Genomic DNA, 555,350 nt, shown 5'->3' with positions numbered 1-555,350 from the left:
ATAAAAGAGGATGTATGCACCATTGCATGCTGTCTGAAGCTGTTCAGTTGTTGTAACTCCTTTCTGATCACATCCTCCACGCACTCATTACCTAAAGCACAGTGATTAACAAGTACGATGAAGATACTTCTGACTATTAAACTTCCAAATCTTGTATGAAGCTTTATTTTTATGGTGTACTTTTTGGACGGCAGTGACACTGATTTTGTTGTTGTTCTCTGCACCAATACCGCAGAAGTTATACCATCTACTACAGATATTAAATGCTCCATGGTGTGTGAAATATATACTAGCTGCACAAACCTCATATTTATACTTTGGGAGCAACCACAAACCCCAACACATCACAGCAAAGATGCTGTTCAGGCACAGTGCACAATGCTAAAGGCTGAAACAGCCTCATTCAGAAATCCACGACTATGGGAAGACCCAAGTCATTAATTAGACCACAAAAATCTTTCAAAACCCACCAGAAAACCCCAAGACACAAACCACAGCACAATGCTCCAGATGCACATTCCAAACATACAAAGAGAAGTCACATAACCTGCAATATCTAAACCACACACAACTCACTGCTTCAATACATAAACTATAGAACTTTGCCGGTGGATTTCTAGGTCCCGGTTTCATCAGGTATTATCACAAAGAAACAGATGAAGTGATCCAGTGGTTCAGCGGCTGAACTACAAAATGATAAACTACACTGGAGAGAAGAAACCAGCTGAATTATTCATGGCAGCATGCAGAAAAGCAAGCCAGCTGGTGCACAAAGCCATGGCACAAGAGAAAAACCATCAATCCCCATTATGACCGGATCACCTCAGTGCTTACAAGCTTGGGAAGGCCCAGCATGGGTCCCGATGATGGCTGAACTTATTTACATTGATTTCTAGTTGCAACACTCCTTATTAAGTGTCTAGCTGAGGTTAGGAGCCTTTAAACGATCAGCAAATGCAGTTTTCCTGAATCCAGGCCCTGGGAAAGTGCAAGAGCATGGCTTGTAAAGGCCTTTCTCAATTACTCACACACGTGGAAGCAGTGCTTTACCAGCCAAGCTTAGCACACAGCACACACTAGATCTGTTTAAAGACAGCAACTGTGAGCACTCACAAACATTAACCCCATCATCTCACACCAGAGAAGGCCATTATCAAGGACCAAGACATCCTACCCCACCTGATCAAGCAAACCAGCCTCCCATCAGTGCTGGTTATAGAATATGGACCACTTGACTCCCGCACGCCTCCCATCTGCTCAGCTCAGCCATTCCTACTTAACAACAAGACAGGAGCCATCGGTTTGTTACTGACAGTAGCTAAATCAGTTTCTCAAAGGGATCTAGGGAAAATGTGGCCTCCTCTGGAAAGAAATGGGAAACCTCATTACCCAGGATATGGAGAAGGCCAAGGTATTCAGTGACTTTGCCCCTGTCTTCACTAACAAAATGCTCCAGCTGTAATCTTGTGTTTGCTATTCAGGACTTACCAAATCACACAAATACAGCATATTTCAGTGTTGGAGTTTAATAAGAACTACCCCAAAATGAGGATTTGATCATGAAGACTAAAACACACTCCTAAGCTTACAAGCTTCTCCCCATTCCTAAGCAAGGCCAGATATGTAACTTTTTATTAGGGGCTAGGTTCTCAGTATTGGTCAATGCCATACACAAGGTTTATCTACTTACATACCCTCCCTAACACAAATCTTTTAAGTTGTGCTGGGTTTCAACTGCAAGTTCAACAGCTGTAGTAGAACAGCAGCATCTTTATAAATACACCTCACCCTGACTTCAAAATACTCCAACAGGAAAAATATTGTTCCAGTATTTTCTTCCACTAAAAAATGTGTTTATTTTCCATCTAAGGTTATATTTCCAGCCACTGCATCTTACTGTTTCCCTCCATGATACATTTGAGAGTCCTCATCACCTTTGTTTTTCATGTAAGCAGTAACTAGCCTCCTGAATATACCTATATGATGCAGAACTACCAATTCCTAACTTATTCTCCAATTTCCTTCTCCATCTTTCCCAGCTTGCAGGCAGCAGAAGCAAAGAGATTCCTAGTAGTGGACAAGCATAATACTTTAGAAAGCTGCTATAATCAGTTCAAGAGCTGCACCAACACATACTGTGCCTTGGCTAACAGTTCCCAAACTTACCGTAGCTGTATACTGTACATTCAGCTTCTTGCACCTTCTACCCCTGCTCTCTCATAATTATTTCCTCCTCTTGTGCCAATTATTTTAATAGCACTCCCATTGACATCAAACTATAGATATTAAGTGGCACCCACTTGATTGCATCTAAGCCACTCAGACATTTAACTTGTTCAAAGCTCTCCATCTTGAGAACACAGTTTGGCAGTACCTAAACTTACGAGGTAGTAGTACCAACCGCTCTGATATGCCTCAGATTGGAGAACCACTATTACATCTGCCACAACACTGTACAGAGACTGCTTTCAACACTATAATATCTGACACAAGACCACTTCAACTCATTTGCCACCATTTCTTCCTATTATTTGCAACTGCTACTTCCCAGAACACAGCATATGAATTCTGATCCTTTGATCTTGTGTCCACAGACTTGACAGCATTCCCTCTAAATCTCCTTACCAAGCTACTTAGCTATTTAACTTTACTTTTCCAATTGGAATCTAAAAAGTATTCCATTGGCAATTGCTTGAGAAAAATAAAGCATCTAAAATTGGGCCAATCCCACAGTAAACTGGGAAATCCATTAAAAATGCTGTTATTCAGGAGGTGGTCATGTTTATAACTCCATTCCATTTTTAAGGTCATATCATTAAGCTGCTTTTCAAATCATTCACAGTGGCTTCCCATCTTCCCTGCTTCTTAATACCACACAGCTAACTCCAACACCTCTATTTCTACCATGAATTCCCCCATGGTAGCTACTTACTATTAGGTCCATACAAATAAGCTCGATCCTCAAGTGTTCCCTATTCACACACTCCTCATCCTCTCCTAAATTATGCTCATCTACTGTCTGCTAGATGTCATTGTTACCAGATGCATTTAACTGCTTCCAAATCACACATTTATCCACTCCCTAAAAGTTGTACAGGGCTCTTTGTAAGTTCCCTAAGTCTTTTTCCTTCATCTTTCCAGCTAGGCCTTCATTCCTCTCTTCCCACTCTTTCTAGCACTACTGAAAAATTAACCTGGAATTGGAGAGTAATTCAGGCTGGGAGGGACACCTCAGGAGATCTCTAGTCTAACCTCCTGAAAGCAGGAAAATGAAGGCAGAGTTTGCTCAACAGGGAATTCCTTTAAGTAGTTCTGCCTTTCCCAAATTATTTGAGAAACATAGGATGTTGATACCATTATGCTCCAGTATTTCTTAGGATTCCTTTGTCCTGGATACAGTAATTCAGTGAGTCACATTATGATTACTTTTTCATGTTTTTGTGCTCTGAACCTGGAATAATACTCCTAACTATAGGGAAAACCTCCTCACTCATTCTTCTAATGTTTGTAGCATTATCTCACCTGCCTCCAGTCACGCAAAATCCAATTGCTCTAGCTATTACAACCAGCCAAATTAAGACTCTGGTTTCTTACTAGCCAGATTCTTACTTTCATGAGTGAGAAACAATTATTTCTAAATCAGGTTTGAGAGAATGACTACTGAGACAATTCTCTGCATTGTCAAATGTTGGTTTTCCAAACCAGAGCGCTTTCTTCCTGCTGAGCCACCAATACAAACCTCATTCAAAGAAAGTCTGGCTCCAGGTCAGAAAGTGGAGAGCATTCACCTGCTGCTGATCTGCAGAAGGACACCAACACAATGTCTACGTTACCAACTCATGTCTCTAAAGACTGTAGACCTTCACTTACAATACACTTGCAGCTTCAACAGCAGCAACAGGCAAGTGAAGATCCTCAAAGTCACCAGGTACAGCAACAGGACAGGTTAGTAGGTAAGTTCCCAGACAAGCCCAAAGAACACTAAGGGATAATCAGATTAAAATACAGTATTAAAGAAAACACATTAATTTCTCCAAGTGTGTGAGATCTCTTTAGCTTTTACTGGGTAACTGGGTCCTCGTTTTCACTTTGGACATATCTGTACAAGGAAATATCAATAAACTACACACAAAAAAATGTAACTGTACTAGAACAGCCATGAGGGTCAAATCTAGGGAAATCATTCAAGAGGTTTTCCTTTTTCTTTTCTCATATGCACACTCTGTCCATCTTATACAACCCCAGACTGGTTTGTGTTGGAAAGGACCTTAAAGCTCATCCAGTTCCAACCCCCTGCCACGGGCAGGGACACCTTCCACTAGACCAGGTTGCTCCAAGCCCCTGTGTCCAACCTGGCCTTGAACACTGCCAGGGATGGGGCAGCCACAGCTTCTCTGGGCACCCTGTGCCAGCGCCTCAGCACCATCACAGGAAGAACTTCTGCATATATCTTCCCGTTTCAGTTTGAACCCATCACCCTGTGTCCTATCACTACAGTCCCTGATGAAGAGTCCCTCTCTGCATCCTCGTAGCCCCCTTCAGACACTGGAAGCTGCTCTGAGGACTCTCTTCTCCAGACTAAGGAGCCCCAACTTTCTCTGCCTTTCTTCATACAGGAGGTGCTCCAGCCCCCGATCATCTTCTTTTGCACCTTGCCCATGTCCATACCATGATCTAGAGCTCACGTCACACAAGGTGTGCAGGTTTGGTGCTGTTACTAATGCAAGTGGTTTTGAAAGGCCATTTCAATGTGCTTGGAAGTGGTTCCAGTTCATTAAGAGGGTGCTGAGGAGGGGTGCGGCAGCACAACTGTTTTACACCTTGGCAGGCAGGCAAAGGGTGCGGCTGCACAGGGCAGGATTGCAGTGGGGAGAGACGGACCTGCTCCCCGTGAGCAACTGCTGCTGATACACCTCTGCTGCTCAGAGCCCCTCAGACTGCACTGAGAGAGAACCAGGAAACAAAACAGGTGAGGAAACAACATGGGATGGGTGTGGAGAATGTCTTCAGTGAATGCTCTGCACTGGCCTGCTGGGGCAGCACATGGGATGGCATCCCACAGCCTGGAGGACAACAGGAAATAAGGAGTAGTAAGGCACAATGCTGTCCTCAGCTACTGGTGAAACAGCAAAGTTCTTCAAACACTTGTGTTTTTCTCAAGTTCTTCCATTACTACCAGCCTTCCCCCACAGCTCCTTAAAATTGATCACTAGTAAGCAATTACTAATCACTTCATCACTCGGAATCACTCTGTCAAAACAGTTTGCAAGCACTTCCTTTAAAGCTCATCTACAAATTTCAGGAAGTTCACATATTTGATGCTATACCAGTGAAGCCTGGTACAAAACCCCACCATCTGCAATGCTACGAGGGACTAACAGACAAAGTCTGACTGCTCAAAATGCACATTTAGACAAACATTCAAGTTACAGAAACATGGAAGTTCAAAAATGTCAGCCTTAAGCTTGTTCAGTGCACTCCCTTGTGTCCAAGTAGTGGGAAGCTCTATAGGACCACATTTACTTTTCAACAAGACCTCTGATTCACCCGCTACACTGAGGAGACATTGTTCAATGAACAGAATACTGAATAGATGGGTGTTTTGTTTCCTAATTCTTTTGCCAAGATAGAACAGGCTTCAGAATGCAAGAGCACACGAAGAGGAAGGTCATGGTTGGAGGTACAGATGGGAGTACTTGGAAGGAGTTATTAGGCTGGCACCACATATTCCAAGTTTTTCATCCTAAAATAGAGAACCTGCAATAGTTTTATCCTCAAAATGGTCTCATTCAGATACATTATGGTAGGAAAAGCCACCCTAAAATCAGATTTAGTTATTTCAGAAGTCCCACCAAGCTCCCCAGCAGTGCCTCTTGTTGGTGTTCAGAACCTGATGAACCTGTTGAATGCTTGTGACTGGATGCAGGGCAGGGAGGAGGGCGCTGCTTGCACAAGCCAGTATCTTCCAAGATAACAGCTGAATCTCGTTTCACTTTGTATAACCTGTACTAAAATAGTTTCAGATCTGTGCAAAATACAGCTTGGAAAGCTTCAGAGAGACTGGAACATAGAAGCTTCCACACAGGAAACTCATTAGCAGTGAAATTGTCCTAGTTCAAAGCAACAGATTTTGACATTTGTCTCCAAAAGCCTTGGCAAAGCTAAGGCAGCGCTGCTGCTACCCTTCCAAATGCTGTGTTATAGGAGCACTTTTTAAGCCAACTGCAAGGCTGTGTTTAACAGGAGCACATTAAACTATTTCATGTGTAGAGCGCTTCAGCAAAGCTGCCCAAGTTTCAGAACAAAGCTGTCAGAGGCTTATGCTAAAGGGCCACTTTCTTTTTCCTCTAACCTTAAAGCAAATGGACTTCCAGGCAATGTAAGAACTTACTGATGGGGATCCCAGAAGATAACAGCAGCACAAGGGAGAGGGCAATGGAATGCAGGTGACATCTACTCTGTTCCACGTCGCAGTACTTGGTCCATCTGAGGTTACTCAGCAGGCTGGCTGACCTCCATTTCCACCACAGAAGTTTATTATTATTATTACTATTATTACATTTTTTAGATTAATAATGTTTTGCAGAAGTGCTTATTAAAATTCTTTTAAAAAAAATTTCTTTATTTCCTAAGTAACCAATGAAGTCTGAACACTGCATTTTCAGGACAGCACTATAAAGCTATTCAATTCAGATTTACTGTCACCAGAAAGGACTGGGACACAGCCATATATCCATATAAATGCTAAAAAATGGACTGTTCTGCCTGAAAGTTGGGAATGTGTACTTATTTTTCCCCCAGTATAGCAATCATTCCATAACACTCAGTTACCATGCAACACCACCTCTTATGGCAGCTTTTTCAATTAACCACCAAGACTTTAAAGGCTTTTTGAGACAGATGAAATGCACTCACAGTTTTAAACTGACCCCCCAAATTATGCTGAAATTGTTTGAATAATTGCTTTAAACATTCATGGGACAAAGCCATTCCTGTTCACAACAGAGAATTGCTTTAGGGCTTGTCTGGAATAAAGAAGTCCCTGCACTGCTAATACAAAGCATACAGATACTCTACAAGTTGGGGTTAGTCCCTTCATTTTGACTGATGATCAGAAGACACTTTAATGGCCATAATGCATTTTATAAGCAGCTATGGAATTTTAAGTTGGTTAAATTCCAGTTATATTAATCTGCAGAAGCTGCTGACATGACTCGTACAGACGCAAAGTTTCACTTGCCCTGCCCATTCATCTAACCTGATCTCATTTCTCATATTCCCCACTCTTCTCTCTCCAGTCTTGAGTAAGACAAGGAAGAAAATTCCATTAGAGCTAATATACAGTTATCTACTAATTCATAAGAGCATTTTCTTCTTATTTCTGGAAAAATCAAAGGTCTGGGAAGAAAGCTGTAAAAACTTATGTCCTGTGTTCCCATCAGCTTCTCCATTATCCATTAGTTGGACACATTTAAATGAATCTGGGAAGCAGTCCAACAGAGTTTTCTTGTAGAGAAGGTTGGGCAGTATTTTCACCGCCTGCTTTAATCCTAAGCATTATTGCACCTAGCTCTTAGGTTACTATATTCTCCAAGCCAGGATCTGGAAATATTAGTTAAAAAGCTTCTATTAGGAAGTGACAGGTAGCTCTTGAATCCTCAGAAACCTGCACATCATTGTCTATGGGAACAACCCCGGGAATATCCTCCACAGCTCTCTAATAGCATTCTCCTTAAATTTTTAAGTGACAGAAAGGTCACTTAAACGGCCAATATGCCATATCTGAATATGTTCATTACTGAATATGACATTACCGTAAGTAATACAGCCAAGACTGCAGGGACTCAGCTCTTCTATTAGAGCTCCAGCCCCTCAGAATCTGAGCTGCTCCTGAAAAATACATTTAGTGTGATCATTATACTATTATATACATGTATTGGTACAAGACTTCTCTTTTGGAAATGCAGCTCCTTTCCCCAGGAAGCTGCCTTGGACTATTATTATGAACAGTTCCACCTTTCAGCCAAAATTCCTCAATTCTAAACCTTCCAATACCCCCAAACTGCAAAGCTTTTCTCATTTTTGCAGGTGTTTTGTTAGTATGTGGCTTGGAATTCAGTTGCTTTCACACAGACCAATGGTCCCATGTTCTCTACAGTTTTGTGGCTAAATCCTTCTGAGGAGCTTCCCAAATTAGATGTTCCCATTTTACTTTTCAGGAACAAAAGCATCATAGCTTTCCAGAATTATTTTCCTTGTCAGCTTTTCCAGTGTACATGACCTAACCCATAAGCCACTGGTTGAAAACACTCAAAACCTGACAGAAATGGATAATTATTTCAAGCCCTCATATATGTCTATCAGATACTCAAGTGTTCTTTCAACAGCTTCACAAATTTATCCAGAAATTTAGAAAGTCATTTTAGTTCTCAAATTATCAGAGATACTTAAGTTTAAAATTCAAAAGCTTTTACAGTTGCTAAGGTTTCTTCATCCTGATAGTAATTACAGATTGGTTTGGGTTGGAAAGGACCTTAAGATCATCCAGTTCCAACTCCCTGCCATGGGCAGGGACACCTCACACTAAACCACGTCACCCAAGGCTCTGTCCAACCTGGCCTAGAAAAGCAACATTATTTTAACCTTCCTTCTGGAAGACTGACTGAAATCAAGAAGCTGATTACTTGTGTCAGCCCTCAGCAACATCCCTCGGAAACTCTTAAGTCCTCAGCTATGAAAGGAGAGAAAAAACCCCAAACACAACAAAACTCACACCAAAAATAACCTCAAAGTCAATATTCTGCAGGCAGATTTTCCTTAAGGTCATGTTGTTACTTTTCTTTGTTGTAAGAATAGAATTCATTACATAAGCTATCAGTTAAGCCCCTTCCTGCAAAACCTGGAAATCAGTGATGCTAGTAACATGGCATCAAGACCTAGTGAAATCTACCGAAAGTCCTAAAAAAAGAAGAGACATCAGTGTGACATTCTTCTGCAAGAGAGAGATTTTATGGTTACATCTATTTTTAGGCTTCACTTCCGACACCCTTCAGTCTCTAAAGGACCTGCTGCTCAAAAGCTCCTCTAATAAATCATGTGTATTCATGACTCTCATAGAAGCGTCAAAACATCCTTATCTAATATGTTTGCTTGAGTTAATGCAGAGGCTTGACCGTTACTTCCCAGTGTTTAAGGCCAGGCTGGATGGGGCTTGGAGCAACCTGCTCTAGTGGAAGGTGTCCCTGCCTGTGGCAGGGGGTTGGAGCTGGATGAGCTTTAAGTATTTTCCAGCTCAAATCAGTCTGGGATTCTATGGTTCTTTGAAACTTCCTAAAAGAACTGAGGGGAGCCAACATTTGTTAATAAGCACCTAAAAAAGGTTAGGAACTAATAAGGACTTGCTTCAGCATCCTTCCCGAATGTAGGTAGATGTTCTGCTAGAAGCACTGCTGGTTCTCCATAGGAATGTGTTAGTGGCAACATCCTGCAGTCTTCATGGCTGCTTGTAAAGCTGTAACCATCCAGTGCAAAGGGTCTCCTTGTGCCCCAACCTCCCATTTTTCTTGGGCAGCAGAGGACTGCATTGGCAAAAGACATCACTGAGATTCTACCTGGTAACATACCCCTGCACACTCCTGAAGTCCTTTCCTGTCTAAGATTCTGTAAGCATTTAGTGTAAGAAAGAAAGCAGGCATTTTTCAGAAAGACTATTGAGACCTGAAACCAAGAGAAAGGGGTAGAATAAAAAACACATGGCTAGCACTGGCAAAGAAAACTTCTTCCCTACTTGTCATCTGTTTTAAGCTGATCTCCAGCTGTCCCATTATCTTGAGTCAGAAATGAACAGTATATTGTTAGGTTTTCCTGCATGCAGTAGGAAAGAAGGTAGTAGACAAGACTTAGAGCACTGGCCAAAACAACTTATGCTGAGCATGTACTGAGACACTGAAGAAAAGAGAATTACCATTTGGAGAGTAACCAGGAAGAAGTTTTTTATGCTGAGGATGGTAAAACACTGGCACAGGTTGCCCAGAGAGGTGGTGGATGCTCCATCCCTTGAAAATTCAAGGTCAGGTTTGCTGGGGCTCTGAGCAACCTGATGCAGTTTGGTTCTAAGTCGCTCCTCATTGCAGCAGGGTTGGACTAGCAGACTTTCAAGGTCCATCTCAACCCAAACCATTTTGTCATGGTACTCGATGACTGAATTCAAGAAATAACTGGAATAACAGTGCTCTCTGGTTTAAATAGCAAATCAACCCCAAAACGCTTCAATTTCCTCAAACATTTTCTCTAGCAAAAGTACCAACAGACTTTTTTTTTAATGCACATGGCAGTTAGGTGTAGTCTTAACTACTCAGCACAAATTAGAAACTCAATAAACAATTTGAAAGTACTTGGATAGCTTGGAATCAAATAAATCACACGGAAAAAAAGCAGTCCAAAACCTGAAGATGAGTTTCAAAGGAGTAACACCAATTCCTGTAACATTGCCAATTAGATTTCTTCTAAACGTAACTTCCCTTAGTCTTAAATTACTTAAATACACTGGTATTTACCATTAAACACCCAATGGCTTCATCCCATTAAATGCATATTACTTCACCCTTATTAAAAATGTCTACAAATCCATAAACCTACCCAAGTTACTATTTTATGACCTGGTAGTACATCAACATGTTCAGGTCTTCTGGATTTCTCCCTCTCTGGTCACAATGTACAATTGTGCTTACAGAAATATCCCTATTTAACACGATCCGAACCCCGTTCACTGAAGTTACTTCCACCCACTATGCACAAGAGCATTATTTTCCGGTGAACAGTCATCTTGTCCTCCTGGAGTAAAACAAGGCAGTGCTCTTTATCCAGCACCAGTTCAGGATTTTACTGCACTTGTTCTCCCAAATACAATATCCAGCAATGACTGCAAAAGACATTCTGAAGTTTTTAAGTTCAGAATTTCCCTTATAAAAGGCCATTGAGAACCTATTTCATGTGATGAACACAATTTTGATAACATCATGAGTCATCAGTCTACCCAACAGTACCCTTCAGTCACCACAGGGAATTATCTCATACCAATTCATAATCTCTCTTTATTTTGCACTGTCAAAACATCATTTGTTTTAACACAGCAAAGCTACCTCTTGCTGCGATTTAGTCAAGGTCATTTATATTTTATCACTAGTTATGGGCTCAGTGAGTGCAAACACCACCAGGGACAGCAAAGAGAGAATGAATGGCTCACAGTTATGTTTCTTCTTAAAGGCAGTGTCTGTTCAAAGTTACAAGATTGCTGTTAATTCCCCCCCCTTATCCAGAAGGACTTATCCTGCTACTTCTCACTGCAGTGCACAACCGTACTGCCAATGTGACAGAGAAATGGTGACTGAGCTGCATGCATTCAGTCATTCTACAAGAGATAGCACCCACCTTATTCATCATGTTTGATCTTTACTATTTAAAAAATATCCATGTGCACTTCACCTAAAATAAGATAAAACTCATGTGTGAATGCCCATGATTCAGTGTACTGGGCTTCAAGTGCATCAAAAGAGCAAGCAGGACTGAAGCACTACAGAGAATGGCTCAAAATTGAGCATAATGTACTTACTGGTTCACCCTGCCGCTTACAAATATCCACTAAAGAAAGGTAAAGCCACCAAAACCCATGTGGGTTGTCACTAGGGCTAAAGACTTTGGACAGTTGATAAAGCCAACCAAAAACCTGTTTGTAGCACAACAGTGCCCCAAACAGCCTAACCACAACCAGAAACAGCCTAACCACAACCAGAAACAACCCAAATAAACAGTAAAAGCAGCCCCTGCGCAAGATGCAATTAAGTGCAGTTGAGTGCAGAAGATATAAGTTCTCAGATATTAGTTATACATATGTTTTTCTGTATCTATAATAACTTTTAAAGTATTTTTTCTCCTCTGGATGCATGCCAGATAATACTGGTTCTGCCAGGGAAAAGGCATCAGCAATACAGCAGTTGTGTAAGTACCTACTCAGCCACCGAATCTGCCTAATCTTCCTTATATAGCTTCAATTTAAAAAGTGAAAGATTTCATTTGTTTCTTACTACTGTCTACCATTTCCTGGTTTTCACTCCATCGTCTCAAACCAACCCAGAAGCTACCTTCATCATCACAACGATCACAAAATCACAGATTAGTTTGGGTTGGAAGGGACCTTAAAGCTCATCCAGTTCCAACCCTCTGCCACGGGCAGGGACACCTTCCACTAGAGCAGGGAGCTCCAAGCCCCATTCAATCTTGCAGTGATTTTGCAACACAGACTTATCTCAAGTTCAAGATCGATACATCTTGATGGGGCAAAAGTAGCAGATACCAGGATTTAAGCACAACCACTGATATTTAAAATATTATTGAACCTTATGCTACTGTAAAGATTAAAGAATATTGAGTCATAGATACAAGTGATTCTGTGATTCTATGATTGCAGGCTGGATCCAGGACAGCTCTGAAGGAAAACCATATGGATACAGACACTGAAAATGGATTCACGGGTACGGATTCATGTTGCAGCTGAGCTGAAGTACTGGCACCCTTCTTCATCCTTCTCCCCTCAACCCAACCCAGCTCTTAGCCCATCTGGCTGAGCCAATCCAGCCCACTGAATTGCTTAAGAAAAAAACCCGAATTTCTCTCCTATAACTTGCTGCCACTGTTACCTTGATCATAACAGTTTGGGGACAGGAATTCTCTTTTTGGGCAATGGCTGCTTCTTTAGTTCAGATGCCTGGTCAAACAGTCCCCTGCTCAGAGCCCGGGGGCAGATGGAGACCCCTTCCAGCTCTATCATGTCAGGAACAGAAAATAAGAGAAGACAGGCAAGCACAAGATCCCCACTTCAAAAACTGAGAGGCCCCTGTGTGCAACACTGGAGATGGAAAAAATGAACTCCTGCAGCAGCAGAGGGTGTCCCAAACTTCATTAGAAAACCACTACACAAAGGACAACAGGGCACAAAGTAGAAAGATCACAGTGTTATATTCTTTTCCAGCTTGAAGGCTGGAAAAGCTTTTCCAGGCTGCAGGAGACTGAATGGAGAAGCCCTGAGAAGGAGTTGGGAGTGTTGGGTGATGGGAAGCTCCCCATGACCAATCTTCGGTGTGTGCTTGAGCCCAGAACCCCCCCCATGTGCTGGGCTGCACACCCAGAGCGTGAGCAGCAGCTCAGGGAGGGGATTCTGCCCCTCTGCTGGGCTCTGGGGAGACTCCCCCTGCAGTCCTGATCCAGCCCTGGGGCAACAGCACAAGAGGGACATGGAGCTGTTGGAGCGAGTGCAGAGGAGGCCACGGAGATGCTGTGAGGGCTGGAGCAGCTCTGCTCTGGAGCCAGGCTGAGAGAGCTGGGCTGCTTCAGCCTGGACAAGAGAAGGCTCCTCAAGGGGAGACCTCAGAGCAGCTCCAGTGCCTCAAGGGGCTACAGGAAAGCTGTATTTCCTTTAATTTTCTTCCAGTACAGGTTGCCATCGTACTCCTGTCCCGCAGTAGGATTTAACCTTCCTTGCCAAAGCAACATAAAAAAGAATAACAAGGTTTAAAGGCCAAGGCTCTGCCACAGAACAGCTGAAGCTGGAAAGAATGCCTCAGGTTGGACCTACTTGAAGCCCCTGCTCCTGCAGGGTCAGCTACAGCAGGCTGCCCAGGATGACAGCTGAAGAATCACAGAATCCCAAGTCAGAAGATACCTCAAGGATCATCTGGTCCAACCTCTGCAGGCACAGCATGACCTAGACTAGATGTCCCAGCACCCTGTGCAGCCTAACCCTAACAGTGTCCAGTGCTGGGGAATCCACCACTGCACTGGGGAGATTATTCCTTGTGCTCCTTGGGAAAAATTTTCCACTTGTGTTCAACTAGAATTCCCCCAGGAGTAAACTGTGCCCATCACCCTCTTCTTTTCCATGTGCCTCCTTGTCAAAAGGAAGGCTCCCTCTTCTTTGTAGCCACTCTTTGAATTGAAATCATGAAGGAATTTCTGACAGACTTTGCCCATGGCTTGGCTAGACATTTTATCACTTCTGTTGCCATTCAGACCAGCAAGGACTTAAGGTATCTCCCAGGAGCTTATCAAGCTGTCACTTGAGTCTTCAACCACAATCTTAGTCTACAAATACAGTCAATCACTCAATGCAGAATTAGTTCTGAAAGAGACAGAGATTGTTTCACATTGTTCTAACACAAACACAGGGAAGAGAATAATCTAAACACTGATTAACTACAGCAGAAACCTGAAAGCCAGAAAAAGAAATCCCAACCACCTAACTGGTTGAGTCTGAAACTGTGCTACCATTGAAAAGAAAGCTGATGACCCAGTTCTCCTGGTTGGGCATTTTCTGTTTCCTCAAAGCAATAAAATTAACACCACAGTAGATTTAGTCCTTTTTCTGCAAGGCCTTGAGTGCATCACTCCAAAGTTGGAAGCCACAGACATCAAAATAAGACTGGATGTCCTTACGTATTCTGCAGATCCTCACTGCTCACAAAACTGTTCTTATGGGAAAGAGCTAAAGACAGAAACTGTAAGAATGCTGTCAGCTAAGCAAGACACCTTCCTCACCCCACCATGTTCCAGAAGGCAGGGGAAAAAAGGGAGAGCAGGGGGAAGAAAAACACTGATGAAAAATTAGTATGATGGGAGAGAGGGAATCAGAGCTAAAGGGAACGTGCATTTCAGATGAAAACCATGGTCAATCCCATTACTCCACCACTATGACAGAACTTTCCAGTACGGTTGCTAAACTTGAAGGTCAACCCAACAAGAGCCCATAAACCAGCTTCTCATTCAGTCAATTCCAAAATAGAGGGAAGGAAAGAAAAAAAGCATCTGCTCTGATCATCCAGTACATGGTATGTGTGAAGAAAATGGGTCAGTTTGCTCTTCTCTCACAACACAGAAGTGCATACAGGACTTTGAACTCCTCACACTATCTATGTTAACTGCCCTCTCTCTTAAATCCCTAGTTTATGAGGTAATTCCACTGAGGAGACAGCAAGGTTTGGGTAATAAACTCAACTCTAAAGCATTCCTACAGGTCAATGAGAAGTGACAGTCTGCCCCCATTTTGAGGAATGACTTTTCATTTGAAGCAAAAAAATGAAGGGAGGATGTGTGTAAAAAACTATGACAGCAGTAAAAATGTGTACAATTGTTTTTCACTGTAGTAATGCAACAAACACAGCTGCAACAGTCTCAGTTGTCACTGTTAAAACTATACTAATGTGACGGGATGACTTTCAGCCTTCCAGTGCCTAAAGGGAATACAAGAAACCCGGAGAGGGGCTTTGGACAAGGGCCTTTAGGGACAGAACAAGGGGAATGGCTTTAACCTGCCAGAACAGGGGAGACTGAGATGAGCTCTTAGGCAGAAGCTCTTCCCTGTGAGGGTGCTGAGGCGCTGGCACAGGGTGCCCAGAGAAGCTGTGACTGCCCCATCCCTGGCAGTATTCAAGGCCAGGTTGGACACAGGGGCTTGGAGCACCCTGCTCTAGTGGAAGGTGTCCCTGCCTGTGGCAGGGTTTGGAACTGGGTGAGCTTTAATGTCCCTTCCAACACAAACCACTCTGGGATTCTATGCCTGCACCCATGTAAAGCAAAACTGAGTTGGCTACTTCTTGTTGGCTCATATTCAATACAGCATTAAAGCAGCAAGTATTTTTTAAGACTACAATAGGACGTGACTTCCAGACAGGGTTGGCAAGAAAGAGCTAGCCTTGTTCCATCAACTGACAGTCACCAACAACGAGCCCTCAAACCCCTCTTCAGGTACATAACCAGAATTAAAGGATCCCTATGTATGGGAACCATGAAGCTTGCAATGACAACCACTCCTTGCCACAAGACAAGAAGTAATAAATTTAAAAAAAAGAAAGAAAACAGGTAAAAGATCAGAAACCTGCTTCCGTTTGAACACTGTGTGACTATTTCAGTCCCAAATGCGAGTGAGCGTGAAGGACAGCAACCAGTTGCCAATACCTGCACCAGGAGTAACACGTGAGAACGAGCTTTGTAGACATCCTCGGTCCCCATGGGCATTTGGCAAGCCCCAGGTCCAACCACAATATTAACATTTTCTGTTGGAAGGACCCAGAAATGAAGCAACAAAAATGCTGCAGGCCAAGTTTCACAGACCATTACCCTCTTACCAAGCACCTGTCTCCCCAGCTCCAACAGTTCTTCCCACTGACAGCCTCAGATTATATGTATTAAACTGGGAGCAGAAGTGGTAAACAACTGAAATTTGCAGACATACTTTTTGAAGACTTCCCTCACACAAAAATACTACTTTAAGAGCAGAAAAAACCCTGAACACCCAAGTTCCATGCTTTCTCATAGCAAAGTGTGCGTGCATATGCGTCTTCCTCACCTGATATCACATACAGTACTCTAATAGCACATCAATACTCCTAGTGGAACAAAACCAATTAAGTTAAAACTCTTCAGCTCTGACCACTACCTTTACTTTTATATAAGGTGTTCTGCCCCCAAAAAAGCATCCTGTTATCAATTTAATGTTTAAAACCTCCAACCAGAATGTTAGTATGAGCTAATAGTAGCTAGTAGTTACGACAAAGTATTCAGTGGGATATTTGCTGTAGCCAAAAAATGTCAGACACTAAATACCTTGACCTTTTTTCACTGAACACTTCTTAGCTGACACTTTCTTCCAGTCACATAGAAACCCCCAAACCAACACCAAAACAAAACCACATGCACCAGACAAAGCTCCCTTGTCACACAAGCACTAATTCTTTCTTTCTGAAATGGGAAATAAATAATTTGGAACAAAATGCCATGAGAGTGAGCTTTCTGTCAAGGCAGATGTGAACATCTCATTGGGAACCAGAGCAACCCACACCCTGAATGCTCCATTTAAACCACCATGCTTCCCACTAAAACTTAACTAGGCTCAGAAGAAACTTTGGAGCGATGTGTTAAGAGAAGGAAAACTCAACACCCCAAACTAACAGCGAAATCAAGTTCTAGTTAAGATGAGAAACTACGTGATGATACATTTCTATCTCAGGACTCATTCTGAAGCCATCAAGAGCAGCATTTACCATCTGGGGTTGGTGACAGAATAGATGTGAACTACAAAAAAGCATCTTCAGCCTCTTTACAGAAGGTAACGTCTGTTGAGAGTTTCAGCTCAGTTCCAAAATAAGCCTGACCTACAAGCTCCCAAGAAACAGAAGACGAAACAAATCCATATTCTGGATGTTTAAAGCTGATCACAAATTCAGGCCATAGGAAGAAGTGTTGTAACGTTCACACACTGGTCCACCAGCCACCTGGAAGCCTGTAAACCCATGTTCTTCCTTCCTCAGCTTTTAGGTAACATTTCCTAGATGTAAATCATGTTATGCATCCAAATGGCCCAGGCTCACCAGAACCACAGAGCAACAAGTCCAAGAAATCTCTGAGGAAAGAAACAAGTGTAGTTATATGTTATTTTAAGACCCTGAACAGAGCTGAGGAAACTACCACCATAAACAGCTCCAGAAGACAAAACCACACAAGCTAATACCAGTGGGATGCTCCTCATTGCTACACAGACACATAACGCAGTTTAATCTTTGACTCCTTCTACTCTTAAGTGTATTGTCCTTGGATTAGAAAGGAACAAGTGAGGTGTCTTCCTGCAGAGACGACCTGGAAGAAGTAAAAAATGACCCAATTCCACATCTCTGGGGCTTAGGAGAGTAAAAGTGAAGGTGCTCAAATGGGAACGCAGCAGAAGCACCATGCCTTGTGCTCTGCAGAAAGAGGTTTTTGAATGCCAAGATTTATTTCTGCTGGAGGAAGAGTTTCTCTTACCCAAAACATGCATCTGGTTGCATAAGCCAGCGAATTATAGCTGTGCACCGTGAGAAAAACACTGCAGCAGAAAAACTGGGAAAGCTCTGTAAAGGATAAAAATGACATGTCTTCTGCACAAGAGAACAGTCAGTTGTCTTGAGGCACAGCTTTCAAATCCAGTGCGGTTTCCATCAATGGATAAATTATACAAGTAGCATTTGTGTCTAAATGAGTCCTGTTCTTCACAATTATCATGCCTTAATGAAAAGCAGTGTACATTTAGATACCTAAAAATCCGGAAAATATATACAATGCACTATCATAAAAAAGGTACAGGCTTTAAAAAAAGCACATGGATGTTTTTTTCCTCCAAAATCTCCACTGCAGGTTGGATTATGATTTTTAAAGACGGGTTTATGACCTTCGATCTCCTTCAGAGCACAGAAGGAAAACCCATTTTAGAGTGACTAGAAGAATCACTATATTTTGCAGCAAGAAAGAAATGCCAGGGCTAAAGCAACAACCCAGCAAGCACTGTTTAGGGATTCTTCTTTTACCCTCAACTATTATTTTTCTAGTACATGTCTAATACGAACAATTGTCAATCAAGAGATTAAGATCTTGTACAAGCAGAAGGATACATAAGAGCACACGTGACCAGAACTATGGCAGGAGTTGAAGCTCCCTCCCCATGCAAAACTCTTTGAAGCTAAACGGTTTATTTGGGATTTGGAGTCTTTAGAAAGCAGCAGTGTACTCTGTGTTCATTGTTCTCTACATCTAAAAGCAAACACTCTCCCCAGCTTTCACTATGACAGCCTGGGACAAAACCAAAGAAAGTTTTTGATCATAATCTTGATTTATTTGTAGGTGAAAAGAATGCAATCAACAAGAACAGACATTACCCCTGCCCGAGCACAACTTACATGGCATTTCTATTAACAAAGTACACATGCAAAGTACAAAGGAACTTGCTCTCAAGTTGCTTCTTTTCCTCCCTTCACACTTCCTCTGGGATTATGGCAACATCCTCCCAAGTACAACTGTCTCTAACTCACAACATACTTAGCAAAATAAATCCCCTGTTATATCTCTGCAATCTAACTATTCTCACACACACACGACCCTCCTTTCAGACAGAGGTCAGGTACAATCTCCATGCACCAAGAACAGAAGAGAGCTGTACACCCCACAAAAAGGCTACTGGAAGCTTGAGGAAGCTACTGTCAGCAACAGCCTTCCACCAAGGGCTGGATTGTGCTCTAATAAATAGAGGGAAATAACTGTCAATCTCCACCAGTATCAGACCACTGTTCCTTCCTCTGCAAATTAAGGAAGTTTGGAATATTAATGACAGAGGGCTCCATTAAAGCAGCATATGCAGATGTCAAGCGATCACAGAACACTAGCACATAACATAGAATCATAGAATCAACTAGGCTGGAAAAGACCTTCAAGACCATAAAAATTCCAACTTTTACCCAAGGACTGCCAAGGCCATCACAAAACCATATTAACCAGATGCTGAAGAACTGCCTGCAAATGCTTTCAAGTCATTCAGGCAAAGCAGAAAAGGAATCGCAGCTGGTATCACAAACTAAAACTTCAGAGGAGCCAAGAAGTTTGAGCTAACATTATCACTTTATGCAATCACTTAATCCAGCAGCTATACATCAACACAAATTTCAGTGTGAAGGAAGACCTTAGAGCAGCTCCAGTGCTTAAAAGGGCTACAGGAAACCTGGAGAGGGGCTTTGGACAAGGGCCTGTAGGGACAGGACAAGGGGAATGGCTTTAACCTGCCAGAACAGGGGAGACTGAGATGAGCTCTTAGGCAGAAGCTCTTCCCTGTGAGGGTGCTGAGGCGCTGGCACAGGGTGCCCAGAGAAGCTGTGGCTGCCCCATCCCTGGCAGTGTTCAAGGCCAGGTTGGACAGAGGGGCTTGGAGCAACCTGCTCTAGTGGAAGGGGTCCCTGCCTGAGGCAGGGGTTGGGATTGGATGAGCATTAAGGTCCCTTCAACACAAACCAGGCTGGGGTTCTATGACCTATTATGCACTGCACTAAGGCAGTTCACAATCACTTTAGACATTTCAGAGGTTTAACATCCTGCAGACCCATAAAGATTCCAGTGGTTAAACAACCACATAGCCAGGACCTACTGAAAGAGAAGCCCATCACAGGACACCCCAGCTGACCCACAAACACCAGCGGGCACAACACAGAGCTGTGGCCACCACACAAGAGCAGACGGGTGCCAGCAGCTCACTAGCATGGCTCACACATCACAGGAACTCCTCTTTCACAAGCATCAGCACGTGTCAGGTACTGCTTCCTACCGCTCGGGCAGGCATGCAGCGACAGGTTAAACCTGGCCAACAAAGTTACTAACACTGCGCTTTTCCCCTGCCCCTGCACCAAAGGTTCCACACTGAAGGCAAGGACAACCAACCTGTGAATCATTCCCTAAACCACAGCAGAAGTCAGCCAGAGTATTAAGGTAAAACAACGACATTTTTGCCCACCTAAACATACTGAAAACTGCAACATCTGAGGAGCAGACTGAACACTCCCACTCCAGGACCACGGCACTTACAGGCTTTTAAATCTTCTGTTAAAGGCTCAGCTTGACAACATAGCAAGGGACAATGCAATTATGAACTGCATACAGAAAATGCTGCCTCGGTCTCTCTACCCCCTGCGTGCTTTCCTGCCTGCCTGCAGGATGGGCCACAGCACAGAACCAATATGCAAAAACCCTCACCCCAATCCTATCAAGGAAACAAGTATAATTGCCAGGGGTTACAGAAGGACCCGTTAGCACCAAACACAAGCACGGAGGTGGAATGGAAGGAACTGTACCTTTTGGTGGCAGCACCCAACAGATCACATCATCACAGAGTGGTTTGGGCTGGAAGGGACTGTAAAGCTCCTCCAGTTCCTACCCCCTGCCACGGGCAGGGACACCTTCCACTAGAGCAGCTTCCTCCAAGCCCCTCTGTCCAACCTGGCCTTGAACACTGCCAGGGATGGGGCAGCCACAGCTTCTCTGGGCACCCTGTGCCAGCGCCTCAGCACCCTCACAGGGAAGAACTTCTGCCTAAGAGCTCATCTCAGTCTCCCCTGTTCTGGCAGGTTAAAGCCATTCCCCTTGTCCTGTCCCTACAGGCCCTTGTCCAAAGCCCCTCTCCAGGTTTCCTGCAGCCCCTTGAGGCACTGGAGCTGCTCTGAGGTCTCCCCTTAAGGAGCCTTCTCTTCTCCAGGCTGAACCAGCCCAGCTCTCGCAGCCTGGCTCCATACAGATGCCTTCATTCTTCACACAGGCTTGAGTACATTGTCAAGCTGAACCCTCAGTCTGGCACTGCAACTTTGCCACCTCTGCTCAGGGGCTCATTAACTAGAGAAGTAGAGAGAATTTCACCACATTCCTGCCCGGAAACTTGATACAGGGAAGCTTAAAAACGTTTGGAATTATGAAGAGATGTGAAGCAAGGGTTTAAGACTGCAGCTGTAATTAAAGACACTTCAAAAGCGGTACTTTCAGACCGTCCAGCAGCACATTAACTGACCGTTCCGTCGCTAGCTCCGCCTTAACACAAAACCACCTCATGGGCATCCCCAAACGCCTCTGAAGGAGCCTCTTCCACCCGGGGCCGGCGGTGCAGCCGCCTCCCTCAGCGCGGCTGCTCCGCCACCGGGCGGCCCCGCTCCGTGCCTGCGACCGAGCAAAGGGCGCAGGCCCTGACCCCCCCGAGCCCCGCTCAGCACCGAGGGCGGGTGCGGAGCCCCGGGCCCGCCGCTGCGCCTCAGCGGGAAGCGGGGGACGAGACCCCCGCCGCCCCGCAGGCCCCTCAGCGGGGCCAGGCCCCTGCTCCGGGCGGGCAGCGGAAACGACCGCGCCGGCAGAGCCGAGCCGAGCCGAGCCGGGCCGCACCCTGCCCGCACACCGTCCCCGCCCGCAGTGCCCGGTCCGGGCTCGCTCACCCTCCGAGAGCTCCAGCTCCAGCTCCGCCAGGCTCTCCCGCACCTCGGGCGGCAGCGGCACCGCCTCCAGGGAGCAGCCGCCGCGCTCCGCCGCCATGGCGCGGCCGAGCAGCGAGCGGGGCCCGCCACAGCCACCGCCCAGCGCTGCCGCAGGTGGGGCCGGGGGCGGGCAGAGGAAGGCGGTGCCGCCGAGGGGAGGGGAGCGGAGCGGAGCGGAGCGCCCGGCCCCGCCCCGCCACCCGGGCCTGGTGCAGCCTGGGCCGCCTCAGCGGGGGTGGGGGGCTGCTGCCGGTGTGAGGACGGGGAGCGTCGAACATGCGGGAGGTCCCAACGCTTAGGAAGGGGTTCCCTGTCCTGCTGCTGCCTTGCCCGTTGGAGCTATGGCCCCGTCTGAGACACCGAAGCTACACTTTAGGGTAAAAAAACGCAAAACTAACCTTTTCTAAAGACAACCACCGTTGAAGGGCACTGCGGAGGGGAGCAGGAAACGGTTGTTCCGGAGCCTGGGTTGAGGCTTTTCCCAGTTCAACCGCAGGTTGCAGGGTGAACACGCGGCAGGACACCAAGGTGTGATCTTCCTGCGGCATTCCTGCAGCCCCCCAGAGACTCAGGCAAAGGCAAATCCATGGATTTTGGGCTCAGCCCTGACTACAAGGACAGCTCCACCAGTAGCAGTTAAGGCCCCTGTGATAGTTTCACCCTGCAGCTAGAGCGTGGGGAAGAAGCTTTCTACGACCAGCTGTTGGGGGAAACCGCTCTCTTTGGGGGTGAGCAGGTTTGTGTTGGGGGCAGGAGCAATGTGTGCCGTCCCTGGCCTCTGCACCTTCCCCTCTATAGTGCAGTGCTGCAGAGAAATGTGGCTACGGTCCCTGGCTCTGAGCTGGCAGAACAACAAAGGCACCTCTCCGCTGAGGGTCATTGCATGGATGCTGGACTTCATTGTGGATGCTGGAGACGGACTGTAGTGATAGGATGAGGGGTGATTGGTTCAAACTGAAACAGGGGAAGTTCAGGTTGGAGATAAGGCAGAAGCTCTTCCCTGTGAGGGTGCTGAGGCACTGGCACAGGGTGCCCAGAGGAGCTGTGGCTGCCCCATCCCTGGCAGTGTTCAAGGCCAGGTTGGACACAGGGGCTTGGAGCAACCTGCTCTAGTGGAAGGGGTCCCTGCCCGTGGCAGGGGTTGGAGCTGGAGGAGCTTGAAGGTCCCTTCCAACACAAACCAGGCTGGGGTTCTATATAGAAAGACCAAGGGGAGGGAGGACTTATTTACTATAAAACCAGAAGAGCAAATCCCAAACTCACGGAAGCTTATGTGTAGTATGTTAGCTGTTCTGTTAGTCCAAATGATCCTTCTGAAATACTAAAACCCAAACAATGTTAGGAACAGCAAGAAAAGTAAATAAGCAAGGTAACAAATAACCACACAAAGTAGGCATTCACTAATAAAATGCCATTTTAATAACTTTTTTTTTTACAAGGAGTCCACCTATACACTATAGAAAAATAAACACCGAAGAGACTCTTTGCAACTTACAGTACAGCAAGGCAGGCACACTTCAGCTGTTAATGTAGTCATTTCACATGAGAATGTAAAACTGTTCTTAGTGAAAAGCAATTTCCTCTTAATGTACTAAAATATAATAAAAAGTCATATAAAAAAAACTGATGCAAAAGCACTGCCCTTTATTCAGTTGCACAAGAGGTGGCAAGTGCCTCCATTATGTATGGACCAACTCAGAAGGAAGCAGTAACTGAGGGAAGGCGTTGCAGTAGGGATCTCAGGAGCATCCTCATCACTTCGTGTTCCTCTGGCGAGGAGGGCCTGGAACTTGTCCTAAATGTAAATAAATGAGTATTAGAAACCCATTTGTGTTACAAAGCAACAGGGTGCACTTTGCAGCGTGTAATATCCTCCATGTGCTTCATATGAGCTACCCTAAAAGCAATTCCCGTTTTCATGAGCCACCTAGGAACAATACAAACCAAGATTTGGAAGCTTCCCCATCTGCCATAGCAAACTTTCACCATCAAACCAACGCTCCATCGCCCACTTCACACACCACAAACAGGGTTGTGCAGTTCAACTGTACTGCTCTGGTGATGATTTAACACACACTGTTGCTGGAGAAAGTCTTGTTATTGAGTAGGTGTTTTAAAGTTCATTAGTTCTGCTCACAGCATCGTCGTAAAGCCTGCAGCATCACTCTAGTTCCTGACATCATTCTGTAATTACTGACATCATTTTGGGCACATGGAAATTCCTGACGTGACAGGCACTTTCCACACAGAATTGCTATTAATTGTGTGACAGTTATGGAATACTTATTCCGTGCTTACCATAAAGCAAAATACTTTATTTCTACACATGCTGTTAGGTTTCAATTCTAACATTTGGTTCTCTACCTGCCATAAAAAATTGCAGTATCTGGGGGAGGGAGAAGAGACAAACAAAAAACCCCAAACCCACAAAGTCATAGAATTAAGGTTCCTAGGCAAAATCCTGCTGAGAACAATGTCACGAGTTCCCTTATGGAAGTGTCACTGTAGCTGCTGGCTTTAGTGATGTAAGCAAGACCGGGATATTTATTAGTTCAACTCAACCACAAACACAGGTAGTGTTTCAGCCCTTCCCCAGAGCTGTTGTTCAGCTATACCAGGCTCCCAGGTTGAATGCTGACAGAGCCAAGCTCCTCTCTTCCTAGAGAAACACATTTTAACATTTAATCTCTTAACACTAAAGGATGTGTTAGGAACGCAATGCATGATCATTCAAAATTTGCCTTGGAAGGTAATTTAATCAGCATTGTTTCTCCAAAAGCAATTAAGTTTGATTGCTTGCCTAGAGATCAAGGACCATAGTGACCCAAAAGTAGCCTCATGAAGTAAAAGCTGACCGTGGGGACGAGCAGCCAGAAGTAACATGGAGAAGGAACCAGCAAAGGGATAAAGGCTGGATCAAAACACTAATGGCATTACCTGACCTGGTGGCGCACATTAGCTCAGACCAGGGAACAACATAAACCTGGATGGGTGAAGCAAGCTTTGGGATAGATGCACCAAAGTCCCTGGAGGAGCAGCTGTCAGCAGGCTCCTCAGGAGCCTCCACACCTTACTTCTGTGATAGGTTTCTAAGTAGCAAAGTTAAGTGCCACTACAATCCTGTGTGTGCTCTTCAGTCAATTTTAGGATTAGATGCGTGTTTTTACTAGCCTCCAATTTTTGTTTAATCTGCTATGGAATACAAGGAAGTGATAAATGAAGAAAGTATTATAGTGTGTGCTGCAGAGAAGGCCCTGTTCAGCTATTGCAGTGGTTCTCTTTGACTTTAAAGTTGTGTAGAGAGCTACTTGCTTTAAACTGCAACACTTGCATATTTAGACTTGATAACAGGAGGGAAATGGAAATCACATGAAATTATTCAGCCTCATCTCTGGAGAATTTCCCTAAGAATTCCTTTTGAGACATGCCATGGTTTTAGATACAAGTCACAAAATGTTTTCATTTCAGAGATTAATCCCTCTCCCGCTCAGTAATTATTCCTTAAAATGAAGCTTTTCACATGCTAGAAGTGTTATAGGCAATATAGGAAGAGCATTGCAAAAAGCAGGGGAAGAGGTTGTTCTCACCTGGGTGCATACCCCCTAGTCTTTGCTGGATGACCTCCAGGCGATGGATGTATTCCGTTAGGGATCGTTCAGGATCCTCAGTAGGCACAAGGGACTTTTCTGAACCTGAACTTGTGGACGGATGCAGTCTTAAAAGGAAAACAAATTATTTTCTTCGCATGTTATACCCTCAAATATAAGAGTTACATTCATAAAGGCAGTCACCCAGTGCAAAGCAAACTGGAACAACAGTAAAAGCCACCACCACTAAAGAGTTACATGTAAAACTGGGCAGCTTTGTATACAGGGGAGTCAAAAGAAAGGATGTTTTGGTAAGAGCTGGTGTATCTACGAATATCTCTCTAGGTTTATGCAACACAAAGTACCTCAGGTAAGAAAACTGCACAGTATCACAGTATGTTAGAGATTGTAAGGGACCTCAAAAGATCATCTAGTCCAGAGGCAAGCCCAAATGAAAAGCCAAGTGAGAAGACCCACTTCTTCAGACAGAGGACTGAAGAGGAGCGTGCTGCACCCAGCCATGTATGCTCCTGTTCAGCAGGTAAAACACTATCTTGAAGGACAAGGTGGAAAAGGGGGACCCTTCAGATGCTAACACTGTGTCTCCTTTCTGGACATTAACAACAAACTGCAAATATTATCAAAACTACATACTGGAGGGGACACTGTGAAAACACACTATTTGGAGTTAGGATTTATTCCTTCACCCTGCACCTCTGCATTAGTGGAATTTGGCTCCTATCCATCCCTTCCTTCCATACAGCTTTTGCCAGGAATAAAAGGGAGCAATAGGTAACGTTTAACCCATCTCAAATCCACGTTAGCCTTGAGTTGCCACTAACCCAGTCACACTGGGTAATCAGTCAGGGCCTGCTGTTACTAATATCCTTGTTCCATACAATACACGTGACTTTTCATGATAGGTCAGCTGCCAGCTTCTGTTTGTGGCTGTCAGACCCAGACACATGCCATGATAAGGAAGAGGATGGGGTAGATGAAGTCCTCTGGGAAATGCTGGCAGGTCTCATGACTGTCCAGAATATTTTGCTAAACTCTACAAAGCAGAACAGTATCTGTCCTTCATGACAAACACTATCCAGCCCCCAAATCAGTCAGCAGTGTTAAAAACCAGAAATAATTCGGAGCATCTTCTGTCTTTGGTACCTCTGGATCACCACAGTTACTTCCCTTCTATTCTTTCTGTCTTTATGAAGGAAATTCTTGCCTACTGGTTGAAGTTTCTAATTTATCAAGGAGGTGAAGAGGCAAACAACACATCCCAAGCTGACAGGACTGAGAACACCTACCTGCCTTCCACATCAACTCCTGCAAATCCTGACTTCAAGGAGGAAGACAGGTATGAGGTGGAGTGGTCTGGGAGATACTACACCCACTAATGGGCTATGCAGTGGCCAAGGTTACCCTGGGTTCCAGGAGAGCCTGGGACTGGGAAGGTCAGTGATGAGTGAAGGACACCTTGCAGCTCAGGCATTCTCTTAGCAGCACTGTGCAGAATGTCACCTGTGAAGCCAGCCCAGTGACAAGCAGCTGGGGTTGGATTTCTGTGCAGAACTGGCCACAACTCGTGAAAACCTGCACCTGTAAATACACCACAAGAGCTCCAGCTCTCATTCTGTGCATCCCAGGGGCTGACAGCAGCTAACACTAATGCAGTGCTGTCATAAGGTAGGGGAGCCACTTCCACAGGGTGCTCAAAAAATGGACAGCACAGGCAATAAGAATTACCCCTCACAGAATGCTGACAAACACAGAATCCCAGACTGGTCTGGGTTGGAAGGGATCTTAAACTCATCCAGTTCCAATGCCCTGCCACAGGCAGGGACACCTTCCACTAGAGCAGGGTGCTCCAAGCCCCATCCAACCTGGCCATTGTAAATCCTGTAGCCTGTTCACATTAACCTGGGGAACACCACTAGGAATGCTCTCAGTCCAGGAGTGTCAGTGTGCTTAAAGCACATGAGAAGTTTTCTGCTGTAAACATCTTGAAAGAAATAAACTGTTTCCCAGATATGAGAAAACAAATCCCTCTTCTAGTTCCAGTGCCTCCTCCAGACAGTGGTTATGTTTTGGAAAGCCTGTCCATTGGTGTGGTGCAGCAGAGGCAGTGACCAGGAACTGACCTGTGGGGTAGGCGGTGGGATGCTCTGGGGCAGGGGGTCCCCAACCTTGTGGAGCTGGTTCTGGGGCACAGCCCGGTGTCCCGGGTCGGGGGGGAGCTCACGGCTGGGGGCTGCAGCTCATCCAGGACCTCAGTTCTAGTGCCAGGGGCTGTGTTAAATAGGAAACAGTTCAAAACACACATGCTGGGAATCCTCATAAACATTAGGCTATCATAACCATAACCACTAAACCCCATGGGAATTACAGCACAACTAAACCGTATTTAAGCTGCATTTAAAACCAAACACACTTTCTACAGCTAACTGCTTTTTTGGTTTGGTTTTTGTTTGTTTTAACCAGATTTCGCAGAAGTTTTGCATTTCACTCTCAAACAACTGCTTCCTGCAGATGGAGAACTCACCCTTTGTTCTTACTCCAGACTTGGTTTCTCACCAGCTGTTGCTACATCCACACAGAAGATGTCCCAATGGCTGAGATCAGCAAAATACTGTATTTTTGTTAAACTTAGTTCTTCTTGTTTGCCCTAAGTACATGTTACAGTTGATTACACTGCCCAACTCTAGAAACAGCACAGAAACGAGATAGGGTTTATTGGGTTTGGTGAAGGTTTGGGAAGTGCGGGGGGTATTTTGTTTTCATTAAAACAGAAAAACCCCTTCAGAGAAGTCTGTTAACTCACAAAAAAAATCTTGAAACCAAACCCAAATATTATTTTTATGAAGCTGCCAGGATGCTGTTTTGCAGTGAGGCAGAAGTTCAGCAGAGGTTTCAGGACTGAAGTTTCATAACGAACCACACCACAGTGGTTCAAAGAATCCCGGAGTGGTTTGTGTTGGAAGGGACCTTAAAGCTCATCCTGTTCCAGCCCCCTGCCACGGGCAGGGGCACCTTCCACTAGAGCAGGGTGCTCCAAGCCCCTGTGTCCAACCTGGCCTTGAACACTGCCAGGGATGGGGCAGCCACAGCTTCTCTGAGCACCCTGTGCCAGCGCCTCAGCACCCTCACAGGGAAGAGCTTCTGCCTAAGAGCTCAGCTCAGTCTCTCGTGTTCTGGCAGGTTAAAGCCATTCCCCTTGTCCTGTCCTGTGTTAACAGGTGAACAGATTTTGCCACTTCTATGGGTGTATTTTGGGGTTTGTTTTCAAACGGACTGCATCACTAAAGAGAAATCATGATTAAAACAAAGTACCAAAAGGCTTACCTGTGTAACCTCCTGTACTGTGAGCAATGGTTTCATCCTGTGTGCTCTTCCTGCCAACTTTGTTCCACTTCTTCACCAAAAACTTTAACCTTGGTAACAAAAGAAATTTGGGCAACCATTAAAAATAAGTCAAAATACACTGAATTTTGATGTTAAACTTTGCTGGCATCAAAATAAGAATCCCTGCAGGAATAGAGGAAACATTCTTCAGCTTTGGTCATTAGAGTGAAGGGTCATCCCATTTTACTTTGCAATGCTCCTCTACCTTTTGGGAAGGCTTGCTTGCTGTGGCACTGCTCCTGCACTGTCCCTCATTTCCAGAGTTCTGTGGCAGCTCTTCCTGACTAGGAGAAGTAATTTGAAGGTCACTGTTTCTACATCCTTTGATATCACAATCACTATAGCATCCATGTAAAAGACAAGAGCCAAAAGACATTCTGTGACATCTCCTGAAAGTCTTAAACTTGGTAGTAATCATTTTTACTGGACAAGGAAATTGCAAAGAAGTAACCCACTTACATTTCATAGAATCCCAGACTGGTTTGGCGTGGAAGGGACCTTAAGGTTTACCCAGCTCCAACCCCTGCCACAGGCAGGGACACCTTCCACTAGAGCAGGGTGCTCCAAGCCCCTGTGTCCAGACTGGCCTTGAACACTGCCAGGGATGGGGCAGCCACAGCTTCTCTGGGCACCCTGTGCCAGCGCCTCAGCACCCTCACACGGAAGAGCTTCTCCCTAAGAGCTCATCTCAGTCTCCCCTGTTCTGGCAGGTTAAAGCCATTCCCCTTGTCCTGTCCCTACAGGCCCTTGTCCAAAGCCCCTCTCCAGGTTTCCTGCAGCCCCTTTAGGCACTGGAGCTGCTCTGAGGTCTCCCCTTAAGGAGCCTTCTCTTGTCCAGGCTGACCCAGCCCAGCTCTCTCAGCCTGGCTCCAGAGCAGAGCTGCTCCAGCCCTCGCAGCATCCCCGTGGCCTCCTCTGGACTCACTCCAACAGCTCCATGTCCCTCTTGTGCTGTTGCCCCAGGGCTGGATCAGGACTGCAGGGGGGGTCTCCCCAGACCACAGAATCCCCTCCCTGAGCTGCTGCTCATGCCCTGGGGGTGCAGCCCAGAACATGGGGGGCTTCTGGGCACACACTGAAGCCGGGTCATGGGAAGCTTCTCATTGACCAACAACCCCAAGTCTATCTCCTCCAGGATGCTCCATCCAGTCTCTCCCAGGTTGTGTTTCGCTTAGGATTGCCCCAACTCCAGGGCAGGACCTTACATTTGGCCTTGTTGAACTTCATGAGGTTCACGTAGTCCCACCTCTCAAGCCTGTCCAGTTCCCTCTGGATGGCATAAAATGATGGCATTTAAAACTATTCTTTTCGTTAAATGGTCTCAAAACCCATTACAAGATGGCATATTGTCCCAAGTACAATTAACAAAACCCATCTGATAGTAAGTGATAGAATATGATAGACTCAAGCCCAGTGAAACACATGCTTCCAGATTCAAGAGGGGAAAACCATCTTTGATGAGATGATCACATTCTGAAACAAGACAAACTAGTCAGTAAGTCCAACTAGGTAAGGATCAGACCTGAAAGGAAAACAGTTTGTAGTGGCTGTGCACTGATTCTCAACTAGATTGCTGCTAGATATACCTTAGGATAGAAACAGATTTGTATCAGTCTATAGTTTAGTACACATCCAAGTTAGCACTGACTTTCCAACTGCAGTTTAGCCAAAGCTATAGCTAACAAGTCATAAATCATGGAATGTTTGATTGGAAGGAACCTTAAAGATACCTTGTTTCAGCTCCCTGCCACAGGCAGGGACCCAGGTCACAAGAATGGGAATCTTGCATGATACCCCTCCACCAGTTTGAATGAGTTTTGGAGGTAGCTTTTGCTTAATATTAATCTAGGATAAGCCACAGGAACGCTACTTTTTTAAAATTCCCAGGAAAATATCACATAAGAGAGACCATGTTTTAGCTTTACCTTGATATGGCAATGATTGCCCTGGCTGCACATCTGAACTTGGTAAAAGGACGGGAACGTGATCCAGAAAGCTGCAGGTCTGCAGGCGAGGGGTAGATTCCCATGCGTGCTATTAGGGAGAGGGTGGCTTGTTCACAGTCCTGAAAACCACCGAGAAGCAGCAAGAGATATTTCTTCTGATAAACCAAAGCCTTTCTAAAGCTCTCTGCTCTGAGGTACTTCCTATATAATCTCTGCAACTGGAGAAAAAGCAAAAACAGGAAACAAAAATAAATCCAATCTGTTAAAATTTGGCTACAGAAAGCTCAGAAAAGTTAGCTTTTTCCAGCAGTATCTCCCACACTGTGGGTATCTAAAACCTATGTGGCTTTACCAAAATATAGAAAGATAACTTATAATTATGAAGCATGGAAGCAGTGCAAGTTTCTCTCTGCTCTCATGAGACCTCACTTGGAGTATTGTGTGCAGTTCTGGTATTCTCAACATAAAAAGGACATGGAACTGTTGGAACAAGTCCAGAGGAGGCCACGAGGATGATCAGGTACTGGAGCACCTCCTGTATGAAGACAGGCTGAGAAAGTTGGGGCTGTTCAGCCTGGAGAAGAGAAGGCTGCATGGAGACCTCAGAGCAGCCTTCCAGTATCTGAAGGGGGGCTATAGGGATGCTGGGGAGGGACTCTTCATTAGGGACTGTAGTGATAGGACAAGGGGTAATGGGTTAAAACTTAAACAGGGGAAGTTTAGATTGGATATAAGGATAAATTCTTTCCTGTTAGGGTGGTGAGGCACTGGAATAGGTTGCCCAAAGAGGTTGTGAATGCTCCATCCGTGGCAGTGTTCAAGGCCAGGTTGGATGAGGCCTTGGTTGATATGGTTTAGAGCGAGGTGTCCCTGCCCATGGCAGGGGGGTTGGAACTTGATCTTAAGGTCCTTTCCAACCCTAACTATTCTATGATTCTATGATTCTGAATGTAAGTCTGAGCAAGTATTTGTGTCACAGCCACCATGACAGCCAGTTTTGGTGCAATGCCATGGTATGACACTCCTGCAGTGGACACCACACATAGAGGCTTGTACAAAGTCTAATGAGTTTGTGTATAATCTGTGGTCTTGGCTAGGCTCGAAAGTTTTGGCCTGGTTACTGCTTGATGTGCAAAACACCAACCACAACCAAGCTGTCTTCACATGGAACGCTGATATCATGGGCACAAGGGCAGCAGGAAGGATTCTGTATGTAGCTAAAAAGCCCCCACGTTTGGAGTGCCTTAGCTCTCCTGAAGGTTTCAAAGCAACACGGTCATATCTGAAACTCTAAACCAATTTAACTCTAACAAAAAAATTAACATCTGCTTTAAATATTAACCAGAAAACACACTGGGATAAGCGCCTGTCAGGCTTGATGATGATCAAATGTGTCAGAGGAATAAAAAGTATTTAAGACTGGTGAGGGCACATTAAAAATAATGGATGTTAGATATTTTCATGCTTGGACAAGAAGTCTGAATCTCCCCCTCCTTTAAGAATAACAATTGGGTCCATAGACCTTGGTTACTTTGGGTGCATGTTCCTGTCTAACACCAAGGAAGTTACACATGAACTTCTCTGATGAGGTATGTAGGGGAAGGTGTTCCTAATTTAATAAGCAGTGTGTAAAACTGTTCATCTATAAAGACAGCTTTTCAGATAGCAACTACAGCAATAAGTGAAACCTAAATGCCATAATCTGACAGATGTATCTCCAGAAATCCGAGCTGCCCACTTCCTGGCTCCTCTGCAACAGGAAGTTTTATTATCATCATTATTAAAAGAGATAAAATAGAATTACTAAATTACCTGCCCTAGATGTGACATTAATGCCTTAGGCAATGCCTAAAGAACAGCATTACCAAGGACTAAACTCCCCAGAGGTTTTTATGATCCTGAGCTGGTAAGTTCTCACACAGCAAAGCTGTACAATAGGCAAGATGGTGAGAGCAAACCATGTGTCAAAGGTTGAAATGACATGCCAAAGCCTGTGGCACTGCTCGCTCCCTGAGCTCCAGACAGCCCCTTTGCTGGCCATCATGAGAATTTTACCTTAGGACTGGAAGTTTCTACCAGTGGTTTGTTTGCAATTCCAGCACTGGCTTTAGCCAGTTCTGATTCAGCCTGTTTCAGAGCTTTCTGCAAAATGTTCCTTTCCTGCTGCCAGGATTCTCTTTCCAGTGCTTGAACAGAGCTGGTATCACACGTAGATCTGATCTAAAAAAAGAAACCCAAAGGAAGTGAGCTGTGATGGGGTTTGCATATTACTCCCACAGCAAGCCTCTCAAAGACAGTAATAACCTAACTTGATGGACAAAAACTGCGAAGATAACTAGGCTGAAAACCAGCAGTGGCATCCAGGTGTTAAATGGTAGGATGGGCAGCTGAAGCACACAGGAAAGCTTTTTTAAGAAGGATCAAAGCAATTGTTTATCAAGCTACCTCTTCACTGCTGATCTCTCTGAGGGGCTGTACAGGAATCCTATTCCCTTTAGTAGCAGTCTTCTCAACACTTGGAAACTAAGAGCTTGTTCAGCCCAAAGAAGAGAAGACTCCTTAAGGGGAGACGTTAAAGCAGCTCCAGTGCCTAAAGGGGCTGAAGGAAACCTGGAGAGGGGCTTGGGACAGGACAAGGGGAATGGCTTTAACCTGCCAGAACAGAGGAGACTGAGATGAGCTCTTAGGCAGAAGCTCTTCCCTGTGAGGGTGCTGAGGCGCTGGCACAGGGTGCCCAGAGTAGCTGTGGCTGCCCCATCCCTGGCAGTGTTCAAGGCCAGGTTGGACACAGGAGCTCGGAGCACCCTGCTCTAGGGGAAGGTGTCCCTGCCTGTGGCAGGGGGTGGAACTGGATGGGCTTTAAGGGCCCTTCCAACCCATTCCATGATTGTATGAAATGCTCTCCACTTCTCAGCATATTTAAAATGAGTTGAATGATGCTTCAAGAATCTAACACTACCCTCAGCACCACTTTGAAATTAGGCATTGATTTCTGTCCAAGTTAAACTCTTGTCCTGTACTTATCTAATTCACAGATGTTCTATACAATTTCAGGTTTTTCCGCTGAACCTTTTTTATCTTGAAAGATGCATTTCCCTTTGTATGTCCTTCACTGGCATAGCGGCTGTGCCACAGCGCACATTGAGATGAGACTGAAGAGCACTTTGAAAATGAGGGCAGAGATAAGGACTTCAGGTACAAAATACACTTCAGATAGGTAAGTATTTTTAATAATACTTCAAACATGGGGGAAAAAAAAAACGTGTATCATACTTAAAGGGAGGAAAGCTGCTATATATTGGCCTCCTTAGCAAGCATCCCAGTGAGGATCATGGTCCCACCATCCTAGGGACCTACAAACCTACAAAAGCTCAGTTTGAAGGTGGTAACAGATACTTGTAATATCTGAAGGAATTCCATGTGAGTCATCTATGCAGTTGATTCTACTGAACCAGTAGGCTTTTGTCTGATCAGTTGACTCCATATTCACTTTGGCACAGGTTTTCCCTTTTGGCATTTGATGACACGTTCCCTGCCTAATAGTCCCACATTATCACAACTCAAGGAGTCAATAGCAGTATATTCCTTTGGTCTCCAGAGCATGTAGTTCAGTATCTTAATGGAAAGAGAAATTCAGGGAGGAAAGTGAAGCAAAAGGTGATTCTGGAAAAGAAATCAAAGAAGAGGGCAGAGGGAAGGGAACATTTGTGCCCACAGAAGCAACAATACCAAGATGGGTTTTGCTGCCTAAGCTATACACCTTTAGAGTGCTCCACTAAACTTCTTTTGTTAAACAAAACAAAAGAAATTGGAAAACTTGAGTCCCTTGATTTTAGTGTGGCCATAGTCCCTAGAGGAGCCAATTGCAAAGAGTGGTCCAACAAGAGAAGGGGCTGCTATTCTGCATGGCATTCCTGGGCTTAATGTGATGAGAGCCTGGAAAACCTAAATCTTGTGAAACCATTTGGAACAGAGCTGGTAATGCAGAAGACCTAACGGTATCAGAGGAAAAACCAAACAACCCAAACTATTTTTCTTTACCAGTAGAGTAATAACTTAGAGGGAGCTGCGCCAGAAAAACAGCTCAGCTCTGGAGGGAGTTGGGCTAAGTCCAATTTAAATAGAGCCATAAGGTTGTCTTGTTCCCCCCCCCCAGGATCTCTGAGCATTTTGTCCACAGCAGAGAGCTCTAAAGCTTTGTGAGAGGAAGGCTTAACCAAAATAACTCCATGGACACTCCCCAGGGAAGAAGTCACATCCCTCTCCTCAAGGCTGGAGATGATCCATTTGGCAACCACTTAAATGGCTGCACAGGTGACATGAGGGAAGTATTTATTGTGTTTTGTAAGCAGTTAAGACACAGACAGAGCTTGCACCCTGCCAAAGCAGCTTGTTATACATCTCGTGTTACAGAGTATGTGACAATCACACGAGTTACAAAAGCCTCTTCCTGTAGCAGAGACAGACAGAACTATTTCCCAAAGGTGTGATTTCTAGGGATCTGCTATCCAGCAGGTGAAGGAATAGAGAGAGGCAGAATCAAACAGGAGCCAGGACTGTTAGGTATCCCTATCCCCAAATTTTGGCTGAAATGTGGTTGAAGATCTCTATTATGAGGGAAAGTCATAAATGATAGGGCAAAGTCATCTGGTGAACAAGATGGAATCTAAAATACTGAAGTTTTCATAATGTATTTCATATCAGTAGACCGGGCCTCAGTCTTTGACAACCCCTAGACTTGCATAAAGCATTTGCAATACTGCAGATATCAGTCAGAAGAGGCCTCCTGAGATGACAAACCACTCCTGGGCTTCCTGAAAAGGAGTTGACAGTTCACTGAAAACCAACTGTCTCTGGATGCATCCAGAAGCCACACATTCCAGGGATTGATACCCTTGGATATATTATTGTGTATCTAGGAAGATAAAACACCGTTAGAAGCAGGCTTTGCAGTATAACAAAAAGCAAGAGGCTGAGAATAAAATATGTTCATATAGTGACAATGTGAGGACATCTTTTTTTTCCACCCCCAAGGCAAAAAATGATTTTTCTCAGGATGTTTTACTGAAAAAGAAAGGGAAGGAAGTCAATAAATCAACTGATATGTATGCTGCAATCCAAAGAATACAGAACTTACTGATGATCAACATAGAGATGCTGTTTTCCTTACCTGAGATGCAGAAGGAGACAATAAATCTGATTTTAGTTCCTTTAATGTCTGCAGTAAAGAGGCTACAGCTTCATCACTTGATACAGGCCAATCATTGATTGTTCTGTCAAACAGAAATACTTTTTCAGTATCAGGGTGATCTGTAGTAATGTGAAAGTACGTTTGATACCTCCTCCCTACTGGATACCCTTGAAGTTTTGAGGCTGTATTTATGTACTCCTCATCACACAAACTACTATGAATGCACACAGAAATGAGTAAGTTTTGCTAATTTTCAAAAGTAGCATTTCTAATTACTGCTGCACAGGATTTATTCAGAAGACTGTACTTTACACCAGTCTGAAATTCTACCACGCAAATTCAGGCTGCAGCAAAACACCACCAGTATCTTACTCTGCTGCCAAAGAAATAAGAAATTAAATGCTACTTGTCCATTCATTCCTGACACTTTGTTTTTCCCTGCCATGCTCAATGGAGTTTCCCATTCTATCCACGCAGATGTGTTGATGAGCCTGCTGTCTTGATTGCTCTCTAATCACACTGCTGCAGCTGCCAAACTACCAACCAACTCTTTCCAGTAGGGAGCTGGGTGTTAAGCAGGGTTTCTTCAGACACAGGCACACAAGAGTCTAAGTGGAATGGCTGCAGTGGATGGCAATAACCAGTCTGCTACCACCACAAAAGCATGGTCTCACACAAGGCTGAGTCCTGGAAGCAGAAACACTGCTCGCTCCCTTCAGCACAGGGCTCTCATCCATGACCCACACAAGTTCATAAGCAAAGTGGAAAGCAAATGACTATTTTATGAACTACTCACTTATCCACGGTTTTATCTATGAACTCATTCAGGTGCACAGCTACAGAAAGCAACTGCTGCCTTATCTTCTCTAGCTGTTGCTGCTGCTGTTGCAAATGTGGTTTCTCAGTTTCTTTTGTCATGGCCTGTTTCACGTTTCGATCTTTCTTTGAGGTACACAACAGTTCTTGCTGATGGCTGGGTGACAGGAGACTGCGTTCTTCTAATACTGCCACTGTTCCCTGCAGTTCCTTAATTCTTTGTTCGTCCCTCTGGTGTTGCTGTTCCAAGTTCTGTTAGAACAGAATAAGGAGTAGGCAACTGCACCATACACATACACACACATATACAAATATATATATGGATATGAGTGGGTTTTGGTTTTGTTTTGATATACACACACAGACGGCAAGTAAAAGCATCCCACCTAACTATCCGTATCCAGCATATCCCTCCCAGTGTTCCTTAACTCACAGACCACTCTTAGGGGAAGGCCACCAGGAAGCCATTCAATGACTCTGAATAGGCATTTTCTCCATCCATTTTCAGAGATGGTGACTGAGAAGCCTCCAGAGAGCCTGCAAAGCTTCCCTCCTTCCCTAACGAAAGCCAAGGAGCTGAGAAACAAGGGCAAAATCCAGACTGCTGCAAACCATAATTAGGAGCCTAGCTCAAAATAAGGGTACTGACATGAAACCTAATTCAGTGCCATTCTGTGTTTAAGCCATACCCTTCTTCATCTGTTAACAACTGTCAATTCCAAGCATAGGCTAAGATGTAAAAATCAACTTCTGTCAACAGCAAACCCAGACACAACTCCCTGAAAACAGCTGTATTTGAGCTCTTTTCCTGCATTTCTCATCTAATGTGTTTTTCAGAAAGCTTTGTTTCAAGGGAAGGAAATATTTCCATTAAAAAACACCACCCACAGCGTTAAATGCCAGTTTGTGGCTATTTCAGTGTAAGGCAAACCTTGCAGAGCTTTCTCACCAGTCTCTCTTGATCTCTCTGCCAGTTCTTCTGCTTCTCTACCTCTGTGTGTTGCTGCTGTCTCCTCTCTCTGTCTCTCGCCTCTTTCTTGTTTTTATCTTGCTCTTTCATGGCCTTGTAGAGCAACTGCAGTTGTTCCCAGTCAGCTTTCAGCTTTGCCTCCCTCTCCTTCTGGGCCTCTAAGGACCGGATTACCTCTTGCTTTTGAGCCTGGAGAGATTCCAGCATAGCTCGTAACTTGTCGTTGACTTCTCTCTCCTTCTGGGTTTCTTCACAGCACATCTGTACCTCAGCCTCCAGCTGCCTTTTGGAACGAATGGCCTTCTGGTGCATCTTCTCAATAATAGCAGCTAGCTCCATGCTTCGGGACCTTTCTTCTTCCAGCTGGGCTTGGAGTTCTCGAACAAAGGCTTGCTCCAGCAGTGACTCCCTGTACTGACAAGAAGCACCTTCTTTCACTCTCGCGCTCAACTGCTCTGTCAAAACACGTTCGTGATTCAAGGAATTCAGGAGCTCCAAAGAGCGATTTTTCTCAGCATCCAGATTTTTCTGGAGCTCCGACAGCTTGGCCTGTTCCTGGGCCAGCAAAGCTTCGCAGCGGGAGTGCTCGATCTGAAGTTCCTTGCGGAGATTATCACTGACTGTTTGCTCATGCTCCAAGGAAACAGCCAGCTGGCTCTTCTGCATCAACTGCAGCTCCAAGGCAGCCTGCAGCTCCTGTTCAAAGGGGGAAGCACAGACAGTGTGGGGCTGGCTGGCATTCGGCAATTTCCAGCCTCCTGTTTTATCCAGGAAGACTGAACTAAAGTAGTTCAGGTATAAAACCCCAATTAATTTAAAATAGCAAGTTTAAGTTTCTAATTACAAGTGCCAGAAGCATGGGGAGCCTTAAAGCAGCTCCAGTGCCTAAAGAAACCAACATGCAAGCTGGAGAGGGACTTTGGGCAAGGGCCTGTAGGGACAAGCCGAGGGGAATGGCTTTAACCTGCCAGAACAGGGGAGACTGAGATGAGCTCTTAGGCAGAAGCTCTTCCCTGTGAGGGTGCTGAGGCGCTGGCACAGGGTACCCAGAGAAGCTGTGGCTGCCCCATCCCTGGCAGTGTTCAAGGCCAGGTTGGACACAGGGGCTTGGAGCACCCTGCTCCAGTGGAAGGTGTCCCTGCCCATGGCAGGGGATGGAGCTGGATGAGCTTTAAGGCCACTTCCAGCCTAAACTAGGCTGGGATTCAATGACACCAAGTAACAAAACCAAATATGTAATGTTAAAATATCATCTTCAATTAGCAAGTCCTTCAATTAGTGAGGAATCACTCAATCCCCTTAAGTTACATCTGAAGCAGAAATAACCCACGTTAATTTAAAGAGACTGAAAAATCTAAGCAGTAAGAGTAGTGGTAAAACCTCTGGATTTTACAGCCCATCTGCTTAAAGCACACAGTACAGACAGATAAAAATAATCCATCCCTAGACCCATTTTGGGAACCAGCCTTTCTTCAGAAGAAAAGCAGCAATGAAGGGGCAGTCCCAGGGTGTTTGCAGACAGTCAGAGCTGACCTGTCCTCTCATATGGTAGAAAGCCAGGTCAGATGCTAAGTGGCATCAGCTTTTTATAGGCGTGCTAGAAGGGATGATTTGGAAATGCAAGACTGCAGAGATGTGAACTGAGAATCTGTTGCACAGCTATACCTAGGGCAATGCACTTTCTCTTTGCCTTGACTAAAATGGGCCCTGCCTCCCCTGCATAAGCTTCACTTTTAAAAGCTGGAGGATGTTAGTGCCATGTGCTACCATGTAAGTAGTAACAACAATCCCAACAAAACCTACCCACAAACCTAAACACCTATAGGAAAGATGATGTGAGAGGCCAAACTACAAGGAATGGAGTCAGAATTGTGTTTCCTCACCTAAGGCATTGAACTAGGATTGTTTTGGAGTCGGGGTTTGGTGTTTAAGAAAAAAAAAGGCTTATGTTAAATCTTCTTCCTTTTCCAGTACTGTAAGCCTTCTACAAGCACCAAGTCACTGTTATCACAGTATCAGAGAGAAAGCTCTTTATCTCTTTTCTGTTCAGTTTAGGAGAAAGGGAACAAAAATACTCTGGTTAACCTCCAAAAATACACGTTATATTGGAAAGGTTCCAGTTACTCTCTGCCAAGCACATGTACCACTGGATGGTTTCCTTTATAATCTCAGTTGATCATACACATCCCATCCTCATAGCACATTTGCTCTGCAACCAAGGGTGCAGTTACACAGTTGGAGAATCTGGCTCTCCCTACACAGCAAGGGGCAGTACTGGTGAAACGTGAAAGTGTTAAGGCTCTGGAAATACTAAGATACAAAGAGAGGAAAGAAAAGGCACAACACTTGTTATTTCTGTATGTGCAGTTAGGAAGGGCAACTGAAAGCCTTAATTCTGTGAAAAGAAAATAAGCCTATGCATATTCACTAGAATGTTTTTGGTTTATAATACTTACTAAACAAAAACTATCTGATGTGAAAAGACTGCAAAATAACCTGTTAGTTATGTTAGAGAGTTAACTTCATGCACCAAGGGAGGTGACCTGAGGCACTGAGATGTAGGACATTACCTCCAAGGCCTTTGTCTTTTCATATTCTGTTTTCTTACGCTGAAGCTGCTGTTCCTCAAATAGATCTTGTAGCTCAGTTTGCTTCAGATGCTCAGCCTTCAAGTCTTCAAGTGCTGTTGTCAAAGCCTTTTCTTTTTTATCCAGCTCAGACCTGCAAAGTTCAAAACGTCACTTCTGTCTGTGTTCAGAACAGGACATCCTCTTCCAAAAACGCCAGCAAGGTATTCTGGGTTACTTTTTGTGAGCTGGTCTACTGATTTGTTCTCTAAAGCCTCTGCTCTTTCTAGAGAGAGCAGGTTTTCAAGTCAGCTATTTAGCAGCTGAAAACATTTACCTTCCTGCAAGCAAAGCTGGGATTTCACTATTTAGTAACAATAAAGAGACGTTACCTACAATGGCAGAGCAAAACTTGCCTTGTGAAGGAAAAATACCAGGAGTGTGTGAGGTGGGGAAGCATACGCAAGATGACAGACAAACAGAAGTACCAACAAAAAGACTCAGCCAAAAGCTGCAGGAGTGGGGTACATCAGGGATGCAGGGGTCTAGGCCGTTACTGAAGAAGAAAAATTAACACAGCCATGACAAGTGAGAGGTTCGTTTTCCTCCTCCTGTTTCAAAGTGCTACACCAGTCATGGATCCTCACTGGATATATATAGTATATAAAGTCCTTTCAGACCTGCTGATGAGTAGAATAAGTGAATAAATTTACTTCTCACCGTAACTGGTTCAATTCCCTCTGAAGCTCTTCTAGGGATTTCTGCAGCCTTTCATTCTCTTGTTTACTTTCAGAAAGCTCTGATTTCAGGGCTGCTTTTTCTTGATTCAACAGATCACACATTTCAGAGGCTCTCTTCTGCTTCTCAGACAGGGTGCTGTGCAAGTCACTTACAATAGATTTTTCCTCCTGAAGCTTATATTCTAATAATTCAACTAGGATAAGGAAATGTTATTTGTATTACAGAGAAATTGACAGTATGTTATCACTTACCCCGAGCTACTGGGATATATTGTAAGTAACTTGTTGCTAATGGACTCTAACCCTTATTAAGCAAACACATCAATTTACTGGCAAACATATATATATATTCATATAAAATAGAATTATTTTACTGTCCTTGTTTGTGTTTCTACATGTATAAGCTATTTAAGAGTCACCCTCCAGTTCTGTTGCTTTGGGTTATTTTAAAGCTTCTCTGCTTTTCACAGAGGTTTCTTAACTACTAACATTAGAAAGAATTCCTTCATCTGCTAAAATCATAGCAACCTGAGTGCATTAGTAAAACTGAAGAATTGTACAGCATAAGAAGGACATGGAGCTGTTGGAGCAAGTCCAGAGAATACCACAAGGATGAGCAGGGGCTGGAGGAGCTCCCATGCAAAGACAGGCTGAGAAAGCTGGGGCTGTTCAGCCTGGAGAAGAGAAGGCGCGTGGAGACCTCAGGGCAGCTTCCAGTGTCTGAAGGGGGGTACAAGGTTGCTGGGGAGGGACTCTTCATCAGGAACTGTAGTGATAGGGCAAGGGGTGATGGGTTCAGACTGAAACAGGGGAAGTTCATGTTGGATATAAGGAAGTTCTCCCCTGTGAGGGTGCTGAGGCGCTGGCACAGGGTGCCCAGAGAAGCTGTGGCTGCCCCATCCCTGGCAGTGTTCAAGGCCAGGTTGGACACAGAGGCTTGGAACAACCTGTTCTAGTGGAAGGAGTCCCTGCCCATGGCAGGGGATTGGAGCTAGATGAGCTTTAAGATCCTTTCCAACCCAAACCATTCTATGATATGCTTCTTTGCAAAACAATCTTTTTTTGCCTTTCATCTTCCAGGCAAAAAAAGGAAAGAGCTGGCATGGAAGACCAGGTAACAAGGACTTGGGGGATGATTACCTTTCCTACGAAGGTGATGTTCTCGTTTGCTCCCAATTTCTTCTGCATTGGTAAGGGTTTCCTGTAACTGCTGTAGCTTCTCTTGGTTCTGAAGATGCGTCATACGTAGCTGTGCTCGGAGGTCCTGTATTTCGGAGAGCAAGCTATTCCGGTCTGAGGAGAAAAGATGCTCTACGACCATCTGCCTCTGTTCCTCCTGAAAACAAACCAAATCCTATTAAATCCCCAAGGCTATTACCGTATTTCCTAAAAATATGAACCTTACAGACACCCTTGCAGTATAAGGCACTTCAAATGACTAAGTTCATATTAGTGCAAAATGTTAACAGTGAGTAACAAAGAAAAAAAACCACTTCACTAGCTTCCAAATAGAATGATAGTTATTAATAATGGTTGATACATAATTATTACTACAGACCACTTGTTCATGACCTAAAACCTAAATATTAATTACTGCAGAAAAAATTTCCTGATTCAGAGTTAGCTTAGTATCTACTCTGTGCAAGAGAGAGGTCTGTAAAGCTCCAGATAGAATTCTAGATAGAATTTAGAAGCATAACACTTGAAGAGGTTTTCTTACCTGCTGTTTCATGATGTACTCCAGTTTTTCTACTAATGAACCATTCCCATCAGCCCCAGGATTGGAGAAGTGAGACTTCAAGTCAATTTGCAACACATTTCTCTCCTTCTCAAACACACTCTGTACTGCTTGCAGAAGTTCTCCTCTCCAGTCAGCAGCAATACCTGAAAATTCCTGTTAAATATATATATATTTTAAATGGCATCTTTCTCAATGTATAACCTACTGTCTTTCATCTCATTCCTGTGTAAGAGTATATCGACTTGTTAATTTAAGCAGACCAAAGGTGCTTAAAAAGACTGTTCCAACCTCAGAAAGAGTCCCTTGCTCCTCATACAACACACACACACACTAACTACATAACAATGTGTATTTCTATAGGTGTAAAAGACTGGTTACTTTCACAGAATCACAGAATGGTTGAGGTTGGAAGGGACCACTGGAGGTCATCTAGTCCTCTCTGCTCATGCAGCATCCCCCAGAGCACATCACTCAGGCTTGTGTCCTGATTGCTCCTGAGTAGCTCCCAGTATGGAGACTCCACAATCTCTCTGGGGAACCCGCTCCGATGCTCAGTCACCCTCAGAGTAAAGAAGTTCTTCCTCATGTTTTGGTTGAACAGCCTATGTTTTAGTTTTATGCCTCTTGTCCTCTTGTCCTAACCCTAACCCTGACACCACCAAGAAGAGTACAGCCCCATGCTCTGGACACCCTCCCTTCGCATACTTACCATAGGATTGTTTGTGTTGGAAGGGACCATAAAGCTCATCCAGTTCCAACGCCTGCCACAGGCAGGGGCACCTTCCACTAGAGCAGGGTGCTCCAAGCCCCTGTGTCCAGACTGGCCTTGAACACTGCCAGGGATGGGGCAGCCACAGCTTCTCTGGGCACCCTGTGCCAGCGCCTCAGCACCCTCACAGGGAAGAGCTTCTGCCTAAGAGCTCATCTCAGTCTCCCCTGTTCTGGCAGGTTAAAGCCATTCCCCTTGTCCTGTCCCTGCAGGCCCTTGTCCAAAGCCCCTCTCCAGGTTTCCTGCAGCCCCTTGAGGCACTGGAGCTGCTCTGAGGTCTCCCCTTAAGGAGTCTTCTCATCTCCAGGCTGACCCAGCCCAGCCCTCTCAGCCTGGCTCCAGAGCAGAGCTGCTCCAGCCCTCGCAGCATCTCCATGTCTTCCTCTGGAGTCGCTCCAACAACTCCACTTATACATCTATCATGCACCCCCTGAGCCTGCTCTTCTCTGTGCTGAACAAGCCCAGCTCCTCCAGCCTTTCCTCATATCATTGCTTTAAAGGATACCTTTAGTGTCATACCTTGTCTCCTTTATCTGCCACCTTGCCAAGGTAATCTTTCAGCGACTGTATAGCATCCAGCAGGGCTAAGCCCTCCTTCTGACATCCCTCCATCACTGCTCGGGTCTGATGGACATTTTTCAGCTCCCTGAAATCAAAGGGACATTCTGACAAAGCCAGGATTTTGCGGCTCTCTTCATACACCATCTTCAGCACGGTCTGAAAGGGAAAAAGGCATGATGTTAGGAGAAAGGCATCAGCATCCTGGTAGTATAAGAGCAAGATGGGAGAACACTAGACAAGGAAAATAAGGTTGCTGTCTGATATCTGTGATACAGATATAAGCACGCAGGTCTGCTCTGCTACTTGGTATGCTGAATAAATCAATATCCATACTCAAACACACATGCAGTGAGCCAAGTTACCAGCGAATTTTTATCTCCCCACAACTAACAACAATATTCAAGAGTTAAACTAACAGTATATTCACAACGTTAAAGTACAAGTGGGAGCCTCAGCCAGAGTATCTTATTGCTGTGCACATCCACACGCTTATGTGTAATTAAGGCAAAGGACTGTGCTTTACCTCTGTTGTTTCTGAACTGTTTAGCTAACTTTCCTAGGAATAAATCAAATTCTATCAAGTCTGAAGGTTACTATACCCCAGCAATGCCAGAAAAATGAATTATGTATTCAGACAACTTTGGCTTAATTTAGCAGCTTACGTACAAATAACATCTCCCAAAATAATCAGTCTTAATAAGTTACACAGTGGAAATTGTTTCCTCTGCCACTGTCACGAAAAATAATCTCCTAAATAAATTCCCTGTTCACAAACTATTACATCATGCACAGATGTTTCCTGGTCTCTTTTCAAGGAAGGTCACCGGAGATTTAAGTCCTTTTCTACACACAGCTCATCAGAAATATCCCAGCTTGATGTGGAGCTGTTCCTCGTTGCCACTCACTTTAACAGCAGCAACAGTACAGAGTACTTCTCTTAAACTCTTGATATTCTTTCTTTGTACATTTTGAATAGCTTAACTTTTGAACCAACTTGAGTTGCTTTCCTGTCATTTGAATCAAACCAGTGATCATGTCAAGAACCAAAGCTAAATGATGAAAACCTTAGTAAACATAAACAACAGAAGCACGGTAAATTGTTCCAACTAAACATTCGCTAGTGGGATTTGCATTCAGATCTTACAGCCAGTAAAGATTAGATTGACAATTCACAGAAGAAACCGCTTCCTAAGATAGAATAAAATTCAACTCTTCTACAAAATCTATTAAACTATGCTCTTGAGAATTATTACCTTTTACATACAGGGTCTAGATACAGAATGATTTGGGTTGGAAGTGACCTTTAAAGATCACCTAGTCCGACCCCTACCACATGGGGGTATCTTTCATTAGACCAGGCTGCTTAAAGCCCCACCCAGAGCTTCACTGGGCAACCTCTTCCAGTCTTATTTGAGGCATTTCATAGGTGTTTCCCTGTTGTTCCTAATACATCAGCTGCTCCTGGCTTTTCTTTGTTGCTCAAAACCCTACCCCTTTCTTTTGCTAAGTCTAATTTAAAGCTCTCCTTAGAGGTTTGGCCAGCTTATTGGTGAAGACACTCTTGTCTTACTTGGTTAGGTGAATCCCATCTGCTCCCAGCAGACCTCTCCATGATCACAGAAATCAAAACCTGAAGTATAGGTTACACTAGCTACACAGCTAGGTATTTTCCTGTTTATGTCCTCCATCCTGGACACCACCTTCCTCTGACTGGGAGGATAGAGGAGAATACCTTCTGTGCTCTCAATCTTTTTAACATTCATCTGAGGGACATAGAGTCTCTTTTGATGGCTCCAAATTGCCTTGTTACAGTATTGTTATTGTATATAGTTATGGTGTTACTGCTCCTACATGGAACAGATGTAGGTTATCTGCAGGGTTCACTAGGCTTGGCAGTCTCTCAGTGATGCCACAAATTCAGGCTCCCATAAGCAGCAAACATCTCTAGAGGAATTGTCTGGATGGCAAATGCTGATGCTTCAGTGCCCCTCAGTAAGGAATCTTTGGTTACTAATACTTTACAAGCTTATCTGGTAGCACTGCTTCTAATGTGAGTAGGTGTTGCATCACCTTTGCATGGTTGGCTTCCTTCATCACATCGTTACTCAATGTGCTTTTCATTCTCCAGTGCCAGAGCATCATGCCTGTTTTGAAGTGACACTTCAGGGGATGGGGGAAGGTTCTTCCTTCTGCCTCAAGCCAAGATAAAGGTCCAGTCTCCTTCACCTTGAGTTACTTGTGCGAGCCAGTATAAGTCTGAATTCAGACTTCCCTTCCCCTTTTACAGCCTTACTTCATTGCACAGATCTTCCTTCATTTTGCTGAATAAACTGAAGGAATCTGCTAAACATTTGAGGAGGCAGCATTCACTTGCTAGGAAGTGTATTTCTTCTGGTTTGTTTTTAAGAGCTCCCTTTAGCCTGCTGTACTCACCCACTTACTTCTCACCAGCCTCACAGATGACATGACTTGGAGCACTGAATTTCTCCCCTTCACAAGCTGGGATTCCTCTAATAGGTGAGAGCTTGTTCAGCTACAGCATCAAACCATAGAGGCCCAGGCATATACTTTCTTTAACTTATTAAGCTAGAGTAAGTAATCGCTGCTTAGTCTTCTGTATATTCATCATACTCCTGGAACTGACTTTGAAAGATTCCTCCACACCTTGTAGTGGTGTTCCCACAGCTCTCCATCATATCAGAATGACAAGAATAGGCAGGGGAGCATGATGTCAGCTAGCTACGCTTGCTTGGGAAACGGCTTTCTGTAAAGCCTCCAAGACAAAGCCATAAATCAGATCAATTAGTCCTTGTACTGTCACATTCTGGAACACCACTAGTGCTGTCCTAGCAAAATCTTCAATTCTAGCAAGTACAAGCAAGACAAATGTCAGGAAATTTGTCACATGAGAGATGAAATAATTACTCAAGAACCATCATCAGCTTGAATTTCAAACCATTACAGAACAGTTTCCAGTGTAAAGGTCACAGCTAACTATTTGATACTAGCATTTCATTTCTGCTGTTTCAGTTTTAAATTGCTTCTATTAACCATGTATTACCTTCAGCTGTGGTGAAAGTATTTCCTTTTCTCTCACTGATTCCATAAAATCTGGAAACATTCCACGGTACTGCAGATAAGCCATGAAACTAGCATCCAGGTGCTCTGATGTCTGTAGGTCCTGCTTTAGTTTAGCTGCAAAATTCGAGCTGGTATCTGAAGAAAGAGACAGCCCCCCAACAGTGTTACAAAGATTAAAGCACTTGAAACCAGCATAACCATTTGCAAAATAACCATGATTTCTCCTGTTAATTTGAAAGCATGGTCAGCTGAATTTATTGGGTGAGATCTCGACTAATTACAAGTAAAAAGGCTGTAAGTTGCCTTTAGCATCAGAGAAAGTATTGTAGTTAAGTCAGGTCCCACTAAAACCCCCATGCCTCCTTTTCAGTATGTAAAGTTGAAAAGGTAGAAGCAGACTTCCACGAGCACAAATATACAAGTCTCCCTAAACAAAGATCCACCTGACAAAGGCACAGCTTTCAAATAAAAGACCTACAGTAACAGAAAATGGGAGAAAGAGGAAATGTTGTAACAGCTTTATAATGAAGTTGAAGGTGAAAGGAATCTCCAAAGTTAAACTTACTGCTGCTATATCCATCACTCATCTCATCTACAGCAGATGCCCTTGATCTTACATCATCTTGTAAATCCGAAGGGGTTAAAGTTAGATTATCAGCTTCTCTCGTCTGCTTGGAAAGAAATTTTTCAGATGAGTTTAGTTTTCAGAATCCAGCTGTAGAGTTTTCTGCATTTCGTAACAGCTATGTTACTAGTGCAGAGTTTAGCAAATGCCTAGATCTCTAGTGCTGGAGATGGCAAATCCCACAGTGAATGCAACAATGGAAGGCATTCCATCACATTTTTATCTCCCTTTCAATAGTCTGTTAAGAAAGGGACATGTATTTATCATTAATTGCCTTCAAAAGCAAGGCACAATAATATACAACCGAAGATTCATTTTCTGAATTACAGACTTTATCTTCCTGTGAAATGATACAGACCCAATATACAAAATACTGCCACTAAAAAGAAAAACCTATATTCTTCAATTTTGACTCAGTCTCTACTAACACTCAATGACAGATAGCTGCGAGTGGAGAACTTTGATGGTAAATTGAGTACTGTGGAAGTAAAACATGTTTACACGTTTTAACTCAATTACTTGCACATGAAGCATTACCACTAAATTTATCACTCACTTCCTGCTTGTGTCACTGCAAAAGTACTTGGATTTGAAGAGTCTTTTGAGAGCATGAGAGTAAAACCCAAATTTTTACTGACGCCACATCAGCAGTGTGCAGACACACAGGACACAAAGCCAGATGTAAACAGCTTATTTCTCAATTTTAGGATTATCAGAAGCAGTGGTAAACAGGGTTTTAATACAGGTCAGAACCTTATACACCTCTCCTCCTGTGTATGGCTCTACTACTTGAGCCAGTGGCCCAACAATGATCCGAGGGACTGAGCTGAGCAGCCTTATTTGATTGGAATTAAATCAGACATGAAACATCACTTACCAAAATCTTCTTCTCCGTATCTTGGTTGTCATCAACAGAGTAGGTACTTTCAGAGAAAGCAGGAGATTTTCTATCTACTCCCACGGCTGCTTCGTCACTGCTGTTTTCATACAGGTTAGGATATCCCAGCAATCCAGAATTATCTTCCTGTATGGATGACCTGGTGTGCATCATCTCAAGATCTGTGCTTTCCACTTCCGAAAAGGGTGTCAGCACTGGTTGAACTTCCATGCTCATGTCTTGCTTTCTCATAATCTCCGGTGACCCCCATGAAGCCATACCCGCACTGAAATCCTGGAAATCTGTCAAATTGACTTTGCCTATGTTCAAGTTGTGCTTTGGAGCATCAGGAGTTTGATGACTTTCCAACATTTGCTGGCTATACTTTTTCAAATCTTGCTTCTCTTCAGAGTTGTTGATCACATCCGATTCCCGAATCAAGGTCTTTTCTTGTGATTGCTTTATGGGAGTTTTTTTATTTAGAATGTGAGTCTTTGAGTCAAACACAACTTCATCTTTGTCCTACAATGAAATAACACATTAATTGTGTAAGAGAATTTAAATACTATTTTAAAAACTGAAAAACATTAACTTCAAAAGACCTTTTCTAATTTAGTAGTTGTATCTATTATTATGTAAAAATTATCAGATGCTTTAGTATATTTTATATGCCAGCTAACCAGGCTTTTTAACAAACATACCATCAATAGCAGAGAAAAAAAACCCACAACTGTACAATAAGCCAATGTCTTTCTGCAGAGCTGACTTCTGAATCAAGCAGGAAAGAAAGGGTATTATTCCTTAGCAGTGTAGACAATTTTCGTATGTTCAAACAGATGTCAAAAACCATTGCTTTACTAAGTGGACAAATCTACCTAACTATCCTAGGGCTTAATTCCTGACCCAGGGCACCAGGAAAAAATGGTTAAGACGTCTACAGACGATTCCTATGCCTGCCATTTCAATGCAGGAGAAAGTGTCAACCATCTACTTCTAGTCACTGAACGGAAGAAAACCATAGAATCCCAGACTGGTTTGGGTTTGAAGGGACCTTAAGATCAGCCAGTTCCAACCCCCCTGCCACAGGCAGGGAAACCTCACACTAGACCATGTCGCTCAAGGCTCTGCCCAACTTGGCCTTGAACTCTTCCCTACTTGATGTGATCCTTGCACATAACTGGCTGTTTTCCAGTCTGAAGGCTTCGGTATCTGAATGGGCACAGAACCTTTCCATCCTCTTTCCTATAGTGTGAGGCATAGTTACTGACCAGGCCAAGGCTAGACTTCCACCCTGAAACTGCAGACATCCCTGCCTACCTTCCTACAAGGACTCTCATTCCAAACTCCCCTACCTCCTCCCCTGCAGCGTGGCTACCTGTCCTAGCACGGTCTCTTCAACAGGCTGTTTCTCACTCTTCTTTTCCTCACTCCTCACTGACTGTGCAGCATTTTACCCATAATTTCCTGAATCCACTTTTGCAGCAGTGCCACACACGTGGCTGATGGGCTCAGCTATGGCCTGTGGTGGAACCAGCTGTGCCCAGCATGGAGCAACCCTGGCCTTTTCTCAGGGAGGCCACCCTGCAGCTCTTGCACTGCCAACACCCATCACATACCTTAGGACCATGCCCCAAACCATACTCAGCTCAGAAAAACTGACTCAATTAGGTTTCCATGTATGCTTGGCCTATTCTTAGTTCTTCCAGGCACCTACCTTTAGCCAATGCTGAAGAAACTATGAACAGACCCTTCAACTGAGTCACCACAGCCACTTTGATGCCATAGTATTCATCTTTACCCTTTCTTACAGCACTGAAAAGGATAAACTAAAGGGCTTTATGTTTTAAAAAAGATAATACTATTTAAACCAAATTGCACACCTGTTTATCACTGGGGGAAGCCAGTACTGCAAGTGGCTGATCAACATTTGCCTCTAGTTCTTCCAATTCCTCCGTTCCTCCTTTAAGGGCTATGCCTTTTCTTTCTCTCTCACAGAGGGTCTTGGGAAGGCGAGTCTCCTCCTGATCATGTTGCTCCCTTGGCTCGTACATCTTCAACTGTGAAATCAGCTCACCTCTTTCTAGGCGTAAGGCTTCAAGCTCCTTCACATACACCTTGATTTGATCTTTCAGTTTTGCAGTGCTACCTTGCAGCTCATTGATTTCTCTCTGATAAACTATCTCTTTCTGATTCAGTGCTTGCACCTGGGAATCAAGTCTAGAAACTTCTAATTGAAGACTATAAACATCTTGAGCCTGACTTGCATCTCTCTTTTCCAGCTCGGTTTGAAGATCTGCTGCCTTTTTGGTTAAGTATTGCAACTCAGTTGTGTCAGCTTCTCGTTCATCTGCCATTCTCTTCATCTGCCTATTCTTCTCTAGAATATCTGCTTCCCTTTCTCTCACAATATCTTCAAGTTCTTGAAGGCGAGAAGAAGTTGCCCTGGCTTCAGCCTCTCTCTGAGAAAAATGGGTTTGGAAAAGGCTGTGCTCTTCCTGAAGCGCGTTGTACTGCGCTCTCAGAGAGGTCAGCTCTGCAACATGCTGCTCTGATGACTCCTGTAATTTCTGGCATTTTTTCTCCAGAATTTCCACTTCCAGTTTGAACTGTGATTCCTTCTCTTCCAGTTGGTGCTGCAGGTCTTCTCTAGCAGCTGAGGTAAGCTCTGCCTCCTCCTGAAGTTCTCTCACTTTGGAGAGTAGCAATATGTTTCTTCTGTTTGGATCAATATCACCCTGCCAGTCCAATAGTCCCTTCTCCAACTCATTCTGAAGGTTTTCCACTGGCGTTCCCAATGCGAGTTGATAGAGATCATCTTGGTTGTCACTAACTTCATGACATACTGGTCCAAGTTGTGCCAGCTCTTTTTGAAGCTTCTCAATTACTCCGTGGAGTTGCTCTACCTCTTCTTCTTTGTCCTTATGCAGCCTTTCCTGGTCACTGCGAAGGTGCTCTACAAGTGATCTGAGTTCTTCAATTTCACCTTTTTGGTCTTCCACAACCTGAGCAAACAGATAAAGTCTGAATATTACTGTATGTAGGCAGAATGACTACTGCACATAGACTTTAAATGACATTTTCCTCCTGAATCACACAGGCATTAAGTCAGACATTTAAGAGCAGGAAGAACTGCACACTTCAGCTGGTAGCTACCCAGAACAGATCTAATTTACAGTACGATTCTTTCTTCCCCCCAAAATCAAGCAATGAACGTAGAGTAAGTACTTTCACTTTATCCTCCAGAGTTCTCTCTAGCTCATGCTGCAGCCTCCTCATTTGTTCATTCAAGTGATCGATTTCTTGATTCTTTTCTTTAAGTAGTGCTTGTGGGAATGACAAAGTTGAGGACTCACTAATACCCAGATCCCGATTTTGCTTCGCATGAAGTTTTGTTAGATCCTCCTGATCAGAAAAACACAGCAATCTCATTAGAAAGGACTTACTTTCTCTGCCAACCTAACAGCAGAACAGAACTAATGGCTTTATTTAAACAATCCCTTACTATAAGGTTAAAGAACTCCAGAACACAACTACAGCTACTCTGGTTGGATTTGTACTACTGGATTAGATTGCCACAGTATTTCTCAACTACTAAGGTACGAGAGGAACACTCTAGTTGCCAGACTGACAATCACCCAATTTTCTAACTTATCAGGGCCAGAAAAATGCTAAGTGTTTTTAATTACATCAAATGACTGTAGAAGATAATGCCATAAGCATGAATCTAGAGCATTGTGGGGGTGTTCTACAATATCCAACATCAGCCTTGTAACAATAATGCAATATTCCCTTGACAAGAGAAGCAAACTAAGTATCTGTTTATAATACCAGAAGATGAAGACCACAGCACTCAAGAAAGCAGGCTCTGAAGTTTGAGCTGATGGACACTACAGCTAAGGAAACCTACCTTCAAGTGTGCATTCTCTGACTGAAGCTGGCTGATGCTGGAAGTGCTAAGCTTTTCTTGCATCTCTAACTGCAAGTTCAGCTGCAGTATCTCCTCATTTTTACTGATCAAATTCTCTTTATATTGTTCTAGTTGGTCTAACAAGCTTGCAATCTGAAAGAAAGAAGAAAATGCATAGTTGTTTCAATGAAGTTCTGACCTAAGCAGAAAAGAGAAAACTTCATTCACCACCTTATTTACTGAGAACAAGTATCTTCAGCAAATTCTAAGATTTAAACTCTTTCTAATCAATGTGCATGAATAGAATACTTGAGACATAAAAAGAAAGTGAGAAGCTGATGTTCCAGCTCCTCAGCTGCAAAATCAAAGTGCTGCAAAGGTGGGTTTCCATTTCCTTTTGAAAAATACTAACTGCTCATAAAAGATTTATTACTGTGTTCTGAACAATCAAAGCTTGACTGATGTAAGTTGACATAACAGGAGACATGTTAGCATTTAATGTCTAATGTAACCATAAGCAGTTAACATAATCACCATTCTCCTCCTTCTAGAGGACAGAAATTAACACTGTAGTGCTAATCCCAGTAACACAGCAATCAAAACAATTCTGAGCATTGACTCCTTCAACCTGTAAAAGGAGTCAGTAACTACACATTTCACTCCTTGCAGCTGTTTGAAAGCTTGAGAGCTATTTGGAAACACTATGATCTTGCCACCCACAGGTTTCATCATCTCTTGCCTTCACGGGTAAGAGTTCTATTCCTTTGAGAATGGAAAAGGCTTATAGTGGCTCTTGAAGTCAGACTTCATAAGAGACATAGAACTTCCACTCATAAGAAATTAGTTCTTATTACCTTACTACCCTTGAAACAATGGTATACAAATTAACTAGAAGATGAGCCATGTTTTTGTTCTTTGCATATTCTAAACTGGACTGCACACACACACAAACTGTACACAGTGTATCAGAGATACAATAACAATTACAAAATATCTCAAACACAGAGGTGGGTGTATGTATCTGTGCATTTAAATCCAATAGAATTTCTGAGGAACGTGACCAGTTACAGTGTGTTTCAGCTTAGAACAAGAACATCACTAACTTCTTCTGGCTCACAAAACAGACAAGGTCAGATGATACTATTTATGGGCATTTGCCCCTTCTGTTCTTAAAGGAATTATCACTCAGTATCAAAGTCAACCCAAATTTATCTACCTTCTCTTCCACCTCAACTTCGAAAGGACAGGAAAAATCAGTTTACAACAAATATTGATCAATCAGTCTCATCATTTACTCATTTACATCAGTTGATGTAAATCGTCACAAGACAGTTTCCAGTGGGAAGGAAGACAGATGGATGGGAGGTAACAAAACAGAACAAAGCAAGAAAAAGTAAGGTTAGTTCAGGCCAAAGAAGAATGAAGAATCCTGGGTAAGAGGCACATTGACTACAACATCAGTCACTTAGGTTTTGAATGGCTTAAATATCCAAATACAAGTTTGCACAAACTCTTACTTCTCTCTCTTTCGACTGAAGTGCTTCTTGCTCTGCTTCTAACTGCTCCTTCAGCACTGGAGCAGCACTGCTGTCTGCTGGCACTCTGTGCCTTGCTTCATCCAATTTGGACTGGAGGGCAGAGATCTGAATCAGGTTATTGTACTGTTGCTGTTGCAATGCCTCTTTATCCTGCAAAATACATTTTTTGTTGTATGCTAGAATTAATTGTTGTCAATATACATACCTACCTAAGAGAACAACCCTGCCAAAATAATCATCCCTGAGAAACCCCAGCACATGAAGTACATAATCCCAATGGCCTACAAAGAAACAGGTATTCAAAACAACTGAACGTTTTTGACTCACTCACATGAAACACACGGTATTAAACCAGCCCCTCAGGCATCCAGCTGCCATACATGAAAGGATCCACATAACATCAAAATCCAAGCAACAACAGAGCCTTTGTTTTATATCAAGTAAAATAAGACATTACCCACGCCATCTTGATCACTCACAAAACCCCTCCAGTAACCATGTGCCAATACATGTTCCTGAAGAACCTGGCTGCCTTACCTCAGATTTTCCCACATTTACTGAACAGCAGAGCTGAAAGTGTGCCATAGCTCTGGACACAAGAGTTAAGATTCTCCTGGCATTCCACAGCTGCTATGTTCTGAGCTTGCTGTGGTGATCCAATAAAAGCAAGTGGCAACCCAGGCAAAAGTCAGAGCTTGTGTACCCTCACTGCTCTTTTACAGGCCCAAACGGAGGTAGTCGAACGTGGGATCTTCTTCCACCAACACCAGAATCCACAGGACAGCAGATTCCCATAATGAATAATGCTTTCAAGGCCTCAAGCAAAAGGATGAGCAATCCTCCCACCACAGCCCTAACTAGAAGTGTCAAAGCGAAGCTGCATGGAGACCTCATAGCAGCCTTCCAGTATCTGAAGGAGGCCTACAGAGATTCTGGAGAGGCACTCTTCATCAGGGGCTGTAGTGATAGGGCAAGGGGTGATGGGTTTAAACTGAAACAGGGGAAGCTCAGGTTAGATATAAGGAAGAAGGTCTTCCCTGTGAGGGTGGTGAGGTGCTGCCCAGAGAAGCTGTGGCTGCCCCATCCCTGGCAGTGTTCAAGGCCAGATTGGACACAGGGGCTTGGAGCAACCTGCTCTAGTGGAAGGTGTCCCTGCCTGTGGCGGGAGGTTTGAACTGGATGATCTTAAGGTCCTTTCTGACCCAAACCATTCTATGATTCTATGTATATATCTAAACAACTGAAACAAATTGGAGCAGAAAAAGACAAAGACCTGCTCCATGCACATATGAGCAGGAAAAAGGGATCTGCTAGCTGAGAGTTTAGTTATTATTCTTCACAAAGATACCATTCTGTATTCAAAGTTATTCTTTCCAGACCTATTTGTTATTGGCACTAATCTCAATATGACTGTTTTCCTTTACCATTTAATTGGATTTCCCCCTACTGCAGTTTGTGCTCATATCTTTCTATCCTTACACTATGCACCTCAAGTCTGCTTCCTTCTTTATAACCTCATATTATGTGATTGTGACCAACAACGAGATCTCTGCAAAGCTAAACAAATCCTGCTCTTCCAGCCTCCCCTCAACACTCATTTCCTCAAGCCCTCTGACCATTTTGATGTTCCTTTGCTAGACTTGCTCCAGTATGCCAATGTCCTTCATGCACGTGGGAGTATAAACCCAGGCACTTCTCCAGACACAAGTGCTAATTAAATAGGAATAATAGTACCTAATAAACTGCAACTGACCAGTCTGACATTAGCTGAAGCTAAAGCATAAAAAAATAATTGTTCAATATTTTTAAAGTTAAAATAATGGAAACAAATATTTACAGAATAAGCAATTAAACTAATCTATTCAGTTTAGATCATGCCAATCTTACATCTTTGGACTCAACAGGCACACCAGCAGCACTCAACCAACAAAAACTGCTGGGAGGACGTGGAAACATTTAGTTTAAGGTAGAAAAGGTTACTTAGATATTTGATACAAGGTGAATACTTTTGCTAAATGAAATGTTACTCTTAACTCTAAGCTATGATTAAATCTGCAGTAGTAAGAAAGCACAAAATTTAGAGTATGGCAAACAGATCTGGCTGCAAGGACACACAGCAAGAAAAACTACCAATTAAAATAGGATTTTAAATACAGTTACTTATTGAAACCCCACAATGTTTCATATTCAGTAACACTATCTCCTTGGGAACTGCCAGAGAAGCAAAAGAACAACTCTGATCTATGCAAACATGACAACTATCAGAAAGCAGTCTCTATAGTAATTAGGCTTATAGTTCTATATAATATAGTAAATATCTATATAATATAGTGAAACCAAAGCACGATTACAACTGTGGCTGTGATACCTGCCATTGACACAACAGTTTAACTCACCACTAATAGTCTCAGGGCGAGTCTCACAACACTGTAACACACTGATAACCCCCTGAAGGCCCTGTCTCCATAACGCCACTCCCAATTAAATTAGTATTTTAAAATTACTTGTTTTAATTCAGTTTCCACTTTCTTCATTTTCTGCAATTGTTGCTCCAAGCAGAGTACAGTCTTTGATACTTCGGTACCGCTGTGCTTCAGTTCTCCAATCTGTGCCACCAGTTTTTCTATCTCTTTATCACGAGCTGTAATTTCCTGGTGGTTTTGCTCCTTTTCTAACAACAGCTTATTGTAGTCATCTATTTTCTGTTTTATTTCTGCTTGCAAAGATTCCACCTACATGGAAATCACATTGTACAACCATTCAGTCAACATAAGAAGCTTCCAATTGGACAAGAGCAATTTCATGGCAGAGCGGTTAGAGTTCTACTATGGACTAAAGTAGTGGTAAATCCTAGATGAAAGTAAAACTAAATGTGGGCAGAAAGGATGAAAAAGTAACTTTCTGAACTCTTGTTTTCCAGATCCAGGAGCTCTTAAATACACATTTGAGTATTCTTAATATTGGCAGTATTGTTGCAAAGTACTCAAGGCCCAGTGGTTATCAAAAGGGGCCTTGTGGTTTGGGAGTGGGTTTTGATTTGGTTTCGTTTGTTTAAGATGAATCCCAAAATTACATGAATTACTACTAATAGCATTAGATGCATTTCTGTAACCACAGACCCCTCTTTCATTAGTTCATGGAATTCCAATTTAAAGAAAAATATCAAGAATTGAAAGCTAAATATGCACCGTAACATACTCAATTCCTGCAAACCAGAAAGATTCACAGTAGTCAATACAGAACAGGTACTTTCATTTTCCCCAAATCACTTAAGCATGAAGAGGGTATCAATTTTGAGATCCAATTATGCACAGAGCTTCAGGAAAATGGTCACTCATTCATCCCAGTAATCAACGTGAAGGCAAGGCTAGGAGCTTGGCTAACCAGGAGAGAACCAAGTGTGAGAGAGTACATTGGAAGTGATAAAGTCATCAAGCACATTGAAAGCAAGCTCAGACAGGAAAGCAATGGGAAACCTAAGGGAGAAATAATTTGGTCAATACCAAGGAACAAGGAAGATGAGATTTTACAAACTAAAAAATGTCTTGTTCATCACTAAGTGTCTGAATTTCTGCAAAGTCCACTTTACATATCGTAAAGTAAAAATTCTTTGTATTAATATAGAATTTCACATCTTCAAGTATTTTACAGACATTACTAAAGAAGAAAAACACCCTCTAGCAATATGGAAAAAAACAGAGTTAATTTACTCAAATTAATAAGCATGGAGAGTATCACAGACTAGCTGAAAATACTGAAAGTATTGCTTTTCTAATACCAAGGTGCAGTTTCATAAACTGCACATAAATTAATAGCTGAAAATGAAATTAAGTAGTATATACACTGAAGTTTTGTTAAGAGCAGGTCCATAAAGAAGAGCTGAAGACTAAGGCACAGTGGATCACTGAAATTCCATTATCCTTGTTTCACAGTCTGAACCTCAATTTCTCCTTTCATGCCAAAAAGCTCTTTTACAGTAAGGAACTGTCTGTAATATACCTGAGCAATAAGACAGGAGAATAAAGCACTCAGGTACAGGAAATTAAACTGAAAGCAGTTTCTCACTCCCTGCAAGAATTCTGCCATGCTAAAACATGTGTCCTTATCTCCAACTCAAACTGAAGCCTTGACCCATCAAGAGCAGGGGGAAAAAAGACAAAGCAGATCTAATTAATAGAAGAGACTAAAAGAAGAAGGAAAGAAAAGTTAAAGAGATGTTCATGCTGTTTTCCATACCTGCAGAATCAATTCATCGTTCTGTATAATGTTCATTTATGTGAAAAAACCCAAAACAACAAACAAAAAAGCAAAAGTTAATCTTTGAAATCAAACACAAACACGTAAAAGAAAGAACTCATTTATAAACTGAAATAGGACAAAACGTGCAGACAAAGAACATCTCTTTTTACAACTGTTATAGGTGGGAAAACTAAAAACATTTAGAAGCCAGAAGTCATCCCTCGTGTTTGCTCTGTAGAGTCAAGCGTCTGTATTGTGTTCTACTCATTTAATTTAAACCAGACTTACAGGCTGTGAAACTTTACTGTGATGCATATACAACATTTCTTTCCGTCTCCAGAAGAAATAATGTAAGTCTACTCTCACTGCACAAATGTAGCCCAGTCAGCTGGGGGAAAACCTGCTCTCTGGGTGACAACAGACAAAAAACATCACTCAAGAGCCGGTACCCAAAGACAAACACAGTTTTTGGTATTTAATAAGTTCCTTTTTGCCACTGAGTGCGATTTTACTCACCCTGTACTCTCTGGGTTTTCCTGAAGTCTGCAATTTTGCTGACAGTTTTAACTGTTCTTCCAGTTTCTGAATTTCCTGCTGAAAATCATCACGCTCGTGTTCCCTTTCTATAGCTTGTTCCTGTAAACCCAGCCAGAGAGAATGAAAAGCTTTTATAGAAACTTTGCGTCTCATCAAAATATTGAGTACAAGAAAAACATGGGGGTTGTTTTTGTGGTGAAGAAACTGCTCACTTAAAAATTAACACCTCTTAGCAGTCTTGAAAGTACACCTAAAGTTACAGGAAAAGAAATCAAAAGGACAGCAAACTCTGTTTTATATTTTAAAACTACCTTTACATGACTACAATACCAAGGTCTTAATTTCAAACAAAATGGAAAGTATCCCATTTTAGGGACAATCTTCCCAGTCTCAGTCACAAGCTAGAAGGAGTATTTATCACCTCCAAAGCCATGGAAGGGTGGTACCAAGCTTGCTTACATCCATGAATTGTCGCTGGTTTTTAAGCTGTTTTTCAAGCACTTGAATTTGCTGTTTTAATTCAGCAACCTCCAATAACTGAGTAGCCAGGTCCTGATTACTATGCAGTTGTTCTTCCAGTTCCACCTCCAACACTTTCATTTGAGAGCGCAAGTTGGAATGGTCCTTTTCTGCCTGACACTGAAGATCTAATTTCTCCTTTGCTAAAAATTCTACTTCCTTCAGTAGACCTGAATAGGGACACAAAAATAACAAAGTTATCAGCGCAGGGTACAAAAATCAAACTGAGTTGAAGGTGAGGTTAAATTCAGCATCAACACCAAAGGCAAAAATCTCCTGAAATGCAAGAGACATAAAAGGAAGTCTGATACCTGACTGCCCACTGTGTCTCTGAAAGGCATCTCCAATAAGACTACTGCATGTTGTAGTGAAGGAACACATGGGCATCTGCTCTTAATCCTGAAGTGACTCCCATCTGGAGATATTCTGGGCACATAGAAAACTTTCGCCTTCACAGCTGAAGACCTCACAGTTCCAGAGAGTCCCATCTCACCTGACCACGTGCTTGCCCTCTCAACTGCAGTTCCACACTCTTCCTGCCCCATGGGCTCTTTCTAAACCAATTCTTCAATCCTCCAAATTCATTTCATTCCAGATGTCCTCCATCCCTAAGTTTAAGCTCCACACCCCACTGTCAGCCACCTAGTCTCTCAAACCCATCCTTTACCATTGTATCCTAAACCCTTGCCACTGCTTTTACCCCATCCTAGTTCAAGTCTCTTCCTAATCAAGCCATCCAATAAAGAACTCTCAATTCCCCCAAACTGCTGTGCAGAGATCCTCCTTAGATCTCCAACATCCAGAGATAGGTCAGCCTCTCAATTACTCCTCTGTCCCATGCAATAATACTTCTGCTGCTGTCTACACTGTTGAGTTAGCACCCAGTCCATCTTTCCAGTGGTCACTGGTGCCCAGCCCTCCCCTCATGCCAACTGCTATGAAAAAAAAAAGTTAATCTTGTTCTCTGAACCTGAGTGGGGATTAAAACCCAAAGAAAAGTCACACTTACAGAAACTTAGCCCAGTGCCAAGGGAAGAAAACTCCTGGGAAAAAGACAGCACTTATTTGCCCTACATAGACTGCAAAGGAAATACCACAAATTCAAAAACATACATAGCTCAAGGTTATTTAAGTTATTAAGAACTAATTTATAGCTGCAAACTGCATTTTTAATCAGCTGGATGTACTGAATCCACTGTTTAGGAGACCCAAACTGAAACTCTATTGTGATTGCACTTAGAACTATTTTAATGTGAATATTGCTAAGTAACCTGAACATGAGAAGTCTGCCTATTTCATATTTAAAGCAGGGTCCTGCAAGAGCTCTTTACTTTACTTTCAAGTGTTCCATTATTCATCTTAAATGTTTTCAACCATAGAGAACAAGGTAAGTCTATGATTCCAATAAGGTCACCCAGCTCAGTTCCCAGAACGGGATAATTCCCTTTTCCAAGCATGACCAGCTCAATCCACATGATTTCTGACTGAACATCAATTAAAGCTGTTATTCCAAACCTTCAAAACCCTAAGTGACTGATTCCACAGCATCCTCACAACATCTTTTCTAGTGCTTCACTATCCACAGGCATTTAATGAAATTTATAGACACTTTAAGCCAAGAAACACAAACATTTCCATGTGCATGCTTAAGACAAAAAGCATCACAAGCTTAGAATGATGCAATAGCATTTTCATTAAACATTGGGGAACATGTCAGCGGAGTAATGATAACAACAGAATGCATGGGGACTGGGAAGATTGTGTCTGGAAATTAAAGAGACTGGACAAAGAGAAAAAGTAAAGTAGATTCTGTTTGGGGACAAAAATATAGACTAAATGTTTAGTATTTTATATGTAAATATAGACTAAATATAGACTAATAGCTCTGCAGCTCCCAGCACAAGAGGGACATAGAGCTGTTGGAGCGAGTCCAGAAGAGGCCATGGAGAGGGCTGGAGCAGCTCAGCTCTGCAACCAGGCTGAGAGAGCTGGGCTGGTTCAGCCTGAACAAGAGAAGGCTCCTTAAGGGGAGACCTCAGAGCAGCTCCAGTGCCTCAAGGGGCTGCAGGAAACCTGGAGAGGGGCTTTGGACAAGGGCCTGTAGGGACAGGACAAGGGGAAAGGCTTTAACCTGCCAGAACAGGGGAGACTGAGATGAGCTCTTAGGCAGAAGCTCTTCCCTGTGAGGGTGGTGAGGTGCTGGCACCTCCTCAGACAGAAATGCACCTTAATGGAACACAAGTCATTAGCTAACAGATTTTATGTGAAATTGAAAATGTTACATAGAAAGCAGGTATCACATTTTGGCAGTCTCAGTGTAATCTGTTTGGGTTTTGTTTTAAGCACATGTTCCCCAAGTGTATCAGTATATTTTAAAGCCATATGAACCATCAGATCACAGATTTGTTTCTTTGCATGGACAAACCTGCTATTTTATGAATGCTAATTCAGGTCATGCAATGCCACTGTGGTAATACCCTGGCACACGCCTCCCCACTCCCAAGATCACCATTAGCAAATGCCAACCTCCAGCCAAACTGCATTTGATTAGCAAGGCCGTTCTATCCACATTAGTACTAAACATCAGAAAAGGGAGGAGGTGTCAACTTTTCAAGGTGTAGGACATGTCAATCAACTCCAAACAAGATGATTTTCATCATATTTTCCACATTCTATATGCAATTCCAAACCAGAGGAAGAGTACTACTGATGGCTGGGGTGGGAGCTAGGTTAGCTCTGACACCCTTACCAGCTAAGGTTAGATGTTCCCTCTCTTTGAGTGCATAGCAGCACATTTCAGGACAATGAGGTGCTTCCCAAAACTAAGTTAAATAAAAATGTGTTTGAGGGGAGCGGGGGTGGGGCAGAAGGAATAAAGACACAGTAATGGGTAAGAGCCCTGTGCAGCCTTTTAATTCTAATGGGAATTCACCTACAACACCATTTTTTATTCACCTAAGGGACATATTTTACCCAGCTAACATATTTTGGGGGAAACAAGATAATACATCTAAGAATATATGCGTGTATGTGTATGAGTAAAATTTGTCTAAAAACATACGGTTCTTCTATTTTGAGTAGATCGCAAAACATAATCGTGACAGCAATGAATTTATCAGACCTAAATGTTTGCTGCTCAGGAGGTCAGTGTGCACATGTATGATCAGGAGGGGAAAAAAGATATTAAAAAAAGTCTCTTTCAATTTGACACCTACAAACTTTACTTCATCAACAGACCTCCAACATCAGCGTAAAACTTCACGTATCTGGAAGGTGGCTACAAGGATGCCAGAGAGGGACTCTTCATCAGGGACTGCAGTGATAGGACAAGGGGTGATGGGTTCAAACTGGAACACGGGAGATTTAGGTTAGAAATAAAGCAGAAGTTCTTCCCTGTGAGGGTGCTGAGGCGCTGGCACAGGGTGCCCAGAGAAGCTGTGGCTGCCCCATCCCTGGCAGTGTTCAAGACCACGTTGGACACAGGGGCTTGGAGCAACCTGCTCTAGTGGAAGGTGTCCCTGCCTGTGGCAGGGGTTGGAACTCTGTCAGCTTTAAGGTCCCTTCCAACCCAAACCATTCTATCATCCTTCTTGCTTGTTTTCAGTTTCACTGTTGCTCCCCTAACTAAGCCTTCCTTCCTATTCTTCTCCCCTTTTCTCTGATCTACCTCCTCCTCATTCAATTCCATTTCTCTAGTCTCCCTTAGACTTCCTCCAATTCTTGCTGTCTTTCTGAGCTCACTATTTTACATCACCTCAAATATTTTTCTTCCCCCCCCAATCATTCTGACAGCTCACTGTGTAGCATTAGAAGCTCCCAGAAAATTACAACTCACTCCATCCCCTCAAAAGAAAAATGAAGCTGGTAAACATGAAGATAAGAGTGCCAGGCATTTTAAGCCTAATGGCAGCAAAACTAGGGTGTTTTTTTTCCCTTTAAATACTAGTCAGCTAAATATTTCTAGTTTTAGCTGTTTTCTGATGTATCACAGAAATCATAACTTTCTTTTTGCCAAGATATTTATAATGTCAGGAATTTGTTGGGACTATTCATGAAGTACTATTCCTCTTTGTTAAAATCAAAACTAGCAATTCATTCACTCAGGTGTTACATCAACCCAAACCAGAAAAAACCCACACTCATCATTACAAACCTGAACCTTCTTTTTGTGCTACGTTAGCAATACGTGTTCCTAGAAATCAAAACAGACAGACACGTACAAAACAAGAACAGGACGCTGTGATCCATTCCAGCTTCTAAATTACTAGAAATTCATATGCAAACAGATAGCTCCTACCTCTTATTCAGCAAATACGCACTTCACCTTTATTATGACACAAAGTTCCTGATGATATATGTTGATCCATGTCTGGAATTAAGACTAGAGCTACTATAGAAATGTGTTTTCATTATAACCATGCAAGTGGGTTGCAACATTCTTGGCTTTTTAATTCTTTCCAGGGGTTCAAAGCAGGATTCAGTCCAGCAGGACTCACTGACACAGACTTACAGACTCTGTAATCTGTCATACATTTCCATGAGACACAGATGTACTTGGGTTCAACACCACCATGGAATGATTTGGCATTTCCTGTAGGATGTATTAGTCGATGCCATAACCACTGTTGTAAAGCAAGCACAACATGCATTTAGTTTCAGATACAGCCCTTGAATCTGTTTCTGTTCAACTGCTTTTCCCTTGAGGAAGAGGGCTCTTTTCTTGATCTCTTCATCTGTTTACTGGGACAAATTAGGGCAGGGTCTGTAAGCCAGAGCAATATGCACAAGCCCACTTATTCCTTTTTCTGTTAAGGTAATAGTAAGGTACTATTCAGATATCATATGAGAGATCAAAGATGGGCACAACTTTTAACCCTAATATATGTTCTCTACTTTTTAATAGCACCTGTAGCAATAGGACAAGGGTTGATAGTCTTAAACTAAAGAGGGAACATTCAGCCTAGCTATAAGGAAGAAATTCTTTACACCGATAGCGGTGAAACACTGGCACTGCTTGCCCAAAGAAGTGGTAGATGCCCCATCCCTGAAAACATTCAAGGTCAGATTGGATGGGGCTTTGAGCAACTTGGTCTAGTTGCTGGTGACAGGGCTGGCAGGAATATCCTCTGAGGAGCGGCTGAGCACTCTGGGTTTGTCTAGTTTGGAGATAAGGAAGCTGAGGGGTAACTTTATTGCTCTCTGCAGCTTCCTGAGGAAGGGACATGGAGAGGGAAGTGCTGATCTCTTTTCCCTGTTATCCAGTGATAGGATGTGTGAGAACAGTTCAAAGCTGCACCAGGAGAAGTTTAAACCTGACAGAAAGAAGCATTTCTTTACTGAGAGGGCATTCAAACACTGGAACAGCATTTCCAGAAAGGTGGTCGATGCCCCACGCCTGTCAGTGTTTAAGAGGCATTTGGACATGTCTTTAATAACATGCTGTCACTCCAGGGATGATCAAGAGTTGTCATGTTGATTGTTATATGTCCCTTTCAACTGAAAATATTCTACTCCTTTTCAGTTGAAGATGTCCCTGCTCATTGCAGGTGGGTTGGCCTAGAAGACATTTAAAGGTTCCTTCCAACCCAAACCCTTCTATGTTCCTATGTACAACATGAGTATTTTGATTGCACTACATTTGAAAGGTCAAGTGCAAAGCCAAAAGGAAGAACACTGAAGGATGGTTGCCTGTGACAGCAGGGCAATGGTGGAGTCAAGAGTTGGAAGAGTAGGTGAAAAGCAGCAAAGTTAAGAGAAGATGAGGTGGGGGAGAGGCAAGAGGCAGATGAGTTGCAGAGAAACGATACAGCAGGACTGAAAGGCAGGCAGGAGTCTACACAGGGGCTCCTGAGGAGTGGACAGATTAACTGCAACATATAGATTGTGTCCAGTCAAACGCACAAATGGCAAGGCGGTGATCCCAAATGATAAAATATCTGGTGTAAGGCAATACAGAGAAATTCACTTATAGGCATATTAGAATGACACTGAGGCTGCAAATTCAAGAAGTCAAAACTATAGAATGCTATTCAAATGGTTCAGAAATTCATTAAGAATCAGCATATCCTAGTCTTGAGTTCCTGCACAGTGCAAGCCACATAACATCCCTTAATATTCGTCCATGAATCAGAAAAACATCTTATATATAAGCCTGCTATGTTACACAGAGATTCTTCAGGGGTTTTATTAAATGACTGCTGCCACTGTTCAAATGTATGCTCCTTCATTTGCAGTGTGAATTACCACAGCACCAACTTCCACTTATGAAGTGTCGTAAGACTCTATAGAGTATGTTGAAAAATTGCTCTCTATCCTACTCCACTTCCTACACAAGCTTCCTGTAGTTAGCTTACACCACATAACATATCTGTGGGTCTCAGGGAGTCATGAAGTGAGAGAATTAATTATGCAGATTGCTTAATTACATCTACTTACATGAGTTTGATTTGGTATTTCAGTGTCTGGCTATGGCTTGCAGTGAGCCACCCTTAAACAAAGGGTGGTTTAAGGGTGACCTTAAAGTTTAAGTTCAAAGTTTAAGTACTTGCCTCACCCTATCCTCTCCAACAACACCACCTTATCCAGCTTTTTCAACCTATATACTTTCTCCTTTAAAAACCTCAGCATACTTTGAGCTTGATCATTAAAATCTTTCCACAGTCTCCCTTACTGAAGTTTTGACCGGACAAGGATGGGGAGGAGGAGAAAAGCTTATGTATGAAACTAAGTACACATCATCACCACAATTTTTTCATAACTCAAATGACCTCCAAGGAGGATTTTATTTCTTCTGTCATTATTAAGCTATCTCCTTAGGCGTGGAAGCAGTCAAAAGCCTTGAATCTCCAGCTCTTCTCTTTGTAGTGTCAAATAATCAGTATTTCAGTTACTAACTAGATGCTAATTATCTGTTGCGACTAACTACCTGTAGGTAATACACGCCTCTCATTTTCTCACTTTCCATTTCTAACTAAGCATAAGACTATAACAACACTCTTCACTTACAGTACTATCATCTTAGAAGTAAAACATCAGTTGCTCTACTTTCTTTTCCCCTGCCAACCTCTGTACCAAACTGAGCTGCTCACCAGGGTCATCAAACCAAAGACTGATACGTTACAGAAACACATGGCAGCTTGCCCTGACTGGAGATATAAAACACGCACTCCTCACCAAGGATTGCTTGCTCCTGGGTTAGCTCCTGGAAGCGTTCACGCATATTCTCCAGCTCCACAATAAGGCGACGTTCAGATTCCTCTTTCAGATTCAAGGCCTCCTCCAAGGCAGCCTTTTCTGCAACATAGCCTTCGATAATGCCTAAAATCCCAAGTTGGAACGCAAATAAAGCAATGGACAAACTCATCTGTTGGAACAAAGCAGCTTGAAAACACAAGTAAAATTTTTTTCGTCAACAATGGAAGTTGACATAGAAAGGAAAAAGTACAAGATGACTTAAATTTAACTGTAGTTAGGTTTTTGAATGATCTTAAGGAATAACAAGTAACAGTTAATGTAATTAATGAGCTGTCATACACAAAATGTCCCCAAACAAGTAAAATGTATATGGGGATAGTTAAGCCTGGATGGCCTTGGACCACCTCACAACATAGTATAGTCTGACACATCTTCTGCTGGAGGCTGAGGTTTGTAGAAACAGATTCTCCAGAAAATAAGATCAAATGTTAGATTCATAGCCCAAGAAATTTAGGAATTGTTCACAGAAAGGAAGAAAACAGGATTTTGGAACGACTAAATAAGCCTGAAGGGAGTATGAGTGAGAAGAGGACTGGAAAGCAAATGCCACGATTAGGAAGAGAAGAGGGACACAGAAACCCTCAAAGATTCTGCTACATAAAAGCAAAGACCTCAAGTCATCATCTTCACAAGGGGGGGATTAGAATGATATGTACAGTCTGTGGCAGCATCAAGATCAACAGCCTCAGCCTTTTTCTTTCCCTTACAGAATCTCTTTATGGCTTGTGCTACTATCAGACATTGCTCTAGTTTATGGGAACCCTTTCCAAGGACAGACAAGTGGGCTGATCTACACTGGGAGTGTATCTTGTCAATAATCCAAGCTCCCATATCCAGACACACAAGAATGCAAACTGCTGTTTTAAAAATGATGGTATGTTTCACATGCAGTCAGTGGTATAAGAATGGGACTAAGCACTATCACACTTGCCCCAGGGAAATGAGTAAGGGAATTAAGCAGTAGATTTGCAAGAGAAGACCCAAGCTTCAAGTAACAGCAATCCAAAATGCAGAAAATGGATTAAAAGGCTGGACTTGATCTGAAAGCTGTTTTCCAACCTAGTTGATTCTATGATTCTAAACAGGCAAATCAACAGCAGAAGTCAAAAAAAGCATACCATAAATATTTGGAGGCATGAGCTATGAGCAAACAACACTGAAACCTCCTTCTGTTGGTTTCATTTTCTTACCCTCTGCTTTATGAAGCTCTAACGCCAGCTGTTTCTTGGCCTTACTCTCCTCGCCGAGGCACTCCAGGAGCTCCTTGTGCTGACTTACCACTTGGGCCGTTTCCCGGTTCTGGCGGCTGAATTCTTCTTCAAACTGCGCTTGGTTTTCATGCATTTTCTCCAGCTACAAATAAATCATTGCCCCTCACATCAGACCCTGAATGTACACACAATCCAATAATAGTAACTAACAGGCATTTAAACACAAACCTTATTTTTGTAATAACATTTATGCATTAAGGTCCAGGTTTTCAAATTTCATTCCAGTACTAGGTTGACTTGGCCCAAAACCCCTGGACACTTTGATGACTTACATATCTGTATTTTTACCACAAATCTTCCCTAGGGATGAAAGTTTCTTTACTGTGCATAAAAAGAGACACCTTTTAGTTGGCTAAACTGCTTGACAATTCCTGAACCACTTGAAATTCAAAGCAGCCCCCCATATTCTTCAAAAGCTTCAGGCATGTCTAATAGAAAGTGAAGTCAATACATCATCAGGTTCCCAAGGTATGGATGGCACCAGTTCTCAGAGACAATGCATCTTGCATTCCTATTATCATTAGGGACTGTAGTGATAGGACAAGGGGCAACTGGCTCAAACTTAAACATGGGGAGTTTACAGTAGATGTAAGGAAAAAGTTCTTTACTGTAAGGGTGGTGAGGCGCTGGAATGTGTTGCCCAAGGAAATTGTGAATGCTCCCTCCCTGGCGGTGTTCATGTCCAGGCTGGACAGAGTGTTGGGTGACATGGTTTAGTGCGAGGTGTCCCTGCCCATGGCAGGGGGATTGGAACTAGATGGTCTTAAGGTCCTTTTCACAAATGTAAGCACAGTATGCTTGAATGCAGCTAGTGAGGTGACCTAAAATCTACATCTGCCATGGCCTGGGCAAGAGCTTTAACCACAAGTTAGTTCCATACTAGTGGAACCAGCACCAGCACCCAAAAGTACAAGTTGAATCAACTCATCCTAAGGAGGGATTTTTCAAGATGGTGAATATGCATCTCACATAGATGCTTGTCTCTAGGTTGCACAAAATACCTGACAAGAAAATGAATTTCAGATATATTCCTTCCCTTCACATTTTTTCTTAAGTTAGGGGCTTCCTTACTCAACACATTAATTACTGTTGCACTATGGTCAGCGCTCTAAATGTATACAGTACTCTGGCATCTACCTCAGATTTACAATTTCTCTTCCCAAAGCTGAATGCCTAGACACTGCAAAACTCAGTATGGAAATACTCAAATCCTTTCATGAGAGCGAGTCCAGTTCCTTTTAGCACAGTATATAACTACAAGGATGTTTGCTTGCTGCATATTTCCTAAACACTTTCACATGGGACTGAGCTTCCTTGAACCTGCTTAGCAATGTTGAAGAAGTATTGATGTGAAGGGCAATGAAACCCCCTCAAAACCACTTGACTCTTGGTCTCCTGAAGTTACCAAATGCATCTAAAATCCTAATTTAAATCTACTTAAGCAACTGACTTACAGCCCTCCTTAGGACCTGCTAGAAGATAAAAAGAAGTTGTTGAAGTCTCATTAATAAAAAATAAGAGCAAAACCATCACTGTAAGAAGCAGGGGATGTACACACTTCCCTATATTGACAACTTGTCATGTATTCAGACAAACTCTTGTTTCTTTTTAGTAGCCAATCCTACAGATAGAGAATTCACATTTTTGGTGTAATTATACATCTATATAGATTCAAAAGCTTTACTTGTGTAGTTGATTCTGTAACCAGTTCCAGAAGTCTCTCCACTGCGGTGTGCAAACGGCGGCAAGTTTTCAGTATCATCTCTTCATTTTCACATGCCAATTCTGGCTTTGCAAAAACACTTTCACATAAGTATTGGGTCAATTCAGACCCCTCGTCAGTCACTGCAGACAGCTGGTTGTCTTCTGTGAGAGTTTCATCAAGCAGCTCATCGACTGGAGACACGCAAGCTATTTTAAACCACAAAATAATGACACAGAACTGGCCACTCAGATAACAACAGACAGACAGTGACATTGGTTAGTCCTGAGGCTGTATTACAAGGTGAAAACTTGTACACATCAGTTACTTAGGGCTGAAAAACCAACATTTGGAATTATTGTGCTATGCATCAGGGCTTGAACCTCTGCGTTCATTAAGTTCCTCCTTCTTGCTCTATCATCTAATTCAGCCTTTTCCAGCAACATAAACTAAAATAGTACAACTACTAAGTTGCATTATGAAAAGAATTAAAATGAAAGAATACTGACAGACACAGTGTGGAGCAACTTTGACAGAGACACAGAAACATGCAACAAGAGATATCCCCTTTCTAAACCTCAGCCATATAAAAGGAAATGAAAAGGCATTTTTCAAGGAAGTGAACTGATTACATTCAGTTATGCAGATTTGTACTCACCTTTCTCTAGGTGATGCTTTTCTTTAGCTTTGAAATACTGCATGAATCCCATTTCTTCCGTAACACTGTGACTTTCTCTAGAATCTCCAAAAGACACACTATCATCAAGGCAAAGACCAATCTTGCTACTGATAAGGTCCTCAACGGCGACTGTGGCCTTCACCAACTCCATAAGCAATTTCAAAACATGCTGGTAAGATTCCTGCAGTTTTTTCCTAGAACAAAAGATACTGAACACTTCAAAAACTGCATGCGCATGATTTAAGACACTCTGAACCTACTGAAAAACTGACAGTCTAAAATGGCCACAGTTGGGACTTATCAGTGAAGATGTTTTAGATGACTCAAAAACCAAGGCCATTTCCATGAAGCAAAACCCCTTTGTCTTCTCCACAGGTAGATGAAGAGATCATACTGCAATCACAAGCATTTCAGGCTTCCATTATCTGTGGAAGCACCAATAGGGAGAACACACCTACTACTATAGTATCTGTGACATCCCAGTAACTAGGGTTGTTCTGGCAGAGCAGACAACAAAAATCCCAGGTAGGAACACATTTTAGTGTTAAGAAGCTTATTCAGCATGATAGCTTCTCTAACCCACACATTCCAATGCCATATCAAACCAATCCCCACTGCACTGAAAGGTTTCAGTGACCAAGGAGCCTTTCCCATTTCCTAGCTTTTTCCAAGAAAACACACAGTGGAAACCCCAAAACACCAAGGTCTCCATCAGACCACAAGGAAACAAGGAAAACAAATCATAAATCTGACTTTCCATATCAAGATAGTTTGGTAAGTAAAGCAACACAACCAAACAAAACAACGACCCCAAAACCACACATACCAAAAAGCTTGCAACTGAAACCAATATATCAGCATCCTGCGCTATTCATCTGAGCTGGCTTAATTTTGCCTAGTTATTGATTTCTTTATGAAAGGTGAGAAAACAAGCAAACAGAACAACTGATCACTAAGCATTAGGTAACCCAAGACGAACAAACCTTTCCTCTTTGGATTGCTCAATATCAGATCTCAACATGGCTACCAAATTCCCTCCTTCTAGGTTTTCTCTATCCCGTCGCTCAAGGAGTGTCTCCAGTTCAGAGTTGGTCTCCTCCATTCCATGGTTTAAAAGCTCCACCTTCTTTTCCAGCTGTGGAAATACAGCAACAATGCAAAAAAGCTGATCATTTGCCTAAACTTCACCCAATGATCTTACCCTTCATCACCTTGGATATATCCACACCGTCGTCGTCTCTTAAACTATCAGAAATGAAGGACAGCAGAAAGAGTAAAAACGAATGGTCTGGTTTTCAGTTCTCCATTTCTGACATTGATTTTTCCTCAGGGAGCTGCCTCCCTTGTATTCAGACCCAGACAATGCAAAAAGCTTGTAAAAACTTTGTGTTAAACTTAGTTTGCTCTTGGTTTGTTTTCATTGCTATGCCTCAAAGACACTAAGCAATGCCCTAGCATGAATTTTGACACTGTAGCACACAAGCCCAAACAGTAACTTGATCCAGTATCACCAGTGCCAGCTTTCTTTGCCCTGAGCTCTGCCTGAAACAAGTTTCTATAAATACGTTTTCTCTCCTCATATTTACTCCTGATGACACCCACCTCTAACCAATTAGAAATATATACTAAAATACGTATGTGTATGTATATACCCACCTCTGACTACCAGGTTCAGCTGCCAAAGAATCCGTACTATTTTGTTAGAAACTTTGTCTCATAAGTAACCCAATAAATTAGTCCAAATATCTGTTTGGGAGGAAACTGCACACAAAGAACAGCATTCTACTCCCATACCAACCTTCTCACTTCTCACCAAATCCTGGAGGAACAGTAGCAAACAATAATGCACTTTTTCCCATAGAGGAAAGTCTTACTCCCAGTTTTTATCATTAAACATATAGGCCTAATGGAAGTTTAATAAGTCAAGCTTACATTTTGGTTAGAGCTTCCTGAACTGTGAGGGAAGATATGCATGTTTTCTTTACCTTCTGTTTTGAAAACTTAAAGCTATTATTTTAATCTTGGAGAAAGGCTTGAACATTTCTAAACTTCCCGAGTAAAGCAGAATCCTTTTCAAGCTGTTCCTCTCTTTTGGGTATCGGAGATTCAACTTAGATATTTGCTTTACAGGAGACATAAAATTTCATTTTGTTTGGCAAACAATATTCTCTTTGCCATTTGTGGATCCAAACTTCCCATTTGCCTGTCTTACTTTCTCCAAATGATAGCTCAGTTGGTCTAACAAAAGCTGCTAGAGCACTGTCTTCTTAACAAAAAAATGATAGATACAGTGGCATCAATACATTGACAACAAAAAGGCAAATATCCAACCTTCTGTAGCCACAGTTAGTCCCCCTGAGAAATGGGGGTGTTGGGTGAGGAGAAGCTCCCCATAACCTGGCTTCAGTGTGCGCCTAAGCCCAGAACCCCCCGTGTGCTGGGCTGCACCCTCAAAGTGTAAGCAGCAGCTCAGGGAGGGGATTCTGCCCCTCTGCTGTGCTCTGGGGAGACCCTCCTGAAGTTCTGATCCAGCTCTGGGGCAACAGCACAAGAGGGATCAGGAGCTCCTGGAGCGAGTCCAGAGGAGGCCAAGGAGGTGCTGCGAGGGCTGGAGCAGCTCTGCTCTGGAGCCAGGCTGAGAGAGCTGGGCTGCTTCAGCCTGGACAAGAGAAGGCTCCTCAAGAGAAGACCTCAGAGCAGCTCCAGTGCCTCAAGGGGCTACAGGAAAGCTGTATTTCCTTTAATTTTCTTCCAGTACAGGTTGCCATCGTACTCCTGTCCCACAGTAGGATTTAGCTGATGAGGTTGGAGAAATATGTGTGAATTCGGGTGCAACTGGAATGGCCTATTTTGGCCTCCTCGGAATCACCAAGAATGTTTTTGAGGTTGGTATTTCTCTTTGTAATGTCAAGTTTCATTGTTATATTCTGTCTCTCAGAGAGGGAATTTGGACAAGGGCCTGTAGGGACAGGACAAGGGGAATGGCTTTAACCTGCCAGAACAGGGGAGACTGAGATGAGCTCTTAGGCAGAAGCTCTTCCCTGTGAGGGTGCTGAGGCGCTGGCACAGGGTGCCCAGAGAAGCTGTGGCTGCCCCATCCCTGGCAGTGTTCAAGGCCAGGTTGGACACAGGGGCTTGGAGCACCCTGCTCTAGTGGAAGGTGTCCCTGCCCATGGGTGGGGCCAGAACTGGGTAAGTTTTAAGGGTCCTTTAAACCCAAACCAGTGTGGGATTCTACAAAATAGCTGGACCACTTTTCAAGCCAATACCCAAGTTAAATTTCTGTGTTAACTGCTCTAGCACTACACCTAAGAGACAGAGCCCATCATACCTGACAACTAGCCATCACAAGAAGACACAGTCCCTCTACATACATCTTGACAAAGGTGAGAGCACTGTGTTAAAATACAGCCACAAGAGCACATTTAAAGTCTAGGTTTAAAATCCTTTCCACACACCTGGATAATTATTGCTGCATTTTCCTGCAGCTGGGCTGATAACATCTCCTGCTCCTTCTGGTGAGCAGCCTGTGCCTTCTCCCTCTCCTGAATCAACATCTGCTCCTTGTCATGCAGTGATGCCTTTTTTTCAGCTTCAAATTCTTCCTGCATAAGTCACATAATATACTTTGGTTTACAGAGAGAAAAATACCAAACAAAGCAAAAATCCCACCTCCAAAATCCACAACCAAACCCTCACAATCCCTCTCTTTCTTTACACACGTGCATGCCTTACCTCTCAGATTAGCTATCAGTAATTAACATGGTTAACACCTCCACTAAACAAAATTATGCTGAAATGATGATTTAAAAGTAATCAGGTAGATAAACGAACTATTTGAACATGGTCACCGAGACCCAGGTCATTTCACACTGCTGAGATAGCAATGAGAATCAGACAACAGATAGGTAAGTCAATATAGAGATGGACAGAAGGCACTGGAAGCAATTTCAAGTACAACAGTCATAGTACTGAGTTCCACATAAGAGCAATGATTTACCAGAACAAACTGAAAACCTACACGGTAGATTTACACAGCTAAATGCTCTGGAAGCTCTTCAATGGTATCTCACCTCAGAGTGCTCCAAAGCACTCTAAAGGAAGGATTATCAGATATCCCCCACTCCTGCTCCAGCAAATAAGGGAGGTGCAACAAAGTCCTGAGAACCCATCCCAGGGAAGAGGCTAAAAGGAACCCTAATTGGGAATTGTTTCTGCAATGCCAGAATTGGAAATGAGTCTTCTTGTTCATGGTATAAAAACCCTCAAGCCGTCTGCTCTATGAACATTAATACACCCCAAGGAGATAGCTGCTATTTTCATTGATAAGTCAAGAAAGCAGCTCTTCTGCAGGGCATGAAGGAAGACTTCAGAACATCTGTAGTCACCTGAGCTGTCCTGGATCCTTTGTGGAAGACTCAGCCAGTCCTCACACTAAGTCAAAAAGCAGAGTATTTAGCAGTTCGCAAGATACAAATGAACAGACACAGAGGAGGACAAGGACCTTCCTCAACCAGTACAATAAACTCGTGGACTCTGAACCTGCCTGCCTCTTCTTCTCAGCAGCAGTGCATCCAGTAAAAGAGAATGTTGGGCTGTAAAAATGAACTCTGAATATCTAAAATCTACAAGGGGAGGCAAAGAAAGCAAGAAAGCATGGCTGGCCTGAAGACAATGGCAGAAATGAGATGGGGGAAATAGGCAGGGGAAGGCTCATTGCAAAAACCCGTATCAGACCATGATTTAGTTCAGCCTGTCATCGCAAAGAGATCCAGTCAGTCTCTTCTGGGACTAAACACACATCATCAAGTTAACAAAGGCAAAAAAAGCCACAAGAGACAGCTGTACTAGCAGTAGCATTACCCCAGGCCAAATGTCAAAAAGAAGAGAGGTTTCTGGTGTCCCAAATGCTAATTTATGAGCCTAAACAGCACAAGAGAGAGAAGACCAGGAATGACTTTGGGGGTATATGTGTCGCAGTCAGTCCAGTCCTGGCTTCTGTGGACTGAAAGCTGGGGTTCAGCTGAGGACAGAAGTGCCAAATATATCTCCAGAAGCTTTTTAGGATATACTTGTGTTCTCTGTTTCAAAAGACAGCTGCACCAGACAGAGGGAGGTCAAAGAATGACCATGAATCCAGAGAGGACCAGAGGCAGGAAACAGGAGAGACTTTCTGCCCATCTGCAGCACCCACTTGTAGAGGTTTGTGGAACTGTTAGGAAAAGTCCCACCTCAGGTTGGAGCACTCACAGGAACAGTAAGGATCTGCTGAAATCTCTCAAGGAGCAGCAAATAAGGAGATGGTAATTCATCTAAGTTATGTGTGCTCAACAAGTTGCTTTCACCACATGCTCAGTACAGTGATAACACTGAGATGAATGTAAGCACTGACCTTAGCATGCTGGCAAATTTTTCTGTCTCTTCTGACACAGGTTGTGCCTTCTCCATAAGTTTAATAATGTAACATGGTCTTGTCACCTAACCAATTGAAGGAAATTTGCACAAGGCTCAGAAGATGATAGGCAATTACTACATCATACACAAGGCCAAAGTCAGAATCTTAAAAATGCTTACCAAGATGCAAGTTTGGAACTCAAATGATTCCCCAAGAAAGCAGAAATGAAGAATAACCACAAACACGAAGTGCTCACTGTCATCACACTCTTGGTGAAAGTTTAGATAATACTGAATGTGGCTTTGCCACAAGTGCAGTATACGAGGGATGATAGGCCAAGGGCATAGTTTATGCAGACGATAAGAAGAAAAAGTTTCAAATGACAAACTGAACAAAGGAACTCGAGGAATTCTGGTTAGAGCAAAGACTGTTTAGTTTGTTTGAAGGACACCACTTCACATCCAATTCAGGATTTTAAGACAACCCCATAATAAATGCCATAGTGTTATAGTAAATACCATAACTGCTTATAAAACACTTCAGTGTTTCCAGTGCTGCTTTTCTAGTTCTAACATTGTGAGGCAAGACAATCTAACTCAGATTGGCACTGCAGAGTCACACGGCTGAAGAACAAAAATGTTCACCAGTTAGCAGTGCCTACTCTGATGTTCAGTTCCACCAGCTCCTACCTTGAGCTGTGCAATCTGCTGCTCCAGCAGTACCTCTGACTGACACTTCAGCAGCTCAATCTCCTCCTGGAACTGGAGCTGCTGTTTCAATTTTACCTCCTCAAATTGAGCCAGAAGAGCTGTTCGTGCAGTTTCTACTTCAGAGGCTGATGCAGAAGCATACATCTGCAGACAAATAAGTAACAGGAAAGATTTTAGCCACAGTGTTATAATTAAGCTAAAACCAAAACCATCCAGCTCAACCAAATTCTTCAGAGTATTTCACAATAGCTCTCTCCAATCCTCAAAGTCATACACAGTTGCTATCTAGCACCATTGAAGAAAGCATCACTATAGAAAAAAGCAAGTTGATATATATAATTAAGAAGCAACAAGGCATTAGATACCAAGTATCTCCTGTATTCATAGACCATTTAGATCAGACTAACAAAGTATTCCCTACTTGTTCTTTCCAACAGATACTTCCCTAAGCGAAATTCAAAGAAACAAGGAAGAAAAAGGCAGAGAAAAAAATACATGGAGAATGTATTTTGTTGAGATGCGATTTCTCTTGCTCAAATGAGATTAAACATTACATAGCTGTATTTAATGCAGTTATCCTATGAGATACAACAAAGGTCATCAAAAATACCAGAGAAGGGTTTTAGGGTTTTCTGTTACTTTGTTTTCTTTTTTTGCTACTATCCTCTCTAAGAAAAGTCACTGTAGCCACCAGAATAGAGAGAGAATATATATATATTATAGAAAAGTGAAGTCTTTCATCACTTGTGGCTGCTTGCACCAACACAAGTCAGACTGTATAAAAGACTTCTTCCATTTCACTGTTTAAAGATAACTTTGTGTAGATGATCCAATTTTTAGCCTTCAAGATGAAAGAAAACAATCAAGCTCACACATTTCCAACAAGAAGAAATGGTAAAGCTCTAAGGACAACTAGGAAGACTTTCAACCCTCACTGAGAAAACATATCTGGGAAAGTATTACCTACTATAATAGTATCTCTAACGAAAGAAGAAATCAATGCTAGCAAAGGTTATTTACAAAGGCCTGAAGTGAGCAGTTACTTTCCACAAATGGTTAATGACCAAAATTGTTACCTATTAGTTTTCTATCAAAATGGCAGCTTTCAAATGTTGAATTAAATACACAGCAGGAACTCAAAAGAAAGCAGCCCCCACCCCGATAAAGAGAGGGACTTATATGTAAATACTTAAATTGTCTTAAATTCTTTTAGATAAAGTAAGGCTTAAAAATGTTAACTTTGTCTTATCTATTGTCACTGTCAAAGCAAAACCGTCCAAAAGAAGCATCTGGATTACCACCTTACTTCTCAGTTTAATAAAAATGCTTTTACTTTATGATAAACTATGGATTATTTTGGGTTTAGGTATTAGCAACACTCTGACCTTTTGATCATGTTCATGCTGTGCTTTTAGTTTCCCTAATTCTTTTTCCAGCTCCCTGGAGTATTCTTCCTTATGCTTCTTCATTTCTGTCTCATGAAGATCCTGAAGCTCTTGGAGGGCTTTTCTGTGCTTGTCCTCCATATTCAACACTTCTTCACGTAATATATCCAGGGCCAGACGTTTCTCCTCTTCCAGCAACCTTCGTTGATTTTGAAGAGCTGTGTTCAATTCATCCTGTGCAAGCATTAATTTTAAAAGGGGAGAAAAAGAATGAAGTACAAATACTTTTATAACCCACTAATAAAGCATGTGTCATGCTGTATCAAAGCTTAAGCAAACAGGAAAAATACTGCCTCATGAATGATGAGCAGACATACATATACATACAATCACAGAATGGTTTGGGTTGGAAAGGACCTTAAAGCTCATCCAGTTCCAACCCCCTGCCACAGGCAGGGACACCTTCCACTAGAGCAGGGTGCTCCAAGCCCCTGTGTCCAACCTCGCGTTGAACACTGCCAGGGATGGGGCAGCCACAGCTTCTCTGGGCACCCTGTGCCAGCGCCTCAGCACCCTCACAGGGAAGAGCTTCTTCCTTGTATCTAACCTGAACTTCCCTGTATCATTGAAATGACTTTATTTTTCCTATCTAGTAGAAATTTTAGACTCCCCTACTTCTCTATCCACGGCATCACTCCCCCTCAGCACAATCTTCAACTTTATCTTTCTGAAGTTCTTTACACTCAAGAACAATTAAAATGCAGGTTTAAGATTAGTTAGCACAGATAGGACAGAAGAAAAATGTACGCCTTTTCCCACAAGGGACATCCTCTTAGCCTTTGTGGGACATAAACATAGAATCAGAAGTTTGAGAAGTGGGCATAGTGACAGGGCTTAAAAACAGAACATTTCTCTCTGGAAGGCTCTGAAGTTTAGCACTGAGCTAAGCCTTCTTACCTCTTTGACTTGGAAAAGTCTTGGCATGATCTCTTACCCATCTGAACTCTCAAAAGAGCTGAAACCTCCACACAAGATCCACTCATCAACAACCTGCTCCCAAAACCCTAACTGGAACCTTTAGAGATACACTTCTTCTAGTCTTCCCTTTGATACTGTGCCACTGGGGAGGATCTTTACAGTCCTAGAGATGAAGCTTAACCTACAGAATTGCATTTACTTTGTCCTAATCACTTCTGAAGAATTGCTCTATCAAGCAGAGAAGCTCTGAAACACCAGAGAGACCCTCTAATCTGAGCTATGTTAAAAATATGTACCTCATTTGTACCTTTTCCACACAGAAAACTCGTTAGTCTGGGCATTCAGGGAGGGGAGCAACAGATGGACTTAATTTTCAGCTTCAGTTTCCTATTTCAGCTCTCAATAAGGCCACACATGAGTGTTAGCAGGAGATTGTCAAAATACACCCCAAGAACAAGGGAAAAGGGCATCCCACACCATGTACCATGAAATTTTACCTTCTATGCCAAGTTTTCTTCCTGACTCACCTTATGAGCTGCTTCTGTTTCAACAGCCACGGCTTTAAGTTTTTCCATCTGAAGCGTAGCTAACTCAATTTTCAACTTATTTTGGGAAAGCTCAATTTCTTCAGCATGCTTTAATTTCAACATCTGTACCTCCTGATCCAAGCGTGCTTGACCCATTTTATCCTTTTCATGGAGCTGTTCTGTGTGCTGCAGCTGTAGCTTCTCAAGAGCCTGACTGTGCTCATCTCTAATATTCTGAATTTCAGACAGGTAGGATGACTCTAAGGAATCCAGTTTTGATAAGTGTCTAGCCTCCAGCTCATCAATTTGTGCCTGGTGCTTTGCCTGTAGTTCAGCAATACAAGCTTCAAGCTGGATCTGCTGTTTACTTTCTAGTGCAGATTTAAGTGCCTCAATTTCAGCTTGGTGCTTTGTCTGAAACTCAGTTGTAAGAGACAAAATTTGCTGCTTATGCTTCTCCTGTAACTGCTGATTTTGGAGTTCCAGTTCATCAATGTGTTTCGTTTTCAGCTCTTGCAGAAGAATCTCTTGCTCAGTTGTGAATTTCTGAGTCATGGCTTTGTGTTCCTCCATAAACCTAGATTATTTCCAAGAAAGTTAAGAGAATATTGTCAAAAAGGTGTTGCTTGTTTTGGTTTGAAGTTGAACTAAAAATAAAACCCAAAGAAAAATAAGAAGGCCTCATTTAGCCTCCACAAATTTGACTTTGTGTTTCAAACACAACGAATTCAAAGCAAGCCACAATGATTTCATAGCCACATAATTGAAGATTTATGCAGTATCACTTGCTAGTATCAGTTTACTACTAGGTAGAATGGCACCTCTATTAAATTACTAATAGAGAGCAACATACAAACACTTAACTCTCTCTGAGAGAATACTGCCATATGAAAGCATCTGGTATATAGCACACACATTGTCTACACCACAAATGTGTTATCTCTATGTAAACCAACTGTCATCGAATCATCCCCAAAAACATGTGGTTAAGACTGAGACATAAAACCACTCTGGAAGAGGATGTGGGATACCTGGAGGCTCCTCCAAACTCATTTCAGCTCTCTGAGGTCTGCCTAAAGCTTGATGCAGAAGATTTAGTACCAGAGGTGCTGCAATTTACTGTAATCATCAAGTGTAGTATTTTCTGGATAGAGACACCAATAATCAAAAAATGATGGGCTATTTAAAGGCTGAATTTCTACTTTTAGTGTTTCCTTACTGTAATTATTTTGCTAATCTCATTCTGTGAGCATCTGTTTAGGGAGGAAAGAAGGGATAAATCTGAAGCAATGCACGCAAATACAAACATGCAGTTATTTAAGTATTTCCCTTAACACACTTAAAACAACGGGTACAGGAAAGGGAAGAAAAAGAGCAATTACAGGTTTCCTGTTTAGCCAGAGCTGCAGTGTATCATATGCAGCCCACCAACCTCAGCATTCAGTGGTTAACACAAGCTTCATTCACCAGCTTGCTTGAAAAATTGGTTGAAAACACTTGAAAAAACTGAGAATGTTTCCACTTCCATGTCCTGTAACTTCCTCTAAAGCTGGTTTTCAGCTGTTTGTTGTATTCTTAACTGCAACAAACAGAACTTGACCATGCTTCACTTGATTTGTTAGAATAGATTCAATGAATTTACAGGAAGCAAAGCTGTAGAGTAAACTGCAATGGAAGGCATTATTGTTACTTTGGAGTGAGCTCTACATACATGAAGTTAGCTGGTGCCATCAAGTGACCAACTTACATCACTACCTAACTTACATCTAAAATAAGAGCAGCAATAACAATGACTGAACTGGCAAGTGAAGAGTGCTCAAACACTCAGGACTTACTTGGTTTGTGCTTCCATAAGTTTCAGTGCACATTCTTCCTGCAGACAAAGCGTGGCCTGTTCCATTTCTTTTGCCATAAGTGCTTTGGCTGCCTGCAGGTCAGCATCATACTGCTCCTGAGCTTTCTGCACAGCCTGTGCACTTGCAAGGCTGTCCTCTAGCTGCTGCAAGTTGTTTTGCTGCTCTTTTACCAGCTTCTCCAATTCCAGAATTCTGGCAGCTTGGTGATCTTGAAGTTGATTCATTTCAGCTTCACGAAGTTCAAACTCCTTTTGTAACTTCTGCTTCTCACATTCGCCTCTGTTCTGCAGTTCTATACGCAACAGTGCTAACTTCTCCTCTGCTTGGATCCTCTGGTCCTCACTTTCACATTTCCATTTCCTCTCCTTTTCTTTGTACATAGTCTCTATCTTCTGGACTTCTTCTCTGGCTTCTCTTAATTTATTCTTGTGATCCTCAGCCATTTCATGTTTTACCTGTGAACACAGTTTTGCATAAAATACCAAAACCAAACTGACATGTGTAAAATGAACATTCTCAGGCATTTAAGGTCTTGGAGAGATTCAATTCTTGCAGTGAAATAAAATACTGCTTACTTCCAGATAAAAGTCAGGCTGAGATGTCAATCCATAACTATTTTAATTCAGTGCATTATTAAAAATTAACTGGGGTAATGAAGAAAAAATTAAGGCAAAATCCTAGAATTAATAAGATACTCCATGTTCTCTTCCCCTAGGGCCACTTACCTTCATTTCAGGAGTTCAGCTTAAAAAAAAAATATCACAGAATCACAGACTTGTTTGGGTTGGAAGGGACCTTAAAGCTCATCTGGTTCCAACCCCTGCCACAGGCAGGGACACCTTCCACTAGAGCAGGGTGCTCCAAGCCCCTGTGTCCAGCCTGGCCTTGAACACTGCCACGGATGGGGCAGCCACAGCTTCTCTGGGCACCCTGTGCCAGCGCCTCAGCACCCTCACAGGGAAGAGCTTCTGCCTAGGAGCTCATCTCAGTCTCCCCTGTTCTGGCAGGTTAAAGCCATTCCCGTTGGCCTGTCCCTATGGGCCTTTGTCCAAAGCCCCTCTCCAGGTTTCTTGTTGGCCCCTTTTGGGCTTAATTAAAAACTTCTTTTAAACCTCTCATCTCCTTTCATGTTCCAGCTCAAGATACTTTATATGCAGTATCCAAGTCCATCACAAGGACAGTTCTCTCATGTAGCATTAAAAGCAGTATAAAAAATATGTAGCATAAAAACAGAAGCCAAAGCACTGAAAGAGACTGTTCAAGCGACAAAGCAGAAGAAGACTCTAAAAATACACTGAACTGGTAAACAAATAAACAGTAAACTAAGAAAACAACAGGATCATCTCTTAAGAAAAAATTAAAGGCTAGTAATATCACATAGGAGTGTAAAAGCAGTAACAGATCACATCGATATGAAGTGCACTCTTCTGTTTTCACTTGGGAATTTCATTTTGAACAAATATTTAAGCATTCATTTATGCTACAACCTAAATGATGAGGCAGAAAAGGCAAAAAACCCAAGGTTTTTGATTAACACACAATCCATGATGATTTTTCTGGGATTCACTGGAGAAGCAATAGAGGAAACTGGTTCACCCTGTTTCTCAGAGACAGAGACCAGATGGCAAGCAAAACATGGATTTCCATACAGAGGATCAGCATGTGGGCCAGGCTCATTTCAGACACCACATTCTGCATACGCTTATCTTTTATCCAGCCAGCAGTGCCACAAACAAGATCCTGCAGGTGGTAGAAATAACTATTAATACTGAAGGCTTCACTACTGGAAGCTTCAGGTGAGTCTCCATGTCCTCCCCAGTCTGCAACAGTTTTCTCTGGCCTTCTCCACCAGATTTTAAGTCTACAAAAGGATGCTCATTATCTCTCACTAAAAAGGAAGGAAAAGAGGACTTGAGAAATAAGAGCTTCATCCATCTAATTTTTTCAAGTATTCAAATACTAGAACAAATTAAGCAAAGAATTAACATCTGAGCTAAGATTATCCTCGTATGGGACAGCTCACTTAACAGGTAAGAGAAGGTTTGTAAGGACACAAGGGTTGGTCTCTTCTCCCAGGTAACAAGAGGGAATGGCCTCAGGCTGTGCTGGGGAGGTTTAGACTGGATATTAGGAACAATTCCTAGCCCCAGAGAGTGTCAAGTACTGGAATAGGCTGCCCAGGGCAGTGGTGGAGTCATCATCCCTGCAGGTATTTAAAAGATGTCTCTAAGTGCCATGTCTACACATGCTTTAGCGGTAGTGCTGGCCATGAACAGTTGGGTTTGATGAACTCAAAAGGTCTTTTCCAACCTGAAGAATTCTATGATTCTGAGGTGCCAGACAGGATTCTCTTTACCTACAAAATCTAAGAGGTACACCTAAGCAAAGCCAAAGCAGAAATCTCTTGTCCAATTCTCAATTCTTCCCTCAGAAAAATGGCCTGAAAAGTTACTTCTGGTTATTTGCTTCAAAGACAGAAATTTCTAAGAGAGGACCTGTTCAGCAGAGAATATTTTCTATCTGCCTCTGTGCTTTCTGCTGAATTCTCCATTACCACATGACATAGAATCATAGAATAGTTAGGGCTGGAAAAGACCTTAAGATCATCTAGTTCCAACCCCCCCTGCCATGGGCAGGGACACCTCACACTAAACCACACCACCCAAGACTCTGTCCAACCTGGCCTTGAACACGGCCAGGGATGGAGCATTCACAACTTCCCTGGGCAACCCATTCCAGTACCTCACCAACCTTACAGTAAAGAACTTCTTCCTTATATCCAATCTAAACTTCCCCTGTTTAAGTTTTAACCCATTACCCCTTGTCCTATCACTACAGTCCCTAATGAAGAGTCCCTCCCAAGCATCCCTATAGCCCCCATTCAGATACTGGAAGGCTGCTATGAAGTCTCCACGCAGCTTTCTCTTCTCCAAGGCTGAACAGCCCTGTATGCAACTGTACAATATTACTTTTGCACCAGGACAGTGATGCACTGCAGGGAGATGTTCAGGATGAGGACCTTTTGTATTCCAGTGTTTGTGTGTACATATGCAAGTCCATTTAAAGCTGAAGCTACGATCACTAACTATGCACTTTTAAAGATAAGTACAGATTCTATCACCCATTGTCTTCCCAACAGATCTGAGCCTGCCCAACTCTCTGCTAAACATTACTGTAATACACGTTACCTTTTCCATTTCCTCTTTCAGGTGCTTTTCATTCTGCACAGAGGAATCTTTTTGTTTAGTAATCTCCTCCTTTAAGTGCTCTATTTCTTCCAGAAGCTCTGCAGTATGCTGTTTCTCAGAGCTGAGAAGCGACAGCTTAGCTTTGTGCTCTTCCTCCAGCACAGATACTCGCTCAGCCACCTCCATTTCAACCTGACGTGCTGCATCCTGAGCATTCCGTAGGTGCAGTTTGGTGATTTCTGAAAAGCAAAAAGAAAACAAAACAATAAAATGGCATTCTGGAACTTCTTTTAACAGGTTTTATTAATGCACAGAAATAAAGCTGATGTTGTCAGCTGCGCAGTTTATCAGTAGCCAAATTAGCATGAGATCAACAAGAGCCCCTTATCAAGATGATTTTGTACCTTGTTGCACTTTATCGCCACCTTTGAAATGTATCAGTATCCACACACAAAGAATAATGGGGACAGACCATGAGGCCTGTGGCAGGACCTCCTTCCTGCCAGCAACAGCCGCAGGACCTGACTTTCTCTTTGGGAAATGTAATGGCAGATTCATACAAGCTTTATCTCCTCTTCTGCACATGCTTTTTACATAAGGCATTTCCCAAGAAAGGCAGATGGGAGAAATCTCTAAACATTTAAAACACTTTTTATATACCTGTCTAGTATTAAAAATAAAAGAAAAATAAGAAAGAAATACAACTGCAGATGTTAAGTCATATTGATCCTTCTAATCGATACACAGTGGAATATAGCTATAGCTGCATGTTATATAGCTAACTGTAAAGTATGGATTATAAAGTCATACTATGCTCCAACACGAACATTGCAGATACAACAACTGCCATGATTGGTTAACCTGCACCTCAACATATGCATTTCACATTGAGTCAATACAAGGTGGTATATTTGTATAAATTATAATTCCAAGAAAAGCAGCAATGGTTAGGAAACTACATTAACCTATGATCACATAAGGAAGTCTCGTTAAATTTATTCTTAAGAGGAACTTTAACCTGAACTCCACAGTAAACAAAACCTATTACAAATTCTGCTCCTTCGAAATACTTTCCACTGTGTTCAAAAACTTCATCCTAATACATCTGACAACTAGTGGAAAACACAGGAGAAAACGGAAATATTAACATTAAATGAGCAGAGCACTGTCAAACCCTCTAAAGAAACACAGGCAAAAGAGGTATGGAACATAGAAGTGGGTGTACTCTATGGAACTGGCCTATTTCACACGAACAGAGAAGGTATTTAACATAACTGACAGACAAGACTAAGAAATTCTCAAATACATATTAATTCAGGTATTGACAGTGCCCTCCCAGGCATCAAGAAGGAAAACCTGATCAGCTCTGCAGCTGTAGTACATTTTACTACACAATAACCAATTTCAGGTAACCATATCTTTTATGGGCATGTTGAGTTGTCCTTCCAGAGTCAAAAAACAAAGTGCTCAATGCCAGGGCTTAACATGTGTTCCCTATAGTTTGTGGAAGATAATAACAAATCAAAAACTGACAAGCCTATTTAAAGGAAAATATAAGTGCCACAAGCAGCTTACTATTTTGCTTCCCAGTCTGTCAGATCATCTTACCTTTTAAATGTTCTTCTGAAAGCTGGGCACGGATCTGCTCAAGTTCTAAGAAATGTTTTCTTTTCATTTCCTCAATTTCTGTTCTATATTTTTCTGACAGATCCATTTTCATTTTCATTAGGTCATCTTTATATTGAAGTGCAAGGGAAGATCTTAAGGAATCTAATTCACACCTGTGTTGATCTTTAAGTTGTACTTGCAAACAGGCAAGTTCTTCCTACAGAAGAAATGGGTTAGAGAAAGACATCTTCAGCTTTGAAGAAACCATGCCAAGTATCTTTCAGTGACAGCAGCAATATAAAGCACCTGCTCAACAGGCATGTATCTGGTTTCCAAAAAACCTGCTGGCTTTGCTCTGCTCCTGCTGCTCCATCTGCTGCTAGAGCAGCAGAGCCCCTCAAGATAGCTATGCTTTGGAACCATGCCACAAGGCAGTTCTGAGTTTCAGGAGCTGTTTGAGTGTATAATAGAGGGGGAAGTCCCACATGCATCTGGGTAGAGAAACTATTGACTCTCAGCAATTAAGAGAGCCCTTTGTGTACATCACAGAACTTAAATTAACCATCTACTATGAATGCAGCTTCGTATTCAGCTAGGTAATCAAATATCAGCAAGAAAACAGGTATGATGTGTACATTCCTCATAACTCGAGTATTTTTTGTGTGATTTACTAATGAAATGGAGCTCATGTTGTCCTGGGGATGCCTTTTCTCCTTGTCATTCCCTTACTAAAAATAAAATACATTAATTTTATAATTAATTTTAAAAAGAGAAACCTAAAACTAAAACCAAAAGGAAAAATCCTTTTTTAAATGCTCAGTTCACTTCAAGTAAGTTGAGCAAAGTTCTTAAATTACAATGAGGTACATAAAAATAGGTGTATAAATAGAAGAGGGACCAAATTAGCAACTGCATTTGAAGAGAACAGGCAGCAATAGAAGGCACAACTACCACAGAAGCTATAGAGAAGAGAAACACCATGGCCTCTGCACTTGTGCAGAAAAGGCTTGATAAGCTCCTTACTAGGCACAGGATAACCCAAAGGACATAAAATCACAGAACACTGTTTCATCTGTTCTGCTGGGCTGAGAACTGATAATTTACAATATACTTGTAAAAAATAATTAAGCCTGTCTCGAATTATGTCTTGAAAATGTCTCAAATTAACATCTGACATCAATTTTCATATAGGTCATGTAATGAACAGTAGAACTTTATTATATCAAAAAACCTACCTTATGTCGTTCCAGCTGTTGATTTAGTTGAACAAGCGTATCGTTTCTCTCTTTCTCAGCAGCCTCTTCAAAAACTGTGACAGAAGAACTGAGAAAAGAGGTTTCAAGTTTAAGACTGGGATGTGTCACAAATTAAGTGAACTTGCTGATTTACGATGCACTGAAAGTAGGCACAAAGCAACTATAACAACAACAGCTCAGGAATGAACACTCATGACTTCCATCACTGGGTTTCTAACTACAGATCGCCTAATGCTCAATCCCAATATACTTAGAAGCTAACATCATCTTTAGTATTAAAAATATAATGCAAGAAATGCTGTCACAACATGGGATAAAGGGAAAAGGAATAATCACCTGATGTCCCCTGCTTGATCTTGACTCATTTCCAACTCTGACAGTGAATAGTCCTTCAGCTCTTGCAGTCTCTGATGCAGCAAAGTCAATTCTTCTCTGTAGTTTTCTTCAGCAAACCTTAGCTTCTTTTCAAAGTAAAGTCTCAGTTGTTCCAATTCAGCTTCATGCTCACCTTTTCTCTGCTGACACTGCTGTTCAAATTCTTGTTTTAAACGCTCTATTTCTTCCACCTGTGATGCACGAGCCAGGAGCTGCTCTTTTAGCTCTGGAATGGAGGTAAAATCAACTCAAGCACTCAGAAGCACATACCTTTAGGCTGAATCATTCTGTGAAGTTCAGCCATATTTTAGTTGTTGAGACAGCAGTAAAATGTTATACCAGGAGCTACGTAATAAAATAAACTTCTAAAGACAAAATGTTCCCTCCTCAGAAGACAGTAAACCCATGTTCTTCATTTACACTGCATTCAGAAAAACCATCCTCATGACAAGAATCAAAACTACCAGAAAACTGTTAGACCTCCTCATTTCCTTGTGTTTCAGGTCTGGGCTAGTAACACGCAGAGTCCTCACATAGGCTCATTGTAGCAGTTACTGATAACACCATCAATGGGATCGGCAAGGGGAGTCCAATCTGGCATGGGTAGGTTTTGCCTAACCAGTAAAGTTTGCCAGCACAACATTAACCCTGAGAAGTGTTTAACAGTTTTGAACTGGCATATCATTTGTACATCAGAGCAGTGATCCCATAATCCAGATGCCACCACCACAAGTCCCCAAATCAATTCAAATGCATTGCCAAAGGATCACTCAAGTGAAGAAAAGCAGAGGAAAACAAACCACTTTTAAGATCTCACACGCCAAAAGAGATATCCTCACCTGGACCATGGACTTGCATTCTGGCTTCACCATCTCAAGCAAGATGAAGAAGAAACAGAAAAGGTCCAAAGAATGGGAATGTGGGCAGTTAGAAACATGAAGAGACATTTGAAAGGTTAATAAAGATCAGGGCTACAGAGAGGAAATATAAGAATTCCAGCAAATACTATAAAGTGGTATCTGCTATAATTTTGTAATATCAAAACAGATCTGAAAAAGTCAAGGTAAAGTCTGTTCAATAAAGTTTTGTTCAATACATTTAAATCTTGACACAAATATCTTAAGATATATAAAGCATACGGTCAGATTTCAGTCAGACATTATTTTCTCTCAGGCTTTAAAATTTTTTTCATAAGCTTAATACAGATACATATAAGACTAATTCTAGTGTGAGGCAGGGGGTTGGAACTAGATGATCTTAAGGTCCTTTCCAACCCAAATCATTCTATGACTCTATAAAACCTATTATCTTTAACTGCTGTGCAAAATGTTTTTCCTTTTGTTGCTTTTAGATTTAGAGTATATGTTTATTTTTTAAACAGAAGCATCATCATGGGAAAAGGAGGGTATTTTTAGCCTTACAGGAAAACAACACTGATTTCAGAAGTATCACCTAAATGGTTTTGGTTTAAATTAGACATCTCTTTATTCCAGGGCTTTTCTGTATTGAAGAATTAGTAGCCTTTCAGAAGATGACGAATCTCCATTTTGAGTGTCAATGAAAAATGCATTTTACTTGCCTCAAAACCAAAAGGGGGAAAAAAAAGCCACTTCTACCTCAAGATACAACCTAATCATATTTTAAAATATTTCTGCCTTTCTGCCTTTTTTTAAGCAGATTCATCTCTTCATTATCTCCAAATAAAACAGTCCCAATAAACTACACAAAGCTATAAATTAAGCAGTGAGCTTTACTGCCTACCTACAATTGTTTGCTCAATTTAATTCATACCTGCTCCCATTCTGAATACAAATAGCATATGATTGCACTGACCAGCATTTTCCCCATTTTTTTAACTACTTCATACTTAATTTGACATTGCAATGAAAAATGTTTGGTTTCCACTAACAATTTTGATAGTGTGCATGAAAGAGGGGGAAGGGAAAATCACAGGAGGGAGCTTTTCTCCATAGCAACACCATACTTTTCGACACTGCAGAATCAACTACACATCTGACACTGACTCACCGCTCACTTCAGAAACAGAACTCTGTGACCTACCTGTGTGTTCTGGTACAAGAGCACAAGTATTCTGTGTCAATAATGTGTACTTCTATATGAAGAAGAGGCAAAAAAGAAAGCACATCAGTTCTGAACCTACCACTTAGCTCTTGTCGATTTGCTCGGGTACTGTCAAGTTGAGACCAAAGGTGCCTGACTTCTTCTTGCGAACGAGTCTTGAGTTCTTCGTGCATGACCTGAAGTTTCTCCAGCTACGGAAGACATGTTAAATACCCAAACTCCTCAACTTCTGAAACCAATTTCATTCTTATTACTTATTTGATAAGCAACAGACAGTTCTGACAGCGATAGGTAGAAATGCTTAGTGGCAGTCTCAGCAACTCATCCAGGCAATCAGAGATATGGAGTAGCACTTGACTGTTAGACCCACTCCTCTGGGAGAGACAAATTTATTCTTAATGCCATATTTATCAGCAGTAGCAAAAAATAAAGTAGTGGTTATATAAAAATGAAACACAAGAACCAGAAAATTAAGCACATAAATACAGATGAAGAAATGGCACCAAACGGCACAAAGGCTACTGCATTCAAAAGATTCTGAATTACTGGAAAATCCCAGAGTATTTGCCTGCTTCATGAGTTGAGTATTAGCTTGTCAATACAACCCCTAAATACGAACAGGTCACCAAAATTGCATGTATATTGCCTAGGTTTTGCTATAAAGAATCACCCTAAATGAGTGTTTATTATTTTTTACCTCTTTCTGAAGATTCTCTTCTTTTTCTTGGCTTTTCATCTTCATATTTTCTACGAGTTGGTTATGTTCAGCCTGCAGCTGCTGTTGTAATTCTGTAATGGCTAACTGGTGTTGCTCCTCCAGTTCTATACATTTTACTGAAATTAAAAGTGAGTTCTGTTACACCGTCATTCCAGTTACTGAATAACCTGTACAGCTTTTATGCAACTGAAATAGAAATGCACATCTCTAGACTAAAATGGTAGCTCAGAGGGAATCACAAAATACTTGAAGAGTAAAGCATTTGAAAATCAAACATCTCCACACAGTGCTTCCAAGTCTCTGCATCTCTGCTGTTAGCCAAAAAATAACCAACAGTAATGCTAGAGGGATGAGCATCTGCTCTCTGCTTACACAAACAAGCATCCTGAACTAGAAGCCCACATCAAGGGAAACAAGCATTTCTTTCAGATCCTACAAAGAAAGAATTTCTCCTATGACCAAGAGATGAACAGGAAGGACTAGGAAAGCTCATGCCAAGTATGCTCTGCTTCGGCACTGAGCACTCTCTGAATCTTCTAAATGTGCTCCTACCTCATCTGGTCAACAAATCTTGACCTGCACAGAAAGAATCTGCAATCAAGTGACCACATGTCAGCCCCAGTGAACTGCAAGGGATGACATGTTACCCTCACAGAACAGATTTTAACAACAGAGGTTCAGGGAAACCCAGTAAAGCTAGTGCAGGCTGGGAAGAACTAGCATGTTCTCACAGCAGCCAAAAGGTGAGCCAAACACTGAAAGCATCTAGTCCTTGGCAGGCCAAAAAGGCTACACTTCAATTCTGAAATCTGGTCCTGCTGCCTCCTGCCAGCAACATCCCACACCCTTAATAATGCATCTGCATTTACCCGAACAGAGTATTACAGAATCACAGAATGGTTGAGGTTGGAAGGGACCACCAGGGGTCATCTAGTCCAACCTGCATGCTCAAGCAAGGTTCCCTAGAGCACATTCCTCGTTTCCCATGTCTCTCACCTGCACAGTGCCTCAGAAGCTAGGCAACATGAGTAGCTAGCTCTCTTTACTTCTTGGCATTCTGCATCTTGTGGCTCCTTTTCATGCCATCACTGATAGCAGATCTACAGTGTTGTGGCAGTCAACCACTATCTTAACAAACGCGTCAGATTCTGAGACCTACACAAACTTTTCCTAGTTTTACCTCCTATCTGTACCTCAGCAAAAGGCATAAACATAGGTACCTGTTAATGAAAACCTCAGTTACAGTAGTCTATAAAGGTTACTTCCAGAACAGTGTCTAAGAAAGCTACTGTTCCATTAAGTTTTAACTAGTCCCACAACAAACCTAGTGTTTTTTTTTGTTAGAGAAGCAGCTGCTATTGATAATAATCAATAGAATTTTGGTTAATTCACTAACTGCCAAAGCTGGTTTTCAGCTGGAAGCAAAACAGTACCTCCCTTTAATACACTTGAAGGAAAACACAGTCTATCTCATACCCTATAGAAGTCAAAGCACAAGACAGCTAACAATGCTCTAAACAATTTTTCATTTACTTAGAACCACAGACTGTGTTGGAAGGGAGCTTAAAGCTCATCCAATTCCAACTCCCTGCCACGGGGAGGGACACCTTCCACTAGAGCAGGGTGCTCCAAGCCCCTGTGTCCAACCTGGCCTTGAACACTGCCAGGGATGGGGCAGCCACAGCTTCTCTGGGCACCCTGTTCATGGATCATCCTGTTTTCAAGAGAGTCTTATGCCATTGACTCAGTTTTTGAGTACGTGGATATAGCCTGCATTTGCTTTTTATGCAGGTTCTAAAAACACTTAGCTAGTTTTGCCATTGTTCAATAAATACAATTGCTTCCTACACCATGGCACTTACTTTTAGACTGTTCATTCTCCAGAGAAAGATGACCCAGCTCTGCTTTGACTTCTTCTAATTCCATCTCCAGAGTTTTCTGTAGTTCCACCATTTCTGTCTGATGTTTTCCAGACAGCTCTTCAACCATGTTTTTTAAATGCATATCAGACTCCAATTCCCAATCTCTTTTGAGAGTCTACGAGAGGAAGATTTGCATTATTAAAGCAAACACACTCAGTAACAAGTGCTTTTCTCCTCCATTTATTTGTCCTCTACAATAAATACATAGCAAACACAGGACTTCTACCACCTCTGTTTACTGAAAGGAGTTTAACTTTTCCTTGTATGAAGAACAGAATTTGTACCTCTAATGCCTGGGTGTGTTTCTCTTCCATTTCCAATGCTATTTTCTTTCTCTGATCAACTGTGAAATAAAATAGTAATTAATAAATTTACATTAAATGTTATGATTAAATGATAAGTAGACATACAGGTGAGGTTACCATTTTCTGCATCAAACACAGGTGCAGGCATGCAACAGTGTAAGGTAGCAGGTTCTATCCAAACCCATACCTTTAATCCTAAAGATATGCAGTCAAAAGTGTCATTTTAGATGCTAGCATTTCAGTGCATATCACTCTGAAGTGTTTGAATCATCTCTATCTCCAGAGACACAGCAAAAGAGCCTCAGGCAGCAGCAAGAAGGAAACTCTCTTCATATTTCTTCTAAGAATGCTTAAGAAACAGGCTGCAGGACAGATGCTATTATCCGCTCACTGCTATTATCACTGACACCAATGGCTTCTTCCTTCCCAGTTCCTCCCCGTACTGATTCCAGCTTCTTGTTCAGCACCCATCTTGGTCTGCAGGAACCCTGAAAGGACCTATCAATCCCCTTCTCACAGCTTTGAAGTATCATTGCCTCAGCATGCAACCTTATTTCAACTGTTCCAGTTGGAAATGAAAACTCAAGAGTTGATGCCAGCTACGCAGCTAATGGTCCAGAAGAGAAAGAAATATCATCTAAGTGACAAGACAGTGTCCCAGCATCCAGGTTAGTTGGGACATGGCCTCATAGCCTCCTTGAGGAGAAGTGTCTTTCCTCTAGTCCCCCAGCTACCAGTATCCACAACTCCCCACCCAGATTCTTCCACCATCTGATTCAGAGCTCTCCTTCTCAGCCTCTACATTCAAGAGCTCTTAAGTGGTTACATTCATATGAATGTATTAATGTGCCAGCTCTACACCAAGACAGGAACCTCTGGAGGAAGACAAATACGGATGGGGTTTCAACGTCTGGTCCATTATTCCCAAATTCTAATACCTAGTTCTTGCTGATGCTTTGTCATTAGGTCTTCTTTTTCCTTCAGACACTGTTCTTTAATCTTCTCCCACTCCAGCTGATGGCGGCTCTGCAGAATTGCTACCTCTTGAGCACGCTTATCATTGAGCATCTCCCGGAGTTCCATCAGGGCAGTTTCCTTTTCTTTTCTAAAGTTAGACTGTGTAAGCTCAAGCTGAGAGGTGTGCATGTTATTTAAGCTTAGACGTAAAGCTTCCAGTTCAAGGCTGTGCAGTGTCTGTAATGGAGAAAAAAAAGAAAGATTTTTTCCCCTCCCCTCTAAGAAAATAGTTTCACTTTTTTCATGTCCAGCTTAACATATCTAAGTTTTGACTTTCTGTACTTGGAAAGTGTTTCTTCATGGCAGAAGAAAGAGTGGTTTTTAAAGGCAGAATCCTGAAAATAAGCTGCTTTTTATTACAATAAGATTTGCATAACATTCTCAGTGCAAAATGCTTTCTTTACCTGCCTCTTAACTTCATCTCCTACCAAATACCTTGTGTCTGTCCACTTCCCCACAATGTCAGATCAGAACATAAGCTTGCCAAAACCTTTCGCTGTCTACTAGGGAAAAATCCTCATATTTGCTAGTGGTTGTAATTTAAGAAGCAAAATTATGAAGTCGTATTGGAAAAGTAAAGTAAAATTCACCATACTTCATTAAAGAAAGTGTTAAATATTCAACAGTAACAAATGGCAGCGAAAATAGACCAACCAAACTTCTCAATTCTTAAACAGATTCAACACTACAGCAACACCTTGTAATTAGACCTGACACTGGATGCATTTCTTCCCATTTCCAGTTTGCATTCAGTGGAAGTGTTCAAGAAACCCAGTAAGTAGGAAGAGGAAAAGGTCAGGTTCATACACTTGAGTTTAGCAGGAAGCATGCCTAATTACATTAGTGGTATAAGTAAAAAGTCGGAGGGGGTTGGTATTTTCTTTAAATTCATCTGTTAAACTTATCAAGACATGAAAAATTACACAGTTGCACTTCTGGGGTTTGGGTTTTTTTTTTTGGTTGGTTGGTGTTTGGGTTTTTTGGTTGTTTTATTTTGGTTTTGTAACCCATCAATTTTAGCATCCAGTTTTCTTCAAAATCAACATTAAAATGTAATTGCAGTGAGAATCCTGGAGAACTCCCATAGAAAATATGTACTACCACCCATCACTCCTAACTCTTCAATGGCAGCATTGTATAAAATCAGCCAGGTTGGAAAAGACCTTTAAAATCATCAAATGCAACCATTACCCAGGACTACCAACATAAAAGAGTTCACACTGTATGCACAAAAATCAAGGAGCCTTCTTTTCTAACAGCCAAGTAACCACTGCAGTAATTCCTGTGCTCCTGTATTTCACCTGGGATTGGAGCTGAGCCTGCTCAATCTCTGCTTTGTGTGTGGCTGCCATTTGCTGCCGAACTTCATCCAACTGGAGCTGCCGTTCTTTATTTAGCTCAGCACGGAGCTTCTCCATTTCCTCTTCATGTCTAGCGATCAGCTCAGAGATCTCACGATCATGCTCTCGTTCATGTACCTGCAGAGAATACTCAGCTGAGTAACTTGATTCAACAAAATAACCAGAATTCTCCCCTCCTCCTGACCCCAAATCAAAGACACCATGGAAGAAAAGACCCAATTATTAGATATTTGCATCTCTAAAACATTTATACTGCTTAAACAACACAAACTGAGTTTGCTTCTCTGAAATCAACCCAAGGACAGCATTTACCTTTTTTATTAAGGCAATCTGTTCCTTTCTTTCTTCTTCCAACTTTTGCTGGTTTTCTACTTTATCTTTTATTTCAGCCTTTAATTCTTCTATCTGCAAACAGGCACACAAACATTTACAATGTCTACCTTAAGCATTCCAAAACTCCAAGCCTCCTGCTTGGGTTTCCTACCACTTTCGCGTATGTCAAACTCACTTTAGTTAATTCAGCATGGTGCTGAGTCTCCATTTTATCCATTTCCTCTCTGTGATGTTTCACCATCTTGGCTTGTGCCTCCTGTGCAGCTTGTGCAGACTGAAAGGACTCCTGCAAGCGAGCCTCAAGCTCCAAATGAGCCTTCTTCAAATGGGCAATTTCTTCAGTCAACTGGCTTTTTTCCTGACTGTATTCAGTACTTTTGGCCTTTACTTCAGCATTAAGTTTATGGATTTCTAAGTTGCTGAAGTTTAACCTCTCCTCATATTCCAGTCTTTCACACTCGTGTATTTCTTTGAGGTTCTTCACTTCAGCATTAAGTTCCTGTATGTTTCTCTCAAGATCCTCAATGATGCTAGCATTGTCTGCTAGTGTTTTTCCTGCTTTTATTAGATCCGCCTCCACAACAGATAATCTCTCTCCTAAGGCTGTTTTTTCCTCTAATAAGAGTGCTAAATTTTGTTCTTTATTATTGATTTCAGCTTTGAGCAGCTCCTGTTCTTTTAGCAGTGTCTCTTCAGATACAGTTTTCTGACCAAGCAGCTCTGCTATTGTCTGGTTTTTATTCTTCTGAGCATCAAGCTGGCTTTGCATCTGATCCCTCTGACTTTGCAAAGCAGCTAACTGACGTCCAAAAAGAGACTGTACTTCACTTGTTACAGAATCAGAAGCTGTTTTCTGCTCTTGAACATCTTTTACTAACTGCTCCTGTGTTCGCAGCTGCACCATCAGCATTTCTCTTTCCTCCTGGAGGTCTTTTATTATGTCTTGCCAGGTAGACGATCTTGACACTTGTGTCAAAGTTTCTCCATCCTCACCCTGCTGCCTCATTAGAAACATTATTTTGTTTTCAAGTTCTTTCTCCTTCTCTGCTTTCTGAAGAAGTTGTTTCTCACAAGAGATCCGTGCTTCACGTTCCTCATCCAGTTCTACACGCATTTGGGAGAGCTCAGCCATTACTTTTTCCCATTTTCCAAGAGCTTCTTGGGTCTCCTGAGATGATTTCTTCAAGGCTGACTCCTTCTCATGGAGCTGCTCATTTAGCTTTAGACATCTCCCTGCTAAACTGGTTGTCTCATCATCCTTTACATCACCACCACCATCCTTTACACCACCCCCACATTGGTGCAGAGAGCTATCTGACAGAAATGAAACAAAGGCCTTTGCACTCACCTCAGTCTCTTCAAAAGTCTCTTGAGCCAAATCACTAGGATGTATTTCCTCATCAAGGCCAAAGCTTAATGCAGATAAAAAATCTCTGCTGTGTTCTAGAAGCGTACTGTCTAACCCATACCTACTGCACCTACCTTCTTCAATGGCATAACCTTCAGAAGAGCTGGACGCATAAGACTCTTCTGGTCTCTCAGTGGAGATGAGATATTTAGCCAATATACCTTCATCACCACTAAAAAGCTCCACTTCTGGCAAGTGTTCCTGAGACAGGTTATCACCTTCACTATTTTCATTATTCTCTGTAATCTTTGCATTCTTAATTTCTACTAATTGATCCCTTGAGAAGCCTACTCCCAAGCCATGCTGGAACTCCAGTTCTTCATGAACTAGCTCATCTTCACCTGTTAACTGGTGTAGCTTATTCCACATCTCATCAAATTCTGCTCTCATCTCTGGTAAAATCTGGTTTTCCCTCAATTTCATTACCTTTTTATTGGAGACAATCTCTTCATCATACTTTTGCCTTACGCCTTTAGTGGTTTTAGCCTCATAAAGTTGCTTCTCATTTAATTCCTTGATGAAAGAATTCAGTTTCTGAATCTCTCCATTCGAGAACTGTTTTACTTGTGTATATTGCTCAGCTTCCCTGAGCTGCTCTTCTGCACCAGAAAGTTGCAACTTAAGCCCATCAATCAAATCCTTGTATTTAGTCTCAATTTCAGATTTTTCTCTTTCAAAGTCTTCCTGATGGTTCTCAAGTCTTTTTCTCAAAGATTCTTTATTAACTTCAGACTCATGAAGACTCTTATTTAAGTCAATTATTATGCCATTCAGACTCTGAACATGCTCTTCAGAATTCAGCGCAGAGAGTTCTCTTTTTAACTTGTCAAGTTCATTTTTATATTTTAAAATCATTTCTTCTTCATATACCTGCCTGGCTTCTACAATTTCTCTTCTGTGGCACTTCTCCAGCTCAGCCCTCAAGTTCTCCAACTGTCTCCGAATATCCTTCTCATGGCTGATTGTCAGTTCTTCAATATGTTGTTGTTCTTTCATTTTGTATAAAGCTATTTCATTTTTCAATTCTGTTATTTCTGAGTCACGGAGAGAAAGGGTATGTTGTAGTACAGACAATCTTTCTGATGCCACTAGATCTTGGAGACTTTTAACATCTTTTTCTTCTGTGCTTTCGCATAGCTGTTGAATAGTATCTTCCATATTCTCTTCCATTTGGGCAAATGTATTTTCTTTATCTTTGGTATTCTGAAACAAAAAACACTGCATATGAAATATGCCATTGAAAAATGTTTTAATTTCCCTAAACCTCATGCTTTCAATTTATCTTTCTAAATAATACTTACTATTAAGTGCAGGGTGTGTCATTGGCCTAGGCAACAGGATTTTTAACCACATCCCTGAGAGTTGGAAAGGATTACCAAAAGACTCTGGTAACAAATATGGTAACAAGTAGCAAATTATCTAAGCAATAACAAATGCTGAGTCACTGAGTCCAAAAAGAAAGAAAATAGTGGCCGTCTCAAACGTCAAGTATTTTACTTAAAATAAGGACTACCAGAGCTACAGATGCCTCTTCACCTCACATCCATTTACTCCCGCAGGCAGAAGTAAGCTAACATAAGAGCCATCTCACATTTTGGCTCATCTGACTCACTTAAAAGCTTAAGGCTTCTACTCGTGGCATTGCTGGTTATGTGCTTAAAGGAAACCAGATCTTTTAGGCTGTTCCTTTAATGTATGCTTACACAGCAGATCCAGCAACCTTCACTCCACTGCAAGCCTCTGTCAGTTATTTTCCCACATGCCTCAAAGAATCCTACAATGGTTTGTGTTGGAAGGGAGCTTAAAACTCATGCAGTTCCAACCCCTGCCACAGGCAGGGACACCTTCCACTAGAGCAGGTTGCTCCAAGCCCCTGTGTCGAACCTGGCCCTGACCACTGCCAGGGACGGGGCAGCCACAGCTTCTCTGGGCACTCTGTGCCAAAGGCTCAAAACCAGATGGACCTGCTTCTGATGGAAATTTCTGCATGTTATACAACAGTTAAGTAACAGAGTTAAAGAGCAACCCTTCTGCAACAGAAACCAATGGAGTAATTTCAACAAATTAGCACGTTTTCAAGAGCCAGAACTAAATCCCTTGTTTCATTAAAAAAAAAGAAAAAAACAAACTTAAATTATAAGCAGCTGTTTTGCTTTAGTTTAATATCATTACCTTCAGAAGAATAATTTAATTCTATGCTTCACTCCTGAAGCATCAGTGTTACCTCACAGACAAATTTAAAGTTCATTACAGGATCTACCTCCAAAAAGTACCACCTTGGCTTGCATGACCACACCAAAACCCTAACTACCTACAACTCCTAATTATAAAGGCACTTTAACCAGTTTTTACCTTTTGAGAAGACTCAAGCTGTACTTCCAGGTCATACGCTTTCTCACGGAGCATCTCCAAATGCGCATTTTGCTCTTTGAGACGGTTCCGGAACAAGGACAGCTGTTGCTGGGCTTCTAATGCTTCATTTTTCTCAGGGCTTGTACTCCTCAGCACCTCATTAACCTGAACACAGAAAGAGAGAGTCATAAGAAAATTGATGACAGAACTCCTACAGAAGTCTCACTGTATGTATAAAATATACTGTACTCATTTACTGCAGATGTACCCTGTGTCTTTCAGTGAGTAAGAATCTCCCTAAAAAGTCAGACAACACTTACCCTGTTTTAGATACTAGCATTCGCCATAAAGACATAAATGGACTAGCCGATCTCCAGAGGTCCCTTCCAACCCCAACAGTTCTGTGATTCTGCTAGATAATTCATCTCTATGAAAGCTCCAAAATGAAACAGTAGTTCCAAAGGACTAGACATACTCATATGAGAACAATGAACTAAACCAGTCTTCTCTGCAAAGGATTTACAGCTCAATACTAAAGGGTTTTCTTTCCACCTCCCTCCAAATGAAAAGAGAACATTCACCCCTATGTGAGTAAATTAAAATACATTAATTATTAAAACCTTTTTCTAAAGACTTTGCTAACACCAAACAGATAATAAAGTACTAATATAACTGTCTTAAATGTTATCAAAGTTGACATGCTTCCACGAACAAATATTACTGCCCAAAGTGCTATTTAGAGGCTTTACCATTGTCTTTTAATGGTTTATTCAGTAAATCCCAACAATCATCTGCAGAGTAATTTTCACTATTACCATGTATTTATCAAGAGTACTAAGAACTGTTCATAGAAAGCAGGATTTTTGTTCTTTTCCAAAATTTCATTTAGCAGAGGATTTCTCTTCCCTGCTCCATCCCTGGCAGAGTTCAAGGGCAGGCTGGACACAGCCTTGGGTGACATGGTTTAGTGTGAGGTGTCCCTGCCCATGGCAGGGGGTTTGGAACTAGATGATCTTAAGGTCCTTTCCAACCCTATCTATTCTATGATTCCAGGACATGAGCAACCCCTTCAAGCCAAGCCCTGAACTTCAGGAAGTCCCAGGTTTTATTTGTAATTCTTTTTACCTCCCCTTCCTATTCAGCCATTTCAACTATATAATCAAGCACCACTGCTACCTTGCAAACCTGATACGGTGAGTAAACAGAGATACACCTCTTTGGCATATACTTCAAGGCTCCGAGACAGCAAATATACAGGTGTGCAGGGAGAACAGCCACTGGAACACTGAGCATCCCCCAAAACAGATAAAGGGGCTTTGTTGGGTCTTTTGATTGTTTTTCAATTTAAAGGAGATGAAAGGCTGCAGTGTATCTCATTATCCAGTGATTAGACCCATGATCAACTTGTGGCACTGAAACATGTTCTTGTGTGTCACAGGGGCTTCATCAACGGTCTTCATGTATTTAAATGTCCTTTGAGGCAAGTCACATTACCACTTTATCTTAGTGACTGCAGACAAATACTCAACATGCTCTGAGTTTCTATGGCCTTTAGCAGCAAAACAAGAAACAGGTATAAAGACAGAAGCTGCTCCCGTGAGTCCTGTGGTTTCTTGGGAGCAATACTGTTAAAATTCTCACAGAGAAGACAGAACCTTGTATTTTATTTTAAATACTTCTTTGTTTTTAATGTAGGAAACTACTAAGAAATGAACCTACTTTTCAATTAAAAACAGCATTCAAATTTCTCTGGACAAGGCCCATGATTACAACTAAAACTAATTCTGTTAGCAAGCAATTTTGCAGCCAGTACATGTATGTACAGGTAAGTACCTGTTTTACACCATAAAATAGTGAAAAAGCATCATTTTATCACATTTGCAAACAATACTCAGTAACTAATCTTTTTAGTAACTCATTATCATACTCTTCTTTGGCATATATATCAGCATCTTTTACTAAATACGTGATCTTTCACTCTTACTTCAGCTGTATGATCATTCAGTACATCCCAGTTGGACAAGCCAGCACTCCCCTGGTGAGTAAACAAACGGGACAAACACTACATAATTTTAAAGAGCCGTTTTTAAGATACATAAGGAAAAACAATTATTTTAGAAACACCCTAAGCACATGAGCCAGAAAGGCCCATGTTGTGACACAACATGCCAGTGAGAGAAAGACCTCATGCTAAACTCAGCTGGTTATCTATGCTCAACTCAGCTGGTTATCCATGCTCACATGAATGAAATAAATGTAAATAAAATTAAAGTTACTATGAATGTCTACTGAAAAATGTAGGGCTAAGTCTCCCCACTGAGATTGTCTCATCTTCTGCTTCTGTGGCTTGCTAACACAGTTAAGCACTCCTGTATTGACTAAGAAATATTAGTTTACTAACTGAGAGGAAATTAATGGTGGTAAATGCTCCATCCCTGGCAGTGTTCAAGGCTAGGCTGGACAGAGCCTTGGTCAACATAGTCAAATGTGAGGTGTCCCTGCCCATGGCAAGTGGCTGGAACTAAGTGAGCTTAAGGTCCTTTCCAACCCTAACCATTCTACGATTCTATGATTATTTAACAAACATGCTAAAATCACTCAGATAATGACAAAAGCAGTACTATTTTCTGAAACGTATACTTAGCTTGATATCTTGAAAGATATTTACCTCTCACTGGTTTCACAAGACAAGGATGACTGCAGCACTCTCTAAAAACATAGCCCAGAGCCCTCTCTGTATTTTGAACCCGCACAAAGTAGTTTCCAAATGATTCCTGTCTCCCTAGAGGTGCCCTCTCCACATAACCTAGAAAGCAATCCCATTTGCTGTGCAAACCAGCTATTTGAACAGAAGCTGCTGAGAAGCAGTAAGTGCTTTTGTTTTGTTTCTTTAATTTAAGTTCATATGAATGTAACAAGGGCACTGCCATGGTCAAGTGACAAAACACTGTATGCTTTCCTCTTAGTGCAGACAGCTTGGCATGAAGCTTCATGAAAGCTTTTGCAATGCTAACAACATGTTCAGGATACCCTGAATGTAGGGACACCTGCACAAGAGAAAGTGGGATAACACATGCAAATGGCATACTCTGTTAATACAGATTTGCAAATACACTAGTTTGATGCTCTGATTGTATGTTGTGAAGACAAACCATGTTCAGAAGGCACTGCCTCCCCAAAACTCGCCAGTCTTTGCATAGACAACATGCTCAAATGCACTGGGTAATTACTGTTTAAACAAGCTCCCACACCACGACAGATAGATTTTGTTGTAGCCAAAGAGTTGCCTTGTAGTTTCTGAGCTTGTGAAACTATCATTAGCTAATCCCTTCTGAAGCAAGCTATAAAAAAAATCCCAAACATATTCAAAACTACAAAGAGAAGCTCATGGCAGTGAGAGGTGAAAGACCTTAATTTAGCAGGCTAACAGCAGACAACTCCTTGACTGTCCAGTCCACAATACGGAGATGTTTCAGTAACTGACATCACTTTTTAAGACAGTTAATTATTACAAGTGAAATACATCAGTTTACTTACTTCTCAGTGACAGCTAGTTGACAGTCCCAGAGAGCTAATACCCAGTCAAGTAAAACTGGGTTTTACTTAAAAATCACCAGGAATACTTGTTATTTGCAAACACAGTGAAGTGAAACACAAGAAGTACTAAGATTTACCTCTGTCTCTGTTGCTGTCTGTAGTAGATTGGCATCTTCAGCCTTACTCTCTGGTGGGTTGGTGTCTTCAACACAAATCTGTAGTAGGTTGGCATCTTCAGCCTTACTCTCTGGTGGGTTGGTGTCTTCAGCACAACTCTGTAATAGGTTGGCACCTTCAGCCTTAAGCTTGAGCAGGTTGGCATCTTCAGCCTTAAGGTCTAGTAGGTTGGTGTCTCCAGCCTTAATCTCTAGTAGGCTCGTGTCTCCAGCCTTAAGCTCTAATTGGTTGGCATCTCCAGCCTTAAGCTCCAGTAGGTCAGTGTCTTCAGCATAACTCTCTAGTAGGTTGGTGTCTCCGGCCTTACTCTCTAGTAGATTGGTGTCTTCAGCATAACTCTCAAGTAGACTGGTGTCTTCAGAATTACTCTCTGACAGGTTGGTATCTCCAGCCTTAAGCTCCAGCAGGTTGGCATCTCCAGCCTTACCCTCTCTACCCTTACCAGCACCTTGGGCTGCTACTGCGTGCTCTTCCTGCGGAAGGTCATGCGGGTGGACAGACGAACCCTTCCTCTTCGCCGTCTTTTTCTGCGACTGCGTGTTGTCGCCTTTTGCTTTTCGTTGTCTGAAGTAAGCAAACTGTGCAGAAAAGATTGGAAGAGGTAGAGGGAGAGGTAAGTGAGGAAAAGGAAGCAGGACCACAAGATTAATACACTCATGGGTGATGAAGATCCTATCTTGAGAAAATATATACATCTGCAGAAAAACTGCTTTATCTTCCTACTTTCTAAACATTCAGCACATACTGGAAAACTGTGCAATTAAGCAAGAAACCTCAAACCAGTACTAAAGACTCAATTCAATACCAGAATCCAATTTTACTCAGTGAAACTTTGTGTGTCAATGACAATCCTGAATTACAGCAAGACAGATTAGTAAAAGCATAAGTAGTTAATATACTAGAATCATTAGAAAAAAAATCATCATCGAGCAGTCTTTCTGCATGAACAGCAAAACCAATAACCCTCTCCAAATGCATCTAAACAGATCTTTGCCAGTGTAAGCTTCAAGATTAAAATTAACGGAAGTGAATCCTCATACTCCTTCCCTGCCACCCCCTTAGGAGAATCCAGCAAAACTTCTTAGCCAGAAAGCAGCCGACAGGACATAAATAGAAAATCAATTAAGCCAGGTCATCTTAATATCTTCTGTTGAAAAATCAGATGCTCTACTTTATCAGACTATCACAGCTCACAGAAGCACCAGGGACTTGCAAAGAATGTCACTGCCAGAATTTATTACCCAACTTTCCTTAGCACCTTAAAGAGCTTAAAAAGGATTATCAGATTTTCAGCACTAGCACTGTGTTTAGGCAGCATTACTGAGTAGCATCTCCCTCACAGCATAAACCCAGACATCCTTCTCATGAGGATAAAGCCTTCTTCAAGGTTACAACCACAAGTTATCAAGTGTTAATATATCCTTGTGATGAGATAAAACACATAGTCAATGATGATGGGATGCAAACATAATCACCAAATTCTACCTGCAAGACATACAAAAACCCACTGCTTGACAACTTGCCTTTCCTTCAAAACAGCCACCTTGCAGGAAAATCTTGTCTCTCCTTCAACTTATGCAGTGGATTTAGTTCAGTCCTTTCTCCTTACACCCATGCCATTATAGCAACATTTACCTGCCAGCTCAGCTACTCAGCAAATACAGAGTTAGATACCTGCTACACTGAGCAGTCTGCTGAGAGGATACATTTGCAGAAAGTCATCAGTTTCTTAACATCAGTTCAGATGCTTATGTACAAATAGCTTATTTTTAAGATTCTGTTCTCTCATTTCCAGTTATTAATATTGAATGCAGATTAAACACAGATTGTGTTGACTCTCATAAGCAAAATGAACAGAGCAGTAAATAAAACTGCAGTGACATACAAATACTACTCTCTGAAATTAAGTGTTAACTCGAGCATTTACTGATGGCAGCATCTGTCAAAAATAGCTATTGCACCAATTAACCTGAACGTGCAGAAATGGGACAGCAGGAAACCTGCACAAAAATGGAGAGGAGAGGAAGCTGCTTTAATCAGAAAATGTAAGAAAGGAGGGGCAGAGAGAGGCCACCATAGACAGCAGTTCGTTTAATGAAGGGAGACCAAGTATATGACATTAAAAAAACAAAACTTGCCATGACTGAACACCTAAATGACTATGAATTTTTAAATGCACAGCTAAAACCAAAACTTATTTTGTCCTACTCATATGGGTTAAGCATATAAAATCATAATATAGATGATATGTGAGCAGCAGGTCATGGAGGGGATTCTCCCCTCTGAGGCACTCTGGGGAGACCCCCCCTGCAGTCCTGCTCCAGCTCTGGGGCAACAGCACAAGAGGGATGAGGAGCTGTTGGAGTGAGTCCAGAGGAGGCCATGGAGATGCTGCAAGGGCTGGAGCAGCTCTGCTCTGGAGCCAGGCTGAGACAGCTGGGCTGGGTCAGCCCAGCTCCAGTGCCTCAAGGGGCTGCAGGAAACCCGGAGAATGGATTTGGACAAGGGCCCATAGGGACAGGACAAGAGGAATGGCTTTAAACTGCCAGAACAGGGGAGACTGAGATGAGCTCTTAGGCAGAAGCTCTTCCCTGTGAGGGTGCTGAGGCGCTGGCACAGGGTGCCCAGAGAAGCTGTGGCTGCCCCATCCCTGGCAGTGTTCAAGGCCAGGCTGGACACAGGGGCTTGGAGCACCCTGCTCTAGTGGAAGGTGTCCCTGTCTGTGACACAGGGCTGGAACTGGATGAGCTTTAAGGTCCCTTCCAACACAAACCAGTCTGGGATTCTATGATAACTAAAATATCCACGTACCCCAAAATTTAATGGAACTACCAGACTTGTTGGTCCATAAAAGTGTGGAGTGAAACACATACCAGATTATGGAATCACTGGATGGGGAAAAGCTCTATTCAGGGCAGTATCAGGTTTTCAAAGCTTTTAATCAGCAACATAAATTGAACTGTCATTATGAGTATCATCAGATACACAGTCATCCAACACGAAGTAATGCATGTAAATACTATGAAAGCATCTAACATTGACTCTCCCCATCCCACTGAGATCCGCCATTCCTCTTTTGAAGGACTTCATTCTCAGTTTGCTTTCTAGCTCCACGTGCAAAGACAAAAGCTTCACTTTTAGCCAAGATGTAGCATGCCACAGGAACACCAACAGCATTGTCCACTGTAGCACCCAAAGCAGCTCTCTGCAACACCCGACCTTTCTGCAGGTACCAATGTCATTTCACCATGTCCAGGCAGTTAAAAGTGGCAGCCACAAGGCACCTCTGATCTGGTACAGCCAGCACCACACCAGCATCCCAGAACGCAAAGAACAAGCCTGCCAGGTTTTGTGTTGTGTGGCCTCTGTGTCATTCCCATCCTGGATTAACTGCAGGAGCCAGCAGACAGGAAAACTACAGCAAATGCAGCACTGTTTAGTTTTCCCCAGCCTATCTAAACATAATTCACTCCTCAATTCACTGCTTTACATGCTTTAAAAATTAGGACCAAAAGAATACTCACAGAAAAGGAAACACAGCAGAAAACCACACCAGCACCAAATCGAAACAGGTTGTTCAAATAAACCTGAGCCTGCCTCTTAGATACAGTAAACATAAGCAGCAAGTGCTCTTAGACAAAAGCCAGGAACGTTTTTTACAGCTTCCTCAAACTGATGAAGTGGGAGAACTTCCTAGAAACATCCCAGGCTTGCGGAAGAGCAGCTGGAAAGCTGCTCATGGAAAAGGACCTGAGGGTGCTGACTGATAGAGCTGAACATGAGTAGCTTGTGCCCAGGCAGCCAAGGCCAAGAGCATCCTGGCCTGTATCAGCACCAGCATGGCAGCAGGGGCAGGGCAGTGACTGTCCCCCTGTATTCTGCACTGCTGAGGCTGCACCTCAAATCCTGTGTTCAGCTCTGAATCTCTCACTACAAGAGGGACATTGAGGTGCTGGGGCAGGTCCAGAGAGAGAAGACAGATCTGGTGCAGGGCCTGGAGCACAAGCGTGATGGGGAATGGCTGAGTGACCGGGGGGTTCAGTCTGGAGAAGAGAAGGCTCAGGGGGGACCTGATCGCTCCCTACAACTGCCTGACAGGAGGATGGAGCCAGGAGGGGCTGGGCTCTGCTCCCAAGGAGCAAGGGATGGGACAAGAGGAAACGGCCTCAAGCTGCACCAGGGGAGGTTTAGATGGAGCTGAGGAACAATTCCTGCCCCCGAGAGTGCTCAGGCATTGGAACAGGCTGCCCAGGGCAGGGCTGGAGTCACCGTCCCCGCAAGTGTTCACACACTGTGGAGAGGAGGCCTCAGTGCCATGGGTTAGTGGTGGCCTTGGCAGGGCTGGGGAATGGTTGGACTGGATGAGCTTAAAGAGCTTTTCCAACCTGGTTGACCCCATGAAAACATGTAAAATAAAGGAACAGCAAAGGCTTCTCACACACGAGGTACGGCACATACCGGTCTGGAATGAGAGGCACAGCTGGCCAAAATTGAAGTGGAAAATAACAAAGATAAAAGCACAGCACTGAATCCTGGAGTTCACTCTGTTCCTCAATCACTACCCTGGCCAGCAGTATTGCATTTATTAAGCAAGTCTAATAAAAGCTTAAAAAGGTACCTGATACAGTCAGTATTTTGCTGCTAAATCATAATTTCCAATTAGTCACAGTATCTTAGAATCAGCCAGGTTGGAAAAGACCTTTAAAATCATTATATTCAACATTTACCCCAGGTGATAATTTAAATACATTTGAGTAATGGAAATTTTATTCCTAAATGAAAGAGTTTAACATGAACACTGTTTTAAAGAGGAAAGCATTCATATTATGTTCCTTCCCCAAGTCATTGTTTAACAGACTAAAATCTAAGGATGACAAAGACAAAATATTACTTGGGGGGAAATAAAAAGAGGGCAGAACCCCCTTCAGCAGTTCACAATTCCAGATTCAAGCACTATCAGCCTGCAATTAGCATGACTGCATAGGTTGCTACACATACATTGCTACAACAGAGGCTCACAGCTCAAAACTGATGTGAACACCCACAAAGTGAGGCAGGAACATGATTCAGGATGCTGACCCGAATGAACACTGAGCACCTGCATATCAGCTCAGAGATGGGATCACCTTAAGCTGCTGTTGGCCTGCCCCACAGGAAGGAAATACTGTATTTGCTCAGGGACATTTCTCCCTTTCAAAACTGCATTTCTATTCATGAAGAGGACAGCAGCAAGAAAACAGGAAAAAAGAAAAGAACTGAAGGGAGAAACATTTCCCCACTGCTCTATTATAAAGAGCCTTCAAAAACATGAGCTATCCAATGAAGATTTTTAAGGAAGTTACAGTCCTGCAGCCCACTTATTCAGCAGAATGACCACATCCTGCTATGGGCTTAAGAATAATAGAACCATGGAACAGTTTGTGTTGGGAGGGACCTCAAAGCTCATCCAGTTCCAACCCCTGCCACAGGCAGAGACCCCTTCCACTAGAGCACGGTGCTCCAAGCCCCTGTGTCCAACCTGGCCTTGAACACTGCCAGGGATGGGGCAGCCACAGCTTCTCTGGGCACCCTGTGCCAGCGCCTCAGCACCCTCACAGGGAAGAGCTTCTGCCTAAGAGCTCATCTCAGTCTCCCCTGTTCTGGCAGGTTAAAGCCATTCCCCTTGTCCTGTCCCTACAGGCCCTTGTCCAAAGCCCCTCTCCAGGTTCCCTGCAGCCCCTTGAGGCACCAGAGCTGCTCTAAGGTCTCTCCTTAAGGAGCCTTCTCCAGGTTGAACAAGCCCAGCTCTCTCAGCCTGTCAATGTTAAGAACATGCAAAGGACTACACCAAGTAAGACCAAAGGTGTAATTGCCCACTGTGAATCTGTTCCATAAGTTAGCTCTACAACTTCAGGTATATAAGTAAAAATATAAAAGCTATACATGTCATAAGTTGTGTGCAAGCATAGCAAGGAGTGTGTACCTCATACACTTGCTTTCCATACTTAACATACTATTTTTGTGTCTCATAAGCTCCCATGGATATTGCTCCTATTCATTTGGCCAGGGTTTTTTGAAGATGGTCTGGTGCAACCAACCTGCTAGCCAAGTAATAGATCTCTGTGACATTTTAATAAACAGAGGGAGCACTACATCTATCTTTACCTTCCTAAACCCTTTCCTCTCCTCTCAGTGTACCATGTATGTGATACCAGGGAATAGCAACATTGACAGAGCTGCTAAAAATTTACCTGTCTTAAATGGTCAGATAAGACATATTTAGCACATAGTTAAGAAAGAAATAATACATGCAACATTGGCTCTGCACACATAATGTGAAACATAATGCAAGGCCCTACATTTTTTTCCCCAATGGCAAACAACAGCTGTACAACAGGTGGAAACTAATAACTTATTCAATGAAAGTCCATCCCATTTTTCTAACTATAGACAGATACAGCACTTTGAGAAGGGTTACAAACGTTAACACAAGTCTTGCACAGCTAACGTAACTTTTCAGCCTGAAAATCTCCTGTTCTCAAAGTCTTCTCTCTTGCTATTAATCCAAACACTAATCTAGCAATGGATCTCCAACAAGGGACTGTGACCACACAGCATGTAACAAGGCTGTGAGGGCAAGTGGATGAGAAGCTGCTGAGTGGGAGTGGGGACTGTGGCAACAATAGCTGCATCTGGGTGGGATACATTATGGACAGTCCCCACATGAAGCTGTGACAGTGCAACTACAGCCACAACCCCACCCCCTTCCCCGTTAACTCTCTTTTTCCTTGCCTTCTATGCAACATGGGGAGAAGAGAGCTGAAAAGATCTGAGGCAGACAGCACGGCTCAAAGCCACCTCTGACGACACTAGCTTGATTTCCAGACAGGTCCCCTGCAAAAAGGACCATGTCCCTGTGCCTGTAGGAGAATAACTAAGAAAGATATCATGAGCAAAGGGGCTGCAGTACATCATGAGAAAATCTAATCTGTCCAAATTATCCAAAGTCCTCTGCAGCCTCAATTATCCCCTTCTACCTACAGTCCCCCATTCCAGTCCTGCTAAGGTGGCAAGAACAGGGAACAGCTGTAGCTGCAGACAAGCCAGTCTTATTCAGCAGTAGATTCCCAGAAAGGGAACGTGAATAACAGCTCACATCCTGCACCTTGGGTAAAGGCAATACCCAGCACAAACCCAGGCTGAGCAAGATTGAATAGAGCAGCCTCAAGGAGGACTTGGGGTTGCTCGTCAATGAGAAGCTCTCCATGACCCAGCTTCAGTGTCAGCTTGAGCCCAGAACCCCCAGTGTGTTCTGCCCTGCACACCCAGAGCATGATCAGCAGGTTGACAGAAGGGATTCTCCCCTCTGCTGCGCTCTGGGGAGACCCCCCCTGCAGTCCTGATCCAGCTCTGGGGCAAGAGCACAAGAGGGACGTGGAACTGTGAGAGCGAGTACAGAGGAGGCCACAGAGATGCTGCGAGGGCTGGAGCAGCTCTGCTCTGGAGCCAGGCTGAGAGAGCTGGGCTGGGTCAGCCTGGACAAGAGAAGGCTCCTTAAGGGGAGACCTTAGAGCAGCTCCAGTGCCTCAAGGGGCTGCAGGAAACCTGGAGAGGGGCTTTGGACAAAGGCCTGTAGGGACAGGACAAGGGGAATGGCTTTAACCTGCCAGAACAGGGGAGACTGAGATGAGCTCTTAGGTAGAAGCTCTTCCCTGTGAGGGTGCTGAGGTGCTGGCACAGGGTGCCCAGAGAAGCTGTGGCTGCCCCATCCCTGGCAGTGTTCAAGGCCAGGTTGGACACAGGGGCTTGGAGCAACCTGCTCTAGTGGAAGGTGCCCCTGTCCATGGCAGGGGTTTGGAACTGGATGAGCTTTAAGGTCCTTTCCAAAACAAACCAGTCTGGGACTAGTAATTGGGCATTTCTAACCAGTTTCTTCAAGAAAGCAGTTTTTATTTAAGAGGGTTAACTTGTATCAGGTGTTAATCATATAGTTACAAACAATAATTACTATGAGGTCTCTCAATAATCCTATCAAACCACCTAACTGTAGACAGAGCAAATCAAAGCTTGTGAAGTGTTCCCTAAGGGCACAGCTGGAAACAGCCCAGCTCAGGTCTCCAGTAACCCACCTGCAGAAGGAAGGACTAGCCACTGAGGTAATAAAACACAGAATACCTAATTTTGAGTGAGAGTATCACCTGGAAATATAGTATTTCCACAAGTAACTGGGTGGAATCCTAGATGAAAATAGTCGAAATAATAGTATAATAAATAACAAAAGAGTAAAAGTAATGATAACACCCAACCAACCTGAAGCACAATCAAACAACTCCCCCCAAAATAATCCAACAGGCAGAAACAGGGGGAAGACATAAGCACTACTTTAAGCAGCTCCTTGCTCACTAAAGCTAATACTTATATACCATCTGTACCCCGGACAGACAGAGGCAATGCCGCGGGCAGCTCTAAAACAGCCCTGCGGAGGGCACCGCAGGGCGCTGGGAGCCAGGCCGGGACCTGCGTGGACCCCACATGACAGAACCCCTCCGCTCCATCCTCACCTTGACCCTGCCAGCTTCCAGCTTCTGTCTCCACGCCTCCTCCTCCGCTTCCATGTGGCGGGCGAGCGGGGCACGCTGAGGCGGAGCCAAGCCCACCCGGGCCCCTCGCGACCCCCCCTATCACACAGGAGCGGACACACAAGTTTCGGTCATGGCCGCCCCAAAGCTTTGTCCCCGCCCTCCTGGGCGTCTCAGCCAACCTGAAGGCTGCTCTTACCCTCACTGGCCAATGATAGTGCAGGGGCTGGCCTACGCTACGGGAGCAGGGAGGAAGCTGTGCGGGAATTGGCGAAGGCCTCCAGCCAATGTCGAGAACAGCCGTTAGGCTCGCCCCGCCCACCCTGTCTGGCTCCTGGGATGGACAGCGCGCCCTCCACCGCCGCTCCTGCTGCCGCCGCTTGTTCCCGCCCTCTCAGCAGCCACCAGTAGGAAAGGGGAAGTCAGTAGCTGTCCCTGCGCTGAGTGGACAGTTTCAAACGGGCCGCCAGCCACGGCCCCGCCCAGGTACGGGAGACAGCCAATGAGGAGAGGGGGCGGTTGCCGCGGGAAAGCTCACCCGGGTGTTGCCGAGCAACGCTCAGAGGCGTGTTTGGGCGGGTTTGGGGTGGCTGAGGTGAAGTTCCGTCTGCCCTGCTCTGCTCTGCCGTTGCTGGAGCGGCGGGTCGCGGCGTTGATGGCCTTGTCCCTCGCCTTGTTGGCGATAGAGATGTGTTGTTGCGGGATTAACGGTCCATCCTAGTCGTAGGGCTATTACGCTTTGCAGCACACCTGGTCTGTCCCCCTGTGTGTGTTCTGCAGCTGGGTTTTAGCATCTCCCTGCTTTGTTCTTACTGCGGCTGTAAGTTCACCTGTAGAATCCCTTCATCAAGGAAGAACCAGTGCAGGGAGAGTGAACGGCTGGAAGTAACTGTCAGGTAATAAGGGAGAAGTAAGGTGTTCCTGTCTTAATACTGAGAATAATTAACTCTAACAGGTTAATTATATATTACGTATATTATACTCTTAACATAGAATAATTAACCACTTAACACAAGTGGTGGTTTCTTTGTGTCTTGGAGTCATTAAATCATACTGAAAAACACATGCTTTAATCCCGTTTGTCACTTGACAGTTCGGAGATAGTCTCTTGCTATCTGGCTTTTTCTTTCCAATGAATACTGAAATGCAAACATCTTCATAATGTATTAACTCCTGTTCTATCCCTGGACCTTTCTATGCATTTAGCCATTAGGTTGGGCTCTTCTCTGTGTGGATTTTTGCCCCGAATTCCGATACTGCATCATCCAGGCCATGAGCTGGACCTCTCTGCTTCTGGGAACTGCATCTGTGCCATCTGGGTTGCCTATGCCTATATCATCCATCATCCAAAAAGAATGTAGGAAGAAACATTTTCTCATTCTTGGAATAAACCGTTCTGTATCCATCTCCTGGCCTCCCATATATAAATAGGTAAATATTTCAGCATAGACAACAAAAAAAAACTTTAGCAGTGTGTGTTCAACGCTCCAGAGAGAAAGGTGAGGGCACTAGGAGCAAGGCAGGGCTGGCACCCCTATCTGCATCCAGAGCTAAGGTAAAAAGGTTAAGTTTTAAACCACTGCAAAGGTTGCATGGGGACCATATGTGTTGACTTTCCTTCACAATCAATTTTGTTCTTCTAAGAATGGAAGTTTCAGTGGGTAAACCTTTCAGTCATTAAATATGACTCCGGTGGACGTTCTCCTGAGACTAATCTCGATCATCTCTTCCTTTGTCAGCCCTGGTGTTTATGTGTTTTTCCTGGTAGTGCTGCCATGCCCTCCGACACCACAGCCAGGATGCTGAGTTTGCCCCCAATCAGTGCTAAGAGACTAAGTCGGAATTATGAAGTTCCTTAGTGCAAAAGCTTGTGTAATTGTTACCATCTGAGAAGCAAAAGGAAACAAGCTCGGAGCAAAGAAGTTCCTTAAAAAAGACAATGTGGCATTTATAATGGCAATTTTGTCCAATCAACTATGTCACTTGAAGAAATATAAATGGTTTAAAATAATACTGCTTGACTTCTTGCTCCAGCTAAAAAAGTGAAATTAATAAGCCATGTTTGTTTGGGTTTTGGTTTATCGTTGTTTGAGGTTTTAATAACCAACACATGCGTTGTATCTTCTTATATCCCTGTCTATTAAAATGTCAGGATTTCTAGTGCTAGCCTAATTGAATTGACTCAAGTGGAAGTATGTGAAAAGGGACCTAAGATCAGGCTGGCAACAAAACCATAACAGAACTCTGGGAGCTGCTGCAACCTATCTGCAAATAAATGGGCATTGCTTGCAGACCAGTGGTTTGCCATGGTCATATAAGAAGGCAGTAATAATGTAGTGAAGTATCATGTATGTATCATATATGATTAGTGCAGTGCACTTAATCATAATTAAGGTAAATAAGGAGACTTATTTGCACAGTTGCACAACAGAGCATGAAATAACTCTTAATTGTAATGTTTTATTCGTATGCTTAGCTTCAAATGTACATAGCACATTATTGCAACACATGAGGGTGCTGAGCCGCTGGCACAGGGTGCCCAGAGAAGCTGTGGCTAACCCATCCCTGGCAGTGTTCAAGGCCAGGTTGGACAGAGGGGCTTTGAGCACCCTGCTCTAGTGGAAGGTGTCCCTGCCCATGGCAGGGGTTGGAACTGGATGAGCTTTAAGGTCCCTTCCAATGCAAACCAGTCTGGGATTCTGTAAGATCCTCTTGTACCATCTGACACATTCCTGACAAGTCATACATTAGCAGTTTGTAAGGTGGCCCTACAGTAGAGATCCCACTGTGGCAAGGCCATCCGTAAGTGTGGGAAAAGCTAGATTCTTTAGCAGATGTGCTGAAAAGTGTGGTTTTTATCTAGTATTGGATTGTTACATGAAGTAGAAGTTTTTTTCTCTTCCTTTTAGTCGGCTCAGTTGATTAACACTGGCACTATATTTTTAATTGAATACTTGTTTCTCTTTGTCAACCTTTCTTGTAACCCTCTATTTGTATTGCAAGGAAGGCTCTAGAGATTTAAATTCTGGGGAACACTGTATGGCAGCAGTTAATGGTAAAACAGCTCAATATTCAGCAGCAATCGAAAAGTCTGCTTAAAGGGTCAGCGAACTTGTACCTCTTGTGATCATCTGGAGACACCAACATAGCTTCCTTTGCTACCTCATTGCCCAAATGCTGCCCACAACCCTGGTCACCCCCTCACAAAAGGGTTTATGAGTTAGGAAGGTAAAGAGAGAAGCAACTAGGACAAATATGAGACTGTGCAGACAGTATAGCCAAGGTGTGGTAATAGGTGCAGCTGAAGCAGCACCTTCTGATAGTCACTGATAGTAGAGGCCAATAGGTGGGTATGGGAGTAGTCTGTGTGGGCTCTTACATTATACCTTCCCAGCTGAGTTATGAGATAATAGGTAAAGGAAATCTGCTATTTGAGAACAAAACAAACTGATTATTTTGCTTAGAAAAGAGGCCTCTGAATGGGGATATGCTACCTAAATGTTTCTATGATTCCAAGTCGCAAGGGGTATGGAAAAATGCCTGGAGAGCACCTGTATAAATCTCACATAACAAATGAGAAGCTTTCCAATGGACTTTTCAGGGATCTAGGTTTAAAACAATCTAAATGTAATCCTTTTTTGGCCTAAGACTTCAATAAACAATACTTATGCAGTTTACTTCCATAACCACGTTTATGCTTAAGTTTAAGATAAATGGGAAACTCGTTGTTGCCTGAAGAATGATAAAAGATATTGGAGACAAAAGAAGGAAAATCTATGGGGCTTTTAAAGCACAAAAGCGTACACAGAGTGGTTTCTCAGGACAGCTGCTGGCATGTGAGAGGGTGTTCTGCTCTGCCTTATCCCTTAGAGTGTTTGCAACCGTGCTCTGCCAAAGGAAGCTGAGCCCCAGCTCTGACATAGTGCCACTATTTTTGGGATCCCCATGTCTCAGTTTCTATGACCTATCCAGAGATACCAGCCTGTGTATTTTTAAGGGCAGATTGTACACACATGCTGTGTGTGTCACAGCTGGAGGAGGTGATCCTACAGCATCTATCAGTTGCTCCAGCCACTAGCAAGGGGCTCAGCTGCAGTTTTGCTGTGGCCTTCAAATAAGGAAGAGGTTGTAACTTTGCTTGCCAGACTTAAAATATGATACTGAGAATAAATGACTGTTACTTGACTTCTTTCTCATGCTTTGGTGTTGATTTTATGCATGCCACTGTAAAATGTTGCTGTTTTGTATCCTGGGAGGGCTCTGGGGGGAGACGGAGACACCCTACAGTTTGTTTGGGAGATGGTAAGCAAATGGATGTTATACCATAGCCTCTCTACTCTGACTCATCCAGGGAAGAGTTCCAGCTATGCTCCTTAGTTTTGTGAGTTTTTAGTTACTACCTGGGGATGAAAACTCATACGAAGAACTATGTCAGCTGACTGGAGCTAGCCCAGCTAGAGCCGCAGCCGGCACGCTACAGCGATATCGAGCTTCTACCGAGATCAGGAAAATCAGAGGGGATAGTGCAGAGGCATCGCGATTCCCAACATTTCCCGACATTTCCTGATTCCCGAAGTCCCAGCAGCCCTTGCGAGAGAGCGGCTGACGTGGCGGGGGCGTTCCCACGGTGACAGCAACCACCCCCCTGCCCCTTGACTTGAAAGAGCCTTTGAGAGGGCAGCGCCGTGTCGCTGCCCACCAGGCCCAAGGAAGAACAGGGAGGTCGTTTTGCTGACCAATATGGTCGTCTCCAGAAAGAGAGCTAACAGTAAGAGGGCTGTAGCAACTCAGACAGAGACCCCGGCCCTAACCGTGGCTGTTCAGGTCTCTGCATGCAGGGAGTGCCAGAGCCTGCTACTGCCGGGGGAGGGACGGCAGCATTCTGCCTGTGCGAGGTGTGAGCAGGTAGAAGATCTGCTTAGCTTGGTGGCTAAACTTAAGGAGGAGGTTGAGACGCTGAGGAGCATCAGGGAGTGTGAAAGGGAGATCGACTGGTGGAGTAACTCCCTGGCTGGCCAGTTGGAACGGCTCCAGGGAGATACCCCCCAAAAGGGGATGGACCCCCTGCCCTCTCAGACAGAGGGGGATGGCCTGAGACAGCCCCTGCCCTGTAGCTGTCGCCCGGAGGTAGGGGACCAAAAAGATGATGAGGGTTGGAAGCAAGTTCCGGTTCGGCATCGTGGGCAGCCCTCCTCCCTTCCTGCCCTGCTTCCCCAGGTGTCCCTCCGTAATAGGTTTGAGGCCCTGGATCTTGAAGGAGAGGTAGGTGAGGATGTGGTGCAAGGCCCGCCTACAAGGCCACATAGGAAAAATCGGTCGACTTCACACCTCAAGACTGCCTCTGGTAAGAAAGAGGTGGATGTGGTCTACCTTGACTTCAGCAAAGCGTTTGACACGGTCTCCGACAGCATCCTCGCAACTAAATTGAGGAAGTGTGGTCTGGATGATCGGGTGGTGAGGTGGACTGTGAACTGGCTGAAGGAGAGAAGCCAGAGAGTTGTAGTCTATGGGGCGGAGTCTAGTTGGAGGCCTGTATCTAGTGGAGTGCCTCAAGGGTCGGTACTGGGACCAGTATTATTTAATATATTCATCAATGATTTAGATGAGGGAATTGAGTGCACTATCAGCAAGTTTGCTGATGACACTAAGCTGGGAGGGGTGGCCGACACGCCAGAAGGCTGTGCTGCCATTCAGCGAGACCTGGACAGGCTGGAGAGTTGGGCGGGGAATAACTTGATGAAATATAACAAGGGAAAGTGTAGAGTCCTGCATCTGGGCAGGAACAACCCCAGGTTCCAGTAGAGGTTGGGGAACGACCTGTTAGAGAGCAGTGTAGGGGAGAGGGACCTGGGGGTCCTGGTGGACGACAGGATGGATGACCATGAGCCAACACTGTGCCCTTGTGGCCAAGAAGGCCAATGGCATCCTGGGGTGTATTAGAAGCGGGGTGGTTAGTAGGTCGAGAGAGGTCCTCCTTCCCCTCTACTCTGCTTTGGTGAGACCCCATCTGGAATATTGTGTCCAGTTCTGGGCCCCTCAGTTTAAGAAGGACAGGGACCTGCTGGAGAGAGTCCAGCGCAGGGCAACTAAGATGATTAAGGGAGTGGAGCATCTCCCTTATGAGGAAAGACTGAGGGAGCTGTGTCTCTATAGTTTGGAGGAGATTGAGGGGTGACCGTATTAGTGCATATAAATATATAAAGGGGGAGTGTCACGAGGATGGAGCCAGGCTCTTCTCAGTGGCAAACAATGATAGGACAGGGGGCAATGGGTACAAACTGGAACACAAGAGGTTCCACTTAAACTTGAGAAGAAACTTCTTCTCAGTGAGGGTGACGGAACACTGGAACAGGCTGCCCAGGGAGGTTGTGGAGTCTCCTCCTCTGGAGACATTCAAAAGCCCCCTGGACACGTTCCTGTGTAACCTTCTCTAGGTGTTCCTGCTCCGGCAGGGGGATTGGACTAGATGATCTTTTGAGGTCCCTTCCAATCTCTAACATACTGCGATACTGTGATACTGTGAGTGCTAGCTTTTAAAACCCATGGGAGAGGCAAACTGCGTAAGAGTTGCATACATGACATTAACCTTCCATAGAAAACATATCACACAGAGCTCAAACCCAAAATGAAACCTACATCTACCTTCCGATCTATGACAACAGACCGTGTAATGCATCTTGAGCCCCCAGTTTCTCATGCCATGATACACAGAATCATAGGATAATTAGGGTTGGAAAGGACCTTAAGACATGCCAGGGTACTTTCCTCCTCTCCTCCCCGTCGCCAGAGGCCATGCTTCAGCTGCTGCAAGCCCAGGTCTCGGGGGAGGATGCTGCACACAGGTAGAGGTACCTCTGCATCCCCAGGGAGCCCCCTCTCAAAGCAGAATGAGCCCTCTAATGGCCTATAGGGAGGTTCAGACATGCACCCCTTGATGAGAAGAACAGGTTGGACAACCTTCCCCCCATGCTGTGAGAACAAACCATGAGATCCACTTCTCCAAACCAAGGCCTTGCCCATTCTGAGGCCTGCCAATTGACTTCCCCCCAGGCGTTTAAGTGGACCAAGCAACACGGATGTTATCCACGTGCCATGTAGCCTTGAAGGCGTCTCCCTTTCTCACTCACAAACCACCACGCAGGGCAAAGCCTTCCCCTGGAGCACCTTCCCTTCTTCTCTCCCCCTTCCCAGAGGGAGGCAAAAGAAAGAGGGATCCAGCAGTGTTTGCCAGGCCCTAGCAGCAAGGGGAGGATGGAGGAAGGATTAGAGGGGAGCAGCCCACTGGCCGCTACCAGGCTAAGCTGCCAGCACTCATCGGGTGTGATGTGGCAGTGTTAGCGTAAGAACTGACACATAACCACCGGAATGGTTATATGAGGTGCTTTATTGCAGCACTGGGAAACCAGGCGCACGTGCCCAAATCTGGCTTCGACCCCGTCACATCGCGTTCGCAATTTATGCACTGAAAGTTACGTAACCAATACATATTCAATATAGATTACATCATTAACTAATACATATGCATCAAGGATTACCACATCAGGCTATTACGACATCAGCCTCTTCTGCGCTTGTGCAGCCCTCTCTGGTGGTCGTCGTGAGTCGTGATGAAGTAAGGAGTCTTCCTCGGATGAAGTAAGAAGTCTTCCTTGGCTTGTTCTTTTCACCTTTTTGTCCTTTGGACATATCCCAACCATTGTGTGGATGCCAGCGTTCTTCTCTTTTCCCTTGACTGCCTCTGCTTGGGTAGAGTTTCACAATATACCTCTCTAAATTCACCCATACACCCTTCACCATATATGGTTATATAAGCTCTTGCTACCAAGACTACCATTGTATCACTGGTTACAGATTAACCACGATACTGGACTGCAAACAGAACTGCAAAGTTACAACTCTTTCTAATATACAAAATCCCACTATTGATTTATAAATTTCTCAAATGTAATCTTTTCAACTATTCTATATGATTATTTATCATCAAAACTTCACCCTTTTCTAACAACAGCACGGTGGCACTTCCACCCCACAGCAGGACAAGGGGTAGGAGAGAAGGAGGAGAAGGTGGCAGGAGGCAGGATGCTTGGCTTTGCTCCACCATTCTAAAGGTGGTCCTCAGCATCAAGGAGGAGAGAGAACGCGGCCTGGCTCCTCAGCTTTGGCCATTGGCAGCGCTGCAGCGCCTCTACCAAGACACAGGTAATGGAAGAGCCTCCTGCAGAGCAGGGAGGAAGGCTGAGATGCTGAACAAGGATTTACGCATGTGTTTCACCAAGGGGGAATAAGGAAATAAGGCATCTGGGAGAACTGTCATAGAGGAAAAGAGACCTGGACAGGAAAGGAGAATGTAGAAGACCTGAAATCAGCCTTCACTGATGTTTGGATAGGACTCCTGACTTGGAAGTCAATTTCAGTTCCTTTCGGTCCTCCTGGTCCAGGTTAATGGTGCTGCGTTAGGGTCAGTGCTGCTTTACCCATGAGGATGGGATGTGGGATGGGCAGGACCTTTATGAGACCACCTCCCTGCTGGGACATCTCTCCCAGTGTGGAGCAGCTCTGGCTGCTTTCAATGAACACAGAAACAGCATTCAGCAGCTAAAACTATCTCCTTGGATCCCTCCCTAAGTTGGGCTTTATGCCAGGTCCAGCACAGCAGCATCACTCCAGCATTCCCACTGAGTGGAATTAAGTACCTTCAAATGACTTCATTTTGCACGTGAGCTGTAGAAGGGACTAGGCTGGGTCTGCAATCACTGTCTGCATCTAAAAGGATCAAGCTTTTCCTCCTCCCCTCTCACACCTGAATTACAGCCACCTGGAATTCCCATTTCTCACAGTGCAAACCCAAAGGAACCCAGAGATGTGGGAATGTCAAACCCAGAATGCACAGAGCAGTTGGGACCATATCCCCCAGGGTCATCCCACGCTCACCTTTCCTCCCAGCACAGTTCCCACTGGAGATGATGACAAGCCCCAAAGCAACTTCTGACTGACACTTGGCAACGAGACCAGCCATGAGCAACCTGGTCTAATCCAGGACCTCTGCCTGGTCCCAGAGCACAGGACCAACTCTGAAGGTGCTGCTATGCTTCAGAGCAGATGGGGTTTGGGCCACATATTCACCATCGCAAAGGCTAATGCAGCAGAGCTCCTTTCCAGGGCAAAGCCACTGGGAAAACCACAGCTGATACAGCCAGACAAGTAAATTGACCTAACGCTGCAGGGCAAACAACTCCTCTCCGAGGCCATTCATCTCCATGTACTTGCTGACCCTACAAGCACGGTTTAAAAGAGAGTGGAACTTCAATACATCCATTGGCATTCAGTACATCCGCTGGCATCCAATACACCCAATGCGTTAGGGTTAAAAGGAGGAATCAGGCTGTTCCTGAGGCCATCTGCAGCATTCGCAAGCCCCTCTGATTTCACCAGGAAAATCCAGGGTTGCCTAAACCATGGAATCTCTGGTTTGGGTTGGAAGGGATCTTAAAGCTCATCCAGTTCCATGGCCAGGGGCACCTTCCACTAGAGCAGCTTGCTTCAAGCCCCTGTGTCCAACCTGGCCTTCGGTTGGACGCTGATGGGATGAGGTGTTTATGAACTGCCACCATTATAGCCCAGGGAACGCAGACGCTCCTTTAACACCGTCTATTTTAAGGGGTTCCCAAATGCAGTGTAACCACACGCCAGGTAACTGTTCTGCACTGCCAGCACACTGAGTGTTCCACCTGCCTGTTAGAACAGGAAGAGTCCCTTGAGAAGCGAAACTTCCCACCTGGGCTGCCCAAATCCCTGCTACCTGTTCCGGCCCAAGCACCCACAGACAAAATCAGCTTCATTCATCCAGATCCCTCTAATGCCAAACCAGTGCGAGCTCTGCCCCTGCCCGGGCACGAGGCACCCCGAAGCCTTGCGGCTTGACACGGCAAAGCGAGAGCAGACAGCGTGAGGAGAGGAGAGAGAAAAGGAGCTGTAGGGAGTAACGAAGGGGGACGCAGCTCCCGCCGGCGATGCTCCTTACCGCTGAAGAAGCTCTTAGCACGGAGGTAGCCGGCGCTGAGCCGCAGGAGCTGAACCCTTTCTTCCGCTGGCGCCCCGTGTACATGGAGGGGCCGAGAGCGCTGCGACCGCTGCATCCCAACCAGCACGGACCCGGAGCTGAAACGGGCCCGCCTCTGCCCCCGCCCCGCGAGAGGAGTGGCAGGGGTTGGGTGGGGAGATGATGATGATGATGGAGGGCAAGAGGAGCTCAGGGCAGGTTCCAGTGTCTGAAGGGGGCCACAAGGATGCTGGGGAAGGACTCTTCATCAGGGACCGTAGTGATAGGGCAAGGGGTGATGGATTCAGACTGAAACGGGGGAAGTTCAGGTTGGAGATAATAAAGAAACTCTTTACTGTGAGAGTGCTGAGGCGCTGGCACAGGGTGCCCAGAGAAGCCGTGGCTGCCCCATCCCTGGCAGTGTTCAAGGCCAGGCTGGACACAGGGGCTTGGAGCACCCTGCTCTAGTGGAAGGTGTCCCTGCCCGTGGCAGGGGTTGGAGCTGGATGATGTCAAGGTCCTTTCCAAGCCAAACCGTGCTACGGTTCTATGAACCACCTGTTCCTGGTCTAAATACTCTTTGTCACTGCAGTTATCAGTGCCAGCATCCTGCTTCTGTTACAAAGAAGGAACAGCATCTTTGTCCCATGCAAGTCCCTGTACTCCAAGAGGTGCTCCAAGTCCTGCTGTAGCTAAACAGCCCCTCTTTCACCCTTTTCTCATCCCAACTCACAGACTCCAGCTCCCTGCCTGTTTCCTGGGGCTAACCACTGGCAGTGATTCAGGAAGCACCACAGGCAGGTCCCAGGCACCAGTGTGCAGCCGAGCAGTCTATATATATGCATATACATACATATACATGTGTGTGAGCCTGACGTCCTGCCCAACCCTGGTGAGGGGGAACCCATTCTCTCCCTCCCAGCACTTCAGAGCTGCCTTTGGCTAGTCTTCACTTGCTCAGCAAATGCCCTGTAACAGGTCAGCACTTTCTTCACAGCAAAGCTATGTGAGGAATGTCTCCTAAGGCAGCTGGAGCCTTTCCAAAGAGGGTGAGCTGCCAAAGACCCATTTCCCCCACTCAATTCCCCAGTGAAAGGGGGGTGCAAAGTGAAAGGCAGTGAAAGAAGGTGCAAACTTGGCCCTTGAAGGCTTGCTGTGCACTTCCACTTGGGCTCCTGTGCCCTCTTGAGCTGGGGAAGCAGAGGCTCACTTCACTCCCCCCCATGCCTGCCTTGAATGCCCTCAGGGAGAGGGCTGGTTCTGCCATATCTCTCCAAGAAAGAACTTGAGGTGCAGCAGGTAGAAGATACAGGCCAGGGTTTGCAGGTCTCCAGGCATCCCTCTCCTCTGGTACATGACGGCGGGCAAGAGGAAGATCCTGATGTGCAGGCTGCGTGGGGCTCCTTGGGCACTTGCTGGTATCCTTGCCTGCTGTGATTTATTCCTGCCTTTAATCCCATATGCCAGCCGTTGGGTTCACATGCTCAGCTGAGACACTAGGATTTCCCATTACATCCCAGCCCTCCCGCCATGGAAAGACATTTGTAGATGTGCCCCCTTGGGCCTGCTTTCCACCTGCTCCAACCCAGCTCGCTGGGGTCCTGCAGAGCTATTGCCAGCAAGGCCCACAGTCCATCTCCAGCCCTGCTAGCACTGGGAGCAATGCCCCCATCCACAAATACCAAACCACTCCATGCATGTGCAAACCCAACCGCACCTGAAATTGCTTATCCAGACATCAGGTACTTCCTGCTCTTTAGGAGCACAGAATCACAGGCAGGGTTTGGAAGGGACTGTCTGGTCCATCAGCGTTACGGCGGGCTGGGGATGTTCTTGGGCTTGCAGAACAGGCAGTTTCTCTACCTCAGGTGTTGTATGGACCTCACACGTGTGTGGTAGGGAGCTTGCCTTCCAAGGGCTTTGTGTCTGGACCCATTGCTAGGACAGAGCCATAAGGACCACACTGCAGCCTCAAACCTACTGTGGCCTCCAGACTTTGCTCCACTGCTTCTGTCTGCAGCTCAGCCCTGCTCCATCCTCCTGCTGTGGCTGCTCACAGAGCCTGGTACCCACACGCAGCAGGGCAGAGAGTGAGCTCCTGCAAAGCAGGTCAGGGCTGGAGAATGGGGGGCACTGGCTCTCCTGCACTCACTGTGGGGAACATGTGCAGGGGCTGCTCTGCTGCCTCTTCTTGTTCAATGTCATCCAAAGGATGCAGGGATTAGGCTGAGGACAAGATCTCTGGCACCTCCAAGAGCACCCTGGCCTCTCCTCTACATCCAAGCTGCTGCGGTGGGATGCTTCAAAGAATGATGGATGGTAATATTTAGGTGTGATTGCCCTGCCCTCTGCTGATCCCTGCTGCTGAGGAACAGGGCTCCCAGGCAACGGATGCAGGGCAGGAAACGCCTGAGGATGCTTGAGGGATAAATACTCTGCAAGTGCCCCTGCCCTGGGCATTCTCTACAGGGCGCTCAGGCAGAAAAGCAGGGACCCTGCTGGAAAACCACAGCATCAGAGCCTGTCAGGCCGCACCCATCCCTGCAGTCCCCACTGCAGGACTCTCCAATCCGTCACCATGACAGCGGGCTGGCGATGTCACAGAGCACATTCTGCCCTGGGTGCTATAAATACAGGGACCCTGCAGACACCCGGCAGTTGCTGAGCTCCCAGGTCCAGCAGCATTGGCACCAGGGAGGCAGGGAGCTGAAAAGCTATGTCTCACGGGGCAGCGCTTTTGGTGCCCAAGGCAGGCATGAAGAGGAAGGTGTGGGAGACGGGAGGCAGCGCCAACTGTGGCTCTGACGGTGCAGAGCCAATGGAAGTAGACCAGCCTCAAGAGCTGGAGGAGCCCGTGGGGGTGGATCCACCTAAGGAGCAAGAAGAACCAACGAAAATCGATAACCCCACCCTGAAAAGAAAACGAACAAGCAGAAACAACATCAAGAAGGGGCCATGGCAACCATCCTCCACAACATCAAGAAGCCATCGAGGTGGATCCACCTCCAAGAGGAAAAGATCACACAGAGCTGCATCCGCCACCGGCAGCCGGCAAAGAACATCACAAAGGCAGGTCTACTTCCATTATGGACACCCTGGCAGATCTGCATCGTACCAGGCCGCTCAACACCTTCTTGCCTGGCTTGGGCACCTAGGATTTGAAACAGAATAAAGATGGTTTTAGCTGTTCTGTTTTCACTGATTCATCTAATCCCAGCCTGGTTTGTGTTGGAAGGGAACTTAAAGCTCATCCAGTTCCAAGCCGCTGCCAACAAGCAGCACGCCCTCCACGAGCCCCTGTATGTCCAGCGCGGCTCCAGACGTGTTCTTTCTGCAGGGATGTTTATTACCCACGTCAGACTTGTATCAGGGAACCCAAACAGTGGTCAGCTTAACAGAGACCGGTGGCTGAACCCACTGACAATGCAAACAGAACCCTCAAACACCACAGCCTCTGCCTGTCCAGGGCACCCCATGGGAACAACACAAACCCTGCCAGGTAACAAACACCTTCCTCTTCATGAGCACAAGGGCTGCTGGGTGCCAGGAGCGTTCAAGCTATTGAGGCAGCATGAGCACAGGGAAAACATGGAGCTGTGGGAGCGAGTCTGGGGGAGGCCCTGCAGATGCTGCGAGTGCTGGAGCAGCTCTGCTCTGGAGCCAGGCTGAGAGAGCTGGGCTGCTTCAGCCTGGACAAGAGAAGGCTCCTCAAGGGGAGACCTCAGAGCAGCTCCAGTGCCTCAAGGGGCTGCAGGAAACCTGGAGAGGGGCTTTGGACAAGGGCCTGTAGGGACACGAGAAGGAGATCACCACCATCTTCCCAGATATCCCTGTCCCAATCCTTCAGGTCTGGACCCACCCTCAACCTCTGCATTATGTCTCCTTTTAAACTACCCATCTCCAATTGCTTCTCCAAACCACCCCTTCCCAGTCTCACAGAGCATCATAGCAGCCCTGGGCCTGTACCAAGCACATTCAGTCAGCTGACTGGAGCTAGCCCAGCTAGAGCCGCAGCCGGCACGCTACAGCGATATCGAGCTTCTACCGAGATCAGGAAAATCAGAGGGGATAGTGCAGAGGCATCGCGATTCCCGACATTTCCCGACATTTCCTGATTCCCGAAGTCCCAGCAGCCCTTGCGAGAGAGCGGCTGACGTGGCGGGGGCGTTCCCACGGTGACAGCGACCACCCCCCTGCCCCTTGACTTGAAAGAGCCTTTGAGAGGGCAGCGCCGTGTCGCTGCCCACCAGGCCCAAGGAAGAACAGGGAGGTCGTTTTGCTGACCAATATGGTCGTCTCCAGAAAGAGAGCTAACAGTAAGAGGGCTGTAGCAACTCAGAGACCCCGGCCCTAACCGTGGCTGTTCAGGTCTCTGCATGCAGGGAGTGCCAGAGCCTGCTGCTACCGGGGGAGGGAGGACAGCATTCTGCCTGTGCGAGGTGTGAGCAGGTAGAAGATCTGCTTAGCTTGGTGGCTAAACTTAAGGAGGAGGTTGAGACGCTGAGGAGCATCAGGGAGTGTGAAAGGGAGGTCGACTGGTGGAGTAACTCCCTGGCTGGCCAGTTGGAACGGCTCCAGGGAGATACCCCCCAAAAGGGGATGGACCCCCTGCCCTCTCAGACAGAGGGGGATGGCCTGAGACAGCCCCTGCCCTGTAGCTGTCGCCCGGAGGTAGGGGACCAAAAAGTTGATGAGGGTTGGAAGCGAGTCCCGGTTCGGCATCATGGGCAACCCTCCTCCCTTCCTGCCCTGCTTCCCCAGGTGTCCCTCCGTAATAGGTTTGAGGCCCTGGATCTTGAAGGAGAGGTAGGTGAGGATGTGGAGCAAGGCCCGCCTACAAGGCCACATAGGAAAAATCGGTCGACTTCACACCTCAAGACTGCCTCTGGTAAGAAAGAAAGAAAGAAGGGTCATTGTAGTAGGTGATTCCATTCTGAAAGGAACAGAGGGCCCGATATGCAGAGTTGACCCTCATCACAGGGAAGTGTGTAGTCTGCCTGGAGCCCGGATCAGGGATATCACCAGGGCGCTCCCCAACCTGGTGCACCCGACAGACTACTACCCGCTGCTGGTCTCCCAGACCGGTGAGGGGGAAGCTGCTTCCCGCAGTCTGAGGGGGATGAAGAAAGACTACAGGGCCTTGGGGCGGATGGTGAGAGACTCTGGGGCTCAAGTGATCTTCTCTTCACTCCTTCCATCGTCCACTGGTGATGTGGGACTGAATGGGAAAATTCAGTCCATAAATGATTGGCTTCGAGGCTGGTGCTGCAGGCAGGGCTTTGGATTCTTTGATAACGGCTGGTTTTATAGGGCACCAGTCTGGACACTGGCATGTGGGAAAGGTTTATCGCACAGAGGCAAAAGGATGCTGGGGCAGGAATTAGCAGGGCTCATTTGGAGAGCTTTAAACTAGATTCGAAGGGGGATGGGGTTGTAGCTGGGCTTGCCTCAGTGGGGCAGCGCTCCAGAATTGATGAAGACTGGGAGGCCTCCTGTAATCCTAGGGTGAAATCGGTGTGCTCAGCTCGCTCCCTGAAATGCCTGTACACCAATGCACGCAGCATGGGAAATAAGCAGGAGGAGCTAGAAACCTGTGTTAAGTCAGGAGATTATGACCTGGTGGCAATTACAGAGACGTGGTGGGACAGCTCCCATGACTGGAATATAGTCATGGAGGGCTATGTCCTTTTCAGGAAAGAGAGGCCAGCCAGGCGGGGTGGTGGGGTTGCTCTTTATGTGCGAGAGCAGCTACAATGCGTTGAGTTCTGTCCGGGGACAGATGATGAGCGAGTTGAAAGTCTGTGGGTGAGAATTAAGGGGCAGGCTGGCAGGGGCGATACTGTTGTGGGGGTCTGTTACAGGCCACCGGACCAGGGTGAGGAAGTTGACGAGGCCTTCTACAGGCAGCTGAGAGCGGCCTCACAGTCACAGCCCGTGGTCGTCCGGGGGGATTTTCACTTCCCTGATGTTTGCTGGAAGGACTACTCGGCAACCCAGCCGCAGTCCAGGAGGTTCCTCCAGTGTATGGATGATAACTTCCTCATGCAAATGGTGGATGAGCCAACCAGGAGAGGTGCGCTGCTGGATCTCATCCTCACTAACAAGGAGGGTCTGGTTGAAGGAGTGAAGGTTGAGGGCTGCCTTGGTTGCAGCGACCACGAGATGGTGGAATTCAGGGTCTTGTGTGGTAGGGCCAGTAGAGTAGCAAGTAGAATCGCAACCCTGGACTTTAGCAGGGCAAACTTTGGCCTCTTCAAGCAATTGCTAGGGGACATCCCATGGGCTAGGCTGCTTGAAGGTAAAGGGGCCCAAGATAGTTGGTTGACGTTCAAGGACTGCTTTTTCCGAGCTCAAGATCAGAGCATCCCGACACGTAGGAAGTCAAGGAAGAGGGTCAGGAGACCTGCGTGGCTAAATAGGGAATTGCTGGGTATGCTGAAGTGGAAGAGAAGAGTTTACAGGTCATGGAAGGAAGGGCTGGCCACTTGGGAGGAATATAAGGCTGCTGCTAGAGGATGTAGGAAAGCAGCTAGGATGACTAAGGCCTCCTTGGAATTAAAGCTAGCGAGAGGGGTCAAGGACAGCAGAAAGAGCTTTTTCAAATACATGGCAGATAAAACTAACACCAGAGGCAATGTAGACCCACTGATGAACGGGACGGGTGCCCTGGTGACAGAAGATACAGAGATGGCAGAGTTACTGAATGCCTTCTTTGTCTCTGTCTACTCTGCCGGAGGCAGTCCTGAAGAGCCCTGGACTGCTGAGACCTCAGATGAAGAGAGGTCAACGGAGCGGTTTGCCTTAGTTGATGAGGAATGGGTTAAAGACCAGTTGAGCAATCTGGACATCCATAAATCCATGGGTCCAGATGGGATGCACCCGCGGGTGCTGAGGGAACTGGCGGAGGTCATTGCCAGACCGCTCTCCATCATCTTTACCAAGTCTTGGGAAACGGGAGAGGTGCCTGAGGACTGGAGGAAAGCAAATGTCACTCCCGTCTTCAAAAAGGGCAAGAGGGAGGACCCGGGTAACTATAGACCGGTCAGCCTCACCTCCATTCCTGGGAAAGTGATGGAACACCTTATCCTTGGTGCCATCTTAAGGCATATCAAGGATAAGAGGGTTATGAGGGGCAGTCAACATGGCTTCACCAAGGGGAAGTCATGCTTGACCAATCTCATAGCCTTTTATGAGGAAATAACACGGTGGATGGATGATGGCAGAGCGGTGGATGTGGTCTACCTTGACTTCAGCAAAGCGTCTGACACAGTCTCCGACAGCATCCTCGCAGCTAAATTGAGGAAGTGTGGTCTGGATGATCGGGTAGTGAGGTGGACTGTGAACTGGCTGAAGGAGAGAAGCCAGGGAGTTGTAGTCTATGGGGCGGAGTCTAATTGGAGGCCTGTATCTAGTGGAGTGCCTCGAGGGTCGGTACTGGGACCAGTATTATTTAATATATTCATCAATGATTTAGATGAGGGAATTGAGTGCACTATCAGCAGGTTTGCTGATGACACTAAGCTGGGAGGGGTGGCCGACACGCCAGAAGGCTGTGCTGCCATCCAGCCAGACCTGGACAGGCTGGAGAGTTGGGCAGGGAGTAACTTGATGAAATATAACAAGGGAAAGTGTAGAGTCCTGCATCTGGGCAGGAACAACCCCAGGTTCCAGTATAGGTTGGGGAACGACCTGTTAGAGAGCAGTGTAGGGGAGAGGGACCTGGGGGTCCTAGTGGACGACAGGATGACCATGAGCAAACACTGTGCCCTTGTGGCCAAGAAGGCCAATGGCATCCTGGGTTGTATTAGAAGGGGGGTGGTTAGTAGGTCGAGAGAGGTCCTCCTTCCCCTCTACTCTGCCCTGGTGAGACCCCATCTGGAATATTGTGTCCAGTTCTGGGCCCCTCAGTTCAAGAAGGACAGGGACCTGCTGGAGAGAGTCCAGCGCAGGGCAACTAAGATGATTAAGGGAGTGGAGCATCTCCCTTATGAGGAAAGACTGAGGGAGCTGGGTCTCTATAGTTTGGAGGAGACTGATGGGTGACCTTATTAGTGTATATAAATATATAAAGGGGGAGTGTCACGAGGATGGAGCCAGGCTCTTCTCAGTGGCAAACAATGATAGGACAAGGGGCAATGGGTACAAACTGGAACACAAGAGGTTCCACTTAAACTTGAGAAGAAACTTCTTCTCAGTGAGGGTGACGGAACACTGGAACAGGCTGCCCAGGGAGGTTGTGGAGTCTCCTCCTCTGGAGACATTCAAAAACCCCCTGGACACGTTCCTGTGTAACCTTCTCTAGGTGTTCCTGCTCCGGCAGGGGGATTGGACTAGATGATCTTTTGAGGTCCCTTCCAATCTCTAACATACTGTGATACTGTGATACTGTGAAAACTCATACGAAGAACTATGTCAAAAGTCTCCCTACAGTGAGATAAATGTTATCATGTATCAATCAGCAAGATCATAATCTGATGCCTATCAATGGTCTTATGTTGAAGAACCATTGGCTTTTCTTTCTTTTCTTCCTGCCCACTAATGTGCTGAGCATTTGCTTTACAAAAGGTAGGTAAACTTCTACACCTGGAGATTAGCTTGTTTATGTTGTGGATTGACACTACACACTTAGCAGCCAGGTTACAGGCACAATACTCTGAGCTACTTAGAGGACACTAGCAACAGAGAGGGCCAGGCTTAGTGACAGTTAAGAACAAGCAAATATTCGCCCTTAGTTACCTTTTTGTGATGTTGCAATCTGCAGCACAAACATGCATTGAGAGAAAGGGCAGAAAAAGCTGTGCCTGTGATCCTGTGGTGATCATCTGTACTTAGTTTTACCTGGGAGGGAAACCTAAGTTTTCTTCCTTCATTTGCTCACAATCTGATTTTGTTTTTTTTATTTTTTTTCTAATTTAATTATTCTGTGAAGATCGTGAGGGGAAGAAATGAGGATTGAAAACCTCTCTGCCTTTGCTTAGCTTTTTAACCCATTCTTGCCTGCCTGCTCTTCCAGGAGACTACTGCAATGGCAGATCATTCAGTGGTGGACCACTTGACACGACTGAGACTCAAACTCCTAGAAAAGGTAAGGGAAAATCTCTGCAGTGGTCACTTTTGCTCTTTATTTTATTCTTGCATGTTTAAGCATTAACATTGTATGTTAAATAATTGTATTTCTGCTGAGATACAAAGAGGATCTGCAGCCAACAGATAGCCCCTTTCTTCATGCAAGCAGAGGCAGACCAATGTGCAGTGGTGCTACAGCCACTGTCACTTAAATAACATGGTACAAGTTTGCAATTTCTTCATATGATCCAGCTCTCTGCCCTATAGAAGAAGTGATGTGTAAGTCTCCTGATTCACCATGCTACCTATTTCCAGTTCTGGGATAGTTTGGCCAGTTGCAAGCATGACCATTCTTTTACCATACTAGATTTGTAGTGAGAGATTTCATACTTCTATGAATGCTTCTTGTAGCTGTCACTAGCTGTGATTTAGCAGCTAAGAAGCACTGCTTGTCTCTATTTCTGCTTTATTTCCTCCATGCCAAACCTATCCCTGTAAGGTGGGGTTGGAAATTGTTGTGAGCTTTGCTGCCTGACTCTTAGCCAGGTCTTGTGGTTTTACCAACAGAGAATAGAAAATGAACGGGAGAACCTAGAGAAGATGGAGTCGCCTCTTCCAGCTGCAAGTAAGAGACTCATTTGTTCTCATTTATGAACGTAATATGGGAAGGGCTTAGTGATGTTCTCAGACCACACCAGATTATCGAATCTCCTCCCTAAAAGCTGCCTACATTTATCTTTTGAATTTCTTCATCTGTTTATTTCTGACAAAGGCAAGTGATCAACCAGATGAACACTGACATAAGAATGACATCCTGCCTAGGTGTGCTCTGCAGGAGATCCTACTTATGTTAGCTCTTCTACCTAGGAGTGAGCCCCTGCTTCAGTCCAGCTGCATGTTTGGCTTTGGTGACCCTGAAAAGGAGTTGCTAGGCTGGCTGTGTGTCTTCAAGGGATCCAGGCAGGAGGAAGGGTCCACTGCTAATGCTGCTTTGCACCTTTGAATGTGACCAGTGCAGCCTTGTACAGACCAGAAGATGGTTGCCAGCATAAAAAAATGTGACTCAGCTTATGAAATAAGTTGTTATAGTGAAAGAGTTGGTCTTGAGGGCTGTGCTGATAAGAGCTGGGAACCATTTCATCAGAAAGCCATGCATGTATAGTGACATCCTGATTTTGGTTTGGACAGAGAGGTCAGGAATCCCAGCTTTCTTATAAAACTTGGAAAGATTAGAGAAATCACTACGTAAGATTGTGAATGGCTCAAAGGTGGTGGATAAGTGTCTTTATGAAACCCTTCCAAAGACTATTGTGATGTTTCATGTAGAAGTAATATGATCCCTACAACAATATTCCCTGGAAGCTACACATGCCATGTGCAGTACATTCATTTCTTTGCATGACATACGCACTATTGGTACTATCTATGGATTAAGGGCTACCAGTAGACAATCAGTAATATTTCTAGTTTGGCCTCCAGGCTCATATCCATTGAGCTGATACACAAATAGTTGGAAACTTGCAATGCTGTGGCCAGAAATTAACAATTCATTTATCAGCTTAGTTCCAAAACACAAAGTGATGCTTTTCAGAGCAGATGCTCCCATTGGATGTGAAAATATCCTCACTTATTTTCACATCAAGCAAGTTCCAGATCAGCTGTAGGTGGGAAGAATTGAACAGAAAGTTGGTTCAGACCAAAAAAGAAACAGCAAAGGTGACATTCAAAGCTGGGTTTGTTTGGATGTGTCACAACAAACTTTCTTTTACACTTTCCACAATCATCCTGTGTGAGTATTTGTAGAACATTTCCAGCTGAAATGAGTTTCTAAGCCAGGAGGTTAAAAAGGGGCTTTAGAGAGTTTATTTTATGTTCCCTGCTGGACAGCTGTGTCTGCATGTGGTATAAAGTCATTATCCCTTCATGGATTTGACAAGGAAAGTAGCCTAAAGCCTTTTGTGGAAGAAGTCAAGTTCTTTTATAACACCTTTGTCCAAAATCTCATAATGTAAGTGCTATAATAGCTCTGTATTTGTGATCCTTTGAGAAGATAATGGCCTTTTCATCCTCCAGGGAACAGATGTGAGGATGTGCTACAAAGTGCCTTAAGGCGAAGGAAAGATCTCTTGCAGGAGCTAAGGGTAAGAGCAGAAACAACAGAAAGGGCCAGGTTATCTGCACATCCACTGCTGAAGTGAATTCAGTTTTTTCCTGTCCTTTAGTTCGTGAGCTGGGGCTTGGAACAACCTTCTCTAGCAGAAGCTGTCCCTGCCCATGGCAGGGGGTTGGAACTCAATGAACTTTAATGTCCCTTCCAACACAAACTGCTCTATGATTCTATGATTTCTAGTTTTTGGAGGGTACTTACCATTAATGAAACACTTTTCCGGGCTTTTGTCAGATTGTTCCTCACTTTTTTACCCCACTGCTTTTTGCTTGTGCTGAAAACCGTATGGCTTCAAGACACATGGGGAGAAAACTCTATACCTGTGCAGGCACCGGTTGAGTGCTTCCCTTTGTGCAGTGATCACTTGTGGTCTGCCCGTCAGACACAGGATGTATCTGCAGCAGTGATTCAGTGAGCAAGGCTGTGCCCTGCTGCAGGCTCCAGGGGCTAATCCCATTTATTCGAGAGAGTGTAACAATCCTGCCTGCCTTTCTCTGACCAGGTTTTCTTTAGGAAGATACTTGATTTTTCAGGAGCAGCACCTTCTGGAAGAGCTTTCGCAGCCCCCTGCACCAGCTGGAGGACACTGTCACAACCACAGAGCTGCTGCCCCACACATCTACCAGATACCTTTTCCAGCTCCAGAGGAGCCACCAAGGATTATCCAGCAGATGGTAAGGATCCTCTCTCCTAGGAAACGCTCTATAGTGCTCTGCTAGTGTGAAACAACAGCTGCTTGGGAAATGTACAGAAATGTTAATTTCAAGGGAATGCTACACCTCTTGCTGTTGTATGGGACCCTTACTGCCCTAGGCAAAACCTACAAATAAAGCACAAAATTCACAGGGGGAATGATTTACCACAGGAAGGAGGTAGCAGGAGGAGTGGGAGAATTGCCTATGCTCTGCTGTGGTAGGCACAGCATGACCTAGACTGGATTTCCCAGCACCCTGTCTAGCCCAACCATAGCAGTGTCCAGTGCTGGGGAATCCACCACTTCCCTGGGGAGATTATTCCTTATGCTCCTTGTGAAAAATTTTCCTCTTGTGTCCAACCAGAATGAACCCAGTAGTAACCTGTACTCATCATCCCCTGGTTTTTCCACATGACTCCTAGTAAAAAGGAGTCTCCATCTTCTTTGTAGCCACCCTTTAAATACTGGAACATGGTGATAAGGTCTCCCCTGATCCTTCTTTTCTTGAGGCTCAACAGTCTCAGCTCTCTCAGACTTTCCTCATAGAGCTTCCCAGCCCTTGGATCATCTTTGTGACCCTTCTCTGGACCCTCTCTAGCCTGTCCATATCTTTCATGTAGAGCAGGGGCCTAAACTGAACACAGTATTCCAGGTGTGGCCTTACAAGCACTGAGTGGAGTGGGATAAAGACATCTTTATCTCTGCTGGTGATGCCCTTGTTGATGTTTTCCAGCACCCTGTGGCTTGCTTTTCTGCAGCAGAACACTGTTAACTCATGTTGAGTTTGTGTTCACCAGGACCACCAGGTCCCTTTCCATAGAGCTGCTTCCCAGCCAAGTAGATGCCAGCTTGTGCTAGGATTTCACAGGAGACAATGTCCAAAGCTGCACTGAAGTCCAGGCAGATGATACCCACTGCTCTTCCTTCCCAGAGATGAGGAAGTCAGACAAATCCAGTAGCAACTTCTTCCTTTTCCTTTCTTTTCCAGATGCCACCTCAGCCTGCCACCATCATCCAGCAGCTACCTCAGCAGCAGTCTCCTCTGATCACACAGATCCCCCCTGCCCAACCTTTTGCAGCCCTCCGCTCTGGAAGCATTAAAGAAGGTGAAGTATCCACCTGGCTCCCACTGTCCAGGCTGGAGAGGACAGGGAGGTGCCACAGCAAGTGGGAAGGGGCACAGAACAGCATCCAAGCTAGTCAGTGACATGCTGTTTCATGACCAGTCTGCTGCTGAAGCTGTGGGAATTGCACCAGGATGTATGTATTAGATATCATTTCTGAGAAGCTTTCAGATAAACTCTTATCACTAAAACTAAAGGAACAGGGACTACAAACTCGGCAAAGCCAGATGAAGCTGCCAGGGAAGCTTGGGAAAGCAAACCAGCTCAAGACATGGCACTGAGTAATACGAACAAAGTCAAACTCATGTGTATGGATGATTCCAAAACTACCAGTCAGGTTTCTAAAACCTGGGGTTTTTTTATTTTCTTTTCTTCCTCCCTTAACCCGCAGCTCAATCTCCTCAAACAACACAGCTCCATATCTGTATTCCAAACACCAAAGCTCCGTGTTTAGAAACAAGACAGAACAGCTAAAAGCACTGTTCTAAATACAGTGCAATGCCAATAAAAAGTTTGTTTCTAAACATAGCTGGATGCTACTGGGAAATAAGACATGAGCAAAACCCTGGGATGATTTCCCTGGCTCAACCTTCAGCCAAAGGTTTCTTCATCCCACACAGAAACCCTCATTGATGAAACTGCAATTTTTCTCGCCTCTTTCTGCCTGGAGTTTTAAATCAGAGTTTATTTTCATAAAGAAAACAGTCCCAATTCATGCGTGACTCTGCTGAAGCTGATAGATGTGAACTACTTCTGGTATGACCACAAAAAAGGACAGTTGCCTTGATTTTGTTTTCCCTCTTTCTTAATCCCCCCTCCCTTCTTCCTCCACTGCACAGGTCATAGAATAGTAGAAGGGTTTGGATTGGAAAAGACCTTAAGATCATCCAGTTCTAACCCTCTGCCATTGGCAGGGACCCAGAGACCATAGTTAATATATTTGACATGCATGCAGTGGACTCTCAAGGTGGCACTGCAATATCATGTAAGTTTGAGGAAACCTCTCAGTGACTGTGGGCTGAAGCAATGGGTAGCACTGCAAGGAGCTGGTCCATGCTGGAGGAACCAAGAGGGCTCTGGTGCTCAGCCCATCTCCAGCATAGCCAGTGGGGTGGGCTTGCAGGGAAACTAACAAACAGAAGAGGCTCAACAGCAGCTTTCTTGTAGAAGGGAGGAGAAACAAGGAAGCTAGTATGAACAGTCTTATTCATAGACATGAATTTTGCACTGCTTGGGTAAAGAATGATAATATTCATGTTCATCTTAAAGGTCTTTTCCAATCTAGTTGATTCTGTGTGTCCCTTTCAGCTGATATGTCTTGGTCGCATTGACTGGGCTATATACCAGAAGGCACTTCTTATCGAGGTGCCTCTGCTGCTTGTCAGCTGATGCTAAAGTTCTTATTTTCTTCCTTGGGGTGACCTCTTCCCAGATATGGTAGAGATGATGCTCATGCAGAACGCTCAGATGCACCAGATCATCATGCAGAACATGATGCTGAAGGCTCTGCCACCAATGGCATTCACACAGCCTGCTGGAGCCAGCCCTCCCCTGCTTCATTGTGCACAGCAGGTAACAACACTGGGGTCTGAAGGGCATCCTTGCTCCCACAAAGCAGTGGCTGATCTCCTTGAGATGCTTAACAGGTGTGCTACAGATCTCTGAAAGGACAGATATTTTGGGGTGTAGATCCCTATAAGCTTATTTCCAAAACACGTCCAGTGCCTGATAAGAGGTAGACGACTTTGAACACATTCTTTGGTGCCCAGTTCCTAAGCTGTTTGTGACAAGGTGATTTAGCTCCTTTGCACCCTTAAATGCTTTGGAAAAATGTAGTTCTAGGCTCATCTCTGTGGCATTTAATACCAGAGAAACAAGGACAGATGATTGCTGGGGAGGAGGGCATGTCCCAGTGTCGCAGAAAGTTAGGTATATTCCCTACCTTTCTTTTTCCAGGCTAACTATGTATTTCACTGTGCTGTAAGTCCCATTTGTTTTCTTTTTCTCAGATATTAAGGTTGTTGGGTTCTGAGAAATAACTCCAAAAGTCCTACAGCCTTTGCCCAGCTCATTTGCATCTTTGCCACATGGTATTTGTAAACGCCCCTGAGCCCTGGGTTTAACAGAGGGGTAGGAAACACAATCCTCCTTCATAACCCATCAAATGGCCTGGAGGGAGCTGATGAGTTTGTGCATCTGCTGGGACAAAAAGCCTCTGACAGCAGCTGCCAGCTCTCACATTTCAGGGCACTGATGTCCCAGGAGGCCACCTGAGGAGCAAAGCTGGCTTCATCAGCCGTGGTGCAGGGTGGACTTGCTGTGGGAATGGCAGAGCTGCCATTCCCAAGCATCGCCTCGCATGGAAGTCCTTTTCTATTTCCCTTACATTGTGCAGTTTCTGGGTTTGAATAGCCTGTCCCCCCATGCTACTTGGGAGATGTCTGGCCAGATGGTGGTGGTGAGAGAGACAGTGGACACATCTGCAGCTTTCTGTGTCTAAAGGGAGGTGACAGGGGAAAAGCATGCATCCCCCTGGTTCCCACCTTCTTCCACAGCCCATCCCGTCACTGTGTGTTTCCCTGATGTAGACCAGTGAGCTAAACGTGAATGACTCTGAAGAACAGGTGGGATCTGAAATCACCAAGTGTTTTGCTGGACCTTCTATGTTTTGAGCCTGCAAAACTCATCTCCAGACACATGCTTTACCAAGGGCTGGCTGAATGGGAACCCAGCCCAGCAGCCAGGGACCCTTCCCATAGTGGCACAGCTTTCACGTATCACCTTTTGTCTCTCTACTAAGGACCTGCAGGTTCCTGCTCCCCTGGCTGTGAAAGCAGACAGGCCCAGGCCATCCGTGGTGCACCACCACCACTACCCTGCTGCAGGGATTCTCCCAGTGCCCCATGAGCAATTCCCATCCACATCCATGGCACATCACTGGACGAGCGGCACAATCCCTGCCCTTCCCACGTAAGTAAACAGGAAACCATGATGTAAACTTTTAGCCCTTCTGTCCTGGTTTTGGCTGGGATAGAGTTAATTCTCTCCCTAGTAGCTGGTGCTGTGCTGTGGTTTGGCTTTAGTCTGAGAACAATGCTGATAACACACTGATGTTCTAGTTGTTGCTGAGTAGTGCTTACTCTGTCCAAGGACTTTTCAGTTCAAACCACACCACCTTCCTTCCTGCACAGATAGGGGTAGCAAGGTAGACCATGTAGTCCTTTCTGGTTCTTCACTAAATCCAGGCCTGAATATTGTCTTTAATGCAACAGTGGCATTGATGCAGATTAAATAATGATTTGATGTGATTAATATTACAGCTTGAGTAATTAACGCTTGTTTACCACCGAATAAATATGAGGATCAGAAAGGTCTACAGATGATACTAATCTCTGTCCCTGCCACAGAGCCACAACCCACCCAGCAATTACCATGGCTGTTTGGGGTTTGGGTCTCCTTGCAAAGCCAGCAGGGACCTGCTAAATAAGTCCTGCATGTATTTTCTATTCAGGCTAATGTAAATCCAGTAGGATTTATGTTCTTACAACACTGCTGAGGCTTTTGCTAATCAGAAATTCCTGGGGGAAAACCCTACCACCTCTCACCAAGAAAAATGGTACAAAATGAGGAAAATACTTGGAAATAAGGCTGAGCCTTTGGGGTAAGCATGGGGACTCACTGTTACATGAGTGAGAACAAAGCTTCTAGTTCAGTGCTACAGCTCTTTGTGAACAGAAGGACAGGATGGAGCAGCTGCATCCTCAGGCATGAGTGTCCTGCTTACAGGGGTATCTGTATAACCCCCTTAGGATGGGATTTGAATTCCTGAACAGATTATTTACCCAATGGGATTATAAGGGATAAACATTCAACCCATTTCACTTTTGCATGGGTTTGTAATCTGTACCAATAAAGATCTCTGGGTTCCTTCAACAATAGTACCATTAGCTGTTAGCAGAAATCAGCAAAGGAAGATGCTGTTGAGCAGCTCTGCACTGAAGCTGGGCTGGTTCAGCCTGGACAAGAGAAGGCTCCTTAAGGGGAGACCTTAGAGCAGCTCCAGTGCCTAAAGGGGCTACAGGAAACCTGGACAAGGGCCTGTAGGGACAGGACAAAGGAAATGGCTTTAACCTGCCAGAACAGGGGAGACTGAGATGAGCTCTTAGGCAGAAGCTCTTCCCTGTGAGGGTGCTGAGGCGCTGGCACAGGGTGCCCAGAGAAGCTGTGGCTGCCCCGTCCCTGGCAGTGTTCAAGGCCAGGTTGGACACAGGGGCTTGGAGCACCCTGCTCTAGTGGAAGGTGTCCCTGCCTGTGGCAGGGGTTGGAGCAGGATGAGCTTTAAGGTCCCTTCCAACCCAAGCAAGTCTGGGATTCCGTGATTCTTCCTGTTCTTCAGCTACCTTACACCATGAGTTATAAGATCTGACACATCTACACTGTGCTTTTGCAGCTGCAGGAAGCATGCACTGATGCACTGTTGGCTATTACCAAACACAGTAAAGCCATTTTTCTTGTTGCAGGTGGCCCACATACTGACAGGACATGTTCCTCTCAACTGGACCATAGCACTGCTGAAGTCAACCTGTATTTGAACAGTTCCATCTGATTGACAGCCTAATATCAATAAAACTGCACATTGTTGGTATAGGAAGTAGCAGAACTCTGCCCTACCTGTGTGAACTGGCTTCACACACTGTTCGGATAAATAATTCTCAGTGATGAAGAATAGAAGGAAATCTGCTCCTGCAGGGTTTGAACACTGAGGTGCAATAAGTGCAATCCACATTTTCAGCCCCAGGAGGGCTCTGATTCCCCATCTTTCCCAAATATCGTAGTTACAAAGCTGGTCAAGGCTTTCTTCCCAAAGAGCTATTGGAAGCTAACTTAAGCAGCTTGGAATTGCATATATTTGTTTCATTATTTCTCAATCCTTCCCTTATATAATCAAGGTTTAGACTTGATTTAAGCACACAAAATAAAATCTTGTGGTTCTTCCTGGAATGTTGGCATGTCTTTTGCTTCAGCAACATAAATCAACTTCTCCCTTCTTTACTTTTCTCATTGATTTTTCATAGGACAGCCTTTAAGCTGAGATCATGCTCTCCTGTTATTTTTGTTTTCACCTAGGACTCCTTGGAAGGCTCACTGAGAGTCTGAATCAAGCAATGCTTTTTCATGCTCTCAGCAGTCTGGTGGTGTTTAACACAGAAAGATAACTCATGCATTAATAGCACTTTCTCCATGTCTTCCCACCTTCTCCTGTGTGTAAAGTGCAGAACATCTTTACGTTGGTTTTGCCTGGTGCAGTTTGTGAGTGACTCTAATGTGAAGATCACCCCAAAGGAATAATCTGTTTACTATGTCAAACCTACCTTGCCCTTTGCCCTCTCTGCTCTGTTTTCTTTGCTGAGGGGTGTGTGAGTCAAACAGATAATGTGGATCACTTCACTGCTGTGTAGATCAGAGAAACCCAACGGAGGGTCTTCAGTGGAGACTCATCTGGATGCAGTGCCAGGGCCCATGGGCACTAGCAGCCTCTAACAACCCCAGACAGCCCCATGGGGGACTCCTGCCCCCTCAAAGGCCAGAAGTCCCTCTTAAGCTTGGGCCTGGGGCTGCTGTTGACACTGTTCTTTCCATGCATGGTACCACAGGTTAGCACTATGGTGTGGTACTGGTGTGCTTCAGGAGCAGCCATCCCTTGCTGCACTGGGAACCAGGATGTGCAGCGGAGAGTGATTTTGTGCTTGTGCATGGATTTGGCCTTGCTCCTTTGAGACAAACTTGGTGTTTCAGGCTGTGCATTGCAGGGTTAGCAGGAAATAGTGTATTTAATGTGTGTGTTCTCACTGCTGTAGTTTTAACCAGTGTGTGTAGGCTGTAATTGGCTCCTCCCTTTTAAAAGCTTACTGCGTGCAGTGTTGGTTCTGCAGAGCAGCCCCTCCCAAGGACTGGCATGTGGAATAGTGCACAGAGAGGTGTCTCCTCATAGCCTCATCCAAGTACTTCTGCAGGTTAGGCCTGGACCCTCTGCTCACCATCACACCCCAACGTGCTCAAGCCACACACAGCTTCTTTGTGTGACATCCTGGCAGATGGTATCAGCCCCTGGCAAGCAGCGTGTTCCATACCCCACCCTCAGGCAGTGCCCTGGGGATCCAGGAGTTATTCCACATCATCCTCTGCACTTGCAGCCCAGCAAAGCACCAGCAGAAGCCCGGCAGATGTGGGCTCTCCTTATGCTCTGTGTGTGTTTCAGTAGGAAACCCTTGAAGACTGCAGAATTGCTTCACTTTTCAAGAGAAAACTGCTTTAGAGCTTTCACAACGTGGCTGAATAACTCCACATTCACATCTCTCCACCTGAGCAACCATGCGCCTGTCCCCATGGCCAGGCTGACCCACCGACAGCCTCTGTGCTGTGAGTTAAACTTTAATAGGAGCCAAGGGAGAAGAGCTCAGATGTGACTCTGCTGCCCATATCCTTCCCCTTCTCCTCCCTGCTGGTGAGGGCAGTGCAGCAGGACAGGGAGCAGGGACACAGCACTAAGAACCTGCAACTGAGAGTGCCTCAGAGATGGAGAGCAGTGACCCACGGGGGAAAAGAGTCGCTGTTGTTGGCGGTGGTCTGGTAGGAAACTCGATTTAGCTGCTGTGTGATTGCACAAAAGCCAGAGCTGTGGAAGCATTGCGTGGATGGGGGGTGAATGTCTGATAATGGGGTGTTATGGAGGGGTTGGCTTGAGTTCTGGCTGTAGAAGGCAGTGAGGCTCATTTGAGCAGGGTTGTGGGACTTTGTAGGAGGAGAACATCTCCTCCCCTCAAGGGAAAGGTTTCCTGCTGAGATATCCCAGGGATGCAATGCACGGCTGTAGTTGGCATTTAGCTTGAATGGTGTGTGCAAATGCATCACAGAATTGCTGGGGGAAATGCTGCCATCAAGAGTCCTTCTCTCAGAGGATGGTAATGCCCAGGTAGATTAAATCACAGTCCTCTCTTGACCCTCATTTGCTTCTGGCTTTAACTAAGTCCCTAAGGTGAAATGGTTTGTGAGGACCACTGATAAACACAAGGCTAAGAGGAAATGGCTCCCTCTGCCCACTTTTGCTTGGGAATGTTTTGCCTACTTTGCTATTTGCAGAGTGGTCTTACTTTAGAGGACAGCATAGCAGCACTTAACTCTGTCTTTTGACCTTTTGGCTGTTAGCTTCTTGGTCCCCATGCTGTTGGGAAGGAGTGACGACACAAGAATCTGTAGGTCTGCCAGTGATTAATGATGGAAGCTAAACCCCCAAAAGACAACCATCCATTTAGATAACAAACAGGACACGAGTGTGAGGACCTTTTAAAGGTGACATCTTGCTTTTGCTCAGGCCTAGCTTCCCCTGCTGTGTTCCCAAGGGAATGCTGCAGAACCCTGAATTCCATCCAGGAAGATAAATCTAGTCCAGAGAGAAGCAGGGAGTTTGCCTGTCCAGTCTTCTTGTGACTGGTTGAAGGGCTTAGCTCTGCTGCAATTAATCACTGTATATGAGCAAGCTCTGAACTTGGTGTGACTTCGTGTGATGAATTTTGATGAATGACTCTTGTCTTGGAGGCTCTGTGGGTACAGCAGGGGTGCCAGAGCACTTCTCTCCAGGAAGAAGTCCTCTAAGGCTCTTGATCAAAGGGGTTTTTTGTATATACTGAGCTGTGTCCCCTACCTGCTGCTTTTCCTTTATGATCCAGTAGTGATCTGTGATGTATCTAATAGTGAAACACATCATCTGCTATTCCTGATCCTTCTCTTGTAGGTGGGTGCATTAAATGCCTGTTTCTTTGCGAGACGAGGTTTCCACGTTGATGTTTATGAAGCCAGAGAAGGTAAGTTCAGCCTGACCACTACTGCTTTATTAATGTGTTCCTTGTTCCTTTGCTGATAACAGCTTTGGGGGAAGCAAAAGAGGAACTGTGTGAGCTCACTGAAACTGCAGGAAGAAAATGAAACCCAAAAGTGTGGCACCTGAAGGATATTTTTTTACTCTTTAGTTTCTGTGGTGGGGAGGAGCATTTGTTTGAAATATGTTGGTTTGTGTGGAGGAAACCCACCCTTAAGCTACTCAAATGATGCCTTTTCATGTTCTTGGCTTAAATATTGATTCAAATCCTCATCTTTGGAAGTTGTTCTCTGCATGCAGAATGCTGTTGAGCCTGGGCAGAGGTGGCAATGCCAAGAGGCAGGTCAGAATGACACTGGAAGGTGACACTCACCATGGTTTACCTGTTAAACCCTTTGCTGGATGTTGTGCATGCCACCAGTGTCACACGTTGAAAAAGCTTCTGGTAGCTCTTAGCTGCCTCCTGGATTGGACGGATTTTACCACCCTTGTCCAGTGTTTGGCCCATGGCTTTGCTGAGATGCAGCCCTGAAAGCTCTTGGGGTATCCAGTGCATGCTCTGCTGCATGCACTGGATAGACAACACTGAAGTGAGGCCATTCAGAGGAGGAACAGGCCAATGTTGAGACATCTCCATCCGACTAGAGATGGGTCTTGGCACAAGCTGCCAGGCGTTCACTGTTTGTCTCCCTTCACTGAGAGGGGAAGCAGCTCTTAGTGATGATGTCCTCCATCACTATAGGGAGCTGTTGGGATGCAATGTTCCCTTTGCAGCACTTGGTTGCAGCTGCTTCTTACAGGCTGGAGGTGGCATGGAAGAATCAGCCCTTGAAGCTGCTCAGTTGCCTTCCCAACAGCTGAATGTGCTCCCTGTGCACACAGCGTGGGGGCACAGGGACTCCTCCTGACCTGCTGCTGTTGCCATATGGATTCTGGGAGATGCTGTAGTATCAGTGTCTCCATAACCAGCTGCTTTTCCCATGCAGATATCCGGGTGGCCAGCTGTAGCCGTGGCAGAAGCATTAACTTGGCTCTGTCCCATCGAGGACGCCAAGCCCTGCGAGCTGTGGGCATGGAGGAGCAGGTACCTGGGCAGCCCAGCCTGGGGCAGCACCCAGCCCCGGGCTCTACTTCAGGCAGAGGGCTGATGAGAAACCTGGAGAGGGGCTTTGGACAAGGGCCTGTAGGGACAGGACAAGGGGAATGGCTTTAACCTGCCAGAACAGGGGAGACTGAGATGAGCTCTTAGGCAGAAGCTCTTCCCTGTGAGGGTGCTGAGGCGCTGGCACAGGGTGCCCAGAGAAGCTGTGGCTGCCCCATCCCTGGCAGTGTTCAAGGCCAGGTTGAAGTGTGGTGTGAGGAGGGGGAATGGCCCTTGGTGACTTGCGCCCTCCCCTTGGCAGCTCCAGTTTGGCCAGAGGGCTGGGTTGTGTTTCCTTCCATTTCAGATTGTGTCCAAAGGCATTCCCATGCGGGCAAGAAGGATACACACACCTTCAGGGAAGAAGTATTCTATTCCCTATGGGAAGAAGAACCAGGTACTGGTCTCACACTGTCACTCTGGAGATGTCTTTGGTGGTGTTTGTACCTCTGTGCGAGGGACAGCAGGGCTCAGACTCCTTGGAAGGATGCTGTGGCAGGAAAAGGGTTTCATGACCCCCTGGTTTTGGTGCAACTGTTTAGAATGGGTGGCATTCCTCATCTGGCCATGCAGAGCAGCCTTCAGCAATACCTCCTGAACATGGTGTTTGCTTGCCTTGCAGTACATCCTGTCCGTGGACAGAGCAAACCTGAACAGAGAGCTGCTGACAGGTAGGCTGCCAGCTCTGTTTGCAGATACTTTTCTGCCCTGTTCACCCAGGATTTAGGCTTTGCCCCATGAACAGGAGGCTTTGGGCCTCAGGCTCTCTGTGAGTTCTGCGTAACCTGGTTCTCAGAAAGCACAATTGGGATGTAGCTGTGCTTGTGAGGAGAAAATCTCTTCTTGTCTGATACAAAAGGATATTCAAGCAGGTCCCCAAGGCCTTTCTGCACATGCACCTCTCCTGCATTCACCCTTGAGCAGGAGCTGTCTCCACTTCATGGCTCCTGGCATGGGATTCTGCCCCAGAGCTTTGCCAGCCAAAGCAGGAGATACCTTCTGAGCCTTGCCACGCTTCCTGCAACCCGAGTCGTACAGAGACAAATAGGAATTGGAGCAGTGTGGCAAAGTATATCATCAGGACAGGCCAAATTTCCCATTCACTATACACACCTCATCCCATCCTGAAATACAACTGTTGGAAACCTGCTGTAATGGCAGAGTCCCTGTAATTTAGGGATCCTTTGGAAATTGTTTGGAGGGATCACAGTACAAGCCTCTATATTTACTTGTATTTCCACAGCTGCTGAGAAGTACTCCAACGCCAAACTGTACTTTGGACACAAGCTCCTGGGGTGCAACGCAGAGCAGGGGACGTTAACCATCAAAAGGTGATCCCTGCACAGCCTGGGATGCAGTGCTGTGGTCAATGAGTTCCTGCTTAATCATTCCTAAAATGTCAAACAATTGAGCAATCTTGGTTTGAAACTGGTGTGTGATTACTGAGGGGAAAAAGTGTGTCAGCTTTGGAAAGGGTATATATGACAGCAGGGTTCCTGGGGAGGCTGACAAGAACTGAAGCAATCCTCTAACCCCCAGCAGCCTGGCAGCCGGATGGGGATATAATGCTGAGCTGTGCAGGGGATGATGTGCCAGTCTCCATAGTGCTTATTTACAGGGACAGGTCACTCATCAGGGCTGGCAGCTAATTGTGTAGAATCATGGAATGGTTTGGGTTGGAAGGGACCTCAGAGCTCATCCAGTTCCAGCCCTGTGCCACAGGCAGGGACACCTTCCACTAGAGCAGGTTGCTCCAAGCCCCTGTGTCCAACCTGGCCTTGAACACTGCCAGGGATGGGGCAGCCACAGCTTCTCTGGGCACCCTGTGCCAGCGCCTCAGCACCCTCACAGGGAAGAGCTTCTGCCTAAGAGCTCATCTCAGTCTCCCCTGTTCTGGCAGGTTAAAGCCATTCCCCTTGTCCTGTCCCTACAGGCCCTTGTCCAAATCCATTCTCCAGGTTCCCTGCAGCCCCTTGAGGCACTGGAGCTGCTCTGAGGCCTCCCCTTGAGGAGCCTTCTCTTGTCCAGGCTGACCCAGCCCAGCTCTCTCAGCCTGGCTCCAGAGCAGAGCTGCTCCAGCCCTCACAGCATCCCCCTGGCCTCCTCTGCACTCGCTCCAACAGCTCCACGTCCCTCTTGTGCTGTTGCCCCAGGGCTGGATCAGGACTGCAGGGGGGGTCTTCCCAGAGTGCAGCAGAGCGGCAGAATCCCCTCCCTGAGCTGCTGCTCATGCCTTGGGGGTGCAGCCCAGTGGGGTTCTGGGCTCAAGCGCTCACTGAAGCTGGGTCATGTAGAGCTTCTCCTCACTGACCTGGTTTCATTGCTGTGTTCATGCTCTATGGAATAGCAGCGCTGAGCCAGCAGTGCCTGTTGCATTCTTGGGTCGATGTGGCAAAGCTGTGCCTTTGATAACCTGCAGGATACTTTTTTATCCTAATGCTGAGGTATTCCCAGTCAGTGAAGCCAATCCCCCCTTACAAGGTTTATCACACTGGGGGTTGCCTTGGCATCTTGCAGAAGGCAAAAGCACTGTGCCCAGCAGTGCTGAGCTGGCCTTGGAATCACAGCAGCATGGATCCAAGGGGCTTTCTTGCTTTCAGATCTGACCAGCAACCCTTGGAATTAGCATATGACCTCATCGTGGGATGCGATGGAGCCTTCTCAACAGTCAGAAAGCAGTTCATGAGGCAAACACGTTTTAACTACAGTCATGAGTACATTCCTCATGGGTATATGGAGCTGAGCATCCCTCCCAAGGATGGAGATGTAAGTGTACCTGTCTTGGAGGCTGCTCCCCTCTCATGGTGCTCTGCTACAGAAGCTCTAGAGAAACTGATTTCTCACCTGGGGCTCAGCCAAGGGATTAAAACTTCCCTAGGAGAAGGCAGACAACTCCTCCTATCTTAGTGATGGGGCCCATGTCTTGGTTAACTCTAATTCTGAGAGGTCCTGGGCATACAGGAATGTGTCTGTGAGGAGCTCAGTAACTGCAAACCATCAGCTTTTTTGCCCATCTTTCCTGCCTTTTCTTCTTATTCTTGTTCTGTCTCCCAGAAGCACCAGGTTCCAGAAAGGGGCCCTATAGATATTGGTATGAAGGATGGCAACTGGTGTGCTGGTGTGAAGGGGAAGCAGAGGCTGGGCTGGGGAAACTGAGCAGGGCAGGGACACACACAAGGTGATTTTCCTTCTCTTTCAGTTCGCCATGGAACCAAACTACCTCCATATCTGGCCAAGAAACACCTTCATGATGATTGCGCTGCCCAACATGGTGATAACCCGTGGCCATGCTCCCATGGGGCATGGGATGGAATTTGTGGGGATAAACTGGTTGTGGTGGCAGGGACTGGGAGGGACAACACAGTGCCAGGAGAGACACCCAGATCCCTTGGGTCTTGGGAGGGGTGTGGGACAGGACCCACAGAGCTGCCTCTGCCTCACTGCACCAAGCAGGTACCTCTACACTTCTCTGCCATGCACCTGAGTCCACTCAAACCCCCCTAAATCAGCTCTCTGAATGTTATGAACTGGATATGAGAGCACCAGGGCAGTGTGCCAGACCCATGGTGGCCATCACATACTGCCTGTTCCCCAGGGGATGCAAGCCCACTATGGGGCATGGGGTATGATTGTTGTGTGAGAGGCTGGGCACTGAGCTGCTGCTCCGGGTGCTCTCTATGCCCTCTGGGATTCTTTCTGACCTTCCTCCCTGGCTAACAGGACAAGTCATTTACCTGCACCCTCTTCATGCCCTTTGAGGAATTTGAGAAGCTCACAACGGGCGAGCAAGTGATGGGCTTTTTCCAGACCTACTTCCCAGATGCCATACCCCTCATCGGAGAGTAAGTGTTCCCATTTCCCCTTCCTGCTCATCAGCACAGTGCTGTGAAGGCAGGGGACCCATCCCCACCCAGCCTCAGGGTCCTGGTGATGTGGTGGTGAATGTTTTTGGGGTGGTTACCCATGGCCTGTAGGTCAACATTGTGTCTGCACAGCAGCAGGACCCACACCTATCCCATTTTAATGTCTTTAACCTGCCAGAGGGAAGATTGAGATGAGCTCTTAGGCAGAAGTTCTTCCTTGTGAGGGTGCTGAGGTGCTGACACAGGGTGCCCAGGGAAGCTGGTGCTTACTGATTGTGGCTAAGCAAGCATCCAGGCAGTGAGACACAAGAGTTCCCAGCAGCAGTGGGGATCCTCTCACTGCTGGGCCAATGGCATCAGGGCAGCAGCACGGAGCCAGAGCATCCTACTTCTCCTCAGGAGCACTGGTGGCACTGGGGACCAAACCCTTTCCACCCACATTCAAGTTGAATGAAGAGCTTAAAACCCACAGACAGAATATTTGGTCTATAGGGAGAAGTTAATGAAATAGGTTTTCTGGCTTCCACATTTTTCCCAGCACAAGTAGCCTAGTGAATAGGCTTGGGTTTTGCATCCCAGTGCTGACATTGCCATGGCTCCCTGCGCTTGGATGTCGCATGGCATCTGCAACCATGACAGGACAGAGCCTTGGGTTATGTGACCTAGTGGAAGGTGTCCCTGCCATGATCTTAAGGTCCTTTCCATCCCAAACTCTTCTATGATTCTGTGACTTGCTCTTCTTGTTTCTTTGGTCCTCCAAGTGAAGTATCTGTTGTTTTGCCTGAAGGCGAGAGCTGAAGCAGGATTACTTTTTGCTGCCAGCCCAGGCCATGATATCTGTGAAGTGCTCTTCCTACCACCTTGGTTCCCGGTGTGTGCTGATGGGAGATGCTGCCCATGCTGTTGTGCCCTTCTATGGACAGGGCATGAATGCAGTAAGTTCACTTACATCATTTGGGTCCCCAATCTTTTCACCCAGAAATGCCTGGGTTTGGGGTGTAGCTCCATAGAGTTCAAGGGCTGGCCTGTCCCACAGTCTGATGTCCTCTGCATTGGCAGGTATTGAGCTACCCTGATGCACTTGGCTGCTTGCTAGGACTTGGTTGTACTCCGGGGAGGAGAAGGGATGGGGTGGTTGTGCTGCCTTGCCATGGGGAAGAGGACTACATGGAAGTGAGGTCCAGCAGGACAGTCCCAGGCTGCTGGATTTCTCTGCAAGACCCCTGGGAGGGTGGCCTGAAGTAAGGCTCCTGCTCTGAAGCCATGCTCAGTGAGACCCTGCACATTCAAACACCTACACTAGCTGAGCATCCATGAGAGCACTTGTGAACGCATGGTTCTTTCTGCCTATTCACTCTCTAATCTTCCTCCCAGGGCTTTGAGGATTGTCTGGTCTTTGATGAATTAATGGACCAGTTCCATAATGACCTTGGTGAGTGAGGAGAGCAAGAGCAGAGGAGGATCCCTGCTGGATACCCTGCTGAGGAGCTGCCCATGAGCTTTCTTCTCCCAGGTGCCTGCCTCCCTGAGTTCTCCAGGCTGAGGGTGCCAGATGACCATGCCATCTCTGATTTAGCCATGTACAACTATGTAGAGGTAGGCAAGCTACACATTCACTTGTGGCTCTGGTGGCACTCGTGTCCTAACAGGATGCACACAGCTGGCAGGGTCTATGATAAGACTCTGGTTATGCCCTCATGTGGGAGACTTGAGCCTAAGAGCTCCTTGGGAATGCCGCTGGGGCTGGGGAGGCTCTGCTCTCTGTGAGCAGCACAACAGCAAAGATGCCCTGCAAAGGGATGACTTGGTGTCACAGATGCGTGAGCACGTGAATTCAACTTGGTTCATCTTCCGGAAGCACGTGGACAACTTCCTCCATGCCCTCATGCCTTCCACCATCGTCCCGCTGTACACCATGGTAAGGCCAATTCCAACTGAGCTGCTACCACCTCCTCCTGTGGCTGGCTTTGAGGTGGTGACAGGCTCCTGCCAACCCTCACACCTTCTGGTGTCACAGGTGACCTTCACCAGAATTCGCTACCACGAGGCGGTTCAGCGCTGGACATGGCAGAAGAAGGTGGGTCAGTGAGGGTGCCTGTTCTTCCTCCCCATGCCGTGACCCTCCTGAGCATCCTGCTTTGGTGGTGGGATAGGTGTGAAGACTTTGGTGCCACAGGTAGGAGCAAACCTCTGGGTGATGCTGGGGTTTCTCTTTGCACTTGCAGATAATAAATCGAGGGCTCTTTGTCATCGGAGCAGCAGGACTGGGGGGCACCTTCCTCCTTATAAAGTGGCTGGCTCGGGACTTGGGCTTCTGCATGGAAAACTTGTGGGGCTGGTCCCGTTATCTGAAGAATATTGGAAATCTTCCCTTTGGCATACAAGCAGCTTAAATGTAAGTGGAGGTCCTGGTTGAAATAAAAGTGAAAGCATGGATGTGCTGCTTTTGGGGATGTGGCCTTGCAGGTCCTGCAGCCCTCTGCCTCTTGCTCCCTTGGGAGAGGTGGTGGTTCCTTGGGTGAGAGGAGCCCGTAAGGGCACAGAGTGGCCAAATAGCAGGATCTCAGGTGTGTCTGCCTCATCTCAGCCTTGTCTCAAGGGATGTGGTGTGGCACGGGCTGAGTACGGGTTTTGTGTGCAGTAACAGGGGAACTCTTCATCAGGGACTGTAGTGATAGGACAAGGGGTGATGGGTTCAAACTGAAACAGGGAAAGTTCAGGCTGGGGATAAGGCAGAAGCTCTTCCCTGTGAGGGTGCTGAGGCGCTGGCACAGGGTGCCCAGAGAAGCTGTGGCTGCCCCATCCCTGGCAGTGTTCAAGGCCAGGTTGGACACAGGGGCTTGGAGCAACCTGCTCCAATGGAAGGTGTCCCTGCCCATGGCAGGGGCTGGAACTGCATGAGCTTTAAGGACCCTTCCAACACAAACCAGTCTGGGATTCTGTGATTCTATGACTCTGTGTCCTTCCAGCCAGCAGAATGGCTACTTGAGCTGCTCAGGGTGTCCCACACCATATTGCTGACTCCAGCTCTTACCAGAATCAACATCTTGACTTCAGCTGGCTCCCTCCTCACCCCAAGTCAAAGGAATTATGGTCCAATTATTCCTGATGGAAAGACCTTTAAGAAAAGATGGGGCAGTGTTTGGAGCCTGGAGGATAAGCTGTTTCACACCTGGCTGAGAAATACTTCTGACTTTTGCTATCAGTTCTCCACAGAGAAACCACCGAGCCTTTGGGCTAAAGCAAGACCAAGGGCCTGAAGGACCCTCCTAGCTCCCTGTTTTCCCTCTGGGATTTTGCAAGTGCTCTAGCATATACTTCTGTCTAATCAGTGACCAATCATAGTTCTTTTGGAAAAAGCCTGGATCTAATTTTCTCCAATTGTCCCCCAAAGCATATGTGTGGTTGTGCTGTGCTTGTTCTGCACACACTACAACAGCACCAAAACCTGTGGCTGCTGGCAGGGTGGACAGTCTCTTCACATAACAGCCTCTGCCCGGGTCCCCAGCAATGGACATTGCATCCAAGCCCTGGTCTGCATGGCTAGTGAATCACTTTTGGTTTGCAAGGGATGTAGACGGCAAATGAGTGTAGAAGACAGTTTGTGTCTCTGGCCAGCATCTTTCCCAGACACAGTATCTGTGGATGGGAGCTGCTGGCAGCAATGGCAGGGTTTTGCTGTAGTCTCTCCAACGAACACTTCAGCTGCTGCCCTTGCACCTGATTCTTAGCAGGACTGATGTATTTACTTTATATATTAGTTTTTATTAATGTTAAACCTCTTCAGAGAGCAAATGAAGATGGGACACAACACAGCTGTATGCAAATTATTCCCAAACTCAAAGAAAATATGGAATTGTACCGCTATTTCACAGGAATGACCCCCCAGTGTAAGAGCAGTTAGCTGCTGTGCAAGTGCTGAGCTGCAGGTCTCTGGCTCTTGCACACGACTGGCCCTCAGTGTGTCTGATGCACTCATAGAGCAAGGAAAAGATCTCACCGTGTGGCCAAACTCAGACAGTTTCATGTGCTCAGTGCCCATGTTTCATAGTTCAGTTGCTCCTTTGTGTCTTTGTGATGCAGAGGGCTCAAGGCCTGGCAGAGGCAAGACAAGCCTGCAGGAGCCCAAGCAGAACCATGCCCGAGGTAGGTCTGAGAGGGGAGCAACACAAGATTCAGTGCATGTTGCCCAGCTGCTCTTTGTGTCTGGGTACAGGTACTCGCTAGCCCTTAGGGCCCATCACCTCACTGAAAGCTCCAGAGCAGACCACCAGCATGGAGGACCCTCCATGTCCAGCTCAGCTGTGAGTGCTTTAGGCACCAGTGCAAACACAGTGGTGGGGACCAGCACAGCAGGTGAAGGCATGGAGCAGCATGGGAACAGATCCTGCTAGAGTTGAAGGGAAAGGGCAGGTTTGCAATTCCAGCTCCAAGTCAATGTTGGAAGCACTCTGTGCACTCGGCTGTTTTTGGAGTCTGAAAGTCCTGCCAGAAGGTAAAGGTCATCAAGAGCTGAGAGAGGCAGTAACCAGGTACAGGAGCCATTGCGTGTGCCCGCTGGTGGGACCTGCTCTGCAGTCCCATCCACGGCAAAGCTGTGTCTGTTCCCTTCTCCCAGCTCCACTAATCCAGCTGCACCAGGACACAGGCATGGTGCAGCTCCTCAGCCAGTGCCTGGTGTGCTGGTGGCCTCTTGGAAGAAGGGAACAAAGTGACAGGATGAAGAAGAGGAGGTCTGAGATTTCCTTAGCTTGGCATTTCCTTATTTCACAGCGGGTCCCAGTGCTGCCGGGTGTTGCTCAGCTTCACTGGTCGTTGAACCTGGGGTTCACAACCGTGGTTGTGGCACTCTTGAAGAGGGGATTATCAGCCTGGAGGGAGAAAGGTGAGGAGCCCATATTGTCAGTGGAGCATTGCCCATCCCACCCACATCCCAACCTCAACAGTGTTGGCAGAAGAGCCCACAGGCTGCTCTAGCACCCTGCAAACCCATCCAGTCTGTGAAACTGGCCAGTGGGGAGGACACAGGTCTGCTATGGCTACCACTGGAGACGACATCCCTCCCAGATGTCCCCACCACATGAACACGAGCGTCCCAGCACACCCCACCAGCACAGAGGGGCTCTCTTACATCGTTCCACTTGGCCTTGGCCTTCTCCTTTTCAAACCGGCGGTATTCCCGGCGGTCAAACAGTTCCATCAGGAGCCGCCAGGTCAGCAGGAGCACCAGGCCAATGAGGGCCACGCCGGCAATGGTGCTGCCCACAATCAGTGCGATGTTGGGAGGCTTTGGGCACTCTGTGGGGTAGGCAAGTGGTGTCTGGCTACAGCCCCTGCTGAGGCTGTCATGTGGAGGGGTAGGAGCAGCAGGGCTGGGGTACCTTTCTCAGGATCCACGGTGACGGTGTATATCTCCTTGCCATCCTCCTGGACCATGCGGAAGGAGATCCAGCAGTTTTGGGAGTCCTTCTCCCTGCACTGCCTGCTCTCCCCTGTCATATTCTGCACCACGCGGATGTTGGGGCAGGCCTGGGAGCAGTTCTTCTCGAAGGGGCCGCTCTCGGAGGCCCTGCATTCCACGCAGGAGCTGCAAAACAGGTCACAACAGCTCACCTCTGCAGGGACAAGACTCACCCTGGGTTTGGCCACCACTGTGCTCTGCCCAAGCACAGTCAGGGACCTCCTGTGCCTGCCTCCCCACCACCCTTTGTGCCGTCTCCATGTGCATCACTCACACGTATCTGGCACAGGGCGAGGGGCAGCTGGGGCACTCCTGGCAGAAGGGGGGCTGGTATCCTCCCCAGCACTGGCAGCGGTTGCAGTGGCAGGTCCCGCGGTGGCTGCACTCGTTGCCACGCTGGTTCAAGCAGCCTTCTGTTGACTTCTTGCACTGGCAGGCGCTGCCCTGGTACTCAGGATTACACTTGCACTCCCCACAGTCACAGTTACCCCGCTCTGCATGGGAAGACCTCTCAGATGTGTCAAGGATGCTGCAGAGAATCAGGTCTCCCTCCCTCTGCCCACGTTTGGAAAGCATCACCCACCCTGCACTGTGGTGTGGTGGGACCCAGGACCCTCAAACCCACCCTTCTGGGGTTTGGCAGGGAAATCAGCACCTCCTGGAACAGGCTGCCCAAAACAGTGGTGAATGCTCCATCCCTGGCAGTGTTCAAGGCCAGGTTGGACACAGGGGCTTGGAGCAACCTGCTCTAGTGGAAAGTGCCCCTGCCTGTGGCAGGGGTTGGAACTGGATGAGCTTTAAGGTCCCTTCCAGCACAAACCATTCCATGGTTCTATGGTTTAGTCTTTCTAAGCAGTGCCGCAATGGAGAACCCATCACAGCCACATCACCTTTGCCACCGCAGGGAAGGCCATTGTGGAACTCGCAGTTGACGTTGTCGCACTCGCAGAAGGTGCCGTAGATCTGCTTGTCGGGCACGTCGCTGGTGTGGCAGAGGCACTGCCCGCACACGCAGTCCCCCAGCCCCGAGCAGATGACTGAGCTGTTGTCCTGCCGGCAGCTGCCCTCCAGCTCCTTGCTGCTCTTGCCTTTCGTGTCACACTCACAGTTCTTCCCTATGTAGCCTGGGTTGCAGCTGCCAACAAAGGAGAGGAGTGAGCCCAGGTCAGTGGCCACAGGAAGTGCTGTTGGCCATATGCAGGGCCCACATCTCAGCCAAAGAAGAGCAAATCTGGGATAGCTACACCAAAACCCAATCATGGCATGTTGGTGCTGCTCCATGCTGGAGCAGGGCAGCTGACTGGGAGGGAACCTCAGAAACACTGCTTTTCCCCCAGGTCCTATTTGCAACACCCAACGGTTGTCTGGAAATTATTGTTACAGTTATAATTTCCAAACCCCTGCCAAGGATTACTTCCTGAGGAAATCCAGTCTTTTTCCCTCCCTGTTACCAACGGGCCAGGAAGTGCCCTTAAAGACCTGCATGAACTGCACCCAGGATTGGGATTTTGAGTGATTTCTACAGAGACCTGTTTCTATTCAGTGGATGGTTTGGTGGATGAATGGATAGCTGGACAGATGGATAGCCGGAGAGACGGTTAGATGGACGGCTGGAATGTTGGATTGGTAGATGGGTGGATAGCTGGATGCTGGCTGAGTGCCCTTAGGAAAGCAGCAGAGGCTTCACCAACAGGAGAGACATTGTGTGTCCCATCTCCATGAACATAATCCCCCTCTGAACAAGAAAACTGGTGCAAAGCTGCAGAGCCAAGCCCTGAGCTGGACCTGGCAGCCCCCTCCAGCAGCTCCCCAGCTCTGGCAGCGTTTGGAACAGTGTTGTGTGGATAGCACATACCTGCAGATCCCACAGACAATGCTGCCCTGCCCACTGCAGGCGCCTGGGTCCGGCTGCTCCTTGCAGTTGCAGTTGCACTTGCTCTCCACGTGGACCGTGAGGGTGTCTGTGAAGCCCAGGGGGCGGATGGTGAAGGACTGGCTTTTGATGCACTCTTTGGCTGTAACCTTCACTCTGAAGGTGACCTAGAAAGTGCACAGTGAGACAGGGAAGGGCCAAAGGCCATCAAGGCAGCTTCAGCAACCAGTGAACCCCACAGCACTTTGGACATTAATGTGACCAGGAAGCCTGAAACAAGAGGCTGGGTTCCTGTTGTCAAACAGGATGGGCATCAGGGACCTGCTGGTTGCAGGATGTTCCCTGTACAGGGGGATGTACCTCTTCGTTGATCTTGATGTTGTCGCACTGCCCTCTTGCCTTGTCTGTGACTGTGTTTTTAGTGCATAAGGAGTCATATTTGACATCAAGGGCATCTGGAAGGGTGGAGTGGTCCAGGATGATCAGTGAGGAGAGGTTCTGTGGGGAAATGGTGGTGCAAGTGCCATCAGGCCGAAACGAGAACAAAACAAGGGAGTGTGGAGTTGCAGGGCAGGGTTTCCCTCCAGCCTAGGAGATAGGGGCAGGAAGCACCCCAGCCTGGGCTCTCAGCTGCCTGGGGTGGTTCTCAAAGGCAGGTAGCAGCATTGAAGAGGTGGGAACCTCTTGCTTGCTGTGGGCAGAGGGACTCAGCATGTCTTGTACTCAAAGCCCTGGTCACAGTTGCTCTCTCACAGTGAGGACATACAGTGGAAGCCTTTCCCTGCTCCGGAATGGGTGAAACACTGCCTCCTCTAGCACTTACATTGTAGGCCACCTGAATGAGCTCAATGATGTTGCTGGAGTCCTCATTGAGCTCTCCCACTGCCGACTTCGGGATCATCTCACTGAGTTTCTGCCAACAGAGAGCAAAGAGGTGAGTGGTCCCCCTGTGCTGATGGTGGAGCATGGGGGGACCACAGCAGCAGCAGGACATGAAGAGCTGCTTTTTGTCCTCCTCGGGAGGTAGCTGGACCATCTGAAGTCTCCTTACCTTGTAAACATCCACCACCTTACTGGTGACAGCAAAAATGGGCTGAATGTTGTTTTCAGCAAGTTTCTGGACCAGCTGCCCAACAGAAGGGTAGTCCTGAGTAGGGAGAGGGACGCCACATTCAGCATGATCTCCCCCACCAGCTGAAGTGTGGAAAGATTGGGTTTTGTAGCCCAAATGGTGGTGGTTATGGTGACACTGTGGTCTCAGCAACAGGCTTTTTGTGTGACATTATTTATCCTGCCTGTGGGAGCACAGCTGAGGGTGCAGAGCTGCTGAGCAGCCGCCTGGTACTTACAAACTCATTGCTTTTCTTGTACATGTTGTCCTCCAAATGGCACTGGCCATCGTTGGGTGTCAGGATGGCCGCAAGCTTGCCATCACCAGCAAAGTGGAAGCCATCATCAGTGGCATACACCAGCAAGCGGGTCACGTTGCGCCAGCCGATCAAGTCCTGCAAGTGGCATGAAGACCTGTCCCTGAGCAGAGCTGGGAGGACATGGTATGGCCCTGGCCAAGTCACATCAGCCACACTGTGGGCATGGGGAAGGTAAGTTACAGGAGATCTGGGCTAAGATGCTCTCTCGTAACCCCCAAAGTAACCTACCCCACTGCTGAATTAAGACTTGATGGGCTTCCAGAGCCTACCTGGAAAGGGGAAGAGTCACCTTCCATGAGCACAGGTCACAGACTCACCCCACACACTGCTGCCTGCATCATGGCATCCAGACCCCCCTCGGGTGCATCCAGGTTTCCTGAGATGTACTGCTTCCCTACTTCACTCTCGAACTTCTCTGCATCATCAGTCAGCGAGAGGATGTGCTTGAAGGCGAAGGGAGGTTGGCACTGCTTGTCCTTGGAGGGGCAGGGGTTCTTTAGCTTCTCAGGGTGTGTGTTCACAAAGGGCAGCACAGTCTTGTCCACAAAGGAGCCAAACCCTAGGGCACCCAAGACTGCAATGTCAGGGGCAGCAGGGACCAGCAGGCATGGACAGTCTGCTGGCCCCCCATGTCCACATCCCTTGCCCTGGCATGCTCTCCAGCCTTGCAGAGGATGGGTCACGCTGCCTGCTGCCTGCATCCCACTCCATGGCTCTTCCCAGCTCTCAATGATTGGAGATAGGCTCACCTATGTGGCGAGAAGGGGTGGTGCTCTCCAGTGCCCTAAGGAGCTCCCCTCCCAGCTTCTTCACCTTCTCCAGGTCATCCAACATGGAGTAGGAAAGGTCCATGAGGTAGTAGAGATCAATGGGGTACCCCATGGCACGGCGGAATTTCACCTCAAATACAGCGGGCTGTCCTGCAGAACAGGGATGCAGGATCATCTGCTGTGCTGGGGCTCGCATTCTACCCTGGCACCCCCCTCCCACTGGGATCCTCCTCACTTGCTGAAGAGAAGGGGAGGAAACGCAGACTGTGAGGAGTGGAAAAGAAATACAAGGGAGGAAGAGGGAAAGAAAATAAAAGAAGGAAAGGAAAATGAACAAAAGGGAAAAGGAAAGGGAAAGGAGAAATTAAAAGAAGGGAAAAGAAGGTGGAAGGAGAAAGAAAGGAAAAGGAAAGGAAAGGAAAAAGGAAAGAGAAAGGAGGGGAAAGAGAAAGGAGGGGAAAGGGAAAGAGAAAGGAGGAGGAAACATGGTCCCAGCTGAGGCTGGGAGTGAGCAGGAGGGCACTGGGAGTGCCAGGGAGCCTGTACCTATCCTTAGTTTCAGGTGCACCTCTTGGGGAGCGAGCTGTACATCACTGCTCAAGGAGCTGTTCTGTGTGGTTGCAATGTCGTTCTCTGGGAACTCGATGTCGCTGCGCGGGCATCCCCGCTGCAGCAGCTGCTCCACAGTGTCACAGCGGATGGAGTCTGGCTCGCCGGCCTTGGTGAAGCTCTGTGTGTTGCAGCATCAGCAGGGAACAAAAGCAGAGGAGCAGGTCAGCGGGCTCCTTACCAGGTGACCCACCTCCCAAACCACATCTGCATGGAGAAAGGAAGGTCCAAGGGTCCTGCCTGCCAGATCCCCATCCACAAGGGAGAACATGAAGCTCTCCCACCATGCAACCCACCCCTCCACTGCAAGCAGAGATGGGCAGGCAGGGTGACATCCCACTGCCGCACAGCTGACCACACCAAAGCCTACATGGACCTACCAGCTTCTTGCACCAGGCACAGCCGGGACCAGACTGAATGCAGTCCTTGCACGTGCCCACCTTGATCTTGGGGCATTCCATGGCAAAGGCTGAAACAGAGAGAAGATAGGGTGGTGTGCGGGGCACTTGGGGAAGGCTGGTCTGTAGCAGCACAGTCATGGGGTGCTCTGACGCTCAGCACAAGGCCCCCATGTTGTCTTCAGCAAACCCTGCCTACAAAACCTACAATGGAGGCCGTGGCAGGGTCCCCACCTGCCTTGCTGTCCCTCAGCTGGACTAACTGACAGGGGGGAGATTGAGGTGAGCTCTTAGGCAGAAGCTCTTCCCTGTGAGGGTGCTGAGGCGCTGGCACAGGGTGCCCAGAGAAGCTGTGGCTGCCCCATCCCTGGCAGTGTTCAAGGCCAGGTTGGACACAGGGGCTTGGAGCAACCTGCTCTAGTGGAAGGTGTCCCTGCCCGTGGCAGGGGTTGGAACCAGACAATCTTTAACTTCTCTTCCAACCCAAACTATTCTATGATTCTAGGTAGAGTTAACTCCACATCCTGGGAAATACAGGATCTGATGCTTATGTGCCTCTCAGTGCCATGTTCACACTGCTGCTGGGCAGCATTTGGGTTCTTTCTCTATTTCACTACCCACATAAGCTGCTGGGAGGAAGGCAGCGAGGAAGGGCAGGTTGGGCTCACCTGTGGTCAGCAGCAGCAGCACCCAGGTCAGCATCGGTAGCTGAAGGCAGCGGTCACAAAACATCTTCTGCAAGACAAGCAGAGCATCCCTGTGACCGCTTTGTGCACAGCAGCCACAGGGAAGAGAACCCCCAACCCTACAGAAAGTGGCTGCAGAGGGTGGTGGCCCCAGGGGGATGTCCCATCAGTATGCTGGAGCATGATAGAGACCCTGTTCTTCACAAGCACGTTCTCACTATGCTTGTCCCAGTTGCTCACACTACTTGCTTCTTGCCCCAGAGCACAGCTCCTGATCCCAGAAACTTTATGCTACCCATGAAGTTGGCTCGGTCAGTCTTGGGAAGCAATACCCAAGTGTTCTTCCTGTTCTGTCAATGAGATCATGCCCGCTAACACTGTCATTTCCTGTAACACCTTCCCCCCCACCCCGCGCAACCCTGGAGCAAAACCCAGCCTTGCAACATGGATGTACAAGGGGAAGTGACAAAAGAGGAATCCGTTAAAAGAAGAAAAAGGAATAAGAAAGCCTAAAGAAACAACAAACATCATCCTTATTTAGCAATATTAGACACAACATCCCAAAACCAGGTCGTGGGGTTTGAAATAGCCCTGAGTGAGTAAACAACCACTCTCTGGCTCTCGCCAGCTTCTCCAAGTGCCATCCCCCAACCTGTGGACCCACTGGATTAAAAGCACAGTGAAATGGGAATGAGAAAACAGGGAAACTCCAATAGACACTGAGACGTCTGGATGCCCTTTCTTAGCTCATCCGTCTCTGTAAGATACCACACAACCAAAGGGTCACAGAATCAACCAGTCTGGAAAAGACCTTCAAGATCATCCAGTCCAGCCATTACCCCAGCACTGCCAAGACCACCACTAACCCATGGCACTAAGGGCCTCATCTAGAATCATGGAATCATAGATCAGTCTTGAAGGAAGGTCTGGTCTCCTCCCCAGGGCAGAAAGGCCTAGGTAGGATGAGTGTCATTTCAGTGAGGTTTGGTGCCCAGCTGTGGTATGGATTTGGAGCTGTGCAGGACCACTAAGGCTGACTGCCACCATTGCTTATAGCAGGGGCCACATGGATGTGAAGGTTTGTAGCCTTGGGGAACTCACCATGCCCTGGAGCCAGCCTCCCGAGCATTGCTCCAGCAGCCTTGCCCCATCTCACAGCTCCACAGGCAGCAAGAGGTGCCCCTGTGGTCGCCCCATCAAGCTCTCACAGCGGTGTGGCCCAGAGGCTCACTCTGCAGTGGCTGTCCCTGTACCTTCCTGTGATGGGTGGGCAGAGTCCTTCTTCACAAAGACACCTCCACAAGCACCTCTCCTCCACCACGGTCCATCTTGGCAAGAGTTTTAAGGGCATCATTTACTGTCCCAGCTGCACCACCCCTGTCTGTGTTATACACTCTTGATGTGCTCAGCTGGGCCCACATTTGTGTCACCTTCAGATCATGCCAGCACTGTGTGAGCTTGCAGACAACAGGTAAAACCTCATCAGGTAAAAAAAGAAACAAGGTCTTGACTTAAAAGCTCTCATCAAGGCAGGGTGGACACCAGGGCCTAGTTGGACCCTCTTGGATGCGCCCTGCTGGACAATGACCTTTCCCAAATGTGCCTAATTGGGCTCCAGCTCTTCTCCTCATCCTCACTGGAGTTAGAGGCTCCTGCTTACAGACTCATAAAATAGAATCACAGCATAGAATGGTTTGGGTTGGAAGGGACCTTAAAGCTCATCCAGTTCCAACCCCTGCCACGCACATGGACACGTTCCACTAGAGCAGGTTTCTCCAAACCCCTGTGTCCAACCTGGCCTTGAACACTGCCAGGGATGGCGCAAGTTTCCAATTAAAACTGGATTTTAGAAAGCTCTCAAACCCCAGAAGTAAAGTGGAAAGCTCCACATAAGCCAGCTCTGGATACTGTTGAGTTTTGTAATGCACGGTAAATTTTGTGGGCTGGATTTGGTTGCCTTTCTAATCCCTGAAGTCATTTCTGTCCCTTGTTGCAAGAAGGTAAACCACACACGCTGGTTGTAGGGAGAGCAGCAGAAGAAACCTCACCACTTTCCTTTTGCTGTGGAGGGAAATTGCTCACTGGTATGTGGGTGGCTGAGCGTATACATGACGTAGGGTGACCTTCAAAGAGAGCAAGTAGGCCTTCTGCTTTTGTCTGCCTCCTTACAGTGCTCAGGCTGAAGAAAGCAGGTTTTTAATCTGGCACTGCATTAGCAGGGCCCACACATAGGCCTCAGCAGCATTTTCTCCATCTCCCTTCATGGGGACTCTTCTGGATGTGCTCTTCATCATCTGGGATGTTGGGTTTTCTTCCTCTTTTTCATATATTAAGGCACATAGTCCATCCTCCTGCCCTGGTGTGAAGGAGCAGAACTGCAGAGCTCTACAACCTACTTCATCCCAGGCTAGGGAGAAAGGTGCTGAGACTGAGCACCCCTGCTAGGGGCAGGGCATGGTGCTACCAGGCCCTGGTACCTGTTCTGGTACCTGCATGGGGCATGGGTTCCTCGTTGGCCCTGAGCTCTGATCTTTGCACCACATGCCTTGGGCAGCTTGGGACTGGGCCTCTGCTTCACCAGGAGTCCTCTGAGGAAGACACCAGGGTTCTCCATCTTTGGAGCATCTCTCACTTGTTGCATGTTACTTACATACTTGGCACGTCTCAGGCAGGGCAAGAGTCTCCTGAAGGGTCTGTGAGCCAGAAAATGTGAAGGCAGCCTCAGAGAAGGTACTGAACACTTCAGTGGGTGTCAGATGGAGGATGCTGCTGGGCAGCATGAAGGAGTGAGTATAGAGAGGGCTGAAGGGGAAGCGTGGATGCCAGTGCCAATCCTGTTGCTATAAATAAGATGAGTGTTCAACAGCAGAGACAGGTCTTGCAGTCTGTTAGCCACAACTCCCCTGCAGTGCTTTGCTAAACATCTGTTTTCCTGCGCAATGGGAGGATGCATTCTCATGCCTGGTGTTGCAGGACTTCTGGGGCATTTAGAGCTGTTGGAGGGAGTGCAGAGGAGGCCATGGAGATGCTGCGAGGGCTGGAGCAGCTCTGCTCTGGAGCCAGGCTGAGAGAGCTGGGCTGGGTTAACCTGGAGAAGAGAAGGCTCCTCAAGGGGAGACCTCAGAGCAGCTCCAGTGCCTAAAGGGGCTGCAGGAAACCTGGAGAGGAAACCGACAAGAAACCTCAGAGCAACCTGCTCCAGTGGAAGGGGTCCCTGCCTGTGGCAGGGGTTGGAACTGGATGAGCTTTAAGGTCCCTTCCAACACAAACCAGTTTGGGATTTTTAAGAGCAGAGAAGCCATTTCTTGTGTCTCATCTCCTGTGGGCATCAGTCCTTGAATGATCCCAGTGTGCACACTGTGATGGTTGGCAGAGATGCAGGACAGAGTCCTGGGCCTGAGCAGGGACCCAGAGATCTGCCCAAGGGCACAGCCTGTCCCCTGGAGCTGGCAAAGCTCATGCTTCCTGTAAGCAAAGGAGGGATCCTCTGTCACCACCAGTCCTGTGGTGACCTGATTATGTCTGTCTCTGAGAAAATACATCACCCTGCACCACACTCTCCAGTGCTGAGATCGCCTGTGACAGAACAGCAGCAGGATGAGGACACAAAAAGTGCAAAACCAATCTGTGAAGCAGGATGTGAGAGCCGTGACAGCAAAAGGCACTGTTTAAAGCCTTCCCACACCTTGCAAGAGCCACATAGCAGCACCCACACTGCCTTGCAGGGTGCAAAGCCTCTTCTTGTGTTCACACATTTGCCTGTGAGGACGTGACCTGGGGCTGTGGTGTTGGGAAAAGCATCCAATGTAGATGCTAGGCTGCTTTCCCCACCCCTGGGCTGTGCCCGGCATTTTGTCTGCATCCAAGAGCCATGGAGATTTAGGGAAGGACCTGCTGTCCCCGGGGTTAGCTTGCCTGCAGCCTCTGCTGCCTTTCCCACCATTGCTTTCAATGGTGTCAGCAGGGTATGTTGTGTACAGCACACAGAGAGATGAAGGAGAGGAGAGAGGGTCTTCCGTGCTGGTGGTGGCACCACACCAAGCCCCGCTTGCACCATGTCACCACGCCGCTTCCCTCTTCCCCTCTGAGCCATCACACCCTGCAGCTGATGGTGGGTGCCTGTATGGGATCCCACACGGAAGAGGGGTGTCCTGGGAGGGGAACCAGTGCAGCCCCCAGCCCTGGTGCTGCTGGTGGGCACGCAGACAGCACTGCTCTCCCCAGGGCCATGCGTGAGGGTAACGGGGGAGCATGCTGCACCCTCTCTGCTCTGCTTTCCAGTCCTGTGGGGTGGTGAGGAAGGAGTTGTTTGGGGTCTGACACCCTCTCCTCGATAACTACCTGCAGTTCTATGCTTAATCCTACCCCCAAAACTATTACAGCACAGGGAAGCTGCTTTTGCAAAGGCTGCACACAGCAACAGGCACACCATGCCACATGTGGGAAAGACACCATGCTGTGCTCCCAAAGCTCATTTAAGCAGCCAGGGGTTAGATCAGGAATTATAACCCAAATCCACTGGAAACACCAGAGCTACCATGTACCTTGTTGCCTGGCTGCTTTCCACCCCCCACAGAAAGAAAGAACAGAAGCAAAGAAATGGAGATGCTGTACTCACCTTGCATCAAGCCCTCTGCTCCGTCCCGTGCTTCAGCTGGGATAGCGATGGTCTCACCTTCTCAAGCTTGGCTGGGAAAAGCAGAGGGGCATCGGGAGCTTTGCAATGCACCCCAGTCCTTCCTTCCTATTTCTTACAGTCGGCTGGGGCTGAAAGGAGGAAGTCAGAGCAGTGGGTGTGGGAGGGTGCGTTCCCCTCCAAAACCCAACCGAATCCCTGTGAAAGCATCCCGCCCTCCAGTGCTGGGGCTCATCTCTCCCCTGAGCTGCACTGGGGGGTCTGCAGCTCTCCTGCTTCACCTTGGACACGGACCCTACCAAAACCCCCTGGTTTTTGCCCCCCTTTTAACCTTTCACCAGCATGGGCCCCCAGTGAGCAAGTAAAGCTGGTAGTAAGGGAAACTGTTTCCTTTGGGAGCTGGTTCCTGGGTGTGAAGAAGATGGGGAGCTGGCTCTCCTCAGACTGTGTCAGGGCTCACTGCCAGGGTAGTGAGGTCTCCACGTTTGGCAGAGGATGCTGGCACCCTTCTTGCTGTGGCACAGCTCAGGGCTGTGTGGGCTTTTCTTTAAGCAGCCTTCACGTTGTGTTGTGCAGGGTGCAATAACTCCTCCAACACACCTTTACCAACACTTCCCTAAGTAGAGAGAAACCAGCTATTTTAGGAACTGTGCAGGATTGTAGTTTTGGGTGCTTTTTGAAAGTAGTTAATGTGAACCTTTTGTTAACTGCTTTTTAGGTTCCCCTTCCAGCAGGCTAACATTGAGTGTCCACCATGCACTGTAAGACACCAGTGCAGTTTACTGGCTGCTTGCCTTTGTTATGGAGCTGGATTTACCTTTGCAGCAGGCAGAGCATCACAGTGCTAGCAGTGATTCTGAGCCCTCACGGATGCCCCGTGGGTTAGAGGCTTTGACAACAGAGCTGTGGCCTGGTTTTGTGGCAGCCAAGGTGCTGGTTGTAGCAAGAGATCATCATAGCAATTCTTGCAGCAGGGTGGGAGTGTTGGAGCAGCTCTTGCCTGGCTGGCATGGCATACAGTGGGGATGGAGCTGAGGACAGCCCTGCCAGGAACCATAGGATGGTTTGGGTTGGAAGCGTGGCTGCAGCTGGATGCTGCCATAAACCCCTAACCCTGGAGTGGGTGAAGCTGGGAAAACTGGTGGGGCTTCCCGCAGGTGTTGCTGGTTGCAGGTCTGGGCGAAGAAAATGTGCTCAAGTGAGTTGAGCTGTGGTAATTTTCCCTTTTGTATTGCATAAGGTCTTCACTGGGCTGCTCTGTTCAATTGTTTCATCAGGTTTGTCAAAGTACTCTACTCCCACTGGCCTTGAGGGAAGAGTGGGAGAGCTGGGAGCCTCGTGAGCAGGAGCAGTGGAGCAGAATGGGTACCCCATGGGCTCCTGGGGCCCGAGGCTGAAGCTTGCTGGCATACTCCCAGTTCCTTCGGAGCTGTTCCTCATGCTGTCTTGCAGCTTTGGCCTTGAATGGATGTCCACAGCAAAGCATTATCCCTAACAATTCCCATAGGACCCTTAACACATGTGTTTTACAATGCCCTGCCTCCAGCATATCAGTGCTTAGCATGATGGGTTAAAGTTATGCATATTTCCCACATTACTACTACATTTACTACTATTAGCCAGTGAGCAGTTACTCTTACACTGTGTCCATGCTTTCACACCGCACACAGCACAATGTCCAAGCAGGAGCAAGCCAGGGCTGGAGCAAGCAGCATTAGGATGACTTTCACCCCTTTATGTGTGCTCAACTGCTGTTTTGTGAGGGGTCCCCACCTGGTCCATCCAGTTTCACAGGTCAGACACGTGCCTGGGGCCCACAGGGGCTGTTCTAGCGATGGAAATAACTTCTGGCGGTGTGTTTCAGAGTTCATTTCTTGTCCTGCCATGCACCTTGGTCTCTGGTTAGGGCCACCAAGAGGCCTCAGCTCTTCCAAGGGCTTACACCAGATCTTAACTGTGTTGTAGAGCCTCTAGATTTGACTCAACCACACTCAATGACACCCCCCGGCTGTGTCCAGGAGCCACTGGAGGCCTGAAGGTGACTAACCCCCAGGCTGCCCACCAAAGCGACCGGGGTCACTTAATATGCCACCATTAGGCTTCAGAGTTAACAGCTGCAGGGTGGGCTGGGTTCATGGAATGGTTTGTGTTGGAAGGGGCCTTAAAGCTCCTCCAGTTCCAACCCCTGCCACAGGCAGGGTCACCTTCCACTAGAGCAGGGTGCTCCAAGTCCCTGTGTCCAACCCGGCCTTGAGCACTCAGGCGCACCCAAGGCCGCAGGCGCCGCAGCCCCTCGGCTCCCGGTTCCAGCCCTCTTTGGTCGGGGCCGCCCCGCGGCAGGCGGGGCCGAGCTCAGGCCTGCCCGCCCGCCTCCTTCCTTCCTTCCTTCTTTCCTCCCTTCCGCCGCGCCGCCGCCATGGTGGGGAAGGTGAAGCGCCCGCGGTTGCACCGCGCCGCCCCCCGGCCCTGGCCCGCCAAGGATCCGCTGCCACTGCCCGAGCCCCAGCCCCAGCCCGGCCCCGGCGGCTGGAATGCGGCGGCGGGCAAGGTAACGGGGAGCGGGGCGGTGACACGTGGGGCCGTGGTATCGCCTGTCACGATAGATGTGTGTATCCCGGCGGCTGAGGCCATGCTCCCCGCCCTGCACCGGGAAGGCCGCAGCTCTGTTCGGTCCCTTCAGCTCTTGGTGTCCCCACACGGTGGCTGCCACGGGCGCAGGAGCCTCGCGGGTGGCTGAGGGCGCCGTTTGGTCCTGGACATGGTGAAGCGCTGGTGGGAGCTGACAGTCTTCATAGGGGCAGGAGTGAACTGAAATGGTGACACAGGCTTTGGACAAGGGCCTGTAGGGACAGGACAAGGGGAATGGCTTTAACCTGCCAGAACAGGGGAGACTGAGATGAGCTCTTAGGCAGAAGCTCTTCCCTGTGAGGGTGCTGAGGCGCTGGCACAGGGTGCCCAGAGAAGCTGTGGCTGCCCCATCCCTGGCAGTGTTCAAGGCCAGGTTGGACACAGGGGCTTGGAGCACCCTGCTCTAGTGGAAGGTGTCCCTGCCTGTGGGTGGGGTTGGAACTGGATGAGCTTGAAGGTCCCTTCAACCCAAAACAGGCTGTGACATTGTTTCCTGAAGCCTGGTCTCCTTTTCCTGCTTGGAAAAGTCACCTTACACCCTCAGTGCTGTGCTTGTGGCCTTGAAGCTGCTGTGGCACTGTGCTGGGCCTCACATCACTTGTCAACACACTTCTCATGGCGATGAAGGACACTGCTGGTCACAGCAGGCCGAACAAGTGAGCCTGAAGCTTCAGGGCTTCGGTGCAATGTCCTGCTTGTGCACCACCAGTGTCCCAGTGTGCTTCTCAGCATCAGCCATGGCGATGGATGTGCCGTGTGCTGATAGTTACGGCAGCCACCAGCATGAGTTGAGAGTGAAGGGGTCAGACCTGCCTGGCTCATTTTGAGCTGGTTCTCTTCAGTTCCAGGTTAGGGGAGGTGGACATGAGCTGTTTATACAGTCATTTAGGAGATTTGGGCCATGTCTGGCTTATTAATAACACAGTTAAGGCTAAAGCTGGTTGCCTCCCCCAGTCTCCCTGCAGCAAGGACACAGAGCAGCAGTAAATGCTTTTTGTGCACCTACAGCTTTCCTTTTAAACAGGGAGGAACAGATTGTGCCATACACAGCTGGTTTTGTACCACTATGAGTTACGTGTCAGTGCTGGGAGAAACTGCTAGCTAAAATAATCGATTCCAAGCCAACCAGAGAAGGTACTGCAAAGCTTAGGACTTGGAGAGCTATTGCATGCTTAAAGGAACTGGATGCTGAAGATTTGGTTAAGTTGCTGGTAGTCACTGAATCTGCTTAATGTCCACTGATTTAGGATTTAGGCCCCTGATCTGCTCATTTGTTGCTTATTTGTAATGTCATGTACCTGTAATAAATCTGGCTTTTCCTACGGATACCATTCACATTAAGACCAGAATTCACTTGAGTCAGGTGAGCGTGGGTTGGGGCAGAAATCTGTTAGGAATAAAACAGTCTGAAGCCTGACTTTGTGAAGCTTCTTTCTGTGTGGAAGACCCTGCGGGGTTCTGGCCAGTGGGGTGACTTACCTACCCCTGCCTGCTCAGAGGCATCCTCCTGTCTGGAAGGTGCTGGGGCTCGTTTTTGTTTTAGTGAATGTGTCTTGTGGTGTTTGTACTGACTCCTGCTTCTTGTTTCTTTTGGGTAAGGACTGGGACTTCTCATCTTCTGGTGTTTTTTCCGGGCTGAAGATTGACCCTGATAGTCTTGTCAAGAAGCTTGACTTGGACTCTAGAAGCATCATTTCCTCCAGAACAGGTTTGTTGTTGTATTGCGAATGAGTGCCTGGTTAAGTTGTGAGCAAAGACACTGAGGACTGTATTCTGCAGTGGCTGTCAGAACTGAACCCAAACCACAGCTCCCTGTGTTTCTGCAGGGGCTTTTCCAAGTGGTTTCTGTTTGGCATTGGAGGAAGCAGAATGGCGTATGTGTGGTGTGGGGAATTAGGCTCCTGGTCCTCAGGGGCTGAGAGGACAGCAGAGCCCAGGCTGTGAGCTGATCTCCAGGCTTCCTCTGCAGCTGCTTCTGCCTCACCAGCAGCTGCCATTCATACTCTGTTTTGCCAGCTAGTTGTTTGTTGTGCATCAGCAGTGCTTTACCCACAGCAGACTGACTGCCACCCATTTTCTCCTTTCCATTGCTGTTTCTAGGTCTTATGGCAGGAGAGTTCAGCTCACCTAGGATTACGGGGAGTAAGAGTGGGAATGGTAAGGTGGTGATAGAGGGTATTGTTTTCCACAAGGAAATGCTCCCTGCTTAGTGGCAGACAGGGCTTTGAGTCTGAAACTGGGTTTCCATTTCACCTCAGAATGGAAACTGATGGCACACTAATCTGTCCTGGTGCAGAAGACGTGTGGGACTCACAAATACCTTGCTTACAAACGGAATCTGTTCTTTCTGCGCAGATCAATACCACTACAGTGACTTTGTTTTCATGTCCAGGGCTACAAAGCAACCCAGCAAGCACCTCAAGGCTAGTGGTTACCTGAACTGCAGCGGCCACAGCCCATCAGTCACATTTAGTCACAGTGTGAGGGAATGGGAAGGTTGTGTGAGGACGCATTTGCTGGGGATGCTTGCCCTCCGCACAGAAGCCTTTGTGAAGTGCCTTGTTTTCCAACACTGAGCTCATTGTTTGTACCTCTCCTGGGAAAAGGACATGTGTGCATACATGTGTGCACGTAAACATAGCCATCTCTTTAATTAAATGAGCATGTTGAGGGCTGACAGCCTGCAGTCCTTGTCTTTCACTGCAGGCTGCAGCTGCACAGATCTGCTTTATAAATAGCTCTGTGCCTCTGGTCCCTCTGCAAGTGCTGATGATGCAGATGTGTGGTGCCTGACTACATTTAACCCTCTCTTGAGGCTGCATGCTGGCTGCCTGCAGTGATGCTGACCCCAATGCTTTGTGCTGCCTTGTGCTTTCCAGATGATCAGCTAAAAATAGCTGTTTGTCTGGGGGCCCAAAACTGGAGCTCAACGAGGCAAAAAGTGGTTTGATTTTGTTCTCAAATCTTCCCAAGCTGCTCTGCCCTTTCTTTTTGTATCATTCTGGAGCCATGTGGAGGCCTTTTCATTATGGAAATCAATTCATTTTTTGTGTTAAGTCAGTGAACTGTAACTAGGCTGTGCATACAATAGCTGACACCCTGGAGTTAGAAAAAAGATTCTAGGCAGGCTCTGCTTTGTCTCCTGGGATCCCTGGTCAGCTGAGGGCCTGTTCAGCAGCAAATTCAACTTGACTCCAACCCTTATCCCCACTTTCCTCCCACCCCCATTAGCTCTGTGCACAGGGCAGGAGGGTAGGATTCTCCTACACACTGTTATTTTTAGATTTAATAGCAAGACAAAAAAATGTCTATCTCCCACTTGCATTTCAAGCTCTGAGTAGGTCAGCTTGGCAGACTTTATTTCTCTATCTCCTGTGCTTTTCACAGCTGAGGATTTATTTTATTGTGCCCAGGAATGTGTGGCAGTTGAGAAAGCTGGTATCTTTGTCCTCCCTGTGTGCATGCGTGCACTCCTAGGATTGCTTCACATTATCTAAGGTTACTGGTATCTGTTTTGTGTTACAGTCTGGTCTTGTGCTGTGACACTTCAGGGACAGCCAGGAAGACATCAGTGTGGGCTTACAGAGGCTTGCAGGGCATAAGTGAAACAAGGGATCAGTTACAGGGGTTGGACCTAACAGGAAGCACTCTGGGTTACTCTGCTGGTTGCTGTGGGTTTTTGCTGTTTTATCTCTCCTCCTCAGATCCTGCATCCCTCTGCTTTTGCAGGTGTAGTTCCCGGAAAGCCAGCATCTTACTGCAGGCTGGTAATGCTTTCATGGCATTGCAGCACAAAGGTACCTGCGCAAGATATTTCTGGGTAAAACATTTGACCGTCCTTCTACTATCCTGCCATGTTCCTTTCCCCACTTGGTCTTCACATTTTATCTTTGTGCTTGAACAGACGGCCCGACTTTTGTCTTGACAAAGCCTGAGCACCAAAGTTCCGTGAGCTGGAGTGCCTTCTGCTAACTGTGAAGCTGTCAGATGTGGAGCTGGCCTAGAAGGATGTGTGTGGTTGAGAGATTGCTTGTTGCTGGAAAAGCAAGGAAGAATAGGTGGTGACCCTGGCTTGTGGCTTCACCTGTCTTCAAAACCCTTACTGTTTAAGAGAGGATAGTGGCTGGCTGGATCAGTAGAAGAGACCTGGAAAGCCTGCCTGGTCTCTCCAGAGTGTGGTGCAGGGGCAACAGTTGCTCCTGGAACAGGTGGTGGTATAGGGGGAAGAGCAAGCCAGAAGCACTTTTTCTCTACATTTTGTCCCCTTCCCTTTCCTCAATTTCATAAGTAAGGTCGGCTGTGGTTATTCTGAGGGAAGAGGGAGAAGCATCCTTCTCAATTTGGAAAGTTTAGCATCTCTAGCAGGGTTAGCATCTTGGTTAACACGAGTGGTTGTGTCTGCCTGCGCTGGGGCTGATAGGAGAATGAAGGAGTTCCTTGTTTTGGAAGGATAAGCTGGTTGTGTTGGTTCTTGCCAACATTTTCCTGAGGATTCCTGGTACAGCTGGTGGAGGCAGAGTGCCACACTGGAAGTATCTGCTGCTCTCATGGTAATGGTCTTGTTCCTTCCCTTAGATACGAGGCTTATTCAGTGTGCTTGTTTTGATTGAGGTGAGGTATCAGCTTAGGCTGTTCTGGCATCAATGATTGCGGCAGCATGAGAGGGAAAGGGTGGAACTATAATAGAGAAATGGAATTAATATTTGGTGAAGCTTGCATGTGTGACGGTAGAAAGCCAGTGGTCCAAGATGGGAAGTATTTTAATATGGGGAGCTCTGAGCCATGTCATACTGTGAAGAAGACCTGCTGCAACTACTTTCTTCTGCTCTGCTTTTTGTCTTTAATCATTAGCTCATCTCAACACCAGATTCCAGATGATTTCCACATGCTAATAGGTAACAAAAGCCAGCAACATCACTGTGAACACTGGAGCTAAGTCCAGGAGCTTGGTCAGTGATTGCTTTTCATCAGTGTAGTTTGCTTAGTCACTGACGTAATGTAAATCAAATGCTTTGCCATAATCTAATCCATGCAAGGACGTCTGCTACTAGTGTGAGGGAATAAATCTCCTGTGGGTGAGCCTCCGTAGCGTGGGAATTAAGTGCTTCCAAGTCAGTCAGAAATAATGGCCTGTCTTACTGGGGGGAGGTGTGTGTGTTTGCTTTTTTCCCCCCTTTTTCTTCCCTTTTTAATCCCTGCTTTAGGTTTCCTTCCTCAGTATTTGCCCCTTGAAACAAAGGCCTGTGCAAGCGTAACTCTGGCTGGGAATGTCTGGGGTTTTTTGGAGTGGATGATGAACCAGTTGTGGAATGGGATGAACAACTAGACTGGCATCTTCCTGCTTTATTTTCAGCTTCTCCAAAAGGGCACTCTTGACAAGATGCATTGTTGAGAAAGCAAAAGGGCAATGGCAGCAAGTGCTATCAGGTCAGAACTGCTTGCAAAACCTTAGCTGGTCACCTTGGTTTCTGAGGTTGTGCCAAGGGTAGCTTTTCCTGCAGATTGCTTTAGCTCCTCCTGTGCTACTGGTGAGCCAGGAAAATGTGATTTGATGCATGGATTAAAGCCATTTGCTGCCTCTGGCCCCAGACCAGTTAGGGGTCCCTAAGGACACCATAAGGTAGGTTTAGATTGGACATAAAGAAGACATTTTTTACAGTGAAGGCTGTGAGGCGCTGGCACAGGGTTCCCAGAGAAGCTGTGGCTGCCCCATCCCTGGCAGTGTTGAAGGCCAGGTTGGACACAGGGGCTTGGAGCAACTTGGTGAAAGGGGATTTAGGCTAAATGATCTCTGAAGGTCTCTTTCAACCCAGACCACTCTGTGAGTCTGATTCTGTACCAAGCCTGGATCTGCACACTGGAATGTGAAAATAGAGGGGACTTTCAGGCATGCTGTAGTATCTCCGAGTTACCCCTTTGTATCTTGAGAGTTTAGTCCTCTGATGGCAGTGTCTTACAGCATGGGTTCATCTGTCAGTGGCACAGAGGGGAGCGGAGGTGTGAAATTGCTGAGTATCTGACAAAGAAGGGAGTCCCTTTTCCTGCTGAAGAAATGCAGAGACAGGAGAGAATAAATCAGGGCAAGCAGGAACCTGATAGCTTGGAATTGCTGGAGTCTGAAAGCCATGTACAGCCTTGCTTTGCCCCTTTCTCACATACTCTTAATTTCCTTTTGTTACCAAGCCTTCCTCTTCAGAGTCAATGCTTGTGTCCTTCTGATTTGCACCTCAGCTTCTGTTCTGGTGTTCCAGATTAGTTGTGTCTGTTGCGTATCTGCTTCCTTCTCTTTGGGCTCTGCAGCCACTTGTCCAATTCTTTTCTCCTTTTGTAGCCTCAAATGAGAAGCAGAAAAGCTGTGGTTGGTTGGTGTCATCATCCTGCTGTGCACTAACTTCATGGGACATGATTTACTTTTCTGGGTTTTGCTTGTAATGGGTGGTGTGCCAGAATCCAGGTAAGACCCTTCCTCTTCAGCATCACTGTTCCTGCAGTGTCTGGACTCAGGGTTGCCACTGCTGTGGATCCACTGCTGTGTTGCTTGAAGAATTGCAGCTCTGACAGGATGCTAACCTATGTGTTCCATAATTTATTCCTTTCTGTTCATAGAATGATAGAATCACTAAATATCTGTTTGTTTGTGCCCTTTATTACAGTTCTTCCACTTCTGTCCTCAACCCTGAGGATGTTTCTCCATGAAATGCTTCTGTGCAAATCCTGGAGCTGTGCTGTTGGTAGGAGCAGGTTACTTCTGCTGGGAAGATGTTTGCTCTGTTCCTCTGCAGTGCGTGGTGTGAGTCTGCCCTCCTGCTGTGTCTAATCCTAGCACTGTCCACCTTCTTTAGGCAGACTTTTAGTGATGTGAAGAGAGCAAAGACGTTGGCACCCTTTCTATTGCCTTCATTTTGGGCTTCTCTTTCACCTCCAGGACAGCATGCTGCTTGCCATCCCCTCCAGCTGTGCCTTCCTGGCTATTGTGTAGTGCCTGGCTTCGTGAAGCAGGGGGTTCCTGCTTGATTTTGGGGATTATTTTGTTTTAATGAACACATCCTTTCCGAATACCAGTTTTAAGCCTTTGCTGCTTTTTGAGGTGTTTTAAAATCAGCTTATGGTGGTCATTTACCACCTTTGCAGTGTGGAAAGCTGCTGCATCTTCACAGTTCCACTGCTGTTGCTTTTCTTCAGCATCTCATTCTGTGCTGGCAGTTGTCATGCGTGTCTTGTGTTTGTTTTAGAGCACCCTGCTCAAGCTGTTCCCCAGTGTAACACTCTTCAGATGGAGAGGGGTGCAAACTGACGCTGACAGTGAACGGCCTGCAAGGAGCAGCCGTAGCATCTCCAATGTGTGTATAAAATGTGACGTGCTATGCAAGTCCACAATGACAAGATGTTCCTGCTCCATCTGTCTCTGGGCAAAGCTGCCTAGGCTTGGTCTGTGTGAATTTGGGGAGCATTGAAACACTTTCCCTTAAAGTGGTGTCAGTCAGGTACCTATTGGTGATGCTCTTGGTGGCGTGGCACTGAAATGATTTTAATGTAGAATGGTTTGGTTTGGAAGGGACCTTAAAGCTCATCCAGTTCCAGCCCCTGCCACAGGCAGGGACACCTTCCACTAGAGAAGGTTGCTTCAAGCCTTGAACACTGCCAGGGATGGGGCAGCCACAGCTTCTCTGGGTACCCTGTGCCAGCGCCTCAGCACCCTCACAGGGAAGAGCTTCTGCCTAAGAGCTCATCTCAATCTACACTTGTATGGTCTTGCTGAAAGCACCTGCCTGCTTACCTGCAATCCACTGCAGTATTTCTTGTTAGAAAATAATCTTTTTTGTTTAAGATATTTGAAAATTTCTGTTTGGCAGGTGGATGCTGTCCTAAGAGAAGCAGCTGCTTGAGTGGCATTTGGGCTGGGATTTCTCATTCTCATGGGTGAGGTGGATATCAACATGTCTTTCAAACAGGGCATCCAAGCTCCATTATCTATGGTATCTGAGAAGTTGTGGCAGTCAGGTTAAGTTCCTGCTGACTCGAAAGGGGAAAATATAAACCCCAGATTTAAAAAAGGAAACAAGGAAAACCCAGGGAACTACAGACCAGTCAGTCTCACCTCAGTGCCTGGGAAGATCAGGGAGCAGATCTTCCTGAAAACTATGCTAAGGCACATAAACAATAAGGGAGTGATTGGTGACAACCAACATGGCTTCATGAAGGGGAAATCATGCCTGACAAATTTGGTGGCCTTCTACAATGAGGCCATGGTGGTGGTGGATAAGGGAAGAGCAACTGATGTCATCTACCTGGACTTGTGCAGGGCATTTGACACTGTCCTGCTACATCCTTGTCTCTAAACTGGAGATGCATGGATTTGACAGGTGGACCACTTGGCTGGATGGCTGCACGCAGAGAGTTGTGGTTGATGGCTCAATGTCCAAGTGGAGACCAGCGACAAGTGATGTTCCTCAGGGCCCTGGGGATGCTGTGAGGGCTGGAGCAGCTCTGCTCTGGGGCCAGGCTGAGAGAGCTGGGCTGGTTCAGCCTGGACAAGAGTAGGCTCCTCAAGGGGAGACCTCAGAGCAGCTCCAGTGCCTCAAGGGGCTACAAGAACAAAAGCCTGTAGGTTGCAACAGCTTGCTTGGATTGGGAATCCTGCTGCAATCCTACTGAAAGCCAAAGGCACCCGTGTCTTAAAAATGATAATAATTTCTGTTAAGGAAGTAAAAACTCCACACTGCTTAATAACACTCTAACATTTACTGTGCAGTGTGGTGCTGGCTGTGAGAAGAGCTGAATGAAACTCCACTTTAATTAGTCAGTGTAATTAAGTGAAAAGAGCTAAATGAGTGTCTGAAACTTGCACTGCTTCAAGCGCTTTGACTTCCCTTCTGCAGATAAACCATTTCCTTGTTGTGAGTGCCTTCTGCCAACTCATGGGCATCAGTTGTGTTAATATTTCTGGAGTTAATTAACATTTTGTTTCCTTCCCCTTCCTCTAGCTGGGGCTAAGTCCTTCTACTTAAAATTAATGTTTTGTTGTTATGTTTTTAAATGCTCCAATTAGCCAGTGGTCATGGATACTGAGCACTACACAAACACAGGAATGCTTTCCAGAGTGGCCAGAGCTGCCAGGATGTTTGCAATCTGCTCCAGAGAGAGGAGGCTGTTGGTAGTGGGAAGAGCCTGAAATGAGTTTTACGAGCTTAACGATGTGTCAGATCCCTGTAATTTCTTATGGCTGGTTCCTGTGGTGGCTGTGTCATGCTCCCCACTAACAATGGTAGAAGGTACGTGCTTGCCTTGGAGCAGCCTTTACATGTGTTTCTTTGTTTCTGGAGAAGAGAAGGCTCAGGGGGGACCTTATCGCTCCCTACAACTGCCTGACAGGAGGATGGAGCCAGAAAGGGTTGGGCTCTGCTCCCGAGCAACAAGGGATAGGACAAGAGGAGACGGCCTCAAGCTGCACCAGGGCAGGTTTAGATGGAGCTGAGGAGCAATTCCTTCCCCAGAGGGTGCTCAGGCATTGGAACAGGCTGCCCAGGGCAGGGCTGGAGTCACCGTCCCTGCAAGTGTTCACACACTGTGGAGATGAGGCCTCAGTGCCATGGGTTAGTGGTGGCCTTGGCAGTGCTGGGGAGTGGTTGGACTTGATCTTAAAGGTCTTTTCCAACCTGGTTGATTCTGTGATTCTATGGCTGTGTTGAAGCTGAGTGGGTGAAGAGGAGGAGAGGGCTCACTGAGGAAATGGGAACTGCTTTGGTGAGGCTTCTGAGGTGTTGCTCTGGGCTTTTCAAAGCCTTCCTGCAGCTCTTGTACCAACTGAGTGTTCAAGCATGTGGTTTTCAGGTCAAATGGGTCAGTCCCTTGTGCCGCTGAAGGGCTTGCTGAATTTGGGGTCACTGTACATCTTGGCCTTCCTGGTCAGGTGTGATGGGGCATGGCAGTTTGCATGTCGTGCTGTGTCTTGCTCTCTGTGATCATGATTCCCAAAGCTTTAAAAGGATACTAATCTAGCCTGGTATTCTGCTAAATCAGTTTTAAATGGTCAGACATCCTTACTTAACACAAAAATAGATCAGCCCTGCCTAGGAGAGTACTGAAGCTGCAGTGTTACAAAAGAGGGTTGTGAACTGAAATCCGTGCCTTTGCTGTTCTGATGTTACAGCTTTGGCATAATCGAATTATAACATTATAAATGCTACAGAGAGAGGGAGGAGGCACAGTTCTGCACTGGTGGCAAAGAGCTGCACCCAGCACCAATCCTAGCCATGAAAACCTCTCATGGGGCATGAGAAGAACAGTTTAGCGCTGCATGACTTAAGGAACTGAATCCCAAGAGGGATGAAGAACTGCCTGTGGAGAGGGCAGATTGACAGCTCTGGAAGTCAGCACCCTTCCCTTGTCACCAGCGTTGGTACAGAGTTGTGTCAAGCTGTCAAATGGGTTTCTGAAATATGTGTCCTGGGAGTTTAATATTTAATAGGTGTTCTAGTTAGAAAATTGGTGGAGCCTGGTGCAGTGTGGGTGCCATGAGAGGTCTCCTTCATCTGCGTTGCCCCTTCTGACTTGCCTTGACGTGCTTCTGGGGTGCAGAATGAGTCAGCCTCCTCTTTCCTCTGCTGACACCCCAGGGAGATGCCCATGTGAGGAAGCCTATTTTGCTTGGCTATTTTTTCCAAGGGTTTCTACGCTACAATTGTCATCTACATAAATCTAATTTACCAAGAGATAAATCTCTGCTAATGTGGGTCTTATCTGGATGACAGGATGTTTAATGGTAGATCTCCCAAGACTTTATGCCTATAATTCAGACGAAGTGGGATCTATGGATTTATTCTATGCAAGTTTTCCTTTACTGGAATGAAGGTCTAGCTTGCCTAAGGTTTTATTTGTTATTTAAACTGTATTGCCAGTTCGTAGGAGCACAGATAATCCTTCAGCTGCAGCACTGATGGCCCACAGATTGCAGTTAGGAGAAAACGTGATATTCTGCTGGAGCTCTTCTCTCAGGCCACCACTGACTGCAGTGCATGCTTGAGAAACAGGATGTGGTGCTGGTTCCTGTACTGAGAGCTGTTTTGCTCAGCACAGGGGTCCTCAGGATACAGAGGATCAGAGAGTCTTTGTGAGAAGTTTATGGACAAAGATTTTCTTTATGCTTGGGTCAAAATGCGTGCAACACCTGAAGATCTGTTTGCCCAGTTTAAAGGTGGCATTATTGATGCTCACATGTAGCATAACTGGTAAAGGCATGTAAGCTGGGTTTAGCTTTTTGGGCAAGTGGTTTATAGAAATAAAGTAAGGCTTTAGGGGTCTTTTGTTGGGGTTTTTAACACTGTAAATCTCAATGGACAGTGTATAAGCTAAATGTACAAGAAAGGTGGAGAGAGGACAAGGGGAATGGCTTTAACCTGCCAGAACAGGGGAGACTGAGATGAGCTCTTAGGCAGAAGCTCTTCCCTGTGAGGGTGCTGAGGCACTGGCACAGGGTGCCCAGAGAAGCTGTGGCTGCCCCATCCCTGGCAGTGTTCAAGGCCAGGTTGGACACAGGGGCTTGGAGCACCCTGCTCTAGGGGAAGGTGTCCCTGCCTGTGGCAGGGGTTGGAACTGGATGAGCTTTAAGGTTCCTTCAAGCCCAAACCATTGTGGGATTCTGTGACACTTAAGCAGGTCATTGCTCCATGTTTCTGTTGTACCTCTATGCCTGTAACAGCATCATGGCCTTTTGTGGCAGTGAAACATGTGGTCTAACTCTGTACCATGAATTTTCTCTGCTAGGTTGGATGAAAAGATCTAACGTGAATAGCATCCAGACAGACTCAAGCAAGGGACGCAGAAGTTGAATGAGGCAATATACTTTGGAGGTAACTTTAGAGGGAGGATAATCCTTGTGGAAGCTGCAGGCAGGGCTGAGCTGATAAGCCTCCCTCTGTCCTGCAGGTCACAGTTAGGAACCTTCTCCCTCCTCCCTCTATTTGGGGAAGGAAAGAGAACGGAAGAATAGACAGCCGTATACTCTAAGCTCAGGAAAGCACAGAGTAGGTCGTGGGTCCATCCAGATATTTTTTCTGCACATTTGCTGTGTAGAAGGTGCTGCCTTGCTCCAGCTGTGACTGCACTGCTGACAGCTCTGCAGCAGAAGAGGCCTTGCCTGTACCAGAACAGAACGTATCTTGGAGTGCTCTTTTTCAGATGTTAGATGTGCTCATTAGAGGGCAGCAGCAGAACTCGTTGTTTTTCTAGGTCAGTTCTATATTTTTGAAGGATATTTTTCTGCTCTGCAGGGCACAGAACACAGTTTTCCAGTTCCTTCTCCAGGTTTTCCTAGTGCAGTATGTGTGTAAGCCAGCGATGCTCACATGAAAGCGTTAGCCAGTATAAAGTAACATAGAGGAGTTAGAGTAAAACCTCCTTCTTTGAAGCTTGGAATTGTTGCAGGCTCAAACGAAGTGGAGCTCCTCAAAGCTTTAACTGCAAATGGCTAGCACCATATGTGGAAAAGCAGCCAAGTTGAACAGCTAACTTGTTTTTCCCTCAGCCTAATTCTTGTGTGACCTATATGTCCATATGCATCTATTGATTTGTTTGCTCTACCCCAGCTGCTGCTGCCACCTTTTTCTGCTCGAAGAAAGTGTTTAAGAATCAGACTTGCTTCATCTGAGAGTAAGCTTTAAATGGGATCTGATAGTACTCTGTATTCTAAATACTAAAAATAATTATGGCCCAGTGTTTAAAGGCTCAATGAGGCTGGGATTTGGAGCCCAACATCACAACACTTAAATGCATTATTTATTACGTAACATTGATAGAAGAAGGCTGTAGTGTTGTTTGATGTTGCAGCTTGTGTGTTTCTGGCTTCAGCATGTCCAAATCCTCACTAGGAGCAAACATCTCCAGTGCACAACTTCATTGCAGTGTTTTGTACACTGTTGACGTTTCTGGGGGGCGTGAGCTGCTTCCAGGCAGCTGGAATAGCAGGAAAAACGGATTCAGCATTTCCATCATCAGCACCAGCTATTGGTTTCCAACAGATGGCTCTGATTTTGCAAGGGCCTCTGTGGAAGTAAAACTTGGAAGAAAATGAGTATTTCAAAAGATGTCCAGATAGGTTTTGTACCTTGTGAAGCTTTGGTGAATCCTCCTCTTCCTGAAGCTCCTTGGCCTAGGGCAGTGGAGCATGAGGATTGGCATGGGGAGACACACCACCTTCTTCCCTTTCCTATAATGTGTTTGGTGTTATCACATCCTGCATATTTCCACATCTCCCTCTGCCCTACCTGAAGGAGCACATGTCCCCCCATAGGGGCACATAGCTGTAGGTTCCTTAAATGTTGGTGCTCCAGCACAGGAGGGTGTACTTTGCTGCTTTCTGTCCTACATTATTTTTTAGGATGGCAGTATCCAAGCCTGCAAACCACTAAGATGGAGCAGCCTTCTTGATACTGGCAAACATTCCTGGTGCAGTGGCTTGGATCAGTCCCACCTCCTGGGGAAGTCCAGATTGTGCTTTGAACTCTCGCTTTGGGATCCACCGGCAAGCTGGCATTTCTTCGTGTTTTCGCTGCGACACCTCAGTAAAGGCAGGTTCTCATCAGGAAAGGAAAGCTGAATAAAGCCAGAAAAATGTCTTGCAGTGCTTGGCAGCTCTTGGTCCATTAGGTAAATTTAATACCCTGTCAGTAGGATAAAAGAGAAGGACCTGGAGCTGTTGGAGTGAGTCCAGAGGAGGACACGGAGATGCTGCAAGGGCTGGAGCAGCTCTGCTCTGGAGCCAGGCTGAGAGAGCTGGGCTGGGTCAGCCTGGAGCACAGAAGGCTCCTTAAGGGGAGACCTCAGAGCGGCTCCAGTGCCTCAAGGGGCCACAGGAAACCTGGAGAGGGGCTTTGGACAAGGGCCTGTAGGGACAGGACAAGGGGAATGGCTTTAACCTGCCAGAACAGGGGAGACTGAGATGAGCTCTTAGGCAGAAGCTCTTCCCTGTGAGGGTGCTGAGGCGCTGGCACAGGGTGCCCAGAGAAGCTGTGGCTGCCCCATCTCTGGCAGTGTTCAAAGCCAGGCTGGACCCAGGGGCTTGGAGCACCCTGCTCTAGTGGAAGGTGTGGCACAGGGCTGGAACTGGATGAGCTTTAAGGTCCCTTTCAACCCAAACCACTCTGTGATCCTATGACCTAACAGAGTATCTTGTTGGGGATGCAGGTGTTCTCAGCAGCTGTATTTTAGGTATGGCGAGCCTCAAAAACTACTGCTTGTGAATGGGGGGATAGATTTTTTTGTTGGAGGAACCCTTTCTTTCCAGGAGCAATGCCAGACCATGTTCCCCTGTATGTCTGGGGATACTGAAGTGCAGAGAAGTGAGGGGACAGGTAGGTCTCAAGGCTCTTGTTTGGTGCTATAGTTCCAGACCTGATAAGATCAAGGCAATACCCAGTGTCTGACAGCTCTGCAAGCTGACACCAGGGAGTGTCAGAGGAGTGACTACCAGGGTTTGGTCCTTCCCCACCCCTTTACTTCTTTTTGTTCTTGCAATGTATGTCATGGCTGCACTGCGTAGATGGGGCGGTGGTGAGAGCACCCATTTGTGCCAGTGCAGGTGCAGTGTAAGTGCTGTTTGCTGAGGCTTGGTATCGTGTTTGTGCTGCTGGCAGGGTGCAGAGAGTATGAAGTGCAAAGTGATGGAGCCCTGGAGTCACTGAAAACCTGCTCGCTTTAGAACAGATTCTACCAGGAGAATGTTGTTCCAGGATATTCCTGTCCTGCAAGTTTTGAATTGAGAAAAGGGAAAGAAGTGAAGGGATGGGGATAAAAAACAGCTTCTGCATCCCCTGGAGGAGCCCAGATCTTGATTTTTCGTTTTGATTAAGATTTCATCTTCACTGAAGTGAACCAAATGGGCATATTGGAGCAGAGTGGCTTGCTCTAATTTGAGACTTGTTTGAAAAGAAGGAAATGGTCTTGTGTCCCTGCAGAGTGGTCAAACCCAGCTTTGGCAGGAGATGAAGAATGCTGCATGAGGTCTGTAGTGAAGGTAATGCTCACTGTGGTCTGTTGAGGGGCTCAGTGAAGCCGCAGGATGGTGCCTGTGTGTCCCCAGGAGCCAAGCAGAAGAGGAATAGGGGAGGTGACGTGGGGCTGTCCAGGGGGAAAGATGCTGTGGGAGTGTCGTGTGTTGCATAAGATGGCAGAGCTGGTGATGATAGTGGTGCCTCAGGGCTTTTGGCGCTCTAAAGTGTTTGCTGAAGCAGAAGAGCAGTTGAGACAGCACAAAAGCGTCAGCCACCAGAAATGTCAGAGGCTGTAGGAGGAGGTGAAGCCATGTTTGGACCAGTTCCACTTGCAGGGCAGTCTGTGAACCCATGAGGAAGGAAGGAAGGAGCCTTGAGGTGCTTGGGTACCTCCTGGTATGAGTGTTTTCATGGGTTGGGCTCATTGGAGTGTGTAATCACCATCACCAGCACAAGAAAAAAGGTAGTTCACAGTGTCACATTGGAATGCTAGAATTCGTAAGACCTTTTCAAGGTTAGAGGGCCGTTATGGTCATACAGTCCTCTTGCAGACACTGGGTCAACTTTGACTGTGCTTTTGGGGCTTCTGCTTGGCATCTCCAGTCTTGATCTCGTGGTGTAGCATTTCCTTATGAATGGTAGTCAGTTTTATAGTGCTTGGTTTTGGTCAGGGCGTAACTTGTGAGCTCTTTGAGCTGGGAGGGCTGTGTGCTCCTGATGGGCAGGAGTGGGTACCTGGGTGCAGCAGACACTGACCTGCAATGGATGCTTGATACTGGGACTAGTTACCTCCACCGTAGAATCACAGACTGGTTTGGTTGGAAAGGACCTTAAGATCATCCAGTTCCAACCCCCTGCCACGGGCAGGTATGCCTCACACTAGAGCGTGTCGCCCAAGGCTCTGTCCAGTCTGTCCTTGAACATCATAGACCAGAGGAGCATGGATTACATGCTTTGTGCTTCCCCAGGTGATTATTTCTCTAGCTCCATTCTTCAGATGCCTTCCAGTTTTGAAAATTGCTCTTTGTGCTGCAAAAAGAGGGTTAGAATAGGCAGAGAGGCTCCAGCAGCATTCTGCATTGCTGATCCTGTATGCTGGTTGTTGCCCAACTACGTGCAGGCAAAGCTAAGCAGTGAGCTGGAGGCTGGAGGTCAAATACATGTCACAAACAATTTGGAAGGCTTTCCTGGGTGTCTCCTTCGTACTTTATGTTAGCACTGCAGTCCCCTGTGTGTGCAGCAGTTTATAAAGCCACTTAGAATGCAAATGTTGTTGGAACCGACTGATTTTGACCGAGGTTGAGCTAGTAATTCTTTGATTATGTAAATAATAAGTCTGCTGGCATTATCCAGGCTGAGTTGTTGAGCTCTTTTCGATGTCTAAATCTAAATGATCTTGTATGTGTTGACTGAGCGAGCTATTGGGTAAAGGAAATGAATGTGATTACATTTAATGCATGCTTCTTCAATGCTATTAGATACAGTTGGACTTGCTGGTGCTTCTGACCTGTTAGGTGTTGGGGTTTCCTGGAGCGCAGGAGCTGCAGATGGTGGGATTAACTCCTTGACGTAGGGCTGTGCAATAGATGGGAGGGCGTGGGGAGGGGGAGGGTGCCACATTAATCTGCCACAGAGACTTAAAAACCAAAGGCGAGCTCTGACGTGATTAGGTTTTTAATTTCCCTATCAATGCATGGGATGTTGGGAGTGGGGAAACAAACCCGCACCATAGGGATCCTGAGAGCAGGCATGCTAAAGAATCCAAGGAAATCTGCCAGGAAAGGGGAATTAATCAACGGTTAGAATAACCTAGTGGAAATTTTGCCTAACGAGCTTTGAGTAAGTTCCAGAGTAATTACTGCAGGAAAGCTCAGACTGGAGCAGCAAAGAAGTGTCTCTGGAAACTCTGCTCCTGCATTGCCTGAGTACTTCTGGCTCCGAATATGTAGGAGGTGATGCCAGGGTTCGCCGACCTTCTTTAGCACATGTGCCTCACCTCAAAGGAAAAGCCATTCTCCAGACTGGATATCTGAGCTCCTAACAGTGTCTGCAGTCAAATGCAGTCCTTTCAGAGCATCTGTGTTTGTCTGTAGATGAGATTTTCAGCATTGATGGTAAAGGCATGGAATGCGAGCAGTGATTAAATGGATCTGAGCTGTCTTGCCTGGAAAAGATCATGGTCTGGGAAAAGTGATGCTGGTGAAGTTTAGAAAAGCATGATCACCACAGAGCTGAGGAGATACCAGACCTGTTCCCAGTTCCTATCTTCTAGTGAGATAAGTGGAAGAAATCAAACTAGGAGATGATAGGTTCAGGATGGGAAAAGATCCTTTAAGGAAAAGGCAGTTAAGTTTTAGGACTTCATGCACTGAGGTGTTCTGGATTTCTGGTACCCATGTGGGCTTCATAGCAGCTGGTTAGATCCCCAGAACAAAAGTACATTGGGGATACTACATGTACACCCACTCTATACTTGGGCATTCATTACTGACCCCATGGGATACATGGTATAGGCTTGCAGGAAGCTTTGGTCAGGCCTGGTATGTTCTTATCCCAGTGATACTATTTACTAGTGGTGAAGCTGGACATCAAAGCTCAAGTCCTCAAAGTGCCTTCTGTTAAAGCTATGCGAGAGTTTTGTGTGTAGCTGCTGCTGATGCTTGGCAGGAGCAGTGCTTGCTCGCTGGAGAGAGCGAAAGGCAAGGAGGGGGTTGTCAAAGGCTGTTCCCAGAGAACATTGTGTTAGGCTGGCTGAATCCCTCGTGCATGCCACATCTTTGATGGGGCATTGGAACAGGCTACCCAGGGCAGTGGTGGAGTCACCGTCCCTGGAAGTGTTCACACACCATGTGGATGAGCGCTCAGTGCCATGGGTTAGTGGTGGCTTTGGCAATGCTGGGGAACCATTTGGACTTGATGAGCTTAAAGCTCTTTTCCAGCCTGGTTGGTTCTGTGGTTTTATGATCATGGGGTTTCTGTTGTGTTTGCAACCCTGGCTTGCAGTTGCAGGTGATGTTCTGTCTCCTAATTCATGCAGATGCTTTAATCCCATCTGTTGCGTAAGTGGTCAGCTGGGTTTGTCATGCTGCAGAGGGGACTTTTCTTACTGAAACACATGGGCTGCAAGTCTTGATTTACTTGTATGCCTGTCAGTCTTTGGGGAGCCTTGCAAAGGGGGGAGGTATTCCAATGAAAACCACCAAAAGAATGGAGGCTTTCTGGAAACATGCAAGAGGGATGTTGGAGGCTTTTCCTGCATTCATCTGTTCTGCTAGTTAGGCTTTGCAGTAATGCCTGGAAGAGGCATGTAGCCGCACATGTCACAGCAGCAATACGCTTGTGTGCTGCAAAGGATCCTCATGTTTCCCCCAACCCAACAGCTCCAGTGGCTCTTTTGTGTCTCCTGGAGCTGCGAACGCCTACAGCTGGGGATGGAGCCAGGGGGATGCCAGTAGCACTAAGCAGTGCTATATACCTTATTGTTTCTCTCCTGATCCCAGTCCCAAATACATTCATGCAGTTCTGCCCTTTGGCTATTTTAGCATGAAGTTATTTCTAGTGCAGTTTAAAAACTGAAATGAAAATGTTAAGAATCTGACCCTGCATAATTGCCTTTAACACGAATATGTGGCAGACCTGCTGTGATTGAGAGGAGCTGAGTAAAATATTGCAGGGGTACAAGCTGAGCTTTGGGGTTTTTTGTCCTTTCTGTCTCTATTGTTCTTGTAACTGGCTGAAAACTGCTAAATCCTCCCAGTCTGTTTTACAGTCATTAGTCTGTACTTGCTTTCTTCTCTCCTGCTCTTCCTGCTGGCCTTTGGATCTACCATGGAATTAATTGGTGACATAAAAAAGAAGAGGGAAAGAAATTTATCCACTACATATGGCAGGAGATTGCTGGCAGTGCTGTCTCAGGTTAGGTACAGATATGTGACATACAGATTTCTGTAGGGTAGAATCACAGAATCAACTGAGTTGGAAAATACCTTTAAGCTCATCCAGTCCAACCGCTCCCCAGCACTGCCCAGGCCACCACTAACCCATGGCACTGAGCCCTCGTCTCCACAGTGTGTGAACACTTGCAGGGACGGTGACTCCAGCCCTGCCCTGTTCAGCCTGTTCCAATGCCTGAGCACCCTGTGGGGAAGGAATTGTTCCTCAGCTCCATCTAAACCTGCCCTGGTGCAGCTTGAGGCCGTTTCCTCTTGTCCCATCCCTTGTTCCTTGGGAGCAGAGCCCAGCCCCTCCTGGCTCCATCCTCCTGTCAGGCAGTTGTAGGGAGCGATCAGGTCCCCCCTGAGCCTTCTCTTCTCCAGACTGAACCCCCCAGGTCCCTCAGCTGTTTGTTCCCCATCACACTTGTGCTCCATGCCCTGCACCAGATCCACTGCCCTTCTCTGGCCTCGCTCCAGCTCCTCAATGTCCCTCTTGCAGTGAGAGGCCCAGATACCAGTCATCTCCTCCATGTTTCTTGTTTCCAGATAGGGTGTGCAGGTTTTGTCAGGAAAATAAGGCCTGCAGCCAGGACTGGAAACATCAGCTACTGGGGAGGGGAGGAGAAACTATGGTTAAACAATCAAACAGGACAAGAATATAGCAGACAATAGAAATGCTGACTCTGTTGGCCTGGGAGGAGCTGTTTGGAGACCCGGTGGGAAGCAGAAGCAGTATCATTTGGAAAGTGCAGGGACAGGTTGGATTAATGAGGCCCTCATTGAAAGGCAAAACTCATCACCAGTTAATCATGCACCACCTGAAAGAAAATAAGGTGGGGCAATTCCTTATTGTTGTTCAGTCTCACGCAGGATCAGGCACTGGGGTAAGAACTTTCTTCCTGTCCCTTTGTGCCAGGAAGGGATGTGCTTGGTTAACCTCTCTTCCTGGAGCTTTGCTGTCCTGATGGTGGGAAGCATAGCAACGTGTTCAGTGCTTCAAGGAGAGGTTAGTACAAGCTGCTGTGATGTGTACAAGCTAGTACAAGCTACAGTGTGTGCCAGGACTGTGCAGCAGTTCAGGTCCGGTTAAACCTCAAACTTCAGTCTGTCAGGGTGACGTCTGGTCACATACTGCCTTGCTCGGTCTCTCCACCACCAAGCTGGAGGCAGGAGATGTTGTTCAGTGTCACTGTGCCTGTGCTCCTGCTCTTCACTAGCTGAGTTCATCACAAACTGCCAGTGTTACGTGGCCCAGAAAAGGCCGGAAGGATCCGAGGCTGCCCAGGCTGGTTAATATTGGTGAATATTAAATGGCCCTCTTGGATCATATGGTCTTCTGCCAGAACCCTCACAGCTGCTCCTAAAGCAGACTATAGAGTTTTTAGGCCTCTTCTGTGCTTCTCTTTCCGTTCTGTTTTCTTCTGTTTATTGGCTTATTCCACAATTCAAGCTGTGTCTATTTATTCCTTGTGAAATTCCCATGTGCACATCCCAAGGGAAGTTTGTATCATGCTCAAATCTAATTTAGTAGCCTTATACTTCTCTCTGGCTATGTACTGTGGGCAAAACTGGGCAGTGGGTTGGCTGATGCTGTCCCGGTGGTTTTGCATGTATCCTGCACTCTGTATGTGTCTGGGGCCAGTTCTGAATCTGCTGGTTTGTCCTGTTAGAGTGCCGGGGTGCTGACATACCAGAAGGAAGGAGCCTGTTCCTGCTGTCTTGTAGTCTGGATGGCCTGACCTCCTACCAACATCAACTTTCTGGGTACTGAGATGGCAGTGTTGACATCCTAGTACCCCTACAGTGAATAGGAAAAGAAGAGGCAGCACCCAGCTGATAAATCTGTAGCTGGAAACATTAAAGAAGAAGGTGAAACTGAGGAAGAAAGCTATTTCAGGCTATTGGTGAGCTGGTGTGGAAGCAGGTCAAAACCTGCCACTTCGATGTTTACCCCAAAGCTATTTATAAAGCTACTTCTGCTGTGCACTCCCAGGCTGCTATCAGGGTGGGAATTGGTGCTGGGGTGTTTGATGGTGAGGTTTGTTTCTTCCACTCCTTGTCTGATGGTGGGGAGTACACATTCTGTGGTTCCAGGGCCTGGGCTCCTGGCAGCATGCGGAGAGCAGAGGAGAGAACTGCCTTACAACAGATGTACTTGTGTTGGGGCTGCTCATCTCAGAGTAACTGAGGCACAAGTCAGTAGTATTCCCAGATTGCAGTCCTTCATCCCTTTTCTTAGTGTGAATTCAGTAGATCATTGAGGGGTTTCTGGCCTGAGCTCTGTGAAGGAAACTTGAAAACAAACCAAAATCTCCACTAATCAAACTCTGTACTTGGTTTCCAGCTGCTGGAATTCCCCAGTTAGATCTTTATGCCAGAGGCATGAAGCAACGATTTTCAGGTTTCTCTTGTTTCTCAGGGTTTGGTTGGTGCTGTGGCTCTGAACCTCTTATTGTGACAAGATCTTCTCCACCTTCCCAAGTAGCTTGATATATAGTTGGTGTACCTCATCAGAATGAAAGGGTAGCCAAGGTGGGCAGTTCCCCTGGGAAAAACCTGGGGAATATAGCAGTACTTTCCTCAGAATGCTTAGATGAGCACTTAAAGCTTCCAGTGCGTAATAACTGTTACAAACCACAAACTAGTGAGACGAAGAGCTATAAGATTGTAGATACCAATAGTGCCAAATCATTGGAATACCTCTGTTCTTCCAGCCCCAAAAGGTTCTGCAGGCATTCCCTCTGCCCTTGTTTGTGAGCCCATCTGGGGGACTTGGAGTGCTTGTGTGCTCATTCATCTCAGGCTGGAATAAAGACAACACTTGGCCTAGAGATCTGTTGCTACTAATAAATACTAACTTCTGTTTAAAATAGATGATGGGCACTTTAGGGCTGAAGTCTGAAGATCAGTGTGACTGTCTCCAGCACCTTGCCACTGCTGAAGAGGAGGAGGCCTGCTTCCTCCTCCCTGTCCTCCTGACCATGTGTGCTGCTGATTTGGTTGGGCTCACTGAACTAGTGGAAAACTAACCTGGGTGGCAGTGAATTAAGTTTTCCTGCTGGAGCTGCACACCAGAGCTGGGACAGGAGGCTGTGAGGCAGGCATGGTGGAAAGATGCTGCTCTTGCAACAAGCTCTTAGGTAAGTGAAGCTTAACCTGACATCTGGCTTGCCCAAACCCTGTGCTGGTCTGTTCTGGAATCTGCCTGCTGTTTTCTCTGTGCCAAGTTTCCAGATGTGATGTGTAGATAATGCTGCTGGTATGGATACTGCTCCACTTTGCATGTCGATCTTTCCAGAGGAAGCAGCCCTGTCTGTGTCATTATCTGAGAAGTCGATTACAATTGATTTAGGTTTTTTCCCTCTAGTTCCATTAGAAACAAGCAATCCAATATTGCATTCAGTATTCCCTGGAGCAAGTCAGCGCCTTCTAGACCTCTTCCCTGCTCATCAAACCACACCCGAGCATCCTGCCAGCATCACAGCGGAGCTTGAGGAATATGTCTGCACAGGCAGTCTCCTCTTATCATAGAATCAAGGAATGGTTTGGCTTGGAAGGGACCTTAAAGCTCGTTCAGTTCCAACTTCCTGCCATGGACAGGGACACCTTCCACTAGAGCAGGGTGCTCCAAGCTCCATCCAACCTGGCATTGGGTGTTTAACGTATATGAATGTAAATGTACTCTTCTTCATAGACTTGCTGGAGACTTAAGTTATCTCTCTTCCATCTGCATTAGAAGGAAGTTATTCTGAGTCTTAGTGTGAATACAGAGCCGTTGTGCAGAAGCGGCTGCTGTCGCTGTGCTGATGGGTGTTTGCTGATGGATGGGAGCAGTCCCTTTAACAGTAGGTGGGGTGCTGGCACAGGGAGACCTTGGAGTGGTGTCCTGGAAGTGTTGCCTGTACGGGCTTGTAGTGCAAGAGGCTGCTGGTGTGCCAAGAAGGCAGATTTACTGAAGGAGAGTTTATTAAACTATGTCAAGGCTCCTTGTGCATAGTGTAGCAGAGGCTGAGGACTGCATGACTGCATAACCTTAGGTGTGGCTGGCTTTACTTCAGGCTTTTTGGCTGTTGCCTGACATGTTTTTCTGGAGCATGTGTTTTGGTGGAATCCCAGCTTGATTGTAGATGCTGAAGCAGGGAAGTCTTCTGAGAGGGGAAGGCAGAGGGAGGGACATTTCAGCTTCCTTGTCACTCCTCTGCTACTGTGCTCTGAACTTGATGGGCCACGTCACAAGGTGGTCCTTCCTACTGACTGAGCACCCTCAAGGCTGCTTCCTGAGAAGCAGCCTTGTTGTAAAGGCATCCCAAGATAGCTGTTTGCCATGGAGAGTCAAAGGAATGCATTCAGTCAGGGCCATCCAGCAAATCCCTTTACTCAGGATTAGGTTGACAGGGACTCAAGGGCTCTCCAACTGGGAGACAACGCACACTTCAGATGCTGATATAGCAGATCTGCCAGGGAGAGGCAGGGTAGCTGTCAGCCTGGAGCAAAACTTTGTGTGGGTCTTCAAGCATTTTCCTAAAATTTATCCCAGTTAAACACATGTGCTTCCTTTGTGTCCTTGTATTTCTGAATGCCTGTGAAGCACACAGGGCTTCAGGAAGGCATTTTGGGCAGCCTTCTCCTAGTTCAGGCAATTTCAAGTCCTTGTTGCCATTGGAATAGCAGCTACCACAGGAAATGGTGGGATGCAGTGCTCAGGCTTGGACATTACTTTTGTGTCTGCTGTTTGAAAAGTAATAGGTTTGGATTTTTCTGCGAAGCACTGATTTAATGAGCAGGGTTATTTCTGAAAGGGAAGGTAATAGAATCACAGCCTGGTTTGGCTTGGAAGGGACCTTAGAGCTCCTCCAGTTCCAACCCCTGCCACAGGCAGGGACCCCTTCCACTAGAGCAGGGTGCTCCAAGCCCCTGTGTCCAACCTGGCCTTGAACACTGCCAGGGATGGGGCAGCCACATCTTCTCTGGGCACCCTGTGCAAGTGCCTCAGCACCCTCACAGGGAAGATAATGGAGTGAAATACTTGATACCCTTCTAGCAAACTAGAGACTGAGGAGATAATGGTGGGGCAGTCCTCTCATCTCTCAGCCCTTCTCTGCCTTCTGCTGTGCCTCTGAATACTAATTCCTTCTCCACTGATGAGAGCTTGCCCAGTCTGTTCCTTGTGTCCCCCATGGAGAAGAGAAGGTTGAGGGAGCAGGCTCTTCATATCAGCAGGCTGGGAACAGAAATGATCCTCCTACCTTCCTGAAAACACCTCTCTCCCTGCCTACCCTGGGGGGCTTCCTCTGTGCTTTAAGTTTGCTGTGACACCAATGGCCTGGCAGCCCTGCCCTTTTCTGTTGGAATACAAACCTCACTTTACTCTTAATGGTGATTTGAAGATATCCAGCTTCCCTTAACACCCTTGTTTCCCCCTCTTCCCTAGCTGTTCCTGCTTCCCCCCTCTCTGTGCAACAGCTTCACCCTTACCGTTTGAAACTATCTCATTTCAGCAGTTTTGACATTCATCTCTTGACCTTCACGGCTCAGTTCTTCCTCCTTCACAGTGAAGACATCTGTGATGTGATCTGTTCTCTCCATGCGGTGTGTGCTGCTGCTGAAACTCCTGTACATGTCCTAGTTACTGCTGTTCCAGGAATGGTTTTGTTTTGACCCTGAAGTTACGTATCTTCATTGTCTACTCAGCTCAATTCCTGGCTGATGTTGTTGTATTGCCTGGAATTATAATTAAGTATTGATCATAGTGTACTCGGCAGTCAACTTAGTTAATGTATTAATTATGTGTAACAGTAATTCCAGTGATGGTTGTTAACTCCCAGTGTAAGTAGCATCATGTGTGTGTTGAGAGGAAGGGCACAGAGAGACCTTGGGACGGAAAAGCTGTGTTTGCCTTTGGTTTTGCCTTCTTATAGTTGCAAGTCCCTTGGCTAATGGTGGTCTGGGCATTGCTGGTTTGCTGGTCCTGTTGTTTATTGCCTGTTCCTGCTAGTTATTGTCTGTTGGTCATAAATTTCCAGAAGAAGCCTTACACCACCTCAGTGGCTCCTGCTAAATCCTGTCATCTGTTGGAAGCCAGGCTGCAATACTTCCAGTTAACATCCTGCCTTCTGGGGGCTTCCTGAAAAATGTCAGCATCTCCCTTTCTCAGACAGAGCAAGTGTCTGTCAGCAGTTCCAGAAGTGCTGAGCCTTGGGATTCTTCCTGCCTCTTTTCCTTTATCTTCATCCAAGGAGAGATCCAGCTGCAGCTCTTCCTACTGACTGCATCCCTGCCTTGTCAGGCAGTTCAGGTGGAGATTCCTGCAGGCACTTGTTTCACCAAGGCATACTGGGATGTAGTCCCATTGCCCATCCTGACCCATTTCAGCTGAAATAAATAATTTCAGATTATATTGTGTGTCTGATTCACTCCCATATCCTGCTTTTTCCCAGTTGTGGGAGGGAAAACGGCTTTAGATGATAAACCTGGAGCAAGGTGTCATGGTGTAACCCCAGCCGGCAACTAAGTTCCACACTCCCTCCTTCCTCCTTCAGTGGGATGGAGGGGACAATTGAAAAGAAAGGTAGAAGCCCATTGGTTGAGATAAGAACAGTTTAATAATTGATATGAAGTAATATAATAATAATAGTAGTAGTATTGAAAAGAGAGACAACAAAAAGAGAAAGAAGACCCAAGACAGACAAGTGTGTTATCAGCATTATTCTTAGACTAAATCCAAAACGCACAGCACTGTACTGGCTGCTAGGGAGAAAATTAACTCTACCCCAGCCAAAACCAGGACACAAGGAACTGAGGAAAACTCAGTGTTTCTACCAACAGACTACCGAATCCATGAAATACATTATCTGGAGATGCTGAGGGGAAGATGGGACTCCAGGAGCAGCTCCACAACTTGTTCTAGGATGTTCTAGACAGCCTTCAGTGCACGGCTGGGCTGCTGCCAGTGCTGCAGTAGCCCCTGACAGTGACATAGCTGTCTGCCTCAGACGTCTCGCACTCTGTGCCTTTGCAGTTCCTCTGAGCATCTTTAAATACTTTAGTTTTTCCCTCTCTTGCCTTTTGTCTGCCCTTTCTCTCCCTCTAGCACCCCATCAGATCACGGTGTTGGCGCTGAGGGAAATGCAGCAGAAAATACAGAGCAGCACAGTTCTCTGCTGTGTGTTTTGAGGAGAAATACCTGTGGTTAAAACACAGGTATACTGAACATGAATATGGATAAATGTCAGTTATGTCCAAATCTCCCATGCACCATTTGCAGGAGCTATAGAACTGTCTGAGGTGTGGGGTGGCTTCAGCTCTGTACAAATGTTCAATGCTAAGATCAGTATTTTGGATAGAACAAGTCTTTCGTCTGCAGTCCCATTAAAGGAGCTCTTCAGAAGCTAAGGACTGAAGTGAAGACGTTCAGGTGGGAAATCTGCCTGTTGTCAAACCTAGGGAAGGAGTTGGGGACTGGTTTGCAGGATCACCAGTAAATCATTGCATTGAGAATGTAATAACAAGTACAAGTGAGCAGAGCAGGCTCCTCTGAGGAGCTAAAAGAGCACGTATGGAGTGATAGGTAAGAATACACATGTAAGAGAAATGCCAGGTACCAAAACAAGTGCAAATTATAGGAACCAGTGGCAGGAAATGGAAAACTTCCCTAGAGAATGCCCATTTAATTGCCTGGTAGCTAATAATACAGCTCAAAGAGAAGGATTAATGTTTCCTGGCATTTTGCATAGATGACAAGCACCAGGTAAAATCAAATCGTGTACCACTTCCAGCTCTAGAGCTTTCACCGTGTCATACTGCAGAAGGTATTGAACTTGTCCAAGAACGGTGTAATCAAAGGCAATCTTATGAGCAGGAATGGAAAGGATATTTGGGGGGAAGTATCTTTAAAATAGATACCTGCAAGGCATTGTCAAAAAGCATAGGGATGTTTCACTAGTCTATGTCCCTTAGTAAGCCCTGAGGAGAGAATCTGCCTGTTGATAAATATGAATTACTTTTGGGCTCAGAATAAATCTCATTCTAGATATTTGTTGCTGTTCAAGCTTTTTATAGGGTTTTATATTTGATTCTTCCCACTGCTCCCCACTGAAACTGCAGTATCCACACAAACAGCTCTTGTGTACACATTTTTATCCTCTGTGGAAGGGGCTTTGCTGACTGTCCAGGCTGTGTTGTGCTGCAGACTCCCTGGGGTCTGCTGTGGTGGTCCCACTTTGTTGTGGCTGTGGTTTTGTACAGTACTTGCTGCAGGAGGCAGGCAGCTCAGAACGACACCTCTGCATGCCCCCAACGCTTCGTGGTTTGGGGTTGTGATGGCAAACCTGTGAGTCATTATTGCCTTATAGATGTGTGCTGAAGGAACCTGGTTGCCAAGGTGAATTCAGATTCTGGTTTGGCAAGGACAGGTATTTTCTCACAAGGGAGCCACAGATCTGTGTGCTTTCCCTGCTGCACGAAAACTGAGGGTGGGCTCACAAAGGAATCATCATAAAATCCCAGACTGGTTTGGGTTGGAAGCTCATCCAGTTCCAACCCCCTGCTGTGTTTTTACAAAGGTAGGTAGGGACAGGACAAGGGGAATGGCTTTAACCTGCCAGAACAGGGGAGACTGAGATGAGCTCTTAGGCAGAAGCTCTTCCCTGTGAGGGTGCTGAGGCGCTGGCACAGGGTGCCCAGAGAAGCTGTGGCTGCCCCATCCCTGGCAGTGTTCAAGGCCAGGTTGGACACAGGGGCTTGGAGCACCCTGCTCTAGTGGAAGGTGTCTCTGTCCATGGCAGGGGGTTGGGACTGGATGAGCTTTAAGGTCCCTTCCAATCCAAACCATTCCATCATTCTGTGATTCTATGAGAAGAGCATAGTAATGAGGCTGCTTTCAATCCTGGCTTACTCTCTGACTGACCTGGGCTGCAAATGCATGGACTGCTGTGGAGTGATTCATACCCAAGCTTCTGTGCTACTTCCCAGGAACTGTGTGAGTGCTGGCTGAAAGGAGGAGGAGGAACAGCAGCTTGCTGGGCTTCCATGGCAACAGAGGAAGCCACTTTACCTGTGTGGTAATGTTTAATTGCAGTGTACAACTCACCAGCTTTCCAGCCTGAGAGCTGGCAGAGATTCACTTGTTGGTGTTCCTTAAGGAATATCTTGAGCAGATTAGACGTGTGTCCCTTAGGTGAGGGAGGGAAATGCACTGCGGCTTCAGGCTCCCCTGGTGCTGCCTCAGTCAGCATTTGGCCTGAGCTCCACTGTCTCGTACTTCTACATGGATGCTGAAAGCTAAGTAAGCCTGGTTAGTTCTGCTCCCTCAGGTGCCTCAGGCCATGAAATCACCCTCAGAAACTGGCTGATGGGTTTCTGTGCTAGCAGTAGCAAGGCAGGAGGTTAGAGACGGTTGAGTTTCTTGGCTGAGTGTGGGAAAGAGGAGGCTTTGCTGCAGACCTACATCTCCTTGGATCAGCTTGATTGCAAGAAGGCTTTGCAATTCACTCTGCCTCACATGCAGATGTGGCAAATCCTTATCTTTTGTGGCTGTTCCCTGTGTAATTTGCTGTGATCAGAGAAGTGTATGCAGGAAGGACAAGATGGCTTGTGGGGAAACATGGAAGAAATCTCATGAACTGAGCTGCTCTGATTGCCTCAGATGTGCTTTGATGCCCTAATCCCTTGACTTTGCTCCCGGGTTTTCATTAGTGCCTTTCCTGTATTACCTCCATCCTGCTTCTCTTCTGTTTGGCCTGGGTGACCAGTTGCAGCAGCAGCAGCACTTACTGAGAGCTGCTGCTGGGCATACAATTCACTGTGGTGACAGGTACTTAAACTGTTTATGGGTCTGAACAGAAAGCAAGTACATGCCAGAGGAAGCAAAGAAGAAGTCAACCTTTTCAAACGTGCCATTCCTTGACAAATAAGGATATCTTAGTTTGTGCTGTGGGACTTGAAGATACTTGTGGAGGACATCTTGCTGCTTTGTTGGAAGAAAGGTACACACACTTGTTGCATGTACATCACCCTGCTTTTTGTTATTCCCTGTGGACATGAAAAAGGGTAGGGGGAATTGAAATGGCTTTTCTTCAAAGCAAACTGATTCTCACAAAGCTGGAAACCCCTGTTTCTTACACCTGGTCTTAAATAGTCGCTGACATGGCATGTGTTTCCCAGGGCATCTGTCTACGGGTGAGCCTTTCTGCCTTTGTTTGGTGAGGTTTGAAGTATTACAGCTCAGGGACTGTTTTGTTTTCCTGGCTGCAGAAAAGATATGAAGGGAAATAAGTTAAAAGTAATCCAGCATCTTTTCTTTCAAAGCTGTGTTGAATCCAGGCAGAAGCTGACCTGGCTGGGTGGTGAGGATGCGCTACTGGGGATGCTCTTTCTTGCAGGTGATGTGGAGCTCCTGCACTGGTGCAGTAACATCCTCATCAGTTGCACCTTTTGCCAAAAGGTGTTTCTCTCTGAGCAGGGAAGCATTTGAGGAAGATGTGAACAACTTCCTTAGTGGAAGAACAGGAAGAGAGTACCACCCAGTCTGCCAAGCACACAGGTTGGTTTGGCTGTTGCTTGTAGTCATCTAAGACTGCCGGAGAAGGGACAGCCAAATGTGCAAGTGGCAGGAAGAAAGGTTGGTGAGTGGTATCCTCTACATTATGCAGGCAGAACTACGTATCTGCAGTGCAATGAGGACAAATCAGTTTAAAGGTAAAAATATACCAGCTAGGGTAGTTTGTGCATACAGAGTTTCAAGAGCTCTAGTAGATGTCAAATGGTTCATCCCCTTGGGTTTGCTTAAAGCCAGGTTTACTGAAAGATGAGTTCAGTGCCTGGTTCACTTTGTCTGCTATAAGCAAGACCTCCTCCTGTAGGTGCCAGCCAACATTCCTACAGCTCCTTTGTCTCTTGTGGCTCCTAATGCTTGTTTGGCCAGGAAGAGGAGAAGTAGCACGGCGTGTCTGATATCAGACAGTGGCACTGTCTGTCTGGTATCCTGTGTTTCATTCTCCCTCTTCAGTCTCACCACTACCCAGTGACTCAGCAGGATGTGCTAATAGATGCACAATTTCTTTTCATGCTAAACTTTCTAAAACCAGCAAAATGTATGTGAAAAAAGTGTTTTGGTGTCCTGGACTGGGGATGGGTCTGACCTAATTTGCTCTCCTCCAGTGTGTTAGCAGTAGGACGGAGGTAATACACGAAAGGCACTAATGGAAATGCAGAAACGAAACAGAACGTGGTTGTCCTGCTGTCCCCAGTTAATGTTTCTCCCCTAAGGTGGCTGTGTTGTACAGAAATCATGGTGGGGTATTTCTCCCTCTGACCCCACAGTGTTTGTACCCTACGTGTGTTTTACGGGGAGGATAGCTCCTGAAGCAAGCTGACCTTCGAGCAGCAAAATACAGTGTTTCCCAGGGAAGAGCCTGCAGACCGGCAGATAAAATGAGCTCCCTGTGACAGCCACAGATCTCCATCAGGAGGCTCACGGTAGTTTCTTGGATCTCTCTGTGCCATGAAGTGGCAATATCAAGCACCTGCCTCAGACAAGGCATTTCACAATCCTTGTGGCACGCTTGGGTCAGAAATCCAGGTTCCCCGAGGCATGTCACCTCTTTCTGCCTTGGTTATGGAAATAACCTTCCAGCTGCAAAAGTGGCTTTAAGAACAGCGACACATGAGCATCCTTTTGTGTGCCTGTCAGCCTCCATGCTGGACAGGGCACATGGCAACACCGGAGACTTCTGAAGAGTGAAAAACGCCTGGGGCAGAGGAAGAGAAGGTACCTTTACTTCTTGGCAGGGACTGAGTGTGCCTGAGGCACTCCAGACATTGCTTGGGAGGACAGACTTTGTCTCTGGAGTCACCTTTCACCGGTTGCTGTGCAGATTGTGACTTCCCCATCACCTCCTGAGGGGAACTGCACCCGTTCCATGTGGCATGTCACTTGTGCGCTGATGCAGCTAACTAGAGATGAGTCTTGGCTCTTCTGCAGAGGGAGGTTTTGTGTCCTTGCTGTAGCTGGTCAGAGCCTGGGGATGTTTACCAGGCCTGACAGAGGCATGACCTTGGTGCGAGGACGTGAGTCACACTACTCCTCTGTGTCTCCAATGGGAAGCTGGGCTTGGTAATAAACTCTGCTTCAAATAACATGGGGATCTGGGAGGGCTGAGAATGCAGATCCCACTTTAAAATAGGATGCCTTCCTCAGAGGGGACAGGAGGAAAGCCTACGTGTTGGTGTAACAATTAAGCGTGAACAAAAATAATATATCTTGTTTTGGAACATAGAAAGCAAATGCTGTATCCATGGTGAAATGTGCTCTGTCCCAGCAGGGGCTTCGTCTTCTCTTCCACCACTGGTTCATGAGCCTGCTCAAGGTGGCAGGGCTTAGCCTGGGTAAAACCTCAACACCCCCCTACCGTGGGCTCTGTTCACAAAGCTGTCTCCAGGGGCTCCTATAAGAGCAAGGGGAAGGAAAAAGGCCAGAGATCAACCCCCTGCATCTGTCCTTGTCACCTCCCCTTACTGATACAGACTCCCTGGACACTTGTGCATCAGTGAGAAGTGGAGCTGGAGTCCCTTGGTTGGGAGCTGGGAGCAGGGGAGAGCACCAGCTCTGTTGCAGGGCATCTGCAGGATCTTCTGCCTGGCCTGAGTTGTCCCTCAACCTTCTTTCCAGAGGAAAAAGAACTGGCACAGGGTGCCCAGAGAAGCTGTGGCTGCCCCATCCCTGGCAGTGTTCAAGGCCAGGTTGGACACAGGGGCTTGAAGCACCCTGCTCTAGTGGAAGGGGGTGAAACGGGATGAGCTTTAAGGTCCCTTCCAACACAAACCGTTCCATCGTTCTATGGTTCTATGAGTTTCAGTGGTTCTGCACTGGCATCTGTCAGGTCATACCATGGGTGTGTTCACCCCAGGAGCCTGTGGTTCCCATTTCCCAGGCCCTTTCAGTGGGAAGAGGTATCAGACAATTTACAAGTGGCACTGTGTAATTTCAGACAACCAAACAAAACCCCAAACATACCCAATCTTCTGCTTTTGGGCGTCCTCTTTGAATTTCTTCAGTGAACTCACCCCACAGCTGTAGGCGTATGCTCCTTTTTGCTGCTGTTATACAACTGAGGCTAAAATTAACACAGCTGTTGTTATTTAACTTCAATTTATACCGTACCCTGTTTCGCCAAAATATTATGTTTCGAGCAGCAACAGCTTTCCTGACGTGTCACTGGAGTTCTGGGAATAATATTGAATACTACGTGCTATTTCTTAATAGCTCATACCAAAGTGGGGACTTGATGCTTCACTGCAGCCTTGCACAGGGGGAAGCAGACGCCCAGGGCTGAAGGACCCTCCTCTGTTCATGTAACATTGATCAGGCACAGGTTTCTTTGCTACTTCTGCTCATAGTTGATACTTCTGTTCATGGCTAAGTCGTCAGTGAGGTTTCCTGGAATGGGAAGCCTGTTTTCACCCTCCTGCTTGTGGGCTCAAATAGTGGGATCTTGGGACTTAGGAAAAGCCTGAAGTGTTACAGCTTTAACACAGTCTGGCTTCTTTCTGAATGCCTAGAAAGGATCAAATGAGGAATTCTGAGGTCAAAGAAGTCCTTTAGGAAAGGCAGTCATATATATATCTATATATGTAAAAATATGAATAATTTCTTTTTCCAGTCTAAGATGTCCTTTACCAAATAAAAGCCCTCAACCTTTTTGCTGTAGTCCAAAACCCAAACCTACTGGTCCATCAGGAAAGCAGGATCCTGACAACTGGGGCATGGTATCAAACGCTTGATGTGTAGGAGGGAAAAACCTATTGGCTTTTATCATCTGTTTATACTTGAGATGTTTTGTACCGTGCAGATCAGAGGAAAGAAAAAACACATCCTTGCCAAAAGGAGTAATTGTCAAGTTTACAGGATGTGAATTGCCCTCCGCTGGTGCAGGAGGGGTTTGCTCACCTTTCTTCCTTGCACCAGCTTTCAAAGCCATGTGCTGTTAAATTACATGTGGAATGGGTTGGAGGGGGGGAACCCAAACCCTTGTGATTTCACAGGAAAATAATTAAGCTGGAGCTGCGGCCTGGCTTTGATCTCAGTGGTGCTTGCAAGCTAAATGAAAATAAAAAGACTACCTTGGGGACAACCCGTGCTGTTATTTAACCAGCTACACTCTGCCTTTGCTGCTCTCCAGTGGGTTTCCAGTGGCTTTGGCACTCTGCATCATCACTGCAAGCTGCCAAACACAACTTTGGCACCTTCCAGCAGCAAAACAACCTCCGCAGAGGTAGGTTGGGTAGACAAAGTGGAGGTGTCTGGGGAGAAGGCAGCACAGAAGGGCAAAAAGTGGCCTCCCCATGTCCCTCCGGTGATCTGCTGCTGCCAGCCTGGCCACCAGCCACCAGTCCTGGCCCGCAGCGAGGCTGGGCTCCCGCCAAGAAAACAGCTTTTGTGTTGCCTTAAATATTCTGCTGCTGTTTGGGAGGAAAAATAAAGAAAAGGGGAAAAAAAACCCTAAATGTGAGTTGCTGTTGTTACTGGAACTGGCCAGCTGGCTGGCTGCTTTATTTAGTTATTTTCACCAACAAATCCCACTGAGCACTCTTTGCCCAAGGGAGTAAGACGTGTGTTTTCAGATCAGGGGGCACATCTCATCTCTGAAAGTTGGGCAGGATCAGGCAGCCCATCAGAGAGCATCGGGCACAGTTTGTGTTCTGGGCTCTGGTGATTCATCTGATTTTTATCCCTGAAACCACAGCAATGCAGGGTGATCACATTCTTCCCTGTGAGGGTGCTGAGGCGCTGGCACAGGGTGCCCAGAGAAGCTGTGGCTGCCCCATCCCTGGCAGTGTTCAAGGCCAGGTTGGACACAGGGGCTTGGAGCAACCTGCTCTAGTGGAAGGTGTCCCTGCCTGTGGCACAGGGCTGGAACTGGATGAGCTTTGAGGTCCTTTCCAACCCAAACCAGTCTATGGTTCTACCTTTGAGGTCCCTTCCAACCCAGACCATTCGAAGGTTCTATGATTCTATGACCTGGGACTTGGTTATTGGAACATGCAATTAGTTGTTTTAGCATCTCCTTTGATACCACAGCAAACAAATTGAGGAAATTTGCCCTTAACAGGATGAAATATTTGTCTCTGTTATTGCCTGGTCCTATGGGAGAGCAGGGCTGTTCTGCTGGTCTGGGTGTAGCATGGTTCCTGTGCATTGGTGCTTCATGCAGGAGATGGAAAAATGAATAGCAGCATCAGTCACATGCAAACCCTTCAGGACATCCCTGGGCAGTCTAAGTTAGTGATAACTTTATTTCTCAATTCTTAAGTGCATTGACTGTAGTAACGTATTTTTCTGGGACTTGAGGTAGTGAAAGCTACAGCTTCATTCTCTGTGCCCTCTAGAAACTCATAGATTCATAGAACCACAGACTGGTTTGTGTTGCACGGCACTTTAAAGCTCATCCAGCTCCAACCCCCTGCCACGGGCAGGGACACCTTCCACTAGAGCAGGGTGCTCCAAGCCCCTGTGTCCAACCTGGCCTCAGTTCAGAACATGGTTGTGGTTTTTGTCTTTATGAAGAAGTCCTTGCAGCCCCAGCAGGCTTGTTCTGATCTTAAGCCACTGAAATGACTGAGTTACGGTACTGCTTTTGTTTAAGGCACCTTGAGAGATTCACAGCTTCAGAGTTGTCCACAATAAGTTATTTTCAGAGTTGCATTGAAACCCTTTCTCCTGGTTCTTCTGAGGAGAGAATGAGTATTTCTTTTCTTTTCCAGGCTTAAGAATAAGGGAAGAGGAGTGGTCTTTGGGGAGCTTGTTCCTCCACTGGCATTCCTGTAGCAGTATTCCCAGCACATTTCAGGAGAGAAGTTGACTAAAGTCAATTTTTGTTTAAACAGCAGAGATAAGATAAAATTTTATAGCGTCTGCAGAGGAACACTGGTAAATCTGTTTGTGACGTTATTTGGTGCTGGATCTCGGCCATCAACAGCTGGGTTTAAATACTGTGTTTGGTTACAGTAGGCTGCCTGCTATAACCTGCTTGAAAAGCTGTTGGTAATGGGCTGTTCCTTAAGGCTGCCACAACATCCGGGTGTTTCAGACCCTTTGCAGTCCTTCCCTTGCCTGACACATGCTGTCCAGGCAGGCATTGAGGCTGTTGCTTGGGCAGGGGGATGCCAATAGCCATGTCAGGTCACCATTCTCCCTCTTACATAGAATCACAGAATAGTTAGGGTTGGAAAGGACATTAAGATCATGAAGTTCCAACACCCCCTTGTGAGGAACAGCTCCCACTAAACCATGCCACCCAAGGCTCTGTCCAACCTGGCCTTGAACACTGCCAGGGATGGAGCATTCACAGCCTCCCTGGGGAACCCATTCCAGTGCCTCACCACCCTAACAGGAAAGAATTTCCTCCTTATATCCAATCTAAACTTCCCCTGGTTAAGTTTGAGCCCATTACCCCTTGTCCTATAACTACAGCCCCTAATGAAGAGTCCCTATAGCCCCCTTCAGACACTGGAAGCTGCTCTGAGGTCTCCACGCAGCCTTCTCTTCTCCAGGCTGAACAGCCCCAACTTTCTGCATGTCTGCAGTCCATGTTTTCCTCCTTAGCTTTATCAGCCTGAGTGTTTTCAGATTAAAACTTGCTTCTTGCTCCCAGTTATGGGACTTGCAGGTCTTCCCATTTACTTCAGAAGAAACACCAGCTCCCAGACCAGGTTCATGCAGGACACTAGGCAAGGGTGTCTTTAAAAGCTTATCTCAAAGAGCTACCTGATCTGATCTACTTGCCCATTCCTTCTTAACTGACAGCAAGATGGGTTTGATTGTTCAGATAGAAGTTGAGGTGTAGCTCCCAGCCTGCCTGCAGCCTGCCCAACCTGCTAGCAAGTTCAAAAGCGTCAAGGGTTGAATGGTGCCTTTGGGAAGAGCCCAGCACTGAATCAGTGTGCAGAAGCCATGTCTCATGTCTCTCTTCTCTTCTAGGTTTAGAAGAAAAAACAGTTCTTTCCAAAAAAGAGAAAATGAAGCTGAGGAAGGAAAGATGGCTACAGAGTAAGTACTCCTTTGGAACACAGCGCTACCGCAGGCATCACAGTGTAGGGCTGTTGAGTCTCTCTCTGTCTGGGGGGTTTGGGTGGCAGTGTGGGGCAGTGCTTCTCAGGACCCTTCATATCTGCCCCGTAGCACATGGGGTAAAACTCTCCCAGCTGTTGTTTAGCCACTGAGATTGAGTCATTGCCCCAGCTCTTCCTCCATGTGTAATTGAAGTGACTACATAAAGCCTTTATTTACCCACATAGGACACTCTGCATGTGTAGGTTTAGCATGTTTCTGTACCTTTTAAAGTTCTGATATGAGTAGCTATGTAGTGGAGTCATGGGGATGGTAGGAGAGCCTTGGAGCTGAGCCCCACCAGCTAATCCAAGCTTCTGCGGTGAAAGCCTGCAATGGACCCTCCAACCCTTCTGTAACAGAATTCTCTGGACACTGCTGGCTCTGTTACTGCTCTTTCCCATGTGCCACAGGTCAGTGAACCCACTTACCAGTCAGTCTGGCTGTGAAATATGAGCTAAACAAAACCAGCCCACAGCTGAAATGTTTGTGTTTCCTGTGGGAAGTGTCTGTATTTGTGCTTCAAGTATCTCAGCACAGTAAAAGATGATGGTGTGCTACCCATTGTAGCAGAGGGATTCCTCTTGCCACCTGGAACTGTTCTTGGACAGGTTTTTTTTCCCTTAACACCTTCTTGGTCAACAGATTTGCTGACAGACTCTGTTTGGGACAGAGATGTGGCTTTCTGCCACACCATATGCTCTCTGCTCCTGAGGTCTGAGCTCAAGTCCATCAACCTGTGATTTCACCAGTTGCAGTGAAGTTATCTCTGCCTCCTTTTAAATAAGAGGGGATAATTTAACACCATGAGTGTGAAGGAAACCTCCTCCTCCTCCCTGTCACCAACCAATAACGAGTGCCTTTGTCATCTGCAACCCCTGGTGTCCCTGTTGGACACAAAGCATAGGTGTTTGTGCTAGACTTAATGTCTGACCTGCCACCTGTAATTGTGATGCTCCTAAGAGGAGAGGGCTGCTGGAGCATAGCTGAGCTTTCCCTCCCCTCATAGCAGCGTTGGTACCAGGTGCCATGGGGGAAGCCATGTCCTCAGCAGCATTTTATGAAGGAATCCAAAGTAAACGGTACATGGGACTTGTGTCATCTGCAAGAAACAGGGGGCATGCTCCTGCAGTGAGGTGGCAGTGCTGCTCCCATAGGAGAAGCCCAGGAGCAGGGTACCTGCACTCCTCCACTTATGCCTTTGTAGCATTAGTCTTTCTCACAATAACATCTTATTTTGTCCTTGCTGTGGCCTCTTTCCTCCTCTCTTGGCTCTAAAATCACTAAGCTGAGGGAATACAAAGGAAATGCAGAGGCTTTGCTTTGAGAACTCCAAGATGGAAAAACTTCAGACCAAATTATCTCTGTCGTAGAAGATACTAGGTGTTAGAAGTGCTTTACAGACACAGAACTACTTAAATTGCTGGCTCCCTTAACTCCCCCTCTAAACTGTGGCCAGTTAGTTGGCAAATCCGAGCATTCCCTGGCAAATGCTTTGTTAAGGGTAACAAATACCTGGGGATTTGTGCAACTCAAGTCAGGCAGGGTTAGTACCAGGCGTGCAGCTTGTTATTGAGGAAAATGGAATAGCTGGAAAGACCCTAGGTAAACATTAAAGAAACTGATATTATTAGCTGATGGAGTGAAATGAACTGATATTTCCAGAAATGGAGATATTTCAATGAAACTTGGCATTCTAACATTGTGATCTTAAAGAGCTGGAGTCAACTGAAAAGCATTGATTTTTATCGGATGCAGATAACTCTGCCAACTCTTTGTGACCTTTGCCACCCCAAAAGAGAGCCTAGCTTAGACTGGAGAAGTTGGATGTTTAGGAAAACATCCCTGTTTTCCTAAATCTTCCGGAGAGTTTGTTGTTTCTTCTTGTCCCAGAGCTGCTTTTGTGACACTGGATGCCAAGACCCTGGGAACTAAAGTTCAGCGCAGTAGTGCAAATGCAAAACTTGGAGATTTCTCCCATTCCAATAAATAATCTCAGGAGAGACACGAGAGGGGGAAAAAGATTTGTAATGCTTCAGCCATTAGAAGTATGCACATTTAAAAATACATATATCTCATGGCTCCTCAGACAAACAAGACTTCATAGGAAAGGAATTTGGGATGTTTGCGCAGAATCAGGTGTCTGAAAATTTTGAGCACATACTGTTTATGAAAGCACGGAAGGAGTCAGCTTCATAAAGCCAGACCAAAAAAAGAAGTGATGCAGAACAGAAAGCTGGGTTCTTGGCAGGGATTGCTGTGAGGAGAAGCGTTTACAATCCAGATTTGTCACAAACAGCCACGAACAGCAAAATTGCACTTCATGAAAAGCTGTTGCTCTTCGACGCAGCCAAGTTGGGGAGAAAACAAGACAAAGGCATTAAAGGAATTAGTTGGGTTTAAAGTTCTGCTTTCTTAAACATGAGCAGCAGGATTAGACTCAGAATTGCAGGAGGCATCTTTCCTGCGGTCTGTAAGTGGAACTGGCTGCTTTCATGTTCCCACCAGAAATACCTGTGCCGATTGGTCCTGCTGCTGTAGCTGTGCTGTGTTGGAAGCTGTTGGCCTCCCTGTGTCACCAGCTTGTCCCCATGGCCACTGGCACTGTGCTCCACTATAGACTCAACCAGGCTGGAAAAGCCCTTTAAGCTCATCCAGTCCAGCTGCTCCTCAGCACTGCCCAGGCCACCACTAACCCATGGCACTGAGGCCTCGTCTCCACGGTGTGTGAACACTTGCAGGGACGGTGACTCCAGCCCTGCCCTGTTCAGCCTGTTCCAATGCCTGAGCACCCTCTGGGGAAGGAATTGTTCCTCAGCTACATCTAAACCTGCCCTGGTGCAGCTTGAGGCCGTTTCCTCTTGTCTTGTTACCTGGGAGAAGAGACCAGGGCTAGCTCAGCACTGAGGCTCTTCCATGCAATACACTTGTATGAGATGTTAAGCAGAAGCCAGCTCTTCTGCTGTAGCCTCTGCTGGATGCACATGGAAAAGGTAGAGTCCTCCATCATGTATCCCTTATACTTGTGGGTGTCGAGGCAATGCAGTGAGTTTCCAGATGTGGTGATCACCTAGCAGAAGGAAAAGGAGCTCATGGGTCCCATTGAGCATTGACTGTTCCTGAGGGCATCATCAAGGCTCTTCTTGGACAAGTTGGAACATCTCAGGGGAGACTCAGAGCAGCTCCAGTACCTAAGGGGGCTAAAAGAAACCTGGAGAGGGGCTTTGGACAAGAGCCTGTAGGGACAGGCCAAGGGGTATGGCTTTAACCTGCCAGAACAAGGGAGATTGAGATGAGCTCTTAGGCAGAAGCTCTTCCCTGTGAGGGTGCTGAGGCGCTGGCACAGGGTGCCCAGAGAAGCTGTGGCTGCCCCATCCCTGGCAGTGCTCAAGGCCAGGTTGGACACAGGGGCTTGGAGCAACCTGCTCTAGTGGAAGGGGTCCCTGCCTGTGGCAGGGGTTGGAGCTGGATGAGCTTTAAGGTCCCTTCAACCCAAACCAGGCTGTGGCTCTATGATCGTGGAGCTCAGCTGGGGGCTTCTAGCAGTGCTGGGCTGTTGTAGGCTGTCTTAGAGAAGAACATGTTCTGCTGGAGCTCAGCCTGGAGGCTGCTGACTCTATAGGGCTTGGGCGGCTGTTTGTACAGCAGGGAGCCTCAAGGACTGAGGCAGAAGTGTATGGGTTTAGGTGCTTAGCTCCCATGGCCAAGAAGGGAGATTGCTGTAACATGCGTAGAGCCTTATGTGCCCACAGCCTTGCTCAGAGCTGTTGCAGGGAGACTGGTGAACATGGACTCCAGGAAAAGCCAGTGGCCTCTGTGTCTGCACTTGGTGCAGTGCTTTTCTAAGGGCCCAGTTTATCCAGCATCTATCTGACTGCTTGAGCTCCATCTTGAGTCATGAAAGTGAGACCTTGACTTGCTCCAAACCAGGTAAACAACTGCAGTGAAGTCCATCTCCTTTGCCTGTGCTAGGAGACTATTATTTGGTCCCAGCAGCAGAGCAGAGATGGGGCTGTGACTGTTCAACGCTGCATGTGGAGCTGTTTGGTTTGTCCCTTCCCCTCTTGTTTCTTTCTCCTAATTCCATGCGAGGTGTCAGTGTGGTTTTGTCCACCCCACAAGTCCTGCACCATGTTACTGTGTGCAATGAACACTGCAAGGGATGGAAACAGTTCAGACAAAATCCGGCTGGGAATTTCACTTCCCTTGCATATGTCAGTAGAGATACATAGTTAGAAGCAAGCAGAAGAGAGGGAACTACCCAGCTGCAGTATTCTTCAGTCTTCCCCTGGTTTCAATGAATTCTGACTTGTTTTTCTGTCAATGGGGAAGCAGCCTCTAAATTCCTTAGCTCCAGGGTTATCTCCTGCAAACACTTCCCCTTCCTCCAGTAATGTCCTGTTTCTGATTCAGAAATAGAGAGTGTGAAGTTAGCCAAGCAGAAGCAAAAAGCCGAAGCGAAGCGGAAAGCAACACCTGTGGTGGGAGACATGCAGCCACTGATGGAAGCCCTGCCCGAGCTCTCTGACCTGACCAGTGGTGGCAGGGGCAGGAAGCCACCCAAGAGGTATGTGCCATTTAGGGATGGGCTGTGTATTTCCCTTCGTCTTGCAGGATGGAGTGTCATACAGTTCAGCTTGTTGCTACAGCCAGTGCAAGCTCAGTGCCAGTGGTCAAGGGAACAGGGCCTCATTATAAACACCATTTCACCCCTTTCCATGCTTCACTTGCTGCAGGGAAAAAGCTTACATGTATCTTATGAATCTACAGCTAAAAGGGGAGTTTTATTGCTTAGGGAAGGCTTGGCAGAACTTCCGGGCTTGCTTCTGTGGCAGTTCAAGCCCTTTGAGCAGACATTAACACTCTGGCCAGACTCCTTGTTCACTCTGTTGGCTTGCAGTGTGATCCTGGACATGAATAGAAAGATGTTGTTTCTGTTCCCTTTATTCTACTGAAAGAGAAGGGCTATTTCTGATCTCTAACACCCACATGTCAACCATCCCAGCCAGCTGCAGGGTGGGTTCTGGCTGCCCTTATGTTTTTTCTTTTTTAGTCATGGAATGGTTCGGGTTGGAAGGGACCTTAAAGCTCACCCAGTTCCAACCCCTGCCACAGGCAGGGACACCTTCCACTAGAGCAGGGTGCTCCAAGCCCCTGTGTCCAACCTGGCCTTGAACACTGCCAGGGATGGGGCAGCCACAGCTTCTCTGGGCACCCTGTGCCAGCGCCTCAGCACCCTCACAGGGAAGAGCTTCTGCCTAAGAGCTCATCTCAGTCTCCCCTGTTCTGGCAGGTTAAAGCCATTCCCCTTGTCCTGTCCCTACAGGCCCTTGTCCAAAGCCTCTCTCCAGGTTTCCTGTAGCCTCTTGAGGCACTGAAGCTGCTCTGAAGTCTCCCCTTAAGGAGCCTGAACCAGCCCAGCTGTCAGCCTGTCTGCAGTGCTCTGCCAGATCATCCAGTCAGTGTTAAAGCTGCTTTTCCATCTCCTAGTGCAGAATGAAAGTGCTCTGTGTGCTGCACTATCACTTGTACCTCCTTTCCAGTTGCTCACTAGGGGTTGGAACTAGAAACTTGTTTTGACGTTAAGAAGCAAGTGTTTGGATTAGAGAACAGCCAAGAAAAAGGCTGTCTGGCAAAACATCCGCTTCTTTGGTTGTAGGTCCAGGCTGGAGATGCCACGAACCTTCCTGTGACTTGCTCAGTTCCCCAGCAGTGAACTCTAACCCAGGTGGGGCTCCAACCTACAGAGCATGGCTGAGTTAGCAGCTTCCTGTGCTTCTGGAAAGCCACTCCTCAAACAAACAGCAGCTCTGAACCTTGCATCTAAACATGGGAACATATTTTCTTCCTTAACTTGGCTTTTAATTCTTTGAATAGCATTTTTTTCCCTTTCTGCAGCCATTCAGTCTGCCTGAGGCCTCTCTTTCAGTGGGAATGAGCAGCAAAAGTGCACGCAAATGTTTCCAAGTTTTGCACAGCACTGAGAGTTGGTTGGATGGAGTTCTGTGCCAGGGCACAGCATGAGCCTGAAGAGGTGGCTTTGCCCTCTTTCTGTGAGCATGTGCCACAACCACATGTGGCCTGTGACTCCAGGTGGTGATCAGAAGTAATTCTCTTTCATCATTTTCCCCCAGCCCCCTTGTTGCCTGAGCCTCTCCTATCTAGGACGGTGGCTTGCTCCGAGTATGCGTAGGGGAGGGAGGACAGGTAGGGTCCTTCCTTTGGGAATTCCTTTTCTGGGTGATTGCTTCATCCAGTACAAATACCCTGCAGCTGCAGTTCTGGACCAGCTCTCAAGATAGAGTAGAGCTGTAAAGAGTCAGAGACGTCTGACAAGGATGACAGTGCAGGATCTGGCACAGTTTGGTGTGACTAAATGAGCTGGGGAGTCCTCAGCCCAGACAGGAGATAGGGGCAAAGAGCTTGGGAATGTAATAGTCTGTAAAATCAAGTGTGATGTGGTTAGGAAGTAACTTGTTCATCTTCTTTTCCAGTATGAGAAATAAAGCACATGGAACATAGCTAGCGAGTAGGCAAGCAGAAGTCTCAGAGCTCTGCAGAGCTCCTTACAGCAGGATGTGGTGGCTGAGGGAACCCTGTGGCAAACCTGACAAATCCAGTGAGGAGAGCTCCATGGAAGGTTACTACATGTCTATGAAATGCAGCTGGCACAAGCTGCAGATGCTGGAGAGGGTGAAGCTGTTTGCTTGCCCTGGTCTTATCCGTGTCTGTCCATCTGCCGCAGGATGCTTCTAGGCAGAACACTGGCCAAAATAGTCCTTCCAGCTCTTCTCTTCTGTAGTACGCTTCATGGCAGAGGATGTGTGGCACATTTGGAAGTGTTCAGTGGTCTTGCACAGATCTCCAGAGCAGCTCTTCAGAATCAGACCTCCTGTGGAAGTGTGGCAGCCCTTCTCTCGCTTTGGAAGCCTGAGTGCAGGCTCTGGCTCTGGTTTCAATTTGGCTGCAAGGCTCTGCTATCTAGAAAGCCCAATGGGCCTATGGAACAACACAAGCGAGAAGTCCAGCCCTGATTGAGAACTTCAGGACTGTCCCATCACCAGTTGCTGTGGGCACAGTGGGGGTGGCAGATTGGTTTTGCCTGTGACATGCCAACCAAAGAGTAGCCCTTGGTACATGGAGAAGGTACAGGGCTGTTCTTCCCCTTTGCTGGCTTGTGGCTTCCTGGACTGCATGAGGATGTGTGTGCATCAGTGTTTGAGATAATCAGAGGAGGCTTTTATAGGATTTGAATCATTACATAAATGCAGGGTAATACTCTGGTGATTTGTCAGCATTATTAATAAAAGATTAGATTCTCCAGGAATTTGATCTCCTGCTGGGTAAGAGAGCATTACAGTGAAGGTTTTATTCTGTTTTATAATGAATGAAGGCAATGAAGTGTAATGAAACAGGGCTACTAACATGGTCCAAGTGAACAGGCAGCATCCTGGTGTCTTGGTGGGGGGAATTCAGGCAGAGCCTTTTGAACCTCCTAGACCAGTGGGGCAGAGCTGTTGAGTGGAACTGGAAAGCCTTCAAGAAGGGACTGTCATGGTGACTTGTGGCAAGCCCTTTCTCTGGTGACTATGGGTTGCTATCCAGCTTGAGAAGGGATTTCTTTGTGCTTCTGGGAAGGACTGCAGGCAAACTGGGACAAGCTGTTCCTGTGCTGAGCAGTTAATGGACATGAAGACAGCAGAGATGCTTCCTGCTCCTTCTGTGTCTTGCAGTCCCAGTGGACGCAGCAGTGTGACAGGAGCTGCTCAAACCCCTGGAGCTCTGTGTGCTCTTGTTCCTTGTGAGCACTCAGGCAATGCCAGGGTGACCTTGAGGGCTCTGAAGGGTACAGGAGCAGCATGCAGGCATTGATCTGCCCTTTACTGCACAGGCTTTCTGCTGCTCACCCTGGCTGACATCCATTTCTCTGGATGGGAAGGGAGCTTTGATGCTGGGACACACTGTGCTGGGCTTAGGGTCATCTACCTGGACTCGTGCGAAGCATTTGACACTGTTGTACATGATATCCTTGGCTCGAGATTGGAGAGGCCTGGATCTGATGGATGGACACTGGCACAGGGTGCCCAGAGAAGCTGTGGCTGCCCCATCCCTGGCAGTGTTCAAGGCCAGGTTGGACACAGGGGCTTGGAGCAACCTGCTCTAGTGGAAGGTGTCCCTGCCTGTGGCAGGGGTTGGGACTGGATGAGCTTTAAGGTCCCTTCCAACCCAAACCAGTGTAGGATTCTGTGCTTCTGTGATCTTAAAACATAACTGACAGCTGATACCCCACTGCAGGATCCAAAGCCGGGCTGGAAGTTTCTTCTTGCTGAGCACCTGTGGCACTGTGTATACTACCTGATGTGTGCCAGTGCTGGCACTCTGCAGTGCTAGCAGGTAACATGAGATGTGCAGAGGTGGTGACGGGAAGTTCGATGGCATCTTTTCTCTAAGCAACAGTATCAGTTTGACCTGAAGGTTAGTGATAAGCAGAAAGTGATCTGGGCACAGAAAGCTAATGACCAGGTCTAGGAGTAAGTGATCTGATTTTAATTTACCTCCTGCCTGTTCAGTCCTGACTCCTAAGTTGTGATCAATCTGTGTCAATCTCCATTACTGACTGACTAGGGAAATAATTGCCTTTCAGGGCAATTTCCATACAGGACAATCCCCGTACTCTTCCTGTCTCCACACCAATTGGTAATTAACATTCTTCTGTAACACTCACTCACTTTGTGTGTTCTTTCCACAGCCACGTAAAAGCAAAGGCAGCGCCAGTAGACTTCTGTCTGATGAAGCAAGCTCAGAAATGCCAACTCTTGTAAGTACCCAGTTATTAGTGTCCAGTCCCTGCTGAGCATTATGGAATAGTTGAGACTGGAAAGGACCTCTGGAGGACATCGGGTCTAATCCCCTTGCCCACCAGGGTCATCTAGAGGTGGTGGTCCAGGTCTGCATTCACACAGCTCTTGAATATCTCCAAGGATGGAGATCACACAACCTCTCTAGGCAACCAGTTCCAGTGTTTCAGGATTGCAGCCCTGAAGACCTTAGAAGAGGTGTCAGCTTTGTTTTCTTTCCCTTTTCCATATTGCAGGATGTTTGTGGGTGTCCTTCTGGCTTAGTCCCTGTTAGACTTGATCAGTTCTAAATGGGTTCAGCCTGTTTCTGCTTCAGTCTCATGTAAAACTTAAGCTGAGAGAGCAGCAAAAGCTGCACTTGCTCCTTTAAGTGTTCACTCTAGGGTTAGCTGTAGGGTTGCCTGTACCAAATGAGTATGCCTGTGCTGTGTCCCTCTGCGTGGCACGAACAATGTGGTTAGCAGCCTTGGCTTGCTGAGTTGGAGCTGCAGTATCCAGCTGTGGCTGAGTCTGTTATGACACCAGGCCCACGTAGCTCTAGCTGATACCCTTCAGGAAAGCCTCCTGTCGTGGTGTAGTTGAGGAGCTCCTGGAACTCTGCATAGCATCAGGAGCTACAGCTAATCTGTCAGGACACCTCTGGGATGCTGACTGACGTGTCCCATAGGAGTACAGCTGTCCAGTGGCATCTGCCAAACCTTTTCTTCTAAAATATATCACTAAATGCTTTGGAATGACTCCTGGACTTGGTCTGGCAACTCCTTATTCCGCTGTATAATCTGCTGGATATCTTATACTGGCACCAGGCTTCAAGAGCTTCATTTCCCCTCAGCACAGCACCCTTGGGGCTGGGCACTGAGACCTGGCAGTGTTTGCTTTCTGTGGGCCTTGTTTCTAGGATATCTGTCAGTTCTGAGCCATTCAACTTCAAACTGAGACTGAGGAGAACAGCCTACAGACCCCAGCATGGCCCTCCAGCACACTCTGAATACCCTTCTCTGTGTGGAACTGGTCAGTGTTGATTCTGGGATGCTTTTCTTGTTCAGTTCTGCTTTTCTGGATGAGTCCCTCCTTGGCTTCTTGCAGAAACCCGAGGGTCATGGCCTTCAGTGTCACCAGTGGGTCTCATTGTGCCAAAACTCATGGATGAGGACCACTGCTTGAGGAGGGACTTCTGTACTTGTATTAGGGGGCCTATAAGGATGCTGGGGAGGGACTCTTCATTATGGACAGTAGTGATAGGACAAGGGGTAATGGGTTCAAACTTAAACAGGGGAAGTTTAGATTGGATATAAGGAAGAAGTTCTTTCCTGTTAGGGTGGTGAGGCACTGGAATGGGTTGCCCGGGGAGCTTGTGAATGCTCCATCCCTGGTGGTGTTCAAAGCCAGGCTGGACAGAGCCTTGGGTGATATGGTTTAGAGTGAGGTGTCCCTGCCCATGGCAGGGGGGTTGGAACTGGATGATCTTAAGGTCCTTTCCAACCCTAACTATTCTATGATTCTATACAGATCTGCAACAGAATAGGCAGCCACCACAACCTTCTGTCTCAGCAAGGTGGTTCCTTGTGTGCCCCCGCCCCTCCTCTGCACAAAATGGGGCAGAGGCACTGAGTATCCTACCAGAGTGATCTGGGAAGTCTGTGCTGCTTGGGAGGGGAAGAACGGGGAGGAAGGTCTTGAGTTTGCTTTTCCAGGATGTTAGGTAGGACTGGAGGTTCCCTGAGCCTCACCTTACTGCCCCAACTGCCATAACCTGAGTTTCAGGTTTGGCTTCTCTCTCTGTTCCAATGACAGGGGCAGGGCTGGTGTTGAAGGGAGTGAACTTAAGCTCCAAGCTGGAGAGCACTCTGCTCATCCACAGTGACTCCTGAGGAGGAGGAGATGGGTATCTGCCTGGGCTGTGGAGAGCCTGGTAGCCTGTGTGAGGGAGATGGGAAGCTGCAGTGGACGTGACGTACTGGTTTATGCACTCCTGCTCTGTTCTTATTCCTCCCTGCTTGCTTGGTTTTTAAGACAAGGCCATTTCCACAGCAACCAGCCATTGACGAAGCATGCAGAGGCAATTCTGTCATGCTTCTCCCATGGTGGCTAACTTAGTGTTGCACACAGTATTACCAAGCCTACATTGAGCAATAGAGAGCTGGTAGATGAGCTCTTCAAAGCAGAATCTGCTTTTGTGCTAGTGCAATCTGAACTTGTTTTCATTCCTAGTGATTTACCAGATACCCAGCCTCTTGTTCCTGATTTACTAGGGAAAAGCTCTAAAGAACCTCATTTCTAAGTGATGCTGGACACTGCTGTGATTGTTTCTGTCTCCGTGGCATGAGATCAAGTCTCTGGCTCCTGTGAAGGTGGCAGTGATTTGAGCTTTGCCCTTGGGTAAATGGGCTTTATTTCTTGCACTGTTTCTTTCTGAGGCGATTCTGTCTCTACAGAAACCCACTGCTTCATGAGTGCTGCTCCTACCTGCTCAATTCCTTTCTCATGAGGCACTCAGCGCTTGTGTATTCTTTTTCTTTCCTCAGAGAGGAGGAAGTGGCTCGGTTTCACGAGGTCATCGCCAATCCCAGCTACAGAGCCAACCCCCTCCTGGCCATCAGTGAGCATCTCTCCAAGAGGCTGAGGCAGGAGGAAGGAGGTAAACCCCTCTAGAGTGTTACGCTGGGACCAAACGTGCACACTGGAGCTGGTGCGAGGGCTTCAGGCTGCAAAGGAGCACATCACTAACGTGACCTCTCAGCCACTTCAGTCCCTGGAAGCAATCCAGCAGATTATTAAATCCAACAGCCCTGCTTTCTGTCTGCAAGAATAGTGCAGTTCTCTCCTGACAGTGGCAGCTGCTCCTTGGCAAGCAGCCTGCAGAGAGCAGGGTAATCTGTGAGATCTTTGTGCAGACATAAAGCTCCCTGCAAAGTGTCTTGACACCTCTTTCTCTTGTAGCAGACACAATGTCTTCAATTGTGCCACTGGCAACATATCTGTTTTCTGTCATTTCCCTCCCCTTTCTGACACCTCTGACAAGACAGTCTCTAATGCTCTGTTGAGATGGTTCAAGACCCCAGCCCTTGAGCCCAGAAGGCTGTTGGAGGTCTGTGTAAAGACCAGTGCTGCTGTTCAGAGGCATTGTTTTATGTGAGAACTTCAGCTTTGGAATAAACACACTTTCACACAATGCTCAGTTTGTCTTGTTTTGGTAAATACTAATAGAAATATGAACTTACTTCCATCATTGGTAAAATGACTTAACAGAGTATCTCCTGTCCATGTGTATAGACAGTGAAGCACCAGACTGCTGCTGCAGGGGAACCAGAAGCCATGTGAAATTGCAGATCACATCTAACTCATTGACTTGCTTCCTGTGGGTGATGCTGATCCCTTTTGGCTTGGGTTGTGCTCCCTGCTTGACCTGCCCTATAGGAAGCATCCCAAAACATGTCCTGGCTGCAGGCTGTGGGCTCCAGCTGGTCATTTCCACGTGTGGCTTTGGGAAGGGTGAGGCTTTTCCTTCTACCAAACACCGATTTTCACAAAACTCCAGTGAATTTTCATGGGGACAGCTGAAGGCAGCGCCATTCCCTATTGGAGATAGTCATGATTTGACACCCCAGAATGTCACTGCTGTCTTTTGTGAACCATACAGAAGTTTTCTGATGCTTCTTAACCTTGGAAGAGCAACCAACTCTGAGGAACATCTGAAACCTTTAAGAAAGAACATGGAAGCTGGAGCTGACCCTTATCTAATTTAGTGCCTGAGAACAGCTTCAATGAGAGTGGGAGGCACCTTGATCACACCTGCCCCTTGGGTCACTGTTAATGCTCCTTTTTCTCCCTTTAGGCTGGCAGAGGCCACACAGAGGAGTTGGCTATGTCTCATCTTCACCCTGTTGCTCTCAGGCTGGCAGAGAGCTGGCAGGGCTTTCTTCCTTTTTGGGAGGTTGGAACTGGATGATCATAAGGTCCTTTCCAACCTAAACCATTCCATGATTCTGTGGTCATCAGAGCTGGGAGGGAGGCAAACACTGCTGTGCTGGAATGCCCTGAAGGACCCAGGCTCTGGAAAGCAGAGGACTGTGGTTGGGTCAGACGTCTCCAAGTATCTCCCCACCTCCTGGCTGGTTCCTGCTTGCTCCCTCCCTTACCACTATCTGCTTATGTTTCTTTGAGGCCTTGTTGGATCTTGACATCTGAACGTCGGCCCCAGCTTGCCCTGCTCATGTTATGTAGGTTGGACACTGCATTGGAGAGCTGGGTCTTGGATGGGGTTGTGCAGCGCTAAGGGCACCTCCTGTAGCTGCTGTTGCTGCTAGTGGCTCCCAACAGCCCAAGATATGACTAAAACTTGGACCAAGCTAAGGTTTTCTCCCTGTGTGTGATCTTTATCCCTTTACTCTTATGTAGTTGTCTCCTGAGAAAGGCGCCATCCTTGTGCTTAAATGGAGGGGAGATGAGAGATGAAGAAGGTGAAGACAGCCAAGCACAAAGGAGGATGAAGTTTGCTCCTCTTGTTAGTGAACAGCACACTCAGGGATGGAGAGGTGCATCTGGAGGGCAGGAGGCAGAGAAAGGCAGCTTGCAGGGCATGGTAGAGAACTTGTGCTGCTTGTTTTCTGGTCTTTGAAGGTTCCTTATTGTCTTGTGGTTTAAAAAATACCCTCTTAGGTTGTGCACTGTGGGTGGGATCATATCCCTCCCTCAGAGCTGCGTGTGGTACATCATGTCTGTGCTTTGCAGAGATCAGCCAGGGGACCGATTGCATTTGACAAGCACCGGTTTCCTGGGGACCATTTGTTTTCCACAGAGCAAGACTAGCCTTTCAAGCCTCTGGAGAGCTGGATTGTCCCACACACTTCTGCTCCAGACCAGTTTCTTCTTAGTAACCTTCCCTAGGGTGATAACAAATACCAACTCCTGCCTTCTTGGACCAATTAGTTCTCTATTCAGTCTTAGAGTGGAAGCAATTCCTGGATGGCCAGAATTGCAGTGTTAGGGGAAATACTGAGCTGGTAAGGGCCAGGTATAGTTAGGATCTAGGGTAGATGTTACTGGGGGTTGGTTATGTGCCAAGAGATAGGAGAGGGCTGGAGCAGCTCTGCTCTGGAGCCAGGCTGAGAGAGCTGGGCTGGTTCAGCCTGGAGAACAGAAGGCTCCTTAAGGGGAGACCTCAGAGCAGCTCCAGTGCCTCAAGGGGCTGCAGGAAACCTGGAGAGGGGCTTTGGACAAGGGCCTGTAGGGACAGGACAAGGGGAATGGCTTTAACCTGCCAGAACAGGGGAGACTGAGATGAGCTCTTAGGCAGAAGCTCTTCCCTGTGAGGGTGCTGAGGCGCTGGCACAGGGTGCCCAGAGAAGCTGTGGCTGCCCCATCCCTGGCAGTGTTCAAGGCCCCAAAAAAAGCATCGCCAGAGTGAAGGGCTCTGTAGTTTGTGTAGCTCTTCCAAGGTGGAATCAAGATGGGCTGTCCCCATGTCTCAGCTTGCAGGTGGACTTCCCAGTTGCCAGCTGTGATGATTTATGGCCAGAGCTAGTCACTGGATATTTGGGCAACAGCAGTACAGTCACAGAATCCCAGACTGGTTTGTGTTGGAAGGGACCTTAAAGCTCATCCAGTTCCAACCCCTGCAACAGGCATGGACCCCTTCCACTAGAGCAGGTTGCTCCAAGCCCCTGTGTCCAACCTGGCCTTGAACACTGCCAGGGATGGGGCAGCCTCAGCTTCTCTGGGCACCCTGTGCCAGCGCCTCAGCACCCTCACAGGGAAGAGCTTCTGCCTTACAGCCAACCTGAACTTCCCCTGTTTCAGTTTGAATCCACCACCCCTTGTCCTGTTACTACAGTTCCCAATGAAGAGTCCCTCTCTGGCATCCAGCACTCAGCAGTCCTGTCCCTTCAAGCCACTGGGAGCCGACAGAGCTGAAACCTCATGATCTGGGAAGCAGAGGGGTGACTGAGCACAGGGAGGTATTGAGCTGGGCAACCCCACCTGGTCCAGCTGGTAGCTGGTGGCCCTTCATCTCCATGCCCAGCATCACTCGGCTGTGTCTGTCTGTCTCCCCTCTGTTTGAAAATGTTGATCTCCTGGGTCCTGAGCTGCAGTTAAACATGGGATTGTTTGAAACCACTGTTCCCAGCCTGCTGCAGGCATCTCCTGCCCCCGCCAGCCTACCAGTTGAGCAAAGGACTTAAAATCTGCCAGGAAACAGGCGTCTGCAGCACCGAGTCGCCCTCGCACTTGGCGCGTGTTCAGGAGGATGAAAGCTTTCGTGCCAACTTTCCCGGGTTTGTTTGTAAGATAGCAAGTTGGGAAAAAAATAGCTCCAAGGAGTGCTTGTGCCAGGGGGGAGGGCAGGAGCCTCCCCAAGCTGCTCTGCACTGAGAGGAGTAAGCAGTGAATGCACCACACTGCAAAGATCTACTTTTCACAGCTCCTTCCTTTCTGGGTGGTGGTTCTGCCTTTGAAGGCTGTTCCCAGCAGTATGTCTCAAAGCAGAAGCTGGGGTATCCTTGTCCATCTGGTGGTATCTGTGGGTATTTTCTGCTACACACAAAGCACCCGAAGCAGCAGTGGGTGGATGGGGATTCTCCTCTCGCAGCAGCTCAGGGGTAGAGTCTTTGGCTTGCAGGTTGCAAAGGGAGAGGTTTTTATAGCAGCTCTTGCAGCTCCTGTGTTTCTCCTCGGTTCTGTGTGTGCTGGAGCAGAGCTTGCAGCAGGGCAGCAGCGTGTCTCACATCAGCACAGTGAGTCACAGGCCTGGCTCCAGCCTGTGCTCTAGCCCAAGGAAGTCCCTAGTGTGAGTATGTAACTGCCGGCTCCTTCCTTCCGCTCCCTGGTTTCTCTGCCCTGGAAAGTTTTCCTTACAGCCCTTGTTCAAGTGAGTTCCCCCATCCCTTCGCATATGGAAAATATGACTTAGGCCAGGTCAGAGCACTTCTGCTCTGCTTTACTTTTCAAGGCCTAGGGGAAGGTCCTGCCCCAGGGCTGGGGCTATCCCAGCACAAACACAGGCTGTTTGGCTGGCTGGATGCAGCAGCCTGAGGGGAAGGACTTGGGGATGTTGGGTGAGGAGAAGCTCCCCATGACCCAGCTTCAGTGAGCGCTTGGGCCTAGAGCCCCCCGTGTGCTGGGCTGCACACCCAGAGCATGAGCAGCAGCTCAGGGAGGGGATTCTCCCCCTCTGCTGTGGTCTGGAGATGCCCCCCCTGCAGTCCTGATCCAGCTCTGGGGCAACAGCACAAGAGGGATGTGGAGCTGCTGGAGCGAGTCCAGAGGAGGCCATGGAGGTGCTGCGAGGGCTCATCCTCCCTCACCTCGTGTGTCACCAGGTTAGGTGTGAGCAGGAGCTGAATCACACCCCAGACCACAGGAGCATCTGCCTGGGACCTGGCTGGCTGTGAGTCAGCCGGAGCATGGCTGTTGTTGCTGCAGCTGGGGTCCTGGTCATAGAATCACAGTCTGGTTTGTGTAGGAAGGGACATAAAGCTCATCCAGTTCCAATCCCCCTTCCTAAGAGCTCATCTCAGTCTCCCCTGTTCTGGCAGGTTAAAGCCATTCTCCTTCTCGTGTCCCTACAGGCCCTTGTCCAAAGCCCCTCTCCAGGTTTCCTGCAGCCCCTTGAGGCACTGGAGCTGCTCTGAGGTCTCCCCTTAAGGAGCCTTCTCTTGTCCAGATTGACCCAGCCCAGCTCTCGCAGCCTGGCTCCAGAGCAGAGCTGCTCCAGCCCTCTGCCACAGACACTTCTGCCCATTCAGGATCTGGATCCCACCAGTGCAGCCGCTGGCAGGAACCCCTGTGGTACCATGGGGGACAAGACTGGCTCCCCACATGTGCAGAGCTGATGAGCCATGCTGAGCAGATCCAGGCAGCCCTGTATGGTAATGGCAGCAGTTCATGTGCAAATCACAGCGGGTTCACACAGGGTCACCAACACACCCTGTTTGGCACGAAATGCCAATCGTTAGAGCAGAGAGAAACCCTGAGATTATACTTTATGCATCCTGCTTGGAAGCAAGTGATCTGGAAAATCCTGGAGCGCTCGGATGCAAAAGTCTAAATCTTAACAACGCTCCTGGCAAGGCTCCTCTGTGTTCGCACTCTTTAACAGCTTCTTCGTAAGGAATCAGTCAGCTTGGTGAAGGACAAAAGCCACCACAGAGGTCCCAGCCCTGCTGCTTGGACAGCGGAGCTCCATCAGCAGCATCACTCTAGATGCTGGTCTCAGTTTGGGTTGCTGGAGTTTCTGCACCCAGTGAGGTGTCTGGACCACAGAGCTAAACATTGCATCCCCAGCTGCTCAGGGACCACCTTCAGGCACCTAAAGGCAACCATTCATTTTTGCATGGTTTTGGATCCACTTCCTTTAGCATTTAATGTATTTATCTGCCATCTGTAAATCATATCACCCTCAAATCTTTGTTTCTTCTTACTGTAGGTCTAACGTTGTTACATCAGTTTGTGCTTAGGATCTGTAACCTACTTCAATACCTCGTTTCCTTTCCCTTTGTGGATGGAGGCAGTGTGTTTTCACATGAGAAGGCCAGCCCTGATCACTGCTATGCACCAGGACCAGCACTGCTCATGTGCCTCCCTTCACCACTGTGTGCAACGAGGGCAGGAGGGACATCCCAGAGGCTTCATGAAAACAGAAGTTTCATGGTCAAGCATCTGCCTGTGGCCAAGCTGCTGCTGTCCACTGTCCTCAGTGCCACACTGAGGGGATGCTGCTTCCATCCTGGATCACAGCTCCTGAGGGGTGATGGCTGAACAGGATTAAATTGCTCAACACAAAGCCAGGTTTAACACTTCCCGTTGAAGCAAGCCATGATTCAGAGCGGCTCATCAGACACCCAGATGGTTACCACTATTTGATAGTTGGGAAGCAGCATTGCAGGGCATGGTTTTCCCTTGCAAGCAAATGGTAAGCATGGAGATAAAGGTGATCCAATTAAGCAGGTTTGATGTGGATTTCCAACCAGCATGTGGCAATGCTCTTAAGCACTTAAAGAATGCCCCAAAGCTCTTAAAGAAAGTGAGCTGCTGTGGGGGGAGAGGTGGAGGCCTCCTGGGATTAGTGACTGCTGGAAGGTCAGGGAGCAAAGAGCAGGACTGAATCTGTCAAGAGGGTCTGCCCCATTCTGCCCCTCCCTGAGCACCCAGGACACAGGAAAGTGATGGCAGGATGGCCACCAAGGGCAGTGGAAGCAGCAGACAAAGGCTGCCACAAGCAGGCTGTGATGAAACCGTCGCTTCAGGGCAGGGATGTGAGGGTTTGGGCTCAGGGGCAAAGGCTCAGTGAGGTGGTGATTCACCTTTGCAGCCCTGGGTGAAAGGAGGGGTTGCTGGTGCCTGATCCCATCTCCTCCCAAAGCCAGGGAGCAGCTCAAATTTGCATGCAGTTGTATGTGCTCAGGTTCCTGCTATGGCTGCAGGAACAGGTCTTGGGTTAGTTTCACATGTTCCCATGCTGTAGATAAAGGGCAAAAGAAGGTCTGGAGCACCCTGCTCTAGTGGAAGGTGTCCCTGCCCATGGCAGGGGGTTGGAACTGAATGAGCTTTAAGGTCCTTTCCAGCTCAAACCAATCTGTGGTGCTGTGATTCCTGTGGTTTAATCTAGTGTGGATTCCCTTGCAATCAAGCAAGCTGCAGCCTGGCAGATGGAGAGCAAGGTGTCTGTGAAGCATCTGTAGGCATCTGTGAGGCTGCTGTAGCTGTTTGCTGGGCTGCCCCACAAGCGTGTGGGATGCAGTGTGCTGTGGAGGATGCTGGCAGCATAAAGAGCAGCGTGCAACACCTCATTCACTGCGTGTTCCCAGGGCAGTCGCCTTAGTTCCAGTGGCACAAGCAGGAGAGGAAGCTGAGACAAAGGAATATCCCAAACAGGAAGCTGCTGGGAAGGGAACAAATGTCAGGGCCCCAGTAGGTGAAGGCAGATGATGCCAGGATATCCTCCCAGGAGAAGGAGATGGAGGAAGCGATAACAGCCCCAGCACTCATACCCCTTTGACCCATGCTCGTGGACAGATGGACGGCAGGAGGTGCCACGAGGACAGAGTCATCTTTATTTGACTGTGCAGATGTTTTCCCATCTTTAGCAGGCACTGGGATGGGGCTGCAGCGGATCCATGCTTCCCAGAGCCTGGCTGGTGTTTGATGGGTTTATGAGTGCGTCAGTGGCGCCACGGCCCAGAGATGAGGCTGGAAGAGCAGTGCCAGGCCAAGGAGACGTGAGTGTTTGCAGCTATTCTGGATATATTTCATCTGAGTGTGTTTACAGCCAACCTGGATCTGTTAATCTCTGCTCAACAGCGAGGAATTCAACAACACTCCACTGTGTGAAGCAGCCACCACTGGTGTCCTGAGCCTGTTCAGTGGTTTGGGAGTGGAGAGGTGGGAACAGTGCTTAACTCTCACAAATCTGTTGATGGTTGTAGCAAGGTGGGGTCAGTCTCTGCTCCCAAGGAGCAAGGGATGGGACAAGAGGAAACGGCCTCAAGCTGCACCAGGGGAGGTTTAGATGGAGCTGAGGAACAATTCCTTCCCCAGAGGGTGCTCAGGCATTGGAACAGGCTGCCCAGGGCAGGGCTGGAGTCACTGTCCCTGCAAGTGTTCACACACTGTGGAAACGAGGCCTCAGTGCCATGGGTTAGTGGTGGCCTGGGCAGTGCTGGGGAGCGGTTGGACTGGATGAGCTTAAAGGGCTTTTCCAGCCTGGTTGATTCTGTGATTCTATGACAGCAGCAGGATGCTCCACTTGGTCCAGCATCCAGCACCCAATTTGGGTGCTCAGGGGTATGTGCTGGTCTGGCAGCACCACCCTGCCTGCAGACCCTTCTCAGGGCATGGTGTAACCACAGGTCTGCATCTCAGCATTGGCAATGGGGCTGTACAAGCAGGTGACTGCAATGGAGCTGCCAAACTGCATTGAATCATGCTCTGGCTTTGGAAATCCAGGTTCCAGACCATCCACAAAGCAGCTCTGTTGCGTACTGCCACTTGCACATGTGTAACATCAGTCCCATAGGAACAAGGCAACACAGGCACACACGTGGTGTGAAGTAGGAGCTGGGTCTTGGCAACCAATGCCAGTTACACCCCAACCAGTTTGATACCTCCACTGCGTGGAAACCTCAGCAGCTGAGCTGGGGCTGTGGGGGGTGTGTGAACAATGAGAGTGGGGATGGCAACTGTGCTTCTTATGTGTGCTCCTGCAAGCAGGCACGCACTGCCCTGGTGAGGATGCTGTTGTGCTGCCGTAGGGCAGAGAGCTGGCCACCCATTGCACGGTTTGGGTTAAACATCCTCCTTTTGCTGAATCCCTATGGAAGCAGGTTCCCCAGAGCTGGCTGCTGCTCCATCAAGGATCACATGGCAACAATGAGGGGAAACTACAAGCTTGGATCTGCTGCATAGAGCTGTCTGGAGATGCAGTTTCTGTTGGGTTGGTGGCACGGAAGGGATGGAGGAGGTGGTAGGTCCGGCAGGTCTGGATGAATCCCAGTATGGTTTGGGTTGGAAGGGACCTTAAAGCTCATCCAGTTCCAATGCCTGCCATGGGCACAGACACCTTCCACTAGAGCAGGTTGCTCCAAGCCCCTGTGTCCAACCTGGCCTTGAACACTGCCAGGGATGGGGCAGCCACAGCTTCTCTGAGCACCCTGTGCCAGCACCTCAGCACCCTCACAGGGAAGAGCTTCTGCCTAAGAGCTCATCTCAGTCTCATTGCTCATGGGCAAGTTGCAAGCAGGAGATGGCAGCGCATGACGGGGAGGGCACATGCAGAGCCATTAAAGGCAGCAGGAGGCTTCAGCTGGAGGTCAGACACAGCAGCAGAGCAGGACTGCAAGACACAATTCCCTGAAATCACTGCAACACTTCTGGGAAGATGGCTCATTTCTGCAGTCTGTGGCTCTGGCCAGCCCACAGTCACCTCAGCTCTTCAACCCCACAGCCCCCAGGGACCTCCAGTGCTACACAAGCCACACTGGTGACACTGGTGGCACATTACCCATGGCTGGGGAATGGTGTGGGAGCATCAGCCTTGTGCCAGGCACAGCCCAGTTGGGCTAACTGAGCTCACACATGTTCTGGGCTGTGGGGACCTCAAGGAGTGAGTCCAGTTTGCAAATCAAACTGCCCCGGTGTGGGAAAGCTGCTTTTGGTTTGTGGTGTTTGGAACACGCTGTGCTTGGCCTTACAAACAGCCTAGGATTTCCAGTTTCCCAGGGCTTTCATGAAAAAGTCGGTGTTAAAAAGCCATAATTTTATTAAAGTTAATTTACCAAGGAAATTGCAACACAAGATTTGGATGAAAATGAGGGAGAAAAGGAGCAAACGGTTTGGAAAAACGTGATGTTTCATAAACACCAGCAACTGTGTCACAGCTCAGCACTGCTCAGGGAGCCCCTGGGAGGTTGATGTGCAGTGGAGTCGGGCTGGCCATGGAGCTGGGTAAGGACCTTGAGGACACCCTCACTCTGCCCCACTTGCCCAACATGAATCCTTGTCACCCCAGCAGTGATTTTCCTCTCTCCAGTTCAGGGCTGGAGCTGGGAGAGACCCTCGCATGGTCCCTTGGGCCAAAGGGGATGTCCCTGCCTACGTTTCTGGCTGTCCTGGGGGGGCAGCACCTCTCAGCCTCCTCCAGCCCCGTGACTCTGCTGTTATCTTCATCAGTGATGCCTGTCAGCCTTGTCCCCCCCAGCTCCAGAAGTGGTTTCCCCAGCATCCTGTGAGGACACAACGGCTTTGGTCCCTGCCATAGGGGTGGAACTGAGGAGCGCAGCTTTGTTCTCGATGGCTTCGCTGCTAATCTTCAGGGGGAGGGAAAGAAGGAGTAGCTGGTGTTGAATGCCTGGAGCCAAAAATAAACCAGGATAAAGAGACACAGACAGGCGTTCCCGGAGGCGAAGGCTTCGCCAGGCAGGAGCTGCCCACTGCGAGCAGGGCAGAGCACAGGATTGTCTCTGGGAGGGAGGAAGGATAAAAATAGATGGGTGTTTCCAGCACGGGCTTTTGTGCTGGTCCTCTGCACCCTCCCATTGAGCATCCCTATGGGTCCTTACCCTGCCGGGAGTGAATGGGGAGAGGGAAGAAGCCACGTGGGAGCCCCTGTGACAGTGACATGAGTGCTCTAGGGAAAGCACGCCAAGTTCTCAGCACCAGGTTTAAACAATACCGAGGTGGTTGCTGCAGCAACGTGTATAGGGTTTGTCTGATTGGTGTCTACGCAAGGCCCCTGCCATGGCTGGGCACACCCCGCTGTGGGATGGATGGGACATGCCAGAGGCGCTTCCCACTGGCACATCTGTGGGTTGAAGCCTTAGAAAACCATTGGGTTTTCTTTAAATATCTTATCTTTTATGTCCTTAAATTCCCCTTTGGATCCTAATTGCTTTAAGGAACAGTTTTCTTTTCTGGCAGCCACCTGTAGGTCTGTGGGCAGCCACAGCAGGATGGACATCAGGAGTAGTTTCCCCACCTCGCTTCCCGGCACATTTGGTTCAGCGTTGGCTGCTGCAGTGCTGGGTATTCCTCTCCTGCGTGCAAAGGTCAGTGGTGCCTGCATTCTGCTTGTGCCAGACAACAACAGGCAGGGACTTTGAGCTCATCCATGGTCAAACTTCGTTGGTTTTATTAACTGTGGGTGGAGAAATGCATCTCTGCTTGGGCAGGGAGGTGGGATGGGGGAGCTGCTCCAGCTCCTCTCGGTACCTCTGGTATCTTTGGTCTGGTTTGACCCATTGCAGAGAATCCCGGGGCTGCTGCTCCCCATGGTCCTGTGTTCCACTGAGCCCCTGGAGGATGAATCCCACAACGGCTTGTGTTGGAAGGGACCTTAAAGCTCATCCAGACCCAGCCCCCTGCCACAGGCAGGGACCCCTTCCACTAGAGCAGGGTGCTCCAAGCCCCTGTGTCCAACCTAGCCTTGAACACTGCCAGGGATGGGGCAGCCACAGCTTCTCTGGGCACCCTGTGCCAGCGCCTCAGCACCCTCACAGGGAAGAGCTTCTGCCTAAGAGCTCATCTCAGTCTCCCCTGTTCTGGCAGGTTAAAGCCATTCCCCTTGTCCTTTCCCTACAGGCCCTTGTCCAAAGCCCCTCTCCAGGTTTCCTGCAGCCCCTTGAGGCACTGGAGCTGCTCTAAGGTCTCCCCTTCAGGAGCCTTCTGTTCTCCAGGCTGACCCAGCCCTGCTCTCTCAGCTATATGAGAGCTGCTCCAGCCCTTCTGAAGATGTTTCCAGCACTTAACTCTGCCTTTCACTGACTTCACATTTAACACCTTGCCCTTCTCATCAGAAATACCCGAGTGCAGACAGCCGTTACCTCTTCACCATGAAGAGCACAGCTTCCATGGTGTTGCAGCTTAATCTGCCAGCTTGGAGCTTAATCCTGGGCATGGAGCTTTTGTGGCTGGATCCACCTCCACCCTGGGTCCTCCCATGATGTGCAGCTGGGACTGAGGGTGTCTCAGGATGGGTGATGTGTGATGGGTGATTGCCTATCACTGCACTCCAGACAAATAGGCTACAGTATATAATGTTTAATGTGGCTTCTTAGAGCGAAACATATTACCCAAGGGCAAATTAAATCAGCTGCTGGTTTATTTAATAACTCTGTGTGTTCACTGGGTAACCTCAAAAGGACAGGAAGCCGGGAAAGGCGGACTTGTGCTTGACCAGTTGATGTCTGTGGTCAGCTGTGGCCGGGAATGAGATTCTGGGACATGATGAAGTGCTCTGAAGGACAGAGGAGTGATAGTGACCACGCAGAGAGAGGCCAGTGCTGCATCCTGCTCTGTCCTGCTTCATCCCACAGGCTGAGCTGGCTTTGAGACCTGCGGATGCCAAGAGCAAAACACAAGCCCTTGCTCAGAAACCTGCTCCCCAGGTGACTGCACGCCTTTGCTCTCAGCCTGCTGCCATGGCCAGAACATGGGAGAGATGGGCTTCAATGTAACTATTGAAGCCTTTTTGTGTCCTCTGCTCTAGGTTGAAGCCTTAATTTACACCATGAGCTGTGAGATACATGCAGCAGAAGCACTGATGATCTTTGCTGCTGGTGGGAAACACTGGCCTTCTCATCTTGGCGTGGTGGGACACACTCAGACATAGACAGAGGCTCGGTCCTTGGGTCCTCCTGGCTCTGAGGACATGGAGGACGCAGGGAACCACTTTTCCTCCTCTCTTTTGAATCAGTGTTAGCATTTCTGCACCTCATGGCAAAAAGTGACTATTATGAAAAGTAAATTGAAGACATTCAGGTCTAAAATGCAAAGTCAAAGGGACAAAAGCTCCTCAGCAGTTTGTATGCTGAACATGATGAATGTCTTGGTGGGTTCTCAAACAGTGCTTCAAGTAGGCATCACCTGCAAGTTACAGTGTCCCTCTGGGACTGTTTTAGCACTTCTTAAGCTGCTTTAATAACTTCAACTGTATTTTGTTTCCTGCTTTAAGTATTTGCTATGGGCATCTCGCTTGCAGCCACCCCAGTCTGGTTTATGCCACTAGGCTCCCCAGGCCATATGAGCCAGGCCCCAGCAGTAGGTGACAACAGGGTGTCCATCGCCTGGCTGAGGAGCTGTGCCCAGCATCAAACCCTTGCGGAGGCTGGTCCTGGTACCCACCACATGGCATGAGACAGTGTGGGCACCCCATGGAGCTGCCTGAGTGCTGACACAGGTCGTGGTTGGGAAGCAGATGGGGGCAAAGCAGCCAGACCCGAGGCCCTACCCCTACCCCTATTCCTATTCCTACCCCTATTCCTATTCCTACCCCTATTCCTATTCCTACCCCTATTCCTATTCCTATCCCTATTCCTATTCCTATTCCTACCTCTATTCCTATTCCTACCCCTATTCCTATTCCTATTCCTATTCCTATTCCTATTCCTATTCCTACCTCTATTCCTATTCCTACCCCTATTCCTATTCCTACCCTTATTCCTATTCCTACCCCTATTCCTACCCCTATTCCTATTCCTATTCCTATTCCTATTCCTATTCCTATTCCTATTCCTATTCCTATTCCTACCTCTATTCCTATTCCTACCCCTATTCCTATTCCTACCCCTATTCCTATTCCTACCCCTATTCCCATTCCTACCCCTATTCCTATCCCTATTCCTATTCGTGCCCCTGCCCCACGCCCCAGGCTCTGCCCCAGGCCCAGCCGCTCCCCTCCCACGCCCGCCCCGCCCAATCAGCGGCAGCCTCTTCCCAGGCAGCCTATCCGAGACCCGCTCCCTCTGCCGCCCTCGCCCCGCCCCTCCATCTCCCCGCCAATGAGAAGGGCGGTGCTGCCGCGACCCCGCCCCGCCGCGCGCGCGGCTGGCGGGCCAGGCGCGGCCTGCACGTCTTCGGGGGCGCGCACGGGGGCCGGTGGCGCGCAGGCGCGCTCGGGAGCCGGTGTCGGCGGCGCAGCGGGGGCCGCAGCTCGGGGCTCGGCTCGGCCGGGGCTGCGGATGGCGGAGAGGCGGCGGCGGTGGAGGCGGCGGGGCCCGGGCAGCGGCGCGGCGCCGGGCGAGGTGAGCTGCGGATACGGCGGCGGGAGCGCCCCGCGGGACCTGTCCAGGTCCTGACGGGGCGGCAGGTGCCGGTGCCGGTGGCGGTGGCGGTGGCGGCGGCGGCGGCCGCCCCGCACCTGTTGATGTCGGAGGGGCTGGCGGTGCTGCCCGGCGGTACGGCGGAGCGCAGTGCGGCGGCGGGGCCCGGCCGTGCCCGGCGGGCTCTCGGGCGGGGTGACCCGGCCAAGGGGCCGAGGCGGCGGCGGCGGCGAAGCCATTTTGAGGGGGGTGGCGGCGCGGCGGGAAGTTTGGCCCCGGTCCGTGCCCTGCCCGAGGTGCGCTGCCCTAGGGCGGGTAGCGGGGCCGGTGAGCGTGGCGCCGCGGTGGCCTGGCTGCCCTCCGCTGCTCTCGGTGCCGACGTGCCCTCTCCGGTGGCTGGCTCCCCCCCCGCCGCCCGCCCTCTGCAGTGGGGAAGGCGGGCGCGTCCTTGCGAGCGGAGCTCGGGCGTGAAATGCGGGCTCACCTCTCGGCACCTTCCCCCCGCGCCGCTTTAAACACCCCGAAACCCCCTTTATTGTGCCGTGCCATCTGTTGCGTTGGGGTTGGGTTTCGTGCTTCCCTCTGGATTCGGGTGGGTTTAAGGCTGTGCTGGAACAAAAGTGTGGCTGCAGCGTCTTGTGCAAAAACATAAAGTCTGGCTTGCGGAAAAAACACACGTTTTTAAGGATCGAGGGGCCCTGGGATCCCCCCGAGGGTTGTCAGGCTGACGGGTGGCTGCTGCTGCCTGCATCCAGTCCCGTGTCTTTGCCTTGTCCCTTTCCAAACTCGGGAGGAGCGGTGGGAGAGCAGGCCCAGCTTGGTGAAACCACAGAATAGATCCATAATGGATCGACGAGCAGCCAACTGCAGCCGCGCTGGTCCGAGGAAACATGCTTGGCCTGGGCTTTTATGTAGTTGTTCAGGCAGATACATCTGCGTGCAGGAGCCTAACCTCTTTATTTGTCATGTTTATCCCATCTCCAGGAGGTTCTTCTAAGCAGCAGGAAAATGCAGTTGATGTTTCCGTGTTGTGCTGTTGGAGTCCCGGGGCTCTAAAATGTGGGGCTGCTGCGCAAGGGCTTTTGCCACTGTTTGTAGCATGTTTGTACTTCAGGGAATCATAGGGTGGTTTGGGTTGGAAGGGACCTTCAAAACCCATTTATTCCAACCCCCTGCAATAAGCAGGGACATCTTCAACCAGATCAGGTTGCCCAGAACCAAATCCAGCTTGGCCTTGAATGTCTCCAGGGATGGGGCATCCACACCTCTCTGGGTAACCTGTGCCAGTGTTCTACTACCCGTATTGTAACCAATTTCTTCCTTACATCCAGCCTGAATCTCCCCTCTCTTAGTTTAAACCCATCACCCCTTGTCCTATCACAACAGGCCCTGCTAAAAGTTCCAGCTCCCCATCTTTTCCAAGGGTGAATGAAAACTTCCTGTTTTCCTGGAGCATAAACAAGATCCTGCTCTCATTTGATGCCTCCCTTTGGCACGCACAGAGGATGATGCGCTCCTCAGGCTCACAGGGACAAGCTGCTTGCTCAGGGAGCGATCTGTCACCCCAGAGTCGCGTGAGGGAAGTGGTAGCATCATTCTGCAAGCCGTTTGGCTGGGGAGTGGCAGCGGGCCAGCCCCCAGTGCGCAGGAGATGTTTAGAATAATTAGTGATGGACTGCCCTTTTACAATAATTGTTTGGGTTTATCTAGCACTCAGCTGTAGTGATATCTACCTCTATAAATAGGCAGGCCTCCCGTGTAATGAGTCTTGTAGTATAAACAGCCGTGTCTTCAATGACTGGTGTTACTTTAAAGATGGCCAAGACAGATGCTTTTGGGGGGGTTGCCAATTTCCCTGTTTTAACTTTCTCCCTTCAGTGAATAATGTGGCTCTTGGCCCTTACAGCAGGGTGACCAGGGGAAAAGCTCAGTACAACCCTTGCTGCTCAGAGCCGGCACAGCTTCTCACTGCTCCTCCAGCAGCCCAAGGTCAAGGAGTCCTGTCTTCTCCATGAGATTGCTGCTCTGTGCACAGCCACCTTGCTGGAATCGTGGCCAGCACTCAGTTCAGACAGGTGACGGTGCACTTTTGCTCTGAGGCACTGTTAATTCAGCACAGAGCTTCCTCAGCTAAATATATACTGGTGCAAGCAAGAGGTGATGCTGTCCGTGCTGGTGAGTCCTTGGCTTTTGAGTGAGGAGGAGAGAGCAGCTCAGGTGTGATTATGGTGGCACTGCTTGCTCACCTGGTGGTCAGTGTCACATTCTGGGATGCCTTCCCCCTCTTTGCTGCATGAATGCACAGTTCCTGCTTTCAGGAGAGAAGGGAAAGGATTGTGCAAGGAATTCTCTCATATTTTGCTGTGCAGTTATCAGAGCGTAACAGATGAGCTGTGGGATCTAACCCCTTATGCACACGTGCTGGCCAAGGTCTCTGGCATGGCTTGTGTATGAAAACACTGGCTCCTCAGCTCAAGGGAAGGCTTTCCAGCCTTCCTTTCCCTTTTCCAGCAGGAGGAGAACTTGCTTTACGAAGACTTGCTTGTGTGCGAGTACACTGTGCTCAGCGTTTGAAGCAGGAGGTGTCTCATAGCATAGCTCACACTGCTCACAGACCTCAGGCTGATTTTGTATTTGCTCTGGGCTTGTTCAGATTTATCCACTCCAGTGCAAGTTTAGTGCCATTTTGTGGGCTGTATGTGCTTTGGGAATGGAAATGCAATGCCTTTAAGACTTCACTGCTCTCTTGCTTGCTGTGAGCATGTAAGAGTGCCTTTACCTTGTTTATTATATGCTAGCGGTGCTTATTTTCTCTTTTAAATGCCAACTGTGTTTTGAATTAAGTGAGTAAAACCTTCTACATGGCTGGGCTTAGACAGGACATCATCACAGCATGGGGCTACAGCCAAGTCAGGCTCTGCTGCTCTCCAGCAAACTCACTTCTGTGCTTGGTATACCCTACACTGGTGCCTTCAGTTATTTGCAGTCATAGGGTCACATATCCTGCATGGGAATAGAGGTTTCCTGTTGAACAGGGTGATGGCAAATGCTCGTGTGGGAGAGCCCTGGGTGAGACCAGGAATATAACATGCCCTTGTAGCAGCTCAGTGTCCGTGTTTCCAGAACGTCATCTGTGACTTTGGGGATGGCAATGGTGGGTGAGGAGTGTTCTATTGGCTGTATGAGTATGTTGGTGCTTCTGTGTGCTGGGAGGATTTTAGGCAATGCTTAAAGAAGCTGAAATAGGCTAAAACAGGCTGTCTGCAGGTGCAAGCAGCGAGCATGGCTTGTCAGGGTCATGCCTCTTGTGTTTGAAGTCAGTTCAGGGGGTGCAGGACTATGTTAGGTGAGGATCTTTTTGCTGATCTTCGAGGATCAGAGGATGTGCTGTGATGAAGACAGAGACGCAGCACTTGCTGTTTCTGCTGCTCCTGAAACCAGTAAGTGCTTGGCACCTTTGAAGCTCTGTCCATCCAGCTGCTGTACTATGGATTTCAGTTTCAGCATCAAAGATTAAAACTATGGTTTAGGACTGTGTTTATCGGTAGAAGCTGTTTTTTATGTTCCTTGGCTTTAAAGGAAATACCTTCATAATATAAATGTTGTGTGACTGCAAAAAAGAGCTCAGTGAATGATTATGTAAGCTAATGAAATGGCATTTTAAAGCAAATTTCTTTCCTGTTTGCATACAGTGTGGATGTTTTTTTTTGCTCCTTCTTACCATTTGACAACAGAATGCATTATTTCAATCCTATTAGTGAACGGGTTTTATATGGTAGGTGTGAGAAATATTTAATTTTGCAATTTGAGTCCCTGAGGAGAGCACCAGCAGGCTCTGATGGTGAATGCTGGGGTGTGTAGCTGCCTGAAGCAGTAGCACATCTATGTAGCCAAAAAATAATAACTAAAACCAAAGAAGTAAGTGATACTACTCTTGTCTTGGAGTTATGCTCTGGAGCGATCCTCTCAAGGATATCTGGTTACAAAGGGAATTGGGATCTCTATACACTCTGCCTTTGTGCTTTGTTATGGGTTTATATCTTCGTGGGCTGTGCTTTTTGTTTTATTTTTAGCTTTATTTCAATTTATTGGTGTGCCTTGTTTCCTTGGGGAAAAACCTCCCTGACGCTGTAGGGTTAGATCTCTTTGTGTTCCTGTCTCTTAAAGCGAACCTGCTGTCCGTGCTGTGCAATCAGGCTTGCCTCCTGCTACCTCCCTGTGTTTCTGAGCTCAGTTTCCCATTGCATAAGCGCTGTCAACACATTGAAAAACACATCAGTTTTGACAAGAGGGTAGAGATGTCACAGGTAAGTGTCGAGAAGATGTGTGAGCACAGGAATCTGCGTGGAGAAAACTCAAATTAGTGCTCTGCTGGAAGCGAAGCTGTTGGCTGAATGCAGATGTATTCTTAGACATCAGAGGATCTTTGCGGTAGGGAGACTAATCAAGTTTCGTAAGGAGTTCCAGTAGACGCTGAGTGTTCCTTTACCCTTCCTTTGTGAGAGTGGGGAGGAGTGATCTGATGAGTAATGCTGCCTTGCTGTAGGTAATAGCAGAAAACAAAAGGGTTTGGGTACAGGCCTTCACCTTGCCCCTTGGAGCTGAAGAGGGAGGGAGATGAGTGGGTATTTTTTAATGTCATGGTAAAGGCATTTGCGGTTGCCCTGATAATGGTGCCACGTAATCACTTGGGCCAGGATTTCTCTGGCAGAGATGGGTAAGGCAGTTCTGCTTGGAGATCACCTTTTTCCTGCGTGCATCAATACAAATACAACATATTTATACAGATATTCTTGACCATTTTTGTCACTCAGGCTTTTCCTTTTTGAGGCTTCCTGAAACAGGAAAATGCAGTTTTTCGTATTCTCTTTCTTTTTAAAGAGATTTTAACAGAATGGAGGGCTTGGAGCCATATTTTGAGTCTTGCAAGTGAGAAGCTGAGTATCCTGAGTACTGTCATTCCGAGACAGGGCAGGAGGCATATCCCATATCTTGAATTTAAAGGAAAATAGAACCCCCCCTCATTTGGTGGTGAGTTTGGTGCTCTGTTTCCTTCAGATGTTCTTACATAGGATTGTGAGGCAGCTTCAACTGGAAGTCTTTTTTTCCCCTAGTTTAATCTGTTTAAGTTTGGAGATTGGCAAATATAATTAGTACCTGCCTCTGCCATTCTGAAGGGCTTCTGCTGAAAGAATCCAGCACGTCTAAAATTAGGTTGTTTTTTATTTAGGGTGATTTACTCAGCTCCTTGTCTTTATTAGCCAGTAAGTCTTTAAGTTTAAACTGCCTTTTTCCTTGTTTAAGTTTAAACTGCCTTTTTCCTTGCTCCAGTGTTTGGGCACAGTCTGCTGGGAACTATTAGAGGGGGGAAATAGCTTTGACTTCTTTCTTTTGATGCAGAGTTTATGAAACTCTGTTTACAAAAGCACGTTCTGAGTCAAAATAAGTTTTTCACCTCAAATATTGAGCACAGGTACTGAGTACTTAATAAGACATGAAGTCTTCATATGATTCCCAGTAAGAACGTAGTGGGAGCTTTCATTCAAAAGCATCATCAGCCCTATGTTTTCATTAATAAAGTCTGCAAATTCAGATTGTCATAGAATCCCAGACTGGTTTGTGTTGGAAGGGACCTTAAAGCTCATCCAGTTCCAACCCCTGCCACAGGCAGGGGCACCTTCCACTAGAGCAGGGTGCTCCAAGCCCCTGTGTCCAACCTGGCCTTGAACACTGCCAGGGATGGGGCAGCCACAGCTTCTCTGGGCACCCTGTGCCAGCGCCTCAGCACCCTCACAGTGAGGAAACTGAATGTGTTCAAGGCCACATTGGATTCTATGATAATAAGGAAAAAATGTTTCCTGGTCAAAACCAGGCTGTGGTAATGTGTTTTCAATGCTGCTTTTGCCATATTTTCCACAGCTAAAGATAGAGGAACAGTGTGGGTATATTTAAGTCTCTGAAAAATGAGAAGAATGAGCATAAGCTGGTGGCTGACCTGTGCTTTGTTAGTGAGAAACTTGTGATTGAGCCATGGGGAACTGGGTTTATGTCATTCCTCTGCTGCCCGAGCCTGCTGTCGCACACAAGTAGCTCTCACTGGGAGACCAAAGGAGGAGGAGATAACTTCTGTTTTGTCAGGTGCTTACTCATGTTTTTTTATCCTGTTAAGTTTTGGTCAAGCTGGAAGGAACTTTGTAGCATGTGTATTTTATATGTTTTGCACACTATGGAAATTAGGAAGTTTTATGCAGGGAGAGACCTCCTTTGGGATAGCTTCTTAATCCACATCAGAAATAGTATTTTCTCACTTAACTTTTGGTAGTTTGGTAGCTGAAACTTGTCATCTGGTTGAATGTCCCCTTTTGGACACTTGACTCTATGAGGGTTTGCAGCCCTTTGGACCTGTTGCTTGTGGAGCCTGCAGAAAGTCTGGGTGGTGTTTTGAAGCTGTGGAGCCACGCAGCTATAGTCTCTGTCATATTCCATATTAAACCAGAGTCGTCTCTTCCAGCTAGGTTAAAACCATAGAATCATAGAAGAGTTAGGGTTGGAAAGGAGCTTAAGAACATCCAGTTCCAACCTGTCTGCCATGGGCAGGAACACCTCACACTAAACCGTGTCCTTAAGCTTTTCGGAACAGCGCTTCCATTTTCTCAGCAGCATTGGCTTTGATGTCTTCTCTAGAGCTGCAGCCCCTCTCCTGGTTACAAGCACTCTTACAGCCAGCAAAGTCATCATCGGAGTGCTGGGAGCAGATGTGCTTTCCTGGGATTTGATGTGTGTAATACAGACATTCTCGTAGTTGTATTTTTACAGATGCTTTTTATCTCCCGCTGCTCACCAGCGCCAAGTGGTGTTCCGCAGTTTGATACCATGTGATACGGTGTTTTGATAACATAGCAGAGCTGGAAATTAATGCTTAACTGGAAGCAGGGATCCTGGCGGTTGGGTGCTGGCTGTGTACCCTGAAGCATGTTTTACTCTGCTTCAGGAACATGCTTTTGACAGCCTCCTGCTTGTCTGCACGTCTGCTTCAGAGCGGTGTGGGACCATGGGCTCCCATATGAGTGCAGAGATGAGCTGCAGGGGCACGCTGGCCACCTCTATGTTTGTGACTGCATTGTGCCTCAGTCACTAATGAGCACTCAGACTTAATCAGAAACTAAATTGGGACCCTGTGCTGAGTTTGCAGCTCTTAAGAACATGAAGCAGGAAAGTGCTGCTGACTCAAGTGAAAGCATGTGGAGGTCTGCTTGGGGGAGCGTGTGCTTGTGCTTTTGGCAAAGCGCTGGCGGAGGGGAAAGTCTCCCACACTAAAGAGCTTTCAAGAGCCTGCAGAAAATCCTCTTTTAACTCTGTAGCCTATGTTACATGCTTGGACTGGTGGGAGTTGTAGCATCCCTGCTGTCATGAGAACTCTCAGGTCCTTCCAGTACAGTAAAGCCTTGATTTCCCCCCCCATCTTTGAACTTCTTTGCAGCAATTCAGGGAGCTAGGTTAACATGAGTTGGAAATGCTTCCTGTCTCTGCCAGGGGTGCAGTAATCTGAAAGCCTTTGGGTAGTTTATCCCCGCTGGGTGCTTTATCTCAAAGTTGATTTCTGTAGACCTTAGCAGTGATGTATGCAGATGATGAGGGACAGCAAGTACCACTGCAGCTGGGTCTGGGTTTTTTCTGGTGCAGCCTAGTTTCTCTTATCCCCTGAAAGCTATTTTTAGTAAGTGGTTGGTTTTTTTTTGAATCGAGTGAATAATCAGTATTTCATTCACTGCCCTTACATATGCTTAAATATAGTATTTACATAATCTTCTTATATGCTTTTCCTCCTGCTGCTCCTGAGTTCATAAAGGAACCAGGTTCACCGTTAATAAGATCTATGAATGAGCTTGCCCAGAATAGTTCTATTGGGCTGTGGCTCGGATTTATTGCCAAAGTGATAATTTATTTATGCTTCTGGAAGATGGCGTCATTCTTCATGCATAAACGGCTTCTTTTGCGCCGGCCCTGTCTGTTTCCTTTGGTGCTGTCGAGAGTAATTTTTCTGTGTACAGATTCGTTGGATACAGCCTGTGAAACGGTGCGGGTTTTTCCTGCTTTGAAAGCAAAGCGACTGTCTGGTGGCAAACACCTGCATTTGCCTTTCTAGGAAGGTTCATCGCCTTGAAAAGGCCGAGGCGGTGATTGACATCTGTCAGACTCCCCGCGCAGGAGGTTCGCGTACCTCCCGTCGGGGCTCAGGCCTCGCTGAGCCGTCGGGAAAGCTTGAGGGAGGGCAGGGAATGAGGTTATCCCGCAGCCTTCCCCGGCGCTGATGCTGCGAGAATGGGCTTCGGGTCCCCGCGCCTGCCGGGAGGGAGGGAGGGAGCGAGCGAGGGAGCTCTCCGTGGTGCCGAGCGGGGCCGAGGCTGCCCGATCCTTCCTTAGGAGCCCGATCCCTCCTTAGGAGACCTGCACAGAGGCTCCAGTCTGCTGATTACCCCGTATTCCAGCGTTGGATCTGTGTGTGGCATAGGAGCAGACCTGGTGGCTCACCGCAGTTTGACAAAGGTACCAGGTTTGGTTGCTGCATGCAGCAGATCAGCACCTCATGCTCATGGGAGCTTGAGCATGCCAGAAATACAAACTTGAACGCTAGGCCGTGGAGATGGAGTAAATATAATATACCCTAAGTAAATACAGCTCGTGTTCCTATAATTCCATGTTCCTTTCTCCCTTCACTGCATTTCAGCTTTTCTGTAGCCCACATAATGCTCAACACTGTTAGAGTGTTCCCATCTCCACTGTTCATTTTCCATTCCCTTTGGCCTCCTCATGCAATATTCCTTAGGCAAAGCTGCCTGCTTTTTGTGTAGGGTCAGTCTGATCCAGCAGTCAGGAGGTGAGATCCCACTCAGTGAACCACAGTACTTCTGAGGCTGGTTTTGCCAGCCCTGTTATGAACATACATGGCTTCTCTCAGCTTTGGAGCCAGAGAAGCTGTGGCTGCCCCATCCCTGGCAGAGTTCAAGGCCAGGTTGGACACAGGGGCTTGGAGCACCCTGCTCTAGTGGAAGGTGTCCCTGCCGGTGGCATGGTGTTGGAACTGGATGAGCTTTAAGGTCCCTTCAACACAAACTAGTCCATGATTCTATGATTTGTGATGTCCTGGCTGGCTCCTTCAGCATTGAAAAAGTTGTCCTTTGCTCTACTTCTGATCTTTTCTTTCTTGCCCATAATTCATTCAAGACATTCACTTGAAAGAAAAGTTGGCTTTCCACTCTTAAGCAACCTTCTATGATAGCTGTGGAGCATTTTCTAAATAGCTGCTCCTGCTTGCTTTCTGTGGAAGAGCCAAAAATAAAGCATTTGATTCTTGCAGCAAAAGCTTTGTTGAGGAATATGCCTATTGACTTTTATTCTTTAAGGGCCTTTCCAACCTAAATCATTCTGTGATCCTAGGATTCTCTTGGCAGATATCACCTGGTCTATAGACAGCTTGGATGAAGCAGGCTGCTTTGAATCCTATGGGAAAAAAGCCGATATTTTGAAGGTCATAGCTTCTAGGCTGTGATGGCAGAAAGTAGGGAAAGGATTTTTTCTCCTAGTGTCTTCAACTGTAACATAGCTTCTCACCGTTAGGGAAGGTTTTGGCTTTGGCATTCATACTTCTTCCTGGATTGCTTGTCTGTCTTACTGCCTTCTTGTGGTTTCTTGCTTAGGTTGAGTACATTTGCTATAATCCAGATGGGACATAAACTGTATTAATCAGGACAGGATAATTCCTTTTCCTGGGAAGACGTAGGCATTACACTGTCCATTTAGCTGCAGGCTTGCTCTGTTAAGGAGACCCAGAAGAACAACTAGACATTGGCCTGTCCTAACAGAATGGGAGTGAATTGTTCAATACAGAATGCATCACTGCCTCTGTAAAGTATCTCCTGCTCTTGCTCTTTACCTATAACCATGTCTTAACTATACCCATAACCAGCTTTTTGCACTGGGGAAGGTTGACAGTCATGGTTCTGAGACTGGTATACATCCCTCTGATACGGTTGTCCTGTGAAATATGGGCACAGCACAGCCCTCTGAGCAGCCTGGAAACAGCATCTCCCCCCTCCATGTGCAGAAGTCTGGGAAAGTGAGTATAAATGTGTATTTTTACCTCTCCTGGTACTTACAACACATGCAAACTCCTCTTGCTGGAGCAGTTTGCTGGGCTTTATCCTGGCAGCACTGGTAACGAACAGTACTTAAGTGTGTGGTGCAGAGGGATAGTTTGAATCAGTGACTTTTGGAGCTGTGTTAGGGTGCTGCTGGTGTGTTTATTGGAGGTTTTAATCTCACAGAGCTCAAGTCTTGGCTTCTTGTTTAGTGTGCGTTCATGTTGCTTAGGTTGTCCTTCAGAGAAATCCAACTCCCTATGTTCCTAAATCAGTAGCTGCTTCTTCACACCACAGACAATGTGTGTAGTATATGCATGTATATGAAATACATGAATATGTGTAATGTTTTATGTTTGGTGCTTTGTCAAGAATAAAGGTTTCAGTCTAAAACCAACTCAGATCCAGTGGAACACTACTAAAGTAAGTGCATAATCTGAATTGCCCTCAATAACTTGGCTTCTTCTTGTATGAACTGAGGTTACTGTTTGCTTTGGTGGCTGAGGTGATCTTAGTGTGGCTCTTCCACTCTGTCATTCTGTTATCATGGACCTGAAGCAAGCTTGATGTCTTCCTTGTGTCTGTGTGTGTGCCAGGGGAATGGGGAATTTCCACCCTGGTGCAAGAGCATTTGCAGCACAGCAGCAATGCTCATTCCTCCTTTCATTTCCTGCTGGTTTTAATTCCTTCAGGACCTATTTAGACCTTATGCGTGTGTTGGTGGATGTGTGGGAGGTGGGAGAGAAGGAGGAGGCCTGTGGTGGTGGTGGTACAGCTGTGTCCATGCCCCATGAGGTGGGGAGGATGGCAGCAGCATCCCATACCACAGCAGGCAGCTTGGATGCCATCACACTGCTGTGGTTTTGGCTGCAGTGGAAGGAAATACAACCAAGAGATGTAGCTCAGCAAGGTGTCCCTTGTCCCCATGTGAAGGCTGGCTTCCATCAGCCCTTCCATCCTTCCTTCCATGGCCAGCTCCTCCCCTCCTGGGGACATTTGGAAATGCTTTCTGAAAGGCTGCAGAGGAGTAAAGGTGCTCGTGGCTCAATGCAGTGTAGTCCCTGCTCTGCCGTCACTTGCAGCAGGTATCATTTTGCCTGAAAAGCATTGATTATTTCTTGCCTTCAGACAAAAAGCCTCGTTTGGTTCCATGCAGCACTCCATTCCAGGACACATAATTGCTTCCATTTCTTTCTCTCCCTTCTGTATTTGGAACAGTCATACTCTGATTTGTTCTGTTAGAGCAGCTCTTGGGAGACTTCCCTTGAATTCCCTGTGCCCTGTAGTCCTTCCCTACTTGCCTTTTGCTTTGAGATGATACTGATTTGCAAGGGATGGCAAAGATGGGCAGGGGCCTGTGTATGATTTTCGCCATGCAAGATCACAATATAAATAATTCTGTTGTATTGGCAATTTTGCCCCACCTCCCAAAGAAAGTGTCCCCTCTAGCAGGATTCTGTCCTCTCTGCTTTTGAGCCCTTTCAATCTGGTGGGCCACAGAGATGCTGCGAGGGCTGGAGCAGCTCTGCTCTGGAGCCAGGCTGAGAGAGCTGGGCTGCTTCAGCCTGGACAAGAGAAGGCTCCTCAAGGGGAGACCTTAGAGCAGCTCCAGTGCCTCAAGGGGCTGCAGGAAACCTGGAGAGGGGCTTTGGACAAGGGCCTGTAGGGACAGGACAAGGGGAATGGCTTTAACCTGCCAGAACAGGGGAGACTGAGATGAGCTCTTAGGCAGAAGCTCTTCCCTGTGAGGGTGCTGAGGCGCTGGCACAGGGTGCCCAGAGAAGCTGTGGCTGCCCCATCCCTGGCAGTGTTCAAGGCCAGGTTGGACACAGGGGCTTGGAGCAACCTGCTCTAGTGGAAGGTGTCCCTGCCTGTGGAAGGGGTTGGAACTGGATGAGCTTTAAGGTCCCTTCCAACTGAAACCAGGCTGGGATTCTGTAAAGTTGCCATCATCTCTGCAGAACTAGTTAATCATTATGATGTTATATCAAATACCGTGTTGATTTATATAAACAAGTGGTGTTAACTCTAACTCCGTCACTTCCCATCTGACTGCTGGTGACTGTTATGAAAGATGTGCCATTTCTTGAGAGGGGAACATAGTCTAGGTGAAGTCAGTTCTGCTGCTTCTAACCAGTGTTTCCCTGATGCACTGCATCTCCAGTAAAGTGAGAATTCATAGTTTGACCACTGGTGTCCTCCTGAAGCTCATCCTCCTGCTGTTGCTCAGCAAGGCTTTCTTTTTGGCCAGTCTTACTCAAGAGCTGGCTCAACTAATACATAGAGGAATTAATTCCCATTGAAAGTGTTTGTTTTTTTTTTCCTTCTAAAAGCCAATTTTTGCATCTTCCACCAGAAGTATTTCTGCAGCTTTCCCAGTTATCATACGTTTATACAGGTATAAGGCTGCTAATGAATCAGCAAAACACATTTGTGGGTTCAAAATGAAGTCCCATTACAGAAGCAGAAGAATAGAGTTTACCACTATGTAGGGAATACAGACGCTGACACCATGGAAGTACTGAAGTTGAGGAGCTGATGTGGGAACAACAAAAAACCTCACCAAGATGTTGTAATTACACTAAATTGTATTAAAAATAGTATCTGAAGGTCAGTACGTGTAACTGAAACAACTCTTCTCTCACCCAGTATTAAAACTTAGATTTGACTAACTCGTGGAGAGGGAAATGAGACTTACACTTTTGTGTAAAGTTTCTTCACCGCTCTTTTCTAACATGACTTCTAGTAGCTGTTCCTACCTATAATTCTGGGGGCAGCTACGATTTAAGTAACTATAACCTCCTGCTTTCAAGGAACAGTAATGAATTATAAAGGGCTTCTGCCTATAAATGCACAAAGGGTGGAGAAACCACTCCCCAAAACCCACATGGAAAGGGGCAGTGTTTGGAGTAAGAACAAAGAGGTTTGCTAGCTAGGAACTGGAAATGGCATTTGCTTTGACCTGGGATAGTTAAGTGAGAGAACTGGTGTTTTCTCTGTTAGTCAAGGGGAGAGTCAACCCCAAAGTTCCCATGAGGTTGTAAAAGACTTGTACTTGGAGAAGCAAAGCTTTGGTGGCAAAAGCCTGATCTTCATGCTCTGCCATTTCATTGTTTTGGTTTATGGGATCAGCTGGATCCTGTATTAGGGGGCTTTGCTGAGCTCTGTCTTAAACAGTGTATTTTATGTTTCCCTCTGTTTTCACAGAATCTGGTTTGGGTGGGAAGGGACCTTAATGCTCATCCAGTTCCAATTCCCTGCCGCCTGCAGGGACACCTTCCACTAGAGCAGTTATTTAGTAGATAAAGTAAGTGTAGGTATTTCTACTCTCATTAGCCTCATTTCCTTTGACTATCAGGAGCAACTTTACTATTCAGCAAGAGATGTTATATTATCTGAAAAGGTATTTATGTAAACTCAGAAAGACAAATGAAGATGAGTGTATGAGTTACCTACTGACAACTCTGCATCAAATTCATCTTCTGCAGTCTCAAGTCACTGTCTTGATACATTCACAAGTTCTGATCCAGTTGCCCTCAGCTGTGGCTTCTGCTCAAGAAGCAGGACATGCAAACCTTTTCCAGCCTTTTCCTGTGTGCAGGTAATGCAAGCCAAGTGGTTGTTCAGGACATGACACCCTGAGCAGAGCTTGGGGCATGCCAGCATCCTCCTTCTTTCCTGCTCTCCTTCTGCCCTATGCAGTCTACTGGGTGTTTCCCTTGCTGGTCTTGTGAGACTCAGGGATGTATTACAATTTCTGGAGTAAGAAGGTGGTAAGTACCATTTCTGCACAACGTGGCTGTAAAATGTCTAATGTTCTGTGATGGCAAACACTCTGCCCACACACCAGAGTGGTGATGAAAGTCAGATTTTACACCATAAGTGTGGTTGGTGGTGGTTTTTTTTCTAGCATGCAGATATTTGATATTGAATAACACAACTACTCTGGAAGTAGTTGTTTCAGGTTTGAATCAGGCTTGGGTTAGAGAAATCCCAAACAGCTAGCTGCAACTGCTGGATCCAGAGGAGGGCTTCCAGAACACTGCCAGAGAATGGAGCCCTCTCAAGAGTTAATTTGAAGTTCATCTACTTCATATGATAAAGTTCATCTCATTTATCGTGGGGGAAAAGCAGAAATGTGATTTTAGAAGTGAAAGGTGCTGCTTTCATATTCTTAGAAGTCCGGTAGCTGGTTCTTCCAGAAGCACTGCAGTGATAGACGCATGCAGAATCCCACCATGGGAATGCAGGCTGCTGGTGAGACTTGAGTGATAAACAAGGGGTCCTTTGAGTTCAGCTTGCCAAGTCTGCTGCTGTGTGCTCAACATGCCTGCTATGATGGCCCAAGAGCAGGCCTCTGTGGGGAAGTAAACCCAGTGTAAGATGCAGACACAGGTCTCTTGGCTCCTTGCTGCATTGAGGCAGATGGCGTGATCCCCTTTTCCTTGCAAGGACCACCATGTGCCTGCAGGTAGGTCAGAGTGCTTGCTTGTGATTGAGCCCCAAGGTTGGGCTGTGAAAGGAGCTGCAGCTGGACTGGGATGTTGGGAGAGACTGGTGTGTGCTGGAATGGGAGTGATCCTGTGTGCAAGGGGGAGGATACAAGTTACAGCTCTGTGCAGCCTTTGGCAGCTCTTCCCTTCCCAGCTCCCTTGGGGCTCTATCCCTGCATCGCTCTCCTGCAGTCTCCAGCTCAGCCTGGAACACAAAATGGGCCTGTATGTACAAATAGGGAAGCAGGGAGAAAACTGACCCGGAAGCGTGATTTCCAGCTACTCACACCCTGAGCCTTTGTTTGGGAAAACAACGTGACTCATTTTTCTCCCACAGGCTCTTAACTTCCCTGTGCATGGAGTTCCTGTCATGTGCAAGGTAAAGCCAAAGGGTTTGAAACCCTCCTAATGTTCAATGCATAACATTTATTTGAATGATAATAATAGTAATAATAACAATCATCATAGTATAGCATGCACAGGCAGTGACCACAGCCTCTCTGGTGGGGTAGGGTGGCTGCTGCTGTTGGATGCCCAGGCTTTTGTTTCCTGGTTTAATTTGTCCTTCCTGGCTTTTTGTGCTCAGTGGCTGCAGTTTCATGCGGTTTCTCCTGGTGGGGGGGGGGAGCTGTTGGCGAGCTGCAGACTCATGGAGTTAGCGTTGGGATTCAGCTCCAAGGCTAAGCCCAAAATGTGCACAAACAGTATCTGTGTTGAGCCCTGTTTCCAGCCTGTACGTTTTATCTCAGTGTACTCTAGCTATTGAAGTTGCAGCACCCTCTTCTGCTGTTTTATCTTCTTAGAGGTGCTGTAAACTGCAATCAAGTTGCCTTCTAATCCTCCACTGATAAAACTAATGCAATTTATTGGCTGGGCTATGTAAGATGCTTTTTCCTGCTGTCGTTTGCGTGTGTGTGTGGGGGGGGGTATGCCTGTGCCCCTTGGATCTTGTTGGCAGGAGTGGGGTTTAGTCTACTTTGTGTCATTTGACCACTGTCAGGTATCCCTGGTTTCTCCTATAGTGAGCACACTTCATCCCACCTTTGCTCATGGCTGGTCCATCTCTCAGCTTGCTGCAGCAGGAGGCTGGAGGGAGCTGACAGCAGCCCTTTGCTTTTCTCCCTGGCATCATGTGTTTAAAAGTCTCTGAATAAAGTGTGTTGTGTCAAAGGTCATGAAGCAGTAAAGTCTGTGGGGAGTGACATCCCATAGTAAAGGCTAGAGAAGATACTCATACATCCTTAATGCAGGGTGTAATCTCACAGTTTGGAACACTGTTAAACTCGGAGATAATAATTTTGCATCTTTTTACCAGGCATTGATATCTGAACTCTAATGTTAAGCCACATAATCATAGAACTATGGAATGGTTTGGATTGGAAGGGACCTTAAAACTTGTCCAGTTCCAACCTCCTGCCACGGGCAGGGACACCTTCCACTGGAGCAGGTTGCTCCAAGCCCCTGTGTCCAACCTGGCCTTGAACACTGCCAGGGATGGGGCAGCCACAGCTTCTCTGGGCACCCTGTGCCAGCGCCTCAGCACCCTCACAGGGAAGAGCTTCTGCCTAAGAGCTCATCTCAATCTCCTCTCTGTCGTCTAAAGCCATCCCCCTTGTCCTGTCAAAGGGAAGCATCTGTGACTTGTGCAAGCCTTAAATTACCCATCTGCCTCCATGTAGGACCTGCTGGAGATGAGAGGTTTGTTACAGTTTTTTGTACCATAGTGGTATTTCCCTTTTTTTCCAGTTTAGCATCTTCACTGGTTTAAGGTGCTCCAAGTCTCATTTTTCATCGCTACCCATCTTTACTGCTCCCAGTCCTTGATCAGTGAAGCTGGCTTTGTCAGTCCACGCTTGCCAATGAAGAGGGTTAGTGCCAGACCACAGGCTCTGGGCTGGAGCCTGCCTCACAGGGACCTTTTCTGCTGCTGACATTGGTGTGAGCCACAAGAACTGGGGACAGAGCCATCCTCTGCTGAATTAGGACCCTTGGAGCCCTGAGCTGGCATCTGCCCGCATTGCCCTGCCTGCTGCAATAGCCCAGTGTGATGGAGATTAAAATAGAAGTGGTTTTCTAAGCAAGAAATCATAAAGCATCTTTGTTGCTGATGTTGAGAAGGAACGTGGTGTTTTAATGTTCAGCATGGCTGTGCTGTGCAGAAGGAAGCAGTACCCAGCTCTTGGTCTTGGACTGCTGCAGTTCGCCAGCTAGATAATGAGGAGTTAGAGGAGGAACGTGTGGGTTTTCCCTATAGATACGTTTTTAAGCTGAGCTTTAAAACTGTTCCATATGCCTCATGCTTGTGGGCTGCTTCTTACCCTGTAAAACTGTCCACAGCTGTCAATATATAAAGGCTTTTTGTACTTAGTTACAGTAAAGTTAGTTTAAGTTCCAAGTCTCATGAATTATGTTTGTTTGAAACTCAGGGAATGACTGACTGTGGTAATATAAGGAATAACAGTTTGTGAAGCAACTAGATGTTATAATGGCATAAAAACCTAGTTAAAAACTACTAACACTTTGTTGTCTCAGGATTAATTATGACTTTATTTAAAGCAATGCTCATGTAGAAAGGAAATTATCAAAAACTCTTTTAAAGTAATATTTTTTTTTGTGTGTCACAAATATGGGAAATCCACATCAAACATCGTTTATAATTTATATTCTGAGGGTTTGGAAGAGGTTTTAGTGGATATAGGCTGCTAGGTTGGGAAGAATTAGAGGAAATGGTAAATTGTCATGCTGTAAATACAGTATTCCCATTTGGTGGGCTTGAGTGTAGTCCATTGCAGTATGGGAAGCTGACCGCAGTTGAGGCTGTGTTGAGCTTTCTAGGTATTGTCACTGCTTCACGCTAAAATCAAATTATTATTGGCATTTTTTTCAGGATTATTGGGAAATGCCACCATGAAATGTTGGGAAATTGAAACATCTTTGGAAGAAGAACCCTGAGACTGAATTAATGCAACTGTCACAGAATCCCAGCCTGGTTTGGGTTGAAGCTCATCCAGTCCCAACCCCTGCCACAGGCAGGGACACCTTCCACTAGAGCAGGGGGCTCCAAGCCCCTGTGTCCAACCTGGCCTTGAACACTGCCAGGGATGGGGCAGCCACAGCTTCTCTGGGCACCCTGTGCCAGCGCCTCAGCACCCTCACAGGGAAGAGCTTCTGCCTAAGAGCTCATCTCAGTCTCCCCTGTTCTGGCAGGTTAAAGCCATTCCCCTTGTCCTGTCCCTACAGGCCCTTGTCCAAAGCCCCTCTCCAGGTTTCCTGCAGCCCCTTGAGGCACTGGAGCTGCTCTGAGGTCTCCCCTTAAGGAGCCTTCTCTTGTCCAGGCTGAAGCAGCCCAGCTCTCTCAGCCTGGCTCCAGAGCAGAGCTGCTCCAGCCCTCGCAGCATCTCCATGGCCTCCTCTGCACTCACTCCAACAGCTCCACGTCCCTCTTGTGCTGTTGCCCCAGAGCTGGATCAGGACTGCAGGGGAGGGTCTCCCCAGAGAGCAGCAGAATCTTCTAGTATATGGTATTCAAATATCTTGTCAGATCTCTTCTTGCCTAAGTTGTGCCACCCAGTTTAAGACACTCTTGATGCATCCATCAGTTTGTATTGTCCCAGGCTGTGCTGTGTAACTTACATATAGAGAAGGTTTCGTAGGGTGCCAGCACCCTCTTGTGGGCAGTGTCTCAGCGGAGGATTTTTGTCTTCTCGAGGTGCTAATACCCAGATCCTTTATAGGTACAGGTGATGCCCGCACTCTGATCAGCTGTGACACTGCGTGTTTTTCTGCAGGTTGTAGCTGCTTGACTGAAACAGTCTGTTCCTTTGGGAACAGCTTCTGAGATTTGCTGGACCAGTTTAGAACAGTGTGATCTTCACACTGAAGTCATGTACTTTCTTATAATTAGGAGGTTATCTACAAAAATAAAGCCATCTGCTCCTGTTGGAACAGCTGGGCACTCTATGTGTATTCATGGAAAGAAAAGACAGTTTGTTGTATTATTAGTCCTTCCCATTATCCTGTATGTTCCTTACCCTACATCTGCTGTTTCTTTCCCACCCCACTGCTGGTACTTGAGGGATCTTCCAGTTTTGCCATCACTGATGCCAGCAGCATCAAGAAACTGGTGTTTGAAAAGGGGATTGTACTGGAAGGTGGTGTTTTTCCCACAGGATACGTTGCCTGTGCTAACACAGAAGCTGATTTTAGTCTTAAGCTATTATTGACCACACTTTGTGCTGACCTTTACTGCTAGAAGGTGCAGAGGTTGCACATGGTGTTCTGCTGGACAGCTGCTTGTACCTATGGGATGTTTCTCCTGGCCCCAAGCATCTCCAGTCTTTATTAATTTGGTTTTATTCCTGTTAATTTTTCCAACTAGAAATGTCCAGGACTGTTTCTTCTTCTCCCTTTGCTGGGATTACAGGGGAGGTGACCCTGGGACTGTGTATGTACATTATATACTATTCATTCTTACAGAATCAGCCATTTGTCCCTTTTAAGGTTGAGTTGCCATTTGTCATGCACTTAAATCTGGAAAAGAAACAAATCCTGTGTTTCCTCTTTTTCCAGGTTGCAGGATCAGCATGTGTCTCTAACAGTTAAAAAGGTAAGCAAAGGTCTTATCATGAGATTCTTTGTGTTCTGATTGTTGCATTCAGATCACAACTTGGAACAGGGGATTCGTCTGAATGCATTTAAAGAGCTCTTTTAAACGTTATTACTCATATAAAACTGTTGTGTTTGTGACTGAATCCCTTCAGTGGATCAGTCCAGTTTGAAAACAGGAAAATACTGTTGAAATAGCTCACTCTGTTACAAAACATGACTTCCCCTTCTGCATGCACATTGGCCCCAGTAAAACTTCATAATAAATCTACATTAGAAGCCAGTTTACTGTAGAATACAACTGCAAACATTGTAAGTTATTTCTAATTGGATCTGGGCTCTGCACTGGGTCAAGGGAGCAAGAGATGTAAAATCAGTTCTTGAGGCCGTGTGGCAGTAGATGGTGCTGTTGAAGTGGATTTTACCACCTGAGGAGCTGACCTCCAAGCTGAGGCAAACGGTATGGGGGCTCCTGGGGTTCCTGGTGCGCAGCCAGCAGCTTTGTGTTTTGAGGTTTGCTGTGCTGCGCAATGCTGAGGCTGTAATTAGCCTATAACAGTTGTGGAGGTTGCTGTAGTTTAGCTTCAGTATTGCTGCAGTACATGAAACTTGAAGCAATCATAGGATCATAGGCTGCTGCCTTGCTTTCTGCAAATCGTGCTGTTTGCTCCAAGGAGCAAAATGAATTATCCTAAGGAGTGTTTTCCCCCTTTTCCTCTTTATCAGTGGTGCCTTTCCTTCAAGGCTGTGTAGGTATAGATACCCTCCACATAATCCACATTATTATAATATCACATTATCCCATAATGTCACATGTTGCTTTTTTTGTTTATAAAAAGGCTGGGAAATGCCACAGTTAACACTGGCATTGGAAAGTCTCTTCTTCAGACCCAGCATACAAACCCTCATCTGGAAAATGTGTGACTAAAACGTTGCGCTTTAAGATTTCCATAGGTTCATATTCATGCTCTTCAGGCAGTGTCTGAAACTGCCTGAAGAGGAAAAATTACCAAGGTCACTGAAGCCATTTGGTTTCATGCTTTGGGATGTGCAAACTTCTCTTTACTTACGTCTGTCTTTGTTTCTGAGATGCGCATAAGGGTGAAGCCTCACCAAAGAGTTGTCCTCCTGTTTTAATAACAAAATAAAGAGGAATTTGCCTTTCCACACTGAGTAGTGAGGATGTCTTTGCTATTGTCCTTCTAAGAAAACTGCCCTTCCCTGTCCCTTTGACTTACAGAAGGGTTAATTGTCACATGTGCCTCTTGTGGTGGGTAGGGATGAGCTGCAGCTTTCATTCATTGGAGCATCCTCTGCTTGGAGCAACTGGCCTCAGCTGGGTGAAGGGATCTCAAGGCAACACAGGGGCATTTTGGGGGTACACCTCTGCCTCGTGAGGGGTGCTGGGCGTGACTTCAGGGCTGGTCATGGCACCTCCTTTAGCTGTGGCACTCAGCATGGGGACCCTCTCCAGCGCACTCCGGCAGCGCTGCAGACGCAGGAGGAGAAGACGACGAGCAGAACAGCAAGGTAGAGTTTGAATTGCTGTGTGCTCAGAACAGGGTATGGACGGGGTGTTGTAATATAGGCATTTTGAGGGGAGGTTTGAACCTGTCATTGCTAAGTGCAACTTTAGCTTGGGTTTATAAGAAGTATTTTGAACAGGATCCTTCAGCATCTCCCAACATTTATTAGCTTTCAGAGTTTGGAAGGAGAGCACTTTTTAACACATATGAAACATATCTAAGGCTGCAGCTTTCTGACTTGTACTCTCTTCTGAGTTTTGGCTCATCTGTCAGGCTATATTTTTCTTCATATATGCCATTCTCTGTTAACAGAAAACATTGGGTAGTTGCTGTATTTTCTGTTCAAGATAATCTAGTTTTTCCATAATGATGAGGATAAACCATGGCATCTGTTAAGAGCCTTTTATAGCTTCTTTTTCTTGCATTGAGTACACAGAATATTTAAGCAAAAGAAACTCAAGTTTTTTTCTCTCTCTTGTACTCTTGTAGCACATCCTTGCTTATAGACAACATCTAGTTTAAAATCTTTCAGTTAGTTTCTTGGGGAAATAAAACAGACACTGTTGTAGTCTAAGGTTGCAGTGTGTGGTGCTGTGCAGAATTCCTTGGCTAAAGTGAGGAGATTGAGCCGTCAGGTGGACTTTGGTTTGTTAAAGGGAAAAATTCCCTCTGCTACACCAGCATAGTACAGTTGAAACCTGAGAGACATTGATGTGCTGGAGAGGGTCCATAGTAGAGCAATGGAGCTGGTGCAGGGCCTGGAGCACAGGTGTGATGGGGAACATCTGAAGGACCTGGGAGGATTTAGTCTGGAGAAAAGAAGGCTCAGGGGGGACCTTATTGCTCCCTACAACTGCCTGACAGGAGGATGGAGCCAGGAGGGGCTGGGCTCTGCTCCCAAGGGACAAGTGTAGCTATGGACCACATTGGGAGCAAGTTTGGAAGATTAATCTCCTAATCAATATGTGTATGAAAAGTGCTGAGAAGTTCTCTGCCCCAGTCAAGTACTGTGTTCTGCATGTTACGGGTACTGTTTGGATGCTTGTTGCTAGGAAAAGTAGGAATAGTGTATCTAATTCATTCATTTAAAAGTTGAAGGGGGTTGTTTTTAGAAGTTAATTGTAATGGAAATCAGTGGGGTGGCACTTCTCTAAAATGCGCACAGTTGTCTTGCTGCAGTGATGCGCTTGGAGTAGGGAGTCATAAGGAAAGATACACAGCTTCCCAAGATAGCTTCCCACCTCTGGTGGTCTGAGAGACTTCAAGTTTACTTTACAGCTTGCTTTAGACATCAAAGTGAAACCCTAGCTGTGGTAGGACAGTTTCGGGGTAGGATCAGTTGAGCAGTTGTTTGCCAAGCAAAGGGAGGAGTCTCTGGATGCTTGTAGAGCCCATGCAGCAGGAATCCATATCTGTTAGTATACTAAAATATGATATGTATCTTAGTAGTTCTTCTAGCTCTTCCTTGCATGAGAAGGTGGGTATATCTGCAGTGGGAATGCATGTTGTTGAGTTGAAATGTGATGGGATCACATAGGTGGCATAGGTTCCATATAGGTGGAACCCTTCCTGCTCCATGCAGGGTGAGTTTTGGTGCTTAGATGGCAATATCTGGGGAACCAAAGCACTGGAAAGTATGTGCTTACTAGGCTGGGGTCTGTGCTAGGTGTCTCCAGCAAGAGAGCAGGTCAGCAAGCAGAGCAACATGGGAGGTGATGGGCTGTTGCAGTGCTGGGTGCTAGAGGAAGATCCTGAGCACCGCTGACTGCTCCCAAGTGTATTTGTGTATAAGGAAAGGATTGGGAAAAATGTGTTCATTCATTATATACAAAGAATAAATTCAGAGTCACTCTTAAGCACATATGGTTAAACTGTGAAAGGACACATCATTAGGAAATGTGGTCAGACAGCTTAGTGTTGTTTGGCTGCATCGCTTATTACTCTCGCATCACATCTCTTACATACCTTATAGGTCTTCTGTCAACTGTCCTTCTTTAGAGCTGTGTTAACTGATGCCCCCAAATCTGTTTAGCACATTTATTTAAGTTAATAATAATAAAAAGTGTAAATTCCGTCTCATATGAGCTTCAGTAATGCCACGAACAGTCTCCATTAACTTATACACAGTGACGCAACTGGCATTCCTCGGCACTGTGTACAGCAGGCTGGTAACACTATGGAGATGTCGGAGTTTGATTCTGGTTCCAAAATGCCTTGTTAGTCTATGCTTGCTATGAAATATGTATCATCATGATGCAATAAAATCCCAGTGCTTTCATGGAAATGCATAAACTTTGGTTTTTGTAGGCCACAAAAGAAGTCACCTTTTTGTAGGCACCATTTTTATACCTCTTTGGCACACCTATTGACTGGTGCTGATGGTGTCTGAGCTGTGCATCTATACAGAATGGGTGTTGCTGCTTCTGTTGCTGTAGAGGAATGTTTCCTCTTCACTGCTACACTGAAGTGTGCATAATACTGTCCATGATACAAATCATAATCTGGTGGATGATAGTATTAGTATGCCCAAAGTCATAGACTTACTGATAGTATGAGTTAATTAGGATCAGAATCGGCTTTCTCTATGGGAATAGCAAAGCAAATTTAAGAAGCTTTTATAGAGTAAATGAAAGTAGCCTGGTTAGTAAAAGTTCTGCTTGAATTTCTAATCTCTTTAAGGGAAAAAAGCTGATTTGCCTTTCCCTTCTCCATCTGCTTTAGCCAGGACAGCAACCAGGGATGAGTTGCCTAAGCTAGTGCTGCTGCAGTGGTACCATGGCACACTTTGGCCTCAAAAATTGATGTATTGGGGGAAAAAAATGAAATGGATTGTGACATTTGAAGTATTTCCAGGTGTGATGGGGACCTGGATCAGACACCGCTGTTGATCCTGCCCATCCTGACTTGGGCTGTTGCACCGACTAGTGGCATAGGTAATCCTCCATGTATCGTGCTCATGTTCAGAGCATGCACTAGCACAATGGCTCAGATCTTGTCAAGTGGTGCTTTCAAAGTCTGTTGCTTCCCAGCTGGGACTGAGGAAATCTCAACGACTCAGTGTCTCTGGCTCTTCATTTGTGTAACACTCCACAAAAATCAAAGTAAAGTGCATCCTGTCGTCCTTTCCTCCCACATCCTCTGTGAAATCATTGTCTTCAAGCTGTAGGTGTTTCTTATGACTTTCTCTGGAAAATAACTCTTCCTTTCCCAGTTTTCTCACTCATCCCTTCTTCCTCGGTAAGGATTTCTGTTGTTCATCAGTTCTTGCTGGCACTTGGGTACTTGGCATTGATGTACCAGCCCCAGTGACAGTGGGTCTAGGGATGGGTGGTACTGCAAGAAAAGCAATAAAATACACGTTTTGCTTGCTATGGGGCCACATCTTTCAGTTGTTGATGATCATCTTGGTTTTTGGAGGGATCCTGGCTCAGGATTTAACCAAACCAGACATTCATCAGTTTGGTGCTGGGTAAGAAGCTGCATCTGCAGTGGTCTGACTGCCTCAGTTGTCTATGTGGTGACCTGCAGAGTGGATTGGATGTTAATTTTGAGTTTAACCCTCCCCCCTCCCCCAAACAAACAGTAGTGAGTGAAAGTAGTTTACATACTCTCTCAGATCAAAAATGTTGCAGTTCCTCATACAAACCCCCAAATTCTTGCAAACCTGGTGAAATCTGCCATTCTGCACAGTGCGCTTCAGCTGCAGAAATAGGCACTTTGGGGAAACACTGTGTGAAAAGTGAGCAAAACCCATGGGCAGCCCAAAGCAAAGCCAATGCCCAGGCTGCTGCTTTGAGGAGAGATTTAATGCTTTACATTGCATTGTTGGTACCTTAAAGCTGAATTCTCCCACTCTCTCTTTTCCAGACAGAAGCAGTCTCCGCCAGCCAAGAAACCAGCAAAAGTATTTCACAATGGATATAGACGATGAAGAAAACATGAGTAAGATGTGTTTATTTGCACAGTAATCACTTATGTATCTGAAAGTGACTTTTTCTCCTGAGCACAGGGATGGCTGTGAAGAAACTTGGGAAGCACAAATTTACTTCTTCATATGTTTTAAACTGTGGCATCCAAGAATGAATCAGAGCTTTTGCCTTAGGTGTGTTTTAAACGCACATGATGCTACTCTAGTTATACCTTATGTCTCATATTTTAGTTCCAACAACTGACTAATTAAAAAACATACTTCCCTGGTTTGAACCAGCAATGAAGAAGAGAGGGAGAGTCCCAGTAGTGCCAATGCTAAGGGTGAGGGACCAGTCAGAAGGGAGCAGTGAGATGAAGGAGATGGAATCTAAGTGTATAAAATAATGGGGGGAAGCAGAAATAGAGGAAGGAAAAACAAAAGGAGGAGCTAGGGGAGCTTGCATGGCTGATTATTCTTATTCAGTACTGATTGTTCCAGCCCTGAACTATTGAAATGCATTTAAGCATAGAAATAGTCAAATATAGTGATCATCTTGATGCATACAGTAGTAAAGTACTGCTAAAGGTACTGTGGAGAGAAGTGTTCTCGCTAAAGCATACAAATATTTGAACTATTATTGTCTTTTTAACTCTCTTTTTTGATGAATACATGTTCCACTGCTGCTATGCTGACATGTTGTGCCTGACTCTAAAAATATGCTATAGTAACAAATGTGCCCCTCTTTCCCCTAAGTGACCATGGCTAACCAGCACATCACTGGCAAAGCCCAGCAGTGTAGGAGACTTTGGAGCAGAAGAGTTGTAGTTCAGGCTGAAGGGGTTACAGAACGTTTTTATAGGGAGATAAAGAAGTTAGGTTATTGTGTTTAAAAATACAAAGCCAAAAATTAAACATCACCACCCCAAACCCTAGAACTCTTTTGTTGGTGAGAAAGCATCTGTTCTTTGAGCAAAACAGTGAACTGAACTGGAAGATGCTAGCTGACACTTTGCTTTCCTTGCTATAAAAGAAATGACTTCATTACTTTAGCTATTTCTAAAAGTGGTCTCCCTAAGGAGGACTTCATAAAATGCAAGAGATGGAATTGAATAATTCACATAAGAGGTTTTTTTAATATAAAACATCCCCTTACCTCAATAAGGAGTGTATCTGAGCATGAATAAAAGCTCCTTTCTAAGCTGGAGAAAACATCACTTTACAGGGGCATTCTGTAAGCAAAATAATCAATGTTTGTCCTCTTTTGGGTTGGTTTTTTTGGTGTGTGTTAATGCATCCTATGGGAAGGAATTCACTGAACCTTTTGTCTTACCAGGAGGCTGGGTCCATGGAACTGGGAGCCAGAGGTTTGAGACATGCATTGCTGTCTCCCAACCACTGTTGTCTCCCAGAAATATGTTCAGAGTTGTCATCTGTGCCATGGTTTTGAAAGGGAGCTACAGATACCAATGGCTACTTGGATGAGTCCAGTCAACAGAAGGTGCAAGAAGATCTTCCTGCATCTCTGTGCCCACACAAACATAATGACTTTGAAATGTTAAATCATCAGATTTGAGGGGGAGAAATCGAAGGTGAAATCACTGAGTTCTTCACCTTGATTTGTGAAGAGATCCTTAAAAAAATTAATAATTCTGTATTTTTCTGTCTCTGAAGATTAAGAAGTTTGATACCAAAAGTTGGCTATTAATTTGTTATTATGTAACTCCTCTTTGGGGAGGTATTGTACAGGAGAGGGAAGTAGGCATAGGCAGTATTTCTAGCCTGCAGTTGTGTAAATAGAATTGCTCTGCAGAAGCCAGAATTAGCTGAAATCTTGGTTCAGCTAAACTGTAAGACAGTGATGACCCCCCCGCAGCCCTGATCCAGCTCTGGGGCAACAGCACAAGAGGGAGGTGGAGCTACTGGAGTGAGTCTAGAAGAGGCCATGGAGCTCTACTGCCCCATCCCTGGCAGTGTTCAAGGCCAGGTTGGACACAGGGGCTTGGAGCACCCTGCTCTAGTGGAAGGTGTCCCTGCCTGTGGCAGGGGTTGGAACTGGAGAAGCTTTAAGGCCCCTTCCAACACAAACCCATCTATGATACCATGATTCTACATTAATATCCTGGATAAAATGCAGTGTGTCAGACTTCAGTTTTTAAGGTTTTCCTCCTTTAACCTTTGAACGTAGAGAAGATGTTACAAGAGATTTGGGAAAGATGTTTTTTTAGAATGCTTTGATTAGATTTTCTGTTGCTTTGCATGGAGTTCGTATCTGCAGCACTCTGAACACCCCAGGAGCTTGTGCTAGTGTCATGGTTTAACCCAACCAAACAGCTTGTTAACTCACTCCCCCCCCCTTCTTGCCCTCCCCCTACTCTCGGAGGGATGGAGAGGAGAATCAGAAAGAATGCAACTCCCATGGGTTGAGGTAAGAACAGTTCAGTAACTAAGGTATAACACAAATCACTACTGCTACCACCAATAATAGTAATGATAAAGGAAATAACAAGGGAAGAGAATACAACACCCCATCACCAGGCGACCGATAACTCGCCTCCCCCCAGCCCGACCAAGCACCGACGGATACCTCCTCCAACCCTGCAGTCCACTCTAGCCCCCTTCCGGGTCACTCCCAGTTACATCCTGGGCATGACGTGCTGTGGTATGGAATACCTCTTTGGTCAGTTTGGGTCAGGAGTCCTGTCTCTGCCTCCTCCCAGATTCCCCTCCTCCCTGGCAGAGCATGAGGCCCACAAAGTCCTTGGCCAAACCAAAACATCATTGTTTTTCAGCTCTGTTCCCAGCTGAAAGTCAAAACACAGCACTGCACCAGCTACCAAGAAAGAGAAAAATGACTGCTACTGCTAAACCCAGGACAGCTAGAAGCCATCTGTCTATGATCTCAGTGTCAATTCACTAGAAATAGCTGTTTTGCCAGGTGTAAATTCATGGTGTGGCCTATCATTGATTATTACAGGCAAGGGAGCAGTGGGGCACTTAGGAGGACATTCGAGCCACTAGCATGTGTCTGTCCTGACCTTTCTCCGTGATCATTTTCCACCTCTTTCTAAAAGGATGCTTTGAAGAGATCACATGGGGTATTTTTCTGCCTGTTGTTTATGCAAAAATGACTCGATTTGGAGTTTCCCCAGGCAGTAAATGAGAGCAGCAGTATAAGGGGTAGGTAGAAACATCTTTCAGTTCAGCTAAGAGTAATCTCCATTTAATTAAGTGTGCTCCAGATAAGACAAAGCAGGGAGAGTGTTGTCTCTCAGCAAGCAGGTAAGTTTCCCCCATGGATAAACCATCTCAATTAGACAGTATTTAATTACATGGAGTAAACCCGGAGTAAACCCAGAAATAACCCAATGCGCTCAGATGGAAGATTTCATTCTTTAGCGGCATGAAAGCTTCCTGTGCCTCTTTCCTTCTTGAAAGGCTCTCGGGTTTGTCAGCCTCTCAGACAAGATTGAAGGGTCAGGACTTTACTTCCACTGCCATTGTTGTCCTGTGGTCCTGTCAGTTATGATTTTTACTAAGGCTTCTTCCCCAGACATCAATCAGACTGTTTTGAGTGACTGGAAGATAAGCCAGTCTTATGAAAAATGCCTTATTCTTCAATCAGGGGTAGTATTAATGTTTAAGAAAACAGGATCCCATTATCAAGTGTTAATATCTGTATTAGTGTTGAAGTATTTAATACAACCACGGTGGACCTCAGAGGGTTCTCTAAAGCATTCACTCCTTGAAAACTTCCTTAAAGACTGGAAAACAGATAGGCTTGACAGTATATTTCAAATCTAGGATTAGGCTGGTTTTAAACCTGGTTTAGGGCAGGTGAGGAGATCCACCAAGACCATGTAACCTTTCTGAGGCCAGATGTATGATGTTAACATATGGTCACTTGTCAACCCCAATAAATGTTTGAGATAAAAGGAGAAAAGGTAATGAAGAGCAGACATACTACATATTTTATAATTCAGATGGGAATTTCTTTTCTCCTTCTAGATCTCTCCTCTGCTTTATCCTTTCCAAGAATGTTTTAACATTCAAATTTCTCATTTTCCTGCCTTAGTTTATTTGCGATGCTGGCAGCACAAAGCTTAGCACTGGTCTCCGAATCAGACCAATAGACTTCAAAATGATCTAAGCTGGTTTTTAGAACATGTATGGAGTGGTGGTCTACATCTACCAGGACCTCTGCTTTACAGCAACCTAATTTTGCTCCTTTTGAGTACTGATGCTCTCAGCTTGAGCTATGATGGGGTCCTGAATCAGCCAGAGCTTTCAGGGGATGAAGATGCCTTCCTTCATGCTCCTTGAATGAGTAAGAGTCTCCCCAAAGTCTTATGGTCTCTAAACCAGCGTATTACCACAATGAAGAAGACTGCAGAATAGAGCATGAAGAGTAAAGGTACAGAGCACCCAGCAGTGGGTCTGCTGAGAAGAGAATGACCTCAGGACAAGGCCTCCAGTGTAGAGGAGGGTTGGCAAGGTTGGAGACTGCTGTAAAATCATGTGCAGGATGGGTAATTTTATACTAGAATCATCAAACTGACAAAATAACAAAGAAAACCCAATAAATGCATTGAGACTAGAAGGTGGGGGTTCAAAGCCAACAATGGGATATATTTTCATGCAATGTGTAATGCGTTGCCTGGGATACTGTGGATACCTAGGGTTTTATGGAGTCTTGAGAAGTGATAGACAAATCTCTGGGGGGAGAAAACCCCATTTGTGGCTCCCTGCCTTGCTCTCTGAGACAACCCAGAGCTGTAACTTGTCCTGGGGAAGGGCTGCTGTGGCCTTGTTCTGCTTTGATACCCTCTCTTGGGGTCTGCTGGTGGTCCTGTCACAGGCAAGGATGAGCTAGTAGGGCTGTTCTTAGCTTCTCTTAACAGGGTGAGATGCCAGAGGAAAGGGAGAGCTGTTTCTGGACAGCAGGGAAAGGCTGGGCTGGAGGAGTTACTCCATATCTGAATATGGACAAGATTAAAGGAGACTACTCCTCTAATGTTGTGGTGATAGCTGATCTTCTTTTTTGACTAATCTGTTGGATCTTCTCCAACCCTAAGAACCTCACCGCTGCTGGGCAGGACAGGCTAAAGGAAAGGTCCAAAAGCACATCTTCACTCTCAGCCTATGAAGGAGTTTCTCTTTCTTGCAGTCCAGTGGCTCTGTGGATTGAAACAAACTCAGGTCCTGGTTCTCACAGAAAGTCTTTTCCTTCCCATCACATGCAAGGCTTGGATTTGGATCACCTGCATGGTATAGAAACTTGCTCACCTTCATGGCTTTGACTTGGGCTGCTAGCTCCCTGCTTGCTTTCTCTCCTAGTTTCTCCCACCCTGCAGGTTCTCAAAGCTCACAAGCCTGGTAGCTCCCAGGCAAGGAGTAGTTTTCTTCCCTTCTTTCATATTGAGACAAGGTAAGCGTGCAAGTTTCTTTCTTGCTTCCTACAAGTCTCCTCTCCCTGTCAGGGCATCATTTCCCCTACCTGTGTAAGGAGGTGGATTAAGGAGTTCCTCCAGCTGCTGTACTTCCATGAAAAAGTTCAGGGGGGTCTGTTATGGGGGGGGGTTTAACATTCAGCTGGAGATGTTCAACTCATATTTTCCTCTTATGGTTTCCACAGGCACTTGTAGGAATTTTCATATAAAAAGAAAGATAAAACCAGATTCAGTGTTAACTAAATTACTACTGTTTAGTCTGAAAGTCGTATTGGTTGATAGCACTAGTTCCCACGAGTAAGAGCAATGTTCCACAAATGGTAGTTTAGATAAGATACAATTTTTGGAGATGACAGCTTCAGATAAGAAACTCACTACAAGGAAAATTTAAAATGTAGCTCTATTATCCTTAGATTCCTTCACCATATATATATGTATATATAAAGAATATATATACTTGAACACTGTATATTGACAGTTGTGGCCCTCTAGTACACATTCTTCAGGCAATATAATTTGTGGATGAATATATGTGGATATTCATTAAATTCAGCAGTTTTCTAGCAATGAAATGCTTCAGAATATTGAGTAGTTTATTCTTGGATTACTTTAATTGACTGGAATTCATCGTTCAGTACTGTACCATTTGTTGTGCTGTTGTGATTTAACAAAATGCATTCCTGCTTTGGCTTTTTCTTTTGATCTCTTTCTTCTTCTTCTCCTTCTTTTCTCTTCGAGCACCGAAAGGAGTAACCTATCGAGCTTTTGCTGGAGGATGTTATAAATGAAAATTTAGTAACCATTCCATCAGCTTTGTAATCTGGGCGAAGTGATGTGTGCATGGTAGGGGCTTCACAGGGAGGGCTTCAAGTGTGGCTGCAATTTGTCGCTGTGATTGAGAGCTTCCACTTGAGTTTGCTCTCATCTCAGTTCGTACTTAGCATTTAGTTACAGTGTAGAGGTAATATAAAAAGTTTGAAGTTTTGGAACAAAAGAGTTAGAAATACTTGACCTACTAAATTTGCCTTTCCATTCACAAATGCCAACATAAGCACAAACAATTAATCTCCTTATTTTCTTTAGCAGGGTGAAATTGAGGTCCTTGCAGCTCTAGCAACTAGAATTCTTTAACCATACGTCTGACATACAACACCACCAACATTCTGCTTTAGAAAGTAATTCATTAAGTTAATATTAGAGTCCCACCCTACATTAAAATATCACTGGGATTGCTCAGCTTTTGTCACACGTGTTGTATTCTGTGTGGTCTTAAGAGAGGATCCTTATCACGGTGTTTGTAACTGTGACAGCAGCCTTTGTCCTTTGCAAGGAAGTACAAAATAGCTTGTAAATAACAAATACAAGGCTTCTTAATGAAAGGCTGTATGGAAATACATGAAGTAATATATATATATATAAAATAATACATAAAGTAGCCTTGTGGTGATGCTGGCACAGTGGGCAGCTGACATTCCTGAGCAAAGGGGGTGAGGTGAAATGAACATCTAGGAAAGGAGTAAAACCAATTAAATTCAGAAAATACAGAGCAGCTAAGGAGAACCGAAAGCATTCAAACACTTTCCAGCCATGGTGCCTACCAAAGAGCTGCCTGATTCTTCATGGCTGAGGTTTTATTTATGTCATTTTTCAATTTGAGCAACTAAAATCACTAAGAAAAATGTGCCATGAATAAAATCAGGATAAAGTAAAACTAAATATCCATCTCCTGGTCTTAAGCATTCATTTTTTAGTTTACTAGTGGTTCTTTGTTTTATAGGCGAATGCTACTATAATTTATATTTCTGGTTTAAAGCACTCTTCGTGCCAAACACAACTTGTCAGTGAAAGTTTTGTTCCAGCATGATTTAAATGCAGAACACCAACAAAACAGCTGCAGTGCTTTTTGCTATCTGATCGTATCAAATGTGTAGTTTGAGAATCAATCTTGAGTGTGTTATTTCTTGAGTTACTGATGTTTTCTTGCGTTGTTATCGTGTCTGATCATGTTGCGAAGCTTTAACCTGTGAGCACACATCACTTAACCAGTTACAAAGAGAGATAAAGGAATCTATAAATTTTGCATTTACAAGATCCTGCACCGAAGGCATTGTAAGTTACTCTTTCTGGGCACCACAGGTTCGAGCAGCACCGACGTTAAAGAAAACCGCAACGTGGACAACGTTCCCCCCAAGGAGGGCAGTGGGCAAGGTGCCGGGGAGGGGACACAGCTCTCCAACGGTGGTGGCAGCAGCAGCAGAAAGCGTCCTCTGGAGGAGGGCAACAATGGCCACTCCAAATTTCGCCTGAAGAAGAGGAAGAAAACACCCGGCCCCATTCTACCAAAGAATGCCCTGATGCAACTTAATGAGATTAAACCTGGTTTACAGTACAAACTCCTTTCCCAGACAGGCCCGGTTCATGCCCCCATGTTTGTGATGGCGGTTGAAGTCAATGGGCAGGTATTTGAGGGGTCTGGCCCAACAAAGAAGAAAGCCAAGCTTCATGCTGCCGAAAAGGCTCTCCGGTCTTTTGTCCAGTTCCCAAATGCTTCAGAAGCCCACCTGGCAATGGGGAGGACTCTGTCAGTCAACACAGATTTCACCTCCGACCAAGCGGACTTCCCCGACACCCTTTTCAATGGGTTTGAAACTCCAGTCCCTTCCGATGCTTCCTTTTACCTGGGGTCCAACGGGGACGGGTCCTTTAGCTCTAGTGGGGACTATGGTTTGCCATCGTCTGCCGTAGCCAGCAGCCTTTCCCAGTCGCCTCTCCCTGCACCATCACCTTACCCCTCGGCCAGCGGGAAGAACCCTGTCATGATCCTGAATGAGCTGCGGCCAGGGCTGAAGTACGAGTTCCTCTCGGAGAGCGGAGAGAGCCATGCCAAAAACTTTGTGATGGCCGTGGCGGTGGATGGGCAGACTTTTGAAGGCTCAGGAAGGAATAAAAAGCTGGCAAAAGCTCGTGCCGCTCAGTCGGCCCTCGCATCCTTGTTTAACATGCAGCTGGACCAGACCCCATCTCGACAGCCCATTCCTAGCGAAGGGCTCCAGTTACACTTGCCACAGGTGAGAAGCCCTTTGGGTTTTGTTGATGTCTTTGGGTAATGGCCAAGAGTAGCTAAGTCATGAGTATTGAGTCAGCTTGAACAACATTTCTGCTTTTTATTCTGCTTCTGTAGATGTGTGGGCACGTGTCTGCATATTTATATATACACACATCTATATACATATATATTCCCACACATCCATATATACATTATACATTTATAGATGTATGTGTATATATACTTCCCATATGAAGACAGGCTGAGAAAATTGGGCCTGTTCAAGCTGGAGAAGAGAAGGCTATGTGGAGACCTCAGAGCAGCTTCCAGTGTCTGAAGGGGGCTACAAGGATGGTGGAGAGGGACTCTTCATCAGGGACTGTAGTGACAGGACAAGGGGTGATGGGTTCAAACTGAAACAGGGGAAGTTTAGACTGGATATAAGGCAGAAGCTCTTTACTGTGAGGGTGGTGTGGCAGTGGCACAGGGTGCCCAAAGAAGCAGTAAATGCTCCATGCCTGGCAGTGTTCAAGGCCGGGCTGGATGGTGCTTGAAGCAACCTTACTTGGTGGATGGTGTCCCTGCCCATGGCAGAGGGGTGGAACTGAAGGAGCTTCAAGGTCCTTTCCAACCCAAACTATTCTATGATTCTATGTATGTATGTATTAGCTGATTTATCTACTTATGACTTCTGACAGTTGAATGAACTCTTTGTGTTCTGTGGGGACAAAGAGGAGACTTGCTGATGCTTTCAGCCTTGATCATGTCACATAAGAGAGCACCAAGCCCAATGCAGTGCCAGCTTGGATTATAGTTTGTGCTGAGGAAAGGTTGAATCACATCTTGCTCATCTTGGGCAGCAAGACTTTGAAGGAGTTCAAGTCAGAAATGCTGCTTTGGGTAAAACTGTTATTTGGTACAACAGTTTTTGGCAGAGAAGAAAATCATTCTCTTCTGCAAACTGAAGCTGTTGGCATGAACAGAGGTAAATAATGGAAGTCAAGGACAGACTGAGGCAGTTGCCACATGTTTCAAGGGTCTAAATAAATGACACATTTTCAGTGCATGTATCCAAGACTCATGGTTAGGTAGTTGTCATCTAAGGGATCATACTCTAACCTAGTTAGTTAATAAGTTACCTAGACAAGTAAATATTGACGAGAAATAGTTCAAAACAAATAGTTACTGAGCTAGGGAAGGTACCAAACATCCCAGACATTTAAAGTGACTTGAATGGAGCAAATTTCATTTATTTTAGTGAACAAAAGTTCTCCCTTATTTTCTTGCTTGTGTTTCTCCCTATCAAACTATAGTAATGGTTGTTCAGCTGCCCTCTTTCTACTTGTCTCTTGGGTCTTTTTGATGATATTATATGCATGTCTAAATTCAAATACTTGCCTTTGACTTTTGTAACATTCTGTTTATTTATTATGAGAATATCAAGGCTTTGACCTTTTCTGTCTCAAAAACCATTGGTTTAGATTTCATGAAAATTGTGAGATACTGATCTGATTTGATCATGTGGGGTTGAAGAGTGTAAGTAGATGTTGTGACTATTTAAAGTATGTTCTCTTCTCAAAATGCATAGACCACGTGCATAATTTAGGAATTCCTAAGCATCCCTGGATGCTTTCTTTTTTAATAGTGCAAAATTAATGCATTATTGATGGATGTTTCCTTCATTTTCAAATCTAGGATCATGCTATTTCAGGTAGTCACGATTTCTTCAGTAGATCCAGTCATTTCAGCCTGCATTCTCTGCTGTGCCTTGAAAGGCAGATTTGGCCCCAGACCCCTAAAAAATTCACTGCCAGTAATTTATGTGTTACTGGTTCTTGAATCAGTAAAACAGTGAAAATTGGAACCAGAACAGAGAAGTGGGAAAGAGCAGAAGGTGAGACCTGAAAGAGGAGTCAGAGGGTAAAGTTGTTTCTCTACCTGATGTAGAATGGCTTAAACTGCCTCTTTTCTCTCAGGGATTTCCATGGACTGCTGTCAGTGCCGGGTTTTTGAGCTCCTTGCTATTGCCAGGTTTTGACTGAGTCCCAGGTATAGCTTGTGGGATGCTTGGGGCATCTGAGCCTCAGGTACAGTTCTAAATAACAAAAAAAGCAGCACATGCAAGCACAAATCTTATTTTTCTTTTCTAGCTCTCCTACATTGATTTTGATAATCCAGATTGTGTACAATGAGGCATTCCCAGGGATACTTGTGTTTCACCTCTTGTAGGTGTGCATTGATAAAGGCTGCTCCAGTGGGGAGGAGAACCCAGTGGGCTTTAGGAGTAATGACAGCAATACACTGGGTGGGAAGGCTGCTGGTACTGCCTCGTGCAGACCCGATTCCCAGTCAGTTATTTATTGAGAGGCTTTTGAGGAGCTTGTCATCAGGAGATGTCATCCTTCCTGCACTTCACTATGTTGGATCACACTGCTTTTAAGTAGAATTAGCTGTCAAGCCACAGAATTACAGACTGGTTTGGGTTGGAAAGGACCTTAAGATCATGCAGTTCCTACCCCCTGTCATGGGCAAGGACACCTTCCACTAGACCATGTTACCCAAGGCCTTGTCCAACCTAGACATAATTAATGATAGTTAATGATTAATAAGGATTATGTTAAGGGTTACTATTAATGATTAATAAGGGTTTTAAATGTGTGGTGTTTTCAGATTTATATGTATATAAATCTGAAAGATTTATGTTTATAATATATTTTTATATATATTAATATATATATTTAAATCCAAATAATAAATGTTTAATAGAAATAATAAAAGTGGAAGGTGTCCCTGTCTGTGGCAGCGGGTTGGAGATAGATGAGCTTTAAGGTCCTTTCCAACCCAAACCAGCCTGATTGTACAATACAGTGTGGTTGTGCCGCTGGAGATGCTGGAATTGACTGCCTGGGTTGCAGGTTCAAAACTGGCCTGTAGCTGGTGTGTTACTCTGTGGTGCCTCATGAAAGAAATCAGTAGAGCAGAGTTGAGAGGAGAGATGGTCTCTACTCCAGTGGTGGTGGTGAGTATCTGCTGAAATGCACATTGGTGATCCCACACCTCCCAACAGCTGCAGGCACTCCGGAGGGAATGGAATGAAAGCTCTCAAATGGAGCAGAAGGGCAGCTGACATCAGGAATCAGTTTCTAAAATGGGCATAGGTGTAACTTTATGATCTGCAGAGTTGGTTATTGAGGTGCTGGTCCCATGGTTTAATACTTTTAAAACCAGTCTCTGCAAAGCAAGCTGCCTTTGGTTCCACCACATAGATAATCACCAGCATTCATCCAGGATGCTCTCTCTGGCCTGCCAAGGTCTTCCTTCAGCTCCAGACAGACCTGGACTTCATCAGCTTCAGAATCTTTTAAAGCATGGATGGTCAGGAGGGTTCTACCACACCGTTGCTGCAAGATATGTATTAACCAAAATCAGTCTGTGGATTCACTGTGACTTCATCAGAGAAAGGAAAAGTGCACCCAAAGTAGCTTTGAGCACACATGCCTTAACGAGCAGAGTGTCAGCTATTTTAGGTCTTTCCTTTTTGGCATTGCCCAACTTTGAATAATGATGTAATGCAGGAGTGGGGGTAGAGAAGCTGCGTGTTGGATGTTAGGGCACTCACTGGGAAGGTGAGACACGAGCTCCACTGCTGTTCCAGTTAATGTTTATTTATGTGAAAGGGAGTCAAGTCAGAATGAGAAGTTAAAGATCCCTACCCAAGCCAGTCAGTGCTCTGGGCTTGATGTGAATACAGCTTCAAGTCCTTGGTTTTGAGATGGGGACAGCAAGGACATCATTTTATACCAGAAAGTCTCATTGCTCATGCTGCGGTGGTGTGTTCGTATCCTGCCTTATTCCCATCTCTTCCATGCTCTTAAGGACTCTTAAGTATGTTAATGTAACGGGGAGAAAAGGGTAATGCTTCTAATTTAGCACATGAGCATTCTTATAAAAGACTAAAACCTTAGTAAGTAAATCTGTAGACATTTAATAGCGTTTATTCCTCACCACCCCTCTGTTCTCATGCAACTTGAGTTGCAAAGAGAAAAAGAGAAATCTTCACTATGTCTGCCTATTTTCTGGGAGTGATTTTCTTCCTGCTGCACCTTCAGTTCCTCCTGTGTTGTTTGAATCTCTAGTGGTCATTGTGTCTCGCTTGAGTTGCGCTTAGTCCTTTCTTATCAGCCTCCCCAGTGTCTGGCCTTGTGTTCATTCAAGCGGTTCTTGGTTTCCTTGCCAGCAGCTTAGTTCCACGCGCTTGAGCTGCAGCCCCATCCCATCCTTTTGTTCCAGCTTACATCTTCCCAGAGGGACTCACTGTGTTCTCACTTGTATACCAACACCACAGTTTCCTGTGTGAAAAAAATGATCATTTTGGGAAAAGCTAATGTGTCCACCTTGTATGCACTTTCAGTTCTCACCTCTTGATGAGAACCTATTGAAGGCAGCTCTGGTTCCCCCAGGGAATGGGCGATTGCATGGTGTACGTCAGCCTCCGTTTGGCTGGGTAGGTTGAGGATCTGTGTAGTGATTTACCCATGTTTGGTGACCTGGAAGGATCACAGAGTCACAAAGTGATTCCATCAGGCGTGTAACTTGCCTTCCTCAGCAGCTCCCTTGGGAACAACCAGCTGTGCTAGCATAGATTGCTGTAGGTTTCGGTTTCTTTTCAGGATTTGAGTTTTGACTCATCTTCTCTAGCTGTTTTAGTTCCAGCTTCCTTAAAAACAATGGGTGAGATGATCTGCAGTGTTGAACTGAACCGTTGTTCAATGAGAACAGGACTGGTGTTTTCAAGTGTTCCTTACTATTAGAAGTTAGACCCCATACAGCCTGATCCACATTGCTTGCAAGATACAACAAGGCTGTGGCTGTTGTAGTTCAAGTTTTCCTGAAGGTGAAAAAGATAAATCCTTCCTCATGCTGAGATAGCTTATTTGGGGTTATATGATGACATTTTGTATTCCTAGATTTATGTATGTCTTGTAAAAATGAGAAAATGTTGAACCAGTGTGGAAAACAGACTTGTTCCTATTTTTGTAATGGGTAATGAAGTTGATCGTTATCAAAGGTTTACAACGTTGGGTTATGGAGCCTGGGTTTTGCACTTCAAACTTCTTGTCAGGTTGAATGTTGAGGAAACTGAAATGATGCATTTTGAGGTTTGAGCATGAAAGTAGAGACTTATCTGTCTGTCCAGTTGTTCTCCTCAGCCTCAAATGTTCATGACAATATGAGCATTAGGTACTTTGATGCTTGGCTTAGGGCTGTCTGACCCTGTTTGAATCGATGTGGAAGAGCTACGAGTGCTCAGGATGCCTGAAAATCACATCCTTGATGTCCTGCTGATGCCTCCATGTTGTTTTCAAAGCAAACAATAAAAACTCCTTTGATTTCCTGTGTCAGATCAATGAAAAGTGCAAATCTATGGCCTAACGCTGCTGTGATGTTTATGGTGTTTGTTTAATTGTCTAATGTGTATTTCTGTGTCATCCCACAGGTTTTAGCTGACGCTGTTGCACGCTTGGTTGTAGATAAATTCAGTGATTTGACGGAAAATTTCACGTCTCCACATGCACGTAGAAAAGTCCTTGCTGGAATTGTCATGACAACAGGTAAAGAAAAGGTCTTATTTTACCTGCTTAAATGAAAGAGCTCTGTTTGCATTCTAGGAAACTCCCTTCTTGCCAATCAACCAGTACTGAAATACATTTTCCCAGTTTAATCTTCAAGGTGCCCTAAATAGGGCAATTACATCTTAGCTGAAGTTAATTACAGGAAAATTAGAGCTGCAAATACTATCTTATGCCTGATTCAGGTATGTAAGATAACTTATGGTTTACGAAATACATGTATCTTTTAACATTTGACAGTAAATCCAAGATTAATTGTACTGCAGTGGTCACACAGACGGCATTCTTGGGTTTTGGCATCTCAAGTAAGAAATTAGCTTGCTTCCCAAGTTTTTTAGGTTTTGCACTTTGTTAGAGTTATTCTTGCTGTGTTTTATTCTTAGTGCTTTCTGTCTCAGTCATTTTAGTCAAAACATCTGAAAAAGCAGCTTATGTTTTGGCAGCTGACACCATCATGCATGTACAAGCAGTAGGAATGTTGTAGTTCTGACTGCAGGCATGAGATATGCCAGTGAAGTTCTGCCTGAAGCTGATCTGCAACCACCCGGCTGCTGAATTTTCCTCACACTAAGATTGCTTTTGTTCTTTTGTCCTTCTGAACCCTTTATTGGACATTGATTTTGGGCCTGTCATGAAATGTCATTGAATCCCAGCCTGATTTGGGTTGGAAAGAACCTTAAGGCTCATCAACCCCTGCCACAGGCAGGGACACCTTCCACTAGAGCAGGGTGCTCCAAGCCCCTGTGTCCAACCTGGCCTTGAACACTGCCAGGGATGGGGCAGCCACAGCTTCTCTGGGCACCCTGTGCCAGCGCCTCAGCACCCTCACAGGGAAGAGCTTCTGCCTAAGAGCTCACCTCAGTCTCCCCTGTTCTGGCAGATTAAAGCCATTCCCCTTGTCCTGTCCCTACAGGCCCTTGTCCAAAGACCCTCTCCAGGTTTCCTGTAGCCCCTTGAGGCACTGGGAGCTGCTCTAAGGTCTCCCTGGAGCTCCTAAGGTCTCAGCCTGTTCCCATTAGTTGTATGAGTCAGATGGATAGTGATAACTGTACAGCCTTCCCGTGGTGATTTGAGCAATGCCAGCCCTTTCCTCCCGCAGGGATGTTTGTAGGGGCCTCCTCCAGAGCAGAGGAATCTGAGGGTGCTGGTTAGGGTAGATAACTCTATCATAAGACATCCATGGTGAGCTGATCCTGGCCAGCAGTCAAACCACCAGTCTCTTGCTTGCTGCTCTCTCCTGGGGCATGGAGAGAAAACATAAGGAGGGCAAGAAGACTCATGGGTAGACAAACACTGTAACCTTCAACATAGAATCATAGAATCAACCAGTTTGGAGAAGACCTTTAAGCTCATCCAGTCCAACCATTCTCCATCACTGCCAAGGCCACCACTAACTCGTGGCACTGAGATCCTCGTCTCCACAGTGTGTGAACACTTTCAGGGATGGTGACTTTAGCACTGCCCTGGGACATCCTCTCTTCCTTTCCCTGGGTTCCTGCTTTATGGAATGTATTGTACTCGTATAGTATGGAATGTTTTAATACCAAGAACTACACTTCTAGAAGCATTGCACTGCTGATAAGCTTTACAGTGTTTTAATCATTTAAACATTTTTACCTTTCCTGTTGTTGGTTTAATACCCTTCCATAACATATTTTTGTTTTAATAAATCAGTGACTCTCAGATATCTAAAGTCACTGTGAATATCTGCAGAGGTGGCAAGGAGGCACATGCTGGAAGCTAGCTGGGGCTCTGGAATAAAGCACCATCTTCATAGTGCAGGCTTTAATAACTCTTACTCAAGCAGCAATTTTTCCTTCACATTTTCTATTTCTGACTAGTTTAGCTTCTGCACTAAGATGATTTGTTGGATTAGTTGTGATTTTAGTTGCATCTTCTTCCTGAAACTTTATTTTGCAGGTACAGATGTGAAAGATGCCCTGGTAATAAGTGTTTCTACAGGAACAAAGTGCATCAATGGTGAATACATGAGTGATCGTGGTCTTGCGTTAAATGACTGCCATGCAGAGATTATATCTCGCCGGTGCCTGCTTAAATTTCTCTATACACAACTTGAGCTTTATCTGAGGTGAGCTGGAGGGAAAAGGAAGCTGAGCTGATCACATGGAACTGGAAAGATGTCTGTGGGAAACATCTATGAACATTTCAATGTGAACCATTTGTTCTATTGCATTAGGATGTTTCATTTAGAACTCAGGCTCTTTGCCCTAAGATTTGCCTTAAACAAAACACGTGTTCAGTTAGCTGTCAGTCATGAGATGGGAGAACCGAAAACATCATTGGGAATCATTTTGAAAGCTCAAAATATACAGATCAGAACAACCTCAAGTGAGGTAATGGGTGGTGATGTTTTATTTGCTGTTAAGTGCGTGAAAGCTTGTGCCTTGTGCCTTGACATCTGGGGGTGTCAAGGGCTCTGTATTTCCTGTCACAGTGGTCTTTTCACTTTGTTAATTGTAGTAACTGTTAGCTCTATAGTACAGAATTTCCAGACAGCCTGTGGTTGTTTTAATGCCTATTAAGACTGCCCAGCTCATGGTTCCTTACATGTTCATGTCAGTTCTGACTCTGGCTTTGTTCTCCCTTTCAGCAATAAAGAAGATCAACAGAAATCCATTTTTATGAAGTCGGAGCGAGGTGGATTTAAGCTGAAGGAGAATGTGCAGTTCCATCTCTATATCAGCACATCTCCTTGTGGCGACGCGAGGATTTTCTCCCCACATGAAGCAGCGCAAGAGGGTATGACAGCAGCCCTGCTCCGCAAGGAGGGTTCAAGTATTCTTTGAGCGTGTCCAAGTGGTACAGTTAAAATTTAGGTGTCTTCTTTCCTTTTAGCATAGATGTGTGTTTAGCCAAAGATCTCTTCCAAACAAAATCTGAGCTGTTCTTCCTGTGTGATAGAAGTGCAGTGTAGACTGATCCACCATGTGGTCTTGAAGAGGCTGAAAGCCAGCCGTGATATGCCAGTGAGTCAGCAAGTATTTGTACAGAACTAACCAAACCTTTTCAGTGTTTCCAGCTTTTAACAGTGGTTTTCTGCCTGCCCCTTTCTTGAGCTGTCTGTTAACTTTGTTCTAACACTGTACATCGCAGAACAGAACTGAAGAGCTCCCTGCTGTGTATAGCTCCTTTGTGGAAAGCTTGGGTTCGTTGTAAGTGTTCTAGAAGACCGTATCTGTGAGAGGTGTCTGATGCTGTAGCTCATTTTCAAGGAGAAATAGAAATTTTTATGCAAGCCAGCAGGCAAATTCCTTTAATAGACTCCTGTTATTGTAATGCTGTCTGTAAAACACTCTGAGAATGTTCCCCACCTGATTGTGATTTTTTTATCATTTAGATCAAGGGGACAGGCATCCAAACCGCAAAGCAAGAGGACAGCTACGGACAAAGATAGAATCTGGGGAAGGGACCATCCCTGTGCGCTCCACTACCACCATCCAGACGTGGGATGGTGTACTGCAAGGAGAAAGACTACTTACCATGTCCTGCAGTGACAAGATAGCGAGGTGAGACAGGAACAATTGCTTTCTTTGTTATTGCTTTTTATTGCTGAACAAGGAGGGTTGCATGATACCTGTAGTGAATGGGCAGGTTCTTGATTTGCTCATTTCACTGCTTAGATGTAGCATGGGGGTGGCTTTAGCTCCAGTGATAGAGCTCTGGTTCTTCACCTGCACTTGATATCAGACCTTTTGCTGGGTTCAGAGGCAAGGTGAGATCATGATGTACCATTGCCAGCTACTTCAAGTCATGACAGATTTGGTTTGTATTTATATCACTAGGAAATAGCAGAGGAATGCTTTTTTATCCCCCTTCTCTCCAGAGTAGTAAAGCATTAGTAAAACAATGCAATAGATATATTAGTTATACTTCGATAACTTCCTCTGATGATATACATCCTTTGCCTCATCCCTGGCAGTGTTCAAGGCCAGGTTGGATGGGGCTTGGAGCAACCTGCTCTAATGGAAGGTGTTCCTACTCATGGCAGGGGATTGGAACTGGATGAGCTTTGAGGTCTGTTCCAACCCAAGCAATTCCATGATTCTTTTATATCAATAGATACATACATTTTGCATGGATAGATTTAGATTTGGATCATTTTATAGAGAGAAAAATTGTTCCAGTTAAAAAAAAAGTGATGGGCACTTAGAAATTAAAAATTTAAAATTATTTTAATTTAAATACTTTTATTATCATTAGATATTTAGTTTCCAACACTAGTGCTTTTATTTCTATTTTATCCATTTCCTTCTTCTTTGTCCTTTTTGACAAAGATTGTAAGATTTATTCTTTTTTGTTCAAAACCATAAATGGACAAATATTATGCCACCCCAAATAAGTTTAACATTAGTGTCCTTTAACAAGTATCAGAACATGGGAGAGTTGCAGCATCTTGAAATGAATCCGTGTGTTTGCAGCCTCTGTGTTCTTGCAAACCAGATGAGAAATGAGAATTTCAGCTGATGGTATTTTAGTTATATTTTAATGAAAATAGCTCTGCTGTTTCAGCAAGTCACAGTTGGCCTGCTTCAAAATGTATTGAGTATATTAAGTTGCAACTGTTCTTGTGAACAGTGTATGCCACATCAAATATGCAGCAGGAAGGTTATGGAGTCACTTGGTTCCTCGAGTCTTATCTCATGTTATCAGCATCTCTGCTGAAGGAAGATGTTTTACTTTAGTTTAAAACAACATAAGTGGATCGGGACTTTCAGAAGCTAGGACAGATAATGCTACAGAAATGCCATTTCAGTTTCTTTTAGGATATTTTCCATCAAATCCACCAAATAAATTCCCCAGCTTCATGCCTGGGGCTTCTCCCAAGCACCCTGCATGGTAATTGTGCCCCATTCAGTTGATTTCTTTTATCACATCATCCTTGCTGTTAGCGCAAATGACAAAGAAATGAAGCCAGTTGCTAAGCGAGAACCCATTTGACTGTTTTGTTGATTTTGTGTGATGCAGAACAGACTCATCTCTCGCTTGCCTAGCTAGCTGTCACCTCTCCTTGGGGCTAATGGGAGTAATTTTGTTTGTGCCAGTGAAGGAAGCAGATAGAACCCCTTGACACAGAACACAGACTGTATGACGGGTAAGGAGGCCCAAATTTTCCTACTCTTTTTTTTCCTTTCCTTATTTTTTTACATTTCCCTGACACTTCTAACTGTGTTTTGTCCATTTTACCTTTTAAAGAATGCTTTGCTCTGGAGTGTCCGGCACTCAGCCCTCCAGTATGCCTGAACACTGTGAATTTCCACTGTGCTTTCCCAAAGCTTCACAGTGCCAGCCTGGAAAAGGTGTGGATAAATTCAAGGTGCAGGATTGCACAAGCAGGAAAACTCTTGTATCTGAACAGCCTCATCTCTGTGGATTATATGTATAATCCAAGCTGTTATTTCCAGCCTCTGAGTGCTTTGATGCAATGTGCTGCTGAGCACCCTCCAAAGCCTGGAAGAAACATCCAAGAAAAACATGGAAAGGCCATGAGTGTATTCCCATGTGGGTCAGAAGCACTAGAACAGGATTAGCCTGGTGTGTTAGTGCCTAGTGGCTCTGCAGTGTGGTGTTAGGGTTCTTTCTGTGACCAGACTGTTTTGAGAGATTAATATACATGCATTTATTTTCAATGTATCCTAAACTCATTCTATGGTACTTTATGACGTCTGGTTTTGTCATCCTCCTTTTGATGTGTTTTTCCACCCCCATTCATCTTAAGCTACTTGGCTTCAAATAGTTACTTAAATTCTCATGAAACATTCCGAATGGAAGTTTGTAACTCAATCTTTCTCTTTGAAGTTGCACCAGTACATCTTAAAATCCTATGCATGCTCACTAAAGGCTGCATGTTCAGCAGCTGTGTCCATGCCCATTCATCAGTCTTCGAGTTTGAGAGTTATTTCCAAGTGGCAAGCTCCATGGCAGAGCCGGTGGTATTTCTGGACAGCAATAGATGGAGCAATTCTCATTAGTTCTTAAGCCAAGTGACAATGGCCCATGTGAATGTATTCACTTGGATATTCTTCCCTCTGAGGGTGGTGAGATGCTGGCACAGAGGAGCTGTGGCAGTGTTCAGGGCCAGGTTGGACACAGGGGCTTGGAGCAACCTGCTCTAGTGGAAGGTGTCCCTGCCCGTGGCAGGGGGATGGAACTGGATGAGCTTTAAGGTCCTTTCCATTCCAAACCATTTTAGAATCCTATGATACATGGTGGCTGCATGACACCTAGGCAAAAAAACAGTGGGGAAGTGGTAGAAAACCGCTACCCAAGCATCTAAATAACCAGTAGCAGCATCATGTAACCTCTCAAACCAGTAACCTGAGTCTTGACCCATGCTCACTGCGGTATGGAGCAATGCCAGAAAAGTTGGGACAGGTCAGAGCTGTGTGGTTGCCAGCTCAGGAACAGCTACAGGAGAAAGCAGATTCTCTTGGCTGTAGCTGCAGATGCGACCTCAGGATAAGTAAAAAGATGTTTGCAGGAAGTGCTACTGTTGAAGACCATGGACTGTGCACTTACTGATTTATAGTGTGGGCCGCTGATTAAGCCACTTGACGTAGAAGCAGCTCTTAATCCACTCCACGTAAAAGATGTTGCTGCCTGTTTATTCTGTGACTCATGAAAGACATGGGCTGGTCATAGAGACTCAGTTAATCTCTTAAGGAAACAAAGAGAAATCAGATTTAAAATCAGAAAAGAAATCAGATTGCAGTCAGCTGAATGCAAAGTCATCTCTGCTCCTTCATTCTGCCAGGTGATGACTCAGCTAGATGGGCTCCACAATGAGCAGGTCATCACCTGCCCAGTGTGGGTCTGAACTGACATTGAGCAGCAGAAGTGTCCCTGCATATGAATGATGAATGTAGAATTAGTGATGGGAATGTTGTCTTCTGTAATCACTTTCTTGAGCCATCAAATGCTCCTAAGTGAGCACTGTGCTGTGGCCAGGGTCTGTCTGCTGTAATGCAGTGTGGCACAGCAACAGGATTTCTATGTTATAAACTACATCTGCTCTCTGGAAGGTTGGAGTTTTAAGCTAGATTTAAGTTGTTTCCGTTCCTCAGCTCTTTTCTGGTACTGTTTTTAATGTGCAGAAAAAACTCTTTGGTTGATTGTTGCACTGGGAAGTCAACACTGACTTTAATCAAATTTTCTGTAATAGAGTTTGCTTTTTTTCTGCTGGTTTCATGGTTTGAAGTGAAATACTGAATTTGGCTGCAAAAGAAGTTGTGGCTTCAGTAAACGGTTAGTACCAGATTGACAGCGTTTCTTCACATGCATTCTGACAAGCTGTGCTTGTAAACTGCAAGGATGAGGCAGTTTTACCATTTCAGGAGGCAATCAATGCTTGTGGCCTTTGGAAAACTGATGCGTGGTATTGGTGTAGCTTCTTCTCAGTTTATATCTAGAAAGGTTGTTTTTAGTATAACATGCTAATGGAAGTGAGAAATTACTGCTTGACAGAAAAAAAGTACAGTATAAAAAAGGAACAACAAGACATACATCCCTCCCTTTTCACTCTGTTACAATCTGCATTTGGGTTTCATGTTTACTGCTGCATTACTGAAAGTTTCTGATACAAGTATACGTTTCTATAGCTAAGTATATGTTATTATAACAATTGACATTTAATGCTATTTTTGTGAAGCTAACCATCATCCAACCGTGCCTAGTAAATAGTGAGAGCTTGAGGTTTTGGTTGTATGAATGGTTGCTGCAGACCTTGTCCTTGCAGCTACTCTGTGTCCACAGTCCTCCTCTTTTAATCAAAAGAAGCTTTCAAGGCAGACTACAGCTTTCATTTTCAGTGCAGAGAAGGGCACCAAGTAACTTGTCTGGAGAGAGGCTTTGGGCAAGAGCCTGTAGGGACAGGACAAGGGGAATGGCTTTAACCTGCCAGAACAGGGGAGACTGAGATGAGCTCTTAGGCAGAAGCTCTTCCCTGTGAGGGTGCTGAGGCGCTGGCACAGGGTGCCCAGAGAAGCTGTGGCTGCCCCATCCCTGGCAGTGTTCAAGGCCAGGCTGGACACAGGGGCTTGGAGCAACCTGCTCTAGTGGAAGGTGTCCCTGCCAGTGGCAGGGGTTGGAACTGGATGAGCTTTAAGGTCCAGTCCAACCCAAATCAGTCTGTGGTTCTAAGTGTTGGAAGAAGCAGCAAAACACAAGCTTTGGAAATACAGGAGACTGAAGCAAGGAAAAGGGTCTGGCAAAGGCTTTTATTTAGGAAGCCAGGGCTTGCCAGAGGAATGATTTGGCCTTTTTTAAAATGTCCATCTGTCACTCAGGTACTGTTCATGAAAGGTAACCTGGGATGTGCCTCACTGAAGGAAGCACAGTGTGTGGCTGCAAGTTTCAGATACTTCTGTAAGACCCCAGTTTGCAATGCTTAGTCTTGAATTCTTTCCAGATGTCTCGTCCACAATATTACCTGTGTCCTTAATGTCCACATGCTTCTTTATGCTTGACATGGGTAACACTGCAAATAACAAGAAAATACAATTTATTTGGCTCTTGAAATACCTCTGTGCTTACAAAATTCTAGTCATGGTATGGTCCTTAGAGAAGTATCTTGCTCCTGGGATGCAATAATTTTCACTTGATATCTTTCCTCTTGCATCTGGATGCTGATTGCCTATTCAGTGCTATACAAAATAGGCCTTTATTCAATGTAAGATCTGCTTTATTTTTCATTGGCACAGTGTTTTTATTCATTAGGGCCAGCTTTTTTACTGACAGGTGAGTAAGCTAGAGCACACTGCTCCATTTCATCCCCTGTGAACATACACAAAGCAATTGTTTCCTTGGATTGCAGTTTTTATTTTGCCCTTCTTGCCTTTAAAACATTCTTGTAGTTCAGGTTTTGCAGTGGTGAAGCAGTTGTGTGTGGTTCCTAGCCTGAGCTGTGGTGATGTATGAGCCGTGCCTTTCCATCACAAGCTGCAGGAAACACTGTTAACATCATCCACGTTCCCCATTTTCCTAAAGAAACCTTGCTGCATGGTTTAGGATGGGCCTTTCATAAGGACAAACCATTCGGTACGAGTGTGATAGTGCTCTGTTTTATTCAAGCACCAGAAGAACTTTCCTGCTGCTTGTGTGTGGGTGTTGCAGTTGTACTCAAGTGTCCTGTTCTCATAGTGCTAAGCTGCTTGCAGGTATACCTCAGAGACAGGGACAGTGACAATACTCCGCAGTAAAACCTCTTTGAGGTTTGAGAAGGTGCTTTGTATGGCTGTTACATGCAGGCTGAGAGCCAAAACTTGATCAAATGAACACAGCTACAAAAAATCCTTCTGTATTTTGCCCTTTTGCTTGCTATATCCCTGCCACAAGACCTGATCCAGTGTAGGTCACATTGGTGCAGACGGGGATCCGTGGTTGGAGTGAGCAAAGAGTATAGGCACTCTTCCTGTTTTCAGGTTTCAGAAGCAGTTTTTTCCCTGCCCATGGATATTGCAAGCAACTACTTATGTCCTTCCTGGCAGCAGGATGTGGGCAGTTTGGCTGGGGTGTGAAGGACAAGCTTTTCCTTATGGTGCTGAGGCCTTGCAGGCACAATCCTTGTGTTCTGGAAGGATGGTTTGCCTGCTGCCAGGTGTCTTTTGGAGGCATCAGCTACTGTTTCTGACTGAGAATCTCAAGAGTCTGGCTTTCTCTGATTGAAATATCCTGTCTGTCTGTCTCTGGCATTAGGTTGCTGGGAAATGCATCACCAGATGTGTCAATGGGAAAGTAAAGTTGAGACTGCTCCTGAAGTGGATGCTGAAGTTATAGGTCATCTTACTCAGGATTTTGTTGAGCATCCTATAAGCTGATCTCTGATACTCTGGCAGGTGTCACAGCTATGCTACCACAGTCATGTGCTGGTCAAGAGGAAGGGTTCAAAGTCTAGCCTGTTGTGATTGACTGCTGTTATGTCTGGCAGATGTTCCTTGTTCCATTAAAAAGAAAGTGTTTTTTTGTTTTGTTTTGTTTTGTTTTTCCCTCCCTCTTAGGTGGAACGTATTGGGTATTCAAGGAGCCTTACTTAGCCTCTTTGTGGAGCCAATTTACTTCTCTAGCATCATCTTGGGGAGTTTATATCATGGGGATCATCTATCCAGAGCCGTATACCAGAGGATAGCAGAGATAGAAGATCTACCACCTCTTTATACACTCAACAGACCTTTACTTAGTGGCAAGTATCTAATGGAGAAGGCCGTGCCGGTAACTAAGTCTGTTCCAGTAGCAATGTGATTTTGCAGTTCTCAAAACCTTGCAAATTATGTACTGTGAGTAAACTGCTTTCTGGTTACAACAGAGAAGTTATGTTCTAAACCTAATATAGATACCTGGTCAGAAATAACATAGCATCTTCATGAGTTAAAAACTGGAAAGAACCGGGGTATGAACCTTTGGATGCAGGTTCTCTAGAGCATGCCCTAGCAATATGTGAGGCAAGTTGAATGCCCTGGCTTAGTGAAACCTCATGAAATAATGTGTTAGCTGTCACTGTTGCTTCTCTTGCCATTGTAGATAGCTGTTGAATGACCACATCTCTGATCAGTATGTCAAGATAGACATGTTTGATTCACCATTTCTAGATCTATAAGAAACTAAAAAATGGATTTGGAGAACATCTCAGCTGCATTGGCTGTGTTTTCTTTTTATCATCAGTCTGTTGGATGCAGCATTAGCTTTAATTTGCCCGGCACCCAACTTGTTTATATGACTGAGTAATCATAATACTTTCATTTCCACTTTGTGGAAGGTTAAAGTATTAGAGTTAAAGGTTAGAGTATTAAATATATTTGACAGACAGCAATATGGCAAGTCCCAGCCAGTGTAGTTAGTGGTTGTCCTCTGCAGTTGCTGGTGAACATTTAACTACTGCTCTTTGGCTTTAAGCTGATCCTAGCCTCTAGTGTGGCTAGTAGGAATGGCAGTGTTTGAATGAACAGGTTGTAACTTCTAATTGAGCTGTGACCCTCAAAGGGAACTTTGGAAGTGTCCTAAATCCTAGAACTGCTAGTTAAAGTAATGCTAAACCTGAAATTTCTCATCCTCCCTCTTGTGTGCATTGCTTTATTCTGTAGGACTTGGCTTTTGGCATGTGTCTGTTTGTTTTCCAGAAGAAAACAGATACACCCCCCCCTCTCCCCCCCCCCAGTAAAAACCCCACCAACCCAAACCCCCTCAGTATTTTAAAGCATGTTTCAAATTTGACGTTGACATTGAATTTTTAAAATAGATTTAAGGAGGGATTTAAAGAGGATGTTGAATAATGAGCAGTTCTTTAGGTAAGAAAGGTAATGAAAAGGATTTCCTGAACTAGTATGTACAAAAGTGTTAAGTAAAGATTTTTCCTTGTATTAGCAAATAAGTAACAATGAAAACACTCACTGTACCAATCATTTAATAGCAGTATGGGCATAGTAGCTGATGTATGATCTGATTTGGGGGAATTTTTATCGGCTCTTCAGGACAGCAGGTTTGGGGCAGGGGAAGAGGAGATTTCATTATCCTTTTCATAACATATAATAAAACCTTGTCTTCTTAAAAGTCATCTTTCTGCAATGTGGATGTAATCTGTTTGCCCTGAAATAGCACCAGCCGTTAAAACAGCTCAGCCAGGACTAGCTGAGCAGTAGGGAGCATTCACAAATGTTCTGTGTTGAGTTTACATGGAAATACACCTCTCCAAAATGTACGGGAAGCTGGTTCGGAAGGTTGGACAGAGAATTGTGCTGGTTTTTCTTCCACTGGTTCAGTCTTCTGAGCCATGTGGTTAGATTCAGTGGGGCATGCCTGTAGCTACCCATCTGCTCTTAATTCACACATTGTGCACTGTATTCTTGCCTGGAATAAGCACTACAGAAATCCCCAGTTTTGTGTTCCTCCTCGTACCACACACGCACCAGTGTGATGGTGACTGCTTCCTACCAGAGGGATGAACCAAACAAGAAGAAGCTGGTTTTCCCCACTGTTTCACCTGTTTAGCTGAGAAAGTACTGTAAAACCAGATTTTTTTTGTCATAAACCAAGTTTTATGACTACCTTAAGTCAAAGTCAGGCTGAGTTATCGTTATCTACTGCTAAAGCCTGTCTTTCAATAGTTTTTCTTTCCTCGCAGGAGAGTTTCTACTTACACCTTATTTTCCCAGCAAGTTAAATGTGAACATGCGCATCAGAGTGGTTGCTTTTCAGCTGGGGGATGCGGGAAACCTATATGCTGGTAGAAAGCTCCCTCCCCAGGCTGACTCCTGAAAGCCTTTTGGTTGCAGGACCTGGCCTTTCAGTGTGCTTTTTAGCACACCAGCACTGAGGGCATGTGAGCTTTCATTGAGAATTGGCCAGCTCACTGAGAGAAGACAGGGTCAGATGTTGTGAGTTTCTAGAATAATCTGAAAAGGGATTCATTTCTCAATGGAACGGGGATGAGTCTATAAATCAGCCAGTACCAAAGTGCCAGTCTGCAGGGTAACCTACACAGGCTCATTTTGGAGCCAGTGTGGGAGGTGGACATGACAGAGTTCACCCAGAATGGAAGCAGGGTGGCAGAGCTCAGCAGATCCTCTGTTCAGAGAGTCAGCCTTTGAAAATCATAGGATCACAGCTTGGGTTGGGTAGGAAGGGACTTTAAAGCTCATCAAGAACACCTTCCACTAGAGCAGGTTGCTCCAAGCCCCTGTGTCCAACCTGGCCTTGAACACTGCCAGGGATGGGGCAGCCACAGCTTCTCTGGGCACCCTGTGCCAGCGCCTCAGCACCCTCACAGGGAAGAGCTTCTGCCTAAGAGCTCATCTCAGTCTCCCCTGTTCTGGCAGGTTAAAGCCATTCCCCTTGTCCTGTCCCTACAGGCCCTTGTCCAAAGCCCCTCTCCAGGTTTCCTGCAGCCCCTTTAGACACTGGGAGCCGCTCTGAGGTCTCCCTGTAAGGAGCCTTCTCTTCTCCAAGCTGAGCCAGCCCAGCTCTCTTTCAGCTTGTTGTTTGCTCTTCTTCTGCTTCTCTTTGCTAATGCTTCTCTTATTTACCTTGTTAAATAACTTAATGTCATCACCCATCTTACTCACCTTGGCTTTTACTCTAACACACACTTTCCAGGTCTGCACAGAGCTTGAGGGTCTCTATCCATGTTGACTCTTCCCAAGTAGAACATCTTCATCCAGGTGTCCATTAAGTCTGTTTTTAAAGGCAGACATCAAAAAGACAGGCCTTCTGCTCCCTGGGCTCTCTAAGAACTAGTGTCATACTGGCCACCTCCAGTCTTCAGTTAGGCAATTTTTGTGAGTCTTTCCCATCACTGTTGTGTTTCCATCAGTGCCCAGCAGGGCAGTGTGGTAGTTCCTCCAGCCTTCCTGGTGCAGATGTCGTGTTTATGGCCTGGCAGTTCCCTGGCACACCTCTAAATCCTTTAGAACTGGAGTCATGCTGGCTGCCGTCCGTCCTGAAGATCTCATGTGGTTTGTGATGAGAGGTTACGTACCACAACTGCTGTTCCTGCTGCTTCATCTTTAGTTTCCTTGTTGAAAGTTGAAGACTTCAAGCACCCCAGCAAGGGTGGTTATTAGGAATGTTCATGCCCCAGCAGTCCTCTGACTTCTGCCTACGATTGCAGTTGTGTTTTCTTTTAAACAAAAATAAACCCTTCAGCAGAACCTTTGGTGATTTTTCTGGCTGTTTCCTTGGTACCTATCCTCCTGTTCACATGGGTGGTTTTCAGCGCCCTGTCTCCTTTTTAATGAAGTTTTTTTGAGCTCTGTCCTCAAGGAACCTCAAGCTTTATTATTTATGTAAGCACTGGCACAAAGAGCTATGACTTTTGCTTATTATACCCCATTATAATGATATTCAACAGTAAGTTCTGAGCAGTGTTCTCTAAATAGCTTAGTTTTCAACCAAGTTTCAATATCAGTTTTCAAAGCACAGCAAAATATTTTACTTTCTATCCTAGCTTTCTCTCCCATTACTAGTTTCAGTTTATTATGTTGTGTTCATGTCTAGGTTTTGAGGGGGAAGATGAGATCCACCTGAAGTGTTATCAGATGCCTTGCTTTTGAGATGGCCTTTATTCCTTGTCAGTGCTACCCATGATCCATCTTCAGGGACTCTTGCTGTCTCTCCAGGGTTCATGCATATAATGAAGCAGCTGAACAGCGTGTTGTTATTTTAGTCTGTTTGAAATTCTCTGTAAGTCTGTATTTTAAAGAATGTATTTAATTCATCAAGATAACCTAAAGAATGCAGTTGTATAACTGCCATGGAAATGTGCATACTGGATGGTCAGCTTCCTCATGGTTTGCGTTTGTGATTCCTTGTGATGGTGTCTGAGTAGCTGATAGGGCAGTGGTGTATGGAACAAAAGCACAGGTATCACTAGATGGAAGAAAACCCATGACTGACCTGCTTATCATGTGGTGGCAGCTTCTTAAGGCCTCTTGCCTCCGTAGTTTTTGATCCAGAGTTTTGTCAGCATGGTTCTGTTTCACATATGTTTCTTCACAAAAGCAGCCCAAATTGATGTGCTCCTGAAGACTCAGAACTGAGATTTGTTTTCTGTGCACCCAAAGTTGACAATGTCTGAGGTGTCTGGGTGCAAGCCTTGTGTTGTGTGGCTCGTGGAGTAGCAGTGTTTGTACTTGAATGGCAGAGAACAAGTTGTGTTGTGCGTGAGCAGCTCCAGTTTACAGGAGGTGTTACGCACGTATCCATTGCCAACCGCTCAGAAGGACCTCAGATGTTGTGATGAGGACTTTTTGACTCTCATCTTGTCATAAAGCCCTGTTCTTGTTGGGTCTTCCTCAAGTATTGCTTGTGTGATGTTCTCGATGGTAGCTGCTCGACAGGGACCACCATCTGCTCTCCTGGGTGGGTCAGTATGTGGATCCCACAGCCCGATGTACAGATAGCTGGGTATAGGTCCATGGCATAGGCTGGTGTATTTCAGCTCCTGGCTGCATCTTCTAAAAGAATCCAGAAAATACCTCTTCAGGAAACTTCTGTTCCAATTCTTAATTTTTTTTTCAGCTTTTATTTTAAGAGAATCGGGAATAATGGAGTTATTTTTTTATTATTTACTTATTTATGTAATTACTGTTTATCAGTCACAGTGACCAGATTGCCATAAACCAAGCATAAAGACACAACAGCTTCAGGAAGTTCAGTGTGATTGATACTTCAAAATGTTGATTTCTGAAAGGAGGAACTAATCATGGCAAGCAAACTGAATGTTGCTATGTTGGTCAGACCTTGTAGGTCTCACGTGAGACATGGCCCACACGAGCCAGTATTGTGTATTAGATTGCATTTCAAATACCAGCAAGAAAGGCACCCTGCTGCAACACTTAGGTTTAGTTTATACAAATTCACTAGATGTTATGTAGTGTAGGACTTAGCAGAACCTCAGAGTACATTTGAAACAGGTTCTCAGTGAGAGTTGTGCTAATGTAAAAATGGGATCTTTACTTATTAGAAAGAAAAACTTGCCCTGTTCCTTTACTCTCTCCTGGTGAGACAACTGAGATATCTTAGAGTTTTTCTACCTCTGTAGAATCACAGAATCAGCCAGGTTGGAAAAGCCCTTTAAGCTCATCCAGTCCAACTGTTCCCCAGCACTGCCAAGGCCACCACTAACCCATGGCACTGAGGGCATCATCTCCACGGTGTGTGAACACTTGCAGGGACGGTGACTTCAGCCCTGCCCTGGGCAGCCTGTTCCAATGACTGTAATGTCTGCAGGTCAAACCCAATGTGCTCCTCAGGTTTTCCATAGACCACACAACCCAGAATTGCAGCCCGGGGTGCTGCTTGTGGGTGCAGAGCCACAGGCAGGAGAGGAGCTGCCCATGGATGACAGCAGCTGCCATGATCTTCAAGCATGGTACGGTGGTCATTGTATACAGTGCATCTCTCCAGTGTTGGGGTCCTATGGGGGAATAAATCCTGCCCTAGGCCTTGCTTCACCCTTGGGTTAGACTGCTGATGGCTTTGCTTTTCCATCAGCAGAGATTTAAGCCATAGTTGAGAGGTGTTGCCCGATTTAACATCTGAGCAAAAATGATCAGAGTCCTTTTCCAAGTCCTGCGGTTCACCATTTGTAGGCACTGTCAGTAGCAATGGGCATGTGGAGTAGGGAGGCAGCTGGAGTACAGCTGCATTTATGCTGACAGACCAGTTCTGGCATTCTGCAGAGGGTGCTGAGGATAGGGCTCACTCATCTCAACTTGGACGCCCACAGTGTCAGTGCTGCTGCCTGTGCTAGTCAAGCCACGTCCCAGTGTCATAAGGAGGAGGAGATAGACTGATAGATGGATAGCTTTTAATGAAGTTCACTCAACTGCTACTCAACCGTAGGCACCTTCATGCCTTGGTTTGTAAGGCATTCTGCTGTCCCTGCTCTGACCTAACTCCGTTCTTATGAGGGAAAGTGAAAAAGCACTTTGTAGGCACTTCTAAATCAGCACAACCTCTCCGAACAAGACTGCAGTCCAAGGCTGACAGCTGAATTGTAACTGTGTTTAAACATGGCCAGTGTTTCACACCCATTTTGAAATGAGATAAGTAACATGCACCTATGTTTTTACAGCAGCAGTGAAAGGGAATCAAGTGGAGAGTTACAACTGCCAAAGCCTCACAGTATCTGCTCTTGCCTATGCTCAGCTCATCCCATGACTGAGTGGGCTCCAAGAGCAGCAGTTTCTTGTGCAGGAGCAGAGCAACTTTCTTCCCTGCTTCATAATTGTTGTCACAATAATTAGTTCATTGGTTTGCCCTATCAGCAAGACCAGATCATCCTTAGATGGCTGTTTCAAGGTGCCTGTGTTAGTGTCTGCATGGACCCTTGCCACAGACCTCTCCATGAGCCCCTCCACTGAGGAGCTGGTTTATCACAGCCCTGCTGGGAAGGACAGGAGGAGAGAGTGCTTTAGGCAGGATGGGAATGAGGTGTGCATGGCACAATATCCAAGGTTAGTGACAAATCTGCAGGACAATGCCCTCAGAGTGGAAGATGTGCTTGTAGGACTCTTAGTGATGTGATTTCATAGCTCTGCTGTATCCATTACTCCCCAGTAAAAACAAAACTCATGAGTTGGTATTTCTTGTTGTCATTAATCGTCACTTTTCTTTCAGGTATTAGCAATGCAGAAGCCCGTCAACCAGGGAAAGCACCAAACTTCAGTGTGAACTGGACAGTAGGAGACACTGGTCTGGAAGTTATTAATGCTACAACTGGCAAAGATGAAATGGGTCGTGCATCTCGCCTTTGTAAGCATGCTTTTTACAGCCGCTGGATGCGTATTCATGCAAAGGTACATGTGCTGGAATGCTGGGTTTTCCACTGCTTAGTTCCTAATCAAGTATCTCTGAGTATTCAGAAGCCTCTTTCTGAGCCTATTTTAAGCTGAGCCTGATGTTAGCTACTGCTCCATGTAGTCATGGAAAAGAGCAGTGGTGTTTCTGAGCTTGTTCTTCAGTTTGATAATGTCTGATCCAACATACATGCAAAGGTCTAATAATATTTGGTTTCTAGCTAAGTAAACAAAGGGTGCTATCTCCTCTGAGCTTGCTTTCTCCTTTTAATGTATTTGGAAGGATAATTCCAGTTGCACTGCAGTACAACCTACTGAGGTTCTGTCCTCCCAGAGAGAAAAGCTACAACAAAGGATCTGTCAGTGGCTTTTTAATGCCGAGATTGCTTCCACCAAAGGAAACCAGTAATCCAGAGAAGGCAAAAGGCAGGCTAGTGGTGATACTGGTCAGGGTGGCATGGTGCTTTGGAAGAGGCAAACAGTGCAGGTGGGTGCAGTGAAGCTGGGTACAGAGCCCTGATGGCTGGAAGGAGCAGTGTTGTACTTGTCTGCCTTTGAACATTTGCTTTAGCAGTTCGTTATCTTGTTTTAATAGTAGAGAGGTTGTTAATAACTCACTAATAATTAACCACTACTTAATAACTGTTTGGCTTTATAGGCTTTTGTCTCTCTTCCTTTCTTTTGTCCGTACAGCTTTCCTCCAGCTTGCGCTCAAAGATCCTCAAGCCTAACCTGTACCACGAAACCAAGCAAGGAGCCACTGAGTATCAAACTGCCAAAGAGTGTTTGTTTAAAGCATTCCTGAAGGCAGGACTTGGAGCCTGGGTGGAGAAGCCCATCGAACAGGATCAGTTTTCTCTCACGGTTTAATCCACAGACTGCACATCACTTTGGAAAGGGGGTTGTTCTGGAAATTCCTGGTGTCCAGCATTGCTTTCTGGCATCTCCTCAGCCGTCAGAACATCTTTTATCCTGTTTGGAGTTGGGTTTTTCCTTTGGCTTTCATTTGAAACTTCATAGCAGCTGTTTCTGTTTTGCCTGAGTATGGAAACTCAGTGCTGGTCTGACCCATCATTGTATATTTTGTTACGGGAAGGTAGTTTCTGGTGTATTTCTAGGAAGACTTTCACTGTAGAAACCTTGTGGTAAGGCTGCTCCTACAGGACACGACAACTCGTTTTTTCTGGGTTAAAATTGTCTCTTTTTTAAACTCAATGGCATCAAATGCATGAGGAAATGGAAGTTTCTCCAGGTTTTCCACCACATTTTTAGGAAGTAGCTGATTTTTTTCTTATCAAAGAAAATATGTGACAAAGCTGAGTCTGCTCCTCCCTTAACTTGGTTTTGAACTGCAGATATTTCTAGCCTATAGACCACAGAGCCAGAATGGAGTCTGGACAGCTAGATTTTCCCCACTTCCTTGCTCTTGAAAACCAGCTGCTGAGAATTTCCTGTCTTTGATGTATGTATTTATTAGTCTGTGACCCAGTTTTTAACATGCAGCTTTTTATTCTGTTTTTAAAAATACATTTCCCTCCCATTTACACACATTGTGAAGTCTTCATGGTTTATTTTTTACCACTGTAAACTGGAAACAGCAGAATAATTCTTCGTAAGTTAAGAAGTTTAGTCTATAATGTGCAGGAACGTGTTTAGAAGTAGGTGATCTATATATCCCAGGAACCCATCACAATACAATCCTAGCTGTTACATGACAACTTGAAAAGGAAATAGCTCATTTTAAGGGCCTGAATTGCCAAAACCAGGCACTTCCTGGGTATTAATTGCTCTCCTCTTGGAAATCAGAAGTTCTTGTATGGACAAAAAGTTGTTAAAACTTCTTTCCTGTGTTACATCTGTTTTCACCCAACTTGCTGTGTCTCTGAGGTTTCATTGCCTTTTGTGTTTACATGTGTGATGGTCTTCATGGAGCTGATTAGGTAAGTTGCTCTCAAAACGAGCTTTCATTTGCTTTGATGATTACTTAGAAAGGTGTAGACACTTCTGCTTTATGTAAAAATGTAGGATAGAAAGGAAATATTGTGAGATCTGTTTGATTAACTGGTGTATAGAAGGCATTTTTCAGAACACTATTTAGAACCTGATATTTAGGGGCAGAATGAGACAATGTCCAGTATTGCTCCTCTGCTCACGCAGCGTGTGTCCAAACACTTGGCTCATGCCCATCCAGGTAGCACCTCTGCTTTCTGAAGAGCATCTCTGAGATCCTCCATCGCCTTTGCAGACCATGAAGGTGATGCTTCGTGACATGGGAGTTTGCTTGACAGAACCCAGTCGGTGCTCCACTGCTCCTGCTGTTGGGTTCTGTCTCTGCTCTACTGCCCCTTGCCTGTGCTGCACAGGACATCAGATCAGCGGGCTGGTCCGTGCTTTGAAGTCAAGTCAAGGGTTACTTTCAGACCCACATTGGGTCAGAGATCCAGTTTAGAGCTGTGCCGGTGCATCTGCAGAGGCAGTGGAGAGGAGTTGTGAGTCCCTTCAGCCAGCTTCATGGGCAGAGGCTGTCCTGTAGCTGTAACTGGATTTACATCAGCACCTCCCGGGGGGGTTAGCCAGTACTTGAGGTGTTGGAGATGTAAAGCCACTTGTACCAAGCATGAATGCCAAGAGATGTGCTGCTTCATTACTGCTCAAGTAGGAGCCTATTTCCAATTTGAAAGAGTGATCAAGCCTGAAAACCACTTGTGCGTTAGTTGAAGGCTCTGGGTTAGTGTCTTTGGAAGTAACACGCTGAGGTTCCGACAGTGCAGTTTTGGTGATGCAATGGGTAATAGCTTTGGGAAGGCCAGCAAGGCTGTGGCTTAGTGATCCCCTTGGAAAAGTCTGATGCTTCCACATGCCTCTTCTGGATGCCGGAGGACCAAATGTCACAAGCTGCAGTAGACAGGCTGTGTTCATCCAGCTTCCTCCGTGACTTCAGCCATCCTGTCCACTCCTCATTAAACCCCAAATCATTCCCATGGCCTCTGCAAGCCTGACAAAGCTTTTGTCCTCCTCATCCGACTGAGGCTTAGACTGACCAGTTCTCAAGGTAAAAGGGATTTAACCGTATGTGGTCAGATTTTGCGCAGCTGCCTTTAAGATCAACCTTGTCTCGTTCGTGGTGCAGAAGTTGCGTTGGTGGCTGCAGTTGGGTATGGGCAGGATGGAGCTCACATTATGTGCTGTTCTTAAAGTCATTACTGCAGTTATGTGAAACACCCACTTTGAAGGGGCTCAGTCTGTTGATAAATGAAGCCCGTTGAGAACCTCCAGCTAGTTATTTTCACCCATCTTTCTGAAGTGCTCATTCAAAAGTTGGTGTCTCTCTGGATCGTCTTTTTCTTTTGATGACAAGGAAAGTATTAGCTCAAGCTATTTTTTTTATGAAGTCACAAATATGAGCAATATATTTAAGTATTATTTATAGACATAGTTTTTTAAACTGTTCTAAGGAACGACTGAACTGAAAACTGTAAAAGGAAATAATGTTCCATGCCAAACCCTTTTGATGAAGGAATGGTGTCAGGTTATTTATGAGGAATGAGTTCTCTTGTTTATAATTCCGGGATTTTAAAAAGTATAAAAGAAGTTTTCCAGGATTGTATGCAAATCTCTATCTGTCTTCTGGGAGTCAATAAAGTACTGCTTGGCTTCCTTCACTCGCTTCTTCCTTTTTGTGCACCTCATATCTGGCAGGGTTGTGCTTGCTGATGCTCCTGTGTTCCTCACAGATTATGCTTTCTGAGCAAGAATGCAATGATTTATACAGTGGCCAGTGACTGCAGAAGGCAAGACAACTGCTGAGCGTTGTGGCTGACCTTTGGGAGCTGCACGTCTCCATGGTGGGTTGGGGTCTTGTCTGAATAGCCTGGGGTGGGTGGATGGATGGGAGCTGGCTTGTACTGGGACCTACAGTGCTGCTCTGGGAGCTGCTTTGCTTCTTTTAAATGCATTTATTTTCCCCTTCTCTTTGCATATGAGTGTTCGTCTCATGATCTTCAAATGACTTAAAGCAACAACTTCCGTGTTGGTGAATACTTGAAATCTAATTTCAGGTGTTTTTCTCCAGGTGACAGTGTGGATGAAGTTTGTGGGTTAGTAAAATAGATCATTTTAAACATAGATATTTGAAATATATGTGTTCCATGGGATCATTTTTTGGAAACTTGGGCCTAATGCTGAACACTTGAAATGTGGGTCATGGCTGTACTCAGGACCTGGCAATATAACTATACACTGTGTCTTACCACTTGAGTATGAAGTGTATCGAGTGTGGGACCTTGTTGGCAACTGTTCTCCCCAAACAGCTCAGATGTTCTCGCACTCACAGCACCCACCCGCCCTCATGTACTGATGGTAAATGTGACTCTGGGCTTAGGAACATCCAGCAGGGGTTTCTGTGCAGTTGGCAGGTTTGGCCTCCTCACATAAAGAAATCTTTTCATGACTGGTTACAGGCACAGGTTGCCCATAGAGGTGTGCATGCTCTATCCCTGGAGACATTCAACGCCAGGCTGGATGTGGTTCTGAGCAGCCTGGTCTGGTTGAAGATGTCCCTGCTCATTGTGGGGTAGGACTAGATGAGCTCTGAAGGTCTCTTCCAACCCAAACCAGTCTATGATCCTATTCTATGATTCCACAGCATAGGAATCTCAGGAGTACATGATTTGTGTGTGTACTCTGTATGTCCCCTGAAGTGACTTGTGGCTGAAAGTCTGAGGATCTCTGAGCTGGTATGGCATTTCTGTAGTCCCATTCTGGGATGCCTATCTGTCTAAGGGAAAAACCCACCTCTCGGGCTGTTCTCTCAGTGAAAGGTGCTTTATTTCAAGCTGTTGGATCACAGAGCTTGGTAGAACAGAGCAGAACATGTGTTTGATGGAGAAGCAGCGCTGCCTTTTGAAACCCGGAGAAGGGCTTTAGACAAGGGCCTGTAGGGACAGGCCAAGGGGAATGGCTTTAACCTGCCAGAACAGGGGAGACTGAGATGAGCTCTTAGGCAGAAGCTCTTCCCTGTGAGGGTGCTGAGGCGCTGGCACAGGGTGCCCAGAGAAGCTGTGGCTGCCCCATCCCTGGCAGTGTTCAAGGCCAGGTTGAACACAGGGGCTTGGAGCAACCTGCTCTAGTGGAAGGTGGCAGGGGGTTGGGACTGGATAAGCTTTAAGGCCCCTTCCAGCCCAAACCATTGTGGGATTCAGTCTGTGATTCCAAGCAGAAATGATGGCATGGGATGGGATTTCTGCTCTCTGCTGGAGAGACCCTTGGACGGAGAATGGGGAGCATGTGGCATATGAATGTCTGCTGGGCAGCGGGTGTTTCTCAGCCACTGCCTTTCCTGGAGACGCTGCAGCACAGGCAGTCCCGCTGGCTCTGTATCCAAGGCTTTTAGGTGTGTTGGACTCGCTGCCATTCCTGTAAGGAAACAAGTGGTCTGAAGCATTTTCAACAACTTCGGGTTGACTCCCCAGGAAAATGCTTCTGATGGGACAAATTCTTCTCTGTTTCTGTTGAGCTGGTTATGGTCAGAATGATGCAAACCAACCCAGGCTGCAGAAACGGGCTGTGGCTGAAAGCCTGAGCCTGTCAGAGCTGCTGGAGAACAGGTAGGACCCAAATTCTTCCTTGGATCATGTCGACGTAGAGTGGTTTTCAGAACCTTTGCAGCCAGAGGCCTGTCCCGTTGCCCATTAACTGTGCCAGCAGCATTTGGATGGCTTAGGGGTAGATGTGTTTTGTAGGTACATGGTTATGTCTGGAAAAGAGGCACTAAGAGCCATGGTGTCAGTACTAAGAGCAGGGGGAATGATGCAGAAGAGTCTGTTCTCTGGAGGGACAGATCCACAGCTGAGGTCGCTGCAGTGGTTTGGATGTTTTTAATACCCTCAATATTCACATACCAGTGCAAGTTTTGTTGTCATTTGGCTGAGCTGTCTTTAACAAATTTAGGATCAAATGTGTGTGAATATATATTTATACATCCAAATATATAGATCTTGCTGTATATTATTTGCATTAAGCAGTTACTCTTCCCCAGTCTTCCTGTGTGACAGTGTGAATACAACAGTTTTACCTATCTGCTATAAGGATATTAAAGGCTACTCTCAGATACAGCACAACCCATCGATTATCCTAAGCAATGGCTGTTTTGCATACTACCTTGCTTTGTTTAGTTCATGTTTGTACAGAGATTTGAAAATACAAAGAGCTATGTCCTTGCTAAGTTTCATCATTGTTTCTGTATGGTGGTATCACTATGGAGCACAGAAAACCTAAGAGAAACATCACAAAATGCTGTGCATATCCTTAAAGTTGTAGTGTTGGTTATGTCCTGAAGAGCTAAGGGGGAAGTAAGCTGAGGGCAGTGTTGAAGCTGCCAACTTGATCTGTGAAACTACAGCTTTTGCGAAGGGAAAGGGGTGGATGGATGGAGGGATCCCAGGCTTGGGACTGCACAGAGCAGCCTCATGTGCTGGAACTGGATGAGTTTTAAGGTCCCTTCCAACCTAAAAAACTGTGATTCTATCACCAAAAAACCTGGGCTCTGAATTTCATTTCCAGGCTTTGCAAATGCCCAGAATCCTTGTGATTCACAGCCTGGTTTGGGTTGGAAGGGACCTTAAAGCTCCTCGAGTTCCAACCCCTGCCACGGGCAGGGACACCTTCCACTAGAGCAGGTTGCTCCAAGCCCCTGTGTCCAACCTGGCCTTGAACACTGCCAGGGATGGGGCAGCCACAGCTTCTTCAACAACATCTTCAATTCCCTGCAGGAAACTGTTTACCAAAAGAGGGAAAATCACTCCTGCCTCAGTATCTAGCTCTCAGCAACCGGTTAACTTAGTCCATAGGTACTATCATCATTCAAAGGCAACCACGTTTGCTTTGATTTGATTTACTCATAGCCACAAACCCTACTCCAGTACTGGTTGCTGGAGAAGCTGCTCTGGTCCAGCATGGATCTGGAGACAAGGCTCTGCAGCTGATCTCAGCTTAGCCTACTGTCTCCACCTTCTGACAGAAAGGTGATGCTGGCAGCCCAATTGAATTAAAACCAAACACAGCAGGCTCCTACCATGGCTGTGCAAAGTTCCCCTGTGGCAGGGTTAGGGTTAGGTTCCTCTGGACTCTCCTGTTTGTCTACATCCTTCTGGCAGTGGGGGGCACTGAGATTTACCAGCCTCCTAGTGCCAAGGGCCACGTAAGCTGTGCTTGCTAATGCAGCCTTGTCAGGACACTCAGATTTTATGCAGGTTTCACATACGCTGGAGCCAGGAGACAGCAAAATGTACAGTTAGAAAGAAGCAGCATGGACAGACAAATCATATAAAATGCTACAAAGCTTTTTATTGTCATACTGAGGTATACATAACACAGAAAATGCCACCACTGCTTTCCATGTGCACAGGTTAAAGGAGAACATTTGACTTGGTGGAAAAAGGCACTGCTTTGAAGGAATACAGGGGTAAGAACAGGAGGCCTGGTGCTGAGACTGCCTGGGAAGTCTGCCCAGCTTCTGCTGCATTTGCACAGGAGGAAGTAACAGAATTGTCTGGTAGCATGTGGGAGATGTCCACTGCAGGACTGTTCCATGTGCTCCCACTCAAGCCAAGAGGAAAGAGCAAAAGGGTCCGCTGGCTGTGAGGTAATTTGGCAATACTGACTTTAAGGAGCAATGTCTGCTTCACCTTTTGAAACCTGTCTCCTAGGCCACTTTTGAGAAAGGTTTATCCTGCTTAACAGAGCTCTGTAGACCCGCAGAGTGAAAGAGCCACCTGAAGCACAGCGTGAAGCAGAATACTGCCCAGCAGCCAATTCTACAGAGCAGGAGACTGCAAGAGCTGCAACAGATACCCTTACAAAGCCCTCCTCAAACAGGAGCTGCATTTCACTTGTGGCTGGTGGTGTAGCAGAGGGTTCTTACCCTGTACCAACCAGCATCTCCATCAGAGCACAACCTCACCTACCACGTTCCAGATGGTTTATGCACATCTCCTCAAGGCCCAAGGACCTTCCCTGTCTGTGACTGTCCTCAGTTTACTCCTTTCAGTTTGTGCAAGGGAGAAGTACAGAAAATTCCTTTGCTGAATCACTGGGACAACCCACATGACTGACATGGAAACTTCCCTGCTCCCCAGAAACCCATCACCCTCACTGACCTGAGCAACTTGGTGAGCCCAAAAGGGTGCTGACATCTGCATCAGTGCAACTGAGCAGGCTCTTGGAAGGACTACCATGGGCAGAAAGAGTTTCCTTTGTGAAGGTAAAACATAACAATAAACAGAACCTTTCTGTTACCAGCCTACAAGCCTGTTTCATTTTGCCCCTTTCAGCACAGACCCACTGAAGCTGCTGTTAATGCAGTTGGTATTCAGGTCAAAACACCTCCTCCTTTTCTTTTGTCAAGCACTGACTGCATCAGACAATTTAAATGTTCACAAAATACTGCTTGAAGAGGGAAGATTTCCCCAGAGAATGCCAGTTTTCACACAACCTGCAGCTCATGTAGCGCAGGTCACAAAAGAATTTGTTTTTTTTTGCCATCAGAGAGGCAAACACTGAACAGGACAAAGAATAAAGACAGAGTATTTTAACTTATAAAAGTTAAAACTGCCCCTCTTCCTCCTCAGAACTCTAAATAAAACTGTGATTTACTTTGGTACCTAGTTTTAGGACAAAGTTTTACCTCTCAAGTCTCACTTCCAGTCTTGGGTGGTTCTCTGCTCATGGCTGTGCCAAGTACTGGATCCCAGGCTGACTGCAGTTTTCTTGCTCCCATCCCTGCCTAAGAAGGTTGAGTATTGCTTGTTCTTCAAAGCAAAAAGATCAAGTAACCACCAAGAAGAGGGTAGAGGACAGAGCTGTAGTTTGGTCAAAGGGAGGCATTTCCCTGGGGTATTTCCTTATACTGTTGTGCTCACCAGTGCTGAAGTCCTTGGAATTCTCTGTAATTTAGTACACAATTTTCCAGTGAGTTGGCTGCTCACAGTTTTTCTCCTTTTCACCACAAAAGCGGTTGTAAGTTGTTTTTGGATCAAATCCCAAGATCTCCCTTTCCTCATGGATCCGGAAGGAAAACGTGGAAACGGAGGTGCCTATAAAATACCTGGGAAAAGAAAGCAGAGAGAGTTTGTGAAGGGGCACAGTTTTAAAATGGAAGTGACTGATTTCACACCAATGAACTTTAATGATTATTGAAATTATATGAAAATTAAATTATCAGATGTATGATGTATATATATATACACAATGTAACTGTTATCATAGAGACTGCTTTGTGCTGGAAGGGACCTTAAAGCTCTCCTGACCCCATGCCACAGGCAGGGACACCTTCCACTAGAGCAGGTTGCTCCAAGCCCCTGTGTCCAACCTGGCCTTGAACACTGCCAGGGATGGGGCAGCCACAGCTTCTCTGGGCACCCTGTGCCAGCGCCTCAGCACCCTCACAGGGAAGAGCTTCTGCCTAAGAGCTCATCTCAGTCTCCCCTGTTCTGGCAGGTTAAAGCCATTCCCCTTGTCCTGTCCTTACAGGCCCTTGTCCAAAGCCCCTCTCCAGGTTTCCTGCAGCCCCTTGAGGCACTGGAGCTGCTCTAAGGTCTCCCCTTGAGAAGCCTTCTCTTGTCCAGGCTGACCCAGCCCTGCTCTCTCAGCCTGGCTCCAGAGCAGAGCTGCTCCAGCCCTCGCAGCATCCCTGTGGCCTCCTCTGGACTCACTGCCTTCTTCACCAGCTTGGCAAGCCTATGACCTATTAGATATCTATTATAGGTGTAAATCAATTATATAAAATCATGTCATATTTGATTTGTAAACAACTACATCTGGCTCAAAAGCAAAACTCGGTTTTGTGACACCAAGATTTGGTTCCTCAATAAAGTCAAATTTGCTACCTTGCATGTGCACAGATCCACTGGTCAATCACAGCCAAGCCCCCATCTTTGTAGAGCTCCATCTCCTCCCATGACGGTTCAAATGTCACCATCTCAGGCAGCAGTTTCTTGAGCAATGCAACTTCTGGAAAAGGAAAAGATAGAAATCTGTTTGGCATTGTACAGAGCAACTTGCTGCCGACATAAAATGTGTTCAGAGAAACCCTTGGCGGACAGTTACAAAGCAGTAGAAACCAAAAGCTCCCTTACAATGTTTGCCAATGTCAAGAGTATTGCAAAGGGAGAGGACACACTGGGGCAGGACTGTGGTGTGGAGGGGAGCATTTCTCAAGGGTAAGGAAGCCTGCAAGGGGTAGAACACTAGCCTTGCTGTCTAGTCCTGCAGGGTAGTTGTACCAAGAGGCCTTTCTTGACAGCAAGCTTCAGATTTGCTATTGCCAACGCCATGCCCTACAGGGTTACTTTAACATCCCACATTGAAACAGACCCCTAGATATTATGAGGAGGGAGGTGTGGCCCTGGGATAAGGCCTGGGAGGAGAAGCCCACCCTGGGGGGTGTCTAAGCCTTGGCCACACATAGCCAGATCCACCCTAGTGTGGTGCTGGGGGCAACCAAGGGGAAAGCTGGGTGGTGACTTCAGAGGACCCTTCCCACCAGCACATCCAAGACTGTCTGCAATGCTAAGGAAGAAGGTGGAAGGAACTGGAAGGAGGATCAGGTAAATTCAATTCCCAATTTCCCACAGTAGAGACCATCAAACCTCCTATAGGAAACACCAAATGAATGGTATTCAAGCTAGAAGGAAGCAGCTGCCCAATCTTGTTCAATTCCCCATTCAGTGATGGAGGCACATGAAGTTCCAGTCATTTATGAAAGCAGAGCAGTTAACTGCAGCCCTTGTTGTCAAAAGTTATCAATCCTGAACTGACTATAACCTGCTTACCCTCCTCAACAGCATCAGTGGCTACAAAAACTCTTTCAAGTTTAAGCATCTCCAAGAGGCTGTGGATTTTCTTTACAGCTCCCTGCAGGGAAGGCACGTCTTCTCTGTGACCCCAGATGAAGTCTTTCCTTCTGAGATGAACCCCAAGGTATGGCCCACCTAGAGCTGTGCCCATCTTAACCTAAGAGAGAAAGATCAATAAGCCCTAAGACTCAAGACCACCACTATTCATTCACACTGAAAAGGCCTGAATCTCTGGATGTGGCACTGAATTACGTCAGCTGCAGAAAGTAACTTGGACATGTGGGGTCATGGTATTTTGGGACACATGGTGATGTTTTGACAATGGCTGACCTGCATTACACAAGAGAAACCAGAGTTTGAAATCTTTGTATGCAAATATTGCCCTCCTTGACCAAAACCCCAACTGGCAGTTGGGGAAACAATAAGCAGAAATACAAGTGAAATGAGAGCAACAGAAACCTGGCACCCGCAAGTCTGAATTAATTCATGTCACAAGGGAGAAGAGGGTACAGTCAAAACACACACAGGCACTTCAACCTGAGCAGGAAGAGCCAGATTCACATGGCTCTTCCAGTATTCCCTGCAGTGTACAGCCAGGAGTACACAATGAAACAACTCATTGCATTTGTTATAGGAAACAGACTGCTGTGATTTTACCTTCATCTGTGTCCAGTCCTCATTGTAGTGAGTCCTGTCTGCCTCATCGGTGGACTGAAGGTATTTGCTCCTAAACTCATCTCCTGCTACACGGAGGTGTTTAGCAAACACCATGCTCCGACGGGTCTGTTGGAATAAGAGCAGATGTGGAGTGAGGAAAAGGGAGAGCTGAAAATGACCAAATGGAGACAGTTTCACATACACAGAGCTTCCAGGATGCAGTTACTTCTGACACATGCATAGAGCACTGCAAGCAGCAATTTCTAACCTTTCATCTGAGCTTTGACTGTTTAACCCTACTCATAACTATGTTTATAACCAGCATGTGTCTGACCCTGCAATACATCAGTTATCTATACAACAGAACCTAATATACCAAATTAAACATTCTAGCAACATACCTCACCTTTGGAAACACAAGCTGGGCAAAGACTTCAGCTTGCAAAACACCTGTAAGACAAAAAGCATCTATGGCAGGGGGATGGAACTACATGATCTTAAAGGTCCCTTCCAACACAAACCAGTCTATGATCTATGAACTAGAACCTGCCAGCCTCTTTTCACCTTCTCCCAGAGCAGCTATTTCTCAATATGCCAAACTCACTGTGGTTGAACTGGTTTCTCCAGACCATTCAGTAAGACACAGAGCAATTTAAGGCTTCTCTTAAATCCATCACACTCATACCTGGAGATCTATGCCCCTCTTGATATTTAATGGAAGTAAAAAGCCTGCTCTGCTAGCATCTTTAAAGAGATCAGCCCTGCTTTTCTAATTCCAAATCCTCTGGCAAAACACTTACATTTATATATTTTACATTGTCCCTCCCCATGGCAGGGAGCTGGAATCGAATGATCTTAAGGTCCTTTCCAACCCAATCCATTCTATGATCCTATGATTCTCTATCAAGGGAGAATGCACAGAGAGTCTGCTGCAGAATGCTCTCACACTGCAGTTCAGAGATATTTTCCCTCCTTTTTGTAAGATGTCAACACAATACTCCTGTCAAGTCAAGCCTTTGGGTACCTTACCCAAGCCATGATGAACATGGTATGCCCAAGGGGCAGCAAACATGTACACAACCCATGGCAAAGTGCAGTGCACTGGGAAAGACAGTGAACATCTTTGAATGCTGTGCTTGTGTCAATCACCTCCAAACCTGGCTTGTTCCAATTTGTAAACTTCTTTGAGACAAGAGGACATCTTTCAGCAAGATTAAAAAGAACCCCAGATGTTACCCACAGAGTTACTGAGGAAAAAGCCAACACTGAAACCCATGCAGGTTGTTAAAAACTGAAATAAAAGAAAGAAGCCTATTTCTACTGTTAAATAATTTTGAGACAAGTTTAAATCGCTGAGGTGATGATATTTATAGTGCCACTGGTAAGAAATGTGTGTTATGGCTTTCACATCTGCTTTTACAGACTCTGAAATGATACCTGGATTGCATTTCTGTGTTTGCAAAGTCACTTTCAATGAAAAACAGTAATTAGCAAACTACTGTTTGGTCCATTTCTCACAAGATATGCCATATACCAAGTGAGTAGTCAGATGTGGATATGGTTTAGTGGTGGATTTGGCAGTCCTTGGGTAGCAGTTGGACTCCATGATCTTACAGGTCTTTTCCAACCTAGCGGACTCTATTCTATGTTTGTATTTTACAAGACTGAGGTCTATGTAAGTTATTAGTAACATGAGAGTCACTTTCTCTTACAAATGTTACAAATATCAAGCACTCCACACTGTGTTCAGTTTTCCCATGGCTGAACCTTTCACTTTGCCTTAACATTTTTCACTTAGCAATTATTTCACCACAGACCCCTTGGCTGGGGCCTCCCAAAGTGCTCAGCATTCCCTTAAAACCTGTGGGAATTTTGCCTTTGAAGCCAATGGGGACAGTTACAACAAACAATACTAAGCATTTTCAGGAATTCCTTTGTAAACTCCGATCTTGAGGCTGCTTAGGGAAGAAACTGCACAAAGGCAGATCTCTTCTTGCTGCAGATGTGTTGACCTGTGCCACTGAGTCTTTGGGGACAAGACACCAGGACATTAATGCATTACATTAATTCACAGCAGCCTGAAGACCATCTTTAGCATACATTGCTGAAACATAAGACACAAGTTACTCGAAGACAAGAAACCCAGGGCAAAACTGAAGCACATCTCAGTAACTGAACTGTTATTAGAATCAAGCAGAAAGGCTAGAGAAGCTGGCCGGAAAATACTTACATTCCAGTAATCTCTCCCTCCGTAGTGGTCATGAAGAAGGTTTTCAGCTCTGTCTAACATCACTGACCTATTAAAAATTGTAAAACTGAGCGCAGTGCCCTTAGGAATAGAATGTACATTATGATGATACAGTTGCTAGGACAAAACACAGGCTATGATCTGTTTGCAAATGGAGCACAGAGAGGAATGAGGGATAGGCTGCCAATCTGTTCTGTGTAAAGTACGTTGTGATCCATTACTTGCTGGGAGAGAAGGGAACTGTGCCACTGTGTGTTCCTGCTCTCTTTGTTATTAAGTGGTGCTCTTAATTCTGACAGTTAAACATGAACAAGCATTAATAATTCCCCACATAGTCCTCACAGTAGCTGCTGCTGGAGAAATAAGATTGCCAACAGGGAGAGTGATCCAAAGGGGAAAAGCGACCTGTAAGATGATGCTTGACCTCTGAGCATGTGAGAGCTTCTTGGAGGAAGCCCGGATTATGCTCACAAAAGTAAAACCAGAGATGATGTTTTCCATGTGTGGAATAAAATATCCTACAGGAAAACAACAGATCAAAGAAGACACAGACACTACAAAAATATGTGTTAGCAATTAAGCACTCATATTAAAATGAACAGTCTTTGCTTTTCATAAACACACACAGTTGAGGACCATGTACTGGAAACATAACTGCACTAAGTCTGAAGAAGCAGAAGAGAGTTTTGAGTATCCAGGAACACAGGGGATGTAGGCTCAGTCTGTGCTCTGAGCACACTGAATGAGCAAACACACAGAGAAATGCTTCTGCTGAAGGGGGTCAGAGTCATTATCTGGACCTTCTACTAAAACCAGAGGAAGCAAATAACAAACAACTTCAGATTATCACTGCTGATAATCAGCTGAACACTTGCACATAAGGCTAATCTGGAAAACAGGCTAGATTGTGCTGGAGAAGCAGCATTGCATTTTAACAGGAAGTTTGGAGATGAATCAGATTACACACCTGAAGAGCTACAGTATAGTACTAGGACCACACAACTAACTGTCTGTCCAAAAGGGCAATAAGGGAGATCAGAGAGGTGCAGGTTGCCATAGCCATCAGAGATTTCACCTATCCCCAGGTAGGCAGGCAAGTGTCACAGCAGGATGTGACTAAGCAACTGCAGTTTGAGACATTCTCAATGAGAGGTCCATCAACCAACTGGGCAGGGAGCAGCTCCTGACATTGTCCTGAGCAGCAGCAAGATATGGCCCAAAATCTCACAGTGGAGGAGCTCCTGTTTACAGGGGCCATAAATGTACTCTTCTTCAACATCCTACTGGATCAACAATGGCCAAAGGAATGTTAACCGCAGTTGCACTCAGCTTCAGAGGACTGTGCAAAAGTGCAGAAGTGTCCAAGTGAAGAAAACAGAAAGGTTCATAAACTCATGAGGCTAAACAGTAAAAGATGATGAAGTAAAAGAAGAATTTGAGCATGAAGAAACAAAAGCCTTAAATCCTAATGACAGGTCTTATCCAATACAAAGAGATAGGGAATTAAAGGCTTAACAAGCACTTACGAGACAGTAACATCACAACAGAAACATCTCGTGAATTTTTGCACTAGGTGGTGGAGCTGGGAAGATTCACAAGCCAGAATTACTTTTTACAGGGGAACTCATCAGAGAATGTGTCTCAAACCAAAGCATCCATAGGAAATATCCAGGAACGGAACAGCAGGACAAAATGAACCAACAAATGGCCAACACCTAGCACGTGTTCAGCCAACAGTTGTGATAATGTTAGCTCCATCTCTCATGTAAGAGCTTTGCCTTCTTTTCCTCTGGTTATCCTCGTGGCATCTCACAGCAGAAAGACAAAGCATGCTGCTTGCTTCTCTAAAGCCAGCTCGCACTAGCGAGGATGGACATCACAGGAGACCAGGCACTGCACCTTGTGATCCAAGATGTGGGCTTGGGAAACACTGATTCCACTCTGCTCGTTCCCTCTTAACCCAGCATTGAAGGATAAAGGAAGGGAAGACAAACACAAGGTGGCAAGGACATTTAGCTACTGGAGAAAGAATATGAAGGAGCTACTTCCTCTTAGCTTTTAGCACTGCAGCATTTACCCTAACTTACAGTTAGGTGTTTCTTACACTGTAAATTCCTCTGTAATGACTTTAATGGATTATAGTAACTCAGTGATGAAGTAATACAACAGTGACACATAGCCTGTAACCTCCCCCTGCTCTTCACACCTGGTAATGTTTCTGTGGGCACACAATACAAAAGTAGTAACACAAGGCAACTCACAAGTTACAGTAGTAACACAAGGCAACTCACTGTGCTGAAGTGTTCTTCAAAAGGATGGGAGCCACGATAGAGGCAGATCCTTGGACAGACAAACAAGAGACATTTAGGCCCCGTGTCTCCTCGTAACCCCAGAACCATCCCCTGAAAGGGAACACAAATACTGATTCACAGGCAAATGTCTCACTAAATACAACTAAAATGAAGACTAAAAGGACAGCTAGATGTTACCTGTAGTACTCATGTTTGTCTTTGGAGTACATAAGCTGATCAATGCATGGCCTTTCATCTATTTTTTCTTCCCATGTTCCTTCTTTCCATCCTTCTGCATAGCCTTGTAGGACGTAAATCTGTTCAATAAAGGGCCCACCTGACTCTGAGAAGAAGGCAAAGCATTTGTGAGCATGAAAAAACACATGATAAAGGTATGAATTAGCACTGCCTGCAGTTAAAACTCTGCTAGAAATGCTAACATTAGACTACACTCCCCTGTTTTTCCTATAAAAAAAAAGCAGCTCTGTGTGAGCCAGAAAAGCCCAAAGGGCCAGGAGATGTCACAACCTGTTACTCTCACTCAGCTATGAGTGATTTAATGTGCCACAAAAAACTAAATCACCATGGGAATGTACATTTAGAAACCAGGTAAAACACACCATGAAGCACAGAGGTTTTCAGGGCTGCAGGTAGCTTCTGTGGGAAGATTGCCTCCAAGAAAACGACAAGTACAAGTCCTTTTCCCAAAAATATCAGGGTTTCTAAATGCTAAGGGACAGAGATCCCTTCAGAGCTCTTGGCAGAGATGTGGTGTTTTATTTCGCATATAACGGTATATATATAAGAATAAACCTGTGAAGAAACCACCTTATATATTTAGTCAGGTGTAGACTGTATGATTCCATACTCTACCTGCAAGAAATTGCTCATATTCAATGACAGGAATGTTCCTGTTGAGGCTTGGGAGATCAAAGAACTCAGACCAAGGGAGCCGGACCTGAAGGATGTCGGGGCTCTGCCAATGATAAAGACGTCCCCAGGGAGGCAGAACTAGCACCCAGTTTTCACTTTTCAGCAAGGTCTTTAAAAGGGAAGCAATGCGAATGTATACATCTCTGCGGAGGTTGAACCCTTCAGGAGGATTCACATCATACAAAAGGTATCTGCAGAGAACAAAGCAGTGTAATTAATTCAAGGAGCTTAAAACTCGTACATGTGTTTTAATCTTTACCCCATGATCATGTCAAACAACTGTACTAAGGTGGAGGCTGTTCCTTTTTCATGAGTTTGCGGTACTCAGAAGATGGAAGGGGACAAAGCAGGGGAAGGCAGTGGTGTGCACTGTAGTGGTTGGGGATCTCCTCAGGGGACATTATCAAGGTGATACACAGAATCACAGAATCAACCACGTTGGAAAAGACCTTTAATAAGCTCATCCAGTCCAACCCTTACCCCAACATTGCCAAGGCCAACACTAGGGCATCATCTACACAGTGTGTGAACACTTGCAGGGACGGTGACTCCAGCCCTGCCCTGGGCAGCCTGTTCCAATGCCTGAGCACCCTGTGGGGAAGGAATTGTTCCTCAGCTCCATCTAAACCTGCCCTGGTGCAGCTTGAGGCTGTTTCCTCTTGTCCCATCCCTTGTTCCTTGGGAGCAGAGCCCAGCCCCTCCTGGCTCCATGCTCCTGTCAGGCAGTTGTAGGGAGCAATAAGGTCCCCCTAAGCATTCTCTTCTCCAGACTGAACCCCCCGGTCACTCAGCTGTTCCCCATCACACTTGTGCTCCAGGCCCTGCACCAGCTCCACTGCCCTTCTCTGGACATGCTCCAACTCCTCAATGTCTCTCTTGTAGTGAGGAGCTCAGAACAGAACACAGCATCATAAGCCTTTCCTGCAGAGGGGCAGGATGCGAGGCCTCAAGGAGCCAACCCTCAGGTGTCTTGCCTGTCCAGAGCGGTACACGGTATGTGGTATGACTAGTGAAATGACTGGCACGTTACTCAGCTGAACTCCTGTGCACCAAACGTGAAGGTTTGAGTACACATTCAGGAGGGACAGGGGAAAAGGGTGCAACTGAGGCCACACTGCGCAGGAAAGCCCCTGTGATGGCTACAGCATGTTTAAGAAACCAAACCCAGCACCAGCAGACGATGGAAGACCTCGGCTCAGAGAGGCTCCCTGGGGACACCATGCAGGGAGGCTGCGATGACAGGAGAGCCCCGGGGCCGGGTGTGCTGCCGCTGAGGCCCGCAGTCACCGGGGGGGGGGAACCCGCTCTTCACCTGGTGCGCGGCGCGGCAGCGGCGGCGGGCAGCGAGGACACGGCGTGGCCGGCGCGGAAAGCGTCGGGGGGTGGCTGCGCGGCGGCGGGCGGAGAAAGGACGAGCACGGCCAGGGCCAGCAGCGGCAGCGGGAGGCGGCATCCGGGACCCTGCGCCGCCATCCCCACGCCACGCCACGTCCGGGGCGGCCCTGGTCGCGGCCCGGCCCCTCGGGGCGGCCCCCTCAGAAGAGGCCCGCGGTCAGGGGCCGGAGGCTGGCGCCGGTGAGGCGGTTCAGCTCTTGCAGGATCTCCGCCTCCTTCTGGTACATCTGCGGGAGAGGAGACACGGTCAGCGCCTCTGAGTTAACGGCGTCCAAGGCGAGCGGGGGCTCGCGGCTTCCCGGTCACAAAGGAGGATGGTTTCCACGACGAGACACAGCCGGACACCGCACACCGGTGCCGTGTGCCGGGCATCACCATACCTGTTGCCACTCGGCTTCTGTGTTGTGCTGGTAGCCAAGCAAATGGCACAGTCCGTGGGCTGCCGTCACCTGTGCAAAGAGACATGAGAATAAAGGATGTGTTGGAAAGGGGCTTGGAGCACCCTGCTCTAGTGGAAGGTGTCCCTGCCCGTGGCAGGGGGTTGGAACTGCATGAGCTTTAAGGTCCCTTCATCCCAAACCATTCTGTGATATTATGAAACTTCACCCCAACGCTGTCAGCTCCCTTGCGCACACCGCACAGCGCCGTGGTAGGAGAAATAACCAGGATTAGCCCCGTACCCCATCATTTCCCATTTTGCCATTACTTGCAGCAGGGAAAAGCCGGTACTCTGCCCTGCAGAAGGACAAAGCCCAGGCAGTGTCCTCCCGCAGTTAAGTAAGCTTTAAAACACAGCGTCAGCCTTCCAAGGGCAAACCTCCTTATTCAGCCGGGCCGGGCTAGCAAAGCGGCAGCCGCTACCCTATCCCTATGGGACACCGCACGCTGCCCTTGTCCGCAGCGGGAGGCCCGGCGGCCCCGCTGCCCGCGGAGGTACTCACCGCCAGGACACTGTCGAAGTCCTCCCCGGTGTCGCGGCACTGCTGATGGATGTACTCTACCCCCAGGAAGATATCCCCCAAGTTGTACTCGTCGCGGCAGCGCGGCCGCGGCAGCTCCCCCGGCGCCACCCGGTGGAAGGGGAAGGAGAGGACGTCGGTGGGCTCCGGACAATGCCGGTACGCGCCGTTCAGACGCTTCATCAGCCGGTTGCCGGCGCACACCAACCCCACATCGAAGCGGGAGGCGCCCAGCGCGGCCCGCAGGGCGCACACTGCGCGGCGGAGCGGGGCACGGCGCACCGGCACGGCCCGCTGGGCGTTCCGCAGCGCCACGCTCATGATGGCCACCGCGGTGGCAGCACGACCCTACCCGCCCCTTCCTTCCTTCCCGCCCCGTTCCGTCCCGCCCCGCCGGCGGTACCCCGCCCGCTGAGGAGAACCGGCTGCCCGCTCGCCGCCATGAATGCCGGGGGCCCTTTCCGCGGGCCGCCCGCCTTTCCGCCGCCCCTGCGCTTCGGGCAGGCCGCCGTTTTCGGGCAGGCCGGTGCGGCCTCGGGCCTCCCCTTCACCACAGGGCCCTCTGCCTTCGGGCCGCCCATCGGGCTAGGCCAGGCGCCGGCCTTCACGGCGGCGGGCAGCGGCAGTGCCCCGGCGGGGAACGCGGGGTTCAGCTTCAAGCCGCCCACCAACCTGGGCAGCTTCCCGGGGCCGAGCGAGCCGCCGGGTGGCGGCGGGGCCTTCGCGGCGCCAGAGTTCCGCTTCAAGGCGCCCGAGAGCGCCGCCGCCTTCAAGCCGCTGACTGGCAGCGAGGCGGAGAAGGGCCCTGCTGCTGCCTTCACTTTCTCGCCGCCCTTCGGCTTCGCGCCCGAGGCGAGCCCGGAGGTGACGGCGGGGGGATCCTTCTCCTTCTCGCGTCCCGCCGCCGCGCTGGGCCGCCAGGAGGAGAAAGGCCCGCGGCCGCTGTTTGAGGAGCCAGGCGAGCCGGTATCCAAGGGCCTGAAGCGGAAGGAGGAGCGGGAGCGCTCTCCCCGGCGGGCAGCGGCGGCGAGCGGACGGGCGGCGGCGGCACCGCCGGAGAAGCGGGCGGTGGTGCTGAGCCGGCCCCGCGGCGGAGCGCTCTTCGGCCGCATGCTGAAGGAGATGCTGCGTAGCCAGGGCCGCGGCCAGCGCGACCGCGGGGAAGCCGCCGAGGCCGAGCGGGGACCCACAGAAGAGACGCCGCCGGTCGAGGCCCGGGACCCCCCTCGGGAAGGTAGGATGGGACGGGGGGAGGTCCCTGTCACCCCGTGTTCCCCAGCGTCACCGCGCGCTCTGAGGTCGCTGCCTCCCTTCTCAATAGATTCTGCCGCCGTGACCCCTGCCCGCCGGGCTCGGGGCAGCGAGAGCATGGAGGGTCTGGGGGGGCTGTCGCCCAGCGACCTGACCGCCATCCAGTGCAAGAATGTCCCCGATTACCTGAACGACAGGACGGTGCTGGAGAAGCACTTCGGCCAGTTCGCGAAAGTCCGGCGGGTCATGACCAGGCGCAATAAGAAAATGGCCATTATCCACTTCTTTGATCACGTGAGTATTGGAAGCAGTTGGCACAAGAACAGGTTCAAGGTTGAGTGCTTGGGATGGGTGCAGTGAGAACTGCATCACTGCGGTGTGGTTTGCACTTGGCAGAAAGCTTTGTATTGTGAGCACTGTGTTACAGATGGGTGGAAGCACCCTGAACTGCACCTAAGGCATGGTAACTACCAGAGTTCTGCCTGGTTTTAGCTGTCCTGCTAGCATCAAGCTGAAATACCAAATGGGTCTCGTGTTTGTTGTCCCTTTTTGAGCAAACCTGATTTGCACATGGTGCTGTGCTCTTGCTGGGTCTCAGCAGCACCAAAGGTGAAGTGAACTTGGATAATCTCTGTAGAGTGACCTTTTTCCTGGAAGCACTGCTGTTACCTCAATGCTGAGATGTGTTGAGGAGCTGGTTCAGAAACTCCACGGTCTGTTCCTGTTTTCTGCTTAAAAACACATCTTTGGGCTCTGAGGTTACTGGAGCTCTCAGAAGTTTTGTGGAATTTTTGTGGAAGTCAGTCCTGCTAATTGCATCCAGGTCTTAAATGAGAGGCTAAAATGCAGTAACCAGAACGTTACAGAAACTGATAAATGTTTCTCTGGCAAAAACCTACACTGCCTATTTTGGGGTGATGCTCATGGGTTTTCAAGTTTTCATGCTCTGCTTTTGTTTTCTTTCAGGCCTCTGCAGCTCTTGCCAGAAAAAAAGCAAAAGAGTTGCACAAAGATATAATAACGTTTTGGCAAAAGAAGAAAACAAGTAAGTCTGTGTTTCCAGATAGGATTATTGGGTGATACATGAATCGTGTGCCTTCTGCTCCGTTCTTGTTTCCTCATGTGCTAAAATGATCTCTATATAGGAATGCTAAAGCTCCTGAAGTATAATAATAGATCCCAGACTGGTTTTTGTTGGAAGGGACCTTAAAGCTCATCCAGCTCCAGCCCCTGCCACAGTCAGGGACACCTTCCACTGGAGCAGGTTGCTCCAAGCCCCTGTGTCCAACCTGGCCTTGAACACTGCCAGAGATGGGGCAGTCACAGCTTCTCTGGGCACCCTGTGCCAGTGCCTCAGCACCCTCACAGGGAAGAACTTCATCCTAATGTTTAATTAGAATGTACCCTCTTTGAACTTAAAGTCATTCCCCCTCGTCCTGTCCTTATGGGTTTTTGTCAGAAGCCCTTCTCCAGATTTCTTGTTGGCCACCATTAGGCTCTTAAGTGTTAATATTAGGGCTATTAACCTGTTAAGGCTGTTAACACATGAGTGATGTTAATTTTGTGCTCTTATCTAGAAGTAGGACGATCTTTGTGCATGTAAGGAAACCCAGTTTCAAATGCCTTGCTGGCCACTTCAGAGCCTGGTCTGGCATGTGGGCTTCCTGAGAACTGAAGTAAAGAGACCTCTTGAGTGAGTGTCTGTGGTGTTGAGCTTGATGTTTGGTGTATCAACAATTGCACACTACTTGAACCAAAAAGAGAACAGTCTGCAGAGAACTGAGTTCAGCAGTGGAAAACCTGAATTGGAGTAAGAGCAAGAGGAAATGTCAAGTTGGCTATTCATGCCCTAGGTGAATGCTGGAGTTGTCAAGTCTTAGTTTTGTAAGGGCTACATGTGTGGTTTGGAGATCCTAGCCTGGGGTTAGGCTTCATCTGTCAGTAGATGAATGGTTCACCACAGCTTTGACCAGCCACAGACTTGCCTTCGAACAATGAATAGCTGCGGAGTTGTCTTCCTGAGAATGAGCATCTTGAAGCAGCAGCTGTAGGGGTGCCTGTTTGCCTTTGTAGATATAACTCTTGAGAAGTCACGCCAGCCTCAGCCTAAGCTTGGGTATGTGAAATAAATGCTTCAGCCGGAGCACTGGGAGTTGTGATTTATTGTAAGTGAAATGGATTTCATATCCCATACAGAGTTATGGCTTGTGGATTGTATACCAGACCTGAAAGGACTTGAATTCGAACAATGGTCAGACTTCATCTGCTGACCAATTATTGGTATTGCTAAGTGGTGTTTTACAGAAAAATGCTTCTTATAGAACAGTGAAGCTGACTAGCAACTGGTATACTTAGTCAATACTGCTTCAAGTTGTCCTGGAAGTTTTGCATACATGTCCAAAACTGACTCTTAGTTTTATTTTCTAATAGTTTTGTTTTGATATTTTGTTTTTTTGAAGCAAACTGTTCAACAGCACTACCATGGGGGAAAAAGTTGTTTAAAGTGGCAAGTAACTGGCTTCATGTTTATATGTCACTTCAGGTCCAGCAAAAAGAGAGTTTTCATCCAAGGAGAAGAAAGCAGGTGAAGATGAAGGAAGGCAAAGCAGTGAAGAGCAAACCTATCAGCATTCTCCTCTTCGAAAACCTTTAATAAGATCTTCTGGCAGCGGTGTGATACCTGGTAGAAGGTATGTCTGCTCCTCTGGGAGCCACCTGGCAGGAAATGGGGTGAACAGGGGAAAACAATGATCTGTATATGCCAAATAGTCATGTTCTTATTAGGGAGTGTGCTTCCCTTGTCTTTTCTGGTTTGTCTGAATTACAAGGTCACAAATCTTAGACTTGGTCAGAAGGATACTTCTGCATTTTAAGGTCATTTACTTCAGTCTGCATATTTGTTCTGAGTATTTTGTTCATCACAGCATGGGGAACAACACCTGCAATAGTGAGGCATAGGGAAATTGAATGAAGCGGGCCAGGGCCAAACTAGGACTGAGCAATAGAGACACGCTCCTGTGGTCAGGATTAAATAAACCTCTGAAAAGAATAGTTCCATTTTTAGGCAATTATAGTTCTGTGGAAAGAGAATTCCCTTTTCAGAGGTGATGGTGAGTTTGGATAGTTTTCTTGTCTCACTTCAAGTGGATGGTCTTTGTAGAGGAATCTTCCTGGTTTGTGTCAGTTGCTGAAAGGGCAGGGTTGTCATCTTTCTGTGGCACCTTAATGGTGTGTCCAGTTTGGTGTATATACCAGTCTATACCTATTTGGTACAGGTAATCATGTAACTATAAAATTAGTAATATCTTGTGAAGGAACAAATGATCCTTGATTTACAAAGTATGTTTGTATCTGGGCCCTGTAAAATCTTTTCATAATCTCTGTTTCTGTAGAAAACACTTGGTGACATGGTTAATGGTGGACTTGGCAGTCCTGGGGTAACGGTTGAACTTGATGATATGAAGGTCTTTGCCAACCTGGTTGATTCTGTGATTCTCTTTGTTCACACCAAGCAGCAGGCTAGCTCCTGGTTTAAAATGCAAACTGATGTGCCATAGTGGTGCAAAAAAATGCTGCAGCAGCTATCTGGTTTTGTCCACTCTTAAGAGATCTTCCGTAATACCAAAGTTTGTTGTACAAAGTTTGATGCTTTCACCACAGTCCGGAATGCTTGGCAGTGTTGTCAAGGCAATGCTGAGGATTTAAGAGGATTAAGTCCTTGTGCTAGTGTTAGCTTGTAACAACCTTGGTATATCAATACATACTTGCTTACTTGATATATCATCTTGTGAATAAAATATTCTTCTGAACAGAGATGTTGATTTCCTAAAGAAAAAGTGAACTGATTAAGGCTGGGGCATGCATTAATAGATTACTGATGATATATTTTCTGGTTTTAGTTCTCCAGCAAAGAAGTCTGGTCTTCGAAAGGCACTGCAGTTTGAAGCAGAAATGTTTGATTCTGCTTCTGAAGGGCAGAGCTCAGAGGCCTTGGGAGCTTCTCTGTCATCTCTTAGTAACCTGGTAGGATTAGTGGCTGAGACATCTGAAGAGAGATACCGTCTTTTGGACCAAAGGGACAAAATCATGCGACAAGGTAGTCACACAAGTTAATGAGTGTAACATCTGCTTCTGTGTTCTAAAGAAATGAAGTGTTTGGTGTCTGTTGTGGTACTGTGGAAATGGCTTTAAAGAGAGTAACATGAAGCAGTCTAAAATAGCCTTCTGTTGTACATATATACATTAATTTCTTGCAAAACATGCAAAAACCTTTTTGTTTTACTTATTGCGCATGCTTATTTCTTGTGGAAAGTGAATAGCAGACTGCTCATCTGTGAAGGAGGCTGTGGGGGGAGATCTGCACCCCTGCAGGCTCTCTGAAGAAAGTTATCCAAGACTGTGTTTCTCTAAATTCAAACTACTGATTATTTCAAGAGATGGCACTTTGTTTAACAGAGCCCTTCCATCCTCCTCTTGACATTTCAAAGCTGACCCTACTCTTAATGTCTTATTTTTAATATCCACAAACAGGTTTCTCACCGGCTTCATGTGGGATTACGAAATTGACAGTGCTTAGTTAGGACACAAAACATTGGGTATCTTTTAGAGGTTTCAGTCTTCTCAATCTCAATATACAGGTGGGACTGTAGGAGAAACTTACCCAAAAGAGTGCTGCAGCCCTGGGATAGGCCCAGCTTGGGAGAACCCCATCCTTGTGTGTTTCTGACCCACTCCAAGTTGTGGGCCATAGCCCTGTCCTAAATAGAAGTAGGCTGGGAATCTCTAGAGACCTTTTCCCACCAGCTCTTTCTGTAACTGTTTCTCCAGCAATGTATTTCTTGACCAGCATACATATCCCAGCTGTGGGGCATCTGGCATGCTTAGGCCTGTGTTGACATGTCAGGATAAAAGCTCATTATGAAAACAAGCTAATGTTTGTTTGTGTTTCCTTAGTGTTCATTCAATTTTATTTTTCTCTTTTTTTAGCCCGAATCAAAAGGACTGATCTTGGCAAAGCAAAAACTGTTATTGGTACTTGCCCAGACATGTGTCCTGAAAAGGAGCGCTACATGAGGGAGACAAGAAACCAGCTCAGCATCTTCGAGTTACTTCTAGGATCCGACAAGGTATGAGCCCTCTGCGTGCGGGTGTTTGTTGTTCCCAGGTCATCTTGCTGCTTACATAAAGCTGTCAGTGGTGTTTAGCTCGATTACAGGGTTAATTCTGGTGGAAAAATTCTGGACGTCATTTTAATAACTTCTCTCAGTTCCCAGTTTTAAAAGAAGGAGGCTAGAAAATTGTTTTTTCACTGTCATTGGCTTTTGTTTAGCTACAGGTGGGCTTTTAGAGCTATAGTTCTAAAACTGTAGGGCAGCAGTTTATGTTGTCTTGAAGATTATGAGACTGAGTCAACACTTAGGATCCTGTCGTAAAAGAAAATGTATTTGCTGTTGTAGCAGAATGGACATGAACTGCTAGTGTAAATAGTGGAAAACCCCCTTTAATAATCTGCTCCTTAGTAAAGTAAAGGTGTGGATGGGATGAAATCCTCTATACTCCTGAGAAGTTGAACATACTCCTTGGGCTTTGATTCTTTTCTCCATATGCTGCAGGTAGATCATGCAGCAGCAATCAAGGAATATAGCAGGTCTTCAGCAGATCAGGAGGAACCTTTGCCCCATGAGCTGAGACCCTCTGAGGTGTTGAGCATGACCATGGACTATTTAGTGACAAACATCATGGATCAAGGAGAAGGAAACTACCGAGAATGGTATGACTTTGTCTGGAACAGAACTCGTGGAATAAGAAAGGTAAATGCTGGTGGATGGAGGTGTTTGCTAAGAAAAAACAAAAGATCATGTAACGCTGTAAAAAGTGTAGCAAAAAGCAGTGGTAATTTAAATGTTTTGAATTACAAAGTGACTCGGAGAATGGTTGAAATGTGTTTTCCAAAGGTACTCCCAGTTGACTATGCTCTTCAGCTGTAGTTTAAAGACACATGCAGTGTGTTTTGTATCATTCTGGCCAGGATATCACCCAGCAACATCTCTGCAACCCGCTGATGGTGTCTCTGATTGAGAAGTGCACTCGCTTTCACATCCATTGTGCTCACCACTTGTGTGAAGAGCCCATGTCCTCCTTTGATGCCAAAATCAACAATGAGAACATGACTAAATGCCTGCAGAGCTTGAAGGAGATGTATCAGGACCTGGCTAACAAGGGGGTTTACTGCAAGAGTGAAGCAGAGTTCAGAGGATATAATGTCTTGCTGAATCTCAACAAAGGGGATATTCTCAGGTGGGAGCAACAGATATCACTTGTTTTCTCTTTGCTTTGGGGAAGAGTTGCGATTAGGATTAAGTCCTGAGAAATTGTAATGGAAGCAAATAATCTTAGTTGCAGAAGGTTTTTTTTTGGCATAGAAAGTGTAGTGTAATAATGTTTTATTTGATGTTTTCAATAAGTCCTTTTAAGAAGTTTCACTGCTTTATCTGCAGTAGAACGAAGGAAAAGGGAAAAACCATTTCATGGGCAGAGGCATACTTTGCTCTTCTGGTCAGCCTCTTGCCTGCCTTCCTCCCTAGCCAATGGAGTGATGTACCTATATAATAACATCCTGATGATGCAGGCATCATTAGAAGATTAATGATCAGGAAATGATACTGCAAGTTTAATTCACAGCCATTTGGTTTGGGCAGGAGTTGCCTGTCTCGCTTATAGCTCTTTATTTTAATTCCCTTTTGTTTCAGGTTGCTATTGAATTGTGATTGTTACTATTGAAGCAAAAGGGTTCTCTGTCTTTTGTCTCCACAGAGAAGTACAGCAGTTTCATCCAGAGGTTAGAAACTCTCCTGAAGTTAGATTTGCTGTTCAAGCTTTTGCTGCATTAAACAGCAACAACTTTGTGAGGTTCTTCAAGTTAGTGCAAGCAGCTTCCTATCTGAATGCCTGTCTCTTACACTGTTACTTCAACCAGGTGAGAAAAAGGCAGATACATGTTTTCTTAAGTGTTTATAAGAAAAAACAGTCTGGGAATTTTGGGAGGAAGTCTTAGCAGAAAACTTGCTAGATATTTAGCCTTACAAATAATCTTATTCTTGCTTCTTCTGAAGCATTTAAAAACATATCAAGAGTGTTCAGCCATGGTAGAAAGGCAGATACTAAAATTCTGTTCTTGGCATTTTTTCTCCATAACTGTATACAAATACATAGTATTTTCCCTGAAAATAACTGGGAAGCACAGAAGCAAGGCTTTTGCAGAGAAAGCGTGAACCTGCAGTTTCAGATGCCTTGGCAAGCTTTTTCTTCTGTACAAGAGTCACAAAGGGGTATGCTCAAAATGAGCATCATCAAAGAGGAGCAGAAACTAGAAAGCAAATTAAATCTGCATAGTTGTTTGTGTGGCTATTTGACAAAGTACTGATTTCTTTTAAACATGATTTTCACACTTGATAGTAAATTTGGGGTTCTCTAACTTAGTAGTTACAAGGCTTTTTCTTTTATCTTCCCCCAGATCCGTAAAGATGCTCTCAAATCTCTCAATATTGCCTATACTGTGAGCACCCAAAGATGTACAGTGTTTCCCTTGGATCACTTGGTCCGCATGCTCCTGTTCAAAGACTGTGAAGAAGCTACTGATTTTATAAGTTACTATGGCCTGAGTGTATCTGATGGGTAAGTGTAAGGAGAAGGGCTCTGTGCCTCAGTGGAGTAAAACCGGTGTTAGGTGAAGCATTAATGTAGATAGGCCATTCCTGCTTGTTTGAGACCAAGCAAAGTAAAAAAGAGGCAAGGAATAAGGGTTAGGCTCTGTAAGCAAAAGCACAAGGACAGTGATGGGTGCAGATTTCAGTAATCTGTTTGTAATTATGAAAATGTCTTTAATTTTACATCTTTCCATCAAGAAATGGGGTTTGTATCCCTGTGACTAGCATGACTTCCCATGATAGCTTTTTTGCACGTGTACATTTACTGGTCTTTACTTGGTTTGATGAGGTGAAAAGGGATTTCAAGGCACCAGAATTCCTTCAGCCTTGTGGAAGGTTGAATCTGGAACTCTGTCTCCATTGGATTCCACGGTCTTTCTCCCTAGATTGTGGATAACCCTGTAGAAAAAATAAATAGTTTCAGTTTCTTATCTTGCAGCTGAATTGTAGGAAATAAATGAGGATACAGTTCTGCCTTTCAGGAAACTGGTGCTATTGTGATGTATGCAGTGCAGGATAAAAGAGAACAGTGCAAACTCAGTTTTTCTGAGGATGTTGGAAGCCAACAGTTTGCAGATAAGAATATCTGCCATAGAAATACTTACAGTGTAAAATGTGCTCCTGCAGACTGCCAGTCTCAGAAGACTGGAGAAGACAGAAGCATGTGAGCATGCCAGCTCGTGTTCTATTTCCTGTTAACATTCTGGTTTGAAAGAATGAATTCACTAGACTACAGGTGCAAAAATTAGAAGATGATCGTAGCTTTTAAAATTACTTCTGTAGATAGCCCTGGCATCTATGATGTGGGATGTATCTATCCTGAGAATGATCATGGACTGGAGCACTTCCATACAAAGACAGGCTGAGAACACTGGGGCTGTTCAGCCTGGAGAAGAGAAGCTGCGCGGAGACCTCAGAGCAGCTTCCAGTATCTGAAGGGGGCTACAAGGGTGCAGAGAGGGACTCTTCATTAGGGACTGTAGCAATAGGACAAGGTGTGATGGGTTCAGACTGAAACAGGGGAAGTTCAGGTTAGATATAAGGAAGAAGTTCTTTACTTTGAGGATAGTGAGGTGCTGGCACAGGGTGCCCAGGGAAGTTGTGAATGCTCCATTCCTGTCAGTGTTCAAGCCCAGGACAGACAGGACCTTGGGCAACATGGTCTAGTGTGAGGTGTCCCTTCCTATTATAGGGGATTGGAACTAGATGATCTTAAGGTCTTTTCCAGCCCAAACTATACTAGGATTCCGTATAATCTAGGTAAAACTATAATATACACAGTGAATAAAGATTAAAAGGAGAAAGACACAGAACAGTCCACGAGGGTGCCCAGGAGCATTAGTACAGTTTGTACACTGGGAGGATAGGTGTGAGAACAGTGCTCTCTGCCTTCCCTGTTCTGGTTCCAGCTAAACACTGAGATCTAGGCTATAAGGAGCAAGCCAGAGTGCCCAGTGCCTCGCTCACTTTGCCCCCACTAACTGAAAACCTATAGTTTACTGGAGCTTTGAGGATGTACTCCTGGTTTTTATGTTTCCCCAGGGCTTACGTGGAGCTGAATCGCTCAGCTTTCTTGGAGCCAGATGGATTACCCAAACCACGGAAATCCATGTTTGTCAGCCAGAAGCTAACTGTCTTGGTTGGGGAAGTTGTAAATGGTGGCCCATTGCCTGCGGTACCTCACCACGTGCCTGTGTCCAGCTTCAACGGACAGAACAAGTACATTGGTGGAAGCACCTCTGTGGATCAAGCTAGTACTAGCCAAAAATGCAGCGTTGAAGCAGCAGGTAAGAGCAGACATGCAGTTTTAGATACTGCTCAGGAGCATACTTCTGTGTTGGCTCTGTGAGGAGTCCTGTTTTACAAAGCAGGAACTGTTCTTTACTCATGGGTTGAAATTGCATGGAAATTTGGATGTAATGGAAGCATGCTTTCATTTAAATGTACTTCAGTATCTGTAAAAGCTAAGAAGCAACCTGATTAATAAAACACATTCCCTAATACAGGAAATGCACTAAGGGAAATGACTTTCAGCCTGGTAACAGCACTGATAACACCGATGTTTTCAGTTGTTGCTAAGTCATATTTACTCTGACCAAGGACTTTGTGAGCCTCATGCCCTGCCAGGGAGGAGGGGAAGCCAGGAGGAAGCAGAGGCAGGACACCTGACCCAAACTGACCAAAGGGGTATTACATACCACAGCACATCATGCCCAGGATATAAACTGGGGGGGGGGGTTACCTGGAAGGGCTTGATCTCTGCTCGGGTTGGCAGGTGGTGAGTGGTTGTATTCTCTTCCCTTGTTATTTCCCTTATCGTTATTATTATTATTGGTGGTAGCAGCAGTGATTTGTGTTATACCTTAGTTACTGGACTGCTCTTATCTCAACCCGTGGGAGTTACATTCTTTCGATCTCCTCCCCATCCCTGTGGGAGCTGGGGGGGAAGAAAGGGGGGATTGAGGGAGTGGCTGTGTGGTTCTGAGTTACTGGCTAGGCTTAAACCACGACAATGAAATAACCAGGTATTGGTCTTCTTCAGACAGCCAACTTTCCTTTTCAGTTTGCAGGTTTTGTACTGCAGATACCTCACAGTGTGTGTATAAAATCATGTTGGTTTTCAGGTTTGCTGAACATAGGGGTTTTTTGGTTGAAAGTACAGCTCTTCTGTATAATCAAGAGGCGGTGTAGGTGCTAGGTGTATTTGACTTAAAACAGTTGTTTTATTAGGAATGTATTTAATGTGCACTAAAAATGTTAATGTTTTATATAAAATAGTCATAAATATAAATTATTTTCTATGATGTAACTGTATTTTTAACTCCAAGGCAGCAAGCCTCTGTTACCTGCTTGTTTTATGATGAGGTTTATCAGAGAAGCCAGCTTTTGAAGATAATACTTTTGTTTCTACTGTGACTGACGTGGCTTCCTTAATTTTTCTCCTCCCCCCATCCCAAGAAGGAAGAATGGAAAGCAAAGGTGTGGATTTAGATGCTGCAGCAGTAAGAGTCCAGCCCCCAGCTCATCTTCTGCCCTCGCTGTTACCTCGTCAGCTTGTGCCAGTGCTGCCTCCTCCACAGACCATCTCCCAACCTCCTGGACAACCTGAGCCTCTCTCTTCAAAGCCTCAGCCTGTCTACACGGACACAGTAAGGAAATCAAAATTCATCATGAAGTATGAGGGAAAGATCTGTGAAAATAATTAAAGATAACTGAGTTCTTAGGTTGTTTTAGTTCTCCAGAATCTGCATGTGTTATGTGCAGAATCAAAAGGAGATGCTCCCTGCTTCAGTTCTTTGGATGCCTTGAGAACTTGTTTCCTTGATCTATTCTGAAAAGATAAAGTCTTGAATGATTTCATGTGCAACCCTGACATAGGATAAACAGTCTCATATGATCAGCATCTACTTGAGAAACCTCTAAGGAGAGAATCAGAAAGTGATAGTAGAAAGTGATTACCTTTGACTTAGTAGGTAAACTTTGCTTTAGTGAACAATACTGAGCTGTTTCTTCATGACACATATTTCAAATACGAGACACAACAAAGTTTCTCCTGGTGGGTCTGTGACTATTGACGTTAGATCTTGAACATGTACCCTGTGTATCTGTGCTATTCGTCTTTTTCTACCTTCCACACATGGTTAGATACATACTAATGCTGAACCCATCTCAGAGTCTCTCATTGCTTTGTAAGCTACAGCTGCCTATTCTACCTAAACATGGCTGCATTTCAGTGAAGGTTAGACCTGGTCATTTGGAATTAAATCAGCTAGAATAAGAAACTCTCAAGTAAGAAAAGAGGAATCCCTCTCAAAATTCACTTTTAGCTACTGTTTTCTAACTTGACTTGCCCATGTTTATTACAGAAAGCTGCTCCTGTTTCTGGGCTGTTACTAGCCTTTTAGGTAGTCTTAAATTTCCAGGCTGTATGTCTGATGAAGTTATTTTATTTTGTGAGTAGAAATACAGATGATACTGACAATTCCAGTCCATTAAACAAGGCTGAAAAGCCTTATTCCCAATTCATATGTGTGCCCAGGCCATCCTGAGCTTGCTTCAGCTGCTTCCTCTGCTGTGTTGTAGGACATTGCAGAAGTGGTGGACGTGCTGTTGCAGGAGGTCCTCAATGGAGAGTGCAGCGAAGTCAGCAGAGCAGGAGTGGCTTATGTGACTGCTGCCATCTGGTAAGGAACATTTATTGCTGCTACTCCTGGTGTCACTCATTAGAGCTGCAATTTGCCATAGCAGCACCGTATGTGAAGATCATAAGACTTAAGGCAAGGTCTGTAGTGGAGACAGCCATACTGATACAGTTGAGGGAAGAGCAGACCTTTCTTCAGATGCCTGCCACCTCCCTGTTAACACACCAGCTAGGCTAGTGGAAGGCTTACTACAAACCTCTACACCTTGCCTTGCATGATGCTCACAACACTGCTGCAAGAAATGTGTTTTGTGGGAGGGAAGGGGCCTGAAGAGGGAAAAAGGAGTAAGTCCAGATCTGTCTGCTTCTCTGCTTCATATAAGATACTCTCTTCAAGGCCATTGGTAGTTGTAGATGTGAGATTGTAACCAAAACAGTGTTATTAATGCCCCAGTGTTTGAACTGTTGCTGAACAGCAGCGGGGCAAGGCCTTCCTTGTTTCCCACTATGCAGGCCTGTGAGTAGGCTGGGGTGTGGTAGAGGCTGGTAGGAGACACAGCGGGCACAGCTGACCCAGACTAAAGTCCGTACAATGTGGTGTCATGGTCAGCAATCAAACTGGGTTTGAGGAAGAAAGTGGATTTTCTGGTTTCCAGGGTGGCCCCTGACCTGAAACTGTCAGGGATGCCTCACACTAGACCATGTTGCCCAAGGTCCTGTCCAACCTTGGCCTTGAACACTGCCAGGGATGGGGCATTTACCAGTTCTCTGGGCACCCTGTGCCAGCGCCTCAGCACCCTCACAGGGAAGAGCTTCTTCCTTTTACCTAACCTGAACTTCCCCTGTTTCAGTTTGAACCCATCACACCTTGCCCCATCACTACAGTCCCTGATGAAGAGTCCCTCTCTGCATCCTTGTAGCCCCGTTCAGATACTGGAAGCTGCTCTGAGGTCTCCATGCAGCTTCTCTTCTCCTGATATCCCCTGAATATAGGGCTTTGAATGAAAACTTTCTGGCTTTGTAAAGAGACTTGCTCTTCCTGCACAGCACCTCGGAGGCTGCTGTAGAGGAGCTCGTGACTGAAGTAACAGGGGAGATCCTCAGACAAGTGGCTGGAAGCGTGCTTAATGCGGAAAGGGAGCGTGTCAAAGAGGAAAGGCGCAGAGTAGAGGAAGAGAGGTGAGTGGCTGCTTTTGCTGTACGTGGTGGGCTCGATTCATCCTTAGGCAGCATTAACAACAGCTGGTGCCAACCTGAGGCTTTGCCCAGGGGCTCAGCCCCTGTGTTTTTCTGCCACACCAACAGCACTCAGTTTGTCTCACACTGGGACTGTGCAGGCAGGCTGCCCCTTCCACATTTTCAGATGTGCTAGCTCGTATTCTGGGGACCTCAGAGCCACTATCAAAACTGTGGCTCGGGATTTTGGGAACTTTAATACCTGCAGAGCTTCCAGAGAGGGAGATGGATCCCAGCTCTGCTGTATGCAGGAACTTTTCCTTCCGAGTGAGCTACTTGTCTTTAACTTACTGTGGTAAGTATAAAATCACCCTGTTGTTATGTGTAGTTTTGAAGGAAAACTGGCTTTATGCAAAGCTGTTTAAAGAGAGAAACCAGCTGGTGGCAACTCAAGTTGTATGTGAATTAACTGTCTGATATTGTGTGTAGCACTTGTGTAACTAGGGAGCAGGTTTGCAAGCGTAAAACTTCAATCTTGCCACTGGCGTAATTGTTTTCTCTGTCCTTCCAGGAAAAAGCAGGAAAAAGAAAAGTTAATAAAGCATTTGAGCCAGTTGGTGGAGATGGAGTTAATGGAAGAAGTAATAAAGGAGAGTGTTCAAGAAGCTTCAACCGATGAGTTAAAGTAGGTACAACATACTGTATGCTGTACTTTCCTGTAGGATGCTTTCCTAAGGGAGTGGTAGGATTCCTGCTTGGATTTCTCTGAGGTCATCTTCAGTAAGCTACTTGAGAAGGGAAGTGGAGTTGATTGTACAGCAAGTGCCAGTTTGCAGTCATGCTGTCAGGCAGTAGTGGTCCTCCAGGGTGAAAGGGACAGAGGATTGTTTAGGGCAAGGCTGTCATGTGTGCTTTTTCTTCATCTGACTCTCTTATGGCTCAGCTGTGGTCTCTCTTATAGACCCTTCGGTATAAACTTATGATCAGTGTAAAACTTGAATGACTTCCAATTGATCACACGTTTTATTCAGAAGAGCTGTAGAATGCAAGTATGGAAAATCTCTTTCCTTTGCTAAATGTAAAGGTCTTCCCTGTGTGCACATCAGCTAATTGCATGGGCATTTGCTGCAGTCTCCACCTCACTAAAGGTCTTGGGTTGTTTCATTTTGAACTAGACGTGCCTTAGAAAGAGACCGGCAAGCTCGTATTGCTCGCTGTTCAGAAGAAGTCTGTGGTCATATCATGGAGCTCTTTCTGGAAGATGAGATCTTCCAGATTGCTAAGGAAACCCTTCAGGAGCTCCAGTGTTTCTGCAAGTACTTACAACGGTGAGTTACTACCCTCTAATAAAACTGCTTTTCTCAGGAGCATAAGTTACTACATGTGAGGGGGGGAGCACACCCTCTTGGAGTCAGCTTGGTAGGAGATTTCAGCTTCATTTTACTCAGAGACTTGTAATAACTCCTCCTTATAGTCCTTCTGTTGGACACTTCTTTTTCTCTATATGTGGTAAGGGTTATGGGGTTGTTGTGGTGTTCCAAGGCAGAGATTAATTCTGTACTGCCCCAGTACAGTCAGGTTGAGGTGCATTTCAGGTGGTATCTGTCACCATTAAAGAGGAAGGAGCAGAGTAGTCCCTTTTCTGTGGAGCACCTCCCCTTGTAGAATTTTCTGTCCTAAAATTGAGTTCATGTGTCTCTTCAGGACACGTGTTAATAGCCTTCGGTGCTCCTTTTGTCTGGATGGGTTTTTTGAATGGGGCACAAGGCCACCCCTTTTGGTAGCTGCACGTGTACAGCTTGCAGCTCTTGTCCTGTGCGTGTTCCATTTGAGCTCTGTCTTTGCTGCTGTGTGCAGAAATACAGCCTGAATCCACTGCAGCATCCACATGCACCACCTCACACTGTGCCATGGGCAGGCTGACATGGGTGTTTGAGAGCCCAGTCCAGTCCAAAGACCAAAGATGAGAAACCCAGAATCGCAGAATGTTGTGGGTTGGAAGGACCTCAAAGCTCATCCAGCTTCGACCACTCCTGCAACGAGCAGGGACCCCTTCCACTAGAGCAGGGTGCTCCAAACCCCTGTGTCCAACCTGGCCTTGAACACTGCCAGGGATGGGGCAGCCACAGCTTCTTTGGGCACCCTGTGCCAGCGCCTCAGCACCCTCATAGAGAAGACTTGTTCCCATGATAGAGCCCATTTGGTCTGCAGAAGAGTTTAGTATTGTGACCTATTCTCTTCCAAAGGTGGAGGGAGGCAGTGGCAGCTCGAACGAAGCTGAAACGTCAAATGAGGGCATTTCCAGCTGCTCCCTGCTGCACTGATCCAGAAAACAAGCTGAAAGCACTGTCCCCCAGTGCAGAGTGGCCTGTAGCTATGGAGAGCTTGTGCAAGAGGATTGTAAACCTGGGGAATGGAGGAAAGCTGGGAGTCTCGTGCACAAGGTAAGGATACTTCTAGTGACAGCAGTTGGCAGTCTGGTTGGTTTTTGTAAGGTAAGTCCCAAAGAAGCCCTCTTCTTCCATTGCAAATGTTAATAGTTTTACAAAACTTAGTTCTTTAACAGCCACCAGAAGACACTTTTGGCACAAATGCCTTGACAAAGACTGAAAACGTTCCTAAATCCTTCTCCTATTAGCCACCACTTTCTAAAGTGTCTGCAGTTCTTCTCAAGTCTTAACTGTTAGTTAAAATTGGTTAAAGTACCTGCTTTAAATTACTGTCAGGTATCTTTTGTTTGCAGATTGAATTGGATGAGAAACAAGACAGTGCATGAAATTAAAGTTCAGCACTTCTACCAGCAGTTGTTAAGGTATGTTGGTGTTTGATCCTTGTTTTCCATGTAAGCAAACTGTAACAGAACTGTCAGAAGGTCAGTAAGGAATGGCAAATCATACTGGAGTGTCCACTGGCATTAAACTATCTCGTCCTATTGCCATGGGTATAAATTTAAGGGACTGGTAGATACTATGGGTTTTTTTGTACCCGGATAGGATGGAATATAAGAGGAGAGGAGTAAACGAGCTGTTACCAGCTTGGCAGTGCAGCAGGTGAGCTGCTTTCTCATAGCTCATCATGCATTCTGGTGGTCTCTTGTTTTTATTGGGAAAGCATATTTAAGCAGTGTGGAAGTGGAGCATTTCATATGTGGTCCACAATCCCCGAACTAAGACTCGCGTATCAGATTTAGCGGCTGCAATTCTTGAAGGCATCTGGTCTGTGGTGAAATAGATGGGCAATACGTCTAAGGAGCTGGCTCTAATTTTGGAGGGTTTGAACTGGACAGTAGCTACTTCCAGTATTGCAAGATACAGTAAAGAACTCAGGTTAGTTGTAAGGATACACTGGAACAGGTTGCCCAAAGAAGTGGTAAATGTCCCATCCCTGGCAGTGTTCAAGGCCAGGTTGAATGGGGCTTGGAAGAACTTGGTCTAGTGGAAGGTGTCCCTGCCCATTACGTAGGGTTAGAACTGAATGATCTTAAGGTTCTTTCCAACCCAAACCATTCTATGATGAAAAACATTCCCAGGTGTGAATGAGCACTAAAGGGGTGTCTTTTCACCAGTTTCTCTCTTTTTAAGTGATTTAGCTTGGACTCCCCTGGATCTTGTCTCATTAATCACTGAACATACTCCACTTCAACAAGAGCAGGTTTTTTGGAAGGTGATACTGGTTTTGCCAAATGATGATGAATATGTGGAGGATGATCCCAGCAGGTGAGTAAAAGAAGCAGGTTGCTGGGTCCCTTTCTCAAACAAGACAGTCACACAGAGAACAGTAGTAGTATACAGTCCTTGATGTGTTCTTGTTATTACCCTGTACCATGTGAAATTTCCAGTGGTGTTGTTTTGGTTTGTATTGTTTTTCTCCAGAGTGCTATAAAAGGACATAGCTCTAACTTATTGCAGTGATCTAGATCTTCTGACATTGTTCACTGAATCCCTTTTGTTCATACTGAAAACAGAACCCCCTGAGATACGTAGCAATGTAGGCAAGTAGCAGTGTAGGCAATTTCAGGACATTTAATAGCTGTTTAGTAAAATCCAAGCAATATGAAGGTTGGGGGTCATGATAGATTGTGGTGTTGGAGGGGTGTTTGGTGCTTAAACTCTTTCTTGTTTGCCAGGGTATTGGTGGATTGGTTGAAAACCAAGTTTGTGGGAGACAAAAGCTGGGAGAGAAGAGCTTCACATAGAGAAGGTAGAATTCAAACACTGACATTATTTAGCACGCCTGCCATGCAAGGGAGCAGAAGTATTAAAGTCAGTGTGTGTGTTAAGGTAAGTGAGAACAATTTCCTGATACCTAACAGACCGTAAAAGCAAGATGTGATCTTTTCCAGTAGCTTTTGCGTAGCTTTTCATCCTGTGTCCTGTCAGATGGAGGGAGACGGTGCTGGAGGGGTGGGGTTGTTGAAAAACTCTGAAAAAAGATGGATTTTTCTTTTCCTTGTTTCCAATCAACTGAGTAAATACCTGCCTAAACACACTACAATAGTTAGAATCTCTATCAGCTCCATTCCTGATGCCAAAGCAGGTGCTGAAGTTCACTTTTGTGCTCACCTGCATCTATTTGACACACCTGTGTTTGTCCCACAGCTCATTGTCTTAGGATTCCTAAAGCTCCTGGTAATGAATGTCAAACCTGAATGCTAGTGATAGTAAACTGCAGATTTGGTATGAAAATACCTTTGTTTAGCTACCTTGTTACCTTCTTTGTTCCTTGTATAGGTGGCCTATGGTGCACTCTCTAACTCTGAGCTTGATGCAGCTGAGATGCAAAAAGACTTGCTTGGAACCAGTGGTCTCATCCTTCTCCTGCCACCTAGAGTTAGGAGTGAAGATATTTCAGAAGATGATGTTTATTGGCTTTCAGCTTTGCTGCAGTTGAAACAGTTGCTTCAGGCCAAACCTTTCCACCCAATAGTTCCACTGGTTGTTCTAGTCCCTGGTCAGGGAGATGAGGCCGTAGAGAAAGAAGTAGAAGAAGGTATGTAATTATTTCTGTGTAAAAAAAAGCAATATGAATGTGTCCTGGGTTGAGCTACAGCAGTTATTTTTCTCCTATGTTTAGGGCTGCCCCAAGTAGAACTATTTCAGTCTCTTAAGTACATCATCTTGTAAAGGGGAAAAGCTTTGCAGGAAATTCTGGCCTTAAGAACTGATCAGTATGGAAAGAGATGTCTTCCTTTTGCTTCCAGTTTTCCTCTGCACACAGTATTTGATCCTGCGTGTTTGTGGGCAAGGAGGGAGGAGAGAAGTGATGCTGTGAATTTAGGCAGCGTGTGGTCGGAGGTATGTTCTTCTTTGTATATTTGACAGGGTTTCTTCTTTTTAAGGTTTGATGCTGCAGGACTTGATTTCAGCCCAGCTTATTTCAGACTACACCATTGTTGAGCTCCCAGGTTCTATCAATGACTTACAAGGCACCACAAGGGTAAGAACACCAGCTCACATAAAGAGATGGTTTATCATTAGCCTCTCAATTGCTAATGCCTTAGAAGGAATGATTATGTTTTCAGTAGCTTAAATTGCTCTCAGTCCTAAAATATGAAGGACCCTTTGTATCTCTTCTGGCTGCTGTGAGTTTAGCAGTGTTTTTCCATCTGGGCGGATGGGACTAAGGGATGCCCCTGTCCTCTCATATATGTGAGGGATTGTATGTGTCTCTCTCTGACAGCCTCCAGACACTAGCTTCTCCCCTTGTCCTTCAGTTTGGTGTGTGCTTGGCAGTAGTGGCCTGGAGAAGACTCAAAAGCCCATGATGGAAAATGATACTAAAGTCTAAACCAATTTTTTGTGGATGGTTTGGAAAGGCGGGAGAGGGTAATGGCCAAGAGCAGCCAAAGCAGCCCCAGCCCTGTACTGAAGGTATCTGAAGAAGGTGCCTAAGAGAGAGAGTGAGAACAAGCCAAGCCTAGAGTGATTCCCCCCACAAACCCTCACACCTTGCATCTCTCTGCAGTTAAAGGACTGCCAGGATTAGATACAGCTTCTTTGGATATAGTCCAAATCCTCCCAGATAAGTTTTTGACATCCCCAGCATCTTGCAACAGGGAATTCCACTGCAGTTGGGATGAGCAGCCTCTTTCTGTTCCTGACCCTGTGTCGTGGTTTAAAGCCAGCCAGACAGCTTTTTCACTCACTCCCCCCCTCCCCCCCCTGCCCTCTTGCCCTCCCCCTGCTCCCGGAGGGACGGAGAGGAGAATCGAAAAGAATGCAACTCCCATGGGTTGAGATAAGAACAGTTTAGTAACTAAGGTATAACACAAATCACTGCTGCTACCACCAATAATAGTAATGATAAAGGAAATGACAAGGGAAGAGAATACAACACCTCAGCACCAGGCGATCGATAACTCGCCCCCCCCCAGTCCGACCAAGCACCGACCTATACCTCCTCCAACCCTGCAGTCCACTCTAGCCCTTCCAGGTAACTCCCGGTTACATCCAGGGCATGACGTGCTGTGGTATGGAATACCCCTTTGGTCAGTTTGGGTCAGGTGTCCTGTCTCTGCTTCCTCCCGGCTTCCCCTCCTCCCTGGCAGAGCATGAGGCTCACACAGTCCTTGGCCAAACCAAAACATCATTTTTATCAGCTCTGTTCCCAGCCCGAAAGTCAAAACACAGCACTGCACCAGCTACCAAGAAGGAGAAAAATGACTGCTACTGCTGAAGCCAGGACACCCTGCTGCACATGAATTTAGTTTGTGACCGCCAAGTTGGAGAATTACTGTTGCAAATACTGGGATAATGAGAATTTATTTGTTTGTATTTTGCTGCATAGTATCTTGAATAGTGTTACATGGGCAGTGTTCAACATGTTGGATGGGGCTTGGAGCACCCTGCTCTAGTGGAAGGTGTCCCTGCCTGTGGCAGGGGGTTGGAACTGGATGAGCTTTAAGGTCCCTTCCAACCCAAACTATTCTGTGATTCTATGTCAAGCTTAGGGTAGCAGGATTGAATCCTTTGTGTCCTGATCACTACAGAGCAGTTCCTAACCACCCATGTTTTGTGTGTTGTAGATCTCTGCGGCTGTGGGCTGGCTGGTTTCCCAGTGCCCTGAGTCCCTTGAGCTCTGCAGTCAGACCCTTCAGGAGTACATTGAGGATGGGATTGATGGTGAATTTGGCAAGCGCTTCTACCATGACTGGAGGGAGAGGCGGTTAGCTGGCCTGCCATCTCAGGAGCCTGGGGTCATCATAGAGCTGTACAACAGCGTGCTGCAGTTCCTTTCCGATGTGGCATCCTCGGAGCACCTTTGTGACTTGTCTTGGCCTGTTACTGAGTTTTCAGAGCCTGGGGGTAGCAAGCAGTTGCCCCACCTGCAGTGGAACACCACTGATCACCTGGCCTGGCTGAAGAAGGCTGTGCTGTCCTTCCAGATCCCATACCTAGATCTGCCTCCATTAGGTGGTATGTACTTCATGCTGCAGTATCCTACTCTCAGGTGTGCCTGTGCTGTGTTGAACTACCAGCTTGTAGGGTGAGTAGTTTGGCTTAGTCGCTGATTCTTGCCATTTACTTGGTTGGTTGGTTTGGTTTGCTTTTTCCATAGCTCCTTGGCATCCTGTTTGCCGCATGATTTTCCAGTATGTGTCTCAGATTGCAAGTTCTACCCATACCCAACCACTGATCCAGTCTCAAGTGGAGAATCTGCTGAGCAAAACTTACCGGAAGTGGAAAACCAGAACATCTGGGAACTCTGATGAAGATGGACCTTCTGTTGATGAGGTCCCTTGGGATGATATCTTGTTAGCCTGCATTGATCATAAACTGAGAGACTGGAAACCACCCAAACTGCGTATTAATCCAGGTATTGGATGTCCTTCTACAACATGGATGATACTCCTGCACAAGAGTGTTTAATAACTTGACAGTGGTGCCTTTACGTGGGGCAGGGAGAGAGCTGTGACCTTCCTCTGCTTACTGCACTGTGTTCTCTTTGGAATGTGTGTTTAGTGTTGATTAGGATTTGACTTGATCTTGTGATTAAGGAACTCTGCCTCTCTGTGGTCAGAGTCTTTCAGCCCGGTAGGAAAGGGTTTATATTCAGGCTAAGGCCAAGAACTGGTCCTTTGGAAGTCAGGTAAGCTCAGGTCAGCTGAGCTGGCAGGCACCACTCTTAATGAGCACTTCCATGGGTTAATGAAGGTTGTCTTGGGTTTGTTTGCTTTCAGTTTCAAGTGTGTGGGTTGGCTTTATTTTGGTGCCCTGTTTGGCTTAACTGTAGGGAGCTTCTTTAAATGAAATCACTACTTAACCTTGAAGTGAACCTTACCCTTACTTAACCTTAAAGTGAACGTGGCACTTGGATGCACTGGAATTTTTTTAGTGAAGATAAAGCAGCATTTTACAGTCTGTCCCAGGAATCTGGTATCTGTTGGAACAATAAATCAGCTCAAGAAAACTCCTTTTTACATGCAGATTGCAACTTAAAGCTGCTTGAAAGTGAACACACAAATGTTTCTTCAAATTGGCTTAGTACTGAGTTTCTCTTCTGATGGCGGGAAGTCTGTTCTAATATTCAATGTTGGCTTTGGGTTTATTGACAGAAGCAGTAAGTGAAGATGGTCAGATTCGCGTGTACTTCTTCAAGGAGCACTTAAAGAACTTCACTCTCCCTTTTTCATGGGAACAAGCCAGGCTGCGCACGCAGGAGGAGATCCGGCAGAGCCACGCGAGGTGAGGAGCATTCAGCTCTCCCTTGTGCCATCAACCAGGGAGGCTGATGGGGGCCTCTGCAATGAACATAGAGTGCCCTCGCAGTGCTGAAAACCAGCCTATGGCATCCCCCCAGGATGTGCTTTGTGCATCTTGAAATGATGTCCAAGGGTGTGCTGAACAAGGGGAGTAAGTAGTTTATTTCTACAGGGTTACTCAGCTCTCAAAGAAGTGGATTACTTGAGGAGTGTTTAAAGTGTTCAAAGTGGAGACATCCTGCCAAAGAAAACACTGCTGAGGCTTTGGAATTATAGCCTTGTAGTTTAAGCACACAAAGTATGGAGGGAAAAACAGTATGATATTGGGGAAGAGCATAGGAATGAATCATGAGCATGTGCCCTTACAGCCTGGACCTGACAGCTCAATTACATGGTAGATGGTTTGCAGATTTACTCTTTGGTAATTACATGTTAAATTTTGCAGCATTTTGAGTTCAAAAGGAAGTTTTGTCTCCAGCTTGTGGGAAGACATGAGGAAAATCCCACTGCTGAGAGAAAATGCTAGTTGGGGGGGGGCAGGCTGCCTTAGAGCTGTGTGACATTAAAGCATTTTAGATCTCAGGAGTCTAGCTCACTTCCTTAGCCTTGTTCAGAGAGAAGCCAGGCTCTCTTTCCTGTTGGAAGCTCAGTTGCTGCTCTGCTGTGTAGCAGAGATACTGGGTAGATACTTTGGGGTGAATCTCAGCCCCCTGTCAGGTTCTTCTCAAATCCCCCACACAGGAGGTGGTACGTTGGACCCTGGCACAAGGGAATTATGTTGCCAAATGATCAGTTCTTACTTCCTGCTATTTCCAAACTTCAGTCTAATGGGGAAAAGAAAAAATCAACACACTGATACCAATTTCTGTGCTTTTGTTTGGTTTTGTGGTCTTTTCCCCTCAGGTCAAGGGTAAAGTCTCCCATCTCTTTTAAGAAACCATACAGCTTCTCTATGGTGCTGGATCAGTATGATTCTGGCAGGAGCATGCTGTCGGGGCAAGAAAAGAGTGTTCCCAGTATAGATGAATTCACAGGCACTGCCTCAGCCCAGGAGCTTCTCCCACAGCGTTTGTTGGCACAGTTGCAACAGGAGAAGATGGAAAGCAGAAGGTAAGTTCCTAGAGCAGCATCATTTCAGCTCCAGCCAGGGTTGTAATCAAGTCTAAGTTGCAATAGGAAGCTGAAGTCCAACAGTGCTAGGAAACAGCCTTAGACTGTGTCCAGTTTCACCTAATTTGATCAAGCACGTCAGTGCCATGCAGTTCCCTGCTAGCTTCTCCTTGCACCACAGGAATAGCCCAGGAAACTGGAAACTGTGGTCAGTGAAGCCACCAAACCTAAAGCAGTACAGCGTGTACAGCAGTTTGTGTCCTGCAGTATCACAGATGCCTGTAAACTCCACCTTTGGATGTCAGTTTGGTGCCTGTAGCAATGCAGATCACAAAGCTGAAGAACTAAAGCTTTTGAGGTTGGCCCAAGGGTTTCTTGTCTTTTCTGCCTTCCCCATCAGTTGGGTGTCTTCAGGATGTGTGGGTCCTTTCTGTGTCACAACCTTTTATAGGTGCGTATTATAGCAGTCGGGTATGTCTGACTGTTGGAAATGACTGTGAACATCAGATCCTTCTTGTAGATACTTCTGAACCCAGAACTGTTGGTTAACCCACTGGTTACAAGAACAAAACCAGGCTGAAATTTGACTGGTGCTCTCCATCTTTCTGTCCAGGTTTGAGGAACAGTTGCACCAATATCTAGCTGAGGACATCAAGCCCCTTGGTGATTTCTTAGGTCTTCCTCTCTACCTGCCCCAGTCTCTGGTCTCCACCCCAAATGTCACCTGTCCATTGAGGAAGAGTCCTGCGGCATCTGCTCAAGAGGTAAGAAAGCGTGGTGCTGAGATTTAGCTGTTCTAATTAGAGTTCTAAGGAGTGCAGGTGCCAAAACTCCTGTAGTTACAAAATCTGTAGTGGAAATTGTGTTGGCCTGCTGTGTTGGGTAGACTTGGGAAATAAAGAATTAAAAAAAGAGCACCTTGGAAATCACTTCTTTCCAGGGGGGAATGCTTTCTGCAGATCTGGAATAAGAATTCTTCACAGGTATTAGTGTTTGCTGCTGGCAATCATAACATTGTCCTTTGTGGTGCTGCATTTTACCTTAGGGAAAGGGTCAGCTTCCTCCAGTTAAAGGAAGGCTGGGAACAGGAATAGGATGTGTTATTTTTGCTTCTCCTCCTCAGGGGTAAGAGGTGCTGACCTCCATGGTTGTTCTGAACAATGGGGGAACAGCCACTGAGCTGAGTTCTTTATTGGTACTGGGTAATGTTTCTTTCTTAGTCTTATTTCTCTTCGTTCTGCCCAGGCTGGGAATCCAGAGGGTCACAAGCCTTTGGTGGAGGAGCTAAACCCCACGCTGTCAGACAGACTGAAACACTTGCAGCAGCTCCTCAGAGCAAACAAGGAGGGTGAAGTTGCCTCTGAGCTTCACTTATCTGCTCTGTTGGACATGGTGGATACTTGAGAAGAGCGAACATGTGCAGACCAAGAGACTCAGTAAAGAAATCCAGGTCTGGGTGACTGAACAGACAAGCTCCTGCATTTGTCCTTCTGGGAGAACGCAGCACACGTGGGGCTTGGGTCCTTCTCATGTGGCTGCCTTGCACTTGGCTGGCATGCTGTGGCTCATGTCACCCTCTGGCTCACTGCTGAGCTTTGGCTGGTCTGGAGCTCCTCTTCTGCTTCACAGGCATGGAGAGGAGGCAAAGGTTATCTTGGAAGGCCTTAAATTGACACTCAGTGGTGATCTCTTGTTGCCAGCTCTCACTGTGGGTAAACTTCACCTATAAGGTAGCAGGAGCCTCGGGGAGCATCAGAGGCAAATGCCCTCCATAGACACAGTCCCCGAGTACTTGTCCCAGCTCAGTGCTTGCTTGCTCCATGCAGAAGCTGCCTTGCAGCAGCGCTGTGGTTTGATAGTCGCTGGTTTGATACCCAGAGATGTCAATACTGTCATTCTCAAGTCAGTGCAACACTGCAGCTGTATTTTGTACTTAGTGAAGCTCTGTGCACATCCAGAAGGGCTTTTATGTGCTGCTGGGCCCAAGTTTGATTGTATTGAATACTTAAAGCATTAAAACCAGCTGAGTTGCTTATTGTACAGTTGAGTTGTCATGCTGGAAAGTGGGACACTTCAGTTAACACCTATGAACTGACTTTGCTTGTTTTGGAAGAGCAGATTACCCGCATTCTCCATTAAAAATGTGGGGCTTTGGAAGCTGAACACCTTTGGTTTTATTTGATATTGATTCCCAGTAAACAATATGAAGACTTCATGTCGGCAGTATTCCTGTGTGAGTGATGTGTTTTATTATTTCAATATGAGAGGTTTCTCAGACAAACCCCTGCCTGGTGAAATACAAATGACTGCAGCTTTGGCAGTAGCACTGATTTTCTGCCCTGCCAGAGACCAGTTGTCTGATTTGCTTCTAATTTCATTTGACATGCTCAGTAGTCCACATCTGTCATCTGCCTTTCAAGAAAGTAATGTTATAGTTGGTTTTCTTTTAATAGCATTTGTATTATTTCTCTTTAGCCTAGAATAGCAACAGTAGATCAATATGAAGTTGAAATTTTGCTTTAAGACTGTTCATACTACATGATACTTGTGTTGTCTGAGTTGTGTTAACTTTGGTGACATGCGAAGTGGAACCAGCGTGATGCTCTTGGCTGTGTTTTGACCCCAGTGCTGCTGCTGTTCTGAATTAAAGCTCTAAAACCCCGACAGCATTTGGGGATGTGGTTCACATGTCTGATGTAAATGTGTTTTGTACCTAGTGAATTTTGAGTGTCTTGAAATGGGCTGTTGCCTTGTTGCTGTGCAAAAGCTCCTGATACAGGGTGCTCTCAAAGGGTGTTGTGGATGATGCTACGACTGTCAAATGTGAATCAGAGTGGTTTGGGTTGGAAGGGACCCACAGGGCTGGGACAAGACCTGGCTTAGTCTCTGGTGGTGCATGCCCAGCCCACCCCATTGCCTTGTTCACAGCTCTGGGAAGGGAGCATTGTCAAACACGGGGCAGTATCGGGTGTTAGCAGGGAGATGGGGAGGGGATGAAAAGAGCTCTGGCCCCTCCTCACAGACAGGCAAGAGAAAGCCCTGGGCACTGGGGCATCCAGCCCTGCCTCTTGTCTCTGTTACCTGGGTCTGATGGCAGGCATCAGTTCCTCGACTTGCACACCATGGCAGCACCCCGAGCAGTGTCACAGTGGGTCCATAGCTTGACTCTGAAGCCTCACTGTCCCACAGCACTGCCTGCAGGATGGTGACCCCCTTCCTGGGCCAGCCCCTGACCCCAAACCCAGTGTCCATGCTGGGAGCACTGAGCCTGACCCCATCATGGAACCATGGAATGGTTTGGGTTGGAAAGGGCCTTAAGATCATCCAGCTCATGGCAGGGACCCCTTCCACTAGAGCAGGTTGCTCCAAGCCCCTGTGTCCAACCTGGCCTTGAACACTGCCAGGGATGGGGCAGCCACAGCTTCTCTGGGCACCCTGTGCCAGCGCCTCAGCACCCTCACAGGGAAGAGCTTCTGCCTAAGAGCTCATCTCAGTCTCCTCTGTTCTGGCAGGTTAAAGCCATTCCCCTTGTCCTGTCCCTACAGGCCCTTGTCCAAAGCCCCTCTCCAGGTTTCCTGCAGCCCCTTGAGGCACTGGAGCTGCTCTGAGGTCTCCCCTTAAGGAGCCTTCTCTCCTCCAGGCTGAAATAGCCCAGCTCCCTCAGCCTGACTCCAGGGTAGAGCTGCTTTTTACCATACTGCGGGGGGCTGTAGAAGCATCTCTCACTCCCCGGGACAAACCCCCACGTTCTCGCCAGCTTGTTTTACGCCGGATCGCGGGGGAGCAGAACTCGGGCGCAGCAGCAAAAGTCTCGACGAGGGTGGGATTCGAACCCACGCGTGCAGAGCACAATGGATTAGCAGTCCATCGCCTTAACCACTCGGCCACCTCGTCCTATCGCGCACCGCCCGCAGCCCCGCCCCTCCGCACCGCCAACCCGCTTAGCCTCCACCTGCGCCGCCGGAAGCAGCCGTCGGGGGGAGCTAAGGGCTCGGGCTACAGTCGTTTGCTGTAGCCCTCTTAGCGCAGTAGGCAGCGCGTCAGTCTCATAATCTGAAGGTCCTGAGTTCGAGCCTCAGAGAGGGCATGCTTTTTGCCACCCGCTGCCTGTCGCGGGTAGCCGACCACCAAGGGGAGATATCGTCGCAGGACCTTTTTGCAGGGCCGCCTCTCCACAGCGAGGAGGAGCGGCCCTGGAATGTTGAGAATGGTGGCAGCTGCACGGAGCCGTGCCCACGGCAGAGCCACCTCATGCGGGCGCTGCAAAATGGTGGCCTCCCCCCCAACACTTCCAGTCGGACGGGACGGCAAAACGCCTGCCCTCTCTGAGGTTCGAACTCAGGACCTTCAGATTATGAGACTGACGCGCTGCCGGCTGCGCTAAGAGGGCGACGGCAGAGTGGGCGCGGGCTGGGCCTGCAGCGATCGAGCGGGCGGCAGAGCCGGCCCTGAGGGCTGTGGGAGCCCAGCAGTGGGGTGGACGGACGGGCCGGGCCCCGTCGGGGCAGCGGCTGCCCCGTCCTCAGAGTGGCGGAAACGGGCGGGCGGGCGGAAGGACCCAGCGGCCGTTAGCGAGGGGCGGGGCCGCGGGCGGTGCGTGTCAGGACGAGGTGGCCGAGTGGTTAAGGCGATGGACTGCTAATCCATTGTGCTCTGCACGCGTGGGTTCGAATCCCACCCTCGTCGAGACTTTTGCTGCACCGCGAGAGGCTGGAGAGGAGGGGTGAACACAGCCTAGATTGGGGTGTCCTGCGGCACAAGGAGGGTTAAGCTCCTTCCGGGAATATGGAGACTCCCGGGCTGATCTCTCCTTCTTCCAGTAGCAGGTGCCTGGTTGCTCCAGGTCCCATCCAACCATGACAACTGCATTCTCCAAAGGGCAAGATCTTGGTCACAAGATCCCCACAGCAGTGTTTGACTTTGTAAAAGGGGTGGCAGGAGGAAACCGAGGAGCCCAGGCAGGAGGAGTTAAAGAAGCATCTAAAAGATCAGCCAGGTCCTGGCATGGAGGTGGCTGGAAGAGTCTTATCCAAACCTCATAGAAATCCTCCAAAACCTAAGAAGTCCTTTAAAGAGATCCCTATTAGAGCAGAAAGTGGCTGCTAAGCGGTAAGGCAGTAACCCTCCAAAAGAGGAGGGTGCAACTGGAAAGCAGAGTGGGACAAATGAAGCATGAAGCCATGACAAAATGGATACCTTGGGGAGCAAGGGAAGAGAAGATGGGAAGGGACTTGCATCAGAGGTGTTGATGAATGTGCCAGTTCAATTTACCTGCTATAAATGAGGAAAGGGGAGAGTGCAAATCCATGGGAGCACAGGGGGGGAGAGGAAGACCTCACACCACCCCAGCTCCACTTGGCATCGGGATAAGTTGGCTAAGTTGCCCAGACAGGGATCCAGACAAAGAGCTGATGGATCAGGTTCTGCACCCTGCCTGTTGGTGGGATGAGCTCTGTCCTGCAGCAAAACCTACTGGTCCAGCAGGTCTGGGCACCCTCGGAAGGCACCAATCCCGTGAGCCAGCCCCACAGGAGAGCCTGTGACCAGGGACTCCAACATCCAAGAGATGCATTAGCCTTGTTACCCTCAGGAGTCCCCATGGGCTCCATCATTACGTATGTCCTGCTGCTGGCTCTCCAGTACCTACCCTGCTTCCTGGGGATGCTCCCACATCCTTTCTGCCCCACCAGACTTCCAGATATTCCCCATCACATCCAGATCTGCCCCTGCCCTCCCCTGGAATATGCTCTTGGTAAAAGCTTGCACCCAGAGAATGCTGGGGCAGTTCAGTCACCAGGAGGAGGCAAACTGGGGCAGCAGAGCAGAGAAGTGGGGAGATGCAGCCGTCCCTGCCAGGCCATGGGGACACATCCTGCACCCGCACTTCGGATAGCAAGAAAAAGCAGCCCCCAGGCCAGGCACCACTGGGAGTCGAACCCAGGATCTCCTGTTTACTAGACAGGCGCTTTAACCAGCTGAGCCATGGCGCCCACATGGCCCACACCATGGGGTGCCCCATGGCCAGCCCCTGACCCCATCCTCCTGCCACCCCAGCACCAGGGTCACCCTGCAGCACCTATGGGCCTAGGCACAGGGTTTGGACACAGGGGACAGGGGTGAAGCATTAAGAGTGTAGAGATTTGGCAGAAAATCACCCCCCCACACACCATGTTCCAGCCCCTGACCTCAGAGATCAGGGGATGGGGGTAGCTGGAATTAACTTCTGGTTATCGCCAGATCCGCACAGTCTGGTCACGAGCAATAGGAACTGTCATGATTATGGATTCAGGAAAAGTGTAGGTTTTGAAGCAACACAAATGCAGATTCAGAATTGCCATTGATAAATTCACCTCCTGCATTCTCGCTAAAGTCCAAAGCTTGACAGTGATTCATTGAGCACATATGGAAAGAATAACCTATGGGTAATTCATTAGTTCCACCTGGAATGGAGAAGCTGTGGCTGCCCCATCCCTGGCAGTGTTCAAGGCCAGGTTGGACACAGGGGCTTGGAGAGCCCTGCTCTAGTGGAAGGTGTCCCTGCCTATGGCAGGGGTTGGAACTGGATGAGCTTTAGGGTCCCTTCCAACACAAAAATGGCTCTATGACTCTATGAATCCCTTTACCACGTATCTCAAGGCCTCGTTCTTACAGGGGAAAGTCCTCTGTGTTCCAGACAAGATCAAAGCCCCTGTGGCTGCAGGATGTCGCTGGCCGAGTCCCACATAAACTCTACACTGGCCAGGCAGCATCGCCCCGGCTGTGCCCAAAAGCAGGGCTCGTCCGGGAGTTGAACCCGGGACCTCTCGCACCCTAAGCGAGAATCATACCCCTAGACCAACGAGCCGGGGTGCGCAGCTGCACGGGCACTCCCTCCCTGTAGGGGTCGCTGTGCCCAGGGACCCCGGGGTCCCCCAGATGCTGTTTGGGGACGGGCCCTGCCCCAGCCCCAGCAGGAGAGCGGGGATGGGGTCTGAGCAGGGATGCACGGGACGCCCGGAGCCTTCCCCACTTCCCACCACCGTGGTGCCTGGGGGGAGCAGGGGTGCCCGGTGGATGGGGCTGGTGCCCCGGGGGGTGCCCAGGGCTGGGGCTGTGATGGCCGAGGGGTGAAGGCGTTGGACTCGAAATCCAATAGGGTTTCCCTGCGCAGGTTCGAATCCTGCTCACAGCGACAGATTTTACCAAGTGCCCACGCTGGGGACTCTCGGGAAACTGGGATGATGCCACTGCGCCTCTTTCCTGTGGAACTGCTGCTGCACCAGGAAGTCTGCTCCCTGCCTCAGTCCCTAAGTGAGCCCCAGGCTGGGTCTCTGATGCCCCTGGAGCAGGCAGGACACAGACTCAACCTCCCCTGAGGTTATCCACGTTTTGCAGACCTGGGAGAGGTGAGGGAGCAGCGATGGAGAGAGGCAGGATGGCTTTGCTGAGGTGGCAGGCATCTCCCTGTGCATCATCACTCGGAGAGGTGATGGCCACAGAGCAGAGGGACAGGAGAGGGCATCCCACTGGGGCTCCGAGATGAGCCCTGCCTTTGGGCACAGCCGGGGCGATGCTGCCCGGCACAGCTGGACAGGAGAAGAGGCCTCCCCAGCTCTGCAGCTCCTGCCAGCACCAACACTGGCCCCAGCGCCCTGCGGAAGGGACACGAGGTGCCTGCAGCACCCAGGCAGGGCAGGGAAAGACCCGGGCGCAGTTCTCCAGAGGCTGCTGGGGCCGGGAAGCAGCCCCAGGCCAGGGGTGCTCACACGCAGCCCCAGGGCTCTTTGGGGCGAGTGTGGGGGGCTCTGACAGCCAAGGGGGTCTGGGGAGGCAAAAGGAGGTGGAGATGCTGGGGGTTGAACCCAGGGCCTCTTACATGCAAAGCAAGCGCTCTCCCGCTGAGCTACATCCCCTCTGCAGGGGCAGCCCTGCCCACCCGCACACCCCCCACCGCTGCCCCCCTCACACCGCTCCCCCTGCTCTGCCCCAGCGCCCTCCCCACAAAAACGGACCCCAGGGCAGCTCCCGTCTGCTCTGCGCTGCCCGGGGCCGCTCCGAAGGCGCTTTCCCAGCCCGGCCTCCGGCTGCCTCCTGCCCGCAGCCCCGCAGCGCCTTCTGCCGCCCCTTGCGCTCCAGCCCCTGCACGGGGACCTGCCCACACCACGGCCGGGCCCCAACACCGCAGTGCTGGGCACCGCCGCTGCTGTGCTGGGCACCACTGCCATTGCTCACGGGGTTAACCCGCCCTGGTTAATGCCAAGGTCCCCGCACCAAGGTGTGGGCCGGGTACCCAAAAGCAGGGCTCGTCCGGGAGTTGAACCCGGGACCTCTCGCACCCAAAGCGAGAATCATACCCCTAGACCAACGAGCCGGGGTGCTGCACCCCAGTGCACCCCAGTGCACCCCAGTGCACCCCATTGCAGCCCAGCTTCTGTGACCCACACACCTTTGGGAGCTTGGGGTGCAGTGGGGCAGTGCTTTTCCTTTGGCACGAGGTGGGAACAGGGAGGTCCCTCTGGCTCTGGCTGCTCCGTGGGCCAGCAGCTGGAGGTGGCTCTGGCACATCAGTGCCCAGCATCTCCCACTCTGCCAGCTCTGGGATTGCTGTCGCTGTGTCAGGGTGGGCACGGAGCTGCTGCCGAGCTGCACTGCCACCACCATACAGCACCATGCCCCGCAGTCCCAAGCAGAGCTGCACCGGGGATGTCACCCAGTCCATGTCCCATCCCTCATGGGCTGTGCCTGGCAGTGGGTGGCCAAAAGTAGGTCCTGTCCATGGGCCTCGTGTCCCTTGCGCAGGGCGCTGGGGGTGAGCGTTGGTGTTGGCAGGAGCTGCAGAGCTGGGGAGGCCTCATTTCCTGTCCAGCTGTGCCGGGCAGCATCGCCCCGGCTGTGCCCAAAAGCAGGGCTCGTCCGGGAGTTGAACCCGGGACCTCTCGCACCCTAAGCGAGAATCATACCCCTAGACCAACGAGCCGGGGTGCGCAGCTGCACGGGCACTCCCTCCCTGTGGGGGTCGCTGTGCCCAGGGACCCCGGGGTCCCCCAGATGCTGTTTGGGGACGGGCCCTGCCCCAGCCCCAGCAGCAGAGCGGGGATGGGGTCTGAGCAGGGATGCACGGGACGCCCGGAGCCTTCCCCACTTCGCAGGAACACGGGGCAGCCAGGACAGGATTGGAGAGGGTCAGTGGGGGGTGCACAGGTGCTGAGCAATGCCCCTGTGTGGGTCTGTGATGCCCTAGGGTAGGATGGGCACAGACTCACCTCCCCTGTGGTTTTCCAGAGCCAGGAGAGGTGAGGAAATAGCCGTCCATATGAGCAGGGTGGGGTGGTATGAGCCATGCTGGGTGACTCCCCATCATTCCCATGTGCATCATCCCTGAGGAGATGATGACCATAAAGTTAAAGGACTCTGAGCCCTCAGGCTCATGCAAGGCTTTTCTATTGGGAATGGGAGGACTTTGCCTGCTCAGCCCAACAGGGAAGGAGGTGCTGGAAGGCAAAAGGAGATGGAGATGCTGGGGATTGAACCCAGGGCCTCTTACATGCAAAGCAAGCGCTCTCCCGCTGAGCTACATCCCCTCTGCAGGGGCAGCCCTGCCCACCCGCACAAGTGCCCTCACCCCCCAGCACTGCCCCACTGATACCGCTCCCCCTGTGCTGCCCCTGCAGCCCAAAATCAGACTGCCAGGGTTGCACGGCCACCCCCATCACTGATTCCAAGGGTCTTCTTGCTGGCATGGGGACATGCCTGCCCCAAACAGTTCACCATCCCTGCACTGATGCCCTTCCACCAGGCTGGCCATGGTCCCACCATGGGCTGGGGGCACACACTGCAGCCAAAGAAGGCAGGTACCCAAAAAGCAGGGCTCGTCCGGGAGTTGAACCCGGGACCTCTCGCACCCGAAGCGAGAATCATACCCCTAGACCAACGAGCCGGGGTGCTTGCACTGGGAGGAACCCGCTCCTTGACCTTCAGTACTCAGGGAACCGGCTGGGTGAGACAGGACCGTGGGAAACGCTTTTTGGTCCCTATGGGTGTTCACAGCTGGGGGTCCCCCCTTGCTCTGCCCTGGCTGTGGGGCTAGCACTGAGGCACAGCCCCTCACTGCAAGAGGTGCTGGAGTGGGTCCAGGGAAGGGCAATGGATCTGGTGCAGGGCCTGGAGCACAAGTGTGATGGGGAACAAACAGCTGAGGGACCTGGGGGGTTCAGTCTGGAGCAGAGAAGGCTCAGGGGGGACCTGATCGCTCCCTACAACTGCCTGACAGGAGGATGGAGCCAGGAGGGGCTGGGCTCTGCTCCCAAGGAACAAGGGATGGGACAAGAGGAAACGGCCTCAAGCTGCACCAGGGCAGGTTTAGATGGAGCTGAGGAACAATTCCTTCCCCACAGGGTGCTCAGGCATTGGAACAGGCTGCCCAGGGCAGGGCTGGAGTCACCGTCCCTGCAAGTGTTCACACACTGTGGAGACGAGGCCTCAGTGCTATGGGTTAGTGGTGGCCTGGGCAGTGCTGGGGAGCGGTTGGACTGGATGAGCTTAAAGGTCTTTTCCAACCTGGTTGATTCTGTGATTCCATGATTCCGTGGCTGTGACTGCCTCAGCTCCAACAGCTACGGGTCCATGAGGTGCAGGGTGGGCAGCAGGACCCCCAGGTTCAGGAAGCCCCCAGGCAAGGGGATGTAGCTCAGTGGAAGAGCGCTTGCTTCGCATGTAAGAGGTCCTGGGTTCAATCCCCAGCATCTCCATCCTTTTTCGCCTCCTCCAACCCACCTCCTCCACAGGACGGGGATAACAGACTGCACTTCCACCTCTGGAAGGCATCTCCTGTGTCTGCACCACATCCTCTGGGTAGAGTTGCCCAGCGGGGACATGGTGTCAGCAAGCCCCTTTTTTGCCTTCTCCACTGTCTCCAAAGCCCCTTCCCCACCCACGAGGGGACATCCGGAGCTGTGCTCTGTCTCTTTGTGACCCCCATCCCTCATGGGCTCTGCCCAGTGGTGGGTGCCCAAAAGTAAGGTCCATAGAGGGAAATGAATCCAGAGCCCACCAGTGCCCTGTGCAGGTGAAAGACTCTTCCCTGTCCAGTGTGCTCCAGCCATCAGCTCCCATGGATGGGGGGTCCCGGCCCCCAACCTCATCCGGCTGTGGTAAAATCTGTCGCTGTGAGCAGGATTCGAACCTGCGCAGGGAAACCCTATTGGATTTCAAGTCCAACGCCTTCACCCCTCGGCCATCACAGCCTGTGACATCCCAACACCTGGCCAAGGACACCCCAACTTTGCCCTGGGGTTGGTCTCTGGGGTGAAAACTTTCCCCCAGGCTGGCATGGGACCATCTGCACGTTCCCAGAGCCCATTAGCAGCCCCAGTGCTGTGGCGGGGAAAAGGGAACATCCAGGGGGTTTTATTGATATCTAGGGAAATATCCAGGTGCAGCAGAGCCTTTTCACAGGAAGGCACCAAGGGTGAGCATCGCCCAGGGCTGACTGGAAGATAATAGGTTTGAGGAGGCAAAAGGAGGTGGAGATGCTGGGGGTTGAACCCAGGGCCTCTTACATGCAAAGCAAGCGCTCTCCCGCTGAGCTACATCCCCTCTGCAGGGGCAGCCCTGCCCACCCGCACACCCCCCACCGCTGCCCCCCTCACACCGCTCCCCCTGCTAGGTTTAGGCTAAACCCATATGTTTAAGTTAACAATAGTGTGTGTGGCTCTAAACTAACATAGTGAAATGCAGCAAACTGTTCTAACTTGCTAACACGTAGGGAGTAAGGAATGCCTGGCTCACGGGAGAAGGAACATCCCGGGACTGATAACAGCTAAGCAGGCAGTAAGCCTTCAAGATAGCAGAGACTGGATCAGAACAGAAGCAAGGACATACAAACTGCTAACTCAGCACTAGGACCTTGCGCAAGCACTGAGGTCAGTCAGTCAACACAGGGAGGAAGGCTATCGGGGACTACCAGAGCCCCCCACTCAGCAAGAAAGCGTATGTGTAATTAGGATGCAGGTGTTATAAATAGTTCCAGGAAATCCCATAAATATGTAAATAATTTCCTGTGCATCCCTGCTCAGACCCCATCCCCGCTCTGCTGCTGGGGCTGGGGCAGGGCCCGTCCCCAAACAGCATCTGGGGGACCCCGGGGTCCCTGGGCACAGCGACCCCCACAGGGAGGGAGTGCCCGTGCAGCTGCGCACCCCGGCTCGTTGGTCTAGGGGTATGATTCTCGCTTAGGGTGCGAGAGGTCCCGGGTTCAACTCCCGGACGAGCCCTGCTTTTGGGTACCCCCTGCCTGGCACAGCCCATGTGGGGTGGGGCATGGGGGAGGTGACATCCCGGTGGGCAGCTCTATCTGGGTGTGAGGTGTGAAAGGAAGCAGCTATGAGGATGTCAGGAGCAAGGAGGAGAAAAACTGGCAGGGGAAAAGGATCAGATTTCTTAAGGTCCTTTCCAACCCGAACTGCTCTATGATTCTATGGCCCATGCAGAAAGAAAGGGCATTTTTTTTGCTGGAACTTTTCAGGGAAGAAACACTAGAGATGCTAATGGTTGAACCCAGGGCCCCTTCGCATTAAAAGCAAGTGGTCTCCTGCTAAGCTACATCCCACCTGCCCAGAGGGATGCCCAGGCAGGCTATAACATCCCCAGTACCACAGTGATCGCATCCAAGGTTACTAAACCCAGTGTCAGCTGAAAAAGAAACCTCTGGCCACACTACGTGGTGCTGTTGGCCCGGGCTGAACATCCTCCACTGGGAGAGCAGGAGGGATGCAGTCCCCAAAGCAGGGGCTGTCCCAAAAGGACAGCTTGTCTGGGAGCTGAAGCCTTTGCACCCCTGAATGAGAATCATACCCCTAGACTGAGCTGAGAACCCCTTCTGCACCCTCTGTCCCTCTGTCCCCACATTATTGGGGTGCAGCTTAGGCTGTGGTGTTCCCCTTGCACACCCAGGCCAGCTCAGGGCTTTTCCAGTGTGCCTGGGGGGCTCTACCATCCCTGTGTGACAGGAAGGGTGTTGTGAGAGGCAAAAGGAGGTGGAGATGCTGGGGGTTGAACCCAGGGCCTCTTACATGCAAAGCAAGCGCTCTCCCGCTGAGCTACATCCCCTCTGCATCAACAGCCCCTTGCTGCTGGCTCTTGGGGGTCCATCCTGCCCACCCAGCCATGACTTGGGACCAAAGCCACTGTGCTTTGGCACCGCTGCAATTACCTGTACCCTTTGTCATGTCACAGCCACCAGCACCAAAGGGAAGGTGCGTGCGCAAAAGCAGGGCTCGTCCGGGAGTTGAACCCGGGACCTCTCGCACCCGAAGCGAGAATCATACCCCTAGACCAACGAGCCGGGGTGGACTGGGGTGACTGGCCCTTGGCCCCTGTGCTCTACACTGGGACCAAGTTGATGGTGCCTGGGTGCCCTCATCTCCCACCACCACCTCTTGGAGACCCATTCCAAGTGGGATGGGGATCCCTGTCCACACACAGGTACTGTAGCACAGCCCGCACACAGCAAGTTCGGCAGTGCTAATAGCATTGCAGGCTGTGCCAGAGCCAGGGTTACCTGCCTGGGGCACATCCGAACCTCGTGAGCTGACCCAGGGCAGCCAGGAGGGTGGATTTGCCACCGGCAGCACAGGCAAGCCTCATTCCTCAGCCCTGCTCTGCAAAGTAGAGGAGGAGCAGGCACCCCAGGGATTTCCAGTCATGGCTCCTTCAGTCCTACACGTCCAGTGCTAGCAGCACACACCTTACCCTGTTCACCCTTCTCTATGGGAGATGTGCAGACACCTAATCCTCAGCGAATGTGAATTAGCAGTGTGAGAACTGAGCATCTCTTGTGTCTGAAACACTCAGGACCTGCCCCAGCACTGTGTGCTTGCAACCCACAACACGCCATGCACAGCGTGAGCAGCAGGTCAGGGAGGGGATTCTGCCCCTCTGCTGAGCTCTGAGGAGACCCAGGTCTGCGGTTCTACGATGACCTTTTAAGCCATGGGGATTTGGTGTCCTCTTTTGTTGCACTCATCCCTGTTCATCCTCGAGCACTGCCCACCCTGGTGGGAGCAGATCACAGAAGAAGGGGATGTAGGACAGCAGGGAACAGTGGCTAGGATCTGGGCTTAGGGTGAGGTTCAGTGACTCACACATGTGGCTGACCTGTTATTTTCCTGGTTTATGGGATTTCCAGCCCTGGGGAAGAACTGATGGAGCCACTGCCTGTCTGGCTCCCCAGGCTGGTGCAGGGCCCTTGTGTAGCAGGGATGGTGCTTTGAAAACACGGGTGAGCCTGCGGGTGCTTGGGGTAGGATATCCCAGCCAACAAGCCACTTTCTCTCCCCTTCCTAAAACCTGTGTGCTTTGGTGGGAAATGGTGTTGGAAACTCTGGTGGGCAAGGAAGGAGGGTTTGATTGGGAAACAAGCCCCACTTCAGTCCGCCCTGCCTGCAGGCTCCCAGCTCCAGCGGCTCTGTCTCTCCACCCAGCTGGCTCCAGGATGCTTGTCCCCAAGTGCTCTGGCTACAGGTCCTTCCCCAGTGAGGAGGATGATGGGTGCTGCCTGTTGAAGCCTGCTTGCCCTCCTGGTATCGCCCTCAGCTTGGTACTTGGGAGCTGGGGTGGAAGATGCCTTTTGCAACCCAGCAAAGGCACAGGCAGTGGTTCTGGCTCTTCATCCTGCCCCACTGCTGTGAGTCACTGGGATTTCTGCCTTCCCATCTGGATGTGCAGAGGGGCCACAGATTGATGTGCTGCGATCTTGTTGTCCCAGCAATTACACAGCCACCACCGATCCCTCCATTGCTATCACCAGCTCCGTGCTGCCTGGGGCTTCCATTCCTGATGGTGCCACTTACTTGCTGTTCACACCAGTCTTCCTTTTCCTGTGACAGCTCCACACTGTGCTGGTTCAACTCACACCATGACTTCACCCCTCCACCTGCCTCATCCACACCCACAGCCATGCGAGATACTCACTGGCTGATGCTGTCGGCTTCCCCAAGTACAGAGGAACCTCTGTGAGCGTATTTGCCACTGGAGCTGGTGGAAGCGGGGACGTTGCTTATTACATGCACCCCAAACAGAACATTGACACCCCTAACACTGTGACCTCTCAATAAGGAGCTATCCCACCACCTTCCCGGCGTGTTTCGACTGCTCCTTGCTGAGCCGGTGTACCTCACCCTAGTGCATGCACTGTAGTGTCTGCTGCTGCAGTTGACTTCACCAAAGCAAAGGAAGACAGAAAATGCAGGGAAAGAGGGGTCTCCAGGAAGCAATGAGTGCTGCTGGAGGAGGATGCTGGGTGACAGCACGGAGAAGGTTTCCTGCAAGGACATAAGCAGGTGAGGGAGGATGGGAGGTGAGCAGAACACAAGACCCAACAGATTCATTCATGGTGTCTGGGCTGTGCTCCAGGCTCTTCTGACAGATGCTTCTGTTGCTGCTGCTCCTTTTGAAAGCCGTAAGTAAGCGATGCTGGGACCAGGACCCAGCTATTTCCCTCCATGTGCATCCTTCCGCCCACTCAGCATTGTTTTTCATCTCATGAAAGATGTAGTTCCCTCTTGGTCTGTAGTTCACTGTTTCTCACGAGGGCCTTTGGTAGGAACCTGTATTTTAGGGCCTGATCAGCAAGTCTGTGGGGTCCTGCCCTGGGCAAATGCTGGCTTGGGGGGGTATGTGGTACAGTGAATTCAGGATGGCTCCCAGCTGGGAGCCACAACAGCCATGGGAGACAGGGTGCCAGATACCTTAGGGTGGGGAGCAATGGGGGGCACTGAGGTCCTCACTTGCCTGTCTGCTGAAAGGCATCACAATTTTCAAGTCAAATCAAAGGCTAGCAAACAAACCAAAATCGTAATAATAGAACCATGGAATGGTTCGGGTTGGAAAGGACCTTAAAGATCATCCAGTTCCACAGGCAGGGACACCTTCCACTAGAGCAGGTTGCTCCAAGCCCCTGTGTCCAACCTGGCCTTGAACACTGCCAGGGATGGGGCAGCCACAGCTTCTCTGGGCACCCTGTGCCAGCGCCTCAGCAAGAATACCTGCAACAGCTCATCAGTGAAGTCATTCAGTGAAAAGCCACATAAAAATGCCATTGTTCATTCCCCCTGCTCCATCCTGGACTCTCCTATGACGGAAGACCATTGCACAAGGCCTGGATGGCTACATCTTTCTAACACAGCTTTTGCTGGGAATCCAACCCTTTTCCTCATTGTAGTGTTCAGGAGAATTTTGCATTCTGTAGGTAATTAATTCCTGCACCTTGGATAAGAAATAAACTGATAAAACATCCCTGTGAGAGGGCTGTGGAACCACATGTCACATGTCTCCTCTCCTGGTGCTCAAGCTGCTGGGCAATTGCCACATGAATTTTCCCCAAATTAGGAGCACCTCTGTGAAGATCTCCTGAGCAATAAAACCAGTTGAGCTTGGGCAAAGGCTTTTGAAGGCCAATGTGCTTTCAAGCTCAGCCTCATTATAAACACTCATATGCTCTATGCAAATTGTCAGACTACCAAAATGCTTAAGGCATAAAAGAGGTTTAAATGGTACCCATGAAGGACTCTTATTCCTCCTTCCATCAGCTGAATAGGTTCTATTTGATACATGGCATCTTAAAAAGAAGCTTTACTCAATGCCTGACATCTTCCAGAGACACCTGCACTCCCTCCTTGTAAAGCAATTATCCTTCAAATCACCAGTGTGTCCAATTAAAGTCTTGGGTCCCAGTCTTTGGGAAGAGCTCACTGTGCTGGGGCTGGGGCTAGGGATGGGGTTATCCTTGACGTCTTCTAACTGGCCAGCATGGGACCTGCAGGTCTCTCTACACAGCAACAGAGCAAAGCTCTGAGTGCTGGTCCAGTTGTTGCTGTTGCAACTGGAGTCACCGTCCCTGCAAGTGTTCACGCACTGTGGAGATGAGGCCTCAGCGTCATGGGTTAGTGGTGGCCTGGGCAGTGCTGGGGAGCAGGTGGACTTGATGAGCTTAAAGGGCTTTTTCAACCTGGTTGAGTCTATTATTCTATGACACCTCTGATCAATCAGTGCTCGGTCACAGCAAATTAGGCTTCTAAGTGTCTATTTGGAAACCTGTGTGTACATAGAAGAAACCTGGGTAACCCTGCACCACATTCCACATCACAGGCACCCCTCTTTCCCTGATGGGGCTGGGGATGCTGCTGTGAACATGGGCTGCAGGACAAGGTGTGCTCCCTGAGCCAGAACAGGAACATGGGGATATTCAGCTCACAGATAGGGCTTACTCCAGGCAAAGGTTGGAGTCACACCTATACATATGCATGTCTAGTCATGCAAACAGCAGCACAGAACAAAACGTTTCTGCTGTTTCATTAAGAGATACAGACAGATGGAGATACACCACATGCCTCACTGCCACCTGAGTTGAGTCAGCACATACTTATTTTTATAAGGTCTCTTTTGCCTTGTAAAGAGCAAGAATGAAGAGCCTAAACCTTGAGGTGTGGGTTTGCCCCAGTATATCTTAGGAATATTTTATTCTCCATCATCACCCATAAAACACTAAGTGAGTTGGGCACAGGATCGCTATCCAAAGGAGCATCTCCAAAGAAGCCCACTTCTACCTTTTTTCCCTGACCCCACATCCATCCTCCTTAGCATACCCCCCAAAACTGCTGCAAAACACAGGGTAAAATGCTAAACCTCCATGTTCCCACCTCCTTGAGGGAACAGGCAAAAACTCTGCTCCTGCAGGAAGTCCTCCCTAAGCAGGTGCTTGCTATGGGGCAGCAGGAGAGATTCCAGGCTGAGAAAGTTATCTTGGAGCTGGTCACAGCAAATCACACACTTATGTCAGCACAGTGAGGAGCTGAGCAGCAGAAACCCTCATTTCAGTCCAAAACCAAAAGGAATCTCCACCCCCAGTAACAAGTTGCCTCCAGTCCAGAGGCACAAGGAACACCAGAAGACTCAGTCTATGATGCAGCATGACTTTAATGAGATAGGAGAATAAATCAGTGCAGAGTATGAGAAGTGCATTTCCAGTGCTTGGGAAAGAAATGGATAAACCCCAGTCCAGGACAAGCTGATCCCTACAAGGCTTTTCCTCTGCCCCCTGCCCCATGGCTATCATCTTCCACCTACAGCCTGCTATAAGCATTTTTGCCCAGCCAGCAGCAAATGCTGTGTAGCCCGCAGGGTGTGACACATACATGGAAATATAAAGCAAGGCTTAGTGAGAGAAAGGTATACATAGGCACGGTGACAAGCTCACATGGATCCCTTCCTCCTGGTGGGGGTCTGCAGCTCCCCCCCTCCCAGCTGGGAAACCCACGGGCATTTCCTTAGTCCTCTTCCCCAGTCTTGGTCCTGTTCTTCATTTCTCCTTCCTGATGCAGAGGTTCCGCTGGCATCAGCAGGAGGTGACCATCACAGAGACCCCTATATCCCGCTGCTGCCCAGGCACAGCAGTCCTGCCTTCCCCAGCCCGCGGGGACCACCGGAGCCCACGGGGATCCCGCAGCACCGCAGGTAGTTCCCGATGGCAGCCGATGCTGTGGATCCCACTGTCGTGTTCTGCGGGTAAGAGCTAAGGATGGGCCCGGGCAGGGTGACCATGACAGTGGGGGGCTGGATGACGGTGGTGGAGTCCCCACAGCGGCGGAAGCAGGGCTGGTTGCAGCTGGTGGCCAGCGGCCGGGGACCGCAGGAGGAGGGCAGGCACAGGTCGTAGCAGGACATTGCTCGGCAAGGACGTCTACCTGAAAGCCAGAGCCAGGGGGTAAATGCAAGGCAGAGGCTGGTCCATCCCTGATGAGCCCTTATTCAGCGGCTGCCATAAGCAGTTTGGGAAAGCAAGCTAAGGGGTGAGCTTGGATGGTTTAGAAACCCCAAAGGAAGGCTTTCCAAATGGGCTTCCTCCTTTCCTCATCCCATAACTCACTTGGGAGAATGCAAGGAGTTTGGCTTGAGTAGCACATCTGGGGAAGCACCAGATGCTGAGAGCAGACCCAGCCCTGCACAGTGCCTGCCTTCAAGCCAACAACAAAGCCCTCAGCAAGTAAAATGCTCCCTGAGACGCAAAACTGACTTAAACCAATACAACGTGAGCAAGCTGGATTTAACATGGGCCGAGTTATCCCATCCCAAAACCTATGGGACCTCCAATGCCTTTCCATAATCAGTGACGCATTGATCTCTGCAACCTGGGCATATTCTTCTTTTGGCTGAAAGGCTTCAGCAAGGCAAACCATGCAGGACGGACCTGGCTCCGTGGTTACAAGCCCCCTTACACTCCTCTCTTTGGAGCAGAAATGAAACCCTTCCCCAGCATCCTCCTCATCCACAGGCGGGAGGGAGGCAGGTAACCAACCTGGGACTCTGCGGGCACAAGGCATCCGTGAAAGGAAGAGCTCAGTTGGGAAGGAGACGGAGCCCGTCTCGCTCTCGACTTACCCAGGTGACGGCAGCAGCGGCGACTGGGAGCGGGTGGTGGGGCTTGAGGCACTGTGTGGGGTTTTATAGGGTTCCCCGGCCCCGGGGGTGCGGGTGCGTACCTTCTGCCTGAAACTCCCCAACAACCAGCACTTTTCTCCTCGGAAAGCTCCCCCGGCTGGTTAAACAGTTCCCTCTTTCATCTGCCGTGTTTTGCTTCCACTTCATACTGAGTAAGATTGAAATGATTCGGGCTACAGGCATTAATTACCTCGCTTCCTAAGGCCAGAGTACATCTGGTGCCATCAGGCAAGAGAGTGTTGCAGCAGAATTTAGGGCGCATCCAGCGCATCTCTCCCCACCTTCCTCTGAGCACAAGCAATTCAGCTCCTCAGTGCACCTGAGGTGAGCTTGAGGATGTAGATTGAGTATAAGGAGCATGTATTTGTGGGTAAACCTACCACAGACACAGTCCTGAGCTCGCCAGGCTGGAGCCAGTGTTACGCTTCTGGATCCACTGGGAGGATTTTGCCTGTTTCTGTTATTATTCCTTACACTTGTGCTATGGGTTCTGTTTGTAAGGGGCATTAGATTTCAAACCCATAGGCACCTGGAGGTGGCACACATCAAATTTGACTAGTTTTGTGCACTGAACTGATTTCTGAGGCCAAGAGCCTTTCCAACTGCTCTTTGGGTGTGCTAACAGCGGCGAGCCTGAAGTTCGCAGCCCTGCTTCCTTGGGATGCAGTGGTGTTGTTTAATTAGGGGCTGTGGCATGACACTGGGTCACCCTGCAGAATGCCTGTTAGATGCTAAGCAGCTGGGGAGCCGCACAAATCCCGACCTGCACTTAAATGTGAATCACCATCAAGTTGAGGAGAGGGAGTCGCTGATGTGGTCTCAAGCAGGAGAATGAGCCATCAGGCTCTAGGGGCAAGGAAAGGTTGAAGAAGGCTTCTCATTTCAAGCCAGCAGAGCCTAGGTGAAGGCACAAACATCTCCTGCCCTGGAATAAACCATGTCTGCAGCAGGGCACGTGTACTATGCATGTGTGGAGCCAGGGGTTGTTAGCATCACTGTTAAAGATGTGCCCTGTAGGTGTTTGGGGGTCATTTTAGTTTCTAGGGTGAGTTGGCCTTGCAGAGCCTTGGTGACAGTGCTGAACTGCCCCTAGTGGCTCCTCCCCGCCTGCCTGCCAAGGCAAAAAAGCCTTTCAGAGGCATTTTCAGCATCATTCTGGAAGGGGAAAGAGGAAATCAGCTTTTCTGATGTGCGGTGGGGGCTACGTGCTTCAGAAGGAAGCAGCCTTGCAGCCTGCTTGGAGTAAAGCTGTGGGTTCATCACAACCTCCTAAATGGTGACTCTGTGAGTGGGAAAAGGTGAGTCTTTATTCTAAGCTTTACCCTGCTGCTTTTTGCCACCACTTTTGAACGACAAAACGATGCCACAGATTTGTGTCACGAATTAGATTAAAACAAAATAAATCCATAAGGAAAAGAGCTCTTCCTGGAAACACACATACTGGGGAAAAAGGCAAAGACTCTTTTTTCCAACCCCTATTTGTTTCAGGGAATGAGCACTTTCTGATTGAGACATGGCTCTCTCTGGAGGAGCCACAGCACCAAGAAAATGTCACCAAACCAAACACATCAGACCCAGCTTCTTAACTTCGAGGAGGAGTGACCATCTCAGCCCTGGTTCTTCCTGCAGGAAAGGGCACGAGGAGAAACGCAGCCCAGGACCAACACTTGCTGTGTTTCCCTTCCCATCACCAGCCCCAGCAGCACTTTGCAGCTCCAGTTTTACCAGTCTGCATTTTGATTTCCACCAACCCAAGGGCCAGATGTCTCTCAGACTGGCTGGAGGGTGGAAGCTTACCCCTGGCCCCAAATGCCTCCTGAAAGCCAAAGGCACATTTTGCAACAGCAATAGGCCCATTGCATGCCATCTCCAAGGAACTGCTTCATCCAGTGCACTTCCCTTAGGGCTACAGCTGACGTCCCAGGGACCATTCCTATGTGGCTGATGGGCAAAGTGGGACATACAGGTGCCAGGAGCATCCTGATGCAGACAGACCCATGCTGCATCCATGGAGCATCCTTGGCCACCTGTGTCCTTTCTGAGGCACCTGAGGGTGCTGTGTGGAACCTGGGTAATGGAGCCCAGCCACTGCTGTGGGCATCCCTGGGGCTGCAGGTCATCCAGTTCCATGCCTCTCACATGTCCCCTATAATTGCCAGGTCCCTGGGTGAGCTGATGCTCCCCAGCGTCACTGAGGCTGGCACCTTCCCCCCCAGGAGGCCACATCACTGCACACCAGAGCAAGTGCACACATATACTGGGGCAGACACAACCCAAGGGTGTCCCAATGGAGTCAGTTTGTCTCCTTTCCCTGCAAGTCCCTGGGTTCCATCCTGCAACACCATCACCACCACCTTAGGGGGAGCCTGCACTGACTGCTTCCCATCTCACCATCTCCAGCTGCATGTTAGTGTTTCCCCCGGGCTGTAACACCCCCCCCCCAGTGCACCAAACCCCATGCCTTTTCCATAGGAAATCTGCTTGCAGCCCTGTTTCTGGCTCCGGAGAAGGTGACAAAGGGAAGCAGTTCCCAGCTCAATCCCAGCAGCACGTCCTCAAGGCATGGGAAGGAAACATGTCCTCAGGGAAGGTCAAAAACCCAGCGCACAGCTTGCAGTGTGGGCAGCTAAGCCTGAGCATCTTTGCCTTTGCCTCCAAGACATGGCATTGCTTGGCTACATCCTCGTCTGTGGAAAGGGGTGGGAGCAGGGAAGGAACTGGCAATGCTGGCACAACAGGTTTAACTAGCCACATGGAAGCACAGGCAGCTCTGTGAAAGGCAACGCTTCCCTCTCCTCAGACCTCTGGATTTCAGCAGTTAAAGCCTCACAGCACGTGGGGTTTTATCTCTTTTATCTGCATCTTGCAGTAGCTCATCCTCTCCTCTCTCCAGAACCTCCACTGTGAGCAATGCTGCATACCCAGGAGGGAGCTCCCACCCATAGCAGCTATGCTGTGTGCTAGTGATGGTAAGGGCTGGAGCAGCTCTGCTCTGGAGCCAGGCTGAGAGAGCTGGGCTGGGTCAGCCTGGAGCACAGAAGGCTCCTTAAGGGGAGACCTCAGAGCAGCTCCAGTGCCTAAAAGGGCTGCAGGAAACCTGGAGAGGGGCTTTGGACAAGGGCCTGTAGGGACAGGACAAGGGGAATGGCTTTAACCTGCCAGAACAGGGGAGACTGAGATGAGCTCTTAGGCAGAAGCTCTTCCCTGTGAGGGTGCTGAGGCGCTGGCACAGGGTGCCCAGAGAAGCTGTGGCTGCCCCATCCCTGGCAGTGTTCAAGGCCAGGCTGGACACAGGGGCTTGGAGCACCCTGCTCTAGTGGAAGGGGTCCCTGCCCGTGGCAGGGGTTGGAACTGGTTGAGCCTTAAGGTCCCTTCGAACACAAACCAGACTGGGGTTCTGTGACCTCCCTCCTGTCTCTCTGTTTTGCTTGCCATGTTAAATACACGTCTGCCTCTGCACTGTTGCTCCCACTTGCTGAACCTGCTCCGGTTTGCTCAGGGACCTTCGTTGCCCTTCAGTGCAACATGCTGGGCCCCACGCTCCTATGCCTGTCCCCTTGGCTCCCTGAGCCCACGTTACACCTCCTCCAAGAGGCAAAGCACTGAACCATGGTAAGCAGCAGGCTTGGGAGTCTCCAAGAGGGTGGGATTCAAACCCACTCGTGTGGAGCACAGTGGATTAGCAGTGCATCACCTCCGCCATTCAACCACCTCATCCCCTCCTTCAGACCATTTCTTAGGGAACCTTTTCCCCTTTTCTGATCAAAGCTGCAGTGTGTGGCTGGTTCTTCAGAGCACAGCAGAGCCATGGCAACACGTCTGACATGCTCCCTTCTGTCCCTGTGTTCAGTGTTGCAAAGGGAGAGGTGACATTTATTTTTGCCATAAAAGTGTGTACCCCAGGCTGTCCAGGTCTCCATCAGGCCCACACCACCCCGCACCCCCCCCAACCTGTGTCCAGATGGTTTTCTTGCATGATTCAGTTGTGCAAGTGAATTGGGAAGATGGTGGAGGTCCAGCCAGCACAGGAGGTGCCTCTTTGTGTACCAAATCCCCTGGGTTTGGAGATGATTTTGAGTCATCTCTTCAATGTGAGCTCCTTGGCCACAGAGTGGGATTGCCTGGCACAGAGCAGCAAGGGACACCACTGCTAAGACCCACAGCAATGCCCCCAGGTTGGGGCAGGGAGGAAAAGCAGCCCCTCGGCCAGGCACCACTGGGAGTCGAACCCAGGATCTCCTGTTTACTAGACAGGCGCTTTAACCAGCTGAGCCATGGCGCCCACATGACCCACACCATGGGGTGCCCCATGGCCAGCCCCTGACCCCATCCTCCTGCCACCCCAGCACCAGGGTCACCCTGCAGCACCTATGGGCCTAGGCACAGGGTTGGGACACAGGGGACAGGGGTGAAGCATTAAGAGTGTAGAGATTTGGCAGAAAATCACCCCCACACACACCATGTGCTGCCCTGGAGTACCTCGGCTCCCAAACCCTTCTCTATCTCTGCTGGGAGTACCCCCAGTGCTGATGCAGGGAGCCTAACGCATCCCCTACCAGCATCAGCTGGGTTTTGGGGTCCCAGCCTCTGTCTGGACTTGTTGTGCTGCTTCCTTTTCCCATGAGTGCCCAAAGCCATCCCAACCTCAGTGCATCCTCAGGGCTCAGGCAGTCACAAAGACTGCATTGTTTTGAGATGCATGAAACACAAGCAAGGGAGAGAGTGGCCTAGAACAGGTCCTCAGTGCACTCGATGCTGGGGCATCCATGCTCACCCAGCTCTGTCTCTCTGGCCTGACTGAGCACTGGGTAGAGGACATGGGAAGGGGACAGAGACCTCCTCAGCCATTGCCACCCAGCAGGAAAGCTGAAAAGCCAGGGATGAAACCTGGTCCGCAGCACCATCCAGCCATGCCAGCTCACAAATGGGACCCTCCAACGGGGAGGGCCCCAACCCCAGCATCTGGAGCTCCTCTGTGCTCTCCTTTATAGGTGAATGGCAGGATAGGGGCAGGGTTCGTGTGGAGGGTCTCCACTGGGCTGAAGATGCACATCCCAATTTGCTGGTTTCAGGGGTATGACTGTCTCTTAGAGGGGGAGACTCCCAGGGTTCAATGAGCCCTTGTATTGGTCTCACACTGCAAAAGGAGGTGGAGATGCTGGGGATTGAACCCAGGGCCTCTTACATGCAAAGCAAGCGCTCTCCCGCTGAGCTACATCCCCTCTGCAGGGGCAGCCCTGCCCACCCGCACACCCCCCACCGCTGCCCCCCTCACACCGCTCCCCCTGCTCTGCCCCAGTGCCCTCCCCACAAAAAACACACCCTCATGCCCTGGTTATGCCAAGGTCCCCGCACCAATGGGTAAGGTGGTACACAAAAGCAGGGCTCATCCGGGAGTTGAACCCAGGACCTCTCACCCTAAGTGAGAATCATACCCCTAGACCAGCGAGCTGGGGTGCACAGCTGCATGGGCACCCCCTCCCTGTGCTGGCACACAGTGCTGGGGGGTCGCTGTGCCCAGGGACCCCAGGGCCCCCTGGATGCTGTTTGGATCCAGGAGCAGAGAGGGAATGGGGTCTGTGCTGGGGTGCATCCCAGAGACTTTCCTGCTTTCCTGGACAAAAAGATGCCCAGGAGCATCATGGGGTGTCTGGAGATGGGGCCAATGGGGACACACACCAAGTGGCATTGGAGCCATGGAGGGGGGCTGGAGAACCCAGTGCAGACTTGGGGTATGGTTACACCTTCAGATGCAAGAGGAATGTGGGTCCAACTCCCAGTCCTTCCATGGGCAAAGCCTGCCCTGCTTTCGTCTGGGGCACACAGAGCTCATTTGGGATGTTACCTGGTCCATGCCTATCCCTCATGGGCTGTGCCAGGCAGTGAGTGCCCAAAAGCAGGGCTCGTCTGGGAGTTGAACCCGGGACCTCTCGCACCCAAAGCGAGAATCATACCCCTAGACCAACGAGCCGGGGTGCTGCACCCCATTGCACCCCATTGCATCCCAGCCTGTGTGACCCACACACCTCTGGGATTTTGGGGTGCAGTGGGGCAGTGTGTTCCCCTTAGCACATTGTAGGAGCAGGGAGGTCCCTCTTCCTGTGGCTGCTCCATGGCCATGGGCCGTAAGTGCCCAGCATCTCCCACACCATCCAACCCCAGAGTGTGTCCTCCTCTTCAGACATATAGAGGATGAAATACCCAGTGATTTGCAGCATCTCCAAACTGCATTCCTCTGTGCGGCATCCCTCAAAACCAGTGTCCCCCTCTGACCTGGCTCCTTGTCACTCCCTGAAAATTCCTGTTGCTGCTTCCTTCTTCTACCCACCAGAGCTGCTAACTGTGGGGTTTGGGGCTTTGGAGGCTCTGGGTGACCGCGGTTGCCCCTTGGCTGTCGAGGGGCCTTGGGGGGGGGGGGGGGCTCTGAGGCAGAGAAGGGACATATTCTTCTGGATGCAGCCCCCAGCAGAGCAGCCCACCAGGGATGTGACCCTGTCTGTGCCCTGTCCCCATAGGTTGTGCCAGGCAGTGGGTACCCAAAAGCAGGGCTCGTCCGGGAGTTGAACCCGGGACCTCTCGCACCCTAAGCGAGAATCATACCCCTAGACCAACGAGCCGGGGTGCGCAGCTGCACGGCTGCACCCCCCCCCCCCCTTGACCCCCCCCCTCCCCGTGCCGGCACCGGGGTGCTGGAGCCGAGGCCCCAGGTGTAAAAGACCTCAGTATACCAGTTGTTAAGTGCCTCATCTTGGGTAACCAGGTCTCCCGTTTCCTTCAATTTTCCCTGGTCTTCTTTTTATCACTAATATACCTATGGAAGCTTTCCTTACTGCCCTTCATTTCGCTGACCAGATTAAGTTCATTCAGGGCTTTGGTTTTCCTGACTAAATCCGTGGATGCTTGGACAGTATCTATATTCATCTGAGGCAATCTGTCCTTCCTTCCACCCTCTGTAGGCCTCCTTTTTGTGTTGGAGATTGTCCAGGAGCTCCTTGCTCATCCAGGCAGACTTCCGGGTGGATTTGCCCGATTGCCTTTGTGGGATGCACCCTCCCTCATGCCACTCCTACCTTACTGGGATTGCATAACCAGGAAAACCCTGTGGGATGCCTGTGTCCCTCCTGTCCTGGGCCCATCGCAGACACAGCAAGGGGTATACTGGGCATGGAGACCCCCCCGGCACGCCGGTGCCAGCACAGGGAGGGAGTGCCCGTGCAGCTGCACACCCCGGCTCGTTGGTCTAGGGGTATGATTCTCGCTTAGGGTGCGAGAGGTCCCGGGTTCAAATCCCGGACGAGCCCTGCTTTTGGGCACAGACGGGGTGATGCTGCCTGGCACAGCTGGACAGGAAATGAGGCCTCCCCAGCTCAAGCTCTTTCCTGTGGAACTGCTGCTGCACCAGGAAGTCTGCTCCCTGCCTCAGTCCCTAAGTGAGCCCCAGGCTGGGTCTCTGATGCCCCTGGAGCAGGCAGGGCACAGACTCAACCTCCCCTGGGGTTATCCACGTTTTGCAGACCTGGGAGAGGTGAGGGAGCAGCGATGGAGAGAGGCAGGATGGCTTTGCTGAGGTGGCAGGCATCTCCCTGTGCATCATCACTCGGAGAGGTGATGGCCACAGAGCAGAGGGACAGGAGAGGGCATCCCACTGGGGCTCCGAGATGAGCCCTGCCTTTGGGCACAGCCGGGGCGATGCTGCCCGGCACAGCTGGACAGGAGAAGAGGCCTCCCCAGCTCTGCAGCTCCTGCCAGCACCAACACTGGCCCCAGCGCCCTGCGGAAGGGACACGAGGTGCCTGCAGCACCCAGGCAGGGCAGGGAAAGACCCGGGCGCAGTTCTCCAGAGGCTGCTGGGGCCGGGAAGCAGCCCCAGGCCAGGGGTGCTCACACGCACCCCAGGGCTCTTTGGGGCGAGTGTGGGGGGCTCTGACAGCCAAGGGGGTCTGGGGAGGCAAAAGGAGGTGGAGATGCTGGGGGTTGAACCCAGGGCCTCTTACATGCAAAGCAAGCGCTCTCCCGCTGAGCTACATCCCCTCTGCAGGGGCAGCCCTGCCCACCCGCACACCCCCCACCGCTGCCCCCCTCACACCGCTCCCCCTGCTCTGCCCCAGCGCCCTCCCCACAAAAACGGACCCCAGGGCAGCTCCCGTCTGCTCTGCGCTGCCCGGGGCCGCTCCGAAGGCGCTTTCCCAGCCCGGCCTCCGGCTGTCTCCTGCCCGCAGCCCCGCACCTCCTTCTGCCGCCCCTTGCGCTCCAGCCCCTGCATGGGGACCTGCCCACACCACGGCCGGGCCCCAACACCGCAGTGCTGGGCACCGCCGCTGCTGTGCTGGGCACCAGTGCCATTGCTCACGGGGTTAACCCGCCCTGGTTAATGCCAAGGTCCCCGCACCAAGGTGTGGGGCGGGTACCCAAAAGCAGGGCTCGTCCGGGAGTTGAACCCGGGACCTCTCGCACCCAAAGCGAGAATCATACCCCTAGACCAACGAGCCGAGGTGCTGCACCCCAGTGCACTCCATCACACCCCATTGCAGCCCAGCTTCTGTGACCCACACACCAGCTCTGGGATTGCTGTCGCTGTGTCAGGGTGGGCACGGAGCTGCTGCCGAGCTGCACTGTCACCACCATACAGCACCATGCCCCGCAGTCCCAAGCAGAGCTGCACCGGGGATGTCACCCAGTCCATGTCCCATCCCTCATGGGCTGTGCCTGGCAGTGGGTGGCCAAAAGTAGGTCCTGTCCATGGGCCTCGTGTCCCTTGCGCAGGGCGCTGGGGGTGAGCGTTGGTGTTGGCAGGAGCTGCAGAGCTGGGGAGGCCTCATTTCCTGTCCAGCTGTGCCGGGCAGCATCGCCCCGGCTGTGCCCAAAAGCAGGGCTCGTCCGGGAGTTGAACCCGGGACCTCTCGCACCCTAAGCGAGAATCATACCCCTAGACCAACGAGCCGGGGTGCGCAGCTGCACGGGCACTCCCTCCCTGTGGGGGTCGCTGTGCCCAGGGACCGCGGGGTCCCCCAGATGCTGTTTGGGGACAGGCCCTGCCAGGGCTGGGGCTGTGATGGCCGAGGGGTGAAGGCGTTGGACTCGAAATCCAATAGGGTTTCCCTGCGCAGGTTCGAATCCTGCTCACAGCGACAGATTTTATCTACTGCCCTTGTGCCCACGCTGGGGGGCTGTGGAGCATCTGTCCCTTGTCACCATACAGTACTGGTGGTCCTCTTACTGCATGCTTTGGCCAGGACCAGCCTGCTCCATTCAATAGCCACAGCATAAGGCTTGGTGCAGCAGATGTTTTTCATCATGTGGTATGAAATTCTCATACCAATTAGTAAGTGCTTTTTGGTAATTAGTGGTGTATGATGGTGCTGGTGAGCACTCATTACCTTTGGGCCTGGAGCTGCTCCAGTCACAGAGCAGTGATCACATTGTTTATACAAGACCCTTTTCTGGCCACAGATCAATGCAGTTAATGAGAAACCCTGGCTTTGTGAAGAGACAGCTGGTTGGGTGCTGAGAACCCTTTTAATCCACAGTAGGACAATCTGGACAGACAAGTCCATAGGACACAAGAAGCTGAGCCAGGGGCCACAGGCAGACCCTGGTACCATGGCCAAGCTGGTGGAGTGTGTCCCCAACTTCTCAGAGGGGAATAACAAAGAGGTGAGGAGCACACAGAGGGGCTGCAGGGAGGGTGATGTTGGGGTGCTGATGGCTGAAGATACCTAAAGGCAGCCAGCCCCTGCTCCCTTTTGATAGCTGGGTGAGAACTGGGGGCTCAGACCTCCCCCTCCCCACTGCCTGCAGGTTGCTGTAGCACTAGGGTTTGGGGTGGTCTGCCTTCAAGAAGTATTGCTTGTGGTTGTTGTCCCAAAACGCAAAGTCTGGGTTAATGGGCTTTGTGCTGACATTAGGCCCTGGGCTGAACTTTGTCCCTGCTGAGGGCAGGGAATTCAGCAACCGCCAGGTATCAGTAAAACCACTGCTTCCCCCAGGGAACAGGCTTTGCAGATCAAAATCTGTTTTGAAGCTGGCAGGGGACAGTGTCCTCAGGAACAGCAATTTGTGATGGTGTCTCTGACATGCAGTAGCAGCCAGGTGTCTCTCCTCCACCGTAGAATCCCAGACTGGTTTGTTTTGGAAGGGACCTTAAAGCTCATCCAGTTCCAACCCCCTGCCACCGGCAGGGACACCTTCCACTAGAGCAGGGTGCTCCAAGCCCCTGTGTCCAACCTGGCCTTGAACACTGCCAGGGATGGGGCAGCCACAGCTTCTCTGTGCACCCTGTGCCAGCGCCTGAGCACCCTCACAGGGAATATTTAATCTGAATCTCCCTTTCACCTTAAAGCCCCCTTGTCCTGTCACTCCTTGCCCTTGTCAAAAGCCCCTTTCCAGATTTCTTGTCGGTCTCCGACAAGTTTGTTGGAAGCTGCTTTAAACTGTGGTGGGTTTGGGGCTCGCTGGCAGCCAGGGGTTTCTCAGATGCCCTGGGTAAGAGTGTGATGATGGTGCCCTTGGATCCTGCATCCTCTGCAGTGCAGAACTGCATCCCCACTGATCATAGATAGGGTCATCCCCAGCCCCAGGCTTTGTGGTGGGAGTGCATCCATCTCAGCTCCCCTCCACTGCCCTGCAGGTGATCGATGCACTGGCACAGGCCATCTCTCACACACCGGGCTGCGTGCTGCTGGATGTGGATGCTGGAGCCTCCACCAACCGCACTGTCTACACCTTCGTGGGTACCCCCGAGGCTGTTGTCAAAGGGGCACTGAGCGCAGCCCATGTGGCCGGGCAGCTAATTGACATGAGCCAGCACAAGGGTGAGCTTGGGGGTGGCCAAGCACAGCAGGCAGCAAGCTGCGGTGGAGGGATGGTGGTGGTGATGAGACCCTTCCTCATCTTCCCAGCCTAAAGAGGCTGAATCACTTCCATCCATGAGCTGGGGCAGACAGCACTGCCTCAACTTTCCTTGCAGCACCAGTGCCCAGTCTGCAAGAAGCTGGGAAAAAGGGCTGTCCTCCCTCCTTGTCTTCATTTTCCCAGCTCCCATTCTCATATCTGCCCCATCTGCAGGTGAACACCCTCGTATGGGGGCCCTGGATGTCTGCCCCTTCGTGCCTGTCATGAATGTCAGCATGGAGGAGTGCATTACCTGTGCCAATGTCTTTGGGCAGCGCTTGGCAGCAGAGCTGGGGGTGCCCGGTGAGTGGGGTCCCACCACTGCACACTTCCAGCTATGGACAAACTGCACATGATTGACCAAAGGGGGTTTGCTTCCAAATGGTCCAAACTGGACCCTGCTAGAAGATGGCCAACCCTTACCTGGCAGTACTCACCCCCAGCTCTCTCTTGCAGTTTACCTGTATGGAGAGGCAGCACGGGAGGAGAGCAGGAAAGCTCTGCCCACTATTCGCGCTGGGGAGTATGAGGCACTCCCCGAGAAGGTGACAGCACAGGGCAGAGCAGAGCTGCATCTCCCCAGCTTCAGGGGGGATGCTGGGGCTGGGAGGGTCCCTTCGCACTACAAGGAGCTGGGGGAGCCCTTGTGGTGCTGCTGACCATGGAGGTGGCTGTGGCAGATACCAGCTAGGGAGGGAGATGCCGTCCCTTGGCAGTGCCAGCCCATGCGCTCTCTCTCCCTCCTCCTTCCCAGCTTGCAAAACCAGAGTGGGCTCCTGATTTTGGGCCCCCAACCTTTGTCTCCCGGTGGGGAGCCACTGTCACGGGTGCCCGAACCTTCCTTATCGCGTACAACATCAACCTGCTGTGCACCAAGGAGCTGGCTCATCGCATTGCCCTCAACATCCGTGAGCAGGGGCGCGGCACTGACCAGGTACCCCCGTGCCAGCAGCGCACTGGGAGCAGTTTGCCCCTGCTCCTCCCGGGCCATGCCTTGACCATGGAAGTTCTTGGCAGCCTGGGCGCTTGAAGAAGGTGCAGGGCATCGGCTGGTATCTGGAGGAGGAGAATATAGCCCAGGTTTCAACGAACCTGCTCGACTTTGAGACCACACCACTTCATGCAGTCTATGAGGAGGTGTGCCGAGATGCCAAGGTGGGTCAGCTCACCATGCTTGTTTCAACAGGGGCTTTGCAGGGGAAGTCTCCCTCCAGGCTTTTCTCCCCATCCCAAAGTCAGGCTCTGCTTTACCTCATACTTGGCTCAGTCAAGCTGGGCAGAGCACTGAATGGCATGAAATCCACATGAGCTCAGTGCCTTGCCTCAGCTCCTCCGCTGAGGGCTTTTCCATGAGCCCTTCAGGTCCTGGGAAGGGATGAGGACCAAAAGGCTGGAGTGATGGCGGCAGCAGAGCAGGTAACTCTGGGGACAGTCACGTTTCTGATGTCCCCCACAGGCACTGAATCTCCCTGTGGTGGGGTCCCAGCTGGTGGGGCTTGTCCCCAAGAAGGCCTTGCTGGACGCAGCCGAGTTTTACATGAAGAAGGAAAACCTCTTCATCCTGGAGGAGGAGCAGAAGATCAGGCTGGTAATGTGGCTCTTCCTGGTACCCGGACAAGGGTGGGATCGTGACAGGAACTCATGCCCAGCCTCCCAAAGTGGCCCTGGGCAGAGATTTGTGACCACAGCAGCCTCCAGGCATGACACTTGTCTACAGGGATGGTTCTTGGCAAGCTGTAAGGGCACAGTGAGGGGGATAAGAGGATGCTGAGATGCTGTAGGGAGCAGAGAGCCTATCCTGTGAGGACAGTGTGTGGGCAGCAGCTCCCCATCTTGCCTGCATGGAGGCTAGGAGTGGAAGAAGACCCCCACAGAGCTCAGGGACAATGTGTGGTGTTACGGAAAGCTGCCCCAGGACCAGCATAAGCTGGGAATGAACAGGCAGGCTCTGCTTTTCAGCTGCAGGAGGGAGGGACTTTTCCACCCTATGGGGAAGGTGCTAGATAAGAGCAAGTTAATGATTTACTGGTGCTGCTCCCTGTTGTTTGCAGGCGAATGGGCTGGGATGGGCTGGTGCTGCCTGGGGTGATGGCCCCAGTAACTCTGCCTAGGGCGGGATCACCCGTTGTTAATCAACAACAGGGAATGAGGATGCAATGGGACTGACGTGGCAGTGCTGCTCCTTGCAGGTGGTCAGCCGGCTGGGCCTCGACTCCCTGGCTCCGTTTCACCCCCGGGAGCGCATCATCGAGTAGGGATCCCCATCCTGCTTCTCATCACCATGCCCATCCCTACCTGGACAGAGGGGATCCTGCTGCCTGTGTCTTCCATTCTGCTTACTTTGGGAGAGGCGCCTGCACTCAGCTTCCCTGAGCATCTCTGAGGGGTGCTGTGCAGGTGCAGGGTGGTCCCTGCTCCCCAGTGCTGGTAGTTGTGGACATGCCAAGGGGGGGACTCCAGGTGTCTCTGGGGAGGCAGCAGGAGCAGGTTTCAAGGGGGTGGATGAAAACCTGTTGGAGAAGGGAGCGGGTGGTGGTTGTGGTGGGGGCTCTGATCCGTAGGCCTGCTGTGCTGCAGGTACCTGGTGCAGGCAGGAGAGGCTGGTGATGGAGGGCTGGTGGCCAAGCCGCTGGGTGCCTTTGTGCGAGCAGTTGGTGGGAGATCAGCAGCACCGGGAGGAGGCTCTGTGTCTGCAGCTGCGGGTGCCCTGGTGTGTGCCCCATGCTGGGATGGGGTCCCCTGCTGTGCCGAGCCCTCAAGGGGAGCTGACATGGCTGTGGTGGCAGGTCATATGTCCTGATGGAGGATTTAACTCCGTGTCCTCACAGGGAGCAGCGCTGGCATGTATGGGGGGTCTGATGAGCTACGGGAAGAGGCAGTTTGAGGCGCTGGACCCCATCATGAGGAGTTTGATCCCCACCTTCCACCAGGCCATGGATGAGCTGGTGGTGATGGTGGACGCTGACTCCCGCGCCTTCAGCAGCTACATGGTAAGGTTGGCAGCAGATATCATGTGGGAAGCGGAGGGGGACCACCACTGCTGTGCCCTGGTGCCCTTAGGAAAGGGGCTGTGAGCTTGGCCCGAGACAGGGCCAGGCGAAGGGGCATTGAAGAAAAGAATGGTTTGGGTTGGAAAGGACCTTAAGGTCATCCAGTTCCAACCCCCTGCCATGGGCAGGGACACCTCACACTAAACTGTGTCCCCCAAGGCTCTGTCCAGCCTCGCCTTGAACACTGCCAGGGATGGGGCAGCCACAGCTTCTCTGGGCACCCTGTGCCAGCGCCTCAGCATCCTCACAGGGAAGAGCTTCTGCCTTAGCTCCAGCCTGAACTTGCCCTGTTTCAGTTTGAACCCATCACCACTTGTCCTATCACTACAGTCCCTAATGAAGAGTCCCTCCCCAGCATCCCTATAGGCCCCCTTCAGATACTGGAAGCTGCTCTAAGGTCTCCATGCATCACCTAAAGGAGGTTTCCAAGAGCATGGGAGCTCCTGGGTCTGCCCTGGCCCCCAGTGCAGGGCACACAAGGGTCTGGGAGTGAATGGCAGCAAATCTGCTTTTCTTTGCCTTCAGGAGGCTGTGAAGCTGCCCAGAAGCACCCCTGAGGAGCAGGAGAGGTGAGCAGTGCTGGTGGGGACAGGCAGTTGGGGGGAGCACAGCCACACAGTGCTCATGTCCCCCTTGCCAGGCGCATGGCTGCCATTCAAGAGGGGCTGAAGAGAGCCGTGAGGGTGCCCTGTGCCCTGGCAGAGAAGGTGAGCGGGCTCTGGCCTGCTCTGAAGGAGCTGGCCCGTCACTGCAACCTGGCCTGCAGGTCCGACATCCAGGTACAGCCCTGTGCTCACCTGCTGCCCTGGCTGGGGCTTCAGAGGCTGCGGGGCTCCCTGCTTTTCCCTGCAAGGGGTCCCATCGTGTCCTGACCTCCAGGGTGCATCTCTCATTCAGTTCCAACCCCCTGCCACAGGCAGGGACACCTTCCACTAGAGCTGGTTGCTCCAAGCCCCTGTGTCCAACCTGGCCTTGAACACTGCCAGGGATGGGGCATTCCAGGCAGTGGAATGGTTCCCACTGCTCAAAAGAGCATATTGGAAATGTGGGGTGGGAGTTCTGCAGCAAACACATCTGCCCTGCTGCAGGACCATGTGGTGGGACTCTGATCCAGCAGGAGAGCTCCTCACAAGCCTCTGTTCTAGGTGGGAGCCAAAATGCTGGAAGCAGCTGTGTTTGGAGCTTACTTCAATGTCATGATCAATCTCAAAGACATAACGGATGAGGAGTTCAGGCTTGCAGTGAGCAGGGGCCATGGTGGTGGGGATGAGGTGGGGCAGAGATGGAGATGAAGCCCCTGGGAGTCCTCATGCCTGGGTACCCGCTCCCTTTGCCCCAGCGGAATGCATGGGGTGGATGGGGGATGGCTGTTTTGTCCTGTTGGACACGGTGGTGAATGATGTCCATTCCTCCCCATGCAGATGTCACAGAAGGTCTCTGGGCTCCTGGAGGAGGCCAAGCAAGGCTCGGCGCTCGTTCTGGTGCTGCTGGAGAAGCGGGTGGCCTGAGAGGAGCTCTGCAGTGGCAAATACAACTGGGGAACATGATTATCCTTGCCTGGGCTCCTTCAGAATCTGTCTTGGGAGAGCTGCTCTGCCCAGGCACATCTCAGCATCCTGTCCCCTGCTCACCTTGACCTGGCCAAGGGTGACTTTTTGCTAACAGGGGCTCAGATCCCAGTCTCCATTCCCCTAGCCCTGGCCACAAGGAGCCAGTTAGGTTGGCAGTGCCTGTGGTCAGGGATCCCAACGGAGAGGGATGGCAGGGGCCCCATGGTGCTGCCTGGGAAGAGATCCCAAAGTGTGACCAGCTCCTGACCTTGCACACCCCAGTGTGGTTCTGTGCCCACAGGGCTGGGACAAGACCTGGCTTAGTCTCTGGTGGTGCATGCCCAGCCCACCCCATTGCCTTGTTCACGGCTCTGGGAAGGGAGCATTGTCAAACACGGGGCAGTATAGGGGTGTTAGCAGGGAGATGGGGAGGGGATGAAAAGAGCTCTGGCCCCTCCTCACAGACAGGCAAGAGAAAGCCCTGGGCACTGGGGCATCCAGCCCTGCCTCTTGTCTCTGTTACCTGGGTCTGATGGCAGGCATCAGCTCCTCGACTTGCACACCATGGCAGCACCCCGAGCAGTGTCACAGTGGGTCCATAGCTGGACTCTGAAGCCTCGCTGTCCCACAGCACTGCCTGCAGGACGGTGACCCCCTTCCTGGGCCAGCCCCTGACCCCAAGCCCGGTGTCCATGCTGGGAGCACTGAGCCTGACCCCATCATGGATCCATGGAATGGTTTGGGTTGGAAAGGGCCTTAAAGCTCATCCAGCTCCAACCCCTTCCACGGGCAGGGACACCTTCCACTAGAGCAGGGTGCTCCAAGCCCCTGTGTCCAGCCTGGCCTTTAACACTGCCAGGGATGGGGCAGCCACAGCTTCTCTGGGCACCCTGTGCCAGCACCTCAGCACCCTCACAGGGAAGAGCTACTGCCTCAGATCTAACCTGAACTACTCCTGTTTCAGTCTGAATCCATCACCCCTTGCCCTATCACTACGGTCCCTGATGAAGAGCCCTTCCCCAGCATCCTTGTGGCCCCCTTCAGACACTGGAACCTGCCCTGAGCTCCTCTCGCCCTCCATCATCATCATCATCTCCCCACCCAACCCCTGCCACTCCTCTCGCGGGGCGGGGGCAGAGGCGGGCCCGTTTCAGCTCCGGGTCCGTGCTGGTTGGGATGCAGCGGTCGCAGCGCTCTCGGCCCCTCCATGTACACGGGGCGCCAGCGGAAGAAAGGGTTCAGCTCCTGCGGCTCAGCGCCGGCTACCTCCGTGCTAAGAGCTTCTTCAGCGGTAAGGAGCATCGCCGGCGGGAGCTGCGTCCCCCTTCGTTACTCCCTACAGCTCCTTTTCTCTCTCCTCTCCTCACGCTGTCTGCTCTCGCTTTGCCATGTCAAGCCGCAAGGCTTCGGGGTGCCTCGTGCCCGGGCAGGGGCAGAGCTCGCACTGGTTTGGCATTAGAGGGATCTGGATGAATGAAGCTGATTTTGTCTGTGGGTGCTTGGGCCGGAACAGGTAGCAGTGATTTGGGCAGCCCAGGTGGGAAGCTTCGCTTCTCAAGGGACTCTTCCTGTTCTAACAGGCTGGTGGAACACTCAGTGTGCTGGCAGTGCAGAACAGTTACCTGGCGTGTGGTTACATTGCATTTGGGAACCCCTTAAAATAGACGGTGTTAAAGGAGCGTCTGCGTTCCCTGGGCTATAATGGTGGCAGTTCATAAACACCTCATCCCATCAGCGTCCAACCGAAGGCCAGGTTGGACACAGGGGCTTGAAGCAAGCTGCTCTAGTGGAAGGTGCCCCTGGCCATGGAACTGGATGAGCTTTAAGATCCCTTCCAACCCAAACCAGAGATTCCATGGTTTAGGCAACCCTGGATTTTCCTGGTGAAATCAGAGGGGCTTGCGAATGCTGCAGATGGCCTCAGGAGCAGCCTGATTCCTCCTTTTAACCCTAACGCATTGGGTGTATTGGATGCCAATGGATGTATTGAATTCCCACTCTCTTTTAAACTTGTTCTCAGTCTTGGTCCCTTTAGAAAGGGATTCTGATGCTTGGCCTCTCTTTAAAGCCTCCCTTTAAGGCCTCCGCTGAGATTTCTGCTGGACAGAGCCTTGGTGCTAAAGGACTCACCACAATCAGAGGAGGGGAAGGCAAATCTAAAGCCAGAGCTTTTAACACCCAGCTGGGACTTCTAAAAGGGTAACATCAGACTGTGGGAGATGATAACAGGACACCAGTCCCCAGCAAGCCCTCCTGAGCACTGCTGTGTTATAACCAGAGTTATAAACCCCCAGGGTGTTGATTATTAACCAGCTTGGGTCCAGCATTTCTCTCACCAGACACCACGATCTACCCTGTGTATATGGGCTGAGCATTTGGCCCATCAGCACTTCTGCGCTCAGAGTCACACCTTGCTCTGCCTGGTTCCTGTGTTACACCTGTTCAAACACAAGGTCTGCAAAGCAGAGCAGCTGGATCACCATGCTCAGAAATGTGGTGCTGCTTCCACACAGACAACTTACAGGTGGTGCTTTCCTCCAGGAAGGATGGGGAAAGGAGGGAACCATCACTGCCTGCCCCGGAGACCTGAAGGGGACGTAAACCTCTGCTCAGTCACAAGCACCATGAACTATACCACGTGAAATCACTGCTTCACCAAAACACCCTGCAGTCTGTAATGGAACAGCCACTCTTTGGGGAGAATTCCAAGGATCTGGAAAGGGCACGGGTGGAAAACTCCCTGTAAGGCATCTGCCAGGGAGCAGCACTAACCTGGAGGAGCAGCTCACCCTCTGGTACCGCTGCTGAGCCCAACGCTGATCTGTTGCCACAATCTCCATCCCCCTCGGCTTCTTTGGCACCGTGATTTTTTACAGCCACTGCACAAAGCAAAGGGAAGGGAATTAAGTGCTGCAGGAACACACGCAAGCAGCCACCACTACCACCACCACCAAAGCATGGACCTGGCTGCAGAGCCGTGATGTGGAGAGCGCTTTGCTTCACCCATCCAAAGAGCTGATTTTAACCCCCCACTTCACAACATCCTCATCTTTCCTCCCTTTCTCCCCCTTCCAGACCTTCAACAACCTAGGAGTAAAGATGCAGTTAAAGCCAGGGATCATTAAAGCAAAGAGGCACCAGCACTCTTCCAGGGCAAAGAACATGACACTTGGAAGAGTGCAGTGCAAGTAGCCCAGTCAGTGATGTCCCATTGACACCACGGCCTCATCGACAGTTCAGCAACTAAATGGGTTTAGTCAATGAAATTAAGGCAAGGCACAGCTCCCAGTGGCAGAAAACACATGGAAGAGCACCTGCATGGATACAAACATAGACCCCCAAGATCTCATTCACCAGGACTGCAGAGACAGGACAAGGGTTGATGGGTTCAAACTGGAACAGGGGAAGTTCCTGTTGGAGACAAGGAAGCTCTTCCCTGTGAGGGCGGTGTATACCCAAGTACATCCTGTGTGTGTAGAGCAGCAGGTTGCACATGCACATGCTGCTGCATCACTTCTGCACCCTGACCACCATCCTGCTGCAAGCACTGGTGCCCAGAAAGGACAATGCAGGAGCTATGAATTACTCCAGGTCTTCGGCCCTCCCCTGCTTGCTCCCAGAGTGCAGAGCTGCAGGTGGAAGACAAAGATAAAGCTGCATGGTAGAAGACCAGCTCAAGGGTGCTGCCCTCTACTCATGGGGCTGCTTTCATGGGCAGAAAAACCTGACCACAACTGCTGCTGCTTAAAACATAAGCTTTGCTATCAGCATCGGGGTTGCTCCTATAAACCACAGTCCCCACAGGACGTTTCCCTGTCACCTTCCCAAACATCCCGTTTTCCATGGGAGCCACCCAAGGAAGCCCAAAAGTGACTGCAGATACCTCAGGCTGCTGTCCCCCAGCTTTGTCTCTCCATCAATGGCCCTGCAGAGCAGCCCCCAGGCTCAGCAATGCAGCACAAGTGTCGCAATGCATCAGGCTGACAGAGCGGAGCTGAGGCAGGGAGCTCCCAGTCACACAGCACAGAGGCTGTAGCACCATGGAATAAAGGAATTGGGGAAGGAATTGCTCCTCATCTCCATCTAAACCTCCCCTGGTGCAGCTGGAGGCCATTTCCTCTTGTTCTATCACCCTCCTGGTCTGCCCTGAGGAAAGGCAAGGCAGGGGATTGGAAATGGATGAGCTTTAAGGTCCCTTCTGACTCAAACCATTCCATGGTTCTACGATCACCTTTGCCGCTGGCAGCTATGGAAGGAGGAAGGTGAGGAGAAAGAAGTTCACATTACTTGAAAGCTCCAAGGCCTTCACAGCAGCAAACTGATGACTGCCAAGGAGGAAAACAAAACAACTCGGTCCCAAACCCACACATGCAGGAGAAGCAGCAGAAGGAAACCAAACAGCTTCATGACTGGGGCCGGGTCTGGGAGCTCTGCTCTGGCTGCCCAGTAGGCACCCAGACAGAGCAGATGAGAGGGGAGGCTGCAGTGCAGAGCTCAGAGAGTGCCTGCACTGGTCTGGTGAGGGGAGGGTGCACAATGGGCAGGGCTGCACTTGGTGCGCCCTGGTGCAGGTCCTCCTGCAGCAGGGGCTGAGCTGCGGGATGCTGTTAATAGGCTACAAGATGTCAGAGTAGCTGAGAGGAAGCAGGAGTGCTTGCTCCAGGCCCAAACTGTGCAGGGGCCCCAAGCATCCCCTGTAGCTCATGGAGGGAAGAAGGAGGCCGTTAACCCAGGAAGCTGGGGAACAGCAGAGAGGCTGCCTGCTCTAGTAAGTCCCACTGACTATTACCCACTTCTAGTGATCCATGTGGGCGCTAGTGATATAGATAGCAGCAGCCTGGAGAACACAAAGGAGGACTACAGAGCCCTGGAGAGGTGGTTAGGGGATCTGGAGCTCAGATTATCTTTTTGTCAATTCTCCAGGATACAGGGGAGGACCTTAAAAAGGCTAGGAGGATTGGCCAGGTTAATAAATGGTTAGAAGGGTGGTGTCCTAGTCAGGGGTTTGGGTGTCTTGAACACGGGACCCAAGTTTGTAGGCCAGGTCTACTGGGGGCTGGTGGAGCTGGTGTGGCTTTGGTAGAAGGCTTGCCAGCCTGGTCAAGGATGCTTTAAAGTAGATGTGTGTATGTGTGTGGGGGCATCATTCCACCCAACACACCCAGTCAGTTGCCGGCACCTATAATAAATGCTTGGAGCAATGTGAAGATATTCCAGCCTCTACAGCCAATGAGCCAGCTTCATTTGAAGCTCGGCTCAGATGCCTCTATACAAACGCCCGTAGCATGGGGAACAAACAAGAGGAATTAGAGATGCGTGCATGTCTATGGGGGTATGATATTACAGGCATCACAGAAACATGGCGGGATGGCTCCTACGACTGGGGTGCTGGAATGGAAGGTTACAGGCTTTTTAGAAAAGACAGACCCAGCAGGAGGGGAGTGGGAGTTGCTGTTTATGTTAGGGATAGGCTGGAGAGTATGGAACTCTGTCTGGGGACAGGTGAGCAGTTAACAGAGAGTTTGCAGGTCAGGTTTAAAGGGAGAACTGTGATGGGAGACATTACTGTGGGGATCTGTTACAGACCGCCTGATCAAGAGGAACCTGCGGATGAAGCACTCTATAGACAGATAGGAAAAGCCTCACGTTCTCAGGCCCTTGTCTTCATGGGAGACTTCAACCACCCTGATATCTGTTGGAGGGATGGCATGGCCTGGCACAAGCAATCCAGGAGGTTCCTCGATTGTGTGGAAGACAACTTCCTTCTGCAACACCAACAGGGAAGGGCTTGCTGGAAATGTGATGCTCCAGGGCAGCCTTGGTTGCAGCGATCATGAGATGGTCGAATTCAAGATCCTCAGGAGAGCGTGCAGCAAACTCACTGCCCTGGACTTCAAGAGAGCAGACTTTGGCCTCTTCAGGAACCTGCTTAGTAAGGTTCCATGGGATATAGCCCTAGAGAGCAGGGGGGCCCAAGACTGTTGGTTGATATTTAAGGATCACCTGCTACAAGCTCAGGAGTGTTGCATCCCAACTAGAAGGAAGTGCAGCAGGAGGGCCAGGAGACCTCCTTGGATGGATAAGGAGCTGCTGAGGAAAATTCAAAGGGAAAAAAGAGGCTTATAAAAGGTGGAAGCAAGGACAGGCAGCCTGGGAAGAATACAGGGATGTTGTCTGGGAAGCTAGGGAACAGGTTAGGAAAGCTGAGGCCCAGTTAGAATTAAACTTGGCTAGGGATGTTAAGGATAACAGGAAGGGATTCTGTAGGTACGTAGCAAATAAAAGACAGACTAAGGACAATGTGGGCCCCCTCCGGAAGCTATCAGGAGAACTGGCTACCCTGGATTTGGAGAAGGCTGAGGTTCTGAATGACTTCTTTGCTTCGGTCTTCACTGGCAAAGGCTCTGACCGCACCACCCAAGTCTTGGAAGGCAGACGCAGGGACTGTGAGAATGAAGACCTTGGGCCCACTGTAGGAGAGGGTTAAGTTCGAGACCATCTTAAAAACCTGAACGTACATGAGTCCGTGGGACCTGATGAAATCTATCCACAGGTCCTGAAGGAGCTGGCAAATGAAGTTGCTAAGCCGCTGGCCATCATATTTGAAAACTCATGGCAGTCAGGTGAAGTTCCCAACGACTGGAAAAAAGTGAAATATAACCCCCATTTTCAAGAAGGGGAAATGGATGACCCAGGGAATTACAGACCAGTCAGTGTCACCTCTGTGTCTGGCAAAATCTTGGAGCAGATTCTCCTGGAAGGCATGCTAAGGCACATGAAAATCAACAAGGTGCTTGGTGACAGCCAGCATGGCTTCACTAAGGGGAAGTCCTACCTGAGTAATTTGGTGGCCTTCTACGATGTGGCTACAGAACTGATGGGCAGGGGTAGACCAGTTGATGTCATCTACCTGGACTTGTGCAAAGCATTCGACACTGTCCCACACGACATCCTTGTCTCTAAATTGGAGGGACACCAATTTGATGGATGGACCACTCAGTGGATAAAGAACTGGCTGGATGGCCGCACACAAAGAGTTGTGGTCAATGGCTCAATGTCCAGCTGGAGACCAGTAACGAGTGGTGTCCCTCAGGGATCGGTGTTGGGACCGGTCTTGTTCAACATCTTCATCGCTGACATGGACAGTGGGATTGAGTGCGCCCTCAGCAAGTTTGCCGATGACACCAAGCTGTGTGGTTCGGTTGATATGCTGGAGGGAAGGAATGCCATCCAGAGGGACCTTGACACGCTTGTGAGGTGGGCTGATGCCAACCTCATGAAGTTTAACCATGACAAGTGCAAGGTCCTACACCTGGGTCGGAGCAATCCCAGGCACAGCTACAGGTTGGGCAGAGAAGAGATTCAGAGCAGCCCTGCAGAGAAGGACTTGGGGGTGCTGGTCAATGAGAAACTGAACATGAGCCGGCTTCAGTGTGCGCTTGCAGCCCAGAAAGCCAACCTGGGTATCCTGGGCTGCATCAAAAGGAGCGTGACCAGCAGGTCGAAGGAGGTGATCCTGCCCCTCTACTCTGCTCTCATAAGACCTCACTTGGAGTATTGTGTGCAGTTCTGGTGTCCTCAGCATAAAAACAACATAGAACTGTTGGAACAAGTCCAGAGGAGGCCATGATCAGGGGATCAGGGGACTGGAGCACCTCCCACATGAAGACAGACTGAGAAAGTTGGGGCTGTTCAGCCTGGAGAAGAGAAGGCTGCATGGAGACCTCATAGCAGCCTTCCAGTATCTGAAGGGGGCCTATAAGGATGCTGGGGAGGGACTCTTCATTAGGGACTGTAGTGATAGGACCAGGGGTAATGGGTTAAAACTTAAACTGGGGAAGTTTAGATTAGATATAAGGAGGAAATTCTTTACTGTTAGGGTGGTGAGGCACTGGAATGGGTTGCCCAGGGAAGTTGTGAATGCTTCATCCCTGGCGGTGTTCAAGGCCAGGGTGGATGAAGCCCTGGTTGACATGGTTTAGCACGAGGTATCCCTGCCAGTGGCAGGGGGGTGGAACTAGATGATCTTAACGTCCTTTCCAACCCTAACTATTCTATGCTCCTATGATTGTATGATTCTATGGCTCATCAAGCCTCCACTGCTGCTGGCATCATTTAAGGGAGGTGAGAAAACACCTAACACAGCTGCAAGTGATGGCAAGGACTCTGCATGGCAAAGTCTGAGCAAGCTGTGGGGGGAAGGGGAGTGGAGTTTTGGTAATGATGCTCCCTGCAAGCTTTCTGCTGTAGGGCTCAATGCCCCACTGTGCATCATAGAACCAGAGACTGGTTTGGGTTGGAAGGGACCATAAAAATCATCTAGCTCCAGCCCACTAGAGCAGGTTGCTCCAAGCCCCTGCGTCCAACCTGGCCTTGAACACTGCCAGGGATGGGGCAGCCACAGCTTCTCTGGGCAGCAAGCAACGAGCAAAGACTTCTTGAGCTTGCCTTTATTTCTTCATAATGGACATGACAGTTTTACTTCCCACTTCATAAGTGCCTGCCTCAGCTCCCCACTGGACATTGAAGAGATGAATGATTCATGCCTTGCCACATGGTGTGGCTACGCTGCTTTCCGTGAACACGCCTTCTGAATAATGGATGCCTTGTTAAAACAAGGAGGCCTTGACTACGTGCAGCTTTCCCTTTCACTTGGGTCTCAAAGGGGGAAGCACATGCAGAGGTTTAAACAAGGACAACAAGGACCTGCCAGGCTTTCCCTTCTTGCAGTGTCAGCAGTGGTTTGAGGTCTTCCACTCCCACCACTCGTCCAACAGGAGCTTTAGGTGTGCATCATGGAACCAACCAGGTTGGGAAAGACCTTTAAGCTCATCCAGTCAACCAATCCACAGCACTGCCAAGGCCACCACTAACCCATGGCACTGAGCCCTCGTCTCCACGCTGTGTGAACACTTGCAGGGACGGTGACTCCAGCCCTGTCCTGGGCAGCCTGTTCCAATGCCTGAGCACCCTGTGGGGAAGGAATTGTTCCTCAGCTCCATCTAAACCTGCCCTGGGTGCAGCTTGAGGCCGTTTCCTCTTGTCCCATCCCTTGTTCCTTGGGAGCAGAGACCATCTCAGCCTGAAAGCTTAACTTGGGGTTTCCGGCCAGCTCTGCTCCCATGCTTGGGCTTGAAGGAGCATTGAGAGACCCCAGCTGTTTGCAAGCAGCCACTCACAGACCTTCCACACCTTCCTACAGCTAGTCCTGTGGGAGACAGGGAGAAATACTTGGCAAGGGGAGCACACGGCAGGAAAACTAAGGGAAGTCACAAGAATAAAGCTTAAACTGCTCCTCCAAAGCCAGCTCATTACCCAGGCAATGAAAAGAGCAGGATGGTCACAGCATTAAGCTTTATTCACTTAAGCCATCCCTTAGGCTTTCTCTGCAGTACATGGCCCAACAGCTTATGAGGTGGGAGAGCAAAGTGAACCCATGAGCATCAGTCACCTCTGAACAGACACACATCAATAAATGCCCATCCCAATCTCAAAACCTTACCCCTAAGCAGAGGTTTTGGGGACACAATGCAGTTATATGGTATATAACAACTACATAATTAAAAGCCCTTTTCCAATCTGAAAGGCTTTGGAGCCATCACAGCTCCAGTTCAGAAACTAACACCAGAGGCAATGCAGGCCCGCTGATGAACGGGACGGGTGCCCTGGTGACAGAAGATACAGAGATGGCAGAGTTACTGAATGCCTTCTTTGTCTCTGTCTACTCTGCCGGAGGCAGTCCTGAAGAGCCCTGTACCGCAGAGACCTCAGATGAAGAGAGGTCAACGGAGCGGTTTGCCTTAAGTCGATGACGAATGGGTTAGAGACCAGTTGAGCAATCTGGACATCCATAAATCCATGGGTCCAGATGGGATGCACCCGCGGGTGCTGAGGGAACTGGCAGAGGTCATTGCTAGACCACTCTCCATCATCTTTACCAAGTCCTGGGAAATGGGAGAGGTGCCTGAGGACTGGAGGAAAGCAAACGTCACTCCTGTCTTCAAAAAGGGCAAGAAGGAGGGCCCAGGTAACTATAGACCAGTCAGCCTCACCTCCATTCCTGGGAAAGTGATGGAACACCTTATCCTTCATGCCATCTTAAGGCATATCAAGGATAAGAGGGTTATGAGGGGCAGTCAACATGGCTTCACCAAGGGGAAGTCATGCTTGACCAATCTCGTAGCCTTTTATGAGGAAATAACACGGTGGATGAATGATGGCAGAGCGGTAGATGTGGTCTACCTTGACTTCAGGAAAGCGTTTGACACAGTCTCCCACAGCATCCTCGCAGCTAAATTGAGGAAGTGTGGTCTGGAAGATCGGGTAGTGAGGTAGACTGTGAACTGGCTGAAGGAGAGAAGCCAGAGAGTTGTAGTCTATGGGGCGGAGTCTAGTTGGAGACCTGTATCTAGTGGAGTGCCTCAAGGGTCGGTACTGGGACCAGTATTATTTAATATATTCATCAATGATTTAGATGAGGGAATTGAGTGTACTATCAGCAAGTTTGCTGATGACACGAAGCTGGGAGGAGTGGCCGTCACGCCAGAAGGCTGTGCTGCCATCCAGCGAGACCTGGATAGGCTGGAGAGTTGGGCAGGGAGTAACTTGATGAAATATAACAAGGGAAGGGAAAGTGTAGAGTCCTGCATCTGGGCAGGAACAACCCCAGGTTCCAGTATAGATTGGGGAACGACCTGTTAGAGAGCAGTGTAGGGGAGAGGGACCTGGGGGTCCTGGTGGACGACAGGGTGACCATGAGCCGACACTGTGCCCTTGTGGCCAAGAAGGCCAATGGCATCCTGGGGTGTATTAGAAGGGGGGTGGTTAGTAGGTCGAGAGAGGTCCTCCTTCCCCTCTACTCTGCCCTGGTGAGACCTCATCTGGAATATTGTGTCCAGTTCTGGGCCCCTCAGTTTAAGAAGGACAGGGACCTGCTGGAGAGAGTCCAGCGCAGGGCAACTAAGATGATTAAGGGAGTGGAGCATCTCCCTTATGAGGAAAGACTGAGGGAGCTGGGTCTCTATAGTTTGGAGAAGAGGAGATTGAGGGGTGACCTTATTAGTGTATATAAATATATAAAGGGGGAGTGTCACGAGGATGGAGCCAGGCTCTTCTCAGTGGCAAACAATGATAGGACAAGGGGCAATGGGTCAAACTGGAACACAAGAGGTTCCACTTAAACTTGAGAAGAAACTTCTTCTCAGTGAGGGTGACAGAACACTGGAACAGGCTGCCCAGGGAGGTTGTGGAGTCTCCTTCTCTGGAGACATTCAAAACCCGCCTGGACACGTTCCTGTGTAACCTTATCTAGGTGTTCCTGCTCCGGCAGGGGGACTGGACTAGATGATCTTTTGAGGTCCCTTCCAATCTCTAGCATACCTGTGATACTGTGAGTGCTAGCTTTTAAAACCCATGGGAGAGGCAAACTGCGTAAGAGTTGCATACATGACATTAACCTTCCATAGAAAACATATCACACAGAGCTCAAACCCAAAATGAAACCTACATCTACCTTCCGATCTATGACAACAGACCGTGTAATACATCTTGAGCCCCCAGTTTCTCATGCCATGATACACAGAATCATAGGATAATTAGGGTTGGAAAGGACCTTAAGACATGCCAGGGTACTTTCCTCCTCTCCTCCCAGTCGCCAGAGGCCATGCTTCAGCTGCTGCAAGCCCAGGTCTCGGGGGAGGATGCTGCACACAGGTAGAGGTACCTCTGCATCCCCAGGGAGCCCCCTCTCAAAGCAGAATGAGCCCTCTAATGGCCTATAGGGAGGTTCAGACATGCACCCCTTGATGAGAAGAACAGGTTGGACAACCTTCCCCCCATGCTGTGAGAACAAACCATGAGATCCACTTCTCCAAACCAAGGCCTTGCCCATTCTGAGGCCTGCCAATTGACTTCCCCCCAGGCGTTTAAGTGGACCAAGCAACACGGATGTTATCCACGTGCCATGTAGCCTTGAAGGCGTCTCCCTTTCTCACTCACAAACCACCACGCAGGGCAAAGCCTTCCCCTGGAGCACCTTCCCTTCTTCTCTCCCCCTTCCCAGAGGGAGGCAAAAGAAAGAGGGATCCAGCAGTGTTTGCCAGGCCCTAGCAGCAAGGGGAGGATGGAGGAAGGATTAGAGGGGAGCAGCCCACTGGCCGCTACCAGGCTAAGCTGCCAGCACTCATCGGGTGTGATGTGACAGTGTTAGCGTAAGAACTGACACATAACCACCGGAATGGTTATATGAGGTGCTTTATTGCAGCACTGGGAAACCAGGCGCACGTGCCCAAATCTGGCTTCGACCCCGTCACATCGCGTTCGCAATTTATGCACTGAAAGTTACGTAACCAATACATATTCAATATAGATTACATCATTAACTAATACATATGCATCAAGGATTACCACATCAGGCTATTACGACATCAGCCTCTTCTGCGCTTGTGCAGCTCTCTCTGGTGGTCGTCGTGAGTCGTGATGAAGTAAGGAGTCTTCCTCGGATGAAGTAAGAAGTCTTCCTTGGCTTGTTCTTTTCACCTTTTTGTCCTTTGGACATATCCCAACCATTGTGTGGATGCCAGCGTTCTTCTCTTTTCCCTTGACTGCCTCTGCTTGGGTAGAGTTTCACAAGATACCTCTCTAAATTCACCCATACACCCTTCACCATGTATGGTTATATAAGCTCTTGCTACCAAGACTACCATTGTATCACTGGTTACAGATTAACCACGATACCGGACTGCAAACAGAACTGCAAAGTTACAACTCTTTCTAATATACAAAATCCCACTATTGATTTATAAATTTCTCAAATATAATCTTTTCAACTATTCTATATGATTATTTATCATCAAAACTTCACCCTTTTCTAACAACAGCACGGTGGCACTTCCACCCCACAGCAGGACAAGGGGTAGGAGAGAAGGAGGAGAAGGTGGCAGGAGGCAGGATGCTTGGCTTTGCTCCACCATTCTAAAGGTGGTCCTCAGCATCAGGGAGGAGAGAGAACGCGGCCTGGCTCCTCAGCTTTGGCCATTGGCAGCGCTGCAGCGCCTCTACCAAGACACAGGTAATGGAAGAGCCTCCTGCAGAGCAGGGAGGAAGGCTGAGATGCTGAACAAGGACTTACGCATGTGTTTCACCAAGGGGGAATAAGGAAATAAGGCATCTGGGAGAACTGTCATAGAGGAAAAGAGACCTGGACAGGAAAGGAGAATGGAGAAGACCTGAAATCAGCCTTCACTGATGTTTGGATAGGACTCCTGACTTGGAAGTCAATTTCAGTTCCTTTCGGTCCTCCTGGTCCAGGTTAATGGTGCTGGGTTAGGGTCAGTGCTGCTTTACCCATGAGGATGGGATGTGGGATGGGCAGGACCTTTATGAGACCACCTCCCTGCTGGGACATCTCTCCCAGTGTGGAGCAGCTCTGGCTGCTTTCAATGAACACAGAAACAGCATTCAGCAGCTAAAACTATCTCCTTGGATCCCTCCCTAAGTTGGGCTTTATGCCAGGTCCAGCACAGCAGCATCACTCCAGCATTCCCACTGAGTGGAATTAAGTACCTTCAAATGACTTCATTTTGCACGTGAGCTGTAGAAGGGACTAGGCTGGGTCTGCAATCACTGTCTGCATCTAAAAGGATCAAGCTTTTCCTCCTCCCCTCTCACACCTGAATTACAGCCACCTGGAATTCCCATTTCTCACAGTGCAAACCCAAAGGAACCCAGAGATGTGGGAATGTCAAACCCAGAATGCACAGAGCAGTTGGGACCATATCCCCCAGGGTCATCCCACGCTCACCTTTCCTCCCAGCACAGTTCCCACTGGAGATGATGACAAGCCCCAAAGCAACTTCTGACTGACACTTGGCAACGAGACCAGCATGAGCAACCTGGTCTAATCCAGGACCTCTGCCTGGTCCCAGAGCACAGGACCAACTCTGAAGGTGCTGCTATGCTTCAGAGCAGATGGGGTTTGGGCCACATATTCACCATCGCAAAGGCTAATGCAGCAGAGCTCCTTTCCAGAGCAAAGCCACTGGGAAAACCACAGCTGATACAGCCAGACAAGTAAATTGACCTAACGCTGCAGGGCAAACAACTCCTCTCCGAGGCCATTCATCTTCATGTACTTGCTGACCCTACAAGCACGGTTTAAAAGAGAGTGGAAATTCAATACATCCATTGGCATTCAGTACATCCGCTGGCATCCAATACACCCAATGCGTTAGGGTTAAAAGGAGGAATCAGGCTGTTCCTGAGGCCATCTGCAGCATTCGCAAGCCCCTCTGATTTCACCAGGAAAATCCAGGGTTGCCTAAACCATGGAATCTCTGGTTTGGGTTGGAAGGGATCTTAAAGCTCATCCAGTTCCATGGCCAGGGGCACCTTCCACTAGAGCAGCTTGCTTCAAGCCCCTGTGTCCAACCTGGCCTTCGGTTGGACGCTGATGGGATGAGGTGTTTATGAACTGCCACCATTATAGCCCAAGGAACGCAGACGCTCCTTTAACACCGTCTATTTTAAGGGGTTCCCAAATGCAGTGTAACCACACGCCAGGTAACTGTTCTGCACTGCCAGCACACTGAGTGTTCCACCTGCCTGTTAGAACAGGAAGAGTCCCTTGAGAAGCGAAACTTCCCACCTGGGCTGCCCAAATCCCTGCTACCTGTTCCGGCCCAAGCACCCACAGACAAAATCAGCTTCATTCATCCAGATCCCTCTAATGCCAAACCAGTGCGAGCTCTGCCCCTGCCCGGGCACGAGGCACCCCGAAGCCTTGCGGCTTGACATGGCAAAGGGAGAGCAGACAGCGTGAGGAGAGGAGAGAGAAAAGGAGCTGTAGGGAGTAACGAAGGGGGACGCAGCTCCCGCCGGCGATGCTCCTTACCGCTGAAGAAGCTCTTAGCACGGAGGTAGCCGGCGCTGAGCCGCAGGAGCTGAACCCTTTCTTCCGCTGGCGCCCCGTGTACATGGAGGGGCCGAGAGCGCTGCGACCGCTGCATCCCAACCAGCACGGACCCGGAGCTGAAACGGGCCCGCCTCTGACCCCGCCCCGCGAGAGGAGTGGCAGGGGTTGGGTGGGGAGATGATGATGATGATGGAGGGCGAGAGGAGCTCAGGGCAGGTTCCAGTGTCTGAAGGGGGCCACAAGGATGCTGGGGAAGGACTCTTCATCAGGGACCGTAGTGATAGGGCAAGGGGTGATGGATTCAGACTGAAACGGGGGAAGTTCAGGTTGGAGATAATAAAGAAACTCTTTACTGTGAGAGTGCTGAGGCGCTGGCACAGGGTGCCCAGAGAAGCCGTGGCTGCCCCATCCCTGGCAGTGTTCAAGGCCAGGCTGGACACAGGGGCTTGGAGCACCCTGCTCTAGTGGAAGGTGTCTCTGCCCGTGGCAGGGGTTGGAGCTGGATGATGTCAAGGTCCTTTCCAAGCCAAACCGTGCGACGGTTCTATGAACCACCTGTTCCTGGTCTAAATACTCTTTGTCACTGCAGTTATCAGTGCCAGCATCCTGCTTCTGTTACAAAGAAGGAACAGCATCTTTGTCCCATGCAAGTCCCTGTAGTCCAAGAGGTGCTGCAAGTCCTACTGTAGCTAAACAGCCCCTCTTTAACCCTTTTCTCATCCCAACTCACAGACTCCAGCTCCCTGCCTGTTTCCTGGGGCTAACCACTGGCAGTGATTCAGGAAGCACCACAGGCAGGTCCCAGGCACCAGTGTGCAGCCGAGCAGTCTATATATATGCATATACATACATATACATGTGTGTGAGCCTGACGTCCTGCCCAACCCTGGTGAGGGGAAACCCATTCTCTCCCTCCCAGCACTTCAGAGCTGCCTTTGGCTAGTCTTCACTTGCTCGGCAAATGCCCTGTAACAGGTCAGCACTTTCTTCACAGCAAAGCTATGTGAGGAATGTCTCCTAAGGCAGCTGGAGCCTTTCCAAAGAGGGTGAGCTGCCAAAGACCCATTTCCCCCACTCAATTCCCCAGTGAAAGGGGGGTGCAAAGTGAAAGGCAGTGAAAGAAGGTGCAAACTTGGCCCTTGAAGGCTTGCTGTGCACTTCCACTTGGGCTCCTGTGCCCTCTTGAGCTGGGGAAGCAGAGGCTCACTTCACTCCCCTCCCATGCCTGCCTTGAATGCCCTTAGGGAGAGGGCTGGTTCTGCCATATCTCTCCAAGAAAGAACTTGAGGTGCAGCAGGTAGAAGCTACAGGCCAGGGTTTGCAGGTCTCCAGGCATCCCTCTCCTCTGGTACATGACGGCGGGCAAGAGGAAGATCCTGATGTGCAGGCTGCGTGGGGCTCCTTGGGCACTTGCTGGTATCCTTGCCTGCTGTGATTTATTCCTGCCTTTAATCCCATATGCCAGCCGTTGGGTTCACATGCTCAGCTGAGACACTAGGATTTCCCATTACATCCCAGCCCTCCCGCCATGGAAAGACATTTGTAGATGTGCCCCCTTGGGCCTGCTTTCCGCCTGCTCCAACCCAGCTCGCTGGGGTCCTGCAGAGCTATTGCCAGCAAGGCCCACAGTCCATCTCCAGCCCTGCTAGCACTGGGAGCAATGCCCCCATCCACAAATACCAAACCACTCCATGCATGTGCAAACCCAACCGCACCTGAAATTGCTTATCCAGACATCAGGTACTTCCTGCTCTTTAGGAGGCAGGGTTTGGAAGGGACTGTCTGGTCCATCAGCGTTACGGCGGGCTGGGGATGTTCTTGGGCTTGCAGAACAGGCAGTTTCTCTACCTCAGGTGTTGTATGGACCTCACACGTGTGTGGTAGGGAGCTTGCCTTCCAAGGGCTTTGTGTCTGGACCCATTGCTAGGACAGAGCCATAAGGACCATACTGCAGCCTCAAACCTACTGTGGCCTCCAGACTTTGCTCCACTGCTTCTGTCTGCAGCTCAGCCCTGCTCCATCCTCCTGCTGTGGCTGCTCACAGAGCCTGGTACCCACACGCAGCAGGGCAGAGAGTGAGCTCCTGCAAAGCAGGTCAGGGCTGGAGAATGGGGGGCACTGGCTCTCCTGCACTCACTGTGGGGAACATGTGCAGGGGCTGCTCTGCTGCCTCTTCTTGTTCAATGTCATCCAAAGGATGCAGGGATTAGGCTGAGGACAAGATCTCTGGCACCTCCAAGAGCACCCTGGCCTCTCCTCTACATCCAAGCTGCTGCGGTGGGATGCTTCAAAGAATGATGGATGTTAATATTTAGGTGTGATTGCCCTGCCCTCTGCTGATCCCTGCTGCTGAGGAACAGGGCTCCCAGGCAACGGATGCAGGGCAAGGAAACGCCTGAGGATGCTTGAGGGATAAATACTCTGCAACTGCCCCTGCCCTGGGCATTCTCTACAGGGCGCTCAGGCAGAAAAGCAGGGACCCTGCTGGAAAACCACAGCATCAGAGCCTGTCAGGCCGCACCCATCCCTGCAGTCCCCACTGCAGGACTCTCCAATCCGTCACCATGACAGCGGGCTGGCGATGTCACAGAGCACATTCTGCCCTGGGTGCTATAAATACAGGGACCCTGCAGACACCCGGCAGTTGCTGAGCTCCCAGGTCCAGCAGCATTGGCACCAGGGAGGCAGGGAGCTGAAAAGCTATGTCTCACGGGGCAGCGCTTTTGGTGCCCAAGGCAGGCATGAAGAGGAAGGTGTGGGAGACGGGAGGCAGCGCCAACTGTGGCTCTGACGGTGCAGAGCCAATGGAAGTAGACCAGCCTCAAGAGCTGGAGGAGCCCGTGGGGGTGGATCCACCTAAGGAGCAAGAAGAACCAACGAAAATCGATAACCCCGCCCTGAAAAGAAAACGAACAAGCAGAAACAACATCAAGAAGGGGCCATGGCAACCATCCTCCACAACATCAAGAAGCCATCGAGGTGGATCCACCTCCAAGAGGAAAAGATCACACAGAGCTGCATCCACCACCGGCAGCTGGCAAAGAACATCACAAAGGCAGGTCTACTTCCATTATGGACACCCTGGCAGATCTGCATCGTACCAGGCCGCTCAACACCTTCTTGCCTGGCTTGGGCACCTAGGATTTGAAACAGAGTAAAGATGGTTTTAGCTGTTCTGTTTTCACTGATTCATCTAATCCCAGCCTGGTTTGTGTTGGAAGGGAACTTAAAGCTCATCCAGTTCCAAGCCGCTGCCAACAAGCAGGACGCCCTCCACGAGCCCCTGTATGTCCAGCGCGGCTCCAGACGTGTTCTTTCTGCAGGGATGTTTATTACCCACGTCAGACTTGTATCAGGGAACCCAAACAGTGGTCAGCTTAACAGAGACCGGTGGCTGAACCCACTGACAATGCAAACAGAACCCTCAAACACCACAGCCTCTGCCTGTCCAGGGAACAACACAAACCCTGCCAGGTAACAAACACCTTCCTCTTCATGAGCACAAGGGCTGCTGGGTGCCAGGAGCGTTCAAGCTCTTGAGGCACCATGAGCACAGGGAAAACATGGAGCTGTGGGAGCGAGTCTGGGGGAGGCCCCGCAGATGCTGAGAGAGCTGGGCTGCTTCAGCCTGGACAAGAGAAGGCTCCTCAAGGGGAGACCTCAGAGCAGCTCCAGTGCCTCAAGGGGCTGCAGGAAACCTGGAGAGGGGCTTTGGACAAGGGCCTGTAGGGACACGAGAAGGAGATCACCACCATCTTCCCAGATATCCCTGTCCCAATCCTTCAGGTCTGGACCCACCCTCAACCTCTGCATTATGTCTCCTTTTAAACTACCCATCTCCAATTGCTTCTCCAAACCACCCCTTCCCAGTCTCACAGAGCATCATAGCAGCCCTGGGCCTGTACCAAGCACATTCAGTCAGCTGACTGGAGCTAGCCCAGCTAGAGCCGCAGCCGGCACGCTACAGCGATATCGAGCTTCTACCGAGATCAGGAAAATCAGAGGGGATAGTGCAGAGGCATCGCGATTCCCGACATTTCCCGACATTTCCTGATTCCCGAAGTCCCAGCAGCCCTTGCGAGAGAGCGGCTGACGTGGCGGGGGCGTTCCCACGGTGACAGCGACCACCCCCCTGCCCCTTGACTTGAAAGAGCCTTTGAGAGGGCAGCGCCGTGTCGCTGCCCACCAGGCCCAAGGAAGAACAGGGAGGTCGTTTTGCTGACCAATATGGTCGTCTCCAGAAAGAGAGCTAACAGTAAGAGGGCTGTAGCAACTCAGACAGAGACCCCGGCCCTAACCGTGGCTGTTCAGGTCTCTGCATGCAGGGAGTGCCAGAGCCTGCTACTGCCGGGGGAGGGAGGACAGCATTCTGCCTGTGCGAGGTGTGAGCAGGTAGAAGATCTGCTTAGCTTGGTGGCTAAACTTAAGGAGGAGGTTGAGACGCTGAGGAGCATCAGGGAGTGTGAAAGGGAGGTCGACTGGTGGAGTAACTCCCTGGCTGGCCAGTTGGAATGGCTCCAGGGAGATACCCCCCAAAAGGGGATGGACCCCCTGCCCTCTCAGACAGAGGGGGATGGCCTGAGACAGCCCCTGCCCTGTAGCTGTCGCCCGGAGGTAGGGGACCAAAAAGATGATGAGGGTTGGAAGCGAGTTCCGGTTCGGCATCGTGGGCAGCCCTCCTCCCTTCCTGCCCTGCTTCCCCAGGTGTCCCTCCGTAATAGGTTTGAGGCCCTGGATCTTGAAGGAGAGGTAGGTGAGGATGTGGTGCAAGGCCCGCCTACAAGGCCACATAGGAAAAATCGGTCGACTTCACACCTCAAGACTGCCTCTGGTAAGAAAGAGGTGGATGTGGTCTACCTTGACTTCAGCAAAGCATTTGACACAGTCTCCGACAGCATCCTCGCAGCTAAATTGAGGAAGTGTGGTCTGGATGATCGGGTAGTGAGGTGGACTGTGAACTGGCTGAAGGAGAGAAGCCAGGGAGTTGTAGTCTATGGGGCGGAGTCTAATTGGAGGCCTGTATCTAGTGGAGTGCCTCGAGGGTCGGTACTGGGACCAGTATTATTTAATATATTCATCAATGATTTAGATGAGGGAATTGAGTGCACTATCAGCAGGTTTGCTGATGACACTAAGCTGGGAGGGGTGGCCGACACGCCAGAAGGCTGTGCTGCCATTCAGCGAGACCTGGACAGGCTGGAGAGTTGGGCAGGGAGTAACTTGATGAAATATAACAAGGGAAAGTGTAGAGTCCTGCATCTGGGCAGGAACAACCCCAGGTTCCAGTATAGGTTGGGGAACGACCTGTTAGAGAGCAGTGTAGGGGAGAGAGACCTGGGGGTCCTGGTGGACGACAGGGTGAGCATGAGCCGACACTGTGCCCTTGTGGCCAAGAAGGCCAATGGCATCCTGGGGTGTATTAGAAGGGGGGTGGTTAGTAGGTCGAGAGAGGGCCTCCTTCCCCTCTACTCTGCCCTGGTGAGACCCCATCTGGAATATTGTGTCCAGTTCTGGGCCCCTCAGTTTAAGAAGGACAGGGACCTGCTGGAGAGAGTCCAGCGCAGGGCAACTAAGATGATTAAGGGAGTGGAGCATCTCCCTTATGAGGAAAGACGGAGGGAGCTGGGTCTCTATAGTTTGGAGAAGAGGAGATTGAGGGGTGACCGTATTAGTGCATATAAATATATAAAGGGGGAGTGTTACGAGGATGGAGCCAGGCTCTTCTCAGTGGCAAACAATGATAGGACAGGGGGCAATGGGTACAAACTGGAACACAAGAGGTTCCACTTAAACTTGAGAAGAAACTTCTTCTCAGTGAGGGTGACGGAACACTGGAACAGGCTGCCCAGGGAGGTTGTGGAGTCTCCTCCTCTGGAGACATTCAAAAGCCCCCTGGACACGTTCCTGTGTAACCTTCTCTAGGTGTTCCTGCTCCGGCAGGGGGATTGGACTAGATGATCTTTTGAGGTCCCTTCCAATCTCTAACATACTGCGATACTGTGAGTGCTAGCTTTTAAAACCCATGGGAGAGGCAAACTGCATAAGAGTTGCATACATGACATTAACCTTCCATAGAAAACATATCACACAGAGCTCAAACCCAAAATGAAACCTACATCTACCTTCCGATCTATGACAACAGACCGTGTAATACATCTTGAGCCCCCAGTTTCTCATGCCATGATACACAGAATCATAGGATAATTAGGGTTGGAAAGGACCTTAAGACATGCCAGGGTACTTTCCTCCTCTCCTCCCAGTCGCCAGAGGCCATGCTTCAGCTGCTGCAAGCCCAGGTCTCGGGGGAGGATGCTGCACACAGGTAGAGGTACCTCTGCATCCCCAGGGAGCCCCCTCTCAAAGCAGAATGAGCCCTCTAATGGCTTATAGGGAGGTTCAGACATGCACCCCTTGATGAGAAGAAGAGGTTGGACAACCTTCCCCCCATGCTGTGAGAACAAACCATGAGATCCACTTCTCCAAACCAAGGCCTTGCCCATTCTGAGGCCTGCCAATTGACTTCCCCCCAGGCGTTTAAGTGGACCAAGCAACACGGATGTTATCCACGTGCCATGTAGCCTTGAAGGCGTCTCCCTTTCTCACTCACAAACCACCACACAGGGCAAAGCCTTCCCCTGGAGCACCTTCCCTTCTTCTCTCCCCCTTCCCAGAGGGAGGCAAAAGAAAGAGGGATCCAGCAGTGTTTGCCAGGCCCTAGCAGCAAGGGGAGGATGGAGGAAGGATTAGAGGGGAGCAGCCCACTGACCGCTACCAGGCTAAGCTGCCAGCACTCATCGGGTGTGATGTGACAGTGTTAGCGTAAGAACTGACACATAACCACCGGAATGGTTATATGAGGTGCTTTATTGCAGCACTGGGAAACCAGGCGCACGTGCCCAAATCTGGCTTCGACCCCGTCACATCGCGTTCGCAATTTATGCACTGAAAGTTACGTAACTAATACATATTCAATATAGATTACATCATTAACTAATACATATGCATCAAGGATTACCACATCAGGCTATTACGACATCAGCCTCTTCTGCGCTTGTGCAGCCCTCTCTGGTGGTCGTCGTGATGAAGTAAGGAGTCTTCCTCGGATGAAGTAAGAAGTCTTCCTTGGCTTGTTCTTTTCACCTTTTTGTCCTTTGGACATATCCCAACCATTGTGTGGATGCCAGCGTTCTTCTCTTTTCCCTTGACTGCCTCTGCTTGGGTAGAGTTTCACAAGATACCTCTCTAAATTCACCCATACACCCTTCACCATATATGGTTATATAAGCTCTTGCTACCAAGACTACCATTGTATCACTGGTTACAGATTAACCACGATACCGGACTGCAAACAGAACTGCAAAGTTACAACTCTTTCTAATATACAAAATCCCACTATTGATTTATAAATTTCTCAAATATAATCTTTTCAACTATTCTATATGATTATTTATCATCAAAACTTCACCCTTTTCTAACAACAGCACGGTGGCACTTCCACCCCACAGCAGGACAAGGGGTAGGAGAGAAGGAGGAGAAGGTGGCAGGAGGCAGGATGCTTGGCTTTGCTCCACCATTCTAAAGGTGGTCCTCAGCATCAGGGAGGAGAGAGAACGCGGCCTGGCTCCTCAGCTTTGGCCATTGGCAGCGCTGCAGCGCCTCTACCAAGACACAGGTAATGGAAGAGCCTCCTGCAGAGCAGGGAGGAAGGCTGAGATGCTGAACAAGGATTTACGCATGTGTTTCACCAAGGGGGAATAAGGAAATAAGGCATCTGGGAGAACTGTCATAGAGGAAAAGAGACCTGGACAGGAAAGGAGAATGTAGAAGACCTGAAATCAGCCTTCACTGATGTTTGGATAGGACTCTTGACTTGGAAGTCAATTTCAGTTCCTTTCGGTCCTCCTGGTCCAGGTTAATGGTGCTGGGTTAGGGTCAGTGCTGCTTTACCCATGAGGATGGGATGTGGGATGGGCAGGACCTTTATGAGACCACCTCCCTGCTGGGACATCTCTCCCAGTGTGGAGCAGCTCTGGCTGCTTTCAATGAACACAGAAACAGCATTCAGCAGCTAAAACTATCTCCTTGGATCCCTCCCTAAGTTGGGCTTTATGCCAGGTCCAGCACAGCAGCATCACTCCAGCATTCCCACTGAGTGGAATTAAGTACCTTCAAACGACTTCATTTTGCACGTGAGCTGTAGAAGGGACTAGGCTGGGTCTGCAATCACTGTCTGCATCTAAAAGGATCAAGCTTTTCCTCCTCCCCTCTCACACCTGAATTACAGCCACCTGGAATTCCCATTTCTCACAGTGCAAACCCAAAGGAACCCAGAGATGTGGGAATGTCAAACCCAGAATGCACAGAGCAGTTGGGACCATATCCCCCAGGGTCATCCCACGCTCACCTTTCCTCCCAACACAGTTCCCACTGGAGATGATGACAAGCCCCAAAGCAACTTCTGACTGACACTTGGCAACGAGACCAGCCATGAGCAACCTGGTCTAATCCAGGACCTCTGCCTGGTCCCAGAGCACAGGACCAACTCTGAAGGTGCTGCTATGCTTCAGAGCAGATGGGGTTTGGGCCACATATTCACCATCGCAAAGGCTAATGCAGCAGAGCTCCTTTCCAGGGCAAAGCCACTGGGAAAACCACAGCTGATACAGCCAGACAAGTAAATTGACCTAACGCTGCAGGGCAAACAACTCCTCTCCGAGGCCATTCATCTCCATGTACCTGCTGACCCTACAAGCACGGTTTAAAAGAGAGTGGAACTTCAATACATCCATTGGCATTCAGTACATCCGCTGGCATCCAATACACCCAATGCGTTAGGGTTAAAAGGAGGAATCAGGCTGTTCCTGAGGCCATCTGCAGCATTCGCAAGCCCCTCTGATTTCACCAGGAAAATCCAGGGTTGCCTAAACCATGGAATCTCTGGTTTGGGTTGGAAGGGATCTTAAAGCTCATCCAGTTCCATGGCCAGGGGCACCTTCCACTAGAGCAGCTTGCTTCAAGCCCCTGTGTCCAACCTGGCCTTCGGTTGGACGCTGATGGGATGAGGTGTTTATGAACTGCCACCATTATAGCCCAGGGAACGCAGACGCTCCTTTAACACCGTCTATTTTAAGGGGTTCCCAAATGCAGTGTAACCACACGCCAGGTAACTGTTCTGCACTGCCAGCACACTGAGTGTTCCACCTGCCTGTTAGAACAGGAAGAGTCCCTTGAGAAGCGAAACTTCCCACCTGGGCTGCCCAAATCCCTGCTACCTGTTCCAGCCCAAGCACCCACAGACAAAATCAGCTTCATTCATCCAGATCCCTCTAATGCCAAACCAGTGCGAGCTCTGCCCCTGCCCGGGCACGAGGCACCCCGAAGCCTTGCGGCTTGACATGGCAAAGCGAGAGCAGACAGCGTGAGGAGAGGAGAGAGAAAAGGAGCTGTAGGGAGTAACGAAGGGGGACGCAGCTCCCGCCGGCGATGCTCCTTACCGCTGAAGAAGCTCTTAGCACGGAGGTAGCCGGCGCTGAGCCGCAGGAGCTGAACCCTTTCTTCCGCTGGCGCCCCGTGTACATGGAGGGGCCGAGAGCGCTGCGACCGCTGCATCCCAACCAGCACGGACCCGGAGCTGAAACGGGCCCGCCTCTGCCCCCGCCCCGTGAGAGGAGTGGCAGGGGTTGGGTGGGGAGATGATGATGATGATGGAGGGCGAGAGGAGCTCAGGGCAGGTTCCAGTGTCTGAAGGGGGCCACAAGGATGCTGGGGAAGGGCTCTTCATCAGGGACCGTAGTGATAGGGCAAGGGGTGATGGATTCAGACTGAAACGGGGGAAGTTCAGGTTGGAGATAATAAAGGAACTCTTTACTGTGAGAGTGCTGAGGCGCTGGCACAGGGTGCCCAGAGAAGCCGTGGCTGCCCCATCCCTGGCAGTGTTCAAGGCCAGGCTGGACACAGGGGCTTGGAGCACCCTGCTCTAGTGGAAGGTGTCCCTGCCCGTGGCAGGGGTTGGAGCTGAATGATGTCAAGGTCCTTTCCAAGCCAAACCGTGCTACGGTTCTATGAACCACCTGTTCCTGGTCTAAATACTCTTTGTCACTGCAGTTATCAGTGCCAGCATCCTGCTTCTGTTACAAAGAAGGAACAGCATCTTTGTCCCATGCAAGTCCCTGTACTCCAAGAGGTGATCCAAGTCCTACTGTAGCTAAACAGCCCCTCTTTAACCCTTTTCTCATCCCAACTCACAGACTCCAGCTCCCTGCCTGTTTCCTGGGGCTAACCACTGGCAGTGATTCAGGAAGCACCACAGGCAGGTCCCAGGCACCAGTGTGCAGCCGAGCAGTCTATATATATGCATATACATACATATACATGTGTGTGAGCCTGACGTCCTGCCCAACCCTGGTGAGGGGGAACCCATTCTCTCCCTCCCAGCACTTCAGAGCTGCCTTTGGCTAGTCTTCACTTGCTCAGCAAATGCCCTGTAACAGGTCAGCACTTTCTTCACAGCAAAGCTATGTGGGAAATGTCTCCTAAGGCAGCTGGAGCCTTTCCAAAGAGGGTGAGCTGCCAAAGACCCATTTCCCCCACTCAATTCCCCAGTGAAAGGGGGGTGCAAAGTGAAAGGCAGTGAAAGAAGGTGCAAACTTGGCCCTTGAAGGCTTGCTGTGCACTTCCACTTGGGCTCCTGTGCCCTCTTGAGCTGGGGAAGCAGAGGCTCACTTCACTCCCCTCCCATGCCTGCCTTGAATGCCCTTAGGGAGAGGGCTGGTTCTGCCATATCTCTCCAAGAAAGAACTTGAGGTGCAGCAGGTAGAAGATACAGGCCAGGGTTTGCAGGTCTCCAGGCATCCCTCTCCTCTGGTACATGACAGCGGGCAAGAGGAAGATCCTGATGTGCAGGCTGCGTGGGGCTCCTTGGGCACTTGCTGGTATCCTTGCCTGCTGTGATTTATTCCTGCCTTTAATCCCATATGCCAGCCGTTGGGTTCACATGCTCAGCTGAGACACTAGGATTTCCCATTACATCCCAGCCCTCCCGCCATGGAAAGACATTTGTAGATGTGCCCCCTTGGGCCTGCTTTCCGCCTGCTCCAACCCAGCTCGCTGGGGTCCTGCAGAGCTATTGCCAGCAAGGCCCACAGTCCATCTCCAGCCCTGCTAGCACTGGGAGCAATGCCCCCATCCACAAATACCAAACCACTCCATGCATGTGCAAACCCAACCGCACCTGAAATTGCTTATCCAGACATCAGGTACTTCCTGCTCTTTAGGAGGCAGGGTTTGGAAGGGACTGTCTGGTCCATCAGCGTTACAGCGGGCTGGGGATGTTCTTGGGCTTGCAGAACAGGCAGTTTCTCTACCTCAGGTGTTGTATGGACCTCACACGTGTGTGGTAGGGAGCTTGCCTTCCAAGGGCTTTGTGTCTGGACCCATTGCTAGGACAGAGCCATAAGGACCATACTGCAGCCTCAAACCTACTGTGGCCTCCAGACTTTGTTCCACTGCTTCTGTCTGCAGCTCAGCCCTGCTCCATCCTCCTGCTGTGGCTGCTCACAGAGCCTGGTACCCACACGCAGCAGGGCAGAGAGTGAGCTCCTGCAAAGCAGGTCAGGGCTGGAGAATGGGGGGCACTGGCTCTCCTGCACTCACTGTGGGGAACATGTGCAGGGGCTGCTCTGCTGCCTCTTCTTGTTCAATGTCATCCAAAGGATGCAGGGATTAGGCTGAGGACAAGATCTCTGGCACCTCCAAGAGCACCCTGGCCTCTCCTCTACATCCAAGCTGCTGTGGTGGGATGCTTCAAAGAATGATGGATGGTAATATTTAGGTGTGATTGCCCTGCCCTCTGCTGATCCCTGCTGCTGAGGAACAGGGCTCCCAGGCAACGGATGCAGGGCAGGAAACGCCTGAGGATGCTTGAGGGATAAATACTCTGCAACTGCCCCTGCCCTGGGCATTCTCTACAGGGCGCTCAGGCAGAAAAGCAGGGACCCTGCTGGAAAACCACAGCATCAGAGCCTGTCAGGCCGCACCCATCCCTGCAGTCCCCACTGCAGGACTCTCCAATCCGTCACCATGACAGCGGGCTGGCGATGTCACAGAGCACATTCTGCCCTGGGTGCTATAAATACAGGGACCCTGCAGACACCCGGCAGTTGCTGAGCTCCCAGGTCCAGCAGCATTGGCACCAGGGAGGCAGGGAGCTGAAAAGCCATGTCTCACGGGGCAGCGCTTTTGGTGCCCAAGGCAGGCATGAAGAGGAAGGTGTGGGAGACGGGAGGCAGCGCCAACTGTGGCTCTGACGGTGCAGAGCCAATGGAAGTAGACCAGCCTCAAGAGCTGGAGGAGCCCGTGGGGGTGGATCCACCTAAGGAGCAAGAAGAACCAATGAAAATCGATAACCCCACCCTGAAAAGAAAACGAACAAGCAGACACAACATCAAGAAGGGGCCATGGCAACCATCCTCCACAACATCAAGAAGCCATCGAGGTGGATCCACCTCCAAGAGGAAAAGATCACACAGAGCTGCATCCGCCACCGGCAGCCGGCAAAGGACATCACAAAGGCAGGTCTACTTCCATTATGGACACCCTGGCAGATCTGCATCGTACCAGGCCGCTCAACACCTTCTTGCCTGGCTTGGGCACCTAGGATTTGAAACAGAGTAAAGATGGTTTTACCTGTTCTGTTTTCACTGATTCATCTAATCCCAGCCTGGTTTGTGTTGGAAGGGAACTTAAAGCTCATCCAGTTCCAAGCCGCTGCCAACAAGCAGGACGCCCTCCACGAGCCCCTGTATGTCCGGCGCGGCTCCAGACGTGTTCTTTCTGCAGGGATGTTTATTACCCACGTCAGACATGTATCAGGGAACCCAAACAGTGGTCAGCTTAACAGAGACCGGTGGCTGAACCCACTGACAATGCAAACAGAACCCTCAAACACCACAGCCTCTGCCTGTCCAGGGCACCCCATGGGAACAACACAAACCCTGCCAGGTAACAAACACCTTCCTCTTCATGAGCACAAGGGCTGCTGGGTGCCAGGAGCGTTCAAGCTATTGAGGCACCATGAGCACAGGGAAAACATGGAGCTGTGGGAGCGAGTCTGGGGGAGGCCCCGCAGATGCTGCGAGGGCTGGAGCAGCTCTGCTCTGGAGCCAGGCTGAGAGAGCTGGGCTGCTTCAGCCTGGACAAGAGAAGGCTCCTCAAGGGGAGACCTTAGAGCAGCTCCAATGCCTCAAGGGGCTGCAGGAAACCTGGAGAGGGGCTTTGGACAAGGGCCTGTAGGGACACGAGAAGGAGATCACCACCATCTTCCCAGATATCCCTGTCCCAATCCTTCAGGTCTGGACCCACCCTCAACCTCTGCATTATGTCTCCTTTTAAACTACCCATCTCCAATTGCTTCTCCAAACACTGGAGAACACTGGAACAGGCTGCCCAGGGAGGTTGTGGAGTCTCCCTCTCTGGAGACATTCAAAAGCCCCCTGGACACGTTCCTGTGTAACCTTCTCTAGGTGTTCCTGCTCCGGCAGGGGGATTGGACTAGATGATCTTTTGAGGTCCCTTCCAATCTCTAACATACTGTGATACTGTGATCTGATGGCTCCCTATGGACGGTGTCCCTCAGGGCACGGTGACCCCGGGCACTGACACCCTCCCTTGTGGGGACCGGTTCTTCAGAGTCTCCCCCTTTGCGGGCCTTTCCCCAAGGCACGGGCAGCTTCCTCGAGATTGAGCCTGCCTCAGAGGCCCCCCCGGAAGCGCCATTTTCCCTCTGGAAGCGCTTTGCGCTGCGCAGCCGGAAGAGGCGGGAATTTGGTCGAGCGCTTCCGCGATGGCGGCGGCGCCGCTGCGAGTGTGAGTTCGGGACGCGGCGGGATGGGATGGGGCGGGAGGAGGCCGGTGAGGCGCGTCGGGCCCTGGCTGTGCTGTGGCGGCCTCTGACTCTCCGTGTCCCGCAGGCTGGCGTGTGGCGATGTGGAGGGGAGGCTGGAGGCTCTCTTCGGACGGGTCCGCGCCATCCAGAGCAAGAGCGGCCCCTTCGATGTAAGGCTCTGCGGCGGGCTGCGGGCGAGGGGTGGAACCGTGCGGGGGTCCCACACCCGCCCTGCGGGTGAGCGGCGGCTTTGGGATGGCTCGGGTGACACGGGGTGGGTTTAACACGGGCTGCGGCGGGTGTTGGTGTCCGGAGCCATGCTCTTCCCTCTCTGTCCACCCCAAATCATTCCATGATTCCATGTTCTGGGGGAACTTCAGACCCCAGCGCCACAGGGCACGGTTCTTGCAGTCAGCACCGCCGTGCACAGCCAGGAATTAAACCATTCTCCCTTGCCTTGTCACTACATGTGAGGGCCCCTTGGTGACGGTGTCCGATGGGCTCAGCGTTCCCCAGGCTCTGATGGCTCCCTGTGGATGGTGACCCTCAGGGCATGGTGGGCTCTGCCCATAGCGGCTTCTGGGTGCGGTGAGCCCGGAGCTGGGTGTTGAGACCCTCTCTTGCCAGGGGCTGGTCCTTCAGATCCTCTCCTATTGCTGGCTCTTTCACTGCTCGGGTGATGCATGGCGCAGTGTTCTGACAGCGCAGCATGCCAGCAGCAGTGTTGCATGTGTCCTGTCTTTGGTCAAATGGCAACTCTCCCTTTATCTGATGTTTTTAGATGCTTTTGTGTGTTGGGAATTTTTTTGGCTCTACTTCTGAGGCGGAATGGGCAGAGTATTGCACAGGCACCAAGAAAGGTAAGGAAGGCTCCTCAGTCCGAGTGCTGGTGATGGCAGTGCTTTGTGACCCACTTTGCTGTCTCATCTCAGTGTGCTTTTGAAGTCAGAACTTGAAGTTAAACGTATCATGTTAAAGCGGTGCTGTGCTTCCCCTCCCTGCAATCAGTCACAAGGAGAAGAGGGGAAAGCAGAGGTGCTGGTGGTGTGAGTGTCTCTGTTCTTCAGCCATGGAGATCACAAGCCTTTCCAAAGGAGTGGGGTTTGTCAGTTCCTCCTCAGTCCCCACAGCTCTTGCGTTGGAGATGTTTTCATGGCTGTGAATGTGAAAGGTCCTGTGTGGTGTTCTTTGCCTCTTCCTATACCCCTTTTGGAAGGGAGATGCTACCTCATGAGTGTTTGTAATGTTCTTCTTTCCCCTTCAGTGCTACTCTGGCTCTTGCTGCTGACATATGGCAAACCAGTAAGGAGCTGGGACTCCTGCTTTCCACTTCCTCTCTGCTGCTGCATCCCTCCATTTATCCGCTGCTTGTCTGTGAGGGCCATCTGCATAAAGATTGTCCTCTTTGCCACTTACCATGGCAAGGTGTGCTCCCTCTGTTGCTGTGAGAATATAAGGAGAATTGTTACTGGTTTAAACTTGGCTCCCTGGGGAAGCTCCCCAGTGCACACAGGGAGAAGAGTGAGTGTTAACAACAAAGTCTTCCCTGCACCGATGCATTTTTCCTTATCTTGAATTGTCCTTACCCTTTGAGCTGTTGAAAACACCTGTAGCTTATAACCTCACCTATCTACATGTAGATAGAAGTAAGGTTTGTGTCACTTCATTTTGGTTTAAAACCATTCGGGAAGTTTTCAAGCTCTGTTCTGTAATTGTATCTTCTAACTTCGGGAGCAACAGCATAACATCAGATGTAGCAGATCTGCTCTATTGCTGCTCCCTTCTTAAACAGGGAGTTGTCACTGGCTTTTATTCAGTGAAAAGCTTAGGACCTGTTGACCAGCTTGCTGATGTGCCAGGAAATCCACAGGAGCTGTCTCTGACATCAGTTGTTTTTTCTAACTTTTAAAAGCTTTAGAAGATTCAAATTGTGTTGTTTGGAGAGATTAAGCCATAGAGGAATTAAACCTGGTACTTCCCATTGCTCTTTTTCTCTCATTAGTTCTGTCCACCAGGTCTAGATGAAATCATGCAGCAAGTTCTTCTACCAGGTGTGTCAAAGAGCTGTTGAACTTGGAGTTTTCACCTAAAAAAATCAATGGTTTGTAGGTTTTTGATACCCGTATGAATTTAGATCAGCTTAAACTGACTCACCAGGTGTCCCTGCGCTCTGGTATTTACTTAGCATTGTCCTAGGGAAGGCCTATGTTTTTGGGTCTATGGATCATTTTGGACCTGACCTTCTTGTGTAGGCAGTGGAGTGAGTTGTAGTTAGAGGTTATTCTCAGCTGGTGCTGTATGCATCTGTGCAACTTACTTACTTTGAAGGAAGGTTTCTTGTCCTGTACTTACTGCTCCTTGTCACACTGCAGTGGAGTGGTGTTGGGACCTGCTGGGATTCCTAGTAAGCGTGGACTGAACTTGTGCTAACTGAGTGCATGTGGTTTTCTCCCTCAGCTCCAATTCCAACCTATGTGCTTGGTGCGAATGACCAGGAGACTGTGAGCTATTTCCCAGATGTCAGTGGCTGTGAGCTAGCTGAGAACATCACTTATTTAGGTAAGTTGCAGGTGCTTTGTGATAAGGTGTGTGCATTTACCTGGAGGTGCTTTCATGAATGTTTTCTGATCTTCCCACTTCAAAGCTCCTTCCTTTTTCTGGGAATTTCAAGGTGCATTTCACATTCTGGGATTCAGACTGGAATTGAACTCTACGGTGAAAGGCTGATACAATCCTATGTATAGTGAGAACCCTGCTTTTCTGTTGATTTCTAACGCTGAACTTGCTAACTGAAAGGAAGAGTGGTTGAAAGAGCCTGTTCTTTGGGAATATCTTACTCCCATAGCGTGCCTGTCTTTGTATGGGGAAGTACTTGAAATATGATTTCGATGGGCTCTGTGGCTGTGCTGAGGTAGCAGAGGTAAGAAGCATCATCTTTAAAGGCAATGAAACTGTAGCAAAGCTAAAAGGAGAACCTTGTTCCTTTCTACAATGCCACCTGACAGAAAGTATAATGAGGGAACACACTTGCAATTGACTTTTTTTGCTCGGCTTTTGATATGGGTTAATTTTTGGGAAGCAAGATAGCAATGAGGAGAGAAGACTGGGGGTTGACTGAACAGCTGCTTCTCTGTAGGCAGGGTTGGATTTGAGTCATTGTGCTAAAACCTGTCTTTGCTATAGTTTCATGAATCCCAGACTGGTTTGGGTTGGAAGGAACCTTGAGGCTCATCCAGTTCCAACCCCTGCCATGGGCAGGGACACCTTCCACTAGAGCAGGTTGCTCCAAGCCCCTGTGTCCAACCTGGCCTTGAACACTGCCAGGGATGGGGCAGCCACAGCTTCTCTGGGCACCCTGTGCCAGCACCTCAGCACCCTCATAGGGAAGAGCTTTTTCCTTATCTCTAACCTGAACTTCCCCTGTTTCAGTTTGAACCCATCACCCCTTGTCCTATCACTACAGTCCCTGATGAAGAGTCCCTCTCCAGCATCCTTGTAGCTCCCTTCAAACACTTGAAGCTGCTACGAGCTCTCCATGCAGCTTCTCTTTGCCAGACTGAACAGCCCCAACTTTCTCATTCTGTCTTCATATGGGAGGTGCTCCAGCCCCTGATCATCTCGTGGCCTCCTCTGGTATTATTTCAACAGCTCCATGTCCTTTTTATGCTGAGGACACCAGAACTGCATACAGTGCTCCAAGTGGGGTCTGATGAGCTTATGGGCATAGAAAAGGAGGTGTCTGTAAGGGACGTTCCAGCAGAAGTAAGGCAGGACTGCTGAATTTGGACCTTACCTATCACATGAGTAAGAGATTACTTTCAGTGTCTACATCTCAAGTTCATGTCTGTGTATTCATGCAGGTCGTCGAGGTCTTTACAGTGGTTCTTCTGGCCTGCAGATCGCATACCTGAGTGGCACTGAGTCCCAGTGTGAGCCGGCTCCTGCCTACAGTTTTAGTGCAAAGGATGTAGCAGAACTGAAAATGTCTTTGTTGTCAACACCAAACTTCAAAGGTGTGGATATATTGCTGACATCCCCCTGGCCCAGAGATGTGGGGACTTTTGCCAACAGTGCGGTAAGTGTTCTGGTTTCTGGTGGAATGGGTTTCCAGATGGATTTAACAAAGGATTGTCTTTCTGCTTGCTGTGACAGTTTGGGCTGTTGGGCCATTTCTTCCCCTCTGCCATTCCCACTCCAGGGACAGTAGGATAGAGCACAGAGAGGAAAACTGCTTTCTTGAGAGTAGGTTAGTGCCTGCCCTGCTGCTGTGATGCAGAGCTGTGACAGATGCCTGCCAGGTCAGCATCTCATGCCCTCAACTTTTACCAGGTATAACAAACATGGGCTGTTCCTGAACGTCTTTCTTCTTCTGCCCTTTTCTTACTTCACTTCTCAGTCTAAGACTAATGGGAAAAAGACAGTACAAGAGCCTTGAAGCAAGGAAATGATTTGAAGTCCTCTGTTTGGTTGTGTTTTGTTTTGCTCTGGCTTCTCTCTCTTGTGGGAGTGGGATAAAATTTTGCTTCTGAAGGAAGCCTCAGAGCTTTTGTACTTACTTGACTCATGCACTAAAGCTTTGTCCCTCTGGGTATGTGGTGAGAAGGTGTCTTAATGATTTTGACATCTCTTGGTGTTTGCCACACTCACTCTGCGCTGCCCTGGCTTCACAAGACCAGGAGAAAAGAAAATACAGCCAACTTGGATTAATGACATGAGTGGAGGCAAACCTTGAGTACACATGATGGGATAAATGAGCAGGCTCTGGTTGATGTTAAGAGATCCAGCCCTTCTGACTTTATTTTCCCCTTCCAGGGCATGGTGACCCCTATAGTCAGTCTCTACATTTCCAGCATGCAATTCTGTATAAAACTGAATTTTCAGTGCAATCTGACAGTTATTTTAAAAATAAAACTTGGTTTGTGTTTTGTAGGGAGAAATAGATACAAAGAAATGTGGCTCCAAGTTAGTATCTGATCTAGCTGCAAGTCTTAAACCAAGGTACCACTTTGCTGCCCTGGAGAAGGCCTATTATGAAAGACTTCCTTACAGGTTTGTAGGACCATGTGAAATCTCGCTTCTTGTTTAGTAAGAATTCAAGTTTTAAAAAAAACAGGAGGGCAACTTCAGAAGAACTTTATGAATTCACCTAGTCCCAACACAGGGTCAAGATTGCTTCTCAGATGCATCTTACTAGTTTTAATTCCTGCTGCTTGAAACTGTGCAGTCCAAGTACCTTGCTGTGAATCTAATGCTAGGTTAGCTGCCCTTAGTCACATTTAAAGTGTTCTGCCTAATGCAGGGGTGTATCTCTGAAGATGGGTCATGGAAAGGCTGTTCTGTGGTGAAAAGAGTGGTGTCAGAATTCAGTATATAAAACGTGACTACTGACATAACGTAGGTATCAGAACAACTTACAAATAAAACTGAAGCTGTTGTGTTGATGTTGGCTAAGATTATTATCCTTTCCACAGGAAACACTCTAAAGGTGTAGCTGTTCTCAGACTAGTGAATTGTTCTCTCACCTCTGTATTTGCACTGCATTGAGATGCCATTTTGGTCTGTGTAGCTGCTTACTATTAGGTCTTATGAGTCATTCCTCTAGACCCCTTGTTTTTGGCCAGAGACTGTATGTGGCTAACATGCTCTTTGAGTAACTTCATGGATGACACATGGTTTGCCCACTGTCCTTTTCCATATTGTATATGCCAGTAGTCATGTTTTGCTTCCTTACAGAAACCACACAGTGTTACAGGAGACCCCACAGCATGTGAGCAGGTTCATTGCACTTGCTGATGTTGGCAATACAAGCAAGAAAAAGGTACTGGCACTCTTGAACGTTTCTTCTTTTCTCAAGTGCAGGAAATGTGGCAGTAAGCCCAGCTTTGGCTAGCTAGAGGACAGAGTTGATCACCTCAAAGCTTGACTGAAGTGGAAGGATCAGTCTCACTTGAGTAACAGATACCTGTTGCCCATTATGTCAGAAGGGTAAGATGTGTTCCGTGGCATCACTGTTCTTCTCTGCCTTTTGAAATGGCATGTAGCTGTGAAGACAGCTGCAGAGGAAACTGGATAGAAAGCTGCTGTTTCTTCCTTTTTCCCAGCTGCTTTACATAGAAAGAAGTGAAATTCCAAAGGAGCCCTTACAAATCTCTGAAAATAACTAACTTCTGGGGTAGGAAGGGGCTGGTTTTTTGTGTGAGGTTTTTTTTTTTAGCTTGCTTCTTCTCTACCCTTAAGAAAGTTACAGAATTTTGGTATAAAAGGACAGCTTGCTAGTGGTTAAGAAGTCATAGGAGCCAGGCCTGGTAACAAAAAGGATCCAGGAATTCTGCGTAGAAAGGAGGCCTGGAAACAGGCGAGGATCAAGGTTGTTTCTTTTTTTAATTAGGATATGCTGCTGCTCTTCAATAAGATCTTCCTCAAAGTGAAGGAAGAAGCACTCCATAAACTCTTGGTTGCCCTGGGTGGGAAACTAGCACAGGGAGTGTGTTTTTCATGTCCTGCCTTAGCTTTAAGACCAGTTTGCTGAGTTCTTGCAGTTTGAAGTTGTGTGTTAACTGTTTCAGGGTGGCTGTTTACAGGTGACCTCTTCAGAGTTGCACTCATGGCAAAAGCCTCTTGCATCTGAGCCATCTGTTTTTGTTTTAGTATCTCTATGCATTCAGCATTGTGCCAATGAGCTTGATGGACCCTGCAGAGCTAGTGAAACAGCCACAGGACACCACTGAAAACCCGTACCGAAAATCACAGAAGGAGGCACAGAAGAGCAAAGCATTCCTGTGTGCAGAGGTACTGCTGCATTTTCCTTCATGTGTCTGTGTGTTTTCAAGTTGCTTAGAACAGCATTTGACTTTAACATGAGGATATTTCTGTCCAAAACACTACAGGATTCTGTGTAAACAATTTGCATCAACCAAATTGCATAGGAGTTTGTTACAGTGTGCTCCTTGTTAAGCCAACCGTATCTTGGGCTGCATCCGAAGAAGTGTGGCCAGCAGGTCCAGGGAAGTGATTCTGCTGCTCTGCTCTCCTCTGGTGAGACCCCACCTGCAGTCCTGCATCTAGCTCTCGACTCCTCAATACAGGAAAGATGTGGACCTGTTGGAGAGGGTCTAGAGAAGGATCACAGAAATTATCAGAGGGATGGAGCACCTCTCCTTTAAGGAGAGAAAGTTGGGGTTTTTCAGCCTGGAAAAGATAAGGCTCCAGGGAGACCTTGTTATCATAGAATCGTAAACTAGTTTGGGTTGGAAAGGATCTTAAGATCATCCAGTTCAACCTCCTGCCATGGGCAGGAACACCTCACTCTAGACCGTATCGCTCAAGGTTCTGTCCAACCTGGCCTTGAACACTGCCAGGGATGGAGCATTCACAACTTCTCTGGGCACCCTGTGCCAGTGCCTCAGCACCCTCGCAGGGAGGAACTTTTTCCATATGTCTAATCTGAGCTTCCCCTGTTTTAGTTTGAATCCGTCACCTTTGTCCGATCACTAGTCCCTGAGGAAGAGTCCCTGGTGACCTTTTGATACTTAAAGAGGGATTATGAGAAAGGGACAGACTTTTTAATAGGGTTAATAGGTTAAGGGTTCATTTTTTACACTAAAGAGTGGGGATTCAGACTAGACATGGAAGATTGTTTTTTACAGTGGGGGTGCTGAGGCGCTGGCACAGGGTGCCCAGAGAAGCTGTGGCTGCCCCATCCCTGGCAGTGTTCAAGGCCAGGTTGGACACAGGGGCTTGGAGCACCCTGCTCTAGTGGAAGGGGTCCCTGCTTATTGCAGGAGGGGTTGGAACTAGGTCTTTAAAGGTCCCTTCCAACTCAAACCAGTCTATGATTCTGATTGCAGGTCTGCATTGTGATGATGTGTTTAGATCTGCCTCCTTGTCAGGACTGTTCCCTATCGGTATCTCAGCACACATGGTCTTATTCTCATAAGTTTGTAGACTACAAGGTAGTCCTTCCCAGTTGGCCCCCAGTTTTCTCCCTTAGCTTGCTGGCTTCTCAGGTGCTACTTCTTCTGATGTTGCATTTCCACCGTATCTCTCAATGTGGTGAGCTAGGTGTTGAGTACAGCTGTTTTTTCTCAAGTGTCCTAAGTTACCAACTCCATGCTCCTTTTAAATATCATCTGCTCCTCTTGGGGGCAGAAGGTCACCTTCCTGGGCCTGAACAATCTGCTGTTGGTGTCAGAAGATGTGACTTGCCAACTTGGTAATTTGATCGTCAGGCAAGTTGATGTATTCAGGTGCAGAGACTCAGATTATTTCCCTGTGCAGAGCAAGTTTTGTCCTCCAAGAATAGTGGGATACTCTGCTAATGCAGACATGTGAAGAACTATGTCCATGTGTGTTAATGTAATGTAGATAAACTAAACTGTAAGATCACTGGTGTAGGGGGAAATACTCAGCCTGAAGTTAAACTGCTGCATTAATGGGAAAGGTCAGGATATTAATGCTTTTTGCTGTTGATGCTTTTCAAAGGTAGTTTTACACACCTTAAGGAAAAAAAGCAAATTATAGTATATACTGTGACTCTCTGTGGTGCAGTTGTAATCTTGGCTTTGGTTTTCATTTTCTAAACAGGAAGAATCAGCTTGTCAGTTTTTCTTCGATTTGAGCAAGCATCAGGGGAAGAAACGTCCCTCAGATGGGAAAGAGGGAGGGAACTCCCAACCTAAGCAAGCCAAAAAACCCCGTAAGTATGTAGATACTTTTACCAAAGCTCTTCCCTTGAGGCATTGGACCATCTCACTCTTCATTTATCCCAAGCTGTTGAACTGTGGATGTCAGCTTGCCAGTGTGCTCTGCCACTACACCGGATGCTGTGGGAATACAGACGAATGAAGGGTTTCGTGTTCCCTACAAACGTGGCAATCAATAGGTGGAAGACAAGTCAAAAGCATAGTTTAAAAACTAGTTGGATCTGTGGTGGTTGCAGTTGAGCTGATGCCATTTATCCTCTGAACCAGTCTGGCCCCTGAACATGACAAGAGGCAGTTTCACAAAGCAGCATATTTCCTTTCAGAGGGACCATAAGAGACTGGTTCGTGGTGCTAATGAGTTCTTGAAACACCACTTCAGTTGTTCTGTGCTGTGAGTTGACAAAGTATTAACGAACTAGGAAGGAAGGAAGCCCTTCTATTACCTCTGTTTCTGTGCTGTAAATCTCATTAGAGTTTGCCTGACTTGAAATCAAAATGAAATCTTTAAGAATCATGACTTCTCAGTGCCAGTGTTACTGCAAGCATGGATCTTTAGAAACGTCAGTCTTCAGACATAAATGCAGTTGTCAGCCCCTCTTTTGTTTCTCTGAAAGCTATTCCCTCTGCCAGTGGGTAAGAAAACATTCTTCAGAAATGCCCCCAGTAGATAAATCTGGTTGCCTTTGTTACATGGGACTAAGTTGTTGGGTTTTATTTATTAGATTTCCAAACCCTTTGCATAGTCTTTGCACATAACAGTTCACATGCTAAATTATACTCGAGTGCAGTGCCATTGCTCTGTATGTGCCTGCAGAGGCACAGCTGGCTGTGATGGCAGTTTGATGAAGGAATGTGTGTGGGGTTTCTTGTTTTCTGCCATCACTTCTGCAGGACATAGTGTGCCACTGTGCATGTCCAACTTCCAAAGTCTCTGGAGTTTTTTGTGAGAAAAGAGCCCTGTTAATGCTGTTTTGCTCAGAAATGAACCCCAGAATTGGATATTTGGTTTCCTGCAGTTTTGGGTAGTCCCCTGTCATGTGTATTGCATTTGCAAAGCTGCTTGTCTGTTCTCATACACAGGCTGCAGAGGACACAAATACAGTGTTTGACCTTAAGGTAGCTTATCAATGCCATCAACTTACATTAAAAGTCAGCTCAGGTATCACAGTTTGGGTGTGAGTCCAGGTGAGTGTGATGCATAGACCAGAAGTGACAAGTGCCTGTCCTTGTCTTAACCTGTGCAGTAATTTTACCTTGTTTTGATTTGCTTAAATTTGCTGCTGCTTTGTTGCTACTGACCTGTAAGCACTAAAATCCTGGAATTAGTGCTCTTCCATGAAATTGGAGCACTCTGAGAATGCTCTCGGCAAGGATTTGACTGCCACCACCTCCTTTCTTCTGGGATTTCTCAAAGGCACCAGTTCTCTGATGAGATCTGCTTCCAGATGTCCTGACATCTTCAGCACTTTATCAGCTGGGAAGGGTGGCTGGCAAAGGGTGACTCCTCCTCATCTTGTTCCATTCCTTGGTCTGACAATTAAGCCTTGTGCTTTCTCTTTCCTTTCCCAATAAAGCACAGCCCTCGGGGCCCTGCTGGTTCTGCCTCGCTAGTCCAGAAGTGGAGAAGCACTTGGTTGTTAGTATCGGCACACATGTAAGTACCCAGAGCATGTTCTTTGCTGCATGATGGCAGAAACATGCTAAGACATGGCAATATAAAACATCAATCCCAATTGTAATCTTTAAAAAGAAAACGACCAAACTTTATTTGCAGCTGACTCTTGGTTTGAATTTCAGTTTCTTCACATCTCCCCTACAAAAGACATAGCTATATAAAGTCTTAAAAAATCAAGCAGTTTTGTTCTGGTAGCAGGGCTGAATTACAGTGCAAGAGCACTTTGCTGTTGCCAGCCCTCAGGGTTTGCTTATGTTACTATCTGGCAGAACTTTTCCAGTGTGAACTCAGTGTAAACTGGGAGCTGCTTTGGCAGCCGGGCGCACTGTCAGGAGTTATGCCAGACGTCTCTGGGATGATTGGTTCCAGTTTTGGTACATACAGATGGAACAGAAGACAAGATAGCTTTGCTTTAAAGTTGACATCTTGAAGATTAATTGGTGTATTAATTTTGCTTAAAGTTATTGTTCCTGTGTTTCATAATCCACTTCAAACTGCTACAGGTTTGGCCACAGGCTTATTTTAAGAGCTGTTAACAATTTTCAAGTGGCTCTTCTTGTCATAGGAAGAAATTGTAGGCATACTGTGAAAGTTCACTCAGCTGCTTTCCTGCAGATGAGGCATTCTCTGGTATTCAGATGATGATATTTTTTTCTCTCTTTCTCATTCCTCTAGTAATTAATAAATTGCTTATACACAATCCCTAATAAGTGACATAGAAAGGAAGACTTTCCTGTTCCTGAGGCAAATTGCTAGGATGGGGGATACTCAGAATGCAGTCAGAGAGTAAATTTCCATAGCATGGTAAGTAAGTGTTGCTTGCAGTGAGTAACTGGTGTGTATTGTTTCACTCTAGTGCTATCTTGCCCTGGCCAAAGGTGGCTTATTACCTGATCACGTCTTGATTTTGCCCATTGGGCACTATCAGTCAGTGGTTGACTTGTCTTCAGAGGTGGTGGAAGAAGTGACCAAGTACAAGTCTGCCCTAAAGGAATTTTTCAGAAGCAAGGGAAAGAGATATGTCTTATTTGAAAGAAACTATAAGAGTCAGCATCTGCAGTTACAGGTATGATTTTAGTGTCACCCCAGGAGAATATAACCTTGCACTTAACCTGCAAATGAATTGAAAGAGAAAGCTTACCTTCAAATTTCCCTCCTTATACTATGCCTTCCCAGAGTATGGAGAGAAGTCATCCTACTGACAGATAGAGCCAGAGCAAAACTAAAACCAGTGTGCTGGTTCTGCCAGAGTCCTTTAGCTCTTCCTGTTTCAGCAGCACAATGTTGGTTGTGTTGAATGGGTGAGGAAGAATTTTCCCTGCATGGAACTGATTTAAAAGCCCAGGAGGTTTATAGATAAATGGCAAGACATTGCTCACACTGGCAAATAAACTGTGGTGCTCACTTTTGTAACTGAAATAGACTGAAAATCTAAAGATAAATGTAGAGCTCTGGTCACTGCCAGCTAGTACCAGCCCTTTGAGTTTTTGTCCTTGTGTGTCAGTTGCAGGGATCTATTGTGGTGGTTTCTGTATTTGGCAGGTCTGTAACTGTGTCAGAGCGGCCTTAAACCACCACAGAGATCAGAAAGGAGAAGGCGGTGCTGAGAACTTTTACAAGCTTTTAGTTTTCAGCTTCTTGTTCAGCTCCTACAGAAAATGCCTCATAAGTTTAAGCCTGTACAGACAGGTCTCCCCTGTCTTGTTTGATGATGCTGAGCAGTACTGAGGAGCAAAGCTCCAGTGATGGATTGATAGCTTTCAGCAGGTGCTTTGTTTTGTCTAGCCTTCTTTTATGGAAATGTTGTCCTCCTTCTCCAGGTGATTCCTGTCCCATTGGACCGCTGTACTGCCGAAGACATTAAAGAGTCTTTTATTGCACAGGCACAGAAACAAAAGATTGAATTATTAGAAATCCCAGAGCACTCGGATATCACGCAAGTATGAGACAGGATTTCACCTGTTAACTTTCCTTCTGCCCTGTCTAGTTCCTCTGAGAACACTGTGTGTGTGGCACGGTTAAGCTGTTGGAGGCAACTTGATACAGAGATGTATCAGATGTATTCTGCTCCAGGTGACCTTCCTGTGAACAACAGATGTGTTCCCAATCTGAAAATTTTTCCAGCTGTGTGTAGGGCTTGATGAATTCATAGAATCCCAGACTGGTTTGGGTTGGAAGGGACCTTAAAGCTCATCTAGTTTAAACCCCTGCCACAGGCAGGGACACCTTCCACTAGAGCAGGTTGCTCCAAGCCCCTGTGTCCAACCTGGCCTTGAACACTGCCAGGGATGGGGCAGCCACAGCTTCTCTGGGCACCCTGTGCCAGCGCCTCAGCACCCTCACAGGGAAGAGCTTCTGCCTAAGAGCTCATCTCAGTCTCCCCTGTTCTGGCAGGGTAAGCCTTTGTCCTGTCCCTACAGGCCCTTGTCCAAAGCCCCTTTCCAGGTTTCCTGTAGCCCTTTAGGCACTGGAGCTGCTCTAAGGTCTCCCCTTAAGGAGCCTTCTCTTTTCCAGGCTAGACAAGCCCAGCTCTCTCAGCCTGTCACCATAGGACACCAAACACCAATCTTCTTTCAATGGCACTGCACACCAGGTAGTTTTTAGGTTCCCTTGGGTAAGAATTTTAAACAAGCCTTTGTCTTACGTCAGAAAAATGAGTCAGTAGTGACACTTGGGTTGTTTTTCTTTGTGCTAAGTGATCACAGGGAGACTTGGTCTGCAGCAGGAGACAGAAATAACGTTTGTGCACAGGGGTCTGTATGTCATTACAGCCATTGATACCCGTGTTGGTAGCTTTGGGGCTGATTTCTCAGCTGAGAAATATGAGTGCAGCTGTGGCTGCCCCATCCCTGGCAGTGTTCAAGGCCAGGTTGGACACAGGGGCTTGGAGCAACCTGCTCTAGTGGAAGGTGTCCCTGCCTGTGGCAGGGGGTTGGAGCTGGATGTGCTTTAAGGTTCCTTCAAACCCAAACCAGGCTGGGATTCTATGAGTCTGTGTGTGTATAGTTGCTGCAGAGTGAGTGACCCATCCCTTTGTCGTCCCTTGGGAGCTGTGGTTTTATGTCACCCATTGATGTTGGTGTTTGTGGGCTGGTTGGATTTGCCCAGTTGCCTCTCTAAACGAATGGCCCCTCTGGCCAGGATCCCCCAGCTCTGTCCAGCACCGCCCTCCCGGAGTGCTGGCGGGAGGCCACACCGGGTCCCCCTGTCCCCTCCTCTCCCCCTCAGGTGGCCCGCTCCGGGACGCCCTACTTCTACGTGGAGCTGGACACGGGCGAGAAGCTGTTCCACCGGATCCGCGGCCCCTTCCCGCTGCACTTCGGCAGGTCGGTGCCTGCCCCCCTTCCCCTGCTGCCCGTGCCGGTGGCCGGCGGCGCTGACGCGAGCTGTGCTTGCAGGGCAGTGCTGGCGAGCGAGGCGGTGCTGGCGATACCGCACCGGGCCGACTGGCGGCGCTGCGAGGCGGAGCGGGCGGAGGAGGTGGCGCAGGCCCGCGCCTTCCGCCGCGACTTCCAGCCCTTCGACTTCGCCCTCCGGGCCTGACGGCGGCGCTAATCCGGCGGTGGAAGACGCGCGGCCATTGGCGGGCGGGCGGTCGCGCGCGGTGACGTGTCAATAAAGGCGGAGTTGCCGGTGGCGCAGAGCGGCTGAGGCGCGATGGAGCGGGGCGGAACCCCCGGCGCCGCGGAGCGGGCCCCCGGAGGGGTGGCGCTGAGGGGACAGCCCGCGGGCGGCTGCGGGCCGTGGGAGATGCGCGACCGCTTGGGCACCGGCGGCTTCGGTAACGTCTGTCTCTACCAGCACCAGGTGGGGCGGCGCGGCGCGGAGCGGAGCGGGGCCGGGCAGTGCGGCGGGAAGGGCAGGGCCCGGCCGGGGCGGCTGACGGCGCTGTGTCCCGCAGGACTCGGGCGCACGGGTGGCCATCAAGTCGTGCCGGCTGGAGCTCAGCGTCAAGAACAAGGACCGCTGGTGCCATGAGATCGATATCATGAAGAAGTGAGTGCGGGCGGCGCGGCCCCGGGCCCCGCTGGGGCGTGGGGACGGCCTGGGGCAGCGGGGCGAGGAGCTGCCGGGCACCGAGCAGTTCCGTGCTGGTTTACTGAGGTGACAGGCTGAGAGGGCTGGGCTGGTTGAGCCTGAACAAGGGAAGGCTCTTTAAGGGGAGACCTCAGAGCAGCCCCACTGCCTTAGAGGGGCTACAGGAAACCTGGAGAGGGGCTTTGGACAAGGGATTGTAGGGACAGGACAAGGGGAATGGCTTTAACCTGCCAGAACAGGGGAGACTGAGATGAGCTCTTAGGCAGAAGCTCTTCCCTGTGAGGGTGCTGAGGCGCTGGCACAGGGTGCTCAGAGAAGCTGTGGCTGCCCCATCCCTGGCAGTGTTCAAGGCCAGGTTGGACACAGGGGCTTGGAGCAACCTGCTCTAGTGGAAGGTGTCCCTGCCCATGGCACAGGGCTGGAAATGGAGGAGCTCTAAGGTTCCTTCCAACCCAGACCAGTCTGGGATTTATTCTGTGACCAAGAACTTCTGCCAGTTGCACTAGCTGGTGCCTTGGGATCTAGCACCATTCAAACTTCATGTCCTCTTGTGCTGCCCGGGCTGTTTGTCCATCCTTCATTCCTCCATAGTCATGCCATGTGATGCCGTTGAGTTGATGTGGTGCCCACACTGGGCAGCATGTGTGGTTTTGATCTGTCATCCTGGGATCTAGAAACCTTTTTTTTCTGTGGTTCTCCATGTACAGAATGATGTGACCTAACACTTTCTCATGAGAAACCACTCTGTGCTGCCATCATTCCTCTCTCTGGCATGTCACTCTGAAAACCTGAGCCAGCGCTGTCCACATGTGTCCTCATGGATGTGAGTGGTACCTCTGGCCATTGGGGTCTCATACAGTTGTGCTTTCGTTCTGAGAATCCCTCTTCCCTTTGAAGAGTGATCCCTGAGTATGAATTCTCTTAGTGGTGGTAGCAGGGACACTGCTCAGTTTTGTTCTGAGCTGTCCTTACCAAGGCCTGCAGTGTCCCTGCTGCATGGAGCTTTACTGAGCTCCTACTCTGATGCCTTGCTGTGCACCTGTATTGGTAGAAACCATGTGCAGACAACCTGAGTTGGTAAGTCAGTTCTTGGTGATTGCTATTCTTGTTAGTGTTTCCATGACAGTTGTTTTGTGAATACAAGCGCTGAGCCATGCGGTTGCAGCTGCTCCTGTGGTGGCTTCCAGAGGCTCAGGCTTTGGAAGGTGGACACGAAAGTAATTTGTCTTCTCTTCCTTCTGGATGTGTCTTTTATTCCCAAAAGTAATATATAAAAACATGGAAATATATGAACAGCAAACAGCTGTTTGAATTAAGTTGCAGAAATGAATCCTACCCTGTGTACGTGGGTTTCACCTGCATGGTTCTCCCTCCCTGGTACAGTTACACAAGTGTAAATGGATTCCTATGAAACCCTTGGGCCAGGGGGAAGTTGTCCCCACACGCAGAAGCAGAGGCACATATGCAACAACTCTTCCAGGAATGTGCAGGTATCCAGAACTTGAGCTCCAGTCCTCATTGTCAAAGTCCTGTACCTTGACATTGAGACATCATTTCTGCTCATCACTGGTTGGTGTATTCCCAAGGCATGGATTTGATGCATTTGGATACTGGTAGGTACCAGCTGAAGAGTGTGCTTCTCAATGGGTATACTTTTAGGGAGCAGAAATTCTACCTGAAACATAAACCACAGTTGTTTAACAATCTGTTTTCTCATTCTTCCAAAAGAGGAGTCAGAGTTTTCATCCATCTTTCCATGTGCTTAGGTTGAGCCATCCCAATGTAGTTAGAGCCTGTGAAGTTCCTGAGGAGATGAACTTTCTGGTTAATGATGTTCCTCTCCTGGCAATGGAATATTGTTCAGGGGGTGACCTCCGTAAGGTAATGTCTGCTTTGCTTTGCAATATGTGGTGAAATTAATGGTGTTGATGCTCTACTTGTAACTGGGGTTGTCTGTGAAACCATCTGTGTTCTGTGGGGCTTTTCTTTTTAGGTACAGGTGTAGGGAAGTAAACTTTAAGTGGTTTTGAAACCAGATGACACAGAGCAATCCAAGGGCAGATGCTTTTATCCTGAAGCAGCTTGTCATTTCATGGAACTGGTTTAGCATTAATATCAATTCCTGTAGCCTGGATACTTGCACTCAATTGTTTGGCTTTACTGCAGTGTGTTTTGAAGTCTGATCTGGTTTTGATTGATGTGTATGCAGTACTGTGTTGATCTCAGCACAGGGGAAGGATGCTTTTAGTACTGGACTGGGACCTCCAGGGCTTCAGAGACTTTCCTACTGACTGGGAACAGCCTTTCTGCAAAGCAGCAGCATAGAAGAGTAAAGGAACATTTTGGTGGTTCCCCAGGCAGTGGCTGCATGGCCCAATAGAGTTTATGCTCCTTTTCTATTGCAACTGGATTCAGGGAGCAGCTATTTGTATAGGAGTGAAGAAGCAAATCCCCGTTGATTGAGTTTGCTCAGAAATCTCCTAATTTTTCTGTTTTTTCTTTTACTGGTGTTAAGTAGCAGTGGCAGAAACTGAGCAGATGCTAGACGCAATAACTGCATCCCTTATTTAAAGGAAAAAAAAGAAACCAAACTAACCACCATGTTCTTTTTATTTCTCATCCTGCTCTTTATATCTCTTACACTTGCTTGACACCATTTTTGTTTTGTGCAGCTATTAATTTCTCATTGCACATATACAGTCTTCCACAAAACCTGGAAAAGCATCTGCTGCTGTCTGCAAGCCGTGCCCATGTATATGCTTGTGCCCTTTCAGGGTGGTGCTGTGGACTCTGAGCTTGATTGCTGTCTTTGGCCTTTTTCTTCTTTCTTGTTCAGCACATCTACCCAGAACTTAAGGAGTGAGATGTTGAAGTTCGGCTTTTCTCCCATAGAGGTTTGAGTACTGGTTGTGCCTGCAGTGTAGGAGGCAGGCAAAACCATGAGGATTGTATCATGTGAGGGTGTCTGCAGTGCAGAAGTATACCTTGGTCATCTATAAAAGCCTTTAGTGTAGTAAAAATCAGATCATATGTTAATTGACTTGGGGTGTATGTGGGAGATTGCTAAAGCTACTTATTTACAGGTCATGAAGGCGGTGGTTAGGATGGGGTTCCTATGGTGCTTCTGTCATACCTTTCACTAGAGGGGGAGAATTTAGGGCAAGGAAGAAGAGAGATGAAGCAGCACTTTAGAGTGGAGGCAGGGTTGAGAGCTTAGGTGCTGGTCCATGCTGTCGACATTCCAGTGATGCACAGGCTAATGGACTGCTTTTTAGTTTGGGATTAACTGGGTGGGCAACCTAGAAGCCTGGTGTTACTGTGCCTTGGACTCTGCAGGGCTCAGGCAGCTTTATGGGCATGGGACTGACAATGGGTGACTGCAGAGGTGGCTGCACAGTGTTTGTCAGCCTCTTGCAGTGGGGTCTGATACCTGGGTGGCTTTTCTGTAACAGGGTACCACTTGGGTACAGTCCACTGAGGACTCTAACAGAGTCCATGGCCAGCTTGTTCAGATTAAAATAGCAATTGCTTTGGGCCAGCTGGGCTTTTTGGGAGCTGTAGATTATTGCAGTGGTCTTCTCTTCTGTGGTCTACACTCAGCTGAGGAGTTGTTAGTTTCCCTTCTCATCCTTTTCTCAGTGCTTGTGACCCATGTTTGAATGCCAAGGGCTTAGATGCATATCTGTTCCTTTTGCTATTTGTCACTCAGTTTATTTTCCTCACTGGAGAGTTGTTCTTCCAAGCAGCAGTCCTGATTCAGGCATTTGATGTGTTCCTAAATCCATCAAGCCAAACTTCAGCAGATGAGGAACAAGCAGATTCCAGGAGCTTCAGCATCCCTGTTTGTAGCTGTATCACCCTGCTTGCATCACTTGTCCATTTGCTTTCTGATGGCTTTCAGCCTTTTGTGGTGGTATTCTAACAGCCCAAATCTTCTTTTCAGCCCCATCTCTGCAATGAATTTTTGCTTTGTCTGGAGTTATTTTCTTTCCCTCCTCGTGCTTTTATTTCTCAGTGCTGACTACTGCATTCAACTCGAGTTAGATTGGAGCTGTGCTGTTGCTTGTGTGTGTCAGCAGGGGATGGAAAATCTTCTTGAATATTAACTGTTAACAATGTGGCTCTAAACATCTTTTTCTTTACTGCAGTTGCTAAACAAACCAGATAACTGCTGTGGACTTAAGGAAAGTCAGATCCTTTCTCTGCTTAGTGACATTGGTATGTAGTCTAATGCCGCTCTTTCCTGTGTTCTGGTTTTTAAAATAAAACCGTGAAGGTTTGGGCCATGGTGGTCCACTTTATCCTGATGGGAGGAGGTGTTCGAACTGTTCATGGGGCATGTTGGCTGAGTATTTCTCTTACAATAATCCCTTATTGAATTTTCAGTCACAGCTGGTGAGAAATCAGCTTTACATGGTGTGCACTTGGAGTAGCCTTTGCATAGGAAAACTTGAAATACACCCCCGATGGAGATGAGAAAATATAATATTGGCCTTGGGCCTTTCATGGGACCTTTGTTTTCCACTTTCACTCTCAAAGATTGAAAATGCATTAAACAAAGCCCCTCAGACGCTGAAAGTCATTTTTTGCTGCTTTGTGGCTGTGTCTTCTGGGAGATATTGTGATAACCTTTTATCAAGTGGCCAGTGCTGTTCCTTGAGCAGACCTGTAGTGAATTTTCCCCTTCCCACAGGCAGGATTTCTCTCCTTTCTTTTTTGTTAGAGGCTCCACAGTCCCCTCCAGGCAGCTCAAGTGTGGACTGTTGACTCAAGGCAAAGTCTTGCTCTCCCTTTTCTTGGGCACGTGCTCCCCTTCCCTTCCCTACTAATGTACCCAAGCAAGGAGCAAGTTCTGGAAACCAGCCTGGCTAAAACTCATTTATTTTGTTCTTAGTAGTTTCTGGTCGGATCGGTCTCCAGATCAAGCTGATCACATGGTGCCATAAATGCATGTGCTGCCATGGAAATTGTGGCTGGGAAGGGAGAGTCTGAGAACATACATTCCTCCTGGGGGCAGCCCCCACATGGATTGCCTTAAAGACATCATGGAAGTTCATTTTTTAGCAGTGGGAGTGACAGAAGTGGTCAGAGAAGTGCTCCTTTGAGCACAACAGTGCTCTTCCAGCACAGGGGAAGCCTTGAACCCACAAGTTCAGTGTTGCTAATACTGACCAGTAAAAAAGGGAAGTTTGCTGCCAGATAGTGGCCTGTATAACTTCCAGTATTTTTAGGTAAAAAAGAAACTCCTCTTGTTTCATTTGCTTAGTTAATTTCAGTTCTTTCTTTCCTCAGCATCTTGCATAATGTGCTTCCATATATAAATAGGGTTTTGTGTTATCTTGTGTTAATTCACCAAGATCTTAGGCTAGAGGACATACACAGCTGTTTCAGGCTGCCTGCACATTTTGAATGCCTGCTTTGCTTATCTGCTTGCTGTGTTTCATTTTGTGACTCTACCATTGAAGAATTCAGCTGCCTTCTCTGATGTGACCTGTACTTGCGCTGTGAGGTCTGAACTCTGTAGCAACCTTCATTTCTGCAGAGCACATATGGACCTAGTTTGGTCCTAGTGACAATTCTTTTAAGTCAATAGTTCTTAATGGTGCTTTAAAATGTATTGTTGTCAACCCTGAAGTTAGGGATATTTTGGTCAGATGTAGCTTTAATCAATGTGAGTCTGTCTTTCACTAAATCAAACCTTTGTCTTTCAGGGTCTGGTATCCAGTATTTGCATGAAAACAGAATTATACATAGAGATTTAAAACCTGAAAATATTGTTCTTCAGGATGAAGGTGGGAAGGTGAGTCAGGTGTCTCTGTCACTGGTGTTCCCACTGTCATTTCTGGAATTTTCCAGCAGCTTTGTCTTCCCTGAGAGAATAAAAAGAGCACATGTCGTTTGTGGCACTGAACTGAGCTGAAAACTCAGCTGTGCATTTACTACAAGTTTACATTGTGATGAAGCCAACGATTTTGCTTATTCTTAAATCCTTGTCATTGAAAACAAGTAACTTTTGTTTTCATTCAAGAACCCTGCCTCAAGCAGAATATGAATGAGGTGAGGTGATAGTGTATCCCTGTGTTTGTGGCTTTGAGGGTGGCATGGAAAATTCAGCTACTTCAGGGAGTCAGCCTCATTGATTTCCTAGTGAAAAATGTGTTTCCCTATTGTTACTCTTTAAAAAAACACCTTTCAATTCCCAGATCAAAAGCTAAATACTCTGTTTGGCCAAGCTATAACTGATAAGCTGCTTTAAATAAAGTCAAGTCTATGCTGAGATAGGTGGCCAAGGCCAGCATATGTCACATGTTGAAGCTTCACCATGGATCTCCTCCAGAATTTCCATTCTGGCTTTCCTCTTCTTGCGTATATGGATGTCACTGCACAAATTTGGGGTTGTTTGGTGGGTTGGGTTTTATTCTCTGAGTTTGCTCTTCTCATGAGCTATTTGAACTCTCTACAGATTGTTCACAAAATTATAGACTTGGGGTATGCAAAGGATCTGGATCAAGGAAGTTTATGCACTTCATTTGTTGGAACGTTGCAGTATTTGGTAAGATGTGTTTTTCATACTTGTGAGTGATGTGGTACTGCCATGTGCTATAGAATCAGAGGGTCTGTATCAGAAGGAAGCTGCTGAAGCCTCCTATAGGCTGTCACCAGCAATATGGCCCAGCCAGTCCCTGAAACTTCCAAAACCTGAGATCCTGTGCCTTCTTGTCCCAAGGCTGTTTGCTATCCAGGGGAAGCAGTGTTTCCTCATCTTCAACCTGAACCTTCCAAGATGTCCATCAGTTGTTGTTGCCCCTCATTGTATCTCCTGTTGCTTCCAAGATGCATTTGGCCCCTCCATCCCTTTGTGTGCCATAGTTGGGGGCTGCTCTAAGCCTGCCCCACCTTCAGCTTCCCCACAGGCAGACCCAGACCCAACAACCCCAATGCCTCCCATCTCCTCATGGGTTGGATCCACCAGGCAACCTAAGCATGGCTGCAGTGTGGTCCCTGTGCCACTCTGAAACCAAGGGCCATGCCCAAACACAGCTTTGTCTCTAGAAATGCAAGAAAATAGATGACCTGAAATACACCACTTTCAAAGCGTCTTTTTATGATCTCTTTAGGCTCCAGAACTCTTTGAAAAGAAATCCTATTCCGTTACTGTTGACTACTGGAGCTTTGGAACGATGGTGTTTGAATGTATTGCAGGATTTAGACCTTTCTTGCACAATCTGCAGCCATTTACCTGGTAAGGCATTTACTCTGAAAGAGGTGATGCCAAGATGCTCCCGTGTGTGATGAAGTGACAGTGTGAACCAGAGGGATAAATTCATTGTGAGGTGCTGAGGCTGGTGGTCTGCTTTAGTAGTGTCAAAGACAGTTTGAATGGCTATTTGTACATCTTGTGGCATGTGCTTATTATTACATTGTGTGCTAGCCTCTGGTCACCATAATGTCTTCACAAGTGAATTTTGAATCCAAAATAGAATTATAAGCTGGTCTGTATTGGTGTCAGGAAAACAGAATGGAAAGGAGGGATACAGTGTGTAAGCTTGGCTTTTAAAAGGGTGATTCTGCAACAGGAAAATACTGAAACTAGCTTTTCTGCTAGCATTGAAATAATAACAGGGGAAAAATTAAATTTGAGGTTATATTGCAAGTGTTAGCTTAAAAAATTGTGTGTTATCGAAGCAGTTTTAACCAGTATCGTGCATTGGTTCCCCTTCTAACTGATAAATCTTTGAATTTTATTATTTTAATAGTGAAATATTTGTTGCATTTTTTCCAGCATCAAAAACTTGAGTTAATGTAAGTAGCACAAAATTAATGAGGGTAGAAACAGCTCTTTCCTAGCCACAAAAGAGGGAAGATAGCAGTGCAGGCCGCACACCTGTGGCTTCAGTTCCAGTTAGGGCTGACTGAGGCAGAGCTCCAGGTACAGTCGAGCTCTTGGCAAGGCTCAAACTAGTGCTGTAGTGAGCGAGGGTGGGGAAACTGAGGCAGAATTGCTGGTGCTGTTTTTCCTAGTGCATTGTGTGCTGTATTTCTAACACTTCATAGCTGCTTCACTCAGGTTGGGGTAAGGGTTTTGCCACGTGACTCTTGCAAATCTTGGTTGTCTGGAGGCTGATTTTGTTTGCAGGTCTGCTCTGTGCTCAATGAACCTGTTGACCCTCATGTTTGATGCTGTCCAGACCTCCTTGCATGAGGAGCAGAAACGTTTCCATAGACAGAGATAATGGCAAAAGCTGCCCCCTTTCACTCAGAGATGTTCTGGGTGGATTGTTTGGAAATGTTGTCTTTGTCCTGAAAGAAGAGTTTGTTTTCTAAAGCTACAAGTCAGGGGCACTTTTTGGTGCTGCCATATTCAATTGGGCCTTTAGAAAGGTCACATTGTCAATATATGCACCAAGTATTTAATTTTCTAGGCATGAAAAAATCAAGAAGAAGGATCCAAAGCACATCTTTGCTTCTGAAGACATGAACGGGGAGGTTCGCTTTAGTACCCATTTGCCACAGCCTCACAGCCTCTGTGGGTAAGTGTGTCCTCATGGCCACATGGCATAATTTTTGGCATGTCTTTTACACTGAGGGGTCCTTCTCCCTTCTACTCCAGTCTCCTGGTGAGCTGTCATTTGTTGTTAAGGAATAGCCTATAACCATAAGGTTCTGTTCTGATACCTGGCTCTCCAATGGCACTTCACCCTGCGGGAGTTTGTGGGATCAGGACAATTCACCTTGCAGTGTGAACTTTGTGATTGCTTTCCATCTAGTATCACAAGGCCACTGAGTAACATCTAGCTGATAACTTGATGGCATTGAGTCTCATAAACCAAGTACTTGAGTCAGTTGCTGCATGGAAGCAGAAGCTTCTAGTACTTGTGTTGGGAAAACTGTCTGCAAGCCCAGCAGAGACCACAAAGATGGTCAGAGCCTATGAGCTGCCTCCCTGCAGTCCTGCATCGAGCTCTGAGGCCCCAAACTCAAAAGGGATGTGAAGTTGTTTGAGCAAGTCCAGAGGAGGCCACGGAGATGCTGTGAGGGCTGGAGCAGCTCTGCTCTGGAGCTGGGCTGATTCAGCCTGGAGGAGACAAAGCTCCTTAAGGGGAGACCTTAGAGCAGCTCCAGTGCCTAAAAACCTGAAGAGAGGCTTTGGACAAGGGACACAGGACAAGGAGAATGGCTTTACCCTGCCAGAATAGGGGAGATTGAGATGAGGTCTTAGGCAGAAGCTCTTCCCTGTGAGGGTGCTGAGGTGCTGGCACAGGGCACCCAGAGAAGCTGAGGCTGCCCATCCCTGGCAGTGTTCAAGGCCAGGTTGGGCTTGGAGCAACCTGCTCTAGTGGAAGGTGTCCCTGCCTGTGGCAGGGGGTTGGAACTGGATAAGCTTGAAGGTCCCTTCCAACATAAGCCATTCCATGATATAGGGAGAGGCCCATGAAGCTGGACTGCTTCAGTCCGGAAAAGAGAAGGCAAAGGGGAATCTGATTTTTGTCGTCTACTATGTATTGGGACATTACAGAGAAAATGGTTTTGGTCTCTTCTCAGAGGGGCAAGGCAGCAGCACAAGTTACAAGAAGGTAAACAAAATCTGGGCACAGAAGAGGTTTCCCTCTGCCAATGATGTATCTCTGGGACAGGGCCCAAGCAGTGGGGAATCTTCATCTGTGGGGACTGCCCCGACTTGCTTGGGCACAGTCCTGAGCAGCCTGCTGTAGATACGACATTGGCCCTTCTCTGGGCTAGGGCTCAGACCAAAGACCTCCAGGAGGGCCTTCAACCTGAATTGGTCTATGCCAGAAGTCAGGTTCTGCTCGCTTGTCATTTATTTAGCTTCTGTGTCTTTAGATGTGCCCAGCATTGCAGTGCAACTCACTGGCACTGGCAGATTTCTCGGAGAAGTACTGGAGATGAGAATGATAACAGGGAGCTTTGTGCCAGTGCTTTGGGCTAGTCCGTAATGCACTATGGGCTGTCTTCAAAGATACTTTTGACAATAAACTTCTTGTGTGGATAAAGATGGAGGAAAACCTTCCAGGCAGCATGGGGGTGGCTGTTCTGCAGACAAGGCTTTGAAAACTACTCGGTTTTATTTGTATCACAGGTTTTGGACGAAAAAGAACCAAAAACCCTTAGCCATTTGACACATCTTAACTGGTGTGTCAAGATACTTCTAGTTCAGTGAATGGGAGTCAGAAGTGTCATGAAAGGGACACTGCGCTCCTGCTAAGGTCACTGGGACTGTCAATACAGCGGGATAGCGGGGATGCTCACGCTGCATGTGCTCTTTTCCCCTTCTAGGGTTCCCCTGCCCTCCAGATGAGCTGCTGCAGTGGATTCACAGTATTTTACACATGTTCACATAGGTTGTGCACATATGTTGTGCATATATGGTCTCTAACCTAAGAGTTGTAACCTTATTGCTGTTGTGAGACCCTAGTTTCCTAAGTGGACTGGGTGTTGTAGTCTCTTTCTTACATCCTTTCTGGTTTAGTTTAATTGTAGGACCAATGGAAAATTGGTTGCAGTTGATGCTGAATTGGGATCCACAACAGAGGGGTGGAAGTTTAGATCCTGAGTCCGGTCGTCCAAAGTGTTTCCTAATAATGGATTACATACTGAATTTGAAGGTGAGTGAGGGTTGCTACTGAATTTAAAGGCCTACTGAAAGCACCTCAAAGGACAGAAGGCGTGTTCAGTGGAACAAGACTATAATCCTAGCATCATCCAGCTGCAGGATCATGAGCAATGTTTTTCTTGGTATAGTTTGTGTATATGCAGCCTGTCTAGTGACAGGTTGCATATACAAGTGACGAGTGTATATGCAGCCTGACTAGTACCTGTCTCAGGGTGAAATACCACTAGAAATGTTAATCTCCAGCTCTACACTTGGAGTGGAAGAATGACCCAGTGTTACTGCCTCTCACCTCAGAAAGGACTTGGCAAGTTGAATTAATGGTTAAATATTTGCTAATAGAAGTTTTCCTGAACTCCACTGCTGATGCCATGACCTCCAAATAGTAGGACAGAGATTACATTCTCCTAACTCTTCCCCTTCAAGTAGTGGAGCTTTGCTAAAATCAGTCTAGTTTCTCTGTCATTAAAAGTTAGGTGTGGGCTTTGAGTTTTATTATGTGGGGCTTTCCTCCTCATCTTGATTCCTGTAGTCATTAAAAGTCAACTGATGCTTTCAGTCTAACACGTTAATTGATACATACTCCCTCCCAGGCCTTTGTGTCCTTCCTCTTTGGTAGGCAGTGACTTGTAATCAACTCGTACTTTTTTTACAGATAGTACACATCCTAAATATGACCTCTGCCAAGATCGTTTCATTTCTCTTGCATCCCGAGGAAAGCTTTCATTCCCTTCAGATTCGGATTGAGTTTGAAACTGGAATAAGTACTGGAAATCAGGAACTGCTGTTAGAGACAGGGATTTGCCTGGACCCTCGGAAACCTGCTTCCCAGTGTGTGATTGATGGCGTAGTAAGAATTGTTCTGTTTGTTTAATGTCACATTCTCAGGGAATTTAAAATCTTGGGAAAGATAAACTGCCCTCATCTTCTCCCACTGGAGACTGCTCTGTAAGTGTAGTAATGTAAGGTCTGAAATTGTTTCCTTTATTGGGTAATGTAAGGTTACCAATGCAGACTCCTGTGGTATATGTTTCTGTATCTAGTCTAAATATTCTCTATATATTCTATATCTGGGCTAAATAACTTCTATTTATAGTCTTAAGTATTATAGAATAATTATTCCTATAGTTATGTGTAAATATTTAAATACAGTAACTTCTTAGCAAAGGCTCCTATTTGTCTCTGGGTCTTCTTAAGATCCGTTTTTTAAAGCACCTGATCTTCTGAGTATCTACCCAGAATAATTAGTTTATGATGTAACTAGGACCCTCTGGCTTAGTAGGAGCTATGTTTGGGATTTCTTTATGTTCTGTTTTCTTCTTCTGCCAGAGAGGATGGGATAGCTACATGGTCTATTTGTTTGACAAAAGCAAAACTGTCTATGATGGACCCTTTGCTTCCCGGAGTCTGTCTGACTGTGTAAATTACATTGGTAAGTATGCTGGAGAACAGCTGGGAACTGAAAGTGCTGCTTCTCGTGCAGTAGCAAAGTAGATTTTCTGTAGAATTCTGTGTGTTATCTTGAAGGGCATGATCTAATTCAAAGAGAACCATTTAAGAACCATGAACAGCCTAACAGTGTTTATTCTACAGAGTTTATCTCCCCATTTGCTACATCTAAAGTTCAGAGAATTTGTTGCTCACCCTTTGGGAACTCTTCTATAGAGCTGCTTAGAATTCACTTAAGGTTTTTGCCTTTGTATAAAATTCCATGCACTGAACAGCATCTCCCCCATCTCAGCACCTTAACCTAAGCAATGCCCAACTTAAACAGAACCATGATGTGAATGAAGGCTTACACACAACCTAATCTTGTAGCCTAGAGAGGGAGACTTGTTATGTCTGTGCACTACATCCTGGAAAGGAGGTTCTGACTTAGGGGCTCTGGTTTCATTTGCACAGTCTTCTGCTCTGCTAAAGCCTGTTGTCCCTTCATACCCAGTGTTGCAGTGACGTCATGCTGGGAGATGGTTTGCAGAGCTTGAGTGGTAGCCCACAAAGATGTCCTTTGGCGGTACTAAGGGTCAGGGACCTTCTTATCTTAGGGTTTAGCATATGTGTAAGTTGTGAAGGGAAGAAGGGTTATGTGAAACATGCCCAGGTACAAACAGGTTTCAGCTCCTTGCTCCTTTCTTTTGAGGATGTCCATGAGCAGTTGCCCTCCTACAGCTCTCCTAGATTTATGCTTCTGCATCCTACATCAGCACCCTGAGGGATACAGATTACCTTTTTTCCCCTCTCACTGTCTGTAATAGTTGCATTTCATCTGTGATCCATCTCTTATGTCTCTCCTAAATGAAAGAACAGCTCCCTCGTTCTATCCCACTGATCATTCATTCACCTTCCTCTAATAACAGAGCCAAGCTAGCGTGTTTGGGCACATTACACACCAGTTGCAGAACTGTTGTCATTCCACTGGGAGTTAGTGCTGGTCTTCAGAGACACTTCACAAGTTCAGATCTCTTGTACTGTCTTCCTGACAGTTCTCAGTTCTAGTCATGATGTGTCCATAACCCTGTAGCACTGATCCTACTTCACCAAGCAGAGCCAAGTGACTGAGAAACTCCAGGCTCCTCCTCCATTTTGAGTTGCTGGGAGTAGAGCCTGTCTGCTGCTGCATGGTGGGGTCTGCTCCAGTGAGTCCTTGCTGCCTAGCCCTAGCATCATCAGTATACTTTAAGACCATGCATGAAAGCTGCTTCTCTGCTTACAGCTTCCCTTACATGTCTCCTGAAATGATAGGAGTTATCTGCAGGACCTGATATACCCCTATGAAAGTGTACAAGCTGTACGAAGGACCTTGTATACCTATATGAAAGAAAAGAATGTCAAGGGACAGGAGACATCTACTAGGTTACTGCATGTAAAGGCAATGCATTGTGACATACTGTTAAGTAGCTTAATTTTCTTTGGCCTGGCTCTGCAGTTGTGCTAGTTTTCCATATCTCCTTTTACTCTCGTTCAGGTTTATCCTGATAGGCTTTTTCTGTGTTCTGGGCTACTTTATCCTGGTGAATCTCATTGTGTGGCATCGTTGTGCTGAATCTCTTGGAGCAAAGGCTTTTTACAACATGTTTATTGACATCCCAACGTACTGACAGTTCCCCATCTCTGTAGGGGAGCACACAGAAGTCCTGTGTCTTTTCCTCTTTAACATCTACATTGGGAGTCTGGGAAGGAGCGTCAAAAGATTTAAAGGTGTTTTCATCTGAAACACACATCAGGATGTTGTGACCTATTTCAGCTGATTAAATGGAGCAATTAAATCTGCTTTGCTAACTTGGGCTAGTGCTTTAGATAAAAGTTTCTAGATAAAACCACCCCTGGGTCCTGCTGTGTGCCATGGTTCATGCAGTATGTCTGCTAGTGCCAGCAGACCAACATGCTTGAGGGGATCACTGCTCCTGCAGCTGTGAGTTCAAACATGAGTAGTTGCCTGGCTGGCAGAAGACTGTCAAATAACTGGAAAGGCTGTAACGTGTAAAGCTTACACACACTTGAAGCACTGGGAATGTTATAAGCACTGAAGTACTTCTCTGGAGTTGTCCTTTCATTGTGTTTTTCTTGCATTCAGTACAGGACAGTAAAATCCAATTACCAGTTTCTCAGCTGCGCAAGGTATGGGCAGAAGCAGTTCACTATGTGATTGGGCTGAAGGAAGATTATAGCAGGCTCTTCCAGGGCCAGAGAGCTGCCATGTAAGTTGTTACTCCTCATTCAGAAGATCCCTTATTATGCCAATACAGAGACTCTTTGCATGGAAATGTACATCTCAGGATGTTTTGGTTACCCAGAGTTTTACAGCCCTTTGCTATTCTATACTTTTAAGTAATAAAACATATTTGGGGGAGCTTATTCCACTCTAGAAGTTGTATCGCATAGTGCCTGACATGCATAACTGGAAATAACCTTGAATATAGTCACGGCCTCACAGAATGGCTGAGGTTGGCAGGGACCTCTGGAGGTCATCCCGATCCAAACCCCCTGCTGAAGCAGGGTCACCTACAGCTGGTTTCCCAGGACCAGGCTCTTAAATATCTCCAAGGATGGAAACTCCACCACCCCTCTGGGCAACGTGTGCCAGTGCTCAGTCACCCTCACAGTAAAAAAGAGTTTCCTGATGTTAATAGGAAATATACTGTGTCGGTTTTTTGCCCATTGCCTTTGGTCTTGTCACTGGGCACCACTGACAGGAGCCTGGCTCTGTTCTGTATGTACCCTCACCATAGGTATTTATACATTTTGATCCCCGCTCAGCCTTCTTTGCTCCAGGCTGAACAGTCCCAGCTCCCTCAGCCTTTTCTCGCAGGAGATATGTTCCAGTCCCTTTGTAACATTCACAGGCCTTCCTCCAGTATGCCTGTGTCTCTGGGGAGCCCAGAACTGGACCTAGGTATGTCCCCACCAGTGCTGAAATAGAAGGCAAGGATCAGCTCCCTGAGCCTGCTGCCAACACTCCTCCTAATGCAACCCAAACAAATGGTTGTTTCACAAGTGACTGAATGAGTGAAACTTGAGTTTTGTCCTGTGATTGAATCACAGAATGGGCACTGTCGTTTATCTCAAGTGATAAAAAAGGTGTCAGCAGTCACCAGGGACAGTATGCACTACAGGACCCTCTGAATGCTAAGAAATACTTTACACTGCAAGGACTAATCAACTGAGCTTGACAAAAATACTGGGAAAAGAGGAAAGATCTTCTCTTTTGCTTGCTGAAGATCTGCACTGCCTGAGAGTCCCTGTTCCAAGGATATTCCAAAATGTTTTGCTACCTGTGCCTTTTCTTCAGGTAATATAAATCCAGATATGCTTCTCAAACTAACGTGCTGTTCTTGTTTCCTTTGTTAGGCTCAGTCTTCTTCGGTACAATGCTAACCTAATAAAAATGAAAAACAACATGGTGTCAGCATCCCAGCAACTGAAAGCCAAACTGGAATTCTTTCATCAAAGCATTCGCCTTGACCTGGAGAGATACAGTGACCAGATGGCTTATGGCATATGTATGTGTTGTGTAATGCTTGAGTGTCTTGTCTGATGCTGTCAAGGCTCTGGCTATGAAGGACTGTGGATAAGAACTGGCTTAAAAGACAATGCAGGAATTGCCATTTTGTTCCTCAGTATCTTTATGGGTTTGTTTTAGCTGGGCAGATACAGGAGAAGAGTTTGGCAGAAGCAAAGGCAGGAGGATAAAAAACACAGGGTTTATGGAGACCTTCAGTGACAGTGAAACCAGTGGTCAGCTGTTGCCTACTGAGAACACCAAGCTAAGAAAATGAGAGTATTAACAGTAGTGGCGATACAGATGTTTGCTATTTATTTATTCAGAGTCTGACTCATTTGGAATTGTCACTGGGCGTAAAGTGGAGGGCAGAGTTGCTGCACTGGATGTACAGTGGAAGGGCCACTGACCACCCATGGCAGAACAAATGGGCATGGCAACTGTGGAAACCCTGTTTTGAGCAATGCTGAAAGAGTCATCTTGAGGTAGCATGAGTCAGGGTGAGAGATGAGGTGAAAAAGCACCAGCTACACTTTTAATGCCAGAGACATATGGGTCTTACATCCCCTCCTTTCAGAGGAGAATAGTAAGATTTATGCAGAGCTTGGATATATGTCTAGAAACTGAAACCTGAGTTAAAAATTCTGACTGGGGTGAAGGCTGATGATGGAAAATGGAAAGATACTGTGAACTGCTGTTTAATCAGAAGTGGCAGTTTAGCCTAATGGTGGAATTTAAAGACTCATGTTAGGCTGGGGATTACAAACGGTGAAATCTGAGCAACCTGCTGTAGTGGAAGGTGTCCCTGCCCATGGCAGGGGGTTGGAACTGGGTGAGCTTTAAGGACTCTTCCAACCCAAACTAGTCTGGGATTCTGCAGTTCTATAAATCCTATCATAGGGCTTGTATGTGAGTTAAGGTTGAGCCCTGAGTTGTTAAGCTGCAGCTTTGCTGTCTCTGTGATTTCTGGGTCATGACTCCTACTTGGAGTGCCGTGCTGTTTGTGTTCAAATTAAATTGATGTATGTAAAGTTCAGGTTATGTGTTATTTTTGTCTGTCTGTATCTTCTGGTAAATTAACAAGTCTTTTCTCTTAAGCTTCAGAGAAGATGCTCAAAGCCTGGAAGGAGATGGAAGAGAAGGCCTCTCAGTGTGCACAGGTAGGGGACATTAAAGAAGCTTCATTATCTTTCTGCAAAGCAGGTCATGACAGGAACTTAAAGTGTCATATGTGCCACTGCTCTGTCCCTTCAGTGTTTCATAGCCTGCCTCCTGTGGGAATGTAAATATCATTGCAGGTACATTAAAAAAGATGCATTTAAAAATTCAGGTTGATTGAATGAAGTGATCTAAACAAAACCAACACAAATGTCACTAGTCTCAGTTGTCTGTATAGGAAAGTAAGCTGTGGATGTGTTATTTATTGCCCAGGAGAAATGGTGGTGCTATAGACAAGAGTCTTCCTGGTTGGATCGATTGCACACAACAGTTTCTATTGCTAAAGCTGAAAATCAATACCAGACCCTCTGAAGTTACTTCAAAATTGCAGTACTTCATTTAGGAGTAGACTTTGTAGTATTCTGCAAGTAAACAGAAAAACAGTTTTTAGTAAGAGTAATCCTTAAGGCATTCAAAGCAAAGCCAGAAGCAGTTGTTACTCTGCATAGTCCTGATACTTAACAGATGTTTCTACTTGTGGTTTATGGACAGTTGAGCTGAGAACATTTTTCTGTTTCTCAGAGAGTAAGTTCTGTGAGAAAGGCTCATTGAAATCTATCTGCTGCTTAGAATTTTGATCTCTGGCTTCAGGGAATAAGCATTTTGATTTTACCTCCAGTGGAAATGATGAGGAGACAGAGGCCTTTTTGACAGTATAATTCTGCTTCCAGTTCTATCCAGACCTCTATAGGGAAGGAGTAAGCTTTTAGCTCTGAAAACTAGAGACAGGATGATTGTACTTCATTGTCAAAAGCTGTGTCTCCTCTTCTTCTACTGGATGCATTGAATAAAGCTTGGGAGAGGGGAGCATTCGGAAGGAATGCAAGGAAAAGCCATCACATTTGTAATGTATTTCTCAGAGTAAAGGGCTATAAAACATCTCCGTAAGTACTTACTCTCTTCTTCATGCTCTGTGATAATAGGTAGCTGCAGGAGTGCCAAGAACATTGCATGTTCTGCTGACCAGGACTGGCACATGATTTGCTGGGCTGATGCCTTCCATATTTGCTCTCCCCTGCCAGGTGTTCCTGTATTGGCTCTCCTAATAGTACAGAGCACAGTGAATAATGCATAAACAACCCAGACACCATTAGAAACACAAACAATAAATTACATTGCCTGTTTTTTCTCCCCTGTGAAGGAGTTGATGGGGTAGTTCAGGTTCTATCTCCAAGTCAAAAGGTTCTTGGAGCCTTGATTCTACTTAGTCATTTGGAGATAGGGGAATTGGAATTCCCACCTGAATTAACTCTTAAAATTTTGGGATCTTGTTGTTCCCTGTAAGAAAGCAAGGAAGATAAAAGGGAGGCTGGTTCTAATAGCATAACTCAAAGCTGGCACTGGCTGTTTCCAGCAAACCAGGAACCTCAACAAATATTTCCTTAGCAAACCATGAGAATTATGTTCTGTCTTCAAGCTGTGCAGTCCCCATATGTGGTTGCACCACATCCAGTTATCAGGAGTGGAAAATGATTTCCTCTGTAATACACAGTCGTGTGTCGGTCTGTCTGGTGGGCTTCTGTGAAGCCAAGAGACATCTATGCTATGTAGTGAGTCATAGTGCTCCAGATAAAGACATTCCTTTTGATAACAGGGTTTACTTCACATCCCGATTCTCCTTTCTTGTTTCTTCTTGGCTTATTCTTTACCTGCAAGACCTACAGCAAGGGATGTTCTGGACAATGTTCAATTTTCAGGTCCCAGGTCAGAAAGGAAAAGATAAAGTATCTCAGAAAACCTTCTCAGGAAGGCAGATCAATGCCCACAGTTCATGGCACTACTGTCCACACTGTAAGAGTAGGAGAAAACACTCTTCACTGCTGGAACGTATGTAAAGCCAGAGAGTGTATGTGCAGTGTGCATCTTGAAGAGAAACAGCTGATGAGGAAAATCTGATTCTCCATATAGTTTGGTTGTCCGAGATTTGCCATCTAGGTGATAGCATGGCACTGAGAACAGTAACCTCAATTGTTGTAGCAGCAGTCATGTCAAAAAACTCTTTTATCCTAACCTCCGCATGGAGATAGCCCATTATCCAAACAAGTGTTCAGGGGAGCTTTTATCTACTGCATTTCTCTCTTCTTCAGTTTGATAATGTCCCTAAATTTTGCCGTTAGGCTGAAGATATTGGATATCTGGATGAGCAGATTATGGCTCTGCACACAGAGATTGTAGAACTTCAGAAGAGTCCATACGCGAGGCGCCAAGGAGAGGTCATGGAGAGCTTGTAAGTCCTTTCCTTTGTACTCTCACTGCACATAGATAGGTTTTGTATATTTTGGTGTCATAGGTTTTTTCTCTGGAACTACCAGAGGCTGGTGGTACCATCACTGCTTTTGGAAACCACTCTGCAAGTACAAAGCAGTTCGCAATCAGTTTAAAGAACATTTTACTGGTAAAAGGGAAGATCCTACCACATGCAGCTGTACACTTCTCCTTCCTCTGAAAGTTCTAACATCACTTGGCAGTGTTATAAGACAGGGTAGAACACTGCTCTGTCCAAAAGACAGAGGAAGATAAGGAAGCTTGAGGTGCAGTCACAGGAGAAAACTCGCTTAACTTACCTAACTGACCCTGCAGCCACACAATGACTAGGCCTGGGGAAACATGGAAAACACAGCTAGGGAAGACAGGACACTTCTCTGTCACTGATTATGAAGTTTCATCCTAGAAGAGGGTGGGCCCAAGATACATACTTTAGTCTCCACTGAAAAATGTAGAGGATTTTTTTTTTGCATTTGAGAAGAGTGAATTTTGTAGCATTGAGTGATAAAACTGAGGTTGTTGGGAAACCCTGTTAAATACATTCACTGTGTTTTCCAAGCAAGGATAATGAACAACTCATGAATGCTTGAATATTTGGAAACTTTACTTCATATATCTTTTTAAGTATTAAAATATGAAAGAGCTAAGTGGTATTTGGGCTGTTGCTGAGAGCAACAAGTGGCTATTATAAAAGATGGGGATCCAAAGTCTCTGAGATTGAACAGCCACTTAATCTGCTGTTACTGAGAGCTCTTCTGAATGACATTCAGTAAGGTATAACTATTGCAAGGCTTTTTTCCTAAGTCACCTGCTTGTTGATACATCTGTGAATCTTTTTCTTCTTTTTCAAGGGAACAGAGAGCCATAGACCTTTACAAGCAATTAAAAACTAGACCTCCAGGTACGGAAAGAGATGGTTGAAAGATTGTTTTGAGCTTACACCCCATGACTAATTTTACTGAACTGAAACCCAGAAAATGCTGTTAAGAGAAGGCTAGAAGCCAAATGAGTGTATTAAAGAGATTCAAGGCCATATACCTTATGATGGTTTCTGCTTTGTGCAGAGCTTAGAGCTCTCACGAATTCTGTAGTCTTATTCCTCAGCCATGGGTTTTTCTTCTGGTTTTCAGTGTTGGAGCATCTGTCCTGAACATGTTTCTGCCTTTTGCATTCTCTGCCTTTTTCCTGCCTGCAGTACTCCCCTCAGACATGGGAAGAACTGTTGTTCCTCTGTCATCACTCCAACCCAAGGGCAGTCTCTTTTCTCCCTCTCCTCTCTCTTATATTGGAGGGAGTCCTGTGTTTGGGGATTATTATGTTCTTAACATAGTAACTGGTGAGCAGAAAGATCTAGTTATCTGTGTATTTGGCAGTCCTTATTGAAGCCAGTATCTGAACAGCAAGAGTGGCTGAAATTGTGTGCATCACTGTGGAGGGACAGTAAGGAAAAGCTGTGCCTAATGGGAGACTGTGACAGATTTTAAGATAACTTAAATATTTCATTGTGTGTCAGTTTGTTTGGCTGCACTCGTTAAATCACACTGTTCTTAGACTCTGGCCATTTGTGCCCAGAGTGACTCCTCGTGGAAGAGCATTTTACTAACGTGGTGATTGGTGGCCCTTCCAGATCATGCTTACAGCGACAGCACGGACATGGTGAAGATCATTGTGCAGACAGTACAGAGCCAAGACCGAGTTCTCAAGGAGCTCTTTGGCCATCTCAGGTACTTTATGCAGCAAAGAACTCAAACAAATGCAACTTGTAAAGCAGGAAAGGAGAGGGGAGACCATGGAGATTGATTTGCAGGTGTACATTTTCCATTGCAATATTAAATCTGCTGCTTTTTGTCTGTGTTGAATTGTAGCTATCCTGTGTAACTAATAGGGAAGGGGAGGAGAATGCAATGCTTGTACTGTTAGCATCCAAGAGTTTACTTTAAAATGAGACAGATTCTGACAGTGTTTGGGTTGGAATTACAGTCTTAAAGGGAAAAAACAACTTGTGTAACAGCTGAGAAGATACCACAGTGAGTTTTTCATTAATTCTTCAAGTAACTCAGAAAAAAATGTCATTATACAGATATCAGTAGTCAGCAAAGCATCTTTAGGTGTGGCTTAGTAGGTCCCATAAAGAAAGTTGTTAGCTATGGTGTGGTCAGCCCATAGAGACCAATATAGGCCAGAGAAGATGAGTAAAGTCCCATGGTTGAGTTCCTGTGCTCTCCATTACCATCAGGATCAATGTTTGCATTTCAAATAAGAAGAGCTTGTATTGTAGGTAGTGTTTTCTGCCTCCTTTTTTGAGTCTGGGCTTGGAGAAGTCCAGGGCTCCCTCCATTCTTGTGGGTTTTGTACTTGCAGCTGTCACAGATTTGTTCTCACTGAATTCTTCTTGAATCCCAAGGTGAGGCTTTTGGTTTTGCCAGAACGTATTTCCACACAAGCTGAAAAGTAACTTTATGTTTGCTTTCTGTTACAGCAAGCTCTTGGGCTGTAAGCAGAAGATCATTGACTTGCTTCCAAAGATTGAAGTGGCTCTGAATAACATCAAGGAAGCTGACAACTCAGTGATGCAGATGCAGGGCAAAAGACAAAGGGAGATCTGGCATTTGCTGAAAATTGCTTGTGTAAGTATCTTTTGGACTGTTTGTGCTGCAAACCAGGTGCTTTTCTGGTTAGCTTAAGTTGTTTTAAGACTACACAGATTTTCCTGCATTGATTACAGTGACAGTGCAGCTGAAGCTGATTTCCACATGCTCACATTTAAGGTCAGCATGGGAAACCTCTGTCTTTTCCCTGTCAGGATTACTGGGCCTGTGCAAGGCTTGCAGTTTAGGACATGGCACCACTTCCTAATTCTTCAGCATAGAAGACATGTCATGTACAACATTGCACAATGTCACATCAGTGGCATTTGTACTAGAACTCTGGAGGCTTGTACCAGCTGACTTGCCAGCCACAGACATGGCCTAGTTTGTGTGTATGTGTTACAGTGTGTAGAAAATAAGCCTGTCTAACTAAGACCTCCCTGGTCTACCTCTCTTTTTCCAGACTCAGAGCTCTTCTCGATCACTGGTAAGCTCCGGCCTGGAAGGGACAACCTCAACAGCAGCAGCTTCATGGCTCCCACAGGGCTCCTCAGGGAATGTACTTCATCCTCTGTCCTCTTTGGCAACTCCTGAAGATGGGTAAGAGCTGTTGGGAAAGGAGGGCATTGCAGAGAGCTCAGTGTAGCCATTTTATATGCATACACTGAAATCCTGCCATCTGCCACTGGAGCCTCCAGTGCTGAGGGGGCATGTCCTCACCACATCCCATGTGGGTTTGGAATCTGCTGGGCAGGGGAAGTTTTGGCATACCAGGCTGTCTCTGAAGGCAACAGACTCCTGACTGGAGTTTTAGAACTTACCTCTGGCCATACCGCAGCAAAAGGCAGCAATGAGATTTTGAGCTGAAATGCAGTATCATTTCATGCCCAGGTTCTGGTGCAAATCCCAAATAAATCGTACCATATTTAGTGCTTCTTACAGCTTCAGTGATTTTAAAAAGTCTTAATTCAAAGGGATGACTTCAGTTGGGGTCAGTACAAAGCAATCCATGTGGTTCAATACCTGGGACTTTCTTTATCCTTCCAAAAAATGTGTCAGTAACTCAGTTGTGCTCTAAATCGATCAGGAATTAGGTTGAATGCTTTATTCAGAAACCTCTGCTCTCTGGTTTGAGCAAGTTCCACATACTGCTGTCAGCTAAAGCACTGTGTTAGTCATTTCTTGCACGTCATGTCATTCTGTCTTGGGGTTGGGTTTGGTAATTAAGGGCCCTTTCTCTCAGCCAGCCATAGCTAAGTAAGAGTTGTCAGGAGCTGAGAGGTTTTTCTCTTTGCTTTGTTAGTAATTTTACTTCCAGTCAACATAATAGAAGGAAAAGTGGTGCTCAGCCCTCGATCTGCAGCGGTGCCGGTTGAACATCAGCATTAAACTATTTTTGGGGGCAATACCTGGATTCTGCAGATACACACCTTCCAGACAGGCTTTTGCTGGAAGTTAGTTGTTTTTTCTGAAACCCTGAGCAACCATTCCCCTTCCTCTTTTCTGTCTGCTGCTGTGGGGTGATTTCCAGCTCTGGGTAATGTGGGGTGATCGCCTTTAATAGGTGCTTTCCTGAGCCTTTGGATCTCGTCAGAGCTCCTCCTCAAGCCATGACTTCACTGTATGAGGCACTGTACAAAGAGTAAAGAAATGTAACCCATATGGAGAGTGGGCAGTGATTTTAGGCTCCTTGTACTCAGCTCAGTTTCATGGTTTTGTTAAGGCAGAGTCTGTGTGGTTTGTGCAGTTCCCCTGTAGGGAAGGAGTGCAAGTGCAAATCCACACTTCCAGAGTGGGGATCTGCAAGATGCCACCTCAAGGCACGTTTTCGTGGTCTACACGGTAGCTCCTGGAGTTTCAGAGAACTCCTGCAAATCAGGTTTCGGGGTCGTTTGGGTTTTGTTCATTTGGTTGGGTTTTTTTTATCCCCCATAATGCAGAGCCTTCTGATGTTGGTGTTCCTTCATGTTTTAAATCTGTTATCTTATGCCTTCCCTGCAGGGAAAATTTTGTCCATGTCATAGAAGAGAATCTGAATTACCTTGAACTCTTTAGCAGTATTTTGCAGGAGGTGAGACAGGAGCAGAACAACAGTGTGATGGTAAGTCTGTTGATGTATCTGAGGACCTCGTTTTTAAGTGCCATGGCAGCGTTCTCTGGGGCTGTGGAGAACTCCTTAAATAGGGTAATTTGTGATGATATGAATTGCTGTGGCTGTCATCCCTTCTGGATTCCACTAACATTAAAAGGTAGCCCTCGGTGCTAGTATCAGTGGTCTGCATGGGAGTGGGCTGTTCTGTGGGCTCATCGAGCTTGCTCTGAATACTGGTTGCATTCTCAACTGGAGAGTCCTGGTTTGTGTCCTGCACTGCAGTGGGCAGGGTTCTCCATTTCCAGAGCCCTTTCCTGATCATTAACTGAAGCTCTCATGGCAGAAGTGAGGCTTTAGAGAGTCTTAAGAAGGCGCTTTGCACAAACTGGTATTTGAAGTAGCAAGAAATAACAAAAGTAAATAGTGATCACCCAGAGGCTTTAATGCCATCTGAAACTCTGTCCCTGCACTGCTAATTGAAGCCAGTAAGTTTGTGCACAGAGGACCCTGGTTACCAGAGGAATAAAGAGCACCAAAGGATATTGGTCTTTCAGAAGGGGCTCTCAGCTGATTTTGGAGGCTGTATCTTATAAGCCACCTGTATGAATACAGTGAGGAAAGGACAATTAGGCCTACAGATAAACCTGTTTGTGACAGAGAAAAGTCCATACAGATTCTGTTAGCATGAGGTTATCTAACAAATTTACTGCTGTTGTGTAAAGAAGTCAAAGATCCACTGCTGTGCTGTAACTTAGATTTTCAAGAACCTTCTTAAAGCTTGAAGTTGAAGGTGTTTACCAGTTGTAACTACTGAAATAACAAGGAACAGAGGGTTGAGGAAATGGAGGTGGTTGATGAAATGGAGCTCTTACAATTCATAAACATTTTAATATACTAATGCTTATGAATAATTGTAAACAGTGAACTGAGAGTTTACTGGAGCTACTGAGTTATTTGGGATTGTGAAATGAAAGTGCATTAGTGGGAGCTGCAGATGATGCTGAGATAGCAAGGGATTGAGCAATATGAGTGAGAAAATGAAATTAGCTACCAGTTAAGGCAAAGTAAGTATGTTACTGTGGAACACAGCCTCAATTATGCATACTCTGGTCTTACCCATTGGTTGATCAGTGTTTATTTGTCTTTGTTCCATCCTGACAGGGTTGGTATCAGTTGTAGAACACACTATTCTCTCCTGTCTTGTCTCCTTGCTGTGGCTGGAGATGAGGGAGAAGCTGTTTGACTGGCTTCCGTTAATCATCCATGTCTCTGTCATCTCCCGTATGCCAGTGTGCAGCATTTGTGCCTGGCGTGTTACAGCCCAGAAAGGTTATTCATTGCTGTGGAATCACACTCTGCGGATCAGCACATGTTTTGTCATGTTTGGGGTTAATCAATTTTTTTTTGCATCAGGGGATGGAAGTTAGGCAGCAGGAAAGCAGCAGACAGTGGGTTTTGTCCTCAAAAGTAGGTTAAAATAGTAATTATAAGAACTTTTTGTCTATTCTTGCCTACATTTGAGTTCAATTCCTTTGTGTTCTTGCCTTACCAGTGTGTTCCATGGTGCACTGGGAACCCCAATGGTAGGTTTTCTGTGGGCACAAAGTATGATTTCCAAAGGGAGTGCAGTCTGTGACATGCCTGAGCACTGCAATAAGTATGTGTGTGTGGGGAGGGGGCTTTGTTCTGAGCAAGCTGAGTTGTGAAATGGCTAGATGACTTTTCAGCTCTTAGATCAACATGATCCCTTGGGACAAGAAAGGTGCTGGATAGTGAGTGTCCTTTGGTCACCACCTTGGAAATACACATTCAGTACCAGTTTTCCTGCGTTTCAGTTGTTTCTTTGCTTTTTTCAGAGTTTTGATTGGAGCTGGCTCAAATAGCCCAAGGAGCTGATGTGCTGCTGTCTGCAAAGTGCCTGCGTGCTGAGAGGTGGCTTGGCATTGATGTGACTGCCCCATCAACCACCTTGTGTTTTGTAACCCTTCCTGGAGTCGGTTCCAAAGCAGTGGTGCTCAGGAGCAGATCCACCACCAGCAATAACAACCAGGGTTTTCCATGCTGCTGCCTTGTTGGGTTCTCGACTCAACCACTACCTGTTGGAGACATACCTGCAGTACTGGCTACCTTCATCTGCGATGGGCAGGAGTGGGGACACTGGTGCTGAGGGCTTGTCCCACATTGCTTATCCCTAGAGACAGAAGGAAGGGAGGAGAGGGAATGATGGCAGCTGCCTCAGGACTGGGATGCTGCTTCCCCTCTCCCCCCGCGCTTCTCACGTGTGTAATATGAATGTATAGATTATATATATATATATTTTAAATAGAATTGATTGCAATAAACGCTGTGGAGAAGCTCTCGTTTGGGCCGCTAGGCCCCGTTCACGCCGTTGCCTGGCAACGCGGCGGTGGCCGTGGGCGCGCCGCTGTGACGCCATCGGCCGGCGCCTCGCGGCCCGCTCCACGCCCCCAGCCTGCCCCGCGCGGCGGTGGGAGGGGCGGGGCGGGGCGGGAGTGGGGCCTCGCGGCCGCACGTGGGCTCGCGCCGCCAGGTACGGGGTGCGCGCGGAGAGCGGCCGGGCCAGGCCTTACCTCACCTCGGGGACCTATCCCGGTACCGGTTAATGGCGGCCGGCACCGACCTGAGGCCTTTGGGGGGACAGGGGGTGCGAGGGGCAGCCCCAGTGTGCTTCCCGTGGAGCCGGGGGGGTCTCGTCAGCCGTTGGCGTGAGGGGGTAACGCGACCTCGAGGAGCGGAAGGGGCACCCGCTGCGTCTGTGGTCCCGGAGCGCAGAAGCGTTTGTGCTCGGGAACGGGACAGATCCCGTCAGGGAGGAGGGAGAGGAGGTCTCCGTGCTAGGCGGCGGATAACCGGAGTGCCGCCGGCCGGGTGGTGACGGCTTGTGTCCCGCAGGTGATGTGAGGATGACCATGGCCCAGGCTGGAGCCGTAGTTGCAGCTGCCACAGGACTCCTCGTCTTCTTCCTGTACTCCTCTATCCACAAGGTTGAGGAGGGGCACCTGGCCGTGTATTACAGGTACTGCCGCCTGCCAGCGCCTCAGCACCTGATGTAGGCTGCCCTGAGTTTCTCCCTCTCAACTGGGGTTCATCCCTGGCCCCAGATCCCTGCTCTCCCCGTTGTTTCCCTCCAGGCTTTCCCCTGAGGTGGGCAGACTGTGTTGTTTCTGCTCTCATACGTGGGCCCAGGTGGCGTGGGTCTGTACAAAGCTGTTACGAGTTTTGGGCTTTCTGAATTCTGCTTCTCCTCCTTCCTTCCCTTTTCTGGGTCACAGTTCGGTTTTTAACGATTGAGGGACTAAAGCTTTTAGCCCATCCAAGATTTTCACATCTGTTGATCTCCCTCATTCACCGAGGGCTGTCACCCCTGTGTTGTGCTTTGGGTGAGGGACTGTGCCGAATGCACTGGGGGGATTGAAACTGGCAGCGTTGCATCAACTGCTGGATTTTTCCATGGTTACTGGTGAACTATTTAGAGAGGGAAAAATATGTGTTCATGAAGCTCTCTATGATGTTGCTGTTATGGAAGAATTCAGCCAAATCTGCCTTTTCTGAAAGTTAATTGCTCACAGGCCTGAAGCAAATGACTGCTGAGTTGCAGCAGGCAAGTATATGCAGTCAGCCCCTTTGTAGGAGAACTGGTGGCAGATTTGGTGCAGGTGAGTGCTGTCATTTGCACTACTACAGCTGTGATTCCTGGCAGTTGGAATGTGCTCACTCTCAAAGCTAGCACTTGATGTTTCCCAGTTGTATGAGCCTTTCCCTGTTTTCCTTCTTCTAGGGGTGGTGCGTTGCTAACCAGTCCAAGTGGCCCAGGCTATCACATCATGCTCCCGTTCATTACCACCTTCAAATCTGTGCAGGTTTGTGTCTTTTCACCTTGGAAGAGGGTGGGTAGGAGGAGGTCCTTGATAGGGATAATGTTGGATGTGGGTGGCAACTAGTGTTTGCAGAGGCGCTTGGTAATGTGGTGGTTGGAGCAGCAGCTCCTCAAAAGCCCTTGATTCCCTCTGCCTGACCCAGCTGTGTGCTGGGACTTCTCCTTTTGATGGAATCTCCCCCACATGTGTGTTGCTTGGGACAGGAGATGTTTCGCTAAGGGAGGACAGGCTGTGTTTGTGGCCCTGACTTTCCCAGGAGAGCTGCAGGCTTTAGTGCCACAGGAGCCAAGAGTAGGGAAATAAGCACAGCTGCCTTTCTGACACCCAAAAGGCAGTTGGAAAGAAGTGTGTTTTCTGTCCACATCTGCAAGAGTCAGGAGGGAGGCAGAGGATGCATTTTGGGCTTCACGTTCCCATGTGGGAGCCTGGGTACAGTGTGTTTTTCCTGCAGAATGGAGTGTTTTGGTGAGCGGTGGTTGTCTTTTCATTTCAGACCACGCTGCAGACTGATGAGGTGAAAAATGTGCCTTGTGGGACAAGGTATGTTTTTCTTTCTTATTTCTAATGGTGATGGGCAGATCTGTCATGTGGTTTGCAATTAGTCGCTTAACAGTGCAGTGACTGAAAAGTAAGAGGCTGAAAAGTACAGGCACTTACCTTGAAATTAATTCCAAACGTCACACACACACCCCAAACATGCATCAGAGCAGGAGGATGGGAGGGAGTGCTCTTGTTTTTGCTGGAATTGATATTTAGAGGGTATTTGCATTTATAGTGATGGTCTCTTGATTTGTCTTGCTTTCTTCTATTGATTACTCTGACAGCCTGGTGCCTGTGCTTTGGTCTGTCCTTTGCTTTGCAGTTATTTCTAGTTTAAGTCTTGTGGCTAAATACAAGTGCTGACCCCAGTATGGGTAAAAGTCAGTGGTGAATGGGAATCCCCATGATGGGAGATGGTTCATTTCAAAAAAGCTGAAACAAAGGAGTCTCCTGGAGTAATTTGTGCATTTTTGGAATTGACATCTCACCTGATATGAAGAGTGAGAAAGAATAAAGAAGAATCTTATGCATGGGTGTCACCTGCCTGCTTCTGAATTAAGCTAGATTAGCTTTTGGCAGCACAGACTGTTCTGTTGGTTTGTTCACAAGTCAAAGTGATGGGCTAAAACCAAAACTGGTGATTCTCTTTGGGTTTAGCTTTAGGGTACTCAACAGTATTTCTGTTTAAAGGAAAAAAGGCTGCATCCAGTATGACTTGAATGCAGCCAGGCCTTTGTGGTCAGTTAGAGTCTTTAGGTCAAGCAAAAAGTAATTGCAGAAAGGAGGAGTAAGACTCATTATGTTCTGTATCTTTTAAATGGCACAGTTAAAAAGCTATCAGAGTTTTAGCAGTGTGTTTAATGGCATGTTTTAGCTCATAAGTAGCATAAATAGGAGGAAAACTTCACCCGTGGGATGCTGTAAAACATCATCACATCCTCTGGGATGGTGTCCTGCTGTTCTGCAGGCAGAACAAGCAAAGTTTTCCCTCAAAGCTTAGCCACAGTAGATATGCTAACACAGCCCACATGAAACTGTGCTGCTTTGACTCCCTTTGAGCAGGGAGGCTGGACAAGATGACCTCCAGAGGTCCCTGCCAGCCTCCCCATTCTGCATGCTGTGACTGAAGAGCTACATGTTCTGTTTAATTCTGTATAGTTAGTTCATTAAGTTCCTCTTCCGCTTCAGCACTGTGGGTTTTGGTTGTGCAATACAGGTGGGTGTGAAGTTACAGGTACTAACCATGTTTTAAAACACCACCCAGCTGGTAAAGCAGTTCCAGGTTAATCATTGAATACACTTCAGACCAAAGGTCTCAGAAGCCCTGTCCATTTTTAAGCTGTTACTGCAGAAGCCTTTAAACTTGCTGCATTTGGAATCGAAGTCTGAAACTGCTCGATGCCAAAGAAGCTTTGAAGCCATGTTTCCATAATAAAATGTTAGCTTATAAGTACCAAATGGATCAAATCTGAAATTTCACTGTGCTAGTTCAAAGTCCATTACAAGAATAGATCCTAAACAGTTTAAATTCCTGTAATTGTCTATTAAGCCATCACATTTTAAAGGCTGGGATTCTCTGTCACCATATTCATATTGCCTGTATTCTCAGCTGCATTAAGAAGCTTCTGAATGGCTCTGTGGGTGTCCTGTCCCCAGTTTCTGCCTTACCTGTTCCTATTTATACTTGACAGCATTAAGTGAATTCATTAAATAGAGATATTTAAATACTTCGGCACAAATGACTGTTTTTCATAAACCAGCTGTTACCTGAGAGACAAAACCCATTCCATTCCAGCAGGTAGAATGTGGCTCTGCTCTAAGCTGTGAATTGCCTCTGGTGCCTGAGGTTTCTGCCTTTCCCCAGCAAGAAAATGTGTGCACAGCTTCTTAGAAAGCTCAGCAGTTTCCTCATGGCAGGTCTGCTCATACGCCAAAACCGATGGAAACCCTAGTTTTAGAACTAGCTTTAGAAAAGGGAAGTATTCTCAAGGACTGACTCAAAGAATTAGTTAGGAAAGAATATACTCCTAGGTGTACTGTTTGGGGAATACAGGAAATAGTTTGGAAATGGTGTCATGCAGCTGCTGCAGAAGAGAACAGGGCAGGTAACATTTTTATTGTAAACTTAACTGGAAGGAATTGTGCTAAATATTGGTCAGGTTTTGCAGTGACAAGGAACAGTGAGTAGCCAGGACACTAAGCAGTGACATTGCTCAAGCATTAGAAGTTTATTGCAAAGGTGTGAGAGTCCTCTTGTGCTCATGCTGCAGAGCATTGGCAGGAATGCAGATAGAGCACTGGGGGAATGCTGTTCTGGGACAGATCCCTGTTTGGCAGCCAGCCATATGGAAAAATGTGGCATGAATATTGCAGGTGAATGTACTGCATTAATCCCTGTATATGTAGACAGACCAAATCTGACCTTTAAGCCCAGTTTTTACATGCTCTGATTGCCTAGCATGGTCTGGTGTTGCCTGTGGTCAGCTCTTGCAATGAGCATTGGATCTTTGCCTATTTTTTTAATGGCAATGTCCTTCAGTTTTCCCCTTGTCTTTTCCTGGCCTGGCCTAAGCTAAAATCCTAAATCCAAGGCCTGCTTTCTAATGTTAGTTCCCTGTACACTTTCACCTTGTCCTTTAAAGTCAGGCAGTATTGCTGCCTGATTATGCCTGAATTTCCCCCGGGTGCACATGGTCTATGTGTTGATCCTTCTTTCAGACTTCCTATAGATTTCTTCTTGTTTCTGTCTTCCCTGAAACAAAGAGGCTGCTCTGCCTGACCAGCCTCATGAGCAGCTCTGCCCTGAGGACCTTGGGAGCTGCAAGGAGCCTTTACAGTGGCTGCAAGTGCTGGTGTTAGAAAAGCTACAGAAACTGCAATGGGGAGCTGCAGCACTGGACTTCTCCCTGTGGGAGTCACCCTGCCTAGCAAGAAGCAGGCTTAGGCAAAGAAAGATGTTTTGGGAATAGTAGTGGCCTCTTGAGTCTGAGCCAGTGGTTAAGCCATAGGTGCTAGAAAGCAAGTAAACCAGCTGTGGATAAGGAGAGGATTTGTACAGTTCTAGCTCAACAAGGTGTTTGAATTGCCCCAAATCAGTGCAAGATGCTCTGCCAGAGCAACTGTCCTGAAGTGTCCCAGAACTGCTGAGGAAAGTGTTCCCTACACCCAGGAGTTTACCAACATCTTTTGGATGAGGCTGTTTGAGATAAGGACTTCTCTGAGGTGCTCACTTTAAGATCAGAATATTAGAGTTTGGTTTGGCTCCTGGGTTTACAGCAGCAGGGTCAAGAGGGCCATCCCCACTGCATGATGTGAAATGAGGATTGCTCCAGCAGCTGCGTAGAGGGATGGGAAACACATTGGAAGTGCTTTGTGGGCCTCATTTAACCTGAAGCCCTCTGTGGGGAAGTACATGGCCAGCAGATTTGGGCTCTGAATGGTACCTGTTTCCTCAGAGGACTGATAGAATTCACTTCTGCCCTGCCTTGGTGACCCATGCTGGTTGAAATCCAGGTTTCCAGCTGATTGCTGTAGGTAGTGCTGGTTGGGTTAGACAGGCAGGAGGCAGTCCTCCCTGTTCTCAGGTACCAGCCTTTTTTGCATGTGAGGTGATGAGGGGCTGTGTAGGAGGCAGGTTGTCTCAGGTGCTCTCTTTTTCCTTCTAACACCCCCATAAAATTGGAATCCTGTAACGACCACAGTATAAAGATGTAGAGTGGACCTGATTCTGGTGAAAGAAGCCCGCATGCTCTGCTTTGGTTCCTCACCAAGATATCTGGAACTTACCCTGAGATGGTAGCTGGGTTTCCCTGTGCTACAGGTGTCATAAGGTGACTGGAACAAATGAGGAAGACAAGAAGATGCTGAGGAATGCTGTTGGACATACCTGCAATGATAAATAGTCATTCTATTGGATGTGATGGCACAGAGTGCCGAGCTGCTGAGATGGAGAAAAACACACATACCCGTCTGACTTGTGCAGCCTGACTTACCTGTAAAGGATCCACAAGCCTGTCTTATTTAATAGAAACAGTTCTCTAAGACAGAGCCTGCAAGAATGGCCATGGCCCAAAGAGAAATCTTGTGTGTAAAAGAGAATCATGTTCTTAATAGTAGTATAGCGGGCATGATCCCTTGGAGAGTGGATTATGCCTGCAGGCTCCTTTCAACAAGGTGTCTGGAGTTTTCTTGGCAGGGTACATGCCTGAGCACACGTGCGTGATTGTGGTGTTCCTGGAGAGCCATTCACAATGTGACACTGAAGCAGGGAGCGTGAATTAAAGTCTGCTACGTGCTTTGTTTCATCCTTTCTAGCAGGAGCCTTGTCAAGTTCCTGCTGGAGTTAGTAAATGCGTGAACTTCAACTAAGGGCTTTCTTCTAAGGGCTGCCTAGAAGAGCTGCATCTGCACTTTGTCTTCTGGGCAGCTTGCAAGTGTCATCTGTTGCCTTGTCGCCATTCCCTTTGTTGTGCTGGGCTCCCCCTTTCTGAAAGTTGCAGCTACATTCCTGTTCAAAAACATTTTCCTTTCACTGGCTAAGCAGGAGTTAACAAAGTGAAGCCAAAGTGCTTTGCAGACTTGCTGCAGCATGCTTGTGATTTATGGGGAGAGAGGGACCAGTCTGGACAAAGCTGGGGTTTGCTGCCATCTGATTGCAAAATGCTCTGAAGTCAGAATTGTCCTGGGAATGCTTAGTAGAACTTAGTAAAAGAGGGATTTAAATCTGCTCTAAGTATGGACCACTGTTAACTGTTGCAGTAATAATGACTGAATTCTCTTTCTCACTTCCAGTGGTGGTGTTATGATTTACATTGACCGAATAGAAGTTGTGAATAAACTGGCACCATACGCAGGTATTTCCCGTCCTGTTTCAGCAAGCAGCACTGTGACTGTCTTCACCCATGCCCTAGAGGTTCTGTCTTGGTTTGCAAGACTTCCTTCTGTTTTGCTACCCTTCTGGTTCCAAGAACGATAGCATTTAGTTTCATGTATGTATCTGCAAGCCCCAGGTGCGCATAGATGAAGGTAAATTCTAGGCTTCCTCCTCCCCTGTATGGTTAGAAATGGGATGGGTGCTTATGGAATCCTGTTTACTGCTGCTGAAGGGGAGACTGCCCATGATACTAAACACAAGGGATAAATTCCTCACGCGATTGCCAGCTCAGCTCCTGGGACATCACAAAGGCAAAGCCCACCTAGGAGCCTCTTGCCTTCTTACTTCACCAGCTGCTGAACCACAGACCCAGACAGCTTGTTTTTTTTCAGCATCATAGTTTAATGCAAAATGTTAGCACTACTGAGTTATCAAGGGGTGAATTCATGTTATAATAATTCATGTTAGATCTTAGTCAGTTCTTCACTATGAAGGTGTTGAGGCGCTGGCACAGGGTGCCCAGAGAAGCTGTGGCTGCCCCATCCCTGGCAGTGTTCAAGGCCAGGTTGGACACAGGGGCTTGGAGCACCCTGCTCTAGTGGAAGGTGTCCCTGCCTGTGGCAGGGGGTTGGAACTGAATGAGCTTTATGGTCCCTGCCAACCCAAACCAATCTGGGGTTCTGTGATTCTGTAATTGTGTGACTGATACTTGTTTTCACTTAGTAGTGTCTGTTCCTATGCATGCAGGTCCTGGATAGGCTTTACTGTTTCACTAATGCAGATCATAAATCAGGACCAGGCAGTATATCATGCTGTGATTACTCTGCACTTTGAAGTCGTATGATCCCAGCAGCAGTGGTGGAGGGGACCTCTGCAGGTGTCTCCTCTGACCTCCCTCCCAGGCTTCTCATTAACAGCTGGGCAGGGCAGCTGTGGCTTTGTGCAGCCACATCCTGAAAACTCCCCCCAACCTGTCCCAGTGCTGCACTACTTTCCTAATGTTCTGAGCTGTTGTTTGCAGTGGTGGCATTACAAAAAGTGATACATGTCAGTGGTGACCTGTGATAATTCTCTTGCTTCCTCAGTGTATGATATTGTGAGAAACTACACTGCAGACTACGATAAGACCTTGATCTTCAATAAAATTCATCATGAGCTGAATCAGTTCTGCAGTGCCCATACTCTGCAGGAAGTATACATTCAGCTGTTTGGTAAGTGGATGGCAACTGGATGTACCCACCAAAGGCTGTGTGATCTCCTTTGTCTTCCAGCGAATATGTTAGAGCAGGCTCCTGTGAGCAAACAGCCACTGTGCTGGAGTTGCAGTATATCCATGTGCTGCTTCTTTGTAACTTTACGCTTCAAAGATTCAGATTTCTTTGTCTGTTCACATCTGCACATGGGAGTTTGATTTCAGTCCTATTCCACTTAGGCCTGATTCTGGATGCACAAAGTAGCCTTCCTGCTCCTGTGTGTGCAGTCATGCCCATTGCCTTCACTGTGATGATGGTTTTGTTGTGTCTACTTCTACTTTTAGGCCCCTATTCTGTTTATGAATCGATTTTTTTACATTAAAAGCTTCTTTATGGTTGTTTTTAGCAAGTGAGACCCAGAAGGGACATGACCTCAGTTTGCTGCAGTGCTGTTTTTCTCACAAGGTGTAGCAGTGGTTCAGGAACGAGCAAATTCAGTGTTTCGCTTCTTGGTACCTGCTTGTGCCCCAGAGATGGAACAGTATTATGTTCCTTCTTGAGTCCTTCCAGTTCTTGAGAGCAGGGGAAAATAGGTATATGGAAGATAAAAAGTTAGTACAGTTTAATTAATGTTAAGGGATTCAGTCTTTGAATGCTCTACTCAAATAGCTGTGGTCAGAGAGGAGTTTCTGGTTGTTACACACAGCTTAATCATTCCATATCTGGTCATTTCTGTGGAAAGATCTTCCTGGAGCTTGGAAGTAACAAAATTCCTTTCATTTAAATAGCAGGTACTGGATCCTGCAGGCTTACCAGACACTTGAGGCAGAGTTGGCCACTGGCAGCAGGGTTGGTGTGGCTCTGGCTAGGAAGGGATAGACTTCTGCCACAGCTTTTTCTTGCTGAGACACTAAAAACCGTTTGCTCATAGCACAGATACCATGAGTTCATCAATAGCTGAACCCTTCTAGAGACACCAGATTGTGGCTTTTCTTTTGGGAACATCTTCCAGGGATATAGGAAGGAAAACAATGTACTTGGTGATCTTAAAAGGCTTACACCATAGAGATACCTGCTCTTCAAGGCCAGCTGACTGTCTGCCACACAAGCTGTAGGAGAAAAGATGGTAAGCTAAGTGGTCTCTCTTTTGCTTCAAACACAGATCAGATAGATGAGAATCTGAAGTTGGCCCTGCAGAAGGATCTCAATGTCATGGCACCGGGTCTCACTATCCAGGTAGGGTTCATTCCCTAACGAAGACTGTTGTTTTTCCATCTCTAACTTGCTCATCTTTCACTAGACTGATGAGTTTTCTTGCTTTCATTTTCCACATAACCTGGAACTGTTGAACCTTAAGTTGAGGTTTGTCAGTTGAAGACGGTTCAAATAACAATTACCACTTCTGAACATTGGTTTTACATTAGGGGCAGACCTACAGGATTGAGAAAAGGACCTTTTAGGCCACAGAACTTCAGGTATTGGCTTTAATTTGCAAAGAGCCAGAAAATGTCTTTATTTAAGCTACTTTTGACACACCTGCAGAGCTGGGTGCTCCAGTGTGCACAGTTCCTACAGGTCATTGAAAAAAAAAAGAGGTCTTCCATCTTTTCTGCACGTATACCAGAGATGTCGAAAGGTGTTTTATCCAAAGTGGTTTTCTGCTTACACTTAGAAAGTCATGTTTAATCTTAGCCCAGGCTATGGGATATACTGGCTTTTTGGCATGTTGAAGTTCAGGGCAACCAACTGAGAAAAATATACCTTAGGCATGCAAGGGCTAAGATGGAAATCTCCAGATTGCCACTGAGGAGAACTATGAGACTGTTTTGCTGTTCTTTTTGCCACATTTAGCTAGGCTGGCTTGCTGCATGCAAGGAGGGGAAACCTCCTGTTAATAGTATGGGTAATGCTACAGTAGATACTGTTCTGCTTTGGGGCTCAGTTGTGCACAAGCTTGCTCTGGTTTGATGAGAGTGACCCACAGGCAGTGGTATATCACAAGGAAGTTAGGATAGCACACCTCTTCAAACACCCAAGTTAGCTTGCACTCGGTTGCAGCAAGATTTCCTACAAAAGTTCACCATAAGGGGTGCAAAGACAGGAAGGGTGAACTCTGAGAGTGGCTGTGCTCGTCTGTGTTGTACAAGAGGGTTGGGAACCATTACATGTGGTCTTGGATCCATATGGAGATGTCTAGAACACAACAGCTGGTTTTGCAAAGGCATTCTTTAGTTATGCAGTTCCCATCAAAAAGTTTACTTTGAAATGCGCTCCCTTTGTCTGTTTTCAATAGGCTGTGCGTGTTACAAAACCCAAAATTCCAGAAGCCATCCGAAGAAATTTTGAGCTCATGTGAGTAGCTGTATGTAAAATTGTATGGATTGGTTTTGAGGGTTCAGCATGGGCATAATCCTATTAGAAAGCTCTTACCTGGTGCTTAGTTGAGAGGTGGGGTTAGTGAGTCCTTGGCTAGGTGCACTTCCCATTCTGTTTCTCCGTTTCCATATCTCTTTCACCTGGAATCCTTTCGGACCTTCACAAAGGTGTTTGTTAGCATCTACAGAGCCTGTATCAAGGCTGTGTTCCTCCTCCTTTATGTATGTATGATGTGCTATAGAAAACTTGTAGAAGACTCGTAAACAGAGCTCAGAGGTCTTGATGTCCCTAAGGCCCCTCCAGCAAACTCAAGAGTTGCTGACAGATTTTGCTCTGAGACATTCCCACGGAGATCTACTGTCCAAGTCCTTTCCCAAAGCAGGACCAGTTCCTCAGCTGTTCCTCACCCCCTGGGGATGGAGATTCCCAGCTGCTAAGGCTTGCACAGGGATGGGCTGTTTCCTTGGGGCTGCCTGGTGCTTCCTGTGCTGCAACCTGGCTGTCGCCTCTGGGGCTCTCACATTGCCCCTCTGAGCAGAGTCCAGCCCTAGTGCTTTCAGGGGCCCTTTTGCACAGGAGGAGGTGTGGTTGGATTCCACTTCACCTCCTCATCCCCAGCCCTGTTCCCAGAGTCTCTCCTCATATGCTCTGGCCTCCATCCCATGTCTGCAGTTGCCCTACAGTGGACTTGCTTCTCATCCTGAGGGCCTCAAATTGGATATAGCATCCAGTTGTGATCATATATATCATCCAGTTGTGGCCTCACCAGTGCCAAATAGAGAGCAGGGCATAAACACTTCCTTTGTCCTGCTGGCTACACATTGGCTCATACAACTGAAGACAGAACTAGTCCTAATGGTTGTGAGGACATGATGCTGGCAACTGCTTGGCTGCTTGTTCCCCTCTCATGCCCTGATTTGAAGAGCTGCTCACCAGCTCTGTTTCCCTGTTTCTCACCCTGCAGGGAGGCTGAGAAGACCAAGCTGCTGATTGCAGCCCAGAAGCAGAAGGTAGTAGAGAAAGAGGCAGAGACAGACCGGAAGAAAGCAGTCATTGGTATGTCACCAGTTGGGAGTACTAGCGGACAGGGGCCACACTGAATTTCCATTCCTACATCCCTCAGGAAGCCAGGGTAGGACATTGTCTTCCATTGCTGAGAGCTCCCTGAAGGAGGCCCAGCCAGGCTGTATCAACAGTCATTTAGAAAATACAAGTGTTTGTGCTGCTGTGTCTGTGTCTTGCCTCCCTCCCCATAGCAGCAGATACCTCTGTCCTACAGCGGGGCTTTTGCTACAGCAGGCCAAGATGTAGCAGTTCTGCTGGAAAAACTGGGCTTAAAGCTAAATGTCCCTGTGTCACACTTGTAAAACGGACATCAGCCAGTGCTGCTCTTGAAACATCAGCACTGTGCTTTCTTCCTGTCACTGTATTGCTTGGAGCACAAACTGGTGGTGTAGTGTCTGAGCAGAAAGGGAAGCAGCAGAGAGCAAACTGCTGGTGTGGTAGGTCCTGCGACTGGGTGCTGTGTCAGGGTGCTGATGCTCAAGGCCTGGGAAGTGAATGTCTGAGCTGAGCCTGTTGTGATTGCAGAGGCTGAGAAGGCTGCTCAGGTGGCCAGGATTCAGTATCAACAGAAGATTATGGAGAAGGAAACAGAGAAGCGGATTTCTGAGATCGAAGGTAACTGTGCTACTGGAAGTCATATTCCAGTAAAGAGCAGGTAAAGGAACCTCAGAGCTGGGCTCATAGCCATCACCTTCCTGCAGAAATAATAAAGGGTGCAGTAGCATGAGGGTCATTCCTCCCTCCCCCTTGCAGGTACCTCTCCAAGAAACTGGCAGTGCAAGTACAAGGCCAGCCACGGGGTGGCTCTCCCCATGGGACAAAGGCTCAGTGATGGGGCTACTCACTTGTTAATGATTCTTTTCCTGTCTGTTGCTGTGTTAGATGCTGCATTCCTAGCAAGAGAGAAAGCAAAAGCTGATGCAGAGTTCTATGCTGCTTGGAAGCTAGCTGATTCCAACAAGGTGAGCACTTGAAGGCTGGTCACTTGAAGGAGAGGATTTGCTTACTCTTTCCCTCTGCACAGGCGATTAGGTTAAAGTGGGCAGCACTGAAGAAACACTTGGTTTAACAACCCAGGAAGCAGCTGCCTGAGAAGAAGTCTAATGATGTAGGGCCCAGAAGGTTCTTACAAGGTCTGGTTTCTCTTTTTGTAGCTAAAACTTACCCCTGAGTATCTGGAACTAATGAAATACGAAGCAATAGCTGCCAACAGCAAGCTGTATTTTGGTGACCGCATCCCCAGCGTTTTTCTGGATTCCTGTGCCTTCCAGCAAGCCAATCTGAGGACTACCCAAGAAACCAACCTTCCTTCACAGGAGGCCCCAGAGACCTCTGGAGAAAACCACCTCAGAGCAAAGGAAAGCACTGGCTGACAGAGTTAGAAGGATACCTGGTGTAGCTCAACAGCTAGCCTAGCTGTGAATGGGGATGTTGCCCTGTGCTACTGGGGCAGATGCAGCGTGGACATCCTGTGTATAGGTGGCAGTTGGGTTGATTTTCTTCTAGCAACGCATTTGCAAGTGCTCTGCCTCTTCAGTTTCTTCCCCTGTTAAATTGGTGCTTCCAAATGAGGGATAATCCTGTACTAACATACCTATACTGGAATATTAAAAGACAGACACCAGGAAAGCCTTCCCTGCAGTAGGTGCAGTTATTTAGTGAGCATTACTCTGGAGGTAGGAGATGTGGCTTTGAGTGCTGTGTTGCCACCACTGGGCATTCCCCGGTGCTCCTCAGTGAGGCCAAGTGAAGAGGTTTCCTTCGTCCTGCCAATGAAGCTTTGTTGTGTGGACTCTGAGGCAGGTTTCTACCTGCGCTCTCTAACTCTCCTCAAGAACTCCAGTGGAGTGGGCTCTCCTTGGCTCTCCATATTGCTGCTCAGGCCAAGGTCTGGCCTGACAAAGAATGGTTTGGTGTGGAATAGGTTATTTGAATAGGATTTGCATAGCCATTATCTTCTTTCCTGTAGGCAGTGACACTAGATAACAACTTTGATCCTTAACAGGCTTATGTAACTCCCATCTCCAAGCAAGAGCCTCCCACTGGCTGCCTGTGACTGTAGTTTGTTTCAGCTGGGTGGCTGGGTCTCACCTTGCATCCTAAACCAGATTTCAGAGTGCATGGAGCACCTCCAAGCAGCTGTTTGGGAACAGAGCTGGGAAATCTTTGCTTAGGCCCCAGCCTCCCTCTAGGTTTTTTCATCAGGGAAGGGGGACTGAATTTCCACTGCTCCACCTTGCTGGCAAAGTGAAGAAGAGTGAAAGGACCCTGCTCTGCAGCAGATCAGATGTGTGACACCTCAACTGCAAAGTAGGTAAGGCATCATTGCCCCCAGTGCAAAATCCAATGCTCCAAGAAGTTGGACCTGCGTCGTGTGTCTTTGAACAGCCACAGCTGGGACTGTGTTGCTGGTCCTCTCATCACTGGCCAGGCTTTGCTGGTGTTTTTGTCTCCTGAGCGGTGCTGGCTCATGATCTTACCTCCTGATGTGTGTTGTAATATATCCAACCCTTGCTCCCTTTGTGCAGTGCAGGGTGAGAGAAAGAGGCATACTTGGGGGGTAAATCTGCTGGTGCAGTCTGTGTTCCTCTTTTCCTCTGTCCTTCCCTTTGCCTGTGAGGATGTGTGTGTTCCTAGGACCTGTTTCTCTTTGTGTTCTGCAATGATTCCAGAAGATGGTGGCTGGGGAAGCCAACTGGCAAGAGCTTGAGCTGGAATGCCATTCCCCAGCTGGTAGCACCACAGCATTGCCTGTCTCTGAGCCCACCACTTGTTCAGAGACCACCTTTTCTCCTCAGCCTGGAATATCTGTATGTTCGTCCTGCTTTCTGGTCCCCTCGGGTGCCCCTCAGATGGGCTGGTTGGTGCTGGTGTTGAGATCTGCCCCTGGCACCATCTGCAGCCTTGTGACAAGGGGAGGAACATGCCTAGCTTTTGCCTTGGTGAAACATTCAACCCAAAGCAGCCTGAATTTCACCTCTGCTAATGCTTTTCCCAGTGAGTTGTGTGGGCTTCAGGCTTTCCAGTGCTGCTTTCCTATCCTGCGTGGCTTGACTCAGAGGTTGGCAGTGTCTCTTCCTCAAGAAGGTTTGGTTACGTATGATGCCTTACGCTGTCTTAGCTCCTCTCCTGGCTGCCTCTCCATTTCTGCAGCAGAGCAGGGACACATTGACCCTGCCTCTCCTGCAGGCCAGCTTGGCTAACAGTAATACATGATTGTAGGACTTCGCAGCAGCTTCAGATGATGTTCTTTCTTCCTGTCTGCAAACCCAAGGCCCGGTTTGTTCTCTGCTCCAGGACACCAGTTCTTCAAACCCAGCCGTGGCTGGAGCCAGGAACCAGGTCCTTGCCCCAGTAGGAAGGCAGATGAAGGTGCTGAGGTTGTGCATGAGTGTGCTTCTTCATGCTCCAAGGAAGAGAGGATGCTGCTGTTGCCAGGAGGTGCCTCCAGTCTTGGTACACTGGGGTTGGTGACACAGCCATGTGCCATGCAGATCCCAGCCTGAGGAGCACTGACCTGAGCTATTGTATGGTGGGGCTCATGCCTTCACCTGCCAAAGGCTCCTCCTGGTGAAGAGCAGCCTTTGAAGGATACTGGGGGGCAGAGGAGCAGGAAGGATGTCCTTGTGATGCTGTAAGGCAGCATGGCAGGGCGAAGCTGAAACCCTTGACTGATGGCAAGAGTGGGCAGGCACAGCATGGGCCCCTTTAGACCCTGCAGTGCCCTCCCAGGGGAAGGGGCCAGGACAGAAAGGGGTTGGCAGTGTATTTTGTAGCTGTGGTGTTTGAACTGTCTCCTGGAAGCATTCTTTTGACTTGCAAGGTCCCTTTTTTCCTGTGGGAAGGGCTTCAAGGGGCCAGTGGAGTCACATCTCTTTGACCCTCCACCTCCGAAGCATTGCTGGCTTGCAGCAGGCGCTTTGCAGCAGGAACACATCCTCTCCTCACCCCACAGCAGCACTTCTACTGAATTTGGGGGCAAAGGCAGGGTTTATAGAACAGAAGCACGCCTGGAAGGGACAGAGACATGTCTGTCTCCATGTTGTGCTCACTGAGGTTGGGTGCTACTCAGTGTTGGTATCACACCCTGGGCATCAGGCTGGGTGGACAGGGGTAGGTTCTGCCAGCCTGGAAAAGACAAGAAGGGCACAGGGGCAACCACTAGAAGCAGTAACCAAGCAGCCCCCAGTTCTCCTTCGGTGGTCAAACTGCAGGGAGCAGGAAAGCCTTCCAGACCAGTGCAGGAAGGGCTGCTTCCCTTTGGATCTGAGCCTTGCTTACCCTCCCTACTGCCTTTCAGGTGGATTCATGGCTATTGCTGGCTAATTGTCATCCTGCTCTGTTTGGGTGTGCAACAGCCACCTCCTATCCCTGCGCTCTGAGGGATACCAAGGTGCAGGGTGCCACCAGGAACATGGGATTGAACTGGTTTTTTCTCTGTTCAAAAGCCCTGTGTGCTTCTGTGAGTAAAGGGGTCTGTCACTAGATCCACACCTTCTTTCAGAAAACATGGAATCGTAGAAGGGTTTGTTTGGAAGGGACCTTAAAACCATGATACATATGTTCAAGTTTACATGCACAGTGTTAAGTTCTTTTGATAAAGGAGAATAAAACTATTTTGTTAGAGTTTCCTTGGTGGCTTTGTGTGTCCTAGGGCTGGTTTCTCTGTAGGCATGTGGAGGGGGGACACTGTGCTTGTGTGCCTGCAGTGATAGTGCAGGGCCTGCACCTGGGGAGCCCTCCAAGCCTCAAAGCAAACCTGATGATGGTGCTGAGCAGCCAGGGGCAGCCCTTACTAGCAGAAACAGAACAGGCCTTTGTCCTCTCAAGATCATGCTGCCACTTCTCCCTCCATCCACTGCTTGTATATGGCCTACTGGGGAGGAGGGGGGGTGTTTCCTGGCTGCTGTGGTGTCCTGGGGGACGGTGGGCTGGTCGCTAAGCACCAATGTGGCTGCCAAGTATGGATGCTTGTGTTGGAGCAGGATGGTGCAAGCTGAACTGGAGTCGTGGAGGCCAAGTCTTTGTTCACAGAACAAGTCCAAGGCCTGGTTTGGCAGATGAGCCCCCACAGCTCCAGCACAGGATTTGGGAGCTTAGCTCAAGCCTTTCTCCCTCTTGAGCCCCACTGCCACCCTTCTGAGAGACACCCCTTGGTACCTTCAGTCTTTATTGGTATAAAAGCCTTCAAACCGAAATCATGTAAAAAACAGGGAGGTTTAACAACAAAATATCACATCAGGGTCATAAGTTAACGGCTGCAGTAAAAAGGCTCCCAGGAAATTCCTTTTCAGAACAGTGACTCAAGTGGTAAGTGCAGAGATAAAAGCCCCATTAGGAAGCCCCAGCCTGGCTTGGACCTGCCACAGCCCCCAGCGGGACTGTTCCCAGTCGGGGCAGTGGTTAGGGGCAGGAGGAGCAGGACACATTCAGGATGTCGGGAGAGAAGGCAGCAGCTCCCAGGGCACAGGAGAGCCTCAGAACCAGCACTGGCACTGTCCCGGCTCCTGGTGTCCGAGGGAAGCCCCACGGCGCTGTGGAGTCTGTTAAGGCACAACTCGATATCTGTAAACACTGGTGCCCCCCGGGGGCATTGCAGGGGGATTCAAGTAAGGGTGGAAGGGAGGCGGCAGCCCAGCTGCGGTGGCACATGGAGCATCCTTGGTCACCTCCTGGCCACGGGGGGCTTCAGGGCCACCTTCGGGGGGGTACCCCGCTGAGAGACCAAGGCAGGGGATGGTGCAAGGGCTGCTCCTGGTGGCTCCTTGTCGCTGCACGGCGCCTTGCTCTTCAGGGTTGGGAGAGGCTTGTGGGGAGGCTTTGGCTTCGGCTTCGCCTGTTCAGAAGAGAGACCCAAGGTATAGGATCCCAGCCTGGGTTGGGTTGAAGGGACCTTAAAGCTCACCCAGTCCCAACCCCCTTGCCACAGGCAGGGCCACCTTCCACTAGAGCAGGTTGCTCCAAGCTCCTGTGTCCAACCTGGCCTTGAACACTGCCAGGGATGGGGCAGCCACAGCTTCTCTGGGCACCCTGTGCCAGCACCTCAGCACCCTCACAGGGAAGAGCTTCTGCCTAAGAGCTCATCTCAGTCTCCCCTGTTCTGGCAGGTTAAAGCCATTCCCCTTGTCCTGTCCCCACAGCCCCTTGTCCAAAGCCCCTCTCCGGGTTCCCTGCAGCCCCTTGAGGCACTGGAGCTGCTCTGAGGCCTCCCCTCGAGGAGCTTTCTCTTGTCCAGGCTGAACACAAATGCCGTTGCTTGGGCACCAAGGAGGGATCCAGACGGGGACTGGGGGCAGAGGACGGCTCCCCCCCCCCCCACTCATCAGCCCCCGGCCCACTGCACGGACGTGCCCCACACAGCTGGGGCTGCCAGGCCGCGGGAGGCCGCCCCAGCACAAGGTGTTTACCTGCGGGCGCTGGCCTGGAGCCGCTGGAGATGTCACTGGGGGGACAGGAGCCGGCGGCTGCAGGGGCGGCAGGAAGCGGGGTGAGGCCCTGCCCTCCCACCAGCGCCCCCAGGCTGCCCGTGCTCCCCCCGGGTCCCTCACCTCTGGCGCCGGGCGGCAGGGCCCAAGGGCCCGAGCCCCCCGCGGGGCCGCCGTGCTGCTGAGCAGGCTGGGGGGGCCGATGTCACGGTGGGAGAGCGGCCGCCGGGGGGACCGCGTGTGGCCGCCCTCCTGGAAGAGCGGGTTGGCCAGGCCCGCGGTGGGGCCGCTGGAGCTCCTGCTGTGGGGCACAGGGACGCTGTGGAGCTGCTTCAGACACCCGCTGCGCTCGGCCCCGCTGTGGGGCAGACGGGGCGGGAAGTACCCTTTCTGGAAGCGCTTTGCCCCCCTGCCTCTGAGGAGCAGGATGCCGCCGCACAGCAGGATGCCGCAGGGCCCCAGCACGGCCAGCACGGCCACCACCACCACGCTGCTGCTCCCTGTGGAGGGAGACACGGTCGGAGTCGGGACGGGCATCCCGAGGGATGGAGCAGCGCCTGCCGGCACCGCCGCAGGGAGCCAACCCCTCCACGTGGCTGGGGGAGCTGGTGCCGGCCGTGCAAAGGGGGTTCCGTACCTGCCGCCACCCCCGAGATCTGGTGCTCGCAGTAGGGCGCTGCCCAGCCCGGCTCACAGTGACATTCCCGCTTGTGGTTGCACACCTGGGGTGAGGGAGGAAGGCATCAGGGCAGTGAGCGTGCTGCAGGAGCCAGGAGCAATGCTCTGAAAGGCCTCACAGCGTACCCCATGGTTGTTGCACTTGGCCGAGCAGTTCTTGTTGCCGTAGACCAGGAGGGTCTGGCAGCGCCCACCATAGCAGACCTGTGGATAGACAGGGGGGCTCTGAGTTGGCCCTGGGTCCCCATGGGGTGATCACCCCCACACCCCCCCCCCCAGACACCCCAGCATGGCTGCTCACCATCTCCTCTCCGCACTTGGCACCAGTGGGCACCAGCCTGAGCTTGGCCACCACCTCATTGGCATCGCTGCTGGCAATGACAGCCTTGCACTTGAAGCGTCCGAAGAAGAGGGAGTAGGAGCCAGCGCCAAGGACGGGGCTGGTGTTGTCGCTGAGGCACAGCAGTGTGCCGCACTTCACATCCCTGCGGGAGAGCACCCATGGGCAGCAGCAGCAGCAGAGGGGTTTGATCAACCCTGTGGAGCCAACGCAAACACCACCACCAGCACCACCCAGACCCTTACTTGGGGCTGCAGGGCCGCTTCCCGTACTCGGTGAGGCAGTGGAGATGAAGGTGCTGCTCGCTGTTGTGCTTAAAGCAGACATCAGGAGCCACTTGGGCCTCTGTGGGACACATGGAAAGAGTCACATGGAGCCAGAGCTCACAGCAGTGCCACTCTTCAGCATCCGCAGCCACAGTGCTGGGATACAGGAGGGGGACCACAGCCAAGCGATGGCTGGGTGAGCCACGGCTCCAGCACATCACCCGGTACGTGGGGTGAGGGTGGTGGGGAGCTGGTACCTGCGCCCCAGAGAGCACGGCACTGCTCGCCATGTGAGGGACAGGCCCCGTTGTAGCAGTAGCCATTGCCGTTGTGGCAGGAGATGCCGTTCTCCTGGAACACGTCCTCTGGGCACTCGGCGCTCAGCCCGGTGCAGTGCTCGGGCAGGTCACAGTCGTTCTTGCTGGCCCGGCAGAGCACGCCAGCAGCCTTCACCTGCACAGGAGAGGGGGTGTCAGTGCTGCCCCAGTGCTCTCATAGCCCCACAGCACACAGGCACCACAGCCAGGCAGCGTCCCAAAGATCCAGGCACTACCAGGCCTCGGACTGGGCTGTCCCATGGTTAAATCTGTCCTTTCTGCTCTGCTTTCAGTCTGGACTTGCCCAAGGGTCCTCTTTGTGAGGGTGCTGAGGCGCTGGCACAGGGTGCCCAGAGAAGCTGTGGCTGCCCCATCCCTGGCAGTGTTCAAGGCCAGGTTGGACACAGGGGCTTGGAGCACCCTGCTCTAGTGGAAGGTGTCCCTGCCCGTGGCAGGGATTAGAACTGGATGAGCTTTAAGGTCCCTTCCAACACAAACCAGTCTGGGATTCTATGATTCCAACCCCGTCTCTGCATATCAAGGCATTTCTTATGCCTGTATGCAGAAACCAATGTATTTAACTCAACTTTCTTTTGGATGAATGGAACAGAAGAGGTTTCCTGCATCAGGAATGGGCTATGCTGATTGTTCTGAACATTGCCCAGTTCTTCAACACTCTCCATCCTGCACCTAACCTAACAGAGCCAGTGGGCCTCGGGTCTAGGATGACAGAAGCAGAGGCTGCTTCACTTCCCCAGCCTCTTCCCAGCAGAGATGATGACTGTTCATGCTGAGAGAGCATTGAATGGAAGGACTGATTCCTCCCCTAAACCATTGTTGGAGAAATCACTCCATTTGGAATTGCTCCCTATGGCTCTGGGCAAAGGAAGCTGCTACAGAGGTACCCAGGTTCCCCAGCAGGCTATGGATTCACCTTGCCTCCACTGGGAAGCTCTGCAGGAGCTCCGGCTGGACCCCATTGGCACGTACCTTGCAGTCCTGGCAGCATTCCCCCCGGGCACACTCGGCTCCCTCTCTCAGCTGGCAAGTGGTGGCGTTGCAGCAGTTGTCGGAGCACTCCTGTGACACAGGGAGCAACTGGAACCCTCCCAAAACCCCTTTTGAAGGCCCTTCCCTTCTGGGCTTGGAGCACCCTGCTCCAGTGGAAGGTGTCCCTGCCTGTGGCAGGGGTTGGGACTGGATGAGCTTTAAGGTCCCTTCCAACACAACCCAGTCTGGGATGCTGTGATTCTAGGAAGCCTTGCAAAGCACGATGCCCAGGGAAGGGACTTGCACAGCCTTTTCTGAGTCTGAATGACACCCCTCAGGTCCCTGCCACCCCTGTTCTTCCTGGGCTCTGGGAGCACATCCCTACCTCCGGCACGCCGCAGTCGCACTGCTCTCCCCGCTCCACAAACTGGTTCCCGCACACGGGCCCCCCATAGAGCTCGTCCGCCCTGGGGACGTTCAGCAGGCAGCTGGTCCTGGGGTCCCCGAGGAACTGCCACATGTCCTGCTCGCTGCAGCGGCTGAACAGCTTGGGGTAAACCAAGCTGAAGGGGCACAGAAACAAGGCAGCCGTGAGCATTGCTGCGAGCCCAAAGGGTCCTCACACCCAGCAGCCCAGGGAGAAGCTGGAGGGGCCACCGAAGAGACTCAAAGGCACCAACAGACCTTTGGAGTGCAGCTTCGAGTGGAGTGTCCACGCGGACCTGACCATCTCCCAGGCTTCACCCCATCAAGACAGTACTGGAGGACACCTCGAAGTGTTTGCTGCCCAGGGATATTCCCCTGTCTCCTTCACTCACCCAACACTCGCTGCCATGACACAGCCGCCATCAGCTTTGGGGACAGGACAGCGGCAGCCGGCCACGTCTTCATCGTGAGACATCCCCAGGTTGTGCCCCATCTCATGAGCCATGGTGGATGCAGCACCAATGGGATTTGTGCTGTGGTCCTGTGGGACAAGAAGTGCAGTGTGGTTTAAACACCCTCCACAGCACCTCCATGGAGCCACTGGTGCTCTCCAGCTGCTCAGTGTCTGTGATGAGGCCCTCAGTGACATGGGGTAGTGGTGGCCTTGGCAGTGCTGGGGAACGGTTGGACTGGATGACCTTTTCCAACCCAGTCGATTCTATTTGTTCCCTAATTGCTGCCACGGTGAGGTAAAGGAAGACAAAAGCTGGACTTGTTCCCATGGTCCCTGAAGACCTCCAGGGTGGGGTATAAGTGAGCTCACATATAGCATCTACCCTGAAACAATGCTTTGTGGTGGTTCTGGTCAGCTGCAGGTCCCATGGCTAACCACGAAGGATGCCCTCCCTGCGGAGGGATGAGCAGCACAACCAGGATGGTGGCTGAAGAGCAATTGTAAACCAAGTCCCAGCCACTTGGCAGGTGGTAGGAGATGCCCTGTGCCGCAGAGCTGCTTGGGGAGGCTCTTCAGGGCTCAGCTATACCAGAGCCCTCCACTGGCTTTCCATGCTTTGACCCCTGACGCTTTGGGGGGGTCAGAGATGCCAGGGACCATATCCCTATGGAGGCTAAGAGGAAAGCTGGAGAGCAGCGGAGGAGAGACCACCAGCTCTGTGGAATACAGTGCAGGGAGGGCAGACAATGGGACCATGCTGCCCTTCCCATGCATGCCTGGCCAGTGGGACCCACCTGGTTGACACCACCGGAGTCCCTGGTGCACATCACAAGCTTCTTGGCAAGCCCTACAGTTGTGCCATGGAAGTCTATGCCCCTGTGTGGGATGGAGATGCCACCGAGGCCACCACCGTGTGGCCTGAGCGGCAGTAGGGCTGCAGAGCAGTGCGGTGCTGTTCCACACGCTGTCCTTACGTGATGAGCTGGGCATTGTCATGAGGCTTCCTCCGCAGCAGCTCTGCCTCCCGCCAGTGCAGGAAGTTGTCCAGCGTCACCTCTGGGTTGGGGCTGACCACGATCTTGTCCTTGTAGCTCCACACCTCCAGGCCGATCAAGGCCACCCGCAGGCGAAGAGGCTGATAAAGCTGGGGCAGGAGACAGAGGCAGCGCTTGGATTTGAGCTGCACCAGCAGAGGGAAGGTCCCACCTCCTCTCTTTGGGGAACCACAGCCAAGCCCAGGACGCCAGGAATGGGCTGCCCAGGGAAGTTGTGAATGCTCCATCCCTGGTGGTGTTCAAGGCCAGGTTGGACAGAGCCTTGAGTGGCATGGTTTAGTGTGAGGTGTCCCTGCCCATGGGAGGGGGGTTGGAACTGGATGACCTTAAGGTTCTTTCCAACCCTAACTATTCTATGATTCTATGACCCAACCTCACTGTGCAACACCAGCTCTGTCACACCCTCAATACGTCACACAAGATGGGGTGACTACGTAGACAGGGTTTACTTGGGAACTCTGGGCTCCCTCTTGACCAGTGAAGGCTGCTCCCATGCTGCTGACCAAAGAGGCTGAAGAAAGGCAAGCAGAAACCCCACCTTGTTGCACAGCATCCATCACCCTCCCCTTGTTAACACCTATTCCAGCCTGGGAGCGGCCAGTGCTCCCCAGGGGTTACAAGAAGACACTTCTGCTTCCTTCCCTTATGAGAGAGCTGGGATCCAGTTGTCCCATGCTCCTGAGGACCAGGGCTGAGCTGTCCTGTTGGCCAAGGTATCTGAGATGGGCTCCAGCTCCACCACCCACGCCAATCCCTCCTCTATCCTGTTCATGCCCGTGCTGGCACTGCAGGAGCTGGAAGGGCAGATCCAGACCCCTGGGCTCACCTTGTCAACGTGGTTCACGATTTCCTTCATGCGGTTCTGCACCGTGCGCAAGTCCTTGTGTTTCCTGAACTATGGACACAGAGAGATTTCCAGGCTGGCTTCCACCTCCTCATTGCAGTGGATGAGAGCAAAACCACAGGCAGCAGCTTGCCCCCAGTCCTGCTTACCTCTTCATTGTCCACAACCAGGACCAGCTCCACGTATCGGGGACCTTTGTGTAATGGAGTTGATTTCTGGAAGGGAAGAGGAAAGTGAGCACGAAGAGGGGCCCAGCTCTGCAGCTTGCTAAGCCCTTTTGTAGGACGTGTTGTATCCTAGGGCATCTCCCATTGTTATTTAGGGCTAGTCGGTCTTCTGGCTCTGCTTCCTGATGTTACTTTGCTGGATATTTCAGTCATCTTCCAACATACATTCCAGTGTCTGAAGGGGGCCTACGAGGATGCAGAGAGGGACTCATCATCAGGGACTGTAGTGATAGGACAAGTGGTGATGGGTTCAAACTGAAACAGGGAGAGTTCAGGTTGGAGATAAGGCAGAAGCTCTTCCCTGTGAGGGTGCTGAGGCGCTGGCACAGGGTGTCCAGAGGAGCTGTGGCTGCCCCATCCCTGGCAGCGTTCAAGGCCAGGTTGGACACAGGGGCTTGGAGCACCCCGCTCTAGTGGAAGGTGTCCCTGCCCGTGGCACGGGATTAGAACTGGATGAGCTTTAAGGTCCTTTCCAACCCAAACCATTCTATGGTTCTGTGTTACAAGCAAGAACCGAAGCCTGCTACTGGAACAAAGCACAAGATAGATGGGCTTTGCAAGCATCATGGAGCTCATGGGGTAGGAGGATGCTCCTGCTACTGGTACAGTATCTGAGGACTTGTTCCCACCAGAAGCTAGGCCCCTGGGAGTAACCTGTGTTTAGATACCCAACCAACAACGCATGGTGGAGGAGCATCTCCAGGAGATGTGGGATCACCCCACTCCTCCCCTGGACTCCACAGGACCCAGGCTCTTGCAAACTCAGCTACAGGAAGGAGAAGCAATGCAATCCTTAACCCATCGGTGGAGCTTCATGGCTGCAGGGATTTTTGGCTCATGGTCGTATTCCAGAGTGGCACTGGGCTCCCGGCATGTGCCACGCTTCCCCCTCAGGTGAGCTGCTCTGTACACTGCATGCAGGCCAGCAGCATCCTCCTCCAGGGGCTCCAGCAGGAACATGGTCCCATTCACCTGGAAAAACCCACTGCCAAGAGAGAAGGTGGTCATCACATTAGGGAGATACCCAGCACAGCACGAACAGACCCTATATGCGCGCCCATAAGTGGCTGTGATACAAAACATAGCTGGGAATCCCTGCCCCTTTATAGGTTCCCACAGGCAGATGGGATAAGCTGCAGGTCACTGGTGGGATGTGAGAGGTTCTTCTGGCCGTGTGCATGAAGCCACACTCAATGCAATGTCCCCAGCTGCCCCTGGGCAGTGCATGAGGACCCACAGAGGTACAAGAGCTCACAACAGCACAAGGGACTGAATGCTTCTTCCCTACAACGTCACTTGGCCAAGAGCACATCCAAGGATGGAGCTGACCTGGGGCATACCAGGAGATAATGAGCAATAGGAAATGTGCCCACAGCATTTGCTTTCAGGGGCTGCAGAAGCACCATTGGAACAAAAGGACGTTTAGGGAGGCTGGGAGCTGGCTGCTGGGCTGTGAGGGAGCAAACCGTGGCACAGCATCTGTGGCTGGTGGCAAGGGAGCATCCTATGCTTTGGGCAGCAGAGATGTGCCAGGGCTCAGCAAGGAGACCTGCTCAACACTGCCAGGCCAGGTTTAACACAGAGTTTCTGCTGAGACACTCTGGATTTCAGAATGCTTTCTGTAAGGTGTCCCATGTGCCCTGCCTGCATCATCCTTGTCTCCTGCTCTGCCCTTGCACATGTTAACATCAACATAAGGAGGACGTGGAGCTGTTGGAGCAAGTCCAGATGAGGCCATGGAGATGCTGCGAGGGCTGGAGCAGCTCTGCTCTGGAGCCAGGCTGAGAGAGCTGGGCTGGGTCAGCCTGGACAAGAGAAGGCTCCTCAAGGGGAGACCTCAGAGCAGCTCCAGTGCCTCAAGGGGCTGCAGGAAACCTGGAGAGGGGCTTTGGACAAGGGCCTGTAGGGACACGAGAAGGGGAATGACTTTAACCTGTGAGGGTGGTGAGGCGCTGGCACAGGGTGCCCAGAGAAGCTGTGGCTGCCCCATCCCTGGCAGTGTTCAAGGCCAGGTTGGACACAGGGGCTTGGAGCAACCTGCTCTAGTGGAAGGCTGGCAGGGGGTTGGAACTGGATGAGCTTTAAGGTCCCTTCCAACCCAAGCCATTCAATGGTTCTATGGGTCTAGGAGTTCAGCATGGCTCAGAGGAGATGCCAGCTGCCTGCAAGGCAGTGTATCTCCATGAGCACATCTTTGTGCTGCTGGCTGCAGCACTCAGGGGTGAGTTTGCTCTGGTCTGCCCTGGGAATGGAGGAGGGAGATGGAAAGGATCCTACCTGAGCCCGCCACAGGTGCTGATGCTCGCTGCTGAGTTGGTGTGTCCTTGCACGTGGCCCTGATAAAAGCAGTGGTCCTGCCGCCAGCAGAGATGAGAGGTGTGGAGGGGGAATGCACGGCAGGATCCCACAGGAGTGGGAAATCTGCTGTCCCTGGAGCCAGCCCCATACCTGAACATCCGGCTTCTCTGTGACCTCTGTGCCATCGGCCAAGTAGTGCGTCTCGGTGTAGTGCTGCCCCAGCAGTGCTCTGCAGGGTGGGGAAGGGGAATGAGCAGTGACTCCGGGAAAGGGTGGAAAGCAGAGCTTTGGGGATGAGGCTGGCTATGGTGGGCCCGTGGCCTCTCCCAGGGGGCTTTGGCAAGGAGGGGTAAACCAAAGGCTAAGAGCTGAGATCGCTGATGCTGTGACACCGGGACTTGCAGAACTGATGCTCACAGTGAGCCTCCCCCTGGCCCACCCGCACTCACTTGTTCTTCTCCAGCCTGAGGAGGTACTCCCTGCCTTCAGCACGGATGCTGTAGAGGACACGGTCAGGGTAGGTGCTCTGCGTGAAAGATAAAGAACATCAGAGACCTGCTGTCACCAGGAGCAAGAGCTACAGAAGAGAGCCCCTGCCCTACCCAGAAAGGGAATGGGGTCTACAATGGAAGTCAGCAGTGGGATAGGGAGCCTGGCTTCTCATCCTGTAGGCATCCAGCAAAAACACAGGATATCAGAAGGAAAGAATTGCATGTGGGCAATACCACAAATCCCTGCACATCCTGAGATAAAGAACAGGTCACCAGCAGTGAAACAGAGTCAGCAGTGTGGTTTCCTGCCTCTGACATGCGGCTGCATGAAACTAGTTTCCTACTCATCAGTCACAGAGGTCCTGTGCTGGGGACTGAGCTCAGCATTACTCACAGGCTGAATCATGAAGATCCCACTGCCCAGCAGCTCTCATTCCTTACCTCTGACCGATCTAACGTACACCACCACAGCTAGACAATAACCTCCTCTTGGTCTTCATCTCTACTGAGAGTCAATTTTAGTCTCAGCATGTGCTAGATCCCTCAAGCATCACCCTAGTGCTGATGGAAGGGACCTGATGGTCCAACCTCCAGGCCCTGTGCTTGGGTCAGGGTGAAGCCCTGAACCCTCAGGATTGAGATGTCTCTCCAGAAGAAACATTTCCCTCTGGGATGCTTTGCGCTCTCTACCTGCAGAGCTTAGGTCACAGACCTCTAGAGGTCCCATCTCACCACAATCATTGAGAGACATGATGCTCCCTTGCATAGTGCCCCATATCAGGCTGCACCCTTGGCACCAGGGACCACTGCAGCACAGAAACCTCTCCTGATAGCATCTCAGCTCTTGCAGGATCCCGGAATAGAGAGCTGAGCGAAAGGCAAAGCAAACACCTCCCAAGGGCCAGCATTCTCCTGGATGAGGTGTGCAGCCTCTCCCCAGGGAGGATGACGGCACCTGCTGTCATACGATGGCTCAGCATTCCTGGAGGGATGATCTACAGCCTGGCAGGAGCTGGGGCTGAGCAGGAATTCCTGCTGACTCAGCGCCAGTGGGGCCAGATGGGGTTTGCCCATCGCTCAGTTGCCTTCGGTTCTACTGGAGTTGCATTCCCAATCCAAAGCTGTGGGCTGCCTGCCACAAAGCATCCTCTCTGCGTGCCAAGTAGGTTGCAATGAGCCTGCCATGCTCATGGGTCCTGGGCAAATTCTTCTCTTATGAGCAGTGTCTCCTGCCTGACGTGGCCGTCCTGCCCTGTGTGCACCCGCAAAGCGATGCTTTGTTATTGCTGGCAGCGCTGGAGCCAGGAGAGGGCTTAGGGAATGGCAGGAAAGCCTCTGGAAGGGGGTGGTGGTTTCAGGGGCTGCCTGTTGGAGACAACCGCAGGGCAAGTTTAAAATAACACAGTCCTGATAAAGCTCCTCTGAATCAGCCCCCTTCTTATTCACACAGGCTCCAGATGGGAAGGGTTTGAAGCACAGCTCAGCCCTGCCCCTGTGCAAGTCCTGTAACCCCATGGCCATGCTGAGCAAGCAAAGCAGAGCTGTGGCCACAGCACACAGAGAGGAGGGGTTTCTTCCAGGTGCAGAGAGCTTGCAGAGGATTGGGATGGGATGCACCATCCCGCCCCATACAGGGTGTTTCTTCCCTGGGTAGGAAGAAGCCATGGATCTCACTAGGACAGCAGAGGTGGGTCTCACTGTAGCATGCCATAGAACAGTAGAATGGTTTGGGTTGGAAGGGACCTTAAAGCTCATCCAGTTCCAACCCCTGCCACGGGCAGGGACACCTTCCACTAGAGCAGGGTGCTCCAAGCCCCTGTGTCCAACCTGGCCTTGAACACTGCCAGGGATGGGGTATTTACCACTTCTTTGGGCAACCTGAGAAGTCAAGGTTCACAGTAAAGAACTTGTTCCTTATCTCCAGCCTGAACTTCCCCTGTTTCAGTTTGAACCCATCACTCCTTGTCCTGTCACTACAGTCCCTAATGAAGAGTCCATCCCCAGCATCCCTATAGCCCCCCTTCAGATACTGGAAGGCTGCTATGAGGTCTCCACACAGCCTTCTCTTCTCCAGGCTGAACGTTCTCAGCCTGTCTCCATACAGGAGGTGCTCCAGTCCCTGATCATCCTTGTGGCCTCCTCTGGACTTGTTCCAACAGTTCCATGTCCTCCTTACGCTGGGGACACCAGAACTGCACCCAGTGCTGCAGGTGGGGTCCCACACGTAATGAGTGGCAGCACTAGAGAAGGCAGGTCCCTGTGCCACCACTGTCCCTGCTCCTGCTCCATCTGGTCCTAGGGCTGTCCTGCTGCTCCCTGCAGAGCCCCAGGGCAGGCCAGCAGGAGTGTGGCTTTCTCCACCCAGGCAAAGGACGTGCCCCTTTGCATCAGCTGGATGTGCTGTGGGATATCAGCAGGGATGTGCGGGCATAGGCACACCTGGGGGGATGTCAGCAGTTTGCAGCGCTGGGTCTTGCACAGGCTGGGAACCACCCTCCCGTTTCAATACAGCTCTTTGAAGGGCTGGAGCATGGGGATGAGAGAGATATCACTTGTGCCATCCAGAGCAAGTAACCATCAATCCTCTTGGCGGCTCTTCTTGCTCTTGTCACATCCCCTTCCATGAAGAGCCCAGGTTTCCCACTTGCCCTGTCGTGGCCCTGCTTAAGGAGACCATGGCCTGTGGGAAGGAGATGCTGTGCTGCAGGACCCAGGCCTGAACGTTCTGACTTAAGCAAAGCCAGAGGGGAGCTGGTTTGCTTCAAACCTCACCTGGCAGATGGTCTGCTGACCGAACCTCATGTGTCCCAACTGCTCTGACCCAAGAACTAGCTCTTGGTGCATGCCCATCCCAGTCAGAGACCGCAAATGCAAAGCTACAGGAGGAAATACCATCCAACTACCTGCCTTCACTTCCAAGAGGGGCTTGGTGGTGGCCAAGCCTTGGTGGGAACCTCCTTCCCACCAAGCAGGTATGGGGGAAGCTGATCCAACTCTTGTCCAAGAGGAGGAAACAGCTTGAAAGGCGGGAGAGCTCATACCCTCAACACAGCAGGTTTAGGAGGTCCAAGGACCCCCCAGTCCTAGACTCAGTCCCAGTGCCACCAGGCAGACACCACCATGGCTGTCCTAAAGCACACAGCTCAAGGCGGATGTCTTCCCCCATGATGTGGAAAGCAGAGGGATCCCAAGCTCCCCCTGAGCTCCCCTTTCTGGGAAGGGGGGATTGGTGCAGAGCTGCCCGGAGCACCCAGCACAGATGGTGTCTCTAAATAGCCTGGGGAATGTTTATCTCGTGGACAAGTTTAGGTTTCTAGAGCAGAGAAAACAGATGCTTTTGGGGAGTGTTTCTGAAGCGAGTTTACCAGGAAGGGGTTGAATCACAGATGAAATGTGCTGTACGAAGACTTTACAAGGGAATAAATGCCCCCAACCCCTCCATCTCATCAGGTGTTCAAGCTGGTGCCTTTTGGTGCTAGAAAACGTATTTGGCTCAACTGGCAATGAGGAAAGCATCTTTGAGGTCAAGGCCATCGTGCTATGGATGTCAAGCCCTCCTGAGTCAAACCTCAACTCCTTCCCCCAGATGACAAGGTTTCCCAAGGAAAACAACACTGGCTTCCTTTCATGTGGATTTCTGCAACTTTCTGACTCTTGTTTCCCTGTCCCAAAGGACAAAAAAAGCCTCAAGTTCAGCAACCACAGCAAGAAAAGTGCTTACAGCTCAGCGAGCCTTTGCACATCCCTCCTTAACCAAAGACCAGATGTCACAAGATCACCGCAAGGCTACGAGAGGTGGAGCCGCTGGGTAACATCTCTGAAGAAAGCACTGGAGAAAGCAGCCCCCCATCTCTGAGAGCCCCCCCTAACACCTGCAGTGCCTGTGTTTGACCCAAAACAGCCCAGGAAAGCTGAACTCATCGACTGCCTCTAGGGTGGGAGCAATGCAAGAAACTGAGCCACTCTGGCACAGAGCTAAGGGGGTCCAGCTTCAGGCCTGCTGCTGTGGGCTCTCAGCTCAGCTCAGCTCCCTGCAAGGTGCGGAGCCAGGTTTTGGGAGGCAATGCTACTCACCGGTGGCACAGAGAGGTCCCTCTTCCCCCGCGGCACCAGCACCCTCTGTGGCATCACTGTCTCGTACTTCTCAACATGGGTGAGCTTCTCCTCCAGCCCCGCAGCTCCGCCTGGGAAAAGCCAAGGGGCTTTGAGCAGGGGTGCCCAGCCAAGGAACAGCCCAGCCAGGGGGTAATGGAAGTGATGCAGGGAAGAGCTGAGATGGCAAGTCCTGAAGTACCTGCTGGGAATGTAGCTGCCTGATGGGCTCCAGGGATCATAGAATCATAGAAGGGTTTGGGCTGGAAAGGACCTTAAGGTCATCTGGCTTCAACTCACACTAAACCACGTCACCCAAGGCTCTGTCCAGCCTGGCCTTGAACACTGCCAGGGATGGAGCATTTATGCCGTTCAGGGATGCTCCAGCACCCATCACAGCTCAGCACCGCACATGGGCGAGCAGGATCCTTCCAGGCTGGAAAAGCCGATGGAGACCCCGGTGTGCAAACGAAGGCAGAGTATTTCAGTTCCCCATCTCGATGCCACAGTCTCTGACTTGGCGTCTGGCAGCTGCTGGGGAGGGGGGGTGTTGTGGAGAACGGCTCGTGTCTGGGCTGACTCAGCCCTCCTCCCACCCTCGCCTGTTACCGTGCTCTCCCATAAACCCTTCGCCTTTCCCCCGCGGGAGCCCCGACATCGCCCCGCAGCCCTGCCCCTGCCCCTGCCCCGGCGGTTCGGTGGGGCGGTGGGGCCCGGAGCTCCGGTGCCCGCGCCCACGGCCCCCGGCTGAGTCACCGGCTCCCCCCTCTGCGGGCACCGCAGGCTGGTGGTGACAAATTTCCTCCTCGCTGGGGCTGGTGCCTTTACATAACGGCGGGTGCCCCATCGGGGGTCACCCAGAGCGTGTCCCTCCGCACGAACCCGGCCCTCTGAGCCCCTTTCTCCACCCTTCGCCCTCGAGGGGGCTTGCGGAGGCGATGCCGCCCCATCGAGCCGTGGCCGCAGGGCTGAGCGCGGCAGAGGGAGCAGCCAAAACCTCGCCGGGCTGCGACCCGTCCCCAAGGAGCCGCCGCCGCCACACGCAGCTCCTTGTGCATCCCCTCCTGCGCCGCTTCCCACGCGGCTTTCCCCTTAATCCCCGTGGGGAAAAGCATCCTCCCCATCTCCCACCTCCAACCCTGCCCCACGGCAGAGCCGCCGACCCCTCCGCCTCGGGGGAGCCGGGCTTTTGTCCTGCGACCCCCAAACTTCACGCCCGCCCCGTCGGCGGAGCAGCGGCTGCCTGCGAGTTGCCCCCTGCCCGCCCCCCGCTCACCGTGTCCCGGCGGCGGCAGCAGCAGCAGCGGCAGGAGCAGGACGAGCGCCAGGGCCATAGCTCGGAGGTGCCCGCGATGCTCCGCCGCGCCGGCAGCCCCCGCCCGCCGTGACTCACGGACGGGACGGGGCGGGACGGGGAGGGACGGGGCCGCCCCCGGCGGGGGGCTCGGTGCGGAGCGGGGCCGGGAGAGGCGGAGGAGGGTGTGGATGGGGGGATCGGGGAGCGTCCATAGAGCATCGTGGGCTGTCCACGGGGCATCGGAGGGTGTTCGAGAACCACCCGTGGGACACCAGGAATGGTTTGTGGGATGTCTGGAGCACAAGTGTGATGGGGAACGGCTGAGGGACCGGGGGGGTTCAGTCTGGAGAAGAGGAAGCTCAGGGGGGACCTGATCACTCCTACAACTGCCTGACAGGAGGATGGAGCCAGGAGGGGCTGGGCTCTGCTCCCAAGGAGCAAGGGATGGGACAAGAGGAAACGGCCTCAAGCTGCATCAGGGGCTTTTCCAACCTGATTGATTCCATGATGCTGTCAGAGGTGTGCTTGTGGCATCGGAGGCAGGAGCCACAGGGGCCTCTCTGTGGCTTCAGGGAGAGTCTGAAGTCCACAGGCTCCAAGGGCACTTCCCGGGCACTGCTGGGTTCCACAGGGCTCTGAGGTGGTGACAGCGGGGCACCAGAGGCAACTGGGGGGCACTGGGCAGCTCTACCTAGCTGGGGACTGTCTGTGGGTATGAATGGAGCATCCATGGGGCACCTCTAAGGTGACAGAGGGGCTGGAAGGGCCAGGGCAGTGCCCACTGGACATGAAGGGGATGTCTGTGGGGCACCAAGGTGTAGCAGGAGCTGAGGGTGGCTGGACTGTCAGAGGGCAGTAGCTGGACCTGGGAGACATTGTAGGGTGTTGGTGGGGTGCTGAGATGATGGAGCACTGGGATGATAGAGGGGTCAGGGTCACCATGGGGAATGGGGGTCTGTGTGTTACATCAGGGCATATCAGTGGGGGACTTGGGACCCTCCTTGATCCCAAAGGATCTGCGGGGCTGGGACTACCATGTGGGAACGACATGGGCTCTGTCATGGAGCTGACTGCTGTCTCCCCTTTGTCCAAAGAACATCCAAGGTTGGAAGGGACCTCTGAAGATCATCTGGTCCAACGTGCTGTGGGGCAGGGAGCCTGGATGAGGTTATCCACTGTTTGTTCAGCTGCCTCTTGAACCCCTCCAGGAATGGGGATTTTACCATGTCCCTGAGGAGGTTCTCCCAGCTGGTGGTTGTTCTCTTGTATTTCTTAGGTTGAGGTTAAACCTGTCCTGGTGCAACCCACTGCCCCTTGTCTTCTCCATGTGGCAACTTGTGAAGAGAGACCCTGCTCCCATGACCATGATGGTTTATATGCCATGGTGTTTCAGGCCAGGACGAGCCAGGAAATGCTGCATTTAGCAAAGGAGTGGGTCAGATGTCAAACTCAACTGTTGCAGAGCTCCAACACCAGGGACAAGCTTCCCCCAAAATGGCACAGAAACCAGCAGAGCCAAGCACTGCTCCACTGTCTTCCCTCTTCCTCCTCTCGTCCCTTCTTTAACTCCCTCCTAAATAGACAAGCTTATTTAGAAAACAACAAATACAAGCTTCACCCTTGACACCCCTCATCACGTCTGCTCCGAACTTGTGCTTGTGTGTGAGCAGGATTCCTTGGGATTACTCACAGACGGGTGCCTGGAAATGTGCTGTCAGTTTTAGAAAGGAACGTTTCAGAAGTATCCATTATTGCTGCTGCGGCTCGGGGCTTGCTGGTTAATGATGGACCATTAATCTATAAACAGCTTCAGTCCTGATTCAATTCAAACTGCACGAAAGGAGGATTTCCTGCAGGAGCCACCAATGCTGCTCACTGGGGTAAGGAAACATGCGTGACCAAGGGTGGTACAGGGGAGCCTCTGCTCTCCCCTTCACCCTGAGCTCAAGGGACAGGCAGGGATCTCTCTCTGTCCATAGAAACTGAATGGAAACAGCAGGTCAACTTCTCCAAGCATCCTCCAGACTGAGGGGCCACCTCCACTGGGGCAAGAGGAAACCTCTCCCTTCCCCCTGAACTGCACAAGTGCTTTCCCTAAAGAGCCAGGTGATGCTGGGGGAGGACTTGGTGCTCAAGCTCAACCTTCAGATGCAGGAATCCAGTCCTCCAGAGCCAAGACTGGTGGTCTCCATCCTCTCTATGGGTCTCTCTCCCTCTGCCAAGATGCAGGACCAGCTGTAGGCCACCAGAGCAAGGAGAACCCGGCTCTAACACACTCTAGAAGGTCCTCGCAAAGAGGGTGAGGGGAAGGAAGAGCAGGCATTAACAAGAGCACTCAGCCCTGGATCCACAACCCTCACATGCTTCCCTAGAGTCTCACGCTTGCCACTGAGGCTTCTGGCATGTATCTTGGTTACCCCTTGTTCCCCTTAACACTGCTCTTCCACCCTCTACCATGTCCGCTCCTGATATCCAAGCAATTCCTAAGGCTGAACAACTCTCAAGGTACCCTCAAAGTCCTCTGCTGAGGACGTGGCCAATACGGTATGAACATCACGTACCTGCTCAGCTGCAAAGCCCATCTCCTCAGTTAGAGCAGCTGATCAGCTCCTTTCCAGCAATGCCCCAGTTAGGCTCTCCTCCCAAAATAATGCTGCATGGCAGCTGAGCCACATCTCTGTGAGCAAATCAGCATCTCGCCACATGAAAGTCTAATTCGCACCCTGGTTGTGCTAACAGACAAAATAACCGCCCTTATTCCCTTTATTTACTTATTTTACAACACACAAACACACAACGCAGTAAAAAACAGGACCTGACAAAAGCCTCTCAGAAGAGAAAGCCCAATACAATCATCCCAGAGACTGTACATTGTCCCATAATGGACAACCCTTATGGCTCGTCTTCAGCTCACGTTCTGAACGCAGAGGGTTGGGTGCTCCCAGCCTGAGGTGAGCCAGGGTCCGGGTCTCTGCTGGTGCGGAGCAGGCGGAAGGGCAGCGGGAGCAGCAGCAGCAGCAGGGTGTCACTGGGCAGGCACGGCCGGGCGGGCAAGCAGGGGAGCTGCCTTCTGGCTGCGCTCGGCAGACATGTGCTCCAGGCGCTCCGTGTAGAACCCATTGAAGTCCAACCTGAGAGACAAAAGCCCCAGAAGTTTCAGCTCAGCGCTGCCCCTGAGAACTTGGTGCTCATGGGCGTGGAGGGATCCAAAACCACAGGGGAAGCAGATGGACTGCGGGGAGTTGGGTGATGAGAAGCCCCTCATGACCTGGCTTCAGTGAGCGCTTGAGCCCAGAACCCCCCCATGTGCTGGGCTGCACCCCCAGAGCGTGAGCAGCAGCTCAGGGAGGGGATTCTCCTCTGCTGCGTGAAGGGGAGACCCCCCCCTGCAGTCCTGATCCAGCTCTGGGGCAAGAGCACAAGAGGGACACAGAGCTGTTGGAGCAAGTGCAGAGGAGGCCATGGAGATGCTGCGAGGGCTGGAGCAGCTCTGCTCTGGAGCCAGGCTGAGAGAGCTGGGCTGCTTCAGCCTGGACAAGAGAAGGCTCCTTAAGGGGAGACCTCAGGGCAGCTCCAGTGCCTAAAGGGGCTGCAGGAAACCTGGAGAGAGGCTTTGGACAAGGGCCTGTAGGGACAGGACAAGGGGAATGGCTTTAACCTGCCAGAACAGGGGAGACTGAGATGAGCTCTTAGGCAGAAGCTCTTCCCTGTGAGGGTGCTGAGGCGCTGGCACAGGGTGCCCAGAGAAGCTGTGGCTGCCCCATCCCTGGCAGTGTTCAAGGCCAGGTTGGACACAGGGGCTTGGAGCACCCTGCTCTAGTGGAAGGTGTGCCTGCCCATGGCAGGGGGCTGGAATTGGATGAGCTTTAAGTTCCCTTCCAACCCAAACCATCCTAAGATTCTGTGACAGTCTTTTATAGGGTGAGATGAATTTTAGAATGATGTTGGTTCAAATGAGGGATGCGAAGCAAAGCAAGTCTCACTGTGGGAAGCAGCAGATGATGCACCACAGGACAGACCTCTCCAGTGCTTCACTGCCCCTGCCCACAGCCTTGCTCTTCTCCAACCATGGCTGCTGGAGAAGTCTCTCCTAGGGCTTGAATGTGGCCACACCACAGTGGTCTCTGGACCTGCCATTCCCAACACAGGGCTCCCCCGGGCTGGGTAGACACAGTGGCTGGTCCAGAGTGAGATGGGGATGTCTGCACTGTGCCATAGGCTCTTGTCAGTGCTACCTCTTCTGTGCTCATCCCTTGATAGATGGCTGCATTTCACCTGTTCTTTACATTATAAAATACATCAGGAAGCACCAATTGCTGCTTCTCCAGAGCCATGGCTTGACCACACAGTCCTGGAAACCTGTCACTCGGGGACAAGGTGCCAGGGCTGAAGGCTCCTCGGTCCCTGCATCTTCCTGACCCCTTCCCACCGCTCCTTAATACCACCACTGAACTATGGTTCATATGATTCCCATATGAAATCCACCATTTATCCACTGTAACTACCACAGAATGTTGCATTCCCACCACCACCATCACCTTGCTAACACAAGCATGCTTCAAACAGATTCATGATTCAAGAAGATGAGGAACTGGTCGGAAGGTGCTGAGGCAAAATCGCAACTACTGCTGATACCTGTAAACGCCTCTCCACAGCAGGAGATGCACTCAACCACCTAAACCAAACCTCCAAAAGAGGTGAAAGCCTGAACTGTAGCCAGAGCAAGAACTCCTCCAGCAAACCCACCAAGGGCAGAGTGACCCAGAAAGCATCGATGAATATGAGCTTGGAGCACTGACCATGCCATTAGCACATGCCTAGCACGTGGCTTTTCCAAGACTCATTTACCAAGGACCAAAGCAAGCGGTGGGTACAAGGAGTCTCGAGCATACCTTTCCCACTGCGTGCAATTTGACTACAAGCCAACCACTTTATTCCATGAAAAAGGCAGCTTAAATGAGCCTTCTTTGAGCTCTCCCTGATAGGCAGCAAGGCTGCTGCATGCCTGTGATCTCCCCTGGAGCTGAGAGGCCTCTTCAGATTGCTCTTCAAAGCAGAGAGAGCTGTCATCTGCTAATGACAGATCTTTGGATCAATTCAAGTTCTCTCTGCACTGCAGCTGGTCTGCATGCCAGGTAATTCCACCCTTGAGCTGAGATGCCTCGCAAGGTTTGAGATTCCTTACCTGAGACTGGCAGATCCCTCCTTACTACCCAAGGCAGAGAGATGATCTGCAACAGATCCTCAGTAAGTGACTGATAACATGTGGAATTAACACTAAATGAAATCCATGTGATTAGTTATTTTAGACATAAACCGCTGTCCAAGTCTGAGACAAAGATTGAACCCAGCCCCACCTAAGCTCTATGAGGAGGTTAGAAAGCAAGGGGGGGGGATCACTCTGAACCTCATGACTCAATGGGAGGGTCTCCAACTGTTCTAGTTGTTACTCTAAATCAAGGTCTTTCAGTCTCATGCTCTGCCAATAAGGAGGGGCACAAGAAGCTGGGAGGAAGCAGAGACAGGACACCTGCCCTGACCTGGCCAAAGGGGTATTCCATACCACAGCCCATCATGCCCAGTATAGAAACTGGGGGGAGTGAGTGGGGAGCAACTAATGGCTGCTGTGGGATGAGCTGGGCATTGATCAGCAGCTAGTGAGCAGTTGCACTGTGCAGTATTTGGTTTCTTCCTTGGAGTGGTGTGGTTTATTGCTTCCCCCTCCTTTCCTCTTTCCCTATTATCGTAATCATCAACAACTTTTATTTCAACTATTAAACTGTTTTTCTCTCAACCCACAGCTTTTTTACACCTTTTCAGGTTCTCCTCTCCATCCCCCTGAAGGGGGCAAGGGGTGATTGAGTGGCTGCCTGCTGCTTGATTGCCAGCTGGGCTTAAGCCACAACAGTCTCCCTTAAGTCTTTTGTGTTTTCAGTCTCTGTGTAAACACTTTTCTAAGCCAGTTTTCCTTTGCATGCTTCATCTGTGTAGCAAGTAATAGAGTGAACCTTTCCACCGAACTTTCTTAAATCACACTTTTATAAATTCACATTAAAACCATTTTTGCAACAGAAGGCAGCAGCAGCAATATCATAATCCTGTCTCCCTGATAATCTAAAATGATGCCACAAAACCACCCAGCTCCATGCCTGCTGTGACCTTTCCTAGGCACATTTCTGCACTGTCAAGCCAACTAAGACATGCAGCTCTTAAAGAGATGTGCCCTGGAACACTAAGCAATAGTTGATATAAGCCTGTGAATCACACAAAAGTTACTTTCAAATTAAGTTGCTCCAATACTAAGTGAATGGGCACAATATTTGAGTTTCATGTTGCTTAACAACCTCACACAAATGGCAACAAATTGTTCCTTGACATTTTTTGGTGACTGCAGAAAACAGAGACTCGACAGATGGAATTTATCTGTTGCTCTATCCTGGTTGAAAAGCTTATGTCTCTTCTGTCCTTTAGGAGTTGTACAAAGGAAACCTGACACTGAGGCAGGCACATTTATCAAACTTTGATTCAAAAGGCCAGGACATCAGAGAATCACAGAACCATAGAACCAACCAGGTTGGAAAAGCCCTCTAAGCTCATCCAGCCCAACCGTTCCCCAGCACTGCCCAGGCCACCACTAACCCATGGCACTGAGGCCTCGTCTCCACGGTGTGTGAACACTTGCAGGGACGGTGACTCCAGCCCTGCCCTGGGCAGCCTGTTCCAATGCCTGAGCACCCTGTGGGGAAGGAATTGTTCCTCAGCGCCATCTAAACCTGCCCTGGGTGCAGCTTGCGGCTGTTTCCTCTTGTCCCATCCCTTCTTCCTTGGGAGCAGAGCCCAGCCCCTCATCCTTGCTTTGAGGACCTGTTCCATTTCTAAATTTGCTTTATTCCAAACTTCTTGAATTGCAGACTTCTTGAATTTTGCTTTGCTTCCCTTCCAGCTGTATGTTTAGGGTTAAATGATCTTTGACAACTGCCTCTTAAGAATCCACATGGTGCTTCCTCAAACTCTGCTCACACTTGTTTCTTGCTTTGTGGCTGGAGCTTTTATTCACTGGGGTTTGCATCACTTCATACTCTAAGCTCAGTCATTGCCATTTCCTCCAAACTGTTTTAAGGAAGGATATCTGATGAATGCTAACAGTACTTGATGGGTCAGATTTCTAAGTATTTGGAATTAAGTAATCCTTCTGACAAAGTATGACAAACTAATGCTGTAATCACTCTCCTTTCACTACTCAATGAAGAAGTGATGGAAGATTTCTCTGCTGTTGCCAAACCCTCTGTCACCACTGTAGCCAAGGCACCTCAGCAGGACTTCAGCACACTGACGATCTGTGAGTTAATGTGTGAGCTTTCCTGCTTTGAAGGAAACCATCAGGATCTCTGTCTTCTCTTGTTTGGTGCTACAGATACAATGGATTCAGTACTGTAAACTGAATAAATACTAACCAGGCCAAACAAGGAAAAGCATAGGCCCAGAATTATGAATAAAAGGGATATTTTGTTACCTATCTTACATGTTGATCATCACCCTTGAAAACCAGCCATATAAAAAGGTTATTATTTATAAGAAAACACTGATATATCTTATAAACTGCTCCATCTCTCCACCAAATGTGTTTTTTCAGATGGCAACCATCTCCGCTCTGGTTCTTGGGTTCCTGTTGCCATAGAGTCCAGGACTCGATCCAATAATCTCTACAGACTGAATGAGAGCTAAATGTCACGTCTGGGCATTCATCATGGGACTTCTACTCTCTAAAACATTACTGAGCAGCCTGTACAAATGGAAAGACGTGTTCTATTGCATGGCCTGTTAACATGAAGTATTCCAGTTAAGGAAATGGGGACATCTGGTTTGTCAGTAAGGGTCTATCTGTGTCCAACATCTTGGACTCACATAATCCCAGATCAGGGGTCTTGATAGTGATGACAGTCCTGATGGCATAAAGACTCTGCAGTCCTTGGACACAACTGGGGCATGGAAATACCAGGGGGCAATTAACTCAGCCCCTCTTCTGAACATCTGGTTACAGCTTAGGTCATCATTCTCAATGCAAACTGCTCAGAGAAGCATTTTCTCAGAACCTTCCTGAATCACCAAACTTCTCCTTTCTCCTGAAGCAGGAAGCACTTGTGTGAAAACCAACCTCTCCATATTTGTAAGAGCTAGTTCCAGAGCTTCCACAGCTCATGAGTCACCTCCAGCCACAGCTAACACTTGTGTGTGGTCTGTGAAGCACTAAAACATCTGTGTGGTGGAGGATAGCTCCAGACCATGGTACCATGGACCCACAACTGCATAAGATACACAGCTAGTCTCTATGGTACTCGTCCCATTGTCCTGGTAGTTGCATAAAGTTGACACAAGGGCACGGAAGCAATGACAGAAGAGGTGAGCTTCTGATGCTAAGTGTAGGAGCAGTGCTGACAGGAGCTACTGTCAGAAAAGGCCTTACATCAGTGTCTGGCATCACACATGATAGAGTGTGATGGAAGGCTGCACGACTTCTGCTGCTGCATGATAAAAAGGACTTGTTGTTGTCTTCTCGAGTAAGCTGAGAACCAGCTCCAGCCTTGGACCCAGCTGGGTGATCCCACCAATGGAACAATCTCCATACGCTCTTTCTTTGAAAGACTCAACGACTGTGGGGTCAGGATGCTCTTCTATTAAAAGAGCAGGTGACTTGGTCCTCAACAGTGTGTTGGCCATGCCCTGAGTGACCTGTAGTGATGTCCAAGTGGCTGGATCACGGCGTTAGTTGCCATTAAGATCTCTGGATGGAGCATCATAAAAAGACCATCTGTTAGAACTTGTGCTGGTAATGATAAAAATGTAAGCGCTTGATAAAGAAGGAGGCAGAGCTGGAACACTGAGGAGGAGTAAATGTTCTTGCCTGATGACTCAACTACTTATGGTCTCAATCCCTGAATCTAGCCTGACTCTGGATGCCACTGTAACACCTAGGAGCGATGGCAGCAGGGGGAGCCTGAGAGCTTAATCCCCTTGTCCTGACAATTCTACAGGTGGATCCTGCCTGCAGTCTACAACAGACCAGTGATGATACAGTGATGCCCAAGCAAATAAAGGTCGACATAAAATGTCCAGAAGGCTGCACCAACATTTCCAAAAATGAAATACAGATTTAGCTGTCCTGATTAGTCCTGAAAGGAACAGCAATCACTTGTACTGCTGGGGCTTCACCTTGAAGAATTTCCATGGTAAGGAGACCTTTGACTCCAGTCACTTCAGAAACAGTGAATCAGTGTTATTGCAACTGTAGAGAAGGGGCCCTCTCCTACCCTCCCAATTCAGGGATTGAGAATCAACCAACAAGGGCAGTTCTGGTGGTTGGAATAAAAGCTCTTACTCTGACAGGGAATGGAAGCAGGAAAGTTCAGAGCAGCAAGTAATCCTTTGGCACTGCATTTCCTTTCAGATGCCTGTGAGTATCCCTGCCCTCCTTAAATATGGAATACAATCCTACAAAGAAGAAGACAACACATGTAATTCTCTACAGTGCTGTGGGAGCTGGTGGGCTAGACTCAACTCCTGTAAGCATCCATGGTAACAGAGATGACAGGTTTCAGTGTTCAACCTTGGTCTCAGCTGTGACCTTGTCCTCAGAGCAGCAGATGCTAACACAGGAGGCCAGGGGCTGTGTAAACACCTGGTAGTTGCTAATCAAAAAGCTCTCAGAAATAAAGAATAACTGGAAGCCCAGTCTCCTGCTGGAATAGTTCACAAAACAGTATTTGCAGAGGCTGATACCAGGAATCCTGGACAGCCCTGTCAGATGCTGTTACAAAAGGATGATGAAAGCTTCAAGAGACACAGGATGAGGAGTGGACACCAACCTGCTTCAAAAAAAAAACATTCCTAAACCTTTTCTCTCTCTGTTTTCCACTGTAGCACATCTCAACAGATGTGTAAGGGTTATCATCCAGCCATAAAAGACATCTGACACAGGAGGGCAGGGAACTGTACTTAATGGTTGCAGGTTCATAGTCTTACTGTTTTCGTGAAGGTTAAGCTAAAAGATGAGAACAACCAATAAAAAGTACAGTTCACAAAGACCAAATGAAGCAAAGGAGCAATGACACTACACTTAAATAAAGACAAAGAATAGGAAAAAGCTCCAAGTACCCTTTAGTCTTATGTGGGTAAAAAGAAGGATTGGGGCACAAATCCCTACAGTACCAAGGGAAGAAAGGAAATGCATGTGATTTACCAGTTATCGGGAACATTTATGAACGAAATTATGTATCACTAACAACTGTTTCTAGCGTGTCCACCACTGAAAAACATTACAGATTTCGACAAAAAATATTCTTATAAGTAGGGCATGCTCCTTAGTGAAACCAGGGCTTTCCTCATAAAAAGATGAAAGGAAACAACTGACACCTAAACATGACCTGAATTTCTGGCTGGGTCAGTATCAGCTGTTTACAACTGTTTATACATGAAAATAAGACTACAGTTGGGCTCACAGCCAGCATGAAGAAACTAATGGATGTTCTGAGTAGCAGGATCATAGACTCATAGAATCACAGAATGGTTTGGGTTGGAAAGGACCTTAAGATCATCCAGTTTCAAGCCCCTGCCACGGATGGACATCTCACACTAGAGGATCAGAGTGAGAAGCATTCTGCTGGCACAGAACATGGGCTCAACTCACAGAGTAATGCTCTTAGAGCATTATCTATGGTTCTTCAAAGCTAGAAGTACGAGGGGAGGTCCGTCCATGCTACACCAATCTATAACACAGATCTTACAAAGCCCAACAACACTAACATGTATGACCCTTACAGCAAAACCAAACGTTTATCCTTCCAAAAAAGGCCTTGTGCATCTCATCTAGTTTTCTCTCTCTCTCTGAAGCTAGTAAGTATGGATGAGGCAACTACAAAACCTTAATTCCTACTAAGGGATGCTTATTTAAATACATAAAAGGTGTGAACTTAAAACAAAATAGCCAGTTATGATCAATCCCTGCATCGTTTTATCATATTGGAATAGTCATGCTGTATTCAGGAATCAGCTTTTTCACTGACTACACATTGAGACAATCCCCAATAAAACTAACACTTGTATTACATTTACAACATTAATAGACATATTTCACATAGATAAAAGGAATGTGGGAGGTTTTAAAGCATTGCATTGAAATGCAAAGCAAGATTTCTTGTGATTTCAGTGTTTACATCGATGGGGCAGACATGCATAGTTATAAAAAACAATTTATCCTTCCTGAGCTGCATTTGGGAACCACAGAAGGGACGTTACAGCTAGAAAGCTAGTGGCTCACCTGTAGATGATGTTGAGCATGCTGTGCTCACAGTCATTGGTGCTGTAAACGCTCAGTTTGTCCAACAGGTCCAGCAGGTGGGTTGAGAAATTGCTATCAAACTTGTTGATTGTTGCTTCAAAGCCAGATGTCAGGTGGAGGTTGTCAGCATGCTCTGCCAAAAGCTACCAAGACAAAGGCATAGTGGCCCCATGTGTTTGCTGATTTGCACTTGCCAAAGAGATGCAATTATTTCTTCCCTATTTCTTAACCTGCTCAAAAAAACCTGCCATAGAGTTTAACAGTTGCTCAGCCACTAAAATAAATCCTTCAAAGCTCTTGGTAGTTAGCAACCTTGCTATGCCTATCTGGGAGAACCCCGCAGTAGATCCCAGTACACTTATCCTTCAAATACATGCTGTCATTATTTATTTTCAAGAAGGAAAACCCAGTAAGCAGAAGGAAGTGTTGCCTATGACAGGTTGTAACCTCTGGAACACTCTGCCTGCCTTGCAGTGTGATGGACCCTACCAGCTGTGTGCCAGGACAGGGGCTTTCAGCAGGACAGGAGGCAACCTGCTGAGCACAGAGCAAGCCAAATCGCTTAGTACATGTGCATCTAGGTAGAGAAATATGAACTAGACAGATACCCCAGATGTGGAAGGGGTGGACTGCAAAGAGTTGCACCCAACAGTGTATTGGCTCATCCATCACAAAGCATTAGCTCTGGAAATAACAGCATTCAAGTTGCAGAAAGCCTGTATGTGGGTACCCACTGCACAGCTGAAAATACAACTAAGGACTTAAAAGCAAGTATAGGGACTGCTGTAGGAGAAAGGGTTTTCAAAACAGACTTTGAGAACACCAGCAGCACTTCACACTACCCTCAAAAATGTAATTCTGTAAAGATTCTGCTTTTGGGGCCATAGGTGCTTTAGAAACTAGGAAGGTCTATCTGCAAGAGGTAAGACAGCTACCCTGACCAGACTGCAACCCAGGCAGCATCCACAGGGGAAAGGACCCAGTTGTCCATCCGCATCCCACCTTGTTAGTCAGCTTCTTCTTTGCAGTCTCTTCAGCACGCTCCTCCTCTGTTGGTGGGCCCAGCATTGTGCCGTGCTCCAGGGTGAGCCGGTCCATCTCACTATCCAGCTTCATGCTCTGGGTGAACCTCTTGGAAGAGCAGAGGGTTGTGGAAATGTTTAGACCCCTTCTTTCAGTTATGGCAAAGCATGAGGCTGACTCAGTTCTGCTGGCCCTGCAGCTAGCTACCTTGCATGAAAGCTACCTCTGAGATTAAGTTTGTGATATTAGTACACAAAGCTCCCTAAACCCAACGAAAGGTGTTGTTTGGGGTCTTTTTTAAAGCCAGGGGCTAAACCGTGCCCACAGAGATCAGTCTCCATGGGTCCAATCACTATTTTTTGCCTGACCCTCAAGAAAGCATGCTAGAAACTACAGAGCCCTACAATTTATACCTCATATTCTGCTGCACGACTGGCTGAAGAGAGGCAATTTGGTTCATACGAACCTGATCCCAACACTGAAAAAAGAAGAGCACAGAGAATTCTGTGGAGGGAGAAGCCACAGAAACTATGTGGGAGAAAGGATGCACAGTCTAAAGCCTGCTGGTGGGAGGAACAGAGGCTCTTTCATGTGCATCAAGGACAAGAGGGATTGAGTTATATAAATGGACTGTCCTAGCTAGCTGGCAGTGGCAGGGTCAATGTGGGGAGGCTGTACATACCTGCATGCAGTTTGTGAACATGACACAGACAGACATCAGCTTGGAGAATATCTTCAGCAGCTCTGGGTTGGTCAGCATGCAGTCCTTCAAGCAGTTATCCAAGAAGCTTGTGTGGTGGCTCAGGACATCATCAATATTAGATGCCTGTGATGGTATAGTGCAATAATGAAAAAAACAAACCAGGACTGCTGTCCTGCACTGGACCAAAGCTCTAACCCAGCACCCTGCCTCTGACAGTGACCTTCTAAACATGCTCTAGGGCATGCTGAGAGATTTCTCCTATATCTTCTGTCTTTGAGAAACATTCAGAGATGGACACTGCATTCACATTACTACATTTAACTGCCCTTCACAGGCTATTTACCCTTGGATTTGTCACATTCCCTTCTCAACCAAATTATGTTTTCTTTAATCACCCAAACCCTCCACTAGAAAGGAGGCTCAGAATGGAGCTATCTGCTTTATGAACATGCACTTCCTTTGCTTTTCAATCTGCTTGTCATGCCCACTCCTACCTTCCCCATCTCAGCAGTCAGCTGCACTAAGTGGAATAGAGAAAAATAAATCAAAGAACCTCAAATGTCAGTGAGTTTAGGAGGCTTAAAACATACAGGTTATTCAGAAACATATTTTAGGAGCACAATAAAGAACTGGGACATGAAGTGTTGCAAGGACTCTCCAAGATTTCTGTCTAGCTCTGCTACTTCAAGGGGCTGTTTCAGTCTCAGGTTTTAAATGACAGATCAAAAATCTCCTGTCACTCTGTACAGTTACAGGATGTGCTGAAGCTGAGAACACAAGTCAAGCTTTGGAAAGAACTATGGGACTAAAATTGCCAAGGCATTCACACTGTTACAATGGCAAAAAAAACCAACCTGTAACCTTTCAAACAACTAGTACAGAAGAGGGATAACTGCTGTTTTCTAATGCAATGAAGATGCTAGTTGTGTGGATGAAGACAATGATGTTTTGAAGATGAAGATACTAGTTACAGCCTTAGAAAGAGCACCTTAACTTCAAGTGGAAACGCACAAGAGAACTCCAGAAAATGAAAAACCAGCACAAGCCACTACATGAGACCAGTGAGGATCATCCTTTTCCCTCCTAAAATACAAATGAAAGGAAAAGACTACCCCAGGCTGTAGGCTATGGAGGTTAAAGAGCCAGTTCTGCATCCTCTGCTTGGAAATACATGATACTTTTATTTAAATCAAGTAAGATTTAACCCAGGAGCTGGGATATGTCATGGTGAGCAGCTCTTTTAAAGGGCTGCCTAACGAACTAGTTGCTTGAACAGCTTCTTTAGCTGGCAGTGTTGAGATGTTCAACTCGTGTACCCATGGCACCACCTGACCCACAGGCATCAGACTCCTCCTGCCCCAACACTGGTAGAGGGCATGCTCTATCTCCCAGAGATTTAAAAGCCTTGAAGGACACTGATGAGGATGGGAAACAAACAGACATTTGGATTAAACCTCAAAGACTTTCTTAGACTTCTCCTTCTTGCCATACAGCCATTTAACACCTTTTTCCAGTGCCAGCAAAGTCACTTTATACCTGCTATCTCAGCATCTCTGGCAGGCTAAAAAAGCTCATGGATGTTCCATAGCTTGAGAAAAATTCTGCACACTAGGGCTATCAAAAAGGTTTGGTCTGTAGATGTTTTCCTTTGACAAACTATAAATTGGCAAATTCCTTTTTTGGAACTGAAATAAAAATGCTGCAACAGTGCTAATAGCTCTAAAGGAGCCAAGAAACTCAATGGTTGAGAGCCAAAGCAAAGAGGGCTCTTCAGACAGAAAGAGTCAGAAGATTGTCTTTTCTGAACAGGGAATGTCCTCAGTACAGACAGCATGCCTACTGCATTTAACACTCTCCTTCTAGGACACCTGGAATCAGCAGAGACTGAAAGGACATCGATATGGAAGAACCTGGGGCAGGATACCTTGAACAAGTGCCTCAATGCAAGTACAGTAAACTGAGAATTACGTTTTGAAAACCTAAATTTACAACAAAATTAAGAAAATATCCTTCTTTCAGATAATCCAGAAGTTTAACGTATAAACTCTTCTTGTTCAGAAGTCCTCACCAAGAATATGCAGCTATATTCATCATCCTAGACCTGGATCCAGGAGAAAGGATGTCAGGGCATCAAAAAATGGTGGTTAGCTGACTCCAGAACAACTCCCAGGTACGCAGTAGAAACTAAGGGTGACTTGACATTGAAGGCTCATCAGAGAGACACTGAGGCTTGACAGAGACAGCAGAAGGAGAGTTGAACTGTTTGGTACCTCAGATAGAGCATATCTTATAGCAGCCTTCCAGTATCTGAAGGGGGCCTATAGGGATGCTGGGGAGGAGTCCCTTCATTAGGGACTGTAGTGGCAGGACAAGGGGTAATGGGTTCAGACTTAAACACGGGAAGTTTAGGTTGGATATAAGGAAGAAATTCTTTCCTGTTAGGGTGGTGAGGCACTGGAATAGGTTGCCCAGGGAAGTTGTGAATGCTCCATCCCTGGTGGTGTTCAAGGCCAGGTTGGACAGGGCCTTGGGTGACATGGTTTAGTATGAGGTGTCTCTGCCCATGGCAGGGAGTTGGAACTGGATGACCTTAAGGTCTTTTCTAGCCCTGACTGTTCTATGATTCTACACGTTATTTTTTTTTACAGTACAAGAGGAAGAGAAGTGTCTGATGACAGGATGACCACCAGAGGGAAGAATAAAAAAGTGATGTACATCTGCCTCCTGTTTCCTCCCAATAGCTGGGGCACCCTAACACCAGTTCCAACACAGCAGCCCCACAGTGGGTAAGGAAGCTGAGAAGGACCAAGAGGGACTCAGTGTCACTTGAGATAAGGAAAATCACTACAGCCATCACAAAGGTTATGCTGCAACATAAGCAAGCTTGAGGAATGGATCACTGATCACCTGCTTTAATTAATTAAGCACTGCCTGGCACAGCCCTTGCCTGTGTTGAGTGGCATACACCAAGACATATAAAACTCACAGACAACACTTCCTAAAGACCTCCTCAAGCTGTCTCTTGACACGAAGGAGATGGCATCAGGTCAGATTCCCTCCCTTGGCAAAGTGCTCCATCTAAACAAGATGCATTTCCTTGTTGTGGCCTTCAGAAGATCTACCAGTGCTCAGGCATCATCCTTCATTTGCCTGTTGAACTTCAACAGTAACTCTGTATGACCCAAAAGTCTTTACCACAGTCAGGTAAAAGAGGAAGGGAGAGAAGAGCTTGCCCTGGACAGACAGAATAGTATTTGATCTGTTTGGTGACAGATTGTTTTCTCTGTTGTTGAGGATGGAAATAACAAATCTGATGAGAATGAAACCAGACATGAGAAGACCTTTATGGGCTTCTTCACTAGCCTGCTCTGAAAGACAAACTCCCAGGGTCTTCTCATTCTTGATTTAAAACAGGCAGGTGGGACATTATCTGAGAACGTGTTCACCTCTTGAGATAATAAAGCCATCTCACATGCCCATCAGGAGATAAAAACCAATTCTTGCGTTATTGCTATGGCAAAGAGTTAACTTCTGGAGAAGTTACTGACTTGGATTAGGAAACCATAACACCATAGCTCTGTAGCACACCTGGAAAATCCCACAGCTCAGAACAGTACATCTGTGATAGGAACCAAAATGATGCCAGGCATGCTTTGCCCAGGTACCCTCTCTGGCAGCCATAAAACTCAGTAGGAAGTGAGCTTAGCCTTTCCCAGGTACCACAAGAGCAGAAAAGTTCTCCCTGCAGTGGGAATATACATGTGGAATAGCCTCCTGAATAAGGAGGGCCCTGCTTTAAAACAGATAGTCCTAACATGCCAGTGTTGTGGCAGCTTCATGGAAAAGAAAGCACAGACTTTGCTTTTAAGAGCACTGTAAGTCAGCCAAGGAATCAACTGAAGATATCTGGACCAGTTCATGATCGTTGCACCCTGTATCCTTCTTCTTTTCCATAGTTTTCTTTCTTTTCAGCAGAACACCACCTTCTCATAACAAGGTGCAGATTATGAACTGAACATAGATAGGAAGATGCAGCACAGGAAAGGGATATATGATTAATAAATCAGAAAGGTGATGCAGAACAATAGCAGTCTTTGCAGTGTGATAAAAACAGTTCCAGATACTGAAGTGCCTCCAACAAAACTAGCAGACACCTGCATTAGGCATTTTTTCCTTGTAGCAAATTTGTTAACTTAAGACTTCTGTTCCAACTTCTCTCAAGCACACACACACTCACCAGCTTCAGGTTCTTCTCAAGAATGTGCCATGTTGGCTCCATCACTTCAAACATCATGTAATACTGGATATTCTGTACAAAATTCAGCATCCGTTGCCGCAGTGTGAAAGCACCAGCAAACCTAGGGGAGAAATCACACCCACACAACTGAGAGCTAGCAAATGCCATGGAGAACTATCACCAGGCTTGCACAGTCAAGCAGAGCTAAATATTTCTGTCCTGGCAAATTCACTGCTGCAGCGTGAGAGGGATTATAAAGTCAATGCAAACCGTCTCTGTTTTCCACGTAGTCAACTGCCTTTCCCTCAATTACTAGAGTCAAGAGTTTTGAACCTGTCATAGACTGGACAATTACTTTGAATATTTGCTTATATTCGACTAGACTGTTAATATATTAAATATTAAAGCAATTACTGTAACTATTGAGCTCATTAGTAGGGCAAAATTGAAGCAGATAAATGGTTTCCAGCCCTAGCTGTTAAACGAACACTTAAAAATATTCTATGCCTCGAATCAGTATGTTCAGGGAATCCAAATATTTAACCAAATTACCTGCTATCTAAGGTATTTAACGCGATTTCACTAAGGTGAAATAGAACAGTGGGATTATATAGAGGTTCTTTCAATGTTGATTTATGTAGGCTCCTTGATAGCAAACTAAGAACTGCAGCAAACTTGTCAGGAGAGGTGGGGGATACCCACCATAGTGGTTCTCAACCATGGCTGCCCTGTCCCCTGCTGTTGTCCTCTGAGCTGGACCTCACAGGTCTCTTCTGCTACACCTCTAGAATTCTAGGAGAACCAGAGCTACAGTCCTGTTGACTAAGGTGAGGCAATGTTAACTTGTGACGAGGAAGTGCCACTGGCAAGGCAAAGGGTACTACCTTGCAGTGCTGGGGTCCGCTTCACTCTCCAAACAGGTGCCTCCAGCAACCTGGAGTGCATTAAAGTCTACCCTCACAGGTGGATCAAGGTAGAATGATTTGCTGGGAAAACACCCCATTTTTACTTTATTCAATCTGTATCAGACCAAATATCAATCAAGCTGTGTGAAGGTCACAAGTCCTTGCTAGGGGTCTGGCCAGAAGAGAAAGATGTTGCTTTTGAACTACTGGGGTGCTTACTAATCTTGCTGATGCTAAAGTAGTGACCAGGATTATATGTGAACAGATGTCCTCTGCTGTAACTGTTCCATGTGCTAAGACTAAAGACCACTTCTTCCTTTCCAAAACTACATGCCAACAAAGAGGAATGAGCTAGCTGAGCAGCACAGATTATTGAGCAGATACTTCCTACTGAAACCTGAAATGTTATGGTTTCACCTCTCTCAGCCTGTAAGAAATTTGTAAGGACCATTTTCACACCAAAATGATCTGATCTAGCTAGCAAGAAGCAAACCCAAACCTTCACATCTGGTAAGGGAGAAAAAAGGCCATACCACTTAGCTGAATGCAGGGAGAATTGCTTGGCCGTCTTATTGCTGATCCAAACATTGCACAACTGTCTTTCCACATGTTTGCAATAGAACATGTGTCTGAAAAGCATTTGGTATCTTGTCAGTGCTTTCCTGGAAAGAAAGGAGAAATCCATCCAGATTAAGCCCTGCTCTGATTGACGGACTAAGCTGTGAAGACTAAGCTGTGAAGGCTAAGCCTGCTCAAAGGCAAAAAGACATTACAAAACATGTTCCTTACACCTTGAGCCACATGGATCCACACTGAAACAATTGAAACCAAAGGAAAAAAACATAAAATCACATTTGTTGCCAACCCAAAGAATTTCTCTCCAAGGAGTCCCTCCTCTGTATTTCCTGCCAGCTGGTACATCACCACCCGCCTTCTTCAATTCCCTCGGGCTACCTGCAGGAAGGTCACTCACGAAGATGCTGGGACAGGGGGCTGAAAGCCTGAGGTCATGTACCCACTGCACTAAGATGGTTACAGTCAGCAAAACAATTCACCAGGATTCTCCAAAAAGATGAAGAAAAAGCTGTAACCAAGCTACAGGCAGCATTACCCCATCAGCAATGCACTGTCAGAAGCAGATGGGGATGCTTATTTATAGCTTCGGGGACTGGATTCAGGTCTGTGTTCAGACACTTCAGTGTAGGTGTCTACAGAGCTCCAGTCGATACAGTTCATGAAACCTTACCAAGTACTATTTTCACTTCCATAGCTATCATCAGAGCTAACACAGTCACTTTGGAAGAGACAGAGTTTCAAAAGCACCATGTTATTAGAAAAGTCCCCCTGTGTCAACTGCTTCTTTAAAGGGGAAATTAAGGGATAAACTAATTGTTGGTGTTTAACAATTCCACATCTGTCACCCTGCTTACCTAACACTGCTTGTCCCATTGTCCTGGCTCGCTGGGTTTGCCAGGAAAACAGGAGGCAAATCCCTACAGAAAAATGAACCCTCTTTTTTTTTTCCCCTCATAACTCAACTAAATGCAAAATAGCTTGCTGTAACAATTATAGCAACAGCCTTTATCCTACTAGTGGGCAACCAGGGATACCAGAAAGTGCATTTTTATCATCTCCACATTTGAGATATGTTTGATTCTTGGATGGAAATCCTCTTGTGAGAGTTCATGTTCTCAGAGAAGATACTTCAGAAAGCCATGGACAAATGAAAACTGAGTGACCAGTTACAAGCAAAATCAGGCTGTGAAAGCATCCTTTGAGCTCTCTTCCCACCACACGAAATCAAAGTTTGACTTTCCAAGCATGACTTCGTAGGGTTCTACTGAAGACACAATCCATATTCCATAGTCTACAAGTGGAGCAAGCACCAAAGCATTCCTTGCTAGTCAGCAACTTGCGACATCACTTTTAAGATACAGACTTTCCAGTATTTTGCTGTGTGGAAATTTGCTTCACTCCCATTCAAAGGCTTTTGCCTTTTATTCCTTCAGCAGATTGATATCTTACCTGTTTATAATAAGGGACAGAGGCCACTTAACAATGTAGTCAAAGGAAAATGCTTCCAAACCACTTAGAGTGAGCTCTGTGGGATCTGCACTGATGATAGCCTTCTCTTGTTTTGTTTCTATAGCCAATACTCTCAAGAGCTGTGTAATGAGGTCATGGGGCATCAAGTCAATCTATAAAGGAAGAGCAGGGAAAAAATGAAGCCACAGGATACTCACAACTACTGCACTGCAACAGACATGTGGCAGAAGTGCACATTATCAGAGTGGTTCTCAAGTCATCAGACCAATCTGGGAAGCAACAGCAAATAGTATAAGCTGGAGCGGAGCAGCAGACACCAGAGCAGTGTTGCTGTACTGGTTAACAATGAGCACACAACATGCTGCTCCGCTGATCACTATCCCTTGCTCTCAACCTCTTTATCCAGATCTCACACTTCCCAGGCACAGCCTCTGTGCTGCTTCACATCTGTAAAAGATGCAGTCATTAACAGCCAGGACTTCTAATCAGGTGTTCTCTTGTACTCCAACATGAGCACCGAAGCTGAGACCAAGCATTAGAGACACACCACTGCTTCCACTTCATCCTGGGGCCACCCAAAAGCACCTTCTCCATGTTCAAGAAACCTGCAAGAAAACACAGCCAGGGGAGGTTCCTCCTGTTGATAATCTGGATGAAATAGGACTTAACCCAGAGAAAGTCTACAAAATGACAGCCATCAATTCTCTTTTCCTTCACTGTACATTCAGCAGGTTCTTACAGGTACACAGGTCTTCCCAAATCATGGCAAGCCTTCTTCTCAAATTCAGTTACCTTCTGCTTACCTTTAAATCATCCTTGAAAGGATCTGTGTTGGCTGTACTCATTCGCAGGGCTAATTCAAGCAGAGCCTCTAGCCTTGTGGTTATGATGTCATCTACAGGCTTCTTGAGTTCCTCTTCTGTGAGATCCATGAAGTGAACAAAAAAGTCCCCTTGATCCATCAGGAAATAGTGTTTTATAGATCTGCTCAAGAAAATGAAGGGACAATTGATTATGTTTATAAAAGCCCAAGTTAATCCATATTAAACCTAAAGGAACAAAAGCAATCAATTCAGCCAGCCTGCTGGGTTTGATCACAGAATGTTCCTCTTCAGGGAGAACACACTGCCACAAATAACCAATCTGGAGACTAGTCTTATGCATGTGTCCTCCTCCCTGCCACGTCAGTCAGGATACATGCAGATCCATTCAAGAAGCAGTTGCCAACTCAGAGCAGAGTCCTGAACTCCTCTGAATGAACAAGCATCTGTGCTGATTTTTTAAGTACTCCAGGTACTTGTGTTGACTTCTGCTACAGTAGGATGCATAAACTTCAATTTTCACTTGGTGCCAGGGAATCAACTGCAGTGGGCCAGAAGCTTGGAGATAACTCAGAGGAGTAACTGGTAACTGCAGCTTTCAAAGCAAAACTAGGGCCAGCACATCCTTAACACAAGATGATTGTAGACTCCTGACCACTGTCAATTTGGGAGATGCTCAGCCCCACTGTTTACCTGATTGTCACTACTCTTTTGAACCAAGGAAACTCTCCCAGTCATGAGGAAGTCAGCGGTTAACTGAGGAAACAAGAGGTAGGGGAGAAAGATACACCACCGACACACCCTACAGCGTAAACCCAAATGAAAACCTGACCTAATGCTGGTGACAATCCCACTTCAAGCAGGAGGTTGAACTACAGATCTGCTGAGGTTGTTGGTCCTTCCAACCAACGTTTCTGGGACAGTGGAGAGCATCAGTACTGCTGCTTAACTGAAGAGAAGTGGTATCCGTCACAGTTCCCTGGGGTTTAATCAAACATCCTGCTTCAGCCCTCAAAGCTCACACATACACTGGAAGCTCAGCATACAGTGGAAGCTTCCTCCTCAACCAGCTGCCCCTGCACTTGCACCCTAGCAGCCCATTTATACACAGGACAGCTGCTGCATGATCTAGCAAAGACCCTGTTTCAAAGACGAGGAGGTCACAGACATTGACCCCAGCTGGACAGGCTAAGCAACACCTTAACCTGAAACTACACTGTGACAGATGGGCCCAACAGAGGACATGTGCCATCAGAACTTCAGAATCCAGTGCCTCTTGAACATTCGTATTGAGCAAAGAAGGCTTGGAGCGATGACAGTCTTTAGCAAGGCTAGGAAGACTCTCTAATGACTGGCAGGTTTCAGACAGCTCTCAACCTTTCATGAAACCAGGAATTCCTCGGTTTACTCTTTTCTGAAGATGGTAATAAACTAAAAGCTTGATTCACACAAGGAAGCTGGAGTTTGCATGCTAGAATGCGCCTGCATTTGCTATCAGCTGAATGTATTATGAGAGTCAAAATACAGCTTATCAAAATGAACTTTAAAAAAGGACAGTGTTTAGAAACACCCTGTAGTGGAACTTAGGGCTAATACACTTACTGTATTCCAACTACTTATGTTTGAATGAACAATAACGAGGGCATTTATTTGCTGAAGATGCTTAATATCCAGCTATTTCTTATTCACATTAAACTCTTCTTGATCATACCAGGTGATAAAGGAAACTCCTTTCCCAGGTAGGAGTGACAAGCCATGGGACAAGTCATGAGTGAGGCAGAGGATGTCCATACCCAAGGGTGGGTTTTGGGACTGGGCTAGGCAAAGCCACAACTTCATTGATCTAGTTTTGGCAACAGCCTTAGAAGGAACTCAGACTAGAGATGCCCAGATACCCTTCTCACCCAAAATTTCTGTAATCTTACTCTTCTCTTTCTGTTTTAATTCAGGAAAAACCCCAAATCTTATTTTTTCAGGTCATCCCTTCTAATGGAAATACAGACAACACATTAATAATAACAACCCAAGAAAAGGCAGACTAACTTCAGAAAACTTATGTTCACTCTCGGAACCAATGTATTTAACATGCATTTAGTAAAATGAATCAAACCTTAGGTGAGTCACCAGCTCTTTCTCCTCCATTAGGAAATCCAGAAGAACTTTGCTAGCATAGTTATATGCTTTTTCTATTTGTTCCACATATGCTCGCTCTTTTAAAGTATAGATGACCTCTTTCGCCACAGGGCAGGTAACATCACGGCCACATTCTCGCACAACATTTAAGTATTTCCCTAGAAGCAAGAAGAAAGAATGACCCATATTCACACCTACTGAACATCCAACTTTCAAACCACTATCTTCAAGAGGAAGATATGCTGTGAGATGTTTGCACTACATTCTATCAAAAGCTGGAAATGATTTAGACAGCTCTCAAAAGATAATACAGAATTTTAAATTAGGGACCTAGTATCACATTTAAGGAGAGATCTAGAAATGGGTTTATCTTAGAGTGGTGGGAAAACATCTTTGCAGATAGCCAGAAACCTTCAAAATCTGGTGCTGCACTTAGGAAGTAGCTTTTGGAGGGGTTTGTACTTAGGAAAGAGAGCAATGGTAGCCATCAGGTGCATTTAAACACCCAAATTAAAACTCAGCATATTCAAACCTCAGTTGTCTAGCTCCCTCTAGCTAGCTGTACCCATGAAACAGAGCAGTAGAAAAGCTCCTGTTGCTGCTGGACTCCTTCCCACGTTTTATTTATAGGCACTGGGATTCTTTTATAGTCTGGTTCTTCTGTTCCTCTGAAAAGTATGGATGGAAAACCCCATAAACTGACAAAACATGATGACATGTATCCTTACACAAAAAATGGTAATGCTTGTCTCAAGATTTCTCTTACATCAGAAGCTTATCTTTACCTACCTGTGCTCAGTATTTTATCAGCCATTTTCTGCAAGAATGAGGGAATCTGTTGCTGAACAACAGTGTATCTTTGATCCCAGTACTTGTCATTATAGTCCTCCTGAATCTTCTCCTTCTGCAGCTCATGTTCCTCCACCATGAACTCACTGAACAGTTAAAGCAGATGTTTAGAAGCAGGGAGTGGTACAGTGAGGATTACTTTTTTTTTGACCTGTAAACTGGTAATATGAGCTATCAGAAATAAGGTCTCAGGAAAATACATTTCAGCCAAGAATTGAAATTAGTCTGTATTTGTACTAACAGGAGATGCACTATGCAGTGTTTCTGCTAATCTGAAGTCAGTGATGACAGAAACAGAATTTTATAGAGTTTACAAACCAGTGTAAACAAGATTTGGTTGTCAGTGTAGAGGTGAGGAAGCTGGCCTTTTCCTGTCTTCTCACCATCAGGAAGGCATTCATTTTAGCTATCTTTAGTTTTGCCCCCTCTTATGATTCTGAAAATGTGGGAAACAGAAATGCTGCATCATCTATTAAACACAGCAAAATGCTTCAAATGACTATAAAAGCCAAGAAACTTCAGAAAGTGTTGTCATCTCCTACCAGATTAGCAAATTAGTAGACTACATTGAATACAGATTCACTAAATTATCACATTTGTGTCCCATGAGAAGAGGGCTCACCCCTTGTCATGAAGAGGATGAGGATGTGAGAGGAGAATACTTAAAGAGGGACAAGCAAGGTAAGGTGGAATTTGAGCATACTACATACTTGAACTGTTGTGCTATTCACTTTTGCACATAATTTCCTTGAATTTGGAAAAACAAAGCAAGTGAGAGTGTCTCTGACTACATACACACTGAATTACGTAGGAAATGTAGTTAAACATGTTTCAGCAGCTCCCCTTCCTTGCAGTGCTGTCTTGCCTACTCACTGCTGCCAGGTCCAGGCCCTTACGTTATGCAGACTTTACATGGCAGAGGGATGGGTGCACTAAGAAAGTAAAAGCCAAAGACCTGAGCAGTATTTCCTAACTTTTGCTTTTCATTTTCATTCCTTAACAGTCCCTTACCTGTAGGGATCATTGATGATGCCTCGATAGATCCACTTTTCCAGAATTTCAAAATAAGGTACACTGGCTGCCTTGGTTAAATACAGGCACAGCTCCTGGGCCTGGCTGTCCCCCGTGTAATTAAAAGTCTTGTCGTGGAGTAAGCTCAGGGTAGATCCTCCCATACACTCTCCTTTATCCACAGAAGTAGCTAAAATTGAAAAATACAGATATACGACACAAAGCTGACAAAGATGAATTGCACTATCTATGGTCCTAAATGTAATGAAGTTAGCACATGATTAGCTGACTACCCTAAGTTACAGATCTCCATGTCAGCTCTAGAACCCTGCTGTGATGATGCAAGGCCATTCCACCACAAAACCAAAAGCTCACATCCTGAAATGTCCTGAAACAAAAAAACCCAAATGAAACCCAACCCTCCACAGAAGGAGAACTGAACTCAGGTAGACACAAGGTAACATGGTGGCTTAAAGTCCAAAAGCCCCCTACACTGAGGGCATGATGTATAGAGATCCACCTTCCAGGTGGTAATGGAAGAAACAGACACTTTCAGTGACTTGCTCTGATCTCAAAAGCACTTTGTTCTCAACTGTTATTCTGCAGATACCTCGAACGTTAGGATACAGGTAGGGCAATTCCAACTGGAGACACAGAAAGAAATGTCCACAAAAAGGGTGGTGAAGTCATGGGAAAGGGCCCAGAATGGGGGATCTCCATTGCTGAGGACTGTTCAGACTTGCCTGGACATGGCCCTGAGGAACCTGCTGTAGCTGTGAGCTTCCAGGGGTTTCTTCTGTTTGAATCTGTTTGTGGTTATACATCCACACACAGTTGGAGGGGCGTTTAGAAAGAAGCTGAGCAGAGACAGCAGTGGTGGAAACAACTGGTCTGAAAGGCATGCACTATGAAGGTAAAATGCATGGAGATGCCCCAGAGCCCATCGCTCTCAAGGAAAAGCTGTGCAAGTACAATTCCCCTTGACTTTCTTCTTTAATATAACATCAAATTAAAATGACACATGCCCTGACTGTATTGCTGTTCTATAGCTACAACTTTCAGAAACTGTCATGCACTCATTAACATGTAATGACTGTATTTCTGAAATTTACCAAGCGAAGCAAGAATCTCCAGGGTCCTCATTGTGGGCTGGATATAAAACCAGAGTTTCTGCAGTGACAGAAGTCCCTGTCTCTGAAGGTGTTCCAGCTGTGTAATTAATATCATGTATTCCTTGATTAGAGTCCGCATAGCAGCAGCCAGAGCATGATTTACCTGTCCGTACTCAAAGGAAGACTTCTCCTCTATAAACCTGCAAAAAGCAATATGGAAACCCTTTTAGTCAAAACACCTACCATTTTCAGAAGTTTTCTCTTCAGGACAGTGTACAAGCACACAAGTAGATTGTGTGTTGGAAAGTGCACTGGTCTTCAGCTGGAGTTTCAGGTTCCGCATTTGTTTTCTGTCCCCCTTCCTTACTTCCCACCACCACATTTCCTAGTACAGAAAGCTGTAGGAAGATGTTTCCTCTCATCCTGTAGGGGAACTAGAATTGTTTGGAAAAGTACTGTGTAGAAAGTGTGAGCCAGGGTTTTCAAGAAGATTTTCTTTGCATAAGCAGCAGATTAGAGGACAGGAAAAGATCTCAAAAGGAAGCTATGTGCACCCAGACACGTGGGGAAAGCACTGCTGCTAGCTTCTAACACCACATGCCACTGCAGGGATTCATTGGACCAGATTTAGATGGCTCTATACATGTTGGTGGAGAGAGACAGATACTTCTGAACAGTCATCTGGAAGGAGACGTGTAAAAGAGACTGGATGAATCACATTCTAAAAATGCTTCTCTCTCTTTGCTGTCTTTTAGGGATTTTGAATCAGATGTAGACATCTACAAAACAAGTATCTGCTGCTGGTGAGGTGTACCTTATCCTAAGACCTTTTAACAATTAAGGTAGCTACAAGAAGCTAGGCAGCAGTAGATTCTCTTACTCAGAACCACATATACAAAGGTGGCTTCTGTCCTGGATATCCAGAGGAAAGGAGATTCTCTATTCTATAACCTGATGCTCAAAGGAGAATATCCGCCTTTGACAGAAGTCAGCTACGTACCTGGTGACAGCAGAGTAACTTGCTGCTACTGGAAGAATCCTGGTCACCAGCTCTTTGATGGACAAGTCCAAGTTTGGATCAACTGAAAATGCTCGGTTCTGCCTGCCTACGAGAGGCTGTGCCGTGATGTATCTTCCATCCACACCAATCAGAACGTACAGCAAGTCCTCCACAATCATGGATTCTTGGGAAGCTAATGGCAAAGTACCTGGTTTCAAATACAAGACAAAAAAACGGAACAAAATCAGAACATGCTATAATACTGCCTCATTGACCACATCATCTCAGTCTAGTACCTGAAGCTTGAAAGGAAAACATACTACCATTCAAACAGAACAAAGGAAGATCATGCAAAGCTAAATCTAGATAGAAATGACTGAGTGAGGCTCAACTCCAAAATCATCCACTTTTCTTTCCAGGAAAACAGAATCTTTTACTCATTTATACCCAAAACACATCAAGTAGATGGGGCTATACATTCGACATCTGTGGCCAAGAGAACATCACCCAAAGACTGTGCTGCTGATCCTTCCACCCAGAAGGGCTCAGCTATAGTGGACTCAAGGAACTCTGATCTTGTCAACAACTCCCTCTACCTTACCTCCACTGAAACACTCAAATATCAAGAAAACAGTTCAAATACAGACACAAAGAAATGTGCAAAAGTGCAAATTGAATGGTTAAGTCAACACTGCAGGAAGCATAAAGGACTCAGCTCAAAATACAATTAAGTGGATAAGAAATGATGCACAGCTCAGCCTTAAAGCTAGAATACAACAGGGAGAGATTAGTCCCCTGCTGCTCTGGTGAGGAGATAGCAAATTGGAGAGGTTGTTATAGTCTTAGTGGAGAGGATATTGACCTGGATGGATTGATGAATGCTCCCTTGTCAGATATTAGTACACATCTTTCAGCTGAGAATGCAGGTGTGATACTCCTACAGTAAGAGGTCATGAAGGCTCATAAAGGCTCATAAATTCAAGAGAGAAAAAGGACTGTGAAACTCCAAACAGACTAGATCCCATGGATCAACAGTGGGGCTGGAATTCAGAACAGGAGAAACACTGTGAACAAATTAAGTCTGGGATTTGTTTAAAACCTGCTCTTCATCTGCAGAGTGCAAGAAGCAGCTCTGCTTTCATCCCAAGCGTGACAAAGTCTGAATGGCACTTCTGAACAAGCACAAAACACTAAAAGTTAATGCCATTTTTCCTGTGTATCACATACCTATAGGTACTGTTGTGTCAGTGCTTAAACTGGTGCCAATTAAGAAGTCACCAATAAGTGCAGGTCTCTCATACACCCAAGATGGAAACACTGGAATGGGCTGACCAGAATTCTTCTTGTTCTGCTTATCTCGAAGGATTTTTCGTGTAAGCTCAAGAGGCTGTTGGAAAAAGAGAGAGAAAGAAAGAAGGGGAAAAAGAAAAAGATCTTCAGAAATCAAAAAGATCTTGAATTTCAAGCAGAAATTGACTGTAAACTGGTAACTTGAGAACAGAATGTAGAATAGCTGATTCTTCACTACCACAGTGTAGGATGTGGTCTCCCAGTACCACCTAGTGTGTTGTAGTCTGTGGTTTTTCTAAACAGTTGGCCTTTTTATTGTTGGAGAGTTCATCAAATAATGCCTTTTAGCACCCTTCCCCACCAGCCTGGGTGCTAGGGCACACACATAGGGGAACAGAGTGGGAACATGCACAACCACCAGGCATCTTACTAGTTTACAAAGTGAACCACACAAATGGCAGCAAGCTCCTTTCAGAAGCAGTAACACCAGATTCAAGGACCACTTGCAGACAGGCTAATGAACACCTCCAAACTCCATTTCTGCACAGTGGCTACTGAGTAACTACGTGCCAAATGCAATACAGATAATCCACCCACAGATAGTCGGAGAATGATGGAGCTTTTTTACTCTGAATAGGAGTCAGTGAAGGAAGTGAGCTCCTAAAGACTGAAAGACATTCCATCCCTGGCTCTGTGTCTCTGACACTAAAGTAAATGGAATGTAAGATTCATTATCAGCTGGAGAGGCTTCTGAGATGCACAGCCTTCGTGAATATTTAGAACCCCAGGAGTACAAACACAGACAACGTGCTTACGAATGGCCATTTCTTAAACTCCACAAATGTCTATGTGAAATGGGATATGCACAGCGCTATTTTACTTCCCTCTCACAGGTCTCAGAGGAGAGAGAGGAACCTGGCAGGAAGCAAACATATGTGTGAGCTTTGCATCTTAGAGAATGGCACTCTTATATGTGAGAGGTAGCTGATGCACACTGTGGCTGGCCCTGGCCATCTTTCATATTCTCAGAGTTGCCCAGTCTTGAAATCCTTCAAACAAGCATCAGTCACAAGCATTCAAACAAGCTGTGGGACCACTCCTCCAGGTAGCTCTGGGTTTGGGCATATTTTTTGCAGCATCACTGCTGGCAAAACACCAGGACAATGTCCTCAGTTCAGAGAAGAACCCCAAAGCAACACTGCCTTCCTACTTACACTGCTAGAAGGACCTGAATTTCCTCTGCTCCCCTAACAGAAACGGGACCTTCATAGGAGAAAGGGATGAAGCACCAAGTAAGATGCCAGCTGTTCAAAAGATGACTAAACTTCACATAAAACAGCAGATCTCAGTGTAGGATTGAGTCTTTCAAATGGGTAAACAACGTGAACTCCTTTACAAATGTTAAATTTATACAGTCAGAAAATACCCCCCTATTGAAGTAGTATATAGTAGTTTACTCGTCTGTCACAATCTGGATACATAGACACTGGCTAGAAGATTTAAATATGATGTGCATTTTCTGTATCAACTTGAGCTCCAGATCATTAAAGAAGACCTGGAATGGAAGATCTCTCTCTAGCACTGGCTCTATACAACATGGCTGTATGCAAAAGCTTCTGCTTAGGAGAAGGGCAGCCACCATTACATCTTCCCAAATAGCGGGGAATGAGTTGGAATAAAAGTTCCAATAAACCATGGACCTCACCACCTCCATAAACTATGCACACTTAGGAGAGGGCAACTAAGAAAGTACCCAAGTCCAAAAGCTTCTGAGGCATGGAGGTAAGTATGGGAGATCATACAACCTATCAGATACACATAAGGTATCAACAGCATAGGTGAACAGAAGACAGTACTATAGCATAGAGATATTTCAGTGAGATGGACTATATGAAAGTTACACCTTGGAAATTCAGAGACATGAAGTAATTCCTATCTCCCAGTTGCCAAAATGAAATCAGACCACAGACTAAGAGAACAGTTTGGGTTGGACCTTAAAGCTCATCTAGTCCCAATCCCCTGCCACAGGCAGGGACACCTTCCACTAGAGCAGGGTGCTCCAAGCCCCTGTGTCCAACCTGGCCTTGAACACTGCCAGGGATGGGGCAGCCACAGCTTCTCTGGGCACCCTGTGCCAGTGCCTCACCTCACAGTGCTCCTGATCAAGCATCGCCACAGGCAGAAAATGAAACATCAGCACAGCTTAAAGTAGTTGTTTGAAATGGGAAAATGAAATTACATTAACAGCCAACAGTTACAACTCTTGTGGCCTTGACTTAACTGACTTACATAGAATAAAGCCACTTTTATTAAGAACAGCTCAAAGATTTAATATAAGCTGGCTAATAAATTTTGAGAGATAATTTAGGTTATATGCACAGATAGCAACATCTGTAATTCCACTAGATGATAAAAGTGAAAAGCACAGCTATACGTACGAGCAGAAAGGAAAGATTTTGTGCTGAAGGCTTGGGAAGAGACAGTACCTGCTGTACACTGGAGTTGGCTGTGACATTGCCCAGCTGCTTGCGTAGCTCCTCAAGTTCCTGCAGAGATATCTTGGAAGTAGATGAGGGGATGGCAAAATTTGTGCTGCCACTGGTTGCTGCATTTGCTGCAAGTTCTGCCCTTTCTTTAGCATTCTGTTGCAAATACTGGAGTGTCTGTACATACATGAAGAAATAAAAGATCTGGTGAATGCTGGTCCGCACACACTAAAGCAAAAAACGTATGACCATAAGATGGCTGTGCTATATCAGACCACAGCTCTTTCTGTCCCAGTTTTCCAAGTCTCAGTGGTTTATACCAAGAATAGTGCAACTGTCAGTAGTGCTTTAACAATTCAGTAGACTTAGAACTGGTTATCTATCGATTTCTACGCTGAACATTATCATTAGAAAGCATGCTGTACTTAAAACCACTGCACTGTTGATACTGTTGGATACTTGTAATAGATCCAGCTCTAAAGGAGAAACAAACCTCTTTGTCTTCTGTGAGTTTTGACAGTAGATAAACTAAAGAATCGAGATGTCTTGTATTTTTAGATTTCAGCTCATCATACTTCTTTAAAAAATCCTCAGGAGTTCGAGAGAACTCTGCTATTTTTACCTGTAAAACACCATATAAGTAATAAATGTTTAATGTGCATTATTAGCTCAGCATTCAAGACAGAAACATTGTGCAAGGAGGAAGACAATGAGATGCAGGCTGGGGTTGCCTCCAAAGTACTCCAGGGAATGGGTTTTGGACTGAATGCTGCAGCACTGGTCTTCTGCTAATGGTTATGCTGGACGAGAGTGGGAGTCCTGGGACTTCAGGTGATAGAGAAGGAACTCCAGAAGAGAAACAATGAAGGTAGGCACAAGAACTGCAGCAGGGCTCACTTTGCACATGCTCAGTCTGAAGCAATATAATTTTGTATCAGCAGGTTTATTAAGGAATTTGGTGTTGATGAAGCCACTGGATCCACTTTGGAGGCCCCCCTAGCAAGAGAGACATCAACCAGACTGAGCTCAGTGCAGAGCCAGAGATAGTGGGGTGTACTGCCTGTTGCCCAAAAGGGTTACAGACCCTGCTCTAAGGGGCACAGCAAAAGCACCACAGGCACTGCCACAAGCTGTGACACAGAAAATCCCAGCTGACCCTAGGGAGAGTCCTTTCTGGAGAGAGTGGTGATGCTGGGACATGGCCAGAGATGGAGGAGTCTCCTAGAGATCTTCAAAATGCAGCTAAGCAGTCTGCTGTAGCTGTGATGCTGGCCCTGCTGGGAATAAGGGGTTGGACTGCAGGTCTCTGGCTGTGCCTCCTACTTCAATCTTTCTACAAGTCTATGAACTGTCACTGTAAATGATGCACAAGACTGGAATTAGAGAAAACAGAGAGTTCAGGCTACAAAGAGATCAACTTCCAGACAAAATTAGCAACTCGGAGCTTGATTGATGGATTGCTTTTAAAAACAACATTGAAAAGCACTATTATGGCCACAGAAGCATACCTGGCCATGAGAATGTCAGGCTTCAATCCCCAGTACTTTGGGATATTCAGAAGAAAAGTCAGGTATTGCTTATATCAGCATGTTTCATACAGTTACTCTTTCCCAATCATTTGACTCCTCCAAAGGACAACCCCTCTAAATTTTGAAACAGCCACCATACGCACAAATAAGCTCCTTCTTTAAACTTCCCTCCCATCTCAGTTCTAACACTCCTTATCTTCTTCCACCCATCCCTCCAATATGCAAGGATTTTACCTTTTTCCTGATATAATCTTTCTACTTTATACCCCAAATTGAGATTCCAGATCAGATTCCTTCTTTTTATACCCTTGCCAACATGATTTCACCATTATTCTTCAAAAAACTTGGCACGGCCATTACCACTCCCCAACATGGGTCCAGCTCCACAAACACAGAAGTCAAGTTATCTCAGAGGAAAGTACAGTAAGGAAAATGTAGTTCATACCACAGACCAAGAGAAATCATAGAATTAGCATAGAATCACTGACTGGGTTGGGTTAGAAGGGAACTTAAAGCTCATCCAGTTCCAGCCCTGTGCCACAGGCAGGGACACCTTCCACTAGAGCAGGTTGCTCCAAGCCCCTGTGTCCACCCTGGCCTTGAACACTGCCAGGGATGGGGCAGCCATATCTTCTCTGGGCACCCTGTGCCAGCGCCTCAGCACCCTCACAGGGAAGAGCTTCTGCCTAAGCTCATCTCAGTCTCCCCTGTTCTGGCAGGTTAAAGCCATTCTCTTTGTCCTGTCCCTACAGGCCCTTGTCCAAAGCCCCTCTTCAGGTTTCCTGTAGCCCCTTTAGGCACTGGGAGCTGCTCTAAGGTCTCCCTTTCTCCAGGCTGAACCAGCCCAGCTCTCTCAGCTGGACTGAAATCACACTGAGGAATCTTAATCTTGAATTTCTCTTCAGGGAGGAGTGTGCTTTCAGAGCTGATGGAACCTCTACCAAGGACTGCAAAGAAAACACACTGCCTCAGGGGTCCCACTGCCACCCTGGTGAGGTCTGAAATGCATGTTGGCTGTGCACCAACGCTTACCTTCACACTGTGTGCAGAGACAGCCGTGGTAACATACGGTGTTCGATTCTTCTGCAGAAGATCAATGTAGACTTCAGCTCCTTCCCCTCCATGAACATGCAGCAGGCTGAGCAACTCATTGACATCATGGTGAATGCGGAACTCGCTCATACTCCCACTTGAGGCTATGAGCTACGCGGGACACAGAAACAAAGGTGACAAGTTATTTTGCTGCTGCAAAGGAAAATATACCCTGAACATTTCCCGACTACATTACGAGCCTGCTACAAGGTCTGACTGGCACAAAGAAATACATTTTGCTTGCAATTTGTGCAGACAAAAGAGAGGTACCTGTTATCATGCCTGATTTAACTATACTGGTACAAACCCCAGTGATAACAGAGATGAGCCAGCAGAGGATTTTTCAATCTGGTGGAGAAGTCACTGAATCATCATAAAGAAGTACTGGTTTCTGTACTGACAGATCACAGACACAGCTGGAACTGCTGGCTCCAGCAGCCTGCCCGTGCTGCTGCTTCTGAAGTGATTCAAACACAGTTTTTCCATGTTTAGGGCTCTCCATACTTATATTTTTGCACATTTTGTCAATAGACAAGCACCAACTTCTGCATGTTTATTGAAATACTGGCTGCAGAACTAAGAGTCTGACTGGGGCACCATGCAAGTACAGAGTCTAACATAACACCTGTACAGATGCTGAATACCAAGCACATGGAAAAACATTTGCCAAAATCATTGAATCATTTAGGCTGGAAAAGATCTCTGCAAGGCCCAGTGCAAGCCTCCAACCAAAACTGCATCAAATTACATGCTGTGAAGGGCTTGTTCCAGTCCAAGCTTAAATGCCTCTAAAGATCCAGATTCCCACACCACTTGGGGCCCTTATCCTCACGTGGAAACACTTTTTCTTAATTTCCAACTGGTGTTTCCTCTGCTGCAGCTTGGCCAGGACCTCTGGGGCTCTTGCTGTGCCCCTCTGGCTCCAGCATCTCCAGGATCCCTTTGGGCAGCAGGAGATGCCATTGGATCCCCCTTCACCTCCTTGTCTCTGGCTGCTCCTGCAGCCTCTCCTCCTGTGCACCCACCCAGCATGGCCAGGGCCTCCCTGGCCTTGCTCCACTTTGTAAGTCTCTCACAAGGGCCCAGACTGGAGCATTCAGGATGTGGTGCCACAAACAAGGTGTTCCTTTTCCTTTATGTACTGGCTATGTCCTTGCTAACAGCAGTGAGAACCAGCCTCCAGGACCTTCAGGTCACTTTCTTCTTGCAGGTGTGCTCCTTCAAGACCAGGCTGGACACGGCTTGGAGCACCCTGCTCTAATGGAAGGTGTCCCTGCCCATGGCAGGGGGTTGGAGCTGGATGAGCTTTAAAGTCCCTTCCAACACAAACCAGTCTGGGATCTATGACTGTGTTCCCAAATACTCAGCTTTTGCATTATTTCCAATTCCTTACGGTTTTTGTGAGCTCCCTTCTTCAGCCTGTCAAAGTGCCCATGAGCGGTCACCATAATCCCAGCCCAAACCCCCAGCCCATGAACCCCTCATAGAACCATAGATTGGTTTGGGCTGGAAAGGACCTTAAAGCTCACCCAGTTCCAATCCCCTGCCACAGGTACGGTCACCTTCCACTAGACCATGTCACCCAAAGCTCTGCCAAGCCTGGCCTTGAACACTGCCAGTGATGGGGTATTTACCACTTCTCTGGGCACTCTGTGCCAATGCCTCAGCACCCTCACAGGGAAGAGCTTCTGCCTTATATCCCACCTGAACTTCCCCTGTTTCAGTTTGAACCCATCACCCCTTCTCCTATTGCTACAGTCCCTGATGAAGAGTCCCTCTCTGCATCCTGCTGTGGGATGCATGATCTTGACGAAAGCCATCCCTCCCGTCACCCTGTACGTCAAAGCGCACCTCAAACGTCACCAGCCCCAGCAGCGAGCATCGGCACCAGTAACAACCTCCAGTTCCCCCTCGGGTTGCCGAATGCACCGGGGCTCAAGCCTATAACGACGGAGGCGAGGCCAGGGGCGCAGGCCTTGCTCAGCGGGCCCCAACGGTACCTCATCTTGTGCTAAAGGTTCCCGGAGACGCCGACACCGCGGGAGCCCCATAGGCACAGAAAACCCTGCCCGGCCCCAAGGAAACCGCCCATGTCCGGGAGCGGAGCGGGCTCCCCATCCCCGGGAGGATGCTCGGACACAGCCCCCAGTGACCTGCTGTAGCCGAGACACGGGCCCTGCCGGCGGCAGAGCCAGGCCGCAGAGCCCAGTCGGGTGCCGCGGTGGGACCCGCTGCTTCCGGCCCATCCCGTACCAGTTTACCCGGGTCGGGGGGCACGGCTTCCCCGGCCCCGCGGCGGCTCCAGGAGGGACCGGAACGACCGGGACCGGAACGACCACGACCACAGCACCTACCCTACCTGCCCGCCGGGAACCTCCCGCCACTGCCGGCCGGAAGCGCGCCCCGCGCCTCTTCCGCCCGGCGTCTTTTCCGCCCGGCGCCTCTTCCGCCCGGCCCGAGGCTCTGATGCTGTCGCTGCCGCCCGGGCTGCTCCGCCGCCTGCGGGAGGCGCCGCAGCCGTCCCCAGCCCCGTCGCAGCTGTCCCCTGCTCCCGCCCTGCCGCTGCCGCCCTTCACGTTCGCTCCCCGCCGGCTCCGGCTCGGCCCCCACCACCCGCTCTTTGAGGTGAGCCGCTGCCCCCCGCCCCCGGGCCCGGTCGGTCTGGAAGGCAGCGGCCGCGCTCCCTCAGAGCCCTTCTTGTCTCTGTGGAGAAGGGCTGGCTCCGCGGGCCTGACCATCGCTTCTCCTCTCCTTTCGTCTCCCAGGATGGGGACGTTCACAGGCACCTCTATCTCCAGGGTGTCCTCACCAGCCTCGGCGAGGTGGCGGAGAAGCCCAAGTAAGTGGGATGGCGGCAGCTGTGCCGCTTGGTTTGTGCCTCCCGTGGGGGAGCAGCACTGTTGGTGTGGACCCCAGCCGCTCGCGTTGTGCCGGTGCCAGGCTCATATGGGTACCAGTGCAAACACTGGGTCTTTGGGGACACAGTCATAGATCCCACACTGGTTTGGTTTGGAGGAGACCTTAAAGCTCCTCCAGTTCCAACCCCTGCCATGGGCAGGGACACCTTCCACTAGAGCAGGTTGCTCCAAGCCCCTGTGTCCAACCTGGCCTTGAACACTGCCAGGGATGGGGCAGCCACAGCTTCCTTTGACCTTTTTGGGGCTGTTCATCCCGGGGAAGAGAAGCTGTGTGGAGACCTTAGAGCAGCTCCAGTGCCTAAAGGGTCTCCAGGAAAGCTGGAGAGAGGCTTTGGACAAGGTCCTGCAAGGACAGGACAAGGGGAATGGCTTTAACGTGCCAGAACAGGGGAGACTGAGATGAGCTCTTAGGCAGAAGCTCTTCCCTGTGAGGGTGCTGAGGCGCTGGCACAGGGTGCCCAGAGAAGCTGTGGCTGCCCCATCCCTGGCAGTGTTCAAGTTGGTCAGAGCCTTGGGTGACATGGTATAGTGTGAGGTGTCCCTGCCCATGACAGAGGATTGGAACTGGACGAGCTTTTAAGTTCCTTTCCAGCCCAAACCCATCTGGGATTTTGTGCTGCAGTCAGCTGTCTGTCTAGATACTGCCTCTGTTGGATGTCTAGATACCATGTTTGTTGGATGCCATGGCATTTCGCTGAGAGTTCCCATAACCAGAAAGGCATCTAGAATGTCTGAAAATGGGGATCCTAGCTAAACAAGAGGATTCAAGTGGCAGGTTATTATTCACCAAGTGAAAAATGGTGGGAGAGCCATGTGGTACAGACAGCCCCAGTCAGGAAGGCTGAGCCTGGGGGGTAGTCATCTTGCTGTAAAACCTGCTCTTGTATATAAAACTGAGGCAGTCAAGCTTTGTGTGAGGTTATCCTACAGCCTTGGCACAAAGTTCTAATCCACTTTCAAGTCCAACATCTTGTTTCTCACATTGCTGCTTGTGGTTTATTCTTAATCGAAGCACCAATTCACAGGATGACAATATATATGATGGTTAAGACGTAACAGCAAATAAAGAATTTCTAAGTCCCATTATAGTCTTCATTCCATTACACCTTGTGTTTAATTTAAGTATTACTTACAAAAAATGCCACAAGCAAATATAGTCACTGGAGGGATATATGCAGCTTAAATTAAGGCTCTAATTTAAGGCACAGATGCTGTGGTTTCCCCACAGAGTATCTGAATTCAGTTGCCACATCCCTGGGTGCTGCCAGGTCTTTGACACACTGGAAGGCTACGAGCACCACTACAACACACTGCACAGGAACGTCTGCTCCTTCTGCAAGCGCTCCTTTCCATCTTGGCATCTCCTGGATATCCACATCTTGGAGTGGCATGACTCACTCTTCCAGATAATGGCTGAAAAGCAAAACATGGTGAGTTGCTGTGCCTGGGTTGGTGTGCACATTGGGGGCTGGCACCCTCAAAGAATGACCATTTGAGAAGGATACCCTTGTTCCCAGCTGACACTTTGACCTTTTCCACTTATTTTTACTTTTCCCCTGTTCCCGTGCCTTTCAGTACAAGTGCTTGGTAGAAGGCTGCACAGAGAAGTTCAAGAGCAGCAAGGACAGAAAGGATCACTTGGTCACTGTTCACCTTTATCCTACTGACTTTCGGTTTGATAGACCGAAGAAAGTGAAAAGGTAACCGTAGGACTGCAGTAGCATAACTAGTTTTCACCTGTTAGAGGTGATGTGCTGCTCTGCTGTGGCACTCCCTTTGCAGAGTAAGCATGTTTGTGTTCTCAGAGATTCAGAAATGAAACGGGTAAACTTGCATGTGGCAATGTTTTACTTCATGTTAATGTTGAAAACTGTCTTCTTTCCCTCCATGGGTGGCTCCAAGCTCTGCTCCCTTTGTGCCATCTCAAGTGTAAATGCATATCCCAGCATCTCTCTGTCACTTTGTGCATGTTTCTTGTAGGGAATCAAGCCTGTTGAATGGGTTACATTAAATGGGTTACCGAAGAAAAGAACCTGGACACAAAGCTGTGTGCTATAACACAAGCCACCCTGAATACTTAGTAGAAACTCACACCGTCCCCAAAACCCTTTTGGCTATTCCGGGTGGTTTGTGCACGCAAATTGGACTTGACCTGTTTCATCATTAAATACCCTGTAAGCCCCAAAGAAATAAATGACAACTAGTGAGGAAGGGTGTAATATTTTCTCTTCGCAGTGGCCCCAAGCACATGAACAATCCCACAAAGCAGGATGTCAGTGTGCCGATGGATATGATTGTGGAGACAGAGCAATTCCAAGTGGATCCCATGGAAGTAGCACCAAGTGAGACCATGGAGATCCCTGAGACTGCAGCCAGTTCTTTCTCCTCAGTGCCAGAGAAACGCCTCTATAAATCCAGGTCTGTACTGTTGGCCTCCACAGGCAAAAAAACCTCTGGGACTGAGACCATAGTCATCTTAATTGCATTTTGCAGTGCTTAGTGCAGGTCAGGGTATTTCTGTGCTGAAGATAAAAGAGGTCAGATTTCCATGTATGCTTTAAAAGCCATTTTTAAAAGAGGAAAGTGTAAGGAAGGGCAAAATGTGAGTACCCTGTGAAAGCTGTGTCAGTAAGGTCCTGTTAGTCTGCCAACCCGTGATCTCTTCCCAGGCTAGAGCAGAATGCTGTGGGTGTGAAGGCAAGAACTCTGTCCTAAAATACTCCAACGAGTTTTGTTGTGATTTCTAACATTTTTCCATCCTGCTGAGTTGGGGCTGAGCTGGTGCATTTCACTGTAGCTGTCTGTGCTCCCATGCAGGTGCAGGACAAGGTGAACATCCTACTCTGAATCTTAGATTTTGCAAAGACAGAGCAGATTGCTGGGTTTGGTGATTTGCATTTTGGTTTTGTTTTAAACATAAAATCTTAGCAAAAGGTTGAAACTGAATTTCTTATTGCTGGCTTGACTTCTGAAGTCATAGAATCATAGAACAGAATGGGTTGGAAAGAACCTTAAGACCATCCAGTTCAAACCCCCTGCTGGAATATGACTGTGCTGGAGTGACATGCAGGGAAACCTGCTTCTGTCAGTGGCTCCCTCTTGCTTTTCCTATTGTCAGCTCTGCTTGTGTAAAATGAGGTGAGCTTTACTCCTTCAGAGCTTTCTGCTGAGTCATGGAGTCTGAAAGTGCTCACCACACACTAGAGGGAGTGGGGTCTTTTCTGTGTCATGGTTTGCCTGACAAACTCCTGTACTAAGCAGCCGCCACAGTGACATTTTTAGATTCACTGTCTTGTCCAGCATAACAGCTTATAAACCCTAAAGAAACCATCCCTTGACTTTAATGTGATGCTGCAGGTCAGAAGGAGAGTTGGCTCCTGAAAGGCTGTGCTTTTACTGCTGTTTCTTCTCTCCTGCTTTTCACAGTCATGTGCTTCCACAAAACCCCACTGATGCTGCCCAGTGGCATACTGCATTTTTTAACACCTTACACCCTGTTGTTAAGAGAGGGGAGAACATAAATGTGAGAAATAAACAGGAAAGCAAACCACTATTTCGCCCATTTTTTGAATTACACTTTGAATTATGCTTAGGTGTCCTGCTCCTCCAATACTTTCCTCTTCCCAATCCTGACAGCTTGAACTGCTACAAAAGGCATAAAAGCATCCTAGTGATGCTGTGAGAAATGGGATGTTGATGTGTATTACAGCATGCCTCCCTTTCCAGGATCCCATCCACAATTTGCTTTGGACAAGGTGCTACCCGAGGATTTAAAGGACCAAGGAAAAAGGTCTGAAGGTCAGTGCAGCAGGTTTGTACAAGACAAGAAGGGGCTGGCTGCTGCTTCCTGCAGACATTGTCACCATGACTGAGTGGGGTCATTTGCAGTGTGTGCAAGGGTCCCACTCCCTAGTGGGAAAGCAGAAGGGTGAAAACAGGGGTTGTGCAGCAGCAGTTTGGGATACGCATTGAGAGGAGCTTTGCTACAGTCCCTTTTTGTCTCCAGACCAGCTCCCTTTGGCAGCATCTCAGAGCTGACCCTTCCTGAAGCACAGCACTGTCTTGCCTGATCCCCTCTGAAATCCAACTACAGATAAATTCTCCTGCCTCTGTGAGTTTTTGTCTCTCATCAGTGCCAGGACTGCTCTGGGCAGCAGTGGCTCTGTAGATAGATGGGCACATCTTGCCTGAGCTTGCAGAAACGCAAATGCTGGTCTGAAACTCCAGGCAGCTGCAGGGATCCAATAGGCTTTCCTCTGCAAGGAATCACTATCAGAAATGCAGCAGAGATAACATGGAGCAAAACACAGTCCCCCTCTTCCTGCAGGACACCCTCCCAGCTCCCTCCCATAGCCCTGGGGCAGGTTGTCACACTTCCCTGCCAGCTGTGCTTGCACAGGGGGGTGGCAAAATAAAATCCAGAGGAAGAGCAAAGGAGATTACAACAATTCATTGTTTTAGTTTTGTTCTTTCATTTTCTTCTCTTTTCCCTTTTAAAGCTCCAGCAAGCACAGCCCTTGAGACGTGGGGCAGGTTGAGCTCACACAGAGCCTCAGACTGCAGCAGACAGTGCTGGTGGACTTGCAGCGGCATGGAGGTGAGAGGAAATGGGTTGCTGCAGCTGAGCCTACACAGGGTTATCATCTTGATTCTTTCCTTTTGGGGGAAGAAATGGATTCAGGGAATTCCAAGACAAAACCTGATGACTCTACAGGAGCTGTGGCCACTGACAAAAAGAAAATGGGGGGGAAAAAAAGACATTGGTCCTTAATTTTGACCTGCATCTCACTGAAGGCTGCTCCGCTCCCTAACACTTTCTCTGGAACCCGTATGAAAGGTTTGCTTAGGCCGGGAGAAGCATTCTGGTGCCCTGCAGCTCTCTTCCACAGGGAGTTGACATGGAAGTGGCTTCCAACGAGGTGAATAAATAAAGAAGTTTTTACAAAATAACTTTGTAGAGAATTTAAATGCTGTCTTGAAGCCCAGGCAGAGTCAGATGTGAAGAATGAACCTCCCTTTGCTCCAGATACCCCCACAATCAGGTTGAGATGGAGGTTATTTTCCCCTCTTGTCTTTCCCTTCCTTTTTAATCTCATCCTGACAGAGGAAAAGGTTGATTGGAAACACAGAGCCGGGTCTCTGGTCCTGTATCACTTTTAAAATGGCCCATAAAGGAGGGGGAAAAACCCAGGAGATTGCAGGAATGATGTTTATCCAAGAAGCTTAGGATCTGTGATTGCTCTTTTCCCTCCCCCCTCTCTGGGTGGAACAAAGGATAAAAAGGGCTTTGCAAAATCCTTGCAAATAGGAGCAGGGAATGATGCTTGCAGAGATTTCCCTGTCAGTTTTAGAATGCTTTGCTGTGTTTAAAACTCAGCCAGCTTGTCTGGCCCTAATCCTTCTTCCTCAGCCTCCAGAGAGAGCTGTCTTTGGCAGGCAAACCCTCTGTCCAGGAGGTCCAGCTTCACCTCCTCCTGCTGCTGGTCCCCCAGAGACAGTCCATGGTGCAGGACAGGGAAGACCAGGCTCTGTCACCACCTTTGTGGCCACCACCCTGATGCTGCTGCCACATGTCTGCACAGGAACGTCTATCAGCAGTGACCAGCAATGACCAAAAATCACCTTCCAACACTGCAAGCCCTTAATGAGGCGTCTTTCCCCATGCTGGAATAACGAGATTGGAAGCAGGCATCATGTCACAGGAAATGCCTGCATGCTTTGGCCTGTGGTGGTACAAAGATCAAGCAGCAGCAGCCCAGTCCACTTCCCCTTATGTGTTTAGGTCCTGAATTTCCACCTGGAAGTTCCTTTCTTCCCTTTTCCTAGACTCCAGGCCCAGAGGTTAAGTAAAAGATTAATACTGTAATTACAGCCTCAGGGCTCCTGACTCAGTAACTGTTCTGGGTCACCAGCTTCTTCCAGAGCATGGGCATGTGCATCCCCATATTTGACAGCAAAGCAAACAGCCGTGTTTCTGACCTCTCCATAAATGACCCGGGACTAAATACACTCTGCAAGCAGGGACCAGCTGGAAGTCTCCTCAGAGCTGACATTCCCAGAGCCTGGCTGCCCTCCAGGAATAAGGCTTCTCAAAGCACAACCAGGCTCTTACAAGCAGCAGGTGGCAGGAGGGAGGAAGATGGACTCCAGGCAGCCTTAGCTCATAGGGTGCTTTGAGTGGGAAGGGATCTTACAAAACCGTCCAGTCCAACCCCCCTGCCAGGGGCAGAGTCACCTTATACTAGACGAGGTGTGAGAGCCCATCCAACCTGACCTTGACCTATAGACAAGCACAAGGTTTTCCAGCTCATCAGAACTTTGCCCTCTGAGATTGAACAGCGATGGGGCGGCAGGTTCAGCTCCAAGCTTGGGCTGAAGCCCTCTCACGGTGATGGATATTTGCAGAGTCAAATAAATCCCTCCTGTTCTGGGGCTGAGGGCATGGGTTTGTAGTTCATTGATTTATTTCCTCTTGGTTGATCTCTCCCTGGTGAATTAAGCCTTACTCAGTGCTCGAACCAAAGCTCGGAGGTCGGCTATGGACGTGCCATATAGTGCTTGTCAGGGCACTCCCACACCAAAGATCTTTATGTTACTTAATGGCTTCTATTTAGGTTTGGACTTAGCAGTTTGGACCTGCCAAACCCTCAGGTGGCTTTGGGTGGGAAAGGACCTTCCACCGCCTGGAATACTATCCCATATCATGCACCAGCCTCAGGGAAAATCAAATGGTACAATGTATTTGCAGAACTACACTGCGAGCAATGGGTGGTGGGACTACCAAACATTGGGATACGTGTTTAGCAAATGACCTGGTCAGTCAGCACTCGGGGATCTGCCAATCTGGATGGCTAAGCCCCACGGCAGAAGGGTTGCTGCGCCTGGGTGCACGAGGGCAGGTTATCCCAGTGCTCCCCTTGCCCCCAGTAGCACCAGCGTCATGAACTGGCCCCACCCTGGGAGTGGCCACAGCAGCAAAACTGCGGTCAAAGAGCGACTGAGGGCCAGGGAGCTCAGGAACAGCCATGAAGAGGTGAGTCCCTATGGGATGGCTCAGGGCAGCAGGATACAGGAAGACACTGGGCACAGGAGGGTGCAGCAGGAGCTGAGGGTGTGGGATACAGGCAGACACTGAGCACAGGTGGGCGCAGCAGGAGCTGTGGGTGCAGGAAGGCCCCAGCCAACACAGCTCCTGCCAACAGGGTTCCCCCATCTCTCTGCAGCACGAGGGTCCTGTGGTTCTGCAGCATCACCGTCCTGCTGAGTGCTGCCCTTCTGCCTGCCTCCAGCGGCACCCAGGTGAGCCCCATCCATCCATCCATCCATCCATCCATCCATCCTCTGCCTGCCCTGGGCATTAGCAGGCAGAGGGAGTCCTCTGTGCTCTGTGTCACCCCCTGGCACCTCTTTTCTCCCCACAGGCTCTGGGCAACCCCAGGATGAAAGACCTGTCTACAGAGGAGGATGTGGCCAAGGAAATGTAAGAGGCGCCCACATCTGGCTTGGGAACAAAAACAAAGCAACACCTCAGCAGTCAAACAAGCCTCTTCGCTCCCCAAGATCCTAATTGCAGCCTCCTGGGGATGGGGTTTCTCTCACCATGGTCCCTGCACCCTGATGGGGTGGGATGGCCCTGGGAGATGGGAATGTTTAGTGAACCTGCCGCACTGGGACCTTCCCTCACTGAATTTGCTCCCCTCTTCCAGCATCCTGGGAGTTCGTGCTGTGGAGCCACCAGAGGAGGCTGAGATCTCCAGAGACGTGGAACCAGGCTCAAAGGTTGTCTCCGGCAGCGCCTGGGCTCGCTGGGTTGCCCGCCAAGCCCAGGCAGGACCAGAGCAGGACCTTGACCACCTCCACCACTCCCGGGATGATGCTGGAAAGCCCGATGCCTATGGGCCACCACTGATGCTGTCCCTGCAGGTGCAGAATGGCCCCGAGGAGGACCATGATCACCTCCACCACCACTGAGCAGTGGAGACAGACCCCAGGTGCACAATGAGGGGTGGGAGCATCCCTGGTCCTCATCCCTCCCCACCCACCCTTGAGCCCCCCCGCTAAACCCAATTAAAGCACCTCCCATATGAAGCCAGGCTGAGAAAACTGGGATTGTTCAGCATGAAGAAGCTGTGTGAAGACCTCAGAGCAGATTCCAGTATCTGAAGGGAGCTACAAGGATTCTGGAGAGGGACTCTTCATCAGGGACTGCAGTGATAGGACAAGGGGTGATGGGTTCAGACTGAAACAGGGGAAGTTGAGGTTGGATATAAAGGCAGAAGCTCTTCCCTGTGAGGGTGCTGAGGCGCTGGCACAGGGTGCCCATAGAAGCTGTGGCTGCCCCATCCCTGGCAGTGTTCAAGGCCAGGTTGGACACAGGGGCTTGGAGCAACCTGCTCTAGTGGAAGGTGTCCTTGCCTGTGGAACTGGATGAGCTTTAACATCCTTTCCAACCCAAATCAGTCTGGGATTCAGTAATTTCCCCTCCATGTCCTGGTGTGCTCCTCATTGCTTTCAGAATCCTATTGCCAAGTGCAAGGCCCCCAAATGTGGGAGATGCCATCCTTGGGCTCACTAAAAGAGACCCCGAGGAGGGTGAGGACGATGCCTCAGGGTGGGTGATTCTGACCATCACTGTAGCCTCAGTGAAACAAGCTGAGGCCAAGGCCAGGCAAACTCGACACATCAGCACTGCACCCAAGAAGGTGCCACAGGCTGTCCCCTTCCTAGGGCACACATGGACATGTTCTCCATGTGGCTGCTCTTGCCGAGCAGTGGGGAGCAGCATGATGATGGGGTCTCAGTGAACCCACACATATCCCAGCTCAGCGGAGACCCCACAGCAAGAATCTTCCATCTTCCTGCAGAGCCGGGAAAATCCTTTAATAGTGATGGCAAATTGCTTCCCGCTGCTGGTTGTCTCACTTGAGGCACTTGTCCCTTGCCACCGGGTCTCAGACCCCTCCGTGGGCCGATGCGTGGGGCTGATGTGCTGCAGGTGACTGGCACCCCCTGGGCTCAGCTGTCGGTGAAGTTTGCTTTGCGCTTCTCCACAAAGGCTGACATCCCCTCCTTGCGGTCAGCCTGTGAGGAGCAGAGGGATGGGCTCAGGGGAGGCTGTGCCCACCCTGCTGTCCCCACCACACTGAGGACAAACCCCTACTCACAGTGGCAAAGGTGGCGTAAAAAAGCCGCTTCTCCGTCCTCAGCCCCTCTGCCAGCGTTGTCTCAAAGGCTGAAAGCAAAAGAGAAGTTGGGGAGACCCCATGGCCTGCAGCAGCCCCACAGCGTTTCCACTGGCCCCCATCCCCTACCACTGTTGACCGACTCCTTTGCCATGGCAGTCACCAGCTTGGAGTTGCTGGCGATCTTCTCAGCACAGGCAACAGCCGCATCCACGAGCTTCTCCACGGGGAAGATTTTGCTGACCAGACCTAGGATGGACAGTGGGAGGTGTTGGGACAGTTCCCTGCTGTCCCACCCCAGTGCTGGGACTGGCATGCAGCCCTACCTGCTTCCTTTGCCTCTTGTGCAGAAATCCGGTCCCCAGTGAGCACCATCTCCATAGCCAGTGACTTCCCCACTGCTCTGGTCAACCTCTGTGTCCCTCCAGCACCTGGAACCATTTGGGGAAGGGAAAAGCCCAGAGAAGGACACCCGGGTGTTCCTGTTGTCCCTGCTCCAGCAGGAATGGACCCCCTTGGCAGAACCCCTGTGCTCACCTGGGATGGTTCCCAGCAGGATTTCAGGTTGTCCAAACTGTGCTTTCTCCCCAGCATAGATGATGTCGCACATCATGGCCAGCTCGCACCCACCACCCAGCTGGGACAGGGAAGAAAGGAAGGGGGGGTAAGAGGGGTAAAGGTCTGAGAATTCAGGCATAAAGAAGCTGGGGGGGACTCACGGCGTAGCCATTGACAGCAGCGATGATGGGCTTGCGGATGGTAGAGACTTTGCCCCAGCTCATGAGAAAGCTGCTGCTGTAGCACTCCTGGAAGGTTTTATTCTGCATCTCCTTGATGTCTGCACCAGCTGCAAAGGGAATTGAGGTGGGATACCTCTTCCCACCCCCCCTCCAAAGCCTGGGGTCGGGGGCGCATCCTGACCTACCTGCGAAGGCTTTTTCGCTGCCAGTGATGACGATGGCCCCCACTTGCGGGTCGTTCTGCAGGGTCTGCAGCGCACGCCCCAGCTCCTCCATCAGCCCCTCACACAGGGCATTGAGCGCCTTCGGCCGGTTCAGCTGGATCAGGCCCACGCTCTGCCGTGCCCCCGTCTTCTGCACCGCCAGGTACTGGAACGCAGCTCCTGCCCGCCAGCACCGCCCAGTTACAACCGGGAGAGATCGCCCCCGCCCCCGCCTGCCCTCCGGTCAGCCACGGCTCCGTGCTGCTTTAAGGTGACCTTCAGAGCGGTGGGCACACGGCGGCGGTCACCGGCAGCCCGTTGGGATGTCACCCCCTGGGATGGGTGAACGGGGCTCCTGGGGGGCTCCTGGTGCACTCACGCCGGACCCGAGCCGGTGCACCCCGGTGACCACCTTCCGGTGCCTGCCCGATGCGCGGTGCTGGGATCCAGTGCATGGCTCACACACGGTGCCGGGCACACGCACGGGATGGGGTCACGCACGGTGCACAGACGCTATCACGCGGCGCCACAGCCCCGTACATGGTGCCAGGACCCGGGGCCCGTGACCGGTGTTGAGGCCCCTCCCCGTGACCTCCGCTCCGGTTCCCCGCCCCCCATTCCCGCTCACCGGCGCTGCAGCCCCGAGCCCCGAGGAAGGGGCGGGGCGGCGGAGGGAGGAACGCGCGGCGGCGCGCGGCGACGGCGGGTCGAAGGAGCGCGCGTACGGCCGCGGCCATGGCGGAGAGCGGTGCAGCTCGCCCCGCCCCGCCCCTGCTCCTATTGGCTGGGGTTGACCCGCCCCGCAACGACCCATCCTTATTGGCCGAGGACCCTCGGCGCGTTTACCGGGAGGGGCTTTCCCGAGCTGCTCCCGCAGCGCTGCGGGACGGCAGTGCTGCCCCGGGGGGTGGCCTTAGAGGCGCCGCTCCCGCTCCCCCGACACGTTCCACGCAAACACGGGGCCCAGTGCATGGGGAGGGGGGCAGGTACGAGAGCGAGCAGCTGCCCCAGGCACGGTGAGCCCCGCAGCGGGGGCAGCATACGCCGTGCCCGGTGGAGTGGGGTGCGTGTGTGTGTGCGTGCCTGCGCCCCGCGGCCGTGCGCGGCGGCTCTGCTGCTGCGAGGAGATGCGTGTGCGTGTCTGCGTGTGCAAGCATGCGCGGGAGAACGCGTCGCCCGCACCGGGAGGGGAGGGGAGGGGAAGGGGGTGCTGCTGCGTGCCGGGCTCACGCGTGAGGCCGGGTCTGAGCGGCCAGCGCTCTCCCGTGTGCCCAGGCGAGCCGAGCTGCGGGATGTGGCGGAGCACGGCGGCGTGCTGGGCGCTGATGCTGCTGGCCGCCGCCTTCTGCGACACGGTGGCCGGTAAGGGCGGGCGCGGTGGTGCCCGGGGGGCAGCCCGTGGCGGAGCGCGGGGGGCCGCCCGCAGCCGGGTGAAAGCGGCGGTGCCCCGATACGGCTCGTCCCTACGCGTAGCCGGTGCGGCGGCGGCGGGAGCGGCGGCCGGGGTGGCAGCGGGGGCCGCCCTGCGCCGGGCACGGCTGGCGGGGCAGCTGGAGGTGGGTGAAGGCGCCGAGTACCGCGATGGCAACTGGACTGCCAGCGCCTGGACCTCCACCGCAGCGGGACGGGCCCCGCCGGGCTGGGCAGTGTCGTGGCTCTGTCCCTTGGCTGCCGTCCTCCGCCGCTGATGGTTTCGGGAGGAACATGGCCCGTGTCTGGTGCAACTACCGATGCCGAGAGGACCAGCCACCCCACCCCGGGGCTGAGCCCACCCCCCGGGATACCAGCAGCTCCCAGGGCTGCACCAGCGGGGCACGACCCCATGGAAGCTCCCCTACACTTCCTTGCCCTCCAGCCCGTGCCAAACCCCACTGACTTGGGCAACCCCGTTAGTGCTGCTCCTTCCTCTGTAGACGTGGGTCTCGCAGTGTTTGAAGGATGAGGAGGCAGCAATAAAGCTGAGCAGAAAGCAGTTATAACTGGATGCAGGGTGAGGGGCTCAGGACAGGCACCTTGAGATGGCCCCAGCACCCTACCCATGCAGGTTTTATTTTGGAATTCAAGTCCCAGAGATGGCCAAGACCACAGTGAGGAAATGGCTCCTCAGAGCTTTTGTCCTGGCTGGAAGCAGCACCAGGCCTCCTTTCCCCACAGCAACCACTGTCCAGCATGGGGACACCTGGGGGCAGCTCCTCATCCCCATCACAGGGATTCTGCCCCTCTGCTCCCCTGCAGCAGCCCAAGATCTGAAACTGGGGGCTGCCCTGGCAGAGCCGCTTTAATCTCACACCAAAGCTCCATGCTGAGGTGGCTCCAGCCCATGCAGCTGCAGGCGGTGCCTCTCTCCCCCATGGGACAGGTCTCAGTCCAGTGTCACCCTGCCCAGGCGTCCAGCCCGGAAATCCCGCAGGAACTCGTAGGCAGCAGCAGGGTAGCTGAGCATCATCATGTTGACATTCCCTGGAGATGGGGGGATGCAGAAGGAGCCATCAGTGGAGCCTGAAGCCACCTTAGGATCCCCTGCAATCCAGGAGGCAGAGATCCCCCTTAAGCACTCACCTGTGCCCGTCAATACCTTCACCTTCTGCGTCCTGCCTTGGGCAAGGGCCACGTGCCTCAGCACAAGCCCAATGTCATCGCAGGCCTCAGCCAGTCCGTAACGCTGTACATACCTGCCAAAGGAGGTGGGGTGTATTGCTTCTGCCCTTCAAGCTCCCTGGGGACAGCTTCTACACCACCCACATGGGACTAAGCGCAGCAAGTGCAGCCCAGGGCCCTCTCCAGCTTCCCCACTGGCTCACCTGAACTGCTGCCGCTTGTTCAGGGCATACAGGAGGTAGTCAGCCATGATGTCCTCCCCAACGAGGTGGTCACGGATGGCTCCTGGAAAAGAGGGTCAAGCCCCAGCTCCCGCAGCCCTAGCCAAACCCTGGCCACCCCTCCTGCCATCTACATGCCACCTGTGGGCACCCAGGTAGCATGTGCTGGCCCTGTGAGCAGCAGTCTCAGCCCAGCCTCATGTGAGGGCACACAGCTACATCTGGGGAGTCCCCCAGGCCACAGCGGCCACCTCACCGCACAGTGCCAGCTTCATTCCTGTCTCCACATCGCCCAGATTCGGTGCCAACACGCCAGGAGTATCCACCAGGTACATGAGGGGCTTCTCGCAGACCTGGGATGAGGGAGACAGGGCTGTTAAGACACACTGTTTGGTAACTGCAATGTCACAGACTTGCATGTGGCTAACAAGCAAGGTGTTGAGTTTTGTTAAGGTCTTGCTGGAAAGAGGACCTGAGAGACCCTTTGAGATCAGCTCTGCACGCCTTGAGCAAGAGAAGGCAGAAGCCAGCATCCACCCAGATAGCAGGGACAGTACCTGGATTCTGGTCAGCACTGCCTTAGTGATACCAGGGTCACCACCGACAGGAGTGGCTTTCCCTTTGGGGAGAGGCAAGAGTCAGACAAGCAAGTGACATCCTGTCCTATCAGAGACTCCTTCCCAAGGCCAGGCACCATGGAGAAATACCTTTTTTGAGGTGCAGCCTCCGCAGGGAGTTGATGAGTGAGGACTTGCCCACGTTGGGCACGCCGATCACCATGATGCTGTACTCGGTGCTCTGGAAGTGATGTGGATGTGGGCAGGGAGCAACCTGCTCTTGGCCACCCACCCCAGGAGCAACAGGCAGCCATGAAAACAGAACAACCCAGCCTTTGCTGGTGCTTTTGGCCTTCGTTCTTGAACTGGAGAAGCTGCCAACAGCCACCCTAACTCCCTGCACACACTGGCAGTCTCACCTCAGCCCTGTGGTAGCGAGGGCTGTTGTCCACCAACTTGGCAACCATGGGAACAATCTGCAGAGAGACACAGAGAAGGGCTGTAACTGTGGCTCTGCACCCACACTGGCCATTCACTTGGAGGACACCGTGCCAGAAGGATGCACAAAACAGGGGCCAAGCAGAGGACAGGGAACACTGTGAACCAGCCAGCCTCACTTCCTCGCAGTGGGGCACTGAGGCCTCTCAATGGGGCTGGGAAAAACAGTGCATGGCCCTCAGCTGCTGGAAGCAAGATGCAGGGCTGGGCATGGAGCTGCTGGTTCGTTACCTTCTTGACATTGACATCACGCTTGCAGTCAGCAAAGACAACGTGTGAGCATTGCTGTTGCTTCAGGTGCTCCAAGACTGTCTGAAGGTGACAGGAAGAGGCATTGCTGGTACCTGCCTGCATGGACCCATGGACCCCCAGCCAGCCCTGCCCCAGTGCTCACCGGCTGCTGGCTGGGATCAGCCAGGTCCATCTTGTTCAGCACCAGGATGTGTGGGCGAATGCCCAGCACCTCCTTCAGAATGGGGTTACGGCCCGACAGTGGGATGTGAGCACCGTTAAGGACAGTGACTGTGCGCTGGCACGGACGCAGGTACTGGGGTGGACAAGCTCTGTGCGCGGGGAAGCTGATGGGGCTGTTGCACAGCTGGAGAGGGGTATGGCACAGAAGCATATACTGGGGTGGACCAGTTCCTCAGGGCAGGAAACTGATGGGTCTGCTGTGCAGCTAGGGAAGGGTATTCCATGGAAGCAGGTACAGGGTGGACTAGTTGGTGGTGGGGGTAAGCTGATGGGGCTCGAGTGGGGCTGTTGTGCTGCTGGAGAGGGGTATGGGGCTGGGAGGTGAACTGGATGGACACGGGGCAGCTGGGGCACATGGGGCAGTGAAGACCCCACCGATGCAGGGGACAATGTCCCGGAAAGACATCTCCCACTGCGCCCGGGGACACGGCGGGGGGGCTGGACGGGACGTGCTGGAGGATATGCGAGCGTCGTGCACCTCGATGAGGCAGTCGGCGCGCCGCAGGGAGCTCCGCATCTGCCGCAGGCCTGCGGCACAGCGCTGGGTGAGCGGCGGCGGAAGCGAAGGAGCGGCGGTGGCAGCCCTCCCCGCTCCCAGCACCCCTCACCTTTGGCCATGTGCCCCGGGAACCAGGAGGCCACATCGCGGCCGCCGAAATCGAAGCGCTCCCGGAACCGCCCAAGCCCCGGCCCCTCCGCGGCCGCCCGCAGCAGCACCGGGCACCCCCTCATGGCAGTCTGCGTCACATCCGGCGCGACGCGCGGGGAGGAGCCGCATGGCCCCGCCTCCGAGAGCGCGCCGGTGGGTGGGGCTTCCCTTCAGCTGCTAACGGCCGGCTCCGCTCAGCGCCATGGCGGAGAAGCGGCCTGCGGGCGGGCCGGTACCGGGGACAGGCCCCGGCGACACGGGCAGTACTGGGCCCCGCAGCGAGGGGGAGGTACCCCCGGCAGCGGGAGCCGGTCCTCAAGCCACCCCCCAGCCGCAGCCGCCTCCGCCAGCCCCTCAGCCCACTGAGGAGCCAGCCCCGCCGCAGTGCCCGCTGGACGACACCCGCTACCTGATCGCCAGCACCAACTGGTACTAAGGCTGCGGACCCTTGTCCCCGCCGGACCCGAGCCAAGGAGCCATGCCCTACAGAAGGAGAAGCTTCTCTGCGTGTGTTTGCCCGCCGGGGTTCTCAATAAAGGAGGCTGAGCAGCAAAGCACAGGTTTTATTTCTGCACCTCAGAGCCGGGGGGTGTCTCAAGGAGCTGGTTGAGGCGCTCGGCCTCTCGCCATCCAGACAGCAGCGCCCCGTGGGTGGTGGAGTAGAAGGTGCGGTGCGTGGCCTCGCCGGCGAAAAGGAGCTGCAGGGGCTGCAAGGTGGGCAGTGAGTGCTGGGGGCTTGCTGCGCCCCCCTGCAGCACAGCGGGGTTATCCTAACCCAGCCTCATCTCCCTGCCCTCCGGCACCCTCCATGTGCATGAGCCATAGGGCACCTTCCCTTCCTTATTGACCCACCCCATGTGAGCATCATAGATTCAACCAGGTTGGAAAAGACCTTTAAGATTAAGTTCAACCGTTCCCCAGCACTGCCCAGGCCACCACTAACCCATGGCACTGAGGCCTCATCTCCACAGTGTGTGAACACTTGCAGGGACGGTGACTCCAGCCCTGCCCTGTTCAGCCTGTTCCAATGCCTGAGCACCCTCTGGGGAAGGAATTGTTCCTCAGCTCCATCTAAACCTGCCCTGGTGCAGCTTGAGGCCGTCTCCTCTTGTCCTGTCCCTTGTAACTTGGGAAAAAGAGACTGACCCCCACATCACTGCAACCTCCTGGTGCCAGAAAGTGTTTGGAAGCAGCCAAGTGTCCCCAGATTTTATGAAAGTGGGGTTCCCCCCACACCCGTGGAGCTTGGTGGGAAAAGCCGAGGGGGGTTGGTTGGTGACATGAACACTGGTGACTCCCAAGTGGAGTGTGAGGAATGCCATGTCCCTGTGCTCCTCATGGCCTAGGGTACCCTGGCCCCAAGCCAGGAGATCCTGCTTCTTCCATAGCTACTGCCATCCCCCAACCTAAAGCAGTTACCCTGGGGTCCTCGGGGTCCTCGGGCAGGGGCTGAGCCAGGATGTCAATGTCATCCCCAGAGCTGCCAACGGCCACGTAGCTGTAGGATCCCCGGGTGTAGGGAGTGCTGTGCCACTGGGACCGGAGCACGCTCCTGGGAGTGGGCAGGAGTGGGTTCCCTGTGGGTGCAGATTCTCAGTGGGATCCAGAAATCCAGGGGGATGGGGTGACAAGGGCAGAGGAGGCAGTGGTTACCTGTAAGTGTGCGGAGCATGCGTGTCATGGTGCTGAGGACTTCTGCGTCACTCAGTGTCTCCATGTACTCTGACTCCTTCCCTGCGATGAAGCCACAGAGGACGTGCCCATGCCTGGGGAGGAAAGATGGGGTTGAGATCTGCTGCCACCCACAAAACCAAGACACTCTGTCACATAGTCTAGGAGATGCCCTAACCCCTGTTGCTGGTTCTCCCATCACATACTGCTCTGGTGGTTGGAGGACCACAAATCCAATGAGCTTCTTGAACCAGCTGGCCTCCAGGTCGGTGTTGGGCTTCTCGAGGGGAGACTCATCCTCCCACACCACTTCGATGAGCTGCTGCTGGGGCTCCCAGAAAGGCTGCTCAAACTCCAGGAAGATCTTGTTGTTGGTGCCAAAACCTAGGCGGTGAATGGCCTCTGCTTTCCGTTCAGGCAGGGGAGGCTGGAAGAAGTCCTGGTGGCGTTCCTTGAGGAAACCTGCAGGCAGATGATTAGGCAGAAGAACCAGCAGCTCTGTTTGCTGGGCTCTGAAGTGGGATCAGAGCCCGTTTCCATCCTCCCCTCTCCCACCAGGAGCCTGCCCATCATCAGCCATGCCAACTGGTTTGAGGAGACAGGCATGGCAAGGAAAGGTGTTGATGTCCTCACCCAGTGGGACGGTGACAATGACGTGGTCAGCAAGGAAGGTGTCTCCATCTTCACACTCCACACGGACGGGGAAATCCCTAGCATTATCCCCTTCCTCACGGAAGGACCCTTGCCACTGGATGGTCCTCACTGCCTTGTTGAGCAGCACCGTGCCCTCAGGCAGAGCTGAGAGCATGTGCTCGGTCAAGCTGCTGTAGCCACTGCAGGAGAAGGTGCTGATGGGGATAGGGTGGCCCCATAAAATGCTCTTCCATTTCCCTCTCCAGAGCCCTGTGCTTACCCCGGGAAAGTGCAGTCCAGGCCTGGCAGGGAAATGTACTCCCCAAAGGGCTCTAGCGCCACCAGGTCCATGCTGTGGGTGCCACTGATACAACACTCCAGCTTGAGGCATGTAGCGAGGATGGCCAGCTGGAGCCGCCGGGCATCCTCCTCGCCCCCGCCCAAAGCAGGGACCCTGCGAGTGATCTCTGCCCGCACGTACTGTCCCACACTGGGTGCTGGTGGCTCCTCAGCACCCCGAAAATTACGGGCAGAGGCCAGGAGGGTGTCAAAGAGGTCATGGGCTTCACTCACCGCCTGCGGGCTCAGCGCCCTCCCTGAGCTGCCGTAAGTGATGGAGGGCAGCGGGGGGTGACCCCCTGCCTCTGCCCGCTGGTTCTCCTCCCGGGCAGCATCCGGGCCCAGCAGCCCATAGCGGGTGGCGAGGCAGAAGACGGGGTTCCCTGGCGAGGGGCCGTGGATCCAGTGCGCCCCCATCTCTGCCAGCCCTGACGCTGCGGAGGAGGAGGGTATCACCCCAGGGCAGGACTCGCAGAACCAGCTGGAGTCAGCGGACCCTGCCCAGCCCCCCTGTACCACCCGTCACTCTCTCCAGTGTGCTCGCACTGCACCCACAGGAACAGACACCCGCGCCCCGTGTCCCCCCACTCAGGAACCGGCTCCACAGCGGCGGTCGCGGTGCAGCTCCCCCATCCCCGGTGCTACCCCCGGGGCAGTTCCGGAGCCGCGGCCGCCCCCGGGGCACCTCCGTACCGAAGGGGCGGGTGCAGACACGGCCGCCGGCGCGGGACGCCGCCTCCAGCAGCCGCACGGAGCCGGAGCCGGTCCCGCGGAGCCGCTGCACCGCGCCCAGCCCCGCCAGCCCCGCGCCCACCGCCACCACCCGCCGCATGCCGCGGCCCTCCATGGCGCCCGCAACGCCCCGTCCCTTCCTGCTTGGCCTCGCCTCCGCCAGGCCCCGCCTTTTCGCATCACATCTCGTGTGTGACCGCTGCAAGCGCGGGGTAGAGGGAAACACAGGGAGGTGGGTTGGGAACGGGCTGGATGGATGCTGGAGAGGGACTCTTCCTCAGGGACTGCAGCCATAGGACAAGGGGTGATGGGTTCAAACTGAAACAGGGCGAGTTCAGGTTGGAGATAAGGCAGAAGCTCTTCCCTGTGAGGGTGCTGAGGCGCTGGCACAGGGTGCCCAGAGAAGCTGTGGCTGCCCCATCCCTGGCAGTGTTCAAGGCCAGGTTGGACACAGGAGCTTGGAGCAACCTGCTCTAGTGGAAGGTGTCCCTGCCCGTGGCAGGGGTTTGGGAACGGATGAGCTTTAAGGTCCCTTCCAACACAAACCACGTTGTGATTCTGTGAAGGGCAGAGCTCAGAAGATTGTGATCAGTGGTGTAGTCAGAAGTGTGCCCTTAAGCCAGGAGGGACAAGAGTATCTTGGGGGGTATAGGCAGGAGTATTGCAACAGATAGAGGGACAGGATCCTCCCCCTCTGATGACTCTGGTGAGGCCACATCTGGAGCACTGTGTCCAGGTCTGGGCTTCTCAGTACAAGACAGACAAGAGGCCACAAAGATGATCAGGGTTCTGGGGCATCACTTGTGAGGAGAGACTGTGGGAGCTGGGCTTGGTTAGTCTGGGGAAGAGCAGACTGAGAGGGGGTCACACCAATGCAGATCAGTATCTCAAAGGTGGGTGCCAGGGGGATGGTGCCAGGCTCTTGGCAGTGGTGCCCAGCAACAGGACAAGGAGCAATGGCCATAAGCTGAAACACAACTTCCACCACAACACAAGGAAGAACTTTCTGTTGAGGGTGGCAGAGCACTGGAACAGGCTTCCCAGAGAGGTTGTGAATCTCCCTTTCTGGAGACACTCCAAACCCATCTGGACACATTGCTGTGTGGCCTGCTCTGGGTGGCCCTGCCTTGCCAGGGGATTGCACTGGATGATCTTCAGAGTTCCCTCAATCCTGATGATTCTTTATTTAGGAGGTATTTTCCCCACCTCTTGTTTTCCAGCAAGTAGTGAGGTGGGACCACATGGAAGGGGATGCGCACTGCAGCAGGACACCAGCCTGGTGACAGCTTCATAGGGGAGTCATGGCCATACATCCATTCATCCCCTCCATCCTTTCCTGTGCTGTGACTGGGGGCTGGACTCAGACACCCCCCCACCTCCCCATGGCCAGGCCCAACAATCCCAGCTCCTTCCCATTCCTTGTGGGTTGGATGCTCTAATCTCCAACCCACTGGGGTCACAGCAGGGTCCCCACATCCCCCTTGCACAGCCCAGGATGTGGCTCCAGCATCACCTTTCCAGCAGGGCTGCCTGACTGGTGGCTCCTGCCTGCCCTGATGCCTCGGTTGGCCCGGGTGCTGCCCTGCCTGCGCAGCGTCACTGGTTCATGAGGAGCTCCCAAGCGAGGAGGACAAACCCTGATGACCAAGGGCTGTGTGGGAAGCACCATCACCACAACTGTGTCAGCCCAGGAGTAAGGAGGGGACAGCATGGAGTGTCCCAGTTGAGGGAGAGGGGCCAGGCCACTGGCATCTCCCTGGGGACCCACCACTCTACTGAGACCCCTCCATCAACTCCAGAATGCTGCTGTAGAGGCGTTCGGGGGCATCCAAGCCCCAGACAAAGTCCCAGTGGTTCCAGTCGGGGATGTGGCCGTAGGTGACAAGGTGGGTGATGCGGGGCAGTAGCAGGCGGACGTCTCTCCAGTCAGCTGCCCAGTCCTCTCCTCCCGACCACACTGCGGTGGGCACAGGCATCTCCTCTACATGGTACAAGGGTGGTGTCTCCTGGAGGGACACGGGGGGCTTTGAGGAACTGCTGCTGCTGTGATCAACCCCTAAAGCCAACATGTCCCCACACCACAGAGCCCTGGCACCTCCAGCCACTATCACTGCTGGTGCAGCCTCCTACCTGGTGGTACACAGCTGAGTTTTCACTGCCATAGTCAAAGGCTTTGAATTCTCCTGATTTCATCACCTGTAAGGAGAGGGTAGGTCTGCAGTGGGAGGCCAGGGAGTGCCTTTGTGTGAGTACTGCATCAGTCCCAACTATTGTAAGGGTTGCTTCTATGCTAGGAACCTACCTGGGCCCAGTGTATCACGGTTTTGACAGATGTCCTATCCGGATAGTGGGATGTGTACACATCCAGCCGTGTCTGCAAGGAAACACATTCAAAATATCATAGACTAGAGCACAAGTATGGTGAAGAATGGCTGAGGGACCTGGGGGGTTCAGTCGGAGAAGAGAAGGCTCAGGGGGGACCTGATCGCTCCCTACAACTGCCTGACAGGAGGATGGAGCCAGGAGGGGCTGGGCTCTGCTCCCAAGGGACAAGGGATGGGACAAGAGGAAACGGCCCCAAGCTGCACCAGGGCAGGTTTAGATGGAACTGAGGAACAATTCCTGCCCCCGAGGGTGCTCAGGCATTGGAACAGGCTGCCCAGGGCAGGGCTGGAGTCACCGTCCCTGCAAGTGTTCACACACTGTGGAGATGAGGCCTCAGTGCCATGGGTTAGTGGTGGCCTTGGCAGTGCTGGGGAGTGCTTGGGCTGGATGAGCTTAAAGGGCTTTTCCAGCCTGGTTGATTCTGTGATTCTATGATTGCTTTCCAATGGATAGGAGCAAGGATGGCAGCTGCCAGATGATGCATTTCCCAAAACAGCCACTGCTGAGTCAAGCTGCCTAGAGATATGGGCCAGGAATATAATCTTCATTAAAACCCCATTGCTCTCAGACAGCTCCAGGAGAATGGTGAAGGATGAGGTATCCTCTGGCTCCTGGAGATACCTCCTCTGGGCTCAGGGACTGTGCTCAAGACCATAGTGACTACTTGTGGTCACCCAGATGCTCCTTCAGCAGGGTGGGCAGGAGCAGGAGCTGCACCCAGTGGTGCTGGTGGGATGTACAGCTGCTCTCAGTGGCAGTGGGTGCTGCTCCCAAGCAGTGCAGCCCAGGGCTCCGGCTCTCTCATCCCCACGTGGAGCACTTGCACTCACCATGTTGAAGTTCTTCTCATTGTAGCCACCCAGCAGGAAGAGGAGGTTGGCACAAGGCTTCTGCAGCAGCGGGTTCCTGCAGAGCTGGGGGAGAAACCTCCACAGCTTCCTCACCCGCAGCGAGGCATCCGTTCTGCCAAGCAGGAGCTGCAGTAGCAAAGAGCAAGGCTGGTGTCTGGCGCTTCCCTTCCTTGAGTCTAGTCCTCAAATTGCAGCCCCCCCCCCGATGTGCCACCAGCCGCTGTCCCCTGAGCTGGGTGGGGAGGGGATGTGTGGCCCTCACATGGGTCAGCCCCGCTTCTCCTTTGCCCCCACCCCGCGGCGGTGTGCACAGCTCAGTACAGAGTCAATGCTGACTGAACGGCACCAGGGAAATCAGTACTTGGGACTCACTTCTTCCCCCCAGGTGCTGGTTCGTTTGTCGTTAACATCAGCACAGTAAAGCTGCTCTTTCCTAGGTGGTCTGTCCATGAATTCAACAAGAACCCCCACAGAAAGACCAGCTTCAATACCTTGAGATCCTGCAGAGATGTGCATTCAACAAAGTGACCGTGCAGGGTGCATCTGCACCTGATGAATCGTGTCTATGCCTATACATCAGCAGGAATTCACTGTTTCCCGCTGTGTCAGGTAGCCCCAGGGGCTGTATCTGGGCACAATCCCTTTTCTAGCACTGGCGTGTTTGGGAGAGGAGAGCATGGAGCAATCCCCTACCTGGAACGTCTTGAATTGCCTGTCTAGGAGGAAGGACAGTTTCATGATGGGACTTCTGGCATGTTTGATTGTCACTACTGGAGCCAGGGCAAAAAGCAGTTTGATTTTCTGAGCCAGTTCTGGCATGGATGAAAAGGCAATGAACGCTGAGGAAACAGAAAAACAACCTAAGAATGGTTTCATCTTTCTTCAGGTGCTTAATCTGAGTTTGCTTGCCCAGACCTGTTCAGCTGGCATTATACCCAATTAGAAAGGTGGGATCTCTTCCCACCTTTCAGCTTAGCATTAGTGCTAGAGATGTCCAGAAGGAGACAAAGCCTTTATCCCTATAGTTAGAAGTGGCTGATGAGGCACTTCAACGATTGCTACTGATGGGAAGTCCTGCCCCATTCACCAGGTGAAGGGAACAGTGCTGTCACCTTCCATCAACCCCTGCTAAAGGGTGTCATCATCACAGGTTATCTCATACCCCTGATGGCCCAGGTGAAAAGAAGCACAATGCATTTCATTGGAAAGTAAAAGCTGTGACATCCATGCAAAACACCTTTGGTTTTGATGCAGGATTCTGCAATTCGGTTTTCTAGGTTGAATTATGGTCACAGCAAGGAACTTATTGAGATCACCAGGAGCTTTCTGACTGCCTTAGGAGCAAGCTGGTCCTCCTAGATGTCTGATATGAAAAGCGTGGCTTGTGTGCCTCACTGCAAGAGACGTTCTGTCTGCCTGTTTGTCAGTCCTCAAAGGTTGGACCTCTCTGCTTCCTGCTTACAAACACCAAACTGAGTGTTTTCAAGGTGGTGCAGGCAGTTCTAACACACCGATCGTGCAGCCCTGGGAGTAGCCAATGTAATAGATCTGCTGCTGTCCAGTCTTCTGCAGGATGAAGTTGATCATGGCTGGGAGGTCGTACATTGCCATCTCATGAAAGCTGCAACACAGGAGCAGTTCACTGGTTATAAGGTAACACCAAGAGGGCAAAGTTCCCTGTGAATTTTGGCTGTCTTGAATTGCTTCTATACTGAAACTGATTTACCAGGAGAAAATTCTATGAGGCAGGAGAGCCCTGTGCTGGGTGAAACTGCCCAGGGACTGAATGTATCCCTCCTGCAATGGCCTCATCCTTCCCTGAAAGGGCTTAGTCCTCCCATAGCCATAGTTATCAGTGAAGCAGCTGTGCAGAGCTTGGCCAGCTGTTCATGAGGTCTGCAGCCCCAGAGCTGCCTCTTGTCAGGGTTACAGCACCAGCTCTGCTCCCAGAGATGGTCTTTCTCAGCAGCGAATGGAGCACTGGTTACTGCCCACGTGCTTTTTAGCGTGATGAGGTGAAGCACAGACCTATTTTATCAGGCTTTTTTTACTGGAAGCATGTTTATGAGCTTGGGAAGTTCAGGACTGCTCTGAAGATCAGTTCTGGAGAGGCAGTAGCAGTCTAAAAAGCCATTCTTGGAAACAAGGTTTATGTGGGCAACATCTAGGAAAAACGTAGGTGGCAAAGACACTTCTGGACCCCTTGCTGGGGGTTTTGGCAAGGGAAGTCCCCACAGAGGCCCCAGAATAGGACTGTTGTCTCTGCAGGACGGATGTCCTCATGGATGTCCTGCAGGGAGCTGCTGGCACCCTGTCAGCAGGCAGGTCTGCACAGGTACCTCCAAATCCCTGGCACATCACTGGAAATGCTGGGGGAGGCCATACTGGAGATGAGGTGCTCTGACTTGCCTGCTCGGAGGCACCCACCTCTGCCTGGAGGTTAGTGACAGGCAGAGGAACTGGCTGTGCTGTTGTGATCCACTCCAGCCCACCTGAAATCCCAGAACTCAGCCTGGTCAGCAGAAAGGTGCTGGTGTCGCTGGGACCAGCTCGTCCCTCGGCTGTTTCCCAGCCAGACATCATAGCCAGAGTCTGCAAGTATGAAGCCAAGGCTGTTGTTGGATAGGTTTTCCACCCAGTGGCTGCCTTCTCCGAGTAAGCCGTGCTGGAGAAACACAACTGACTTGGGCTCTGGATATGAGAGAAACAGCACATTGCACTGAACCAGAATTACCCTGCTTATTCACCCCAAATTCAGGCCAATAACTCCTCTTTCTCACACTGCCAGAGAACATATAATGTGCATTTGAATGACACCTCCTGGTGAAGCAATCCTGGCCATAGTTACCTTGTGGTGGTTGCCCTTGTCTCAGGCTGGAGAGTTGCAGATGTCCCTCCTAAACCCTTCAGACCCCACAAGCTCACCCCCACAAGCTTAGTACAGTGGACACTACGCACAGCCGTGTGAAAGCTCAAATGTACAGGCTCATTCCTGAGATTGTTCAAACCCCAGAGGCACAGATTTATGGGGGGGAAATTGAATGCAGATATATCTCTTCAGATACGTCTGCACCCTCTGGACCTTTTTGAGGCTCAGGTCTCTGCTGTACGTGACAGGCAGTTGCTGTGGTGCAGCCACACTCTCCTGTGCTGGCTGCTAGGAGTGTGACTGTAAATCTGAGAAGTGCTGCACATTTGGTGTTTTTGCTGTCACAATAAATGCTCCCATGGCTGCTCAGGCTCATCCTGTCACCTGCTTGTTATGTTAAGTCTGTTTGGGGTTTTTTTTTCTGCCTTCCTTGTGAAATAGAGACATACCTCTGTTCCTAGGATTTGCTCTTCCATAAGGGATCCTGTTAAGGCTGACGTAGTAGCCATCACGAGTCAGGACTTCATACTCCTCACTGGGGTACCCTCTGTGGCATATGATTTGGCTCTGGGGAAAGAAAAACACCGGTAGGAAGCTGAACCTCCCCTGGCATAGCTTAAGGCTGCTTCCTCTTGCCCCATCCCTTGTTCCTTGGGAGCGGAGACCAGCTCCCTCCTGGCTCCATCCTCCTTTCAGGTAGTTGTAGAGAGTTATAAGGTCCCCCTGAGGCTTCTCTTCTCCATACAATGCTCCATGAGATGCTAAAGGGAAGAGGAAATGCTCAGCTGTGAGCTGTGAGCAGGAGGGGGTGAGTGGCAGCAGGGCTCCCCAGCAGCATGCAGCAAGAAATGCATTTGAGAAGTTTCCAAACCCAGAGATTAAAACGAAAAGGATTTACTGACAGCTGACATGTCCTGTCACACTGAGCTGATGCGTGGGGCAGATAAGATAGCAGGGCATATCGAACCTGCTGAGCTGGGCTGACTGGAAGGGCAATAGGACAAACCCCATAGGATTTGTCTTATGGTTCCTGAGGCTTTGGCTGAGCTTTATTTATGATGAAAACTCCTACAGATTAGGAAGTTTCAGTCTGGTGAAGTCCAGCTGTGGTCCTGCCTACATATCGCCATGTGCTTGCTTTGTCAGACAGTTGGCAGAACCCACCTGGACATGGCCCAGAGCTGCTTGCTGCAGCTGAAAGAGAGAAGCCTTGCTCAACTTAAGACCCTCCAGGAAGGTGTCTGATCAAATCCAGGCTGGGTTTACCCCTTCTCTAACTGACCTGCTGGTAATTGCACTTCATAGTGCTGGGAGGAACAGGGCTCCTTCAGGAAGCAGGGCTTGCTAATGATGGTATGGAGGCAACATCAGACTGCACCGCTCCAGAAAACAAGCACACATGATAAGCCAAACCTCCTCCACATGCATCCCCTCTATCCCTCTCTCCCCCAGATAAACATCCCCAAGCTGTTCTCCTGACTTACAACATTCATGAAAGTCTCAGGATTTATGACCTTTTTCTGCTCGATGGCATCTTCTGAGTTCACGGGTGCTTGTGTCAAAACCAGGATTGCAATCAACAGCCACATCTTGTGCCTCTGTAAAGTATTACTATTACTATTGCTGTTGCCATTGCTATTGCTGTTGCTGTAGCTATTTAACATTGTTATGAATGTCTGTTTCCACTTGGTTATGATGGATTAGGTTCCTTATATACCTGAAGACCATATATCATGGTCTGGTCTGGAAGCAGAATGGATTCCCAATTCCAACTACCATTAAAGTCCATGCAAGGCTCTTCATACTCCTCCGTACAGACTAGATCTGGTACTAGGCAAGACCCATTTTTATATTTTTAATGGTAAAAAGTAGAGAAATAGCTTTATAATGCAAGAACTGAAATGATAGAAAATGCCATCGGGTCAATTGTCACGGAGGGGGAATTAATTCAAAATGAATGAATGAACGAATAATTAATTAATTAATTAATTAATTAATTCAAAGTAAAGGTTTAGGCTATAGAAGGAACACATTTGGGTTGGCTGGGCTATGACTATGTCTATGCTTTTGCTGTTTCTCTATTGCTTAGCTTTTGCACCCAGAAGCCACTGTGAACAGATGGATCCTATAAACTGCAACTGGTAGAGCCTCATAGAAAGGCTATTTATAAAGTAAGTGTTGCTTGGAAAAAACCATTGCAGAAACCATTTTGATTACCTTAGAGACTTTTTTACCAAGCAGAGATCTATTTTTAATACACATACTTCATATTAGATATAATTTTTAATCCTTTGACAGGCTCTTAAAAGTTTGAGTTTAACTCCAACCCAGTAGCATGAGTTGCAAATCATCTCACCAGTCATCTGGTTGCTCTCTACCTCCCTTCTTTCTCCTCCTTATGTGTCTGTCACACCGTGAGACATATCATACTGAAATATTCCCAGTAACCCTCTCTATGGTATTGCCAAGAGGCAAGTTACCAAGAACGAGCAATCAATGCTTTTACACCCTCAGGATAGCTCCAATGCAAACCTGAATTACGCAAAGGAAAATACATTACCCGGCAGAGCCCACTGTTGTCACTGCTCCGGCTGGTGGTGTGAATGGTGGTGGCTCTATCACCACCACTATTAAAGCCAGAACGTTGTGTCAGATCCCTGACACCACGCTGGACCACATCATGTGTCCTCCAATTAAGTGATGTGTGTGCTGGTCATATCTTTGATAACTTCCTCTGCTTGTCCATGTGGTCATGACTTTCCTGCTTGCAAAGGATTATGTTTCCAAAAGCAGAGGAGTGGTGCAGCAAGGAATTTCAGCTATGGAATTGCACCTTAAGCTCATGGTATCCACAGTAGAAAAATATCAAGAGGTTTTCTATCTAATGGATCATTTCCTAACTCCAAGAGGTTCTTTGGGAATGCCTCTTCTATGATGAGAGCTCCTGGGGAAATTAAAGGACTTGGACTCTATCAGCTTCACAAGGCCTCAGGGGTATGTTAACCTCTCCATAGACATGTCATGGCTTAAACCCAGCTGGCAACTAAGTACCATGCAGTACAAGCCCTGTTGAGATCCTCCTGTCATTCCAGAAATACAAATGGGTTCTGCCCCTCAGTGGCTCAATGGCATTAGGATATCAGCATTATTCTCAGACTAAAGCCAAAATACAGCACTGTACCAGCTGCTGGGGAGAGGATTAACTCTCCCAGCTGAAACAAGGACAACACAGCAAGGACAGGTTCCTGCTGTTCCTTCACTGGCTTCCTGCATGGGTGCATGGTGCATGCACTCTTCAGGAGTGAGAGTGGCTCATGCGATGTCCCATAGCCCTTATGCCCAAGTAAGTGGTAGTGTGTTTGCAACTGAGAACTTGCAAAAACCTCTGCAACGTTGTCTGGACAAGTACCAGGTATAGGTTCTTGCTGATGGACAGCAGAGCCTGTGTAATGATTCCATTTGGGTGAAGTGGTAGGTATTTCACAGAGCAAAGGTGCCCATTCTCCACCTCCAGCCCACGACCTTACAACCTACGCCTTTCTGTAGGTGCTTGGTAGCCACCTAAAAGACTAAGCCTTCGGTTGGCTATCAGGTGCTTTGGTTGAGTATATGTTTCCTGGTTATGGATTAGGCTGACTTCTAGTATTCATACCAGCCATAGTCTATGAGCAGTATGTGAGCTGTGGAACACAGCCCAGATCAAGCATGTGTTACTCCATCCACCAGACTGTAATTTTCTGTCAGTGCCACAACTGGTGACGCAGAGAGGCTGTGTGTGGGTGCTATCTTCCTGACAGCAGCTGTGGCCTGAGCCTTCACTGTTTCCTTACCTTACTTCTGGCCTTGTGCCTACTTTAGGCTATTGCAAATGTCCTCCCACTCCCACGAGTGCAAAAATCTTTCTACATAAGATGGACTTTACAGGTTGTGTAGAGAGCAATTCCACCATGCGTCCCAGGAGGAGTTAGAAAACACCCTGTGGATGGAGAAACCCTTACCCAGCTTGTGTACTCCTACTCTAGCATCAGGACAGGCCTCACCTTTTACTTCATCCACTGTCAAGTCTTCTGTCTTCTACTTCCATGGAGTACTAGTTATCTTGGCCTTTAAGGTGCTGTAGGAGTCAGAAGTTACTATGACACGACATATTGCTTCTGCCTCTCGTTTACTTCATGTCATAAATATAAGGCAATGTTGCTGCTGGCTGTCTCACTTTTTTGTTATCATAAGACTGTAACACACCCTGCTGTTGGGATAACAACAAGAGAAACAACCCATGAAAGGTCAGCTACAGGGGGCCTATAGCATATAGGGGCAGCTGTATTCCCACTGCTGCCCTGTTAACAGATGCAGGTCTTCTGCTGATGAGTCACCTTCTCTGTGGCACATCACAGTGCAAACAACACCTTCCTCAGTTTTACTGGTGTTAATCATGTGCTTGGCTATCAGTGCATACCATTCCTCTAACCCCTGCTCTGGTGTTTCTCCCAGCGTTCTCATGCATGTTTAAGTCTCCTATCTGTATGCCCAGAATGCTGGTTAGAAACAGAAAGGTATTTTATTTAGCTTTCTAACCAAGTAGACTGTACCAATCAGCACTTTCACACATGCGTTCAGAACCTTCTATCCATTGCCTCTTGCCAAGCACAAGGGTAAGCCAGGCAGAAGCAGGGAGATGCTTAACTAGCTATCATCAGAACTGGGGGAGAGACTATCTCTCTGATTTTAGCAACAAGGAACATCAAATCTTATGTAATTCCTTTCAGATAAGCAGGTTTCCCTTGCAGTAACCTTGGAGAACCTTGCTCAAGTTAAAGAACCTAATGAGAAAGAGTCCTAATCTGGTTGTACCTTTCCTAGTTTAAAGCCCCCAGCTGGGCTGGGGTATCTCCAGCATCTCTGATTACACGTGTAGTAGGGGTTTTACTCCTGGTAGACTTAGACAGTGAAGCTTGATGAAACAGTGTATTCTTTTTACAACACCTTGCTAGAATTGTTTAGGCAATGTTTATTTGCAGTAATGAAACTGAATTAGCAAAGCATAAATGTGCCTTGAGGTTGGTTGTGAAATAGCTGAGATGTGGTCACCAGTGCTTTGTCCCATGTTACTCTTCCCCTGTTTCTTTGTTCAGAAGACCCCCAGAACAACCCTGGAGTTCTTGTATTTCTTCTCTGATCTCTCTTCATTGTACAATTGGCTTTGAAGAGCCTGCTAAAGCTGAAAGAGTTGGTTTTGTTCATCACCTGACCCAACTTCAGCAAACTTGCTCAATAAATAAATACAAAATTTTATCATAGTGCCCTTGGGGTTGTTTTAATTTTTATATTTATATATACATATAATTTGAGACTATATTTATAAATATATTTGAGAATATATTTATTTATATTTATATATTTGAGACCTTCAGGGAGTGGTAACCTGTCCATGCAACATAGTCCAGGGTCAGGAATGGAGACTGACATAGGCTTGTGAAGAGTATGGGAGATAGGTACTGCTAAACAAAAATACAAGCCTCAAAACCCAGTTACTGGCTCTCTCTTCCAAGCAATCTCAAAAGCAAATTTGGAAATAACATAGGGAAGAACACAGAAATTGCTTATGGTTTCTGGAATAAGAAAGCAACATGTCCTCAACTGAATAAAACTACTCAGCGATGCTGGTGAATGCTGAAACTGTTGTCGCGCTTGCTGTTAAGGACCAAAAAAAAATGTAAAGGGAGTACACTATATGACATAAGTCGATTAAACTTTATCCTAGGTTAACCCTGGTACAAGTGAGTTTCTAAGTAACAGTGTAGGCCAGTATGTTGCTTAAAACAGACACCAAAGCATAACCCTCAAGCAGCAAGGCCACTGTAGTAGATGTGCTTACCGCCTCTCCAGTGTGGACACAGACTGGAGCTGGACTACATGCTTCACAGTTCATGTGTGTACTGCCTTTTCTTGCATTGACCATGATGATGGTAGAAAATCATAGGTCAGCAAACATGGTGCAACTAGTGTATTTTGAACAGGATTTGTTATGATTTCAAGCCCTTTTAGCCTTGTGTGCCATAAGCAAGCAAGAATGGCTTTGCATTAGCACATCTGGAAGGACAGTAATAAAGTGGCTGAATTCTGTGGCTTAAGCCCAGCCATCTACTAAGTACCATGCAGTTGCTCTCTCACCCCATCCTCCCATAGCCCCACTGTAGCATGGGGAGAAGAATCAGTAAAAGGTAAAACCCATGGGCTGAGATAAGAACAGTTTAATAATTGAAATAAAACTAAAATATAATAATAGAATATAACAGTACTCTAACAGCAACACAGCAAGATAAGATAACATGAAAAAAGAGAGGGAGAGAAAGGAATAACCTCCCTCCCCCCCCAAAACCCCAAATGATGCACAATACAACTCTTCAACACCTGCTGACCAATGCCCAGCCAGTCCCCAGCGAGTGACCAGTCCTTTCTGGGTAACTCACCCTAGTTTATATATTGGGCATAGAATCACAGAAGCATAGAATAGTTTGGATTGGAAGGGGCCTTCAAAGCTCATCTATTCCAACTCCCTGCAATGAGTAGGGACACCTTGCCCTAGGTCAGGTTGCTCAGAACCACATCCAGCCTGGCCTTGAATGCCTCCAGGGATGGGGCATCCACCACCTCTCTGGGCAACCTGTGCCAGTGTTTTACCAGCCTCATCGTAAAGGATTTTTTCCTCACATCCAGGCTGAATCTCTCCTCTTTTAGCTTAAAACCATCACGCTTCATCTTGTTGCAACAGGCCTGCTAAAACATCTCTCCTCATCTTTCTCATAGGCCCCTTTCAAGTACTGAAAGGCCACAACAAGGTCTCCCTGGAGTCTTCTCCACACTGACCAACCCCAACTCTTAAGCCTGTCTCCATAGCAGAGGTGCTCCAGCCCTCTGAACATTTCTGTGTACCTTCTCTGGACCCTCTCCAACAGGTCCATGTCTTTCCTGAGCTGAGGACTCCAGAGCTGGACACAGGACTGCAGGGGAGGTCTCACCACAGCAGAGCTATAGTATGGAATACCTTTGGCCAGTTCAGGGCAGGTGTCCTGTCTCTGCTTCCTCCCAGCTCCTTGTGCTCCTCCTCACTGGCAGAACATGAGACTGAAAAGTCCTTGATTTAGAGTAACAACTAGAACATCATTGTGTTACCAGCACTGTATTACCAGCATTGTTCTCAGACTAAAGCCAAACCACAGCACTGCACCAGCTACTAGCTGAAACGAGGACACTTACCAGCATCCTTCACACATGTAGGCGTAGGACTGAGGCTGGTTTGCTCATGCAGGGACAATTAAAAATGAATAGTGCTGTGGCATGAGTACATTTACCAGGGTGGTGAAGGCCTCCTGATGTGTTGTGAAGTCTATGGTCAAGAGATTCAGTTGATTCAATCATCATGGGCTGATGTCCCAGCCTGGCCTTGTATGTGTGCCATCACCCTGGACCTGCCTGATGACTTCTGACTTGCCTGACAGACTTGAGATATGAAAGGACTCCAGTCCCAGCAAGATCAACACAATCTGTTTATTGATCATAGCAACCCCACATGACAGAACATCATAATATTTATCCGATAAGCACCTTGATTGTTTATTGTTCTGTTTGATTCCAGAATGCTCTGCTTCAGCCATTACTGATCCTTTAATGGGAGACAGGAAGCACATACCAGAGCACTTCCAGCATCTGATTTAGAGAGAACTTCGTGAAAAAGTAGTCATAGGAGATGCCAATTAATGAAGGTAATTCAATACAAACATTGCACCACATCATTACGGAAGTGGCACAAACATGACAACCTGAACAGAAAGAGAAGATACTAACCCCTGCGATTATTAGAAACCTTCAGAAGTAAATATCTTGCAATCTTTTCAGAAGCCTGTTGGGAAACATCTTGCCAAGCTTTGGGTGCTTATTTACAGAGACACAGAAGTCTTCTTGCATTTGCATTGATATCCATGGCATGACAACACAGCCCTGTAAGAATGCTGCTCCAGGGCAGAGCCCTGCCATAAATAACTAAACACAAAGAAAAAGCTGTCATTACAAATATGCTAAGTGAGGTAGCTAAACACTGTTACAACCGATAGATTATTTCTAGCCTATAACCTAATTCTTTCACCCGTAGATTACTTCTCCCCATCCTGTTTTCTTCTGTGGTCATTTCTAGCTCCAATGATGGAAAGTGAAACACCTTTACAGCTGGTCCCTTTTGATGATAACTCAGAGTCTGTTGCAGTTGTCCTACAAGGATGTGCACCATCATCCCCATCCTACCATCTCCAGACATTTCACAGAATCAGAATTCCAGCCTGGTTTGTGTTGGAAGGGACCTTAAAGCTCATCCAGTTCCAACCCCTGCCACGGGCAGGGACACCCTGCACTAGAGCAGGTTGCTCCAAGCCCCTGTGTCCAACCTGGCCTTGAACACTGCCAGGGATGGGGCAGCCACATCTTCTCTGGGCACCCTGTGCCAGCGCCTCAGCACCCTCACAGGGAAGAGCTTCTTCCAAGTGTTAGTTTTCTGCGAGTGTTACAAGCCACTGAAGGCCAATCCTGAGCAGGTGAAGCGTTGGACAAGTAGCTTTCCCGTGCCTGCACATGGCAAGACATCTGTACTGAAAACCCCCATACTCCTCCAGAGCTTTAAGGCAGTACAGCCACAAAGAGCCAAGCAGATCCTCTCTTACATTATTACTACTATTACTATTACTATTATTGTTGCTGTTGTTACTATTATTATTATTATTTGTATATCTCTGTGGAAAGAGCATCTTATCCTTTGCCTTGCATGCTCCTAGGCATATTTTAAGAAGGTAGTTACACAAACAGGCAAATTCACAATTCTTCCCCTAATTGATATATTATTAAAAAGTATAATCCAGAAGCTGAAAACAGAGTTAAACTCATTTCTGGCTTCCACCAGAAACTTCTCTGTCCCATATAAGGAAAACAAAAGCACTTCCTGAGACTTCTTAAAAGGTGGTTATGCCTTGGGAATAAGTTTAAAATGGTGAAAAATGGTGTTTCCCAGTTAGAACTTACTGAAAACTGTTTTGTATATGAGCAAGGCTGTTATTACTGGAATCGACATGAATTTGAGAAAGATGTTCCCTACATCAGCAAAATGGACAGTTCTCATGGGGAAAAACCATGAGGTCTTTTCATTGTCACCTATCACATTGTTTCTAGCTCCTTCCAACTGTAAAGAAAAGCAAAGAATGTTAAGATGTTGGGATTCACCAGAATCTACATATCTGATGTAGATATGTATATAAATATGTAGATATGTAGATAAATATCTACATATCGGATGTAGATAAATCTACACCAAATCTGATGTAGATTTATCCAGAAGGTGGATAAATCTACATCAGCAGGATTTATCACTTGACCCACCACATTCCCATCCAAGCATACCTACTCTTGTGGAACACCACTGTCCAGGAAGGAGCTGAACTACTTTCCAGGTGTTTGCAGCTGGGAACCTAAGTGTGACCAGAAGCCAGCATCCATGGAAATTGCTTGTTTCTGGAAGCCCACGGGAGTGACGCAACTAGGATACTCAAGGGCCAAGAGTCATGCCCCACATCCTCAAGGACTTTAACTAACTTAACCTAAATCCTATGTGCTTTCCAGATCATTGAATTGGCTTGTTTTTTCACTTGCCAGAGTAATGTCAATCCTAACCAAGCACAGAGTTTAATGAGCCTTTTCCCTCTCTTTTTTTCTTTTTAACTAAAGGAAGGTACATCAATCAAACGAGAAATGAACAATCATTGCCCCTGGTCTAACTCTAGGTGCTCCTCTCCATCAGGTCAAGAATTTCTTTGTATACTTGTTCATATGCTTGCACACCCCAAAGGAAATCAAAGTGGACGAATTCAGGAATGTACTTTTTGTATGCCACGTTGGTTATCTGAGGCAGTGTGATGTTTACATCTTCAGGGGCTGAAATCCAGTCATTGCCACCATACCATGCAGCAAGAGGGGCTTTCATGTTTTCCAGTTCATAGAAGGGAGGTGTGGTCTGCAAGATAAATAGTGTGGCTTGAGGAAGGAAAACGTGCTAGGTCATGGGCAAGTCAAAAAGTCAAAGTGTTCCTGATTACTGCTTGGAATTTCTCCTCTATCCTAAGAGGTGGTACAGAAACTATCACCAGAGATCCTGATTATGCCTTGTGCTCCTGTGCTTTTCATCAGAGGGTCAAAAAGTCATCACTGAACGACATCACAGACATGGCTTTTGTAATAAAGGTACAAACTGGTTTAACCACATAAGGTAAATTCTGTAAGTCTCATAAAATTCAGTCTTAGCTGACAAGTGAGAATGGGTTTCTCTTACCTGGTTGTAATGAAACACGTTGTCACTGCCATAATCATAATATTTGAATTCCCCTGTTTGATAGAGCTGGAAAAGAAGGTGGAGTTGTATTTATTATCCACGCATTAGAGGGAACTGTAAGAATTATAAAAGGCAAGCAGGGAACTGTACTGCTCCTATCTGCCACGGAGGCTACATGTTACATATGATACTGTCTTTTGGGCATTGAGATCAACCTCGAGGAAGATCTTAGCATGACCTGCAGGACTGCCTAGCATTGCCCATGTCTGCTATTTGGAGGCTGAGGCCCCAGAAACCCACCGTGCACCAAGAGCTAGCCTCAAAGAAGGCACGAATCAGACCTTTGGGCAAGTTTCCTTTGTCTCTCATGGTCCGTGTCTACAACAGAAGGATATGAGTCTGTGCATGTTTTCAGTCATTAGTTTTTCTATGATTAGTTGTCTCTACTGACCCACAACTCTTGGCCTTTAACATCTCCTGTGCTGGTTTATTGCCGTTTTTATCTTCCATCTCCATCTCCTATCAGCTCCTAAGACTCTTGGTCATCTTTTGTTGAAAGTTATGGCTAAAAGAACTTCATCTGCATCAGTGTTTCCTGTCAATTATCCCCTTTATCTCTAATATAGCTCTGCAGGGAGAGCAATGGAGGATTATACCCAAGCATTGAGAACTGGTCCTTGGCAGCTGAGAGAACATGGGCCCTGGTTACATGCAATCTTATTCTGCAGCAGGGAGTATTACCTGGCGCCAATGTAACATGGTTTTTATGGATGTTGAATCAGGGTAGTGGGACAGGTAGACATCTATGCGGCTCTGCAAGAAACCATTGGAGACATTTATTCTCTGCATGGAGAGAAGTCCTACTAGAAATAAACCTCATTCTTTTCAGTAGCCGCAGAAATCTTTTACTCACACAAACTGCTTCATAGCTCTGTGAAGGCACAGCTCAGCCACATGCCATGTGAATTCATGCTGCAGACAGTAGCATGAAGGGTGCTGTAGAGCTTCCTTCAGTAAGTTGAGCAATTCCCAAGGGATGCTGGGTCATGTTGCCAGTCAATGTGGTTTTCAAACCAAAGTAAACTCCATATATTGTGCTCAGGGTCCTTTTGTAAAGACAATGGGCAACTCATCACAATAGCTCTACATGTTGTTTCTAATGTGTTTTCTCCTTGGAATATTAAGAAATTAGCCCAACACTTTCTTTGAGAAACAGTGTCCCAGTTCTGACTCCATCCATGATCAAGTCATTATTGCTTGGCACTTTACATGGACCTGTCTTCAATTTTACTTACATGAGTAGTTTGTGTCAGGATCTGGACTTTGAAATCTTGGCTGGCCCCAAGTAAATAGTCCTTCCCTGTACGAGTGGGGCATCCCTGGGACCACCCAACTCACCCAGACATGTCCCCAAGCAACTTGTTATAGCTGCAGTGTTGGCCCTGGTGGGAGTGGGGTTGGGCTGAAGACCTGCACCCTGGTGCCTCCACCCTGAATTTTTCTATGACTCTGTTCAGTGCAGTGCAGCACAGGGAAAGGATCTTCTTCGAGGATAAATATGTTCTAAGGGATAGTAGACTGAAGAGTCTGAGGACCCAGGGATCAGTGTTGGGACCGGTCTTGTTCAACATCTTTATTGGTGGCATGGACAGTGGGATTAAGTGCACCCTCAGCAAGTTTGCCGATGACACCAAGCTGTGTGGTTCGGTTGATACGCTGGAGGGAAGGAATGGCATCCAGAGGGACCTTGACATGCTTGTGAGGTGGGCTGATGCCAACCTCATGAAGTTTAACCATGCCAAGTGCAAGGTCCTACACCTGGGTCGGAGCAATCCCAGGCAAAGCTACTGGTTGGGCAGAAAAGTGATTCAGAGCAGCCCTGCGGAGAAGGACTTGGGGATGTTGGATGTTACTCTGATACAACCAGTCAGTCATATCCAATCTGTAAATTATAGAATGGGTTGTGCTGGATAGATTACTTATAAGAAATAAAACTACTACATGCAGATCCCACTTGGAACACTGTGTACAGTTCTGGCGTCCTCAGCATAAGAAGGACATGGAATTTTTGGAGCAAGTCCAGAGGAGGCCATGAGGATGATAAGGGGGCTGGAGCACCTCCCACACAAAGACAGGCTGAGAAAGTTGGGGCTGTTCAGCCTAGAGAAGAGAAGGCTGCGTGGAGTCCTCATAGCAGCCTTCCAGGATCTGAAGGGGGCCTATAGGGATGCTGGGGATGGACTCTTCATTAGGGACTGTAATGATAGGACAAGGGGTAATGGGTTCAAACTTAAACAGGGGAAGTTTAGATTGGATATAAGGAAGAAATTCTTTACTGTAAGGGTGGTGGGGCACTGGAATGGGTTGCCCAAAGTAGCTGTGAATGCTCCATCCCTGGCAGTGTTCAAGGCCAGGTTGGACAGAGCCTTGGATGACATGGTTTAATGTGAGAAGTCCCTGCCCACAGCACAGGGGTTGGAACTAGATGATCTAAAGGTCCTTTCCAACTCTCACTATTCTACGATTCTGTGACCCATGTCTCCTAGCAGTGAACCGAAGGAAAATTTGTTCTGCAAGAGGCCATTTTCTTATTAAAACACTTGTGAAATTACAAATCACTTAGTGAAAGAGAACCCCTGGGTGCCCCTTATAACACCAAATACATTTCTGTGCTCTCCCCTTTGGTATCATCCCTTCTGGGGAGACAGTGTGCTTCGTGGACATGTGACCTTGTGCACACTCTGGGCTTCCCTCTGGTGCCAATGCAAGAGCATCACAATGGCCGGATTGCAAAATGTTGATGCAATGGCAAGATTTTTCAACAAACTGAAGATGTGAAAGGCCAGCTAGTTGACAAGTCAGGATCAAACAACAAGAAACTATTGCTTAAAAGGTAAGCTGGAGTGTACATACCACATTTAAGCTGTTGGTAAATCCACCAGGCAAGTACAGGACCAACGAGCAAAAGCTTTTGAAGGTAGGGTAGCCGCACAGTCTGGAAGTCACTTGGTGCAGTATTTCACCCTTACTGAAGACCACTGTGTGTCCTAAAATGAGCTGTGAAAGTCAAAGGCATTGATCAGTGTGGTCACGTTCCTGTTTTGTCTCCAGACTCTCCCCAGCTCTCTGCTCATCCCTGAAAGTTGCTGCCTTCCTTGCCACAGCTTTAATGGGCTTTGTGATTTTGGCTTTTCAGAAATGGCCATGGCCCTCTAAGAGCCCTGATTTTCCTAGAAGAGCTTTGTCCTAGGAGTATGGACCCAAAAGCAATAGCTAGAAATAGCTGTTCTCAAGATTAGGCCTGGACAAGATGATGCTTTACACTGTTCAATGCCCTGCAGCCTCGAGGGCTTAGGCAAGGATTTACCTACCTGCTCAATGCAAAGGGTACACAGAAAGGAAAATGAAATTCATGTGCAAGCACTGAAGGTCTCAAGTGATGAGACCTTTCTGTTACCTCCTTCCCCTTTACATCAGACGAGTGAGTGGCGAGCACGTACCTTAACCAGCCCCTCGGGAAGGTCAAACACCCTTAGCAAGGGTGACTTCATATTTGAGCTTGTGGTGATAGGAGCCAAGGCAAAAAACATCTTGATTTTGCGATCCAGCTCAGGAATGGATGAAAAAGCAATGAAACCTGTGGGAGGGAGAAGGAAGCAGACCCTGACAGGTTATTTCTGAAGTTATTGTTGATTCCCAGGTGTGTGTGCCCATCAGAAGGACACCTGGAGGTGGCTCTAGAAGGTTGGTAACTTGACCTGAAGCCTTTGCTACTGATGCATTTCAGCTCCTAGCTTGACTGCTCAGCCCAGCTGCAGCTCCCACAAGCCCTTCTTGGGGATCTGACAGCAGTGGGATGCACCAAAAGCCATCACTACAACCATTTTTGGGCTGTCACTGATCGAAACTGTTCTGTTAAAGCAAACAGGAATTTTTACCTGCTCTTTTCCCTTTGTTGTTTGGATGTACTCAGACGTTACCCTCCCTGCCCATGTTCTCAGAAGAGCACTCCCAAACCAGAGGTAAACATAACCCTGACAGTGGTCTGATCTCCTAAGTACCTGTGGTGGTTCCTTGAGAGAAAGCCACATAGTATAACTGCTCCTGTCCAGTTTTCTGCAGAATATAGTTGATTGTTGCTGGAAGGTCGTACATGGCCATCTCGTGAAAGCTGCAATGGAGATGGGCACATAACAGAATTACTGACCTTACTGCTGTCACTGTTTGGGGAGCAGATGAGAGCTCTGGCAGGTATCTTGGTGGAGCTGGTTTATGCCCACTGGCAGATGGTGTGACTGTCAGCAGTGCTGCTCCTCCAACCTACAGACACTGCTGAGGGTACCAGGTACCTGCCCACCTTTCAGTTTTGCAGGAAATACCTGTAATTTGAGTATTCCTCCTGGCGAAACTCCAACTCTTTGTGCTTTTGTGACCAACTGTTCCCCCGGCTGTTTCCAATCCAGACGTCGTAGCCAGCATCAGCAAGGATGAAGCCCAGGCTGCTGTTGGGTAAGTTGGTAACCCAGATGCTTCCCTCCAACACCAGGCCATGCTGCAGGAGGACCACGGGCTTTGGAGCTGAAGAAAGAGAAGTAGGATCATTTTCTCTGAGCAGTAGCAAAATTCACATCCAGGTATTTCTTTGCTAGCAACCCCCTGGGGAAGTGACTGCAGTGCAAGGAGATGGTCACCTATGTCCTCAGGCTCTTTGAAGAGTTGTTTTTGAAACATGCTCTTTGGTCATCGCACAGCAGAGAAAATCAATATAGTGAAACTGAAAAATAAGGTTGAGCTCCACACTGAATCATGCTCCCAGAAAGGAGGAAAATGAACCTGTGTCTGTCTTATCAATGACTGTACACTCTTCATGGGGACCACCCTCTTCATGGTGCCTTTTGTTTGACTCAGGTGCTCCAGGTCTGACTAGGAGACACTGAAAACCCAGCAGAGTTTAAGTACCTCCTATGGCAAAGCAACACCATGATGCCCTGATGCAAGAGACTAAGTACTGGAGGGGTCAAGAGCTTCTCCTCCACTCAATTCTGCCCACTTTAAGCCATATGGGCAAGTCTTGGCACCTCAGAACAAGCTTACAATCTTTTTTACAAAGGACCAGTAAGACTGAAGTGCTGTAGGAAGAGAGTGGAAGAGAGATTATGGAAAGGTTTAGTTTGAAAAGGTCATCTGGAGGTCTCTACTCTGCTCAAAGCAGGTCCAGCTTCACAGCCACAACAGGGTTATCACAGAGATATCTGAATTCATCTGGTAAAGTGACCATAGGTTGCAGTGTGAAAAGTTGAAGTAAAAGTGACTTAATTTTTTTAACTATTTTTTTTTGTTTTAATTATTTGTCTCCTCTTTTTTCTGGTGTTTTTTAGACTCTCAGCATAAGACTCAGATTCCCACCCTGGACAGCTGAGGACAAAGTGTGCTGGAGGGAAAGTTGGCTTTTCACACCATTTTGCCATGTTCATATGCCAGTTCTCCTGCTCCCTAGGAGAGGGACACCCCTGCCAACAAGAATGGGCATCACCCTCTTCACTTTGAAACAGTGGTTCAAGTGAAGAACAGAAAGGAGCCAAAAGAGTGAGATGGCATTGGACTGCGCATTTGGTGGTGTTTTTTGCTGACAAATGGCTTTTTGTTTTGAGTGGGGTAAAACCTGAGGCAAAATTTCTCTGTCCCATTCATACTCCTTATCTTTTTCTCCCTCTTTGGAGCAGATCCTCTCAGTACAAGAACAGGAAGTTTGGTGTGGAGGGCACCTGCATTTCTTCTGCTCCCAGGGCTAATCCTATGGGAAAGCTGTCTCCTTGAGAACCCAGGCTCTGGCAAGGCAGCCCTAACCATCTTCAGCCCTGAGTATCTTCAGCCCTGAGCATCTTCAGCAAGCAGAGCTCTCAGGGTCCCTGGACCAGGCAGACCTTCCTGTGGTACTTACGGTGACAGAACATGCTGGAGCCCTGTGTCTCTGCTTCATGGGAGGTGCTCATGCTTTCTGGATTGTCTCTGCCATGAGGAACCCTCTGCACGGTGAGGTAATAGCCATCATCTGTCACCACTTCATGCTCCTCATAGGGGTACCCGTGGTAGCGAATAATTTCACCCTGTGAGAAGGGAAGGACAGTGTGGGGCAGGTCCACAGGGAGGTGGGAGTCTCCATTCTGGAGGATATCAGGCTTGCATGGGTGAAGCCAAGAGTGGCTGCTCTGAGCTCCTAGTGGTGACTCCTGCTATCAGCAGGAGGTTGGAGCAGTTGGCTGGGATCTTCCGATGTCCCTTCCACCAATGCCTTCAGCTAAAATTTTTGGCAGCTGTGAGTTTGCCTTGCTCTCTCAGCACACCTGGCAAAGAAAGACCTATTGTCACTTTTCATGTTGCAATCAATGTTTGTGAGGGTGCTGAGGCACTGGCACAGGGTGCCCAGAGAAGCTCTGGCTGCCCCATCCCTGGCAGTGTTCAAGGCCAGGTTGGACACAGGGGCTTGGAGCACCCTGCTCTAGTGGAAGGTGTCCCTGCCCGTGGCAGGGGTTGGAACTGGATGAGCTTTAAGGCCCCTTCCAACCCAAACCAGCCTGGGATTCTTAGAGCAGGGCAGCAACGACAGTGAAGCTCCAAGCCTGAGACAGCTGCATTGACCAACCCTGTTGATTTCACCCAAATCTCCCATAATGTCTGCTGTAAATCTCCATGTACATGAGCACAAGGAAGTAAATTCTCTAATAAAACTCTTGTACCAAGCCTTGGTGAATATGTACACACAGAGACCATGGGTCTTGTAGAGATTATGGCAACGTAGGCAGCTTGCATGCCCAAGTAGGAAAAGAAGAGAGAGAAGTCAGGACTTACAACATCCATAGACACCTCAGGACTCGCATTTGACTTTTCACTGATACACATTACATAAGCAATGGTTACGAACAGCCACATCATGGTACCCTGCAAAACACTGTCAGCATGATGAGTGTGAGAGACATTGACAGCTCTGACACAGAAGCAGAGACTGCCTGCATTTCACTTGGCAGGCCCTGCACTTCTGTTAGTATATCAATCTGTCCACTCAACAGGTGAAATACATTTGAAATCCTCTAGTTTGTCCTAAAAATGGCTCATTTTGCTCATTTTGAACAATGCCAGAGTCCAAACTCCATCCCATTTAATCACACACTCTCCATCAGATCACTGTATTCAGAAAAATGCACATGTATGTATACAGCTATAAGCACCTGCGCAAATCTATTTTCTGAGGAGGTGATTATAGACTATTCATATAAAATGATGTCTCAGAGACTTGTATGAATAGATTATTTGGTTAAACTGATAGCTGAACTAATCAAGAGTAAACCACCCGATTTTCAGTTGCAGGACCGTGGAGATTTTGTTCTTAATATGTAATCAGATAATGCGATTTGGTTGGACTCTACCCAGTATGAAAGAGACACCAGGACACATTTATGTTGGTTTTGTAAACCCGAGTTAAAGTACTGTCCCAGGAGACCTGCTGTTCATCCTGGGAAGGGTTTTGAAGTATATGTTTGAGCATGTTCCTACCACAAACCATCTTACTATCACTTTACTTGTTGGAGACAACAAATTGGTGACAGAAATAGTGCCTCAGCTCTTATGTGACATGCTTGACTAGTTAAATTGCATGGAGCCCTACCCAATCCTGTCTGAACGCATGTGCCTGTGAAGGGCTGTGTGGGAAGCAGCGACCAGGGCCAGATGCCAGGGCCAGGTATTGCATTCACCCCATTGCTTCCCTGCAGAGTATCTTCCTGGGGAAAGGAGTCCTGTGAGCAGGCTTCTGTCACTTCCCAGATTTCTCATTTTCCTTCTGTCTTCTTTGGGAGGAACTTCCCGGTGGTTTTGCAGCTGGGGTGAAGGCCACTTGTTCCTTCTGCTGTCCCTAGAGCATCACCTGTGATGTGATCCTGGAGGATCACACCGGCACTGCTGCTCTGCTGGAGGGGACCTTGGCACCCCCTTGTCCTCCCTCCAGCTCACAGTGGGGTGTTGTCAGCATGAGGTCACGGTGGCTGAGGCTTTGCTCAGCAGAGCCCTGACACCCCCCTCACATGCCTGCACCACACTCTGGGGGAAGAAGAGCTCCCTAGATCCACCCTGACCCCCTTGGGCCAGAGAACCCTTGTTGCATCGCCTGCTGCTGCTGCCATCCCTGCCTTCCTCAAGGGAAGGCAGCTGAGGGAGCATTTGCATGCCTACTCAACAAAGCCTTTTCACTGAACTCTGAGCCTTTCAGAAAAGCAAGGAGAGACGGAAAGCATTTTTGTGGCATAACATCAGGAGAATAGCATGCAAATTCATGGGAAGAGCCTGGCCTAGGGTGGAAGAAGGATTACCTGTTGTGGTGCAGAAGAGGTGGGGGTGCCCTTCTTCCCGATGTCTGCCAAGCAGGAGGTCCCTGCTGCCCAAGCACTCTGCTCTCACACACCGTGCATTGTGCTATTCCCTCTGTTCCACGTATTTGGGAGTGTCACAGGTTGCCACTCCCTCTAAACTCTGGAATAAGACAGCCTTCCTATCAGGGCTCGCTTGGGAATGTTTTTGTGGCACTACAGGAAGAGTTGAGAGCTGTAACACACTGGTTATTTCCACTTGATGAGGCACAGCATCATCTGAAGCTGCCCATGACCTCTGTGGACCGGAGGATGTGCAGCCTCTGGAACGCTCTGCATCTGCAGTGGAGCTGGTGTTCAGGGTGTTCTGGGGTACATGGGGCACAGCAGGGTGCATGAGGCCAGCCTGGCTCATCTCAGCAAGCTCCTGTGGGAAACCCATCCAGCTCTCCTTGGCTCGTTTTGCTGCCTCATTGCAAGTAAAAAGCCATTGCTTGGAAAAGCAAAATCTCCCAGTCCCTATAATGACTGCTGAGGGTGCTCTTTAAAAAAATGAACAAGAAATCCTTCCCTGGTGAGGAAAGAAGCTGTGAATGAAGCTACATTTTGCTCTCATTGGCCAATGAATGCAGTTTTGGTGGGAGAATGTGTTTTTTCTTCCTGATCACAAAGGATGACTGTCTGGACCACAGCGAGAAGTGACTTTCTCTGCTGGGTGCCTGTGCCCACCCAGTCTTCAGTTACCTCTATCCAGTCAGTTATCTCTGTGTGTGCTTATCACAGCTCTCGGTAAGGCACTTCTTATAGAATCATAGAATCCCAGACTGGTTTGTGTTGGAAGGGACCTTAAAGCTCATCCAGTTCCAACCCCTGCCACAGGCAGGGACACCTTCCACTGGAGCAGGGTGCTCCAAGCCCCTGTGTCCAACCTGGCCTTGAACACTGCCAGGGATGTGGCAGCCACAGCTTCTCTGGGCACCCTGTGCCAGCGCCTCAGCACCCTCACAGGGAAGAGCTTTTTCCTTATATCCCACCTGAACTTGCCCTGTTTCAGTTTGAATCCATCACCCCTTGTCCTATCACTACAGTCGCTGATGAAGAGCCCCTCTCCAGCACCCTTTGCCTGTTCTCTTACAGACCCCACCTCTTCCCATTGCCGTTGCCAGCTGCTGCCTGTGGCTGGGGAGCTGCCTGCAGGGATGGTGAGGGGTGGCGTGGGCTGTGGGTGTTGTTTTTGGCACCACTGCCTTCAAGGCTCCTTCTCCACTCCTTGCCAACAAGCCCTAGCATGCTCTGGGCACCGTCACCTCTTCTGCTGTTGATACCTGCCAGGTCTGGCTGAGCGGCACTTGGTGCAATGTAAACGTGTTCTTTCGAAAGCCGGCCTAATCCCACCTTTATTTGAAGCTGTAATGACCAGTCTTTAAAGATTATCTGGAGGCAGTGCCAGAAGCCCTCCCTGGCTGGCCCTCACAGGATCAAACCAGTCTGACTTTAACCCTGGAGGGAAAGTAGAAAATGTGCAGTCATGGTCAGGATCACATATGCCAAGATAAGAAATCACTCCCCCTTCTTCCCAGCACATATTAATGCAAATATAGCTTGGCTTTGCTTTGGGGACAGGACATCAGTGAGGCACCCAGTGGAGTTTGCATCAAGTCTGCATGCTCTCAACAGGGGAAGGAGTTACAGACAGGACTGTAATTTGCTGTGCTTTACATAACGTTATAGCCAGCTAGAGACCAGTGACTATAACATAAAACTGTTATGTTTCATTTAAGTGCTTCAGAAAGCATACATAAGATGAGACATCTAACATCTTTATGTATCCCTCTCTTCAAGATAAGCTTCTGGTGGAAAGCGGGGAAGAACTGACAACTATTCATAATAAACGGCATTATTAATGGCGGTTGGGCTATCCTGTGGTGAGCACCACGCTGACGGTGGACCCTGCACATCCCTGAGGTGAGGGCGAGGGAGGGGGGCAGCGCCCAACCACCCTCCTGGCGTCGGGAGGCAGCAGGAGCCCCGCCGGCCAATCAGGTGCTAGAGCGGTTCCCGTGGCAGCCAATGGGCTGGAGGCGCGGGCGGGGCCAGAGGTCGCGGGCTGCCGTTGTGCGCGGGCTGAGCGGGTCCGTTGCGGAGCGGTTGGTGTGTGAGGTGAGGGGTGGAGGGAGCAGCGGCTCGGCTCCGGTAGGGGCTCGTTACCGGAGCTGCGGTGCCCTGTGTGAGCGACACACCGGGCTGCCCCTGAGGGCTGCCCCCGCCCTCTGGCCCCGGGCGCTCCGCTGTGGCTCCCCGCACCGCACCGCACTGGGATGCAGGAGCTGTGTTTTTAATACCAGACCTGGTTTCTAACCGCCTAGGCTGTTGACAGTAACAGGGTTATTGTTGTTTATCTAAGGGATAGAGCTATTCTGATTCTTGTTCTTAAGTGGGGAATAAAGATCACGGTGATAATACGTTGTAATTTCTGTGTAGCCATCTGAGACTTGCTTTAGTAGTGTTACAGCAAGATCTTTAGTTTCACTTCAAACTTCAGTTAGGAGATGAAGGTAAAGTTAGAGTACTAAAGCTAATAAAATAATGGTAAAGACTGTTTTTGGAGGGTGGCTGACTCTTCGATGACTTCTGTTAAATAATTTAAATGGGTTTTATTATTATTATTTTTAATTATTTTTAAGGATGATGCTTAGTGGAGGAGAACCAGTGGATGCCACCATCACCACCTCTTCACACATTTAAGTAGTTTTTATAGGTCCTGACAGGTCTTACCTATAACAAATGTACTGATCAGTTCAAGAAGCTGTAAGCTTTCTGCAGCAAGGAGTACTTACAGGCCAGTTTGCAGTCAGGAATGACATGAGGTCATCTGTGGTCACTGAATCCACAACCATCAGCACCTTGACTTTCAGAGTCAGTGCATGCATCTAAGCACCTTGTGTGCTGTCATGAACTTAGCATATGATGTAAATAGCTCGCTGTGTATCACCAGGGATTCTGATGATTCAGACAAGAAATGTTTCAGTGGTAAGAGGATGGAAACTGCCCAAAAGTGTAAGAAAATTGGATTGGTTGGTCTTTGGGATACTTTTACTCAATAGAAGTCACACAAGCAAGAATAGCAGATTCTTTAGCCTTCCACAAGCTCTTAGGATACCTATAGTATTGTACAATTCCTAGCTTCTATACTGGCATGCAGTAGGTAAAAATAAGATGGTTAATTTAATGCACTTTTTAAACAGTAATGTCTTCTTGTATACCATGGAGTACCTCAAACTTCTCTTAATTTTTAAGGTGAGAAAGTTATAGGAAGAGAGAAGCTGAGGACTTTGAGAACTTGCAGTGGAAGTGAGTGGTGTGGGTTACTGCTGAGGAAGAGGGCTCAAGTGTTTGTACCATGGCATTGGAAAAGAACAGTGATGTTAAAAGCAAAAAAAGATGCTTCAATCAGACCTTCCTTCTTTCTTCTTACTCTGAGAAAGCTGAGCACATGCTCATCGGCGATGTTGCAGCAGGACCCAACCACTCTGGTTTTGGCCAGGCATGTTCTGCCAATGTTCCTGAATTAAAGTTCTCAGAGGAAAATTTACCGTACTTAGTTTCATATTCAGATGCAGAAATGTGTAATAAAAAGAGGATGGGAATTTGTTGTGCAAAGGTAGATGAAAGCAAGAAAGAAGCTGATGGGTTGGAAGGCGCATCTGATGATACACACTTCAATTGCGGGGGGTGTGACCATTGCAGACAAAGATATTTGAGTGAAGATTCACAGCTAGAGTATCTCAGTGCTCACGAGCAAGATTGTGATGATGAGAATAGCTCGAGTGAGTTTTCTGAACTAAGGGTAACTACAGGAATTGAAACCTTACGTCTGATAGACCCCATTCATGAAGTTGCAGGGGGTGGAGTCACACACAAACAAAATCTCACAGACCTGTTAGAAGTATATGCTTCTGAGTATATCATAGATGACCAGACCTGCCCAGAAGCAGCTATGCCAGAGCTTCCCCACCTGCTTCAGGACTCTCTGTCTCTGCAAGATTGCAGTGGCATGACTTGTGATCATCAGGAAGAGCAAACAGAGTATTGTAGTGTTGTTTGTGGAAATATACTTGAAAGTCATTCTCATGGGGTCTGTCCAAATCTGTTTGTATATGATAGTTTAGAAGATGGAGAGGTGAAAGACATGTCACTGATTGATGGCACGCTGCCACCCCAAATGGCTGTAGCTGAAGAAATGTCTGCAAAAACTGGCAGAGACATCGACAGCACCTCGGCGAAGCAAAGCAATCTGTCTCTGAGAGAAAGGGCCCCTGCAGTACCCATGCAAGTCTGCAAACATGCAAAGGACTTGGATTTCTGCAGTTGTGAAGAATCTGGCATGTGCACACATGGTACCACCTGCACTGACTGCACTGCAAAGGATGCTGAAACCCATATTGCAATCTCTGAAATTCTCACTAGCAAGAAACCTTCTTTTTGGGCAGAACTTGCAGATAAACCCTCCTTTGGAAATCTCAGCTCTCTGAACTCAGAGCTGGAGCATTGTGAAAGCTTGATAAACACTGCCTGTGCCTCTGCAGTTAACCAGGTTGTTGATGTTTGTTCTGACTTTAGAGCTTGCTTTACAGCAAGCAGAAGTACCTGTGCTCAGGTTCGTCTCTTATCCAGGGCTATTAATACAGAGATAACAATGATGAACACATCTCGACAGACGGGATGGTGCTGTGAAAACTGTGCAGATGTTGCTTGCAATACAGACTGCTCGTATGAAGCTGGTAGTACAGAGGAAATTCATTCACGGGTTACTGACACGCGGGAAGAACCCTCAGATGGCAACGCTGCAATAGCTGAAAGAAGTTCACGAATTCAGGTAATTACAAAAAGAACCCAACCAACAACCAAAGAATTTTGATAGAACTATTTTAAACTGAAAGTTGCTCACAACCGGTCTATACAAATGTTAATCCAGAACCTTTTGAAATATATTTTTGTTTAGGAACAGCAGGAACCCAAAACTGAGACAAGTGGCAGTGTCTTACAGATAAGCACTGACAGGTGGGTCATAAATTGTTCTTGGTTTAGAATTCTAGATGCTAGGTAAGTTATTTATGTTTTTTATGGTTAGAAGGTTGTCTGTAATTTAGCAAAACTTACGGTATTAAAAGACTGCTGGGCAGTAGTTCCTATGCTGGAGGGTAGGAGGGACCTGGACAAGTGAGAAGCATGAGCTGAAGACCTCCTGAAGTTGAACAAAGACCTAGACATCCTCGGTCTGCAATTGCAGACTGGCCAGCAACAAGTCGAGTGTAAGTCAGCAGTGCCTCTGTATGGCAAAGAAAGGAAACCATGTCCTGAGACTGCATTAGCAAGAATGCAGCCAGTGGAGGAAGGAAGTGTTGATTCCTGTCAGTTGGGTGCTTGTGAGGTTGTGTCTAGAAAGGTATCTCCAGCTCTGGGCCTTACATTATAAAAGACTGGCTGACTGGAGGAAGCCCACTTGAAGGGCCAGAGGAATGATGAGAGGAGAACCTGATGTGTGGGGAGAGCTGAGTTCAATCAGAACTTAAAATACTAATTGAAGGGCTTCAAGGTTTTATTTATTATTTTTAAAGGTTGGTACACCTTGATGAACAAGCTGTGGAGAATTCTGCATCAACTGACTGTCAAAAAGTACTGGAGAGAGCGATCAAAGCAGAATTGCAGATTCTGAATGTTCATTTTCATATGTGTTATCAGCACTGCTTGAAGATTTACAAACTGGCTCTGGAGGAAAACAGATGTTTTATCAGGCATGTACTTTAATGTCCTTTTAAATGAAATGGATAACTTAGTTAAAAAGCATGAATTATTAAATGTTACTGAGGTATTCTATCCATAGCTTCTAATAGTCTTTATAGTTAGCATTGTTGTTGAAAAGAGTTTACATTCTGGTAACTGCAAAGTCTTTATTTTTGGCCTAATTTTTTCTGTAGCATACACAGACCCAGCAAAATATAGTTTGTTTCCAGGAATGACTTTCTCTACAGGAGGAATAGTATAGAGAGTCCATTCAGGAGTGAATGAGATGCACAGAGGGGGAACTGGGGAGGAAGTGGTAAATGAGAAAAAGAAATGAGGTGAGGCAGGAAGGGGGTGGTGATTGCAGACTCCAGGTGGTAAAGCATACACCCTGTAATGAACCTGGAATTCAGCCAAGAAGTCCTGCCTTTGAACGCTTTACTGTGCTGTGGATAGCTATAAAACCTCCTCAGTATAGTGTCTGCTCTGTAGCTTAGGAGAGGGCTCAAGAGAGCAGGTTGTGATACTGTGAAACAGAGTGGGGCTCCAGAGAACTACTAATGTGTTCAAGGCGAGGTTGGATGGGGCTTGAAGCAACCTGGTCTAGTGTAAGGTGTCCCTGCCCATGCAGGGGGTTAGAACTGGATGAGCTTTAACGTCCCTTCCAACACAAACTAGTCTGGGATTCTGTGTTAGGAGTGAGCTCATGTTCTTACATGATATAGAGGAATCTTTGAAATATTTGGGCAAATCTAGAAGCAGTAAAATAAAAGTCTAAGTTCATCTTGTTTTCTTACACATTTTTTAACAGATTTAATGAAAAATCAGAATTAGATTCATCTCTCTCACTGGTTTTGGAAGACCTAGAAAAGAATTACAACAGTATGAAAATGAAAATAAAAATGGGTGCACCTTTAAGTGCACTTTCTCCGCTATCAGTTGAGATGAAGTTTTTCCAAATCTACTCTTCATACGTCCCCTCCAAGGTAATTTCTTAATTGCTTTTGTTTCCAACAGAAATTCTTTTCCTCCAGAAAATTAAGACAAATCTTTTCTTTGACAGTTGTTCAGAGAGGATCTCTGCACTGAGTAAGTAGTTCTCATTTGTGGTATGTTTTAAAATAAAGAAGTGAGGTTAAGAGAAGTTAATCTTACACGTTATTTGTTTCAGGATGTATCTTGTTTCTCCAAACTGTTTAGCTGAAAGACTTGCATAGCACTCTGCATGCAGTGATTTAAGGATATTTTCACTCTGCAGTGTTCTAGTCTGCAAACTATGCAGCTGCATTTTTACTATCTTTATAGCAATAATTTTCAATTTACAGATAACTTTCCTGGTTCCCTGCTTTCACTATTAAAAGTCTTTGTCTCTAATCTTAACGCTATCTGTGTTAAAAAAACCCCACAACCCCAAACCCCAAAGAACCAACCAACCAAAAACCCTCAAAACCTCTGCCAGAATAAAAAGACTTTGCTATGAACACATCTATGTTCATATATATCTATGAAGATAAAATTAGGCATACAAGCAGTTGTTCTGCTGAGATTATAATGCAGCTAAGAAGAAAGAAAAATCATTTAACATTCCAGGAAGGCAAATGGTTCTGGATGTTTAAGAACCATATCCTGTTACTTCCTGTAAGTGGATATTAAAACAAGTTCATCAAGAAGTTTTTATTGCATCAGGTAAACAACTAGTGATCTTTTTCAAATTTCTTGTTAAGCATTAATAAAATTAATCACAAACTGATCAGAGATTTCAAATTATAAAGACACCCAGCAAAACATCACACAGGAAGCCATCTAGGTATAAAAGAAAAATAACCTAACATAAACCTGCAACACAGCTTTATGTTTCAGGTTGCAACCAAATGCCTTCAATGAAGACTTCAGAGTACTTGGTATATCATTGTAGAATTTAAAACAAACAAAAAAAAAAAGTTGTGCCATATTTTGTATAAAATTCTTGGCACTGTTTTAGTTCTGTTTCAGGCAAAAGAAAATCCGATTCTAAAGCATCAGAACTGCAAGAAAGGAAGATTTCTGACACCATGGTATGGGCTTCCTCATTACCGAGTTCCATAGACATTAATGTTGTGAAGCATGGTCTCCTTTTAGGTATATGCAAATACGAGCACAGTCTGAAGGGCTCAAGCAGGGATTCTGTGTCAGTAATTGCCAAAGCAGCTCATGTGACCAGAATTTTGATGGTCCTTTCAAAATAAAGTAACTTGGGGGTTCTTGAAGACAATCAGTTGGTTAACTATTAAAAATTAACCTGTTTAATCAATTGATATTTTGAAGCTCAGAAAAATAATGTATAATCAGCTGCAAGTGCTGTGACATGTTTGTAGGACAAACCACAGGTTGAAGGTTTAACTGATGGAGGTGAGCCAAGTGACTCTGCTTCATCCAAGACTTTGGAAGAACAACCTAAAGATCAGGGTGAGGAACGTGGTAAGCCATCTGCTTCTCATACAAGTATTTGTTGGTTAAGTTGTTAGCAAAACCCCAAACGCTGTGTAAAACATATATGGATACTCAGATGTGCTTTCTGTGATGGAATGTTTAACGTTATATCAGCTCTCTCTGTATCTATACTTGACATACTGGAAAAAAAAAAGTTGCTACTTAAATCAGAAAGAAAAACTGGTATGTACCACCCCTTTGTAATGTAGTATCAAGTCATGCAGGTAGTTGGAATCTTCTTAAGCACAGAGATTTGTTATTTATTCATATGACATATTATGGTCTGAATTTTTACACACTGAAATTTATTTCAACCGTCCAGGCTGTGTGAAAAATGAAGAAGGGAATGAAGATTGGTTTGATGCTAAAGAGAACTTGACAGTAGCAAATTCTTCAGTAATAGCCAAAGACACAAAAAACCAAGAAGACACAGTTGATTTAAGAGGTGAGGTTGCTTTAAGCTGCTGTACCTAATAATGGTTTGCGTTGGTTATTTGAGTATTGTGATCCTTCCACAATCACAGGTAAGCTTGGAAAAAATGCTTGCTAGGTTTTCAGATTCTTTTCCATTGACTTGCCATGAATCCTTGTACAGATATTCAGCTCCTTCCATCCAGTTTTCCTTGAAAACTTCACCTACAGTGGTTAAACTCAATTTAGTAAATGTCCAGCCAGTCACCTAGCTGGAAATCTTTCTTTTTTTTCCCATTTCTCCTTTTTCTGCTCCCTTCTCCACACTGACTTCTGAAGAGGGAATGGTCTGTGTTTGGATGCTTGGGTCCCAGTGATAGCTTTCTGAAATCTACTGAGATGTTAGCTTGAACTAGAACAAAAATAGTAAGACTTTGTTTTCTTACATTCATTGTTAGGAGCAAAGAGTGGAAGTGAGTATCCTTTTCTTCACGTTGATGGCCTAAATTCCTCAGTGTCAGAGGTATGTCCTTATTTACACAATGCAGTAATGTCTTGCCTTTTTCTGAATTCTTTCATATCATATACTTCCAACCAAATATTCTTCTATTTTGTAGGCTGATCTAAGATCACATTTCCAGAAGTATCATATTTGTGACATTCTTGTCTTTGCGGAATCTAATAACTGCAGGTATATTAATAGAGGTTTTACTTGTTTCAGATTATTTTTTTTTTTCTGTCAAAGTAAGCAAATCATGGGAGAGAGGACATAGTTGTTCATTCATTTCAGTAATTAACAGAGATATAGATAGGTCGACAAAAGCTTGTCACTGCAGACAGCTTTTCACCTTATGAGAAGTTGAGCCTGAAATTTTCTGTTGAGTTTAATGGAGATACAGTTAATGCTCAAAAGCTGAGAACCGTCATGTGTTATTACCAAGAGTAATTTAATGTGCTTTACTTAGTTTCTTTTTTCTTTTTTTTTCTTAAATTTTATGCCATAGATGCGCACTTATTTCCTTTGAAGACATTAATAAAGCCAAGTTAGCTGTAGAGGAAATGAACCAGAAAAAGATAAAAGGAAAAGAAATAACTGTTAAAATTGTAACTACTGTACCAGAGAGTAAATATGTGGTTTCCCAAGTGCTTAAAAATACGTTTTTGCGTGAAATCCAACCTGCTGAGAAGAGTCAGAGAAATGATCAAAGTAACACACTCACTTCAGCCTCCAGTGCTGTGGAAGCCCCCGTCACTGCTTCTGCTTCTGAGAAAATAACTTCTTCAAAAACCTCTTGCTCTACACATGTACCTTCAGAAACAAAGTGCCCTGATGGCAAACCATCTACTGAAGATCCTTATTTGCTTGAAGTTAAACAAAAGGTAAATAATTATTACTAAGGATCCTTCATATGGCAAATGAAGAGCTTTAAAACTTCTTACCTTGCAACACGCTGCATTTTTAGTGTGTAGAGAATGTTGATAGGATAGGAAAACATACTATGTGTCAGTAATAAATTCCTGGCATGCTGCTGCAGAAGAGAGCACCAGTCATTTGCTCCTGCATCAAACTGTGATACTCCATGTGTTTTTTCTTAATCCTAAACCAGCTGAGAACCCAGTAATCTGCCCTGAGTTTTCATCCTGCTTTTCTTTCGAGTTTCCACTGGTAACACTTTTTTAAAGTGACTGTCTTGTAATGTTATACAAGAAAGATTTTGGGATACTGGAGGGGCAGCTATTGGGGGTTTTAATATAAATCTAAGAAACATCTCTGTTTTAGTATTTTATATTCACTCAGCTTGGTCTTTGAAGGATAAGGCAGTTAGTAAATACTGGTGTTGCTTTCATGAACTATACAGATATGCTACCTTTGGGATTTAGCTTTTAAACATTATAGTCCCCTGGGAAATGTATATATGATCTAATTCAAAGTCGTGGTAATGTCGTTACATAGAAATCATAGAGTCATAGAATAGTTAGGGTTGGAAAGAACCTTAGGATAATCGAGTTCTAACCCCCTGCCATGGGCAGGGACACCTCACACTAAACCATGTCACCCAAGGCTCTGTCCAACCTGGCCTTGAATACCACCAGGGATGGAGCATTTACCATTTCTTTAGGCAACCTGTTCCAGCGCCTCACCACCCTCACAGGGACGAACTTCTTCCTTACATCTAACCTGAACTTCCCCTGTTTAAGTTTGAACCCATCACCCCTTGTCCTATCACTACAGTCCCTAATGAAGAGTCCTCCAGCATCCTTTTAGCCCTTTTTAGATACTGGAAGCTGCTCTGAGGCCTCCACGCAGCTTCTCTTCTCCAGGCTGAACAGCCCCAACTTTCTCAGCCTGTCTTTGTGTGGGAGGTGCTCCAGGCCCCACTTATCTTCATGGCCTACTCTGGACTTGCTCCAAAAATTCCATGTCCTTCTTATGCTGAGGACGCCAGAACTGTACACAGTGCTCCAAGTGGGATCTGAGGACACCGGAATTGTACACAGTGCTCCAAGTGGGATCTGCATGTAGTAGTTTTATTTCTAATAAATAATCTATCCAACACAACCCATTCTATAATTTACAGATTGGATAATATGACTGACAGGTTGTATCAGAATAACATTGAGCTGAATCTATAGCTGCCATTTTTTCTTTTTCCATATCAGGAATATTTATTAGTAGTGATGTATTACTTGCAAAAATGAGTGAAGTATTGTACTTATTTGATGCAATTCTAGGATACTGGAGAAAACTTCCTGTTCAAAACATCTTCTTACTCCAGTAAGTCATATGATGCCTTTGTTTTACCTGATAAATTGAACTTGAGCAGTTTTACCAAATTAGTTGAGAAACTTAGAGGACTTCATCCACAGGCAAGCAGGTGAGAGGATTTGGATTTCCTTTCCACCCTGATTTCTAATGGATCAGATATCCATGGTAACCAAGTCCTAAATGTATTGCACAACATGTTATGTAAACAGTTCTTTCTTTTATTCATCTAGAGATGCAATTTTGGCTGCTTTGCTGGAGGTGAGGAAAAACAACAATGGTATCCTAAGTGGCTTGTCCATCAATACCATTGTGGCAAGGACCTCTGCCCTTCTAAGGAAACCCAGTCAGAAGTGAGAAAAGGCATGTAAATAAGTGGATATTCTAGCCTACAGAAATACATTGAAATACCTTTCCCCCTATCCCCAAATTTGTGTAGCTGTACAGCCTGACTAGATTAGTAAGTAACTTAGTATAAAGCTCTGAAAGAAGGATGTGAATGAATCCACGGAAGCAATAGCTTCTCAGCATCACTTGCTGTTTAGCAGAACATCTGTAAACAGGCTGGCTTGCTAGCTCTGTGCACTCTTTAAGTATACTGCTGGGCTTATTATGTCAACTATGGTACTGATTAACTTAGTGGAGACTATCAAACATATTCTGTACAAAGCTGACACCTAATGGCCAGTCCTTGCGTAGCAGTTCATAAAAGTAACCCCGCAGAGGCTCAATTTTGGTTTAAAACTTGAGGATTTCTCTGTGATGGATGAGTTCTGGAGTAGAAATCTTAACAGAATAAGACTGTATTTCTTTTAGGGCTTTTTTCATTTTAAAGGACACCTTGTACGAACACACAACACGGGATGCTGCAGGAAGCTGCAGCAAGCTGAACATGCTAAAAACACAGCCCAGAATTCCAGGGATATTCTCCTGTAGGAGACATCTTGCAGTTGATGCTTGTTTCAGTCTCCTAATAAGCCTGGTATTCTGCTTACTTTAGGGCTGCTAGCAGTGCCACTATCAGGTTTCCTGCACTGTCCCAGATGTTCTTAGCAATGCTCCAGCTTCACTTTTGCCTACAAACACAACCTGTACAATATTCATTCTTCCACGTTGTTTCCTCCCCAGACTGCATCAAATTCTTGAGGCCTTGATTTTAGTCTCAAAGCCCCTGTTT

General features: G+C 47.9%; 25 protein-coding genes and 28 non-coding genes across 79 annotated transcripts in view; 21 read left to right on the top strand and 32 right to left on the bottom strand.

Annotated features, from left to right (window-relative positions):
- DIP2A (disco interacting protein 2 homolog A) overlaps positions 1 to 21,970 on the bottom strand; it is a 96,768-nt gene extending 74,798 nt beyond the window's left edge. For all 5 annotated transcript variants that reach the window (XR_009724671.1, XM_061348128.1, XM_061348129.1 and 2 more), the window contains exon 1: positions 21,813 to 21,970. Coding sequence is in view for 4 of the 5 variants with exons in the window: in XM_061348128.1 (XP_061204112.1) it covers positions 21,813 to 21,909 (97 nt within the window). In the remaining variant the exon portion in view is untranslated. The remainder of the gene's footprint in view (positions 1 to 21,812) is intronic.
- Positions 21,971 to 23,241: 1,271 nt separating this feature from the next.
- Positions 23,242 to 111,492, bottom strand: PCNT (pericentrin). Of its 5 annotated transcripts, XM_061348122.1 has the most exons (52): positions 111,401 to 111,492; positions 102,821 to 103,438; positions 99,147 to 99,311; positions 95,538 to 97,997; positions 95,366 to 95,458; positions 94,994 to 95,170; positions 93,614 to 93,869; positions 92,655 to 92,713; positions 92,311 to 92,485; positions 90,428 to 90,564; positions 89,810 to 89,921; positions 88,488 to 88,520; positions 87,610 to 87,874; positions 87,253 to 87,340; positions 86,018 to 86,234; positions 84,410 to 84,648; positions 81,201 to 81,676; positions 79,366 to 79,942; positions 77,861 to 78,094; positions 76,455 to 76,619; positions 73,829 to 73,975; positions 71,354 to 71,505; positions 70,350 to 70,564; positions 69,674 to 69,900; positions 67,909 to 68,071; positions 66,638 to 66,781; positions 63,618 to 63,656; positions 59,405 to 59,634; positions 58,925 to 59,044; positions 58,406 to 58,426; positions 56,674 to 56,901; positions 54,149 to 54,319; positions 52,632 to 52,784; positions 51,950 to 52,126; positions 50,605 to 51,726; positions 48,725 to 49,246; positions 47,788 to 47,890; positions 47,203 to 47,357; positions 44,100 to 44,297; positions 42,791 to 42,964; positions 42,211 to 42,406; positions 41,051 to 41,264; positions 40,334 to 40,484; positions 37,743 to 38,459; positions 36,774 to 37,045; positions 35,957 to 36,059; positions 32,842 to 33,006; positions 30,766 to 31,004; positions 28,781 to 28,869; positions 27,580 to 27,727; positions 25,439 to 25,566; positions 23,242 to 23,646 (listed from the first exon to the last, which is right to left on the bottom strand). In XM_061348122.1, exons 1-52 carry the CDS (start codon positions 111,452 to 111,454, stop codon positions 23,606 to 23,608), a joined length of 13,524 nt encoding a protein of 4,507 aa, XP_061204106.1. In that variant the 5' UTR covers positions 111,455 to 111,492; the 3' UTR covers positions 23,242 to 23,605. The 5 variants fall into 5 exon arrangements, with proteins under 5 accessions (XP_061204106.1, XP_061204108.1, XP_061204109.1 ...); XM_061348124.1 differs by lacking the exon at positions 63,618 to 63,656 and having other exon boundaries at positions 47,788 to 47,893; XM_061348125.1 differs by lacking the exon at positions 63,618 to 63,656 and having other exon boundaries at positions 47,788 to 47,893; positions 69,674 to 69,885.
- A 697-nt stretch (positions 111,493 to 112,189) lies between these two features.
- Positions 112,190 to 139,509, top strand: CUNH21orf58 (chromosome unknown C21orf58 homolog). Of its 3 annotated transcripts, XM_061348119.1 has the most exons (9): positions 112,190 to 112,314; positions 130,471 to 130,542; positions 131,091 to 131,148; positions 132,597 to 132,664; positions 133,224 to 133,364; positions 134,373 to 134,490; positions 135,941 to 136,080; positions 137,309 to 137,478; positions 139,029 to 139,509. In XM_061348119.1, the coding sequence occupies exons 2-9, from the start codon at positions 130,483 to 130,485 to the stop codon at positions 139,042 to 139,044; spliced, it is 771 nt and encodes a 256-aa protein (XP_061204103.1). In that variant the 5' UTR covers positions 112,190 to 112,314; positions 130,471 to 130,482; the 3' UTR covers positions 139,045 to 139,509. The 3 variants fall into 3 exon arrangements, with proteins under 3 accessions (XP_061204103.1, XP_061204105.1, XP_061204104.1); XM_061348121.1 differs by lacking the exon at positions 137,309 to 137,478; XM_061348120.1 differs by lacking the exon at positions 112,190 to 112,314 and having other exon boundaries at positions 130,398 to 130,542.
- Positions 139,510 to 140,960: 1,451 nt separating this feature from the next.
- KMO (kynurenine 3-monooxygenase) lies at positions 140,961 to 149,824 on the top strand. The gene is made up of 15 exons (XM_061348111.1): positions 140,961 to 141,138; positions 142,301 to 142,370; positions 143,371 to 143,468; positions 143,833 to 143,922; positions 144,148 to 144,196; positions 144,769 to 144,856; positions 146,126 to 146,291; positions 146,725 to 146,796; positions 147,246 to 147,367; positions 148,176 to 148,323; positions 148,763 to 148,820; positions 148,902 to 148,984; positions 149,205 to 149,306; positions 149,406 to 149,465; positions 149,614 to 149,824. Exons 1-15 carry the CDS (start codon positions 141,085 to 141,087, stop codon positions 149,779 to 149,781), a joined length of 1,428 nt encoding a protein of 475 aa, XP_061204095.1. The 5' UTR covers positions 140,961 to 141,084; the 3' UTR covers positions 149,782 to 149,824.
- A 1,308-nt stretch (positions 149,825 to 151,132) lies between these two features.
- Positions 151,133 to 301,852, bottom strand: LOC133209421 (GDP-fucose protein O-fucosyltransferase 2-like). 5 transcript variants are annotated; one of them, XM_061348093.1, is made up of 20 exons: positions 301,692 to 301,852; positions 300,320 to 300,570; positions 299,645 to 299,789; positions 299,447 to 299,557; positions 297,138 to 297,204; positions 294,908 to 295,033; positions 157,912 to 157,977; positions 157,469 to 157,652; positions 156,902 to 157,072; positions 156,470 to 156,711; positions 156,072 to 156,227; positions 155,774 to 155,869; positions 155,546 to 155,635; positions 155,083 to 155,220; positions 154,705 to 154,889; positions 153,740 to 153,984; positions 153,124 to 153,343; positions 152,770 to 152,975; positions 152,520 to 152,686; positions 151,133 to 152,259 (listed from the first exon to the last, which is right to left on the bottom strand). In XM_061348093.1, exons 1-20 carry the CDS (start codon positions 301,850 to 301,852, stop codon positions 152,194 to 152,196), a joined length of 3,093 nt encoding a protein of 1,030 aa, XP_061204077.1. In that variant the 3' UTR covers positions 151,133 to 152,193. The 5 variants fall into 5 exon arrangements, with proteins under 5 accessions (XP_061204077.1, XP_061204078.1, XP_061204079.1 ...); XM_061348094.1 differs by lacking the exons at positions 297,138 to 297,204; positions 300,320 to 300,570; positions 301,692 to 301,852 and having other exon boundaries at positions 299,645 to 299,784; XM_061348095.1 differs by lacking the exons at positions 299,447 to 299,557; positions 299,645 to 299,789; positions 300,320 to 300,570; positions 301,692 to 301,852 and adding an exon at positions 295,314 to 295,357.
- SLX9 (SLX9 ribosome biogenesis factor) lies at positions 165,633 to 213,936 on the top strand. The gene is made up of 6 exons (XM_061348117.1): positions 165,633 to 165,799; positions 167,479 to 167,587; positions 201,777 to 201,845; positions 206,319 to 206,472; positions 210,655 to 210,723; positions 213,289 to 213,936. The coding sequence occupies exons 1-6, from the start codon at positions 165,668 to 165,670 to the stop codon at positions 213,413 to 213,415; spliced, it is 660 nt and encodes a 219-aa protein (XP_061204101.1). The 5' UTR covers positions 165,633 to 165,667; the 3' UTR covers positions 213,416 to 213,936.
- ADARB1 (adenosine deaminase RNA specific B1) lies at positions 227,199 to 287,059 on the top strand. Of its 4 annotated transcripts, XM_061348102.1 has the most exons (11): positions 227,199 to 227,277; positions 246,497 to 246,531; positions 251,925 to 252,000; positions 259,552 to 260,483; positions 265,959 to 266,073; positions 268,012 to 268,180; positions 268,703 to 268,851; positions 269,450 to 269,618; positions 276,105 to 276,286; positions 283,219 to 283,397; positions 284,091 to 287,059. In XM_061348102.1, exons 3-11 carry the CDS (start codon positions 251,973 to 251,975, stop codon positions 284,265 to 284,267), a joined length of 2,100 nt encoding a protein of 699 aa, XP_061204086.1. In that variant the 5' UTR covers positions 227,199 to 227,277; positions 246,497 to 246,531; positions 251,925 to 251,972; the 3' UTR covers positions 284,268 to 287,059. The 4 variants fall into 4 exon arrangements, with proteins under 4 accessions (XP_061204086.1, XP_061204088.1, XP_061204085.1 ...); XM_061348101.1 differs by lacking the exons at positions 227,199 to 227,277; positions 246,497 to 246,531 and adding an exon at positions 247,782 to 248,062 and having other exon boundaries at positions 251,926 to 252,000; XM_061348103.1 differs by lacking the exons at positions 227,199 to 227,277; positions 246,497 to 246,531 and adding an exon at positions 251,493 to 251,527 and having other exon boundaries at positions 251,926 to 252,000.
- An 11-nt stretch (positions 301,853 to 301,863) lies between the features above and the next one.
- YBEY (ybeY metalloendoribonuclease) lies at positions 301,864 to 303,054 on the bottom strand. Its single transcript, XM_061348118.1, has 3 exons — positions 302,716 to 303,054; positions 302,155 to 302,223; positions 301,864 to 302,001 (listed from the first exon to the last, which is right to left on the bottom strand). Exons 1-3 carry the CDS (start codon positions 303,052 to 303,054, stop codon positions 301,915 to 301,917), a joined length of 495 nt encoding a protein of 164 aa, XP_061204102.1. The 3' UTR covers positions 301,864 to 301,914.
- On the top strand, positions 303,053 to 329,022 carry MCM3AP (minichromosome maintenance complex component 3 associated protein). Its single transcript, XM_061348092.1, is given in 29 exon segments — positions 303,053 to 303,109; positions 303,112 to 303,967; positions 304,055 to 304,278; positions 304,951 to 305,029; positions 306,527 to 306,674; positions 307,884 to 308,080; positions 308,971 to 309,110; positions 309,597 to 309,794; positions 310,013 to 310,281; positions 310,798 to 310,960; positions 311,498 to 311,658; positions 313,233 to 313,477; positions 314,649 to 314,839; positions 315,774 to 315,874; positions 316,879 to 317,010; positions 317,579 to 317,692; positions 318,183 to 318,335; positions 319,254 to 319,451; positions 319,751 to 319,819; positions 320,589 to 320,723; positions 321,134 to 321,287; positions 321,738 to 321,996; positions 322,346 to 322,443; positions 324,032 to 324,422; positions 324,565 to 324,822; positions 325,562 to 325,691; positions 326,612 to 326,818; positions 327,432 to 327,582; positions 328,064 to 329,022. Coding segments are annotated over 29 exon segments (5,637 nt in total). The 3' UTR covers positions 328,223 to 329,022.
- Positions 329,023 to 330,630: 1,608 nt separating this feature from the next.
- TRNAS-GCU (transfer RNA serine (anticodon GCU)) lies at positions 330,631 to 330,712 on the bottom strand. The gene has a single exon. It is a non-coding gene; the product is annotated as a tRNA-Ser (tRNA).
- Positions 330,713 to 330,832: 120 nt separating this feature from the next.
- Positions 330,833 to 330,905, top strand: TRNAM-CAU (transfer RNA methionine (anticodon CAU)). The gene has a single exon. It is a non-coding gene; the product is annotated as a tRNA-Met (tRNA).
- Positions 330,906 to 331,135: 230 nt separating this feature from the next.
- Positions 331,136 to 331,208, bottom strand: TRNAM-CAU (transfer RNA methionine (anticodon CAU)). Its single transcript has one exon. It is a non-coding gene; the product is annotated as a tRNA-Met (tRNA).
- Positions 331,209 to 331,422: 214 nt separating this feature from the next.
- TRNAS-GCU (transfer RNA serine (anticodon GCU)) lies at positions 331,423 to 331,504 on the top strand. The gene has a single exon. It is a non-coding gene; the product is annotated as a tRNA-Ser (tRNA).
- A 1,230-nt stretch (positions 331,505 to 332,734) lies between these two features.
- TRNAT-AGU (transfer RNA threonine (anticodon AGU)) lies at positions 332,735 to 332,808 on the bottom strand. The gene has a single exon. It is a non-coding gene; the product is annotated as a tRNA-Thr (tRNA).
- A 782-nt stretch (positions 332,809 to 333,590) lies between these two features.
- TRNAP-AGG (transfer RNA proline (anticodon AGG)) lies at positions 333,591 to 333,662 on the bottom strand. Its single transcript has one exon. It is a non-coding gene; the product is annotated as a tRNA-Pro (tRNA).
- A 245-nt stretch (positions 333,663 to 333,907) lies between these two features.
- On the top strand, positions 333,908 to 333,989 carry TRNAS-CGA (transfer RNA serine (anticodon CGA)). The gene has a single exon. It is a non-coding gene; the product is annotated as a tRNA-Ser (tRNA).
- A 649-nt stretch (positions 333,990 to 334,638) lies between these two features.
- On the bottom strand, positions 334,639 to 334,710 carry TRNAA-UGC (transfer RNA alanine (anticodon UGC)). Its single transcript has one exon. It is a non-coding gene; the product is annotated as a tRNA-Ala (tRNA).
- Positions 334,711 to 335,096: 386 nt separating this feature from the next.
- TRNAP-UGG (transfer RNA proline (anticodon UGG)) lies at positions 335,097 to 335,168 on the bottom strand. The gene has a single exon. It is a non-coding gene; the product is annotated as a tRNA-Pro (tRNA).
- Positions 335,169 to 335,702: 534 nt separating this feature from the next.
- TRNAP-AGG (transfer RNA proline (anticodon AGG)) lies at positions 335,703 to 335,774 on the bottom strand. The gene has a single exon. It is a non-coding gene; the product is annotated as a tRNA-Pro (tRNA).
- A 532-nt stretch (positions 335,775 to 336,306) lies between these two features.
- TRNAA-UGC (transfer RNA alanine (anticodon UGC)) lies at positions 336,307 to 336,378 on the bottom strand. The gene has a single exon. It is a non-coding gene; the product is annotated as a tRNA-Ala (tRNA).
- Positions 336,379 to 336,662: 284 nt separating this feature from the next.
- Positions 336,663 to 336,734, bottom strand: TRNAP-CGG (transfer RNA proline (anticodon CGG)). Its single transcript has one exon. It is a non-coding gene; the product is annotated as a tRNA-Pro (tRNA).
- Positions 336,735 to 337,473: 739 nt separating this feature from the next.
- TRNAA-CGC (transfer RNA alanine (anticodon CGC)) lies at positions 337,474 to 337,545 on the top strand. The gene has a single exon. It is a non-coding gene; the product is annotated as a tRNA-Ala (tRNA).
- Positions 337,546 to 337,958: 413 nt separating this feature from the next.
- On the bottom strand, positions 337,959 to 338,040 carry TRNAS-UGA (transfer RNA serine (anticodon UGA)). The gene has a single exon. It is a non-coding gene; the product is annotated as a tRNA-Ser (tRNA).
- Positions 338,041 to 338,320: 280 nt separating this feature from the next.
- On the bottom strand, positions 338,321 to 338,392 carry TRNAA-UGC (transfer RNA alanine (anticodon UGC)). Its single transcript has one exon. It is a non-coding gene; the product is annotated as a tRNA-Ala (tRNA).
- A 605-nt stretch (positions 338,393 to 338,997) lies between these two features.
- TRNAP-AGG (transfer RNA proline (anticodon AGG)) lies at positions 338,998 to 339,069 on the top strand. The gene has a single exon. It is a non-coding gene; the product is annotated as a tRNA-Pro (tRNA).
- Positions 339,070 to 339,832: 763 nt separating this feature from the next.
- Positions 339,833 to 339,904, bottom strand: TRNAA-UGC (transfer RNA alanine (anticodon UGC)). Its single transcript has one exon. It is a non-coding gene; the product is annotated as a tRNA-Ala (tRNA).
- Positions 339,905 to 340,067: 163 nt separating this feature from the next.
- Positions 340,068 to 340,139, bottom strand: TRNAP-CGG (transfer RNA proline (anticodon CGG)). Its single transcript has one exon. It is a non-coding gene; the product is annotated as a tRNA-Pro (tRNA).
- A 4,650-nt stretch (positions 340,140 to 344,789) lies between these two features.
- LOC133209392 (beta-keratin-related protein-like) lies at positions 344,790 to 345,517 on the bottom strand. Its single transcript, XM_061348033.1, has one exon. The coding sequence runs from the start codon at positions 345,515 to 345,517 to the stop codon at positions 345,218 to 345,220; it is 300 nt and encodes a 99-aa protein (XP_061204017.1). The 3' UTR covers positions 344,790 to 345,217.
- A 4,982-nt stretch (positions 345,518 to 350,499) lies between these two features.
- Positions 350,500 to 350,573, bottom strand: TRNAT-AGU (transfer RNA threonine (anticodon AGU)). The gene has a single exon. It is a non-coding gene; the product is annotated as a tRNA-Thr (tRNA).
- Positions 350,574 to 351,441: 868 nt separating this feature from the next.
- On the bottom strand, positions 351,442 to 351,513 carry TRNAA-UGC (transfer RNA alanine (anticodon UGC)). The gene has a single exon. It is a non-coding gene; the product is annotated as a tRNA-Ala (tRNA).
- A 677-nt stretch (positions 351,514 to 352,190) lies between these two features.
- TRNAP-UGG (transfer RNA proline (anticodon UGG)) lies at positions 352,191 to 352,262 on the bottom strand. The gene has a single exon. It is a non-coding gene; the product is annotated as a tRNA-Pro (tRNA).
- A 574-nt stretch (positions 352,263 to 352,836) lies between these two features.
- On the bottom strand, positions 352,837 to 352,908 carry TRNAP-AGG (transfer RNA proline (anticodon AGG)). The gene has a single exon. It is a non-coding gene; the product is annotated as a tRNA-Pro (tRNA).
- A 612-nt stretch (positions 352,909 to 353,520) lies between these two features.
- TRNAP-AGG (transfer RNA proline (anticodon AGG)) lies at positions 353,521 to 353,592 on the top strand. Its single transcript has one exon. It is a non-coding gene; the product is annotated as a tRNA-Pro (tRNA).
- Positions 353,593 to 354,250: 658 nt separating this feature from the next.
- Positions 354,251 to 354,322, bottom strand: TRNAA-UGC (transfer RNA alanine (anticodon UGC)). The gene has a single exon. It is a non-coding gene; the product is annotated as a tRNA-Ala (tRNA).
- Positions 354,323 to 354,708: 386 nt separating this feature from the next.
- On the bottom strand, positions 354,709 to 354,780 carry TRNAP-UGG (transfer RNA proline (anticodon UGG)). Its single transcript has one exon. It is a non-coding gene; the product is annotated as a tRNA-Pro (tRNA).
- Positions 354,781 to 355,160: 380 nt separating this feature from the next.
- On the bottom strand, positions 355,161 to 355,232 carry TRNAP-AGG (transfer RNA proline (anticodon AGG)). The gene has a single exon. It is a non-coding gene; the product is annotated as a tRNA-Pro (tRNA).
- Positions 355,233 to 355,337: 105 nt separating this feature from the next.
- Positions 355,338 to 355,419, top strand: TRNAS-CGA (transfer RNA serine (anticodon CGA)). The gene has a single exon. It is a non-coding gene; the product is annotated as a tRNA-Ser (tRNA).
- Positions 355,420 to 355,763: 344 nt separating this feature from the next.
- On the top strand, positions 355,764 to 361,778 carry FTCD (formimidoyltransferase cyclodeaminase). 3 transcript variants are annotated; one of them, XM_061348107.1, is made up of 14 exons: positions 355,764 to 355,945; positions 356,919 to 357,102; positions 357,356 to 357,484; positions 357,638 to 357,726; positions 357,936 to 358,115; positions 358,199 to 358,336; positions 358,638 to 358,769; positions 359,371 to 359,432; positions 359,759 to 359,891; positions 360,010 to 360,171; positions 360,757 to 360,800; positions 360,872 to 360,938; positions 361,377 to 361,472; positions 361,653 to 361,778. In XM_061348107.1, the coding sequence occupies exons 1-14, from the start codon at positions 355,892 to 355,894 to the stop codon at positions 361,737 to 361,739; spliced, it is 1,557 nt and encodes a 518-aa protein (XP_061204091.1). In that variant the 5' UTR covers positions 355,764 to 355,891; the 3' UTR covers positions 361,740 to 361,778. The 3 variants fall into 3 exon arrangements, with proteins under 3 accessions (XP_061204091.1, XP_061204090.1, XP_061204092.1); XM_061348106.1 differs by having other exon boundaries at positions 355,765 to 355,945; positions 360,872 to 361,010; XM_061348108.1 differs by lacking the exon at positions 356,919 to 357,102 and having other exon boundaries at positions 355,819 to 355,945; positions 360,872 to 361,010.
- Positions 361,779 to 390,445: 28,667 nt separating this feature from the next.
- On the top strand, positions 390,446 to 404,588 carry CWF19L1 (CWF19 like cell cycle control factor 1). 2 transcript variants are annotated; one of them, XM_061348109.1, is made up of 14 exons: positions 390,446 to 390,555; positions 390,660 to 390,744; positions 391,356 to 391,434; positions 393,032 to 393,133; positions 394,435 to 394,649; positions 395,505 to 395,623; positions 396,308 to 396,392; positions 397,223 to 397,363; positions 399,158 to 399,269; positions 400,851 to 400,930; positions 401,808 to 402,017; positions 402,772 to 402,891; positions 404,180 to 404,277; positions 404,350 to 404,588. In XM_061348109.1, the coding sequence occupies exons 1-14, from the start codon at positions 390,533 to 390,535 to the stop codon at positions 404,492 to 404,494; spliced, it is 1,614 nt and encodes a 537-aa protein (XP_061204093.1). In that variant the 5' UTR covers positions 390,446 to 390,532; the 3' UTR covers positions 404,495 to 404,588. The 2 variants fall into 2 exon arrangements, with proteins under 2 accessions (XP_061204093.1, XP_061204094.1); XM_061348110.1 differs by lacking the exons at positions 390,446 to 390,555; positions 390,660 to 390,744; positions 391,356 to 391,434; ... (1 more) ...; positions 394,435 to 394,649; positions 396,308 to 396,392.
- On the top strand, positions 402,467 to 402,608 carry LOC133209441 (small nucleolar RNA SNORA12). The gene has a single exon (XR_009724672.1). It is a non-coding gene; the product is annotated as a small nucleolar RNA SNORA12 (small nucleolar RNA).
- A 20-nt stretch (positions 404,589 to 404,608) lies between the features above and the next one.
- CHUK (component of inhibitor of nuclear factor kappa B kinase complex) lies at positions 404,609 to 431,141 on the top strand. Of its 2 annotated transcripts, XM_061348099.1 has the most exons (21): positions 404,609 to 404,758; positions 404,853 to 404,947; positions 406,756 to 406,870; positions 409,138 to 409,207; positions 410,701 to 410,789; positions 411,453 to 411,542; positions 412,108 to 412,232; positions 413,413 to 413,520; positions 415,479 to 415,614; positions 416,275 to 416,469; positions 416,949 to 417,051; positions 419,194 to 419,317; positions 420,468 to 420,619; positions 421,717 to 421,778; positions 423,954 to 424,063; positions 424,953 to 425,002; positions 425,729 to 425,825; positions 426,581 to 426,728; positions 427,153 to 427,289; positions 428,691 to 428,790; positions 430,638 to 431,141. In XM_061348099.1, the coding sequence occupies exons 1-21, from the start codon at positions 404,609 to 404,611 to the stop codon at positions 430,662 to 430,664; spliced, it is 2,283 nt and encodes a 760-aa protein (XP_061204083.1). In that variant the 3' UTR covers positions 430,665 to 431,141. The 2 variants fall into 2 exon arrangements, with proteins under 2 accessions (XP_061204083.1, XP_061204084.1); XM_061348100.1 differs by lacking the exons at positions 421,717 to 421,778; positions 423,954 to 424,063; positions 424,953 to 425,002.
- Positions 431,142 to 431,236: 95 nt separating this feature from the next.
- ERLIN1 (ER lipid raft associated 1) lies at positions 431,237 to 447,356 on the top strand. 2 transcript variants are annotated; one of them, XM_061348112.1, is made up of 12 exons: positions 431,237 to 431,332; positions 431,695 to 431,818; positions 432,581 to 432,662; positions 433,174 to 433,220; positions 438,012 to 438,073; positions 439,179 to 439,304; positions 440,449 to 440,522; positions 441,580 to 441,638; positions 442,627 to 442,718; positions 443,253 to 443,342; positions 443,610 to 443,689; positions 443,882 to 447,356. In XM_061348112.1, the coding sequence occupies exons 2-12, from the start codon at positions 431,706 to 431,708 to the stop codon at positions 444,098 to 444,100; spliced, it is 1,044 nt and encodes a 347-aa protein (XP_061204096.1). In that variant the 5' UTR covers positions 431,237 to 431,332; positions 431,695 to 431,705; the 3' UTR covers positions 444,101 to 447,356. The 2 variants fall into 2 exon arrangements, with proteins under 2 accessions (XP_061204096.1, XP_061204097.1); XM_061348113.1 differs by lacking the exons at positions 431,237 to 431,332; positions 431,695 to 431,818; positions 432,581 to 432,662; positions 433,174 to 433,220; positions 438,012 to 438,073 and adding an exon at positions 438,817 to 438,970.
- Positions 447,357 to 448,370: 1,014 nt separating this feature from the next.
- Positions 448,371 to 462,999, bottom strand: ADAM8 (ADAM metallopeptidase domain 8). The gene is made up of 21 exons (XM_061348091.1): positions 462,907 to 462,999; positions 461,613 to 461,722; positions 457,497 to 457,573; positions 457,198 to 457,276; positions 457,027 to 457,103; positions 455,548 to 455,734; positions 454,672 to 454,737; positions 454,505 to 454,573; positions 453,598 to 453,767; positions 453,418 to 453,499; positions 452,562 to 452,710; positions 452,129 to 452,306; positions 451,744 to 451,833; positions 450,694 to 450,889; positions 450,416 to 450,515; positions 450,132 to 450,315; positions 449,957 to 450,034; positions 449,790 to 449,874; positions 449,538 to 449,652; positions 449,276 to 449,453; positions 448,371 to 448,557 (listed from the first exon to the last, which is right to left on the bottom strand). Exons 1-21 carry the CDS (start codon positions 462,962 to 462,964, stop codon positions 448,393 to 448,395), a joined length of 2,493 nt encoding a protein of 830 aa, XP_061204075.1. The 5' UTR covers positions 462,965 to 462,999; the 3' UTR covers positions 448,371 to 448,392.
- Positions 463,000 to 465,680: 2,681 nt separating this feature from the next.
- TUBGCP2 (tubulin gamma complex component 2) lies at positions 465,681 to 498,904 on the bottom strand. The gene is made up of 18 exons (XM_061348090.1): positions 498,859 to 498,904; positions 496,440 to 496,603; positions 494,372 to 494,500; positions 493,879 to 494,055; positions 491,330 to 491,489; positions 490,103 to 490,310; positions 489,103 to 489,302; positions 487,991 to 488,180; positions 486,920 to 487,065; positions 486,108 to 486,288; positions 483,980 to 484,160; positions 483,156 to 483,328; positions 481,664 to 481,792; positions 480,226 to 480,346; positions 475,968 to 476,111; positions 475,265 to 475,393; positions 474,242 to 474,405; positions 465,681 to 466,058 (listed from the first exon to the last, which is right to left on the bottom strand). Exons 2-18 carry the CDS (start codon positions 496,587 to 496,589, stop codon positions 465,953 to 465,955), a joined length of 2,688 nt encoding a protein of 895 aa, XP_061204074.1. The 5' UTR covers positions 496,590 to 496,603; positions 498,859 to 498,904; the 3' UTR covers positions 465,681 to 465,952.
- A 44-nt stretch (positions 498,905 to 498,948) lies between these two features.
- On the top strand, positions 498,949 to 505,288 carry ZNF511 (zinc finger protein 511). Of its 2 annotated transcripts, XM_061348116.1 has the most exons (7): positions 498,949 to 499,124; positions 499,265 to 499,338; positions 500,646 to 500,847; positions 500,993 to 501,117; positions 501,653 to 501,835; positions 503,144 to 503,228; positions 503,917 to 505,288. In XM_061348116.1, the coding sequence occupies exons 1-6, from the start codon at positions 498,966 to 498,968 to the stop codon at positions 503,211 to 503,213; spliced, it is 813 nt and encodes a 270-aa protein (XP_061204100.1). In that variant the 5' UTR covers positions 498,949 to 498,965; the 3' UTR covers positions 503,214 to 503,228; positions 503,917 to 505,288. The 2 variants fall into 2 exon arrangements, with proteins under 2 accessions (XP_061204100.1, XP_061204099.1); XM_061348115.1 differs by having other exon boundaries at positions 503,144 to 505,288.
- On the top strand, positions 504,009 to 507,465 carry LOC133209440 (uncharacterized). The gene is made up of 3 exons (XM_061348138.1): positions 504,009 to 504,014; positions 506,456 to 506,716; positions 506,864 to 507,465. Exons 1-3 carry the CDS (start codon positions 504,009 to 504,011, stop codon positions 507,386 to 507,388), a joined length of 792 nt encoding a protein of 263 aa, XP_061204122.1. The 3' UTR covers positions 507,389 to 507,465.
- Positions 507,466 to 508,267: 802 nt separating this feature from the next.
- On the bottom strand, positions 508,268 to 510,298 carry ECHS1 (enoyl-CoA hydratase, short chain 1). Its single transcript, XM_061348089.1, has 8 exons — positions 510,171 to 510,298; positions 509,525 to 509,722; positions 509,319 to 509,446; positions 509,137 to 509,236; positions 508,926 to 509,030; positions 508,729 to 508,848; positions 508,582 to 508,649; positions 508,268 to 508,498 (listed from the first exon to the last, which is right to left on the bottom strand). The coding sequence occupies exons 1-8, from the start codon at positions 510,277 to 510,279 to the stop codon at positions 508,433 to 508,435; spliced, it is 894 nt and encodes a 297-aa protein (XP_061204073.1). The 5' UTR covers positions 510,280 to 510,298; the 3' UTR covers positions 508,268 to 508,432.
- Positions 510,299 to 510,782: 484 nt separating this feature from the next.
- SPRN (shadow of prion protein) lies at positions 510,783 to 511,342 on the top strand. The gene has a single exon (XM_061348088.1). It carries the CDS (start codon positions 510,835 to 510,837, stop codon positions 511,228 to 511,230), a length of 396 nt encoding a protein of 131 aa, XP_061204072.1. The 5' UTR covers positions 510,783 to 510,834; the 3' UTR covers positions 511,231 to 511,342.
- Positions 511,343 to 511,515: 173 nt separating this feature from the next.
- Positions 511,516 to 514,690, bottom strand: MTG1 (mitochondrial ribosome associated GTPase 1). Of its 3 annotated transcripts, XM_061348087.1 has the most exons (11): positions 514,499 to 514,690; positions 514,354 to 514,418; positions 513,811 to 513,915; positions 513,648 to 513,728; positions 513,338 to 513,394; positions 513,069 to 513,159; positions 512,919 to 512,980; positions 512,618 to 512,714; positions 512,344 to 512,425; positions 512,102 to 512,214; positions 511,516 to 512,002 (listed from the first exon to the last, which is right to left on the bottom strand). In XM_061348087.1, the coding sequence occupies exons 1-11, from the start codon at positions 514,620 to 514,622 to the stop codon at positions 511,905 to 511,907; spliced, it is 975 nt and encodes a 324-aa protein (XP_061204071.1). In that variant the 5' UTR covers positions 514,623 to 514,690; the 3' UTR covers positions 511,516 to 511,904. The 3 variants fall into 3 exon arrangements, with proteins under 3 accessions (XP_061204071.1, XP_061204069.1, XP_061204070.1); XM_061348085.1 differs by lacking the exons at positions 514,354 to 514,418; positions 514,499 to 514,690 and having other exon boundaries at positions 512,618 to 512,980; positions 513,811 to 514,084; XM_061348086.1 differs by lacking the exons at positions 513,648 to 513,728; positions 513,811 to 513,915; positions 514,354 to 514,418 and having other exon boundaries at positions 512,618 to 512,980; positions 514,499 to 514,651.
- A 398-nt stretch (positions 514,691 to 515,088) lies between these two features.
- Positions 515,089 to 518,032, bottom strand: PAOX (polyamine oxidase). 2 transcript variants are annotated; one of them, XM_061348082.1, is made up of 7 exons: positions 517,876 to 518,032; positions 517,124 to 517,616; positions 516,844 to 517,058; positions 516,417 to 516,672; positions 516,193 to 516,305; positions 515,959 to 516,116; positions 515,089 to 515,246 (listed from the first exon to the last, which is right to left on the bottom strand). In XM_061348082.1, exons 1-7 carry the CDS (start codon positions 518,027 to 518,029, stop codon positions 515,103 to 515,105), a joined length of 1,533 nt encoding a protein of 510 aa, XP_061204066.1. In that variant the 5' UTR covers positions 518,030 to 518,032; the 3' UTR covers positions 515,089 to 515,102. The 2 variants fall into 2 exon arrangements, with proteins under 2 accessions (XP_061204066.1, XP_061204068.1); XM_061348084.1 differs by having other exon boundaries at positions 516,844 to 517,043.
- An 879-nt stretch (positions 518,033 to 518,911) lies between these two features.
- LOC133209412 (putative lysosomal acid lipase/cholesteryl ester hydrolase) lies at positions 518,912 to 526,245 on the bottom strand. Its single transcript, XM_061348081.1, has 9 exons — positions 525,504 to 526,245; positions 524,469 to 524,586; positions 523,643 to 523,841; positions 522,662 to 522,771; positions 521,844 to 521,989; positions 521,130 to 521,276; positions 520,217 to 520,288; positions 520,045 to 520,110; positions 518,912 to 519,920 (listed from the first exon to the last, which is right to left on the bottom strand). Exons 1-9 carry the CDS (start codon positions 525,681 to 525,683, stop codon positions 519,687 to 519,689), a joined length of 1,272 nt encoding a protein of 423 aa, XP_061204065.1. The 5' UTR covers positions 525,684 to 526,245; the 3' UTR covers positions 518,912 to 519,686.
- A 7,557-nt stretch (positions 526,246 to 533,802) lies between these two features.
- Positions 533,803 to 543,097, bottom strand: LOC133209411 (lipase member M-like). Its single transcript, XM_061348080.1, has 10 exons — positions 542,749 to 543,097; positions 541,235 to 541,334; positions 540,327 to 540,492; positions 538,765 to 538,963; positions 538,447 to 538,556; positions 537,886 to 538,022; positions 537,299 to 537,442; positions 535,127 to 535,198; positions 534,386 to 534,451; positions 533,803 to 534,070 (listed from the first exon to the last, which is right to left on the bottom strand). The coding sequence occupies exons 2-10, from the start codon at positions 541,316 to 541,318 to the stop codon at positions 533,837 to 533,839; spliced, it is 1,212 nt and encodes a 403-aa protein (XP_061204064.1). The 5' UTR covers positions 541,319 to 541,334; positions 542,749 to 543,097; the 3' UTR covers positions 533,803 to 533,836.
- Positions 543,098 to 545,944: 2,847 nt separating this feature from the next.
- Positions 545,945 to 554,793, top strand: RBM44 (RNA binding motif protein 44). The gene is given in 15 exon segments (XM_061348137.1): positions 545,945 to 547,000; positions 547,003 to 547,070; positions 547,072 to 547,621; positions 547,748 to 547,806; positions 548,364 to 548,540; positions 549,341 to 549,515; positions 549,593 to 549,618; positions 550,511 to 550,583; positions 550,884 to 550,986; positions 551,321 to 551,443; positions 551,868 to 551,932; positions 552,027 to 552,100; positions 552,414 to 552,789; positions 554,143 to 554,285; positions 554,407 to 554,793. Coding segments are annotated over 15 exon segments (2,991 nt in total). The 5' UTR covers positions 545,945 to 546,145; the 3' UTR covers positions 554,531 to 554,793.
- The last annotated feature ends 557 nt before the right edge of the window (positions 554,794 to 555,350 follow it).

This window comes from Neopsephotus bourkii, unplaced genomic scaffold (assembly GCF_033783945.1).
Source record: "Neopsephotus bourkii isolate Nb327-2 ecotype Australia unplaced genomic scaffold, CSIRO-AGI_Nbou_v1 NB_335, whole genome shotgun sequence".
NCBI lineage: Eukaryota > Metazoa > Chordata > Aves > Psittaciformes > Psittacidae > Neopsephotus > Neopsephotus bourkii.
The sequence above is the reverse complement of the archived record's forward strand: the minus strand, read 5'-3'. Positions and strand labels throughout refer to the sequence as shown.

Excerpts from the sequence above, each read along its gene's own strand:
- PCNT (XM_061348122.1), bottom strand. The coding sequence starts at position 111,454 with ATGGAAGCGGAGGAGGAGGCGTGGAGACAGAAGCTGGAAGCTGGCAGG. Across the intron at positions 78,095-79,365 it reads AAACAGAAGCAGCTCATAAG|GATGAATTGAACACAGCTCT; the intron begins GTGAGTCAGGAA and ends ATGCTTGCACAG. Across the intron at positions 41,265-42,210 it reads ACATCACCTTCGTAGGAAAG|TTGAATTATTAGAATATAAG; the intron begins GTAATCATCCCC and ends TCCTTATCCTAG.
- CUNH21orf58 (XM_061348119.1), top strand. The coding sequence starts at position 130,483 with ATGGCAGATCATTCAGTGGTGGACCACTTGACACGACTGAGACTCAAA. Across the intron at positions 133,365-134,372 it reads CAAGGATTATCCAGCAGATG|ATGCCACCTCAGCCTGCCAC; the intron begins GTAAGGATCCTC and ends TTTCTTTTCCAG. Across the intron at positions 136,081-137,308 it reads TGCTTCATTGTGCACAGCAG|GACCTGCAGGTTCCTGCTCC; the intron begins GTAACAACACTG and ends CTCTCTACTAAG.
- KMO (XM_061348111.1), top strand. The coding sequence starts at position 141,085 with ATGGAGAGCAGTGACCCACGGGGGAAAAGAGTCGCTGTTGTTGGCGGT. Across the intron at positions 143,923-144,147 it reads CCTATGGGAAGAAGAACCAG|TACATCCTGTCCGTGGACAG; the intron begins GTACTGGTCTCA and ends CTTGCCTTGCAG. Across the intron at positions 147,368-148,175 it reads GCCATACCCCTCATCGGAGA|GCGAGAGCTGAAGCAGGATT; the intron begins GTAAGTGTTCCC and ends TTTTGCCTGAAG.
- SLX9 (XM_061348117.1), top strand. The coding sequence starts at position 165,668 with ATGGTGGGGAAGGTGAAGCGCCCGCGGTTGCACCGCGCCGCCCCCCGG. Across the intron at positions 206,473-210,654 it reads GGCAGGAAGCCACCCAAGAG|CCACGTAAAAGCAAAGGCAG; the intron begins GTATGTGCCATT and ends TTCTTTCCACAG. Across the intron at positions 210,724-213,288 it reads GCTCAGAAATGCCAACTCTT|AGAGGAGGAAGTGGCTCGGT; the intron begins GTAAGTACCCAG and ends TTCTTTCCTCAG.
- ADARB1 (XM_061348101.1), top strand. The coding sequence starts at position 247,960 with ATGGCACCTCCTTTAGCTGTGGCACTCAGCATGGGGACCCTCTCCAGC. Across the intron at positions 268,181-268,702 it reads CAACTTGAGCTTTATCTGAG|CAATAAAGAAGATCAACAGA; the intron begins GTGAGCTGGAGG and ends TCTCCCTTTCAG. Across the intron at positions 268,852-269,449 it reads ACATGAAGCAGCGCAAGAGG|ATCAAGGGGACAGGCATCCA; the intron begins GTATGACAGCAG and ends TTTATCATTTAG.
- LOC133209421 (XM_061348093.1), bottom strand. The coding sequence starts at position 301,852 with ATGGCGGCGCAGGGTCCCGGATGCCGCCTCCCGCTGCCGCTGCTGGCC. Across the intron at positions 299,790-300,319 it reads ATATGAGCAATTTCTTGCAG|AGTCAGGTGGGCCCTTTATT; the intron begins GTAGAGTATGGA and ends CCTTCTTCTCAG. Across the intron at positions 153,344-153,739 it reads CCTTCCCTGCGGTGGCAAAG|AGCGGGGTAACTGTGACTGT; the intron begins GTGATGTGGCTG and ends CTTCCCATGCAG.
- YBEY (XM_061348118.1), bottom strand. The coding sequence starts at position 303,054 with ATGAGCGTGGCGCTGCGGAACGCCCAGCGGGCCGTGCCGGTGCGCCGT. Across the intron at positions 302,224-302,715 it reads ACTTCGACAGTGTCCTGGCG|GTGACGGCAGCCCACGGACT; the intron begins GTGAGTACCTCC and ends CTCTTTGCACAG. Across the intron at positions 302,002-302,154 it reads CAGAAGCCGAGTGGCAACAG|ATGTACCAGAAGGAGGCGGA; the intron begins GTATGGTGATGC and ends CCTCTCCCGCAG.
- LOC133209392 (XM_061348033.1), bottom strand. The coding sequence starts at position 345,517 with ATGTCCTGCTACGACCTGTGCCTGCCCTCCTCCTGCGGTCCCCGGCCG.
- FTCD (XM_061348106.1), top strand. The coding sequence starts at position 355,892 with ATGGCCAAGCTGGTGGAGTGTGTCCCCAACTTCTCAGAGGGGAATAAC. Across the intron at positions 359,433-359,758 it reads CCCCGGGAGCGCATCATCGA|GTACCTGGTGCAGGCAGGAG; the intron begins GTAGGGATCCCC and ends GCTGTGCTGCAG. Across the intron at positions 361,011-361,376 it reads CCTGCAGGTCCGACATCCAG|GTGGGAGCCAAAATGCTGGA; the intron begins GTACAGCCCTGT and ends CCTCTGTTCTAG.
- CWF19L1 (XM_061348109.1), top strand. The coding sequence starts at position 390,533 with ATGGCGGCGGCGCCGCTGCGAGT. Across the intron at positions 390,745-391,355 it reads GCAAGAGCGGCCCCTTCGAT|ATGCTTTTGTGTGTTGGGAA; the intron begins GTAAGGCTCTGC and ends TGATGTTTTTAG. Across the intron at positions 402,018-402,771 it reads GTCAGCATCTGCAGTTACAG|GTGATTCCTGTCCCATTGGA; the intron begins GTATGATTTTAG and ends CTCCTTCTCCAG.
- CHUK (XM_061348099.1), top strand. The coding sequence starts at position 404,609 with ATGGAGCGGGGCGGAACCCCCGGCGCCGCGGAGCGGGCCCCCGGAGGG. Across the intron at positions 419,318-420,467 it reads CAGGGCCAGAGAGCTGCCAT|GCTCAGTCTTCTTCGGTACA; the intron begins GTAAGTTGTTAC and ends TTCCTTTGTTAG. Across the intron at positions 428,791-430,637 it reads AGCAGAACAACAGTGTGATG|AGTTTTGATTGGAGCTGGCT; the intron begins GTAAGTCTGTTG and ends TGCTTTTTTCAG.
- ERLIN1 (XM_061348112.1), top strand. The coding sequence starts at position 431,706 with ATGACCATGGCCCAGGCTGGAGCCGTAGTTGCAGCTGCCACAGGACTC. Across the intron at positions 431,819-432,580 it reads CACCTGGCCGTGTATTACAG|GGGTGGTGCGTTGCTAACCA; the intron begins GTACTGCCGCCT and ends TCCTTCTTCTAG. Across the intron at positions 440,523-441,579 it reads CACCGGGTCTCACTATCCAG|GCTGTGCGTGTTACAAAACC; the intron begins GTAGGGTTCATT and ends TGTTTTCAATAG.
- ADAM8 (XM_061348091.1), bottom strand. The coding sequence starts at position 462,964 with ATGGCCCTGGCGCTCGTCCTGCTCCTGCCGCTGCTGCTGCTGCCGCCG. Across the intron at positions 457,574-461,612 it reads GGGACCTCTCTGTGCCACCG|AGCACCTACCCTGACCGTGT; the intron begins GTGAGTAGCATT and ends TCTTTCACGCAG. Across the intron at positions 451,834-452,128 it reads GCGACTGCGGCGTGCCGGAG|GAGTGCTCCGACAACTGCTG; the intron begins GTAGGGATGTGC and ends CCTGTGTCACAG.
- TUBGCP2 (XM_061348090.1), bottom strand. The coding sequence starts at position 496,589 with ATGAGCGAGTTCCGCATTCACCATGATGTCAATGAGTTGCTCAGCCTG. Across the intron at positions 487,066-487,990 it reads ATCATCAATGATCCCTACAG|TGAGTTCATGGTGGAGGAAC; the intron begins GTAAGGGACTGT and ends TTAACTGTTCAG. Across the intron at positions 484,161-486,107 it reads GAGCTGGTGACTCACCTAAG|ATCTATAAAACACTATTTCC; the intron begins GTTTGATTCATT and ends TTTCTTGAGCAG.
- ZNF511 (XM_061348116.1), top strand. The coding sequence starts at position 498,966 with ATGCTGTCGCTGCCGCCCGGGCTGCTCCGCCGCCTGCGGGAGGCGCCG. Across the intron at positions 499,125-499,264 it reads CCCACCACCCGCTCTTTGAG|GATGGGGACGTTCACAGGCA; the intron begins GTGAGCCGCTGC and ends TTCGTCTCCCAG. Across the intron at positions 499,339-500,645 it reads GAGGTGGCGGAGAAGCCCAA|AGTATCTGAATTCAGTTGCC; the intron begins GTAAGTGGGATG and ends GTTTCCCCACAG.
- LOC133209440 (XM_061348138.1), top strand. Across the intron at positions 506,717-506,863 it reads CTGCCTCCAGCGGCACCCAG|ACCTGTCTACAGAGGAGGAT; the intron begins GTGAGCCCCATC and ends CCAGGATGAAAG.
- ECHS1 (XM_061348089.1), bottom strand. The coding sequence starts at position 510,279 with ATGGCCGCGGCCGTACGCGCGCTCCTTCGACCCGCCGTCGCCGCGCGC. Across the intron at positions 509,447-509,524 it reads CAGCGAAAAAGCCTTCGCAG|CTGGTGCAGACATCAAGGAG; the intron begins GTAGGTCAGGAT and ends TTCCCTTTGCAG. Across the intron at positions 508,849-508,925 it reads ACAAGAGGCAAAGGAAGCAG|GTCTGGTCAGCAAAATCTTC; the intron begins GTAGGGCTGCAT and ends TGTCCATCCTAG.
- SPRN (XM_061348088.1), top strand. The coding sequence starts at position 510,835 with ATGTGGCGGAGCACGGCGGCGTGCTGGGCGCTGATGCTGCTGGCCGCC.
- MTG1 (XM_061348085.1), bottom strand. The coding sequence starts at position 514,041 with ATGCTTCTGTGCCATACCCCTCTCCAGCTGTGCAACAGCCCCATCAGC. Across the intron at positions 513,729-513,810 it reads CTGATCCCAGCCAGCAGCCG|ACAGTCTTGGAGCACCTGAA; the intron begins GTGAGCACTGGG and ends TGTCACCTTCAG. Across the intron at positions 512,426-512,617 it reads AATGAAGCTGGCACTGTGCG|GAGCCATCCGTGACCACCTC; the intron begins GTGAGGTGGCCG and ends CCTCTTTTCCAG.
- PAOX (XM_061348082.1), bottom strand. The coding sequence starts at position 518,029 with ATGGAGGGCCGCGGCATGCGGCGGGTGGTGGCGGTGGGCGCGGGGCTG. Across the intron at positions 517,617-517,875 it reads TGTCTGCACCCGCCCCTTCG|CGTCAGGGCTGGCAGAGATG; the intron begins GTACGGAGGTGC and ends CCTCCTCCGCAG. Across the intron at positions 516,673-516,843 it reads CATTGTCACCGTCCCACTGG|GTTTCCTCAAGGAACGCCAC; the intron begins GTGAGGACATCA and ends ATCTGCCTGCAG.
- LOC133209412 (XM_061348081.1), bottom strand. The coding sequence starts at position 525,683 with ATGTTAAATAGCTACAGCAACAGCAATAGCAATGGCAACAGCAATAGT. Across the intron at positions 521,990-522,661 it reads CTCCCAGGGCTGCACGATCG|CGTTCATTGCCTTTTCATCC; the intron begins GTGTGTTAGAAC and ends CTGTTTCCTCAG. Across the intron at positions 520,111-520,216 it reads CCGTGATACACTGGGCCCAG|GTGATGAAATCAGGAGAATT; the intron begins GTAGGTTCCTAG and ends CTCTCCTTACAG.
- LOC133209411 (XM_061348080.1), bottom strand. The coding sequence starts at position 541,318 with ATGATGTGGCTGTTCGTAACCATTGCTTATGTAATGTGTATCAGTGAA. Across the intron at positions 538,023-538,446 it reads CTCTCAAGGAACCACCACAG|GTTTCATTGCTTTTTCATCC; the intron begins GTACTTAGGAGA and ends TCCCTCCCACAG. Across the intron at positions 534,452-535,126 it reads CCATGTTACATTGGCGCCAG|CTCTATCAAACAGGGGAATT; the intron begins GTAATACTCCCT and ends CTTCTTTTCCAG.